The sequence below is a fragment of the Anser anser genome (assembly GCF_964211835.1).
Source record: "Anser anser genome assembly, chromosome: 1".
Classification (NCBI taxonomy): domain Eukaryota; kingdom Metazoa; phylum Chordata; class Aves; order Anseriformes; family Anatidae; genus Anser; species Anser anser.
Window position 1 is genome coordinate 107,862,128 of NC_139720.1, and position 576,716 is coordinate 108,438,843.

General features: G+C 37.6%; 1 protein-coding gene and 1 long non-coding RNA gene across 13 annotated transcripts; both read left to right on the plus strand.

Annotated features, from left to right (window-relative positions):
* The first annotated feature begins 82,161 nt into the window (after positions 1 to 82,161).
* LOC310901226 lies at positions 82,162 to 93,257 on the plus strand. Its single transcript, XR_014585643.1, has 3 exons — positions 82,162 to 82,261; positions 89,839 to 89,911; positions 91,929 to 93,257. It is a non-coding gene; the product is annotated as an uncharacterized lncRNA (long non-coding RNA).
* Positions 93,258 to 187,966: 94,709 nt separating this feature from the next.
* On the plus strand, positions 187,967 to 482,387 carry NCAM2 (neural cell adhesion molecule 2). Of its 12 annotated transcripts, none has more exons than XM_083820852.1 (18): positions 187,967 to 188,174; positions 346,122 to 346,196; positions 346,983 to 347,189; positions 349,526 to 349,669; positions 354,581 to 354,718; positions 358,226 to 358,343; positions 363,304 to 363,464; positions 371,128 to 371,273; positions 390,765 to 390,915; positions 404,759 to 404,946; positions 408,195 to 408,291; positions 419,014 to 419,187; positions 430,990 to 431,109; positions 432,985 to 433,106; positions 440,589 to 440,769; positions 466,495 to 466,699; positions 470,405 to 470,524; positions 475,873 to 482,387. In XM_083820852.1, exons 1-18 carry the CDS (start codon positions 188,123 to 188,125, stop codon positions 475,982 to 475,984), a joined length of 2,511 nt encoding a protein of 836 aa, XP_083676978.1. In that variant the 5' UTR covers positions 187,967 to 188,122; the 3' UTR covers positions 475,985 to 482,387. The 12 variants fall into 12 exon arrangements, with proteins under 12 accessions (XP_083676978.1, XP_083676980.1, XP_083676982.1 ...); XM_083820853.1 differs by lacking the exon at positions 187,967 to 188,174 and adding an exon at positions 289,679 to 289,706; XM_083820847.1 differs by lacking the exon at positions 187,967 to 188,174 and adding an exon at positions 310,580 to 310,910.
* Positions 482,388 to 576,716: the final 94,329 nt, after the last annotated feature.

Below are 576,716 nucleotides of genomic sequence, written 5' to 3' on the forward strand. Positions count from 1 at the left end.
AGTGAGCAGAGCAGAGTGGTGATTGTAAAGGGGTCTATCAACATCCAGCAAGCTTTATGCCTAGGCAAAGTAACAGGAGAAGTCCAAGGTAAATTCAGGAAATCCAGAAAATTCAGGAATAGGGCAAGGGTAGTGCCACCTACAATGTATATGGTGAGTAAGATGAATAAGTGCATAGGGAGGGAGTGATTAGTTCTCAGAGACAGACACTGAAATTGCCTGGCACCATTTTAACACAAAGGACCTTCTTATTCAGTGTGTAATTCAACGATAGAAAATATTATCAACAGATTTAATGGAGGTCAAAGGAATATGTATGTTCAGAGAAGATTTAGGTGATTTTAATTCCACCAGTAGCTATTATATATTTGGATCACCTGGTCATTTACTCCCAGACTTTTGATTGCTGAATTGCAACACTAGAGAAAAGATCACTCTACCTACTCTTTATCAAAACATTTATTAGTTGTCACTGTTAGGACCATGATGACTTGGTTTGATCCCTCATTTTCTTACAGCAGCCTTTGCATTCTTTCAACAGAAAGGATTTATGTCATAATCATCATATCAAGGACATGAAAGACCTCATTGCAAAATCAAGAAATAGAGGAGGAATATAAGCAATAAAGTCAAACAAGCTGAAGGTGTATTCCAAAAGATGTTTTTTTAAAACTATCTAGCTACCAAATATTCAAAAAGTTTTTAAGCAACCAGATAACTAACCTTTGCAGGAGAGGATTAAGCAGGACTTAGGCTAAAAATTGAGGGGGATAAACTAAAAAGATGGAAAGAGCACTGAATAGAAGAAAACCTAACGTTAAACATAAGTACTCACAGAAAAGCCCCCAAATTAGCTATGACTTTCCACCAAATAGTAAAAAATTGAAGCTAGTAAAAAAAGGAAGCTGCATGGCAAAAGTAAAATCTGACTGAAGAATCCGAAAAGAATGACCATGGACCTGCAATAATGCATGCAATACAAAAACATATCAACCTTAAGTGTCACAGTGCCACAGAAGGAAGATGAGCAAAAATGTAATAAGCAGCTCAGCAGAATGTTACTGTCACTTCCAGGAAATGTTCACAGCAGATTGAGGTTAAATCAGAGAAAAACTAAGAGGAAAAGACGATTAAAAAAAAAAAAAAAAAAAAAAAAAGCTACAGGTGTCAGAGAAGGGATATTACATGCTGAATAAAGACAGTATTTGGAAGAGTCCAAGAAGATAAAAAACTGTCCTTACTGCTCCAAACACTGCAATGGTAAACCACTAGTACAAAAATGGAATCAGAGATCAGAGAATGGTTGAGGCTGGAAAAGACATCTGGAGGCCATCTGGTTCAACACTTCTTTAGAGCAGGGCCACCTAAAGAAGGTTGTGCAGGACCATATCTACATGGCTTTTGAATATCTCCAAGGATGGTGACTTCAAAACATCTCTGGGAGACCTGAAAAACAGATAGAAGGAAAGATAGTGTGTCAAGGATCAGACAGAAAGATAGATAGGAACATTTGAAAGATGATTAAAAAATAAGGCTATATTTCCCTTTCATTTTGAATTGTTTCAGAATTTGAGAATAACAAAATTTAGATTAATGATATTGAGGTTATTTTTTTAATTAAGTAGTTAAAATAATGATATCATGATATCATTAAAATGTTTCCATGTTTAAGTATATACAGAGAATAAAAATTCTTGAATTTAGCTACTACCTAACAAGCTACAACTAAGAAACATGATAGAATTTGGCTGACTGTAAGACGCTTTTACGTATTTTAAAAAAAAAATAAAAATTGTTTTATTAAAAATAGAATGATTTATGAAGATCAGATATATTTTTAGGTAAAATATAAGATGAGACACAATTACAGACTTCAAAGTTGGGCTTTTTCATCTTTTATTTTAAAGCATGGTCACTTCCTCAATTGAAAGATTATAATTAGAAGGTAGGTTTATAATTATAGGGGAAAACTCTGCACATATCTTTTGATATAAAAGTGAGCATGATGCCAATAGCAATGTACAAAATGTGTTTTCCTAAAACTGTTGAGCTTCTTCAGTCTCTTTGTCTCCTAGAAACACACATTCTAGTTAACCTAAAGTGTCAGATGTATATTACTCTAGCTTTATGACATGCGGGTGCTACTATGGAAGGCAAATACAGGTGCTCAGAGCAATTTATGGGTGATTTATAGTATCAAGCATGACATATTACATGTTATATATTACACAATAAAGTTCCTGTTACAGAGCTGTGAACCTTTACACAGATATTTATATTTTATACCCCATGCAATGCTTTTTAATCACATTAGAAATTCCTCTCTGCTTAGAATTTTCTGGGAACTTATACCTGTTACATATCCCAGAAAAAATAAACACAAGGATATCTACAGAAGTGAAATACCACTTAAATTACAGACATGCATTTAGATTTTTTCTGGCCCTACATTAAGTGAGCACTAATTTTGCTTAACCAAATAACTGGCTCCTTCATGCTTCATTAACTCTGAGTTTTCTTTACTAAGTCATAGCTTGCCAGTAAAGAATATTGTAGTTTTAGTAGGAAGGTATTGATGTCTTCCAAATTTATTAGAAACACTTTAAAGTCTCAAGGGATTAAACTATACTGTATGTAGAAAAAAGGCAGTAATTCTTTACATTAACTCCAAATCAACACTTCAGATTTGTATTCCAAAAAGAGGATGAGAAACTTGCAAAGATTGCAGAAATGTGAAAAAGCTTAAATCTCTAAGGAGACTGGAGCTCCTTAGAGAGAAAAAATGGAGTTGAATGAAAGTAAATGGATTCCTGCCCATGGAAGAAATTAAATTAAATTAAATTAAATTAAAAAAAAATAAATTAAATGCTTGTCGGCACATATGATTTGTAAAATCCTGTTCTTTAGATGTACTTGCATGCACAAAAAGAAGCCATCAACTAGTTCAGGACCATGAGTGATCAAATGGCCTCCTGGTGCCAAGAGTAGCCCAGAAAGCAGATCCTTCCCACAATGTAACATAAAAGAGTATGTTGCCTGGAGATAAAAGATGGAATAGATGACAGGTATGAAAGATGATACTAAATCTAACCTGCAAATGGCTTCTTTATTTTTATAGAAGGAGCAGTGAACAGTATTTGGAAGTGTAAGTTCCTGTCTGAGTATAAGACCTGGCCTAGACAGAGTTCAGGAGAGGAACGGGAAAGTAAAGTTACAAATATGAATTTGGCTGTGCTATTGGCGAAAGACACACAGGGCAAATGAGAAAATGCTTAAGAACAAATTCAGGATCTTACACCTGAGTCTTGCCTGGTATCCTGTACTATGTAAGGTTGCAGAGGACTTCTAGAGTCATCTGGTCCAAACTCTTTCTCAGAGCAGGCCCAGCTTAAAGCAGCAGCAACTAGATCACCGACCAATGAAAATGATTTCAATGATATTGGCACAGTGCAGCAACAGATGCCGTTTCCTTGTGATTTGGTTTATAATACAGTTATTTCTTTCTGTAAGAGCATTTATCTTTTAATATTTTCTGTAAAATTAAAGGGATAGAGTAAGAATATTTATAGAAAAATACCTGAAAAATATTACAAATAGTCCATCCCTATTACATACCTATCATGTCAGAGTGCTTAGAAAGCAGTGGATGTCAACATAAATTATCTAAACCCACTGAGAACAAAGTGTGAGGTGAGTCTATCTTGGACAAATTAAAAGAATGCCCCCTAAAAAAAAAGGGGGGGGGGGGGGGGGGCTAAAATAAAAAAGAGGGAATAAAACTGAGAAATAGAGGCAAAGAAAAAACGGAAAGTAGTCTTTTTAAAAAGACCAGTGACCACTCTAGACTAAGCAATTTTCTGAGTTTAATAGTGTGGATAAACTTCTTAAATGCATGTATACTCCATTGATATATTTTAAACCTCATGCCTCTCTCAAACTTTTTGTTTGTTCTTCATAGATCTCTGTTTATTGATATCTATCAAACATGTCAAAAACAAGGAGCTTGATTTTAAACATTGAGCCACAGCAACTTTTTTTCTGATTGACAAAGCATGTCAACCTAACAACCCTAACTCAGTAGTCAAGTGAGTTGAGGCAAATAGAAGCCAATGGCACTGAAAATACAGACAAAAATATGCCTGCCACTCTTTGCAAAGGAAGATTTGCTTGAAATTCAGACTGGTGAAACTCTAAGAAAACCATTACAGAGGAAGACTCTCTGTAAAAATTGTTTTCCTGCTCTTTTTGAAAACATCATGAAAAAATAAAACTGTAGAAACCACAACCTGCACTCCTTGCAGTAGATATAATTACAATATTTATATTTTTCCTGATCTCCACAGCATCATAATCTTGGGAAATATAAAAACTCCTGCAGGAACTCGAAGGTTCAGAATGCCACGTATTGCATATTATGCAATACCAGTAGGGTAGTGCATAACTAAGTCTCTTGCACCCCCCCCCAAAATCTACTAATTTCAGTCTGACCACTTTTCTAGAGGAATTCTGTTTTCTTGGCCAAAACAACTGCTTTTTCCCAAGAAGAACAGATCTATCTGCTGTATGCTTTATGAAGATAGATCTTTTTTTTTTTTTCAGCTATATTCACATGCTACATGAAAACCTTTTCAGAAATTAGAATTGCTTGAAGTCCTTCCATCATCAAATCAAAATTTAAGACAAATGTTCCCATCTTGAATTTCCAAACAGAGTAAGAGGTACAAAGTGCTGAAAGCCCTAGGTAATTGAGAATAACAAAAATTAGAGATAAACCTCCGACAAAATGTCTTCTTCTGGTCTTGCATGTGCACATAAATGAGTAAGGAATAAAAGAGGTCTGACTTCTTCATTGTTATTAATAGATACACTTTTAACTTGTATTTCAGACTATAAAAAGTTCTGTTCTCAGTAGAGGGCAAACAGGACACATCTGGACTTCACAGTGAATGATTTGGACATTGTCTATTAGCAAGCTGCCCTACAGACAAAAAAGACACCATATTTTATGCATTTTGTCAGACATGATCTCAAATGAAATCAAGAATAACAGTCATGCACCTGTTATAAGATGCATTTCTATTAGAAGATTGGGATAATGAGTTATCATCATCTATGAAAAGCCCCATTATCTGGTGACTAAACAGCACATTACCAGTGAAATAAAAAATTATCAAAATGAACTCATCTTAATTTAGCCTGAAAAGGTTATCATCAAGTGTATTTCCAGATGGGAAGACCTTTTAAAAAGTTTATAAAAGAAAACACATTCATTTGTGAAACATCATGGGGATCTGATGTAATAAGGTCTAAAAGCTCTAAACAAGGTGTCATAAATATTTCACACCACTGAAAATTACCGTGTACAAACTGGACATTGGAGGGACAATTGAAAGTGGTTCTGTTCCTAAGCAACACAGTAAACCTCATTATGTTAACGGACAGTATGATTTGTTTGATTTTACTGCTCTGTTACTTCATGGTCCCCAGAATATCACTCCTTCTCACAATAGGGATGCAATTGCAAGGGGAAAAAGACTAAAAACAAAGCATTCAATTGAGCACAAAAAATACCCCCTGCTTAAAGCTGGGTCAGCTAGGTCAGGTTTCTCAGGACCACATCCAGTCAGATTTTGGATATGTCCAAGGATCCAGACTCCACAACCCTGTTTAGCAATGTGTACCACTGTGTTCACAATCTTTGCTTTGTTTTGTTTTGTTTTTCTCATGTTTAAATGTTTTTTCCTATGTTTCAGTTTGTGTTCATTGTCATCTTCTCCTGTCATTGGATGGCACTGAGAAAAGTCTGGCTCCTTTTACTTTACTCCCCCCACCAGGTATCTATAAACTTTGATAAGATCCTCTTGAGCATTCCCTGCTTCAGGATGAACAGTTCCAGCTCTGTCTCCTCATATGAGATGCTCCAAGCCCTTAATCGTGTTTGTGGCCTTTCACTGGCTTCACTACAGTACGTTCCTGCTCTTTTGCACTAGGTAACCCAGCTCTGCATCCAGCATTACAGATGTGCCTCATCAAGGGAAGGATCATCTCCCTTGATCTGCTAGTAACATTCTTCCTAATACAGTCCAGGACATTGTTTGCCCTCTGCACTGATGGCTCATTGTCAAGAGCAGGTCCACCAAGACTCCCAGAGCTTCCTCCACAAAGTTGCCTTCCAACCACTCAGTACCCAGCCTGTACTGCTGCATGGGTTTACTTCTTCCCAGGCTCCCTGCTCCCACAGATCTCAGGGGCCTGGGATTCCTACAGGCAAATCTTACCTCTAAAGACTGAGGTAAAGAAGACATTGAGTACCCTGTCTTCCACGTCCTTCATCACCAGGGCTACTGCCCTTTTCAGCCATGGGCCCTGGTCTTCTTTTTGCTGCTGATGTACTTGTGGAGTCCTTTTCTGTTGCCATTCAGATTCAACTCTAGATGGGCTTTGACTTTCCTACCCCCAAATCTGCATGCTCAGACAGTATCTTTCTTTTCCTCCTGAGTCACTTGACTACCTTTCTTGGATACAACTCAGAAACTTATGACAATTATTTTCACATGGCAAGTAAGAAAGTTCAAGTAACATTTTGCTTGAACTGGTAACTGTTTTATTGTGGTTGTGGGTGCTGTTGTTTTTCTGATTGTTTCTTCTTTGCTTTTTTGTTTGTTTGTTTTGTTTTGTTTAAAAAGAAACTGTCCTTACATACATAATGGCACAGAATACAACTCCTGTCTGACCAGATATTTATAAAAATATAAATAATTGTATAAAACTTACTGTAGAGTCTCAAAAAGCAGTAATGCTGCTCACTATCAAAACTGGATGAAAATGAAGCATTCTGTGTAAGACAAAGAAGTAGCAATTCACAACTATTGGTAAGATGCCAAGAGTGCTGACAAAACATAAAACAAGACATTATGTTGGTTCTGAGAATTGCTCTCCACGATAGCAAAATACCCAGAGATTTGAGGTTTGGTAAAAGAATTACTTGTTCATAGCCATTAGTGCCACTGTTTCATCACAGGTAACAGGAATAGACATAGCACAGAGAACAGTTAAAAAAATACTTCAGCTGATAAAGTTCTTTCCCATAGTTCACTTTCATTTTATAAGAATGAACCTGTGTAGACTTTTACACCAGTGTTAGCCTGGGGAGAGCTGGATTCACTAAAGAATTTGACAGCATTCCTGCCCCATGAGCACTTGTTATATTCCAGCAAGGAGCTTTTAGTAGAGATGGACGTCATTTCCTCAGATACCATTTCTTTCTTATTTTGCCAATGGTAATTTTGGTCTGGTGAGGCCTTTTCTAGACATTTTTACCACACACCTTTTTTTGATATTTCTTGTTGTTGACAGTTTCTGTAGCTCTATTAATGACATTCCTATTGACAAAATAGTTGGAAAATCACATATATTGCTCTGAACTTGAGATAAAAAATATTTAAAAGATGGATACAGTTCCAAATTGCCCTGGGAATTCAGTACCTTGCACAAGATAAATACAGAGAATTATCAATTAATAAGCAGTAACTTGGCATTTCACACATGGAAAGATTGGTGATCCTACTCCACTCCTGAATGGATATCATCCTCAGCAACAGCTTGCAGCCCTGCTCCTGTGTAAGACATGACTCCTCCAACCCCCACCAAGTTCACAAGTCATCAGGAGAGCAAAAGCCAACACCTTCAGCACTTCAAAAAGAAGATACTTTATGTGAGGGTCTCATGGCTCTCTGCCATTATATAATGGGAGATACTGATTTGCAAGAAAAAGACATATTAGACTTATCTGGTGAGGCAGCAGTTCCTGCAGAGTTCTGAACTCAGGAGACCCAAAAAAGTCTATCTCACAAAAAGGCAAACCCAAGTCAGACAGCTGTTCCTGGCCTTGCTGCTGCTCTCAGCACCTGTAGAGTTGCTTCAGGCAGTGTAGTTGACCTGGAAGTCACTGTTTCAAAGACGAAGTTGCTCACCACAGTACAAGTCAGCCCAAAATTGGTGGGATCGGGAGCTACTGTCTCACAGGGAGCAGCAGATTTGTGGAAGACAGCCATGTCTGGTTCAGTGTGAGTTTTTGTAGCTGTCCAATCTTTTGCTTAAAAAAAGGGCAGGGTGATGTATCAACTCACACTTGCAATTTAAACAGGCTTTATGTCAAAAATAAGGGATAGAGACTGCAATCTATTTCTTAAACTATCTAAATCTATTTCTCAGGTCTTACCTAAGAATTCCCCATTTCGTCTAATTAAGAGATATAGAATGTGACCACTATGAACTGCATCTAGATGACTGAACCTTAGGATTTAAATGCATCTTAATTTGTACACATATTTAAAATGTATGTTATGTTCGAAACATCTAACATACAAGGTCTAAATATACAGAAAATTAGTACTTTCAGTTTCATATTTAAAGGTATTCAGAGCAGACAGACCAAAATGGTACCTAAGCATTCTCATAAATTGTATGCAAACTCATGGCTTTTTAAAAAGAATTATGTATTTGATATTATTTGAGATTAAACCTAGTAGATCTGGGATTTGTTGTTGTTTTTAACAGAACACATTCTGTGAAAAAAATTATAATACTCCCATCTTGGTTATATGGATGCTTTGTTTTGCAAAGGCTTTTTAGTTTCATAATTTTTATGCCTACAGACCATTTTTCTGTTTCCATAAAAGCTGCTACATGTCAATATTCTGAATTGTTTTTAAGTTCATTGCAATGTAAATTTAGATGGGGAAAAAATAAAATAAAAACCAAAGCACTAGTTTTCCAGTTTACATTTTACCTGTCAGCTTATTCAGAAACTGACATCATTAGAACTATGGTTGAATTTTAAAGGAAAACAGATTGGATGTGAGCTAAATAGTTCTGTATCCAGTTAAATAGTTTTGTGTTCATTTGTTATGTAGACTTGCTTTTCTACTGCAGTAAATCTCAGTAGTGAAGTTGGAAGCAGATTATAAAGTCACATGTGTTGGGATTGAATATATAGTCCAGATGATTTCTGATAAATATAGAAGGATAAGAGGGAAACAAAATGTCATAGTAAGCAAAACAAACAAACAAAACAACGACATCAACAACAAAACATACACATACAAGACAATAGAACAACCACAACAACAACAGCAAAAAGAATCATTTTAATTTAATGTCAGGTGCTATTTTAATGAAGTCGTGTAACTTTCTGCAAGATGGTAATGCCTTTCAGACCCAACATGCAGGAATTTGCTTCCTCAAAAATAAATAAATAAATAAATAAATAAATAAATAAAAGAGAGAGAGAGAGAGAGAGAAAAAAAAAAAAAAAAAGAGCATGTTTTGCTTTCCTTTACATTCTTGTTTACATTATGTCCCATATGCAATAAATGGAAAGGCACACACAGATACACATAGATATTTTTAGGCTGGATTTTTTATTGGAGTTTTTTTTTGTTTGGTTGGTTGGTTTTTTTGGGGGGGGAGCTGGTTTTTTTGTTTGTTATTTTTTTTCCATTTTAACAACAGATAACTGTCCTTCAGAAAATAGTGAACTTACTAATTAACCAATCACTTGAAACATGAAGATGTGCTGTATAGTCCTGCACTCTCATATATCCTTTGAGGCATCCTCATCTGGCCACTGTCAAAGAAAAGACAGTAGTGTTAGCTGCTGCTGAACACTGATTGTTCTTTTGTGCACAGGATCAAACAGTTAATTGGTCTCCTGATTGTTATGAACTGTAATGACAATGGTTAGTCATCATCAACATATCCAAACAACTTTTTAAGCTATAAAGCCACATAAATAATCATTAGATTTCTTGCTATTCTAACTTGTGATAAAGATTAAATAAATCTCTTTGGTGTTAGGGCTGCTCTCAGTCATTAGTCATTTGAGACCCTACATTAAAAATACATAAATATGAAAGCATTTAAAGGGAAGTTATGAGACTACTAAGGAAAAAAAGCAAAGTGGAAATGTTATTTTTTATACCTGAAGGCACAGTGGAAGTGAAGCCTTGCAAATTAGACATGGACAATCACATTCATTGACTAGGGAAGAAATCTATAGTTCCTGAAGATGTGAAGGTTTATTCAACTTACTGGTGACCAAGAGGGTATTATTTATTCTGCTTTGTTTTCAGCACTAACATTAGTGATGAATTAGAATTCACCATTGGAATACAGTGATTACAGGGAAAGAAAGGGTTGCTGAAATTGTTTTTGAGGTTTGATATCTGCATACTAATAAGACCACTGCAGAAACTAGATTTCCTGATTTCATTGTATATTGTGTGACCTGTTTTCATTCCAAACCAAGGCACAGTATGCTCTCCAATCTCCATATCAAATGAGGGAGAAACACCACAGACACAAAATGACTGTGCCTTCTAAGTGGAACTGATTATAGATCTGTGTCTAGGTTTACCAGGACAGCCCAGTTAACCAGCCTCTCTTTTAGCTGGTATAAGACTCTTTTGCGATTTACCAGTTTACCATTTGAATTTTCTTGCTGATTAGATTATTAAGCCTGTTCATTATTATAAATAATTATGAGGGAAAATATAGGCTATTTTAGAACAACACAATTATAAAATTCAACTCATTGAAATGACAGAAAAATGTTAACTGATATACTCACTTTTTCATAATATTTTAATCAATATTTCAGTTTATCCTCTTTTGAAAATTTATACATAAACTAATGTATCCAGGGAGGCCAATTGAAAAGCAGAGTTCATCAAAATTTTTTTAAACGATACAAAAAGCCCTACCTTACCTGGAGAAAAAGAAGAAAGAAAAGGAAAGGAGAAGAAAGGGAGAGGGAAGGGAGAGGGAACAGAAAGGAAGGCAAGGCAAGGCAAGGCAAGGCAAGGCAACGCAAACAAACTACTTTAAAATTACTAGCATCATGAATCCTTCCCAACATAATATCGGCCTCCTCTTTTTGTAACATTATGATAGAACCTTCAATGTAAATATACCACCACATTTTTCCCTATATTGATATGCTTTCTGGGATTAAAAAAAAAAAAAAACAAAAAAAAAATGGAGAGGAAATCGAGCCCTGAAGATCTGTCACTCCATAATCTGCAAACTCCAGAATCATATGGGAGATAATGAGCAAAGACCAAGGCTTTGGATTCTAGTGAATCTTTTCCACCTTGAGCTAACCTTGTAATCTGCAGAAACAATACATTACCATATTTGAGATATACCACAACTCAATGTGAACAAAGTCTATCTTTTGCCAGTAGGTTTCACTGATAACTACGGAGAGAAAGCAATCTGTTCAGCCTCTTGTCATTCTAAGTCCCAGTCCTTTGCCCTAGGCCCAATTCACTACCCCAGTTCTGAGAAGCATTTTCTACCCTCTTGCCTGGCACTGCGATTAATCAGTTCTTCATTCCCAACCATACAGAAGAAAATAGTAAAACGCTACAGTAAAATATTGATTGATAACAAGAATATATACAAAAATCAGCTCCAGATTACACTGAAAAAAAAAAAAAAAGAACAAAATTAAAACAAAACAAATTCTCACCGCTGTTATAAATTACTCTTTTAGCCAGAAAGAATTATTTTATTGAGTAAGCGATCAGCAAGCAAAACAGTGCTGGGCGGCCGGGGAGTCCATGCTCCTCCAAACGGCGCGCGCCCCCCCCCCTTTCGCAGTACCCTTTTATCACCGAGTTCTTCCGGGGTTACGTAGCCCCCTTCCTGGTACTGCGGCTGCGTCAGCGGTTGCTAGGGGGTCGTCTCCGGTCCCTCTGGTGGTTGCACGGATGAAGGCAGTAGTCTTCCTCTGCTTGGTATGTGGTGTTTTCCCTCCTTAATTGGTCATGTTGGTTTGTCTTAAGATAGGACAGTGGGTTATCAGTTTTGCAATTATAATGTTTACACAAAGTTCTCTCAACCTTCTGTCTGAGACAGCAACAGGCAGGGTGCCTCAAGGTTCTTACAGCCACCTGGTGACTCCCTTTGTTCCTTCTTAATATAGCCATGGGAAATAATGAACAAACATGCTTCATACATCACAATCCCTCCTTTTTCTTTTAGTTAGCTATTTTGTTCATTAATTCCTGGTATGCCTGTCTACTGAGCATTACTGTTTCAGCATCCTCATCCACGGTTATGGGTTCATATTTAGCACGGATATGCATCAAATGCACTGCCTCTAAACGGCTTTTTACAATCACGATTACTCGATTAAGAATACATGGTCCAAAAGTTAGCCCCAACACTAATAACAACAAAGGTCCTGCTATTGTTGACAGTAAAGTTGTAAGCCAGGGTGAATAATTAAACCAAGATTCGTACCAATTCTGCCTAGCTTCATTCTCTCGCTTTCTCTTTTCCAATCCTTCTCTGAGCTTCATCATTGTATCCCTCACTACTCCAGTGTGGTCTGCATATACACAGCATTCTTCTTTCAAGGCGGCACATAATCCACCATGTTGTAAAAACATCAGATCTAGTCCTCTACGATTTTGCAAAACAACTTCTGATAGTGACCGTACCGATTTTTCCAGGGCAGTAATCGACTGTTCAACTCGAGTTAACTCTTCATCTACAGCCCCACGTAGGGAGGTGAACTCCTGACTTTGTCTGACCAGAGAGGCAACTCCAGTGCCCACCCCAGTACCTCCCAGAATTATCAACGTAGCCTATGTTACAGCCGTGATTGGTTCTCTTTTTGTTAGATGGTACTCTGCTACTGTGTGCCATGCATATACGTACTGTTCAGAATGGTATAGAATTCTTGGTACAATTACAACCTGTATACAGAAATCTTGAGATACATTAAAGAGTTCAAGTGATAAACAAGGGGTAACACCTGTCGATGAGCAGACCCATCTAGCGTTATTTGCGGGTATTAACCATCTTTCTCTACCTCCTGGTGTAACCTTCTCCGTAATACCGCAGAGATGGAGTTTCTCACTAGGGATCGTACCTACACACCTGCCATTCCCAGTTACTTCCGTCAATGTTATTCCTACATCCCTTCCCCAATTGCATTGTGGAGGGTTGGGGTTACTTGAACGGGTGGCCTCTCCCAGATCCCCAATGGCGTCGTAATATGGAGGCCTTCTATCAAGACATAACCAGCAAGGTCTAGGTATGTTTAGATTTGTTTGATTCAATAAGTAATAACTAGCATTCATGATTTTCCACATATTATTCTCAGTCATCCCTTCATTTTTAATTTCATATTTTTGACCTACTGATTTATTAATGACCTTTGGTGGTTTTGGGCTATTAGAAGTTTGTATTTCAAAAGCTTTCAAATACGTCACAACTGCTAGTTATGCCTTACAAATAGCAGTAATTTTGTAGCATTTTTGGCTTGCTAAATCTTCCTAGACAAAATGTGCATATATACATAGAATCGTCTAGGTTGGAAGAGACCTCCAAGATCACCCAGTCCAACCTCTGACCTAACACTAACAAGTCCTCCACTAAACCATATCACTAAGCTCAACATCTAAACGTCTCTTAAAGACCTCCGGAGATGCTGACTCAACCACTTCCCTGGGCAGCCCATTCCAATGCCTAACAACCCTTTCAGTAAAGAAGTTCTTCCTAATATCCAACCTAAACCTCCCCTGGCACAACTTTAGCCCATTCCCCCTTGTCCTGTCACCAGGCACGTGGGAGGATAGACCAACCCCCACCTCGCTACAGCCTCCTTTAAGGTACCTGTAGAGAGCGATAAGGTCGCCCCTGAGCCTCCTCTTCTCCAGGCTGAACAAGCCCAGCTCCCTCAGCCGCTCCTCGTAAGACTTGTTCTCAAGACCCCTCACCAGCTTCGTTGCCCTTCTCTGGACTCTCTCGAGCACCTCGATGTCTTTCTTGTAGCAAGGGGCCCAAAACTGAACACAGTACTCAAGGTGTGGCCTCACCAGAGCCGAGTACAGGGGGACAATCACTTCCCTAGCCCTGCTGGCCACGCTGCTTCTTATACAAGCCAGGATGTTTTTGGCCTTCTTTGCCACCTGAGCACACTGCTGGCTCATATTCAGCCGACTATCAACCAGTACTCCCAGGTCCTTCTCTGCCAGGCAGCTTTCCAACCACTCATCTCCCAGCCTGTAGTGCTGCTTGGGGTTGTTACGCCCCAAGTGCAGGACCCGGCACTCAGCCTTGTTGAACTTCATACAGTTGACCTCAGCCCATCGGCCCAGCCTATCCAGATCCTCCTGCAAAGCCTTCCTACCCTCAAGCAGATTGACACATGCACCTAACTTGGTGTCATCTGCAAACTTACTGAGGGTGCACTCGATCCCCTCATCCAGATCATCGATAAAGATATTGAAGAGGACTGGCCCCAGTACTGAGCCCTGAGGGACTCCACTAGTGACCGGCCTCCAACTGGATTTGACTCCATTCACCACAACTCTCTGGGCCCGGCCATCCAGCCAGTTTTTAACCCAACAAAGCGTATGCCAATCCAAGCCAAGAGCAGCCAGTTTCTTGAGGAGAATGTTGTGGGAAATGGTGTCAAAAGCCTTACTGAAGTCAAGGTAGACCACATCCACAGCCTTTCCCTCATCCACTAAGCATGTCACTTGGTCATAGAAGGAGATCAGGTTCGTCAAGCAGGACCTGCCCTTCATAAACCCATGCTGACTGGGCCTGATTGCCTGGTTAACATTTATACTTATATATTTTATACGTTTGTATATGCATATACAAGCTGGTTCTACCTCCTTCGCACAATCTTGGACTGCTGTTATTTCATGTGTAGGCAAACAACTTCGATGTGAAAGATGTTATACATTCCAAGCTTGCATGATATGGATCCACAGCTGAGAAAGGAATATTCATAACGTCTTCAGTCAGCCAAATTTCATATTACACAAAAAATTATGAACTAATTGTTTTTATCTACTGTCTTCATTATAACAAATAAAAATCTCTTTTTAAATAAACTATAATATAAAGCCAGACTCTGGCATACAAGTATGGCAAATAAGAGCCAAGATCATTATTTATGCAGTGTGTTTTTGCACCCAATAAAAGACTACAATACCAATACCATGTTTTCAAACACTTCCTTCTCCAACACCATTCTGACTGAGTTTTAGAGTTTAAGCATGTTCTGAACATCAGTATTAAATAATCTATGAACAGTTAATATATATAGTTAGTTTCAAGGTTTATATGAATTATCCTAGAGCTACAGAACAGTTAATAAAAGGAGAGAAAATTAAAATATACTTATCGTTAACTTCGCAATTTAAGTTGATTAACCTAAATGATAAATATTCTTTTTTTTTTCTTTTCTTTTTATTAATATTTTTGGCTCTTAATTTTTCAGAGCATCACTATAGTTATTGGAATATAGTAAAATAGTTACTTTTTAAAGACCATCATAGCAATCATTAATTGTCAAAATGCTACTGTTTGAACAGCAGTTCAATAATATGACTGATTTTAAGGAGTAATTCAGATTTTGCTAACCTCTCTCATACAGCTCCTTCAGAGTTCTACCTTCAACTTTTCCTTCCCTTATGAATAGGAGTAGTTTAGTTAAAAAAAAAAAAAAAGAAAAAAAAAGTTGGAAATGGCTGTAAAACCTTATAGTTTTTGTACTACTTTTCAGTGAACATGTGTATCAAGAATCCCTCTATCAAAATCACACCAGTTTTATACTGTAAAGCATAAGTGTTAAGTGGAATCAGGGTTAAGCTCCACAGGTTTTTTAAGTGATTTTGTTATATTTCATTTTCTGATTGACAGTATTGATCAAAAAGAAATAATAAAGGAAAGATTTTTCAAAGTCATTTCATTTGCATTATATGGAGCAAAATGCTGACTACTTTTCTTGAGGAGGGGCTGAGGAGGAGTTAGAGTGATCAGTGCTGGTTTCTGAGGGAGTTGGGTTTAAGCTCTGAAGAATAGTTTCTTTTCTACAAAACTATCCTCTTACCTGATTGCACCATTCTTCTGCGCTATCAAGTCTGAACTGTACTTTTTAGAAAGCAATGCCTTAATAAATAAATAAAGCATACGCAATATCCTAGGCTGCAGTTATGCTTTGAAGTAATAATACGAACTTCTGGTATCCTTCTGTCCCTGCATAACAAAGTAATTCATGATAGTGCACCTGGAAAATGTGTCATCTTGTTACACTAAAGAAAATTAGTCACCCCTGAATACCATGTACTAATGGGAAAGCTTGTGATATCATTTACTGGGTTACTAATGGGCAACCATCTCCAAGTTACACTGGTCATTTCCACTATCATGGATCATACTTTTAGTTTACATAAAGAATGATCCCCTGCTATGATGAATGAAGGTTGAAAAGAAGGTCTAGAAAAGCAATTGTCTTTTATTTCTACCAAATTGACTTTGACAGACTAGTTCAAACACTGAAATTGCCTTGTTTAATCTGTTTAGTCAATATCCTGAAGGCACTCTATGTTTCATTTCATACTGTTTGCTAATCAACATAAAATAGCTGTATTAGGTTAAACAGGAGGTGTACATTCATCACTAAAAGTGACCAGCAAAGGAGAAACTTCCTTATTGTTTTCTTTTTTGAGAATAGCTGACAAAGTTCTTTGTGAGATGATGTCTTGCTGTATCGGAAGGGCTATGGAGTTTGGCTCCTGAAAAAGAGCTTCCTTATGCTATCAGTACCACAGGAATCACTGAGCGTTCAACCACTTGTGTGAACGTTGTTATCATCAAACACACAAAAGGAGAATGAGTTTAAGGAGAGGTTGGACGTGGTGCTTAGGGACACTGTTTAGTGGGTGATATTGGTGGTAGGGAGATGGTTGGACCAGATGATCTTGGAGGTCTTTTCCAACCTTAATGATTCTATGATTGTATGAATTCATTCTCTGCATTTATCTTCTACCCTTTTTACTTTCCCTGTCCATTTTTTTTACCCAATAGGAAGGTTAAATGTCAGTGTTAGCAACATCAAAGACACAGGTGCAGAATAGACTTGCAGAAAGGTGTTTTGCTGTTTATATTTGTGCTCTATTCTTTCCCTCCTATCCTCTCTCAAAATTCAAATATCTCAAAGGATGGAGTTTTCATAATCTCTCTGAGCAGCCTATGCTATTGTTTGACCTCCCTCATGGTGAGAAAGCTTTTCCTGATACCTGAGTATGAAATGAGTCTAGCTCAAGCAATATTTTATTTTATTTTATTTAGCTAATTTTTATTAGCTAATTTGGAGAATCTCAAAGCAAATATATGGTTAGAGTAGTTTTGCCCACAAGCATTACTTTGTGTTTACTGATACTAGATTTAATCTGTGTCCTATTCCCGATTCACTTAGTATCCTGCTGCATTTCCTCAATGTTGGATTTCAATGTTCTGCCCAGAATAACTAAATCATTCAGAAACTACTTGCTTTTTCTGTGATTGTTTCTAAACAGATGAATAAGCATACAGCCCAGCAGATATCACAGTGTGATTCCAATGGTGAAGTCTGTTCTTTGTAAACACTGACCAAATCTTTTTTTTTCTTTAAAGTTTTTGTTTTGTTATGAATACAAGAGGATAGAGATAGACTCATCTCAGTGTTTAACAGTCTTTTGGAGTGAAAGGACAAGAGGCAATGAATAGGTATTAGGAAAAGCTTTCTCACCACGAGGGAGGTCAAACAGTAACACAGGTTGCCCAGACAGGTTATGAAAACTCCATCTTTGAAGATATTTGAATTTTGACTAAACAAGGCCCTATAACCAAGGCAGAGGCTAGCAACACCTATAAATTATAAATGTATTTATCAGTATATAGCTAATATTAGCTTGCCATAAGTCCAATTATAGACATACTAAACAATGTTATGTAATTATTCACTATGATAGTGTAGCCAGGCAAAATGTGTGAGAATTTTACAAAAGTATGTCAGCAATGGGACCACCAGGGGTATGTGTGGTTGCATGTAGGATCCATGCATGTAACAAGAAGTTGTGAGGTAAAGAAGAACAAACATAAGTGACTACAATGCTGGAGGACAAACAGGACTGTTCAGGAACATATTTTCAATATACAAATCATAACTGTGAAAATGTTTATAACTGAAAAATGTTTTTCAATTATTCTAAGACTGCCTACTAAAATTCCCAAAGGTACTTATGGACATGCATGGACCCAAAGTACTTTGGCAGGGCACTATGAAGCAGGAATGTCAGTCTGATACAGAAGAGACATGGAAAAGGACTTGTCAGGGAAGCCTGAAAAACAGTATAGCCTGAAGCTTTGGTTTTACAGATATCATCAGGTTCAAAACCCCAGAGGGGGTGACTATAATTACAAACTAACAGCCAGCCCTCTGCATCTGGAAACACTCCTCCCCCTCCCATTTCACAATTATCAAGCATTTTTGGTCTATATAAAAACAGTTGCTATTCAGATGTGGAGGCCTTTCAAAAGACTTAATGGCCCATTTACCGGCCACATGAGAAGCATGAAAAAAACATTGTAAGCTCACAAAGATCTATCCAGTCTTGTGGATGGAAAAATAAATAAACAATATATTAATATGCAAAATAACATTATTCCGATTAAATTAATTACTACTGCTTAAAGCACAGGCTTTGAAAAGAATCTGGTTTGATGAGATGTGTGAGGAGAAGTGTGCAAGCTGGGAATGGGACATGCCTTTGTCACTATCAAGTGTTAGTGCAATCTATTCACCTGGTAGTCTGTGAGAACTCCCCCTCTTTCTGCTTCTTTTTACCTTTGCTATTGTAATATTATACTATTGCTTCTTTTGTGCAAGTAAAACAGAACAACTAAATCAGGATAAACAAGGTCAAGAAATCAATTTAAGTTGAATTTAAAGACTTGGATTTTTGTTTTTAAGATAGATAAGATTCAACTCAAATCAGTTCTGCAAGGTAATTCCCGTAGCAGACCCACAAACAAATAAAGTAGCATAAAAGAAAATTTGATTTAATCCTCTGTTGATGTTATTGATACATGACAGAGACAACTTAACTACAGCATCTTAGTGAAATCATAAAACTTGCGTTATGTTCTGCTTAAGCAAAAGTGAAAATCACCAGAGTCTCTGCCCAAGAAACATGGCATGACAGTGCACCAACAAATGCTTTAGATTGTAATATTTCTACTGATTACACTCTAAGGTCACTCACCCAAAATCCACATCAACTGGGAGTAAGCCTTACATATATTTGTTTGTTATTCACATATAGGAACCATTTTCCTTTCCATATCAGGCAAGCTATTGCTGCTTTTCACTGGTTGCAGAGGGTAGACACTAGAAAAGAGGGAAAACCTCTAGTCCAGAAAATAAATTAAATAACTGTAAGTAACATATAACTTTTTACATGATGAGACAAACATACATGAAAGAAACAACACAAAAATAATAATGGAAAATAAAGATATGAAAGAATTTAAGATCAAGAAGCAACAATGTGTAAATGTAAATATCCCCAGCAAATAGAAAGTCACATATCCTGCTAGAGATCTTACTGCACAAGGCATTTTGCAACAAACATCAATACAATTTCTTAAAATAAAGAAGTGGAGGGAAGGTGTATGTATAGAGACAGAGATTAAAAGGAATCTATAAAAAAGCAAGTAAGCAAGCATACATCAAAGAGCAGTGCCAAATTATTTACTGAGTTTATCTCAATTTATAACTCTGAAACAAAACAAAACAACAACAAAATACACCTGCAGTGCATTGGTGAAGTGAAGGAAAATAATAATAATAATAAAAAAAGAAAATTGGTCTTTATCACAAGTTTGAGTTTTAACCAGTTTTCTTTCACTTATGGGCATGAGGTGTTTGAAAATTCATTGAAATTTCAGATAGAGATTGGAAGTTTAACATCTAAATATCACAATAAACTACCTATCTTTATTTTACAATTGTTGACAAAGGTACAACTTAGTCTTTCTGATGCCGATATGTTGATATGGTTGCTGAGTATGTCAATATCCTCCCTATAGACCCATTCAAGACTATGAAAGGATGAAATAAAGGTGTAGCTCTTCCATACTGGCTTCTTATATAGGAATTCCAAGGATTTGCATGGAAAGTTGCATTGGTAAACGGAGGGCCATTGAGTTAGGATACCCTTTCATGTTCAGTGACCATCAAAGCTTCAAGTGAGTGGAAATTCAAACCTCTGCCAAAAGGTTATCAGGTATCAGTTACATGCCTGTGTCCAGCATGAATGGAAATAGAAAAATGTTTCAATAACACAATAGAAAAAAGAATGTCTAAGAAAAGAAAACTCTTATGTTGTAGTTGTCTCTACAGACATCACTAGCATCAGCAAATGCAGCACCCCATCCTAAACCCTTAAGCACTCCATTAGTTCTATTACTGAGTAATTACATAGGCATTTACAGGCATGTCTCTTAACTGGATACCAAAATATCTTTCTCTTGGAGCCAGCAGATACAATGCTTATGCTGTATACCTGGATATTTTAAAATAAAATTTCAGCTGGATACTTCTTTCTAGCAGTCCAAATATGCACAATCAAGTAAGCTGTTACCTCACAGATACAACATAACTATGATCTCAGCAAAAAGTAAGTTGAGTTACACACTGTCAAGGCCATAGTACTCAACTTACTGAATATCACTTAAGTGTGAACACCTCAGAATAAAAAACAGACACCGAGGTGCAACCTATGTAAAAGGGGTTTCTCTAACTCCTTCAGCAGGATTTGGAGTGTACAGAATCTCCAAAAGGAGAGAAAGAGGAGAAAATAAAAAAGGACAGCCATTACCACTGGCTATATGTCTGAGAAAAACTTTGGATAAATATTCAAAGGGCAAAAAAGGGAAATGAAAAAAGTATGCACTCAAAGCAGACAAGTCAAGGAATGAATAAACTGCAAATGTGCTAAAGGAAAACTAAGAAAGCTATGTTCCCCAGTCAGCAACACTAAAACACATCAGAGGTAAAACATATGTAAAGGGTTCTTTTGTCTTTTTAGGGTATGTCTGGGCTTTGGAAATTATAAAATTCTTATTTTTCCTGCTCCAAATACTGTGTGTCCTTAAAGAGATAACAAGACAAAGTGGCAGGAAGCATCACAGAAGACATGCAAGGACAAAATGCAGGACTGAATGGCAGCCAGAGGTCCAACCAAGGCAGACTGTCTACTGAAGAGCAGGCACACACCTTCACTGTGCATCAGCTGGAGCTGAAAAAAACACTGCAGCAAATGAGGTCTTCAGAAATGTAAACAGTTTGAAAGAAAAGGAATAACAATGTATAAAGAGAGCACCTGATGTGGTACATGATGAAAACAATGAAACAGTTTGGATAGTGTACTGCTAAAGAGAACATTAGTCTGATGGACAGGATTAGTACTCAAGGAACATACATATTCTTATCTCCAGGCCAGACATTATTTCACATCCACAGCGCATGCCAACTGCATCATTTGTACCAGAATCCTTGACCTCTTTTTATTCTTCTGAGAAAAAAAAAAAAAAATAGTCAGGCATCAATAACAGTGTTTACTACCACTAATAAAATTACAAATGGCAAAAATGCATTTGCTCTCTGTTTGTGAGTCTGTCTAAGTACAAAATGGTTGTCTAATTTTATTTTCTGCAGCAGCAATAATTGTTCTTTACCAAGAAATAAACACATCCCCATCTTAAATATGACACAATAAAGAAAGTGTTACAGTCCTTTTGTTCCAGTGCTAATGAGTAAAACAAAAATAAAAGTTGTAACCATGAAACAACGATTCAGAGCAAAATTGTGCCTGTAGGTGAGAGATTCACTGCCAGTTCTTACTTCTGACCATTTTACAAACCCTGAGCCCTGTTTTTACCAATGAAGCTGCAACAGCATCCTCTTCCTTATGTTGTTATAAACAACAGTCCTGCTTCAAGGAAAATAATGCTACAATTTTAACTACAAGGTCACACGCAATGTACCTGACCTTTTATGCCTTTGCAGTAAGTCCAGATGCTTTAAAAGCTTTTCGCTATTATTGCATTAATAAGATGCATCTGTAAACTATGTTATCAAACACATTTTACAACAGAAACCTATTCAAATATTAACGTGTAGACAGAAAGCTTGAAGGTTTTTATTTCTGAGAACTAATAAAAACTTTCAGAATTCGAAATATTGTCAAAATGTTAGTAGCATTTAAAGAAAAAAATGCCTTTTGAAGTGGTGAGACGTTTACATGCATTCCCCATCGTGGTTTGTGCTGCATATCTGCACCCTAGTGGCTAGGTTTTGGCAGACAGTTTCAAAGAAATCACTTAGGAACTCTAAAAGCCAAATGAAACCTGCACAGAATGCTGTGCATAGATTCCAGCCTTCTTGTCAGAAATACTCTGAAATTAGAATTTCTGAAATTTATCTCAGCTAATATCCATGCCAAATCATGCACAACAGACTCTGAAGTATATTGATTTGACTGTTCACATATATTAAGAAGAACGGCTATCGACAATATGAAATGTATGCCATTCTGATGATGTCCCACGGAGAATATGAGTAGAATATTGTAGATTTACTATTGGTGTTAGTTTAGTTCAGACTGTAGAGGCTCATTTCTCTCCTCCTAATTTCATGTTAATCATTATAGATATCCCTAAACACAATACAAGTCTGTAAATGATATTCAACTCAGCAGTTAGAATAAGGTCAGGCAGAAATATGAAGAAGCTAATAAATGGTACTATTTAAAAAGCACATTGTTACCAGGTAAGAGAAATAGAACTACATTTTTAATTTGGTTCTTTAAGTTCTCATCATTACTAGTCCCTACCAAATACTCATCCCTATATGAAATGGTTTTCATGAAATACTTTAATGGTCAAATTTGTTTCAGTGTTATCTGAAACAAATATTGCATTGAGAGAATACTCAAGAAGCTTTCAGAATAACAACCATTTTAAATCTCTCTATATATACCATACATATGCAAAAAAAAAAAAAGTTTGTCAAAAACAAATTTTAATGGAATTTTAAGTCTATCCGAATATCAAACTGCCATTCAAAGCAAGAGATCAACCTAGGAGAAGAAAAATTAACAGAAATTTTCAAAATATTATAAAGTGGGTATGTGTACTCATTTAGCTACAAACGCAAATATCCAGCTTATCCTGAAAAGCAAACTCATGGATATCATGTCCTAACTAGAGAGCTGAATGCAGGGAGAGACCTGTCTTCAGAGCAATCAGCAAAACAGCTTTAGAACTCGCTGAGCCTCTGGAAAAAAACACACCATACTTTTAATCAATAACATTAAAAGTAACTAAAAATAAGAGATTTTGTTGTTGTTTTGTTCTACAGTCACATCAATACTGACAGCCAAGTTAGCTCAAGCTATGTTTGTGAGACATTACGTGTCTAAAGATCTTCCAGGAATCAAGCAGATGGACACAAGTTCAAGCACTGAACATTAGCAGTTCTCTATTGAGTTTAGTGGGAGACATAGGCACTCAACAGCCCTATAAAGAGGTCACCTTTTCAGTACTTAGGCAAGAATTAGATTCCTAGCATTAGCTATTTAATGTAACAGCAAGTGCAGACTACCAAATAGAACATAAATCCCTTTAACCGAGATCTTGTTTCTAATACATGAGAAATAATTCAAACACCAAACACAGTATTTCAGGGTTAATACCTAGTTTTCATCAGAAATACTTCATAGATGCATGTACTACAGAAGGTCACAGTTCTTGGCTGCAAACCAGCTAACCTATTTATTCCAAAAAGCAAAAACTCTTAGGTCTGATGTTTCAACTCAGCTAAATGCAGAAGCAGCCCGTATAAATGAGCCTATCCACCTCAATCACTTCTCCGTCTGATTCATGAGGCTGTAAGAGTTCAGATTCCTCAAAATGTCAGCTTCTGAATGGCAGCTGAATGCAGATAACCAGGCAGCACAGCTCACAAGTGGGTGGCTCCCCCCAGCTCCTTTGAGGTATGGCTGTCTGTTAAAGAGGTTTGAGGCAGAGCTTAGAGGTCATAATTATATAAACAATACAGTGATTATATTGAGTCAGAGGGGAAGATAAATAAAAAGCCGTTATTTATACAAAATGGAAAAGCTCCAACAAGACCAACTAAGCAAAAATAATTTCATAATAAAATGCCAATCTAATTATAAGAGTATACGGTGAAACTGAAGATTGCAAGATGAGTGTTGAAATACCCTTAGAAAGAAGTAGGGTTCTGTTGGGTCTGGCTGGGATAGAATTTACTTTCCCTGCAGCGGCCCATAAAGTGCTGTGCTCTGCACTTGTAGCTAGAACAATTTTGGTGTGACACTGCTGTATTGGCCGGGAAGTTGTTGGCTGTTGTGGAGGGGTTTAGCTGCCCAGCAAGGTAAAACATCCACAAGGGTGTTCCCAATTTTCCCACTCTGGCATAAGACTGCTCTAATGCCAAACTAAAGTACAGATGCAGCAGCTTTTCCGAATTTAGACGATTCTTTTTGTTGTTGTTGTTGAAAGTAGGAATTTTGGCTTATATCAGTATTTTTTTTTTCAGAATGAACATATTTTATCATGATTTGGAAAGAAAGCAGCATTTTATTCTAATTAATTTTGTTCCCTACGCCTATGTGCTGTTTGTCAGTAAGTAAACCAAATGTAAAATGTTATTAAAATGTTACACTTATTCAGCAGGCCTTTTATTTAAAGTTCCAGGCATTTTCTTCCTATTAGAAAACTTCTTGCTACATCCATTGCTGCAGTCAGTCAGAATAAGGGAGCTATTATAGTTCCTCTGGGAAAACATTCTGGACAATATCTGTTTTGGAATTACTTTCATTTATTCTTTTTTTTTTAGTTTCTTTTAGTTTTAGGGTTTTTTGCACCAGAATCTTAAGGGATTCTGAAGTGCATGAAAGTTGAAGAAGGGTAGTAGCACACACATATATTGGGTTAAACTCTTGTTTGTCCCCACACTCCATTATGCTATCACTATAAAATAGCTAGTTAACTGAGAAAAGGAAAATCCATTTACTATTCAGGAACATATCCTGAAGCATAAAAATAAAGAAAGCCCTTGGCACTATATAACGGGTCAACAGTTCTGAATGCAGTGCCATCCATTATTATGTTTGTAATCTTCAGCCACTTCCTTCTTCAGACTTTAGACACTATTCTTCGGAGGTCAATTTATAGTCCACTCCCATCTCCACCTACAGCACTGGCAATCAAGTAAATGGGGGATCTTTGTCCCTTTAGCACCTCACCTTAACCTCAGTAAAACAAAAGATAAGCATCCAGTAAAAACCTGGAAGTAACATCTCCTATCTATGTCTCTACTTTTTTCTTCTAACTCCTCAGAAGGTCCATACTGAACTGTTTGAATTGCTTGAGTTTGGTTCCTGCTTCTGCCAACCACCAGTTGATCTTATCTCTTTGAGTATAAGTAAGCTGAAATACTTTTTCTGACCTTCCTGTTACACAGACTTTCATAAGAAATAACATAAATGATTTTCCAGTTCATCATAAGCACTTAGAGGGGAGAAAATAGTAGAAGAGTAAGAGAAGTATACAACTGAAGTGGATGAAAGTAAATTAAATAAGCAGCTATGCAATTATTCATTATCCTAGTGAATTTTAACTGTTGTCAACTAATTCTTGAGAAGAACCTGGAGATGTTCTAGGACTACAGGTTCTGCAATGTCTATATTTCATTTCAGGAGCCATCAGCCTTTCAGGAGTAGTGGATTGACCTTTCTTTATTCTTGCCTAGACTAGAAGCTATCCATGCTGAGAAGAACAAACATAAACTGAGGGAAGTCACTCAACAAAAGGCAAGATGGTGTGCAGGAAGCTATGATGGGTATCTTCTTTCATTGCGGAGCAGTGGTTCCCTGTTCCTGATGACTTCACAACATACACGGAAGCAGAAACTTTTGTTGCTCTTACCTATTTTGTTAACACTTCCCAGCTCCCAGATTTCAACCCTACCCTAGACCTATTGACAGATGGATAAAGGTTGCTGACAGAATGCATTCAAGACTTGCAGCATAAGCTGATGGCAGTAATATCACAACACCGGTAGTTTTTTTGATACCAGTTAGGAACAATATCTAAGTAATATATCATCAAGAATGTGAGCTACTCAATCATTACACCTTTTTCTGCAGTATGACACCATTCATTCAGATTTAATCATTGTAGTTTTCTTAATGACCCTGCTGAGAAACAGGACCTGGTGTTTATTTTGTATGAAGAAAAAAAAAAAAAAAAAAAAGGGTGCAATACTAAAATATTCAAGTAAAATTTTAATTCTGTGCAGCAGAATAAAAACATATGAAACTCTGAAAGATTGTCTCTATGTGTAGCAGCCTTCCAAATTGTGCAGTGGTAACTCCCAAAGGTTTCATCAATTTTATTCTGCTGTCAGACTCTTTCATAGACTTTGCTTGCGCTGTTTTGCTTTTTTATGTCAAGTTTCCTCCTTTATCCTTCTCTTTCTACACCTTCCCTGAAACTTATATTCTAGGGTAGACAAAAAGCATTTATTATGACCACAGGTGCTTCACAAACTGTTGAGCCATTTTCAGCTACCATAGACAATAACTTCATGACTTCCAAATACATACCCACACGTGGTGAACATGCAGATCAAGGTTAAAGCTAAAAAACAATGGGAAACATATTCAGAGTGAATATGACAGCACATTTCACTGCTATAAATGAAATATCTTAATGCTTCTTTAAAAATTAATAACACTATGAATAAAGCAAAAGACTAATGTACAAGTGCCATCAATGCTTTGTGGGTGTTAGCAAAGCCACCCAACCTCCTGTCAATCCCTCCAATTTCTAACTTTCATCACTTCTTTGTTCTCTTCTTTTATTTCCACTCCTGAGCCAGTGATGATTATATGAATTGAATTATTTTCCCTATGGAGCACTTGTTTGTGAGCAGCTGGCCTGCTTGGGAACCAAAGTGCTTTCTGTTACCTTGCCTACGATGAGTCTTTACATTTATCAGTAGCCATAGCTTAGATCAGCCACAGTTGCACACAACTCTGAATTCATTGTCTGCGGTATGTGTGAAGTGTGACATCTATATCTTCAGTTTTTTACATATCCAACACTGAGTAACTTACCCTTGGTCCTTTCAACAGCTGTCTGGATAGAATTTTTTTTTAATTAAAATTATATATATATGTATAAAGCTAGCTCTAGCTGGTCATTTGCAATGACAATTGGTGATAAAAATTGCCACAGAAACATCTGCAATTTGTAAGTTTTATTACAGAAAGAATAAAGAGGATTTCTGCGCACAGCATGTGTAGACACAGCAGAGTTTAAGGTCCAGGTTTAGAAATTTAACTGCATGAATGCAACACAAGCTAGGGTTCAGACATTCACTTATCATGACAAGTAAATGTAATTACAGATTCACAGATTCACAGATTTCTCTAGGTTGGAAGAGACCTCAAGATCATCGAGTCCAACCTCCGACCTAACACTAAGTACTCCACTAAACCATATACCTAAGCTCTACATCTAAACGTCTTTTAAAGACCTCCAGGGATGGTGACTCCACCACCTCCCTGGGCAGCCCGTTCCAATGCTTAATAACCCTTTCGGTAAAGAAGTACTTCCTAACATCCAACCTAAAACTCCCCTGTCGCAACTTTAGCCCATTCCCCCTCGTCCTGTCACCAGGCACGTGGGAGAATAGACCAACCCCCACCTCGCTACAGCCTCCTTTAAGGTAACTGTAGAGAGCGATGAGGTCGCCCCTGAGCCTCCTCTTCTCCAGGCTGAACAAGCCCAGCTCCCTCAGCCGCTCCTCGTAAGACTTGTTCTCCAGACCCCTCACCAGCTTGGTCGCCCTTCTCTGGACTCGCTCGAGCACGTCCATGTCCTTCCTGTAGCGAGGGGCCCAGAACTGAACACAGTACTCGAGGTGCGGCCTCACCAGAGCCGAGTACAGGGGCACAATCACTTCCCTCGACCTGCTGGCCACACTGCTTCTTATACAGGCCAGGATGCCGTTGGCCTTCTTGGCCACCTGAGCACACTGCTGGCTCATATTCAGCCGACTATCCACCAATACTCCCAGGTCCTTCTCGGCCAGGCAGCTTTCCAGCCACTCATCTCCCAGCCTGTAGCTCTGCTTGGGGTTGTTGCAGCCCAGGTGCAGGACCCGGCACTTGGCCTTGTTGAACTTCATGCAGTTGACCTCAGCCCATCGCTCCAGCCTATCCAGATCCTCCTGCAGAGCCTTCCTGCCCTCGAGCAGATCGACACACGCACTTAGCTTGGTGTCGTCTGCAAACTTACTGAGGGTGCACTGGACGCCCTCATCCAGATCATCAATAAAGACATTAAAGAGGACCGGCCCCAGTACCGAGCCCTGGGGGACTCCACTAGTGACCGGCCTCCAACCAGATTTGACTCCATTCACCACAACTCTCTGGGCCCGGCCATCCAGCCAGTTTCTAACCCAGCGAAGCGTACGCCAGTCCAATTAGAATCAGATAGTTGTACAAAATTCCATTCTACTCTACTATGGCTATCCACAACACAAAACTGATCATTTACTATGGTCCTTCCCTCATTTGCCACACAATTTTTTCATGAGACACATCCGATTGTTCAGGAGGAAGAGGTAGCCCACTACTTCATTATGTGTTTTGCCCTACAGCTTTTTTAAATTATACTCAGTTAATCATTATTAATTATATTTATATATTTATATAAATTTTCAGTTTGATAGTGGATTATAGTTGTTTACTACAGTTTTAGGCCATCCAGTAAAATTATTTAACTACTTTTAACTTTGTTTCATGCTACTGGGATGAAGTAAAAAAAAAAAAAAAAAAAAAAAAGCCAAAACACCAAAACATTAACACACTTTTAAAACTTCAAACATTGCTGACACTGCATCACTTTTTTTATATTTCTTCAAAATGAATGAAGGGTTTTAGACTTCAATATTTCTTGGTCTATGACTTTCTATTTAAAATTGTAAGAAGATGGTGTTTGTTCATGTCACATATGCCAACCTACAACAGACAGCCAGTAAAATTCATTTCCTATTAAAAAGGTAATGCTGCCTTCAGTAACATTCCTTATCCCTTCCAAGTATATTGCTAAGCCATTTATCTCCAAAATTAAAATAAATTTGTTTAAGATATATGAAAGCATTTCAAAAAGAAAGAATAAAAAATAAACAACTAAGTTTCAATAAAGTTTGTTAAATGTTGAAAAACTAGTGATCACATCTGTAATTGTTAAAAAATACTAAAAAAAATACAACTTCTGACTTATACTTTCTATTAAACAAGATGGGAAGCTGCTGTGGTTTAACCCAGCCAGCAGCTAAGCACCACACAGCTGTTTGCTCACCCTCCACCCCAAGTGGGATGGGGGAGAGAATTGGAAAAAATGTAAAGGCTTGTGGGTTGAGATAAAGACAGTTTATTAGGACAGAAGAGAAAGAAAAAAAAATAATAATAATAGTACTACTACTAACAATGTGTACAAAACAAGTGATGCACAATGCAATTGCTCACCACCTGCTGACCGATGCCCAGCCTATCCCCGAGCAGCCGGCCCCCCCCACCCCTGCCAGCCCCCCCATATTAATTGCTCAGCATGACGCCATATGGTATGGAATACCCTTTTGGCCAGTTTGGGTCAGCTGTCCTGGGTCTGTCCCCTCCCAGCTCCTGCTGCACCCCCAGCCTGCCCACTGGCAGGGCAGAGTGAGAAGCTGAAAAGTCCTTGGCTTGGTGTAAGCACTGCTCTGCAACAATTAAAACATCAGCATGATATCAACATTATTTTCATCCTAAATCCTAAACTCCAGCTACTAGGAGGAAAATTAACTCTGTCCTAGCCAAAACCAGGACAGAAGCTCATCCAGCATGAGACAAAATACCCCCACACACACACACATTCCATTGTCCACACATACATATGTTAGCTAGTGTCAAGGATCTTTATCATCCACACTGTTCCAATACAGTTGCAAATAAAATATGCTTTGCCTTCTCATGCTCATCTAAATTTATTTATAAAAAATTAAATTAAATTCGGAGTGAAAGCAATAGTTACACTGAGGGTAAGACTGATTAAGACATAAAAGCATTCAACAGAATTTAAATCACATCACTTCAGAAATAGTTTTCTTCTTCCATTATAAAGAGAACTACTGAACTTGCTTCCCTGTTTGGCAGCTCAGTGAATCTGAGTTATCTCTGTTCGGATACTGTGTTGAATGTTTCTTCTGCAAAAAAGATTAGCACATAAGTCTCAAACAAGAGTGACTTCACTAGGGACAAATCAGTTGTTTTTGTAAAGTCTGTTCAAAGAAGGAAAGCAAAATACATCTGTTTTTGTCACATCAATTCCATTTGTTCAGGTTTCAGACTTAACTGAAAAATTTCTGAATGATCAGAAAATTCCAAGCATTCTCCCCATTTTTGAGGGTATGAGGGCACAAACCAAAACACTTCAAACCCAACACTTCAAAAGACCAGAAAAGAACAGTCTACTGACAGTTTTCACAAGTTTACAACAGAGGCCCTCCATATACTGGGTCCATCCAATGTTGAATGTAAATAAAATCACTACTGTCTGACTAATGTCAGTCTGAAAAATAAATAAATAAATAAATAAAATAATAATGTTATTCCCTTGGCTACTAGTAACTTAGCTTCCTTCTTTATGTTTTTGCACTTCTCTTTGAATAATTCCAGGTTGTGTTGGGGTTTTCAGTATAAAAGGTTTCATTATGAAAGCCCTTAATAACAGGGTTGTGGGATTCTTTTTTCTTCCTTTTTTTTTTTTTTAATGGATCATGGTACTCTTACAAACTGTTCTAGACAAAATATTGCATTGAAGTGAATTCAAATTGAAATGTCAGTTCATACTGTTAGTACTTTTGACCTATATTTTAAATCCCAGAAAAAAAATAGTGAGATTATCATTAGATCCCTGAACTGACTGTCCACATATAATCCCATACTGGGAGATAACCTACGAGAGTAGGATTATGAGAACCTACCTTTCAAGAAAAAAAAAAAAAAAGCATTTAAAGGAATACCAGTATGAAACATGATCTTATCAATGTCTATAAATACCTGAAGGAAGGTTGCAAAGAAGACGGACTTTCAAACCTCTCAAAGGTATTTTCAATAATTTAGCAGCAATCCTGGCTAAACAGGGAGGTCCTAGTTGATTGGAGATTGTCAAATGTGATGCCCATTTGTCAAAAAGGGCAGGAAAGAGGATCTGGGGAATTATAAAGTCTGTCAGCTTGGCCTTGGTGCCAGGGAAGGTCATGGAGCAAATCATCTTGAGTGCCATCATGCAGCATGTACAGGACAACCAGGAGATCAGACCCAGTCAACATGGGTCTATGAAAGGCAGGTCCTGCCTGACTAAACTTATTTGTTTCTATGAGAAAATGACCCACTTAGCGGACAAGCAAAAGGCTGTGGGTGTTGTTTAGTTGGACTTCAGCAAGGCATTTGATACTGCTTCCTACAGCATTCGCCTGAGGAAACTGGCTGCTTGTGGCTTGGATGGATGTACTGTTTGCTGGGTAAAAAGCTGGCTGCATGACCAGGCTCAAAGGGTTGTTGAGAATGGAGTTAAATGCAGTTGGTGACCAGTCACAAGTGATGCTCCCCAGAGGCCAATTTTGTTTAATATATTTATCAATTATATTAATGAGAGGATTGAGCAAACCCTCAGTAAGTTTGCATATGACATCAATTTGGGTGGGTGTGTTGATCTGCTTGAGGGTAGGAAAGCTTTGCAAAAGAACTGGATAAGCTACATCTATGGGCTGTGTCCAGTTGGATGCCGTTCAACAAGGCTCAGTTCCAGGTCCTGCACTTGGGTCATAAAAACCTCATACAGAGTATAGGCTTGGGGAAAAATGAATGGCCCAGGTAGCCAAGAGGGCCAATGGCATCTTGGTGTGTATCAGAAATATGTGGCCAGCAGGACTAAGGAAGTGGTTGTCCCTCTGTACTCACCACTGGTGAGACCACACCTCGAGTGCTGTGCTCAGTTTGGGGACCCTCATTACAAGAAGGACGTTGAGTTGCTCGAGCATGTCCAGAGAAGAATGATAAAGTTGATGAAGAGATTAGAAAACAAGACATGAGGACCAGCTGAAGGAACTACGGCTGTTTAGTATGGTGAAAAGAGGCTGAGGGGAGACCTCATCACTCTCTACAACTAGCTGAAATGAGGTTGCAATGAAGAGGGTGTCAGTCTCTTTTCTCAGTTGACAAGTGATAGGCTATGAGGCTACACATCCTCAAGTAGTGGTGCCGGGGAAGGTTTAGATTGGATATCAGGAATAATTTCTTCATGGTGGTTAGGTGTTGGAACAGGCTGCCCAGGGAGGTGATGAAGTACATCCCTGGAGGTATTTAAGAGACACATGGATGCTGCGCTCAGGGTCATGGTTTAGCATTAGACTTGTAGTGTTAGGTAGATGCTTGGACTTGATAATATTAGAGGTTTTTCCACCCCAAATGATCCTATGACTCTTTTCAGCGGTGCCCAGTGACAGGACAAGAGGCAATGGGCACAAATCAGAACACAAAAGGTTCCGTCTAAACATCAGGAAGCACTTTCCTGTGTGGGTGACGGAGCACTGGAACAGGTTGCCCAGAGAGGTTGTGGAGTCTCCTTCTTTGGAGATCTTCAAAAGCCCTCTGGAGACAGACCTGGGCAACCTCCTCTAAGAGTTCCTGCTTGAGCAGGAGTGGTTATATCAGCTGACCTTCAGAGGTCCCTTCCAACCTTAAACATTCTGAGATTCTGTGATTAATATGTCCTTATGAAGAGTGAAAAGCATTTTATTGATAATTCACTGTTCAATAACATAACTCAGCAGCAATTAGAATAAAGTGGTTAACATCAGGAGTTGTTATAAACTGACCCTAATTATTTCAATGAATGCATTATGAATATTCTCTAAAAAGTAAGAACTTAGCTATAATTATTAGCCATTGGAACAACAGCTTCAGTAAGAAGAAATTTAATTGCCAGACACTCTCCTGCTTATATATTACAAATACACAATTAGAAGTATTTTTGTCCATTTGAGCAAGGTTTGTGATGTATATCACGTGCCGACTGAAGTAGTAGTTTTGAAAAGAACAAATGATGGCTACCTGGACATAACCGTTCAACATACCTATGTCTGGCCATGGTCTGGGTCAAGCTGCAGTGTCTTATTGCTATGGAAAATGTTAGGACTGTCCATGTCCTTAAGAAGTCTTACACAGCATCAATTTGTAAGACGCTCAATCCCAGCTAAACACAAATCTACGTGCTCTGAAATAGGAATCTTTCCTCCTTATCATCTTTATTCTAACAAATGACTATATTTCCCTCCCAAGACAAGAAAAAATTTGTTTTCAATTTACAGCATTGTATGTTGCAACACATGGAAATTTGAACACAGTACAAATTTGAGCAATACAGAAATGAAAATGTAATTATGTTTTGGTTTGGAAGCAAATCAGAAAGAAAACATCAGAAAAAATACTACCTTTACTCTTGGTACATCATATGTAAGCAAACTTTACTTTTCAAAACTCATATTTGAAGCTAAAGTAGTTTGATATTAAAATCAGTATTCCACTCGGTAATCTTTATAACAATCATAAAATATTGAAGAGTGTGGAAAAGGTTCTTATTTTCAGATAAAGATATCCATGGCAAAAGTAATTGTATTTTCTAAGCACACTCTCAAATGCTAGGAAACATCACATAACATCATGTAGCTTCCAGTTCACTTAGGGAGTCTTTCCACAGATTGCCAGGCTTTTTGAACCACAGCATGAAAGAGGCAGAGGTTCCATTAAAAAGCAAGAAACTGTGTAATTTAAGACACTATTGTAATGCTTACATACAAATAGATGACATTAAATTTAAGGGATATTAAGTGTTTTCAAAACATTGAACCATATGGTAAATCAAAATGGACATCCGAAACCAAAAGCACCCCTGCAGATTTTTGAATATTTTCACTAACCTGCTTGGGGTGTGTAATTATGAATATGCCACTACTATAAAATGACTAATTAGAGCTAGAGAAAAATGAAATTATGACTAATAGCTCATTGTAATCCTGTGTATGTGGTATATCGGGTCTACTTCAACAGCTCCTATAGAAGTCCAAGTAAAGATCTATGGAGTCATGTGGAATGATTGCAAACTTTAACATTCATCTCAGCAGTATGAGTGTCTTTTAAAACTACATAACCAGTGTTTCTACTTCCAAAGTGTAGAGCAAATATAGGCTTACAGAAGCAACCAACATTTAATATCTAGAAACTAAGCACCTAAAATAAAGGAACAGGTGAATAGTATTTTCTCCAAGAATAGTTCAATTTTTAGGCTAGAGTTTAAATTATGTTTTTCCCAGAAGAAAGCTGGTTGTATGTTGAAACATAGAAAAACACGTCTCTTTCATAACTCCATATTTTTCAGGTCTAGAATTCAGTGAAATGAACATGCAGATATATATTTGTGTCCTATGATTTTTGAGAACATAGATTTTAATATAGTTCCATGAAAAGTAAATAGGATAATACCTTAAGTTAAGATTTGGTTTTGTTTTCAATCAACACTTAGTACTTAAAAGAAAAAAAAATCAGAACCATAACTACGGAGAAGTAGAAAGTCCTAAGCAAGATAAAAAATTGTTTGGGGTCAAAAAGTTCATGTCAGAACTACAGATGAGAACAACTTATTACAGCCTTCAGGCACATTGATCAAGAATGAGCTGAAAGACCTGTACCCAGCTTTGAAAAAAAAAAAAAAAAAAGGAACAAAAGAGGTATTCTTGCTGAAATTCCCTTCTGTTATACTTTAAAAATGAAAGAGCAAAGAAAGAATATCCAGCTAAAGATATTATTCAAGAATATATTTGAACTGTAGTTGTATTTGTTGTGGTTTAACCCGGCTGGCAGCTAAGCACCACACAGCCGTTTGCTCACCCTCCCCCCTCCCTCTCTGGGATGGGGGAGAGAAACGGGAAAGTGAAGCCTGTGAGTTGAGATAAAGACAGTTTATTAAGACAGGAAAATAATAATAACAACAATATTAATAATAATGATAATAGTATTAATAATAATAATGTGTACAAAACAAGTGATGCACAATGCAATTGCTCACCACCTGCTGACCGATGCCCAGCCTATCCCTGAGCAGCCGGCCCCCCACCCCGGCCAGCCACCCCTATATATTGTTTAGCATGACGTCAGATGGTATGGAATACCCCTTTGGCCAGTTTGGGTCAGCTGTCCTGGGTCTGTCCCCTCCCAGCTCCTGCTGCACCCCTAGCCTGCTCGCTGGCAGGACAGAGCGAGAAGCTGAAAAGTCCTTGGCTTGGTGTAAGCACTGCTCTGCAACAATTAAAACATCGGCATGTTATCAGCACTCTTCTCATCCTAATCCAAAACATAGCACCCTACCCGCTACTAGAAGGAAAATTAACTCTGTCCTAACTGGAACCAGGACATATATTTGAATTCTAGTTGTATTCTAGGCTACTAATCCCACATCCAAACCTACTGTCAGCTATTCAGGTCATGTAGCCCCCTTTTGAACCTTGTGGAATAGAATAAGGTCTGTTCCACAGCAATCCAATTCCATGATAGGCCCATAAAGAGACCTGCACTGATTGGGTGACCTATATCCAAACAATCAATGAGTCAATGCACCTTATGACAGACTAGCAAGATAGACAAAAGCTTTAAATTGTACTGTAAAGATTTAGAAGGCACAAGCTGTTTTACTCTCAAGGACAAACCTTCTGCTAACTGACTGTGTAATGAAGAAAGTTTCTCTGCAATAAAGTTATTCCAAACTTGTCCATCAGTCTGCCCTTTCCATATCACTATCTGTCAGACAACTAGTTCAACATTGATGCATGCCTGAGCCAGCATGATGATCACCATGTTCAGCGACTACACAGAGTTACATCTGTAAATGTATTCAGTCAATCTTACCTGATTATATTTTGCAATTATTATTTGAAAGAGATATAAAAAGAAAACTATAAAGGAGGCTAAATTGTTTCATAGTGTGCTTATGCAAGATCTTGACAGTAGTGTCAACTCAGTGTGTATGATTAATTACAACCACCCAGGGCCACATGTCTTACACAGAACATTTGTTTGCTGTTGTATTAATGAGAATAAATAGGGAACAGAACTTGGTCAGGCTGGGAGACTTATGTTGCACATTTTGGTTATTTCAGACTATTTGGGCTGTATTCTTCCCATTTACCTAACTTCTGGAAGTTAGTTCTGTAAAAGAGTCTTCTAAGGAGTGGCAAAACGAATGAGTTAGATAAACCCTGTATCTTCTGATAATAAAATACCAACTCACACTCTCTGCTGTCTAGAACTTCCTGTTAAACATGCTTCCACACTGCCAAGTCTTACTACGTAACCTACTGATCTTTGGATAGACATAAGGAGGAAATTTCGGTCATGAAAAATATGAAAAAAAACAACAACAACAACAAAAAAAAACATGACATTGGAAAAATGGCAATATTTGATAACAATAGCATCATGGGAGACCAAAACCAGTGGTGACTGGTAGTTCTGCATGCTTGCAAATGGGCAAATACATACTTCTCCTAAAGTACTAGAAAATTCTTATTTTCTAATTCTTATTTTCTTTTTTCTTGAAAACTATCACAAAGCACAGAATGAGTGGGGAAAAGAAACATATTTTTGTGTCAGTGTGGTATTGACACACAGACAGGGTGACTTAAAGTGGTTACCTCAGTTCCTAAGCCTCCCCCAGACCATCAGATGGTTACTTACAGATGGGAGAATATTCTCACGTGGGAGCAGAGCGTAGGATTGTATTCCTACAATAACAGTTAGTGGTTAAGGACTAAAAAGGCTTTTCAAACACATCTAAATCAAAATAAAATAGACAATCTTAACAACTGTGTCAATTTACCAGAATAACTAAATTGATGTCCTCACCTACAGCAGCTGAAGGGTTATTCTCCTAGCCCAACATTCTGACTGTCACACCTCTCTCTATTTCTACTACTGCTTCTGCCTTTACTTTTTTAACAGAGTTGCTTATCTTTATTTCAAAGATATTTCTAGTTTACCAGCAAAGGGGAGGTCTAGATAATTTCCTGCCAGAATGGCGATAGCACGAGGCCACTATCTGAAGAATTAGTCATTACGGCTGCCTATCTCTCTTGCAGTTGCTAAGCAAACAGGCGCTATTATCAACTCCTGTGCATCTCTAAGGAAATGTGTATAAGGTAGCATTGGTTAAAGACAACTAAAATGATGGTCCTGAAGCCAGGTCTTAAAATGTATTGAGGAGATGGACAAGAAAGAGTTATGAAAACTGCTAACACGGAACATGAATTCAAAGGACTAGTGTTTGCCCTAGGTACAGTGCAATAAATCTAAATCCATAATTAAGACATGCATATTAATTTTAATCATGCTTAGGAAGAACTGTTTTAAGTCAGGGATAAGTACACAATAAGAAAGTCAGCTGAGTGACCTTAAACCCTACTGTGACTGAGAAATCTTCTGACTCCTGTGGATTCATCTAACATAAAACCAGTTACTCTGACAGTCATGACAGGGTACTATTCTGTCTATAGCTACACACTGCTGAAACAAAACTCTTAAATGAATTCACTTTTCTGATGAAGCATCGTGGAGGGCACCTTGAACTTAATGGCAGTTTGGTTGTGCTTGCAAAGTGTGAAGAAAGTGCAAATCTCTGAGCTAATATAGCTCAAAGATTAATTTCTAGCCCTAATGATTTTGTGAAACAGCCTTTTGAAATCATTACAATCATACCAATTAGCTTTAAAGTCCTTCTCACAATGTGGCCCCTCTTTCACAAAATACTTCTGAAGCTTCAGTGAGGACTTATTTTTATTAATGTATATTCTGGTAAATGAATCAATAAATTTTTTGTTAATAGTATATTTGTGTCAATTTCACCAGACTCCAGCATTTCCAAGAGACTAAATTTAACAGTAATACAAAGTCTAAGGACTTAAGGACTTGAGGCATCATACACAAAAAAAAAAAAAAAAAAGTGCTGAACTATTCAAATACACATCCTCTACACATCTTTCTTTTTTGGTGTAAGGGAGTAAAAAATAGATTCAGCATATATTTAGCTTTAAGGAAAACTACCTAAAATTCTGCAAATGTAGAAACAGATTATTGAAAAAAAAAATAAAAATGAAAAATGAGCAAATACATATGGCAATACTTGAAATGACAGTGAATGTAGAGAACTGCTGTGCGTTGCCTTAAATTATTAACTTAGTTTCAGATTTTAGGACTTGCACGTGTATTCTAGAATAATGATATATTTTATTACACTTTTCACTTTTAGAACCATATTGTCTCATTTAGAGGGTTTTACCTTTGTTTTGCTATCTTAAATATTTCCATTATTCCTACAGTGCATATAGGTTAGTGACACAAACGCTTATTTGTTTGTGTACTCATGCACCCACGATAAATGAAACACAGCATCTGGACTTATTTAATTCAGAAATCACTGAACCAAAAGATTCAGAAATCAAAGCCAAGAGAACAGGCAACAGTAACTGTCATGCACCAACGGGGATAGTATCAACAACATACGTTGCACTTCCCCTAAGGCACAGTTAGACAAGGACAAAATCTTGACAGCATTTGGAAAGAGAGTATGCTTTAGGAACAGAAGGGTTCTCAGATCTTGTTTGGAAAAAATGGCAGTTACCATATAACTCACAACTTCCCATATGCAATGGCTCACACTTCAGAGGGCAATGCTTGGGTGTCTACTATGAAACAATGGGACTGGATAACACTCATAGCAGAAGTATTGTACATAAGAATACTTTCTATCTCAGTAGTGCCTGGATAAGACTGGTAATGGGTATCTAAAACATTAGAACATGACACTCAAGATTTTTAGTTTGTATACACAGACTACTGAATTTAATAAAGTTATCCTTGGATACTTAGCAAAAAGTCTGTGATATCACTTCCTCCTTCCTCTGCACTGGTGACAGTCTTAGCTTGGAGAAAAGGAGAACATAAAGCAAGTTTCCATTGCCATGCATATGTAGAACTGCATGTAGTATGTGTATCTTTCTATTTATAAATGTATACTTGCATTTATGTATATTATACCTTTATAAATACATAAGATTTGCAACAGTTACTTTCGTTAACTATATCCACTTTCAAGAAACTTGTACATGGATCAGTGAAATGTCTGAAAAAGAGCAAGCTGTAATATACTCAAATGTCTCAGTGCCACAATATGCAGATTACAATTTACTGTGAATCAAGGTCTAACTCAAAATAATTTTATTTTGCAACAAGCAAAATTATCAAAATTGTTACGCCCACTGGTTTAACCTAATTACAGAGTCTACATTCCACCTTATTTTCTGCCGTAAATGTAAGGTTTACAAATGATCCTGCTAGCCTCCCCTTCTTCCACCTCCTCACCCTAAGGCTGTCAAAGTGTACAGGAGAGTTAGGCCATCATCATCATTATTATTAATATAGGGGAAAGAAAAACAACAACAACAAAAAAAGGATAAGATCTTATTTGATAGCCTGAATATATAAGGACATGAAAAATAGGGTCAGAGAAGTGAACCAGAAGTGAAACAGCGAGAAGCTCAGTCAATTCACTCAGTTACCTGCAGTGACAAAGCAATCAGGCCAGTGCAGCTCCTGCAGCTCACTTCGGCAGCTGCTTACAGCCAGTTTAGGCTAGACAGCCCATGCACATCCTCAGGCTCTGGGAGGGCAGCCCAGCCTTGTCACTCCTGAACACCATCCTGCACAGCAATGTCTACCCCTGCACAAGCTCCAGTGCTGAACCATGAGCAGCTACACCCATGACCAGCAAGGATGGTGTGAAAGCTGAATTTCACATGCACATTGTGATACTCCTGGTGAAAGTCTTCCCCATTTAGACATAAATTGACCATCTATATAACCACCTTCCAGATATCTACCCTACATTTTAAGATCAAAAAGGCAGCTGTGCAATGGAGAAGATTAAAGCCAAACATTTTTTCAGCTGGAGAAGGTGTTGCTGCCATTGCACTAGCCCTCCTTACCCAACACGAGAGGTTTGAACATGATAGGATGATACTATAAGAGAGAAAACTAGGGAGTTGTAGGTGAGGGCAAAGACCTGCATTTGCACTTATGTTTTATATGTGTATTTTTCAGGAGTTCATGTCGTTCCTTAACTACTAAATACATTTTTATAATACATACCTTATATACCTTAAAAACTGTAAATTGTTATGGAGCAAGCAATTTGGCAATGAATATCTTTGAATTTTTAAAACTCTGGCTGCTGTCTGAAGCACATTTCATTGACATAAAACTTGTCTGAATCATGCATCTTTTCACATTTATATGTCTGGATTACTTTAGCTCACTGAACTTAAGTAATTTTCTAACTTTGTCCCTAGCTTCAGGCGTACAAGCATGTATTAAGTTTCTACCATACACTTGTTTGGACTTTCAGTAAAAGAATATAGATATATTTGTCTCTAAACTTATTAGCAGTAGCAGTCAAATGGTTAGTGTCCACAAACATAAAATTCTCATGTAGATGTCCACTATTTGTATTTACACACACTGTCTTGAATGACAGTTTCAGTGAACAGCATAGAGACCAAAGCTATTTATCTTTGACATTCAATTGAATTTTCACTGATTCTTTTTTTTTTATCCTTCTAATAATATTAATTTTCAAAAGGAACTTCTGCACCAGCTTTTTTTGTTAAGAGGTTTTTTTTTTTAATATTTGAGCGAAAATCTGTTTCACCTACGTAGGACAGTGCAAAGCAAATTAATTAATAAAAGTGAATATTTAACCCCCTCCATTGTGTCTTTTGTCTGGGATGTTTGCATAAACCAGAAGTTAGTATAATCTTTAAATAACTTCGAAGACTTGAATAAGTAGTAGCATAAGAAGTCCATTTCTAGTGAAGTAATAACTAGATTATTTATTTGTATGATGACTCCATTGTGCTTGAAAGAAAACAAGTTGTCTACTTGTCCTACTGTTATTCACACCTTGCATGATGTGCTTTATATGCTTACAGATCTAAGCTTGAAAAGTGAAGCTTACGGCTTCTTCAATGGTCAAATATTGCTAGACAGCATTTTAGAGGTCAAGGGATGTGACTGAACTTTCCACCAAGTTTACTGTTCTTGACCTTTCCTATGAAATTATTATTTTAGGAACACCAAGAAATTTTCTTTTTCTTATGAAAATTACTAATAAATTTCAGGCTATGTGACAGAATACATAGCTCTGGGAAAAAAAAGGTCCAGAATGAGCAAAAAAGGATGAGCAAAGATTTCTTAAAAAAAAAAAAATCTTTCTATAAATCACATGATTTAAGTAAACTTATAAACTTCCTGCCAATCCCAGAGGAAAACCTGAAAGCCTATTCAAAAGAAAATTCTTCATAATTTTTACCCTATACACCTTAAACTGTTTGCAGCTTGTATGTTTTCACTATCATCAACTTTACATATTACAATATCATGACTAGAGTTCATCAAATTCAAATTATATATATAATAAAGTGTTGCTTTTATTATATGAGATTTCTTTTTTGTTTGTTTGTTTTACGGAAACACTGGTTGAAACACTGTAGACTCTCCTTCTGAAAGGTTTTGAATCAAAGTTTTTTCAGGTTTTGGTTTTTCACTTGCACACCAAAGCTTTATTCAGGAAGGGATTTTTCCACTCAGCACTACCTATAGCTAATATTCCAAAATTCATAAGTTTAGCATTTAGCAGACCAAAAGCCTTTCAGCACTTCCATACTTGTCAGTTCAGGTACATACTCCTGCAAATACAATCGTATTTCACATAGCAAACCAAAAAGTTCCCATAGACACTGCTGAACAAGGTAATTCCAGAATGGCAGGTAGTATAGCTACATCAGCACAGAGCTTGGATTCTAAGAGTTTATTTACAGCATTATAACATTCTTCTAGGAAATGAGCTCCATACTGTGCTACATGGTGACATGTATTACACACCTTTAATACTGCATTTACTGTTACATGCAAAGCATGCACTTGAGGAATGGGCATGTTAAGAAGGATCCCATAGATCCCAGAAATTAAGCATTCTGATGAACTTGTTATTATTGACATTGCCTACAGATGCGACCTAGTCCCTTATGTATGCAACCCAGAGAAAGAGTCACAGACTCTTATTTAAGTGTTTTTGCTGGAAGCCTGACATTCACTTTAAATTCTTTATGTAGCTCATGCAATTTAAAACACATTTTTCACTGTGCAGAAATCAATTCAAAATTGAATAGAGATGAGAAGAAAGGATGTATCTGACTCTAATCCAGTTGTGTGATGCTGGCTTGGAAGAAGGAGGCTAAGGGTTCTCATCCCTCATCCAATAATCACTTATGTATTTTCCCCAGTGGCTAGTATTAGACATAAAACAATCAGAATCTGAAAATGAATATTCATAGTTCATCACAGTTTTGTTAAAAAACTGTGACCTTGTCTATTTTTGTAGGTTTTAAACAAAACCCTTAAAAACAACTCACCTAATTAGCATGCAAAAGTCAGCAGGATTGAGTTTTGTTGGTCCCCTTTGTAAGACTAATAGCAAGGGCGAAGATTCTGTGAAAAAAAAAAAAAAAAAAGAAACAATAGACAGACATGAACTTTATGCCATGAGCAGACTTCGACTACATGGTACGTTGCACCTTTTCTAGACAATTGTAACTATTCCCATCTCATACAGCCTTATTGGTTTTTGCTCAGGAAGCCATTTTTGGCTAATATTTGGACATAATATGAGCTACAGAAATAAACAACTTCCCTGCCCATCACCCTGCCCTGAGCAAGATCAGTTGCCAGGATGCTCACATGCACTCTCTAGCCTGTTACTTATTTGAGATATCAGATTACTTAGACATCGACTTTTGCTGTACCTTTGCTAAAGACCAACAGGGGCTTAACAATTTCACATCAAATGATGTTAATTGAACTCAGTATGAAGTATTTATCTTCTCCAGTGATGCATGTGTCCATTCACAGCTATATAATAGCCATGAATACCAAATTCCTTCAACACCTCTAGCACTTTAGCAAGTAAAACTAGTTAAAAGTCAGAGGTGATGGAGTTATTTCTTCCAACGCTACACATAGAATCATAGAATCATAGAATATCCTGAGTTGGAAGGGACCCATAAGGATCATCAAGTCCAACTCCTGGCACCGCACAGGTCTGCCCAAAGTTTAGACCATGTGACTAAGTGCACAGTCCAATCTCTTCTTAAATTCAGACAGGCTCGGTGCAGTGACTACTTCACTGGGGAGCCTGTTCCAGTGTGCGACCACCCTCTCGGCAAAGAACCTCTTCCTGATGTCCAGCCTAAACTTCCCCTGCCTCAGCTTAACACCATTCCTGTGGGTCCTGTCACTGGTGATAACGGAGAATAGGTCACCTGCCTCTCCATTCCCCCTCACGAGGAAGTTGTAGACTGCAATGAGGTCCCCCCTCCGCCTCCTCTTCTCCAGGCTGAACAGGCCAAGTGACCTCAGCCGCTCCTCATATGTCTTCCCCTCTAGGCCCTTCACCATCTTCGTCGCCCTCCTCTGGACACTCTCCAACAGTTTAACGTTCTTTTTGTACTGCGGTGCCCAGAACTGCACACAGTACCTGAGGTGAGGCCAGACCAGCGCAGAGTAGTGCGGGACAATCACCTCCCTCGACCGACCAGCAATGCCGTGCTTGATGCATCCCAGGATACGGTTGGCCCTCCTGGCTGCCAGGGCACACTGCTGGCTCATATTCAACTTGCTGTCAACCAAAACCCCCAGGTCCCTCTGTGTGGGGCTGCTTTCCAGCGTCTTCTCGCCCAGTCTGTATGTATAGCCAGGGTTGCCCTGTCCCAGGTGCAGGACCCGGCACTTGCCTTTGTTAAACTTCATGTGGTTGGTGATTGCCCAGCTCTCCAATCTGTCCAGATCTCTCTGCAAGGCCTTTCCACCCTCATCCGAGTCCACAACTCCTCCAAGTTTGGTGTCGTCGGCAAATTTGCTCAGAACACCTTCTAGTCCTACATCCAAATCATTTATAAAGATATTGAAGAGGACTGGCCCTAAAATGGAGCCTTGAGGGACCCCACTAGTGGCCATCCGCCAGCCAGATGTGGCCCCATTTACCACAACCCTTTGAGCCCTGCCCGTCAGCCAATTGCTCACCCATCGTATGACGGTTTTGTTTAGCTGTAAGCTGGACAATTTGTCCAGTAGGATCCTATGGGAAACCGTGTCAAAAGCCTTGCTGAAGTCCAAAAAGATCACATCAGCTGGTTTCCCTTGATTGACTAGATGGGTGATCTTATCATAAAAAGAAATCAAATTTGTTAGGCAGGACCTACCCCTCATGAACCCATGTTGGCTGGGACCAATGACTGCATTGTCCCCCAGGTGCGCCTCAATAACTTCAAGAATCATCCTCTCCATAATTTTACCAGGCACTGATGTGAGACTGACAGGCCTGTAATTGCTAGGGTCTTCTTTCTTGGCACAACATTTGCCAGCTTCCAGTCCAATGGGACCTCTTCAGATTCCCAAGATCATTGAAAAATAATTGAGAGAGTTCCCATGATGACGTCAGCCAGCTCTTTAAGCATCCTGGGATGAATCCCATCTGGACCCATGGACTTGTATGGATCCAGGTGTTGTGGTTTAACCCGGCTGGCAGCTAAACACCACACAGCCGTTCGCTCACCCTCCCCCCTCCCTCTCTGGGATGGGGGAGAGAAACGGGAAAGTGAAGCCGGTGAGTTGAGATAAAGACAGTTTATTAAGACAGGAAAATAATAATAACAATAATAATAATAATAGTGATAATGGTAATAGTATTAACAATAATAATGTGTAAGAAAACAAGTGATGCACAATGCAATTGCTCACCACCCGCTGACCGATGCCCAGCCTATTCCCGAGCAGCCGGCCCCCCCACCCCGGCCAGCCACCCCTATATATTGTTTAGCATGACGTCAGATGGTATGGAATACCCCTTTGGCCAGTTTGGGTCAGCTGTCCTGGGTCTGTCCCCTCCCAGCTCCTGCTGCACCCCCAGCCTGCTCGCTGGCAGGACAGAGCAAGAAGCCGAAAAGTCCTTGGCCTGGTGTAAACACTGCTCTGCAACAATTAAAACATCAGCATGTTATCAGCGCTCTTCTCATCCTAATCCAAAACATAGCACCCTACCAGCTACTATGAGCTACTTAACTCTGTCCTAACTGGAACCAGGACACCAGGTGGAGCAGCAAATCCCGCACACGTTCAGGGTTGGTTGGGTGTTTGTCATTCCCACTGTCATGGTCTTCCAGCTCAGGGTACCCTAGGTCCTGAAGCCCATCATCAGTGTTGAAGACAGAGGCAAAGAAGGCGTTAAACGTCTCTGCTTTGCCTATGTCATTGTCTGTGAGGAGAACCTCCTCATCTAGTAGCGGACCTATGTTTTCTTTGGTTCTCCTTTTTCTGTTCACATATCTAAAAAAACCTTTTTTATTGTCTCTCACAGACATGGCCAGCTTCAACTCTAGTTGGGCTTTGGCCCCGTGAATTTTCTCCCTACAAACACAAACAGCATCCCTATATTCCTTCCTTGTCACCTGACCCTCCTTCCAGCTGCCGTACACTTTCTTTTTTCGACTAAGCTCCAACAGAATTTCCCTGGTCAGCCAGGCCGGCCTTCTGCCCCGCTTGCCTGACTTCCGATATTTTGGAATCGCCTGATCTTGTGCTTTTAGGAGGCAGTGCTTAAAGATGGACCAGCACTGGTGGACACCAATGCCTTCAAAAGCAGCTTCCCAGGGGACCTTGCTGACTAGTTCCCTGAGCAGCCTGAAGTCTGCTTTCCCCATATCCAGGGCTGAAGTTTTGGTGACAGTTTTCCTTCTGTCACCATAAATTCTAAACTCAACCACTTCATGGTCACTATGACTGAGACGGCCGCCAATTGCCACGTCTCCCACAAGACCCTCTCTGTTCTCCAGCAACAGATCTAGGAGGGCACCTTTCCTAGTTGGCTCCCTTAGCACCTGCACCTAGAAGTTATCATCTAGGTGCTTTATGAACCTCCTGGGCTTGCTCGTGTCAGCCGTGTGGTGATCCCAGTTGATGTCTGGCAAGTTGAAATCCCCCATTAGGACAAGGGGAGTTGATCTTGAGGCATCTCTTAGTTCTGCAAAGAAAAATTCACTGGCATTGTTGTCCTGGCCAAGTGGTCTGTAACAGACTCCCACAACGACATCCCCTTTATTTGTTCGTCCCTTAATCCTTACCCAGGGGCTCTCAACTTTGCCATCACCAACTTGAAGTTCCACGCAGTCCAGCCCGTGCTTCACATACATTGCCACCTCGCCTACCCTGCCTGTCTCTCTTGAAGAGCCTGTAACCATCTATTGCAACACACCAGCCACAGGACTCATCCCACCAGGTTTCGCTTATGCCGATAATGTCGTAGCTGCAGGACTGGGCCAAGACTTCCAGCTCATCCATTTTATTCCTCATACTGCATGCATTTGTGTAGAAGCACTTCAAATGCACCTCTCTACACACAGCACCTTGTGTAGCCGACCGAAGGGCCTCACTAGCACACAGTCCCTCTGATTCTAGCACACCATCCCTTAGCTCATCACCAGCGTGCCTGGTTTTATCCCCTTCCCCCTTCGACTCTAGTTTAAAGCCCTATCTGTCAGCCCTGCCAACTCCTGAGCCAAAATCCTCACCCTTCTCTGAGAGAGGCGCATCCCATCTGGTGCCAGCAGGCCCGGTGTCGCGTAGACCTTCCCGTGGTCGAAAAACCCGAAATTCTGCCGGTTGCACCAGTCCCGAAGCCACGTGTTAATGTGATGAATCTGTTTGTCAGTATTGATCCCCCCTATTGGAAGGACAGAGGCAAACACAACCTGTGCCCCTGATCCTTTAAGTAGTCGCCCCAAAGCCCTAAAGTCCCTTTTGATCACTCTCAGGCTTCTCGTTGCTACCTCATCATTACCAGCCTGAAAGACCAGTACTGGGTAGTAGTCAGTGGGCCGTACCAGGCGCTTGACTTTCTTAGCTAAGTCTCTCACCCAAGCCCCAGGGAGGCAACAGACTTCCCTGTGGGTTGAGTCTGGTCGGCATATCGGGCCCTCTGTCCCTTTCAAAAGGGAGTCCCCGATGACAATAACCCTTCTTTCTTTTTTGACAGTTGATGTAGCAATGCGGGGGGTAGGTTGCCTTGCCTTAGGCACCCTCTCCAACTGGGATGGGCTTTTGTCTACTTCATTGTTTTGACTGTCGTGTTCTAGACCCTCATACCTGTTATATAAGGGTAGATGGGAAGGTGAGGTGGGCAGGGACAGGGCTTGTCTACCACCCCAAACAAGAACCTGCCTCCATTCCCCTCCTTGGCCTAGGTCTCCTCCTACTGCCTGGCGGGATGAGGGAACGTTTGTCTTCTGCGTAGCAGGAGACATTTGTGCTATGGCAGGCTCGTGAGTCTGTCTCAGAGAGGGTAGAGTACACCTCCACCAGTCAATTTACCTCTCTGACTCCCTGGCGCTCCTGAGCCTGCTCACCTCCTCCTGAAGCTCCGCTACCTGGCTGAGCAGCTCTTCAATCTGGGCACACCTCCCACAGGCATACCCCTCGCTGCTGCTGCCGGATACTGACAGAAGACTCGGGCACACCCTGCAGCCCAAGACCTGGATGTCTGCGTGTTTCCCTGAGCCCTCCGTCTGAGTAGCCACATCAGTGACTGCGGCTGGAGAGGCCGCAAGAGATGCGGAGGCCATGGTTTTCTGCCTGGTTGATACCATGACCAGGTTCCTCACAGGCAGGGTACAAGTACCGAAGGGACAGACTGCTGCAAAAGAGCAGCGAGGGGCCCCCCCTGCTCGCCCTGCCTGCATGCACTGCCGCGCAAACTGCCCCGCCCCGCGCTTCTGACACACCACACCCTGTTTGCCCACCCTAGTCGCCGGGCTCCTGGTCGCTCGCGCTCCCTAGGAGCTGCTTTCGAAAGGCCAGGGAGGGGGCGGTGCTGGCTCCGCCTACGCCTCGTCAGCCTCCCTCGTGAGGGCTGCTGGGTCCTGGTGGCTCCCTCGGCTGCTTCAAGAGGCCTCGATGCCGGAAAAAAAAAGCCCTGCCTGTCTCGATCCCCTGCTCTGCTGCAGAACACATCTGCCCCGGAGCCGATCGCCTAGGCAAGAGCCAATCGCCTCAGGAAGTGGCGTATCTGTCTCTCCAAAACAAATCTGTGTAGAAGTCATCTTATCCTTAGACAAGTCTCTTAGGTCAGCAATATTAGACACAAAGCTGACCTACTGTGGTAACAGCTGAAAGGACTTTAAAAGAAATAATGGTCAAGGGCAACTTTAAAAAAGAAGTTGCACAAGGTTTAGACTTTGGCTGTACGTTATCAGTGAAACTGCTTTCAGACTACTCCTGCCCTTAGCTGAATCAGTGAAGCTGATGCTTTGTCTCACCGGAACAAAAGTAAGCCTTTGAGCCCTAGGCTGTAGTTTCTGTCAATCTCATTTCATTCATACTGGTCAAGCTTTAACCTTTAATGATTCTCTGACTAGACATGTGCTTGCTGAGTCACTGCTTTGGATAAACCCTGAAGAAACATCCAGCAGAAGCAATATAATGCTACTTAGATCATACTTGCCCTTTGGTTTCTTGTAACCTTTCCCCAACCTACTATTCTCAATAGCATTTAGTGATTTGTAGCCCAGCAATAGTCAAGTCTTCATTTACTTCATGAATATGCACTAAATTAAGCTATTTCCCTCCCATCCATATGGTGGGTTGATATGCACAGATGCTATTACAGAGTTTTATGCCACATAAAATCCCAGCTGTAAACTACAAAAAATAAAAAAAGTCTTTAACCCATCTTCCAAAAAAAAATAATAATAATTAAAAAAAAGCAATAGAAAATAAGCCCATAAGGAACTGGATAAACATAAACAGACCCAGACAACATCTGAGACAGACACAGATCAGGGATTGAAGATGGAAGACAAAAGAAAAGAAGGATTAGTATTAAATTATTTCAGACAGTGATAGTAATTAATTAAAAAATGCTAATCTCTACAAAATAGCAATCAACAAAATACTTCTGATAGTCCTTTGAAACACCTGGAAGCTCTTAATTACTGAGGCTTCTCTAAACCTGAGTTACAGGACTTTTTTTAACTGAAGTAAAGGAGAGTAACTATCAGAAAACGTGTTCTGTACAGCAAAGGGACTACCTGGCAAAAATATATCCCAGCATTTCTCTAAATCCTTTCCAGTATTTTATAACCAACAGGTCCTCTCCCTTTTTGGGCAAACAGCTATGCTCCTAAAATGTTCAGAATAAGTCTAAAATCGCAGCTGAAACTTCTTCAGTCCTAAACTGGAATTCATCACAGAGTACATTAGTTTTCTCCTGAAAACTGATTTCGATTTTGTTACCTTGATGCTTCCATCTGAGCTTGAAAACTACTGCCTACAATTTCTCATGGTACCAATGGTCACAAAGAGGGCATATTCATAAACTGTACACTATTTTTCAAAAGAATTTGGCACCAAAGTGCCAGTTGTGTCAGTACCTCATGTGATTTTGTTTGTTTCTTTATTTGCTTGTTGTTGGTTGGATTTTTGTTTATTAGTTGGGGGGTGGGGGTAGGGGGGGTTGTTTTGTTGGTTGATTGGTTTGGTTTTTAAATAGATCCCTAAAATTCAAAATGCTCATTGCTTTGTAATTGAAATTTTAATTATTGGGTGATTAGAACTTCCATTGGTAAGTGGCTGCTAGAGATCTAGTCCATAAAAGCAAAGATTATACAACTGTTAAACAATATCTTAATTGACAAGTTAGGATTTCTTGGAAAATTGGCTGTTGCTGGAGCACATATAAAAGTGATTTGCAATAACTTTTCATATTCTGAGAGCACGGGAGACACAAAGTCAAGTTTTAAAAGCAAAGTAACCCTTAATCACTTACAAACCTGTTATTAAAAAGATTAATTTAGACATGCAGGCTGAACGGGGGAGTTTTCTTACAGCACATCCTTGGCAAAATTGCCTGGATAACAGCGGCTGCTAAGACAGGAGGAACATGAGGGTCAACAGCATGGGTGAATCAAATACCCAAAATTGTCTGGAGAGTGTCTGCCCAAAGCTGAGCACTCTGAATAGGGAGAACATCGGCCAGATTAAAGAGTAACACATGCACCCTGGGGACCTCTGCCAGACATCAGTGCCAGGCTGCTGGGAGCTGAATGCAATGCCCATGTACTCCGGTTGTGGGACCAACATCTGAGGTGGCACCTACAGGTAGGACCTATATCTCAGGTGTGCACATGCAGACTCCAGGGATGCTTTTTCAGTGCCCTTGCATTAGCAGGTTGCAGACAGCAACACAGATACAGACAAAGCTGGCTAACCAACACACCCTGTAGTCCACAAAAGGGTGAGTATGCCTGTAATCCACATTGCTCGGGGGGGGGGGGGGGGGGGGTGGAGGGGATGCCTCCAGTTGTGTGTGCATGTCTGTGTATGTGTATCACAGAATATCCCGAGTTGGAAGGGACCCACAAGGATCATTGAGTCCAACTATGTGTGTGTTCTTCTCTTTGTGAGACAGAAAACTCCTTCGGATTAGTTATAGAAAGGTGTTAATTATTAACACTTTGTAAGCAGCCAACATTGCAGTTTATTTGTTATGTTTTTTATATTGATCCTGAAGGTACAGGTCACTGATTGCCAGCTAATTGTATGTCATTAGTAAATCAATAAAACCACATCGATCCTGATTTGGCTTAATTATGTGAACTGAGCAGCTTTTCCCTGTGACAGTTGGGCTAACATACTTTAAAGCCACATATCTGAAAATTAACAAGTCCTAAGCAAAGACAAGGTGGGAATTGAAACTGAGACAGAAAGTCTAGATTAAGTGATTTGAACACCACCATCATTGGTCTCTGTGTGGATATTCTCTGTTTTGCTAGAGACGTTTCACTACCTACTGGAAGTTTAGATGTGGCTGGTTCCATTATTACTATCATGTAGTGTTTACATTCAGAAAAAGTAATTTAATACAGCACATGCACCGAACTGTGTACGAGAGAGGCCCTTTGCCCCAGAAATTCTATAACACAAGACATCTCTAAAAAGTAAACTAAACCAATTTACAAGTTAGAGCAAATATATGTAACTTTACATTTCCTCAGTTTGTTACAGTCTGTTTTTTCACTACCAACAACAAAGAGCACAGGTTCTATACTCTTCACTGGGCTCCTTTAGTTCCATAGCCAGAATGTTTGGAACCGTCAAGACAAACAGAGCACCTGAACCCCAGAAACAGCATTTGTATCTTCAAAGAGCTGAGAAAGTCCCTAAGTTATCAAGGGATTCCCTTGAGGTTACAAAATACCTCATGCATAAGCTGGTGAAGAATAGGGTCTGGAGAATAAAGGATTCTAATCAAGAAATACAATGTCTTCTTTCATCATTCAGATCTCTAGTGAAAGTCATTACCCTATGTCAAAGCACAATGTCCAAGCTAACTATGAAGAGAAAAGCTTGTTTCTCTTGATAATTTTTCATGTAAATAAATTTAGTATGTTTTCCTTGCATTGCTTTACCAGTCTGATTTGAACAAAGGTTTATTGTTCAAAACCCCTACATAATGTTAAGATGTTCTGTACCTAAAGACATAATGCCTCTTACAGCAGGACCCTGGACCACTTTTGCAGAATCCACCCACCAGCACATTTGTCCTGGAAATGCTCTGCAATAATAGAAAGTGTTCCTCCTACAGAAGATGCACAGGCTGGTGCAAGAACTGGAATTTCAAGAGTGTTAAAGTGAGAAACAATAATGAGAAAATTGTTATCTTCTAGCAAGATAAATATTGGAATCCAAAATTAAAGAATCCTGGGGAAGAGTGTGGGGGTTGTGAAATTAGAAGGAAAGAGAATATTTCTTAACCAAAGTGACAGGCAAAATTTATCTACAAGACGATACACACACCCCTTTGGTCTGTCAGCCTCACCATGTGATTTGATTGCTTCTTTTGGACACTGAAGTAACTGGGCTACTCCTTTAACAGTTTTTCTTACCTTGGTGTTGCACACTGATTAAGAATTAGCTCTACACCCTTGAAAGTCATTCCTTCATCTTCCTTTTATTTCCTCAAAGAAACAAGCTTCTCTTTATCACAATTACTGTTCCATGGGTCTACAAAATGTTTGTTCATACTGGTGACTTTCTGAATACACATGTAACTTTGTCTTTCCAAATGAGGTAATGGGGAAAAAAAGAGGGCAGAAACCCACCAGGGTTTCTCTTCCTCCTTCTACCATGTAGGCTAGCTGCCTACCATCCCACCAACTGAATAGCAGGAGGGTTTCATCATTCAAAAGCTGTAATGAATGCAGAGCTTATTCCCGCAACTTGGGACAAGTCAGCTGGGAAGAGAAAGGGAAGAGCAAAGAGCAAATGTTCTCCAATGTTTTCTTCACGTAACTTTGACTGAAACTGAAGTGGCCATGGTGTTCCTGGTGAGTGAACTGTCCTACTCTTATTTTTCCAGATGGATGACACAGTTCAGAAAAAAACTGCTTGTCTTCCCTTACTTGCACCATCGTCCAGAATTGCTGTGCAGCTTTTTTGGCCTCCACTGGGTAACAATTCCTAATTAGGTATCTATTTGTTCTAGGTATTATCAACAAGAGGAAATCTGGGAAGCTCTTCTTCACTACTTCATTAACAGAGAAAATCAAGAAAATAAACAAAAACTTCACAGCACTTGTCGTAGAAAAGGGAAGATCAAAAACAGAATGCAAGAACCTGAGAAGACAAAGAAAGAAACCAAACCATAGTTTAATCCACTTCCTGTACATCATGACTTTGAACTGATTTAAAGGAACCCCAGCTTAAACATACCCAACATGACAGTTTGTCTACTGTATCCAAATATAAATGAGTCATCAAACCAGAATAGCATAAATACTTTCAGAAATCAGTTTTAAACAGGCCAAAGGAAGAAGAGGAGAAGGACGTCCTCACCAAATTGCTTTTCATAAATACTTACTAGAGAGAAAAAAAATCTTCAGTACAAAATGATCACAAAGAGACTGAACTTCATCAGATATATATTCTACTCAGAAAAGCAAATTGATATCTTCCTAAGGGGAATAAAATATGAAAAAATAATACAAAATAGAAAAAAATATATTTAGCTGAATCAGATGCTTGTCGTAATACCTTAAAAATAATAAATCAGAGACAGCAAACAAAGCTATATGGTTATCTATTTCTGATACTTTCTATCTCACTTTTGTTTAAATACAAAACACTAAATGGAAATTATAAGCCCAGCACTCCAATTTTATTATCAGAGCATTGAAAGACATTTAAAATTTACAAAGATATCTTCAATCTCTTCTACAAATAATACTTTCAATCTTTTGAAAGAAATACAGAAATCTGGAGAAAAGTATTTGAAAAATACCAGGGGGAGGATAAGAAAATTAATCAGATGAAAATATGGAAGACAGCAAACACAGCCTGGAACAGTCAATGGGATCAGTGAGGTGTAAGACAATCTCATTATAAATCCCTAGTCTGCTATAAGTATTTATGTCAGATTTGGGCAGTTGCTTAAATAAGTCATGGCTCAGTTCCCCACACCTTAAATGAGAAAATAAATGCCTTCATTTCGGGGGTTAAAATAGTTATGATAATGTAATTAATACTGTATAAAGTACTTGGGAGCCACAAAGTACCACCAAGTATTGCTGTTTTTAAGCATGCAAGCAGCCTATCAAAATGCAATCTGAATGGATTACTGTTAGAATAGATGAACGAGGAATAAAGATGACAAAAATTAGGACAAACAGCTATGGGGAGCAATATGTCTAAATCAGCTAAATAAAAAATATATATATGTATAAATCAGTAAGCAAAGTGAGCAGGGATCATTTAGAAATATACAAAACCACCACCCATGTCCTCCTCCAGCTGCCCTCCCACCCCTCCTAAGGCACAGACACGCTGACACTTCCACTGATGAAGCAGACTCCCTGTATCTCATGACAACCACCTACTTATGCAAATAGAAGTAAGTAGCAGTACTGCACTTATTGGCATAATACGTTAAGACTAAAAGGCACTCCAGCCTTTCAGAGAAAGAGTATATCTTCCATAAAAGGCAGACAAAAAAAGTAGAATCAGACTCATGTGTACCTTAGCTGCTTCGTGCCACCCAGTGGTTTAGACTAATATACCCTTCAGTCCAGCTGCAAAAAAGCTGTTGGTAAATGATAAACATTTTAGGGTCTATGTGAAATAAATAAATGAGTAAGAACTAAGAGACATAGTACCAGGTACCCTCAAGGCTGGAAGAAAGATTTAGGCATATTTTATGCATATCCTATTCTTTATTATTTCAGAAACAAAGGACGGGCCCACATGTCATTTCCCATTTGACTTTTAGGACTGCCCTATTCCATTTTTAAATAATTTGGGGGAACTTATTATCTTAGGAAAGGAAAATATAGTACAAATGCCTTACATAGAGCACTTTCCATCAGCAGGTCAGGACTGCCTCTGAGAAGTATAAATCTGGTGAAGACAGTGAAAACTAATAGTTGGGTCCCCAAAAATAACATAGTCTGTTAGGGTACATTATACTGCAGAGATTAATACAGCTATGGTTTAACAGTGAGTGTCAGATTTCCACATAATGCTTTGGCCTACTTTCTAAATAACTTTATCTGTCCACAGACAGACTGAGATTTTGAGCTGTCTTGAAAATCTGACTCATTGTACTTTCTTTTAGAAAGAAAAATGTAAACAGAATTAGCTTATTTACAGTTCAAAACAAACAGCAATCAAATGCAAAGTAAGATCCATTCATTACACCTGAGCTGTATTCACTTTCATTATATCTGAATTTACCTAATTGCTTGTATAATTCCATTGTTCAAGGATAAGTAGATTTAAAAGGTTGAAATGTAAGTAATAAAAAAGGCTAAGGCTTTTATGTTATAAGTAAGAAAAATCTAAAATAGAGCTATACCAGACTCAATTTTTCATATCACATTTGAAAATTACCTTCAGCTACTACTTGAAAAAATACATAAGCTGATAAATTGGGGGTTAGTTTGCTAAATATTGTTAGAAAGTGGAATAGGAGAAGTTTTGTTTGGTTTTCAGTTATTATTGTTATAGTCAAAACCACATTTTCTAACACAATATTGTGTCTGCATCAGGGAAAAATGAAAAATATAGAACACCTCTCACTGTCTTTGCTATCTGAAGTAACACCACCGAAAGAAACTCCAGGCACAGTCTCAAGATGGTTAAAGTGGGTGCTTCTTCATTTTTGTTCTCTGGGAGACAATCAACTGACAAGAAATATCATGCCTGAAGAAAGAAAAGGGACACGATATAGACTAGCTATTTACACTCCAAAGAGATTTTCATCTTGAATTAGAGGTGAAGACTTTTTTGCACTACGGGTTTTGTTGTTTTGTCAAAATAGTAAGGTAGGACTAGGGAACTGCGACAACAATATCATTGGGAAAGGCTAAAAAGCAGAACAGTAGGCCAGCAAAGGGAAGAATCATGAATATCTCTTTTAACAACATTTAACATATCTCATATATTTACTGAAAATAGGAGCAATTGCAGTGGCAGTAGAAAAGGGGAGTCAGCTGACAGAATGGCAGCATAAGTATATACTTAAACAGAGTTAGATCTTACTAATATTCTGTTGTTTTTAATCAACTAATTTGGATTTTTGACATATACCCTATCAGGATAATAGGCCCTATTTTTCATAAACAGTAATTCTGGCTTCAGCACTGGAGTTTTTCTAACTCTGAATACAACCTGTTCTGAGTGTTAATTAAATACCCTATTATTCTGCTAAAGAAAAGACAAGTAAAGACTCAAGCGAGTAGTCTTTTCACAGTTTAATTAAAATATATTCTTTCTAATTCAGTTTGTCACAGCTGCAATAATTAACCCCAGAAACAAACATGAGGAAAATTGGAAAAACAATTCAGTGGTAGGAGACTAAATAAAAACTTTTTGCCTTCTTTTTCTCTAAACCCTCTTTGCATTTCTCTCCTCTGCTGTCTTCATACCCTGTGCGAACACGTACTGCTGTGTTCGTACACACATCCACTATTGGACTTTGCAGCCCAGCTTTTTGTCTGCAGGACTAGGAACAATCATGTTAACTTGTCAGTACTAGTATTCACAGGTTCCTCCAACAGTCAATTATAAATATAAACAAAACTCCTTCAATTTGTTGTTTAATCAATCAATCAGCAATACTGATTGAAGATACATGTAACCCAGCTTCCTTTCTGATTACTTCTAGAGGACGGTTAAAGGACAAACAGAGCAGCATGACAGAGATTGAGTTTAAAATGTGGGGAAATCTCATAGATTATGCAATTATAGCTCACCGTTGTCACTTTTAAACAAATGTCATGTTAAAGCAGAAAATAAGACACGCTGCATGTGTAACTACTTCTGGATATAGTTACATTTCTGTTAAGCTAATCTTTTCCTCTCCGCCAAAGTATCAAATATCAAATGTATATTAATATTTTTTCTTACAATATCTTACGTATGTACATGCATTACTATAATTTGTGCCATCTTTGTCTTACTCATCTCAGGCATAGTGATTCATTTTGTGTAACTGACTTTATGTAAGCACATTGCTATGATACATGCTGTAACTGGGTATCTGTACTACCAGTCAGTGGCATCAGGTTTGGTGGTGACTGATTTTCATTAAAATTATCTATTCTTTGCAGTTCCTTTATCATAGTATATTGATTTCTGTTTATCACTTGTCAAAAGCCATAACACATACAACTGACTTCAGAATAATTCCCTACTAATTCTATAGTTTATAGCTATAACTATCTTCCAGTCAGGTTAAGCCCTCCAGTCCTCATTTTACTATTAAAGTTAGGATAGAAAAACAATCTCATGAAATACATATGATTGCCTTTATAAATTTAGTTCCTTGTCATCAATAACTGAAGCCTCGGGCAACGCATCCACTTCTCTGTTCTCTTAATCCAAACTACATTTCAAATGCCTTCAATAGTAAGTACCAGCTATAACAAGAGCCAGGAAAGCTTCTCTGTCCCATTGACTGATTTGAAACTGTGTGCTGAAGTCTACTGTGTCCTAAAGGTATCTCTACAGAATGGCAAAATTAACAGAAATTAATAAATCCTAATGATTTCCTCCTAACAGTTTATGAGCTTGTATTAACAAAAGTTCTATAAATAGGATCTCCCTCACATACTCTTTCACAAATTGATTAACTTTTTCTCCTCTCCACAAAGACCTCACATGAATTTCAGTTGTTTTTTTTTTCCCATTCTGATTCTCATAGTACCAGAAATATGCATTTTCTCCCTTACTGAAAGTTAAAATATATTTAAAAAAAAAAAAAAAAAAAGAAGAAAATGTTCTTAACACAAATAAATTGGCTTTCCACTCTGCAAAAAGCCAGACTTCCTGGAATTGAAGTTTTTTGGTTTTGTCTTTTACTTTCCAGGAAGACAAGTCATTACACTTACACAGACATCCAGGACATTCACACAACTCTTACTCTTGTACATTAGTGATCTTTCAAGTGAAGGTACAAAATCCCAATGCTAGCAATTTCTACCTAGGAGACTCTTACAGCCCAGTAAATAGGTATATTTGCCACTGCTGGGGGCAGGGTCAAGGCCATGCCAGGCCCCAGGGGCAGCCGTGCTGCCATTGGCCTTAAGGGGGCTGAGCTGGGTTTCCCCAGCATCCCGTGGCCCAGTGCCCGTTGCACGGCCTGGCTGAGCTTCAGCTCTGTGAGTGCCCCAGGGGGAAGGGGCTGACAGCCCCAGACCACCCCTGCAGGGCACACAGCTCTGGGGGCACTGGGGGGCTGCAGAGGCAGCTTTCAGCCCTGCCCTGGGAGCAGGTAGGGCCTACAGGTGCAGGCAGACCTGCCCTGCCCTCAGTACCAGTCTTACCCCCCTCTAGCCAGGGCCCAGGAGCCCCACACCAGCTCCAGCTTTGTCAGTGGCATACCCAACTGCCCCCTCACTGTGTCTGGGTTTCAATACCTGTCACCATCCTCTCTGCCACCCCACACAGAGCTGGGCCCTGCCCTCTCCTTCCAGAGCCCAGCCTGCCCTGGGTCACCCCAGCTTATATCCCTGGGGAGCAGCCCAACTCTCTCTGCTCCCTGATGATCTCCTTGCCCAGGCGTTTTGTTGCTTTCTCCCTTTTGCATCTTCAGTGTATAGAGAAAACAATGTGCTTCTCAAACGCTGTTACACATTTACAGAGATTAGAAGTATTTTACAAGTCCCAGCTGTAGAGCCAGGCTCTCAGTTCAAGCTGTAGGGCGGCACTTCCCAAGCTGAAGGTCATAGTACTGGCAAGTGGAGTCACCAGCCTGACAGAAATTCAATGGTTTTTGTTAGTATTTCAGACTGCAGAGCTGATGAAAGTAGCAGTCATAATAGGAAAGGATGGAAATGGTTGCTGTGGAGTGTAACGGTGTTCACTCTGGAGAGCCTCTGTTCAAATCTGAGTCACAAGAATGGCTGCTATTTTCACAAATGCATGATACGTTTTTTTTGCCTCCAACTTATCTCCTCTCTACTGCTTGGTTACCAGTCCAGCCCTTAAGGGAAACTGAATTCTCCCATATAGTGAAAGCTTAGCCCACTTGAAATAAAGCTTATGCCTATATAGATGCCTAATAGGTGCTTCTGGTTCAGCTTGCTGGCTTCGTGACTTTCATGTCACGACCAGACAGAATGTCTCCAGTAGTTTATCTCATGGTATCCTCTCAGAGCATGTCTGTCTGCATTCCCTCAAACACAGTGAACTGCCATGCTCTCCCCATGGGGAGCAACATTGCTAGAAAGGTATCTGTCATGTCAAACTTTCTAGCTACAAATCTGCATCACTGTTTCTGTGGGTTTCAAGTCTTTGGTTTAGGAGGCCTCAAGGGCTTGCTACGCCTTGGGGAGTGCTGACGGTTGAAATCATCATGCTGTAAACGCTCCTGGGCAACCTGACTAAGCAACTTTAACAGGTGTTAGGTGTCTTTTAAATCTGTCTGAAGCCATCACTATTCACATGGTAGCACAGGCCTACATCAGTCTCAGGAGTGGACTTACAAAGCCATAAAGATGTGACACAAGTGGCTGAAGCAGAGGCCCAGGCTGAGCATGGAAAAAAACTGTTCATTTGAACAGTTATGTATGTCCAAAGCAACACCTTCAGAGAACGGCAGCACCACCCAGTCCAGACAGTAGCCTGGTATTTTAAGTTACTCCCCTTGGATTTAAGATAACACCAGGACTCGAGCCTTCATTTCTCACACAAAAAGGTAGAGATCCAAACAAGGTACTTCTTATTCTAGGTATTTCCTTTTGTCTTAAAAGTTAAGAAAATTTTGAGTTTGTCCAGTTACAGACAAGGATGGTGTTAGAAAACATGCAATTATTTTTTCCACATAGAATAAATAATTTCTTTAATTCTACTGGATGCGATCTGAACAAACTGTTGAGATTCATACAGGAAGTGACAGAAGAAAGTTTACTTGGAAGACGTTAAACTGCAGAGGACCTAAATAGAATCATTAATGCTGCAACTGGCCCCTCCTACTAGAAAAGGAAAAGGAAAAGGAAAAAACTGTTCATGTCAAACATCATCCCAATAATTCATCAATTTATTTGGCAACCAATTTGTCAAAAACACCTGAATAGACACTGCAGCACATCTAAGATATTTCAGTACATAAGCTACAATACTCAATATTCCTCTAGAACCCAGGTGAAATTTGCCAAGGTTTCAACAAAGGTAGAATTTCACCCAAGTTCTCCTCAGATCTCATCTTTTTCTAGATCAGTATTTACCACTTTTTCAGTGTGTACTGCTCCCTCTCCAAAGGGATTGGATGTTTATTTGACATTGAGCACATGCTTTTCCCTCTTAAATGTTAATGAATAGTTGCCCATGAGAGAGAGATTATTCAAGAAACAGAATTTAGTACTGAAAATGTAATGGGAGAATCTGCACTGTCCCAGGATGTTTGTAGAAGATGTTCTTATACCTAATTCTCTAAGCAAACCTCCCAGCTTATAATTTTAAAACATTCCCATTTCCTCAGATGTGCATACATTAATTTCTTTGGAGAGCACACTATTACTATAACTATTACTATTCCATATGAGTTTTTAATTGAAATTGTAATAGAAGTTTTAATATTCTGAATGCATAAAAATCTCAAAATTAAAATGCGATCAGTGACACTTACAAGCCTCCAGCCAAAGTGCTGTAGTCACATCCCATCCTATCTTTCTTTCCTTTAATTTCTTTTCTTTCTTTTACAATGTAGTGTAAAGATAAGCTAATATTAATTTACAATGGAACATTTCTATATTAGAGATTATTTGCATTCATTTGCTTGACCTGATTTGTGTTCATGCCTTTTTACACTTTAAACCAAAGACCCTCATGGGTCACAGCTACATTAAAAAAATGCATACAGTACAAAAGTAATGGGTAGATCGCACATTAAAGATAAAGCAATTCTTCTTGCTGTCTCTGAAAATCCAAAGAAAGGAGGAAAAAGGGACTATGTACAATGAAATAGGAGTGGGACGGAAGGCAATCAGGGGCTGCTACAAATGTTTTGCCATGGGAGTCGAAGCATATTCCTTACATTTTCAATAAATAATTCTTCTGAAAACAATCCTCCTGAATACTTAACAGCACGAACATAGAAATGAATGTATGCTTAATCATGTCTATTGTCTGTTCTTAGGTCCACTAACCTTTAATAGTACCCTTAACATTTCCAGTAATTCTGCTGCACCCTCCTTTTTCAAGCTTTGTATTTTACATCTTTTCTTTTTGAGAAAGTTTAAAAGTTCAGCATCAATTGCCTACTTAATTACTTTAATTATTACCTTATGTCTCTTAGTTTTATGAAGTATTGACTTTCAATCAGAGGTTCAATTATACTATGATACTATGACATATTATGAAGTGGAAAAAGAAGGTTAAAATAGGATCCTTTTCTAGGAATTCACAAACTCATTTACATTCACAGGTTTGCACTTTCCTATTTTTCATCTTAAGCAGCAGATATTTTGATATTTACTACTGAAAAAATGTCAAGGTTAGAGGCAAAGTTATTGAACTTCTCAATAAGGGCAAAGCACAGCGACAGAGAAAAAAGAAATCTTAGCAGAAGTAAAGGTGAGTGTCAATAGGACATTAAGCACTTGAATGAATGCCTCTGGGAACTGGTTGGTATGGCTCTACCAGATAAGCTCGAGAAAATTTATCTGTGGCGGTCCAAAATGTTCCTGTACCAGCTTGTCTTCTCTGTTCCTGGTCAGAGACTATAGTCCACTGTCCAACTGAGACAGCTGTCTCGTGATTAAACTTAAAATCTCTAGGTACATTTTACCTACTGTGGGGCTTCTGGGGAGAACACATTACATGACTAAGGAGTTCAGAGATGTTAGTAAACTAAAAGAGATGGATAGGCATATCTGTCACGAAGCCCTGAGTCCTCAAGTTATCTTCTGCTGCTCTGCTCCTGCCACAAGAGTTCTGCCTGGCATTCTCATGATATTCTGACTCATGACTTGGCTTTCATGGTTTACTTCTCTGAATGAGACCCCTGAAGATTAATGAGGAAAAAAACCAACAACTGCAGAACTTGTCAATCATCAACACTGTGTTGGGTAAAAAACATGCTTTCATTAATTTTACACATTTTTGTTATAGCCATCATATCCCATGGAGTAAGATATCAATATTTGCCAGATTAACCTAAACTCACTATTGCTACTAGGAAAGATTTAGATGGAGAATAGAATATGTTTTAGTTTGCTAAAATGAAAAAAAAAAAAAAAAAAAAAAACCAAAAAAAACAACTAATTACCAGATTTAAAATAAAAGAAAGAAAGAAAAATTATAAGCTTTCCCTATTTGAACTGATTTCCAGTGTGTCTTTTCTATTTTGTTGAGCTAAGGACTAACAAGTATGATTTATATCCTTATATCCTTATATCCTTTATATCCTTAGAGCTATATGCCATTTCTTCAGAGCAGATTTCTTTTGTAGTATAATTCCCAAACAGGAATCTCAAATTTGGAGAAACTTCCTTATAAATTCCTTCATATAGTTAGATTCCAATATGCATAAAGCACACTGGGGATTTAGTGTAATTTAGAACATTGATAATTGCTTTTAATCAGAATATTAACTTATGTTTGTTGTTTTGTTTTGTTTTGATGAATGTAAAGCTGACCAACACAGCACAGATTCTGCAGAGCAGAGAGGTTTTTGAAATGCCATCTCAGTCTTTGGATGCCAAATACCGTTAGTACTCAACTAATTAGACATCCACTCAGATATAAAAATGATTTTTTTTATAAATGCGTTGGTGAAGAACAGCATTATATCTGACTGTCCAAGCTCAGGTACATGAACTTTCTTTAGTGTTTGACTTTAAAACCAGTTATATACCTTTTCAAAAATAAGTGGAAAGACAGCTTTTTTCTTACTCATGGTGATGGACTAAATATATCAGGTAAAAAGATAAGCTTGTATAGAGCCAGAGCTCTGCGCTGTGATGCTGGAACACCTCTCACAGTAGGCATATCTCATTGTAAACACTGAAAAACTGTTTTTGAAGGATCACTAACACTGAGCTAAATGAAAGCATGAATGAATAAGCCCGAGAGAAATTTTGCAAAGTACCTGATTCAGTAGTGCTAGTGATCCAGCTCTAGACCTCCCCTGAACAGAGGTTGATTACCAAGTAAATGGTGTCAATGTCTGTGGGGTTTTACGATGTAGATTAATTGAATCCAGAGCGTTACAATCAAACCCATTTTCACCTCAGTTGTTATCAGTACCACTGAAAGGCCAAGTCACATTCTCAACTATTACGTACTCTTTGCTCTCTCTCGCGAGATTTTTCACTCTCTATAGCAAGAGGCAAAATGATGAAAATGTAAATCTTTATAGGTAATATCTGCACTTCAGACTACAAACAAACTAGATGTTTTTGCAGACACTTCTCCACATAGATCATTCAAACCACAGTCACAGAGACCAGGTTGCGATGAGCAGCTATTTGAGACACTTTTCAGGCTTTTTAATTCACCATGCAAACCCCACCATTTCCTTGCCAAATAAGCAAGGCCTGTGCAATAAGGTACAAGCTAAACATATATTTCTGAGAACATATTGTAATTTATGAGATCAAACAGCTTTTGTCAGTTCAAAGAGGCATTCAGGTAGCCTTCCTAAAATACTATGTTAACGTGCAATTGTTCCAGAAGTTCCTTAAGTAGATTCATACATACTAATAAAAACATGTGCTACCTGACTGTAACAGAATGAAGTGATGCATTTTCCCTTTGATTTTAACTGAACTTAAAATATTAGTGATATATAATCCACCCAGAGCTTCTCTGTAGTCTTGTAGAAGAAACATCATCATTGATATTTATGATTGTGTAGATCATACTTAAAAATATTAATGTAATGCTCAGTACCTTTGATAGGAAGAAATCCATAATTTTAATGAGGTGTTAAGGTGAGATTTAGACTGCCCATGATACAGGTTAATTTATTCTGGTGGAAGAAATTTTATTTTCATAGTATTTAGTGGCTTCATAAAGTTAAAATGGCAGATTTGAATGAAAAAGGCAAAGAATTATCACAGTTGCATTTTCCTACCCTGGCAAGAAGAGACAGCTAATGGTGGAAAGGCCTAAAAAGTTTAATGAAAAAAATATATATAAATAACCATGGAAATGATGATATAACAGCTTGTAATCACAATGTGAGCCAAAAGTAAACACTCTCTAATTTTTATTTGTTGTTACATATTGTACAAGCTGGAAAGACCTTATTATGCTTTATTTAGCAAAATATTAGCAATATATTTCTTCACAGCATAACATTGAAATCAGCTAGTGGAAAGAAAGTGGCAAACTGTGTTGGGAAGCAAACACACCTGTTCCCTCTCTGCAAGGTAGACTAAGAACTGTCAGATGTCTACCACAGCATTGCAAACAGGGCCAAGTAGTCACAAGCGTACAAGTACTACATCACTTACAATCACTGAAGAAGGAATATAGGAAGGGCGTATTTTGTGTTAAGTATAACTGGCAGCTGCTCTAAAGGAAATATGTGACATACATAGGGAGATAAGTAGGGCAGTAAGACACTGAAAGCAATTCTGCAGCTATTCAGCCGTTGTCCTGAAAGCATACAAAGAAAAAGCCCCAAACTGTGTGCATTCATTAACTTTAAAACTAGGAAGAAACTGTCTGTGATGATAGGGACAAAACAGAGAAAGATCAAAATTAACAGTACACACACATATATATATATGATTGTCATTCAGGGCAAAGAATTTAAATCAATCTTCCAAAACAATAGTCTAACTTTATGATGCCGGTAAAGTTAATAAAATGCAAAAAAAAAAAAAAAAAAAAAAAAGGTTATGAGAATTGAATGCAATTCTTTGCAAACAGCAGTGCACCACAACCACAAATAATGATCACAGAAAATGGAGAAGGGAGAAAACGCAAATATTAGGTTAAAACTTATGCTCTCCGCAAATATGAAATAATAAACAGTGTTGTATATAGAAATGCATTCAGGTTTCTACAGGCAGTCACAACACCCAAAAAAGAATCAGACAAGAACTTACAAAAGTAATGACACATTCATACACATAATTACTTGGTGAGCATGTGACATAAGTGAATTCAGTCTTCTGCACAGCCAGTGAACCAACATCTTTCAGCCTGCCTGTAGAATGAACACAACTATAACTCAATGTAGGGTCCTCCTACAGTACTTAGCTAAGAGCTCATTTTTGTCTTAAAATGGTGAGATGAAGATTTTAAGATACTCTTACATCCTTTATGCCCTTAAATCTCCAGCTCTTTCTTCTGTTAATACTTTACATGAAAGACTCATGGCCTTTGTCAAGTTTATGTTCCCTATTAACAGCCTAGAAAGAATTCTGTACATCTGGCAAAGAAGAAAACAACTGAGTATTTCAGAAATGGTTTGTCAACATTTTCTTCGTACAAAAAAGGGATTTTTCCAACAGAAGTAAAAAAAAAATAGATTTTGATATTATAGACTAGCTGGAAATTAATTCATAGAACAAGGAAAAAACACAAGCGTTTTTTTCTGTGTGTGTGTGTGTGTTTTCTTTTAACACATTACTTGTTTCAAAATGTTCACTCGACGTTAATTAGAACTCAAGCTATTGGTTTGCAATCCAAAGCAGTTTAGGCTCCTGCTCCTTGCTCCCCCTTCACCACCCACTGGGGTGTGTTACTCCCGTTATAAACACCCATAAATCTCACCAACTCTAATGGGCTTATTGCAGTCCTGCATGTGCATCAAGAGGAGAATAAATGTCTCTACTTGTGCCTTCTGATAATCATAATTGTTTAGTAACTTAATGAGATAATGTGTCTAAAACAGAAAAAAAAAAAAAGTAGGTGTTTTTCTGTGCCCTTTTATACGATTTAGTGAGCTTTTCAGCTGAAATCATTCTAGATTTCAAATGTTGTAACTTTCAGAGATAAAGGCCAGGTTCTACCTGAAGACAGGATAGGTATGAAACAAAGAATAGTGTTTAAGAACTTTCTCCCCAGTCTGGAGCCTAAACAATGACTAGGGCCATTAAGATCAGCTCTGTCACCATCGAGATCAGCATACAAATGGATCAATGAATTTAAAGAGAACAGAGTAGCAAAGAATGATCCACAAAAGATTTTTTTTCTCACAGAAGGTGAACAAAACAGCTTATTGCATTAGACCAGAAAAACAAGGGCTGAGAAGAAATAGAACTGCTGTCTCTAGACACAGCAAGGGAACAAACACAAGGGAGATAAAATAATCATTTAACTAAAGGAGAACTTTGGCCCAAGAACAAAAGGACACAAGCTGAACATGAATAAATGTAGGTTTAATTTAGAAAAAGGGCTTTGAGCATTTCAGGCTATCAAATTTTGAGACTGTTGTTTACTGAAAATAAAGGAGACAAAAATAACCTAAATGCCTATAAGAAAACTCAGTAAGTTTTCCAACCAGTTCAATATTATAGTGCCTGCAAGGACTGATTTTATAACCTAGAACCTGCCTTCTCTATGTTCCTATTGCTTCCCCTTTCATTCACCATAATGGAGAGCACACAAACTGAATATATAAACTCAGTAAAGGAAAAAAAATCCTCACTTTACTTTTTTGTATCTTAGTAATCCTTTTGGTATGAATTTGCATTGTCTCATTCACAGGCCCTGACAAACATTGTCCAGCTAGCTGAAAAATTTACTTTAAGATTTTAATTTACTTGATAAGATCTGGCCCAGTACTATTAAAATAGTATAATAGTATATAGATATCTTAATACATTTATAAGCAGACCAAAAAAAGGCAGACTGTTCTGGTGACAGTAGTAGCATTTACTGGATGTCATCAAAATTCTGGTAGTTATTATTTAAAAAAAATAAATTTAACAACAAGTTAGAAGTGGTCCTTTTGTTTCTATAATGTTAGCTGTATACTGTAGCTGCTTGAAAAGACATAAATACCATTAAAAACCACTGATTGATCCTTTATAAATTACAGCTAAATGTAAAACAATGCTCAAGTTAATTGACTTTGCATTTTCAGCAAGCACTTTGCCAAGTAATTACTGTTTATCTAATAATAGTTTCAAATACGAATTGATGGTGCATATTTGCTATTAATCTAAAGTCATTGCAAAAATACAAACAACAATTATCTTCTGAAATTACCACAGAAGATGAAGAGAAAATCATTTTGACACTGGTTTACACATTTAATTTATTATACGAAAAATAAATATTATTGTTTGTCATCACTCATTTTCAGGTTTTTATGTTAAAGAATAACAAAGATGAGCAAAACTAACAACAACAAAATCCCTGTAATGAGCGCACTTGTTAAGCAAAGCAGTCTACATCGAAGATCCATATGTATTACACTGTCTTTGTGATCTCCTTGGCTTCTCAGGAATAATTCTGGGAAATCTGCTGGATCTTAAAGAGCATTATGCTTCCCAGCCAAGACCACCAGACCATGGAACACCAAAATTCATTCAGGGGAGACAACTACATTTAGAATATTAATTGCTTCTCTCCAGAGGAACGCATTTAAAATATCGTTGGGAAAAAAATGGTTCAAATTACTAAAACATTCACTGCAAGAGTATATTCTATAATCAGCATTTCCCAAAAGATATAATCCTTTGACAGTAATAAAACTGAAACATGGAGAAGGATCCCGTCATCCATGCCATTTAAGCTACTTAAGTTTTGTCAGATGAACTGACCACTAGCAAAATTTGGCTATGAGATATTCTAGTGAAGAGTTAACTACCAGGCAGAGTATAGATGTGGAGAGAATAATTATTAGGAATTCAAAATTAACATCAGGGAGACCAATCTTTTTCTTAAAGGAATGTTATGGGTTAATAACCAGCTACTGTCAGCAGCTTAGTATATGAGATATTGGTTCTATAGAGCCATGCCTAAACTGAGGTGGAGGCACCTTCTGTGATATTTTTGTTTTGTTTTCTTTTTAAGCAGATCGACAACCTAAACAGAATGCTTTGCAACTTCCTTTTGGTCCATCCTAAGCTGTGGAAATGGGACAATCAAAGTCATACTGCTGTAAGCATAGCCATAGGGACTTAGAGGAAAGCAATACCAAAAGATTCACTTAAACTCAGTACTACAGGACTTCAGAGTATGATCCTACAGTCATTTTAGGTTGATATATATAACTGCTGATATTGAAAAGGTAGTCCCACACAAACCCATTCATCCTCCCTCTACTCCTTTTCTTCATGTCTTCTCATCAAGCCTAGGATTCTTACAACTATGTCTTGAGCCAGTTCAGGGCCACTACGGTCAACTATGTCTTGAGCCACTCCAGCTGAAAACTTGTTCTTCATTATTTGCTAGTTTTTGGTTAATCATCTGCTGGCTTCCATCTTGGTACACCTGTTCTGACTTTGCTCATCTCATAGATATGCTAGATACCATAAATCATCCTGCGTACCACAAGTTAAAATTCAGTCATGCTTTCGGTAAGAAAAACTTTATTTTGTTAAAGTTTTTCCCAGAACAAAATTAAGTATTTTTTTAATATTGTCATATATGAAAGATTTCTAATTTCCCTCAAGACTTCCAGAAAAAAAATAAAAATAAAAAATGAAAGAACATAACTCAGCTGCATCAACTTCTTTGCAATTCTAGTTGTCTGATCAAATAGCTACTTTTTCAATTGGCCATTGTAACTTGTGTGATACTTTTATGTTACCTAGTCAGCAAAGGCATGGATTCATTTCTCAATGTGGCAACCATCTCCAAGATAACATTTGAACTTGCTGAATTATTGAGTGATAGCTAACTCAAGATGTAGCAAAATCTAATCTATAGATTTCAGTCTACCAGGAAAATTTCTACAAGAAAAAAACAAAACAAAAACAAAAACACATGCTCAAAAGTCTTAAGTAGTCATTTACTTCTGTAGGTATGCCCATAAGGCAATAGCATACATTTGTGGTGCAATTCATCCCTGACATTGTGGAGTTGGAGGTGTTGTGAATTTGACTTCATCCAGTCAATTACAGAGAAAAAAAAAAAAAAAAAAAAAGAAAGAAACACTGAATTTACCGTTCCATTCAAAATAAATAATTAACATTTACAATAGCTATACAAACTGAAACATCTCATCATAGAATATCCTGAGTAGGAAGGGACCCAAAAAGTCATCAACTCCAAATGCTGGCTCCACAGAGGGCTACCTAAAAATTAAACCATATGTCTAAGAACATTATCCAAACATTTCTTGAACTCCAGCAGGCTCGGTGCTCTGACCACTTCCCTGGGGAGCCTGTCCCAGTGCATGACCACCCTCTGGGTGAAGAACCTTTCCCTAACACCTAGCCTGATGCTCCCCTGTCCCAGCTCCATGCCATTCCCTTGGGTCCTGTCTCTGTCCCCAGAGAGAAGAGCTCAGCGCCTGCCCCTCCACTCCCCTGGTGAGGCAGCTGCAGGCTGCCATGAGGCCTCCCCTCAGCCTGCTCTGCTCTGGAATGAACAAGCCAAGGGACCTCAGCCACATCCCAAGGTGGAGTACTGAGCACAGTGCTCAAGATGAGGCATCACCAGCGCAGAGCAGAGCATGACAATCCCTTCCCTCGACCAGCTAGCAATGCCGTGCCTGATGCACCCCAAGGTATGGTTGGCACTTTTGGCTGCCAGGGCATGCTGCTGGCTCACATTCAGTTAACTTGCTGTCAACCAGAACCCCCAGATCCCTTTCCACAGGGCTGCTCTCCTGCTCAGCCTCTCTCAGCCTCTCGTCTCCCAGTCTGTATGCATATCCAGTGCTCCCACTTCTCAGGTGCAGGATCCAGCTCCTGTTGAATTTCATGAGGTTGATGATTGCCCAGCCCTCTAATTTGTTCAGACCTCTCTGCAAGGCCTGTCTATCCTTAGGAGAGTCAACAGCTCATCCTAATTTAGTACTATTTGCAAATTTACTTCTTATACATTTAAGTCCAGCATGCAAGTCATTTATGAAAACATTGAAGAGAAGTGGTCCTAAAATGGAGCTTATGATGAGCTGATTGAACATCAGTTGTTTGTAAAACAGAAATCTCTTGACTGTACCTAAAGTAAAACAAATCATGCGACTAGCTTCTAGCAGCAAATTTTTCATTCAGACGTTCTTTGGCAAATCCAGGGCATTAAATCTTTTATTTGTAAGTAGAGCTGATGTTATGTTAAAATAATCTGAAATTCTGTTAGGTGATTATCATTGATTTGTTTGTTTTTCTGCTTTTCTATAAAATCCAGCCTTTGGTTTAGCATATTTCCATTCCACCTTCATTCTCAGGATGTGGTTAAGTGTGACAGGCCAGCTGGATTGCCCAAAGTGAAAACTTTTCATATAGGTTCAGGAACGAGTCCAAATCTAGCAGTTCCCATAGCAGTTCTACCTTCTGTAGCCATTTCTGGACCTTTCTCACCAGAGTACTTTGCTACATACTCTACCTGATTGCAAAGAAATTACGACAGTCTTTAGAAAAATATTCTTAGCTCCTGGCGTAGCAACTAAAACATCTATTGTATCAGGTTTTCCTGGAGTAAAAATCTGTGCATCTGAAGGGAGCCATGGCAGGTAGCCATAAACTCCTCTAAAGGGACAAGGAGAAATATGGACTCTGGGTTTTATAATGCTCACCGTGACAAGTCTAGACTTAGTAGTGTACTCCAGATAAAATCCATCCTTGCCTAGTGTTTCTCTCCCTTTTAGACCAAAAACATCAAATGCAAAAATATAACCCACGTATTTTTCTCTGACATGAAAATTTTGTGAAAAACCTGTATAGACATAATGTACAAGAGGTGTGCATTTTTTGCATAAAGGATCATGCATTTTTGCATGAGTGCTGTGTTCAGCCCTGGGGGCCTCAGCACAAGAAGGACACGAACATATTAGAACGAGTCCAGAGAAGGGCCACGGAGATGATCAGAGGTCTGGAGCACCTCTCCTATGAGGAAAGACTGAGGGAGTTGGGGTTGTTCAGCCTGGAGAAGAAAAGGCTCTGGGGAGACCTTACAGCAGCCTTCCAGTACATAAAGGAGGCCTACAGGAAAGCTGGGGAGGGACTCTCTGTCAGGGAGTGTAGTGATAGGACAAGGAGTAATGGCTTTAAACTAAAAGAGGGTAGATTTAGATTAGATATTTAGGAGACCTTTTTTACTCAGGGGGTGGTGGGGCACTCAAAAAGGTTGCCTATAAACGCTGTGGATGCCCCATCCCAGGAAGTGTTCAAGGCAAGCTTGGATGGGGTTTTGAGCAACCTGATCTAGTGGGAGGTGTCCCTATCCATGGCAAGAGGGGTGGAACTGGATGATTCTTAACATCCTTTCCACTCCAAACCACTCTATGATTCTATGATTTGTATGTGTTGTTGTTTTTTTTTTTTTTCCCTTTAGTGGTTTTTTTTTTTTGCCTTTATAATTTTTTAATGGTAACTGATAATCAACTTAAAAAAAAAAAAAAAAAAAGGATATGTACAAGATACTCTTCCTATTGTGATGACATCTACTGGTCCCAGAAAGATATTACTGCTCTACATGGAACAGGTGTTTTGTTACACTCTATGACATTGTGTAAATACATCTATATGCAAGCACACAAACATATATGCTGGAATTTCATAAGAAGAAGGCACCCAAAAAAAAGGATTATTTTATTGTCTTCTTTCCCTCGGAAAAATAGCTAAGAGCAGAGAAGCACAGACAGAAGGTCATCAAACTTGGGATCTGTTGGAGCTGAAGTGTGCAGGAGAACTAAAACCTTAAGAACCATCCTGCTTACAGGCGACATCGAGGTTGCAGGCATGAGTGCCCTTGCTGAGCTTAGCTGTCACGGAGCTACATGATAACTTTCAACAAAACAAACGTTTCTGGAAGGCAGTTAGATTGTTTCTCTACAGAAATCAAGCTGGTTTGTGGGTACAGATTTCATGATGCATTCTCATCAAGCCAAATAATGTGAACCAATTCTAAACACCTTTTAACTGCATGAAGGCTGCAGACTAAGGAAGGGTATTTTGCTTATCAGGAAGTCATTCCACAAAGCAGATGCCGTGACAACCGAAACATCTTTAGCTTTTAAGAGTAATTCATGAAGATTTAAATCACAATGATACTATTTGTATCCCTTTCAGTTTTCCTAGACATCTGCATCATGGCAAGTAGTATGTCTGTAATAATTCTGATTCAAGCTGTCACACAACTACTTAACTTAATTTTGGGTATTGTATCCTGCATATTAAAAGACTGATCCCAATCTCTAAAATTCCAAAAAGAAAATGAGATTCACCTGATTTGTGATTCTTTGTAATAGAATGGAAGCTTAGAAAAGAACCAGAGTGGCGTTCAATCTTCAGTCTTGTTTTATTCTGCTTTGTGCACAGTTTTTTCTTTGGGTTTTGAGTGATATATGAAAGCCTATAAAGAAACAAGGCACACAGAAGTGGCATTCAGGTTTCAATTCTAAATGAGGACTTTGCCCTTCTGTGAATCTGACAAATGTACCTTTCTGCCAGCCATTTCCTCTGGTAAAGCTTTTAAAATGGCTTTTACCAATCACTACTGGTGTTTCCAGAAAAGAGTTCTGTGCAGTGTGAAGGAAGGCACCTGAATGTTTCAGTGGCATCTGCCTGAAGGGATATGTCAAAGAAGAAATGTTTGAACAACAAGATTTATTAAAACAGATGTCCAATTTCTACCACAGAAAACTTGACATCCCTTAACCACAAACCATCTGTGTATATTCCTGTATTCTCTTTCTCACTCTCTTTTTCTAAATCTGGATTTATATGTAGAGGGAAGGCATGATGACTTTGGTCTGATATGACATTTATCTTCACAAGTGAGGAGACTAATAAATCACTGATGACATTAGCACAAGTGAGTTCTAAGGTCTCCTCACAAGTGAAGATAAATGACATATAAGACCTAAGCTAGCATATATTACATGAAATACCTAATAAATCTCACTCTCAACATGGCTAGATGTGATGGAGATGACTGAACTTACATTACTTCTCAAATTCACCACCCTGAGAGAAATTAAATTTGCCAGCCAAATAAGATCACTCACCACTGAGACAACCTGAGTACATTTTAGCCTTTTGCTATGCTACTGCTCTGCAGCCACAACACGGTAGTAAAAAACAATTAAAATGTTCTTATGAAACAGAGTATCAGTAACTCATTTTTCAGTACATGAAGCATACCTTGATTTTTGGGTGGTCCCCTATGGAGACAGGAGTTGGACTCAGTGACTCTTATGGGTCCCTTCCACCATGAGATATTCTATGATTCTTTGATTATATACCCGATTTTCATGCCTTGAGCAATATCAAAAGTTTATAAAGCATTACTTACGGATGTCTGTATGTACAGTTCCATACATAAAATATGTACAACTAGCTTTTAGCTCATGCATTATGGAGGGCAGTAAGTATTCACAACAGCTTGTGGTCTTCCTTAAGCTCATTAATGGCAACTTTGTTGAAAAGCTGAGAATTTTTAGAATTTCTAATTAATTTAGGAGTAAAATATCCTTCTTAGGACATGAGATCTGCTAGACTGAGATGCATCAAAAGTCCATTTGATCAGGGCAGTAGCAGATGTTCAGGGAAATAGTATAATATATTGGGCATAGAGACTCTACTTGGGGGTAATTAATGGGTGAGAGACTTTCTAAACTGGACACAACATCTAGACTATCATGTTGAGGAAACAGATGTTTAATCTCTACTACAGCACTTGAAGCCCAAAGTTAGGTCTAGTGCTAATCCCAATTTATTTTGGTGATCCTGCCAACATTCTGTAGTGGAAAGGGAGAAACTCATCTGAAGGTGAATTTAGTCTTGTGTTTAATTTGTAGGGATCAGAGCTAGTTTCAGAAAATTTGAGAGTAACAGAGTTGTAAGTCAGTTAACATTAATGTTGCATAGATGTACATCTCAAATATTGTACACGAAGTGTCATGCTTTTACCCTTTGTTTACACAGTGCTGCCCCACTTACAGATACTACATTTTTAATTTTATTCTGGTTTTAATCTAAAAATTTCCCAGGGTGACGCTCTACTTAGAGACAATTTCTCTGCAATAATATTTTGCATTAATTTAGTGTACTTGTAATCAACTCCCCTCACAGAAGAAGTCAGTTGGAGTGGCATATCAAGTAAAAAAAAAAAAAAAAAAAAAAAGCTTTCACATTTCTCATAATGTATGCATTCTGGCCACGTGCAAAAATTAGTGAGAAGCCAGGTAAGTGCAAAGTATTCATCAGCCTGTGAGGATACAAAGAACAGAAATTGAATAGTCTTACAGAGTGTCAGGGCACAGGAGAGGCCAGGGGTGCCAGGGCAGGAGTGGTCGTGGGGACATCAGGGTGATGCGGTGCCCTCCCTCCCCAGCCAGCCCCATCCTGCAGCTCCCAGATACAAGGCGGTGCAGAGAGCATCTGGCCCACGGGGAATTTGAATGGGACTGTAGCAACAGTGTTTTGGAAACATTGCCTTTTAACATAGCCTGATCTAAGCATCATTTTCATTTTACTGCTGAGAGTGTGAAAGGAGATAGCGCAGTCAAATTGTTTAGTTAATATCAGGAAAAGGGTTCATTGTTCTTAAATCTAATTCTTAGCTCTCAAGCAGATCACTCCTTTAACCACATTGACTTGCTTTCAGCTATACTCATCTTCCTATACATCACGTGTGTTAAAAGAATAGACTTCTGTGGACTTAAGAGTTTAGAATTTAGATTTTACAAAAGTAATCAGAAACTATAATTAATGAAAGCATTTGTCATCTGTTTTCCCAAAATGCTCACAAAGACCTGAGTAAATGGTGTAGAAAGCTGAAACAAACTTTAAACCAATTGAAAACAACATTTAAAAAGATTTATCTGTTTTCATTATCAAAGTTGAGGCATGAAAGTAGCTGGGGAAAAAGAAACCAGATTAGACTTTAAGGGAGTAATTTTTATTGATATTCTTGATTTTTAATATTACTCAGAAAAATTAAACTTTTCCTTCTGATATCACTTGAATAATGGTACAGAAGTTCTGCTTAAGAGGAAGGGGAGAACCAAGTTGTTTGCACACAGTTAAATTTTAGTGAAAGCCTGTGTGTCTAATGCTAAGCATTAAAAGTAAATAAAATCAAATAATAAAATTTGTGAAAAAATGTTCTATTTCTCTTTAATGCTTTATAAGACATTAATTTATGTTCAGGTTCTGGTTTTATTTGTTTGTTTATTTATTATTTTGGTGAGCTTCACAATAAGAACTGCATATGGGAAACATCTTTGAAAGACAAGAAATATTGAGAGAATTCTTGATAAAAACATCAACAGCAAACAATATCAAAATTTAACTGGAAAATTGCTAAATTTCTTTAGCTGAAATTGTCACTGTATGTATAAAGATTTGAATTATCACATATTAGCATATATTACTGCTTCTGCTTTTGAAGATTTTTTTAAAGCTTCTATTTCTGTTATGAAAACAATTCCTAGTTGATAAATAGTGGATTTCTCTGGGTGAACTATAAGGGAGGAGGTTCTGGAAATTTCAGTTATTGTGAATGATGAAAGAAAAAAGGACTATAGTAATTTTCATTATTTAAATAACAATTTACTGCTCATGCTGCTTCTAAAGTTTAACAACACAAATCTTAAAGATGCCACTAAATTCTTTCCTACCCTTCCTTATTTGTTGAAGTGAGACTAGGGCTTGTAGCATCCACTGAATTCACATCACAAATTAAATTAAATATATGTTTGACATTTAATAGATGTATTTTCCTGTGAAGTCTTTAATTTTCATAACTCTTACTTTAGATTTTGACAGTGCCAATAATAATACTTCCCCAGGGGAAAAAAAAAAAATAAAAAATTAAAAAAAAAAAAGGAGAAGAAGGGGAAGGGAAAAGGAAAGGGCAAGGGGAAGGGAAAAGAAGAAAGAGCAAAGAGGACGGAGAAAAGAGAAAAGAGAATTGGAAAAGGTAAAATGAAAGAAAAGATAAAAGTAAAAAGCTTTTGTTTTTAATGATTTGAATGCTTTTCTAGAAGATCTACATGGTGATCACTTCTATTAGATAGCTGTAAAATATATGCATTTTATTCAATAATCAATAATTTTATCTTGAACTTTGCTAGGGACATTTATTGCATATTACACTGTTTCTTACTCTCTCCCAATTCCATTATCCTTTGTCTTATAGTTTTCTTTTGTGGTACATTTTGATAAACATATTGTTGTTTTAGCCGAACTTCAGCTATTTACTCACTTAAACAGTGTTTACTAGATGGAAAGTAGCAAAACATAATACATTTTAAAAATAAACAGTATCATTTGAGGAAATTGAACTTAAAATAATTTCCTGCAGGATTATTTATTTGCCACTTCATTCTTTCATCACATGCTGCATTGGGTCTACAAAGTTTGGGTGGCGGGGGGGGGGGCTGGAGAGGTGACCTCTGTGAGCAGAGCCCAGCAGCTACTCCATGTCAGATCAGAGCCATCTCCAGCCGGCTCCAAAATGGACCCACCGCTGGCCAGAGCTGAGCATGTGAGTGATGCTGGTTGGGCCTCTGGGAGAGCAGATTTAAGAAAGAAGAAAAAAATGCTGCACCACAGCAGCAAAGATAGAGAAAGAGAAGTGAGAAAGAGCCCTGCAGACACCAAGGTCAGTGAAGAATGAGGGGGAAGAGGTGCTCCAGGTGCTGGATCAGAAGTTCGCTTGCAACACATGGGGTACCATGCTGGAACTGATATCCACACCTCTGCAGGTGGATCTGGCCTGAAGGTGGCTGCAGCCCATGGAGAGCCCAAAATGGAGCAGGCTCCTGGCCAAAGCTGCAGCCTGTGGATAGGAGGCCACAGTGGAATAAGTTTTCTGACATGAGCAGCTACCCACAAGAGACCCATACTATCTGTGAGACAGACACATCTTGGAACAGTTCTTGGAGAACTGCAGACCATGGCAATGTCCTATGCTGGAGTGGCTTGAGAAGGACTACATCCCATAGGAAGGACCCCACACTAGAGTAGGGGAAAGCATGAGGAGGAAAGAGTGTCATAGAGGAACTGTTATGGATTGACCACAACACCCATTTCCCACTCCCCTTGCCCTGCTCAAGGGGAAGGTGGCAGGAGTGAAGGGGAGGAAGTTGCTTTTAGCTTTTTTCATAGTTCTCACTACCCTACTCTGTAACTAATTGGCAATAAATTAAACTAATATTTCCCAAGTCAAGTCTGTTTTACCCATGACAATATTTGGTGAGTGATTTTCCTGTCTTTATCTCAATCCATGATGTTTTTTCCTTGTATTTTCTCCCCATTTTGCTGAAGAGGGGGAGGTAGAGAGCCACTGGCTGGACAACTGGTGACCAGCCAAGGCTGACCCACCACACAGGCAGGTATGCTTTGCTACTAGATGACTACAAGTATGGACTAGTGTTTGATTTTTCCTCCTCCTTTTTTTTTTTTTTTTTTTTTTTGAGGTTTGAAGCTTCTCATGCATTACACTGTTTAATCAAGAATAATTTCAGTTGGAAAGCCATTGTACTGAGTCATCTAGACCAGCCCTGCATGGTGGAGGAATTGATTTGGTGGCTTACACACAGCCCTAGTGTGTGGGTGTCTCGTCTAGCACTGAGCAATCTGCTGTTGACATGCCTTGGCAGGCTGTCCAACAGACTAACTATACTTATGATAAAAGTCTCTTTTTTCCCCACTATCAAATTAAATGTTCACGTTCTGAAAGGAAACTGTGTGATGCTTGTATACATTCAATAGGATGGCAAAAGCCAATACTGGGTTAATACCATCAAGTAATTTTTTGAATGGCACTTCATAGATGTGGAGCCTGTTTTTCTTCCAACTAATAATTCATAACAAAGCAATTGAACAATTCAGTAATGTACATGTATTACATGTACTTTTAAGAGGTGCATTTTTTATATTTAGCCAACTTTTTTGACCAGTATGTTCTCATAATTAAATGGCTCAGCACTAACTCTCCCTCTTGGTGTCTCTTTTAATGTTAAGGAAACTCTTCACAGAATCACTGAATGGTTGAGGTTGAAGGTCATCTGCTCAACCAGGCACACCTAGAGAAGGTTACTCAGGAACATGTCCAGGCAGTTTTTGAAAATCTCCAAGAGGGAGACTCTACAACCTTTCCAGGCAACCTGTTTCACTGCTCCATCACCTGTACAGTAAAAAAAGTGCTTCCTGATATTTAGACAAAACCTCTGTTTGTGCCCGTTGCCTCTTGTCCTTTCACTGGTCACCACCGAAAAGAGCCTAACTCTGTCTTTGGAGCACAAAGCAACTATTTTTCCATTAATAGCCCAGGCCATCCACTGCTTCTAGAACAAGCGAAGTATTAATAGACTCACCACCACCGGTAAGATATCTGGTGAGCCTCTACTGCCCATGATGGTTTTAGTCAAGTAGGCAAGGGGTAGGACACCACAGTCCTTTAGATTGGTTTGGTTCTTTATGCTGATGTCTACTGCTTCCCTAGGTCTATTTTATTTAGGGTTTTATGGTTTTTATGTTAGTATTATTCAGTTTGAACTCTTGAGCTGATAACTGGTAACTTCCAAGTGTCTCCTCCACCTAGGTTTTAACTTTCCTTATGTTGTGCGGGTCTAGCATACCTATCTTCTCAACTTTAACAATTTCTCAGTAAAGCTACATGAAGGTTAAAAAGTTATGCTGCAAAAACTAAACCCTATATGACAGCCGACTGAATCCCTGGGTAGAAAGTTATGTAGTAGTCAACCTTTAAAAGCGGATTGTTTCAGCCCAATTCATTTGCTTACATTTACCACGTGTAAAGAATAGTATGCATTACTGTCAGCACTTGTCATATGGTATGCTGTCACTATTATAATAGCCCCCAGCTCCCTCAGCCGCTCCTCGTAAGACTTGTTCTCAAGACCCCCCACCAGCTTCGTCGCCCTTCTCTGGACTCTCTCGAGCACCTCGATGTCTTTCTTGTAGCAAGGGGCCCAAAACTGAACACAGTACTCGAGGTGCGGCCTCACCAGAGCCGAGTACAGGGGGACAATCACTTCCCTAGACCTGCTGGCCACGCTGCTTCTTGTACAAGCCAGGATGTTTTTGGCCTTCTTTGCCACCCGAGCACACTGCTGGCTCATATTCAGCCGACTATCAACCAGTACTCCCAGGTCCTTCTCTGCCAGGCAGCTTTCCAACCACTCATATCCCGGCCTGTAGCGCTGCTTGGGGTTGTTGTGCCCTAGGTGCAGGACCCGGCACTTGGCCTTGTTGAACTTCATACAGTTGACCTCAGCCCATCGGTCCAGCCTATCCAGGTCATCCTGCAGAGCCTTCCTACCCTCAAGCAAATTGACACATGCACCTAACTTGGTGTCATCTGCAAACTTATTGAGGGTGCACTCAATCCCCTCATCCAGATCATCGATAAAGATATTGAAGAGGACTGGCCCCAGTACTGAGCCCTGGGGGACTCCACTAGTGACCGGCCTCCAACTGGATTTGACTCCATTCACCATAACTCTTTGGGCCCGACTATCAAGCCAGTTTTTAACCCAACGAAGCGTACGCCAATCCAAGGCACGAGCAGCCAGTTTCTTGAGGAGAATGTTGTGGGAAATGGTGTCAAAAGCCTTACTGAAGTCAAGGTAGACCACATCCACAGCCTTTCCCTCATCCACTAAGCATGTCACTTGGTCATAGAAGGAGATCAGGTTCGTCAAGCAGGACCTGCCTTTCATAAACCCATGCTGACTGGGCCTGATCGCCTGGTTGCCCTGTAAGTGCCGCGTGATGACACTCAAGATAATCTGCTCCATGAGCTTCCCTGGTACTGAGTTCAAACTAACAGGCCTGTAGTTCCCCGGGTCTACCCTCTGACCCTTCTTGTAAATGGGCGTCACATTTGCTAGCTGCCGGTCGACTGGGACCTCCCCTGATAGCCAGGACTGCCGATAAATGATGGAAAGCGGCTTGGCCAGCTCCTCCGCCAGTTCTCTGCTGGATAACATGTTCCCAAAGAATGTAAGAAAATTTCACTCAAAAGAGCTTATCTAAATCAAGGAGCAGGGCAGGTGAGCATGCCATTTCACCTGTCCATTCCTTTTGTAACAGCTATACCTCCCATATATTTCAGAAATTTGGCATAACTATTCTTAGGCTGTCAAGATTCCTACTTCAGCGTTTGACCTGTGTTTCAATATTGCTGCTTTTCCTCCACTGCTGGAGCACCATGCAGATCCAAGTGCCATACACAGGAGCATTATACATTGTCTCTCTTCCTCTGAATACCATCTGAGGCCATACTTTCCACCAGGGTCAAAAAGGGGCTTCACTGTTACTGCAGGGCAGGAGTCTAGCACCACGTCACCCCCAAACTCTAATTTACAATAATTTGATGTCACATACCTGAGACAGCCATCTTCACTACATCGAGTTGCAAGCTGAGAGACGTGAAACTCAGGCTTTCAAATTGAGAAAAGGATGACTGTATTTCCTCTGCTCTAAGTAATTCTCACATTAATCCTGCAAGTATGAGAAAGGGACCTGACCACTCCAAACACATGGAGAATCAATGTTCAAACTTTGGAAAAAGAAAGGAAAAATGTACTGCGCAAAGGCAGAAGAAAGACTGGAGGTAAATGGGACTAGGATTTTTCCTGGGACTGACTGAACAAGAAAACTAGAATGAAGATTTGGGGAGAGAAACCAGAATACAGGGCAAATCACTCAGAGATGAAACAGTATCAGGAGTTGGTAATATCAGAGGAAGGAAGATAAACTGGAAAGATGTCAGGGACAGAAAACACAGACTCCAACCCTGATCTTTATTTGAAATCCTCTGGCCTGTTTAGTTACACAAATGGCAGCTGTACATAATTCCAATATTTCTAACTTTGATTTAGTACTAGATTGCGATGAATAGTCAGAATCCCACTGTTGTGTGGAGTAAAACATTCAGAAATAATTAGACTCAAAAAATATCCTCAACATAGAAATGTAATGCCTAATAATAGCATATTGTATCCACCTGAGTATATGCAAGTTAAACAGGAGCAAAGTAAAACATTTTAATATTGCTGGAATTTTATTTTAAACTGAAAATTGTTGTTGAACTACTTTAATTTGTCTCTGTATAGAGGATTAAAATCTTTTGACAAACAGTTCTCAGGTCTGCTGCCTTTACCCTATTGGCTTCTTTCACTCAGTTTATGAAGTCCGTCCTCCAGCAGAATTTCCTATTCAAATGCTAGAAGGCTTTTTGCCAGCTGGATGTTAACAGAGTACAGCCAATTCCTTACAATATTTGCTCTAATCTTTATTCTCTCTTTCATATTATTTCCCTTCCTCCCGTTCTCTGTCTTGGCAGAATTCTAAATCTTCATACAGGTCTCACTGTATTGATAATGTGAAGTTATTATAAAGCATAAAATCCCTTTTCCCTAGCCCGATTCCCAAAGGAAAAGATTAATTTAAAATTCACTATACAAATAAATAAATAAATAAATAAATTAAAAAATATATATTAAAAATTGGTATATTTTGCTAGCCTGCATATTTTTCCTGTAAATTTTTTTCCAGAGTTTTTAAATAAATCTCAGGTTATTAGCAGTACCATGAGAATTAAGGGATTATTTTCTCTTTTCTTACTTACACCTCATGATTTGAGCTGTGAAGAACTGCATCTTGGAGGGGGGAAGCAACAGCATGAAACATCATGAAAATGTGAAACAAAATCTCACAAAATTGTTCTCTCTAATGCATTTTATTTTCAACAAATGCCTATTTTTGTTGTTGTCACTATCAAATATTTAGCACTCAAGTAGTGTATTAGAAGCATCAGGAAAATAAGTGATATTAGCATATATTACATATTAAGAGTGGTTCAGGAAAAAAAAAAAGAAAAAGAGCTAGTTATGCATCAGGGCTGCAGGCAGAACTAGAGCAGCAGCTAGTTACTCACTGCCTGCTTAACCTAGCTGTGCTTCTTGGAGGGACACAGCACATCCTCCTGACACTTCTTCCTCCAACTCTGAGTCTGCCCCTGGTGCTGTGGATCCAGCACAGATCTTTGCTGCTCCAGAACAGGTGCCCCAGACATGCACAGGGAAGGGTAGTTTTACCACCCATAGCCCATGGAACCTGGTCCTTCCACGCCCATGACAAAGAAGGTTCCTGAGCATATGCAGCAAATCTGTCTTCTTGTTCACATGAAATGGGGCTTCGGGCTTTCAATGCCTTTGTGAACACTGGTACACAGCAATAATTCTTTGACAGTAGTACTCGCAGCCTGCAATGGTGCAAAACATCTGCAACGAAGGCAACTTTTTCAAATGAACTTAAATGGACCTACCTGAAAGTTTAGCTCTAGCACCTGTTGCTTTCCCAGCAGTATATACTAAGAGTTTGAGTATGATCCAATATGATACATTTCTGATTTATGGCTGAAAAGGGCTGGTGCTTATAAAGGTAAGATACACTTTTATTATGTTAGGAAGGAAGGGGATTTTTTCCTTATGAGGACTGCTAGCTTCTTGGCTGAGTATTATAATCTTTTTATTGAGTAATTTTTTTAAGTAATTAATGTTGCAAAAGACTTAAGGTTTATAGAAGTTTCTTTTCTTCTTTTTCTTAAAGAAAGATATAACTAATAGCAAAATAGTTGCTGTAACTTCTCATATGCTTACTGCTGACCTCTAGATACAGTAGGAAAAAAAAATGTTTTTATTTTTTTATCAGTAATAGACTGATTTGTTTTTAAAATTATGTCAATATTTTATGCTGCAGAAGCCACTCAACATGACTTATTTAAAGTTATGACAGAAGTCTTTGTCACTTTTAGTTTTTCATATTAAGTAGTACTCCTCTTGTGTTATTTTATCTGCCTATTCCTCAGGAGAAGAAAAGAGGATATAAAAATGAAAAATGGTTACTCAAAACTTCCAGAACAATAGTGTTGTTCCCTGTTCATTTATTTTTGAGTTCTTGATTAAGTATAAATCCTATTGAAAGTGTGAAATTAAAACTATTTTTTTTCTTACATAATGTTTTAGATAATAATTCTGCCTCCTTGTACTTGCTTTTTTTTTTTTTTTTTTTTTCCATAGTACCCTTTCAGGCCTTTAGATGTTATTTATTGTAAGATAGGAAATCATTAGGGCAGCCCTATTTTTTTTTTATTATTATTATTATTAAAAAAATAAACTTGAATTTAAAATAATATGGGCAATAAATAAAGAGACAAGCAGATTGAGAGTAAGAAAAGAAGGCAATGAGAAAATGTTTCGATGGGTGCCTCTGCTAAAACCAGTCACAAATGGCTATTAGTCTAAACAGTCCCATCTGGCAGAGATTTGTAGGCATCACAGGGAAGGTAGATTTTAAGGAAGGATTTAAAAGAGGATAAAGTGATATGATCTACAGGATTATCAGTGATAAATGAAATAGGCAAGGATTTAAAGTGTTAAGGAAGTTTTTAAGTACTCTGTACTTTTTAGTTCAAGACTTATAATGTGAGATAACTAACTTGTCTTCTTCAGTAGTTTGGAGGGTTTTGCACGGATAGTCTGGAGGGTTCATTGGTGGTCTAGAGAACTGTGGCTGCTTTATTGGCATAATAGTCTGCTATTCTGGTGAGAAACAAAACATCTGAGATCTAACAGGACAAGTTCAAAGTGCATACCTGTTATGTAGTTTCCCTTTCTGTGTGTAAGGGGTTGGAGAAAGCAGTTGCCACAAACTGTACAAAAGCCTGTATTTTATTGGCTGGTGTACTTATCCACTGAACTGTTGCTTTGTTATAGATATTATGAAGTATGATAGCAAGTACTCTGACAAAAGGAGTGTTTCAACAGTTCTCTTTTCAACTTTGTCCATTCCACTTGATTCCTTTCTCAGGAATCCTAGTGAATCCTTCATCTAGAAGGTAGAGCTGAAGTAAGAAGCTTATCATATAAAATGCATCAGAAAACTTAGTGTAAGGTGGTTTTGCTTAAAACACGTGAATACTGGTCCACTAGAAAACTGTATTTATGATCAATTTAAATATCTGGTAGTCATGCATAAACTTAAGGTGGCGTGTTCTTGTTTTTGTTCTTTTCCTCTCTTTTCTTTGCCCTTCCACCTTGCTGAGAATATTTCTTAGGGCCCTTGTGGAGTTCACCATTTACTGGATTTTGTTGCAGAACACTGTTTTTGGAAGCAGAGCTGCTTCCTATAGAAGTAGAATTTAGATTTATTTTTTTTTCAAAAAAAAAAAAAAAGGCAAACAAACATGCAACAAAAGCATTCTTCAGAACAGTCTACAGAAGTGAAGAGTGTACTTGAGGCAGATAATACCATGGAAAAATCCAACTTGCTAAGGGAGACTTTAGAAAACTGCTAAGGGGGGGGGGGGGGGGGGGAGATCTCTGTAATGAAAACCTGGCTAATCCAAAGATATTCTGCTTTCCCTTTTTTATGTATGAACTGCAATAACTTCTTTGCTTTGGGCAACTTATATGGTGAAAAAGAGGTAACTATTACCAGGCTTGTTGAAAGTTCTGGGGAGAGTGTAGGGAAGGAGTTATTTTTAAAAGAAAACTAATGCTCTTTAATGGTAGAGCTGCCAGTACAGCATTCAATACTGTTCCATTCAGCCTCCATTTGCACGAGTTATACATCTTTAACCACATAACACTTCTCTCTGCAGTTCCTCTACCTCACCCATTAAACGTCACTCTTACAAGGATTTCCTGCAAAGATCATGTAATTGTGACCACAAAATGCAAGTTAAATACTATATGCTACCTGCTATTTCGCTAGCTGAAACATATCTGAAATAGGAAAGATCTCAGGATTATTTTTCCCAGGTGTCCCTGACAAAACACATAATATTTCCATACAGGAGTTACAAGCTGTTCTTTGTTCTATTCTAACCAAAGAAATTGCACTGTCATCTGTTTACAACAGCTTTTGAAATTCTGTCCCTTTCCAGTGAGTTTTATCTGGATTTTGCACATTTTTTTCAGGGCAATATAGTGTACAAGGCTCAACTTTTCCATATAGAACCACAGAATCTTTAAGGCTGGAAAAGATCTCTAAGATCATCTGATCCAACCATCCACCTACCACCAATGTCACCCACTAAACCATGTCCCTAAGTGCCAGGTCCAACCTTTCCTTAAACACCCCCAGGGACAGAGATGCCACCACCTCCCTGGGCAATCAATTCCACTGCCTGAATGCTCTTTCTGAGAAGAAATGTCTCCTAATTTCCAACCTAAACCTCCCTGGTGCAACTTGAGGCTATTCCCTCTAGTCCTATTGCTAGTAACCTTTGAGAAGATGCTGACCCCCAGCTCCCCACCACTTCCTTTCAGGTAGTTGTAGAGAGCAATAAGGTCTTCCCCTGAGTCTCCTCTTCTCCAGCCTAAACAACCCCACTTCCCTCAGCTGCTCCTTATAGGACTTGTGCTCCAGGCCCTTCACCAGCTTCATAGCTGGTCTCTGGACACGTTCTCAGATGCTGAAAGAGAGGGTTTCCAAAGCTCTGTATCTTATCCAGCCACTTCTAGGTAACAATCAGTGAAAAATTTTTACATGAAAGTGAAATTTGCAGAATTATACTGAAACCTGTCTTGTTTTTTTCACTTGACAGGACTGACTACTCCTGTTTTGGTTCATACAGAGAAAAGGAAATGAAAGAAGTGCAATTCTAGAGAAAGTTATTGCAAAGACAGTCCAGAATTCTGTGACTGGCTTTAAAGTTAAAAGTTTTTTTTAAAAAAAAAGCAGTCTCAGAGGAGAAACGTCTTTATAAACCTACTGGCTTCTGAGGCATTATAGTATACTTGGAACACGTTCAAGCTTTTCTCTGCAACAAAGAAAACCAGATTTTATTTATTTATTTATTTTAAAAAGTAAGATAAAAATTCTCATCTTTGCGACCATAGGCTTTAATTAAAAAAAGGTGTTCACAGGCCAACAAAATCATGATAGTTGGCAGTAATTCAGAGTGGCATGAGGTTTTTAAACAAAAGTAAGCCTAACACCTGTACTTATTAGTAGGTTTACTTGACAATCACAGAAGGCAACATTGTTATGTACAGATTCAGAGGTGAAGTGTCATGTGAAGAAATGCTTTAGAGAATGGGACATTAGATTGAAGTTTTTTGTATATTTTGAATTCAAAATTATAAGATAAAATCCAGAACTTTAAAACAGCAAATTTAATGAGAGTTAAGGTTTACCTTTCTGATTGCTTAACCTTTACACTTGATGTCAGCGTTGCTTACACACATGTGGACAGAATTCTTGAAATGTTCTTTTTTAAAATAATTGAGTTTGTGTTACTTGTATGACAGCAGAAACTAATGTTTGGAGCAAGGTAACCAAATGAGTAATGATCTCATGAACTGGGATATATACATTATACAATATATACATTATACAGTATAGAAAATTTGAATTTCAAGCTTGAAGACTAGACTTTGTATTAATAGTACTACTATAACTTCCTAGAATCTCCCTATACTGCCTGCATGGTGTCTAACTTATCATAGAAAGGCTTGGATTGGAAGGGACCTTATAGATCATATATTTCCAACCCCCTATCATGGGCAGGAATGACACCCACTAGATCAGGTTGCACTATCCAACCTGGCCTTGAACACCTCCAGAGATGAGGCATCCACAACTTTTCCGGGCAACCTGTTCCGGTGCTTCACCACATTCATTGTGAAGAATTTCCTCCTAACATCTAAATCTCCCCTCTTTCAGTTTAAAACCATTACCGCTTGTCCTATCACTATCTACCCAAGTACAAAGTCACTCTCCATCTTATATATAAGCCCCCTGTAAGCACTGAAAGGCCACAAAGAGGTCTCCCTGGAGCTGCTTCTTCTCCAGGTTGAACATCCCCAGCTCTCTCAGCCTGTTTTTTATAGAAGTGCTCCAGCCCTCTGATCATCTTCATGGCCTTCCTCTGGACCCACTCTAAGAAGTCCACATCTTTCTTGTGCTGGGGGCCCCACACCAGCAGTACTTTAAGTGGAGCCTCATGTGGACAGAGCAGAAGGGGGACAGTCACCTCCTTGACTTGTTGGACGTGCTTCTGTTGATGCAGCCCAGAAGGTGAACTGCATCCTGGGCTGCAAGTGCTCACTGCTGGCTCATCTTGAGATTTTCATCCACCAGAACTCCCAAGTCCTTCTCTGCAGGGCTGTTCTCAATGAATTCTTCTTATCTGTGCACATGTCTGGGATTGCCCCAACCCAGGTGCAGCACCTTGCAATTGGACTTGTTGATTCTCATTAGGTTCATGTGGGCCTACTTCTTGTCCAGGTCCCTTTGTATGGCATCCCTTCCTTCTGACATGTCAACGGCACTACTCAAGCTGGAGTCACCTGCAAACTTGCTGAGGGTGCACCCAATCCCACTGTCTATGTCACTGAAAACATATTAAACAGCACCAGTCCCAAGATGGACCCCTGAGGGACACCATTCACCACTGGCCTCCACCTAGACAATAGAGCAGTTGACCGCAACTCTTTGGGCACAGCCATCCATCCAATTCCTTACCCACTGAATGGTCTACCCTTAAAATCCATCTCTCCAACTTGGAGATCAGGATATCATGTGGGACCATGTCAAAGGCCTTGCAAAAGTCCAGGTAGATGACATTTGTCGGTCTTCCCTTTTTGACTGACTTTCACTCCATAATAGAAGGCCACCAGATTGGTCAGGCACAAATGGTGAAACCATGCTGGCTGTCTTGGATCACCTCCTTGTCCTACATGTGTCTTAATATTGCTTCAAGGAGGATCTGTTCCATGATGTTCCCAAGCACAGAGGTGAGACTCGCTGGTCTGTAGTGCCCTGGGTCTCCTCTTCTACCCTTTTTAAAAATGGGAGTTATGTTTCCCTTTGTCCAGTCCATGGGGACCTTGCTTGACTGTCATGACACATCAAATATGATGTAGAGTGGCTTGGAAATCACACCAGCCAGTTCCCTCAGGACCCCGGGATGCATGTTATCAGGCCCCGTAGACTCATACCTGCCAAGAGGTTCAGAGACTTGAGAGATGTGGGAAGCCTAACTGGTGGTGAAGACTGAGGCAAAGAAGTTGTTGAGTACCTCACCCTTCTCCATATCTGTTACCAGTTCTCCCTTTTTTATCAGAGGGGGTACGCTCTTATTGGCCTTTCTTTTTTGACCAACGTACCTCTAGAATCCCTTCTTGTTATCACTTGCATCACTTGAAAAGCCTATTTTCATCTGTGCCTTGGATTTTCTGATCCTATCCTTACACGTCCAGATGACATCCCTGTACTTTTCCCAGGCCACATGTTCCTGCTTCCACTGCCTGTGTATTCCCTTCTTACACGTCAGTTTGACCAGCAATTCCTTGCTCGGCCATGTTGGTTTCTTTCCCTACTTTCTTTCTTTCTTTCTGTCCTGGTTTCAGCTAGGATAGACTTAATTTTCCTCCTGCTAACTGGTATGGTACTGTGTTTTGGATTTAGGATGAGAATAATGTTGATAACACACTGATGTTTTAATTGTTGCAGAGCAGTGCTTACACCAAGCCAAGGACTTTTCAGCTCTCACACTGCCCTGCCAGCGGGCAGGCTAGGGGTGCAGCAGGAGCTGGGAGGGGACAGACCCAGGACAGTTGACCCAAACCGGCCAAAGGGGTAGTCCATATCATATGGCATCATGCTAAAAAATATAGAGGGGTGGCTACCTGGGGTGGGGGGTGGGCTGCTTGGGGATAGGCTGGGCATCGGTCAGCGGGTGGTGAGCAATTGCATTGTGCATCACTTGTTTCATACACATTATTATTATTAATACTATTATCATTATTTTTTCTTTTCTGTCCTAATAAACTGTCTTTATCTCAACCTACAAACTTTTACTTTTTTCTGATTCTCTCCCCCAGCCCTCAGGGAGTCGGGGGGAGGGAGCAAACAGCTGTGTGGTGCTTAGTTGCTGGCCAGGTTAAACCACAACACTTTCACATGGGGATGGAGAGCTCTTGTGCTGTAAGAAAACTGTCTTTAAAGAATTGCCAGCTCTGATCAGTTCATCCGTCCCTAAGGATAGTATTTCTGGGGATGTCATCCACTAGCCCTTTTTTACAGCTGGAAATTCTCTCTTCAGAAGTTCAGGGTCCTGACTTTGCTCTTTGCCAGGCTCATATTTCTTTATCACAAACTCAACCAGGGCATGGTAGCTGCAGCCCAGACTACCTCCAATCTTGGCCTATTTAATGATTTAATCAGCACTGGTGAGCACCAGGTCCAGTAACACTTCTCCTCTGGTTGGTTTGTCTTATACCTGGACCAGAAAGTCATCCTCAATGTGATCTGGGAGCCTCTTGAATTGCTTACAGCCTGCTGTGTGGCTTTCACAGCAGACAACTCAGTGGTTGAAGCCCCCTATCAGGATGAGTGCCCGCCAGCACAATGCTTCTTGTAGCAGAAGCACGAAGGCCTCATCAACAGGATCCCCTTGATCAGGAAGCCTGTAGTAGAACCCAACCACAAAGTCTCTTTTATTGGTCTGGTCTGTAGCTGCTACCCACAAGCTCTCAACCTGTCTGTGGCTGTTTCTCAGAAGCAACTACTGGCAATCCATCCATTTCTTAACACAGAGGGCAGTTTGCTTTCTGTTCCACACATAAAATAGAAAACTGGAAATAATACTGAATCTAAGAGTGTTTCTGACTTCAGGGGCTTCTCATGCAAGGCACTAGAGCTGTGCTTCTGAGGTTTTACTGTTCTTTTGAAGTAACCTGTTCTTGGCTCCACATGAGGATTCAGTATGGATGTCAGCTGTTCCTGGCATTTTCACACGGAGCAAAGAACATAAATGAAGAAAGCTACAGAACCTTCAGGTGAAATGCAGGCGATCCCTTGAAAGCAACATATCTCTGCCATACTGCTGATGTGACCTTCTATGCAGTGGAGAAAGGAAAAAAATAGTAGTTAACAAGTATAGGTGTGTAGTCTAAATTTGCAACCTACAATGCTTCATCTTTAATTCTGCATTTGATATTTCTCAGGTCAGCTGTCAGCAGCAGATGCTTTTCACCATTGTGCAGCTGCTTCTTGCGTGGAGAAAGTGACAGCTGACAGGTGAGGAAATCTGGAGAAACAAGTAGAGCTCATTAAAGAAGGGTAGAGGAGAGAAAAGGAAAAATATATTAACTGTAAAAGGCGAGGCTGGGAAGGACAAGGGTGGCATGGGGTGACTGCCACTACTAGCTGAAAGTGGAATAAGGAAGTTAAAAGGCTCCTGGCTCAACAAAGGTCCAGCAGTGAAGAACTATTCTTGCTTAAATTAAAATAAAATAAAAATAAATTAAAAAAAAAAAAGTTAATATCTGTAATAAGGATTATTAATGTTTACAGAGCTTGCGCTATTGGCTATACATCATTATGTGTGTGAAAGTTGTCTATGGTCATCTGCATAAATCCAGTAAGGGTTTTGAAATAAAGCCTTGAACGCAAGCATCTAAATTTGGAGAGAAGTAGAGGATTTGGAGAGACAGTGCACTAGAGGTAGCAGCAATGTCTGCATGTGTTGTTCCTGTTTTAATTACTTTGTTTTTTCTATTAATAATTCTCCCTGTTGCCTACCCTAGCCCCTGGATATCACTGCCTCTTTCTACTTTGTCATAGTCCAAACATAGAACTCTTTCCTTCCAGAATAAGGAGTTAAAGGAATAGGTATAGACTGTACATTTACCTGTGGCCTAATAAATAATTTGGTATAGAATGAAGTGATGAAAATGGTAAAAAGACTTTGGGGAATAAAACTGTGTTTTAAAGAAAAAGAAAAAAAAAAACTCCAAGCATACTTTGCTGGGGTGTAGATTTTCAGAAGAATACAAAATTAGCCTGTAGAGTTGGCTTCTAGAGTAGGCTACTTATCTACAGAGCTCAATTCTAATGCACAGTAGAGAGGAGGGGAAGAGGACAAAGACCTCAAGCAGAGGGCTAGAAGGAGGATAAGCTGATGAGGGAATATTGCTTTGAAGAAGTAGGTTAGTAAAAGGACATTGTCAATCTTTCAGTATGCTACAATCTTTCTGCATTTCACATACTGCATGCAGATTGTGCTAAAGCCATTACAGGAATAGAAGTCCGCAGCTTATGCTGTATCCTGCACCCTTGCTCTTCTGAGAGACAGGAGTGACTGGGGTCATAGTCACCACTGGCATCAGCAGGTACAGCTTGCCTGGAGTCAGCGGAGCTGAACACCCACTCCTGGCAGCAGTAAAATCATCCTTGCGGACTTTTCATAGCCGAAAGACAACATTTCAAAGTGATTCTATTGGGAATATACATTCAATAAAGTGATAATACAGTATGTAACATTCTGGATATGTTATCCACTTACCTTTGTTGTGTAGATTATGTTTATCACCTGAGAAGGAATAATATACTCAAGGCAAAGAAAACTACTTTTTCTTTCAGAAAATCATTTTCTAAATGTGCTGAAAGAGGAGGCTTGCTTTTCTTCTGGGTAGAATAAACTCCTTTTTTTTTTTTTTTGTCTGAATGAAGCATTTTCATCTTCCCATTACTGTGATTTCAGCTCTGCAGAAGCATGACTCCTGTGGATGGCAACAGGGATTATCTAGTGATTATTGCACAGAGGTGCATGCATAGAATATTTCAATGTTATTATGTCAAGTGCAGCTGCTGCAGAAACACAGCTTCTTGCTTTTTTTTTCCTCCTTTTATTCAAGGCAGTTGTCTCAGTGTGGGGCTTGCTAGTGATCATGTCCAGTCTAATTTTTTTTTTTTTTTTTTTTTTTTGGGGGGGAGCGGGGGAGGAAGGCACGAATGAGCACAGAGAATAAAACTCTAAACTAATAGATAATGACCTCAGGTATCCAATGCTGGCTGCACCAGTCCTTCAAAGATTGTTCTCACAGTGGTAAAACATGGCTGATCTCAGAACGTTTGGGGATATAGGAGGTTGGGGTATAGGCTTGTAGGAGGAGGGTATTTTCTTGTGTAGGTTTTCTCGTTGGTTGGTTGGGGGGGGGGGTGGAGGTTGTTTTTTTGTTGTGGCTTGGTTTCATTTACTTTGATTTAAAGGGTGTGCCTTATGTGCCTTTTTTTCCCCTTCTTCCTGAGACAGCAGAGACCTGGAGACCTGTCTAGAGAATGACTTAAAGATCTGGAGCAGGAAGGAGCAAGGTTCTTGCAACAGGTGCAAGAGGAAGATATTGCCTGGAAAACAGCCTCTCTGAGCTTGTTCATACTCTGTCATGCTCTTTTTCTGAATAAATATTGCTCTGTTTGTTTAATGTCTTAACCTTGGTCTTGGAGAAGTTCCTAGCTAAACATTTCTGTTTTGTCTTAAGGATAGGACAAAACTCAGTTTTATAAAAACAAGAAAATTTCTGGGAACAGGGAGAAGAGAGGGAAGGGGTCCAGGGGCAAGAAGGGGCAGAGGGCTAGGAGAACCTATGGGACATGAACAGCTGGTGTTATGGAGGTTGTAAGTTCAGAATAAAGCAAGGAACGTAGTGAAGATACTGGGTTGTGGATGGAAAGAGAAGTGAGTAGGTCTGGCTGCACAGCCCTTAGAGGAGTAGGCTTCTGTTTTTCCTCCTTCATTCTTGTCAACTGCCCACTTGTCCAGGGTCCTGTTCCATGACAGTACAGGCACAGAACTAAACTTCTGGTACTAGATGTACAAATGATCAGGGTGAAATGCAGATTTCTTGGAAACGGTACAAAGAGTTTTGAGCTTAATTTAAAGTGCCTAGAAAATAAAAACCCAGCTCTAAGAGAATTCACTAACTCATTTTTCACAGAGCACACATCTGCAGAGGGAGGAAAAAATATGGACATCGCAATGCAAAGCTCATCTGTACAGTAATTTAATATTCCATGTTGGGCTACAGCTTGATATTTAGTCTTTAGACAAAGAAGAGAGGGGGAAGTATGCAAAATGTTCAGGTCATAGACTCTACCAATCTTTTTTTTTTTTTTAACATAACCACAAATAAATTCTGATGCATTTGACTTCAGATCAGGTAAGCTAGTTGAAACAAATGTCTGTGTCATAGTGAGGTCTCCTAAATAAATAGGCAGGTGAGTTAGAGTTGGAGAATGAGCCTGGAGCTCCCATACAATGCTGCCAAATTTTGGATACATCACTGGTCTTCATCCTGACCTATTTCAGCATTTGCCTGAAATGATGCAAATCATGCCCATGATACCCTGACTCTCTTCCCTAGTTCTATAGACCTGTATGATCATATCATAGGTGTCTGCACCTAAGTTAATGCACACCTAACCTATCATAGTCTAATGGGGCAACAGAAATGATGACTTACCTGAGATTTGGCATCATGTTGAAGATGGAATAACATGTTGCACTCTTAGGCTTAGGTTAGAGTGTTTCTTGTCTGCAAGTTACGGTGGATAAATTCCATTCTGAAGTGAGTTTGGAGAAATTCTTCCCTTCTTGCATGCCGTATTTTCTGATACATGAGTAGTAATTTGTGCTACTGAAAAACATCATGTACTTTTCTGCTCTTGCATAGTAGAGTATAGGATTATAAAAAATGGCATTTATTTTTTAATTACAAAAAAAAAAAAACTTCTTCCTGAAAGATCAACAAAGTACAAAAACTACCACAGCAGATGCAATTAGCTAGATTTTCAGTTATGCTGTTGGAATTGCAAGTGTCCTTAACATACAACACAATTGATTTGCACACATACAGTAGATACTTGCATTTGTAAACTGAACTTCCATAAATACCAGCACATAATGTTTCAATATCTAGACATTTTGAGTTTATTTGAATTTTCTAATGAATCAGTTGATTTGAGAGGGTAGGAGAAGAGAAATATCCTCTCAAACTCTAATCTAAGTCATTCTGTAATGGTGATCAATATTAGATCCATCTGAAAAAGTAAACAGTAGGTTCAAGTACATATATCAAATTGGAAAAGTTTGTAAAGTGTTCTTCAGGGACTTGATCCAAAGCTGTGTAATTCAGAATTAAGACTCTTATTTACTTCAGTAGGATAGGATTAATCATTTTCATGACATCTTCATTATTGTTTTTTTTGGGGGGGGGGAGTGGTTATAGTGTTAATGACGTTTACAGCTTGTCGTAAACTGAGAAGAGCTGGTAATGCTAACTGAGAAGATAATATAGAAACTGACAGAAATGCAAGCCAAGTGACTGAAATGTAAACTAAAATGTACAGTCACTGTGAGGAGGCAGGAGATGAAAAATGTGCCTTGATAGAGATGCAGGCTGGTGAAATGTACAGCCAGCTGAATACTGAAAATACTAATTTTAAAATAATTGTCCTCCAAGGAAATGTCTGCATTTTCAACTGTTGCTTAACTATTTGGCTTGTTCAAAATATCAGAAATATTTGTTCTATATTGTAGCTACAAAAAGAAAAAAAGGACTGAGTTTTAAAGCAGAGACTGTAGGTATATATCACAAAATCAGTCTTTCTTTCATTTCTTTTTCACTTCTTTCATCAGTCTTTCATAGAGCTTTGAGGTACTAGGCAGTGCAATACCGACCTACCAATTAATGAAGAGATTTGGATAAGTGATGAAAAATCCTTATGGAGCTGGAGGAACTTTGCAAAAGGGATTGAGAGTTAAGACTGAATTCAAAGTCCTTTGAGTACAGTAGTTCCCAGCAAACTTACTAAGAAATGATGCAGCAGTTTCTGTGTACCTGGACAAGTTATATGATATATGGCAGGTAGACAGGTCAAGTGTCAGAAGGATTATGCGAGCACAAATAGTAAAAGTAAGAAAGGGAAACTTTCAAGCTACTCTTCTTTATTAATATATATCTTTATTAATGGGGGAAAAAAAAGATAATCACACATTACTTGAAATTAATATATATATATATCTAATTTTCATTTCACTTGTCAGTCATACTCTAGAAAAGCAAACACTTGACCAATAAAAAAATCAAGAACAAAAAACCTCAAAGCTTAAATCCTTTATACTGTTCCATGTTTTTAGTCATGTATTCAAGCATGTCAGATCCTGATTACATATTTAATCATTAGCTAGATAGCACAATTAGTAGAGCTTAATTTTCTGCAATTCCAAAATGGGAAATGTTTTCTTGGTTTATTTTCTGTATTTAGGGAATAAATAAGATTTTTGGTGGTTTGGTGGTTTTTTTTTGCCCCCCCCCCCCCCCCCCCCGAACTCTGTAAGCATAATTTTCATTATTTGAAAGTGATTAACTGAAGCAAATTGTCCAATAGGAGACTGTGGTTTAGAGGTATGGCTTTGAAATTCTGAATATGGCAGGGGAAAATGTATTCTAATGATCTGTGTGAATTGTTAATGGAAAGTGAGAAGCATTGCTACACTATATATCCAGGGGGGAGGGGAGGTTATTAGGAAAACATGACTGCAAGTTTAAGTCTTTAGAAATCTCCTTACATAAGCACTTTAAAATTGTCTAAAGAGCCTGTAAATTTAGAGGAGAAAATGCATCTCTGGAAATACACATGAAGGGTGAAACAGTGTGCAGTGTCTAATCTGCTCTAGCCTTATTTGAGTAAGGGTCAGGTTTTCCTGGTCACTTGAGAGAAGAAGTCTTGATTACCCAGTCTGTGCCTCTTCTGTGAGCTTTAGTAGTTGCAGAGTCTGTATCCAGACTGACCCCAATCCTGGACCTGAGGTGTTATTCCACAGTACAGCTGGGGACAGGGGGGGATCCGTAATTTCTCTAACTTTTATTCTAAATCCACCCACTTTGTACTATACTTCTCACATTGACAAGGATATTCTGTGCATTAATGAAGAAGTGTAAGGAAAACTTTAGCTATAACACACGCTTCCCTCACCTCCCCAGAGCTCTGCTGAAACTTCCCAGGTTATATAAATTCTTTTCTCATGCTCCCTTTATCAGATGATGCATTTAGAAGGCAGATTTGACCCTGATATTGCATATGGATGCAGTCAGGTGTGACAGGCTTTTCCTATAGCAGCATATTGTCTGGGAAGGAAACAATCTAGTATATATTCACTACACATGCATGCATCTTTATGCACTTGCAAGCAAGAACAAGAATTTTCTACAGACAGAAAAATCCTCTTCTATTTTGCTCTTCAAAAGTTCAGAAGTAGTATGCACATCTACAGTGTCAGATATTAAACCTAACTAAGCATGTGGACATGCAAAGTTTGTCTCAAGGATGATAGGATACTGTGAGGTGCTTAATGGAACATTCAGTATCCCTTTAATGTCAGCACAGGTCTAAGAAGTAAGTCTGAGATTCTACATTAATCTGTTAAGGTGAAGAAATAAAGGAACTCACTTAGCCAGACATATGCTGGGTTTTTCATATCCTACACACTACTAGAGTTTTGCAGTCCACAAGCAAAATTTTACAGGCTGTTAATCTATATGTGAATTATTGCCCTGGGTATTTCAGAAATGAAAAAAAGTTTCATTTTAGAAATGCTGTTTTCTATGCAATTAAGATTTCATAATGATATTTAGGCACTTCAGTTTAGGACATGTGCCTAGTAACTGGATCAGCATTAAAAACTTTAATATTGTCTTTGGAACAGTTGGTCTCTGAATTTATAATCCACAACATGAAAGAATTTAGGCAATGGATAGGAGTTGCTATTATCCATAGTAGTAAATGTTTTTATATAATTGGTGTTTTTATCAAAATAGGCATACTCAGTAGCCCTGGAGATTGGTTAAATCATATGTAGCAAAATTAATGTTAACCAGTTCAATTGTAAACATTTAAAAATGCCCAGTATGAATTCAACTACTGTGAATTATCTGTTATCTGTTCATCATCCAGTGAGGCTAGAATAACTGCCATTGAATATTTGTTTCACAAACCTTCTGAGATTGTGTAAAGTACATTTTATATATTAACAGTGGACAAAAGAGAAAAGCTGCTCTTGGAGCACACAAACAAGACAAACCACAAAAGCCAGAGAATTCAGATTTAAATATGTAATTTAAAAGATGCTCTTGCCTTTGAACTTGCAGGGTTTTGTTAGCATATATCTGAGCCACAGTGTGATTTAAATCCAGGTTTTTGTCTACAACAGGTTTCTGATTGAAACAAGATAAAAAACTCTATGAATTCATTGTTCATGTGCATTTGTAGAGCAAAAAGCTATCCCACACAAGTGTCAAGCTAGATTTTTTTTTCCTTCTATTTGATTCATAAGACACAGGGATTGTGGTTCCATTTACGTTTAAGACAGACAAGAATTCTTTCACTTGAAAATGACGTGAAGATCTTTCTTTGGAGCTACTTAATAGCATGTTATTGACTTTACTTTCAGAATATAAAGTTCTTTCTAGAAAGAATACTAAAGACAACTATAGTATAACTAGTTTGTACCATTATCAAAATTATATGACATGGTATTATGTAAGCATATAAACTTTCCACAAAGAAGTCTTCTAAAAAGGTCAATTCTCCCAACCCCTGTTGAGGTTTATCCAGCAGGTATGCTTATATTTCTGCTTGTTAAACTCATTGATGTTGAATTATTAAACGTAGCAAAATCTAACTGGAAATCTCATCTCCAAGTCCAGCTGCTTCCTTGAGTCAGTAATTTCTCACTATCTCTTTTAAATCTCCTCACAAGCTGGACAAGCATGGTATGTTTCCCTTCTTCAAACTCCACTTGGCTGCCACTGCAATTTTTTTTCTCTTTGCTTTTATGTTCTTTGAATTCAGTGCTTAAAGCATTTGCTTGAAGTTTTGTCTTCATGCAGCTAACGTCTTTATAACCATTGCAAAACATTTTCTAACAGCCTTTTCCCAAAGAATGTGCTCTACTATATCTATACCTTCTCTGCTTGTACAATTCTTAATTAGCTTCCTTGAATTTATATTGTTAGCTTTTCAACTGACTTCCCTCCACCCTGTTCAACTTCTCTTTTTTTTTTTTTCTTTGTAGGTTTTTTTCTTGTTCTTACTTGTTCAGATTTCCTCACACTTTGTGTGTGGAGAAGGGTGTTTAGAGGCTGGGTGTTTTGTTTGTTTTCAAGCACTGTTATGGATTGTTCAAGAACTGTGAATAGCATTCCCCAAGTCTGTTCTAAACTGACATATAAATAGATTACTTGAGAGAAATGTACTTTACACAGCTTGATCTTGCCCTTTATTGTATTTGCTAAACTAAAACATTACTATGCAAATGAACACCCTTCTTCCAACACATACGCTTCGCTTCTTCAAAGTTGAAAAACATTTCTTTCTCCTTCTGCCCTAGGAACAGGAGCCTGAACCCTATGAGGTTTAAGTACTGCTCAGCAAAGTTCATTAAACTGGTCTTCTAAGATAAGAGAGTTATGTGGACATGTGATCAAAGGAAGCTCAAGAGCAACCAAGACGGTAGAGAAGGCTTAGGCTATTGTTTGTATTGTAATGCTGTCTTCCTTAAATAAAGGCAACTAGCGTCACTGAAGTGTCACATTTGAAATGTTTAATGAAGCTCTATGTCTTCCACCAAATTTCTTTCTGAAAACCAAGTATGTACCAATAAACATGACCCTTCTTTAGTACACACTGTATCTGCAGATCCTTTCTTACTATCTCTCTAATAGACTCCCACTTACTCACAGGATAGTTATTTTAATGTGGTGTATTGAACACTGCCTTCCAGCCTAAGGGTGGTACAGAATATATAGGGAATGACCAAAGTAGGGTGGAAAAGAACTTTTTTCCTCTTTGTCTTGCTAGTTAGAGAGCAGAACATTGCCTCAACTGCAATTTTTTTCCCCCTTGACTTGAGTTGTTCTGTGGTGGACTTAATTTTTCTTTATTTGATTTGTTTTAATGTGATTACACCGGTAACACAAAAGTCTTGGCTTAACTTTTCTAGGAGAAAGATCCCTGGCGTGGCTACAAAGAAGAAATGGGGGGGAACCTGTCATTCCCACCTCCCAACCCTGGATTTCTTTCTTTAGTGACTCTGTTGATGTTGATCAGAAGGAGAAACTTTTTTTCCCACTGAGTAACAAGAAATTTATTAAGAATTTACAAAGAAATCTTTAACTCCTTAGAACTTCTAGATGAAAATACAATAGGGAGCCTTGATTTGCTACCATGTGTATTTATTGAAGACTACCTAACAGAGGGAAACACATGTGTTTGAAGAGCATTGAATGTGATCTGCTTCTGTAGATTTTAAGCAAACACTGTATCTATCCAATATCTTCTTGCTAAAAACTGACACCAGAACTGAGGGAGAAACGTATTTTCAAAGTACATATTCCACACCGTATCTGTACCAGCAGCAGGTGTCTGGGTGTTGTGGGGCCACTGCATGAGGCGATGCCAGGGCTGCCCCGTGCTGGCCCCACCGCAGGGCAGGGCCGGGCCCTGCAGCCAAGATGGCGGCGCCTCGCCTTGAGGGCAGCCTGGGGAAGGGACGGCAAACACCGCACGGCAGGGGGTGGTATGAGGAGCGGCCCTGCCCAGACAGCAAGGGGAGAGGAGGTGCTCTAGGTACCAGATAAGAGATGTCCCTGCAACCTGCTTTGGAGACCATGGTGGAGCAGGAGAAGAGTGTGAGGAGGAAGAAGTGAAAGAGAGGAGCTGTCTTTCTCATTACCCTACTCCACTATTTATTGGCAATAAATTAATTTCCCCCACTTAATTCTGTTTTGCACTTCACAGTAACTGCTGTGTGATATCCCTGATTTTGCCTCAACACAGGAATTTTTCTATCTTACTTTCTGCCTGTGTCCTGTTTGGGAGAGGGAGTGAGAGAGTGGCTGGGTGGGGTCTGGTAGTCAAATGAAGTCAGCCCACTAGTGTCAAAGCTCTGCTCAGTTTTGAGGGAGATCAGCACAAAGGGTTCATCAGTATCCATGAAAGACATGGACAGCTGTTCTAATAACAGCCTTTTTTCTAGGCACTTTCACATGCTTTTTCTTAAGATGTCAATCATACCTTCTGGATGCAGCTTCTCTTCCAGCTCTCCTCCCCTTGGAATAAAGGACAAACAATACAGTGGCAGTATTATGTTTTTCACCATGTAGCTGCAAATGTCCTCAAAAGATGGGGCGGAAGGGACAACATGACAGACAGGATGGGCTTGTGTAAGGAAAATCTTCCAAAGCTGTAATTATCATTAAAAGACCTGATATTTGAATATCATCAACAACAGTAAACTGCTAGAATGCATATAATGATTGTGCTCTATATGCTTTTTTTATAGCTTTAGGAAATGTTGTTTGTTTGTTTGTTTTTATTTTTTTTTTGGGGGGGGGGTGGTTTAAAGCTGAGGATGTGATAACGAAAACCAGACTTTCTTAATTGTGATTCTTCATCAACTTTGACATCTGTAGGTCTTACTCTGTCATTCTTGTTCATTTGGGCAAAGCATTATGTCTCCAGTACGTGTACAACCATACTTGAGCTTGAAGCAATTCTTTTTAAAGTCTTTCTTTTTTCATAATCTGTTCTCTGATAAGGTTCCAGTTTATATCATGTTGTTCCAGAAATATGTAGTACCTATAGCTGTCATTGCACTTGTCCCTGTTAGCTTCCTTGTCTGCTAGCAAGCTTCTACTATGAAGATGCCGAAATTATACACTTCTGATGATAGAAGAACACTTTATTCCCATTACATGTAGCCTTAAGTATACACATTACTCATACCAACACTGTCATTTATTGACAGTGTTGAACTGTCAGTGTCCTAGTTAGCACAGTTAGGTACTGTAGCTTCAGTTACTAGACAGAATGACATTTTGTTCATGGAGCTTGTTATTATTTTTTGATTTTACACGCTGGATTAAAGCCAAAACGCAGACTGGCTCATACAGGGGGGTAGGGTAAGAGACAGGAGTGGTTAACCATTTGCACAACACAGAATTTAGAGGTAGACCAAACCTGAGGAGCTGAATTCAGAGAGAGGGATTTTTTCATTGTTCTTGGTGCTCTTTTAAAGAGTGTTACATCTTTGCTCTTTAGTTCACACAAATGTGAAACTATTGAATACTAAGGAATTCCAACCAAATGGCAATATTAGCTTCAAATTAGATCATTTGAAGTTCCTGTGTTGGAAGGGAATACAAGAGATCAATAAGAGCATTGTTCATTCTGAATCTGGAATTAGCATTCTGCAGAAATTTGTGACAAATATTGGGATTGGTATGAATGCTATATGAATAGCAAATATGTGTTTAAGAGGGGTTAAGAAGGACTTCTGTTGATAATGAAGAACACTATTCCCAGGACACTACTCCCAGGTTGCTATTCCTAGTGGTAAAATAGAGAAATATTGTCTGTATCTAAGTATGTGATACTGCCAAAGCACAGGCTTTCTCCACAGGCAATAAAGCAGCAGAGGAACTTGCATTTGAATGCTGGCGTGACTGCAACAAAGTTGCAGTTTATTACATAAACCATTTTTTTTTCTGTTCACACCTGGGGGAAAAAGGACACACTCTTGTAAAGCAAGCCAAAAAAAGGCTGAGCAGTACCTTGCCTCAAGTTTAAAGACACTTAAGTGAGCACCAGTCTGAAGCAAAGAGCAGTCTATAACAAGTGCTAAATCCCTGTTGGAGATAAACCACGTCTGTTGTCAGCAGTTAAGAGGAACTCAAGAAACGTGGTGAGGACCTGAAAGCTGCCTTTTTTTTTTTTTTTTTTTTTCCTGTCTTGTATGTGTGAACCTGGCCAAACCATACAGATTCATTTCATGGTGCTTCTGAGTGCAGAAAGTAATTTTGATTAAAGACTTAAAAGAAAGAAAACAAAACAAAAAACACACACGCAACTGTAGGAATCTTGATGTTCCAGAAAGGAATATACTGACTGGTTTTAATATAATTCCTAGATTTTTGAAATTGTAAGACAAAGCACACCTTTAACTACTGTTGCTAGACCACAGCAACAAGCACGTGTTTTCAGTCCATAGGACTTCAGACTACAGACCTACTGTAATTTAACAATGTGGTGTTCTGAATGTATATTTCAAGAAACATGGGAGAGAATACCTTCTAAGATTAATCCTGAGCTAAAAACAAACAAACAAGCAAACAACAACAACAACAATAGTATTAATACCCTGCATTCATTTGACTTTTGTTTAGCCTAGGCAATTCCAATTATACTGAATACTTGTGACACTGGGAAAAAAATAAAAAATAATAAAAAAAAAGTATTTCCTGTGTCAAATAGTATTAATAATAATAAGGCAGGTCTCTAAAAGTACACTTTCTTTCTAAAGCAGGGTGTACTTTGTTAATTGTTTTCTGGTCTCAGGGTCCTTAGGATACACTTAGATCATGATTTTTGCTATACCTATTAAACCCCCTAGTTAGCAAAGTGCAATGTTCTTTTTCTGATCTTAAATACAAGCCTTTAAGGGAAACACCAAATGCTGAAAGATAAATTGTGCCTTCATGTACAAAGGTAAAGCATAGATACTTCTAACTGTTACACTTTGAGCTTCTTGTTGCTTTACTGGGGGTCTGTGACTTAGTATTTGAATGAAACCTGAACACAATGGTAATACACTCTTTAAATTTAGAAAAATCTACACTTAAGTCTCTCTTCCTACTATATCTTTCAGATAACTTTAGGTAAGTTACAATAATGCAGCTGTTGTTTTCGACTGATCCTGTAGTTCTCTTAAGTGGTACATATCTCAGGAGATACCCGATTTTTTGGTGGAAAAGGACCTGAACATACAATCCTCTCACGTGTGGATGTGTCTAAATAAGAAATGCCCACCCTGGTTGTTATATTAATCATAATGGCTACATTTACTTGCCTTTTTTTTTTTTCTCTCCACTCAAGTCACAGGTGCAATGACCGAAAAAACTCTTAAATGAAAGGATCCATGTAAGTGTAGTGAGAAGCCTGTATAGTCTGATCAATATGAGTTCATGTCAGAGTTTCCTCTTTTACACATATGCTATTTATTCAGTGAAGATGTATGAATAATATAGGACTAACCATACAAGTTAGATGTTGCATTAGGGTTGCCTCAGCATGTTTTTAGTACCCTCTCATGCATCTGTCCATCTTCCAGATGCTGCTTTTTCAGCAGAGAAGAAAGCTCTCATCACGGACAACATTGCTTTCGTTATGCAAGGATGGGAATAGATCTCTATTTAGGGGCAACATCTTGTTTCTTGACTACCCTTAGCCATAACGCATGCAGCCCTCCCTGCCTACAGTAGGACAGCTTACACTTACTCTTCTCAAAATTGGGTTTGTCCTCCACTGTCAATATACGTCAATAATAATACTTTAAAGAAGTACTTTCTGAAAACCTGCAAAAGATTTGTGAGAAACATTAGATAGCAAAAATGCAATAAGGGAGGGGAGAGAGAGGAATTAGGCAATTTGACTTAAATTCATAAATTTAAAGATGCATTTCAAGCATTGTTATTTGATATTGCTTTGATATCCTTTTACTCTGTTTCCATGCACGTAATGCTCACCATATACCATCAGGACACTGAGAAACGTTAGTGGGTAATGAGAAGCACAACGGACTATTTTTGGCTGTTGTAATGTCATAACTTCTTTGGACACCACACATTTCTGTTCCTTCCAAGTTTATAATGTGTTAGTGGATTTTTGTAAGGCTTTGAGATATCTGATAGCAAAGATCCTGATTTTCTTCCTGAGTCTATTTTCTGTAGTATAGTTGGCTTTGTGGTTAGGAAACGATGTTCTAATAGTGTAGTATAGAAATATTTTCTTGCATGCATTTCCATCAGCTGTCCCTTTAAATATGCCAGAGTTCAGAAATTGCAGCCATTAATTAGCCATCTGGTAGCTGATGATTCATCTCTGTCACTCAGTGATTTGTTTTGTTTTTCCTTAAAACCTGGGTTTTCATATGATCACGAAAGAATTCAAGGGGTTTCATTGAGTTTAGGACTGCTATCCTCCTTGACATACTCTCTCTTTTGCAAACGAACTGACAGGGACAGGCATTTTAGGGGCCAAATCACTTCCATGTGTGAGTGAAGACAGCCATGGATTTCAAAGCATTCAGTCCTGATCCCCTTGCTACTAGAGGTGTGGACCAAAAGTTCTCCTACCTATCTATGTACACTTTTAAACACTCTGTGTGCAGACAATGATGTCAACTCTTCCATTTTTCTAAACATTGGTTAAAGACTAGATTGAAAACTATGACGTTGCCGGAAAAAAAGTTGACTTGGTGACACCCTCTGCGCTGTCTTGCCTGTTAGTCTTTGAGAAAATTAAACATTAATGAGGAAGGACAGGGAAAAAAATCAATGTTCAATCACTACAAGGCTTTTGCATGAAAATGACCTCTTGTTATTTTAGCACTGTTACCATACTTACAAAAATAAATAAATAAATAAATTGACTATGGATGTTCTAGTTCTGCATTTACATAGGAACCTGATATTTGTATACTAAAAGGTGATAACTGCTGAAGTTATAATTAGGATGTTTGGAAAGAAGGGGGAAATGGTATAGTAATTAAGGTTAAGCTGTCCTTTAAATTCATCTCCATAACATTTAAATGCATTCATTAACTCAATACATAATCGGGAGGCATGTCATTAATGCAACAGTTCTAAATGTTTATCAAATTACTTCCAATCATCGGTGTATCTTGATGACACCTGGTAATCCGGTGTGTGGACATCAATAAAATACTAATTATGAAATACTAATTGTAATCACTCCATAAGGTCTAAAAAGAAGCATCACTGTTTAAATTAAATTAAGTTAATTTTATTGACTTAATTATTGAAGGATGAGCTGTTCCAAGCTGTAAAATTCTGAACTGACATTTCAAATTACTTCCATACTTATAATTAATGCCAATTCTTCCAAAAGCAAAGACCACAAACAAATAGATTCTGGAGATAATAGGTCACACAAATTAACACACGCTTGCTCACCAACTGTTGAAAAAATAGTTTGCTTTCATATCAGTTTTCCTTTTTTTCTTTCAGTAGAGGAAAAAAAAAATAAGTATCTATCATCTCAAGCTTTTTTTTTTTTTAATGTAAACTTATTGTATTTGTCACATAGAAAACCTACAACTGCAATAAGTGTGTGTTAACAGATAGGCAAAATGTATAGGGTAACTCGCAACCTGATGTGATTTTACTCCACCACTCCTTCCTTCTCTGCAATCTCACTGTCCAATATCTGGGCTCACAACTGACCTTAAGGCAATATAGTAAATAACAAATCTCATTCATAAATTCTAGAGCATTAATAATGTAATGAATGCTCTGAGTTGAAGGAAATGTTTCTATCCAAACCTTAGATATTCAGAAATTAAAAGATATTTAAATAATTCTAGTTTTATTTTTCACTGTTTTAGAAGAGGTTTGGTTTCCAGTTGTAATAATCAAGTAATTATTTATAGGCACATTTATGAACATTACTAGGGTTTGTTCACTGTTAACTGATTTCTTTGTAAAAGAATTACACAAGCAAATACAGTTTTATATTCAGAGCTCTGTTTCATTTACACAGCAAAGATTAACAGGGCAGTTTGGTGGGGATAGGGAAGATGATACACAAGGTGCTGATATGTGGATGTGCTGGGGTTGTGACAAGGTCTTGGTGCCTCACAAACAGAATAAGGGCTATTAGCTGCAGGCTACTTAAAAGGCATGTTGCTGGATTCCTTTATGCTGCAAAAGGTATTGCACGTGAGCTTACAAGGATTGTCTGTGTGTTTTTCAGACTAGGTCTTTAGCACAATTGAAATCCACACTTTATTCTTAAAGTAGTACTAAGAATATTCCCTGGAATACTAAGAGGGAGAAATAGGATAGAGCTAAGATTTCCTAGACAAGCTCGGATTTAGGTAGCTCGGATTTAGGTTTTGGGAGAACGTGGGTTGAGAATGACTAGAACTTCATCTGCTGTGGAGTGTTTCAGAGTAAAATTCCTATGAGCATACAGTTTGGGTCAGGTATCTTGCAAAAGCCTCAGACATACTTAAGTCTGTGCTACATGTATTTCAACTTCTCCAGGTTTTCACCTATAAATATTAATAATTAATTGAAAGGTATGTAACTGAGTTTCCATTACTCTGAAATAATGAGGTAAAATTACATTATGAGAATGTTTTCCAGGCAAGGACAATCCATTGTGAATGCAAAAGTAAAGTCTTTCAGAAGAACTCTTGATATACTTTTATTTAGAGAGAGGGTTAAAACTGCAGAAGAGCATAAGTTATTCAGAAACCTCAACAAAATAACAAAAGTTTCAAGATCCTGTATTTATTTATTTTTAAGTGAAGTTAATTGTTCACTGTAAAAGGTATTCCAATAGGAACATACTCATATGCAGAATCAGATGAATACAGGTTCAAGCAATGAACATTATTTTTTTTTACGGACTTGTAATGAAAGTAGAAGCCTCTTTAGGACAGGATCAAAAAGTTAGGTCATTATCTGTTGACCTCAAAAGACTCACAGCAAGGCCTTTACTTAAAGAATTCTAATACCTCAAAGGAAACTGCAAAATCCACAGCCATCAAAAAGCAGAACTGCTATTGCTGCCTTACTGTTGGTGGTAGTTCACCAAAGTCAAAGAAAACTTTGCTTTTCTAGGTTTGCAAGATTTTTTCTTTTTCAGTGCAGTACCCTGTGAGGTGTTGACCTTTAGATTTCCCTGTCATAAGTGTCATTATGTCATAAATGCAAACGTTTGTGTGAAGATGCAGCAGCATTTATCCTATGCATGTATTTGTTCAGTATTGCTATCATACCCTGACCTCATTTTTACAGGTAATTATTGATTTTCAGCATTAGTAAGCTCTTCCCACCCCACCCCTCCATTTTTTGTTTTTTGTTTTTTTTTCTTCTTTGTCTCCTCTAAGAGGTACACCACCTCGCTGTACTTCTGCTGGTTTATTTGCATTCTAAGACTTACTAATGGTTTAAGGTGGGATGTCTCAGATGCTGGGAAGTAGTCTAAGAATTTTAGACTTTTTTTTTCCTGGATCATCTAATTCATTTCCTGAGGTGTAAATATGACTTTTAAGCTGCCGTTGAGCTGTTCCAACATGTAGTGATGATGGAGTAGGGTAGGAATTGCAATGATGATAGACACCTTCTAACACGAATCAGCACAAAAAAAGTTTCTCTGACAACTTGGTTTAGGTTAACTCAATTAGTTTATTAGAATATTCCTGATCAGGTTTACCTGGAAGGCAGTGGACATCTTGTCTAGGCACTGTGCCATGTAGATCTCAATATCAGAATAAAAAGCACAGGTACTCGTTCCTGATTTTATGCTGCTAGGCTGCTGGTGATGTGTTCTTGTACTATCTTCAGTGTTCTTATGCCACTAATGTGCTTAGGATATTTAACATGATTTGAGAACTCATTACTTGATGACTTTAGTGGCCTTTTTCTTCTTAAAACATCTACTACTGCGCTGATTGTTCAGTTGTTTTCTAGGTGTACGGAATAGTTCTTTTCCTCCATCAACACAGGCATCTCTGCACTTGCCTTTCACTACATTCTCAGGCATCTTCTCTGTAGAGATCCTTCTGCTCCCTTGAGAGATTTTGCAACTTTATCACACTCTGGAAAACAGACTTTCATTTTTTAAAAATCCCAATGCATTGTGGCAAAAGGCAGTTCTCCAAGACTGACACTACATAGGCTATGCTCCATTATCCAGGTTATCAGTGAGGAACACTGGGTAGTTTCAAGGTCTCCACTTCTACCAGACTGACTGCAAAAATGTGTACAGATAACTAAAAGTAAGTTTATACAAGCATTTGTGCATCTGCTGAATATAAATCTCATCTTGACAGTGGCTGACTGAATCACCATAGCAGGGTGAAAAAAATGACTTTTTCTAGTAACTTCTATATCAAAGAAGTTACTAGAAGATGTAAAAGTTACAAAGAAGGTATCGCTTCTGTACCCCTAAAACTTTGCAGTCATCACTGGCTATTGCACATCGGTAACTCTTGTTACCATTAACCATTTACTTTGAGCCCCAAAGTGGGGAGAAAAAATAAAAAATAAAGCAATAAAACTGTATTCTAGTAGTTCATCTGCACTAGTTTTTCAGTATAGAGTTCATCCTTCCTCTCCATGCTTTGTTAATCAAAACAAATTAGTGACATCAAAGATGGTTTCCTCTTATGACAAACCTTATAGCAACCAGGCAAGCAGTGTCATCTAACTCTGGACAAAGTGGTTATTTAGGCTGAGTTCAGGCAGTATGCATCTGGCTTTGTTTGTTTGTTTGTTTTTAGTGCCTCCTGGCTGTTCTAGTAGGAAGAATCAAGGTAGTTGGTATGTTGAACTCAATAGCAAGCCCTGGCTCCCTTGTGATGTGAAAAAAAAAATAAACAAAAAAAAAATCATGACATGCAAATCATTGCTAAAATAAAATCAATACTGGGAGTAATAACTACCGGGAGCGGGGAGACAGGAGTAGTTGGCTAGGCAGTAGCACTGCATAAAAGGATATTGGAGCTACCACAGAGTCCAGGCTGCATACAAGTGAATAAATCTTTTCATGTTTTCTTTGCTTGTGTTTGGAAAAACACATTTAACTGTATTGACAGAAATGCCTAGGGAAGTACTTATGTTGCTCTGCTCATGGCATGTAGGAGCACTTGTTTTTGTTACTGTACTTAAGCAAATTTGGGGTAAACCAGAGTCTTAAGGAAAGTACCAAATACAGAAGAAAAAGAATGTCTTCGGGTGTTTATTGACAGCTTTACAAGTTCATAGGTCTTGAATTATAATGAGGATGTCTTTGGAAGCTAATATGACAGTTCTCTAGCTTTGTAACTTTGAGGTCTATTTCTTCAGAATGAATCAAGGCCAGGTTGTTTACTGTGGATTCACTACTGTTACAGATTCTCTAATGCTAATATTATGTGGATTAGAGCAAAATCACAAGTGGAGGGTTTTCAGACACTAACAGATGTTTTTGCTAATGAAAAATTGGAACTTGGTGTTTTAGTGGTTTCTAAATACAAGGGATACTGAGATTACTTCTGTTCTTCTCTGTGACTGAGGTTTTTTGGCTTCCTTGGTTAATGAAATCTTTTACTGCACATTTAGATAGATGAAAGGCCTATTTTGCTATAGCCCAAGCAGCTCTAAAATCACAGTAGTAAATATCTGGAAGACAGAGAGGGAAATGGAAATGTCTAATGGCCATGAAAATGCTGAGCAATGTCTACCTTGTGGTATAAGAACTTACTGTAGTTTGTACAATATGGCATATCATACTGTATATAAGCTGCAGAGTTGTTGTCATATTAAACTTTATTTCATAAAACACTACACAACTTCAAATATTTTTTTTCTTCAATTCTTCATGGTCACATGTATAATTTTTTCTAATGAAATTTCATTCACTTCTTAGGGAAATTACTGTTTTAGAAAACAGTGTATGTATTAATGGTATTAGATATACAAACTGCCATTTAACACATGAAAAGTTAAAGCAAGCCAAACTGTGGATTGATGCATAATAAATAAATCTACTCAAGTCCTGCAACAGTGAGAGGCACACATTCAAGATTAAGTCTTGAACAACAGAAAAATGAAGCCTCAGAACTACAGAAATTAATCCTTGCCTAGCAGTAATGTCATCACTGAGGAACAAAGTAGCAGTTTCAGAATTCATCACTTTCCTTCTCCTGAATTAGCAACCAGGCTTCTGGGTAAAAGCCTGTGGAGAGAGCTGTTGCTTTCAGAAAGCAGAGTTCACTGTCGGGTGAAGGACGTAAATAGGTTTTGACAATACTGGTAGTTGTGATGCTTGTGAATTTGTTTTTTTTTTGTTTTGTTTTGTTTTGTTTTCATAATCTCCAGCCAAATGATTGTTTTAGACCTGTTTTTACATGTGCCCTGTCCTTTTCCCTTGTCATGTGATAATCTCTTGCCTCAGAGCAAGGCTCACCTTTCATTCTTCTTGGGCATAGACTGGGAAGGTGAGCACTGAGATTGACTGAATGCTTTTCCAAATAGCCTAGGAGGCTTCTGGCCTTGGTTGTTAGCAGGGTTCAACATTATGTTCTTAGAAAAGTTGATGAAATGTAATAAGTAGTTATTGCACCTTGTTCAGTTTCTGTGGGAACACTGATAAAATGTTTCACTTCTTCGATTATATCTTCTCATCATCTTCCAGAATATAAGTCATTAGCTACCTGATTTTCTGGTCATCTAAGCATTTATTTCAAATAATGACACTTTTTCTTTATTGGATTAAATTTGGGAGCACCTTGTGTACCACACATATAGTCTCACCATGACTTTGTATGTCTTTGGTTAGAACAAAAGCTGCACGGAAATTATAGTTTGTGGGTAGAAGTCATGAGATAAAGAAAAGTGGAACAGAATTAGGAAATGGATTGGTATTCCTTCTGGGCTGGACCGGGAAGCCCTTCCATCACAGATGTGATATAAGCAACTGAAAGGAGGGGGGTTATTTATGCATTCAAATAACAGAGAAGATGAGTATCTTGTCATGTTCTCTTCAGTCCCAGAACACTATGGGATCCTCAGGATCCTGAGATTGATAAGGGAGTACAAGATGATACAGCTTCACTACATTTGGACAAAGATGGATCATTTCTGTCTGAAGTCTTGCTTTATATGGTCATACAACCTGTACCACAAAAGTTCTGCAGTGACAGTCTGTATCTTAGGAGTTATTAGTGTTAATAAACTGCTCTGAGTCTGGCAAGTACCTGAAAACCTCAATGTATTGGTGTTTCTCTTCTAAGAATAACAGTGAATCAAAGAACAAGAATACACAAGAATGGGAACTTCTGAGAATACACGGTGAACCAAAGCTACTTCTATGTTGCTTTATCTTTTTTGTATTGTAGAACAAGGAATGCTTATATAAGTGTTTCATTTTAGTCCTAATTTATCTCCCCACCAACAAGTTAACCCAGCTTTGATGTGGAAGAAAACTGGCTAGAGAAAGTTAACAACATATGGAGAAACCCCAAATGGGGCAGAAATTGATATTTGGGAATGGACACTGGCCTGCTGAACAGTACAGAACTGCCAGAAACTCAGGGCATTTTAATCTGGATTGGGTCCTAGGTCTCCTAGCATATTTGTCATTTTCTGCATACAGATGAGGGTTTAGATTTTAAGGTCTTAGTCTCCAGAGAACACCCCTGCCAAATAGCTTTTAAATGCCTGCATTTTACTTGTTACTGAATATCAATACAACAAACTAATGTCCAGCTGACTTTTATGTAACAGAGAGCTATAGTCATCTTAGTTGTTGGCTAGCAGTTTCCCAAGTACTACTCCAAGCAAGGTGAATGAAAGATGTGCCTAAGAGACTGACCATGCCAACATCCACTCTTTTGTCCTATCTTACCTACCTATCTTGTCCTTACCCCTTGTCCTATCTCTACAATTCCTGATAAAGAGTCCCTCCCCGGCTTTCTTGTAGGCCCCCTTTAGATACTGGAAGACTGCTATAAGGTCTCCCCAGAGCCTTCTCTTCTCCAGGATGGATAACCCCAACTCCCTCAACCCATCCTTATAGGAGAGGTGCTCCATCCCTTTGATCATTTTCATGGCCCTCCTCTGGACTTGTTTTAATAGGTCCATGTCCCTCTTGTGCTGGGGGCCCCAGAGCTGAATGCGGGACTCCAAGTGGGGTCTCATAAAAGCAAAGTAGAGGGGGACAATAATCTCCCTCACCTTTCTGGTCATTCTTCTTTTGATGCAGCCCAAGATAGAGTTGGCCTTCTGGGCTACAAGTGCACATTGCCAGCTCATGTTGAGCTTCTCATCCACAAACAACCCCAGATCCTTCTCAGGGCTTCTCTCAATTCATTCTCTGCCCAGCCTATGTTTGTGCTTGGGATTGCCCTGACCGAGATGCAGGACCTTGCTCTTGGACTTCTTGAACCTCATGAGGTTTACACAGGCTCACCTTCTAAACCTGTCAGGGTTCCTCTGGATGGCATCCCTTCCCTCCAGTGTGTCAACCACACCACACAGCTTGGTGTCATCAGTAAACTTTGAGGGTGCACTCAATCCCACTCTCTATGTCACCAACAAAGATGTTAAACAGTGCTGGTCCCGTTACTGACCCCTGAGGAAAGCCACGTGTCACTGATCTCCACTTGGACACTGAGCCATTGACTGCAGCTTTTTGAATGGGACCATCCAGCCAATTCCTTACCCACTGACTGGTCCATCCATCAAATTCATGTCTCTCCAGTTCAGAGACAAGGATATCGGGATAGTGTCAAATGCTTTGCACAAATCCAGGCAGATGATGTCGGTTGCTCTTCCCCTGTCCACCAATGCTGTAACACCATTGGAGAAGGCTGCCAGATTTGTCAGATGTGACTTTCCATTAATGAAGCCATGTTGGCTGTCACCAATCACCTCCTTATTTTCCATGTACCTTAGCACAGTTTCCAGGAGGATCTGATCCACGATCTTGCTAGGCACAGAGGTGAGACTGCCTGGCTTGTAGTTCCCCTAATCTTCCTTTTTCCCTTTTTAAAAATGGGGATTATGTTTCTCCTCTTCCAGTCAGTAGGAACTTCACTGGACTGCCACGATGCCTTCTCAAATATGATGGACAGTGGCTTAGCAACTACATCTGCCAGTTTCCTTAGGACCCACAGATGCATCTCATCAGGTCCTGTGGACTTGTATAACTTTAGGTTCCTTAGATGGTCTTGAACCTGATCTTCTTCTACAATGGACAGTTCATCATTCTTCCAGTCCCTGACTTTGCCTGCTGGGGCTTGGGCTATGTGGCTAGAGCTCTTGCTAATGAAGACTGAGGAAAAACAGTCATTGAGTACCTCGGCCTTCTCCATATCCTGAGTAACCTGGTCTCCTGTTTCCTTCTGGAGAGGCCCCACAATTTCCCTAGTCTTTCTTTTATCACTGGTGTATATACAGATGCCTTTCTTGTTGCCTTTGGTGTCTCTGGCAAAATTTAATTCTAATAGGGCTTTAGCTTTCCTAACCTGATCCCTGGCTGCTCAGATAGTTACTCTCTATTCCTCCCAGGCTACACATCTTTGCTTCCACCCTCTATGGGCCTCCTTTTTCTGCTTGCCTTGGCCAAGATCTCCTTTTTCATCCACACAGGCCTCCTGGTGTTTTTGTTTGACATCCTCTTTGTTGGGATGCATTGCTCCGAAGTTTAGAGGGGATCCTTGAATATTAACCAGCTTCCTTGGGCTGCTTCAATAGCAGATCCATGAAGGCGGAAGACTGCTCTCCCAAAGTCCATGGTAGTAAGCTTGCTATGCTCCATCCTCGCTGCCCTCAGGATCCCAAACTGCACCATTTCATGGTCACTGCAGACAAGGCTGCCCTTGAGCTTCACATTCCTCATCAGCTCTTCCTTGTTGGTGAGAACAAGGTCCAGCATAACACTTCTCCTCATTGGCTCCCCTATCACTTGGAGAAGGAATTTATCAGCAGTGCATTCCAGGAACCTCCTGGATAGTCTATGCTCTGCTGTGCTGTCCCTCCAACAGATACTGGGGTGGTTGAAGTTCCCTGTGAGGACCAGGGCTTTATCCAATCAACTCCAGAGCACAAGAGCTATAACAAGAAATGCTGGATTAATATAGACAATTCAGGAAGGTAGCTGGAAGACTGCCAGTCTAACAGAAAAGCTATGTATGAACCTTACTCATACTGAACTAACAGAAAGAACTTAATTAATTTTAAAAGCCCATTTGAGAATTTGTACCAACTGGCCAGTTAACTCAAAGTAGAGATTGTGTTATATGATCACAGGGAATTCTAATTTGAAGGAAAAAAAAATAGAGTTGATGTAAAATTAAATCTGTCTAGATGAGATCTTAAATATTTGTGACCTTCCAAACCTTGCCTTGACTTTGTACGGAAATAATGATAAATTAAATATAGAATAGGACTTGTATTTTTTTATTAATGGTAATATTCAACTCTGAAAGCATCCCTGAATATTTAAAGCACAGTCTCTTTCCCCATTTCTACCCTCATTTATTTTTCTTTCTATTGTCATTCTTCAGCAATTGCTTCCAGTCTCTTAAAAGAGATTATTCATGCAAACTGTGGTACGGTATTGCAGCTATATGTGACAAAGTATGTCATACAACTTGTATTATATTTTGTTTTGTTTACCTTCCTATGCTCAAATCTATTTACCATATTCTGTGCTATTTTACTTTCATCTTTTTCCTCTCTTTCTCTCTGTTTTATTCCATCTACATGTGCACGTGTAGAACTCGACAATGTTTGCAAGTCCAGACAACTTGTCCAGTTCTTCAAAAGCATTAAAACTGACAAATTCTGTGTTCCCTTCCTAGGAGTCTTATCTGACAGGAGTTTTTAGAGCACGTTCAGGCAATATTCACATCATTTAGCTTTGGAAGATCAACCTAGGTGTGTTGGATCTGGTAACATCTACTTCACTCCATTGACTATTTAAAAATAATAATAGAACCAAACACACCTCTCACTCTAAAGTTTATATATACTGTATTTAATTTAATTGTTGTAGAAAGCAAGTATCATAAATACAGCTGTGATTTCTACTGGGGATATGGAGTAAAGGGATAATGATTACATCCTTGTCTCACTCTGTAAAATATTCCAAGTTAAAGCATTCGTATAAGACCTGGAATCAACTTTAAATATTACTATTGTCATAGGGTATGTGATGCTGGAATCATTCTAGAAGATACTGCTATTTAGAAACAAGGTGAAATATGGGGTCAAAGATCTGTAATTTTAACAGAAGGCGTGAAGAAAACTTTACTGTTTATAATGACATTAGTTTATCTGATATATTTATCAATAAAAGTATTAGCACCAATCAATATATTGCTAAATTGATACAGAAAACTGTAAAGGTATTGAAGCTTAACTGTTGAACACTAGGTGCAACTTCATATTCAGAGATTTTCTTATTTATCCTGCACAGCTTAAACTTAAGTCCAAAAGCTGCATACAGATCAGTCCTGCAACTTACAACCGATTTCTTCTTGTCATCCTTCCAAGGGTCCTATAGACACTGGCATTCATTAGGATGCATTGCACCCATGAGTTTTCATGGTTTTTCCTGAGGATTTGACACATAGCTGGATGAGTCCTCCTCAGTCAATTGACAAAGATTTATTTCTATATTGTGACTAGAATGTCAGATCAGAAGAAATAAATATGTCCACTACATGCTTGATTGAGTAGTAGGCAGTGCCTGCACTGAATGGAATTGGGCCTGGCAGCTGCACCAGGGTGAAGGCATAAGGGATTACGGTGGAAGACTCCCTGCTCTGAGGGATGGAGATCACTGTCCACCAATCAAACCTGCAGTCCAGAGAGGTTTGTATCTTGCCAGGGGCAGCATAGAGAGGACAGCATATTGGACAGCATAGAGAGGTTTGCGAGGCTTTTCCTGACCTTAGACTCTTACCTCCATTGCTCTTCCATATGGCAGTAGAGTCAGGGAAAGATAAGTAGTCATTCCTGATGTACTTCATGGCTGTGGAAGAGGGAGTCTAGGGTATGGGGGCCCAGCTGGTGCCTTGATCTTGCCATTGAGGCCAAAGAACGTGAGGAGGAGTGGACAGATCCTGTGGGTCAAAAAATGCTTACCCAAATTGTCAGCCACAGAATTCTGGGTTTGATGACCATAGGACTTTCTGAGAATGGAGGACTGCTTAAAAGAGATGGAGTACACTTGGCCAAGTGTGGCCACATGCCAACAAGGTAGCCAACCTGCTGAGGAGAGATTTAAACCAGGAACAATAGGGGAAGGTAGAGGATGACCAATGATTAGATAAGGAAGTAACAAACCAGACTGACAAACCAACTGTTTGTGGGTGATGTGAACAGGTGGGACACCCAATCAAAAAAAAAAAAAAAATCAGGTCTGAAAGGGACCCACTGTCAACATATGTACATAAATAAGTGTTGAGAAGACAACATGATGGTGGAAGCTCTTAAACACTTTCTGGGAAATCAGCACAACTGTGTGAGTCTCTGAAGTGCCTGTACACTTCTGGATGGAGCATGGGAAGGAAACAGGAGGAATTAGAGGTCTGTGTGCATCTGCAGGGCTATGATCTCAATGGTATGGCAGATGAAGTGGGATAGACTGGAGTGCATGCGATTGGCTCTTTAAGAAGTATAGGTCAGGAAGGTGAGGAGGGAAAGTTGCCTTTTATGTGAGAGAGCAGCAAGGATGAATTGAGCTCTGCCGAGGAATGAGCTAGATGAGAGCTGATGAGTCAGGCTTAGAGGACAGATGAATGCAGGTGATACTATGGTGGGTGTCTTCTACAGACTGCCTAATGGGGAAGAAGCAGCAGCTGACACTTTCTTCAGACAACTGGAAGAAATTTCACGTTTGCAGACTTGTATTATCACAGAATCACAGAATCATCTAGGTTGGAAGAGACCTCCAAGATCACCCAGTCTAACCTCTGACCTAACACTAACAAGTCCTCCAATAAACCATATCACTAAGCTCAACATCTAAACGTCTTTTAAAGATCTCCAGGGATGGTGACTCAACCACTTCCATGGGCAGCCCATTCCAATGCCTAACAACCCTTTCAGTAAAGAAGTTCTTCCTCACATCCAACTTAAACCTCCCCTGAGCAACTTTAGCCCATTCCCCCTCGTCCTATCACCAGGCATGTGGGAGAATAGACCAATCCCCACCTCGCTACAGCCTCCTCTAAGGTATCTATAGAGAGCGATAAGGTTGCCCCTGAGCCTCCTCTTCTCCAGGCTGAACAATTCCAGCATCATGGGGGTCTTGAACCACCTTGATATCTGCTGGAGGAACAGCACAGCAAGGTACAAGCAGTCCAGGAAGTTTCTGGAAAGCACTGATGCGCTGAATGTTTTCTGGAGTACATGGATGCCTTGAACTTCCTGACACAGGCAGTCAAGAAGTGAAGAGCAACAAGAAGGAGAGATCAGCAGCAAAAGGAAGCTGAGGGAAAACGTGAGCCTGCTGCTGGTTAGGGCAGGCCCTTGGTGATATAGGGCACAGAAAAGTCTGAGGTACTCAGTGTCTTCTTCACCTCAGTCTTTACTAGGAAGATTTGCCCTCAGGAATCCCAAGCCTCTAAGACTCATGGGAAGGTCTGGATCAAGGGAGGTTTACCCTCAGTGGAGGAAAATCAGGTAACACGTAACCAACTTACCCAAGTCCCTGGGACCTAACAGGGTGCACCTCTGAATTTTCCCAGAGGTTGCAGAATCTCTGTTCTTAGAGATATTTGAGTCACAATGGGACACAGCTCTGAGAAACCTGCTTTGGTTGTCCCTGCTCTGAACAGTGGGTTGACATAAATGATCTTTTTTTTCGGATCGCTTTCCATCATTTATCGGCAGTCCTGGCTATCGGGGGAGGTCCCGGTTGACTGGCGGCTAGCCAATGTGACGCCTATCTATAAGAAGGGCCGCAGGGCAGACCCGGGGAACTATAGGCCTGTCAGTTTGACCTCAGTGCCGGGGAAGCTCATGGAGCAGATTATCTTGAGGGTCATCACGCGGCACTTGCAGGGCAAGCAGGCGATCAGGCCCAGTCAGCATGGGTTTATGAAAGGCAGGTCCTGCTTGACGAACCTGATCTCCTTCTATGACCAAGTGACGCGCTTGGTGGATGAGGGAAAGGCTGTGGACGTGGTCTACCTTGACCTCAGTAAGGCTTTTGACACCGTTCCCCACAACATTCTCCTCAAGAAACTGGCTGCTCGGGGCTTGGACTGGCGTACGCTTCGCTGGGTTAGAAACTGGCTGGATGGCCGGGCCCAGAGAGTTGTGGTGAATGGAGTCAAATCTGGCTGGAGGCCGGTCACTAGTGGAGTCCCCCAGGGCTCGGTACTGGGGCCGGTCCTCTTTAATATCTTTATTGATGATCTGGATGAGGGCGTCCAGTGCACCCTCAGTAAGTTTGCAGATGACACCAAGCTAAGTGCGTGTGTCGATCTGCTCGAGGGCAGGAAGGCTCTGCAGGAGGATCTGCATAGGCTGGAGCGATGGGCTGAGGTCAACTGCATGAAGTTCAACAAGGCCAAGTGCCGGGTCCTGCACCTGGGCTGCAACAACCCCAAGCAGAGCTACAGGCTGGGAGATGAGTGGCTGGAAAGCTGCCTGGCCGAGAAGGACCTGGGAGTATTGGTGGATAGTCGGCTGAATATGAGCCAGCAGTGTGCCCAGGTGGCCAAGAAGGCCAACGGCATCCTGGCCTGTATAAGAAGCAGTGTGGCCAGCAGGTCGAGGGAAGTGATTGTGCCCCTGTACTCGGCTCTGGTGAGGCCGCACCTCGAGTACTGTGTTCAGTTTTGGGCCCCTCGCTACAGGAAGGACATGGACGTGCTCGAGCGAGTCCAGAGAAGGGCGACCAAGCTGGTGAGGGGTCTGGAGAACAAGTCTTACGAGGAGCGGCTGAGGGAGCTGGGCTTGTTCAGCCTGGAGAAGAGGAGGCTCAGGGGCGACCTCATCGCTCTCTACAGTTACCTGAAAGGAGGCTGTAGAGAGGTGGGGGTTGGTCTATTCTCCCACGTGCCTGGTGACAGGACGAGGGGGAATGGGCTAAAGTTGCGACAGGGGAGTTTTAGGTTGGATGTTAGGAAGTACTTCTTTACCGAAAGGGTTATTAAGCATTGGAACGGGCTGCCCAGGGAGGTGGTGGAGTCACCATCCCTGGAGGTCTTTAAAAGACGTTTAGATGTAGAGCTTGGGGATATGGTTTAGTGGAGTACTTAGTGTTAGGTCGGAGGTTGGACTCGATGATCTTGAGGTCTCTTCCAACCTAGAAAAATCTGTGAATCTGTGAATCTCCAGAGGTGCCTGCCTCTCTCAGCTGTTCTGTGATTGAGTGAGTCTAAGACATGTTTTAATTCATCTAGTCAAGTAGGTTCACTGCATATCAGACACCAATGTTATGGTCATGCAATCGGGTTGATACCTGAATAAAAATACTTTGCTTTTTTTTTTTTTTTGTAATATAAAAATTGCATTTCTTTTATGTCATTTGTCATTTTTTGGAGCTGAAAGAAGATTTTTTTATCTCCTACACTTTTCCCATGCATTGCGAAAAATAAAATAAAATAAAATAAAATAAAATAAAATAAAATAATAAAATAAAATAAAATAAAATAAAATAAAATAAAATAAAAATCTAGTAGAAGTGCTTTCTGTCTGACAAAGGGTAGATTTGGTAAATTATACTTGGTAGGTCATTTATGCAAATGCAGATTTTAAACAATTATGACAAGTATATGCTTTGAATGTTCCCAGACAAATTCCAGAAGATGAATGCTTGTGAAAGCTGGGGTATATACAAAACTTGGCATTCAAGAGCATGCCAGGAATATACCTGTATGGAAATTCACTCCGTTTGTATGGATAGGGGACCTGAAAAGCACTCAGAAAGATACATGGTTTGATCGTAGATTAGTTTTGAAGGAGAAGCCAAAAAATATAGAAGTTAGAGGTAGATAGATACTGGGGTAGCAGTTGCTACAAATTAAAGGTGTATTTCAGGTAAGATTAGGGTAGTCTTCTGAAAATTTAATTAGAAATACTTGAAAGAAGAAAATTTGTGTTGTTTTTCTTTGATACTCTCAAAGTACTCCTACAGCATAACGTGACTTTTTGTTGTTGTTGTTGCCAACAATGCAATCATCCTTCAACACCATACAATCATGAAATATAAGGAATAAATTTCAGCATTCTCAGATTTGAAAAATAACTGATGGAGTCTGCTCTTGGATTAACCTCCTGAACTTTTTTTCCTAGGCTTGAATTATTTGATTTATATTAGAGAGGAAGAGAGATATAAGCATACAAGGCATAAATGTGGTAATAACATTGAGCTGCAAGTATCATGTCACTTTAATAACCTGAAACATACTTGTTCTTATTGAGATGTCCAGTAGCACAAGCAAAGAATAGTGGAAAGGATGGAAAAGAGGAAAAAATTAAATGAAAAAGCACTCTTTGACAGATTTGAAATTACATTTAAAAATACAACCAAGGAAATTGCAAATACGTTTTGGAGGCCAGATTCCACGTGCTTCTAGAAGTATGGTTCCAATGCCTGTTTGTTCAGTCTGTGTCCCACTCTGACAGCAAGCACAGCAAGGACTAATATCAGTACAGGCAGCTGAAAGAGAAGCTTTATATTTATAAATATTATATAATTATTAATAATATATATATTGTATTATTATTATTGAATATTAACTGTCTTTTTCTACATCCCTAGGAGAGATCTTGTGTGATTATTTTTAGAGCCCAAATGGTGCAGCTTAGATTGAAGAGTAGCAAATGCTTCAAGAGGTGCCAGCTGTTGCACTGTTATGAGGTTTATCCTCATGGTGCAGAGGTCTCTTGGGGACAAATAACTAGGGGAATCCAATTCTCAAATCGCAGGCAGTATCTCAGCTAAATTTCCTGAGGAAACTGTCATACAGGTTCTTCTGTGGTGGGGAAAGCCTGTGTTTCATAATAAATCAAGCATGGTAGAATATATCCTATTTTTTATTACAACGGGAAATTGATGTTGATATCAATGAGTTAAGAATGAGTAAGATCAGCATCCTAATTCAACTAGTGATCTGATTTCTAGTTTTACATGTCTGGGAGTAAAAGGGTTAATAATTAGTTTCCCCTCTTGGTATTTTTATTTTTCAGCTTCAATTCTCCCCTGGTCACTTGTTTAGTTGTGTGTTTTCTTTTTGTTTGGGCTTGAGGTTTTTTAGATGTTGTCTTGTTCATTGTATTTCCTGCTGGCTGCTCATGTTCTACAAGAAATGAGGCAACTGGAATACAATTTGGCAATGTAAGAGTGCTATGAGTATGCATCATATATCTAGGCTAAAATACTTACTGGGTTGCTCTTAAAAATTGGTGAGTATATAGCTGGTATTTACTATCTTGTTTATCCTACTGCCATTTGATTAATACTTCTCTTTTGCTACTTATGTATGAAAATATGTATCTTGGAGAACAAAGGGCTAGCACTCAAATCCCTCAAATCAAATGTACTGATTTGGTTAGAAGAAGCATCTAAGAATATACCACTTACAAGACCCAGTTAAAACTTTAAATGTACTCCTATTTATCTATGTACAAAAACATAGGTGTGGAACTGGGATTTGAAAAGTGTTGTTTTTTGGTAGTGAACAGCCGTATATGTCAATATGAAATAGAACATCTAATACAACAAGTGGTAGAAGGTACTGAGAAGGCTCCTCAGTAAAGCTCTCACCACTTCAAAACTCATTTCACTGGGATGTGACTGTGGAAAGAGAGAGAGATTCTTCCTACTACTGATGATAAATCTGTTTCATTCATTTCATAGTTCTACTGGTTTCCTCAGAATGACCTATGTTTTATTGCAGACTTGATTCTGGTCACAATGTGAACCAGTGGTTTTTGACCCTGACTGTACACAGTTGACCTTGGCAGTACTTAATTCTAATCTCTCATATTTCAACACTCTTACAAACTTATACTGAAAACAGTTGTTCCTTGCATTCATTTTTAGTAGAATTAATATTCTTGTATTTGTATATTATTTCTGTGTATAACACAAAAGGCCAAAAATGTCTAAAAATTACATAAGAATATTACTAGGTCTTCTAAAGAACTGTAAACAACTACTGACAGAAATCACAGAGCAATGTATTTAGGTGACTGCACGTATAAGGAAGAGACTAAAGTTAAAGAAAACCACAGCTTGATTATGCTTTAAAGTACAACTTAACTTTCCCTTCCTTTCCTCTGATAAGGCTGTCCAGTACCCACGCCCATGGGTTAACTCATCTCTGTTTTTTTGTTGTTGATGTTTTTGTTAATATGTTGTGGAAAGTCCACTACAGAGCAGTTCTTCGAACTGCTAAAAGACACTGACTCTTCTGTTCTTTCCATGGCTGTGGCTCAGGTAGCAATATAGCCATAGATGTCCTCTCATCCATGTTGTAAAAGCTGTAAACCAAATGTTGATAGTGCCTTTTAAAAAAAGGAAAGAAAAAGAAAAAAAAAAAAAAGGTAAGTAACTTAATATTTAGGCCAAGTGAGAGATGTTTATATTAATGGCCAAGCATAAGATAGCAACAGCAGACAACTATGTACTAGTCTTGCCATAGCAGCACACAGAACAGTGAAACAGTTTAATAAGTTATTACATGCTGTCTCACAGTAAAGATGATTTAAATCCAGACACAATCACAACTTTATTGCTGTCAATACTTAAATTCCTACAGGGCTTTTCTCAGCATATTATAAACTTGGTACAAAACTATGTCCAGAATTTTTGGAAGCAAAAATGCAGTACTTAGAACAAAATATCTATCTGAATAGGGCCAACATAAAAATCAACTGTCTGTCTGTCTAATTGTGTATCTGCCCTGCGTAAGTAGTTTTTGATCCTGTTGGAAAAAGTACCAAGCCTAAATATCTCATTACTATTATAGAGAATACAGTGCTTTTGTATGCTTTCTCTAAAATTACCTTAGCAATTATTTTATCTTAATTTATCCAGAACTTAAATTTGCTAACAGTACACGTAAGTCTGTTAAATTTACACTGACACAAATGTCCATTACCGTTAATGGAGATTACTTCTTGTCCTGGTTTTGGCTTGGATAGAGTTAATTTTCTTCCTATAAGTTAGTATGGTGCTATCTTTTGGATTTAAGATGAGAATAATGTTGGTAGCACTTATGTTTCAGTTGTTGCTCAGCTGTGCTTCCACTAAGCCAAAGGATTTTCAGCCTCTCACATTGCCCTGTAGGGAGGAGGCTGGGGGATGCACAAGGAGCTGGGATGGGACAGAGCCAGTACAACTGACTCAAATTGGTCAAAGGGATGTCCCACACCATGTAGTATCATGCTGAACAATAAATATAGGCTGAGTTGGCTCGGAGGGTTATGGGGTAGGCTGCTGCTGCTGCTGCTCTGAGTTTGGTTGGGCATCAGTTGGCAGGTGGTAAGCACTTGCATTGTCCATCGCTTCCTCTGTATGTTCCTTTATAATTATCATCATTATTTTCCCTTCCTTTTCTTTCCTATTAAACTGTCTCTACCTCAACCCACAAGTTTCACCTTTTTTTTTTCCCTCTCCCTGATCCTACTGAGGGGGCAGTGAGCAAATGGCTGAGTGGTACTTAGCTATCTGGTAGGTTTAAACCACAGCACCTTCCACTCTCAAGAAGGACTAAGTGCTCTCAAAGCTTTGTTTTGGGAGAGGGGAAAAAATATTTTGTGATGTTTTCTTTTGCATTATTTTTAGTTTTCTACAGAGCTCAGTCTGACACTTTGGACTTTTCTGAACCAGTAGTTGTTGGCATTTGGGTTGTACCTGGTATCCAAGCTTGTGTTTTGTGACATAGTGAAATCTGGAGCCTGTGCAGTCTAAATCTTTGGAGGCTTTCAAGACCTGACTGCCCTAATTCCTGAGCAGTCTGCTCTGATTCCAGAGCTGACCCAGTTTTGGGCAGCAGGTTGGACCAGAGACTTTCTGAGGGCCCTACCAGCCTGTATCTTCTTATATAGCACGTCTTAAGAAGATGTAGTTTTCTAATGATCTGTGAACAAGTGTTATTGGGATACACTGAAATTTACGTGTCCAAGTCCAAAATGTGGGCCTGAAATAGCCTCTTCAGCTGCTACCTAGCCCTTGAACGGACTCCATTAGCTTTACTAAGTCATGTAATCTGATGGCTTTGCTTGTTAATCACTTTGCTTTAATGTTTGTGAATCCAGTGGAAGAAAAGAAACATCATAGATGTTGAATATCTATAGACTCCTTTTAAGTAGAAAAAGTAACTTTAGAAGAAAAGCCTTGTAAGTGGATGTTTCCTCTCACCACACAACTTGGAAATGTCTGTTCTCTGTTTGTGACTCTCCTACACAAAGTGCTCTGGGAAATGCTCTCCATTCAGGATAAGCTCTGACTCTACCGCAGATAGTTCTTAAAATCAATTCATTGTAAGATATAAATGAATAGGAATTATAATCCTTTTATTCTAGCACTCACTTAGAATCTTATTTCATTGTTCCATTAAAATTCACAATTTCAGCTGTATCTGAACATTTTAAAATATCACAAAAATAGATTCCAGTATACAAGATCCTATTTTAGCAGGTGGGAAAAAAAAAAAAAAAAAAGGACAATAAAGGAATATTATTATGGAATACTTATCCTCTCTGCAGAATGTATGTGTAGGTATTTGTGTGGTGGTTTTACTCGGGTGGGCGGCCCAGCTCCACCACAAGCACTCTCTCACTCCCCCTCCTGAAGGAGGAACGGGGAGAAAATACGATAAGGACAAGGAGATCGTGCAGTAATTGTGACGGGCAAAACAGACTCAGCATAGGGAGATAGTAAGATTTATTGCTTATTACTAACAAGCTAGAGAAGCGAGAAACAAAGGAAAGAAACCAAAAGCACCTTCCCCCCCATCCACCCTCTTCCACCTCGTCCCCCCGAGCGGCGCAGGGAAACGAGGGAACAGGGGTTATGGTCAGTCTATAGCGCTTCTTCGCCGCCGCTCCTTCTCAGTCACTCTCTTCCCCTGTGCTGTGGGGTCCCTCCCACGGGATGCAGTCCTTGCTGAACTGATCCGGTGTGGGCTGCCCACAGGCAGCAGCTCTTCAAGAACTGCTCCAGATATGGGTCCGTACCACGGGGTCCATCCCTCAGGAGCAAACTGCTCCAACCTGGATCCCCCGCGGGCAGCAGCTCCTGCCAGGTCACCTGCTCCTGCCTGGTCTCCTCTCCATGGGCTACAGGTCCGGCCCGGAGTCTGCTCTGGCAGGGGTCTTCCACAGGCCGCAGTCTCCGTCGGTGCAGGTCCACCTGCTCCACCGTGGTCTCCTCCATGGGCTGCAGCGTGGAACCCTGCTCCACCGTGGTACTCCAGTTTGCTGCAGGGGGACAGCCTGCTTCACCATGGTCCTCACCACAGGCTGCAGGGGACTTCTGCTCCGGCGCCTGGAGCACCTCTCCCCCTCTTTCTTCACTGACCTTGGCGCCTGCAAGGCTGTTCCTCACTCCTCTCACTCTCCCAGCTGCTGTGTGGTGCAGCATTTTTTTTCCCCCGTCTTAAATATGCTCTCACAGAGGCGCAAAACAACATCACTTACTGGCTCAGCTCTGGTCAGCAGTGGGGCCCTTACCAAACATGGGGCAGCTTCTAGATCCTTCTCACAGAAGCCATGCCTATGGCCCTCTGCTATCAAAACCTTGCCCCTACAATCTGTGATAGGGATTTAGTGACTGTAAAATGGATTCCCTGTAGTGCAAACAAACAAACAAACAACAACAAAAAAACACGCTGTACATTTCAAATAGAAAATGAACAGATTAGATCAGCATTTTCATTTTTTTCTTTTCTTCTTGATTTTTATAAATTATGGCTTTACAGAAAATAGAGATGTTGAAAATTCTTACATAATTGGAATAGAAATTTAATTGCATCTAACAGTCCTCAGAATTACCTGATCTACTTTCATTCCATTTCAAAAATCACAAAATGGAGGAATACTTATTTTTCTCTCCTTATATCGTTATGAGTCGGGAATATCTGTCTTGTTGGTGGCTGTTTTTGGTGGTGGTCATTGGTTATTTGAGGGGGCCTTTTATTTTTGGTGGTGGTTGAGTTAGGTTTTGTTTTGTTTTGTTTTTTGGTTGTTGGATTTTGGATTTTGAGGGGGGTGTGGAGGGAGTGAGGAGGCTTTTCGTTTTTTTTGGAAGAACTAAATCTAATCTAAATTCTGGATTACAACAAACTGGTCATCTTCTGTAAAGGTGAGAGGACAAGAGATGTCAGTAATATCAAATTTACTATATGGAATGCTAAAGAGGATGTCAGCATAAATGTCAGTAGACTGTGTTTTCACATCACTTTGACAGTAAGAGGAAATTCTAAAAGCAGTAACCATAGAATTATATGCTATCACTCTAATTCTTATAAACTGGATAGCTGTAACTTCAATAAAAAACAATCATGTTAAAATAATAAAGTGACAAATTGAAATAATGGAGCAATTTCTTCGGACTCTAAAGTAAGCAAGTGTAGGGTTTTTTTCTAATCCCCTTTTTTCTTCTCCAGAATTGCAATTACTTACAACACAGGAAAAAAAAAAAAAAAAAAAAAAGTATTTTCTGCAAAACACCCAAGCAGCAAATTTTTGGAAGTGGAAATTAAATAAAAGAAAGTAATTTATTATTTTGCCTAGTGCTGTGAGATATTTTTCTGTATCTGTTCGTTTTACATAACACTCAAACATTCTTAAGCAAACTTATTTGACATGCTGGTAGTGACAAAAGGAATTTTTTTACTTTTTTCTTCTTCTTCTAAGTTGCAGTAAGAACCTGGACTCTAAATGACCTTTTAAAATAAAGCATCCACAGCAGTGCTCCATAGCTCACATATAATAAACACTATAATTAGTTGGATTTATTTATTTATTTATTTTTTTAATGCTGGAGGAATATGTAAATGGGCACAGTAAGTAAACTATACTACTGCTGCTCATACCCAAGAGTATACAATGTTTAATTCAGTAGTCTAAATTTTCAAAGCCACAGAAAGCAATGAGGAACAGAATGTGATACTCTCTATATGGAGCTCAAACCTGTGTGCATATAAGATTTTAGGCCTCCACATGACTCTGCTAAATAAATTTACTTACAGGAAAAATGTGAGTCTTTTGCCTCATCCATTAAGGGAGATGATAAAGATATGTTCACAGATGTTTTCATTTAGATACAACTTTTGGAATGGTATTAAAAACTCTGCAATATTTGTAATTAGGCAAAGTATAAAAACCTATTTTATATCCCCAAGGAAGAACTGAGCTGAAACGCCTGAGGTGTGTGGTGTAGGCAGACTTTTGTCCATACTAACAGACTGCTTATCTGTAGCCCTGGAGCTATGGATTGTATTTGTATGGCTGTTCTTGCTGCCTTTTTGCCAGCAGAGCTTTCAGGGATGTGCAAAATTTGCACAAGGCTGTAACAAAATGTGTAATGCTAGTCACTCTGAGAAAACAAGTTACAGACATGCATATCAAATCAGTATGTGGTTATCACTGGACTCATTCTAGAAGTGATACTAATTTTGAAAAATTACATTATTATTTGTTCCAATTTACCTATTCTGCTCTTAGAACTTTCTGTGAAGGTTTTCATTCCTGTATCTTTGGTAAACATGGAAGAGGCAGAATAATACCAGATGCTGATATGCAAAGATGCATGTAAATGTTGTATTTGACTACCAGCATGCATTATCAGTATTTAATTTCTAGTAGAATCTGGTTAGACTGTTTGGAGTTTCACGGTTATACGCTTTGGGATTTGCTTGTTTGTTTTGCTGTAAGATAATAAAAGAAAATTTATGCTTTGAAGCATGTTTCCTAAAGAGATCTTCTGTGCAACAGGGTAGTGTAAACTGCAAGTAGTTTGGGTGGTAAAGTACATTTAACTTTAATTATACCTTACAAGGAAAAAGATGCTGAGTGCCAGCCATCTCTGCACTGATAACAGCCAACTCATGACAAGTTGCTGCCACTAGTGGTCCTGGAGGTGTAGGCGCATGGTGGGGACCTAAACGTTCGAGCGTAAAGTGACCCACACAGATACTAGACGGCATTTTTTTTTTTCTCTTTAAATTATGTATCTAGTTCTTTATTTCAAAACTTCTTACTCAAGCCAAAGGTTGTTTTCAAATAAATATGCAAGAAAAGTGGAAGAAATAGCATGGATAAGCACTTTTGATTTGGATATTTCCTAATCTCTCAGAAATTGTCATTACAAAACTGTTTTGGGTTTGTTTGATTGCGTAAAGAGTTTGGAGGGGTTGTTTTGTTTTGAGAAACAGAGTATTTCTTAGCATTCTAGATATAATCCCCATGTGGAGTTACTTTTAACTGTGATTCTGGGGGGAGCATGAATGTGCATTTAGAGGAGAAAACACTCCTCACTGCTTTTACTTTGCTTTTAAAACTAGTCTAATTGATGTAGCTGGAACCTTTTTACCATTAGGTAGGAGACTATTCTTCATAGAAGAAAAGGAGCTGAACTTTTCATTAAGATTAGTCTAAATGTCACTGTAGTGGCAGCTCAAAAAGAAAAGGTGTTGTAAGTAGTGTATTAGTGCTTTAAGTAGTATGTTATGGGAATATGATTTAGTTTTCTTCTAAAGTTAAGAGTTTACTTATCCTATGAAATGTCAGTATTTCAAGCCTTTTCCCACTCACACAGTTAAAAAAAAAAAAAAAAAAAAGTGGGGAGCAGAAATTTTTGAACATGAATATTCAATGTCTAAGCTTGAGGGGTTTTGATCACTGTAGACTCAATCTCTGCTTTTGAAGAACAGCTCCCAAGAGACAGTGAGATCCACAAGAGAGTAGAAAAATAGCAATTAGTCTCTTTCGTGATTTTTTTCTTCTCTTTTTGATCAGAAGTTCCATCATTGTCAAGAGAAGTTTCCCAAGTCAAAAGTTTTGATGAAATTGATATCTTCTCAATGACAATAAAGACAGGCTACCTTGTCAAAATGTTTCTGGATAACTATGCTTTTATCAAAACTCTCATTTTTAAATCCAGGAATGATTAGGTTGTTAAGAGTAGTGAAATTCTCCAAATAATTTCAAATTTTAAAAAAAATATACATAACATTTAATATACATTACAGGAAATATATTGAAATTCTGAGTCTATTGAAGTCAGTAGACATGGTTTCCACACATCTTGCCGAGGATCCAAGATTTGTCCACTTACAATTTTCTTTATAGGCAAAGAGGAAGCACACCTGATATGCAAGTAAAGCCAAGAATTTATTGTTAGCATGACTGAAATCTTAAGTCTGATCATTATTAGTGCAGATGTAGTGTTATGGGGGATGGAGGTGAAGGGAGGAATAATCATGGAATTAAAGTTGTTACACACATCTTAGTTTCTACCCCTCCTCCTCCTGAAGCTATGCAGCTATGCTTACCCTCCCACTTCTCTGTGTCTCAAGGTTGGGGGTTTCTTGCTGGAGAAGGGAGGGTGTTACGGAGTGTCCTCAGCATCAGGAGTCCTTTGCTGGCAGGAGTGCGATGCTGGTGTTGATTGTTTCTTCTTCTGTGTTCTAGGGTGCACTTTGGGTTATTTTTTCAAATGTTTGTTAATACACTCACAACTTTCTGTTTCTTCACGGGTTTGTGGCTTCATGATACATCTGAATTTACCATATATGGTGCATTTTACATAGATTAGAGGCTATTTTGGTGTTTTCTTTTTCATCCTTAACACCAGTTTTGTCCTGGGCTGCATTTCTTTAAGGGATGAGTGCATAAGCTGTGTGCAGCCATGGTGCCTCCAGGGCCACCCAGCATCTCATCTCTGACCACCCCACACCTGTGCACATCTGTATGCTCCACTTCTCAAGGTCTCTGCTGTTGTTCCAGGGCTGTGTCCTGCAGCTACACTGTCCTTCTGTTAGTCATAAATATCTTATTCTGCATGGAATAGCTGCTTGTGAAAATTATCTGTTTAAAACTATGTTTGTATCACACAAAGATAAACAAAAGTAAAACAGATGAGCCCTGGACACCTGGTGGATTAGAGAAACTGCTGTCACAGCTAAACAAAGTAAAACAGTGCTTCAGGCAGGTCAAGAAAAGTTCAGACAGTGCAGGACTGACAAACCTTGGAGCTGAGGCCTTGCAACCTCAGTAGAGTGCTCATGGCCCATTACTAGCAATGGCAATGCTGTGCTACAGGGTTACACCCCTATGTGATAAGAACGCATGCCATAAATGCTGTGAGGTTTTGGGGGTATCCTGACAATCCACTACCAAATATTTTCTGTGGTACTGGGAGAACTGACTGATCAACCAAGGATGAGTTAAGAATACCTAATAGTCAATTTGACGCACAGATTCTAGGGATACTCCATGTTGTGAGGAGTGATTTTCAGGAAATTGCAAAGACAAAGCCTATTACAGCAAAATGGATAAAAGACATGAAACTGAAGCCAATAATGCTTTCCTTTCTTCTGACCTCCTTAGGGAGTTCAACAGTCACCTTCTAATTACTAGCATATTGGACACAATTTTCAAAAAACACAGAGTAACTAAGGACCCTGGTCTTAGCAGTCTTCCAGAAGACTCTTGAATCTTGCGGTATTGGGGAACAAGTGGAAGAAGCAAAAAAAGCAGAAGAAAGTGGAAGAAATATTCGAAAGTTTGATCAATTAACACCTACAGTCTTCAGCCTTTTCCAGGTGAAAGACCACTAAGTAGTTGCTCTCTTATAATTGAAACCAAGTAACAGATGCCATTCCTCATGGGTGAAGGACACCAAAGGCGAAAGCAATTAAATCCCTGTTACATTATACCTGTTGGTGAAACTGATCATTCACTAGTAGCTTTATACATGCAGCTTCATTAACAAAGTGTACAACATTTACAAGTATAGGCAATTAAACTGACATGACAGAGGTTCATTTGGCTATTCTCCCTGAAGATGAGGAGTTTCATTAAATCATTGTTATATATAGTGATACAGCTGTGGGGAAAAACAAAAACAAAAAAAAAAACTTAAATTGCTTAAACTCTTGTATGGAATAATAATACAGAGACATCTGTAAAAACATTCATATTTGATGGTTCTGAGAAAATTTAATTTTGCTTGATTTATGTAATCATTTTTAGTCTGTCAGTTAGAAAATCCCTTTGGTTTTGATATGTAACTCTGCGGCTTCTCTGTCAGTGAGATGAAATTTTCTCTACTCATATCTTTCAGTAGATACTATGGCATTGATAATGGGGAATGCAGCCTATTAATTTTTTACCACCTGTTTTTGTTATTCAGGAGTTTGCCTGCTTTTGTAGATCAGTGTGTTGCTCACTTACCCTAAATGACTGAGAATTTAGAAAATAGACTGCTAGTCAGAAAGTGCCCAAATCTACAGATGTGTGAGCAGAACTAGGAAATGAGAACACATACCACGAGCTGACATTCATTTTGACAGCCACACTGTCTTTGGCTTCATATTGGCTTTGTGAACAGAGGAACACTTGGTGCACAGTGAATCCCTACAGAAGGTAAGTGAACTATTTATCTCTATTTTTTCCATCTTGGTTACTTCTGTTTATATTCTTACAGCTTATGGAAAAACTTGCTGTAATTTCATAACTTGACTTTTAAATCTATGTGAATATTTCCATTTGTTCTCTTTCTGCATTTTCTTCAGATCTCAAAATATTGGAAAAATTGTCTGGAAGCATATAATAGTATTCAAAAGAAAATTCACAGAGTTAGTACACACATTTTGAAATTATTAAGTACTGTACACACAAATGAAATAATATCAGATTATCACGGTAATTGTTATATGTACAGTACTTAGTACTTTCTTATAACTTTTAGGAAGGCTGCTCTCCAGTGTTTCCTTGACTTCTGTATATCTCCTGGACTCGATACTTATTTGTCAGGGAAAACGATGGTCACAGTTTTGTAGGGTTATATTCTCCTGACAATGTCCCTTGTCTGACGTGAACTAAAGTGAAGCTGTATAGTATTAGGGAAAGGAAGGTCTTGAAGAATTAATATTGCTTTCTTAATCATTACTTGGTGTAGTCTATGAAGTACTTTAACATTACTACTTCCACATTTTATAGTTTATCACTTTATTATTTTCCAAACCAAATACAATCCTGAACAATCTATTTACCAAAACCTTTTCAATTATTTATTTACATGAGAAAACATGTTTTTCTGAACTTCCTTTGACGGTGGCTGCTCATCCTGTACGAGATAAGCAGTGTCAATCAAGCCCACCTCTAGAAAAACAAGACACTGGAAGCCTGAAGTACCTTATCACTGGGATTCCTAGAATAAGAGTTTCTAGAAACCTCTCTTAGGCAAAGGTCCCAAATAAAACAAAGCAATAAAAATCTTCCATAAGAGTAGGCTGGACAGTAGAAAGGACTGAATTATCCTCCCACAGTATAGTACAAAGTAGAAGTCCAGTGTGAGGGAGCCTGTAAGCTCTGATTTTATTCCCTTTGATTATTTACAGTGCCATTGATAGTGATCGAGCGTCAAGTCTAGTGATTGAATGCTTATCACTAGGATGTTTTAAATCTACTAAATTATAGGGTTTGGTGGCTGTTGGTTTTTTTTTGTTTTTTTTTTTCCTTCTTCTTCCTATCCTTGAGCAGACAGACAGTGATTTTTGTTTATATTTATTTAATGATATGCAGGAAAACTATGTCAAAGTTTGTTTTCTACATTGTATACTGAGGGTAGCAAGATTACTGGTTGTTCTGGGTTCTGGTGCTAATGAGTTACCTTGGTGTAGACATGACACTGACAAGCTTTTGCTAGGAATGCCTAATCTTAAGAGTCTACTGTCAGAAGTAAAAACTCAGTACTGAACCTGGAAAATATAATGTTGGTTTACTTGACAATAACGAGCTGATAAAATTCTAAAATCAATATTAGGATTGACATAGTGTCTCACACCAAACAAGAATCATAATTGAAAATTTACAGCTGACCTACTTTTCAAGTTGTAAGACTCATGTTAGAATGGCCTGAAGCATTTTATTTCCAGATTCAGATTACCTTCAACCAGATAGTCATCCAGCAGGATGTAGTATGAAGGAAATGATGATTCATTTTCAGAATCCAATGAAATAGTATAAAGGTATCTCCTTGAAACATCCAGTTTTCTTAGCTTACATAATACGTTATTAAATTCTTACTAAGTCGATGGGAATTCAGAGTCTGATGAATGTACAAATGTTATATCAGTTACTTGAAATGGTACTTCTCAAAAGCTAGTGACATTCAGAGTAAGTTCTTGTCCAGCATTTTATTTGTCCTTTTACTAGCTCAGATTCCTAAATAGATGATAAGTAAGTACTTGCCTTCTCTATTTTTTTTCCTTTTTTTTTTTTTGAGAGGGGGGGTGGGGGGAGTGGAATAAGACAGATTTGCAGACACAATAATGGGTTGGGACTTTAAAAAAAAAAAACATGGAAAAAGGAAAAAGTATCTTTGCAACACATGTACAGCAAGATGTAAAGGTTTTTTGGATAAATAAAAGCCAAATGTGTTACACTTAGTCACATTTGTCTCTTTTCTGTCCTTCCAACTGGCAAAATCTGCTCCCACTCCTGCCCTGGCCCCAAAGAAAAAAGAATCACTTGGACTTTTCTGTGGTATTTATAGATGATCTAAACCATAAAGAAAATTTATTGTCTTCAAGATCCCCAAGTCCTTAACCTTTTCAGTGTGGAGAAGATAGCAGTAATGAATGAGTTTTAATTGTAGCCTACAACTTGTTGTAGCCCACTCTATCTGAAAAGTTACAGCGACAGCTATCTGACAGTGTTACACTTAAGATCCTGTCAACACTGGCATTGTAAATCCCATTTGTCTGCTCTTTGGAACTTGGCCATAAAAATGTGCTTCAAAGTGAACCGTGCTGTGCATGGCTTTAGACTAAGAGCTTTTCCCTTTTCTTCATGCATACTTTAAATTAAATGGGCTTTCAGTAAGCAAGAATAAAAGAAAGCTATACTTAAGAAAATAAAAGTTCTCAGAGTACTTCATTAATTTTGTCTTTATTGCCCAGCCACTAAAGAAATAGATGAGATAAAAGCATTAATTTTCTTTCTTTCATATCCTGCTTCTCTCGCGTATGAGTTTATTTATCACTACCATCATTCAGACATGCAGTATCTCTCCTTTTCTAACTCCCATTTCATGTGTATTTTCTCATTTAATTCTTTCCACACTTTGTCAAGACCTTCTGGGGTCTTCCAAATGGCTTCCTGATTATATTATTCAGTTACAGTTATACTGCTGTTTTGGTGGACAACCTGGCAGGTCTTTAACTGCTGCAACTACCTCTTTATTTATTTTTCAGTATTTCTCAATTAATCTGGCTTTTACATTCTCACCTTTCTACTTTCTATTGTCATTGCTAAGCCTGCTCATTGCAAAACAAATAAGAATTGTTGGTATCTTCAAATATCTATCTCGTCTATGTATCTCATCTGGAGCTCAACCTGGCTACTGCCGTTAAAGACAACAAAAAATCCTTTTACAAATATATCAACGCGAAACGGAGGCCTAAGGAGAATCTCCATCCTTTACTGGATGCGAGGGGAAACCTAGTTATTAAGGATGAGGAAAAGGCTGAAGTGCTTAATGCCGCCTTTGCCTCAGTCTTTAGCGGCAATACCGGTTGTTCTCTGGATACCCAGTGCCTTGAGCTGGTGGAAGGGGATGGGGAACAGGACGTGGCCTTCGCTATCCATGAGGAAATGGTTGGCGACCTGCTACGGAGCTTGGATGTGCGCAAGTCGATGGGGCCGGATGGGATGCACCCGAGGGTACTGAAAGAACTGGCGGAGGAGCTGGCCGAGCCGCTTACCATCATTTATCGGCAGTCCTGGCTATCGGGGGAGGTCCCGGTTGACTGGCGGCTAGCCAATGTGACGCCCATCTATAAGAAGGGCCGCAGGGCAGACCCGGGGAACTATAGGCCTGTCAGTTTGACCTCAGTGCCAGGAAAGCTCATGGAGCAGATTATCTTGAGGGTCATCACGCGGCACTTGCAGGGCAAGCAGGCGATCAGGCCCAGTCAGCATGGGTTTATGAAAGGCAGGTCCTGCTTGACGAACCTGATCTCCTTCTATGACCAAGTGACGCGCTTGGTGGATGAGGGAAAGGCTGTGGATGTGGTTTACCTTGACCTCAGTAAGGCTTTTGACACCGTTCCCCACAACATTCTCCTCAAGAAACTGGCTGCTCGGGGCTTGGACTGGCGTACGCTTCGCTGGGTTAGAAACTGGCTGGATAGCCGGGCCCAGAGAGTTGTGGTGAATGGAGTCAAATCCAGTTGGAGGCCGGTCACTAGTGGTGTCCCCCAGGGCTCGGTACTGGGGCCGGTCCTCTTTAATATCTTTATCGATGATCTGGATGAGGGCGTCCAGTGCACCCTCAGTAAGTTTGCAGATGACACCAAGCTAAGTGCGTGTGTCGATCTGCTCGATGGAAGGAAGGCTCTGCAGGAGGATCTGGATAGGCTGGGCCGATGGGCTGAGGTCAACTGTATGAAGTTCAACAAGGCCAAGTGCCGGGTCCTGCACCTGGGGCGCAACAACCCCAAGCAGAGCTACAGGCTGGGAGATGAGTGGCTGGAAAGCTGCCTGGCCGAGAGGGACCTGGGAGTATTGATTGATAGTCGGCTGAATATGAGCCAGCAGTGTGCCCAGGTGGCCAAGAAGGCCAACAGCATCCTGGCCTGCATAAGAAGCAGTGTGGCCAGCAGGTCTAGGGAAGTGATTGTGCCCCTGTACTCGGCTCTGGTGAGGCCGCACCTCGAGTACTGTGTTCAGTTTTGGGCCCCTCGCTACAGGAAGGACATGGACGTGCTCAAGCGAGTCCAGAGAAGGGCAACCAAGCTGGTGAGGGGTCTGGAGTACAAGTCTTACGAGGAGCGGCTGAGGGAGCTGGGCTTGTTCAGCCTGGAGAAGAGGAGGCTCAGGGGCGACCTTATCGCTCTCTACAGTTACCTTAAAGGAGGCTGTAAAGAGGTGGGGGTTGGTCTGTTCTCCTACGTGCCTGGTGACAGGACGAGGGGGAATGGGCGAAAGTTGCGACAGGGGAGTTTTAGGTTGGATGTTAGGAAGTACTTCTTTACCGAAAGGGTTATTAAGCATTGGAACGGGCTGCCCAGGGAGGTGGTGGAGTCACCATCCCTGGAGGTCTTTAAAAGATGTTTAGATGTAGAGCTTAGCGATATGGTTTAGTGGAGTACTTAGTGTTAGGTTGGAGGTTGGACTCGATGATCTTGAGGTCTCTTCCAACCTAGAAATCTGTGATACTGTGATACTGTGATATTCTTGTGAGATGTAGATTATCAGTAGTTGAAACAATACCTGTGCCTTGCTTTTCCCTTTCTTGGGGGGTTTCTTCCTATTTCCAATACACCATCTTCTGTACAGGTATAGTTCTTCAGGGGAAAAACTCAAAACTTCTCAGATTACAAGCATTAATATAACTTCTTTTCCTCATTTCTCCCAGTGAAAGATTCAGGTCTCAAAGAGATTCCAGGATACGTTTAAGATCCTTTCCTAAAGTTGTTATTATAATCTGATACGAATGCATACCACAGTGAGCAACATATAAGAGGAAAATAAAAGGTTTTACAAGAAAATACAAAAATGAAGTATAAATTAATATGAAAATATCAAATTCAAATGTAGGTGAGGAATAAGTTCTGTTTAGGCAATGTCACAGAAAAATACCTCAACACATTTTTTATATAAAACAACAAATTGCTTATGAACCCTTATATTTGACACAGGAACCACAAGAAGTGGGGTTTCAAACCTGTGACTTTCTTTAATCAGGTTAGGACTGATTAGCCACACTATGCATTAGCACTGAAGCCTTTCATATCTTCTGTGCATATCTTGTGTACATATCTGTGAAATAACAGAAGTCTTTGGGAGCTGTCAGTGATTTTTACTTACTATAAACAAATTGCATCTCCATTATTGCACATATGGGGAGGTGAAGGAAGAGCAGAGGAATTAAAAAAAAATAATAATAAAAATAGAAAGAGGGACTTGGAAATATAAACATTCAAGATTCAGGGAAGAAAATCATTTCCTCACGAACCACATGCATTTGAACAACTTCCTAGCGCATAATGCAGCTAAAACAAGAAAGATAATCTTTAGAAATCCTAATGTTTTAAAATAATATTTTCTTTGTTCTTCAAATCTAGTGTGCTTTTGCTCAGTGTATTAATATCCAGGTTTTCATGAGAATCTGGAAATCCACAGAAATACAGTTCTACCAATGATTCTTGCAGTGGCCAGATGTTATCTTACCTCCTGTGCCCATGTTTATAAAACAAAGCTGAATACATCTGATGACTTGCCATTTACATATATCACCCACAGTGTATTATCTTCATTGCTTTACCATATAACTGCATTAGCTGAATAGCTGTTAGAGATTAAGATTTAATCTGTGTCCTATTTTTGGCTAGGATAGAGTTAATTATCTTCCTAGTATGGTGCTGTGTTTTGGATTTAGGATGAAAATAATGCTGATAACACACATGTTTAGCTGTTTCAGAGCAGTGCTTGCGCTTTTTAGCTTGTTATGCTGCCCTTCCAGTGAGGAGGCTGGGGGCACGCAAGGGAGGGGACAGAACCAGGACAGGTGACCGCAAATAGCCAGTGGGATATTCCATACCATATGGCATCATGCTGAACAATTAATATGGGGGGGCTGGCCAGAGTGGAGGGGATGACTGCTCAGGGATGGGATGAGCATTGGTCAGTGGGTGGTGAGCAACTGCACTGTGCATCCCTTGCTTTGCACATATTATTATTTCTCTTTCTTTTCTGTCCTATTAAACTATCTTTATCTCAACCCACAAGCTTTTACTTTTTTTTCCTCACGATTCTCTCTCCCATCCCACTGGGCATGGGGGCAGTAAAGGGTTATGTGGTGCTAAGCTGCCTGTCGAGATAAACCACAAGAATCTGAGAAGTTTTTTATTTCTTATATATGTAAAACACAGTAATTCTGACTATTGGCAGGACTGGTTATTAACCTGAATTTTCAGAAAATAGGCTTTATTTAAAATATTTTCCTAAATAACCTTTCTTTCAGTTATCATAAGATTGGTATCTATGGTACACCTAACGCATTTTGCTAACCAAATGTTCCAGTTCTAGTGTCAATTACTAGTGACAGTACTGCATAATATCACTACAAATTAATACCATCTGTCAACATGATAAGTATCAAGCTGAGTTTTTCAAACAGGTTAGTTTTTCTCTCACTAAGGTATGTGCAGAGAATAGGCTTTCGGAAATTAGAAGGAACAAGTCAATCTCAGTAACCTAGTTAACAGTACATTATGAATAAAAAAGGAAGGGTAGGATTCTGCCCCCAGCAGATATACAGTAGAGTATAATTAAATAATGCATCAAGTCTGCCTCTATAGATTCCTTTTACCCCTTTTAAAAAATAAAAAATGCTTAGAACTATCACAAATGTCTTTTTGTTTAATAAAGGTCAGTTGTATACCAGTCTACTTTCTTATGGCTGTTGGATGGCCTTTCAAAAGTTACATTTGGTGTCATTCCAATTTTGTCTGAAAACAAGAGTAAGCTACCTACCAGCAAATATCTGCATTATCTAATGTTGTGCCCTATCAGAGGAGTGATTTTTCTCAGCTATAATGATGGAAAGAGATACTGCAATGACCAGAGATGCTGTTAAGGTGACCAGATACTTTCCTGTCAACCTCTGCACTTGGTTGTGCTCTGGCAAATGTTTTGTGGAAGGGGCCATGAGAAGGTTTAGGTCTACATGCAGGTGTTTTTTTTTTGGTTGATTTGTTTTTGTTTGTTTGTTTTCCTTTTTACTATTTCTGTTATATTGAGTCTAACATTGAATATTCAGATGATAATTCTAATACCATCATTGTTTTGTGAAGTTTTTTCTATGTCTGCCACTATGGTGGGTGACTGTTTTGCACTACTTTGTGATACTTGGCTTAGACAGGCACAAAAGTGAAGTTATATTTAAGAACCAAGCCAAGAACTCTTAAGTCATTCTTGTTCTCTATATGTGAAGAAACATCAGAGTTATGTTTTTTAAGGTGGTGCTAGTACAGAACCTTGAATTTATGAAGTACTGATTGACGTTTCTGAATAATAAAATATATTAAAAATTCCTGCAATACTTTAGTATTGCAATACTACCTTTAATAAACACAGACAACAAAGAAAAGAAAAATGGATTTTTCCAGGTACCTGGTAATGATCAGAAAAGGTCAAATATGGCTTCATCATGCTGGCTGCTAATGTCCATGAAAATAGCTTTTGTCTCCATGTGGTGATAGAAAGCAAAAATAAATAAATATAAAGAAGTTGGCAAAAGAAGATTTCTTCAGACTTCTGTACTTGTCACACAGGAACCAACCAGAATAGAAAAGGATGTAATATTCTTATCACAATTCTGCATTGTACATGAATTTGAAATGTAAGGGAGCTTTCTCCGCGTGTGAAATGAGATATTTAATTTTACAGTTCCCATTTTGGCAACAAAGTACAATGTTTGCCCATTGTGATGTTAAGACAGACACCCCCAAGTTTTATGTGAAGGAAGAATCATAATGGAAGTGCCAAGGCCTCAAAATGTTTTTCTTTCTGGCCTCATAAGCAATAATTTAACTACAGTTTGCCACTTCATAGAAGAAAAGATTAGTGACATCATACATCATTAACTATGTGGCTGAAGCCCCAAACACAGTGAAACAAATTAGCTTTCAGTGTAGAACTTACTGACTCCAATGTGCTACTTCCTGAGGCAGTAGAGGCTGAAACCACAGAGGATGTTTCGATTCTAGATCCCCAAAGAGTAGTGGGTCGCATGTAATTCAACTGTTATCCCCTGCTGATTCATCAGAAATTGTTTTCAGGAAGTTCAGCCTTTCTTGGGAGAAGATGATTTTTGATTCTGTGGTAATATTATAGTAGGTATTAAAAATATACTCAGCAACATATTATCTTAATGCTCAAATGAATTTGCTGGCTAGAATTTTCTTTCTTTTCTTATTTCATAACCCAAAGCAAATGAAGATATTTGGATGCTCTATCTGTGAAAACAATCAAGCTGAGAAGCATTATGTTAATGCTGGGCAAAATGTTTTTATTGAAAAAAAAAAAGGCACCCATTTTTCTGTTCTGAAATATAAGAATGTTCTGCCAAATGACAGTGAATCTTTAAAATGCTTTGGATTTGGCATTATTCCACTTTTTTTGCCATTATTTGAAATATCAGTTTTAATTTACAAACTTAAATTTTACTTGTTAAATCACTGTTGGAATCATGATACTTATCTTTGGGTAGAGACAGGTGAATAAAATAACCAGAAGAACCCATAATTCCTGATTTTTCAGTGAAATAAGTCTGGGTTGGATCTGGGTTGAATCATTTACATATGTCACCCTCCTTTCATTTTCTTTTTTGGCTAGACCATTATTATTCTCTTCCATAAGTTAGCTTAAGTTACATTTCCCAGCTGACTTCTTTTATTAGAAAAAAATAAGTAAAAAAAAAAAAAAACAACTTTAAACTCCTTGATACTCATTGATGAAATAGCTAACTCTATACTGTAATGTCCTTGAGTCTAATGAGGCATTAATTATACCTTCTTGTTAACAATACTTTTATTCTACCTCTCCACGCTTTTTCCTTACCTTGTTATTTCTTTAAGTCCCAGCTACAATTAAGATCCCATAACTTCAACTGGAAGAATACCTCTAAAGCCAATTTTAGCTGTCCCAGAAAAGCCAGAAGGTTCTCAATAAGTCTAGCATTTTAATAAGATTTTTTTATTAATTACTTTAATAATTAAATATACACATTAAAATATGTGTAAATATGGACTAAAGCTTAAGTGAAAGTTTACTTTGATGAAATGCTTTATTTCCATTTTATTTAAATAATAGTATAGCTTATTCAGTTTGTCTTCCCATAAATGCTAACCTTACTTTCTGATAAGCTAATACTTAGATCATATCTTTGGCAACATATATATTAAATTTATATTCAACTATAAAGTTAATATTGAAGATTTATAGTAAAAACTGAAGCATTTTATTCAAATATTATTAGAAGGAAACAGAATTAAGTGTATTTTAAATCAAATTCTAGCTTTAACTTTTCATTTATACACACACGTATATATTAGTCAAGCTGTTTGAAAAACTATTTCCATACTTTCTTTTTCTTATCACTTTATTGATGTTTTCCTGTACAGGGATTTAAGTATTTTAAATGTTTATACACTCTTTAACTTTCTGAGAACAAAATATTTAACTGTAGGCACCCATGTTGCTGTTAGTAATGTCTAATTTTGTTCTACTGTGATGGTGTGTGTAACTTGAGTTTTCAACTGGACTAAGCACACGTTTTTGATGAATTCTTCCAAAAAGTTATCATTTAAAATTCTGTTCACTTGGAGTTAACACTGGGCTTGTCAACAAATGAACATGGTGAGGACAGGGAAGAAGACAATGGAATGTAGAGAAATGACAACCCAAATTTGAAAATCTCAAAAGCTCTTTCATTTCCCAAGGCGCTCCAATACCATTTGTAAAGCTACATGGGAAATGTCTATAAACAGTCACAGCAAGAATGCTGAAGTTGTCACTTATTTAACCAAATCTATACAAAAGACTTCTGAATACAATCATTTAAAGACAAACTAGATTCAAAACTTTCATAAGTACAGTGGTTTGAAACTCAATCTATTCTTCTTGCAGAGATGCTCATGCCATGTAAATATTCAAGTGCAAGTTATTAATGCTGTATTGTGATTTTTGCATCTGCCTGTTTGCGTGATGCAGTTGTGTTGTTAGATGCTCCCAGTAACTGTAAAAAAATAAATTAAAAAAAAAAATCCAAGACAAAACTGTAAGCTTAAAATATTTATAGAACAGACCCAATACAATATTTCTGAAAGAACATATATCTATTTACATCATTGTAATGTATCTACTTTTCTTAAGGTAGAAATAATTTTAAAAACACATAACACTCAAAATCCAGTTACATTCCTAGATAAATCTGTATAGCCCAGGTATATATTATCATTAGTAGTATTCATCAAAACTTATCTACTTCTTCACTGGACAAAGAGAAAAGATAGAGGATGGAGGAGAAGCAATATTCCCCCTGCTCTATTCCTCCTTCCTGCAGTCACACCTTTAGTAAACCAAGACACAATTAGAAAAATAGGCTGCCACTATCTAATCATTTAAAACTCAATGAGTTTTTGTAATGAAGAAATTGCTTTTTTCTTTCTCTTGCAGGTTTTCTTTCACTCTTGCTGATTTATATATCTCTCATCATGTTAGTAAATGCCATAATAGATTTTCTTTTACTGTGAAGTTGTATTGTTTTGGAGGGGAAGAGGATCTCTCATTTCTAATTGATGCTGTAAAATATAGAATCACAGAATCATCTAGGTTGGAAGAGACCTCCAAGATCACCCAGTCCAGCCTCTGACCTAACACTAACAAGTCCTCCACTAAACCATATCACTAAGCTCTATATCTAAACGTCTTTTAAAGACCTCCAGGGATGGTGACTCAACCACTTCCCTGGGCAATCTATTTCCAATGCCTAACAACCCTTTCGGTAAAGAAGTTCTTCCTCATATCCAACCTAAACCTCCCCTGGTGCAACTTAGCCCATTCCCCCTCGTCCTGTCACCAGGCATGTGGGAGAATAGACCAACCCCTACCTCGCTACAGCCTCCTTTAAGGTAGCTGTAGAGTGCGATAAGGTGGATGCAAGCCAGGATGCTGTTGGCCTTTTTGGCCACCTGAGCACACTGCTGGCTCATATTCAGCCAACTATCAATCAATACTCCCAGGTCCTTCTCTGCCAGGCAGCTTTCTAACCACTCATCTCCCAGCCTGTAGCGCTGCTTGGGGTTGTTGTGCCCCAGGTGCAGAACCCAGTACTTGGCCTTGTTGAACTTCATACAGTTGGCCTCAGCCCATCGGTCCAGCCTATCCAGGTCATCCTGCAGAGCCTTCCTACCTTTGAGCAGATCAACGCATGCACCTAACTTGGTGTTGTCTGCAAACTTACTGAGGGTGCACTCGATCCCCTCATCCAGATCATCGATAAAGATATTAAAGAGGACTGGCCCCAGTACTGAGCCCTGGGGGACTCCACTAGTGACCGGCCTCCAACTGGATTTAACTACATTCCCCACAACTCTTTGGGCCTGGCTACCCAGCCAGTTTTTAACCCAACGAAGCATACGCCAATCCAAGCCAAGAGCAGCCAGTTTCTTGAGGAGAATGCTGTGGGAAACGGTGACAGAAGCCTTACTGAAGTCAAGGTAGACCACATCCACAGCTTTTCCCTCATCCACTAAACGCGCCACTTTGTCATAGAATACTGTATGATGAATTAAACTTTGTGTGAAAGATCTTCTCTATGAATAACGGATTAGTCTTTGCTTAAACCATATAGATTTTATTTGTTTTATATTAACTTATTACATTTGATACTGCTTCTGCATCTTCCTTCCTCCTGTCCCCTGGAGAATGGCTTCTAATAAGCCATTTCATAAAATCTGTTTGTTTTTGTTATTGTTGTTGTTGTTCTGTTTTGTTTGTTTGTTTGTTTTCGTGGTGGTGTTTTTTTTGTTGTTGTTGTTTTGTTTTTTTAACCTTAAGTATCTCCAGATCCTAGGAAAGCACTTTGTTATTGTAGAAATAGCATGTTTATATCCCCTGGGTTGGAACTGTTTAATATGGAACATTTTAAATTCATTTGTATTTATATCAAAGATCACCTTATTTTTAAAACTTTGTGCGTAACTCATAAAACTTATTGCTGCATATCACATTTGATGTTTTATGGACCCTTTCTGATTTTTTTGTAGGCCTGTTTGTGCATTTGTCTGTATGTTATTGCCTGAACAGTTAAGTCATTGCTTGATTTTACTCTCCCTATCTGTTGTGAAGACAGGATATGCTACCACAATTTCAGAGTCATAGAATTGATGCACAGGATCTTTTCTGAAAGTCACAGAGGCTTGTGGTTGAGCCAGGAACTAAAATATGTCTCAAACATTTTCAAATCCAATTTAATGAGTTCACTAGTTCTGATGGCCAAACCACCTCCACTTAGGGATAGGAACAGTATATGGTAGGATACGTGGTAAGAATGTATGGCAGCCATGTGAACCGTAGGAGGTTTTCAGCTGTTCACACAGTACAACTTACTGCTTGGAAGAAGCCTGCCTACTGCTTGTCAAATGGGTACCCCATTTAGGAAGTCTTACTGCTTTCAAAACATTACTGCTTGTTAGACTGTGATTCTCTTTCACTGTGCTAGTCCTTCTGGCTTTCTCCATCAGAGCAATCTTCCTTTAGCAGGTATAGTCCACCTGTCTTCTTCAACTGTCCTTGAATAAAACAAAAAAGCAAAAAGCCCCAGTGATGGTCATGGAACCTACTATAACTGTTCGCTGGTGTTTGTCTTTTTCCTCTTACGTGGTAATACACAGAACAGATACTGAGTCCATCTAATCCATTAAATATTATTTAAATAGGCTAAGCTAGGTAGTTTGAATTCCTCAATATCTGGATATTTTCATGTGTTTTACACCAAATATTTTCATCACAAGGCTTGTAATATAGAATGGTATGAATGTGGAAAATAATAACACAATTTCATGAGAAAACAAGAAAATCAAATTCTTGAGTCATGAAATGGATGTAGTACTAAATGCATAATTGCACCAATTTCAATAACATATTCCAGTGACTGGTACAGTATTGGGGGGACAGTGTTTTTCATAGGAGATTTGTTAGGTCAGACTTTGCAGCTAATGGAATAATTAAAAACGCATAGATCATTGCATGTGTTATGCATGCCATTTGTTTTCAGTTTTGCAGTATTAGTTGCAACACAGACTGAAAAATCCAAGTGCGTAAGAAATTCTTTGTTTTGCAATGGCTTTCCAGATGGGACACATCTCAGTTAACCTAAACAAATTTACATGCCTCTGCCTTTGAAGCTAGTTGCCATTGGTGTTTTTATGTTCATCAAAGAAATGATCACTTCTGGGGCACAACTGATACTATATCACACTGTAAGAGTGCCTCTTTCATTCTGCTAATTATAAAGACAACTTTAAGGTAATTAGTGCAGACATTGATGTCTATTTGGTCCTTTGGTCCTAAAATCTGTGCACTTCAAACAGATAGATGGCTGACTGCCTTTAAGTAGCGTGAATAAGCCAAGGTGGTATCTTGGTCTTTCTTTGCTTCCATGGAAAGGAAATTTGTGAATCATATCTACCAAAGTACTGCTTAATGTGTGGGAAGAATACACCATCTTAAAAATTGAATGCCTTTTTTTTTTTTTTTTAAACTTTGTTTTGTATTCTTCATATTTACTTACGTATATTTTACTTCAAATGATCTGGGATCCCAATTTGAAATTAATAAAGAATATATATATCGTGGATGCCAAGGTGGTGATCAGAAACAGTAAGGTGGTGAGTGAGAAATGGGAACGTGTATATAGAAACACTGATGTATTCAGTTCTGTTATAGCACTGTACGGATAACACAGGGTATCTTCTTGCATTGCATGATACATGAGCACACAAGGAGAGGTGGTCTTTTCAGACTGTTTCAGCCAAAGTTGTTGAAGGTGCAATTGCAGTCAGCCCTTATGCTAGTTACACAGAGGAAGAATATAACTCTTAGCTCTATTACAACCTGCTTCAATTTTGTAAGGATGCAGTAGTACCCAGCAATAATATTGTTGCACCTCCCCTTAAAATTGTCTGTACATATTTCTCACCCCTTCTTTTACTCCTTACTGCCTACTCTCTCTACTGTCTGTTTGAAAATATTCACAGGAGATACAAAACTATCTTCCTGCTGTTGTGTTTCTTATTCTTATTCATGACAATGACTTCTTTCACCTCTCTCTATACTTCCTCTCCCTCTCTTTGGTTTCAAATATCTCTCTTTATGGTCTTTTCTTGCTTTTTGTTCCTTCAGGGAAGATTGGGCGCTTAAGTGTATCAGCCTGATGAGTTAGAGCGTAAGCCTGGAGAAACCATGAGTATTGGATACTAGTCAAAGCTCTGTGGCAGTATGTGATTTCTTGCCTTTCAAGCCAAGAGAATGTGCAAAAACAATAGGTGTTAGACCATAATACACACTGATAATGAGTTTCCAAAATAGAACCGTAAGAATAAAGATAACCTTTAAGTTTTATTTCTAGGGCTTTTTTTTTTTTCCCCATTTCAAAGTTTTATTTTCCTTTCTTATTGGACTGTGTGAGGGAGAGAGAAAAAGGAGAAAAGAGAAAGCAAGCAAGAAAGCAAAAGGGGGCAGGGGAGTTGTTTCCAGACAGAGATTCCATAGAGTTAGTGGGAACTCTTTTCCCAAATTCACATGGCTGTCTGAAGATAATGAGGTAGTTAGCAATGCTTATCCATTATTTCTCAATATCCCAGGTAGGAACCAAACAAGCTGAAATACATTTTCAGTATTCTGTGAGCTGCTGTATGCTTACATCTTTTTATTTCTTCTTTTTTTTTTTTTAATAATAATAATTTAAAAAAAGCTAGTTATGCATTAAATTCCCTAAATGCAGTCTTCAGAGCATACCTGAGGAAATGCATATTTTATCTAATATATTAGCTCAAAAACTGTCATTGGAATAATTAATTTTAATTTTTTTTTCACTTCAGATTATAGTTGTTTTGTACATCTTTGTCCAAAGTACATAGGCAAATCAGTGCCTTATGCACTATTTATATTGAGTATGATAATACCCTGACATACAGTACACAATAAAAAGATAAGTCATTAACCCTACAATGATATTTAGAAAAAGATGATCCATATTGGACTAATACTAGATAATAATAATAACAATGCACTTCTAATTTTTCTCTACATGGTTCTTACTAATGAATAATTTGTTTATCTACAAAATAATTTGCCCCTTAGAGTTGTTCTTCACATTTCAGCATATCTGCTACCACAACAACACTAAAAGGCTTATAATTGTACCTATTTGATAGGATGTGAACTGAGCCATGGAAAGATTGTGACATGCCCAAGATTACGCAAGTCAGTCTGAAGAGCAAGAACAGAACTCAACTGGTAACACAGTCAGCCTTGTCTCTCATTTTCTTCCCTGCTGTGTCCCAGCTGTCTTAATATTTGAGATAAATTGGAGCCTGGAAGAAACACAGAGTTTTAAAGTGAATGTGAATAGTATGTGATGGATATACAGAAAGAAAACTGTTTGAGGAGCAAGCTGAAATTATAACTTTATTTTCATCTGAGGAGAGTCATCTTCTCAATCTTGAGAAAATGTCTTTTTCATTCCATCTTTCAAAAGCAAAGCAAAATATCTAGAGGAGTACTTCATTTAGCTTTTACTTGAGTGACAGGTCTTTGTCTTCTCTTTTTTTTGATAAGACTTTCATAAAGTCCACAGCTGTAGCAGCACCTAAAAGTGTCCTGAATATTAGCAGAAAAGGAAAAATCTCTCTGCCTCATGTTATGTTCCCCATTCTCAGAGGACAGAACTCTTTAATCATGTCTGCCGTAAGCCTCAGGAAAAGGATGCTTCACTGCAACTTCACAGGAAATCTGTTATCTTCTTCAGGAACAGCCAACGTGTGCCTGGACTCAGCTGCTGGGAACCATTCCCCTGTCCTCCAGTTAGGTAGGAGCCATCAGGCTGTGCAGCAGGTCACCATTCTTTCCCTCTATCCATGAGGCTAGCATGTTACAACTTTCTATCAAAGATATAAGGTAATATTTAGTAGCCATTGCTAGTGGAGAGTGAGAGCTGTTCCTGACTTTGAGGACTGGATTCAGACTTCATTTCACGTTACTGACACTTAAATTATTTGCTGAAGTTCTGAATGCAGAAACTGGTCAAAAAGGAGGAATATACTGGTGATAAACTAGCGCTAATTTAGTCTTCCATGAAGGTAATGGGTTTTAATCAAAACAAAGTATTATAAATTGCTACAGTAGGGTTAAAATAGTGTTGCTAAGTACTACTCATAATAAGTAGAGACATAAAAGTGTGACTGCAACAGCCAGAACTGTATTCTAATTAGGGAAAGCCAGTAAGTCAAAACACTGATGATGTATCAGAGCTCCATAAATTGTTCTACTCCATAAATAGATTGATTTGCTAAATAAAATACTATTACTACATCATCCCTGCTTCATCTTTCACTTCTGTTTTTCCCACTTAGAAATTAATCGTTGTCTTGGTTTAAGATTTGTGGTGTCACTGACAAATGTTAAAAGCCATTGCAATGACTGAGGAGAACCAGTTACAATTGCAACTTTCTTATGACCTAGCTTTTAAGAAATGTTTTTCTTCTCTGGTGCAAATAAGCTTGCACAACAGTACTTTTTGCAGGGTCATGTTTTTGTTGTTTTTATTTTGTTGTTGTTCAGCTCTGATACCTGTAAAATGATTGCTTTAAAGCTCTTTTCATGTTACAAAACAGTTATGCAAGAGGAAAGCAACCATCTGTAGGCTGCAGGTAAAAGGTAGTAATATGCAGGTAATAACAATGTTAAGCAGCCACACTAGTCTAACTGCTAAATATGGTCATAAAACTGCAATTATATTTGAAGTAACATTGTGATATGCATTTGTTGCATAGTTATAGAAATCTAACTTCTACATGAGGTCTGTATGGATTCTTCTTTTTTTAATGCCACTGAAACCAATACAGAATGTAATAAGCTTTGGACAGTAAATTAGATATTCAGAGAGGAGGAGATTTGTAGTCATTCCTGTTGATTTATGTAACTTAACAACTAGGAGAAAGAAAACAGATTGAAGGCTATGGAGAAACTATAACTGTATAAAAGAACATAGCTGTAGCTCAAAATTCAGGGGGAAGCTATGTTGTGAAATTTTATAGAGGTCTCTGAGAAAGGAGCAGACAGCCAAAACAGAACTACAATACCAGTTTATTATGATCCCCTAACATTACTTTTTTTGTTGTTGTTGTTGTTTTTAAGAGTATTATGATAGCTAGTATACTATAAAACAAATATAAAAGTATATTGTAAGTTGCTGGTGAATGCAAGAGAGGTGATGTAGGACTTTTTCAGAGCTGGTAGAAAAATGCAAAACTTGTCATCTAGTCTGCTTGGTTTGTAGTTGGTAGAGATATAGAATCATAGAATTATAGAATATCCTGAGTTGGAAGGGACCCATAAGGATCATCAAGTCCAACTCCTGGCACCGCACAGGTCTACCCAAAAGTTTAGACCATGAGACTAAGTGCACAGTCCAATCTCTTCTTAAATTCAGACAGGCTTGGTGCAGTGACTACTTCCCTGGGGAGCCTGTTCCAGTGTGCGACCATCCTCTGGGTGAAGAACCTCTTCCTGATGTCCAGGCTAAACTTCCCCTGCCTCAGCTTAACACCGTTCCCGTGGGTCCTATCACTGGTGATAATGGAGAATAGGTCACCTGCCTCTCCACTCCCCCTCACGAGCAAGCTGTAGACTGCAATGAGGTCCCCCCTCTGCCTCCTCTTCTCCAGGCTGAACAGGCCAAGTGACCTCAGCCGCTCCTCATATGTCTTCTCCTCTAGGCCCATCTTCGTCGCCCTCCTCTGGACACTCTCCAACAGTTTAATGTCCTTTTTGTACTGTGGTGCCCAGAACTGCACACAGTACCTGAGGTGAGGCCAGACCAGCGCAGAGTAGAGCGGGACAGTCACCTCCCTCGACCGACCAGCAATGCCGTGCTTGATGCATCCCAGGATACGGTTGGCCCTCCTGGCTGCCAGGGCACACTGCTGGCTCATATTCAACTTGCTGTCAACCAAAACCCCCAGGTCCCTCTGTGTGGGGCTGCTTTCCAGCGTCTTCTCACCCAGTCTGTACGTATAGCCAGGGTTGCCCTGTCCCAGGTGCAGGACCCAGCACTTGCCTTTGTTAAACTTCATGTGGTTGGTGATTGCCCAGCTCTCCAATCTGTCCAGATCTCTCTGCAAGGCCTTTCCACCCTCATCCGAGTCCACAACTCCTCCAAGTTTGGTGTCGTCGGCAAATTTGCTCAAAACACCTTCTAGTCCTACGTCCAAATCATTTATAAAGACATTGAAGAGGACTGGCCCTAAAATGGAGCCTTGAGGGACCCTGCTAGTGGGCACCCACCAGCCAGATGTGGCCCCATTTACCACAGCCCTTTGAGCCCTGCCCGTCAGCCAATTGCTCACCCATCGTATGACGGTTTTGTTTAGCTGTATGCTGGACATTTCGTCCAGTAGGATCCTATGGGAAACCATGTCAAAAGCCTTGCTGAAGTCCAAAAAGATCACATCCCTTGATCGACTAGATGGGTGATCTTATATATATATATGTATATGTACAGTTAAAATAAACTCCATCATACACACATGTTAAAAGGAAAAGACATTTCTCTATAATGGTTGATAGGGTATTCTTACCACTACAATTATTTTTTTTTTCAAAAATCTGTGTGTTTTTGAGAAATGTATAATTTATTTGGTTCTTATGAAAACTTCAGTTTTAAAACTTCTTCTTTTCACCGAGAAGAATGAAACAAAGGAAACACTTCTAAACAACATTTATACTTTTTTCTATTCTCTAGAGATTTTTTTTTTCTACCATATAGCTGAATTTTCAGAATTGTGACACCAAATGTGTTTGATATGTGAGCTGAACACAATGTAGTTAAAGCCATTAGTAATTAGAATCTTTTGGAAAATCATGCAGTTGGAATTGGCAGCATGGTCATAGGAGAACTTCTCATTTAATTTAATGATTATGCAAACAGTAGTATTAATCTCTTATGAAAATCTCTTTGCTTCTTTCTCATTTTCCCTTCTTTTAGGGTTTGTGAGTAAGGAGGTTGGTGGTAGTTTGTTGTAGTTGTTTTTGTTTTTTTTGCTTTCAGTTTGCCATCAGAAATAAACTACTAGCATTTTTGCTTCCCATTCCAAAGAAGAAAGAATAATAAAAAAATTTTAAAGCAACATGATTGAATTTCTTTTTCAAATTTTACCAAAAAGCCAGCACTGAGGTTATGATCTTCCTCAAAACAAGCTCACTTTGTAATACTCAGAGTGAAACTATAAATCATGGATAAATCCTAAGTCTTCTGTAGTTTTAATTGGTAAATCAAACCAGACTGTAGAGCTTGTCACGTTAAGCTATTTTCTGTATCAGCTTTCCCTGGCATAATTTGACATTTGTCTATTTGTAATTTTTAAGGCTGAGTTTTCATAAAAATCTATGTGTTCTTTGGCATCTGAGTGGGAGGTGAAGTTTCACAAGGGACCTAAAATATACTTATTGATGTAAAGCATTGAAATGACAGGTTTTGTTTGAGAGTTGTCAGGCAATTTTAACAATAGAGTTAACAAAGGAAATATGTGTGGTTTGCTAGCTCAGAACTTTATTCATAATAACAAATGATATATTATTTTACTGCTTTGTGCACCTGTAAAAATGTGTTAGTCTTTCAGAATGGACTTGAGATGTCAAGAAAACCTTAATAGGAAAGAAATATAGGAAATTAACATTAGATGTTAAAGGAATGTAACACTTTAAAATGTATTTGCAGAAAGATTAATTGAGATTTGAAATACATATAGCTCAAGGACAAGGCTACAACTGAGAAACTGTGTTTTATGAACAAGTGTGCAACTAATACCATTCACGTCTGCTTTGGAATAAGGGTATTTTAAGGCAACATTCTAGGGGGAGGTATTATGACATGGTGTGAACAGTAATTTGGAAGAACTGGTCACTCTGGTTGTTCAATATTATTGTAACCAGACCATTCACAAATTATTTATAAACAGTCTAATGATTTCAGCACTGTCAGCCCAAGGGAAATATGGCTGAGAGGGAGGAGGTGATGAACTGTCGTTTAGCTATTCAGTGTTTGCTATTCACAAATCATTATGTGTTGTCAGTCACCTAAATCATATGCTATTGTTCTGCTTAGTAATTAATTGAAAAAAGAATTTTTACAACCAAAGTATGATGAAAACTCCCATTGCCATAGGGACAATGTGTTTTATGTGGTAGTATGGATATGTTTACTTAACAGCAGGCTTTTCTTATTCAAATATTTATGCAAGCAGTAATCCATTCAATCAATGCTTTCAAATAACAAGAAACAAAAGTCATAGATGAATCAAACTGCAGTGTGTTTATCAAAGCTTTATTTTTCAGTCCTGTTCTACTTAAGAATTACTAATCCAAGTTTTGTAATTGATTTGTCCCATGTCACTGATAAATTGTTTATGACTCAGATTTCAAAAGTGCTGTGAAACTTAAACTACAGCTCCTCTTGGGAAGCTGTGTTCACCCAGCTTCTCTGAGCCTCCCCCACACCTTAACTGTACCTGTAAAGGCAGAGTAATAATTCCTAACTTTCCTAAAGGCTGCTGTAGCAAACAGACTAGTACCATTACAAACAGATATGTCTGTATAACAGTATAAGTCTGCCTAGGCACCAAGTCTGTACAAGGGAAAGAAAAAAAAACTCCTATCTAGTATCTCTTTAAATGTACCTTCTTCATCCAGTAGATAAGGCACTATACAAAGTATTTCAGAGATATGGAAGAGTAATTGAGCTACAGAAGTTAAGTACTTTGGTTTTGATTTACTGAAAGTGTTCCAAATAGTGATATTAATGGTTCTGCATTTTTTCCCAATGCATGCTAACAAAAGATGAACAAGATCATTTTTTCCTATGACAGAGAATGGGATAAAGCAGAGCCAAGTACAGCTTCTGTACAAAATATTTCTCAGTCTTTACAGTATCTCTGGCTCCTAGTATATGATGTACTTGCAAAAGGGTTGTTCAGACTATCTGACATGCAGATGAATCATGTATCAATCGTGATAAAAGCTCTGAATACACCACTGAACTTTCACTAGCTTAAATTTGCTTAAATTTTAACTACTGTTTGAATTTTATTTGAAAACCATTTATACTGTAGTATTTTGTCTTCTCAGGTATACTTGATATTTTGCTCTATTTGCCAGATTCATTGCTCAAAGCATTCTTCAAGCACTGGTCAGAACTAGCACTGCCTATAGTAACACCCTTTCTTCCGAAGATGAACAGATTACAATGCAATAGCATGCAGTCAGTGATGTAACATGATGATATTACGCAATTATTGCACTTCCTGCTTTAGGTTTGCTTGTCTGTTCTTTTCCCTTTGTAGTGGATATTAAGTCACTGCAGAAAGTTGAGTTACCCACCCTGAGGGACATTGGAGATCTTTGGGAAGAGCTTGTGTAGTTTTGGTAGAGTTAAATCAAGGGAAACAGAGCACAAATAGCTAAGTTCTTCCTGTCCTAGTTTCATACTGGATGTAGACTGTCATGGAATTTTGTTCATATGAACATGGATATTGAGTTGTTGATAGATCAAAAGAAACTTAAAATTTTGGGCTATTTACAGAGAACCCAACTGCAGTCTACAGGGAAGAATAGGCTTATTATCAAGCTAGGTAGCTATGTAACTTCTGAATTGCAGTCCCCCATTTTGTAAGTCAGAGAAATAACATTTCTTGAAGTTGTCTTGCTAAAAAGTCACTTGATATCTTTGTTTTATTTTTAAGAAGGGAAGAAGTGATAGGATAAGGAGCGTAATGGTTTTACACTAAAAGAGGAGAGATTTAGATTAGATATAAGGAGGAAATTCTTCACTCAGAGGGTGATGAGGCACTGGAACAGGTTGCCCAGAGGAGCTGTGGATGCCCCAACCCAGGTAGCGTTCCAGGCCAGGTTTGATGGGGCTTTGAGCAACCTGGTCTGGTGGGAGGTGTCCCTGCCCATAGCAGGGGGTTGGAACTGGGTGATATTTAAGGTCCCTTCCAATCCAAGCCATTCTAGGATTTTATGATTTACTTAAGTAAAAAATTTTTGTAAGTAAATATAAGCCTATTATGTTTTTTAAACGGATTTTAAGGTGACAGGTCAGTTGACAAGTTCTGGTACAAGCTGGAGATCAAGGATTTCCCAAAGGAGTCCTGTCCCCTTCTCTCTTGGATTCTGCTGATAGTTTCTTCCATCCTGAGAATCACAAGATCTGACTGGAGATATTGCTGCTGCTCTTTTTGGCAGTGATCACTTGAGATCATCTGAGAACAGACCACATGACTGTCTTCCTACCATTTTCCTACTAAAAAATCAATCCACTGTTTCCTAACTTTCAGACTGTGAGCTCTCTTATGTGTGGAGTGATGGATGACTTCTCGTTATACACACAATTGAATATTATACCCTTAGGCAAATCTTTGTTTTGACATTCTTAGTACAATTCAAGGTGGTTTTGTGACCTTTGAAGCACAGAATAGACCACAACCCTGTTACTGCATCTGAGATAAGCTGGAAGAAACTCATGTCTGTGTCTCAGTTTGAACATGCCATTCAGAGGACTGTCTCTGGAATCTGCTTCCTTTGGCATTTTATCAGAACTCAAGTCTAGTGACCTTCAGATAAAAAATAATAATAATGAAATCAAATACTAAACATAAAAAGAAGAAAGCCATAGCTACTACTTTTGATCTTTGTAGTTAACTCAAATGCCATAAAAATATCCAGAGCTGATATTGACATAAATGAAAGGGTCTCCTCCCTTTGGATTATTTCCTTTCCATGTTTTTTAAAAACTGAACTTGTTTCAAAGCATAAGGTATAAGATATTTTAATTTCTCTACACAGGATAACGTTAGTTAATCTTTCTCAGTAGCTTTGCGATTTTTTTCCATGGCTGAATATGTTTACTATCCTGTTTTCCCAGTAGGCGTAGTAGTATATTTTAATACATAGTGTTGTTAGTACCATTCAGAACATGTCTTAAACAGTACTAGAGAATACATTGTTCCTACTTTCTCAGGGAATCGGGCTAGTGGATAGTGCACATCAGTAATTAAAGGACTGAGTGTCTTCTTTGCTTCTGTGAATTTTGACAATTTCATTTGTATTTTTTACTCTAGGTTTATCACAGTATTGCTAGAGTTTCAGTGGTCAGGAAAGTTTAAACATTTGTGCAAGGAAATGTGAGACCACAAAAAAAAAAAACAAAAAAAAAAAAACTTATAGTAAATATTTGTAATATATGCACCTTTGAAGACATATATCAAGAGAAATAAATAAATAAATAAAATGTTTTAAGGCTATTGAAAAAGGTCAGAGTCGTTCTTAGAAAAGTAGAAGGATGATAAAAGAGGTTTTCTTCTGTCCTTGGGGCTTTGGAAAAACTCAGCACATTCATAGCAATAAGATACTGAAGTTCAAATCACCTCTTTGACAATGGTCCCTCAAAAGATACTTCAGCTTCCTCTGAGTCAGTGGAAAACCTTCTAGTGATTTCAAGAGAATTGGATGAGCTTTTAAATGCAGTTATCCAGCTGCACAATTAACAGCCAGAAAAGCACATTCTATAAATTATTTCGCTATTTAGGGATACATTTTGCATGTCCTAGCAATATCAATTAACCAGGAGAAGAGTGATTCATCCAAGCCTTCTCCAAATCCATTAAGTCAATATGTGACTCACTTTTTGTGCTATGAAAAATGCTCTGTTCATGCAAATTCACTCTGGATTTTAATCAGATCATCCAAACTGTATTAAACTGAACTGCAATTGAGGCAAAAATATTGTGGCCAGAAAGCATCATGTTCCAGTAGAAAAATAAGTGGGTCTAATCTACTATTCAGCTAGGCTATGCTTGCTGTTTGGTTGAAGACACCTTGGCCCTAAGTACTATGGGAGCTTTAGGAGGATCACTAAGGGCAAGGCTGTGCAGCACTGTCTGCACAGCACCCTGGTTGTAGTTGTAGGGTGCTTGTCCTTACAGCCAGGTCACTCTTCCCCTCTCTCAAAGCCAGAGCAGATTCTTTGCAGCGATGGGTTCATAAGCTGTTGACAAATTCCTAGCAGCAACATGCTATGTTGCTATATGCTTCTCTTAAGGAGAACTTCTTTGTAGACCTTCAGAGTTGGGAGACATCCAGATGCCTTTTTGCTGATGTTGAGACTGATGAACAATATCTTGTTGTCTTATGCAAAGGGGCTTCTGGGGATCAGTTTAAGAAAGCAAGTAGTCAGGGAAAACGAATTCCCTGCAGCAAGTTTTTCAGAGAGGGGATGGTAGTGTTTGGACACACTGGAGATGAATTCTTAACAGGTGGCTCAGGAAATTATTCCAAACAAACCAGTTGCTTAAAAACAGAAATGCTTTCAGTACAATTCTTATCCACTCAGGTTTGGGAAAGAATGGCTTAAAGATTGTGACCGTGCATTAAGTATAATATACATTTTCAAATTATTGTGTGCTCAAACAATGGCAATAATGCTACCATGCAGAGGCTTTGTTTTGTTGGTCAGATGAAAAATGATCCTTAAAGAGGTAGGTTTACATATCATAATTCACTGAAATGAGTTGTGTGTGTGTGTATCTAAATAAATTAAATGCACAATCAAAGTGAAGTTCAGATTTTACAATTATTTCAATGGACTTTTCTTGGGAAACAATTATGATTTTTTTCTCCAAAAGTATGCTGTGATATTCCTATGCTATCCCCGTTGAGTTAACTTTCTGCCTGAAACTGTGAAAATACTTGTGCCTAATATAACTCTCTTAGGACCGTGATAATTTTCAGCTAGGATTCCTAGCGGTTTTTCACTTTATTAAAAACTCGTTGCAGTTCTAACTTTTTTTTTTTAAAATGACATTTCTTCTTTGGTCCAAGTACAGATTTCATATCACTCAGGAAAATAATATCATGCATGCTGTCATTTTCATTTGTAGTTCTTTATTCCATAAAACTGTCCCACATTGTTATAATCTTCCTTTCACTCTGTAGAAACTTTATCTTTTGTGACCATCTCAGTCCAGTATTCTGTTTCAGCCACTGTCTTTTCACAGGTTTCTTAGAAAACTCTTTATGTGGTAGAAACCATACATTTATTCTCGATGTTTGTGATTGCTTGTGATCTTACTGAAGTATGCTTTTACTTTTTTGATTTGATGGAGCTAGCCCACAGTTTTGGCACATGTTAATTGGGCCAGTTTTCAGAGGCTGCTCTTTCTGGACAAGGCTGTGACTGTTTTCATGGCTCCCTGGACTACTTATAACTCTACTTATATCACTTAAATTTCTCTGTATCAATAACAGAAATGAGATAGTGACTTAGAAGAGTAATTGTGTGAATAGTCAGGAAAGACATGGGATGTGGTTTGCTTTATTCTGTTTTGATTTACTTTTGGAAATAAATATCTTAAGAAAAGGACATACCTGAATCGTAGGAAATAGAGAAGAACACTGATGGGACTCTTCCTGCTGCTTCCTAGGTACTAAGCAGAAGTTTGTCCAGTCTCTTCAAGAAAATTTTTAATTATATAGAGACTTTATAATCTTACAAGGTTATAAAAAAATAAATCTAGTGCTTTATTACCTAATCTTTACAAAGATTTTTCTGATGTCTATCCCAAATCTTCTTTGCTGTAATTTCCTTATTATGGATATGAGGAACCAGCTATTCCCTTTCTTGTAAAAGCAACCTTGCATATCAGCATATCAGGTATAACTTTTTTTTTTTTTGTCCTGTTAAGTAAATAAACTCATTTCAGTCATTGCAAATAGTATCCTTACTGGTTTATTCTGAATTTATTCAAATAGGCGCATATTTTCTTGGCCTTTAGATTCCAAAAGCCTATAACATGTTAATCTACTCCAACTCTGCTTCATGCTCTGAGATCCTACCAAAGCAAAATTAAGTATTAATACTACTTAATGCAAATTTACACCTCTGGTGGCCAACACTCTTATTGTCCCCAGTTTCCTCGAGATAGCTGATGACCAATAGCAACTACAGCTCCTTAGATTCTCTCTTGAGAAAGATAATGGCGGTCATTCTATACTGAATTACCATATTTTTTTCAGCTGAACAATGGAAGGCTTTTTTCATATATTTTTTTTTTTTTATCAACCACTTCTTCAATTTGTAAAGATTATCTTGAATTCCAATCCCAGCCCCCAAAGGTCCATAATTCCTGTGAGGGTGTGTGTTCTGTGTCCTTCAAAAGGACAGCTAACTTGAGATCAAGTTTAACCCACTTTCATAGGGAAAACAGCATTTCCACAAAATGCTACAGACTGCACTGAAATTCAGGCCATAATTTTTATCATATGAAGATAAGAAAATTCATTCTTTGCCTTTAAGCAGTGCAATTTGCAGCCTGTCTGTCTATCAGCAGCATTGTTCCCTCTCTGACCATTAACTGGTCCATGACAACGTATGGTCCTGTATGCAGTTCATTTCCATCAAAAACAGAACGGGTATGTTTGAAGCATTATATATTTGTGTGCGTGTTTCTGTATATTTATATACCTGTACCTATATATATGTTTGTTAATATGTCAATTGGTCTTTTGTTATGTGTCAGATGTTCCCAAGTCTCTCCAGCTCATTAAAACTCCATAGAAGCCAGTAATGTCACATTTTCCTGGAAGCCAGGAATGAAGGTGGCACACATCTCAGTTTGGCTACTGTTTTATTGTCTGGCAAGCAGAGAAATATGAATGTAAGCCATATATTGGTCTGATAACATTTCTATGAAAATAACCTCCAATTGCTTTGAAACATTCTGTTTGTAAGTAGAACTTGCTACCATTTGGATGTAGATTACTTCTAGTACATCCACTCTCCCATTTTTTCACATGTTGTATTTTATTGGTAAAACACTGCAAGCAATGAAAGTCGCAACCTACTTAAGGAACATTTAAATGTCAGCCCTTCTGTATGTGCTATATTTTTCCTTATGTAACACAAACTGAGAACATAGAAACTGAGAATATAGAAATTTCAGTACTGTTCCAGATGCCTTTAGGTTTACGATAGTCAGTGAGTAATGCATCAAAACAAAACTAAATAATATTATTTCACTTCCTTTAAAATGCACAGTCTATATTCACTAGAAAGAACATAATAGTTCCTGAAGTATAAATATTAGTCACATTATAATCATCCTAATGTCTTACTTGCTTTTTCAGGACTAAAATACTGGCACATTCCTATTCTGGATCACTTTCAGAATTAAAAGAAAACTTTCAGTCTGAAGTTAAGAACATTCTCCTCGTTTGTTAGGTTTTTGTGTTTTTTTTTTTTTTAAATCCAAAATCTAAATCTAAAATGCTTCCAATTGAGAAAATATATGGTAAAAATACCAGTCCTTTTTCATTAAAAACCCTTGGTTCCAAAGTACTGTTTTCAGTATTTCCGGAAACAATTATAATTCTTTTTTAAAATATATATATGTCATAATAGTTAAAGATAAGGAGGTAAAAGTTGCCTGTAAAAATGTCTCCAAAAATGACGTTTTAATCCAGCTAAGAGAGAAATCTGGTGCTATGCTCAGACAGTGGAACTTTTACTTGTTGAAGCAAAGTAGGATTGGATTTCAATGATTAGTGTTTGTTCTGCCCCCTTGTGGGTATGGAGTCCAGTAGGGCCTAGGCACACGTCTAAATATTTAAATATTTGTAACTATTTCAAAAATAAGCCTTACAGTACAGTTCAAATGATGCACTTTTCCCAGGACACAAGACCACAGACACAAAGAAAAATGTTCTGATTAAATGCAAGTCTTCACACATGAATAATTGGTAGATGAATGGTTATAATTCAAAGTAGTTTTCTAAAAATGTTTTTTTGTTGTTGTTGTTGTAGGGTTTTTTTTGTTGTTAGTTTATGAAAGGAAGCTTGGAAACTCTAAATATAAGCAATAATTTATTCAGAAACTAATGCTAACGTAAGCAAGATAGAAATGAAGAACAGTTTCAGCTTTAAACAGAGAGAAGGCTCTGGAGAAAAACCTTTTCCCTAGAGAAGGAAAGGCTCCAGGGACACCTCATTGCAACTTTTCAATACTTCAAGAGGTCTTATAAAAAAGATAGAGAAGGGCTCTTTACTTGGGTAGATAATGATAATGACGGGGAATGGTCTTAAACTAAAGGACGATAGATTTAGACTGACATTAGGAGGAAATTCTTCACTGTAAGGTTAGTGAGACACTGGAACAAGTTGCCCAGAGAAGTTGTGGATGCCCCATCCTTGGAGGTGTTCAAGGCCAGGCTAGATGGGGCCTTGGACAACCTGATCTAGTGGGCAGAATCCCTTCCTATGACAAGGAGTTGGAGTTAGATGATATTTGTTGTCCCTTCCAACCCGAGCCATTCTATGATTTTCCACTGTGATTTTACTGATACAACTCAAGAGCAGGGTTGTTTTTCTTTGTCTTCACAGTTGAATTCACCCAAAGCCAAAATTCATTCCATTATGCCTGCAAGAGTGTAAGTATGTATTCATAATTTGTATTTATATAGATAAATTATGGAAATATATCACTTAATTGTGAAGAGGTTCTAGAGTTAGTTTGTCACAGATTAGTTTTTAGGTAGCATTTCAGACTTTTAAATTAAGAGATGATGTAACCATCACTGTCTCTTCTGTGAATGATGATTCAATGCAATTCGAAGACTGACAATTATCTGGTTTTCTTATTTTCTTATCATTTTCCTGTTTCAGTTAAACAGAGGAGACAAGGCAATATTATTTCTTAATATACCTTCAAATATTCATTAGAAAATATATTAAAATACTTTATTTTTATAGGGTAACAAATTTTCATCTCTAGTTTATCGAATAATCTTTAGATGGTATTGTTTCAACTTTTTTGAAGCAACAAAGTAAATATATTTATTAATCTTCAGTATTTCAAAAAAAAAACTCCACCTACCTTGTCCCCAAAATCCACATTTCTTTCAACAGAGTTTAAAAATAACTGGCAGCCTAAGTTGTGAATATTTTATTTGTTTGTTTGTTTGTTTTGTATGGCATTCTAAGATCTCATAAGCTATGTAAAAAGAATTTCAATATACAGAAAATTAAGCCAAGCTTTTCTCATCCATACACACAAATCCCCAGTACATGCAATATTATACTGTGTATAACTGAATTTTTGGTATTTTTAATTTTCTCCCCCTCATGGCATATCTGTAATTTCATATCCATCAAATGTACCTCAGCTACATCATGTCTGTACAAATAGGGTTCCTTGGAATAACTCTACAGATAAATAGCATTGCTGTGTGACTTGCAAAGAATCTGAAGAAGGGAGGTCAGGGACTTTTGAAAATAAATCTGTTCTAGACAAATCTGTGTAAAAAAAATGTATTTATTATAATTGCTGCCAAATATGTGGTTTATTTTGGAGAAATTTATAGGTTATACATGTTAAAATATGGTACTTTCTCATCTTTCCCACAGAAAATGAGTTGAGGTTACCAAAGTTTCATACCACTGCAACTCCCAGGCTGCTGTGAGCTTTATGAAGCAGCTGTACAGCTTTCTTCTCTATCTACTCATCTGCCACCATACAGCATAATGGTGTCAGGCTTTTTGCAAAGCATACAGTTATTTGTGCAGTTTTGTATTCTTCTAATCTAATGCATTTCTAATGAACTCTTCACTGTGAAATTGGTGCATTCTTAAATATGAAAAGAGTAAATCTTTGGAATCCTTGCCTGATTTTCAGACTAAACTGAGACGATGTGCCATTAAGCATTTGTATTCATGAATATTTAAACATATTTGTTCTTGTATTGATTTTGTGCAATGCCTTTGGGCATTCCTAGCAGGACTCCCTATGTAAACATAAGTGAGTGACTTATGGGGGGCAGGGTTTGAGAAATCCATAAATATGTATTTACATAAGTAAAGGATGTAGTCAGTATGTTAACATTTCATTTCCTTGCTCTGACAAAATCTTAAACAAGTACTAGTTTTTCTTTTCTCATGTTCTTGAAGAGTCTGATCTACTTTTAAAGAGATCTTATATTCTACTTTACATAAAATACATACCCTTCTTAGAAAGGGTAAAAGGATAAAAGAAAGAATTAGTGTAACAGACACGTTGCAACACTATGTGACACTTTCTTGATTAGTAGGGGCCATTGGCATGCAGTATCTAGATGATGATATATATTTAAGCACATCATTTTGAAGTCTCTGTTCTCTGTGACATAAGTTCAGATGGGACTCAGACACTAGCTTCACCAGCTCTATTACTTGATAACAGAAGTGATGGAAATTATTTTTAGAAGGTTGAACTGTCAATGGTGTCACCAGCTACCATATATAACCTCTCCCCAGGTAGCATACCAGAAAATCTCTAGATTAACGTTCTCTGCAAAGTCTGCTGTGCTGGCTTTCATACTGGCAGGATAACAGACTTACTTTCCTCTCTTGAGGTGAAAGGTAAGTCTTTGCTATTGAAGGGAAATATGAAATATTTTGGTGAACATGGAATTGTTTATGTTTGTGTCTACACTGATATTACTGAGATATTTGTCTTCTGTCAGTTCAGAAAAGAGACAGAATGAATCAGAATCAGATTTACATTCTAAACACTGAGGAAGCCTGTTCAACTCTTTTCTTCCTAGAATAAGCTGCTGATAAACATCACACGATCTTTTCTACAAGGAGTGGAAAATGATCCAGTGCAAGTTACATGAGTTTGAACAGAAATAAGCAAAGACTCTTCTTTTCCAAATACTTTCAGACCTTCCTTATACTTATTCTTGAAATCTTGCTGTTTTCTAACTCAAGTATTAACAAGCAGTATTTGATATTACAAAGCCTTCTATTGAAGTAGCGTCACTTTTACTGAATTCCCATGGTGTTTTATTTACGTCTAACAGTTGCTGATGCAACTATAGAGAAGCTCACATTTTCTTAGCCAGCCATGAGAACCATTTGCCTTGTTCAAAATCAGTAGCTTCTGAGCTATATTTGGAATACTGCTTCACACTATCCTCGTGATGCTGCCACTAAAATGTTAAGCAAGAGTCACAATTTATGACTTACATTCATCAGCTCTTCAGGCTCCGCTATGACCTCTGAACATCCATTTCAACTCCTATTGAATTGCGATGATATCAAAGTATGAGGCTGTCTAGTGCAAAACATCTAAAGAATCTGATAATTATTTTAGTACTATCTGCAGCAAAGACACAAATGGTCCTTACTTCCTTAGATGCACATCATCTCTATTATTTACTTAATGAAATTTCATTGTAGAATTTTCATAATTCCCCTTCTATTCCTTTTCATTTCTTATTTGTTTCCATCATGATAGTGTGTTGTCTTCATTCAGATCACAAATATATTATCATTTACTATAGTGCAAATGCAGTTTTATTTTGAACTTCCAGTGTTTTAACTGTAAATAAAATGCTCCAGAAAAGCTAGGAAGAGTGTTTATTGGGCACCATAGGCAGCACTAAATCTAATGTCATCATTAGTGAATGCACTTAACTCTGCATACAAACTGACTCAGTACATGAATATTTGCAAAGTTTGGGCCTTACATTTGACAGGTTCTTGCAGATATAGGATTGTGAAACTCTACTCATTACTTTCCTGAGATCTTGAAACACGTTCACCTTTTATAATGTATTTTAAACCCCATTAAAAATAAAGTGTTGTGAGCAGCGGTCTAGGAAGTACTCCTGCTTTGGCAGAGAGACTAACAAAATAATCTAATAGGCTTTCTTCATCAGTAATTTCAGTGATTCAGTTAACTATGATAATGTGGCTAATTATATAAATTTGAACTGATTAAAGCTGTAAACAGTAACTTCTCAATGAGCTTATATGCTTTTTTACTCCCTGACAAATTAAACAAGCTACTGATAATAGAAAATGAACCAACTACTTAAGTAAAATCTATTCTGTTACGTTTTGTTAAACCACTTCATCAGTTTTTCTTGAAATCACTCAGAAATATATATGAAATTTTCAGATTTTGAAAAAAAGTCCACTTTTGGTAGGTTTTTGCTTGCAGGAGAGGTATTGATACCATGAAAAAAAAAAAAAAAGAAAGAAAGAAAAAAAGAAAAAAAGCACTTTATAGGTTAGATATTGGCACAGCATCTTAAAATCTACCACAGTATATCATAATGTACAGAAATACCCTTAGCATAAAACTAATATGTCACTATACAAAGGTTAAAAGGTTTAGCAGTTACAATTAAAAAGCAAAGTTACTTGCTGGAGAATAAATTGTAAATGAACTGCATCTGAGGTAAATTTAGATGTATTTTATCATCCACAAAACTCCTATCTACAGCCTCTTAAGAAGAAATATCTGCAGTCACATCCCATCGGGTGGCTGTCACCAAGCCCATTGTTTTCTCATTATTTAAAAAAACAGACATTGAATGAAGTGTTTAAAAAATCCATACCATCTTCTTTACAACTTCTATTACCTTCAAGATGTTAGGTTAAAATGTGGTGAGAGCTGAAATCCAAATATTTTCATTTGGTTTCTTACTTTTGTTTCTCCCAGCATTGATATTGTTTTAAAGTGTTCTTTTCTTTCTAGTCTTAACCATTGGAAAAGGATACTTTTTGCCTCAACAGTATATGAAATATTTTGAAGTTCTTTAAGTAATCTATACAATTTATGTTCAAAACTATTATTTATTTCACAAGATAATTTTAACCAAATTTATGTATTTGTATAATAACATAATACATAATTTATGTATTTGCATACTGACTTTGCAGTTGTTGTGGTTTAACCCGGCCGGCAGCTAAGCACCACACAGCCGTTCGCTCACCCTCCCCCCTCCATCTCTGGGATGGGAGAGAGAAACAGGAAAGTGAAGCCTGTGGGTTGAGATAAAGACAGTTTATTAAGACAGGAAAATAACAACAACAACAACAACAATAATAATAATAATAATAGTATTAACAATAATAATGTGTAAGAAACAAGTGATGCACAATGCAATTGCTCACCACCCGCTGACCGATGCCCAGCCTATCCCCAAGCAGCCGGCCCCCCACCCCGGCCAGCCACCCCTATATATTGTTTAGCATGACGTCAGATGGTATGGAATACCCCTTTGGCCAGTTTGGGTCAGCTGTCCTGGGTCTGTCCCCTCCCAGCTCCTGCTGCACCCCCAGCCTGCTCGCTGGCAGGACAGAGCGAGAAGCTGAAAAGTCCTTGGCTTGGTGTAAGCACTGCTCTGCAACAATTAAAACATCAGCATGTTATCAGCGCTCTTCTCATCCTAATCCAAAACATAGCACCCTACCTGCTACTAGAAGGAAAATTAACTCTGTCCTAACTGAAACCAGGACAGCAGTATTCTAACTTACGCTTCTTGCTAATGAATATCACACCTCTGATTACATGAAAGCTTCAAAAGCTTTTACAGAATATTTTAGTGAATTTATGATTGTCAGTATCAAACATTTTAAATACAGAATCATAAAATAGTTGAGGCTGGAAAGCATCTCTGAAGTTTGTCTAATACAATCCCATGCTTAAAAGAGGGTCAGCCAGCACAGGGTGCTTTGTGTCATTTTCACTCTATCTGTGTGTACCTGCAAGGATGGAAGCTCAACAACTTCTATGGGTACAGCTACATATCTAAACACCTACACAATAAAAGAGGCTTTTCTTCATTTTAAATAGAATTTCCTGTATTTTAACTTGTGTCCATTGCTTGTCTTACTGGGCACCCATGTGAAGAGTCTGGTGGTACATGCACTACTCAGATCCGCCTGAGCCTTCTCTGCTCCAGAATGAACAGCACCAGCTCTCTCAGCCTTTTTGCATATGGCAGATACTCCAAACCCTTAATCATTTGTGTGGCCCGTCACTGGACTCACACTAATTTGTCCCCTGTCTCTCTTGTACTGGAGAGCCCAACACTAGACCAACCACTCCAGATTCCTGGTCTGTATCAGAAATATTGCAGCCAGTTGGACTAGGGAAGTGGTTGTCCCTTTGTTATGTGGTACTGGAGAGATTACACTTTGAATACTGTTTTCAGTTTTGGGCCCTTCACTACAAGGTTACTGAGTTGCTCAAGAGTGTGCAGAGAAGCATGTGGACATGACGCTAAGGGACATTATTTGGTGATGGGACTCAGTAGGTCATCATGGTCCCCCATCATGCTGTGTTCTCAGCACTTATTTATGCTCATACGATGGCAGTGGGTCCCTTTCAGCCCTAATTTGTTGTTTTCAAAGTCTCTCTTTTACCCTTCACCTTGTTCCTTCCATTTGTCAGCCAGTCCTCCACTTTCTTGCTTGACTCTGGGTACTCACCACCCTCCCTCAGCATTTCTAGCTTAAAGCTCTCCTGAGCAGGCTGGCCACACTGTTGGATAAAAATGATCTTGCCCAATTTGGTCAGGTGGATCCCATCTGTCTCTCAGTCCTCCATCCCCAAAGGTGGTCTTGCAATCATAAAAGACAAACTCCGGTCATCAAAACCATGTGTACAACCAGCCTTTGACCTGCAGGATCTGTCAAATTCTCCTAAAGCCCTTCCCCCTCACTGGTAGGATCAAGAAGACACCACCTGGACCCTGTGCTCAAGACCTTCTTCTCAAAAGCTGTGTAGTCATGCTTGATACACTCCAGGTATCTCCTGGTCTTATAACTGGTGCCTGTGTGAGAGAGCAGCAGGGGTAACAGTCCCAGTGCAGCCTCTCTGTGAAGTCCTGACTCTAAGCTCCCAGTATGCAGCAAACCTTCCTGGGATGCAGGCTGGGTCAGCAGATGGGCACCTTCGTCTCCCACAACAGGGAGTATCCTACCACTTTCCCTTAGCACCTTCTGCAGTGCTGCCATCTCAGACACTTCACTGCACCCAGCTCCCAGCAATTCATTTTTAAACCAGGTGGGACAGGAGCTGTCCTGGTGCCAGTGCTCTCCAGACTTAGCTGCCAGGGGGTCCCCACTTCCCAATGACATCAGCACAAACTGCTGTACCCTCCCTGGGTACACCTAGGGCTTGAGGCTCTTCTTCCACCTGTATGGCTGAGAGAAGATGCATGTCAATCAGAGGTCCATCTCCTCCTTGCCACCCCAGTACTACAGAGGTTGCTGCCCTCCTCTGCAGCCCCTCCACTTGGGGACAGAGACCCCCTGCCAGTACCCACCTTCTGCCAGCAAGAGCATGTCTCCCCCAGGCCCAGTGAGAGGCCTCTGCCATACCCACCGTCCCAAACCTGTAGAGCCACGTCCTCCCTCAGGACCTGGGTTGAGGTGAGGCCTCTGACATGATCAGTGTCTGGGGTGCAGGAGTGCTGGGGACTGCAACCTCTGTGGCCTCGCTATCTCTGCTGCATGTGGGAACATGGGAATGCTCCCCCAGTGGAACAGCTTGCTCCTTTCCGTGCACCCTCCAGTGAACCCTGTTCCACAAACAGCTGCATCTTATGGCTGTCTCAGCTAGCAATGCAACAGATTTTAAAGAACTGTGTGGTTTCCTTACATGAGGTATAAAAAGTGACTTCAGGTGTTGGCTCTTTTGCACAAAAACTAAAAAAGTCCGTAATTTACTTCTTTATATAGTAGTTCAGGCTACCTTGGATTCTAAAAGTCCTAGTGCTAATGCTATAAAGCTTTAGGAAGGTGGCTTCATGACTACTCTTTGCTACATCTTCATTCTACTTCTCTGCTAACCTGTTTTATTAGAAATATTTCAAAAGCAGTAGCAGAGACAGGTCAGGACCTGGTATTTTTTCTATGGCAATATAAATGACAGAAATGGATTCTGAGGGTCTGTTATTACAGTAAAAAAAAAAAAAAAAAAAGCTAAAGTAAAACAAAATCATAACTTCACAACTCACTCTCAGGTGCCTCACAGAATTGGATTTATATCCAATTTACAAATATTTCTGATAGGAAAATTTAAATGTATTAAATGGTTCAAACTTGCCAAAAGTATGTATGATTACAGGAATAGCCAATGGGGAAAACCAAAATCAAAATAGAATGCCTGAAAAGGATGCTTGCTATCACTTCTCATATGACAGTGTGCGAATCTTATGATATATGTCAGTATACTTTTACAATTATGTGCAAAATGCAAATAATGACATTAGGGAAAGCTCTACAAAGTCAATTTATTGCAGATGGGGGGAATATTCTTCCAAATGAATAGATTCTCCACCCCATAATCTCTTCACTCCACCCATACAAATAAATCTAATATTTCCATAATCACTTGTTATCACAGATCAAGGAAATGCTTGTTTTCTGACTTTGCAAGATACCAGAAACCTGCAGTAATTGTCAACTTTGTCTTGACTTAACCAAATATCCTCAATGTTTTAAAACAAAATGCAGTCTTCACTATAGAAGTTACATTACTCACTTACTAATTTCCCATAAAATAACTTCTCCTTGTCCTGAAAGAACTTAGTTTTATGTACCAAATTATTTTAATACCTAGAAACTCAGTCCTGAGTTGATCATTTGATCATGAATGAAATTACTTTGGTCTCACAACTAGAAAAAGTATGATTCCCAAACCATTGTAAACCTCAGAGAAGGTGATGAATTCATTTTTTTGTTTGTTTGTTTTCCCAAAAATTTGGTTTTAAAAATTTATATTAGTAGTTATTTCTTCATTTTTTGTTGGTGAACTGTATTTTAATAATATAGTCTGACAAGCTCTGAGAAAAAAAAAAAAGTACTTAAGCTGTTTTACTACTTAGGTGATTTTAAGTATAATTAATTGTTCTCCTTCTCCCCAAACTCTCCTGTCTTCTACTGTTGTCATTTTGCTTTCTCTTTATATTTTGTTATAATAAGTTATAAGTTGCATATATCTCTTGCAATACTAGCTAACCTTGCTGAAAGTCGTGTTAGGGTGGTCATGTAATAGGGATTTCATAAGGGCTTTTTAAGGCTGTTAATTCTGTCCAAAATGTCTCTGACAAATTCTGTGTATGATTGGCTCATACATATGTGTATGTTTGTTACCATGGTCTTTTGTGAAACCATACAGAAAATCCTTAAACAACTTTTCTGTTAGTTCTCCTCTATCTTTGGTCAGCATTATCTTATTTGCCTTATGTAGCTCAGACTTGAATGGATCTTTTTTCTTTAATTATTACTTTTGATTGGGTATGCTTTTGGGTGGCTCCCAACATCTCATTTATTACCTTTTTCCCTGAGTTGATTAGTTCTTGTTGATTTTAGTGTCTTTCTTAAATATGTTTATTTTTTTCAATTTTTTATTATTTTTCTCATGCAATGCTATGTTCTTTCAGTTTTTGCATATGTTGTGATTTGGTATAAGTATTTCCCTGTTGTTATTTTTCTTCAGCCTTTTTTTCCTCCTTTAAGAATGCTGAGGCAACAAGTTCATGTAAATGGCCTGGAGAGATGGTCACCTCTACAGATAAATATCCCTACTCTCAATTAAAGGGTTACCCACTCCAGGAGACTCCCTTCTCCTTAGTAATTCTGCAGTAATATTATTTCATTCTTGGCTTCACTTTTCCTTCAAATTGTTTTTGCATTCCTTTAGCTTCATTCTATAAGCTTCCCATTCTTTTTTGTGCTTGAAGTGTTTTATGTTTCACACTATATTCTTTTTATATTATAATAATGCCCTTGCACTGCAGTAACACCTTTTATGTGAAGACCTATATGCTTTATAATAACTAATGAGTTAAGCTCTCAGTACATTATGAGAAGTAATGTCTATTATCTCCATATCAGTAAAAGGAAACTGAGTCACTGCAGTAAGCTAAGCCTTGGAGACAAATACTAAGTTTTAATAAAGCTATAGAAATATAATCTTGTCTCCTTGCTTCATTTTTTTATTTTCCTCTTCTGCTTATCACAGTATGCCTCTTAAAAATAAAATATTTCTATAATCATTACTATTTACCATTGCAAACCTGTCAGAAAAGAAAGAACAAAATTTTAAAAGCTCTCTCAAGGTCTTTATATTGTGACTTTTCACGTATTTAACATAACAGTTCTTCTAGTACATGATACTCTTCTGGGTATATATTTATATATTGTTTACATATTTTTGCATACCTTCACAACTCAACATCTAGAAAACTAATTGATATGGTATTTCTTTCTGTGTATGCACATGTTATGTTTGAATTTTTAATTGCACAATGACAATTACATTTCAAGGTAGTAGTGTAGGCATCCATAGCACTGACAGATTGTTACCTACTCCCACTTCCCCTTTAAATTCTATTCTATTCTATTCTATTCTATTTGAAAGTATTTGGTTTGATAATGTCTATAATATAAATGTTTCTGAATAGAGGACATCTTACTTGGACATTAATGCAACGGATGCTCTTATGTTAATATGCATGTTTTAGCCTTGCTGTAATATATATATTTTTTTGGTTTTCAACTCTTTTTAAATTGTTGTGTTCAGTGTTCTGTAATACTATTCTGTGCTTCTTACAGCATGTGTCTTATAGCAAATTTTCATCACTATCCTGTTCTATTTATTGTCAGATATTGATCAGTGGAGATTTTACCCAATACAGAGGCTTTTCCCAAGATTCTCCCAATCTCTGCATGTCTTCACAAATGCCAGTTCTACCCAATTATAAAACCTGATTCTATTTTCTGCCAATTCAGTAATGTCTTTGGAGAGTCATACTTCCACATTCTTAATGTAGTCAATGCCTGTCTCTGCATCAAAAATTGTACAGGGAGCAAACATGAAGTACTGCATTATGCAAATCTGAACTGGCCTTCTCAGTAATTCAGTTTATATTTTTATTTGCCTAAGAAAGCTGTCCTTCACTTTTGGCAAGCAATATTGCTCTCTCAAAATCATTTTAAAGTGTCTCCTTTGGAGAAGTAAGGGTGAGGGAAAGGAAAGGAAAATGAGTTATGTTGGTTTTGTGAGCTCTTCTCACAACCAAGGCCTCACTGTGCCACACCATGACAAACTTGCAGCTCCTAACCCAAGGTGTTTACGATTAGTAAATATTATAAGGCTTGATTTTGCCACCCCTATGGAAGAGATTTTCACCTTCCTGCATGAAGATTCGAATCAAAACCCATATACTCTATTTCAGGATAAAAAATAATAAAAATAAATAAAAAAAATAATAAAAAAATACAACTCAGCTTTTTCCTTTTCAGACAAAGTCCTCTGAAAAGATGAAAGCAGAAGGAGAGAAGGAGAAATGTCATTTTTGAAAGATATCTAATATTAGCAGCTTATCTATCTGAATAATCTTCAACTTTTAATTGAGTAGGTGGATTCAGTCAAAGTAGTATGAACTGAGGTCTTCACTGCATGATTATGGCATCCCCACTGTAGCTCCCCTGCTGTAGATGCATACAGGTGATGCGAATCACACACAGATAATACGTGATATTGTTGTATACTTCTCCAGTGCATCTTAAACAAGTGCAGATACATTAAAACCTAAACATGAAGGCTGCAAGAAAAATAAAAGGGGAGAAACAGAAGCTGCAGCACTTAGTCTTCGTATTCCCATCTACTGTAGCTTGCAATATTCCCCTGTGCTTGGAAGGTAAACTGTAATAAACAGAATCTGTTATACAGCCAGAGGAAAAATACAATATCATATAGAACAGAAAAAGAAATATGAAATATAAAAGATAAAAGAATTTATTAATCTTTAATCACGTCCACTCTTTCAGAGTCAGTTCTTCCAGATTCTGCAGTCTCTCTCATCCACTAAATCTATCAACAGCTTCCTTAAAGGTAACATAGCAGATCAAACCCAGAGAAGGTCTATAATCCACAACTATGTTCTAACGTGAGTATAGAGTGTATACATCGAGGAGACATCTGATTACTACCTTTGCTCAAGAAAATAGTTCAAGTTCACTCATTGTGCCTGAGTTTGTTAATTTGTTTCCTGGGCAAAAATCACATGCCATCAAATTCTCTGACAGACTGGGGGAGATGTTCCCCAAGGCCACACTGATCTCAACTAGGATTTCACACACAGAGCTCTTACTCTTAAATTATAAAAGCTTTTTGTTGTTGTTGTTGTTGTTTTTATTATTATTATTATTATTATTATTATTATTATTATTATTATTATTTTATGCATGCCTATTTAAGGCTGGCTCTTTAATTCTGTCATCTATTTACCCATTTCCAACCCCTGCCATGGGCAGGGACACATCCCACTAGGCCAGTTTTCCGAAAGTCCCATCTAACCTGGCTTTGAACACTTCCTGGGATGGGACATCCACAGCTTCTCTGGGTAACATGTTCCAGTGCCTCACCACCCTCTGAGTGAAGAATTTCTTCCTTTTATCTAAACTAAATCTACCCTCTTTTAGTTTAAAAGTTTAGTTTACCCCTTGTCCTATCACTACACTCTCTGATAGAGTCTCTCCCCACCTTTCCTGTCATCTCCCTTTAAATATTGGAAGTCTGCTATGAGGTCACCCTGGAGCCTTCTCTTCTTTAGGCTAGATAATCCCAATTTTCTCAGCCTTTCTTCAGATGAGAGGTGCTCCAGCTCTTTGATCATCTTTGTGGCCCTCCACTGGACCAGCTTTAACAGGTCCAAGTCCTTCTTGTGCTGGGGGCCCCAGAGCTGAGTGCAGTACCCTGGTTGGGGTCTCAGGAGAGCAGAGTAGAGGGGCAGAGTCACCTCCTTCAAACTGCTGGCCATGCTTCTTTTGATGCAGCCCAGGATACAGTTGGCTTTCTGGGCTTCAAGAGCACATTGCCTGATCATGTTGAGCTTTTCATCCACCACTACCCACTTTTCATCCACCACTACACCACTTCTGCATGGGGTTGCTCTCTATCCATTCATCACCCAGCCTGTGTTCATGGTCGGGATTGCCCTGAACCCATGTGCAGGACCTTGCACTTGTCTTTGTTGATCCTCATGTTGTTCATATGAACCAACCTCTTGAGCCATCCTTCTGGATGATATCCCTTCTCTCCAGCATGTCCACTGCAAAACTCATCTTGGTGTCATCATCAAATTTGCTGAGGGTGCACGCAATCCCACTGTCCAGATCACCAACAAAGATGTTAAATAATACCAGTCCCACTACAGACCCCTGAGGGACACCACTCATCACCGGTCTCCACTTGAACATCAAGGTGTTGACTGCAATTCTTTGAGTGAGATCATTGAGCCAATTCATTAACCAGCAAGTGGTCTATGCATCAAATCCACATCTTTCTAATTTGGAGACGAGGATGTCATGCAGAGCAGTGTCAAATATTTTGCATGAGCCCAGGTAGATGATGTCAGTTGCTCTTCCCTTATCCACCAATGCTGTAACCCTGTCGTAAAAGGCCACCAGATTTGTCAGGCACAATCTGCCCTTAGTGAAGCCATGCCAGCTGTCACCAATCACCTCTTTGTTTTCTATGTGCCTTAGCATAGTTTCTAGGAGGATCTGCTCTGTGTTTTTGCCAGGCACAGAGGTGGGACTGACCAGCCTGTAGTCCTCTGGGCCTTTTTTTCCCCCTTTTTAATAATGGGGCTTATGATTCTACTTTTAGAGCCACTGTTTTTAGATAAAGTTGTTGGTGAAGTAGAGGTGGAGAAGAAAGTGATCCTCAATGTGGTTACTGAGGCAGTATCATTTTTTTAATCTTTTTTATAGTGTTACTTTAGCTTTGATGAGAAACTGTCTAAAACTCTAAAGAAGTAATGTGGGGTTCTTCTTAGAGATGATGTCACCACAGTTCCCCTAACAGCTCTATATATTAGTCCATAATACTACATTTTATATAGCATAAGGCAAATTTCATTTATATCATTTGTTAAAATATAGGATTTATTCACTGTAATTCTGCATCTGATAAAGTGTAAAGGAGGCTACCTGTAAATCCCCTTGGACCTAGAAGTTTAACTTTTGTGGTCATGTGTGATTATGGCAGCCACAAACGGCATAACAGACTCTAGGCTGTTAGTTATCTGTGGCCTGGTTCACAGGGCTATGTGGGGAAGCTGAGGAGCAGTTTCCATGTACCTGATTAGCAGCTGATTAGCTGAAGTATGGGTATCATCCTGCTGCAGGATTTTTTTGGAGTCATAAGTAGCCAAAAGAGGCCTTTCCAAAAAAAAATCACCTGAATCACCTTAATGTTTCCAGAATCCAGTACATATACGAACAGAGAGAGTGTTGATGTAAATATATTCTTCCCTATATGTGTACATATATAAGTATTTATTTATGTACCATTTGTAAATAAAAAGCTGCACACACATAAAAGCACATGAAGGCACAAATACATATATGCACATTTCTGTCTACCTAAATAGATCAATGCTGAATAGATGATATAGGATTGAAATGTGTGTACAGCTGTGTTCTAGACGTGTTTTCTGTAAAGATAATTCTTCAGTAATAGATGAAATAGACTAATACAGCTTGTTTCTGCGAAGTGTTAAAAATGGTGTTTCTGAGTGTCTAATGAAATATTGATATGCTACTTAAAATGAATCATCCTGTCGTGTAACAGATAAACACAAAAGAGTATCTAACCATGCCTTGTCTTTTCTTTCTCTCACTATTCTATCCACTCCTCAAACCAGCTTCAATTCAAATTTTCACTGCCAAGAAGAAATTAAAGAAAATGTAATCTTCTTGGACTGCAGTTTTTCTTTCAAACAGTCAGTAAACACTTTGCTACTTTTAATATTATCATGCCTTTGGCAACCACCTGTTTTGTTTGTGTGCTAAAGCCTAATATAATTCTGAGAAATAAACATTCAGCACACAGTTCAGGGAATTCAACATATCATTCCTATAACTGATAGCTGAAGAGTGCCCTTAAACAGGGTGTGAAAATTCTGTGTGATGGAAAACAATGTCGCACTGCATGCCCAAGAAACCTTCTTGAAAATGACCCCAGCAGTCACAAGCCCACTTTTCTTATTCAAGCATTAACATCTTTCAGCTGATTATTTTTCTCCCTCTTACCACCAGCTATATGGAATTTGTTTAAATTTGTTTCTTTACATTTTATTAATCTCTTGGAATAGAGGAATGTAGAGGAGTAGAGTTATTTGTATAGTGGTAGGAATTGTTAACGTCAGTTGCAGGACACCCAGCTCCCACCGAGCACGCCAGACGCAAGCAGAAGAATTTGTTTTTAATTGACTATTTTATGTTTTCTTCCTGTTTCTTTCATTTCAAACAATAAAACATGTCCTTGCAAATGGGACCTCACAATCTCTGGGCTGGCAGTTGAAGCAAAACATACCTCTTTTGTTCTTTGCTATAGTATTCCTTAGCAGAAAGATAGTGTACTAAAGATTGCAGCCCACCATGCACAGACATAAATCTCCCCCAAACTGTTTTTTGTTCAATTGCATCAGTTTTTTTTGTTTTTTTTTTTGATTCAAAACTTCATCTTTTCATTTAAAATGAATTAATGTTCTGGAACACAAATAAGGGTTCATTTGCACAAATCTCATTAAGATAAAGGCCCATTTGCTGAGTCAGACACAAGCACTGAAATCATGTTGGGTTGCGTGTTGGGTTCATACTCTTATAAATGGTGGGTGATCTGTCCTTTTTATTGCCTACAACATGATGGAGATTTCCAGCTCTTCAGTATGACAGTCTGAAGGTTTTGGCCAATGGGTGAGTTATAATTTTTTGTAGGTGTAAGGCATCTAATTAATACTGTTAAATGAACTAAGCTGTTTTCCTTTTATTTTTTTATGTTTTATTGAAACATCACTCAAGTAAATTTTTTATAAAGTTAATCCAGTATAAAATATTTGCTTATAGGTTAATTTTCCCCTTTAATTTGTTAGCTGTAAAAACCTTTTCTTGTTTTTCATTAATTAAAAAATATCCTGGCTATGATTTAGTTGCATTTTGAAAAAGTCAGACCTTTTGTACGGTTGCAATTTCTTCTTTGACCATAACTCTGGAGTGCTTGGTCCTGTTTTTCAGACTGTCATACCTCCAGATGCCTCTAATAATCAACCTTCCTTGACATGATGCTCTTTGGGGAAGTTTAAGTCCGACTATTTTACCAATAAGCATACTTTTCATTTTTCATAGATCAATATAAAAATACAGGTACTTTCAGACAAGAGAAAGTATAGTCTTTGCTTTAACATATACATTACGGGGGAAGGCAGTGTAAATCAGAGTTAAGGTAGAGTTAGGTTTTAAAGTTAATGTGTGATATTTATATTTGATAGAATTAGATATATACAAATTCAAAATGAAAAAAAAAATGAAATACTTTCTTATACAACCTTGTAAAATTTGTTGACATAATTTTTACAAAAGCTGGAAACTTAAAGAGATTTTTAAAATGACTGTACCTTTCACGTGAACAAGAATATCTGTAACTATCAGCTATTGCTTTTGTAAATTATTATTTATACAAGGCTATCTACTGCTGGTTTGGAGGCTTTTTGAGACATCCACTGAATTGACTACAAATGGATAAATAATGGAGAAATAGTCTTGATAAAGTCCCAAGTAATCTAATTTAATTTTGAAATTATCCCTTTTTAAGTAGAAAAGGGAAGACTACATGACCTCTGGAGGTCCTTTCCGACCTAATTGTTTTTTGCTTAGATGATTTGCAATTTACTCCAAGCAAACCACAAGTCTGCAGTGAAAGCTGGAAAGGTTTTTAAAAATGCACAAACTGGGCTTTTCTGGTGAATCAGATCTAGACTGTGGTACTCTCTATTCCAGGAATAAAACTTATAAGAAACCTGACAACAATTAGGATTAAATTTAAGATCTATTTCCCTGTTCAGCTCTTCAAAGGTACCTCCCTCCAAACAACAGCATCCGTTAATCTTAAGGGAAGGGTATCTTTCTTCCAAATTGAGGGTTTTCAAACACTGTGATGGTATGTACTTATAGTCAGTTATTTAAGAGTCATTTGCCTCTCAACATATTAAAAGAAGTACATGCAGGAAAGTGAAATACTCACTTTCCTTGAATTGTAGACTCTTAAATGAAAATATTATGACAGTCCCAAACATACATAAAATCTTAACTTACTAGAGGCCTTGTCTCTCTATTTACTTTCATAATTTTGTCAAAATAATGTTTTCTCTAGATTAGTATTTTTTCTCTTAAAACTTTGCACTTAAACCAGTTAGATAAAATGTTTTCAACATTAGAAAAAAAAGAAAAAAAAAAGAAAAAAAAAAGAAAAAAAAAAGAAAAAAGAGGGGTATTTGCATGGCTCTTTCCCCCTTTTTTTCCCTGGGGGGGGAAAAAAAAAAAAGAGAGAGAGAGAGAGAGAGAAAATGGGAAAAAAAAAAGTACTCAGAAAACAAGGGTGCATTGTTTTACATATGGGTGTCAGTAATACATTCCTGTAAACCTTCTAGGTAAAGCCAAAACAAAAGCAAATCCTCCAGCATTTTCCTTCTCTTTTCCCTCAAAAAGCTTCTGAGAGCTGAGGATTCCTCAGAGAACGTCTTCTTTGTTGACATTGGTGGGAAGGGTTATGTATGAAAAAGCACCATTCGCTCTGCAAATTTTATTTACTGTGAATAGCACGAAGTCTGAAATCACACTTTGGACCACAGGAGGTTTTGCTTGATCACAGAAAGCAAAATCCAAGTCCCTATTTCCAAATCACATTCAGAACAGAATTAAAACACTGATCCAAAATATTTCCTTCAAGCTGACTCCCAAATAGAAATGCTGAAAGCAAGGGCAATAAAATAACCAGGAAAGGTTCAGTGCCATTGTACAATATATTACTAGCTGTCAGGATTGTGATTATTTTTGATTTAAATAAATGGAGTATGACAAATAGGAAGTTTGGCTTCAAGTCACATGTACTGTTAATGAAATTTCATCAAACATAGTCATGATACTTATTAAAGTATCTTAACATATGTTAATACTGTGGCCAATTAAGATTTCTAGAATTCTTTTTGTGTTTTCATATACTACAGAGCTACCCCAACATATGAACAAGAGCTGTACTAGAATCACCATGCCGTCTTCAACACGATTATAAATGTCAGTTCTATACATGTGTATAAAACATGTTCAGTGAGCTTCCTGTCCTTGTTACTGAGAGCAAGAAGATATTGCTTGCATCCTGAGGCCATCAGAAAGTTTCTTTAAAAGTGTGTGCTCCAGTTCAGTATCCATTTCAGCACTGTGGATGATAATTTGAGGCATAAAAATATTTTGTGTTACTGGTTAATGTTAAAGTCTGGCCAAAACATATAATTCTGCAGAATTATAAAAATAAAGAACAAACATGAAATGCAATCACAAATAGCAGTCAAATTATATTTTTATGGGTATCAAAGGATGTTAAAGCAACAAAATTATAATAAGGACTAGTAAAGGAAAATACCATGAGGACAATTAACAACTCATCCAAAGAGCTTTAAAAAAGGGGCGAGATGAGGCGAGGAGGGGAAATGAAAAAATAATATATAGAAATAACAGAAATGGATTTGGATATGGACATCAGGGTCAAAACCAACTAAATCTATTGGCCTTTATTAAAGAATCACCCTGAAAGAGTTTGATTGTGCAGTGGCAAATATAACACGAGATAAGGCTGATTGCCCAAGCCCATCAGTTAGATGTTAGTTTGGTTAGAGCAATCTCATGAGAGTAAACAAAGAGTACACAATATTGGTTTCGATATCTCATAATTCTCCGTAAGAGTCTCCCCAAATTATTTTACTACTGGAGCTACAGACAGACTGAACTGATAAGTTACCTTTGTAACTTTTTAATGTGACATCCCCAGTACATAATATGACTGGCCTGGATCAGAGTCATTCCCTCTTCTTTACTAGTTCTCTAGTTTTTTTGTTTTGTTTGTTTTTGTTTGTTCGTTTGTTTGTTTGTTTGATTGATTTTTCCCCATTTGTTTGCTTGTTTATAATAAGTGCCAGCTTTCCTGGAGCTTATTAATAATTACTATTATTTTTTTAATTCCTCATGCATATAAGAGGCAACTCAAGAGTTCATACGGATCATTATATACACAATGGCTTGGAGTTTCACAACAAGGATGCTATTAAGCAGAAAAAGAAAAAAAAAAGAAAAAGAAAAAAGAAGGAATAAATACTTTAATGTTTCCTGTGCTTAAATGTTTTCAAGTGGAGATTTAGTTGGCAATTAATTCAAATGAAAAACCATGGACACCTCTTAACCCTCTATGGCTGCTACCTGTGGCCTCAAAGAAGTCAGTCAATAGGAGAAAATGTTCCTGAGGCAACCAAGATGCTAAGGGAAAGAAAACTACTGCAGAAAGACTTAAGGCTTTCTCTCTCTTGTAGCTTGGGATTCATATGATAGAGTCGCAGAATCACAGAATCTTTGAGGCAGAAAGGGAACTCCTGAGATCCTCTGGTCCAACACCCCTGAACAAGCAGGGTCAGCCAGAGCAGATTGCCCAAGACAGTCCAGTCAGCTCTTGAATAGCTCCAAGGATGGAAATTCAACAGCTTCTCTCTGTTATTAGATCTTCTTCACAGTAAAGAGATTTTTCAGAATTTTAAATGGAATTCCCTTTATTTCAGTTCATTCCCCTTGCCCTATCACTGGGCACCACTGAGGAGAGTCTGGCTTCGTTCTCTTTTCTGTCCTTCATTTTCATATACTGATAAAATCCCCTTGAGCCTCTTTCATTCCAGGCCGAATACCCCCATCTCTCTTGGCCTTCCGTCACATACCAGAGGCAACTCTTTGCATAATGCAACCCAGGAAGTTGTTGGCCTTGAGGGCATATTGCTGGCTCCTGGTCAGCTTGGTGTCCATCAGGACTCTCAAAGCCTTCTGAGCCTAGTTGCCTTCTTTGCCTCTGCTGTAAGTTTAAACTTTGATGAAAACTTAGTGTAGGATCCTTTATGATCTTTCCCAACCAACACAGACATTCCCAAGTCAAAAAATGATTTTTACTTCAGGCAGTACCCTTGGTCTAAAGCAGACAATGCCATGGAGGCAAATCTCTTTATTTCCATAACCCTTCCATGGGTCTCGCTCCCCAATATTTCTGGAAGTACACAACAACAGTCCTAGTCCTAGTCCTAAAACAGTTCTTAATTCTTGCTATAGGCTTTGGTTATGTTCTGCTGAGTTGCTAAATTAAAAAACAAACAAGCAAACAAAACAAAACAAAACAAAACAAAAACCCTCAAGAAAAAAATAATATTAAAAAATATGAATGCCTTACATAATATTTCTCCCTTTCTATCTCTCCTTCTTCTTCTGACAAATATTGATCCTTCTCAACCCTCCACCCTTTCTTATTCCTATGAAGTACAAGTCAGCACAGCAATATATACAGTACACCGATTTCTCTTGCTTGTCAGAAACATAACTGATGACTTCATCAGTGTTATTGGCAGAGTAGTTGGGGAAAAAAAAAAAAAAAAGGATTTCTTTGTTTTCCCTCTGACAATCGTGCTTCTCTGCAGTAATGTAAATATTCTGCAGCATCATGCATTATTGGTGGCAACTGTGAGACCTTAAAATGTTATTTTTATTTTCAAATAATGTATGTAGAGCTCAGAAGCTTCTACCCCAGAAGTTGTAAACAATTTTTAAAATAATGTTAAATGCTGTATCTAAATTACTGCAGAAATTGCCAGAAGGATGACCTGAGCTTAATTCTGTGTATAGATCTTATTTACTGAGCTTCCAGCTGCTTAGTGGCATAAATAAACTATCATTGTTGAATAGTCCAAGTTTAAAGAGCCTGAAAATATGCAGACGAATCATGTGTACCTGAAAACAGAAACCGAAACGCCTGGAAACTAGATCTTGTTTGAGGACCTCATTTTACAAGTATTTCAGCAGAAAGAGATCTTTGTGCTTTCACAGAGCCAGTTAAGCTCCGTGAAGGTTGAGGTCTGCTCACATAAAACATTTAGTTAGGAAAATTTAGGCTTTCATACATTTTAAAATTAATTCCCTGGCTGGATTCCCTAGCTCAAATTTTCAGCTTGATAGACCTGTGGAAAAGGTCTCCATGTACAATAAAATTCCCAGATATAATCCTGAAACCACAAACCAACATATTAGAATAATTATTCATGTAATCTCAAAAGTAGTCAAATTTTAGCTCCATTAAAATAGGTGGAAAAAATCTCTTTCAAAATTTATTTTGCACTTTGTTGATGTTTCATATACTTTAGATCAATGCAGAAGAAATAAAACATAAAAAGACACAAGCAAACACACTGTAAAACCAAGTATGTTATTATTTTAGGCATTTTTTTTTTCACTATGATTCTAAAGAATATATCTATAGGACATTGGGGGTTTTCTTGCTTCCCTGTTTCAAGTTCAATATCTTTTCAGCTGAGTGTTTGTGTGCCCAGATAATTTTTTAGTGCCCTACAAGCTGTGCTGCTCCATAATTATTGTTCTTGACGTACCACACTCTGTTAATGTAGGAAAAAGAAATTTTCCTGAACAGCTGAAAAAAGCTCTGGAAAATTATGTATCTCCAAATCAAGGTTCTAGTTCATGTGTTAAAGTACTTTGGATAATATAGATTATATGATTATATAGATTTCCTTAACAATGCAAAATTTGTTTCTTCCCCCCCCCCCCCCCCCCTTTTTAAGACAAACTTTGTAACTCCTTGATTTTTGCCAACTTCAGTGATTATTTATTAGAAAGCATTTATTATTTAAATTGAAAATCTGAACAAGAAAGCAATGAAAAAGGTTGTGTGAATTCTACTCAAGGATCTTGGAAATCAATTTTAATTTTTTTCACAAAGCTTTTTTTTTTAATTTATTTTGTATGGTTTAAATAACATGAAAGATAACAGAAGTGTGCAGTATTGCAATCTATCTGTGTAGTAAGTTGAAAGGTGACTGAAGTACTTGTTGTCAAAAAAAAATTATCTGGGAATGTAAAAATGATTCACTATAGATTCACTATAAATCAGAAGTTCATTCTCATCTGTAGTACTGTCCTTAATTCCTTTCCTCTCTAAGAGTTATAATAGCCATTGAAGGATAATGAAAAACATATTAGAAAGACAGGAAGAAAAGCAGGTGAGATAACAAATAAATTGGGATCAACCTATTTAGAAAAGAGACAGCAGGATGTTTATTGTTATAATGCAGTGTTTAGAGAAACCAAACTGAGAACTCTTATCTTTCAAAACTCATCTTATCAAATTTAAAACTAATTAAAGGAAATGTTGTGTAACCAACACAGCTGACCTTTGAAACTGTTTGCTGTATCAAAATGCTAGACCACATCAGGAACTCAGAATACTTCAGCAAAGAAGCAGATGTCTTCTCAAGAATAAGAACTTCTGACGTTGTAGGTCTGAAACTAAATTAAAAGGTAAGTTTTGGTATTAACTCTGCCTTTTAGAGCACAGGCCTTTATACCAGTCTGGAGTTAAAATCCACATTCTTTTGGGTCTTTTGGCTCATTGTTTATTTGATAATCTCTTCCTGAATTCACAACTGAACTCTTTCAGCATGATATTTCCTCCGTATTGATAACTGAAGTTGTGGACCCAGTTCTTTTACCCCTTGGAGAAATTAATATACTTGATATGATTTGTTCCTTCCCCCAAGTCCTATTTATGTATTTCTAAGACTGCCACAAAAGTTTCACTGGCTGTTGACATCCAGCCACCATACCTACTTTCCTACTTGCATGAGATTAAGTCAGCAAATACCTAGTTCCAGTGATAACAGGGGCAATGAGATGGATCCAGGATAGACACATTGCCGCAAATCTATTTAATCTGGGCAGCATTTTATATGTGTGGCATATTATCAGAATACAGAAGCGTAACCCAAAGGTATTCATAAACTTTCTAATTTCCACTTCATCTTTAATTTCACATTCTGTAGATAGCTTTTATTTCTTTGGTCTGGGTTTTTATATATATTTTGGTCTTTGCTATTCTTTGCTATTTCATATGATGAAATATCTTCTGTACATCTTGGCTAAGGTCAGCAAAACTTGTTGTCTCATCTTCAGTGCTGCAGTAATAAAATATTCCTGAAGATACTTTCATTTAACTTAACTGATATTGCACTACACCAGACATTAGTTCTTGCATGGTCTGGTAATTCTGTTCACCTAAGAGATGGTAACAAGTAGCCAGTGGGACTTCAGAAACCCAGTCTATCAAAAGCAGGTGGTTTCACTTGTCAGTTACAAGGGAGACAGTTCCAATGAGCTAAGGAAATGTAGCAACTCATGAAACATAGTTTAATCACATCCACGACATTCACAGTTATTAGAAACAAAACAAAACAAACAAACAAAAAAAAGCAACCTTTGCTCTGAAAATTGTACAAAATAAACACAGCTACCTAACATAAAAGAAGGGTGTTAGCATGAAAAAAACGGGGGCAGGGTGATTGTACATAGTAAGTAGCCCATAAAAGAGGTAAAGCACACAACTGCCATGTAGCTGAGTATGTCGTTAGTTATAATTGAGCTAGGTGGAGCACCCAAGCACCGGCAGTTTCGTCCTCAGGTGAAATAATCAATGTCTCCATAATCCTGCCCAAGTGTCTGAACCTGACAGTGACTGGATAATAGCTTTTGAGAGTTCCTGGTTGAGTGACTGATCGGAAACAAGGAATACAGTCACACACCTGCATTGGGAAATGCAGTAACCTGGAAGATATGAAATTTTTGTCTTTAGAATTCAGATGAGTTGCTCTGTCTCATCTCCCAAGTGCTACTTTTGCTGCACTAGACGCAAAAGGCTACAATATTTCCTTCAGACATATAAATTCAGTTTATTGATTTCTTTTGTCAGCACAATGTTTTATATTGTAATCAAATTAGCACACTGTACTCAAGCAACCTTGCTGTCTTTAAGAATTAAGCAGTCAGCTTTACCCAGAAAAAATAATTTTGCATGTGGCCTTGTCATTATTCACTTCTAGGAGGGATACAGGAAATTATCCTTCCTACACAAAATCCATGAGTCTGTTCTTAGTATCTGAATAATCTCAAGATCATTTTAAGTTTCTCTAATGGGAAGGAGAATTCCTTATTTAAAGCCACTTGAAAGAGAATGGAAACAATTTTTTGACTCTTTCTCATAAAAATTTAATCCAAAATGGTAGTAATTTTAGATCTTTACAAAAGTCTTTGTAAGATGTTAAGAACCTGAAACGTAATAGTGGTGCAAACATTTATGAAACTGTCTTCTGTTTATTGTGCATCATTTCCTCACCACAATAATGCTGTTATTCACTGTTGTATAATTTATCCTAGTGCCACTTTAATTGTGTTTTCAGTGTTCATAGGAAAGCATTCTATTTGGGATAATTACTCACTTTGGAGACGATCAGCAATTTGGTTCATGAGCACCTCTGAAAATTACCCTAACTGTCTACAGAAGGCGTTTTTTTGAAAGCGGAAGATACTGGGTTTCTGAGTGTTTTTATGTTTGTTTGTTTGTTTGTTCATTTTTTTCTCTTTTCCTTTTCTCTCTCTTTTTCTGTCCCCAAAACATTTGATGACTGCTCTACAGCAGGCTGATTTCCATAGAACTCTTTACCACTTATTTCTAGACATATGATCTCTTCTGTTCTCTTTGTAACTGTGGTGACATTGGTAGTAGGGTGATGGTTGGACCAGATAATCTTGAAGGTCTTTTCCAACCTTAATAATTCTATTATTCTATGATTTACCTAAGATCCCTAAAATGCTCAACTAACTTTAAGATACTTCCTTAACATTTCAGTTTATCTAAGACAAGTAAGCAAATCCAGCTGGATCTCTTGGCAACTTGGGTGTCCACTGGGAAACATGTATTTCAGTATAAATATCCATTATGAAATCATCACTAAGATTTAAGTTTCTCTATTTAATTACATTTGCATTGAACATGCAATCATCAATCAGTTTAAAAATAAAGCAATCCTTGCTATTCCTGTTTAGACTGCAAAAACACTGTGGGGATGGCTCTTTATAAACAAGTTCAGTCACAGCAAGTTTACAGATCCCCAGCTCTTGTAAACTGACTTAAATGCGGTGATGATACTTAGTACGGTTCTGTTGCCAGAGCCTAATTCTGCCACTTTTATTCATACCAGATGACAGGCTACTGTCATAGGCAATCCCACTGAGCTAAACAAAGAACTAACATTGGGGGAAAAGACGTTATTTGTATCTTCCTGTCTTTATGCTAACTTCACAGGTAGTAAAACTTTTTAGTAGAAAAGCTGCACTGTTGTGAAAGCTGGAGGCTGTTGTGTGTCAGATAAAAGGCATGGAATTTACGGATATCCCTTCAATTCTGAGTACGGTATCCCAAAAGATCTGAGGTATTAATCAAGCATGTGTGTAACATTATGTAATATTTTCCCTTCCTTTCCCCTGAGATTCTTCTGGCAAATTTTTTCAGTCACTGGACCTGGATTGTGATTGCTTTGAAAACCTATCAGATTTAATTTCCCTACATTTGAAATAACTACCTGGGTAGAACGGTTACTGTACCCCTTGATTTTGCATCTCTTGGCAGTTCATATGGGATATTGCTCACTGCTGCTCATTTCTGGTCTTGTTTCTTTAACTTACATAGCATGAAAGTGTACTTACTTTCTGCCATTGTGTTTGATCATCAGGGTCTTTTCCATCCTAAATGATTCTATGATTCAATGTTTGTTATGCATGTGATTTTATCCAGAAATTCCCTTGTCTAAGCACATCCATGAAACTCCTTGTCCACCCAGTAAACAGCATTCTTTTTAAACAAAAGTGTCATTAGTCAGAGAATGGCAGGCATTACAGGCATATCATCATTGACATAGATTAGTGTTTTACAACACTTCAAAATGCTCATCTTTTGGTTAATTTAATCTATTGTCACAAATGCATTATAGAGCCATATAGATATTGGTGGCAGAAAAGTCGAGCACTTCTGCATCTTTCTAATCTCTTTTTGTGTGACCTCTGTGATATGCTGCTCTGGTTCAGCAAGATACACTTTTTTTCAGACCTTTCTTCTGTAACAAAGGAGTTGTTCCATAAACAGCAGAAACAATGAAGCACTGCATACTTCAGCGTCGCCTAATCTCCTTTCCTTCCCTCCATAGTCTGTCTAGGGACCCCTCCAATGTGTCCACCAGGGAAAAGTTTGTATGTGTCAGAGCACTTGGAGCTACGTGTCTACCATTGGACGAACTAGCTGCTGCCTCTTCCTTCAGTGCAATCTCCTCTCTTGCAGTTGTACTAGAGGAATGTGACCATCGTTGAGATTTATATCCATCGTTCACGTTCTGTTGTGGTTAACCCAGGTGCTTCAGAGGGACAGAGAGGATGTTCCCCACTTCCTCGAGAAACTGTGCTAAAGTCAGATTTATCTGAATCCTATAGTAGTATTGGCTGGACAGTCCCCATGGAGGACTTTGCTCACTGCTGCGGACGAGCAGGTAAGCAGACTCCTCAGAATAAGGAATCTTGTTTAGAGGCAAGTATCCTCATCCCATGTCAAAGCAGCAAGAACTGGCCACTCACATAGGACATTGGTGAAATTTGATGAGAATCTGATGAAGATTTATGATTTAAAGTAAGCAAACTTGGTATAATACTATTCCTTCCATTATGTGTAGTTCTCATGGGGCAATGGACTTCCTGCTTCCTTCTGTATTGTCTGTGGAGTGTCTACTGTCCATTGATTTCAGTCTTCACATCTGTGTATGTGTGGAGATCAAGGTGCTTCTGCATCGCCTCTGGCCCTTAATAAAACAGAGTATACCAGCTGATAAAATATGAGTACAAGTTATTTGGTTTTATTTATTAATACTGTATTTCTTGCACATCGGCCTGGATGGTAGTGCTCCAAACACATTAAAAACAAGGATAAATCTGACCATGGCTTCTTATTCACGTCTTAGAGAGGGTCTCTTGCTTTCTGCTCAGTAAGATTTATATTTATTTCAGGGGTTTTACCTAATATTTATTTTAATCCTTCTGTATTACTTCACTAATGATGTTTATTTCTGCAGTTGGACGCTGTGGCTGACAGAACCTTCTCACCTAAAGGGAAAACTCTTTCACCAAAATACCTTCTTTTGTTGTGCTTTTCTGGACCAGAATAAAGCCATTAGCCAGAAGTTTCTGCAAGTAGGTATCTCTCCTGACATTCAGCAGAATTGCTCCTAAATATAAATCCTTTTGTCACTTAAAAGTGTTTGCTGAAGCTGCCACAGTTTGGATTTCCAGAATGATATGAAGAATTACAGTTCCATGCACACGTAATGATACATGAAAACAAATCTGTTTGTTTTATAATACCTTAAAAAAATCTTCACTTTCAAGAGAGGAGTCACTTGGTACATCACTGAGCAATAACGTTCTGATCTACGTAGTGTAGGTTCACCAAAAAATGGTACAAAACTCTCACTGTCCCCTCAACCAGCACTTGCTGTACTTCTCCTTAAGTATACGGAAACAACCTCTTCTGAGGAAAGACTTTGGGTTTCAATTATGTATCTTGTTGATCCCAGCAAGATCTGCTAACTATACAATTTCTTCCTCCCGTATTTCATAATTTTGTAAGAGTTCTGTGCAGCAGGAGTCAAGCTGAAGATACCTATAATGACATTTGTAAAAGTTTTATGCAGAGGGATGTCTTGTCTCCGTCCCCCTCCCTAAAACCGAAATCCTGCTGAAAAGAGGGGAAAAAAAATTATTAGGGGTATGTTAATATGAATTAATCTTTTATTGACTACTTCCACTGTTCCACGGTAATATAAATCCACTTCTATCTCCCTGCATGTATCATACAGGTGGTAAGGTGGCAAATTTGTAGAAGCTGCTCTGGAGACCATAACTTAATTAATGCAAGAAAAAAAAATTACCTCTTTAAAGTCAAGCTGGATGACAATTCACCTCTTTACTTACGAGTAGGGTTTTCTTTTTGTTTTTACAAAGTAAGATTATAGGTAAGACAGCACTGAAGCACCGAGAAGGCAGGCAATTTATTTTTTATTGGTTTTATTTCGCACACAGTCGTAAATACCAGAGGTGTTGTTTTTTTTTTTTTTTTCCCCTCCGTGCTACTAACAGAAGTCAACTCAGGTGAATTCCCGGACAGTTCGACGCAGAGGTGCGAGGCCGCGAGCCGTCAGATGCACCCGCCGCAGGGGCAGGGGCAGGGGCAGGGGCAGGGGCAGGGGCAGGGGCAGGGGCAGGGGCAGGGGCAGGATCCGCGTCCACGTCGCGCCTCCGCGCCCCGCGCCCGGCCGCTCCCTCACGCGGCCGCCTCGCGCCCGTCGCCCCCTAACTAAAGGTGGGCGGCAGCCGCTGGCGGGCGGCCGCTGGGGGACAGCCGTTGGGGGGACGCAGCAGGGATCCGGCGGGGGGTACCGGAGCCGCGCCAGCCCCTCGGTGCGCCACACTCGCGCTCGGCTCTCCCTTCCCGGGGGATTCGGGGCTTCCCGCCGGGCTCCGCAGGCGAGCCGCCGCCTCTCCCTTCAGGCTGCCTCCCCTCGGGCGCGGGAGCAGCCTCCGCGGGGATGCTGCGCGGGACTCGCCTCGTCCCGCGGGGCGGGAGAGGAGGAGGCGAGAGATGCGGGCTCCGAGCCCGCGGCGGAAGAATCGAGCCGAAGCACGGCAACGTTCCACCCGTGCGTGTGAGGCGGAGGGATCCGCGCGGACCGCCGTGTGCCCGCCCCCTGCGCGGCGGCCGCCGGCTCCCCGATATAGTGCGGCGCGGCGCGGCGACCCCAGTCACTTGGCGGGCGGCGCGGAGCGGAGCGGGGCGGTGCGGGGCTGCGAGGCACGGCCGGCCGGGAGGGCTGGGCGGGAGGGAGGGAGAGAGCAGCGGCGGGGCTGGCCTGGGCTGAGCACCTCTAACTTGGAACTGTCCGCCGGCGTGAGCTCCTGAACATGAGCCTCCTGCCTCTCTACCTGCTCGGATTGCTCTTCAGTAGCGGGCAAGGTAGGAGTGGGGTTGCTGCTTTTTATTTTATTTTATTTTTTTCTTTTTGAATTATTCATACCTATGCCGTGTCCTCGCTCCGTCACTCAGGTTAGCGTAACTGAGAAAGAAACGGAGAAAAATTGAAGCGTTGCGTCCTGCTGGAACCGGATTGGAAGGGACATCAAACTTGCCTAATTCGCCCCCTTCCCCTTTTATAACGGCCCTCGGGGAGAGGAGGCGTACGTGAGGAAAGGGAGAAAAAGAGCTGGAAGGTGCTCGGTACACTTAGCTCTTCGCACGGGGTTTTGCCTTTTTTTGTGGCGACAAATGTGGGAGGGCATCAAAAAAAAAAAAAATTAAGAAAGACTCTGTCGAGGATCGCGCTGTCTGTCGGAGGGGAAGGCAGCGTGGGCGCCGCGCAGGGGACCGCCGAGAAGTGTCGCCGCGGAGCCCGCGAGGCACCTGCCGCGGGCTCTCCCTGCCAGGGCTTCCCCGTACGGCTGCGGGCAGGCGAACCCCGACCGCACCGCGCCGCACCGGCTGGGCTCGCCCCGGGGGTGGCGGCGAGGCGCTGCCGGCTGCGGGTGCGGGTGCGGCTGCGTTACGGGGGCGCGCACACAGGCAGCGGCTTGGGCCCGGCGGGGGGCGGGGGCGCGGGGCGGGGGCGCCCGGCACCGGGGCTTGGGGGGGGAGCGGGGTGGCCACGGCGAGTTTTGCCCGTGGGGGCCGTGCCCACCGCCCGAGGGCACCGCCTCGCCCGCCACCTGTTTTTAAGGAGGTTTCAGGGGGAAATAGCGGTGGCACCGATGGAAAACGCGCCCCGCGCGAACGGGGAGCATCCGTCCCTCGGGCCGGCCTTGCAGCAGGGGGCGGCAGAGCTCCACGGCCGCGCCGGCCGCTGCCCCGCGCTGGGGACGGGGCCTCGCCCCGCGGCGGGCCGGGGGCGCCCGGCCGGGCTGGACCGAGCCGGGCTGGGCAGGGGGCGGCGGGGCGGGGGCCGGGGTCCCGCCCCGGTACCTGCCGGCGCCTTGCGGGGGGCGGCTGCGGGCTCCGCCGCGCCGGGTGAGGGGCGGGGGGCGCCCAGCCGTAAGGTGTGGGGACTGCGGCTCCCGGCGCCCCCGCCTTCCAGGAGCTCGTCTCCAAACCTCCTGCCGCGCAGACATTTTGTCTGGGCGAGAAGTAGCGAGGAACCACCAGATGCTCGCAGTTCGCGGAGAGAGACTTCTCTGCTTTCGCCACCTCGGGACGAGCTCTGGAGGTCTCCCGATTAGCGATTCAGAAGCGGTGCGGAGGCTTTCCAGCATCGCTGGGGTGGCGGAGGAGGAGGAGAAGGGAAAAGCATCCTTCGGTCTTACCGTTGATCCACCTGGGTGTAATGGTTGTGGAGACACGGTCCGTCGTTCCTCTCACGGAGGAGCGGCAGAAAGCTACTTTGTGGAGTGTGGTTACTGCAGCGTAGAAAGATTACATAGCTTCGGTATCTTACCATCGCAAACGTCAGGGGGTGAATAATGGAATGAAATCCTGCGTGCCATTAGGCTGAGTTTTAAAAACGATAGCAGGGTAGATAGGGGAGGGAGATGGAAAGAGCAGGATGAAAGCTCAATAAATCTAATATTGACAGTAAGTTATTAGTGTTAACTAAATGGAGGAAAAGTCTTTTTATAAAAAAGCGAATTGTTTTAAGGTGGGAAGAGTAAGATTTTTGGAGTGGTTATGGAAAATAGCCTCAGTCCACGATAGGGGATAGCAAATGAGAGTGGGAGACACATCTGCATATGAAAAATATTGCCATTTAGGTTGCTAGGGGAGAGGAAGATTCTACAGTTTTTTTTTTTGAAAATAAGCATTGACTTGGTGAGGGGCTTATTATTTTTGCATTTTTTTTAACACCTCCTCTTAGTAATCTTGAGATATCTTGAAATGATGCAAGTAATCTGGGAGGCTATTCCAGAAACTCTGGGGACTTACCCTGTTGATATATGATAATTATGATTTTATTTAATGTTAAAGTAGAGATAGTGTGGACAGTTGAGAAAAACCCAGTAACGGGATTTGGATCATTTGCTTCAGAAATACTGAAAGTTTTAGGATGAAGATTTGCGTTTCTGAGCATATAGCTGCAGCAGATTTCATGAAGAATAACTGAAGCTTTTTCATTGCAAAATGCTGTTGTCTAAGACTGGGGCAAGGAAACTGTGATGCTTTGTGCCGTTTCAGAAAATCAGAGCAGTTTGAAAGCAAGTAGCTGACAGCAACCCCCCTGCCCCCCAGCTCACTTAAGAGCTTACGAATGCCATAATTATCTAACAAGACCAAATATTTCCTCTCCTTGTTTCATCACAAGGGAGGGATTTAACTGGCCATGTTGTTGTGCTAAAACAAAAGGATGTTTCCTTAACCTTTCAAAACTACCCAAACTGAAAGACCCAAAATTTAATTAGGTTTGGTTTAACAAATAAGTAGGCGATAAAGAAAAAGCTCCTCTCTGTAACTCTGCCTTTTAGCATGTATAGTGATACAACACTCAGAAGAGTAGACTTCATTGGTTTTTAACAGTGTCTGGGGACACTGACTTAGAGTGAATGAAATGGACACCTTCCCAGATCGCTAAATCCTATTTCTTCTATCACTCTGCATAATATACAGTTCTTTGGGTTAGCAAATTTCTGTTAAGCTGCAATAGAAAATGTTTCGCTTGCAGGATTTAATCCATTTTGTATTCATGCAGAAGATTTGTATGAGTGAGTACTTATTCAATCATTGTGCTTGAAGTTTCTTCTCTTTGCTGCTTTGATAGCAAGTTCACTTTTGGTTTTGATGCACAGTTTCTCTGTACGAGTGCTTTTAAGGTACTGTTTGTTAATAAGGAATGTTCCCTAAAACAGTTGCTAGGAGGTGCATCTTATTTGCCGCAGTGTAGTTATTTCCTAGAGTCTTGCTTCTTTCTGCTTTTTGTGTAGAGAATACATGAAATCTGGAATTTTTGAAGTCAATCAGTTTGTCCAATGGATTGAGTGCAACTAATATTTTACTCTAATTGTAAACCGAAATCTGAAATGTTTATGACTTCAGGTAGCTATTTTCTGCTACCAGTTGATTTATACAACTGCAATAAGATGAAAATAAATCAGTCTGCCTTTACTCCTTTTCACTCATTAAAAAAAAAGTGTTAAAGGAATGTTTGGTTTGCTGTGTAACTCCTTTTCAAGTGACGACAAAAATGAAAATATCTGCCTGAAAATAAACTGGGATGTTCAGCAGATTGTGTCAAGAATGGATTGGTAAGAAATATATGGAGTTTTGTTCCATGTAATTCTATACAAAATGCTTTATTTAGAGATATTTTTGTTTGCAGTGCCTTTAAATCATGAAATGTATGAACTATAAAGCTGTAGAGCTAAAGCTTTGAAATTTTTTGTAAGAGGTTGAATAGTATCATTTTGACTGTCTTTCTCCTGCAAAGTGGTTCATATATTTATTTAGGTAATTATTCTCATCTGTGGGAATGTTACTGTGGTGGTATGACCAACTTATGTATTATTAGCCTTTCACAGCATTTTAAAAATAAAATAAATTTGAGAACAAATACTGTATTTATTTGCCCTTTCATTGACCTTTTTATTTGAGGAACTTTTCCCAGATGATTCATGTTTGTCTACTGATTTTCTTCCAATTTATTCCAGTAATCCCCCAGTTACATTCAGCATGTGTCATCTGATTCCAGCATAATCAAGTTAATATGACATTTTGGGAAACATGTTCTCTGTAGTCATTTGTGGCTATGAGTTGAAAATCCGTTACTGAAAGACTAGGACTGACTTCTCCAGATAAACTATTTAAAATATAAATAAAAGTATAAATCCATATTGTCTATGTGAAGTAACATGCCAGATGTTTTGCTCTTTCTCCCTTTAAGAGCACACCTTAGCTTCATGAAGTAAGGGTGGTATGCTTGAAGCATATCACAAGGTTTTACATGTCACAGACCATTTGAAATTGATTTTTGATGGCTTTGAAGTTTGGAAATAGAAGAGAATTGGGGGAGAGCTTATGGATAACCTACCTGATAGCTTCAAATTTGAAGGCCCATTTAGGTGCAGTATGCTAGTTCTAGGCATATTAGTAAGTAGCAAATCGTATTATCACTCCTTGTTTTAAAACAGTCAATTAATCACGACCATATTCTGACCTAATAATGTCCTGTTTCCTGTCTTTTTTTTTCCCTTCTTAGTGTATTTAGTGCCTTCTAGGGTAGATAATTGACTGAAATCACTCTGTTTTTGGTATCTCTCTTTTAAAGCTCAAAATAATTTTCCTTGGTAAGTAGAGCATTCAAAGTACTTCTTGCTGTTATCTCAATCTGAGGATGTCCAGCTTCAGCAACATAATTCTGCAGTCTTTCACAAAATCTTTTCACGGTTCTAGCTCAGTTTTACTTAATACTGTGGTTGTATGTATTTAGATATTTTTAGAGGATGTCAAGACAATGAAGAGTTAAGTTAGCAAGGTTCTTCAGCCTTCCCATGCCATGCTATAACAGCTTGAATGAGGTCTTCAAAAACAAAGGTACCAAGCTTCTTTTATTTATTATAGGGTTAGATTTTTATAGTATTTGATATCATTTGACTGGGTTCATTAATCGGAGAAGGCATTTGCCGTACTGTAGCTGAGATCAGAATCAAACTTTTAATTTCTTGAACGAATAAGTTAAAGGAATGAAAAAAAAATGAACAGAGTCAGTTTTCCTGGCTATAGCTATTTGTGGTGACAGCTTATGATACTAAAATCTTCTTGTACTGGAACAGGAACACGTTTTAAAACCTACTTAAAGATTATGTAGAAAGGAAACAAAGAATGCATGTATGCATACACAAGCCTACTTTTTAGAAAACCTTGTCTAACAAGAACCCCATGTCTGGTTTAAATGACCTGCACTTGAGTAACTTCATGGAAGGGCTGCTGGTTGCACTAACGCAGAAGCTGCTGTGCTGAGCAGGAGTCAGTTGGCTGCAGTGGGTTTTTGATTAGGTTGTGCAGTATGTGAAAGCATCTCTTGAAGTGGCAGGAGGTGACTAGCTTTCACTTTCGAAAAAGCATGATGTGGAATGACACTCTCCATTTATCTTGCTGTTATTATTTAGGAAATGTCCATTTTCCTAACAGAATTAATCTCTATGCATCAAAACTTGGATCATTAATGACATTCCACAGTAGTAGTGGCTACAACTCAGGTCATTCAACAAGTAAGATCTACTATGGAATGAGATGTTTATAAGGCAGTTCTTAAATATAAAGATGACTATGGACATTGTGGCCAAACTCTACTGATCCTAGTTAGAGGATAACTTTCACTGCCTGAAGTTTTTGTTTGCATGAGAACCAAACTGGGCCAGTTCTTTAAAAGTAATTATTTTACTGTCTCATGTAAGTTAATTGGGGAAGGAGTTATATAGCAAAGTATATCAATTAAAAATTCATTACATGGTTTCTACCTATATAAAAGCTCTACTATCATTTAAAACAGAAACTTGTAAAATGTTTTATATGTTCTACGTTCTTTTTTGGAACAGAAATAAGCAGCTGTTTGATTTCACCTGTTTTTTAATGTAGTAGCATTGCAAGCAGGATGATTGAGTCTTTTAAAAACATGTTTGAACAAATAATTTCAGTAAGCCTGGACAGCTGTTAACCACGGCTGTTTACCACGATGTAAGTATGATGTGATCTGAAATGGCCAATTCATGGATGGAAAATGTCCAGATAAACTTGAAAAGCTCCATTAAATATTATGGGGATTTAGTCAGCTTCTCTCTTCCTCCCTATTATGACTGTAATAAATTTCCTCTCATCCAAGTCCTGTGTGTGTTCCTTCAAGAACAAGTTTTCCATAAAAAGCATAAAACATCAACACTTTTACTTAAGATGTAGTGACTTTTCCAGAAAGAACGTGGGGGAGAGGGGAGAAGTGGTTCTTCTATTTGCACAGTCTATATTTTTCTTCTTATCTAAATCTGTTTTGTGCCTTTTGAAGGGTACACTGTTTTTTATTTAGTATTCTAATTATTTGAGTAGAATAGCTACACAGCAGACAGAGGTGGTTGAGTAACTTCACATATCAGAAATATTCAAAGTAAACTGTAATATACCTGTAGCATATGAATAATATGTATTATGTCATGAAGGAAAATTGTATTCTCAAAATGACTTCTCCAGTTAGCTAACATTAAGCAGAATATTGATGTTGCAATTGTGGCTTAAGAAAGAATACAAATCGTTTGACTGGCTATAAGCTGAAATTCATACCTGGAATTTGTGTATGTAACTCATACAAGGAGTTGCTATCCTCATCGCTTTGCCCAAGCGGTGCCATTTGGAACATAATCTCAATTCAGCTTGAAAACAAAACCATTGCCATCAATTTTCTTGCTACTACCACGTGGTGCATAATATCCAGTAGAGCTGCAAGCAATTGCAAACCCATTAACTTCACAGACCATTGTACCACAGCTGAACTTGGCTTGTTCGAAGTCAGGTCTATAATTAAAATAATAGAGATTTAAAAAGAGGCTTAATGCAGTGTATGGAGATCTTTGTAGCATATGTTGCAGGTGGATGTGGGCAGGTAGGGAGAGGTAATTCTGTATCTTATTATGAACAGTTTTCTGTACTGATCACGTACAATGAATTTTCTTCATCTTTCCAACAGGAAAGATGTAATTAGAACTGCAATGTTATTATGTCAATACTGTGTCATTATGTTAATTGGTCAAAGCAAAATAAGCTAAATACCCAGGGACTCGGGGAGAGGGCAGAAAAGAAGGTGTGTGTATTAAACATAGTGAAGACCAGTTAACAGGAGTAATGCAATACAGCATTTTTTTTAAAGTTACTAAATGACTCATAAACTAATGTGCCTGCTGGATCAGAACGAAGGTTCATGTACTCCAGTGACCTCCTGGTCTGACAGGGACTAAAGACCATAAGACAATGCATGAAGAAACAGTAAGTGCGGAGCAAGAATGATGTTGTACTTCTGTCAGCGCACCCTACAGCATGCAGGGATATGTCGGGTAACATCTATGTGATCTTCCTTAATAATCTTGACAGATCTCTGCTGCGTGAATTTGTTCTTAAACCTGGTGATACTTTGATCTATTTGGTGCACTGTGTCAATGACTGAAGAGAATGCAGAAAGCAGCCTGAAAAGTCATGTTGCAGTGCTTCAAGTAACGTAAGGAATATGGTAATGTAAGGAATACAAATAATTCTTTACCTACCTTTTCTGTGATGTCATGTGTACCACAGAGAACTCCGCATCTCTTCTGTGAGAGGATCAGAGCTACATGTTATATTCATGGACTTTCCAAAGGTTTGAATACACTTTGTTTTGTTTGCTGTTTCTTTCCTACTTTTTTTTTCAGTATTTTATGTATTTTGGTAGCCTTTTGGTAATGGTTATCTTACTGGACGTTAATGTCTATTAAATAAGTACTTGAATTTTAAGCTGATCTCCATCAGGCTGATGGTAAGCAGCCTCTTTGTTTATAAGTGGAGTTTTTAGTATTTTGTGTTTATTTTTTTGTTTCTGTTTTCTCTTTCCTGTGATCGATGTTGCAAGATCTGCCTCCCACATGGGGTGGGGGCTGAAGCTTTTGAGTAGTTAACATAACGAAATGAATGAGAGATTTGATTACTAAGAAGGTGGCTTCAGGGATGAATACACAGAGTGCTGAGGTAGTTTAAAGGCAATCATGATATCTGAGTAAATGGACATAAACAGGTCACAAAAATCTTCAGTACAAAATAAAATTTCTGGTCAGAAAAAGCGGTGACTCTGGAGCATTCCAAGAGTGAGAAGGAAGAAGCATGATTAGTCTTAAGATGGTTCTTTATTTATTTATGAAAGTATTACATTCAGTGGGTCTCCAGAATGTCCCAGGAGATCCCTTCAAATGATTTGCTTCAAAGGCGTTCTTCATGTAAATGTTCTGAAGACGTAGGGGAAAATAATTCTCCAATTGCTGAATGGTACTTTCTGGAAAATATTATTTCAGTGTTTCTCATCTGTTAGTAGGTGTTCATAGCAGATACTATTTCTGAATGCAGTAAGAATTACCGGAGTTTTGTCCTTGGTACCTCTTGCAAATTCTGCTGGTGTCAATAGATGTTGTCTGTAAGTTTTAAAAATAAATGAATAATAATAAATTAGCTGTTCCTGGTAAAACTTCAAAAATTCAGATGCTTGGTTGTCAAAAACATTTCCTGTTTTCATCACTTAGGTCTCTTTGAAAGTGAAAGAAAATTGTCCTTTAAAAATGTGGCCTTAAATTAGTTATTTGTGTATATGAGAAAAATAGAGAACCACAGAGATGAAAATGTGAAACACTGGAACACTGTGGTTTATGCTAATCGCCTAAACGATTTTGTCAGACATCCATATTTCACAATAGGTTTGCTTTTATTGGTTTGTGTTTTGCTTTTTGTTCCTGAATTCTGATTCTGTAAATCTAATCTGGGATCTGAAATTCAGGATGAATTATACCTAACTGGGCATTGCTGTCAGTAATAATTTGTGAATTTTATAAATAATGCAATAATACATGTGCTCCATTGCTTTTTGTGTTTGTAGAATAATATTCTAACTTTAGATTTATGTGAACTAAATGCAGACTTCTTCCAATAAACAGTGTCTGTAGTGTAATACAAATGTTACGTTTATCTTTAGCCTTTACAGCTTATTTTAAGGAAATTCTGTTATGTGAGATGAGTTCTGCTGACAAAACTATGCAACCCCTGCAGTCATGGAACTCCCACTGGAGTCAATGGGAGACTTGTGCACCCAGAGTGCTGTTACGGGGCTTGTACTGATTGCAGCTTTCAGGGCCTGATTGGAGCTTTCAGGAGTTGTATAACTCCTGTGCAAGTATGTGGGATTTCTGATTTAGTGAAGAATAGAAAATCAAGCTCTAACTTTATGTATGTCTACGTAGTGGGCATGTTTATAAAGTAGCACTGACAAAGCATAGCAGTAATCCAGCAACACAGAAGTCAGAACCGAGGTGATGTTCTGACATGACAGGTTTCATTCAAGATAGATGAAAATATCTTTTTTTGCCTTGTGCACTGTGTTTTCTTAATAATAAAGCCAAAGACTTACTGTAAGCTGCTGATTTCATGTTCTCCCTCTGGGAGTGTATGAGAACGTTGAGCTTTGTGCAGTTAATCATTGTGTGTCACTAGGTTCTTGCTGCCCTGGTTATAGCTGTGTTGGGGAGTTCAATATTAAAAAAAAAATCATTTGTTTTTGTTTGAGACATTTACTTGTTTGTTTTGGTCTGTGGCTTTGTGACACCAGTCAGACCTGCTCCTTGGATGTTCAGTATTCAGATCATGGCTGTAGGTCTGTAAGCATTCTGTCTGAATGATCAGATGTTAAATGGATTTGTGCCAGTTTATGGCAGTTACAGACATTGGGTTCAACAGCTTTTAGCATTTAGTCGAAATAATCCTCCCCAGTACCTTCACGTTACGTTGCTGTGAATGGCCGTGGATTATAAGGCCTGCATAAATGGAATTGATGTTGCTGGTTTTGAGAATACTTGTAGATGATGTTTTGCTGTACAGTTCTCCTAAAGCCATTGTAGACTTATTCTAACATTCTTAGAAGTAAAATTACAGATACTCATTTAATGTGATGGTTGTGGTAGGTTTTATTTCTGAGTCCATGATAGTGCCGAAAGAACATTAAATTGTGATTTGCTTACTTACTGATAACGTCAAAATTCTTTTCTAACATATTCGCTATTTCTGTCACATGCAAACAAGCCGAAAGATTCGTGTTTGTGTTCTGAGACCTTGAATCACCAGTTTCATTTCGTGCATGTAACCTTTTAGGTGCTGTGTTCTGATAGCATATATATATATATATGCTTTTTTTAAACTCGCTAGGTACATGATCAAACACTTGATTTTATGTATGGAAAAGCAGATCTGGCTGGGGAAGATATTGCTTCCCATAAAAATCTTGATGAAAAGAAATACTTTCCTATGAGTAGTAAACCTTTTATTTTTATCTACTCTGAACTAATTTTTAAATAAATAAAACCAAGAAATACTCCTTTACAAGAGAAAAGTCCTTGTGCTCTTGGATAGGTGAGTTCTGATAACAGTTTTTCTGTGACTGTTTTAAACCAGAAAAAACACCTGTAGCCATTGAATTAAATGAGAATATAGAAGTATAATTCATTTTCATACAAATATTGTTGTAAGAGCTATTCTAAGGAAATCTTTGTGTACTTGTGGTTAGTAAATATTAATGCTGCTTTAATGCACCTTAAATATGTTTGTGACTGTTTTCTAGACTATTGAGATCACCAAATTCAGTCCTGAAAGGTTTCTAGGTACTCTCCATTTATAACCATGTCAATGAATGTTAGCCCTGCAGAAAACCTTTTGTGTTGTTCATTACCACACTAAACCTATTACATGTGAACTGCAGGTATTAAAGTAGTAACATCTGTATTTGTGAACCTATAAAGCAATCCATTTGTGTGGTGATGTTCTATTTTTACTTAGGAAAACGGTGTAATGAATCTTGTAAATAAGTTCATGGACATTTTATTAAAACACTGATTTTCTAATCAGGGAAAAAGAGGGAAACTCTGGTAGCAGGAAGGAGGTAACACCAAATACTTAATATTTATTGAAGGTTCATGTTTTCCTCAAAGGAAAGATGTTCTCATTTTTTTAATTGTTTTTTTTCCCTTGGGGGGGGGGGGGGGGCAAAAATATTAATAAAAACGAAAGTTCTGTTTTCATAGTGTAGGTGTATTTTAATATATCTTATCAAGTTTCACATAATGGCTCTGAAAGATTTTATTCTTAAGACTGGAAGAAAATTGTGGAGGCAATGCAGGCATTTTCATAACTGTTCATTAGATTCATAAAAATATAGAATAGCTATATTTTCATTTGAACTGTAGCCACTTGCAGGTAGACATGAATGTTCTGAGTTTATTTTGCTTGAATTATCACATAATTTTAAAAAGCAATATGTTAGAATTTAGATACCTTGTTTTCTAAAATTCAGTTCTAAAAATAGATGCAGATCTGTGACAAAGAATTACTAAAACAGCAAAAATGAGAGTAGTAGCCTTTCTGAGCATTTTTTAGGAAGAATGCATAGTGAAGCAAAAGCTATTTTTCATGATAAACATTTTTGTACAAACCAAACATTTTTGTTAGTCTAAGTTTTAATTGTGCAGTATTTTTATGCAAGGCTTAATTCATGGCTACATAAAGAATATTTTTAATTTTTAGTCTTTCCATTATAAAAGTACCTTTGGAGTCCTCTTGTCCTACAAGAAGTAAAAAGGGGCATGGAAACAGTTAACTTTCTCAGATTCGTTGAGTTCACTCAGCTCTGCCCTACTTCCATTTGGCAGGATTTCTCTCTTCTAGCAGCGCTTTCTTTCAGTTGCATTGCATGGTGTAACTGCATAATCTAAGCTGCGTATTTGAGGTATGATGTAATGGAGATAAATATTTTTGTGGTAAAACTTTTGGTTCCAGCCTTTTTGCATTTGTTAAGGCATGTGGTCTATGGAACAATGTGGCAAAAAAAAAATAGGGGGAAGGTACTGATCCAACTGAAAAATGAAGTATGTGACCTGCTGGTAATCACAAACAACAAGTAAAACACATTTTTTGTTATAAGAGTATAGATTTCAAAGTATCTGTCTTTCTAAAAGTATGTGTGCTGTCCATTCAATGTCATATGCATAGACTTCCACACAGTGAAGTCTGTTATTGTAAATGACACAAATAGCATCTTTGTTTCTCTGGAGAGAGTAGCTAAAGGCTAAATAAGAATGGAAACTTTCTGGATTTTATTTCTGAATAGTTTCTGCAGATCAGAGAACTTGAACCATTTTCTTTTTTTGTCTTTATAGGGTTTTCTACACAATAATGTGTTTTGTATAACTATATATACAGTATTATTCATGAATGCTGAAATTGCTTCTTGTACACTTGTTTTTGGAATGTGTACGCCACCAGATATCAATAATGTTGAGGAACCCTCAGCATGAAATGTGCGAAGCCTCATGACACCTCAAGTCCCACTGCTAGAAAAAGTAGGGAGTTATCAGGCATATGTCTTCATGGCCTTCCCTAGGCAGGTGCAAACTCACCCTGCCCATGCTCCCAGTCAACTGAACACAAACTAGCTCCAAATAAACTAAAACTGCTGTTCTTGTGACATGGCTTGAACAAATTGTTGTCATGGCTGATTAACATTAGCACAGTGTTGTGGTAATTACAGATGCACAAATAACCATTAGGTTGCATCTGGCCAGCTCAGGGCTTGCATCTGCCTGCCAAAGTTTGTGTCAGCATGCCCACAGCAAGATTAAGGCAGAAGCTCAAGCTAAGGAAGACCTAAACCAGTAAATCTAAATGGCGCAGCATAGTCCTTATGGCACACAGTGCCCACTCTCCTCAGGAGCAGGAGAACTGGAGGAAAATGTCTGACTCAAGTAAATAGATGACATGCTTACAACAAATGAAACTATTGTTTCCAGGCTTGAGTTAAGGCCCCTCTGCATCACATTTACTCTGCTGACAGTGTTATAGGCACAACTAGCTTGGGCCACAGCAGTGCATGCATGACCTAAGTAGAGGCAACAAATTTGATTCAGGTCTCTTCAGGCTTTAGTGTGGTGCCCTAATAGGACAATCTTTTCTAATAAGTGATGTTATTCCATAAATTCTAGAAAGCCAAGTTAACTTTATTCTACCGATTTTTATTAGGGGCACTTAACTGTGGCACATTGGTGTGAGAGTACCCATGAAGGTTATATTTGTGAAGTAAAAGTCCAGTACTAGATTCAGACAGGTGGAACTGAACTATCTAGTGAGAAAGGAAGACCCAGCTTTATTACATTGGTAATTCTTGAAAGGTATGTTAAGTTTAAAAGTCATTATTTTAATATTTTTATTATCTTAAAGCTATTTTTGTTCTTCAAATAATTTCATAGATCAAATTTGGTACATTGAAGACCAATTTTTATTCAGTAGTTATCCATTTAAATAGAGAATAATTAATGAAATCTGAGTATTTTTGTTAGAATACTACTAGCAGGCAGGAAACCCAAGCTCTCCTATTGTGAAGCTTTGTGGCTTAATATGAAGTACTTCATTTGTGTCTCAGGAATTTCACCAGTTAATGTGGTGCAGTATGTACTCCGGATTGACTTATTTGGACACCAGAAAGAAGTGCTAATGTTGCACCTTAGCCAATAATCCTTATTTAGTATGGTGGATCTTGCTGGAGTTCTGTCATAGCCTGGGAAATGGAAATATTTCAATTTTACCCCCTGTGGATACTCTTTTTTCCCTTAATTTTGTTGAGATTACCTATTTTATTGACATGAACTGAAGGAAACATGATCAAGGTCAGACCAAGTCCATTGTAAATCCAGAACTGAACCAGCTGTCCTGATTTTAGTCCAGTGCTTTAACAATCACCCTGCTTTTCTTTAATGTTAAGATACAGAGCCAACAGTGGCATAAAAATCTGCAGTGACAGTAAACTGACTTCACTGTTGTTCTATAGGGGTGTGCACACTGATTCCAGCACCTCTGTCTTTAATAAGCTTTATCTGAGGCCAGTGTGTTTGGTGCGTGTGATGACTTGACATTCCTTGAGGATCCTAAGGAGTATCCCCAGAGATACTTATTTAAATCTGCAGATAGCAACTGGAATGTTTATTTTTAAAGGATAATAGTGGGAAAGTACATTAAAAAAAATCTAGAGATTATGTAAGATCTGTACTTAAATGTTTTTCTGTATTTTCTAGTCTCTATTCTGACTCTGCATCAGAAAGTACCTATTTTTGGCAGTTTTGAAATAATAGCACTAATGATTTCTCTCATTGACGAATGAAAACGAGCAACCAAATTGTCATCTTTCTGTGGCCAAACTGTCTGTTTTGGCCTTCATGGCTGGCTGTGACTGGTGGACTGTTAACGCTGCAAGTGTTTGAAATTGGGCAAGAAAGATGCTGCCAGGATTGATAGGCTCAGAACCTGATCAAGCTCCCCCACCCCGCCCCTCTTTCTTACAAACTCCATTTACTAAAATTGGCAGACTAGATATCTGTAGTCCTGAGTTCTGTATCTATTTTTGGAATCAAGATGGGCCTAGGTTTGTCCTCTGGAGTCTTTTTTTCCCCTCATATTTTAAAGTGGGATAGTGTTTGTGTAGCTGTCTTTGCAATGTGTTTGAGGGTCATATAGTATTAAATCAATTTGATCATCTGTTGACATAAAAACAGGCAATAATGTTACTTATGCAGGCATTTTGAATGAGTGTTTTACAGGGCACTGAGTGCTGTTACAGTCTAAGTGCTTTAATCTACACAGTAGAAATTGGGAGGGCTCTGAAATGCTGTTTGGAACACACTCCCTGATCTCCTAGCACAAAAGAGTGAACAGAGTAATTACAGGGCCAGAACTTGTGTGTTCCCTGTATTGTTTGCACAAGTAAGAAGTCATCAATTGCTGCAAATTGGGTTAGCTATATAAACAGCAGCCTAATTTATTTAAAGTCAAGTCTCAGAGACCTGGAAAAGAATAATGGGGGAACAAGAGAGGGATTGCAAGAAGAACAGAGGTACAGAGTGTGCAGCTGTACTTGGGGTACTTGTTAACTTCAACAGGTAGCTCATGTAATTCGTAGTTAACTGAATGTATTTGGATATAGCAGAATTTCTTTGTTTTAACCACTGACAAAGTGGAGAGGTTGAGATTGAAAATTTCAGCAGTAGCTTGCAACCTACATCCAAGGGCTGTTGAAATGACATATTTGAAACCAATCATATTTCATAAATTCATAAAATCAATCACCACCTCCTGCTGAGTGCACATGAATATTCACACTTCCCCAGATGACTTGCAGAAATCATGATGTGCCTTCCAAATGGATTTATATAGTTCTCTCTCTGAAGTCAGTAACAACTTCTATTTAACTTTCCCTGTGCTTGGGTTTTCTTCAGTGTATGCTCACTTAAATACTGAAAGGAACGTTTTGGGAAGCTTCCTTACCTGCAGCATGAGAGACATGGACACATGGCCCTGCAGAGGTCTGTTAGAGGCCAAAGATGGATTACGCTTCTCCTGGGTCCCACACGCTGAAAAGAAGAATGTGTTTCTTCCCACAGGGACTACTCACATGAAGAAAAGTATAGCCTACGCTAACACAAACACGTTAAATTAGGATACTGATAGCATATGCCAGTAGAGTAACTCAGCACTGAACAGTAATGCAACTTGGTCAGAGTTGCAAGGTCATTGGCTGACAGAACCATGAGTAACACTTAAATTGGGTTCATCTTCCAAATGAAATGGCATTTTGAATCCTGAGCATGCTTTCTTGAATATTTTCTGAAAATATTCTCTATTCATTTGGATCTTTAGTACTTTTGAAAAAATTCTGATCCCTAATTAGCATCTCCTCCAGTGAGGGAGGTGTATGGTATTTTTGGGAGACTTAAACTGAATGCTTGTAAGCCTGTGCATCTTTTAAACACTTTTCACAAACGGTGTGGGTGTCTTAGTAAAAAGTGTCCTTCGTGTTACTTAGATGAAAATGTCTTTTCTCATGTTTAAGCTGCTTGACAAGAACAGCTATCATTTTATTAGAAGTTGTAATTTGTCTCATGTAGCATGTAGTTTTTTCTAACCTTGATTGTTGATTTTGCACACTGAAATCTGTCATTTTGGTAAACTAGATCTCTTATTTAATCTGTAGCCTTTTATGCAGCCTTCTAAAACAGGGATCTTTTTGAGTGCAAAGTTCGTTGTCATGTTGCAAGTGTGTGTTTCTGACCAGAATGCAAAGTAGTTCTAATCCATACATTCTTTTTTCCTGTACTGGGATAGCTGCCAAACCTATGTCAGCGATTAACTTCTGAATGTGTCAGCTGTAACAAATACAGTTCATTGTTTCTTGGCTAGTTAGCAGCTAGTTAAAAGGCAGGAACAGTTCAAATGAAAGGGAAGTACTGTACACTTTGTATCTAAAATATTCAGGGTACTAAAACTACTGAAGGGGGGGGGGGGGGAAATAAGTTCTAGGAGGGATTTTTAGGTAGATAAAAATACTTAAATGATTGTTCAAATCAAAACACACCAAATCACTGGATGATGAAGTTAGAAAATTATTACTAGTTACAGGTCACCTTCAATAAAGTTTTCAAATATTGAGTAATATTTAAAATTATTGTTCAAGTGAAAAGCAAAACAAAAAAATTGTCTGGGACAGTTAGAATAATATTGGTTAGAAAAAGAATATCACAAGAAAGGAAATGCCTTACCTTATTCAGGGAGCCAGAGAATATGAAAGTTATCCACATAAAGTGCAGAATCACCATTTAGAGGGGTGAATTAAAGATAAATAGAAAATGTCTGAGGAGAAGTATTAACGTCTGGTTCTGCTTGCAGATATCTCTGCACCAAGGCACAATTTCATGTTCATGCTTTGCCTGTATTATTTTTGGTAAATTTTACTCTGCAAGTAGAAAATGAACTGTTAGCTGTAAATATTTTAAAATAAATATTAAAAGTGTGTGCTTAATTAGTTCTTTAAGGTTTGTGTAGACCTTTTTCCTAAATTTATCAACTATTCCAGCAGAAATTGTAAGTCTTGCAATGCAGACTGGAATTTTAGTGTATGTAAAACTTCTTTTTCCATCATCTGATCTGAAAATTTGTATTTTTCTATATTCTGTCTCACAGAACTTAACGTGGAAATATTGGTAGTAAGTTAAAATAAAAAAGGCTGTCTAACAGATGTCACTGATCTCTCATAAGAAAGCAGATTCTGCTGTTTTATCGCAGTGATGACAGATGCTAGAACTCTACAGAGATGCAGAATTATTTTTGTTAACTGGCTGATTTGACCCCTGTCATTTTGAAGTTACAGTAAGTGAAAGGTTTGAATGTGCTATTAGGCATAGCACAGATAGAGGATGTGGTGCAATGAAATGTCAATAAACCAACAGGAGGTGAAAATTTGTACTGTTATATAAAACAAAAACCACTGGAAAATACACATCTGTTATTTATCAAATATGTGCATTGAGTTAGAAGAGGAACTTTAGCTACTGAAAGCCAACTGTACTGTTGGGTGAATTTTTACATGCAAGGAATTGGGAGGGTAGTGGGGGGAATTACCACTTGCTTCAGTTCTTTTTACATAAGATAAATGTTTTGCATGCTTTCTGTTTTAAGAAAGCAAAGAGAAAATAGGTGGTCTGTCTGCATAGCTAGAGAACATAGACTTTCTGTATCAATTTGTGAAATAGGATCTTAGTACTTAATTCATTGATAGTGGGGCACCCTGTGCACTAGTTGTGTTTCTACCAAATGTGTAGATTATGGATCTGCAGACCCGTTCCTTTAGGGCTTATTCCTTCTGTGCTCCCCAGCACCTTCCTCACCCCACCTTCCCATTCTCCTTGCTCCCTTCTTACACTGAAGTACAGTTTAATAAGGGTCTCTAGACAGTGACTTTCCCTATACATGAGTCAGAACTTTTATGTTTATAGTACATAATTCTTCAGAACAGTAGTATCTGTAGCACAGCAGTTGTGAGTCATGAGCAGGATTTGTTTGTCCTCAACTTACTCAGTGTGTGTTGTGGAAGACGGGCATGGCACTCTTCTCCTGTGACACATTTTTTCTTCCTTCTCCCCACACCCTTTCATCTCATGGTGGAAAATCTGTGAGTCTTATGATACAGAATAATTTGAGATGCATGCATCAAGAAATACAGTAATTCTGGACTGGCATCCAACCTATCTTCTAGTAAAGTTAATCGCTTACAGCTCAGTTCTACAGCTCAGTTCTGTCTGAAATCTCAACCACCTTCAGTATTATTTTCTACCACTATTTATTGTAACTATTCCTGAGCATGCTGGTTACAGTGAAGCAATTTCTAGGGTATCCTATGCATTTTTGAATCCAGGGCTTTAGAAATTTGTTACTGCAATGATTTTGGAAGAAGAAAAAAAGAGCAGGGAGGAACGGAAAAGTGGGGGGATAACGGTAGGAAAGTTTTTCTGATAGAAGTGGAAGCCAAAATGAATGGGCAGGTAATCTGCATCCCTTGGTCTTGAAATCATAAGCCCGCAGAATGGTTTGTGTTGGAAGAGAATTTAGAGACAATCTAGGTTCAACCCTGTGCCTTCCACTAGATGAGGTTGCTCAAGGTCCTAGAGCTCACATGAAGCTGGGGATTCATTGGCAAATGTTCTACCTTTGTTTAAAAGACAGAAGAAAGATGTCTGGCCAGTACAGCAGACTTGCTGCTCTGAAACAAATGACTTGCAAGGCTGTATATGTGTATATATAATATAACTGATTTTATTTACATGGTTACATCATTGATGTCTGAGATTCCAATTAAATCAGGTTTTAATGCTGTACACAATTCTACTGGTCCATTCATCTAGGTTGGAAGAGACCTCCCAGATCACCCAGTCCAACCTCTGACCTAATACTAACAAATCCTCCACTAAACCATATCACTGAGCTCAACATCTAAATGTCTCTTAAAGACCTCCAGGGATGCTGACTCAACCACTTCCCTGGGCAGCCCATTCCAATGCCTGACAACCCTTTCAGTAAACAAGGTCTTCCTAATATCCAACCTAAACCTCCCCTGGTGCAACTTTAGCCCATTCCCCCTTGTCCTATCACCAGGCACACGGGAACGTAGACCAACCCCTACCTCGCTACAGCCTCCTTTAAGGTACCTATAGGGAGTGATAAGGTCGCCCCTGAGCCTCCTCTTCTTGAGGCTGAACAATCCCAGCTCCCTCAGCTGCTCCTCGTAAGACTTGTTCTCCAGATAGCTCACCAGCCTCGTCGCCCTTCTCTGGACTCTCTCGAGCACCTCCATTTCCTTCCTGTAGCGAGGGGCCCAAAACTGAACACAGTACTCAAGGTGCAGCCTCACCAGAGCTGAGTACGGGGGGACAATCACCTCCTTAGACCTGCTGGCCACACTGTTTCTTATGCAAGCCAGGATGCTGTTGGCTTTCTTGGCCACCTGAGCACACTGCTGGCTCATATTCAGCCGACTATCAACCAATACTCCTAGGTCCTTCTCTGCCAGGCAGCTTTCCAGCCACTCATCTCCCAGCCTGTAGCACTGCTTGGGGTTGTTGCGCCCCAAGTGCAGGACCCGGCACTTGGCCTTGCTGAACTTCATGCAGTTGGCCTCAGCCCATCGCTCCAGCCTATCCAGATCCTCCTGCAGAGCCTTCCTGCCCTCGAGCAGATTGACACACGCACCTAACTTGGTGTCATCTGCAAATTTACTGAGGGTGCACTGGATGCCCTCATCCAGATCATCGATAAAGATATTAGAGAGGACTGGCCCCAGTACTGAGCCTTGGGGGACTCCACTAGTGACTGGCCTCCAACTGGATTTGACTCCATTCACCATGACTCTTTGGGCCCAGCTACCCAGCCAGTTTCTAACCCAACAAAGCGTACGCCAGTCCAAGCCAAGAGCAGCCATTTTCTTGAGAAGAATGTTGTGGGAAACAGTGACAGAAGCCTTACTGAAGTCAAGGTAGACCACATCCACAGCCTTTCCCTCATCCACTAAGCGTGTCACTTGGTCATAGAAGGAGATCAGGTTCGTCAAGCAGGACCTGCCTTTCATAAATCCATTCTGACCAGGCCTGATCACCTGATTGCCCTGCAAGTGCCGCGTGATGACCCTCAAGATAATCTGCTCCATGATTTCAACAGTATATGTTCCTGCAAGATGAGAAGAAAGGCATGAGGACATGAGAGATAATTGGCTTGTTTCCTTTAAAGTAGAGGGGGATATGGTTGGTGTCTCTAAAAATTTCAGAGTTTTAACTGGAAGGGAGAAGAATTGCTTTTTATTGAAGCTGAAATATGTGCTCAGTGCAGGAACAAATGGGCATGGTCTGACTGAACAATTTTGGTCTGAAAATGTAAAGATGACATTCATCTAATAAAAACAATGAAAGTGTGAAACAGCCTTAAACGTAATGGTTGTATAAACTAAATGACTTTAAGAAGGAAGGAAAAATGAGGGCCATGTTGTAATACAGAAGCTACAGTATCAGGACAAGATCGTTTTTAGCTGCATTCTTGATTGAGTACTTTTTGGAATTGAACCCTGAAATTGCTTCTTTTTTTTATATATTAAAGAAAAAGTATATTTAAATTTACAATTTAATTATGTAACAACAAATAACCATTTAAGTAACCCATACTAAATAATAACATGTTTGTTCCAGAAATTATTTCTGGAACTTTCAGATACGTAAAAGCTGTTCGATGATTAACCGTGCAATGAGAGTTAATTCTGTTCTCACCAAATCACAGATGTTGGAAAAGACCTCCAAGATCATCTGGTCCAGCCACTCCCTAACCACCAATGTCACCCACTAAACCTTGTCCCTAAGCACCACGGCCAACCTTTCCTTAAACACCCCCAGGGATGGTGACTCAACCACCTCTCTGGGCAACTGGTCTAATGCCTAACCTTTTCATTCATGTCATATTCTCATTATGAATTATCAATGAGTAATTCCTGACTCTTTGTCAGGGATTGTAGTGATAGGACAAGGAGTAATAATTTTAAACTAAAAGAGGATAGATTTAGATTAGACATTAGGAAGAAATACTTCGCTGTGAGGGTGGTGTGGCACTGGCACGGGTTGTCTAGAGAAGCTGTGGATGTCTCATCCCTGGATGTGTTCAAGGCCAGGCTGGATGGGGCTTTGGGCAACTTTGGGCAACCTGGTCTAGTAGGAGGTGTCCCTGCCCATGGCAGGGGTTTGGAACAGGATGGTCTTTAAGGTATCTTCCAACCTGAAATTTTCTGTGGTTCTTTGAATTTAGTCCAGAATTTGAGATTAAAAATAGGTAGTGTTTTAGTAGTACTTTAAAAGTATGGCTATAGGGTTTACTCTTACACTCTAAAAGATGCTTTGTAGATGCCTTGACTTAACAAAATAAGTAGCAGTTGATAACCAACAGAAATAAATGGGGACAACCATTAGAAATATGGAAGTGCGAATTGTATATGCAGAATTTTCTATAGATGTCAAAACCATTCAGGGACGCTTAAAAACCCACCTGATGTAGCCTTGCAAGTTTCATCAAACTGAAAAAATAAAATCAAATGATCAGTTATTTGTGTACTGTGCAGAGATGATCTGAAAGATGACTCATCTCAAAGAGCAATAATTTTACTTGTGATTGTTGTGTACATCTTTAAACAATTAATGATGAGGTGCTGGAGAATCATACTGTCCGCAACGAGAAGTACTCAGAACTGTCAATTCCATTCATTAATCATAAGACAGTTATGAAATATAGAATAACTTGAATTTGGCATATGATTTTAGGCAAAAGAGTAGACAACAGGAAAAAATGTCTGATTCTTTAATATATATTCACGATGTTTTCATGAAGAACATTAAAATAGATGCCCTCCAATTTACAGGAGTTATACGAATAAAGACTATAAAAGAACATACGAGAAAAATGCACTGATTAGTAATGACATCATAGATAGCCATTTATGGCAGAGGACTCAAGGTCTAGGTACCGGTACTTTTCAATGTAAGATGATGGTCTTCTGAACTGTAAAAGATTATTTGCAGCAATTAGCTGTACGTGTTTGTTCATTTTGCTGATCATACACAGTTTCATGTTAGTGATTCTATGATTCTATGGTATGTGTAAGTAACCAGATTAAAATAATGTGTATAGGAAAGGTAGAGCACAATTGCCAGAAGTCAAAGGTTTAACACATCACAAGTGCCAGTCAAAATTCTGCTTTGTCAATAGGCAATGTCATTATTTTATTCAATTTAGCTGCTTTTTTTTTTTTTTTTCTGGACTTTCCAACTAGCACAGAAAATGGGAACTGCAGAAGGCAGGCAGGTATTCTCCTGCACGTGCTCTATTTATGGTTTCGATTAATGCTGTAGAAGCAACTTTACCTTTTTTTAAAAAGAGGAGTCGTAGTGGCTCGCAAATAGATTACATCAAACATGTTGAAGTCTAGTACCATAATCTCCTTAAAAAGGAAGAACAAATGGAATGTGATGGTAGTCTGGATTGTTTAATGCCCGCTCTTATGAAACAGCAGAAACCTTACCAAAACAAGCTGTCCAAATTTTGTAACTTAATAAACATTTCCTTCTTCCACTTTGATTTGCATGAGTATAGCACCTAGAAGTTGTTTGGGCTTTAAATTAAACTTGCATTGCTCTGTCCTTTATGTTTTAATAATAACTAATTAACATTAAGATCATATATCTGCCATGTTTTTCTAATCGGAAACATCTCATTTGTATCACTAAAATCAGTAGAGGAAATAAATTACATGGAAGTATATCAAACTATCCATATGTATCAAAGTACGTTATTTATAGTTACAGATTGTGGTGAGCATTTAATATTTTTTAAATTATATTTTAAAAATTATGTTGAATGCTGTTCAACATCTAGTAATTGCTTGAATGCCTAGCCTTTGTGTTTGAGCATTAATCTTGGACCCCAGCATGCAGAAAGAAAACAGATGACAGTTTGCAAGGTAGATGAGCTTTTGTAAGTTTAGAAGATGCTAATTTAGTACGGCTTCCCTGTAATCACTTTTCAGTTGACAGCCTCATGTTTCTGAGGTTTTAGCATTTAATAGAGACTTGGGGTTCTCAAGTTGCTGGAAACGCCTGGTTTCCAGTTCTGGTTCATGTTCAAATTATTTAGTATCAGCCTGGAAAACCATTAACTGGTATGATAACTCCAATTTAATATCTCCTTACTCAATACCATCCCATCAATGATCCCTTAGTAGACCTGAATCTTCAACTTCTTTTTCAAAATGCTAACCACAGGGTTTCAACCTAAGTTCTCTAAATGTTTAACCCAATGAGAGACTTCTAATTTAGAAAAGATTTGTGGCTTTTACAAACTGTCTAAAACACACAATCTTCATTTTCATAGCTGCTGCTTCATTTTATGACCTATTAAAACTTGTCTTTAAAGACTACAGTGTAAATATTTTAATTTAACTCATTTTTTGTTTAGTCTCCACTTTCAATGTCACCATTCTGTTTTAAAGAAATGTAGCCATGTATAATTAAAGATTTCTTATCTATCCTGATATCAATATATGTTATATTGTGCTCTCTGCCAAGAAAGGAAATTGTGTATTACAAATTAAAGCAAAAAGAACGCTCTGAAGTATGTACTCAGAAAAGATGAATATGAAAGAAGAATCTAAAGCAGGTGCTTTGAAAAGCAATTAAGTATGAGGGTGAATATTTATTTATTTATTTAAAGGCCTGAAGGTCTAAACCAAAATGAAACTGTTATGAAGAATAGGGAATGACATGCTAAATAAGAAGAAAAGATTGATAACCAGTTTTAGTCGTGGGTGTTTTTTTTTGTTTGTTTGTTTCCTTTTCCTAGAAACACTAAATATCTGAAAATCTATGTAAATCCACAGTTGGGCACATAAAATGAAAAAGCGTTCTTCCTTCTTTCCATCTTTGCCTTGCTTTCCATTTGCAGTAGAGCTAAATTGAAGTTTTGTTGCTTGTAATTTTGCTTTGGAATGGAGCTGACAATGAACTCTCCCACCAACCTGACTTCTTACAACCCTCCTGACAGCAGATCTCTTCGACTGGTGTCTGTGCACCGTATTGTGAAGTTACGCAGTGCTGCTGGCGCAGCACGCCTTGGGGGGGGGGGGGGAAGCGGTCCTGTTCACAAAAGGAGAGCAGCCCTGTATTGTTTCTGACATGCTGTTCTTGCTGTTTTACTACTGTCACCTAAAATACAGAACAATGGTGGTCTGGTTTCTGCTGCGTGTTGGAGAAGCAGCCATTCACCTTGCCCGTCCCATGGGCTGGCTCAGTTGCATCAAGCGGATGAAGCGGGTGCTCGCTCCCCCTCCCCAGGGAAACGGCACGGCGCTGCGGGGTTGCATTGGTAGTGGTTCTCTGGCTTGGTGACTGCTGAGCCTTTACAATGAGCTCCCATGTGTTCTGAACTTCTTAGATCAAGTCTGCAAGGACTTTCAGATTATTTTTGACAAGATTTGGGCTCTATTAAACTAATATTTGAGGTAGGGACAAAGTATATGCCAGAGTTGAGTGGTTTTAATTAAGGCTCTCTTTTCACTTCTTGTTTCATTCAATTTCAGATTATGAAATTTCCCCCACTGTCTCTACACGTTAATAGGCAGCTTCTTATTAAATTATCTCCACCTGGTGGCAGTATGTCATAGCAACAGAGTAACAAGCAGAATTGGACCACTTTTTTATTATTTTTATTATTATTTTGTAGAAACATAACATCAAAGCTAGTTAAATCAGATGAGTCATTGATTTTAAAAAAACGCAACTATAGATATGCATTAAGTATTTCAAAACTGAACTGTGGTGTGTTTCGTATGTAAATTGATATAAGCACTTGGATGGCTGTTTAACTGATAAGTACCCATGCATAGGTGCCTTCAAAGTGCAAGGGGGTTGTCAAAAGCTCTGTTAGCATAACTGTATTAGTGTTTGCTTTACTTCCATGTTAAAAACAGACAAAGAAACAACAACAAAAAACAGTGGAGGCATTTTGATAGGTAAAGTCAACACTCAAGTATTTTGCATTTTTATTTGCATGTACACACTTATGTATGTATGGCTTATTCCTTTGGTTGTAAGATATGGATAAGCTTGTGTAAAGCTTGCATGATGTGTTTTCTTCAAGCACAATTTTGTAGTTTGTTGCAAAGAAGTATTCTTTGCTGACTTGCTAATTTGCTGCTTTTCCTCACTGAAGAAAGGAAATGTTCTTCAGAACAAAATAAGTACAGTATCAACTTTCCGAAATATATTTTTAAGAAGCTAGCTACAAGACTTCATATCACGACAGTCAGGAGAACAAGATATACATCAGTTATAAAATCAATTCCATATTATTTAAGAAAATAACATGTATGATTAAGATTCTTACAGAAGAACAATAATTTGGTTATCTACAGAAGAGTAGATATTTTGTCTTACAAATAGCCACCTTTCAAATGGTTCATCTCTACATCTTTCTAAAATTTCAGGAGCACTCCAGAGTGATTCTAAGGATTCATTTGAAGAGGAAGTTAGATTATGCTGTGTTTTCAGTACTTCCTGTGACAAAGGAAGCTCCAGCATCCCTGGATGCTGTAAAGTGCTTTGGTCAGCTTAATCATTGTAGGGAAGCTTTCTTCAATGTCGAGGGGGATTTTAAGGAAATGGTTACGTTCTTCCTGTGGAGAATACATAGGGTTTTCTTCCTGTCTGGAAAATATATACGTAGTTACCATAGGCTAAAAATACAGTGGTCATGAGGAAGGCGTGTGTGCACATACATATAGATATATGAAAATAGGTAATTGTGACAATAGTTTTGGTCAGAGCTAGTTAGTAGCTGAGAACTTGTGGCAAATCATGTTTTACTCATTTACTCATGCTCTTAAAAGCATTTCTTTATATGCAGTGTTTATATGTCATCTGTTACATTTATAAACACTGAATCAAACACAACCTTTTTTTATATATATACTTTTTTTTTTTTAATAGACCTCTACTTCCTTTTGAAAAGGAAAATTAAGCTTTTTTATTTTTGAGTTTTGGTGGTATTGTATATTAATTTAGTGAACAGTTTATTTAATGTAATTTTGGTATAGCTATTTAGAAAATATACTGGCTTATGCTGAGTTCTTTATTATTTTAAACCCAGCTGTAAAGAACTTGCAACTCGAGAACCTAATCTGGCAAAGTGAAAGTTATAGTCATCACTATTCAAAGAGGGGAAAAAGACAAATTAAGAATAGGCTGGTAGCAATCTGAAAAGAAGCTGACATCTTGTGTGTCAAAGTCTGTGCCTTGTTCTCGGATTCTTCCTTGGTGTATGCATAGGGTTATTGTTTTATTTATAGGTAAGCTCTGCTTAAATTATTGTTATGCATGAGAGCTCAAGAATTCACCTTTGCTGAAGTCATCTTAGGCTTAATAGGCCACAGAAGTGATATGTGGTCTATAAGTACTAAGCAGAAAGAGAAACGGACACAGGCTGGTAACCACTTGTTGCTTATGTGCAGTGGCATGGAAAATGCTTTATTGTGCTCATCTTAATTTTCTGTAGTGTGAGGTGCATGAAATAGGAATTCAGGGAAGAAGGGAAAAGAATCGCAACCAAGCAAATAATACCTGCATAGCAGAAGAGACAGTCTCTCTTACAAGCCATTAATAGGTTGTTGATTTGACACTGCGTTTGTCTAATAAAATTGGCTGAGGCCAAGTCCCTATCAGGTAGTCCTCTCTTCTCCATGTATTCAGCTTCTGCGTGGAAAAAGTAGTTTTTAAGTTGTTCGTGTATTTCTAAATTTACCAATAAATGGTTATTTTTTTAAAAGAGCTCTAAAAATGAAAATCATATGAAAAAAGAATTAGGTGCCAATTATCTGCTCACTTTCTTATTTTACATACCAGTATATTTCGGTCTGCAGCTGGTGAACTGAACAGCTGTAACCAAAGAGATTAGCTAGTATCAGCTACAGGTCAAGTGATATAACAATTATCTTAATCAAAGTGAAATTTAAGAATATGAATTTTCTGCATTAGCAATTGAAAATATTTTTATTTAAAAAGCTATCACTACTCTTTGCTTTTTAATCTTACCAAAGTGATAACAGATTTTTTTCATATAAGCATTTTAATTAAATATTGAAGAAAGTCAGCAAATCTAAGCAGTTTGAGTGTTTATAAGGTGATATTCCTTAATGTCTGCAGAGATGAGCAAGTTTTCTATTTTTATTACAGTGTGTCTAGGTTGGTATTTTGATTTTGTTTTGTTTTAAGCTTCACTTGCTTTGCAAGCATGAGCATAATTTGGTTCCTGATAGTTAATGTCTTTCTGAAGGTTTTAAACAGTGACAACCATTGATAGTGGTAAAATTTGTGAGCTATTACACCACTGTTCTTTCCAAATTAGAATGTAAGAGAGAAAAATAATTTTATAATTTAACATTAGCTTGTTGTGATAGAATAAATCGGATTTGCAGAACTGTATTGCTTTGCAATTCCTTCACCTGTGCACTTACAATTCTTTTTGGAGGTAGCACTATAATAAAATTTTGTGGAAAAGGTCTTAGGATGAAGTACCGTATGGTTTTGGAGCAACAGTATGTTACCACATCCCCGTGGAGGCTGAAGGAGTTATAGCCTTAGTAGTTGAGACTGGTTTGTAGAATGATAAAGAAAACTGCAAAATAGAAGCACAGTAACATATTCCTCTTCCCCCCCTTCAGAATTTTTTGAGTATTTTGTGCTTTAGCATTCTTCCCGTAAGGGAATAAATTGAAATTACCATTGCTTATCCAGTTGGGCAGTACTTTGTAATTTTGGAGAGAAAAACCTTTTTGAATAAGAGTAAATTTTTTTTTTTTAGAACCCTCATGGTCAGACAACAACATTATATATCTTGCATTTATTTTATAGATTTTGGCCTGTAAATCAAGACAGGACAGTTTTACATTATCATTTTCCTGTTAGAGAAGTAAAACCAGGACTACTGGTTTATTGCGGATGTTGCCATGGTGTTTTCATTTTGGGGAGACAGAATTCGTCCCATGTCAGGATGAACTATTACACACTTGGCCCCTTTTCTGTTGGTTCACTATCTTGGATCTCATCCAAGCGTATTTTGTGGTGTGTCTCAATATATTGCCTGGTGCTTTGGGTTGAAACAAACTTTTCTCTAATTGCAGTATCATTTCATGCAGTAATGAGAAATGGTTCTAGCTTTCTTAAGAAGTTAAATAATTTTTGTTTTGGTAGGGAATTCATCAAGAATACATGTAGTGTTTAAATTAAGTAGCTACTCTGTCATTCAGAAGCATGCATTTGCTTTTAATAAATCTATAATCTTCATTTTTTTTCTGCCTCTGTTTTTTAGTAAAACTCCTGACAGCTCATCAGTTCCCAGAAGAATAATTGCATAACAAACCTCCAGACCATCGTTTATGCAACTTCTTAATTATCTGACCTTGATTATTTGTTTGCACTTCACTTGAGTTGCTGAGAATAAGTGTGGAGTGTAACGTGGGGGCATAGCGGAAATTTCAATTGCCTAACCCACCAGGTGTTTCTGTAAAAGTTAGAAGCTGTTAATAGACTTTATTTTACGAAAAGTCAGTGTCAGGTGTGGCATCTCAATTTAAATGGATGTCTTGTGGATTATCCTGAATAATTGGGATTCGTAGTAGTGTTCCATAATCATTCTGAAATCATGTCTATTTCTTGCATATGTAACATTGCTATTGCCCCTTTTCCTTCTGTGTACCAGTTGGAGCCATATATGTGGTGTAGTGTAATTAACACTAGTTTAAGATTAAAGCTGCAGGTCAGTTTATATTGGTTTATTACAGAGTAGTCCGTGCAGAAATACTGTGTATCTTGGTGTTTTTCTCAAGTGCTCAATGTTTTTTTTAATACCTTGTCAGTAGCCAGCGAAGTCGGAATTCATATTGTACCCATGTGGGTGGGTGACAAAATGCATAAGGCAATCAGGACGTCTGCGTCTATACCTTCATGTGAAGTTTTTCAACTTCCATGGTGTCTAAAAAAGCTGAAATCCTGGCTTTTGGCACAGGAAAATGGGAAGAAGGAATTGGCTACATCCTGATGATAGTAACATGCAAAGAGCTGTGCTTCTGGAGCTTGTACATGCAAGGGAATGTAATGTCTCCTAGGGAAGTACAGTTTTACATGACAGGTTATTCAAAGTAGCAACTTGAAGGTTTTGGAAACTCAGTAATTTGTCTTTGGTTCCTTTAATCTATTTCAACAAGAATACGTTGATGTAAAAGTGTGATGTTGAGATCATCTGAATATTCTGGTGTATACGTATTACAATGCTGAAAGGGACCTCTGTTATAACACCTGATGTTAACTGTCATTTAATCACATCTGCATCCAGTATGTAAAGTATATTCTACTTCAATACATCTGTGATTATATTAAGATATTTATACTTTTGTTCCAGTTGGGGGAAAAAACTAAATTGCTGAGTTTCATCTGTCTAAGTTTTTTTCACTGCATGGGAAGGAAGAGAAAGAATGAATCTTATTCTTCCAAGTGGCAGGAAGTCATTAAACTTGCAGTCTGCATACGTGATCAGTTGGGTATTAAAAATACCGGTATACCCATCTCTGGCTTAGAACTGAGCAGCCGTCAGTTCAATATTCTAAAAAGGTCTCTCTTTAATGTACTCAAAAGGCTTTAACCTTCTGTCAGTCACAGCAGCCAAAAAAAAAAATGGGTCTAGGAGGATGAAGTATGGTAGTTTTTTATAGCTCTGGATAGATTTGAGGGAATATAGCTGAAAGATGTTTTGAGATTTGGAGGAAGCCTTTTCAGTGCAGATAATGTTAGCCATGTGTGGGAAGTACAGAAGAAAGAGAAATTTGAGCAGGTCTGAAAACTCCCATGTCTCTTCCCTGTCGTGATGCTGAAGTCTTAAGCCTTCATCTTTAGTTCTTACTAGCTCTTGAGCCCTGTGCAATACATGCTGGGAACTGCAGAGCATTTACAACGTTGAACAATTACATGGGAAATCTACAGCTTTTTTCTCATGTTTGTTGTTAATTTTCTCTTAATGTGGGACAACGGAAAACCTTTGAAAAAGAATATATTTCTGAACCCTTTGATACCCTCCTGTAGCGTTTTTTTATTCCAAGTACTCTCACCATCATATGGCATGCTGTTGCTTTTATCAAAAACAGCAATAAACATATAGTATTAAAATGTTCAATTCCAAGATGGTCTTGAACACAGATCTGTGGTTTAGCACATACATCCCAAAAGCAGAAGATACGTCTGTCCTTCACTCCTGAGTTCTGTCCTTTGCTTCTTTAAATGTCACCTGATAGAAATATTAGAGAAAGACTAGCATTCAATGGTATCCTTAAACAGAATTTTAAGGACAAAAAGGACACACGTGATATGTCAATTCAGTGTATTCTTACTTCAATAAAATATAATGGTTTAATCAAAAAAAAACAAAACACTAACCTTAACTAAGGTTGACAGCCTACATCTTCCTTAACACTGGTGGGAGGAAAGGGTTATGACAAAGAACCAGTCAGCATCCCAAGGTCTCTGCCAGCAGAAGTATATTGTCCACAGTGTTGTTCTGTTTATTTGATCTTAAAATAGGTACTTATTCTAACGCGTAGGTCTGCTATTGCAATACGTCTCCATTTCTTTAAGCTTAGTGGTACCTCTGATCATTAAAGAACAAAAGATCTAGGGTTTTCTATACAACTTCATTTTTTCTTTCTGCTGAAATACATGTATTGAAATCCTTTAACTATTATCACTACAAAAAGTGTTAGCTAATAGGTGCCACTGATGATTTACTTGCCAGGAAATGGGAGGTCATTCAGAATACGGAAAAAGCTTTGCTGCTGTTAAACTCAAATATTTGAAAATGTAGGACTTGAATCATTATTCAAATACTTCAGTTTTATTCCTCTGACATTCACCCACAGTCAGAAGAGAGTGTATTACATTCCAATAATAAAAAAAAAATCCCTGAAACCTCATAATACCTCTATAAGGTATTGTGAGCAGTCTTTAATTGTATATATATATATTTCTACTTATTTATACTTATGTAACCTTAGCAATATGGACAAATGTCAAAGACAAGGTCTGTTCTTGAAGAAGATTTTCACCTCTTAATTTTGTAAATTGAAAAACATCTGAAGTGCAACTTCAGAAGTCAGTTTCACATTGAGGCTTGAATGAGAAAATGATCTAATACAAGCATACTTTAATGATCCATAGAGACTTTGTTGTTGCTTTGACAATCAATTTTAGCTTTCTGGTTCACAGGAAACCAAAATATTGGAAATATTTTCTTGTTTCTGCCAGGCAGTAATTCATTTCGCCTTTTCATTTAAAACTTCAGTAAAAGCTTTACACCTTAAATTCAGTGATAGGTTTACACCTAAGGGCACAGCTTTCAAAAACATCTAAAGACACAGAAAGGGAGAAAAAAAACAAAAAGGAAATTTTGAAAGGCCCAGAGTAATTTATTTGCTTAGCTTTCTAACTGGGCCTCTTATATAGAACAATTCTATAAATGATTAGCGCTTGGCTGCTTTTAGGTAACTAGATCCCTCACAAACCTAATTCAGTCAGAAAAGTAACTATTGAAATTTAATGGCCAAGAGTAAGAAGTGCTATAATTTCATTAGTGAGAAGCAAAATGGGAAGCTTTTCACACTCTTGAGTTGTATTTTGCACATCCTTCAGAAACTCTGCTAGTTCTTTCAAACCACCTTCACCCTTTCTGAAGTAGGTTGAGTTAGTTAGCCTTTAATCGTATCCCTTAAAACATTGCCGAGTATTCCATATACTCCAATTCTTCCTGTATTTTGTGTTTTGTTTTGTTTAACCTGGATCTGCAACTCCCCAGTCCTTTCGTCTTGCAGTGATAAAGGTAACTTACTGTAGCTCTTGGATTGGCAGTATTCAATTTTAACTCTACAACTTAAAGCACACTAGATGCAGACTCCTTTTTTTTTTTTTTTTTTTTTAACCCTCACTTCTAGCTGTCACTTCTGGAAAATATGGTTGCAAACCCTACAGGTAGTGGCTGTTTTTTGAAAACTGCTGAATACTGTGCCTCTAAGTGATCAGTAAGCTTTTCAGGAGTCAAGGTGGAACAGATATGCCACACAACACGTTTTATTTCCTCGTTCTCATAGTAAGGAAAAAAAATACAGACATCTTCAAAAGAAATTTTGCAGCTTCTGTGATGTTTAAAGATGCATTCATGCTATCATTTGTCTTTTTATGAGCAGTCTTGATACTGCCTCAATCTCTCACCCACCCAGACTGCTAGAATTCTCCTCTTCCACAGTCTTACCCTTCTAACTATTCCAAAAAACCACTCTGGAAGGTAAGATGTAGAGAAGAGGCAGCCGTCATAAATTAGAATTCCATGTGTGCTGTCTGAAAAGAATGGAAGGCACAGAGGCACTATACCTGAGAGGTGCTGGGTTTCTTAAGTGGGCTGTGTGAGCTTTCAGGCCCCCCCCCCCCCCCCCCCCCCCCCCCCCCTCCAGATACAAAGTTGGACTGAATTAACTACCTTCAACACTGGTGGGACTCTAAAACCATGTTTCTCTATCAGGTTGTTTCTAGTTGCAGTTGTCAAAGTGCTGGGACATGGGACAGTCCTCCAACCCATATTGCTGAGTCTCAACTTTGCAGTGCTGATTTCTATATGCTAATACGTATTTTAACTATCAGATATACATATAAATCAGATGTACATATGCCTGAGGGAAAACAGGAAAGGGGCTAAGGTATATAGATATGCATTGCTGCAGTGTGTTCATGCAGTTCCTGTTGCTTCATAATGTGGTAGGAGGCTCCATACCATGCAGTCTGAAATTCTAGTGTTAGTGTATATTAGCATAGTAATTCAAAATTTAAATAAACTGTGTTAATGCTATTTCTACTATTAAGCCTTGCTACAGTGATTGACAGACGTCTCCAATTCTTCTGTCACCTAGCATCACTTCCTTCTCTCCCACAGTTGCTCTTCTGCTTTTTAATGGTAAATGTCCAGGATAGGAAAACGTTGAACAGTTTTTGTGCACGGGTATATGTGTATACAGACTTACACGATTGGTACTCTTTTTCTTTAACACAGAGAACTCCCTAATGGCACCCAAGATAGATGCAATTTTGTAGAGTTTTTACATTTCTAAGACGGAATTGAAGAAATCAAACAAGCTGAATAAATACTTAAATATCATCCCATTTGATATAAAAGTTTCTCTTGGAAGGGAAACAGAATTTTTGTTTCTTATTCTCATGTGGGCAGGAGGAAATTCTTCTTAGTCATTTGAGTTGCCATGTATTAACTCTCAGGTATCAGCTACTTTCTGGAAGATTCCTGATAGAAAAGGAAAACAAGGACTTTTTAAGTTACAGAGCATCTGCGTTGACAGGAGAACGGCTCCCTGCATGTCAGTACTCTGCTGTCTTTCACCCTAGTCTGACCACAGCTTCACAGTTGCCTGGATTTGGTGATATTTTTCATGATGTCTGGGAAAAGGGAGGGTTTTTATTTTTAGTTCCCAACCTCAGAGATACTGCCATATATTACCTTCGGTTATGTGTGATTTTTCAATGGAGAGAATTCAGCTACGAAATCTGAGATTCTGTTTAGTTGGTGAAGGCATTTGAGATGAAGTAATCACAAACAGGGGACGGGGTTATAAGGGAACAAACATTTTAAAGTTACAGTATGAAAAGAACTGTTGAAGCAAGATGCTATTTGGAAATGAAGTTAATTGGCCATAATCTTAGTGGAAATGCAGTGTCACCGAAATGGATGAGGCTTAAATGGGGAGAGATTTTTTTTTTTTTTTGATTCAATGACTGTAGAAGGATCCAGAAAGAAGGGAGCCTATACAGTAGATAATATGATAATGAACACTAGACAGAGCTGCAGTCTAATGAGAAAATGCATTTGCAACTCTTAAGTCCTAAGATTGAAGGGAGCAACTTATGTAACAATGTTTCTTACTGCTTTACTTTAAATCAGGGACTCTCCATTAATCTGTTATCTGTACAGTTTAAGAAAAAAAAAAGTTTAAAGAGCATGAAGGAGATGCTCAGTTTCTTACACTGAAATTCAAGACATCATGTCTTGTAAGTTATAAGAACCTCTGATTTCTCCAGTTTCTCACTGATAGGATGATCCAGAAAAGTCTTGCTGCTTTCTCATCTGTTTTTCTATGCACTGGTGGGATGTTGTAGCACCTACCAGGAGTTCCCTCCCTTTTCCATTTGTTAAACGTTGCTCTAGAGACATCCTTACTTTCTATCTCCCCGTGGAATAGGAGGTCCAAATATGGAAGTACTAGTTTACTTTTATTCTAAAAAGCACTTAAAAAAATGAAACCTTTAAATTTCACTGTCTGTTTAGTGTAATTACTTAATATAACATCACGATAATTTAAATCAGAATGCGTGTTCTAGCTGAGAAAAAACAGGAGCAGAAATAAGTTTAACCAGTCAAATATACTTAGGAAGTTTTTAATATCCGAGATAATTTGTATACCATAAGGTTCTGACCATATGTTTAGAAGAAGTGTTTTATGCAATCTTCTTGCGGAACTTATTATGACCTGGATGTTAGGTTTTTTTTGTGGACCCTTACAGCTTAAAATGTAAATAAATGAATAAATAAAGTCCCTTGATGGTTCTGCTCTGTTTTTACTTTTCTTAAGGGAACTATGTATTTACAGATATGCTGAACTTTCTGCTTTGTTTTGTTTTTTTCCAAATTGAAAGATTTGTGATGGAATCAGCAAAAGGCCTACATGACTTTCACAGAACCATGATAAATCATTCTTTCAGATAATTCCTCAGCAAAAAGCAAAGTCCCATTGGAAGACATGATTTCAATGACAGAAATATGCTCTTTGAATTTAATATCCTGAATTGCAATTTTGTGTATCAAACAAATGTCAAAGGAAATAAAAGTTGCATTCAGTCTAGACTCAATTTTGACAGTAGGTTAGGAATAAATTGTGGAGATGAGTTGCAGCTTTTCACTCCAGCTAACACTAAAGTGTGAAATTCAGAAAGTTCATTACTTTTTAATTTTGTGTTGCTATTCAACGTCAACTGTAATATTGTTCTTAAAATATACCAAACATATTTTGCATGCCCTTTGATGCTTCTTTGGGGAGCTGACTCATATTTAAAAATGCAGATGTAGGATTTATATAGTTAGATGACACTTCTTACCTGTGAAAGTGATCTCAGGTTCAGGTGAGCTGAAATACTGAAGAGTATATTCTTTAAAATTAAAATTGTGACAGATCTTTAGATGTCTTCTGAACCAATTTGCTATTGTGTGAGCACTATTATGAAATATGTTCCATTATATTTTTATTAAAAAAAAAAAAAGAAGACTCAATTCATGTCTCTGTTATTTGGGATGAACACTTCTGTTTTGTCTATTCACTAGTCTGAATGTTGATATTAATAACTGCCATGTTAGATTATGGGAATGAACAGCTTTTGTTTATTTCTGAACATGTTAGACTGAGCAAAGAACTTGCACAGCTGTTTCTATAAAAGAAGCAGGCCTTATGAGACCATATAAGAACATGCAAGGCAAGTTGAAAATGGATGTCCTAATTCTTGTGGTAGTCTAATTCGTATCTACTGACATTTATTTATTTTTTCCCTGAATCAGCTGCTTGAATCTGTCACGCTTTGAATGTGATGTGATCCCTCTTAAATATTTAGCCTCATCCGTCTGGAATGTTGATGAGAATTTTTCAGCTAATATTAAATGGAGTTTGTTTGTTTGTTTTCTAGAGAATTTAACTATCAGTAATAGACCGCAGGTATCACTGGTTGACAGTACGAGGAAAACTGTATGTAAAGGTGGTGGTAACCCCTTTCTTTAGATGGATCTTGTAGTGTTGCTGATATGAGGAATCTTGCAGCCCTTTCTGAGCCTTTCCCCTTGGCTGCAGAAGTAGTGGGGCTGCCGTCTGGGCCCCCAAGTTCTTCAGCCACATGCTCAGAGCTTGTAGTCACCCTCAGGACTTCACGCAGCAATGCCAGCCGTACCCGCATGAATAAGCATCAAAGGGCAGTGAGTGGTCTTAGAAATGGGTGAGCTTGAGCAGTCCTTGATGTGTCTAAGATCCTAGTCATGTGCAAGGAAGCCCACAGATCAGGACAGAAGATGCGTGACAGGCACTCACAGGACTAGTCTCTCTTGCCTGTCAGCTATCACTTCTCTGTAGCACTCCAGCTTCTTTCCTCAGGTATGGCCAGCCCCTGTGCCCCCCATGCAGAATTATTCCATCTTTCCTGCTGCTGGGGCTGGCCCTGTATGCTCCAACAACCACAGCTGGACAAATGTTATCTCTGGAGAAGTGTTTTAGGTCACCTACGTCCACATTCTGATGCATCCCAGTTTTTCTTCACAAAGAAATTGCATTGTTGATTAAACATGTATTACGGAGAATAGAAACCTAATGTAAATGTTTTTAAAGTCCTTTCATTTTATGTCAGAAATGAGGTTTGTTGAGAGAAATGTGAATCCATCTTTGCCATTGTTAATGTGAACGATATTTAATCTGATGAGTGAAACTGCTCTTGAGATGTAATTTTTTGTTACTTTAAAAAAATAATGTTTCAAGCATTTTACAAAAAAATAATAATTCTAGATTAATATTTTATATGGGTGGATAGAATTGCCATGCTGCACAGAAATGTTGGATTAACTTGCTGTAGCTAGTATTTGGAGCTATTATGATGTCCTAGATTAACTGTTATTTTTACATAAAATACTATGCAGTTAGTTAATACTACAAACATTCATTGACTACAAACACTTAATCATTATCATTAAGAGAAAAGAATTGGACTTGCAGTACCTTAAAGGGTTATCTGTTGTAAAAATCTTTTCTCTGAGAAGCATGTTGCTGATAAGAGGTAACATTTCTTCCTTATCACTAAAACTCTCCCCAGTATTTTTTAAACAGTTATTATACGTGAACTGTTTGGGATGGGTTGTTGTTGTTAGAAATGACCATTTCTTTAGTGTAAGTTAAGTGTTCCTTTGTGGTAGAAATGGTATCACTCTTCTTATATTAAAAAAGTAATGTGGAAACGCGTATTTTTATTGGAAAATAATCATAATTTCCTAGTTTGAATTACCAGGTTTATCTTGGGCCAGTCATTGTGTATTGAAGAATAATGATCACACTATGCCACAAATCGTGCTTCCAATGATGTTTCAGGGTACGATGATGAATTTTGATGTTATATTAGCAACCTTCACAAAAATTAGAATAATGTTGCAGGGGTTATGGAACTTCAGTTATGGGAAGTAGCCTGAAGCTGTCAGCCGCACACACACAACTCACAAACACAACTAAAAATGAAAAAAGCTAACCAAGCTTAAGTAAACAAAAGCTAACTGATCTCAATAGGAAGGGAAGAATGTATTTAAAATATGAGGGGGAAAGAAGGCAGGCAACTATTCTGAAATCAGCACAAAATGTTCATAAGTATGAATGTTTCCTTGAAAACCAAGCTGTCATGCTGTTGAGACGATTTTTCTATATGTACAGTAGCAAGCGTGGATTTTAGATTTATTGTTCAGATGGATTTTCAGCAGGATGTTATTTCAATTTGAGGTGTCTCACGACTAGAGAGAGATACATGAAGGACAGAAGATTCTTGGAAGACCTTACTGGTAATGGAGATGATAACGTGTATGAACACATTTTCAGTTATGTGTATTCCTTTATTGCAAATCATATGATTGAGCTCAAGTCTATCAAAATGTCTGTTCATTTTGATTCAGTATACCGAGCAATGTCATCTAAACAAAGAGCTTCCCCCCCCACCCCCGGTGATTTTTATTTTTTTTTGTGCTAAGAATTATTTGTCAGTATTGTAATCCTTTCTCTTTTCTGTTCCTTTAAAAGAATCAAAATTTAATCTTTGCATGCCAGATAAGATTATTAGAGTAATTGAAGAGATTATTTTCTGATTGGAGACACAAAAGACAAATACAATTCTTTTGGGGAGTTTACCACTTCAGTGCATAATGGCAGGGCTAAGCATTAACCTGGTTTTAGGTTTTAATTACAAACAGAGAATTTCATGACTTGGATAACTACTTAGGCAGTGATTTTACTGGCTGTGCCAACTGCACAAGTCAGATGTGTTGGCTGCTGTGTGACAAATCTGATGAAAGAATTTGACCATTTGTTTTGGAAACACGGAGGCTATTGATTTGACTGAGAAAAATCTTCCAATTTTGCTGTTCTGATGGTTGTTCACTTTGCTGGGACAGACAAATTGGTCAGGGTTTGTGGTCTGGCAGTTTCCCTGGCTCCAGTGAAAGCCTGGGAGACTGCATAATGCATTTCTTAAGGCCAGGCAGCTGATCACCTCTTCACAGGTACACAATCTTACTCTGTGACACTAAAGGGGAAAAATATAAATGTGATGTTAAAAAATGAATAAGTACAAAGCTATCAGTATTAAAGAAAAAGTAACAAATACCTGGGCAACCTGCTGTGGGTGGTACTGCATGAGGAAGGAGGTTGGACCAGATGACCTCCAGAGGCCCCTTCCAGCCTGAACCACTGTAATTCTAAAGAAAAATTTCTTGACTGGCAGGTATTTCTGGTCTCTTGAGGAATTAGTCTTGTACATAATAGCACATTATTAGTGATAGTCAAGATGGTCATTGTCTGTTAAAGTTTTAATTTGTTCTGCCTTATTTGTTTGTCATTTAAGTCATGTTCTGAAAGTGTATAACCACTACATAAGCCATCTGCATAGGAAGACATGAAAGTTATTTTGCATTTTCCTTTCAACTCGCTAGCCTTTATCAAGAATATTTTTAATAAAATAATAAATAATAATAATGTAATAGTAAAAGAAAATGAAGGTTTTCCAGAAGAAAAGATATCTGTCAAATTACCTGAGCAAATAAGAGAAAATAAGGAAATTGCATGTATTATCTGCTTGTGGGCTGAATGAGGGTGTTCTCAGACTGTGGGGGGGAATTAAAACCACAGGAGATGGTTGTGGAGGCTGCTTATGGGCTTTATTATGGTTGCGTTGCAGCTCCATGAATGAAAGGTGCTTTATAATGCAAGTACAAGACTGCAGTACAGGCTAAAGGCTTTAATACTTTTAAGTCTTACACGTTGCACGATCTTGGAGACTACTGAAGGTGTAAAGCCTGGACATAATGCCAAAAAGTAAAGTCCAGAAGCTGCTTATTGATGGATTGATTGTATTAAGATGCTTATTGATGGATTGATTGTATTAAGAAAAACATCCCTCGCTTTTGTTCTGTTCTGCAGATGAAATTGAGAAAGGTGGAAAGGCTGAAGGAAAAGATGAAGGGCAGATTTTTATGCATCTGATAAAAACACGATGCTGTTAATGGCTCTTTCTGTTCAGAGAAACTGCAGACTTCGTAGGTCATAAATGGAAGAGAAAGAACAGGGGAGGAGGAGGAGGGGAAGCTGATTCCTAGTGGTTGATATTCTGCTGTTCAGTTGATTCTTGTTACTGTTTACTTAAAATTCAGGTAGAGATATACCATACTGTTTCTGTCCACATAGCAAGACATTCTGTAACTAGAAAACTTTAAAGAAAAGGTATTTAGTTCCTGAAGTTTGCGCTCTGTCCATTTTTTAATTTTTCATGATGTCCAGTAGGTTTCTGAAATTAACCTTAGTCTCTTAAACCATGAATTCTGAGTATGAATAGATTGACCTGCTTCAAGATATCTTGATAAAAAAAGAATTTAAAATCTAATGACTTATACTCAGTAGATAATAAAATAGTTAATTCATCAAGTAGAAAGTGAATTTTAAACACGAACCCTTTCCATTGTATCTCTTATATTTTTACCCTCTTAGTTAATGTAACATCAATATACAGATAGAAGCATATATATAATACAAGCACATGCATGATATGCCTGCCCATCCAATACTTCTCAAATTATGTAGTTCTTGCCAGTTAAGACATACCTAACGACAATTCTTGTATGATTGTAGTCTCACACTAAACTTTTTTTCCCTAGGTGTTTTATCCGCAGAAATGTGATCAGTGTTATAATTCAGTGACATAAGAGCCTCAGTATAAATATCAATAATATCAATATTGTGTCTAGGTTGGTGTGCCCTAATAGCATCTAATAAAAAAATCAAGGGTAATTCTTACGGGGGGGGGGGGGGGGGGGAAGGATTGTGAAACGAGAATGATGGGGGAGATTATCATCTTCTTTGTTATTCCCCCGACCCATTTCAAATTGTTTATAGACAGTAAGTCCAAACTAAGTAAACCTCAGGAGTACTGAGGATTTCTGAATACCAGTTCAATTTAAAAGAGAACACAAGCTAAATTACAAACCACTGTGCTTCAAATTGCAAAGAAAGAATACACTTGTAAATAACAGCATGTTTGAGGAATACGGGCTAAAAGAATGGTTGTTTTTCATAGATCTTCATGGGTTTTGTACAGAGTGTAAAACAGAAATTAAGTAAAAGGTATGAATTGATTCATGATTAATAATTGCATTATTCTCGTTCACAGTATAGTGTTTTAGTTTGTAGGGGAAAAAAAGTGTTTAAATGAATAGAGTAGTAAATTGTTCTAGAAATACAGTAGGTAGCTGTGAACTTAAAATTATTTGTAAGATCTGGTAATATGAATTAAAAAAAAAAAAAAGGAAAATAAGTCATTACTTTGAAAATAGCTGTTGGGTTTTGATACCTTTATGAAAGAGGCTACCAAAATGAATAACAAAATATAAGCCTTAGAAATCAAAAGCAAATTCTAGCATTTTCAGAGTTACATTAAAAATCTGATACATTAAAAATCTAAGTTTTGTTTATGAGGATTACATCCTGATGAAATTTTGCATTGTTCTTGCATAATAGCTTCTTAACCATAATATTAAAATAAGATGAAAGACTGAGGAGAAATCATTGAAGAGCTCAGCACTCTCTTAAATCTTAGTGATTAGTGGTAGTCTTACTAATTTTAAATAGTTGTAAGGATTACAATTAATCTGTTTGTGACTGATCCAGAAACTTGCCCACTCACCGACTGTATCCTATGAGAATTCCCACTCGAGTCGAATAAGTTACAAAATAGAACTGAAAAAAGCTATCATAATTTTTGTTAAGGAACTGACTATGAATTATTTTAGTTTCTCACTTAATCTATTATATTATCATGCAGACATCCTACAAAAGGCTAAATTACTTTAATTAATCCTCCAAATGAAAAATTAGATGAGATCTGATTAATCTGCTGATTAATGTCAGTTTAGTGTAATTTTTATCAGAGTTCTGTGTTCATTGTTTTGCTTTGGAAATATCTGGTTGATGGCTCTGTAATTATTTCTGGTCTGTAATTATTTTTTCAAATGTTAGTGTTCTGCCATCCTATGTGACTTTCCACTATCACAATTCATGTTGAAAACCAATATTAACTGTCAGGAGAACTCCTTCACAATTTCCTATAAATGTTCTCACTGTAAGTTGTCCAGATATGGTGATGTTTTGTATCTGCTGTCTCAACGATATACTGAATAGGAATAGACTAGAAGGTATTTTACCATTACCATTATTATGGTTTGACTACATGACCTATTCTGGCTTTTTCCCCATGGTATTTTTTTTAACATTTCTGTATAGTCACTGTTAACTATGTTACAGTGAGTAAGCTCCATTTTTTTTTTTTTAGGTTTCATTAAATTATTTCTAATGAAATTAAATTGCACTGGTATGGAACAGAATCATGTAAAAAAGTAATGAAACTTGGAGTATATTTTCTGTGAATGAAGTTTTATGGTTTAACCCCAGTCGGCAGCTGAGCCCCACAGAGCCTCTTGTTCACTCCTCTTCAGTATGATGGGGGAGAGAATTGGAAAGGTAAAAGTGTGAGAGCTGGTGGGTTGAGACAAAGGCAGTTCACTAGGTAAAGCAAAAGACGTGTGCAAGCAAGGCAGAAGAAGGAATTAATCTGGTATGTCCCACAGGCAGGCAGGTGTCAGCCACTTCCCAGAAAACAGGGCTCAGCACGCGGGACAGTTCCTTGGGAAGACAAAGGCCATCACTCCAAATGTCCACCCCTTCCTCCTTCTTTACTCCAGCTTTTATTGCTGAGCATGATGCCACATGGTGTGGGACATCCCTGTGGCTAGCTGGGCCAGCTGTCCTGGCTGTGTCCCCTCCCAGCTCCTGGTGCACCCCCAGCCTCCTCACTGGCAGGGCAGTGTGAGAAACAGAGAAGTCTTTGGCTCTGTGTAAGCACTGGTCAACACCAACTGAAAACATCAGTGTGTTGTCAACACTGTTCTGGTTACAAATTCAAAACACAGCACCATATGGTCTGTAATAAGAAAATTAAGCCTATTCCAGACAAAACCAGTACATACAGTCACAACCGAAAAAAAAAAAAGAAATAACAAATCGTGAGTAATATTTAAAAATCTACCTTGTATGTTAGGAAGAGGTTAAAAACAAAACACATTTGACTAGTAGTTTGATTTATGGAAATATTATCACTAGGAGTTGTGTTCCCTAGAGGGCTGCTGTCAGTGTTCTTGATTGGACTACAGGTATGAATCAGAGCTGCCACAGTTGCCCACTTGTTAGTTCCCAGTCTACGCATTCAAGATGGAAGGCTTATCCTCTTCATTATTTCCAACCAGCTGTGTCTAATCATAAAAGTAGCAGCATTGTGATTTCTACCTGCAATAAATAAAAACTGATAGCATGAAACTAACTGTAGTAATCTAATTTGAGAACTTAGTTATGTAAGGCAGAAGAAAATTGCATTTTCTTAGTTCTTTAACGTTTTTGAATAGTCTGTGACACTAATAAATAGTTCTGACACTACTCCATATTGCATGAAATTGCACTTAGTTGCTGTACGTGCCATGTGGTATTTGATGCTAAATTCTTCATTGATAAATAGCTGTTTTGAAAAACACATCTGAGAATGGAAATGACCACATATATCTTTTGAAGGGGCAAAGATGGTGCATTTCTTGGTTTTCTGATGAGAGATATGGCTGGATGAGCATCCAGAGCTTTGATCCAGATTTGTCCTTTATTGCTGCTGCAGATAACTTGCATAAGTTGATAGAGAATAGTAGGAAATAGAAGACAGAGCATGAACTACTGAGGAAACGTGGAAATTTTAGAGGAGAAAAAGATCTGTATGTTATTACAGCTGAGATCAGTTAATTTGAGTAGCATATATAGAATTAACAGTGGTATAATATCAGCTCTAAATCTGATGCCATCAGCAAGTACACTGAAAAATACTGAGATGACTTGGACAGTAGAAGCTTTTACCTAACAAAATGTTAATATTTCAAGTGAGATGCTGATGATGAATATTTATTTTTTCTGTTAAATTTAAATAATCTGTCCACAGAATCAAATTCTAGCATAAAGACTGTGAATCTCAAATATCTTTCTACTATATGCATTGTTAGTTGCCAGTAAAGCACAGTAGCGTCTTCTCTCTGAATGGTGGTATCCTAACTGAAAACCAACAGGAGATAAAATGTTTATTAAAAAAGAAACAAACATTCATACACTGATCATCACATTTGTTCAGAGGACTTTTAGTCTAAAGATGGAAGCAGGAGTGGGGCACGTCTATGAGAAGAGGAAAGCATGTTTTGTATATAATATACATTCAATAAAACGCACTCCCTGTGGTACAACCATATCTTCTGGTTATTTTGGAGGAAAAAAATGTGGAAGGGAACACTTAGAAAACAGAACCCTCTAGAGAATAAAAAGAAATAAAGAATAATCAGGTCTTCTGTAATGTGTTTTTTACTGTCTTTTTCTGGGGATGAATCAGGAAGCTTCTACATTACTTTGGGGCAATGTAGGGAAGTCTGCGTACCTCACTTGTTTTTTTCGGAGCCCATAGAATGGACCTTCCAGACAAATAGCTAAAATGCTAAAACACATGGTATTGATAGTCCTTAATGCATAAGCAGTTGTCAAAGATAAATCACCAGCATAAGGTTAATACTTGATATTTCTATAAACAAAAAAATTTTGTTGATAGAGGGTAGAAATCTGCCTGAGAGTTCCTGTCTTTCATTGCAGAGCTCAAGGAAACACTTCAGTAATTCTGTAGAAACTCTGAGGCACATGCCTAATTTACTTTCAGATTCTTTGTTCCTTTTTCATAATTCCTATGCCACTTAATGGCATAGAGTTTTACATGAAAGTGAGATTTTCTTGCTTTATAGAACACCTGCTTTTTAATTTTCTTTTTGTTATTCTGATGATAATTTATGAAATGATTTTAAATGCTGTTTCTGTTCCAAGGAAATTGTGCTGAATAGAAAGAAAGAGGCAAGTCTAAGTCACATACAATAAAAATCATTTTCTATAATTGGAGAGTCTTTGGGTGGATACCACAGAATTTAACTGTTTCTAAAGAACTTAGTGGTATAAATCCACCAAATTTTTAATGAATGTGGATTTCACTGCATTCATTTTCCAGAAACGGTTTTGAAACTGTTTTTTTTTTTTTTGGTTGGTTGGTTTGTTTTGTTTTTTCCATCCAGTTTCCCCTTCTTCTGAGGACAAGTAAATGCAATTTTCCGTCTTTCCTTCTGCATCATATGCTTCAGCCCTATAACAGCAGGGTCCTGCAGTTACTGCTTGTATATTCATCTTTCTTACTTTAAAATCTCTGTGCTTAACTTAAAAATATTTTTATACTGAGATAAGAAACACTGAGATAGGTACAGGTTTATCCAGATTTACAACTACATTTAGTATATATTATCTCTTGATTTTTATTTTATTATTACTGAAGTACACTATCTCTTCTCTTTTAAACTAAAATACTTGACTTTTTTTTCTTTTTTTTCTTTTTTTTCTTTTTTAACTGCCCTTTTTCTTTCTTTTTCTCAGTGTTTAAGGACAATGGAAGCTGAAGTTTGTTTTTACTTCTGTAAACTTCAGGTCTATTCTGAATATGGACACTATTTCTTGTTGAAACTTTGCATAGTCCATCGCTACTTATTTTGATTAAAACTTATAAGTAACATTAGTTAAAAAAAAAAAAGTATTACTGTTGGTTTGAGAATTTTGTTCAGTTTTGATTTTACCAGTTAAAAGTTACTTCAGAAAAGTGAAAGGGGAGAGCAGCATCTCCCACAAAAAACCTGTCCTTTAAATGAAGGGATTGAGATCTATATTTCCCATTTTGGGGAAAAAATTCTACACACCAGGATACATTGCAATATATAGCATGTGCATTTGTTTACATACAATGTGATGGTGGGAAGGACTCTTCTACTTTTCTGATAGTTCATACAAGCTTATGCTTTACTGAGAGAGCCTATGACTAAGGTCTGGTAATTAGGATGCTTGACTGCATAAGACTGTCTTAAACCCTGGTTTAAGTCCTACTTCCAGACTGTGTGCATTAAATACAGGACAGTTGATGGTGAAAAGTAGTGGCTCTAACATTGAGGTAGCTGTTCTCAAACTGAGTTCATTTGGCTGTTTTTACCGAAAATGAGTTCTTTGTTCTTGTTGGATACTATTGTCATTCAGATGCGGTGATAATTTAGATGTACTTAGTACAGGCTAGAATAATTCAAAGCTAAATTTATTGGGTGAGGGCCAGGTCTGATGTGTTTTCAGCAACACTTTTTATTCATAGCCACCTCAGGACAGAAATGACAGTTGGATTTAGTTGTCCATTTTAAAAACAATGATTGTAAGCTCTAATACGGTTCACAGAGGTGATACTTTAAAAAGGTGAAAAAGCAAGTCACTGTCCTTGTCGCATGTTCTTCCTGTGTGAAGCATGGACTCCGGTGCCCCTGAAGGCATCAATTTATGTATGAATATCTGGTCACATCCTACCAGACTTGGAGTTGTCTCTAGGTTGTGCATCAGTTCCTTTCAGAGTTGTATTTTGGAAAGAGGATGACTGTTAGAGGCCTAATGACTCGTCTGACTGCTGGCACTTCTTGGCTTTTATTTTTGTGTTGCAGTTCTGCAAGTTTTTCATGCTTACAGACTGTCACCAGTAGGAAGATACACTTACTGTGGGGTGTCTCTAAATAATAATAGTTTCTGCTTCCCTTTTGGAGATCCTTTCAGTATTAGGGCTTTTGTTGTTGTTTTGTTTTGCTTTTGCCCTGCTTCCTTGTTCTTACGCTGGAATAGTTGTTAAAAGCTCATTATTTTTTCTTTCTTTTTTTTTTTTTCTTCCTGTTTCCAAAGTGTTTTTTCATTGCTGTAATGAAGTTGTAATACTCCAGAACTATTAGTTATTTGCATTTGTGAAAGAGACATTTGGACAATGCCATCATTCACATGCTTTAACTTTTGGCTAGCTCTTGAAGAGGTCAGGCAATTGGACTAGCTGATATTTGACTGTCCCTTCCAACTGAACTGTTCTATTTTAAACATTTATCACAACTGAGTGACTGTGAAATAAGCAATTTCAATTGGTTATTGTGTCAGTTTAAGATGAAACATCAATTTTGGCTCATGCAACTTGGAGACAACTGAAAGATACTGTAGTAAAGTCAATGCATTTTCTTTATTCCAGTGTTATCCTCTGTATGCAGTGGGTTTCTAGGGTATAATAACAGCAACCTGAATGAAGTAGGAAATTGATTTGAATAGTGTAATATAGATTATGTGGTTGAAGGCCATATGTATAAACATCTTAAATAGCTCATAAATGTTGTAAGAGCTAACAGAGAACTTGCAATATATATCTTTGGGGCAAACATGTAAACACATGTTTTTATAACATTTTGCTAGTGTTTTTATTAATACTTTCCATGTAAAGTGAAGATTAAATATATGTAGCTCAGCTAGGATGTTTTATAAACCACCCACGTAACATTTCGTAAGCCAGCTGGATGTGTAGAATTATACTGCTTTTTCTCTTAAATTCCATTTCTGATGGAAATGCATGTTTTGTACCCCTTCCTAACCATATTTTTTTAAATACATAAATTCTATAATACGTTATATCTGTATTTACTAGTCATATACATTATATATGTACAAATTGCATTCCTCCATCTTTGAAATAAAAACTTTTGATGCAAAAGACAATATAAAATACAAGATTCTACATTCTTTTTCATTTTTCCTATGGAAATCTTTAAAAATGTGAATGTGTAGCTCAGACATTATATGGTCTGATAAAACAGGCTTTTAATATTTTCAAATTGCATCAGAAGGCACTTCACTGCTACACAAGACTGTTGGTAACTGATTATGCTTTTTTAACTGAGTGGGAGGCCATTTCAAGTTATGTTTATGTAGTTTTTCTGTACTTTTTTTGGTATAAGATGTATCATGATGAAACTGAAAAAATAGCTTTAATCTCTGTACTCTGATGTATGTCTGTTTTCATGTAGCATATCCTCAGCACGAAAGGACTGACGTAGCTCAGTCATGAATTGATGCCTACTACCCATCCTTTCTCTCTTGTTCTAGAAATACAGTCATCTAATACTATACAAGCCAGGTTGTTCAATTCCATTACAAGGTGTGAACATCATGTGGTTACAGAGTAGAAATAATAAATAGAATGCTAATAGCATACATCCCACCCCATATATGTCCTGTTGAATCAAAGTTGCTAATATCTAGTGGTTTTCTAGAACTATGTATATTTTTGTAATATACATGTTATATATGTTATATGCATAATTATGTTTTTACAATTTTGATTATTAAATTTTTTCTAGTGGTTATTTGTTTTGGTTGGCAGTAGCCCAGATCTGCAAGTCTGAGTAATCATCATTAGACATACTGTAGATCCTTTTCAGGATTTAAACTGATCATCTTAGGTCTATATGATTTTCTTCTGATGGCAAAATGGGCTACTTGTGCTATATGCAAGTGGTTTAAAATACTTAAAGCAATGCATTTCACCTGATCTTCTATGACCGGTATAGTATGCATGAAAATAACCCTAATGTGAAAAGCGTTTTCCAAGTTTCTGAAATCGTAAGTTCAGAACAGTTACTTCTTCTGTCTTCAGCAAACCTAAAACTGAAAAATTGAGTTGAGCTCTTGAAGCCACAGAATTCTTTGTATAATTCCCTATTAACTTGGTTTTATTAGATGTTTTCCTACTCTGCAACTGTATTTGAAGTTTCTTAACTATCAGTGTATCAGGTTTGTCTGTCAAGCCAATTCAAGTTCAACCCTAAATCAATAAGCTCCTGAAATGAAAGTAAACCCTCTAGAGAAGAAAAATAAGTGAAGAATAATCAGGTCTTCTGTAATGCATTTTTTTACTTTTTTTTTCTTTTTTTTTTTTTTTCTGGGTATGGATCAGGAAGCTTCTACATTACTTTGGGGGAGTGTAGGGAATGCTGCATACCTCACTTGGTTTTTTGGAACCCACAGAATGGACCTTCCAGATGAATAACTAAAATGCTAAAACACATGGTATTGATAACCTTTTAATATATAAACAATTTTTAAAGAAGATTAATCACCAGCATAAGGTTAATACTCGATATTTCTACAAACGAAACATTTTTGGTGGTAGAGGGTAGAAATGAGCACAAAAGTTCCTGCAGTAAAGCTTTGGTTACCTTGATGAACTTTCTTTTTTTCTATAACTGGCCATTTATATGCCGGATGTAGACATGTATTTGTGTGCAGAGTTGTGCCTTACCTGTGTTTGGTCAATGAAAAAATCAGTCATATTCTGAAAGCGTTGCCAAGTGCATCACATGAATCAAGGATGCTAGCACAGATGACTTCTGTGAGCGGAGGTTGATAGCTAAGTTATACTACTTTGTTCTCATTATATGGTCTTAGTGTTCTTTTTGAACTGTATTTAATAGGGAAGACTTCATTTCTTTTGGAAAGATTTTTTTCACTATCTGGTAGTAATGTCCAGTAGCAGTTGTTTGGTATCTACATCCAATTGTATTTAGAGCTTTCTGAGACTTCTCTCTTGTACAGTGCTTGTACTAAATCCCTTTCCTTCTGTAGTGAAACTAACTTCTAGATCTATTGGTACTTGAACATTAAATAGAAAGTTTGCTAGATGTACTTTGGAATTAAGAGAAGCTCTAATTCTCTGATATGAGTCTTGAACTTCTAAGTGTTAAAACGGCATCTGCAACATTGCTACTTACTAGGTTTGCAGTACTTCTTTTGAGAGAAGGATCACTCTTCTATTATTATTTGGAAGCTGTTGAGTTTTCTGTGTATGTTTGTGGCCTTTTTATTTGAATAAACATCCTTAAATTTCTTCAGTCTTTACAGGATTGTCCATATGTAGAGCTTCTACTGTTAACCTTAGATAAAGACAAAGGATGCTAAAAAGGCTGGTAAATAGAGTAAGCGTTACCTCAAAGAACACAACCTTCTCTTTTTCTAATGACAGTAATTTTCATATAATCAAAAGTACTCATAGCTGTGATAGCTGTGTTGGGTAGCTTAAATAAGTTTTAGTAGTACTTGAAAGTAGTGGTGTCCTTGCTAGCTGAACAAATGTGAAAATAATGTTTATGTAACTTAATTTACAGTGGATAAGTTGGAAAAAAAAAAATACGAGAGATTGTATTGCTTGCTGTGCATGTAGTGGATTGCAGTTTGAAGATCTGACCTTTTTCAATGACTTTTGCAGTAAGGCAGCAGTATATTTTACACACATAAAATCATTTTGATCTCCACTCAAGGACATATTTAAATCATAATTTTCCTCATGGATTTACAATAATACAGTATCAGAATATATTTATAGACCCAATCTTATTAGATATTGACACTGCACAAGAACAGGAGGTGGACATAAAGAATACGTATGCAGTGGAAGCGACAGTGTTGTGCCTTATAATGATGAAATAAGGAGGAATAAAGTTCCTTCATGAAGTAATGAGGTGTAGGCACTTTCTTCTTTTTTATTTTTTTTATTTAAAGGACTTAATTCAGACCCTGTCAACTCATTTATCTGTGACTTATTATAGTATATGCTGAGTGAAGGGGTGTGAAGAAACCCATTGCCTTTTCTGTTTTTAATGAACTTCTAATGAACGTTATTATTAATCCTTTCTTTACACTTTTAAGAAATCCTAATGATCTTGTGAAAGTTTTCTATTAAAATAAAAGGAACAGCAGATTCTCTCTCACACACCCCTCCCCCCCCCTTTTTTTTGTTATCCACATTTATTTAGATAAAAGTTTTTCACAGAACCAAACAACGTTATTCTCTTCATAACTAAGGAGTGTTCACAGATGCTAATTGGAAAATAAATGCACTTTATCAATAAAAGGCAGAATATTTTTCACTTTGGATAAATAATATGTAATGTCAAGAAAGCTTAAACATGTAGAAGAGTTTCAATCAAAGTCTGAACAAGGATAAAATTCTTAGGAAAATGGTAAATCTCATTCCTAGTGATAGATAAAAACTTTATAGAAGTATGAAAGAGAAGATTGATTTTCTGTTAAGATTAGATATGCTGTTAAAAAAATTACAATTATTAATGAAGGACTAAAACTAGAAAGCATTTTATTTATATAATTTGTAGGTTAAAATATCTATCAATTTTGTTGACTGGTCATGAGGAAAAAATGAGTATAGTTCTCAAGATTGATGCTTCACTGATATTTGACTTATAGTTTGTTTTATACCAGTTAAATTGTTCATAGGTGTAAACCTCTCTGCAAGAGCATTGCTACATATATCTTTTCTGAATGTTGGATGATATTAAAAGAAAAATAAAAATTTGTATTAATATTGAACACTGAATTAGTTTTAAGTACCTAATATTACCATGAAAGGTGATTGGTAGGTTAATATAAAATGTAATATGCTTAATCTAGAATTACTTCTCCATATTTATGTCTCTATATAATTAAATATATAAATATATTTATAGAAAGGCATGTTCTTTAATCTCCAGAGATCTTGGGAAGAACTTGCAAACATTCAATTAAAGTACAATGTGAGTGTTTATGCTATGAAAGGCTATCATGAGTTGGCTTTTACTTTTTCCAGTCTTATAAGAAATAGCTTATCTCTGTGCTAAATCTGCAGCTGTACATGAAGAGACTTATATATCAAGTTTTATTCAAAAAGCCCGTATTTCAAATGTGTATATACACTGTACTCTGAGCACATTTGGGAGTCTGAATGGCTAAAGTAATATTAGTTTTCTGCTTTCTGCAGGGAAACCAAGCAAACAAATAACTTTAAGAAAATTTTTTATTGTGAAGGTGGCTTAACAGCAGACAAGGTTGCCCAGAGAAGCTTTCTATCCTCCATCCCAGTCAATACTCAAACCCCAACCTGCTCTGGCTGACCCTGCTTTTTTTAAAAATCTGCTTTTTTCAAAACCTGCTTTTTTTTCAAAATCAAAAAATTGATGTTTTGTTTCAGTAGGAGTTTTAACTCACCATAACTGCAGAGTAAGGTGAGGAGCGACATGTCTGCTGACGAACTCCTTGTGATACTACAATTGTTGTTGCTTTTATTTTTTCCACTATGTAGTACTGTAGCACACGAGGTTCGTTGTAGCAAGGTTGGGGATTGGTCATTTTTTTAAAGCAACAGGACAAGAGGAAACGGCTTCAAGCTGTGCCAGGGGAGGTTTAGATTGTATATTAGGAAAAATTTATTCACTGAAAGGGTTTTAGGCATTGGAACTGGCCCAGGGAAGTGGTTGAGTCACCATACCTGGACGTTTTCAGAAGAGGTACGGGTGTGCTGCTTGGGGACATAGTTTAGTGATAGATTTGGCCATCAAATTGGCTGTAGGTTAATCGTTGGATTTGATGATCTTAGTGTTTTTTTCCAACCTAAATGATTCTATGATTCTGCTGACCCCTTTTTCTATAGGAATATTTCCATGTATACCAGTCTAGGTAACACTGTTTTTCAACTTGGAGACATAAGGAGCAGAGATTTTCTTGACCTGAGTAGCATCATTCTTCTTACTAAGTTTTCGTGCCTGTAAAGTTCAGTCTTGATCACAAATGGAGAGTAAAGGGTATATTAATGCTACTAAAGAATCTGTGTTTATCAGTTTGGTTAGCAATGATTCAGAACTTAAGGAAAAAATGATTTAAGAAACTGGAAAACATTGGTTTGGCAAATCAAACTTACTCTTAACTTCATGAACCTCTGCTGTACTTGTATTATGAATCTTTCCCTTTATTTACCTCTATGAGACTTTTAAACTCACTTTTTGTCTCCTAACTCAATGTTTTATTCTTCCTATGTTTTATTCTTATCCATGATAAATGGTTTTTCCTGTCATGAATTCTTATATGAAGAGCCAAGTATTTCTTAATTGATTTCTTTCACACTGTCTCTGACCTTTACAGAACTCATGATATAATAGCAATATTAAGAAAAAAAATATTAAAACCTTTAGTTTTCTGTGATGTGGACTGTGTTTTAAGGAGAAACTGTATGTTCTAGCTTGTTGATCTCATCAATCTACTTGACTTATCCTTTGCATCTGGCAGAGGAGGAAAATGGATGTGAAGTTTGCACTGTCAGAGCTGTCAGTGATGTTCATAAAATAAACTAACCATATCACATGTCCGGCTTCCTTGTAGAAATTTCTCAAATGTGTCTTTTTGAATAGGAATGTTACAGCATCCCTCACTCAGAGGGCTGTAGCTGGTGTCACGTTTTCTTCAGTGTACATCTAAATATATTTTCCAACTGCTAGGTTCAATATTAAAAATACATTGCTCTGAATTTTGTGTCACTGTTTTTTCCTATTCTCACTTGAATTCTACTTTAATTTTTGCAGTCTATCTGCAGGGGTATTAGACTCATTAATATTACAGGATATACTAGTAATACTTATTAATACCGAATATTAAAAATATGAGATTTATAAAGTCACTTTTTTGTGGGATCAGGACTAAATTATTTACACATTTGTGAGCAAGTGCTTTTTGAAAACTCTTAACGTTGCTGGGATTTGTCGCTGTGCACCTTTCTCTGACTTGTTAAAACAACTTCATGGTTAGTAACCTATTTCAGTTTCTGTTTCATGGCTCATAGCTTGGCCATGAATGCATTATGAGAAACCTTGTCAAGTGCTCCTTGAAAATCCAACCAATCCAAAATATGTTCACCGAATTTTCTTAGTTTTTCACAAAAGTTACATTTTCAGAGAGCTTCAGAAAGTTATTTAAGCATGACCTCCCCTGTCTGAATCTGTTTGCTGTTGTTAATCAAAATGTTTCACTGTGTGTCCATGTGTCCTCCCCACCCCACCCCATTACTAAAGATCATTTTGAAATTTATTCCTACATTACATTAGTTTCCTGGTGTACATCGTGTCTAACAGTTTTTCTTTCTTTTTCGAATATATTCAAGGTAGTGATTCCTCTCTTTGTCACGTAGTATGCAGTAATATTCCTACATGTCTTTAGAAAAATCAGGAAACCTTCCATAGCTACGTCAGTGCTTGCTGTCAGTTACTGGTTGTGTCACGGGAATATACTTTCTCAAGAAAAAAAGTGTTAGACATTTTTACCCAATATACATCTGTAACGGGTTCTGAACTAACATTTCAGAGGCAGCTGGACAGAAGGCACCTTCCCATGATATAATTCCTTCTTTTTATACTGTTACAATATTTCTTATGCATTATAGTGCAAACACCTGTTTACCAAACAGTGCTTTTTCCCTCTGGTGACACTGTACTCTTGATGATTAAGCCTATAGATGCTACTTCACGCAGCCCCTGTGCTACGGGTTGCTCGCTGAGGTGACATCATATGTTTGCATGTCCTTTTCCTCTTCCATTGACATTTTCTTCTTGTAGATTCTGAAGACAGAGTACTGCTGTAGGTACTCTCAGTGAGAAGAGACACTCTTACACAGCTGATGTGACAACTTGCAACATACATCAGCCTGAAGAGGTCTACTTTACACCAAAGGATGAAAATACATTCCAGTTCATTCAGCATTCAACTGTAGTGTACAGTAAAGGAAAAAGAAGAAAAACAAGAAACAACCTTTCAGCTTTTAGACCCTCTTGACTGATTCACAACCAACGTATGTAGTAGCAGTGGGGTCCTCACATACCTACCCTAGCCTGCTTAGCTTGATAGCTGTTTAGGGTTTTTTTATCTCAAGAAGATTAATATTGTTTAAATACGATTTCTCCCTATAACAGAAGGGAAGACATTTTAATAAAAAGCTTCTCTGTTCCCAAGAATTAATTTGGCTGGTAAATAAAGCGGGGAGTGCTAATTGCCAACCAAGTCAGATTCTGAAATAGGCTTTTGGTGAAAATAGTGCTGGGAGGGTGGGGGATGAAACAGAGCTTAGCTAGTTTATGATAACAGTTACATCAATCAGGAAATTTCCTGCGATAATGCAGGGTGGCTCTCCCATTTCCTCTTTTATGGTTGTAACCCAGTAACTTACGAAAATATTCATCTTGGCTTTTTATGTATACATAAAACTGTTGACGGTTTCAGAACAAATAAACCTAAATGGGAGGCATTTAGCTAGGGTCATTACCATCACATCATGAAGTTTTAAGAAGATACTGCTGTAGGAGATAAAAGAATATAAAAAAAAAATGTTACTTGTTTGCTTACAAACAAGGGATATGCATCAACATGTAAAATGAATAAAGAATTCAAATGTATTGCCTACTCTTCCATCTGTAAGTCTTGCTTACTTGCTGCTGATTGCTTTTATTCTCATAGCAGCGTGGAATAATAGAATTAGAAATGTATTTAACTCTTTTGTTGCTTTCAATTCCACTATGACCGGATTTAATTCCTTCTATCTCTTTCATAGTTGCTTCTATCCTGTGTGTTCAGAGCTTATTCCTAACTCTGAAGTTTTATACCTTCCAGAAAGTAAATTATTCTGGACTTCATCACATAATCTGATTTTGTCATTTTAAAACATTAACTCTTCAAACCAGTCTCTACATACATTTGTGTAAGCAACTAATGAAAACTCTCGCTCATTTATATTCACTGAGAAGTGTACACTGAGAATTTAAACTCTTTGATTGCTATATTGTACCCCCACAATTTTTTGTTAAATCTTTTTGGCCCTTTTTAATAGAAGTATTCACTTGATGTTATATATTACATCTTAGTTTCACAGTAATATACCTGTACTGTATTCCTAGGTGAGAATCTGCTTATTTCTGAGTATGTAATGTTTTCACTCTAGCTTGAGTCCAAGTCTTATTTCTGTGTATTGACCTTGGGAGTGAGAACAGAAGTACTTGTCTTCCTCTTGAATAACTTAAAAATGTAAAAAGGCTTCTTTATCCTGAACCTTCCAACACAGCCCTGTGAGAAGGAGGATGGGAAGGGCAGACATAAGTTTGATTTTTTGCTTGCTTCAGTAACTAGTGGCTGTAGAGATACAATGCCTTTCTTCCATGAAGGTAAAAACATCTTCTGTGTAACTGTGGCACCTGAATATGGCAATATTTTCATTCTAGATCATTACATTACCCTATAAATTAAGTGTCTTTAAAATATATATTGTATATACATAATATCTTTCAATTTTAATATATGTTACCATATATAAAATGTCCTCCATCTTTGTACTAAGTCTGAATTTCTAAGGCTTTTCTACTTCTTTTGTGTATTTAGGCATGTCTCTGTATTTGCATCCACTGGGATTCTTACATTGAACTTCTGTTACTACTAATGGTAACTTGATGTATAAATTGTCATTCATGAGAATGAGGATAGATTCCTTTTCATTATTTCAGCATTATTTCATTCGTGGAGCTTCTTAAGGAAATATTTTGGAAAAAATTGAGTGCTAGTAATTTAGGGAATGAACATAAGCTATTAAAAATTGTTCAAGAAGTTAACGTCAAAAGTTAACATTCTTGCTGCAAGTGTTTTGCCTGTAAATTTTTTTTTCACCTAGGAAATTGCTGTTCAACTCTAATTTATAATAAAAGAACAGTTTTAACATTCTAGCCTTTAGACATCTGCAGAGAGAATGAATTTACCTGTCTTTTGTTTGGGATTATCCGCACTATTTCATTAGCCCTCCAGCTTGGGTCTGATTGGAAGAAGGCATCTGAAGACAGCTGCTTTTACAGCGGCTGACCCTAATCTCAAAAGGTTAAATTTTAAGATGTTAAAAGGCACATCTTCAGTTAAAACAGATAGGAGCATGTGTTGGCCTCATGTTTTTCATTCCCTTTTAGGGGGGATCCTTCTTGTGTTGCCTGTACAGGCAGCCTAAGAGGATTAGCCTTCTTATTTTAACCATTTGTCTTCAAGCTGTGCTAATCGCCAGAGCTTCACGAAAAATATAGGTGACATAGGTGATTGGTATACATCTTTCCCTGGCATATGAGTGAGGGAAGTGAGAATGTGAGGGTGTTGTGACAATAAGAATTTGAAATAAAATCCAAAAAGGGCTGAAGGTAGTTTCCCAGGAATACGTGTTTTCAAAAGGAAATGCTTTTTTTTTTCTTTTCTTTTCTGTTTGTTGTAGAGGCACCTAGTAAAGGAGGACTTCAGAGTTTAACCTACTGATTCTCGGGTTCTTTGTATAAATGCTTAAGTATTGATCTACTATTTACAGCTCTAGGTAGCATTTATTATATGATTGGTTTAGGTTTGTTTTATAAAACAAATTAAAGAAGCAATATAGGGCATGTACAAAGGATAAAATATGTTTTGTACACATTTCCTACTTTGCTATCAGTTCTTCTGTTTACGTGAACAATGATAAAATGTATTCCCATTAAGCTTATTTTCTACTTCCCTTGTTTACTTCCTATGCAATTTTCATTTTAAAAGATTTTTAAAAGTACTTAAGTGCTTGCAATGAAGACTTTTGAATAAGTAGTCATAGTTGTTCCCTCAAATAATTTATAATATAAAAAAATCTACTTAAAACATTTTAATTATTAAAACCAGAATCTGCAGACTTTTTTTCCCGGATGGCATGATGATGTAAAACTCTGCTGCCATTAAGAGTTTTTTGCCATCAGGCAAAAGCAATATTTTGTGAGACCTAAATTGCAAATTGGACTTACTTTATCTACTAAACACTACCTTATTGACAGACTTTGTTTATAGGCTGTCCTATGTAGTTTTGCAGGAAGAATATTTTCCGGATCTTTGTAGATCAGTTGTGATTATACATCTCTGTCTTTATTCAGCTCTAGCGCAAGCATCAAGGAGATGTCCTAATAAGCATTAATATCATTAACTTACTCAATTGTAGGATTTATTTCTTCTAATGTTATTTTCCTGGAGAAGCAAGTCACAATTTAGTTTCTTTACATTTAAAAAGAGTGCTTAAGTAGGCTAATTTTTGTGAACATTCTGAATGTTCTGAAACATTTTGAAAAATAATCTGCAGATTTTGCAACTGATCTGAAAAGGTGTTTGTTCATCATTATAAATGAACTAATATTATTGTGGCTCATTCAGAAGTCATAAAAAATATTTGTAGCAGGAATGGGAAAATAATTAAATTTTATCTACTGAAACTTGGTAATGCTTCAATTCATATCAGTAGAGAGCAAAACAGAACCTAATTACAAGCTTGTGAAGATTAACGTGTAGAGCTTAATCATTTATGGACATCTAAGGTGGGCAATCCTAAAGGACTGGATTTTCCACAGTTCTGTGCTTACAGTTTTCTGAGCAACCTTTTTAAGTGTTATCAAATTGATCACTATCTTCTAGTCACCATTTTAAAATTTTGACTATTTTCTTAAGATTTAAAACATTGATTTTGTCACTAAACTTTAAAATGTGAGTGCTATGCAGTTGTTTTTTCTTCTCTCAAATACAAAACTTACCTAAAAATCATCAAAATTGGATTATGTAAGATCAGAATATAGCTTGATTCCTGAAGTTTTAAGAGGTGCACATTTAGATTATACTGATTCATTAACACTTTGTTAGCCTAGGAGGTATAATTATTTTTAGATTAGCTTCTGCAGGTTTGCATTCTAGTAAGAGATCCACACAAAGAAGGCTTTTGCAACTTGGAAATTGTTTCATGACAAAATGGGATCTTGACAATTTGAAGATATGTAAAGACTTCCAGAAATTGCTTTGGAATGGGTATCAGCAATCCAGGGAAGCCACTCAAGGTATTGCGTTGTATTTGAAGTCCATAAGATAACACTAGAATGATTTTATCTCCAACCCTCTCCAGAATAGGGGCAGGGGATGAGAGGGGAAGGATGCTCTCCATGCTCTGGTTAGCAGAACTGAAATTGGATTTCATGAGCTTGAACAAAGCACTGTTCAGGGAGAACAATGGACAAACAGATCTACACAGGCTTGAAGAGAGTTAGTTGTTAGAGGGGGTGACAGGAATGTCAGTTAAGAAAGGAAATAGAAGAATCTGGAGAATTCTTATATACTTGAATTTGTACTTAGACCAGTAATGATAATTACATCATGTTGATTAAATCTCAGTTGTATCTATGGAGAAAGGCTTTACTGAACAGTTTATCTTCAATTGCTAATGGTGCGGGGGAGGGAGGTAGAAGGAGATGATCATTGAGATTTAGGACTTGTTTTTATCTTGGTCTACTTTTATTTTTTTTTCCCCTAAAGATGTACCTTGCCTGATTGTTAGGATAATGCTAAACTTAATGAGTTAAAACAACAACAACAACAAAACAAAACAAAAAAACACACTCTTTTAAATGAATTCAAATAGAAAAGAGTAGAAGGAAAATTAGATCATTTTTCCCTTTTTATCTCCTTAGTTTCATCTTACTATTTTCAGATTACCATATTGAACTCATGTCTAGGTTCATATAAGAACAAACTTCCTGCATGCAGTTTGAGATCTTGACTGGAGTGCAGGCGGTGTTGAACAAAATAACCAATAACATCTGATTCACTCTTGATAACACATGGATTCAAATGCTGCAGCCTAACTAATTTTGGTGTTTTTACCCTGCAGAGCAGCTAAACTCTAGTACGGCTGCTCTCTCGCTCCCCTTCCTCAAAGAAAGGGGGAGAAGAGAGTATGATGGAAAGGAGGGAAAAAGAAAGGAGAGGGGGAATTTTTAATTAAAGGGAAAAGAAAGAGGAAGAAAATAAGCAAAGGCTGCATGGAAGCAGGATAAAGCAATTATTCTCTAATTCCCATCAGTGAGTGATGCTCAGGCCCATCCTGGGAAGCAGGGCCTCAATACATACAGTGGTGGTTTGAGAGAACAGATGCCTTCATGCAAAGACACCTCCCACCCAGCCCTTCCCCTTCCCCACCTTTTATTGCTGAGTGTGACACCACATGCTGTGGAATATCCCTTGGGTCGGTTTAGGTCAGCTGCCCTGGTGATGTCCCCTCCCCACCTCTTGCCTACCCCCAGTCTACTGGCTTTGGGGGGTTTGGAGGGAGTCTGGATGCTGTGCCAGAATTGCTCAGCAACAGACAAGCTGAACCCTAGTTCAATCCACTTACAGTCTAAACGTGGCGAGGGGTGGGGGGGAGAAGGGAAGACTGGTTTAAAGCAGCAAAGGCAGGAACAAGGTACAGCAGCCACATTTCTGTAAGAAACTCTTTAGGCATGCAAAGAATATCAGCTCATATTCTGACACCCCAGTTTTGAGCACTGCAATGATAAATATGTTAGTGGAAAAAAATCAAAGAAACCAGCAAAATGTATGCATTGAGGAGAAGTGGGTAAATGCGTGTCTGCTGCTTCATGAAAAACTTTTCCCTAATATCCAACCTAAACCTCCCCTGACATGGCCTTATGCTGTTCCCTAAGGTCCTATCACTAGTCACCAGAGAGAAGAGATGAGCACTTGCCCCTCTGCTCCCCTGTGCCAGTGTTCCCCTTCAAAGTCCTGCGCAGACTCTGGACCCTATATTTGTAGGATAAAGCGATTGACTTTTAGTCAAACTCAGATTCTTTAACTCCAATGTGCAAAGAACAGTCCTATCGAGACCTACTGTGGCTTCTAAGCCTAAGCAAGACTTACGTCAAGCGTAGGAGTAGAGTGTGCTGCCCAACAAGAGCAGAGCAGGACATGCACTTCCCTTGACTATCTAGCAGTGCTGTGCCTGACGCACCCCAGCATATGGTCGGCACACTGTTGACTTGTATTCAACTTGCTGCTGACCAGAACCCCCAGATCCCTTTCTGCGGGGCTGCTCTCCAGCCTCCTGTCGCCTGGTCTGTACAAATAGCCAGGGTTGCCCCGTACCACATGCAGAGTCCGGCACTTCCTTCTTGTTGAACTTCATGTGCTTGGTGAAGGTGCAGTCCTCTAATTTGTCCCCATCCCTCAGCAAGGCCTCTCTACTCTCCAGGGAGTCAGCAGCTCCTCCTGTTTTAGTGTTGTCTGCAGATTTACTTAGTGTGCATTTTAGTCCTGCATCCAGATCATTTATAAAAACATGCAGAGAGGTGGCCCTAAAACAGAGCCCTGTGGAACCCCACTAGTGACAGGTCACCAGACTGACATAACCCCCTTTGCTACAACCCTCTGAGTCCAGCCTGTCAGCCAGTTGTTCACCCATCATGTTATGCACTTGTCTAGCTGTGTGGTGGGCATTTTGTCCAGAAAGATACTGTGAGAAAGAGTATTGAAAGCTCTGCTGGAATGCAAAAAAAACTACATGATCTGGCTTCCCTTGGTGAACTAGGTGGGTGACCTTGTCGTAAAAGGAAATTCAGTTAGTTAAACAGGACTTTCCTCTAGTGAACCTGTGTTGGCTAAGACCAATGTCTGCATTGTTTATCAAGTGTTTTTTCAGTAACTCCCAGAATAATCTTCTCCGTTGTTTTACCAGGCACTGAAGTGAGACCAACAGGATGTGTGTTTACCAGGTCTTGGGCATGGGCTTGGGCAGCCTGCTCTAGGTGGCCTTGCCTGAGCAGGGAGGTTGGACCAGGTGACCTCCAGAGGTCCTTTCCAACCTGTCCTGGTTTCAATTAGGACAGAGTTATTTTTCCTCCTAGTAGCTGGTAGGGTGCTATGTTTTGGATTAGGAGGAGAAGAGCGCTGATAACATGCTGATGTTTTAATTGTTTCAGAGCAGTGCTTACACCAAGCCAAGGACTTTTCAGCTTCTCACTCTGGCCTGCCAGTGGGCTGGGGCTGGGAGGGGACAGACCCAGGACAGCTGACCCAAACTGGCCAAAGGGGTATTCCATACCATCTGATGTCATGCTGGACAATATATAGGGGTGGCTGGCCGGGGTGGGGGGCCGGCTGCTCAGGGATAGGCTGGGCATCGGTCAGCGGGTGGTGAGCAATTGCATTGTGCATCACTTGTTTCGTACACATTATTATTAGTAGTACTATTATCATTATTATTATTGTTGTTATTATTATTCTCCTGTCTTAATAAACTGTCTTTATCTCAACTCACAGGCTTCACTTTCCCGTTTCTCTCCCCCATCCCAGAGAGGGAGGGGGAAGGGTGAGCGAACGGCTGTGTGGTGTTTAGCTGCCGGCCGGGTTAAACCACAACAGTCCTTTTTGGCACCCAACGTGGGGCACAAAGGGTTGAGATAACTACAGATCTGACCAGAGTGTGTTAAACTAAAATTGGTATAAGTATTAGACCTGCTTAATAGTTGCTAGTCACAATGTTGATTGCTTTAATCTCAAGTCTGCTGTGCCTGTTTTCCAAATTGAGTTTTATAGCATGTTACTTTCTGTATGTGCTCCCTGTTGCGCTGTTTATCCTTTCCGGGCCCTGGTTTAAGATCGTTATGGTACTGTGCGGTGTAACAATGGCTTATGATATGATGAAATTTCTGGTCATGACCCTAACCTGGTATTTGTATTCAGCACTGACGTCCACTCTATACTTTGGAAACCATATCTCGGAAACTATTAACGATTACACCTATTGCCTTTTTTCATCAGGGAGCCAATCTGTGGAGGGGACAGGGGAGGATATTTTTTCCTACTTGTTCACTCTCCCTTTCTCCTTCACCCCCCTCTTATCCTCCGAGCTAGTTACAATAGTTCTCCAAGGTGTTGAATATCCTTGGGATGTTCAGACTAGCATGGTGTTACTGTTATGTCTCTTGAATGCGCTTCTGGTTTTGTTTAAGGTTAAACAACTACTTAGGAATCTCATCCGGAGATCTGTCTTGAGGCGGGATAGTTGCGAGTGGCAGGGAGTGTGGGAGGATATGGGCAGGTTTCTAGAGCAGTGGTTGCCTCCAGTGTTTTGGACATTCACCCCTGAACAACTGCAAAATCCTAAAAAGCTGGCAGAATGCTTGAAAAAAAGGTGTCATGACTCTGGCAGTTCCAAAGTGACACAAATCACTGTAGCGTGCTGGGGTCTGGCTTGTGCCTATCCAGCTGCAGTTGATGCTACTAGCAACCTAGCGACAGACCCTGCGGCCACTCCAAGTCCTGTGACAGGCCCAATGGCCACTCCAACCCCTATGATGGACCCTGCAGCCGCTCCGGCCCCTGCAGCCGCTCCAGCTCCCGCAGCCGCTCCAGCTCCAGCTCCCGCATCTGCTCCAGCCCCTGCAGCTGTTCCAGCTCCTGCAGCTGCTCCAGCTCCTGCAGCCGATTCCAAGAGTTTGGGTGGTCACTACCTGGGTGCTAACAGCTGTTATATCTGCAGACATTTGAGGTGGAAGCTGTGGTGCCAGGCACGCCTGGCTGTGTACCCAACAAACTGCATCTGCTATAGTGCAGCTCTTTGGCTGCGCCATGCTGCTGGTGAAGCTGTCTGCAGCCTACTCAATGCTTAGGAAGGTTTCTGAGTCATCTAGCTGCACCCCAAGTATCATTTCAATGGAGAGAATGCTCTTGGAGGCACTTGCCAGCCTGAGCCTGCAGGAGCGGCGGGAGGGCAGCACCGTCAAGCGGCAGTGGTGTGACTGTGGCAGAAGCTCCCAGGCTGCTTTCACTGAGGCCTGGAACCAGTGGGTGGTTTCCTCCACATTCAGGTAGGAGCCAGTGCAGAGAGTGTGTAGGAGGCTGGGCTCCTGCTTTCCCCTCAGCTCATCCTTGGGGTGGTGGAGGAAGCACAACATGTCCCCCACCAGCCGCTCCCTCATGCAGGCGCACTCCAGCTCCATGCGCAGGCAGGAGTTCCTCGCTGCTGTCTCCCCTGTGGCGCCCAGCTCCGGGTGGAAGGTGTGCCCGGGGGAGGCCTCAGGGGCACAAGCAGGCGGTAGAGGACGTTGTCCTCCCGGGCACTCCAGCCTTCCTAGAGGCAGCCCACGCTGATGGCTGACTGCAGCCATGGCTTGAAGGTGTTTCTGGAGAGCCCTCGGCAGGCACCAAGTTCATCCACCAGGTCCTCCACCACCTTACACGTGTCAGCCATGTACAGTGCCGACCACTGGGTGTGATCGGACCAAACTGCCCAGATCCCAGGTGTCATTGCTGCTGGTGTGGTCTTCTACACCATCCTTCTTCTGTGTGGAGCTGCCCTGCTTTCTGCTGCCCAGCTCATGGCTCCTTTTCCTGAGCCACCGGCAGAGCCCAAAGAGCAGGACAAGGAGCCTAGCAAAGGCAGAGAGCTGCCACTGCTGCAAGGCAGTAAAGAGCAGAGCTCCTGGGGCCACCCCACTCTGCTCCTGGCTCCTCTCCTCCACCTCGTGCAGCAGCCGAGCCATGTCCTTAATCAGCTGCTCCGCATGCTGCTGCATGCACTCATGCGCATCCACATCCATGTGAGCACCCACCAGCTGTGGCTTCTGGGCAATGCCCAGCACAGACAGGGCGAGGAAGATCAGCCGAGCCATAGCCTGCAGGAGCTGCGAGCTGCATTCACCAGCAGCCCAGGCCACAGTGTGGTGGCCCTGCCTGCTGATGGCCCTGATGACAGTCCCCCCATTGTGACTTGTCCTCTGTGCTGTCATGGGCCCCACAGCTACATCACAGTAATCCCCCTAGCCTCACCTCACACCTGCTCACATCACTTAAATCCAAACTGAACCTCCTCTGATGCACTTTTTGCTGATATCTCGGGTCCTGTTGCTGTCCCCAGACAGCAGAGCATAGCGCCTGCCCCTCCGCTCCCCTCGTGAGGGAGCTGCAGGCCGCCATGAGGCCTCCCCTCAGCCTCCTTTGCTTTGGGCTGAACAAACTAAGGGACCTCAGCCACTTCTCATATGTCTTGCCCTCTAGACCCTTTGCCATCTTCATAGACCTCCTTTGGGAACTCTGATAGTTTTATGTCCTTCTTATATTGTGGTGTCCACAACTGCACGCACTACTTGAGGGGAAGCCATGCCAGCGCAGAGTTGTCACAGAATTGATTTTACACAATTTAGCAGCAATTCAGGATTTATTTTATACTTTTATGGTAAATAACAAGCTTAGATTGCATGAGTTTTAACAGTGCTTAATCAGCATTAAATCATCAACTTAACAAATGATTTCAATAGAATTTGCTACAGCATGAACAGCGACTTAGTTAAAGGTTTGAGAATGGCAAGGTTCACTGGAGACTTTCTGCAGAGTCCTGGGCTGTTTCTAAATCAAGTCACGCATGCTTCCAAAATGCTCCCTAGAGTGAATTACTAACCCTGCTCCCTCATCAGTGTTTGTATGTGGACAAGCTTGTTTCTCGAGGAGTCAGCCCTGAAGTTCACTTCCCCTTAGGGTACCCTGAGAGGCATCCCAACTCAGGGAGATCGAGGGTGCAGCCCACTGCGGTCTCTGGAGAGCTCAAGGGGCTCTTTGCTTAGGACTACTGTTTGTAGGACTGCAAGACGATTTACTGTCAGACAGTAGTTTTCCATCCTGGCCATGGTTCAGATAAGGCCATTTTGGTATCCTCCACCAACCCTGCCATTCCAGTAGCTTCCAGAACTTCCAGTCATGGTACTCCCCAGGCTGGGCTGCGGTCCAGGCTGCAGTGTTGGAGATGCAATCAGGGAGTGCCTGTTCGTACTCACCCATTATGCACATTGACCGTTGCCAACAGAAGACTGACGTAACATTATTTAAGCCTGAACCATAGCTGGGATTAGGAAAAAGCTACTCCACCACAGAGATATCAAGGGTTACAGCCTTCTGCGAACCCAAGAGAGCTCAAATAGGCTTTTCTCTGGATCATTAATATCTATTAACACCATTCTAATATTTTTACTTACTCTTACAGTTATTTCTTGTATCTCTTAGCATAGCTAGTGCACAGTACTGCTCTTATAGAACATACAGTTTGGGCAAATTGCTTTATAATAGGTTAGAAAGCTCAAATATTAAGTAGTCTTAAATATTAAATACTAAATATTTCTTTTTTAATCTGATTTGTTTCCAGGTACTTCGGACTTAACATCAAAGTATGTTGTGTATGAATATACTGAATGCATGATATGTACTATGTATAACATGTTTACATTTGTACTGTTTGTTGTGTAAGAACAGGGTATAGTGTACATGTATATTCTTGCATTTAATTTGGGTGAAAGGAAAACATTTTAAAATTTTCTAAGTCTCTCTACATCCATAGCCAACTCCCACGCAGCCATTCTATATAAGCAATATAAAGAGTTTGTGTGTAGTAAAGAATGAGTATTTTAGGTTTGATTGCAGAAGTAATGCACAGCTTGCCTTTTCTTTGAAAACTTGTCCTTGACTTAGATTGGCATGAGAAGCAAATAAGCTGTGGGAGAACACAGAACAGGAAAATGAAAAGAGAGTTCAGAGCTCTATCCTGTCTTTCTTAACCTCCTCAACTTTCAGACAAAAAGACAGAAAATCAAAATAATCACTAACTTTCATCTCAAGGCTACATGCATTTGAAAAGTTGCCTAGGTAGAAATTCTGTTACCAAATAGGCTTTCCTTTCCCGTCAATTGGCTTTGACAAAGGTTTTTTCCTGGAAGCATCTATTATTGTGTACACTTATAGTCAAAACAAAAAACTGTGTTCAAAAAACAACCTTTAGGAGCCTAAGAATATTCCTACATGGTTCCAGATTCTCCTTGATTGCACACAGATTAGTCATAACTGTTCTAAGATCATTAATAACTTGTGTCCCAGTTCAACAGCAGCTGTCGTCTTGTACGTTGAGGAAAGTGTATTTTTCCTTTAAAACAATAATGGCATTTATGCTGGCAGTCATTCTTTCTAAATTCTTCCTGAAGAACACTGAAAAAGAAACCAGTAAATAGAAAAAGTTTCTAAGCAGAGTTGTTTAGTATAATAGCTACTGCTACTAAACCTATTACAGTAAGTTTGAAAAAAAACAGCAAGTGGCACACACATATCATACACAGGAAAAGAGAGGTAAAGGAAATCCTCCTTTTTATTTTTTTTTGTTTTATTTTGAAAATTTTAGTAAGTATTATAGGGAGGAATTAAAATAGGAAATTCATTTCTATATAGAGAATTTTCCACTGAATGAAAGAAAAGTTTATATTTTCAGCAAGTACTTTCACTTGCTTAAGCAACCTGTAAACCTTTTCTCCAGTTCAGGTTTCTAAGACTCCTTTTCTAAATTAGAGATGTTGGTTTGTTTTTTCAATATATAAAATTCTATTTAACTTTGTTTTCGAGATAATAAGAACAGGATTATTTTTTTTCCTAGAATTTGCTGATCATTTATATTCCTATATAATATTTTAATAGATAGAACTTACAGTCTTTTTAAAAATATATTTGGAAAAACAACACCCTTTCTTTACCAGTTGGCAGAGTTCAAGTTCCTCTGTGAGAAAAGTTTATGGACTTTCCCTTGTGATTTTCATTCACTTTTAAATGCTTTTGGTTTCTGAGCAGTTACTGTATTTATTTGTCTAATATCATTATGGTCTTTTCCATGAGTGAAAGTGTGTGTGTTTTTTTTCTTCCTCTACTTGCTATTCCTACCCTCTTCCATGTACATTCCTCATAATTAAAAGTTTTGTTCATTCTTTCAGAAGTTTTCTTCTCACCTGATACGTTTTCCAAGTGGTTCTCAAACAACTGTCTTACAAAGCAGTGATTAAATGTGTTTCAATCAAAAGCTTAAGCAAATGAGACTAGGCTGAAAAATAGGTAGGCTTCTGATAACAGGGTGTAGAGTTTGTTGTGGCTTGTAAAATCTGTGGTTTGCTCTGTTGATTTCTCATTGCCTCTTCCTCCAATAGGGCTTTGTTATCTGCTCAGATCAGACATACAATGCAATTGAGTTTCTCAGCAGCGTTGAGTTGATCTGTTCTAAGACTAAAAACATTTATGTGGATTAGTGGAAAGTTTTCATATCTATTTCTGAATCAGAAGAAAAGGTTCTGTTTCACCTTTACACTTTAATAGTAAAAGAGTACTGTAAAGTTTTTTTTATGGACACAGTTTACCTTTTTGGAATATTTTTGATGCAAAGGATCATTGTTTCAACTTTGAGAAATGTGCTGGTGCTCTACCTTGTGTAAAAAATATCTGACATTAAAATGACAATATAAAATATTACGATAATAACATAAACTGACTTATAATAACATGCATTAGGTAATGATGCTGTGAGGCTTACCTGATACACTGGCCCACTTTAATTGTTGACTTACCTTTAATGAGGAAACGTGCTATAGATGGATGCAGTGCCAAAGCCTGAAAACTCGTGGGTGTAAATGAACTAAGCATGACTATCTAATGCTGCTTGTTTGCTTTCACCTAAGATATTTCTAACCTTTCTTATACATAGATTCTGTGCGATAGTACAATGACACGAAGCTGCGCCAGGGGAGGTTCAGGCTGGATGCCAAGAAAAAGCTCTTCACCCAGAGGGTGGCTAGGGCCTGGAACAGGCTCCCCAGGGCAGTGGTTGTGGTACCGAGTCTGGTGGAGGTCAAGAACCACTTGGACAATGCTCTCAGGCACATGGTCTGATGATTGTGTGGTCCTGCGTGGAGCCAGGAGTTGGACTCAATGATCCTTGTGGGTCCCTTCCACCTCAGGATATTCTATGATTCCAGTACTCTCCTGTTTTCTGAAGATAAAATATATATGTCGCTATAGTCCTTGCTTTTTCATTTTCAATACTATAGCAAAGCCTTTGTGTTGCTGCTGGGAAAATAAAATGTTATTTTTTTTCCCTCAGAGAGATGAGCTTGAACCTAGTTTAAACTTGCCAAGCTCATCTTATTCACCTTGAAGCCTGATTAATGCATGAGCTCTAGCTATTGGGAAAAAAATGTGGTCCAAATAGAATAAATTTGGCTTGCATTAGTCATGAAATCCACTGAACATGCTGTAACTTCCATTACATTTTCTGCAAGATACATTATTCAGAGATGAATTTAATCTATTCATTAATGTTCACATTCAGCAACTGAGACTATGCTTATCTTGGGCTCTATAGCAATACTCCTGTTACCTGAATCTCACATGTTTTTGTGCTCTGCTCTACTTTCTTAATTTGAACTGATTTAAAGTCACATGTGTATTAGTTATTTCATGACCATCCAGTAATTTTTCCTTAAAAGCTCTCTGATGATGAGTAGTGCAACCTTTTCAAACTTTCCTAGACATCATCAAAAAAGATTCAGCATTTTCTTGTTGTACTACAGTACCATTTTTTCAAGACCATTAGCTAACAGAAATTTGTGGAAAAGTCCAGTTCCATTGCACATCATTTGGCCAGCTTTTTGTTGCTGGTTTTTGCAGCATCGATTTAAAACTAATTTCTCTGTTGGACACTGGTAAAAGTGTAGGGAATTTTGGTAGTATGCTTCAAGGATGAGGAAGTTAAGTTAAATGTGGTCAGTTTTTCTAAAGTTCCCTCCACCCCCTCCTCCTGTCTGGCTGCCAGCAGAGCAGTCAGTGATTCATTTGTGTTTGTCCCTGTTTTCTGCTGTGATACAGTCATTTAACAGAATGGAGGCCAACCCAACCACCATCAGTATTTGAAAGAAAAGCTTCTAACACAATCACTATTAACATAAACAAGCAATCAAAGTCAACTGACAAGTCCTGCAACAGTACCATGAAGGGGAAGGATCTGTAGCTGTCTGTAGTGTCTCAGTAATTATACTGATTTTAATTCTTTCCATGCTGTTTTTTCATTTTTTTAATATATTTTTTTTTATGTTCATTATCTACCTGTGTCTGCTGATCTGGTTTCAGACCTCAACTACAAAGAAATGAAAACTGTCAGTGTGCCCAAACTATGCATAAATATTATGTCAATAGGTGTAATATTGAAGTTTTGATGTTTGTGTGAAGTAGATACTAGCAAAAAATGGTTTCCTTTTCTAGTTTACTAACTATTTAATCACTATTTGTGTGAAACATTTGAATTTATTAACAGCTAATAACATGTGCTGTTGGGTGTTTTGTAATCTGTTAAACTCCACCCAGTGTTTCATGTAATATCCCTTAGCTATGTTAACTAGCAGACCCTGTAGTAGTCAGAAGCCTGACATTGCCAGGTAATATTCAGCACCTCTAAGAATTTGCAGTAGTTAAATGGTGAGGTTTAGCACGAAAGATGAGTTTGCGTGCACTACAGGTAGGGATGGCAGATTCTACAATTAACCTTTTAACCTAGTGTCCAAAAGTGCACAAAAGTTTCTTCAACAATTTTTGATAAAGCCAATGCAGAAGTGCCTGCAGTGCTGTCATTAATCTGAGAGTGATGTGCTGAATCCTTTAACTGCAGTCTTGTACTTGTAAGTGTACAAATGTTCCTGACCTGCCAGAAGTCAACTATCAATGAACTGTTAAAAGATCCTATGGCCGGTTCCTGAAAGTACACTCACATCTGAGTCTTTGGCTTCTGTCTGTTGTATTCTTCATGGAACTTAATGCTCTGCTGTTACAAACTGTAATCCCTGCAGCAGGATTCTTGAGTATTGTCTTTCTGTAAGGAATGCTAAAGCACGTAATTAATTACGTTAATTCTGGTAAAATGTCTCTGGCATAAAATGCTTCCTTCTGAGATGACTTTAAGGTTGTAGTTTGGTTCAGTAATTAAAGAACAAAAGAATTACAAATATATCAAATTATCCCACAAGGAGTAGGAGATAAAATTTAAGATGTTATGAAAATGGGAATGGGCGAAAGTTGCGACAGGGGAGTTTTAGGTTGGATGTTAGGAAGTACTTCTTTACCGAAAGGGTTATTAAGCATTGGAATGGGCTGCCCAGGGAGGTGGTGGAGTCACCATCCCTGGAGGTCTTTAAAAGACGTTTAGATGTAGAGCTTAGCGATATGGTTTAGTGGAGTACTTAGTGTTAGGTCGGAGGTTGGACTCGATGATCTTGAGGTCTCTTCCAACCTAGAAATCTGTGATACTGTGATACTGTGAAAAATATATATCAGAGCATACATATGCATCTTATCTCTTCTGTGTGTTAAGTAAAAGAATTGTGATCAATACCTAGGCAATCAAATTGTCTGGTTTTAAAACACTGGTAGTTTTTGTTTGTCTTCATCTGTCGTTCTTATGGTAATTGCTACAAAGCCAAGACAGGCTAAATTCTGGCCACTTAAAGTGTTTCCTTCCAAGCCATTATCTTATCTGAAAACAATTTGAATTCTCTTTGTTCAGTAAAAGCAACACAAGAAATCTTGCTGAAAGGGCATTATGAAAGATTTCAATAAGGAGTTTGTGCTTAAAAAGAGGGTTTCAACTCTATAAAATATCTGGAAAAAAAGGCCACCCAGAAGAAAATATTTGAAATATGTCCTACATTTTGACTATATGATGTTTACTATAGAAACTGTACTCTTTTTTTTTTTTTTTTTTTTTTTTTTTTTATATAGCACTAATGCAAGTGTGTGCTCTGTGTCTCATTTGGAGACTGCTGACTTGGTTAACAAGCAGTTGAGGCATTTACGGTTAATGTCTAAAGTAATGAATGCTACTTACCTTCATGGGCTTGAGTGTTTAAAAGGCACATTTTCAATTCAGTCAGAAGTCTGAAATAATTAAATGCTGCTAAATTTCTACTTACTTGAGCTTTTAAAAGTACGTGATGATTTGAAGTGAACTTGTATAAACAATAGTTCTTTACTGTAATTTACATAATGTGAGGTAAAATGTAGATAGGTTCTTTGTAATGCTTTCTTGGAAGTGAGTGCTGTTGTATTTAGTAATGTAATTCCGTTTCTCTAGCATGTAACATAAGTAAGCATCAGTGGACTTGGAATTCTACAAAGCACAGTAGTGAAAGACAGCACCAGCTAACCAACTGAAAAGACACCAAGAAAATAATGAGACAAAGGATTTTGTTCGTTTTTTTGTTTGTTCTTATAAGACAAATGGAAGGAAGAGTCTGGTTTGGTTTCTTGTTGGCACACAAGCTTTTAAAGAGTGAAATATATTAATGGGAAAAATGTGTACTAATAAAAATATACAAATAAGCTACTACTAAATTTTAGTATTAGATGATGACATGGAAAGAAAGCAAAGATATACAGCTGATATAATGGAAAATTAATATCATGACTTTTATCCCTTGGGTTTTCTGCAAGAGTTTCTGAAAGATGAGACTTAGAGCTCTAATTTTAGATTTAATAACCTGGTAATTTTTGATGAGAAGCTATAATATTATAGCTCTGCTAATGTACTTGATCATTTTGTTTATTTTTAAATTATTTACTTCCTATTTCATCCTTCTTGATAACTTGAGGCTTGATTTTCAAAATCACTCATACTTGGTTTTTCGTGTAATTTGAGGTTACTGTTATTAATAGAGGGCATAGAAGTAGCCAGTTAATTATGGAAAACATAATGGTGGTTAAGTAATATTTTCATTATGTTATTAACTGTCACATGCTGCATTTTTCACATACTATTATATTATTGAATAGTGATTGTACTATATTACTATATAAGAAGTGTCATATGTTTCCTTTTTCTTTCTTTCTGATAACTTTTTTTTCTTAATATACTCACTTAAATGTATTTAATAGCAGGGTAAAGTTCATACGCTTGCAATTTTGTAAATACTTTTTTTTTTTTTCTGGAGCATTGAAAATAGATTAAATTAAAACAACAGAAATAATACAGTAATAATACAGAAATAATATATAAAAGTAATACATAAGTAGAAATAATAAAGAAATAACAGTAATGAAAATATAATATTAAACATAGGAACATGGACATAAATGTAGTGATCTCTGATGCATCAGACTGTCTAAAAAATTATAGCTAAAGTTTAGAGGTCAAATTCTGCCCAGAAGTAGCTAATCCCCTTCTCCACAAGAATAGAATGTATGTGTCAAATTTTAATAATGTTGTTTGAATGCAGGAACACTGCTAATAAACCCTACTTATAGTGTACCAAAGGAACCATGTGCAACAACAAAAATAGCCTTTAAAATTCATATTACAGGTTCCTAATCGGACTTTAGGTATATTTGAAATGGAAATTGACATGCTTTTCTTCTCAATTGTCAAAGTCCTCATTAAAACTATGATCGCAAGTTACACGTGAAAGATGGATTTTGGCCTTTTGAGAACGAAAATGTGATGTTGGAGTCTGCATGCAAATTATATTATTTGCATTTGCCTTTATTACAAGGACGTTGAAATAATATATATATAAAATATACATTTATTGTTCAGAATTTTCGATTTTTGTTATAATCAATAACAAGTATCCGAATGTTCTCCCCTTTTACCTCACTCTTCCCAACTAATCTTCTGCCACCCCCATGCACATTTGTATCTTTCACGGTCCATTATAGAAGCCATTTCCTTTAGCAGGGAAGAGAAAAGGCATTTGACAGGCACCCAGTTCAATAACAATTTAACTTAAGAGATATTAAAGACCATCTAGTTCCAACCCTCCTGCTGTGGGCAGGGATGCCACCCACTAGATCAGGTTGCCCAGGGCCTCATCCCGCTTGGCCTTGAGCACCTCCGGGGATGGGGCATCCACAGCTTCTCTGGGCAATCTGTGACAGTGCCTCACCACCCTCTGAGTGAAGAATTTCCTCCTAACATCTAATCTAAATCTCCCCTCTTCTGGTTTAAAAGCCTTCCCCCTTGTCCTGTTGCTGTCTGTCCATGTAAAAAGTCATTCTTCATCTTTTTTATAAGCTTTAAGTACTGAAAGGCCACAAAGAGGTCTCCCTGGAGCCTCCTCCAGGTTGAACAGCTCTCTCAGTCTGTCTTCATAGGAGAGGTGCTCCAGCCCTTCGATTACCTTCATGGCCTTCCTCTGGACCCACTCCAACAGGTCCACATCTTTCTTGTGCAGGGGGCCCCAGACCTGGGTGCAGTACTCTAGGTGGGGCCTCATGAGGGCCAAGGAGAGGGGCACAATCCCCTCCTTCTCCCTGCTGGCCACTCTGTCGATGCAGCCCAGGATGCAGTTGGCCTTCTGGGCTGCAAATGCACATTGCTTGCTCATGTCGAGCTTTTTGTATACCAGAACCCCCAAGTCCTTCTCTGCAGGGCTGCTCTCAATGAGTTCTTCTCCCAGTCTGTACTCATGTCTGGGATTGCCCTGGCCCAGGTGCAGCACCTTGCACTTAGACTTGTTGAACCTCATTTGGTTCACACAGGCCTACTTTTCTAGCTTGTCCAGGTCCCTTTGAGTGGCATTCCTTCATTCTTCTGTATCAACGGTACCGCTCAACTTAGTGTCATCTGCAAACTTGCTGAGGGTGCACTCAATTCCACCATCTATGTCATTGATAAAGATATTAAGCAGTATGGGTCACAGGACAGATCCACGAGGGACACCACTCATCACCAGCCTCCACCTGAATATAGGGCTGTTGACTGTAACTCTCTGGGTGTGTTCATCCATGCAGTTCCTTATCCACCAAATAGTCTACCCATCAAATCCGTGTTTCTCCGATTTAGAGATAAGGATGTCATGCAGGACCATGTTATAGGCCTTACAGAAGTCCAGGTAGATGACGTTGGTCAGTCTTCCCTTTTTGACTGATGCAGTCACTCCATCATAGAAGGCCACCGGATTGGTCAGGCACGATTTGCCCTTGGTGAAGCTGTGCTGGCTGTCTCAGATCACCTCCTTGTCTGGCATGTGCCTTGACATTACTTCCAGGAGGATCTGTTCCATGATCTTGCCAGGCACAGAGGTGAGGCTCACCGGTCTGTAATTCCCTGGGTCCTCCTTTCTACCCTATTTAAAAATGGGAGTGATGTTTCCCTTTGTCCAGTCAACGGGGACTTCACCTGACTGCAAGGACTTTTCAACTATGATGGAGAGAGGCTTGGCAACTGAAGCAGCCAATTCCTTCATGTCCTGGTTCCAGTTAGGACAGAGTTAAGTAGCTCATAGTAGCTGGTAGGGTGCTATGTTTTGGATTAGGATGAGAAGAGCGCTGATAACATGCTGATGTTTTAATTGTTGCAGAGCAGTGTTTACACCAGGCCAAGGACTTTTCGGCTTCTTGCTCTGTCCTGCCAGCGAGCAGGCTGGGGGTGCAGCAGGAGCTGGGAGGGGACAGACCCAGGACAGCTGACCCAAACTGGCCAAAGGGGTATTCCATACCATCTGACGTCATGCTAAACAATATATAGGGGTGGCTGGCCGGGGTGGGGGGCCGGCTGCTCGGGGATAGGCTGGGCATCGGTCAGCGGGTGGTGAGCAATTGCATTGTGCATCACTTGTTTTCTTACACATTATTATTGTTAATACTATTACCATTATCACTATTATTATTATTATTGTTATTATTATTTTCCTGTCTTAATAAACTGTCTTTATCTCAACTCACCGGCTTCACCTTCCCGTTTCTCTCCCCCATCCCAGAGAGGGAGGGGGGAGGGTGAGCGAACGGCTGTGTGGTGTTTAGCTGCCAGCCGGGTTAAACCACAACAGTCCTTTTGGCGCCCAACGTGGGGCACGAAGGGTTGAGATATCGACAAATCTGACCAGAGTGGGTTAAACTAAAATTGGTATAAGTATTGGACCTGCTTAATAGTTGCTAGTCACGATGTTGATTGCCTTAATCTCCAGTCTGCTGTACCTGTATTCCAAATTGAGTTTTATGGTGCGTTACTTTCTGTATGTGCTCCCTGTTGCACTGTTTATCCTTTCCGGGCCCTGGTTTAAGATTGTTATGGTACTGTGCGGTGTAGCAATGGCTTATGAAATGATGAGATATCTGGTCATGACTTTAACCTGGTATTTGTACTCAGCACTGACGTCGACTCTATACTTTGGAACCCATATCTCGGAAACTATTAGCAATTACACCTATTGCCTGTTTTCGTTAGGGAGCCAATCTGTGAAGGGGACAGGGGAAGACATGTTTCCCTACCTGTTCACTCTCCCTTTCTCCTTCACCACCACCCTCTTATCCCCCGAGCTAGTTACGGTGGCTCTCCGAGATGTTGAATATCCTTGGGATACTCAGACCAGCCTGCTCTTGTTGTTATGTCTCCTGAATGCGCTTCAGATTTTGTGGAGGGTTAAACAATTACTTAGGAATCTCATCCGGAGATCTGTCTTGAGGCGGGATAGTTGCGAGTGGCAGGGAGTGTGGGAGGATATGGGCAGGTTTCTAGAGCAGTGGTCACCTCCAGTGTTTTGGACATTCACCCCTGAACAACTGCAAAATCCTAAAAAGCTGGCAGAATGCTTGAAAAAAAGGTGTCATGACTCTGGCAGTTCCAAAGTGACACAAATCACTGTAGCATGCTGGGGTCTGGCTTGTGCCTATCGAGCTGCAATTGATGCTACTAGCAACCTAGCTCCTGCAGCCGCTCCAGCTCCAGCTCCTGCAGCCGCTCCAGCTCCAGCTCCTGCAGCCGCTCCAGTTCCAGCTCCTGCGGCCGCTCCAGCTCCTGCAGCCGTTCCGGCTCCAGCTCCTGCAGCCGCTCCAGCTCCAGCCCCTGCAGCCGCTCCAGCTCCTGCAGCCGCTCCAGCTCCAGCCCCTGCAGCCGCTCCAGCTCCTGCAGCTGCCCCAGCTCGTGCAGCTGCTCCCACTCCTGTGGCTGGGTCAGAGAAACGAGCTGTAGCAGTGCAAGTTGACCCCGCAGAGGGTATTCCAAGCCCTGTGGCAGACCTTGTGTCTGGGTCAGAGAAACGAGCTGTAGCAGTGCAAGTTGACCCCGCAGAGGGTATTCCAACCCCTGTGGCAGACCCTGTGTCTGGGTCAGAGAAACGAGCTGTAGCAGTGCAAGTTGCCCCTGTAGACAAGGTGAAAAAATGGTATAGAGGCTCAGGTCGTTCAAAACGCAGACAGTCTTCTGCTAAGTCTGGGCGTAGTGAAGACGAGGCTGGGCCATCAAAGGTGCAGGAGACTGAAGATGAGGATGAGGATGGCGAAAAATCAACAGTAACTACCCGGACTCCATACCAGCCATCAAAGGTGCAGGAGACTGAAGATGAGGATGAGGATGTCGGAAAATCAACAGTAACTACCCGGACTCTACACCGGCCATCAAAGGTGCAGAAGACTGAAGATGAGGATGAGGATGTCGAAAAATCAACAGTAATTACCCGGACTCTATACCAGCGTGAGCTACGAGATGTGCGAAAAGATTTTGGTCGCTGTATAGGCGAGCAGCTTGTCACCTGGCTGCTCCGGTGCTGGGACACGGGAGCCAATTATGTGGAATTGGAGGGCAAGGAAGCCAGGCGGCTGGGATCCCTTGCTAGGGACGCATGCATTGACAAAGCAATTGGAGATGGAGCACAATCTCGCAGCCTCTGGAGGCGTCTCCTGTCAGCTGTGAAGGAAAGGTATCTCTTCAAGGAAGAACTTGTATGTTTACCAAGCAAATGGACCACCATGGAGAAGGGAATTCAGTACCTGAGGGAATTGGCCGTACGGGAAGTAATTTATAAGGACCTAGACGACGCACAAACATCCGCAGATCCAGATGCAGTCCGGTGTACACTACCCATGTGGCGGAAGTTTGTACAGAGTGCCCCATCATCATATGCCAGCTCATTGGCAATACTAGCCTGGAAAACGGAGGAGAATCCCACAGTGAATGAAGTGACTAAAATACTCCGGCAGTACGAAGGAAATCTCTCCTCTTCCCTAAAGGCCTGTGTCTCAGCTGTGGAGAAACTCTCTGAAGAGGTCCACCAACTTAAAGAGAATTTATCTTCCCCTCCACCTGAACGAACCAGTGTCCACCAGCTAAAAGAGAATGCTTTGGAGAAACTTTCTGAAAAGATCCACCAACTTGAAGAAAGATTATCTTCCCCTTCACCTGAACGAACCAGTGTCCACCAGCTAAAAGAGAATGCTTTGGAGAAACTTTCTGAAAAGATCCACCAACTTGAAGAAAGATTATCTTCCCCTTCACCTGAACGAACTAGTGTCCACCAGCTAAAAGAGAATACCTTGGAGAAACTTTCTGAAAAGATCCACCAACTTGAAGAGAGATTATTTTCCTCCCCACCTGTACAAACCAGTGTCTCAGCTATTAGGGGTAAACGTTCATCTATGCAAGGAAGACAATATGGTGGGCACACACACCGCGCCACCCTGTGGTTTTACCTACGTGACCATGGAGAGGACATGAGAAAATGGGATGGAAAATCTACTGCGACCCTAGAGGCACGGGTACGTGAATTGCAAAGGAAAACAATTGGGAAAAAGGAGTTCTCTGAAAGGTTTGCTGCTCCAACTTCCAGCAGGCAGTCCTTTAAACACAGAAATGAAGATTCTGACCAGGACTAGAGGGGCCCTGCCTCCAGCCAGGGGGAGGAAAGGGACAATCGAGTTTATTGGACTGTGTGGATTCGATGGCCTGGCACGTCAGACGCACAGAAGTATAAGGCTTTGGTAGACACCGGTGCACAACGTACTCTAATGCCATCAAGCTATAAAGGGCCAGAGCCCATCTGTATTTATGGTGTGACGGGGGGATCCCAGCAGTTAACTGTATTGGAGGCTGAAGTGAGTCTAACCGGTAATGAGTGGCAGAAGCACCGTATTGTGACTGGCCCAGATGCTCCGTGCATCCTTGGCATAGACTATCTTAGAAGAGGATATTTCAAGGACCCAAAAGGGTTCCGCTGGGCTTTTGGCATAGCTGCTTTGGAGACAGAGGACATTAAACAGTTGTCTACCTTGCCTGGTCTCTCAGAGGACCCTTCTGTTGTGGGGTTGCTGAGGGTTGAAGAACAGCAAGTGCCGATCGCTACCACAACTGTGCACCGGCGGCAATATCGCACCAACCGAGACTCCCTGAGTCCCATCCATAAGCTAATTCGTCAACTGGAGAGCCAAGGAGTGATCAGCAAGACTCATTCACCTTTTAATAGTCCCATATGGCCAGTGCGAAAGTCTAATGGTGAGTGGAGACTAACAGTGGACTATCGTGGCCTGAACGAAGTCACGCCACCACTGAGTGCTGCAGTGCCGGACATGCTAGAACTCCAGTATGAACTGGAATCAAAGGCAGCCAAGTGGTATGCCACAATTGATATCGCTAATGCATTTTTCTCCATCCCTCTAGCAGCACAGTGCAGGCCACAGTTTGCTTTCACTTGGAGGGGAGTCCAATATACTTGGAATCGGCTGCCCCAGGGGTGGAAACACAGCCCTACCATTTGCCATGGACTGATCCAGTCTGCGCTGGAGCAGGGGGAAGCTCCTGAACACCTGCAGTACATCGATGACATCATTGTGTGGGGTGACACTGCAGAAGAAGTTTTCGAGAAAGGGAAGAAAATAGTCCAAATCCTTCTGAAGGCCGGTTTTGCCATAAAACAGAATAAAGTTAAAGGACCTGCACGAGAGATCCAGTTTTTAGGAATTAAATGGCAAGATGGACGTCGTCAAATCCCAATGGATGTGATCAACAAGATAACAGCTATGTCTCCACCAACTAGCAAAAAAGAAACACAAACTTTCCTAGGTGTCGTGGGGTTTTGGAGAATGCATATTCCAAATTACAGTCTGATTGTAAACCCGCTCTACCAAGTAACCCGTAAGAAGAATGCTTTTGAATGGGGCCCTGAGCAACGACAAGCCTTTGAACAAATTAAGCAGGAAATAGTTCATGCAGTAGCCCTCGGGCCAGTCCGAACAGGACCAGATGTAAAGAATGTGCTCTACACTGCAGCCGGGGAGAATGGTCCCACCTGGAGCCTCTGGCAGAAAGAACCTGGGGAAACTCGAGGTCGACCCCTGGGGTTTTGGAGTCGGGGATACAGAGGATCTGAAGCCCGCTATACTCCAACTGAAAAGGAGATATTGGCAGCATATGAAGGAGTTCGATCTGCTTCGGAAGTGGTCGGTACTGAAGCGCAGCTCCTCCTGGCACCCCGACTGCCGGTACTAGGCTGGATGTTCAAAGGAAGGGTCCCCTCTACACATCATGCAACTGATGCTACATGGAGCAAGTGGGTTGCACTGATTACTCAGCGGGCTCGAATAGGAAACCCCAGTCGCCCAGGAATCTTGGAGGTGATTATGGACTGGCCAGAAGGCAAATACTTTGGGATATCACCAGAGGAGGAGGTGGTCCGTGCTGAAGAAGCCCCCCTGTACAACAAGCTACCGGAAAATGAGAAGAAATATGCCTTGTTCACTGACGGGTCCTGTCGTATTGTGGGAAAGCATCGGAGATGGAAAGCTGCTGTATGGAGTCCTACACGACGAGTTGCAGAAGCTGCTGAGGGAGAAGGTGAATCGAGTCAGTTTGCAGAAGTAAAAGCCATTCAGCTGGCTTTAGATATTGCTGAACGAGAAAAGTGGCCAGTTCTCTATCTCTATACTGATTCATGGATGGTAGCAAATGCCCTGTGGGGGTGGTTACAGCAATGGAAGCAGAACAACTGGCAGCGCAGGGGCAAGCCCATCTGGGCTGCGGCATTGTGGCAAGATATTGCTGCCCGGGTAGAGAACCTGGTTGTAAAGGTACGCCATGTAGATGCTCATGTGCCCAAGAATCGGGCTACTGAAGAACACCAAAACAACCAGCAGGTGGATCAGGCTGCTAAGATTGAAGTGGCTCAGGTGGACCTGGACTGGCAACATAAAGGTGAATTATTTATAGCCCGATGGGCCCATGACACCTCAGGCCATCAAGGTAGAGATGCAACCTACAGATGGGCTCGTGATCGAGGGGTGGACCTGACCATGGACACTATAGCACAGGTTATTCATGACTGTGAAACATGTGCTGCAATCAAGCAAGCCAAACGGTCAAAACCTCTTTGGTATGGAGGACGATGGCTGAAATATAAATATGGAGAGGCCTGGCAGATTGATTACATCACACTCCCTCAAACCCGCAACGGCAAGCGCCACGTACTTACAATGGTGGAAGCAACCACCGGATGGCTGGAAACATATCCTGTGCCCCATGCCACCGCCCGGAACACTATCCTGGGCCTTGAAAAGCAAGTCTTATGGCGACATGGCACCCCAGAGAGAATTGAGTCAGACAACGGGACTCATTTCCGAAACAACCTTATAGACACTTGGGCCAAAGAACATGGTATTGAGTGGGTGTATCACATCCCCTATCATGCACCAGCCTCTGGAAAAGTTGAACGATACAATGGACTGTTGAAGACTACACTGAAAGCAATGGGTGCTGGGACATTCAAAAATTGGGATACACATTTGGCAAAGGCCACCTGGTTAGTCAATACCAGGGGATCTGCCAACCGAGCTGGACCTGCCCAATCAAACCAGTTACGCACTGTAGAAGGGGATAAAGTTCCTGTAGTGCACGTAAGAAACATGCTGGGTAAAACAGTCTGGGCTACTCCTGCCTCAGGAAAAGGCAAACCCATTCGTGGAATTGCTTTTGCTCAGGGACCTGGATGCACTTGGTGGGTAATGCAAAAGAATGGGGAGGTCCGGTGTGTACCTCAAGGGGATTTGATACTGGGTGAGAATAGCCCATGAGTTGAATTGTAGTATGTTAATTATTATATAATAATGTATGTCATCACTACCATGATTGCTATATATCATAGATGAAAATGGTGATTAATTAGAATGTATTGGACAGAGTGTAACCTGAGCATGACATAAATGGTATGGAATAAGGGGTGGATATCTGTCCTGGTTCCAGTTAGGACAGAGTTAAGTAGCTCATAGTAGCTGGTAGGGTGCTATGTTTTGGATTAGGATGAGAAGAGCGCTGATAACATGCTGATGTTTTAATTGTTGCAGAGCAGTGTTTACACCAGGCCAAGGACTTTTCGGCTTCTCGCTCTGTCCTGCCAGCGAGCAGGCTGGGGGTGCAGCAGGAGCTGGGAGGGGACAGACCCAGGACAGCTGACCCAAACTGGCCAAAGGGGTATTCCATACCATCTGACGTCATGCTAAACAATATATAGGGGTGGCTGGCCGGGGTGGGGGGGGCCGGCTGCTCGGGGATAGGCTGGGCATCGGTCAGCGGGTGGTGAGCAATTGCATTGTGCATCACTTGTTTTCTTACACATTATTATTGTTAATACTATTACCATTATCACTATTATTATTATTATTGTTATTATTATTTTCCTGTCTTAATAAACTGTCTTTATCTCAACTCACCGGCTTCACTTTCCCGTTTCTCTCCCCCCATCCCAGAGAGGGAGGGGGGAGGGTGAGCGAACGGCTGTGTGGTGTTTAGCTGCCAGCCGGGTTAAACCACAACACTTCAGGACCTTGGGATTCATGTCATCAGGCCCCATAGACTTGTACTGGTTCAGTGTCATCGTATGGTCTCAAACTTGCTCTTTCATTGTATACACAAACAAATTTAAAAGTTTAAGCATGTTCAAAACCATTAAAATACATGTAAAAGAGGCTTGGGGTGGTTGAAAGACATTTTGCTTTGGTATCAAATGGAGTATAAAGTAGGCAAATTTGTTCGCTAACAATCACAGAATCATAGAATGGCTTGGGACCTCAAAGATCACTTAGTTCCAACCCTCCTGACATAGGCAAGGATGCCACCCACTAGATCAGATTGCTCAGGGCCTCATCTAGCCTGGTCTTGAACACCTCCAGGGATGGGGCCTCTACAGCTTCTCTGGGCAACCTGTTGCAGTGCCTCACCACCAGAATGTATTTATAAAATAGCTGATATTATTTATATGGTTTTCATCTTTTGAATAAAAAGGAAAGCAAAAATGAAATGACTGCTCAGACATGCAGTTATCTGTGCACATTCCGGATTGATTTAGTTTTGAATATCTAGAAGAATGGAGCCTCTCTGGGCAACCAGTTCCAGTGTTAAACTACTTGCACAGTTAAAGAGTGGTTTCTTATGTTTAAGAGGAATGTCCTGTATTTGTGCCCTGTGCCTCTATTTTTGTCATCCTTCTCAATGAGAAAAGTTTGTCTCCGTCTTGTTCAAGCCTTCGCATTGGGTATTTATGTAGATTGACAATATCCCCTTGAGCTGCTCAGGACCCTTCTATGCTGAAGGGTCCTGGTTCTGTCAGCTTCTCCTGTTACGACAGATGCTCAAGGCCCGTAATCATCTTTATGGTTCTTTGCTGGACTCACTCCAATGTTTCTGATTGTTTATTTTTTAAACATGGAGCACAGCACTAGACCCAGATATATTTCACTTGGGCTGAGTAGAGGGGAAGAATCATGTCCCTTTACCTGCTGGCAACTCTCCACCCAGCCCAGGAGGCTGTTGGTCTTCTTTCTTGCAAAGGTGCTATGGTGATTCGTGGTCAATGGAGTGTCCAGCACAATGCTTTCTCTGCAGAGCTGTTGTGCAAGGCCTGAAAAGCTGCTTTCCAGCCACCTGACACGCAGACTCTACTGGTAGATAGAGTTACACCTCCTCAAGGGCAAGACATGGCATTTCCCTGTGCTGAACATGCTGAGATTCCTGTTGGACCATTTCTCCAGTCTGTCAAGGTCCCTTTGATTAGCAGTGCAGCCTTGTGGCATGTCAACAACTCCTCTCAGTTTTTTTTTTTTTCACGGGGACTTGCTGACGGCGCACTCTGTCCCATCATCCAGGTCATTTATGAAGATGCCAAGCAATATTGGCCTTGCTATTGATCTTGTGGGTACCTTCTAGGGAGTGGATAGACTTTGTGCCAGATGATAGCCTGAGCCCAGCAGCTCAGCCAGTTTTCCATCGACCTCACTGTCCAGTTATTTATCCCATCAGTCTATCTGAGGATATTAAGTGTTCAGAATGTTCAGAATGTTTAAGTGCAATTAATTTATTTTCATTAATCTGTGATGACTTCTCATCCTTCATTTTTGGAAATGGGTTCCTGGATTACTTGCCCAATCACCTTCTCAGGGATTGAGATGAGGCTGACTGGCCTGTATTTTCCAGTATGCTCATCTTGGCTCTTCTTGAAGATAAAGGTGACTTCCAGTCCTCACGCTCACCTCTCCCGATTACCAAAGACCTTCCAAGGTAATCAAGTGTGTTCTCTCAGTGACATTGGCCAGCTCCCTCAGCACTTGTCGGAGCATCCTGCCACACCATAAGGTCCTGTATATGTCTATGGACCTCGTTTATGTCCAGTCGGCTCAAATATTCCCTAACCTTATCATCCTCCACCTGTGGTAGGTCTTCCTTGCACTCATGTGTCAGGGACCTTGGATTCCTGGGCACAAATCTTACAAGGCAAAGAAGTCTTGGCCTTGTAGCAAGGCCTCGGACTTTTCATGTCCTTCATCACCAGGTCCCCTGCCCAATTCAGCAGTCGGCCCACATTTCCCATGGTCTTTTGCTTCTTTTTTCTTTTCTTTTTGGCTGCTCATGTATCTGTAAATGCCCTTTCTGTTTGTTGTTGTTGTTGTTGTTTTTGTTGTTGTTGATCTTCACATCCCTTGCCAGATGCAATTCCAGGTGGACTTCGACTTTCTGAACTTCATCCCTACGCTCTAAAGCCATATCACTATTTTTCTCTCAGTTTTCTCATCTGAGGAATCTCTTGGACCTCTCTTCTTACTAGGGCTGTATCCCATTGAATTCTTCCCCAGCTTTATTTTTCCAGATATGAGATTATTTCTTATCCATCCATTTTTCAGCCAGAGATTTTTGTGCATCTTCCAAAGCTGTTTTGTATAAAAAAGGATTATTTCAAAATTTACTAAGCCACAATCACATCCTTCCCTTCAATCTTTGCTTCCTTTTAAAACCTGCCAATATTCTGATACAGCCTGATACATACAGTTGACTCCTGTTCTATGTTGGTTAGTGTTAGTGTTTTCTTGTGCTGTCATTTTCTGCCAATGAAGAATTTTCTTGCTACTCTTTGGCAATAAATTGGAGATACAAAAGAACCTTTTGAGTTTAACGTGTACCGGCAGGATAAATGGAAAAAGATACTTACAAGGACCAGTTTAATGGAATACATTCTAAAATAGTAGATAATCAAAGTACCTGTGTTTCAGGCAATTCATTATAGCATGCCTACATAAACATGCATTCTTTAAAGAGGTAAGGAAAACCTGCATAATTTTAGTACATATTGCTTTTCCAGTAAGGATTTGTCTTAATATGAATTACAAAAACACTGAAGGAATGATAATGGCAGATAATGGAAAGAAATTAAAAAGTTGGACTTGAATCTACTGAGTTACCGTAACTGGCCCAGCACATTAACTTCTTTATTTAAGTTGATAGTCTTTCTATGTGTCACTTATTTTTTCACAAACAACTGTTAAGCTTTTACATAAAGTCATTACGCAATTTTAATTTTTTATGTTTTTTTGAAGGATTAACTGAAGGTATAATTACTCTGGCCAATAGCAAATTATTTCTTATCTGCTTGGGTACTGCAGGCTCTTTAGGCATGCTTTCAGTGATGTCTGCATGCTGTTTTCTCTTCTGAGTATAGAAATCCCTAATTAGGTTACCTGCTGTTTATACTTATTAAAATTTGGGACTTGACCACGATTCTATGCACTGATGTATTGGTGATTCCTGAGCTAGCTCCAGAGAGCTGGTGTATCTACGGGGTTCAGTATGGTGCCCTGCAGAGATGCCAACTTTGGTTCCAAAATAGTATAATCAAGTCTTTAGGAGGTCTTCAAGTCTTAAGTCCCTCTGAGGAATGCTTTCCTGAATCCAGTTCTACAGCTAGCTTGGAGAATGCTAGTTTGAAGTCAAAAAAAAGATGAGTGATTGGCCAGGTTTGCAGATGGTGGTCAGTGGTGGTTTCCTTTCCAGTTTAGTTTATCTATTTTATATCTCTAACAAATGTCCAAAATCAGTAGAATTGTAAATTTTGATGGGTAACTTGACGTATGAGTAATTGGAATGCAAACTTACTGTGGACTTGCAAGTACTGGCCCCAGCTTGGTCAGTGGCAAAAAGAAAGTATAAACCCATTCAGTAAATGGGTCGTTAGTGTCTGAAGGAAAAAGATACAATCTAAATTCTAGTGAGTATACCACTGTAGTCAAGGAAAAAGCCAATTTTATTAATACCCAACCAGAATTGGATTTGTTTATTTTTTTTTTTCCATCTAGAAAAGCAATGGATGACAAACTGTTTCAATACCCTGTTGCATGTATTAGGGAAGTAGAATGGCATACTGTTCTGCAGCAGTGTAAAATAGAAGATGTTGCATTGTAGATGGAAGAAATCCAGCTTTTACCAAAGAAAGCAGAAACTACTTTTGGTTCAGTAGTATTAGTACTAGTATATCTATTCAAGCTAAGAGGCCTTTTGTAGTTGAGTATATGAGCTGTTTCAGATATGAAGAAATGTGAAGAAAAAACAACAGTAACACTGCTTTTGATTTGTTTCCTGTCTGTATTTCTGGACTGAAAACCAGGAGCTGACAATTTAGATTAGACAAGGAAGCAAGGAGAGAGGGGAAGGATAAGCAGGTAAAGATAGACAAGACCAGACTGAAACAATAATAAGTACAGTATGTTTGTTGCTATTTCTGAACAGAGTTACTGAATTCTTACATGGTTTGTTATACATTCAGAAAAATACTGTCCAGAACATGAAAAATTAACCTAACATGGATATTTTTTTTATGACAGAAAACCTAAAGATAAATGAAATTCTGAGACGAAATGCTTTCGAAACAAAAAGTCCCATCCCCGTCCCCAAAAAGTCTTTTTTTTTTTTTTGAGGTTCTCCTTCAACATCTCATTTGCAGATGTAGCTGTGTAACTGAACTATGACATTCAGTATACAAAAAATAAATTTATTTACATGCTTTCTAGATGTACATTTACAGAACTCACTTTTATTCCACACTCAGCTGCATGCATTTCAATACTGAATGCTCAGGCCTGCACTTTGTTTGTCAAAGGTCAAAAGTTGGTGAAAAATATAAGAAATTAAAATGCAGGATTCATTAAATGCAGTTACTGTTATTAAATGAGAATATATTCGCAAAGTAAACCTTGCATCTTTAAAATTACTCCAAAACTCCCTCCACCGTAGCTTCCCCGTTTATATTTCCCATATTACTTATCTTCTGGGAACTACCAATTTTATATCTTTTAAGAGTCTGCACCATTGCATCATAACAAAGGAAACAAAGAACCTTACATGTTTAAGTCATTTTTTTAATATTTCTGCATGAAATCCAACCTTAAAGTAATATTGCCCTTAGTTATCTGAAATTTATTTGCATTTTCCCTGGTCTTTTCATTCCTTGCTCTTTCCATTGTTGCTTAGAGCTTTAGAAGGTCTAACAACTTATTAAAACCAGAATATTGAGATTCAGCTGGTGATTGAAGTGATATAATGATAAAATTCCTGTATCACTGTGTTACGTATAAAAGTAAGATGGAAATTATTTTGTAAACTTGCTTGTGTTACTTGACATAGAAAACGAAGGATTAGTTCTACAGGAAAGATGAAAGTAGTTAATGCCATTATTGTCTTTGTCTACTAAGATTTTTTGTTTCCCCAAAATTTTTATACGACACTTAAAATATATGAGACAGGTTCTTCTTTAATATGCTAAGCTGTTTGCTAACATTGAATAAATGTGTTACTCTTGGAAACGGACGTATTTGTAAATGTTTAACTTTTTTTTTCGTTGTATTTTTTTCTCATCACCTCTAATCTTCATCTTCCTCTTCCTCTTTTAATTCTCAGTAGCCGCAACCCCCCAAAATTCTGGCTGACCACTAGACAACAATCTGGTAAAGCAGTTTGCGTCTCTGGGGTAGTAATAGAAACAACAAGAAAAATACTGCCAGTATTTATCTTGACCATTACCTTGTCATTGCCCTGTGAATGAACTGTGCGAGGAACTGAACAGTGATTTAAACGTACAGTTGTTCTCAGGAGCAATCTTGTAACAGCTGGGTGGTTAGGTAAAAATCTGTACCTCAGAATGGATTCATAGCTTACTTTAAGGTGGGTAGAATTTGGACATTTTTTCACCAGTGTAGAATTTTTATGTTGATTGTGGTGCTTCTGGCTAACTCCTCCTTCCTAATTCTGTGTATATATCCAGTCCAGTATCAACTTGTGTGTAAAGACTTCTTACAAATATTTTACGGTATTCAATTTGAAGAAGATAGTTCTTCCTAAATGTATTTTGAATATAAAATCTGTTTGATTATGGGACTGTTATCCCTATTTTTCTGCGACTATAATATAACTTGCATATCTTAAAATACAGCGTTTTATCAGAAAATGTCATACAGAAAATTTTATATGACTTACATATCTTACTATGCTATCACAAGTGCTGTTTTATTAGAAAAAACTTGTTGTGGGTTAACCCTGGTAGACAGCTATGCACTAGTCCTGTTTCTTTCCCCCATCAGGATTGGAGAAGGTTAGAAAAGTTGTGGGTTGTGATAAAGACGGTTTAGGCAAGGCAAGGCAAAGAAGCTGGGGGTCAGTTATCCTGGCTGCGTCCTCTCCCAACTTCTTATGTATCCTTCAGCCTACTTGCTAGCAGGAAAGTTTGATGAACAGCAAAGGCCTTGACTCTTTATAATCAATGCTCAGCAACAGCTGAAACGTTGGTGTGTTATCAGCACTATTTTCATCAGAAGTCAAAAACATATCACCACATGAGCTACAATAAAATTAACTGTATCCCGACCAAAACCCAGCAGAAATTGTCACAAAAGTAAAAGACTTACTGAAAATAAGAATGTCTTGATGGGATGGTGTTACCCGGAAACTTGTAAAAAAAAAAAAAAAAATCAAATTACAGAATTCTCACATAAGAAGAACAGCCTTAAATAATTGACTGTTCCTGAAATATTGAAGGACAATGATAAAGATATTTCCCTCAGATTTTTATTTTTTTTTTCTGGACATGAATTCGATTTTGAGTCATAGTTTTTCGTGTTAGTGTGGTGAAATAATTTTGACTACCAGAAGTCACTGGACATGGGAGAATAAATTTATTTTTTCCTAGAAAAACAAAAGAAAATGAAACATTGTTTTCAGTAGGAGTTCTGCTGGGTGTTTAGTGATCAAATCCTGTAGAATTTTTTTTATTTTTTTTTTTTCATGTGCTGCTAGCGATCTGTTAGGTAATGCCATCACTACTTATTCTCTGGGAAATTGTGGAAGTTCACCCATTTCTGGAATATACTTTCTTATTTCCTCTCCTATCTTTTTTTTCCTTACTGGCCCTGACACCGTAAGTCTTAGAACAAGGTACCTATAGTGGTTTCAGTAACTGTATATATGTACCTTTTAAAAAGGTTCTTTCTATAAAAACTAAGTTAATGTCAGCTCCATAGCATGCCAGTTTGCCTGCTCTCATGCAGGTTATTACAAGTACTCGTCAAAAAAAAAAAAGTAGTAATTTTCTTCTGACACTGTAAGAAAGGTGTCAGCTAGTTTGAATGGTAATAATTTTGTTTTTGTTTTACTTTTAAAGAAGCAAAAACCTTTTCTAAATTACTAACTTTAAAGTACAGCTTTAGTTGCACAATGGTTTTACCTGTAGCGTGAAAGACTACTGTTTCATCTAAAAGATTAGTTTTCTTCCACAGAATTGTGGTTTAAGCAGGCTTCCAGCCAAACAGTTATTTTAGGCTTACCCAATTTATATGTCCATGGTCTCCAAAGAGATGTCATTGAAGTCTGGTAATTGTTAATCTTTTGAAAAGGACATGTAAAGTTATAAATAAATACTTTAACATTAATTTTTGAGGAACAACCTCAGGGATTTGTTTGCGTGAATTTCATTAATGGGATTTGCACAATGAAAAATCCCTGTGTACTACATTGTAAATGTCTTTTTGTATGTGTTTGCCATTTAATTTGTATCATTCCTTACTATAAGCTAGAAAATGAAAAAAAAAAAAGAAAGAAGATGGCTTTATTTGCAATTGAATGTGGTGCATAGGTTGCAAATTCAGTCATATTGTAGAGTCACAGGTCATTCAGACATTCAGGTGGGGGGAGCAAACAGCAAATAAACAAACAGAAGTCATGTCAGAACAGATGGTGCTTCCACAAGTGTTGGCTGTCATAGCGAAGGTCCTACAGAAACAGCATGCCCTTGGCCTGTAGCCATCGAGTTTTCCCTAGTGGTTATACCAGGCATCCAAGGTTACTTTCAAGAGCAGCTGTTTTGCACAGATTGTGGCAGATTTGATGTCTGTGACAGTTCCAGGAGAAATCCTGTAAGAGCTGTTGAGAAGTCAGGCTGCTCCAGGAGAGTCACAAGCAAAACATACTGTGTGGTCCAGAACCCATCACCACGAGTTAAAAGTTGTTACTGGCTGATTCCTTAACCACCTCTTCCCACTTCAGTCATTTTAGGTAGAGGTGCTTTTGTATTGAAACAACACCTATCAGGAGTGCAGATGTAGGTCATGCATGATTTTGTGTTTGTTCCTAATGTTAATCTCTATAGATTAACTGCTAGTAGAAGGGAAAAAATAATTATATATATATATATGAAATGCTTCCCTCAGATAATTGTGCCAGTGTACAGCATTCACACTCACTAGTTTTCCTCTTCTTTCTGCTCAATTCTCATTTCATTTTGATGAACAAAAGATACATACATAAAACGTAACACCAGATCCAAAACCGTGCCTAAGGAAATTTAGTATGAGACCACTTGAGTCATTTTTTCTTAAGGTGGATTTACGTCAGAATCTTCACTTAACCCAGGATATAGACTGGATAGGTTTTACCTTACCATCCTCTTCAGTTGAGACTGTGGTGTTGTACGTGCATAGAAAGTGTTCTGAGTGGTACAGGTGTAGGTGCGTGTTTTAGAACAGCCATTAAATTGAATCTGTTCTGGAACACAACAGCAGTTTGGGGAAGAATAGGGTAACGTGTCCATTTGTATATGCCAATACAATACAAAATCATTTGTAGTTTATATTAATTTCAAACTGCATTTTACAGTTAGGTATCAACCATCCTCATTGACTTCTCAGGATTATTAGTAGATAGCTTGTGTCTAAGGTGTGAACCGCAGTGCTACATAAATAAAACTTCATTCCAATTAATTCTGAAGTACTTTCATTCTGAAAACATCTGTTCTTCTGCAACTATGACTTCTGTTTTGCTTTTATTTCATCATTCTAGGGGGTGCAATTTTTAGATTTTAAAGGCATCTGTCTGCAATACTTATTGTTGTACAGGAAGCTTACAGTTTGGATGCACGTTGTTTGTCTTACCAGATCCACATTATGTTAGTTTGGGGAGATTTTGCAATTCAATTACTATATGCTGTTTACTAGTTCTGCCACTAATATTTGAAAGTAGCATCTGATTTGTAGCTGTTTCAGGTTATGTGCATCTAGGCAGTTCGTGGTTTAGTTCCAATATTCCTTGCTTTTATAAAACAAAGTGAATCAATAACCACTAAAAGTAAATCAGTGTTTCTAAAATAAGTTTCTTCAGGTTAGAACATATTAGTGGACATTTGAAAATACAGCATACTCTAAATAGGACTATTGTCCTTTTTTCAGCTTCTGAATTACTAAGCAGTTTCTGTATTGGATGCTTTAGAATGGAGATGAAGCTTTTAAGGATGAAAAGTAGAGAAGTAATTTCAATGTTTATTGAAAAGGGACAATCAAGATAATTGTTACAACTGAAAAGTTGCACCTGCTTCCTTTTTTATTTCTCCTATTCCTCTACTGTATCTCTGTTGCTTTAATTCTCTGAAAGAGCTCTTGAAACTTTTTAAGGTTCATCATTTCTTTCATTTCTCAGATCTTCTATGTTTTACTAAAGCAACATCAACACACTTTTTTTTGTTGTTTGTTTGTTTGTTTTTCTTCAATGATCATTAATCAACTGAATATGCCTAAGGCCAAACTGTAATTTTAAAATAATTGGTTCAGTATACTTACTAAGTCATATTTATGATTGTCAGAACAGCGAGTCTTTTATTGAATGAAACTTGCTCGAATAGGTATGGCATTTTTCCCACTTTAAAAGAATTTACGATTCACACAGCAAAAGTACTGCTTTGCAATCTAGTCTCCTGTTTCATGCAGTAATTAGTGCAATAACTGAGCTTCAGAAAACATGGCAAAGAAACATAAAATATGGCGAAAAAAAAGATTTTTGGATGACCACAGCAGAACCTAGACCCTCCTAAACCTGAGTCTTACACTGGGTAATCATTACCTGGCTAGACTGTGGTGGGTGGAGAAATTCATATGAAGAAGAACCTTATTGCCTTGTAACTTAAACACGTTTTAAAATACTTGGTTGAATATTTCAATTAAAAATACATTTTTATATATAGCATTTAGGATCTTTCATATTCGGAAAAAAAATGCTAAAGAAAAAGGAAGAGCTGAACTTTCCAGCTGCAAAACTGTTTTCGTTTGTGCATATTAGTCATGTACATAGAACGTTAGTCATAGAACATTTGTATATATTAGTCAGTGAAGGAATGCTCTCTCTTCTCAATTTATCAAATCAATTGCTTTCTGATACAGAAAAAATAATTATGTAGAGCACCTCTCAAAGTATCTTTAAAAATACATATATATGACCTAATAAATGATAGTTAGTTATGGATGAACAGCTGAGATCATTCTGAAATAGGCCAAATAGTGCATGCCTACCCCTGCAACAGCAAGTCAATGCCCAGGAGTCATTTGGTAAAAACTGACCTTTTTGTCTGAGCCTGAGGTCTGGTAGTGACAGCCCTGGTGATGGCTGGTGTCCTGGGCTCCCTTAAGAGCACACCCCAGGGACCTCAGGTTCAGCCTGGGCTGCATGAGGCGACGCTCCGGGGACCAGTGACCTCCTAGACTGGCTTCAGGCTGCCTTTAAGCACTCAGGGCTGGAAGCACACTGGGACAGGTGGTTTGCGCTGACAGCCTCACCATACATTTACAGTTCTAGGTAGAGATTCCACTTAGGAAAAAAAAATAAATTACAAATACTTTTCCCTCAAATGTTGTGTTAAAACGTGTAATAAATATCTGTACTTTTTGCTCTGTTATGAACCACAATCCTAATATGGTAGGTTTTTTACACACAGTTTTCTCTTCTTTTCTGTTCAAGACTGTCAGTGAAGAAGGAATTTGTATTTTAGAAAGATACTAATTCCCTTTTTAAGAAACGTGGTATTGCAAACAAAGTAATTGAGTATTCCTTAGAGGGTGGTGTTGCTAGAGAAATGCAGTACAGTAATTTTTGATTAATTACTTAAGTTCATATGCCAAAAGTAAATAGCTCCTTTTAGTAGGTAATACTGCTGTACAATCCCTGAAGAATTACTAGATTGTTTATTAATGTTCAGCAACCAACTTAATCTGTTCATAGAAATATTATCTACATAAGGAACTGTTCACTTTGTGGAAAAACCAACAATTTAATGTTACTATATTTTATATCTTACTCTAAAATATAATGTATAAAGGTTATTTTATTTTTATTTATTAAAATCAGGTGTTATAAGACAGAAACAGCTCTCACTTGTTTGTCTGTAAATAGCAACAGTTCCGTTACAGAGATCTTAAATTGCAATGCTTCTCTTAAGACTGTTTTTATAACACTAAAACCACACAAAAAGTGACAAGACAGATTCAAAAATGTATATGTTGATTAGAAAGATATTTGAAAGTACTTTGGCTAGTAAGAGTGAGCAGACTGAAAAGGAAGCTATATGTAAGTAAAGTGGAAAAGGCAAGGAAAAGGAAATAGAGAATGGAATACGGAGGAATCAAGTCTTATTTTCTAGCTGGAAAAAGAAAGATCCTTACCTTCTCTTGATTTTGCCAGAGATGATAATTATGTAAGTACAGAATAACTAGCTGGCACTGTTTTTCTACTAGTCAACACTACTGGAATCAGAAGTGCTGTTGGCTGATTATAATTACAAGCATTTTATTAAGCCAAATACAGAGATGCAAAGGCATTTGTTGAGAGACATCCTGGGAGCAATCCCAGTTGTGTCTAGGTTTTATTTGTTTCTGTTTTATTCTTCATCGAGTTGCTTTGTGAATAAAAGTAAATAAATCTAGGAGCAATATTTAATCTGTTTATGGCTCTGATGGATTATTAGCAAGAGAAATAAAATTTATCTTCATTCAGATCATCACCAGGCTACAAATGACTTATGAGATAACATAGTGCCCTAATCTGTCTGCTGAAGTTAATTCATAACTGTATGTATGATTTCTGATAGAGGAAGAGAGTAAATCCCCTTCACTTCTGAAAGGATGTTCATTGCTGGCAGGAAGGAAGGGAAAAAGGGATAGGCAGAACAAAACCTAAACTGAGACACTGAACATCCTTTAATAATAAAAGGATTGGTGGCTCATATATCAAATAACAAATTTAAACAATGTTTTTTGTCCTTAAAAGGCATTGCAGTATTGGTTTGGGGGGATAAAAGAGAAAATAAAGAAGGAATTGATTGGTTATTCTATCCTTAGTTGTTATGATTATGTGAGTAATTACCAAATGCCCATTCCCTCTCTTTCATCTGTGGTACTGAAATAATGTTATCCATAATAGTTGTGTGATATAATGCTGATTAAAAAAATAATAATATCAAAACACACTAAAAAAAAATCACATCATTTTTGAATCACCAGAGTATGTTAAATTCACAGATATAAAATTAGTATAGATCGAAATGGAGCTGATAGTTTCACTGAATGTACTTTTTTCTTGCTATTGAGTTGATTCTTGTAGTCATTCATGGGTTTTATTTCTCCCTGGGGTGATGTTTTTCAAACCTTGCCATTTACCTAACTAATCATTCTGTTCGTGTTTGCTAGGAAATGCAACTATATGAAAACAGGCATATGAGACTACTGACCCATAACCATCTCTGCTGCCCTTTTTAAACCTTTCATTTTCCAATGAAGCTATCCTAATCATCCTTGCATTTCTTATTAAGTTGCTATGCACAGCTGAAGTCAAGGACGGAATGGTCCGATGGCTGATTGTAGGTTTGATTATCCACTGGATTTTCTTATGCCCAAGAAATTCATGAGCTCAAATCTGTCAGGCATCCCTGATTACATTTACAGACGTAGCCTGGGTACTTCTTAGTGTTCACTGATATCTATACATAATGCAGGAAAGAATCAGATGGAAGAGATTTTTATTAACTTCTAATAAGTTGACATACTCCTGCATTCCATAGAGATCATTTATTTGTATCATTGTTTTGCACAAATCCAAATAAAAAGCCTTTGGTAAAATGAAATAAATTAACAAATGTGTTGAATTACAAGCTATATATCATACTGTCCTCTCTAAACTTCCTCCAAGAGTTGTATTTTCATCTAATGCAAATAAAACCATGTGTATATCATCACAATTTTTTGTAGTAGATTTCTTTATGTGAAACAATATAGCTGAGAAAAAGTAATCACTATAATAATTGAGATAACCAAAACAAATGTGCAGGTTTAAAATATTTGCAGTCCTGAATGTTGTTTATGTATACATAATTACATAAGAGTTCTTTATATATTATTTTTATTTTAAGATTAAAAAGGCCTGGTTCTGAGAAGGTAAAATGTAATTGCTAATCAGCTCAATGTTATTTTTATTGTGTACCAAGTGCTGTTCTTCATTTATGTTCTTTCACTGCCTTTTGGTCTGTTTTGGTCTGCATCCATACAGAGATGTGTACCTTTAGACTGGCTTTCCACCTTTTGCTAATACAATTAATGGTTTTAAAATCTAGGTTAAGTTTATGCTTAGAATAGAAGTTTATAGAGCATGTTTAGAATAGCAGTGTCTAAACACAGACTTGTAGTTCACAAAAAACTGTACAAATACCATACTTTTAGACTGGCCCAATTGTACATTATCATCATTTTTTTTCTGTACTTCAACCTTTGTGTGCTTGTTAAAAGAGAGATACTGAAGTCGGAAGAAGGATCTTTTTTTCATATAATTTCACAGTTACTCTGGAAATGAAACTTTTGCACACACACACACACAAACACATGGGGGGGGGGGGGGGTTTGTTTTCCAACGTTTACTAGGCTTATTTCTTCAGTCCTTTTATACGAAGAATCAAACTGAAGACAACCGGCTTTTTCGTAAGAAAAAAAAAAAGCTAAGGTTTTTTTTTTTTTTTTGTACAGCTTTAGGATGAGCAGATATCAACTTCAGTTTTATGCTTTTCTGGGAACACCATTGAAGAAAGAAAATGCAGTCACTATCAGGAAATACAGATTGCTAACATCGAGATGGTTTTGTATTTGTGCAAATGAAGAGTATTAGAGCTGGCACTATTTTATCAGAATTCATAAAATAGGATTGTCATCTTAACCAGTATGAGTGGACATGAGCTGATTACCTGGAATGCATTTAACAGCATGTAAATTCTATTTTATCAAGAGCTGTGAGACCTTGTGTTGGATTATAGGGACAGCTGTATACTGACTTGGTGGGGTTCTTGAAAATATTCCATTAATACTGCAACCAGAATTAGAGTTATACAGAGAAAACTAAGATCTAGGAGCTTGTGGCACCTTTTTTATGCACTTAAAGTGGAACCCTTGCAAAGTAGAACACCAAGGTTTCTACCTCACTGAAGTTCTAGTTTGCTTAGTAAGTTGTCATAATATCTGATACGCCAGGTGTCTTTAATATAAGAAGAATCAGTAACAAAAATAAAACATTTTTTTTTTCTTAGCCTGTGTGACTTCTCACAGGGAAGTGCTCTTTCTGCCTGAGAAATGAGAAGCATTCTGAAATGCTAGTGTAACAAAGACTTGCACATTTGCTAACAACCTGTCCTCTATCTGCTTAAGCCAGGACCAACCCTGCTCACAGTTGTTTCTCCCAAACTTCAGTCTTAAAACCAAGTTGTGTTGGGGCTGCAGGCAGAGATGATGAGGCTGCTGATTAGTCAGCAGCTTAACTGAGGTAAAGCTAATTGAACAGACACAAGAAGCTGCTGGCATGAAACATCTCTATATGTGACAGATACCTGTGAGAAGCTGACAAAAGTTATGAATAGTGCCATGAGAAACTAATGGATTTCTCAGGTGGCTGAAGAGGAATTGTGACACACTTTGCAGAAAACTGAAGGGGAGTCTTGGGACCCTTTGCAGTTATACAGCCTTGCAGGGACAACAGCGCTCAGAAAACCTGATCAGTGATACTATATTAGGCTGAGAGTGCCTGCGTAACAGTGTCAGAAATAAACGAAGTTGGACATGAATGTAGCAAAACCTGGTACCATGCAGAAAAAGTAATTGGGGTTGGGTTGTTTATCTGGAAAGATAAGGATGGTGAAAGGAAAGAGCTTCAAGGACAATAGGGGGCAAATAAAAGGAGTAGCAAATCCTGTGATTCATGCTCTTCAGGGGTCCCCATTGATCAGTCCTACATCTAATCACTCCATTTTAGAGCAGGACAATTAACCTGCTATTTCTGTCATTCTCATGTCTGCGTTTCCTCTGTGCTCAGGACAGGTCAGGCAAGTCTTTGCTTGTATCAGTGTTGTGAGGGAGTCCTGTGAGAGCTCTTTCTAACAAGGACAGGAGAGGTGGCACCTGACAGTTTCCATTCCCAACCTCTTTTAAGATGATATCTTCTAAAGACTAAATCTATCTATTTAAGGTGAAATCTTCTAAATCTACCTGCTTGAATCTAGCTTGTATTTTATCTGTAGATCTATGTATTCTGTGTATTCTATCCAATATTCTATGTATTGGAATTGTTTAGATTCATTTATTTAGATTAATTATTTATTTAGCAATTCATTTTTCTTTTGCAGTGTCTCTGGAACTGTTTACTAAGAATTTATTCTCCAAAAACAACAGTAAGATAACATTTCACTTGCAGCTGAAATAGCTGCATTTGAAACTGATCTTCACTGAACAGATTTCCAAACTGGTTTGAAATGACAAACATTACACAACATGTGCTGTTTGGTGGAAAGAATGATCTTGCCTTCTCTTTCACTATACTTTCTAACTGAAAAAATTAAGGACTTCACAACATTTTTACATGTTGTATTTGTTGTATTAGTAGTAGGCTGAGAACACAAAGTCAAATAGGCTCTCTGCAGGTAAATTGTCTACTTATTTCTTCTTGCTGATGGGAAATTTTTGAAATAATTGCATTGAATAAAAATTTAAAAGGTAGATGTACTGCTATAGAATCAGAGAATGGTTGAGGTGGGAAGGGACCTCTGGGGGTCATCTGGTCCAACCCCTTGCTTAAGCACAGCCACTTAGAGCAGGTTTCTCAGGACCGTGTTCAGGCAGCTTTTAAATATATCTACGGTGGGAGGCTCCACTCTCTGAGCAACCTGCTTTGGTGCTCTGGCACCTTCATAGTGGAAAAGTGTATCTCGATGTTCAGACAACACCTGTGTTTCAGTTTGTGTCAGTTGCCTCCTGCCCTGCCACATCACTGGACACCACTGAGAAGAGCCTGACTCCATCTTCTTTACAACCTCCCTTCAGGAATTTGTATGCATTGGTGAGATCCCCCTGAGTCTTCTATTCTCTAAGCTAAACAGTCCCAGCTCTCTCAGCCTTTTCTCTTAGGAAAGATATTCCAATCCCTTAATCATTTTCATGGCCCTCTGCTGGACTCTCCCATTTGTCCATGTTGTTCTTGAATTGGACACAATATTCCAGGTGTGGCCTCACCAGTGCTGAGTTGAGGTGAAGGGTCACCTCCCTTGACCTGCTGGCAACATTCCTTTTAATGCAGCCCAGAACATCATTAGCCTTCTTTGCTGCAAGGGTACATTGCTGGTGCGTGTTCAACTTGATGGCCACCAGGACGCCCAGGTCCTTTTCTGCAAAGCTGCTTTCCAGCTGGGTGGCCTACAACATATATTGGTGCATGGGATTTTTCTTCTCCATGTGCAGGACTGTGTACTTCCTTCTGTTGAACTTCATGAGGTTCTCGTCAGACCATTTCTCCAGCCTGTTGATGTTCCTTTGAATGCCAGCACAGCCCTCTATCATATCAGCCCCTCCTCCCTGTTTTGTGTCATCTGCAAACTTGCTGAGGGAATGATCTACCTCATCATCCAGATCATTAATGAAGATGTTGAACAGCACTGGACCCAGTGTTCACCCCTGGGGTACACAGCTAGTTACTGGCCTTCATCAAGACTTGGTGCTACCTTTTGGGCCTCTGAGCCTGGCTGCTCAGCTAGTTTTCAGTCTACTTCACTATCTGTTCATCCAGCTCACATCAACAGCTTCTCTGTGAGGATCTTACAGGAGACAGTGTTGAAAGCCTTACCTGTTGTCCAAGTAGACAATATCCAGTGTTCTCCTGTCATCTACCAGGCCAGTCACTTCACTGTCGAAGGTTATCAAGTTGGTCAAGCATAACTTCCACTTGGTGAATCCATACTGACTATTCCTGATGACTTTTTTGTCCTTCATATGACCAGAAATAGTTCCCAGGATTAGCTGCTCAGTCACTTTCCCAGTCATCAAGGTGAGGCTGAACAGCAGGTAGTTCCCTGGGTGCTCCTTCTTGCCCTTCCTGAAGATAGGAGTGGCATTTGCTTTCCTTCAGTCTCAGGGACTTTTCCCAGTTGCCATGATCATTCAAAGACTATTGAGAACATCTTTGCAGTGACATCTTCCAGCTACCTCAGTATTTGTGCATGCATCCCATCAGGCCCCACAGGCTTACATGTGTGCAGTTTACTTAAATATTGCCTGACACAATTTCACCAAAGGTACATCTTCCTTGCTCCAGTCTGCTTGGGATTCCTGAAGGCTGGTCTTGCTTGTAAAGACTGAGATGAAGGCGGCATTCAGTACCTCACCCTTTTACATCTCCATTGTCACCAGAGGCACCCCCCCCCCCCCCCCCCCCCAATTCCGTTGCAGGCCCGCATGTTTTCTAGTCCTCCTTTTTTTCACTTACGTACTTATACCTTTCTTTTGTCTTTGTCTTTTTCTTTGTCTTTGTCTTTCATAACCCCGTGTCTGCATGCTGGGATAGTGTCTCTGTATTCCTTCTGGGTCCTTGCTTCCACCCTCTGTATGTTTCCTTTTTTTGTTTGAGTTTGGCCAGGAGCTCCTTGTTCAACTACTCAGGCCTCCTGGCCTTTTTTCTGATACCCTACTCATTGGGATGGACCACTCTTAATCTTGGAGGAGGTGATCCTTGAATATTAACCAGCTTTCCTGGGCCCTGCTTCCCTCCAGGGCCTTACCCCATGGGGACTCTTGCAAGCAAATCCTTGAAGAGGCCAAAGTCTACTTTTCTGAAGTTCAGTTTGATGATCCTGTTTTTTCCCTTGCTCCCTTTCAAGGTCCTGAACTCCAGCATCTTGTGGTCACTGCAGCCAAGGCTGCCTTTGACCTTCATATCCCCAGTGATCCCCTCCTTGATGCTGAGTATGAAGTCCAGCAGAGCACTTCTCTCTGGCCTCTCTGTCACAAGGGTCAGGAAGCTGTCAGTGCTCTGCAGAAACCTCCTGCATTGCTCGTGCCCTGCTGTGTTGTATTTTTTTTTTTTGAACTTGAATCAAAGAGATGAGTAAATATTGATTCTATTAAATAACATGTCAGGAAATGATGATATATGGTGATATACTGATAGAAGTCTGTTACTGAAAAGACTTGTTACTTCTTTTGACAAATCAGTCACACAGGTTAATATATGCTGTTTTAAAAGGTGGTGCTAATCCAGCATACAAGGAATGAAGCTACAGTAATTTCTACAGTACATAAACATTTTGTAAGCTGTTGAAGGCTTATTTGAAATTTAGGGGGTTGGGATGGGAGTTATACTGATTTTCTATATATATGTCAAGTCATAGGATCTAAAGGAAATAACAGATTGTGTTTTATTTATTTCTAAGCTTTTTACATGTAAGCGCAAATAATAATGATTTTGCTGAATGCCTTTTTGCTTTAATTTCTGAAGTAGAAGTAGAATCACGGGATAAAGTCTAGAAAACCTTTAATATCTTAGAAGTGATGCGAACCCTTTCATCTCAGTTATTTTTTTTCTGACAAGGTTGTCAGAAAAAATGCTGTTTCCAGGACCATGTCTAGAACATTTGGAGGGACCTTTTTGTATGTTTTTTAATTTGAAGCCTTTGAAGTAGACATACATACCTTTTCTTTCAAACTCTTTATTTTAGAAGGCTATAGTTCCTTGTAAATTTAATCACTGGATTTTAGTGCAAGAAAGATTGGCAACTGCAGGTTAGACTCTAGTCTTTATTTCAGCTGGACCTGGGAAATGAAGATTGATTTTCTTGGTGTGCATGAGGCAATGGTTAGTGCTGGGAGCTACTTATTCAATTAGAGATGGAGTTAGTCATGAAAATCAGGACTATTTATGTTGGTTTCTAGGGGCACTCCTCTCTACAGCAGGAAGAGTGTTAGAGGCTTTCTGCGTATCCTTCCTTTCCCCTTTTCCATTACCTAGGAATATGTACTAGGTAAGCAGAAGTCTCTGCACCTGTGTGAAGAGAGAGAAAGCCTGTGATTTTAAGAATAGTCTAGAGATTGTTGGTCCTACACATAAAAGACAAAAGACGCCATATAGTGGGAATTGAGGATATAAGGCACACAACCTCATTCTTCCTAAAATCTCTGGCTTCTGCTAACCTCTGCAAGTGCTAAAGCATTCCTGCAGAAAATGAAATCTGCTTAATTTCTAAGCAGTTGTCTTTAATTGGCTCTGGACTAGGATCAAAGCTAAGAGCCTGTTAGAATAGGAGGAAACAGAGGTGAAAGGAGAACTGAGGATTACTTAGAAAGTGCTTTTGGTCATTGCATGTAAAGGATAGTTGAGAGACATGCCTTGCTCTGTCAAAATGTTCTTTTGAGCTCATAGATGAGATACTTTTCTACTTTGTGTCTCAGCTAACCAAGAAAATGGGAGATTCTTTTACTCAATTTAATCTTTTTTATCTTATTCTATTTATAGCATTCTTCACATGCATTTACTGTACAGCTGCCTTTATGCCATCTCTATATAAAAAGTTGTGAGGAGTGGTTTGCTTACTGTTAAAGGGATGCAAATAATAATAAAATGCCATTTGAAAATGTTAATGGATTGATGTTATAAAACTATGACTCTTTTGTAAAATTTTGTGAGAATAAAATAATGAGAACAGAAAAAGTCAGTGAGGCAGAGAATAACGTAACAGTATGTATGTTTCAGAAAGTATACCTATTGAAACATTGCTATATTAGCTTTTAGATTTATGACAAGTTTGATAGGAATAAGAAAGCTAATTCTTTTTTGTTGTTGTTATTATCTTTGTTAAATTGGAGGGAGTTGTATAGTACTATGTAGGCAGTATCCCTGGTTGTTAGAGTCTACCCAAATCCCAGTTCTCTAACACTAAGTCTAAACTCAACCTCACCCTTGAGGTCTAAAAGCAGCTCATGTTTTGGAGCAAAGAATGCTTATCTCTTTTAACTAGTCTTCCTTGTTTATACTGAGAAGCAGACTGATTGCCTGTCCTGTTTCAGTTGCGATTTGGAGACTGAAAAGAAATGCCTAATCTCTACCTAGCCTCTGTTGAGGCTTGTTTAATGCAGAAATGATGGTAAATCATTCAAAGTACATTGGATTCAGTGCAAAGTTAACCACTTTCATTTCAGAACTCCAAGTGATTGGTGGGAAGGGGAAGCAGAGCAGATAAATTTCAGAATGTCCTGGCAATGTGAGTACTATTTCAACCTGAAGAAATTTCATCTTATGTCTCCTGTTTCCCAGTCACAGCTTTAAGCCCAGACAGCTAGATGAATACTGGCAACAGGATATTTTCACACGCAGTTCAGGCAGGACTATATTACAGCCAAAAGTGAAATAGGTGGCTAAACGGGTATAAAAGAGGAGTCTGCCTCTTTTTCCAGTGGTGTTTGTGCATTCCATGTAATTTTTATTAAGTGGGAAAAAAAAAAAAAAAAAAAGCTTAAGTGGTCCTTTGAACAGGAACAGGGGCAGTTCTCTTATTTTGGTGTCTCCTTCCCTGTCTGAAGTAATAGAAATATCTTCATTACATATTACATTAGAAAGAATAGACATTCATTTAGACTAAAAGTTTGGGAACACAGACAAGACCTTAAAAGAGTGCATATGGAAGTAGGGCGTGTTCCGTTTGTGTAGGGCAGTTGAGTTGCTTCATTTGTTGAATTAGAATCCAATTTTATAATAAGTTGCACATCTGTGTAGCATCTCATATATGAATCAGATACATAAATTATTAAGGAACAGGACTACAATGTTTTAACAGGAGTCCTAAGAGAATTATCTGTGTATTGTATATTATGGTAATGGAATAAAAACTGTATTTTTGAGACTGTATTCTATTAGATGCCATTAGTAGAACTATTGTTGTCTACCAAAGAAATAAAGACTAAGTCTCATTTGAAGTACCTTATTTATTCAGTACAGCAATTTAAAATGACAAATTGAAGCATAAATGATAGTTTGGAAAATAAAGCCTGCAAAGAAGCCTACAAGTGCAGAACTGTATACAGCCATCATAAAAGAAAATGAAAGTGAGAAAGAAAATTGATGGTATAGAGAAAGGGGAATATTTCTAAACTGTACAAGATCCAGCAATTGTTAGATAGTAGGAGCAGAAAAGGTGTAGGCAGTTATGGAAAGAAAGAGAGGAGATGCTAACAGAAGTGTATGAAAAAGTCTGTAGAAAGAACCAAGCATATTCTACCGCTGTACTTCATGAGGATGGAGCTTGATGAGGATGTACTTGATGGAAGGCTAGAGGATGCTGTGGTGAGACAACCACCACCACCGACTGATAAATAAACAGGGCAATATTATTTTATTCAGTTTCATTAATGGTTTTATTATCAGTATAATTGTACCATTCAAGTAATGCTGCAACGTAAGTCTAGATGCTTACTTTATGGTGTCCTATCAAATATGTATTATCCCTTTCTAAATGGTTTATTGAAATAATAATAATAAAAAAAGAATTTATATGGTTCTTATGATACAGTTCTTCCACTGACTATACCAATTGTCAGTGTCACTTTGAGGATGGTTAAAAGGTTCAGGATAACTACTACAGTGTCATGACTGTAGGTGCCAAAGAGGCTCTCTTTGTCAGGGGGCAACTGAAGATTTCTCAAAATTTGGCAGTCACTCATTTATGCCTTACTGATTTTTGAAACAATGTTAAGTAAACCAGAATGTTGACATCATCTAGTGTCAGAGAAAATGTATTATTTAGTTAATACTATGCGTTTCAAGTTTTCTGACAATTTGTGGGGGTTCTGTTTTCTGTGATAACTGCCTTCAGCTGTCAACCTGTTAATTTACGTAAACACATATAAAAAAGCATATGAATTGGTGCATTTCATTTCAAAGTGTTTTTGAATGTTCTGTTTTTGTTCATGTTATCATGTAGATTAACTTGATTAGAAGACTTTTTTTTTTTTTTTTTTTCCCTCTAAGGCATAATGGATAGGGTGATGAACATCATTTACCCTAAGAAATACTTAGTCCTTCACTCTTGGTTGTGATTTTGCAAGCTAAAGAGGAGTGATCTATGGTAAAAGACTACAGATTAAGCAAACAGGGCACCAAGAGACATTTCTGGGAATCCTGTGTGCTCTATCAGAGTCAAGATTTGGCTACCAGAATTAGCCATCCCCAAAATGAGGTATTATCTTCAGTGACCTTATTGCACTTCGGGGTATAAAAAGATCTGGGAAAGGGTATATAGAAGCAAGTGCTTTAATGATGGCAAATCCTGAGAGAAAACACACACACACACACAGATAAAACAGATAAATCCAGAAATTGCAAATCTTTCGTGTATTTCAATGTAGATACTAAATGAATTTCTGTGTCTGAAGAGCATTTTTATGGATTTGCCTGGCCAGAACATTAACCAAATGTAATTTACGTGTAAGTATCTCTGTACTTGTACAGCAGTACTCTCTCCAATAATGTTTTTTTACATTAAGTTCTTCAACAGAGAGAAGATAATTTAGTGAAAGAAATGGCTATGATATAAAGTTTAAGTGAAATCATACGAAGAGTAGAAAAAAATGTCCCTAGCTGTATCTAAAAAACAGTAGGGTGGATTCATTTATCAGATAGTAAAACAGAAAAGAAATTTTCCTAGCCTGGAGGAGGGTCAAAAGACTTGAATTGTTGATCGCGGGAAAGTCCAGAGTATGTTTTCCAAACAGTAAGGATGGTGATGAAATTATGTATGATGTTTATATAGATGAGCTTTTGCATTTTTGTTTCTGCTCCAGATAGTAAGCTGCAAGTGGATGAAAAGTAGCTTAAAAAGTAAGCAGAAGTGTACTCTTCCTGATTTTTCTACTCAGCTGTTCTTGAATTTCCCTGTTGTTTTTTTTTTTTCTATGGTAAGGATGGAGATGGAAGAGGAGTAGACAAAAATCAGATTTCTGTGAGAAATTCTGCTGGGTCTATGCAATAGTGCACATCTATGGTTAAGTATCTTAAGAACAACTTTATTGTTGCAGTAATAGCCATGACATCTTTCAGAATTTCCAACCTAGAGAAGAGAGTGGAGAGTTCGGGTTTCAATGAACTACCGATGTGTTAAACTACTTATAACTGTAAAATTGCTTTTAGAAAGGTAATTCTATGGTTTTTTTTTTGTTGTTGTTTTTTTGTTTGTTTTTTAAGATTACATGGTTCTGTTTTAAAAATAAAACTAGACGTCTTGAAATCTTCTACAAGATAAAATATATTTATGAATGTGAGACCATTTATTTGGGATCCCAGGATATCAAGTCATCTTGAACTTGGGATACATATCTCCTTTGAATTCCTAGCACTTATGTTTTTGTTAGCTTACATTAAGTTTATTAAAGAGTTGGATGATGAACTGGAAAAACGATTTTGGAAGTGAATTGAATTTGACCTATTTTAGGAAATATTGACAATTTCCAACAAACTGCTTTGGAATGGTTTTGAAGCCTCAGCTCTGGACTGTACCCTGTAATGTTGTATATACCAAGAGCTAAAGACCCCATAATTGAAAATGTGAGGCATGGAATTACACGAATTGAAAATACAAAAAATTCCAGTGGAAATATTTTTGTGCCCTGTGTTGTCTGTTGGATTCACTGTCAGACTTTGTGTTTTAAAGCTTTTAAAATACTTAATGGTTATCTTTTTCATTTATTAAAATTTAAGATATTGTAAAAATGTTGCAGGCTATTAGAAATGTCTTAATTGCTTGGTAAGTTAAGCTAGATTTTGTTTTATGAAATTCTTGGTACAAAAAAGTTGCTAGTCTTGTCTAAAATGCAAGTATATGAATCACTGTGATGTGTATGTCACTGCTTGTCATAATTTTGACTCCTGAATTGCAAATTGTAACAAACCAAGATTTTAAGGATCAAGAGGCATTAAAGTAGAACATGTTTCCTTAAGAAAAAAAAATGATTTCGTTATTAATATACACCAGGAACAGAGATGACTATGAATAATAATTTTCCATTTCTGTTTTGTCTCTCTTTTTTTTTTCTTTCAATGAACTGGCTTCATTCATCTTTCATTGAATTGCAATATGGTTGATAATGTCCTGATTGTTACTGCAAATAGGTAAGTTAAAGTTATTTTTTTCATTTATAATATAGATAATTATAATATGTTTATTGTAGTTTATGTGCAAAATTAGTATTTTCTAATTCAATATGCTCTTTTTTATTGTATTACAAAGAAAGTAATATGTGATAGCAAAACACAGTGCTGATTGGAGTTTACAGACCATCTTAGAATTAGCATACAAATCTCCCAGAGACATTTTTTTAAGATTTTATTTCATAGTTTCCGCTACTTTACTGCCCAAATTTATTTTCAGACAAGCTTTTCTACTCTTCATATTTTTAGAAAAGATGAGCATGGATGTTGAAAGCTTTTGGGTGTTGACACCAAATGTGTTTGCCATATATTTAACAGATACAAATTCTCTAGAAATCAATTGCTACCTTTTAAAAAGAAATGCAAATGAGCTTAAAAATGACTGTGGTTGTTCACTGCTACTGCCTGTATGGCTTTTTGAGCCATAGTGCTGGCTGTGTACAAGACCGTAAAGTAAGACGGTAAGGTGGCAAGGCTGTCACCAAGTTTTGAAAATGCAGCGTTTATAGAAGGGGTTTCTGATGAAAGGAAGTCTTGCCAGTGCATACAAGTAGAAGCTTTACTTCTAAAATAAAGTGAACATTGGGATTTAAAGGGTGTTGATAGCAGGGCGAGTACAGGTTAGTTATTTTCATAATTGATCTAAGGTTAGTTATTTTCATAATTGATCTACTAATAGCTTTATTTGTTATGATTTGTTTTGGATTTTTGTTTTGTGTTTGGAGTTGTTACCAGGAAAAACTGAATTGGATTTAAACCAGTTTCTATACCTCAGAAAAATAGTTCAACATTTTTCTTTTCTTATTCTTATAGTTTATCTCTTGTTTAGCATGCTTATTGTTGATGGATTGGGGGAAAAAAAGGTTCAGTAAATAAGATGAACTCTAATAGTAAACAGTGCATCAGAATTCCTGTAATACTAAATAATGCATCACCTTCAAGTAATTTAATTCTTGATGGGACATTTTTTTCCTTTTACAGCAAGATAAATGATGCCAAATAATTACTTAACAGTACATTATGACTTCCTCTTTTCTTTTTTCTTAATTAATGAATTACTTCCTGGCAAATAGATTATGTTGCAGGTTATTATATAGTACCTGTCAGTCAGATTGTCTCTTTTACTTCTGAAGGGCCATGTTTGTGGAGTTCTAGTGACAAAAAGAAACATTTGCATGCTTATCAAATCAATGACTCAGTATTCAAGGTCTAAGCTTTTCAAAGCTTGAAACAGTGTCTTCTGTTATCAATTTATTAGGGCTCACCACAGATGGTCAAAAAATGTTCATAAAACCAGGTATGAAAGGCAAAAGTATTCAGACTGTTAGGTCAGAGAATTTATCACCTACCTTTGCAAGTCTAAACCAGAGGAAAGTGTACTAAAATGTCTAGACTGCTTTGTCTTGTGATGGGTATTTCTAGCCAAAGTACTTTTTATATTTTTAAAGCAGTATACAAGAAATTTAAAGAAATGTAAGCACATATGGCGGGGTTCACTTGCTTGGTTTTAGACATCTGTATTTCAACTCCTGTGATCAGAAGTGTAGAGAAGCACTGTGAGAAACTCGGTTAATTTATTTTTCTAAAGTACGTGCCTTTCCTAGAATGGAAGGGATTTGTACTGATGAATCTATTCATTATAAGGACAAGGCATTACATACTCACTATTAGTGCCAAATAAAGTTGCTCTTTTAGAAGCCACAGGTAATCTACACTATGTACCTTGAATTTTGTACCATTTATTCATACCATCAGCCTCTTCTCTGATCTAACTGTAATTGGGAGTTTCTCTGTCTCAGATTGTAGGCACCTGAGATCCTGTAGCCTTTGCCTGTATTTGTTGCTTTGGCAGAAGTACACTATAAAATGCCAATTTCTAGGCATCTGGTTTGAAGTTAATTCTGCAAGTTATTACTCAGAATATAGCAATTCAAATACATCTGCACTAATTCATCATAAGAATCTGATTTTTTTTTTATTGATGTCTTAGTTCTTTCCAAAAAGATGCAAAATGATGAGTTATTTTTGAAACTAAATAGTGGCAGTCTGTACTTCGTGTGACATTACAGTACCTGTTAACAAAGTGATTGCCCTTTTAGCAAGAACACTGTACCTGTGGCCATTATGTTTTAATGATGGCAAATACAATGAAGGCAGTCTTGCTAAGATCCTACTATATGTAAGTCTCAGTCAAGCTATTGGGGATAAACAGTTGTTTTAATTAAAAATATTTATTGAAAAAATACAATCTATCCAAATTATTGATTCCCATCTGTAATTTCCATTTGGAAAAAAAAATACATGGACTGAAGCTTTTTCTAAAAGATATACTTAGATACATTTTAGTTTGAGATTTTAGAAGACTTAGTGAAATCAAAACTTTTCTACTTCAACCCCCCTCTTTGTCTGTTCTTTCTTACTAGCAAATCAACTTCTACAATCCTGCAATCTAAAGTATTCTTAAGATCTACTTCACCAGGTTTTGAGGTATTCCATTTTCAGAGTTTCTCATAGCACTGATAGAATGTAGTGAAGCTAACAGAAGTGACTTTTCGCCTGGTTTTGGACAATAATTTGCCAGTGTTTGAGAAATCACTCACTCATACCTGTCAATGCCCATTGTAAGCACCATCTCTGTATGACTCTACTACCTCTACCAGGTCTGAATATGACAGTACAAAAATTCAAAGCCCAGTCTTCTTTCTTTTGTGTGTGATGTGAGCTTTTACATGTACATATTTGGGATATTTTAAAGATGCAGGGGATAGATAGAAAGTAAGAGGTAATTTCAGCCGTTTCTTCATTTCATTTCTGCCTGTTTCATTAGTCTAAAACATAGGGATTTACATTTACTTAGTTTCTCTGCGTATACCAAGCCAGCTTTTAGGAACTTCATGTTACGTATTTGAACTTGAAATGTTGGGTTTACTCTTAAATGCCAAGGGTTCCTCTAACCTGCTCTCCAGGACTATGAAATAACTTAGCAAAATGAGGAGGGTTTAACAATTATGCAGTTCTGCTTTAAGACCAAAGTAATAAAAATGTCTTGTATGTTTTTTGTTGTTTTTGTTTGTTTGTTTGTTTGTTAAATTAAAAAAATGACCATTGTTCATTTTACACAGGGGTAGGGATTTAAGTGCTGCATGAACTCACCATGGCATTTTCAGTGATAAGTAAGAAAATTAAATGCTTCACATTTCAGATCTGAAAGCCATGTAGGCAGTGAGATGGCAGTTTTGCAAAATATGAATTTATTTGTATGCACAAAACTAAAACAGGCTAGTAGAGTTCATTCTGGATTATCTATTTTTAATATGTAATAATCCCATTAGCAACATAGTGTTTCCTGCGTCATACACAATATAATGTAAGAGTAGCAGAAATGCCTGAGGCTTTTTGGTTCCAGAAATTTAATTTCATATGTAGCTCAAAAAGATTCATCCATCATAGTGACATTAAATCCAGATTACTTTTTCCTAAAGTTGAAGCCTCACTCCTTGTGATCTTTTAGATTGCCTGTTACTTGCATCCTAGTTACAAAACGTAGATAAAGGTGAAAGGAGAAAGGGAGGGAACACGTAGCAACAGACTATATGTGAATGAGCAGTTTAGCAGCTGACACTTTATGAAAGAATAGTTCATCTTTATTTCCTGTCTCTTCTGCTTCTGGAGATGCTGAATCAACAATAGCAGTATCAGAGTTTATTGTGGCATATTTATTTACACTTACATACATAAGTACACAGAAATGTATATGCATTTATGTACAGTGTCTATATTCCCTATTTCCAGAATTACCTCTTTCTAATATGTGGCTTTCAAAGAGAAAAAACAAACAAGCAAACAAACAAAAAAACAGCAGCTATGCTGGAAAGAGAGTATTTTGGGCCTCCTGTCACCAGGGTAAAAACAACACAGCAAGTCAAAGAGGTTAGCTTCTCTTTACATACTGACATTTCTAACCAGAGAAAAATAATAAGAGTAATTTATTCTTGTGAGCCAGCTACAAACTGAATAAAGAATCAGAGAAAAGCAAAAGAAAAATAAATTTCACCCTCTAGTCTGTTTGCCACATAATCCTGCTATAAGTTTCTAAAAATTTAATCTAAGTCTGGCTAAGCACACTTCCTTTATATTTCTGTTCCTTCTCCTCCTCTTCCCCTCTCCCCCTTTTCTCTTCCCTCCCCCTCATCCCCCCTCATATGTTAAGCTCCTTCAAAAGCTCATTCATGACCACGTCTGCTATTCTTTCTTGGTCATGCTTTTCAGGGCCTATTTGTCAGGGCACAGGGATGGTGGAAGAGGGTGGCCTCTGGAGGCTGGGCCTCCAGGGCAGTGCAGGTGCCTCCATCTCTGACCAGCCCCATACCACAGCCCCTGTGAGATGAACTAGGCTGAGGGTCAGCCACAGCCAGTCAACCGCAGACAGGTTTGTAATAGACAATCTCTTCTTGTCATGTAGAATGAGGATTTTTCCTCATTATGAAATATGTAGTAATGGAATGAGTCCATGAGACTCTTGAGGAGGAGAAAAATCTTTGAGAACCATTATCGGTGGGCGCTTTCTACTTAAATACCTGAGGGAACAGGTCTCTTGTTGACTAAAGGGAATCGCATGAGGCTGTGCCTGCAGCTCCCTCACAAGCGGAGCGGAGGGGCAGGCGCTGAGCTCTGCTCTCTGGGGACAGCAACAGGACCCGAGGGAACAGCATGGGGCTGGGACAGGGGAGGGTCAGGCTGGGGGTTAGGGAAAGGTTCTGCACCCAGAGGGTGGTCGGGCACTGAAAAAGGGTCCCCAGGGCAGTGGTTGTGGCACTGAGCTTGGTGGAGGTCAAGAACCACTTGGACAATGCTCTCTGACACATGGTCTGATTTTTGGGTGGTTCTGTGTGGAGCCAGGAGTTGGACTTGATGATCCTTGTGGGTCCCTTCCAACTCAAGATATTCTATCATTCTATGAAGTACAGCTTCACCAGGTGTGGTGGCTTAGGTTTAGACTCCTCTCTAGCTGCTCTCAAATTATTGGGTAACTAGTTAATATAATGGCAATTATTCAAAATGTAATTCTTGAGGAGTATTTTTTTTTCCCTTTGGAATCCTGTGGTTTTTATCCTCCTGGATAAAGCATATAACTGTTGTTTTGCAGGCACTGCAGCTTGTCTTTCTGTGTGTGAGAGAGTAAACAAGTGCAAGTCTGGACCAATCTATACAAGTTCAGACGAAATAAACTAAACAATGTAGGATTTGACTTTGTGGCAGGATGTACAGTTTTGATGCTCATTTCACATTGTTATAAAATCATGCAAGTCTGCTGAAGGAGATTAAACTGCAGGAAATTGCATTTAACTGAAGAATTGAAGTAATGTAAATTAAATTTTCAGATACATAAAAGCGATCCAATGGAATATGGTATGTTTTATTTATATTATGCATATGTTTAAATTCAGAAGAATTGAGCAGACATCTTGAAATATCCTTTGAACAGCACTAAAGAGCAAATATTTGCAAATATGAGCGAATTATGCAGCTATCAAACACAATTTTCTGTAATTAGTGGGTAAGCAGAAGTTGTTGACTTTGTAATTACATGACAATTCTAAAGGAAGTTCCCTTTTAATTTGTCTTAGTAAATACCTCCAATGCACTCAGAATTAAAATGCAACACTGTTTTATACTTCTACTCATCAGCTGTAAGGCTAGCTACAGGAAGAAAAACATGTAGAAGCTGAGCAGGAGTAAAAAGCAGAATTTTCTGCCTTTGAGACATTCATATATTACAAAAAGTTTTACTTAATTATCTGGAACTTTGTCCTGCCAGAACTGAAGCAGTGACTCATTGACCATCTCTGAGATACTTAGCACTAAGGGGAATAGATATTAAAGAAAGAAGAAAGGTAGTAATTGCAATTTGGAACTGGGGAGAAATGTAGATGCTTGCTAATGTCTGGAGGGAAATGAGTGATGTGCAAAGTAGAAAAATACATTGACCAGAAAAAAAAAAAAAAAAAGAGAGAGAAAAACAGGAAATAAAAAGTACTTGTTTTCCAAGCTGTGGTGTTTTGAAAAAAATAAGTAAGAGGAAAGATAATTAAAAAAAGGGTATAAACAAAATTAGTGTTGCTCTGAGGGAAAAATCTTGGTAAACTCTAAAACATGGAACATGCCTACAAGAAATAGATACAGTGATACGGTGACTGATTTGTGGGGAGTTTTTTCTACATGAAATAGATGAAATCAAAACTGTCAGCTGGATGTAAAAACGTCTAGATTTTAGATATTTCAGAAAAGAGAGCTAGAGGTAACTGGGTTGATTAGAATGAAGTAGCTTAGCAGCAGAACCTGTGGGAGAATCTTTTGGATCACTGCAAAACAAACTGTGCAGAATACTAGGAAATATAGTGAGACACATACACTTCTGGATATCTGAATATCCTTTCATATTTTTTCCTACCTGGTGAGAAACTTTCTTGTCAAGAAACAAATGCAGAATGTGGCCACTTCTCTGATTTTGCCAGCTGTGCAACTGGCAAATGAATTGTCCATCCTTGAACAAGCTAAGTTAGAAGAACTATAAATGACCAGTGAATAATATTTTCTACACTAAGAAACTGAGGGAATTAAAGAGGGAATGAGGAAAAAGTAGAGTTGCTTGGTTAAGAAAGTGCCAGCCAGTATCAGGAAAAAAAGTGGAGACCTGTAGTTACAAAAGGAAGCATCATGCAGCATTTCTTTTCATAGTAAAGTGAGTGGGGGAAATGAACTGAGGAGTGAGCCAGTCATGGTATGCTTTACTCAGAGGGGACATAGAAGTAGGAGTAAAAGATATCTTTGAGAAGACCTTAACTAAGCCATTGTGCGCTATTTCTTCCATGTAGGATCAAATATTTCTCTTAAGAACAAAGATATTTTGGCATTCAGAAGTTCAATTATGAGGTCAAGATAAGCAATAGGTACAACTTTAGTTCTGTTCAGTAGTCATCTTACCACTGTCCACAACACCCATGTTGTTATGCCATGTGTGACTGTCCTTTTATAACAGTAAATTTAAAATCAGTCAGTAGATCATGCTGGCGTTTTCAGCGTGATTCTTGAGCTATTCTCGATATGTTTACAGTTTATTTTTTCTGTGATCGTTATGGTTTTGATAGTATCTTCACGTGATGCACAGTGTTATAATGTTAATTTTTCTCTTAATGTTATGAGGGGAAATGTATTACTTATTTGTAACAGGAAGGTGTGCTTAGCTTCAATTGCAAAAGGTAAATAAAACTAAAGATTTTAAAGGCTTCCAGAAGTAACACACATTATATATGCTCAACCCTGGAAATCTAATTTTAACTGTACTTTTATTTTACAGAAACTGTAATTGAACTGTATTTTCTTTTAATAAAAAGATGTGTGGAGTAGCAACTGACCGAAAGATTTCCTAAATAGTATTAAAATAGAGAAAACAATCAATTCTCTCACCTTCTTACGTCACTAGTCTTTCTCCCTGCTACTCTGTACTTTGCTTTTGGCAACAGAAGAAGCAGGCAGATTTCTTCATGTTCTCAAGTCAGCCGTGCTGAGTTCCCATTCCCATTCCAATGGGAATTCTTGCACTCAGGAATATACTAAAGATGTTGAATATTGCCCCCAAATCCAGAGTTGTTACTGTTGTTCTGCATCACTGGCTATGGGGTGACAGTTTGAAGCTGAGAGCTTTTTATAGCTTACCTGTATGAAAACTTATTAGATATGAATAAATGCTTTCTTTTCATTATGCTGAGTTGTATCTCCTTGCCCTTCATAGTGTCTCCTGTTGCTGTCAGCGGTAACTGTTCTCAGAAGTAAAAGTAGCCTAAAAACAGGCCTCATTTATTAACATGTACATATAACAAATGCCAACTTCCATTTATTTACTGGCCTTGCCAAAAGTAGGTGGATAATGATCACCGGCTGCAAGTGTCTGCAGAGCAAAATACTGCACTGGGTATGCCTAGAGCCAGCCCCAGCGGTTCTACGCTATGTCAGAGTATCCAGTAGCCTCACTAGCCTCACTATCCATTGCACTACTGCTGTTCTGTCCGTGTTATGCATTGCACAAGTTTTACATGGCAAAATATTTCCACACAATTTTCCCCTATGTGTGGTTGTTGTTTTTTTTTTAATAATAAATTCATTCTCACTATGAAAATTGGTTTAAGTTCTTAAACAGAAATCTGCTATATCTGAATGCCTTTGTTTCTGTAAGTCAGTGTGCATTGAAACATATATTTTGGGGACATGACTTCTTCCCTGTTTTTCCCTTTTTAACAGAAAGAAGTAGTGATGCAAAGGTTAAAATTGGAATTATTTAATCAAATCCTGGAACTTCAGCCATTTTTATGATTGTACATGAGTAATATAGCCTGTTCCATCATTTAGGTTTCTTAAAAACAACAACAACAACAACAAAAACAATAATTATATGTGACTTTTGGGACAGTTGTCTATTCATTTGGGGATGCACTATATATGTGCATTATTTGCATACAAAACATAGATGTATATTGGTGCACTTTGAAGTAAGTGTAATTTTTTAGTGATTTTTTTTAAAGAATATGTGGTATCAGTTCAGTCAATGTGTGAAAGTGTTCTCCCTTCACTTGAGATTTTAGCATTAAAAAAGCTCTATTTCCTCACTGCAAGCTGATATTTGCAGTTATTTACAGGTATTGACTAATTTAAGTGACAAGACCAGACAAAAGCAATGGCATATACTTCTGTTATTTTTCAGGGATAGTAAGTTAATGAATTATTGTTTCCTTGCACAGACCATTAGTGTTTGATATTTAATAATGGCTGAAGCGTAACTAAACTGAAACAACATGGAAAAAAGTTTCATGTTTAGAATGAAGAAGAAGAAGGAAGAAGGAAGAAGATTCTACCACCTACTTTTTAAGCTATGTACATTGAAGCTTTGCTACAAGTGTCAGTTTTCCAAGGGTGTACAATGGTTGATTGGCAGTCATTGCAATGATGATTGATAAGCAACTCCTTTCTTCTTCTATTTTGAGGAGACTGGTTGAGAAACTGAATTTTGAAATAAAGACTGTCCTTGAAAGAAGAACTTTCCTAACTGCTATAAGCAAATTAGGATTTATGACATTCTGCCCTGTATATCTCTCTAGTATTTGTTCTTTCTTTAAAAAAAGGTATCTAATCTTAGTATCTAGGATTTTTTAATACATTTTTTGATTAATGAATTTGCTTAAAACATCTATGTAAATGCCATGTGTTTTCCTCATTTTGTCACTACACAGATATCATCCACAGCAACCAATAGAAACTTTCTTCGAGAGGAGATGGTTGGGCTAGACGAATCTATAATTATAGAAACATACATATTTTAATCATAGGTCTGTTTGTCTGCAAGTGGGGGTTGTTTCATTGTGATTCAGAAAATGCAGCTGAGTATAGAAATAGCTGAAATAGAACTGCTGACCGGGATGCTGCATGGCAGTAACAGCATATATTAGCAGTATGTTGCAGCCACAGTAGCTTAAAGTTATGAGAGAGATAAGGCTTACAAGTCAATGCAATCTTTCCTATTACACTAGGATACAACTGAGGGGAAATACTGTACTTTGGAGTGTATACATGCATTTTTGGACATGAAAGCTTGTCAGTTTTTCCAGTCATAATAATTACTCTCATGGAAAGGAAAGAAAAAAAGATTTCTCCCTTAAACCCGACTTCATATTAAGATAATAGTATAATATAGTAAGTCCTATGTAATTATTTTACATTTATGTTAGCAGTACATATAACCACTTGAAAACATTGGTTTGTTTGTTTTTTAATCATAAGGTTAATCCTGCCCATCTTCCCACATTTAATAAAGTCCATACTTGCAATTTGCCAGGAAATACAAAAGAACTGTGTTTCGCTGGGTTGTAATCTTAGATGGTAGTAAAAACTTTAACATTTTGTGAGCCTGAATGTACATACATATGTAAATGAACTAACAATCTAAGTTGAATTTTCTGAGCTGAATATGTTCCATTCAAAGACACACAGGCAGAATGCTATGGAAAAAAAAAAAAAAAAGAAAAAAAGAAGAAGAAAAAAAAAAAAGATATTTTCTAATTTTATAGTGGAAGCTGTATTGATCAGTGACCAGATACTGTGTTTCAGAATCAGATGAATGACAGAATCACAGAATGGGTGGGATTGGAAGGGACCTTTGAAGATCATCTAATCCAACTTCCCTGCCGAGCAGGATCACCTAGACCACATTGGGCAGGATGGTATCCAGGCGGGTTTTGAGTATCTCTGAAGAAGGAGACTCTACAACCTCTCTGGGCAACCTGTCCCAGTGCTCTGTCACCCTCACAGTAAAGAAGTGCCCTCTCATATGCAGCTGAACTTCCTGTGCTTCAGTTTCAGTAAAGTTCTAGTTCATTCTCATAGTTAGAAAATGGATAATATAATACGTACTTATCTAAGTAAATCTTTTAAAGAATGCTTCTGCTGAGGAGCATAGCAGTAGTGAAGTGTAGCAATTGGTCAAGATGTTTCCAAGGCAAATGCACTTGAAAATTTAGCAGAATTGCGTTTCAAAGTACTAGAACATAGTCCTTCTTCCTCTCTTTCACTTCATCCTTACCTAAATTTCTCACCCAATTCTAGAATATAATATGAACATTTGTTAAATTGATGCAATATCTTACTTTATTAATAATAGCATACAATAAAATGGATTATTGAAACTTCAATAACTTTTAGATTATCCAGGCTGAAATGTGGGAAATTTATTTTTATTTATAATTATTTTGGGTTGTTTTGACTTACCATGAACTGGCTAGTATAAAAGAACTGCAGAAGAGTTTAAAGACTGTTTACTTTGGTACAGCTATTAATAATGAAAAAATATGACCTGTATTTAGCTCTCCTTTCTTTAACAGCTGCAAGAGTAAATGTGCAGTATGGGAAAAATGGGTAGAAGAAATCAGACTGTCTTTCTATTTAAACTGTTGATTTCAGTACTGCTTAACATTCAGTGTATCATGATCAAAGTCTAGAAGTCTTTTGTGATTTTGTTTGGAAAGGATGAATTATTTCTCAGGATGTGAGTGTGTATGGGGAGGGAACAATCTATAGATCCTAATAGTGGTTAGATTGTTTTTTGAGCTCAGACAGTTTAATTGGTCAAATGGATCTGTTTTTTGGATAAAATGAAAGCATCAGAACTAGAAATGTGTTTCTTTAGATCATGAACTGATTACAGCCCATCATGAACGTGGAGAGATGTGGAATGTCTTCTGGCCAGTAGGTGTCCCTCTAGTGTATTAATCTAAATATAGTCCCAGGTAAACTAAAGATGAGATGGTTGTGCCAAAACCCTGGCACAATCTCTCTACTCTGTATATTTATTTGGTTGTTGAGGTTTGGCATGATTTGGTTTGGTTGGTTGATTGATTGGTTGGTTTTTAAATAGATGCCTACTGAATAAAATGCACAGTGAGCTCATGTGCCATGACAAGTTCCAAAAGAAATTGTTTCCAAATGATTGCAATTGTGGGAACTTCTGTGGTTTACCTGGGGCCATAAACTGTCATAAGAGGGAGTATTTTTAGTGTTTAATTTGGTTTATAAAATGTCAGCAGTCAGGAACAAAAATGCCTGTTACAATAGCATTATTTTAATCTTGGTAAAAATAATTTATTTCCCAAACTGGTATATTGCACAGGTAAGGGGAGTTCTTTATTGATATTGATTATGTAAAACTGACTATAAATTGCATGGGGATAATCGTTGTCATATTAGATCTGAGCAGGTCAGGTGAAACTTCTTGGCTGTATTATTCTCAAAAAAGGACAGTGAACTCTGAGCGTTGAATGTTCTAAAACAGCAAAATTGAGATCAATAATAATTCTGACTTACTAGCTAAGCAGTGTTTCTCTTGCCTTTAAAAGACTTTAGGAGAAACTGAGAACGTACTCAGAAGAATGGTTACACTAAGGTAATGCGAGTTCCATTTTCTCTTTGGCAATAAGCCGGACTGAGTCTTTTATAGAAAATCATAAAACTTCATAAATAGGTAGTGATATTTTCTGAGTTTCTGATAAAACACCTCTTAAGTCTCTGAATTTCTTGGGACTAAATGACTTTCTGACATACATGTATGATTAATCATCATTTTACATTTCATTTCATTATATTATATTTTGTTAGTTTTGATTATGCACTCATAGTATGGAATCCGATGACCTTGCCAGTTGCACATTAAGTGGTATCATTATCATCTATCATGTTTTGTTGTCTTCTTTTCTCCCTAGAGATCTATGGTGAGACTTCTGTTTCAATTATTTCAAGTTCATGTGCACATAAACACACACACACATGTGCTCTCATATATGTATTTTTAGAAGAATCAAGGTCAAAGACATATACCCAGAGATGAAAACTAAGGAGATGGCATTTCTGGAGGCTCTTGTTTTCCGCAGGAATAAATTCCCTGGTCTTGGTCCAAGCTCATGAAGTCTGTTTAGCCTACAGTCTCATGATAATCTTACTATCAAAGCTTTCATTGCCCAGAGGAACAAAGCTACTATCCGTAGTCTTCACCCTGGAACTTTAAATCTACCTTTTATTTTGTAAACTCATTGAGGACTGTTCTAAAATGAGAGAAGTTCTACATGCCAGCAATCACTGAAAAACAATTTTTTGATTGACAAACGGGAGTACAAAAATGACAGCTTCACATATGTTCAAGGCTTTATTTATTTATTTATTTGTTTATTTATTTATTTTTACTGAAGATGTTATGTTGGATTAATTATCTATCCTGATAACTGGGCCAATCACGATCCAAAACTGGAAAACAAAGTGAAACCATGTTTGTGTCCAGCAGCTGTGGGAGTGGGGACTTCTGAGGATTTGTCTCAGGGGTTTAGAACTATGGACTGTCATATCTACTCATCTATTACTAGTGCAAAGGCAAAATGTTGGCATGATGTTTTGCCGGCCATAGCTAACACTAAAGATGTTAGAATTATAGTGTGATAAATATTTTGTAGAAAGAATTTTAAGCAGTAATGATCTATAAGGTTATAATCCAGGGATAAAACTCCGCAGAGTATAATCCAGGGGTACATGAGAAATTATTTTATTCCAGATTGACTGTCCATTTTTAAACTGACTTTCTAATTTCATCTATTCTAAGGGTCAGATGACCAAATAGTTGAACAAATCATGTGGATATGTGGATATAATCTCACAGTTCAAAAGGACGCTGTTCCTGCTGCCTGGCAGAGAAGGACCTGGGAGTACTGGTTGATAGTCGGCTGAATATGAGCCAGCAGTGTGCTCAGGTGGCAAAGAAGACCAACAGCATCCTGGCTTGTATAAGAAGCAGCGTGGCCAGCAGGGCTAGGGAAGTGATTGTCCCCCTGTACTCGGCTCTGGTGAGGCCGCACCTCGAGTACTGTGTTCAGTTTTGGGCCCCTTGCTACAAGAAGGACGTCGAGGTGCTCGAGAGAGTCCAGAGAAGGGCGACGAGGCTGGTGAGGGGTCTGGAGAACAAGTCTTACGAGGAGCGGCTGAGGGAGCTGGGGTTGTTCAGCCTGGAGAAGAGGAGGCTCAGGGGCGACCTTATCGCTCTCTACAGGTACCTTAAAGGAGGCTGTAGAGAGGTGGGGGTTGGTCTATTCTCCCACGTGCCTGGTGACAGGACAAGGGGGAATTGGCTAAAGTTGTGCCAGGGGAGGTTTAGGTCAGATATTAGGAGGAACTTCTTTACTGAAAGGGTTGTTAGGGATTGGAATGGGCTGCCCAGGGAAGTGGTTGAGTCACCATCCCTGGAGGTCTTTAAGAGACGTTTAGATGTTGAGCTTAGTGATGGTTTAGTGGAGGACTTGTTAGTGTTAGGTCAGAGGTTGGACTGGGTGATCTTGGAGGTCTCTTCCAACCTAGATGATTCTGTGATTCTGTGATTTTGTCTGAAACAGACCATATTTGTTGGTTTGTTGGAGCATAGGAGTAGTCATCACAAAAATAAGTGATTCCTCATATATTATGTCTCTGTCCTTATAATACTAGGGTAGGATGTGGATTGCTCAGTTCCAACCACAGTCAGTGGCCTCCTTTTAGGGAAGGTTTTCTGACTGGACCAGAAGATGTTCTACCTTGTATTAGTATGTAATACTAAAAATAAGATACAGAAAGCTTTCAGTAAATTGTTTTTTCTCCTCTTGCTCCTCTTCATTTTTACACATTTTACTGCCACTTGTTATTATTTACTTTGGCAATGAAAATTAAAAATCAATTAATGCATAACTGATAATTGTACATGACGCAGTTTCAACAATGATGTAGTCTCAACAATTCCAATTCCTCTACACTCAGACTGGGAAGAATAAATGGGCAGCATATCACTTTTGTGGCTTTAAAATCATGCAGATTTTTTAGTTTGAACAGGGTGTTTATGGTTGTAAACATCACTATCATAGGTTTTGCAAGCCAGTAAAACAAACAAACAAACAAACAAAAACTAATCTAGGACTCGAGGATACTATCAGTATAAAAATTTAAAAAAAGATGAGTTTGAGATTTGTTGCCATTTAAAATGAAAAATTAAGAACATGGAAGCTGGCACTAGGATGAAAATCAGTATGGGAGCAGATGTGATAGCTAAATAGAGAAGGATGTAGAAAGTTGGAATGTAAGTAATTCTGATGTATCTACAAATGTGGTTTACAGTAAGAAACTAAGAAAATCCTTTTTAGAAAATGCTGCCATAAAGAATCTGCTATATAACTCAAATGATCTGATTTCATACATTCCCTAGGAAAAAAAAAAGTTTAAACCCTGTAATGTTTAGAAAGTGTTAGCAAATGCATACAAAATTTAAAATCCTTCATAATTACAGCATCTGCAGCTTTAAATAATTCATGAATGCCTTATGAGAGAAAATGTAAGAGAAATTGTGATCTGATATGTCTAGTTATGCATGTAGAAGATCAGAGGCAATCTTCTAATACTCAGAGTTCAGGTAGAAAGGACTTGTAATTTTAGCGCCAGGGATTGGTTTGTGTGACTTGTATATGAATTTGAGACAAAATCCCACAAGGATTCCAGTGGCTTATGCAACTGAGATTCAAAAGCTCCTGACTTTGAAACATGAATAATTTCTGGACTTGTGTATTGTTTTATGCATACCTGTTAAAAGTTGTGAAGCAGGGTTGAACCAATGGAAATAAATGGCTTTAACAGGTATATGTTTTGTGCCAGACAGAGTTGGAATGAGGAATGGATTCATATATATGATAACTACTGTGGAGTCACCCTATTCTTTCCGGATTTTCATATAATGATGAAAATCTAAGAATGTTCATAGTCAAAGAAAAAGACTTTAAAAATATAAATTGTTTCTTTTGATCCCTTGTTAAGTCACATCTCTTTGACTGAAATCATCTGATGTGTCTTTTTAGAACAACAAGGTAATGTTTACCATCTTATTAGTCCATAGTATTATATCATGAAGAACTTCAATCATTAGAATGTATTTGTGTCATTCTGTTGTTAGAATAATACCTGATCTTTAACTACTACCTAATGATTAGGTATGGCCTAATCACTGTGGACTTAATTTAAAGTACACTGGAGCCTATTCCAAGCGAATCAAATCTAAGTATAGTCTCTGTCTTGCCTAAATACTTCCTTACCTAATATTTTTTCTTCCCTTATTATAAATCACTTTCTGGCTCAAACTGGCCTGTTGTCTGTTGGCATTTGTCAGGAAAAAGAAATGTTAAGGATTACTACTCTTGGATACTACAGCTGAAATTCATTAGAACATTAAATAATTAAGGAATTGAATGAAGCTGTTTTCCTAAAGTCCTTTTAACCTCCCTTTTGCTGATTGCAGGGATTTTTGTTAGCTTTCACTTAATGGTAATAAAGCTTTGATTGATTGTAATGACACAAGGATACCTAACTTGGGAAACAGTAGATGTAACTATAAACCTGTATTGCTTTCAAATGCTTTTTGTTCCTGCTCCAACCTGCTTCTAAAATCTTTTGGAATATTAGTATTTTTATCTTCTGTTTATGTAAATGAAAAAATGTCACATCACTTTGAGCAAATTTAGTGGTGCTGTGGCTTAACTGTGGTAGGCAACTGAGCCCCACCCAGCCGCTCACTTGGTCCCCAGCAGCACGAAGGAGGAGAGAATTGAAAAGGCAAAAGTGAGAAAACTCATAGATTGAGATGAAGACAATTTAAGAAGTGAACCAAAAGCTGCTTGCACAAACGAAGCAAAATAAGGCATTCATTCCGTACTGCCCATCGACAGGCAGACTTCCTGGAAGGCAGGACCTCAGCAAGTTTGCTTGGCAAGATAAATGCCATAATCACAACCATTCCTCTATCAGCTTCCTTTCCCGGAGCTCGTTTTGCTGAGCATAAGGTCGTATGGTCATATGACCACATCTGGGAGGTGTTCCCTCCCAACCACCCTTGCCTACCCCCAGTCTACTGGTGACAGAGGGAAATCCTCTGTGCTCTGCAAACACTGCTCAGCAATATCCAAAACACCAGTACCTTATCAACATTGCTTCAGCCACAAATGCAAAGCATAGCACCATGCAGGCTACTATGAAGTAACTCCATCCCACCCAGACACATTACAGGACACTTATTTAGAATACAAGAAGGATATGGAGGCTCTGGAGCATGTCCAGAGAAGGGCTACGAGAAGGGCCTGGAGCACAAGTCCTATGAGGAGCAGCTGAGGGTTGTTCAGTCTGGAGAAGAGGAGGCTCAGTGGAGAGAGACCTTATTGCTCTCTGCAGCTACCTGAAAGGAAGGTGTGGGGAGCTGGGGTTCAGCCTCTTCTCACAGGTAACTTGTGATAGGACTAGAGGGAATGGCCTCAAGTTACACCAGGGGAGGTTTAGGTTGGAACTTAGGAGACATTTCTTTTCTGAAAGTGTAGTCAGGCACTGGAACGGGTTGTCCAGGGAAGTGGTGGAGTCACTGTTCCTGGGGGTGTTCAAGGAAAGGTTGGATGTGGTGCTTAGGGACATGGTTTAATGGGTGACATTGGTAGTAGGGTGATGGTTGGACCAGATGATCTTGGAGGTCTTTTCCAACCTTAATGATTCTATGATTCTATGAATTCTGTTAATTCTGTATTTCATTCCCAATATCCTTGGAACCTGTTTTTGAAAGATAGATGTCACATTTGTCACCTTTCAGTGGGATACAACTTTGGGTATCACGGCAGTTCTGAGAAAGAAGGTATGTATAGCAGTTAATAGCTCAGCTGTTTCATCCCTGGGTTGCTTCTGAACTTGTCTGAGTACTCTCCCCTTCCGTGATCCCTTCCTGCTCACTCTTGGTTTGCTCCATAACTACTTCCATCAGTGCTTTGATTTGAGACAAACTCTTTGGTGTGTCCTCCATAGAGAAGGCTTCTGATGTAAACCTCTTCCATGGTACACACAGAAGTAAAAAATCTTTTTTTCTCTGTCACCTTAGCTTCTCAGAATGCTTTCTTTATCCTTTATCTTGTGATCACATATTGGTTCTATATACTCTTTGGTAAGCTTTCTGCTTCCAATATGTTTTAAAAGGATTTATTAATAGTTTTTATGTCTTTTCCAAGCTGTTCCTTGGGCTTTTTTCTTTCCTTTTTTTTTTTTTTTTGACTGCTTCAGTCTATTGTTACATTCGACCTTGCACAGTTTATGATCCTTTCTATTTCTGAGGCAGCTTCAGCTTTTAAAAATAATCTTTATCCTCCCACTAGCTATGCTGCTTCATTTGGTCTTTGTCAAGTCTGTCTTCCAAAAGGAAGAGAGGAGTACAAATTTGCTCTTTGGTAGAGTTTCACTTAATAGTCTCCATTGCTAGTGCAAGCATATAAATTCATTTCCCATCTTTTTAGCTTCTTTTTAACAAGCTTTCTTGTCTTTCCATACTCACATTGTGTTTCAGTGCAATTATGTATTGCAGTATTTCATGCAATTTCTGTACTTTGAGGACACCAGATACAAAAAGGTGGGACCTTCTTTTTGTTTAAATGGGAGGGAAAAAGCATCCATTTGGGAAAGGAGAGGAAAATAGGTGTAGACAATGCATATCTGGAACCAAATTAAACCACAAAGAAGACACTTACTTCATTTTTGTTCAAAAAAGATGACAACGTTTATGTTTTGCCTTTTTTTTTTTTTTCCTATAATGATGTTTTTGGATAACTCATGTAGACCGAATTATTCATGTGAATTGGTTGTTCTTTCTTTGTTTTTAAAGGCAATATGCGAACTTATTTTAAAAATACAGCCCAAGGGAAAGCTGTCAAAAAAACCTACTGAAATCTTTGTGCGCTTACTGACACTTACTGTGAAAATGCCTTACTAAGAAAATACTGCTACTTAACAATCCATGTGTTCAGAACAAAGATGCATCTAAATCTTTTCCACTATTCCACATTTGGCTAAAGTTTTGCATTTAAATTCAAAGTAATATAACATTTCTAGAAATTTACACAAAACTTTAATATAGAAAACAGCTTTCAAGATTATACTCCACTGTAGGGAAAAATAAATACAAAAAACTGTTCCCATCACAATATGTAAGTCCTATAGATGCTTACAAACATTTTAAATAGTTGTGGTTTGAATCTGCAAGTGTAGGAAGTTATCATGTTTGAAGACATGTTCACGTTGGTTAAGACCCAGTGTCCTTACTTAATCAAAATTCATGTTGACTGCAGCATTTCTTTTGCTGAAATATTATAGAATCTAGAAAGAAAAACAACCTTCAGTTGAAAACAATGGAAAAAGGAAAAATAAAACCTCCTATGTATGTTTAAAAATTAAATACGATTTTAATGAGACAATACAACACCTTCTTATCCCACATTCGGTTGAAAAAGAGGCTTGCATTAACAGATTATTTTTAATATTAAGAAAGTTGATCCCAAAGAGAAAAATATTAATAAATGTTATATACTTATCATGGAAACCTTCAAATTTCTAATGCCATTTTACTGTACTGTGTACTGTAGTCTAGAAAAGTTTATTTTTGGTGATAAGGAGAGGGAGAATTCCAATAAATTAAGTAGCTTAAAGTAATAACATGTGTGACCCACTATGATTTTCATGGTAAGTCTCCCTAAATGCCATTTGCTAATTGTTAGCTTTAGTAGACCCTTTGAAATACCTATTTCTCATATGTGTTGTTTAAAAATATTATTGTAATAATATTACAGTTCTTGAACATCAAAATTAAGGAAAATGTCTTTAAAATGCAATAATGGAAATTATTTCAGCATGTTGTAAAACTGATTCTAAATTTTGGCAAGATCTTGTATTTTAACCACATTTCATTTTTGTATAAATATACTGACTTATTATCCCTTTATTTACTGTAGGTTCCAACAGTATGTAGATAAGGACATATTTGAGTAAATTTACTGTTTAGATTTCAAGTATGTTTTATGTGTGTAACCCTGCCCTCTGCTGTTTACTGGTATATGCTTATACATAACAAAATAGAAAGGTGTTTTCTGTGTATACATTGCTTAATTAGGAATCACTTATGAATGTCTACAGAATAGCATAGATTCTTGGTGTGCATAGAAATGCACCAAAAAGATAGTACAATGTAAATAATCTAGTTTTTGCCCTGAAAGTATGTTTGCCTTCCCTTCACAATGACTCTGAAAAGTTGTTAAGCTTAATAGCATTTCAGAATATTTTGCTCAAAGTGATGTCAGATGCTTGCTGGTCTTTCCCTTTTTTAATATTGGTTGATGCATGGCACATTTTTCTGTCTTCTATTTGCTGTGAACTCAGGGGATGTAAAACTGAATGGATATGTCAAGCTAGTTCTGTCTGAACTGTGGCAGACAAAGCAGAGTAAGGCATAGCAACATGATCTTTTGCCTCTACTTCAGTCTTTCATGTGTTTAATCTGTAAATTAATTGAGCAGTACTGGATTGAGCTTCTGAATTTTTCTCTTATCCATTTGCAAGAAATGAGTAATAATAAATGGATTAAATAATGAGCCAGGCAGCCGGGAAACTGAAGGATGTGATGTTAGTTCTGGTAATGAAACTGGTTTGGCACTTCAGTTGCTGTGGTTTGTAGCCAGTTTTATCCTGGAGAACTTCCATTTAAAAAGAAGACTGAGAAAATGTAATTATTCTTGTTTATTTGCTATCATCATTCATCAGAATTTCAGTAAAAAAAAAAAAAAAGGGAAAAGTGGTCTATGAAATAGCATTTGCTCTCTGACACATGCTGAGTTTATTTCAAAAAGAATTTGTAAACAGAGCATGTTCTATTACAAATATTCTGTTAGTGAAGATTTACCAATGGACATAGATACATTCTATGGAGTGAAAGCTATTAAAAATAAGTATAACTTACCCTGTTATGGATATTTACACAGAACACTGAAAAGGCTACCTTTTGAGACTGTTCATCTTGTGCTTAATCTAATTCAATTTATCTTTCATCAAAATGGTGCTTCTTTAATTAACAAATACTAAATCTGTACAGAAGATTAAAAAAAATGATAAGAGGAATTAAATATGTTTACTATATAGCAAGAAATAGATAATGTAATCAACTGAATATACCATGACCATACACAATAAATACAAAAATCTAAGATATACTGAAGGTTAACATCTGGTAAGTCTTAAATATATATGTGCGTCTTACATCATTGATTCCTTGCTCCTTCTACTAAATAGCTTTTCCATGTAGGGGAGAAGTCTTGAACGTTGCCTGTTCTTTGTGATGGATTTGCTTTCTCTCACTTCTCTAGAACAATGATTTTCAAAACTTGAAGCATCCCTTTGAATTCCTAAATGTCACAGGATGTATACACACAACTTTAACTCCTGTTTTCTCATTTTTTTTTCTCAGTCCAAGCCTACAAAATGAGTTTGTTTTATGACTTTTTCTTTCCTGTATGAGGAATTAGATGAGGACATTCTTGTGGGCAGATCTGGTGCCACAGCTCTTGACCTAATTGGGGAATCTGAGCAGTAGTGATCAGAGCACCTGAAGTTCGCAAAAACTCAGGTGGATGTAGCTGAAGTTTCTGGTGATTGTCATGCATAAGACTTCCTGCTTATGTGACAGACACCTGCCTGTTTCAGTGTAGTTCAGTCTGGGAACATACAGGTTAACTGCAATAGTTGCCCACTGCTGTTTTGTAACTGGTATTGTAGACATCTCTGAAATGATTCTTCTCCATTTTGTGAGGGACACTTTCTCAAATCTTATGTTTGATCTCTTATGAGAACTCACTTATCAGTTTATGTGAATCACAGTTATATATGTTGTGCAAACATACCTGAAATAAACCTGAAAGAAATCACATTAGTCACAGAAGCAGTGTTGTATCAATAGAATATAGCCAACAGCTTGGACTACTGCAGTCACAAAGGTCTTTTATTCTGATCACCATTTTTCCACTTTTGTGTGTTAAAAGGCATGCAGGTGAGAGGAAAAGGTTGTTTCAAGGTAAAAAGGTGAAAATTGAAGCATTGGAATGCAGTGTTCCAAGCAGGAGGGAGAACGATAGAGTGCATTAATGGTAAGCAAAATACCTGCAGAGGGAAATGCACTTGAAAAGATAACAGCCAGGCAGGAGAGACTGGTAGAACACTTAGAATAATACTATTTCAAATATAATCAGGAAAACAAAACCAAATTTTCAAGCAATCATTCCAGAACAATGGAGAGTTTAAGTGCTAAAGAATAATGGGCACTTATGCAACTAATTATTCTTAATTTTAAAACCAAATTACACATACAGTCTTCAGGCTGAAATGCATAAATGAACCTAACTTGAGAAAATATTCATATTTTACCAGGGGCTCTGAAAACCCAAACTCTGAATTTTTGACTTATTTTCTGCATTATTCAAGACATAGCTTCTTTAATGTAACAGGCACGTGTTGCTGACACAGGAAGGTTAGGCATTTGCACCGTTTGTATCTATATTTCCCACAGAATATCTGTCTTTGAAATGCAGGTCAAATAATTTCAGTAGGCACTGATTGCTTTGTGGTTGTTTTTTTATTTTTGTTCTGTTTTGTTTTATTCGTTTGTTTTTTTAACAATCCTTTAGCAGAAAAATATGAGTAAATGTGTTTTACAGTGGTCCCTGTATGTTCCCTGAGTCAGTACACAAGTGGAAAAAAAAACACAAATAATTATTCCCAAAAGAGTACAACAATTAAGAAAAAAAAACAAAAAACAAAACACTATGGTTTGGCTAACTAAACTGTTAAAGGAACCAAAAAGGCTCCTCAGTTTAGTTACCAGTTTTATTTTTTCATTCTTTCAAAAGAATAACATATTCTCTTCTTGGGAAGTCAACAATAACAATCAGTTACTCAGGAATAAGATATCAAAATCTGAAGTTATATAGTATTATAACTTATTCCTTTAATGTAAACTATTTTTCATCAACACAGTCATTCCTCTGAAGCTGTTCTTAAAGAGCATATCTAACCACAATTCCAGAATGATGGCTCTGGCCACTTTCAAAATAGAAGTAATGAATAGGACTGTAGTCAATCCAGAATTTACCTACAAATGAAGTGGCTAAGTTTTCTTCATTGCTGTTAATTTAAATATATATATTTATATATTCATAAGTGTACCTAAAGTCATTATTCCAAAAGCAAGATTTTTTTTTTTTTCCACAAAGCAAAATGCTTTTACCAACATATAATTCTGGATATTGCTACATACTAACTGAAATAATGCAGTTTTCAAATAAAAGAAAAATTGTGTATATGTATGTGTGCACATTACAATGTTCATACACACACGTAGATGTCTGTGCACAGACATGTATTTTAGTGAATAGACTAAAACAGCTTTCTTGGAGCTCCTGCTGTCAAGAAGGATATCAGGTTTTAAAACTTTGATTCATTTACGCAGATTCAGTAGAGGCCCTGTGCTGGTTCTGTGCTGTATAATATTTGCTGAGTATGAGACTGAGTGAGCACCAAGTCTGACCTTTTGATAAAATTGGTTCTTTGGAAATACTGTGACTTGTTCCTTGTGCTGGTATGTATCACTTTCTATTGATTGAAAGGTTTATGGACCTGTAGCCTCTGTAATGCTGAATTGTTATGTATGCACATGTAGTGTCTGGCTATATGAGAAAATATTGACCATGAAGTACTTACATGTTTTACTTGATTTTTTCAACCTAAATTTATCTTTTATGTATTTGTAATTTATTCCAGGGTAATTTCCTGTATAGGTGTGCTGAATTTCTTTTGTTGTAACAAGAAAAGTGGAAAAAGCTAACTGCTTTTTCTAACGTATTACTTTCATGGCAAAAAAATGAAGGAGTGGGATCGTAGGAGTCAACCATTACCCCTGGAGTTGTTGCTCTTTATATTCCTCACATATACGGATACTGCTATCCTGAAAATCACGTGAAAACCGCAGTAGTCCTGTAAAGTAAAGTTTGGTAAGTTCATGGAGTGAGCAGCAAACAAGATTTTCAAATTTCTCCACTTTTGTTGCCTAGTTGTGTCTCTTGGGATTTTACAATAAGCTTAAATATCTTGGAAGTACTGCAGCAAAAAGTAGAGAAGTACTGGTCCATAAAGCTGATTAGTTTCTCAGCGGGCGGCATAGAAGTCATGTACACAGTGTCAGACAGATAAAATCATCTTCTTAGACTTCAACTTAGCTAATCTAAAATCCTGAATACTCCTTCAGCTCCTGACATACTTGGTAGTCTGTCAGGAGGGCAACTGTTAAAGAATTCTAGTTATGATACCAGCTCTTAGAACTGTGAAATTAGACAAAGATATTTTGGTTTAGGAAGGGGGGGGGGGGGGGATGGGGCTGTGCTGCAGTTGTGTACTTGTGGTACAGATGTTCGTAAAAAAGATTCCTAAATGGAAAATGAGGAGAGCAATTGTGGAAGTCTTCTTAGCAGACTTCAATGAATAATTTACAACTTAATTTCATCTAAATTGTGTTGGCTAGTTATCACAATTACAAATAGTAAACATCATCCTAACAGTAAGTGCTAGTTCAGTCACTTGTCTTAGGGACAGATGTCTAGTCTGTTTTAGTGAATTTGAGTTTAATGTCACTAAAATGTAAATACTGCTTTATTTACAGTTGTTTCCTATCAACTATGCCACTTAATAGGTGGTTTTATAGCTATTACTAAATTCACTAAGACAAGTGAAATGGATGTGGAAAGGTCTTCAAAATGTCCTTTTTAATGCTCAGTACTACTATATGAGTATTAAAAGAAAGCATTGAACAGGTGACTGAGAGGAACAGGGGTTATGAAGTAGCAGAATATGCCACAGAGCAAATTATTAGCACAGTCTAGGCAAATAGAAATTGATATATTCAGTGAAACATTGTATTTGGGTGGCACACCAAGACGGTAAAATTCCAGTACTCCAAAGATTAATACCAAAATAGTACTATACAGAACTAACAAATGATTTTCCTATTCAGGCTATTTTAATAAAAAAAAGTCTCTGGATGCAAGTCACAGCTGCTTCCAAGGGCAGTAAAACTCCTAGTTTTTTTGTGTACCATCTAAGAAAATCTGAAATGTGCTGTGAATTTCCCTTTTTTTTATGAGCACAAGATAACGTAAGGTAGAGGGGAATAGATATTGCTTACCATGTCCCAGGAATATACTGATTATCTGCTGCAACAAAGAAAACATTTTCTTTGTGATTTGTGATTGTGCCAAAAATATTTAGGGATAGATAAGAATTTTTTGAAACATATTTCATACAGGGTTCAATAAAATATATATATATGTGTATATGTTTTTTGTGAGTTTTCATTTCTTACTTGGAAACTCACAGCACTGCTGCATGCTATTTGGAGGGAAGTTTTTGACAGGACTATCTTTTGTAGGCAAAACATACCCTGTCATAGTATTTTGTGAGCCACTGCAATTCTGTTATGTAAGGAAAAACAGGGAGACTGACAGGATAAACTGTTCTTATAATAATTTGTTACTTGTATTGTTCCAGCAGTATTGGTCACAAAAAAGGAAGTGTGTATGCGGTGAAAATGGAACATATAACAAAGGAGGAATCTAGAGGTGTTGCCTGAGTGTTCAGTGTTGGTGTTAGAAAAGCCAAACCTTAACTTAGATTGAGAATGACGAGTGACATCAATGGCAGCAAGAGTTTCTGACATTTTATTAGCAGTAGTAGATTGAGCAAGAACATGTGGGGTCTGCTGTTGAATGTTGCAGCGTCTAGTAACAAGCACAACCAGCTAATGCTGAGGTAATCTATGCCTTCTTTGCCTTGGTTTTCATTGACAAGGTCTCTTAGCTTTTGACCTAGTGACAGGCTACAAGGAGAGGATCTACAACTAATGGAGGATGAGTAAGTAAGGAATCTTTTGAGAAATCTTGTCTGATACATGTCCATAGGACCAGACAGGATGCATTTGAGGGTGATGAGAGATTTGAGGAATTATAGGCCACTCAGCTTCGCTTTAGTCCCTGGAAAAAATTTGAGTGAGTTCTCTTGGATACCATTTCTGGTCACATTAAGGAGAATACAACGATTAGGAATAGTCAGTGTGTATTTATTAAAAATGGTTTGTACTTGACCAGCTCAGTTGTTTTTTATGATAAAACGATGAGATCTGTGGATATGGGGACACCAGTGGATATTCTCCACTTGGACTTTAGCAAGGTTTTTGACATGGTCTCCCATAGAATTTTTATATCCATATTGGGATGTTCTGATCTGCATGGTTGGACAGCTAGATGGATGGAAAAATGTCAGAATCACTGGATTCGAAAGAAAGCAGTTAATGATTTAGATTCTACCTGTAGGTGTATTACAATGTCTTGTTTGACATCTTTATCAGTTATGTGGTGGAGGAGACCAACAGATGTCCTTTTCTGCCACCCAGCTGGAAAGCAGCTTTGCAGAAAATTAGCTAGGAGTCCTGATGGAAAAGTTGAACATAAGCTGGCAATGTGCCCTTGCAACTAAGAAGGCTAACAGAATTCTTTGCTGCATTAGATAAAGTATTGCCAGCAGGTCAAGAGAGATGATCCTTCAACTCTACTCTTTGCTGGTGTGGCTGCACATGTCTCTGTTCAGTTCTGGTTCCCCCAGTATGAGAAAGACATGGACATACTGGAAAGGGTCCCACATAGGGCCACAAAGATAAGTAAGGGACTTATCTTTGGAAGGGCTTATCTGAGGAATGGCTGAGAGAGCTGGGACATTTCAACCTAGAAAACAGGTTCAGGTTCAGGGGGGATCTTATTAATGTATATAAATACCTGAGAGGAGGATGCAAAGAAGATGGAGCCATGCTCTTTTCACTGGTGCCCAGTGCCAGGACAAGAGGTCGTGGGCACAAACTGGAACACAAGAGGTTCCATCTAAACATCAGGAAGCACTTCTTTCCTGTGCGGGTGACGGAGCACTGGAACAGGTTGCCCAAAGAGGTTGTGGAGTCTCCTACCATGGAGATATACAAAAGCTGCCTGAACAACTAAAGGGAATCTAAGTGACAGTACTGGTTATCGATCAGAAAGTTAGATAATCTGAAAAGCTACCTTGTGTTTTTTTTTTTGTTAAGACACTGTGGCATGAGACCCCCTAAGCAACATAATGATGCAGCTTTATAGATGTTCATAAGGAGTACATCCTGAGTGTGAAGGGTAAAATGTGAGAGAGAATAAACAGTACTAAAGTACAAGTGTATAATAGAAGTTACTGTTGTGGCCTAGATAGAAAGATGAGTCAATCTCAGTGGTGACTGTAGTCCAGGGAGAAATTGTAGGGAGAAAGAGGTAGATGCTAACAGCAGGAGAATAAATAAATGAAGAGGAAATATGATTGGGATTAGGCCAGATCAGGAGGAATAAAGGTCAAATAAACCTGAAGAGAATAAAGCACTCTACACATACCTATATAGAATTTTTGACAAATAAGTGTCTCATGCAAACTTCGTTCTTTCTCTCACTTCTCCCATTTCTAAGGAACTGAGGATTCTAATCTTTTCAAGTATTAGAAACTGGTATAATTAGATTAAAAAAATTGTGCAGCACAACATGATATTAAAACAAGGATAATTATTAGTTCACGGTAGTCTTGAAGGATCTAACTGCGGTGGTTTTACTCTGCTGGGCAGCTAAATTCCACAACAGCCGCTCTTTCACTTCCCCTCCTCAAAGGAAAAAGGGTGAGAAAATATGATGGAAAGGACTCGAGGGTTGAGATAAGGACAGGGAGATCACACACCAATTATCGTCATGGGCAAAACAGAGTCAGCATAGGGAGATTAACATAATTTATTGCCTTTCACTAGCAGACTAGAACAGTGAGGAACTAAAAACCAAACTAAAAACACCTTACCCCCATCTATCTTCTGCTGTGCCTTCCTCCCCACCCCCAGCAGCACAGGGGAACAGGGAATGGGGGCTGTGGTCAGTCCATAACGCTTCATCTCCGTCGCTCCTTCAAGGTCACTCTGCCCCTGCTCCTCATGGGGTCCCTCCCACGTGATGCCCCATGAGGAGAGGAAGGGAAGAAGAAAAGGAAAGAAACAGCTCATGGGTTGTTAAAGGAAAAATAATTATTAAGGGAAATATATTATTAATTAAATAATTTAACTAAAGGGAAAAGGGAAAGGGAAAAAAAAAAAAAAGCAAGGGCTGTGTAGAAGCGCAGAGGAAAGAAATTGCTCTTTACTTCCCACCAATGAGCAATGCTTGACCACATCCTTGAAGCAGGGCCTCAACACATGTAGCTGTTGTTCGGGAGGACAGACGTTTTCATGAGAACCCACTCCTCCTCTCTCCTTCCTTTCCCCACCTTTTATTGCAGAGTGTGACACCACATGCCGTGGAATATCCCTTTGGTCAGTTTAGGTCAGCTGTCCTGGTGATGTCCCCTCCCCACCTCTTGCCCACCCCCAGCCTGCTGGCTCTGAAGGGATTTGGAGAGTCCTGATGCGATGCCAGAAGTGCTCAGCAGTAGACACAACATTGGTGTGATACCAGTGCTGCTTTAGCTACAAGTGCAGAGCACAGCTCTGTATGGGCTGCTGCAGGGAAGATTAGCTCCATCCCAGCTAGACCCAGTACAACAGGCCACAGGGGAACTTATGCTCTGGTGCCTGGAGCACCTGCTGTCCTCCTTCTGCACTGACCTTGAGGCCTGAAGGGATCGTTATCACTCCTTGCTCTCCCAGCTGCTGTCACATAGCCGTCTGGAGCTGGCTCTGATCTGACATGGGGCAGCTGCTGGGCTCTGCTCTCACAGGCCACCCCTGCAGGCCCCTCCCCACCCCCCCCACCCCCCGCTATCGAAATCTTGCCATGTAAGCCCAATACATTAACTAACAGGGTTTGGGAAGTTTCTTTTCTTCGTTAGTGAAATTTTTCATGTAATGATGATTTTTGGATGTTATATGCAAGTATCTATATTGAGAATTCAAAAGTTTTTAATATTACTGCTTTATTAACTGAAATATTAAGGACAAAGGAAGGATTAATGGTATGTGTTTTGCAATGATTTGGCAAATGAATCATTGTTAATAATACAGTGTCTGTTTATTGATTTTCATTTAAGGAAAAAAAAAAAAAGGGAGTAAATGCCAAAAGCAGCCTTTGTCTCATTTCTTTAGGGAGATAGAGTTGATTTACTAGCTCAAAGTGTTGTAAATTTAACAAGGCTGCTTGTATATAGTGAACATATTGCAAAGCAGTCAATGTAACTTGCCTATTAAATCAGATGAACTTAATAAACAGTACTTAGATGTATTTCTCAATATAGTTTTTGCTTCTCTAGGCACAATTTATAGGGACATTCATCGATCATTTTTAACCCTTATTGCATAATGCAAGTAGCAAGTTTTTATTCTAAGAAACTCAAAGAAAAATATTTAATTAACAAGCAAAATCTAATATTTTAGATTTTGTTTTCATCATTGATGCAAGAATATGTTCTAAATTAAATCTACAACAATTATAAATGGTGTTGCACTGAGCAGCTATAGTAATATGAAATTGGAAACATGTTTAATGTAACATGTTTAATTATTTTTGCTGTTTAAATTTAGCTGTTGTTTCAGAGTTGTTTATTTGCACTTTCAGATTTTGTAAGTAAATGCCACATATGGCTGTATTTTGCTGAAGATAAGCCATAATATGCATAGGTATGGCTAATCTGTTTGATATACAGCCTTTTCTTTTCCTAATTCTTCTGGAGGCTTTTCATTGTTGGGACTATGAAGTAGGTATTGCAGAACACTGTTTAGGATTTAAAGCATGTTAGGACTCCATTTCTGCTTCCAAAATTGAATCAAGGTCATACAGGAAGATTACCGTTAGGGGTTTTGTGTTTGCACTGTAAGGTAGTAACAATGAAAGAGTCAGTTGGAAAGAAATGAAGGCATCACACATAGTAATCCTCTGATTCACTCTGTTTTCTGAGAGCATCTTTGCTTCATCAGGCAGGTCAGTGAAAATTTTAGCATGGTTATTCCCAAGGCAGTAGAGCGTGTCACCATCAAATCACAGCCTTCTGGTAGCCCAGTCTCCCACTCCCTCTCTCCTGTACAGAAGCCAACCTTCTTCTAATGAAGAACTCTCAAAAAGCTGACTACAAAAACTTTGTCACCTCAAACAATGTTCCATTCTTTGTCTGTATACTGAAGTATACAGAATCATTCAAACATACTTCAGAGATTTAGAATTAAAAAAAAAATAAAGTTATGAAGTTATAGTCATATATCCACTCATAATGCATACTCATACCTACTGTCACTTGAAACATCTGGCAGGGGAGGTTGTTTTTTTTCTCCCTCAGATTTGGAGCATGAGCTGATTAGAGCTGTGTATCTGTCATTATTTATTTTTTTCTCAGCTACTTTTGTGACAGAAATTAATTATTTCTATTATTATTAATATCTGGCAATAGAACCTGTCATGAAAACAAATTGCCTCTTCAGAGTTATTAGCAGCCAATATTCTGGAAGTGGACTTTTGAAGGTGCAGTGAAGATTAACTTCTTTGCAACTTTTGCCCAGGGAGTTCAGCATTGAAGTAGGCTTTTCCTAAAGGTTTTATGATGATAGGCTCTGTGAGAGGTTTCAAACAAGAGTATCTATGTCAAAACAGATGAGAGAACAGGGACCCTGTTGGGTGTCTCAGTCTGTCCTCTTCCACTAACAAGAAAGACTTTCTGAGATGGATTTCTAAAGCGGATTTCCTCATGGCTTGAATGCTGGATTGCTTTCATCACTTCATCTCTTCTCCTGGGAGACAGTCCCCAAATAAAAATTTTATGAAACACTTATCCAACAAAATGGAATTTATGTAATTTTCTCCTAATATTTCTCCTGACTAAGTCTGCCTCACATGAAACTACATTTTCTACCATTTTTCTACCAAGAAAAAAAAGTCTAAATTCTCACTTTGTTCAGTTAAAGAGCCATCACTTACCTTTGGTGGGTGGGATATCTCAGTTTTTATAACAAAAGATTGCCTTCAAATTCTTGAAGGATTGGTCATGTTGTCTCTACCTGTGAAAGAGCTGTATTCCTGTGGAAGACAGAATCCAAACCTGATATCCTTCACCATCTGACCTCTACTGACAGTTTACTTTGCTTACTTACCTTTATTTACCGTTACAGACTGGTTATGTTTACTCGTGTCAGTGAAATTGTCCTTTTTGAGGACAGTTACTTCTATCAGAAAGAATCAAACTCTCAGGTTAATTTTCCATACATGTTCTTCCTGGATTAAGTATTCTGTAAAAGCTATTTACAGCTCTTCTAAGGTGTTTTGAGAATTGTAACTGAGCCAGGAAATAAATTTACTTGTCATCTTTTTCTAAACTTCATATACACAAAGTTTATCCTTCCTACTCGCAGTGTCATTTAGGGGATTGGATTTGGCTTCTTGCTTTCTCTTTGCTTTCTTGAAACTTTTATAAATACTTTCAGTGCGGTTCCTTCAAAAGCTAAGATGTTGGTGCAATCTTTATGTCAAGTCTCTAATCAGATAACAACTGTTGTGAGATTTTCAAATCTATAGTGGAAGTGAGTATAGTTCTCTAGAGTTTAAACTAAATGGGAGACACCACTAAGAAATGCACGTGACAACTGCCAAGGTGCCACCAGCTGTTCAGTGAACAACTTAACAAATTTCTTGCCATCATCAGTGAATTCAGGAATGAAAGGACAACATAGTCTTTCTCTTCATTTTCTCTCTGTGAAAGTTTCTGAGATACGCCTCCTTTGCAGTTATCCAAAAAGCAGTTTTTATGTAAAAAAATGGCTTATTTAGCATTTTATTTCTCTGTTTTGTTGTGTGTTTTTTTTTTTCAGAAAAACAAACAACAAAGCAATACAAAAATAAAATCAGAGTGGATTACATTGCATGTACTGTTCAGAAGTCCAAAATGTTAATCAGTTTTCAGAATATGATTAGACTCATATTATTAGTGCTGGCTTGCAAATCTAAACAGCATTAGCGGCTTTAGTTCTTTGAACCTCCAGTATCCAAGCCTAATTCAGACTGCATAAATACAGATTAAATATCTTGTTTTATGTTGTAAAAAATGAATTGGTTTAATGTGATGAGTCTTCTGGCTTATGCTACTTTTTTTTGTAAAGTACTAGTTCTCTAGTAAATTGTCACAATCAGTGAAGTACAGGTATATATTATATTTTATTCAGGAGTGTAGTTTATGGGGAAAAGAAAGGTTTCTCTTTTTATATAATAAATATGTAATAGAAATGGAATGGAAAAATGAATTATTCATAGAATCATAGAATGGTTTGGGTTGGAAGGACCATAAAGATCACCCAGTTCTAGCCCCCCTTGCCATGGACAGGGACACCTTCCACTACATCACGTTGCCGAAAGCCCCATCCATCCAACCTGGCCTTGAACACTCCCAGGGATGGGGCATCCAAAACCACTGTGGGCAACCTGTGCCAGGGACTCACCACCCTCTGAGTAAGGAATTTCTTCCTTATATCTAACCTAAATCTACCCTCTTTACTTTAAAACCATTACTCCTTGTCCTAACTCTGCACTCCCTGACAAAGAGTCCCTCTCCAGCTTTCCTGCAGGCCCCCTTTAGGTAGTGGAAGGCTGCTATAAGGTCTCCCCGGAGCCTTCTCTTCTCCAGGCTGAACAACCCCAACTCCCTCAGCCTGCCTGCAGAGGATAGGTGCTCCAGCCCCTTGATCATCATCATGGCCCTCCTCTGGACTCATTCTAGTGGGTCCATGTCCTTCTTCTGCTGGGGGCCCCAGAGCTGAGCAGAGGGCTCCAGGTGGTGTCTCACGAGAGCAGAGCAAAGTAGCAGAATCATCTCCCTCGCCCTGCTGGCCATGCTGCTTTTAATGCAGCACATGTTGGCTTTCTGGGCAGCTAGTGCACATTGCTCGCTCATGTCAGGCTTCTCGTCCACCAACACCCCCAGGTCCTTATCCTCAGGGCTGCTCTCCATCCATTCTCTGCCCAGCCTGTATTCGTGCTTGGGATTGCCCTGGCCCAGACACAGGCAGTGGCCTTGTTGAACCTCATGAGGTTTGCACAGACCCACCTCTCAAGGCTGTCCAGGTCTCTCTGGATGGCATCCCTTCCCTCCAGTGTGTCGACTGCACCACACAGCTTGGCGTCATTGGCAGACTTGCTGAGGGTGTACTTGATCCCACTGTCCATGTCGCCAGCAAAGATGTCAAACAGCACTGGGCCCAGTAATGACCCCCAAGGAACACCACTCATTACTGGTCTCTACCTGGACATTGAACCATTGACTACAACTCTTTGAGTGTGACCATCCAGCCAATTCCTTGATTCTTCAATTCCTCAATATTCTTCAATTCTGTTTCATAGCTTCTTTATACAAATAACAGAGGTTGATCAAGCATCTGCTTTCCAGTGGACTCACAGTTAAGATACTTCTCCTGCTACCTGTGAAAAATAAAGTATCCTCTGCAAAGATAAAGAAACAAGGCTTACATTTATTCAAACCCCAGAATTCAGAGGCTGCAAAAGTATTGCTGCTCTTAGCCCTTATTTAGGTTTTTAATAGTTGATGCTTCCCATGTGCCTAAGGTAAGTCTGCATAATTAAGGTTTACAAATACCATTAGTTCAAGTAGTGATATTCTGTGAAGAAAGATAATCAATTTTTTTCCAGAAGATATTAGATATTAAATATGAAAAATTACAGTCTTTTAATTGATTTATATATATATATATGTGTCTGTATCTATATATGTTTAGGCTTCAAGGAAATTCGTTCACTGTTTGCTATATCTTCTCACAATAATCTGGACAGTATTATCTTACTTGTTTCACATTGAAGACCACAGTTTTTCCTCATGTGACACCTCTAACTAAACTAGCTTAGACCATCTTCTATTTATAGGTCTTTGTTTTCATTATGCTTTGTACAAATAAATATTTTCTAGATGCATGTGTAATTAAATACTTGGGGATGAAAGTTAGTTTATTTCTATCCTGGAATAATTGTATTGGATTTTTCATAGTGATGTCGGGAAAAGAAGGGGTTCTTTGTGTGGGCTAGGTCTTCAAGTTGATCTGAAATACTGCAGTAATTTTCCAGTTGCATAGTATCTGTAGGATGAGGAAGACTAGAGAAGAAAGTTTGAGTTCAGAGGAGCAACACTTCACATATGTTAAGGCCTCTACAGGCTGTGTTAATACTGAGCAGTCAGTACAGTACTGTTACTCATTGGAAGGGCTGGCAGACAATCTCTGAGGAGGTGCAGCTTCCATTCAGGTTATTAAAATGGTAACTGTATTCTGAGCTCGAACCCGAGACAAGAATATCCTGTTTCTGCATGTATTTCATAAGCTTTATTTCTTTTCAATAAACTTTTTCAAGGGACACTTTCACATATAACCCCCGTTTCTATCTTGACACAAACATCTTCAGGGTTCCCTGTAGCTTTTTCTCTGGAAGCTTTTAAAATCAGATTCTTTGTGTTTTGGGGTTGGCAACCAAGAGCAAGCTATTTCTGAAACTGTATCAGTCAGCAGTGGAACTGATGCACAAGTCCCAGCCATTGCTACTAGTCACATTATTCCTGGAAAACAACATTTTTAAAAAGAGTATAGTTTATTATATATGTGGGCATGTACTTAATTAATTAATGTCAGCAATTATTACACAGTGTATCCAAACTGTGGGAAAGAACAGTTAGTCATTTAGCTCTCCCAGGATTTCCTCAGGCAGTGAGCTGCAAAAAAATGCCGTAGTTAATCATAATGGATTATGTCAGTTAAGTAAAACCAGAGATTATTTATTAATCTGTTAGTTCAGCAGGCAACATAAATATTCATAAAAATTAAATGTATGTTTAAAGATATGTGGAAATTTCTGGGGAATTATTTATAATTAAAGAAACATTGTATTTTATGGTATCTCTAGTTTTAATTTTCATGTATTGTAGGAGAAAAGAACTCCAGTGTTTCTGGTTTTATTTGTAACATATATATAACAAGAACCTGCATTTTTGCTTAAAGTGGCTTGAATGAGAATTCTTAATTTTACAAGCATTGACCTTTGTTGCTTAATCTGCTGGACCTAACCCTTTTCTGTTGTATCAGGATTATGTGGAGAGGTTTGGGTAGTGGGGCACTGCAGGGGTGGTCTCTGTGAGCAGAGCCCAGCAGCTTCCCCAGGCCAGGCCAGAGCCAGCTCCAGCCGGCTCCAAAGGGACCTGCTGCTGGCCAGAAGTTTAGGCACAAGCAATATTTAGTGAAGACAATTACTGATTAAATGGTGAGGATTCTCGCTGGGCAGTATGTAATGTGTGGGGGAGTAAAAATAAAAGATTGGGCAAATATGACTATAGATCTGTGTGTGAATGTAAGAACTACTTTTCATTCCTAGTATGTTCAGGCATGGATAGAGCTTCATTTTCTAATGATACCAGGGATTATGAAAATACATAGAATCATAGTTTCATTTTCAAATGTTGGATGTTCAGCACGTCTATAAACTAGAACCTTCTAAGTTATCTCACAAATAGATATCAAATATATATTGAGTTTCTATACATATCAAGTGTCAAATATATATGAAATTTATATTAAGATAGGTATCACGAATATATATCGAGTGTCTTGATATATTGGTTCTTAGGAGGCAATAGTCTATCCATGCTAGATTGCTTTTGCAGCTAAGAAAAAAGAGGAATTTAGAGGTTGTGAGTCAACTGACATACTTTAGATACCTATTTTTGGATACAATGACTTGGCTCTAAAAGTGTTTATTTCCTTCAGTTGACTATATATGCCATTTGGGATGTTATCTAAAATAGTTTATTTAAATTTGGCCAGGTGAATATCACCCACAGTACTTGTAGTGCACTGAAATAATGTGAATAGTGGGTCACTGTGGTCTTCAGATTGTGTTTGGGATAGCTAATAGTGATCTGAATAGATCATAAAATTCAAACTAAGGTTTAATAATTTGTATATTTTTTTGTCTAAACTGACACATAGAAATTACCTAGAAAGGAGTGAAAAATCAGATTTTTTATGCAAATATTTCTGGTGTATCATGTCAGGCCATGTCTCTAATTCTCTTGCATTTTGGGAAACTCTGCTGAGTCATACACTACTGGACTACTAGAGCTGGATTCACTCATTTTGCTAGTGGTAGGCAACAGTGATCTGTTCCTCTCCTCCCACCTGACAGAATTGCTCAGAAAGAGCTGTCATTCAGAAGTATAGAGTGTGGGTCTGAGAGCTAATCAGAGAGCAATAAAATGTCTGGCCACTGACCTTATAAAATAGAAGCTCATAAAACAAGTAAATCAAATTATTAATTATATCAGTGAAAGAAGGACTTTCAAATTTCTGCAGCATGGAAAGGTTGAACACTTACAGAAGCATATGACAAATTTATTACTATTTGCATTCCACAAGGGAATAATTATGGAGCTTTCTGATGCACCAGTATTTTCCTCTCAAAAAGAGAGTTACTGGTGTGCTAGGACTGACTGATGTTAATGTGGAATCGTTAAAAATCCCTTTGTTGTATTTTCCCGCTTTTATGAACTAAAACATTAGGAGTGAAAAAACAAAATGGTACATTTTTCTGATGCTGTAAAGGGCTGTCACATCTGACCAAAATAATCATATATCTGGAGATAATGGCTACAAATGCTGCTTGCAGATTTCAGCCTGAAGGTGAGAATGGCTCTGCAGCGTGTCAAGATACTCATGCAGAAGAGACTACAGCCAGGTAGCCAGGTTCCCATTCTGTTCAGTGTCCGTTTAATAATTTATGCAAAGCGACATCTTCAGGAGAGACATTGAGAGCTCTCCACAACAAGTTGTCCCATAGCTTTGAGGTAGAGGTGCCATCTTTAAAAGTAAACAGTCCAAGCTCAACTGCCCTTGCAGGTTAACACTCAAAACCTTGTTATAGGCAAAAGGGAGCACTTCATATATATGGCACTAAGGGTTAATTATTAGTCCTGGTAAAGTTTAACTGTTTGGTAGTCATAACTAATAAAAAATCAGAACTGTTGTGTGAAAAAACTTTCAGGTGTTATTGCTTTTTATTACTTTGCTCAGTCTTCTGTTATCTGTCTGGGTCCTAAGACTAACAAATTCAGTACTCAAGGAGGGGAGATGTGGGTCCTATGAGGAGAGGCTGAGAGCACTTGGGCTGTCTGGTCTGGAGAAGAGACATCTGAGAGGCAACTTCATGACTCTCTGGGACTCCCTGAGTGGGGAAGTGGAGAGGGAGGTGCTGGTCTCTGCTTCCCAGTAACCAATGACGAGATGCAAGGGAGCAGCACAAAGGTGTGCCAGGGGAGGTTCAGACTGAACATTACAGAAAATTTCTTTACCATGAGGCTGGCCTAACACTGGAACAGGCTTCCTAGCAAGGTGGTTCACAGCCCCCCATGCCTCCAGGGCTGTGTGCCCCGCAGGGACAGCCTGGGGCTGTCGGCCCCTTCCCACCGGACCCTCACAGAGCTGAAGCTCAGCCAGGCCGGGCAATGGGCACTGGGCCACAGGGCACCAGGGAAACCCAGCTCAGCCCTGCACAGGCCCACGGCAGCCCAGCCACCCCCCAGGGCCTGGCACAGCCTCGACCCTGCCCCAGCAGTAGCAAATACAACCACATCGACTGGGCCAGGGGCTGTAAGGATGGGAGTGCGTTCACTGAGCTCAAATAAGCCTTGGAAAAGGGAAGCTTGCAAAACAAGGCTCAGAATGGTATCCCACTTAGCACATACCAAGAGACAATTCAGTTATTTCACAGGGAGTTTGGCAATTTGGTAATCCAAGGTCAAATATTGGTTATTGAATGGATCATCACATTAGTTATATTTTGGGTTTCTTTGCCACCATTATGTATTTACATTGTAAGTGGCTGGGCAAACTGATACAATACAATTTAACCGTAAGAAATTGTGCACCTAGAAAATGAAGCTTACACAATTATTCTTTCCATCATCTCCCTTTCAATAGCCAGTCTCAGCCAAAACTGACAGAAGCATAGAGGCCTTGAAGATGCAGTTATGCTCCTGGGCTTCTTGGAAATCAGGATATTTGGCTTTCTAAGGAATGGCTTTTGGCTAATGTTCATGAGGAAGTGTTGGGTTAGAGGTTTAGGTGCTGGAGGTGAAAATTATTTTCATGTGGGAGGTCATACAGAACGAAGTGGAAGAAGATGGAAGGGATGTCTGGGAAACATGTCTTCAGGAAGCTACTTTCATAGGTGTGCTATTAACGGAGCGACTTAGCTTAATGAATTACAGCGCTTCTCATCATGTAATTCACACACTCTCTAAAAACATGGTTGTTTTTATATATTAATTCCTGCTTGGTATTTAAGCCTCATTTTTCTTCTTCCAGAGGTAAATGTATGTTGACAGGCAAGTATATTGTTCAGTATTGGGATGTGACGGGTGGACTGATTTGCTTTCTGTAAAAGAATGAACCAAAGCCTATGATTTGTCACAAACGTGACCTTTTAGCTCTTTTGTGTTTTCCATCAATGAGTCTTTACCACCATAATTTTGGATGTTATAGAGAGTCCTATGAAGTTCTCTTATATTGTCTCTTTCCAGTTTTAATTAAGGAAAAGAAAAATAGAATAAGAATCATCTGATGAGGAAGTGGGACTGACTGAAAGAATATGTCATTTAGATAAGTTCTGTTATGGCTTGAATCAAAGTCATCAGTTTCTCTTCCTGTGGAAACAGTTGAAACACGTAACCCGAAACTAGTTTCATAATTGCTTTAGTCCTGCATAGACTATCAGAGACACTGAAATCGATGGTCTTGCTTTGTGGTGTCACTTTTCTTTTACTGTGAGAAAGTTGGGTAGGCTGGAGGGGCAGGGGAGAGGTATATTTGGAAATACTTACATGAGTGACTGCGTATAGAGGAAGCAGTTTAGAAATCAGTGCTGGAATAAAAAGATCTATGTAGAGAGTCCACAGTATGTTATACATGTGTCATGCAAATATGTATCTATATCATCATCATGTGATTCATTGAACTAATTTATTTGTTTTCTAAGGTGTTTCTTTTATGGAAACAAACAAACAACAACAACAAAACACCAGACAAGTCAATTTTGTGCATTTCATAGAATGGTATTTCATAGGTAATATTTCCATCTAGATACTTTACATAGAATATTATAATTGATTGGTTTTGGTATTAACATTAAAAAAAAAATCTGAGAAACTAACATTATTGGGAATGGGAGTAGGAAGATAGAGGAGATTTCTTCCATAAGCCTGGCTGAGCATTGTATTTTAGTTAGAGAAAAGATTGATAGTAAAATTCTGTAAAAGCAGGAGAAAATGAGAAAGTGAACAGTATAATACTCACAATAGCAGAAGAAAGAAAGGCTCAGTGAAGGAACCTGGCATCAACTGACCAACTGGAAATCTTTTTTGGAAAAGTATAATTAAATAATGTAATTAATTTTCAGTAGTTTTTGAGGAAGCCAGACATTTTAAGGGCTTAGATGGTAGTGAAGGTGCTGTTACAGAGGATGGATCTTGCAGGGGACGTTAAAAATGAAAGTTACAAATACACCTTTAGACAACTAATTACCAGCACATGGAATGAAAAAAATCAGTTAAAATTTACTACCCTAAAAACTGCAGTACTAGGTAGTTAGATCTCTGACCTGTTTAGTGTTTTTTAGTCTGAAATTCAGAGTTTTGTGCTTACTTACAGAAAATATTAGTAATCTTTAAACTAGTTATAACTTGACTAGTAAAGATTTAATCGGAGTTACAGCAGCCTCAATGAATATGTTTTTAATTTCATGAAAAGATAGATTTTTTAAAAAATCTTATGATTGTCTGGTGCAATAGGTTGTTTGCTTATTAATTTGTCTGGCTAATTCCTTATTAATTGCAGCCCTGTTGGTTTTCAATTAGAAAGACTTCAAAGCAATCCTTTGAGGGAAAATTAGTTTCCTAAATCAAGATAATTAAAGATGGGAACTTGCTAGTACCCATATAATAGCACTCAAAGATCAAAAAGCTTAAGGGCTAAAAGAAAGAGCTTGAAAAGCCAGTCTGATTTCTTATGATCTCTGGCAGTGTCATTTATTTATAAGCATTTCCTTGAACTTCTAATTTTTCGAAACAGAAAGAATATTTATGCCTGAGACTGTTTTTATAATCCAGATGGGGCTCATCAGGCTGTTCTAATATTTTTCCATAAGTCAAAGAGAATACTTTAACTGTATTAACAGCAATAATTTAAGTTTTTTATTAATACCTTAATAGGCAGTCATTCTTTTCAGGTAGAATAACTAAATTTTATGTGGATTTTCTTTGTCAATAATGCTTCCAATGCCTGGTGATAAAAATGTCAGCTCTTTGCCTGTTCTTAATATTTAAATTTTATAGTTTCAGGTCATTTTCACCAAAGTATCAAAACTTCGGAAATATTTCCCTCTTTTCTGGTAAACTGCTTTAGTGAATATATTTGAAACAAAACCCATTTATGATGATGAAAAATAGTTTGAAAAATCCTGATTTATAACTTTACAGTGCATTGACATTAGCATTTTAGTTTGACTCCTCAGTATGCTTTAGAAGCATGTTTCCCAGATATCCATTCACCCCACGATGTTTTGACACGTTGTGGAATGATCTCGAAGCAAGTAGACTGGGTTCTTTCCTGTGAAACTGAGCTCATACACATATTTTTGAAATAAAATCTGACAATTCTTGTTTGACCAAGGTCCAACTAATCTGAGGACCTATTTACAAACAGGGACCAACTCCAAGCTAATACAAGTTCAGAGTTAAGACTTGCTTTGAGCAAGAGATTGGATAAGACAACCTAGAGAGGTCCCTTCAAATCTAAATTAATCTATGATTTTATCTCATTATTTTGGACATAGATTAAGAAAACATCATATTTCACAGTTCAGTTAAACCATCCCACATTTTATTTAGATGACCCGTTTTATGAAGAACAAAAGTTCATTTGTAAGGTAATTCTTTTACATAGGTTATCCTTTCTTTGATATACTTTAATATACATGCCCTTTTAATATAGTATTTGAGATACTGGGGCAGCAAGAAAAGTTCTCAAATAAATTAAATACACAACTATAATATATATACACATATATATATATATACACAACTATTTAATAAATTAAATACACAACAGTTTTGTAACTATAAGCTGTTTGTTAAAGTAGGATTGGGAGCAATCACTACTGTGGAGCTTCCATGTGTAAAATTATATTGTCTTTGCAAAGGACTGTGATGCTAACAGCCAGAGACAAATATGTTCTACTTCTGCACAGAACAGGTGCAATATCTACAACAGTCACATTTCTGTAGCAATAACTTCTAAGTCCTTTTTGGATAGACATTTATTAGATCTAATTTTATGTTTAGGCAGGATTTAACCAATCAAGATAAGACTTTGTGATGAAAGAATATTTTTCATAGAGTCATAGAATGGCTTGGGTTGGAAGGGACCCTAAAGACCAGTTCCAATCCCCCGGCCATGGGCAGGGACACCTCCCATTAGACCAGGTTGCTCAAAGCCCCATCCAACCTGGTCTTGAGCACCTCCAGGAATGGGGAAGCCACAGCTTCTCGATTATGATTATTATTGAATATTGAATATTTTAATTTGATTAGTAAGTAGAAAAATCATCAACTTAAAAGCTGTCATCTGACATCTTTTAACATTGTTCAAGTAATTTAAGACGTGTTTTTTCTTTCTGTGGGTTTTCAATAGTGAGTATAATAATCTCAAACTTGGAACTGACTTATTCATTGTTTACAAATAGGATTATTATAGGAAAAAAATACAAGTAACAGTAATTCTAGGTTTGTGTACCATTGAGAGACTATTATTTTAAAAAGGTTTCAATGAAAGATAAAATGTATAAAAATTTATACAAATAATTATGTATCAATATGTTTCTGAATAAGATTATGTAAATACTCTGTAAATCAAGTTGTATATGCCTGGCTGCAGACAGTCCCTGTGGCCATTTCCCCATGCCCTGATTACATCTCTTCTGAACAGGGCAGCAGATTGCAAAAATCAGCTGAATGGGGCAATTCATATATTTCTGAGCGACTAATTCATTTTCTTGAGATGTCAGACAGACATCCTTGGGTCACATTTTCATCATCTCTTCTTAAACTCTTACAATTAAAAATGTGTTTTTGCTGTAGTTGGAAGTTGATTCTCTGATTTCATTCTGCAGTTCCACAAAATGGGAACGGACTGTATATACTCAAGGAAAGCTTGTGACAGAGACCATAACTGCTTTTTGAGACATGAAACATTTTTACTAAATAAGTAATTTTCTTGGAAACAGGGATTTTTGGATTGCGTTGCCTTTCACAAGAAAAGAAGACAAATCCATAAGAAAAGCCAATGCAGTAGGTTGTTTTGAGGTTCTTGGAGTTAGAATTAATATACTCCTGTTCAGCTACAGACACATTGATTACACACAGTCTGTTTTATTAAAGATGTAGTTAACTAAATACTGCTCATACCATTGTTGATTTTAGTTTACATATTGTTCTGGTTTAATGTATTTATCCTCTTCTTATATGCTTCATAGAGACTGCTGTGTTTCTAGAAAGCATTGCCAAAAAGCATGGTGTATGCAATTGCAGTGGTCGCTCTATCTGGTCACCTACTTATTTGTTAATCTCACCTAATATCTTTGAACTCTAAGGCCAACTTCAGCATTTTTCTGTTGAAAGATGAGGAGAAGGGATTGATTGTGCCTTTCGTTGCAAAGACAGTTGTTTTTAAATCTGTCAGTATTGATTCCATAATTAGGTGATCTGATTTCTTCTCATCTTTAATTACAGCACTGTCTTTTAGTAACTATATTTTACTTTTTAGAGAAATCTCATAATATAGACTTCACAAAATACAAGAGAAGGAAAGGAAAGGAGGCTATTAGAAACAAACCTTGTATGACTCCTTTGCAAAATGTGCTTGAAGTAGACATTGGGGGAGGGGGGGGGATGGGTTATGTGGTGTTTAAGAATGGGCAAACTCCTACTACAAGACATGGTAAGAAGAATCCATTCTTCACAACTATGATAACAAAACTTTTCTACCACCTATTTAGAATGATAATGAGCATTGACTGATTAACTGGTATCTTAAAATGTCTAAACTTTCAGATATAATTTTGAAATGATCTTGCAGGTACAGCCAGACTCAGAAGAACCTTTCTGATGCTGTGCCAGTTGACACAGAAAGATGCTTCCAGTATTTTTTTCTTTTCTTTTCACCTTTTTGCTAGATTGATAATGTTGAATTGACTGAAAAATCATTGGAAGGGGTAATGTGTTTGGCATTCAACAGGATTATTGCATGCATCTTTTAGCCTGAAGTTTGAGAAACGTTTTGTTTGGATTTAGATTATAAAGGCCAAGTACTTAGAAAGAATTCTGATTCAACCCAGTGCCCCTCTGCAATTTGAAGGACTGCTTTGGGCTATGAGCTGATTTTGTAGAAAGAATTTTGTCAGTGATTCAGCTTGACGTTTTCTCTAACCCTTGGTCCCCGGTATCATGTTTTCTGCTGTTGTTTTGAAGACAATATGAATACAGTCTTCAACTGGAGTGTCCATGTTCAGCCACTGTCTTGGCATGTTACCAAATTCATGCTGACTACCAAGCAGCCCCACAGAAATGCAGTTTTTGAAAGTTCATAACTCAGTAAAACTGAAGGTAAATTTAATGAGAAAATATGAGGCACTTCTCTACTCTGAGGGCTTCTTTTCAGCCACATTTCCAGATTTTGGGCTGTTAAATAAAGTTCGTGGTTTGAGATGAAGGTTACCCTAGGGTTTCATTTTGTTTTAATCTGTACTGTTCTATAATAAAAGACTGTCCACTGGAGCAGGAAGGAAGCAAAGTAGATTTTTGTGTTACAAAGATCACATAGACTCACACAGACCAGCTGAGACAGGAGGGCACCTCTGGAGATTGCCTGGTCAGAGCGCCTGCCCAGAGCAGGGTCAGCCAGAGCAGGTTGCCCAGGGCTGTGTCCAGTCCAGTCTATGGAGACCCCACAAACTCTCTGGGAAACCTGTGCCGGTGTTCAACCACCCTCACTTTAGAGAAGTGTTTTCTTAAGTTTGAACAAAATTTCCTATATTTCAGTTTGTGCCCAGTATCCATGGTCCTGTCACTGGGTATCACTGAGAAAAGCCTGGCTCCCTCTTCTTTAGCCCTTCATCAGGCGTTTATACACATGGATAAGATGTCCCCAAGACTTTTCTGCTCCCACATGAATCCAGCTCTCCCAGCCTCTCCCCATAGATGAGAGATGTCTTCAAATTGCTGCATATCTGTGATACAGATACTGTATCTATATGATCCCTACTGATCCCATAAACAGTTTATGAACTGCTTCTTGTGAAAGCCCATGCCTACATTACGTAACAGGAGGAGAGAGGAGGTTATTTATTAAAATGCAACAAAATACTCCTAGCTGTATCATCAGGGTTTTCTCTTCCTTGAGGACAGCATTTTTTTAATGTTTTGTAGGATGCTTGTCATCACTCTGTTTTTCCATAATTTAAGTTTTGAAAATGTTATGGTTTTTAATTGCATTTTAGATTCCTGTTACTGACAAATTGTCACTTTGAACATAAAGGCCCTAATTCTTCATTTTTAACTTTACTGAAGTACATCTGGGTTTTAGAAGATCCCGTCTTGACTGACTACAGCATTTTGAGTTTGAGAAGCATGTTTCTTTAAAACTCATAAGCTTTTAAACTAGTTTTTCTTTGCGTTTATTCTTACCAAATAGAAACATTTTCTGATTGACAAGATTTCGTTAAGGTGGGTTTTAGTTTTGATGAGTGTAATCATCCTTTGATGTGTTCCTTCCATGTATCTGTATTACTTATTTATGTATAAGATCTACATACGATAAAGACTCCTCATTATGTTTCTCTACAGTTAAAATATCCTTAATACTCTGTCAAACAGTGTATTTTAAACTTCCCTGTTCTTTCTATTGAAGATAAGAAGATTTTCTACTGAACAGATGAGATCTACCAAATTTAGCTTGAATAACTTAAATAGAAATAAATGTCTGTATCATCATGCCTGGAGAAAATGCCTCCAAAGTTCATGCCTTTTATTTACAGAAAATCTTTCTTGCCTGAAATGTACTGTAAGTGACTAAAGTTAGTTTTTTTTGTTTGTTTGTTTGTTTGTTTTTTCCCATTTGGATGCCTTTTAATCTTGATTTTCTGTGATAAGCTTCTGAGCCATGATTATAAAATACTAATTATAAAATATTTAAAAATATTAAAAAATATTGATTAAAATATTGATTAAATATTTATTAAAGTGTCTTTAAAATATCTGAATAAGGTTGGTCTTCTAAGTCCATATTTAAATCAGTATCTCTTCTCTTAAATTTTGAGGGAGCCAAGCTCCCAATATCTGCCTACCTGGAAAGTTGTTACAGAATCTAACTTCCAGCATTCCTAAATACCTACAGAGATCTTGATGTGTGATTCCAGACAGCATATATCCCAGTAAAACTCACAGCGTTCATATTTATGTCTTTACTTTAAACTACACTTTGCCAGAGTTCGGGGTAGCAGTAGTGAGTGATTTCTGGTTGAGATAAATTCTGTGAATAAAGTTGTAACAAGCAAACTTTGTTTAAGGAATGTCCTATTTTACAGTTGTATACTCTTTCTGCTCAGGTATTAATAGCTCATCTGTTTTACTGATTCTGCTGCAAGTGTCTTGGAAAAGAATATTCAACAGAGGGTTCTCATAATTCCTTTTCTGAATATCCTTCAGTAGTTGTGACTTTGTTGCACAGAACTGGATCGTGTTGATTCTCTTGCATCATGCATTTCACCCCTATAACATCTGTTATGCCCCAGAAGGCAGTTTGAACTTCATGTGACTTCTAGCTCTTCTCATCTGGGAGAATGACACTTTAGCAGATGTAGAAAATGAATTCAGGATGACACAAAGACTGTTTTGTGTACCTAAAAATAAAACACTCTGTGTTCTACAAGACAGAAATTCAACTAGGAATCCCTAATAATTCAAATAAAATGTTAGGACTTTATATCAGGATTTCATTTCCTACTGACAAATCCAAATTAATGTTAATGTGATGAAATGCAAAGTTCAGTTATTCTGAACTACCTAATTAATCGTGACACTTGATGTCAAGCAATTAAAAACGTAACTAATATCTCTTAGTACTGTCATACTCTAGAGAAGTGATGCTTAATCATTTAGTGGTATTCCGACCATCGTAAAGCTGAAAACTAGCCAGCCTCCATGGAGATCACATTTTTGTTTACTGGAGTTGTAGATGCAGCTTGACTTTCAGGCATTTCTACAAAAGAAATTCCAGGAAGCATTCAAGACCACTGAAGACAGAATGAAAGACAGGTTATCATTAGGCCAATTAGTATATCTGTAATCATAAATTTAAAAAATATATATATAAAGAATATGATGTTTTAGCGCTTATAAGATGTTAAAATTGTGTCTGAATAGAAAACTTTATGTAGTTAATTTACCTGCTAAAAGAGGGGGGGAGAAATCCAGTAATATCTTTAAATAATAATATGTTGAGTAAATTAAGTTTGAGTAGGCTATTTGGATTAGATTTTCACTGTGGCCCTGCCCCACCCAATCTCCTGAGCATTAGTTACTCCCAAAGGATTACAAATACGTTGGATGCTTAAAGCACCACAAGCCTTACAGACTTTACAAGCAAGTTGTGACAGTGTGATGAAACCCCATTTTTTCTATCATTTTAATGTAGGTTTGTTGTTTAATTATGATAATTTTAATGACTATTAACTTTAATGGTCATCTTTTGCATGACATCTGACTGCATGTCCTTCCTTCTTCAGAGATGTAGAGAGCTGGAGTCATCTTTATTGTTTATAGAAAAATATAGCATCTTAGATGACTTAAGATATCTCTGAAGATTATTTCTCTTTGGGCTATTTGGTCTTTGAAGTGCAGTTTAACAGCTCTATTTTGAGCTCTTGTTTTAGTGGAATTCTTTAGGGCAGAGGTGTGTGGTTCCTAATTGTTTGATTACTCATAGAAACAGCTTGAATTGGACTTTCTCTTACCAAACTGTTACTCTGTAAATCGTATAACATTTTTATAGTTCTGACTTTGCTAAATTATTACTTGAAATAAGTTAACTGATTCACTTAAAAAAAAAAAGAGAGAGAGAGAGAGAGGGAGAAGAAGAAGAAGAACTTAAAAGTGCATTTGTCCTAAATGCAAAATGCCCTTGAACTGTTAATACTTAACAAGTTTAGTTTACATTTAAAAATTTCTATTTCCTCAATTAGGCTCAGGGTCCCCACAGGGGTAAAGTATTTAAAATGAAACAAAACAAAGCAAATGAAAAAAAAAAAAAAGCACCCTTTTTGTTGATCCAGAACATTTAACATGTTTTCAGAAGCCTGTATAAGAAAGGGAAATAAGATTAACGGGGTGAATGGTTATTCTGGGGAAGAATTGGACGCCAATTAAAACTTCATAATTTCTTCATGCTCCAGAATAAGGAAGACGTCTTACAAGTGTATTCGATATTAAATAATACTGTAATCATTTACTGAAAGCAAAAACATATCACGTGAGTTTGCTTACTTCTTGAAGTTAAAGCATACCAGCGTAGTAAGTTATAATTATCGTCAGAGAACTCATGCTAAACAGAATTAAACTTTACAGTCATTCTCTCAGCTGCACCTTGCAGTCATCTGTATTCTCTAAGAAGCCACTGCCAAAGCCATCTGAATTAGCTGCTGTAGCCATCACTCCTCTCCTTGGTTTCACCTGGACCCCAAGCAATGCCGTGTTTTGTTTTCATGGATGTGTCCTTTCCTTTTTACTGCTTCTACCTTTCAGTGGGTCTGCAGCCCAACAGATTTAGAAAGACCCCTCCACAGGAAAGTTGCCATCTCATTCTTCTAAAGTAAATTCTAAAAAGTGTTCATATCATAAAACTGTTCAACTATGTTGTAGTAAATGTACTTAGCGGAAACTGGGGCAGAATATGTGATGGTTCTTTCATTTGTTTTTGTTTGATTTTTTCTTTGTTAGATTTTATATATTTGTTTGTTTTTCTTTTTGTTCCTGTTTGTCTCCTGTCATACTTTAACAAAGTGACTGACAAGGAAGCTTTTCAGGTTTTGTAGAAGTTTTGGGTTTTAAGAACTGGAATTATCAGGAAGTCCAAGGATGGATTTACTAATTGGAGCACAGCTCTACCCATCATTTTTTAGGTTTTATTCAAATACCACTTCATTTTCCTTTCTAGTATGTTATATATTATATACATGTGCTTTAAATATACATGTCTATAATGTAAATTTTATGTTTTAATGTATTAGTAAGTGGCAATAGCAGTACATATGGGATCGACACTTTTTCTGCGTTCTCTGATGACAGCTCACTTCTGTTGTATTAGGTATTCATCAGTGTAGACAGAGCTATGACAGGTTTGTGATGGTGGTTCTGCAATGTGAAATATACTAGTGCAAATGGGTCTGAAATTAAAGAGTCTGCTAAATATTATGTCTTATGAATAGTCATCTATCTCCGTATTTAACAGAACAAATGGACCTGTTGTTACTATTCTTACTTATCTTCCTAAGTGATTTTTAAACCCATTAAGAAATAATTTGACAGGCTCCTCTTAGCATAGATAATAATTCTTTTATAGTGAATATGAACAAAAGGGAAGAGATTGCTTGTATCACCTAATGTAACAGTGCTTTATTTTGCTATAAAATTGCACGTGTACTGAAGACTAAGTGAAGCCCTGAGTGACTTCACTTTTTCCCAGAACAGCAGATACTATAGTAGTAGTATAGTAGTATGCTTCACCACCTGAAGGGATCTTCTAGTAATACATTGCCTTTCATTGCCTTTTTTTTTTTTTTCCTGCGAGTTCAGTAATATCCTAGGAAACATGGAAAGAGGCAGTGTTTTGTCAGATTTAGCCAGAAGCTACTATTCATTTCTGAGCTTGTTTTAATATAGCTAGACACAGCCTCTTCTGACTTGAATTCTTGGAACAGCTTCACTGACCTGATAAAAAAAGGCTTCGCTTGTGTATTCAAAGACCTTCAAACCAGTCTGGTACAAAATACCCCTTTTTATATTAATTCATTAGCTGCTAGTGTACACAGTAACTTGAATAGTACGTACATTACATACCATCTTCATCAGAGCTTATAATAACCTAATGCATCTATGTAGTTTTTGAAGTACATTTGGAAGTAATGTAAAACTTTCTGGATATGTTGTCTCTGTGCAATATTTTACTTTTAACTGCATGTCTTACTCAAATTAACTGATGAGTGAGCCTTCTCCTAGCCAAGGACTGGACTATTTGCCTGCCTACCTAATAAGCAGATTGCTAGTTTAATCACTTGGGCAATGTTTTTCATTCCAGTTTGCATAAAGCAATATTTTTATATTTACACGAAGCAGAGCTAGTAAAAGGATGAGTCTGAAAAAATTGGACAGATGGTCTTACATTTTTCTATTTTGTAAATATTAAAGTACCATATGTAGAAACCATGGTTTTCTTTGGGTTTCAGAGAGGTAGCTAGCATGTCTTCACAGAGTTTGTAATTGCACTTATGCGAAGAATTTTAAACCGAGTTCAGCCCTTTGCCAAAACTTTCTTGCAGTCTCAGATATATATCTGATTAATGAAGGAAAAATATTTTCTAACTTTTCTTTTTACCTCTTATCCCAGTTTCTTATATTCTACCTGACACTTTTTACTTCATCTATGTGTTTACATAGTTTAACATCTGATATTACAGTTTTCTTTGCCTTTTTTGTTTCTGTTTTTGACATGTTCAAATCTGGCCTAGTTCTTGCTTATCTAAGCTGATTATATGCAAGTACATCACTTAACAGCAAATCAGTTTCATGATACTTTTCTCTTAATTGTAGTAATTGCCACATTAATATGTATGCAACACTACTTAGACAATGTTTCTTCTGTGCTCATCTTTTCTTTAATTTTTAGTATCAACAGAACAGAATCATTGTTTTTCTAGCAGGTTTTAAGTTGTATCATATTCACAGGGAAAATTTGGCATACTGAATCAATGATTTGGATTGTAATACTCCATACCTCCAGAGAAGTTTGTTCTAATGGACTTTTGTGCCAATTACAGAAAAGGAATCTAGTGAGCTCAGGATATTCAATATACACTGAAGTCATTAATGTTCACAGTAGTTTATGTTGTGGTTTTCAGAAAAGGAAAATATTTCCACCATAATTCAGCCACCACAGAATAGACCATAATTACTTATTTCAATACTCTAAATCCCAGATTCTTGAAACAGTACTTTTTTTAACCTCAGATGCATCATAGTTTTTTACTATTTATAATACTGACCAAAGATTTAGACAGTAAGTTTTCTTCTCTAAACTTTTTTTTTTTCTGGTTACCTTTTTCTGTCTTGATTAGAGCTTGAAATTAACATGACCCTTTTCATTCATGTCTTTGGTTCATGAACGTGTACTTTCCAATTTTGTAAGATTTTGAATGTTGAAGAGTTACAGATACTTAGGATAATAACAAGGTTTGAATTATTATTACTGAAGACTGTGTAGTTATTTTTCATCTAAAAAAAAAAAAAATCACCCATAATACTGTCTGTGTTGGGTAAGTTATTTGTAGGACCATAGGATAATTCAGGTTGGAAGGCACTTCAGTAGGTCTCTAGTCCAATCTCCCGCTCAAACCAGGGTCAAAGACCAGATTGTTCAAGGCTTTATCTGTTGAGCTCTTGAAAGCTGCAAGAATAGATATTGCATAATCTTTCTGGGCAACCTACTCCACTGCATCATGAAAAAGTTTTTCCTCATACCCAGCCTGAGCCTGTTTTGTTTCAACTTGTCAGCTGTCTTTCATCCGTCTGCCATACAACACTGTGAAGACCCTGGCTCCATCTTCATTTTCCCATGGATAAGAGTAGATGGCTCTTTAGTCCTCCTGTAGCAGTCTCTTCTTCAGCTTGAAAAAGCCCAGATCCACCAGCCTCTCCTCATTCACCTAGTTCCCAGCTATGCCTGCCCACTTTGTTGGCCTTCCCCTAACTTCACTCCAGTGAAGTCTGTCAATATATTTCTTATTCTGAGCTTGGGATGGGGGTTGTCTGGATGTAGTATTCTGCATATGTCCTAGGGAGTGCCAAGCAGAGGTGGGAATTGATCTCCTTGATCTACTACTGGTCATGATCCTTTTAATTAGCCTAGGAGGCTGTTGACTTCTTGCTGCTGCTTGGGCACTCTTGTCTACCACACCTGTCCTCAGTTTGCATGATTCCCAACTGGTTATTCCTTCCCAGATGCAGAATTTAGCAATTATCCTTGCCGAATATCATGATGTTCCTGTTGATGCATTCTTCCAGTCTCTAGGTCAATGACCTCATCCAGATTATCGATAAAGGTATTAATTAGGACAGATTCCAGGACAGAATCCCATGGGACCCCACTTGTTACTGGCCTCCAGGTAGAGTATGACCTCCACTGTCCTCTAAGCCCAGCTATCCAACTAGATTTTTACCAACCTAGTTGTCTGTACGTCCAGACTGTAATGCCCTAACTTGTGTGTGGTTGGCCTCGGCTGGCAGCCGCGCACCCATACAGCCACTTGCTCCCTCACCCCCATCCCCAGACAAAGGTGAAAAATGGGAGTGAGAAAACTCATGGGTCAAGGTAAAGACAGGGAAATCACTCACTGGTTACTGTTGTGGGCAAAACAATCTCCAGATGGGAAATTTAACTTAATTTACATAATTAACATAATATTTAATTACTTATTCAGGTACTGGGGAACAAAGAAGGCAAGTATTTAAACACTTAGGGAAAAAAAATGGCCTCCTTGCTTTCCCAAGCTCCAGACACCTCTCTTTCTCTGTTCCTAGTCTCTACTCCCCTTCTTACCACCATAGACACAGGTTAAACTCAGCCCCTTCAGTGAGGTGATAGGTGGCGCAGGAGGTTTCTTTCTGGTGTTCCTTCTTCCTCATACTTTTCTTCCACTTCTCTTTCTGCCTAACTCATTTCTTCTGCTCTGTTGTGGGTTATCCACAGGCCACAGTCCCTTTGGGGGTGTACCTGCTCTAGTATGGGCTTATGCTTGGGCCACTTCAAGAGACACTTCAAGAGTGTTTCCAGCTCTCCTGTGGATTACCTCCTACTGCTTTGGCCTTCCTTTTCTTCTTCTGTCTTGTCTCTGCCCTTTCTTAAATGCATTTTCAAAGAGATGCCAAAAACTCTTGACTGGCTTAGCTGTGTCCTGTGATGTGTCTACTGTGAAGCTATCTGGAACTGACTGTGTCCTGCACAGTGCAGCCCCTGACCTACTCCCACAGATATCACCTTTGCAGCCATCCTTTGCTATCCAGACCTTGCTGCTTATTTCCAATACACGTAAATGCAAGAATATTGTGGGAGGCAATGTCAAAAGCCTTGGTAAAGTCAGGGTAATCACCATCCACTGTTCCTCTCTCATCCACAAAACTAATCATTTTATCCTATACTCAGGCATGATTTACTCTTGGTCAGTCCGTGCTGAGTGTTCCCAGTCACGTTCTTCTCATTGAGTTTTAGTTCTATGTTTGTTTGAATTTATTTCCTGTTTTATTATTATTTTTCTTTTTCCTCAGTTTTATGATGTGAAGCTGTTATCCTTCATGTAACATTTTTTCTTTATTTTGATTGTTTTCACCACATCTATATATACTGTAGTTTAGAAGATAAAATGCTGAGATTTGACATACAGTTTATGTAGTATATGTTGTAGAATGAGGAAATACAAAATATAAAAATATATACTTTAAACTTATAAATGGCAATGTGTTACAATGGGTTTACAACATGCTTTATATTTTTCAGCTCTACTTCAAGTTACAATTTCACTTAGCAAAGTAGAGCTCAGTGTGGGTGAATCCAAATTCTTCACGTGCACAGGTATGTATTCACATTATTTTTTTTTGTTGTTAGATTATCTATGTTCTGCATGATTTGAAAGTGAATTTATTGATTCACAATATTAACTTAAATGTGCATTGTTTTGTGTATTCATATTGACTTGTGAGAATTGTGATAAATAGAAGATCTTGTAGAGACTATTGATTTCAGATTGCAAACAAACCATCTCACTCACTCAGTTTGAAATTTGTCTATATTGGTATAGATAATTTATATCTACTAGGATGCTTATTTAGTTAAAATATTTTTACTTGTCTAAACTAAGGATTTAATAATCTACTAGGCTAAGCTCTAGCACCCTCTCTGCCCTAATGAGATACCTGAAGAGTCTTTTCTGGAGGGGCAAAATTAAGTCAGGATGGGAAGAGTTTGTTTTTGCAGCTGCCTGAAATTAATCTTTGATGTTCCTGATTTGCCATCTTAGATTGACAGTGACACACAGCCTGATTACAATGACAAGCCAAAGAGACTGCTGGACAGCCTGTGTCTTTCCTTTAAGATTTTATAGATTTCTATGTTCATTTTCTTCCTCTTGAATTCTTGAGCTACTAATTATCCTGTCCCTACAGTCACACATTTGCCTGCAGTTTTACCTTGCTTAGCTTTCTGCAGAGTTTCTCACAACTCCTTTTCACAATTCAGCAATTCTCTGACATTGCATAGTTGTCAGAGACATGTCATAGATGGTTGTACATTGGGTAGGCATATGCATTGCATAATGTCTATTTGAACTTCTAATGTTGTTATTTTTATTTTTGTTTGTAGCCATTGGTGAGCCTGACACCATAGATTGGTACAATCCACAAGGAGAGAAGATTGTTTCTAGTCAAAGAGTGGTTGTTCAGAAAGAAGGTGTTCGATCACGTCTAACCATTTATAATGCAGATATAGAAGATGCTGGTATATATCGGTGCCAAGCAACAGACGCTAAAGGACAAACTCAAGAAGCTACTGTTGTTTTGGAAATTTATCGTAAGTAAAATAATATCAAATAACAAAGGAAAGAACATGTTTTGAAAGCCACTGCTATTGAGAAAGTAAAGCCTATCAGAGTATCATCCCAGACTTTGAACTGTATATTCCAAACAATTACATCTCCTGTATTTTAGTTCACAGATTCTATGAACTAAACTTTGTAATATTGTAGATTACTTCTCCTTTGTATCTTAAAATATCATCTCAGAGGGGTGCACTGTATGCCCCTAATGGAAAAGAGGAAAGATTTATTTTATCAACCTAATTTTAAGTACAAATACATATAAAACATATCAAATATGTAAATAAAAGTGTAAGAAATGCAATGCATGCCATTAAAAAGCAAAGTTTAGATTGAATTAGTTACTTTTATGTCAGTCTTCTCATATTTTTGGTCTTGTGGTGGAATCTTGCCATAAAGCATTGAAGCTTAATATGGTAAGCAACTAAAAAAGCATTTCAATTGCTAACAACTAATTGAAGAGTATATTTGAAAAGTAAATACATTCTTCTGTGGCTAGAGATTCTCTGAGAGTTTGTTTGTTTGCTTTTTTTCAATATAGTTAAGTACCTTTGCAGTATACTATATTCTATAGATCAATTAAAAATGCCTAAAAGCAATGTATTAAATAAATACACTGTGAAAATTTGGTAAGGTTTTTGTGGGTGAAAGCACAAGACGTATGCCAGCATTCTTTCAGCTATTCTTCTCTAATTTCATTGGAGAGTAGTGCTTTAATATTTATAAAAAAATATGTTCGTGGTTGTACTTAGTGTTAAGGAATTGCTATGAGACAGAAAATACAGAGTGGAATCATAAAGCACTGCTTCTGAAAGGTACAGATAACTCAGATAACAAAAGGAATACAATTTTAAAAAAAAAAAGCTATTGATAAAACAACCATTAGAATGATGATAGCAGTTACAAGCAATTACATGATGGCTTGAAAGCTGACAGTTCAAAGGATTGCAAGTTTTGTGGAATTCATCTTTATGCTTAAAGCTGCCAGTCACTCCATTAGCAGACTGCTGAGCATAGTTGAAATCTTTTGAAGTGTTTGCATGTGGTAATTTTAGTAATTCCGAGGTTAGACAAAGCCCAAAGACCCACACAAGAAATGCAAAGGCCTATGGGAACCGACACGTGAAAATTTCATTATTTGTATTTGTGATGTATTGTATGGAAAAAGCAGGATATGCTGTATTACTAGCGTCCAGTACAGTAATCATTTATGTTTGTCAGAATTTTTCTTCTGATGTAATTATGATCAAATACTTCAAACATTTTACATAAATACTTTATGAAAGTATGCAAGATGCGAATATAACAAAAGCGTGCTCCCTCTGCTGTGGGAACCATATGGATTATTTGAGCCTGCACTCATATAAATACAAAAAGGCAGAGGTGGAGGTGCATTCTCTGACTCCAAAGCATCCTCTTGAATAGATGAATGGAATTGGCAATGTTTGATCATAGAGAACATGTCAGTTTGTTTCTTCTATGTGCAATAAATTCTTGCAGAAATTTTTGGCAATTGGTTTCTGCTTTAGATCTTGTATGAGGACATGGTTTAACGCCATCTTGAAGTTCTTTCCCTGAATTCGAACAACAGAATTATTAGAACTTATTGTTGAACTGATTATTGAACTTATTCAACCCAATAATAAAATTAAATATCAACTTTGATTATTTGAAGCAGAAATAATAAAAAATTCTGTCAGGCCTAAAAAAATCTTGCTACTTCCTCAAAAAACCTACAAATTCTTATGATAATTTTAGAAAGTTTTTCCATATAGTTTCCCATGGGCTTTTAAGTTTTTATGTTTTGCTCAGCTGATAGCTTTCCCAATCAGTGAGGCTTAATTTCCACCTTTAAATAAGACTTTTCCAAATGATTTCAATGGATATTTTGATGGAATGAAAACCTGAAGTTCTCATTCAATAATAAGATCATGAAGAATAAAACACAGAAGAGAGTAAAAAGTATTATCAACCTGAATGTATAGACTTCTACAAAACTAGAGTTTCAAAACTGGGCTCTGAAAAATCAACAATAATAAAAAATATATTTATGAAACATGCTTCATTTATATAAATAAAACAAAGGTTTTTATAATGCCAAATGGCTGTAAAATCATTCCTAGAGACAGAGTGAAAGTTCTGTGTCGAGGACAATTGAGTCTTATCTGAGAAAACTATATTATGGAAATAATTCTGTATTACGCATAAAGAGAAGCTTAATAGACAGCTTTATCTCATTTGATATCACATTTAATTTCAATGCTAAGTGAACTGGAAGATGATAACTGTATTTGGTTTTCTTCCTTTTCAGAAAAGCTCACTTTTCGAGACATAATCTCTCCACAAGAGTTTAGGCAGGGAGAAGATGCAGAAGTTGTTTGCCGTGTTACTAGTTCACCTGCTCCCATTGTCAGCTGGATGTATCGGAATGAGGAAGTCACAACTCTTGCTGACAGTTAGTATTTTGGTAACTCTTTAAGTTATACATTCTAATTAATATAAATTGTTGTTGTAAAAGAAGATTAATCACGTCATGATGGAGGGTGGATTTTAATTAGTCCATTGGTATCAGTAGGATTTAACCAGTTGCTGTGGTCTGTAGAGAATCCATATGCAATAGTTTCCTTCATATATCATTTTTTTCCAATCAGCAATTTTGTCTAGATATAACATGAAGGCCCAGATGTCCAAAAGATTGTTTGGAACTCTTCCTGGGCTGTCATGCGTGTACACAGATGAACTTCTTTGTGCTAGCAAAGCTATGATACTTCCTCAGAGTGTACAATTTACCGAGCAAACACTGCATAAACTTTGGTATACTTGTACATTAGCTGCGTCTTCTAGGTGGGTAGGCTTGTTGCACTATTGTAAGCATTCACTTGTAGAAGCGTAAGCTACATTTAAGTTACAAGCAACAAGGGGTATAGGTTAGGGGTATATATATTTTGGCTAGATTCCTAACAGCTAGACTGATAAAATTAGGTGAAAATGGATCTACATACAAGTTCATAAATTTGCAGAGGCAGTTAATTAGGCACATAAATTCACGTGCTTTGCCACCTCAAAAGCAATGACAGCATTTCTCTACGCTGTGTCATTAAAGTTGTTTTTGTCTTTATGGAAAAGAAGACAATCTGCATTTTCTGGAAATGAAATTAATGTTGATGAACCATTTTATCCACCTTCTCATCTGTCTTGATCTCTGTATGTACTAAAACTCAAGGTTGTAGTGTATGCACTTAAAAGTCTTATTCTTTAAAAATTAAATACTATTTTTTTCAAAATGAAAACGAATGTAATATACCTAAATTATGAATGACAACCCAGTATGGCATCCAATAAAAGTTATATTTGTTTTATGAAAACATATAAACAACTGTGAGACAATTGCTGGAGAAAAGAAAGAAAACAAAAAAGCTTGTTAGCTTGTTTTATGTTTCTGGACTCAGTCTTGCACTCCTGTCTACTATGAAAGAAAGTTTTGATCAAAATTCTTCTCATTTAACATGTCTGTCTTATCCCTTCTGTCTTCTAGGTACAAAGACTAAGACTAATAAACTTATACCCTTAGAAAAAGAGTTGACATTTTGATCTAAATAAACAGTGAATGTAGGTGAGACTTAGAAGATTTCGAAAAATAAGAAAACAAAGCAAGATTTGGCAATTTAACAGAAACTAGTTCTCAAGGACACAGCTCAGAGCTCAAAAAAGTAAAATTGTCCCAAAGATCTCTCTTAAAGTTTTGTTATTATTACCATTTTATTTGCTTTTCTAATCAATCTGTCTGCTGTAGGAATAAGAAAGGAAATAAAACATTTCCTTTCTTTTTCAAAATCATACATTTTGAAAACTTAGAGTTTTTAAATTCAATGTGTGAAATTGTCTCTTCAACCTTTTTTTTTGTGCAGTGCTTCAATGTGAAGAAGTAGAATGACAGAAACCAATTTTAATTTAAATAGCAGAGTATTTTCCTTATGTTTCGATCTAGACCAGTATCCAAATGAGTTCCCTGTCATTCCTGGAAGAGAGGTTGAAATCATAAATAGGACATCATGTACTTTGAGCTTTGGCAATGTCTATATTATTTTATAACAAAGGTGGAAAAAGAGTATTCCTGAAGTCTTGCAGTTAAGAAAATTTCTCCATGCCTAGTGAATTGAAAAGACAGTTCCATATTACATTTCCAGCTTCACAATTTCCGATGAAGGATCAGTACCTGTAACCTCTTTACATAATTTAAGTAACATCAACTTTTTTTTTTTACCATATTACAAATGGTGCCTACTGAAAAAAAAAATATATATATATTTTTATTTCATAGTAAGCTAAAGTACTGAAAAATTTCATATTCAAACTGGATTGTATATTCCACAGTTTATTTTAGGGACATTAGAAAGCAGCCTCTATTTTAAACATTCTAGCACTAGACATGAAAGGAAGACATGAAATAATATAATTCCTACGATTTTGAAACGAAATTTCTCCTACATCTTGATCATACTTCTATTGCGTGCTACAATTAGTATGATTTTTGCAGTACAGACTTTTGATTACTTTGGTTTTGCAAATCTTGACAGTTACTACTGTCTGTATTTTTATGTTCCATTTGAACAGAAGACTGACTGCTCCCAGAAGGCTAGTTCACAGAATCAGAAGTGAAAATTTAAAGATTTTTCCTGTGTAGGAGGCCTATAGATGACTGAAAATAGTCTCACCATTCTGAATTGGTTTCTGCACGTTCCCACCTTATCTGCTCCATTGCTAACTCATCCTAAGATCTATAGTCTATTTGAATTCTGCAAAGAAAAATGTGAGTTAGAAACTGGGAATAGCTGCCCATCATTCTTTGGTTTAAAAACAAAAAAGAAAAAAATAAAAGACTATGAGAACAATGACTTCCAAAAGTTGTTCTGATCTTACTATGTATGTTTAAGGTTTAATGGAGCAAAATGTAAGGTATAATTTTCTGGAAATATTCTAAGGATATCTTTATTTTTCTTTCTAAGAGTTGAATTGTCATGACTCATAATTCCATCATGTGGGGCTCAGCTATGTAAGAGAATGGGATTGTTTTCATTGATCAGATCTTACCTGGAGTTGTAAGTGACTAGGTCTGGTTTTGCACAATGCTAGTGCTTCAAAGGACATCAAATGCCATTTTGTAATGCTTAAAGAAAATATAGAAATTGTATATACAGGAATGTGGAATGTGTATTAGTTTACTGTTAGTGTTAACATTAGAAGGAGGTTAGCTGCCCTTGTTAATATAAATATGCTAGATGCTAATCTTTCTAAATGTACATATAAATTATTTGCTATCTATGTAAACGTGTCCTTTATCCTGTCACTGCTCAAATCATAAATGTCAGAATTCCACTATCAGATTATTAAAAACAGTTTTCTATAACCATAGTATAGGTGTGGTATGTAAATATAATGTCTATAGAAAATTTTATATTGCATATCATTGGATAGAAAATATTGGGGTGGATGCATCCTTCATGTTTTCTGTATGCTTTGATGTATCTTACTGTTTTACGTTCGCAGTTCTGAAGCGCTTTTAGTTTTTTTTCCCTCCGTAGGTATTTTTAGTATGTAGAATGATTCTCTTCAAGACCACAACAGTTTAAAATGATAAAATGTTCTGGAAAACTATTAGAATTTACATTTTTTTAAAAATAAATCCTTCTAGTTACAGTATAGGGTACTGCAAATTTTTCCTGGCCTAAAAAAGCCATGTAGGATCACTGCGCTAGAAAACATTAAACTGGTACCACCTTCTATTCCAGTGCCACAGTGGAATTTTCTCTTTTAGAATAAGACCACAAGAGACAGAATTCAAATGAGCTATATTGACCCACAGAATCATATGGGGTAGGCTTTGGCAATTTGGTTTTGCTACTGCAGTGTAGTGCAGTCTCTAAGAAGAACGAAAGAGGTGCTTTAAGGTTCCCGCTCAAAGTCAATAGTTTGCACAGAGTTCTACTTATAGTAGTATAAGTGGTTCCATTGCTCTACATAGCCAGTGTAGAAATGCTAAATGTACTTGTGTAAACTGATGTGCAAATTTCACCAGAAGTTTTGATTTTTTTCTTCAAGAGATCTTTAGTAGTTGTGTCCCAGTCTTAGAATGAACAGTTGTGCGTAACCTTTTTGTTAGATATTGTGAGTCATAGCCTGGCACATACCCTAGAAACACAGTAAAATTTGCAAACCATAGCCCAGGTTCATCATACCTGACAGGAGACAATTCTTCCATTTCTTGTTATGAGGTATGAAAAAGGACATATGAAATCCCACTTGCCATGCATATACCCCTTAATATTTGATCCAGCAACTGGAGAAGCTCCACTGCATGCTTCTCTCACCTTGGTGTCTGCAGGGCTAATTTTCAAATATCTTTTTGTTTATCCCCTCGCTCTTCGCTGCCATGCAGTATTTTCCCCTTCCTTACCCAGACTTCTGAGGCGCCGCCATCTTGGTGCCCTGCAGTGGGGCCATTGGAGCCATTTGTGTCTGGCATGGGGCAACCCCTGCATTGTCTCAGAGGAGCCCTGAAACCCCCAGCTGCCAACACCTTGCCACATAAACTCAATACATTAGTTCAGACTGAAAGGAAAGAAAAGTTAGATTTAGAACAGTTTACTCTTGCAGATTATAATTTTGCTGCTATGTATGCAGGAAAATGTATAAATGCTTGTTCAGAATCTGGTTTTACAATGGAGTTAAGCTACTCAAGAAATGTGTTGCAATTAAATTGCAAATAAATTGCAATTTATACTGGACTTTGTAGAAGGTTAAATGGTTTCTTGCATTGAAGAATGAAGTGTTAGACTTTATTCTATGAAGTGTTAGACTATAGCAAGATGGACCGTGGACTGAGTTATAGGAGATGAGCCAAGGAACAGGGTGGGAAGGAGAGCAAGTAAGTTGAGAAATTATAGTGCCATAAAATGGACATGAGAACATTGGCTAATCAAGATACAGAGGAAAGATACATTTTCTTACGTATTGAATTTATCTTTTTTCTATTTTTTTAATTTTGTTGTTTTATATAAGTGTTCATGAATATTCCACTAATTTTTTAATAATTTATAAACTTTACTTTCTTTGAAGAGTCATCAAATGTAAGTAAGAAGTTATGGATTGAAAATCCTGATTGAATTTTAAGAAATGGCAATGTATTTTGGGGTGGATGAAAAGCTAATTTCTCAGCCGACATTTTACTTTTAAATTGAGAAATGCTTTGTCATGAGCATTCTGTATGTTTAGAGAAATTTAAATTTCTCATTTTCCCATTTAAATTAGTGTTCCTGTAGTTGTCTAGATTTGCTAATACCACTTAATCTTTTACATGCCTTTCTAGATCGATTTGCAGTATTAGCAAACAATAATCTCCAAATTCTTAACATCAACAAAAGTGATGAAGGAGTATACCGATGTGAAGGAAGAGTGGAAGCCAGAGGAGAAATTGACTTCCGGGACATAATTGTTATTGTGAATGGTAAGAAGTAGAATCATAGAATTACACAATGGCTCGGGTTGGAAGGAACATTAAAGATCATCTCACTTTCCTTGATTATCATAGCCTCAATTTTAGAACACATCAGCTTCTAAAAAAACTAATTAATATTAATTCGTTAATATAGTTGTCATGTCTGTTTAGTATTGTTTTCCTATAAAAGTAATTGCTTACTATTTAAAAAAAATCCATTATACTGCATAAATAGAATTCATTGCATTTCGTAATGTCAGAGTATATAAATATACAGAAGCTTTATTATTTTTTTTAATAATTCAAAAACACTGACAATCACTACAAGACTCGAGTTTCAGATTATATTGTGTAGTAATTCAGTTCACTATATTTTTCAGTGTTTTGTTATTTCCTGTTAAAAAACACTGATTTTTCATAGTTATTCAGCTTTACTGCATTGAACATATTTTATTAATTTCTTTTATTTGAACCATCCCAAAAGTCATGGATACGTTTTTATTTAGATAAGCAGTATTACTTCTAGATTTTTAACATTTTATTTTTTATGAAGACTAAAATACGATTTATAAGTGGCATTAAACTTTTTATTAGTTTATCATAAACATCTCCTAAGGCGTATGAAAGGATGAAGACAAAACAAAGTATTTAGTTCAACCTCTCTCTTAAATTCACAGTTGGCCTGTTGAAGAGTAAATATGAACACAGGACACAGTTCATAAAGGGCATTTTTTTAATCTACATGTTCTGTTCAATAACAGTGTTTTAGTGAAACTAATTCCGTTGTGCTATTAGCTTCTGAGTTCTAAATGCTTTGTCCTTGACAACCTCAAGCCTCTGCAAACCTCAGTTTACAGAAGTCATTATGTAAATTAAATTATCAGTTAATTTCATGAGAAGAAGCAGCTTCTGGCACACATATCATTTAATCCATGTAGTCAAGCAGCGGTATTTGAATCAGAACTCTTTAGGTTGTTATAGGCAGTGTGCAAAAAGTGACAAGCAAATGGGTATTATCCTGTGTATTGTGATAGAATATCACAGTACGTACCCCATGCATTGTGAAGTCCCCTCAGTAACTTGCTTTCATCTCTGTGCATTGGGTTCTGCGTTGCCTTGACCTCTGAGTATATTCCAACAGTTCTAACAGTAAAATAAGTAAAACAGTAAAATAGTATTTTAAATTCTGCATGAGATTTTCTTCTGTTGATATTTATGTATGTGTATATGAAGCTACATTTTGAACACTTTTCATTTCTATGTGATATATACCATTGAGCAGAAAGAGAACCTGTGTTAAACCTAAAACATTGGTTTTCAAACTCCAGTCCCACTTCACATCTTTTATTGCTGGATTATATCCACAAATCTGTTTTTGCTTGTATTTGTAACTGCTCGAGACAAGAATGCCAACATTCACTTACATCTAGACTTCAGTCCATAGTGTTGTGAGGTTTCCAGCTGAGAGGTTCTAACATTGTTGCTCAGTTAGAGTGGTACCAATTAAGAGCTATTTTTCTGCTTAATTTATACAAATAAATAGCTTTTCCTAGGTAAAACTGAATGTAATAAACCTGGCCCCAGATGGCTTTTAGATTAATAGAAATAATTGCTTTTAGATTAAAAAGAAAGAAACAAAAATCATAGTACTCTTTGATCAAAAAAAAAAAAAAAAAGGAAAAAAAACTATCAATGAATTGAACTTAAATGTGACTGGACTTTAACATTTTGCTTTAAGTTAGATATGTGAGACACTTGCCAGTATGTTACTTATTATATCGAGACCCATTTGTCTTTTCCTCTTTTAGGTTCATTTTTTTAGTTCGATCCTATGTACATAAAAATACAGAAACGAGATAAACATATCTCACTTCCCAGAAGGAGCTATAAGAAAAATAATATTTCATTTAATTGTCATCATAGTGTCTCTGAGAAGGTTGAAACACTTAAATAATGGGCTGAATTGAGTCATGGTCCTGTAGTTCTCAGTTGTGAGTAGTGAAGAACCTGCTACTGGTGGCAAAGAATTGATTCATGTCACTAACTCTATTTTCAGGTCTAGATATTAGAATGCACTGCAAACCAGCTAAAACGTATGAAATGTTGTCGAAGTGATACTTAAAAATGTAAGATGACTAAGTCACTATAGCACAACAGAAGGGTTTTTATTTGCTGAGTAGTGGCCCATGCAATTTCAGATAGGAGATAATTGATCTGTGAAATGCTTAAATTTCATCACACCATGAAAAAGAGTCAAAAGTACAGAACATTTACTTATTAATTGTTGATGAATCTGGTACACTCTTTTTAATAATTTTGTATATTAGATGTTCAGAAGCTGGAAGGGCTTCTGAGAATATTAAAGCTAAATATTTTGTACTGTTTAACACAACAGAAGTTAATTCTCAACAGTTTGTGAGAAAAACGTATGAAAGTGAAATGGTAAGCCATAAGCAATTCATTGGGGTTGCCTTCTGTTCTTTACTGAAAGTTAAATCTAAAAGGATAGCTCTGAGCCACTCTGATGATAAGGTGTTCTTGTTAGCTTTATTTTATATTATATAGTTATATATTTTATATTACATGTTATATAATTCTTGAGAGCTATATTTTGTGAATCTTCTTCCTCTTACTTCCCCTGACATTCTTTCTTTTCCATATATTTTCCTTCAATCTGCTGTTTTTTTTTTTTGCTTGACAGTTAATGGAAACAGATTTAGGATAAGTGTCTTAAAATTACCATATAAACAGATATATTAAGTAGAGATATTTAATAATAGAGATATTTAACAGAGATATGTGAGTCGATCTGCTTTAAATATTATTGCTATTTTTCTCTTGGGCAGAGGTTCTCTCCAAACAGTTTTAATTTTATTAATGACTGTCCTATCAAGAACAGACAAAATACGTGGTTCTTGGAACACAATTACCAAAACAGGTTGTGATTTCTGAAAACAGATACTATCTATTGGGTTTTATCGTGTCACTTTTTTAAGCTGGTGATACTCCTGCTCAAGAATTTTGCAGGTGTTCAATACAAAGAATTAAATATGTTTAATTGATACTGCTATATATTGACATCAGTTTTAAAAGCACTGTCTGACATCAGTAAATCAGCTGTATGTCCACTACAGAGTTGAATGAAAGAAAGAGACTAGGGAGATTTTATTTGAGATACTTAAATTAGCACCAGTCATAACTCTACTGTATTTTATGCGTCCTAAGTATGACTTCAGTCACTTTAAAATTGTCTGTAAGAAAATTAAACAACCACTGAACAAGACTTTTGAGTTTATTATTGTACAAAAAAAGTTATAAATGTCCTGATAAAATAAAAAAAAATCTTTTTGTGTTTAAGAAAAACAGAAATACTGAGAACTGATTCATATTGTAACTTGATCCATAAGAGTAACTATAAATTCCAAAATTAGCAAAGGAGCCTATGCTTTAAATTTCTCCAGAATCATACAGAATCTTCTATTTTCCATTACTAGGACATAATGTTTTATTTTTCAGTTCCCCCTGCAATTACTCTGCCACAGAAATCCTTTAATGCCACTGCGGATCGAGGAGAGGCAGTAACTTTGTTCTGCAGAGCCACTGGATCGCCTCCACCAGAAATAAGTTGGTATAGGTAAGTTCAGTAGAGATCTGCACACAAGAGCACATTGTTTTATGGTGTTATGATTTTCTGTCACACTCCATTAAGTAAGCTGGGCAACCTTAATTACTTTACTGAATTTTAAAAGCACTTACTCTCTATTTCTACTCTTAACTTCTAAAGCTAGATTCAACATTAATAAGTGAATGAACTCATAGAAATTCTATTGCAATTTTTAAAATCTAATATGTTTTGAAATATGGAACTGCTTTTAAAAATAAGTTTAAAGTTCATGTGTTTTTGATGATGTCAATGAAATGAACATTGGGAACATTTACCATATAACAGTTGTAAAAACATAAATATCCATGCACTTTTTATTCTTTTAATTTAAAATATAGATATATAAAAATAAATATTTATATAAAATATCTGACTCCTCACATCAGTGCACATTTCTATTTTAGATCCAAATAATTTGCATTCGCATATATTATTTCAGGTGAAATTAAAATGTCACTGCATTTTCAAAATGGACATCACTTATTAATTTCCTTTGGAATCTTTGAACAGTGTTATTAATTTTAAATATTCCTTTGACTGACACCTTCATCCTAACACGTCATAAGACAAACGTGGAACTAAGTTGTTCTCTTTTTTACAATTTACAATGCTTTACTTTTTTTTTTTTTTTTTTTTTTTTTTTTTTTTTTACAACTTCAATAATAGATGTAAAAAAATAGAGCACAGGTAATTCCTTAATGTGGCCTTGTAAGACAAGCCAACATTGACATTTCATGTCGTTATAAAAGAAAATATAAATTTCAACAGTTCATGGATATCTCTGTTTACAGATGTGCTTTTTCAATACTTTATAAATATTACACTATGTATACAGGCTAACTAGGTGTCTTGGAGAGACACTTGTCTCTGCTGATCAGAGACTACCTTTTTAATTTTCCTTTGGCTTGCCTGTCACTGAGGAAATCAACTGTTTTACACCATTCATTAATTATCTTTCATACAGATTTTACAAAAACTTCACCGACTAGTGTACTCTGTACTGGATCTTAAATGAGAAACTTTTGTTCTGTACCTATTTCAGAAGCCAATACAAGCAGCAATGGCTTATGTGCTTCTTTTCCCTGTTGTTATTGTTATTATTATTATTATTATTACTATTATTATTACTATTATTTATATTTTCTCTGATTAGGTTATAAATTCTTGGCAGGTAGAAAATATTCTTGCTTTTTTATTTGCTGACTGTGAGAGATCATAAAATGATAGGAAGAAAAGCCCCCTGATGTTTGTAACAGAAAATTGTTATAGATATGCAAAGAGGGGTAAAAAGATGGAAAGAGCTCAGATATTTTATTTTGGAGGAGGCAAACTTGAGCCAGTATTGTAGTAGTAAATTTGTATGTAAAATTTCTGAAATCTCTGTCCCGAACTGTTCAGGTCCTGTTTCACTGATATTTTGTTAGCCAGTTAGTAGCATTCAGAATCTGTTGGAATATTCTCCTTGCCCTTGGACCTACCTTGCAGATCTTTCAAGATAAAGACCTTAGTTTTCTAGATTATTTCAGATTCTTTTTCTTCGGAAATTAGACTGAGCAAATGGAAACTAGATCAACATAATCTTTTTTTTTTTTTTTAAATAAAAAACTAGAAAACATTGCTATTTTAACTGTTTAAACTGATTTATCAAATAGTAACTAGTATACATTTCATCCATTGAGAACCCACTTGAATCCGTTTCTTAGAATTAACAGCTAAGGTATTGTATTCCCAATTTCATGCTGTTTAGTGTAATTTTTGATGTTGGATGTAAGTTGATATTAATATCAGCTTTATGAAAGTGCATTGTTGGTTTTTTTAATAAGCAAATGGAATTAAATCTTGATTTTGATTAAATGTTGGGAAGACTTACAACTTTTGGTTACAGCAAGTTGTGGGAATAATGTTCTGCTTTATTCCCAACTGTACTTTTTTTTTTTTGCAAGTTCAGACATTTTATTTAACACGTCTCAGGTTATCCATTTGTAAAATGGGCATGAGGTTGCATGATGTGACTTAATGCAAAGATGTTGTATGAATACATAGCTATGCTAAGGGCAAAAGTACAGAGAGATGCGAACATATTATATTATGTATTATATATATTAATAGAGAACAAGATGAAATAAACACGTGGATGTTCCTGTTGTTAGGTAGGCCTAACCACAAAATGGACTAAATACAGTGAATAACAAATATTTATATCTTTCCCTTTTAAAACCCTTCAGAGAATATACTGGAGAGCTGAGGAAAAGTTCTGATTGATAAAAAAGGGTGGGATAAGTTCTACTCCATTCTATTGGCGGATTTTCATTATAATATGTAGTAAATACCTCCATATCTGTTCAGATGGTTCATCAAAATTAAGGACCAACAACATTACATATGAACATTCAACATTATACACAATTGAATGTTCTTGTATCTTCATTGCTTTTTAAAATATGCCCTGACATCTAGAAATCTCTCACTAGCTCTAGTGAAGTTTCTTTAACAAGGCATGCGTAATTTGGATGTCATTGTGTAGTCCTACCTTCCTTACAATCCACTGGTATTTTAGTCAATTAAAAAAGAAAATCTTATTATTCTCTTTCCTCTTGCTTTCTGTCTGGTTTCCAATGAACTGACTTAACAGAAGGTCAAATTCAGCTCAAACATGAAAAGTGGCTTGAAAATCAAATGCCAGTACAATTGACATGGCTTATATATCCCTCTGCATTGACTGTAAGCAGGATGCTGGTCAGAACTGTAGTTTCAAATTTTTAAATCTCTTAAAACAGTATCTAATGTGGTAGAGCTTAACCATTTGTGTTGTCCCTTTTTGTTTCCAGGTATTGACAAAGTTTAAGATTCCATAAGCTTAGAATGGAGGTATCTGAGCTAATGTGTCAATGCTCCTCAAAAATGCTTTAGTTCACATACTAGGTAGTGAATTTGAGATACCTAGTAAGAAGAAAGGTCATCAAAATTTAATTTTCACTCTATTTAATAAGGAAATGTACTTTGTTAATATTTCATGAACTAAGAGAATCTAAATCTTTCACCACTTAACTGATCTTACATTACTGTATAGCATAACCTTCAGAGAAACAATACACTGAAGCAATTAAATTAGCCAGAACTGAAATATAAAGATCCAAATTTACAAATCCTGAACTGATGATCTTTACTCACGTGAATAGTCTTACTAATAATTACACAGTAATTATTTACATTTGTGGAGGTAATTTACAGTAGTAAATTTTAGCTGGATCTGTTCCCCTTATCTTTACTGACAGGGCTTAGAACTATCTGACAAAATAAATAATCCTCATTCAATGTGCTATTCATGTTTTCTTGTTTGCCCATATCGGCATCAATCTGAATCTTTCCTGTTCAGATAGTCCCGGGTAATCCTCATAATCTCATTTCTGTTCAGAGATGGTCACAGATACAGGTGGTTTTTAAGAGAAAAGGCACTAGGAAACTATGTTTGACCTTGAATATCGACTTTTGTCTCCTACAGAAGTCACTGGAATTTTTTTGAAAACACCTATGTGGAAAATTAGACCTTTTCTGTTCTGCTAAGCATTTTCTGTGATTTACTTTGAAAAGGAGATGAATAAGAATCACCATAATGTATTGAAATGGACTGCTAAGTGGAACAGAGTTACTTACAAAAACGTTACTAAAATGCAAGCTAAATAAATGTCAGGGAATCCTATTAACAGAGATTAATATTTCCAAAGGAGGGGTGAGGGGAAGGCAGTAGTGTTTTGACTTTAGGGAAGGTATTATTTTAGAAAATATGAAATACATATAGCTATTGGCATTCTGTGAGTAGAAAGAAAGCAAACATCATTATTACTCAAATCTTGAAATAAAATTGTTCCAAAACTAGACATATACATTGGTTTCATTTCACAAACAATTTTTCAAGAACTTGGCATTGCCAGCAGGTTTGTCAATGATTATGAAAATCAGGCAGACTTTATGTAGGTGCTTTTGAGAACAGGCTGTTAATGATTCTACAGAAAAAAAGGTCAAAAGAAGACTAAAGCAAACAAGGCAGAATGAGAAGAAATCCAAAAAAAAAAAAAAAAAGGTAGGATTGCTTCCTTTAAGAAGCAGCTGTTGTGATAACTATGTGTATGCCAAGGTATTCATCAGATGGACTGGTCAGGCCTTGATCAGCCCTCAGAATTATTCACAGGTTTTATTATTTCTCTACCATCTGGTCAGAATTCATTACAATGTCTGGAGATACATCTGCTTACTAAATTGTGGGTGGCTAACAACATCTGAGAGGAAATAACTTGGAAGAGTTCTTTATATGCCAATAGGCTCTATGTGTAAGCAATATAAAATATTTTTTATAGATTGGTACATTGTTACGAGTATGAACTGCAATAGTATATTCCAAAATGTTTCTCACAAACAAGTATGTATTTGTCTAACTGATTTTTTTCTATCCTTCCTTGAGTGCAAGCCATATATTATGATTCTATTCACAAGCATTTTTTCTACCATTAAGTTGATCATGAAAATTTAAGTATAAAGATATAGTATATTTAATACACATATATTTTAGAACCTGACAATAGAATTGTGAACCTGGGATCTTGAACATCAAAATGTAGTCCAGAATGCATCGCTTATGTCTAGAATGTGCACATTCTTATAAAAACAAACAACAAAAAAAAAACAACCACCAACTTTGTAATCCAGCAGAACAATTTTCATAGTGCTGAAATTAGCTCCCTTCTGTACATACTGCCAATTTATGCCACATGAGTTAATGCATTTTTGAAGATAGCATAATAGCACTTTCTTGCAACAAAGATTATTTTAACCTGATTGATGCTTCCATAGCACCATAGCACATTGCTTCAAACTTTGGAACCTACTAGTTGTTTTATACATCTTTTTGTTTGTTTGTTTGATTGATTTTTAGGAACGGCAAAGTTATTGAAGAAAATGAAAAATATATGTTGAGAGGAAGCAATACAGAACTAACAATAAGAGATATAAAAAATATTGATGCAGGTCCTTACATATGTAATGCTAAAAACAAAGCAGGAAATGATAAAAGACAGACATTCCTTCAAGTTTTTGGTAAGTACTGCATAGAATATACCCCCCTTCTTTTTTAAATGCAAACAGTAGGGAAGTGAAATTAGAATTCCCAGTTTTCAGTGCAGTATTCCTGCAAGTTGTCTACTGATGCAGCAAACAACTTTCTGTATTATTTTACAGCTTTTTCCTTGCTGTTGGCTACTTTAACCTTTATACCTGAATCTAATTTTGAAAAGGCTATCTTCAGCCTTTGCTATTGCACTATTTAGATAGAATACAATGGAGTGTTAAATTGTTAATTCAATCCGCTTTTGCCTTTAAAAGTTGGCTGCTTGCAAGAAAACCAAGGGTAGAAAAAGGGAAAACTATTGAAAGGGAGGAAAAAAAAAAAAAAAATTATTTGGACTTCCAGGCAGTGCTTTTTTTTTTTAGAAGAATGCCATGCAGATATGTTCATATCTCATATTTCATATTTGTTTTTATATTTTTGATTTTTTAAGTGCATGATTCAGCCAGAAAAATAAATCTGATCTCAAGAAATGACAGTTTTAGAGGCAAAAAAAGTAATAATATGAAAATGTACTTTTCTTTCTATGCCCTACCACCCAATCTGTTCATGATTCTGTCCTTTACAGAGAATGCTGATGGTTTCTTTGAACTTTTGTGTAGCTATAGCTTATGTGAGCATGCTATGATTCTTATAGCATTTGTGAGAATATAGAAACTCTCCCTCAGAACCATTCTGCAGGATCAAGGCCATAGCTCATTTAGGAGAAGCCTACAAATGAAGTAATATGCCCTGTTTTTGTTTTTTCTTTTAAATATAGTATCACTATTAGAGTGCATTGTTAGAGTGCTTCTATATTGTATAAATAATTAACTGTAGCTTTTAGTAGATAGAAGGACCACTTATATTTGAACAGCTAAAGCATGTACTTAGGACCATAGAAAATTAAATTTTACATCCCAGCTAAAACAAATAGTAATTTATACAGAGTGAAACAGTTCCAACAGGAGACGCTAATCTGATGTCTTTTACTAGAAGCTGATGGATTGGGTAACGTTGTTATTTTGATGTGGAGCCTGAGGTTGAAGCCATGGTGTTAAAGTGAACAGATTAGCTGTGCCTGCATGCTTTACAGTGTCCTATTTGGGAAACTCTTCATAGCTCTTCTAGACTGTACTGTCTCCAGCCCTCCATAAAATCTAGATGGGCTGCCTAGCCACTGGGGTACTTGATGTTTTGTGGTGATTAAGTGTTAAGTTGCTTTTCAAAGGAATGAAAATAAACAAATTTTAAGTTTCACTTTAGACTAAAGATATATAGCAAAGTGAAGATTTTTGTGGAAAACCATTTTATTCAATTGTATTTCAAAAAAAAAAAAGGAATAGACTTGCTAGTTTTGATATGAGTTTGGGGAAGTTTCAGACAAGAATAATTTTGCATGTAATTCAAATAATTTGAAGTATGGCTGAAATTTACTTAGTTTTGCTTATAGCAAGATTATTTTTTTTAATGCAAGGAACAGTGAAAGGGAGTAATACCAGACTAAGAGCTTTTCCTGTATGTATTCTTCCATCTTCCAACAGCCACTGGTTTGGGGACTCCCCAGAAGGTTGAAGTTAATTAATAAATACCATGAGTTTGTTTAATCCTTTTTGAATCTATATATCCTTTTTGCTTCCACAACATCCTAAACTCCTAAATTCCTTAAATAATTTCTTCCTTGCATGAAAAAGTATTTCTGATGTTCAGGTCTGATGCAGGTTCATTTCTTTGGCTCATAATTCTCATTTTTAAGTGAAGAATAGTTCAAAATGTGCTTTACATCAAGCATGGTTTTATACGTCACTAGTTCATATCTTTTCTAAGCTGAAAATTTCCAGTTTAATTAATTTTTCCTACTATGGAAACCATTATGAATCTCTGATCCATGCATTTCTGTACCTTTCTATTCATAATCCATTATCTGTGAAATGGCAAGACAGGACTGACATGCAGTATTCACATTGTGGGGGAAGCAGGCTGCTTAGCAGCACAGTCCTGCTTCTGCTTTGATCTCCATGCCTTGTCTTATATTCTCTTTACCTCTCTGGCTCTCCCAAGTATTGAACTGACATTTCCATAGAAGTGGTGTCTCCCAAGTCTCTTTCCTGAGTGGTTATAGCTAATTTAGAGTACATCAATGAGTGCGTATATTTAGAATTCTTTTTTCCCATGTGCTTTACTATTGGATATATTCCAAGTAGATTATAATAATCTGTGTACTGTTAGTTTGACTTCAAGGCATTGTATGAGAAAATAAGCCTCTTACCTCATTTGTAATCTCTGAAGCTCAGTGTGATTTTAGTGTAAGATTTCCTTTACAAAGTTCACCGCACTCTGAAATTGTGGAGAAGAGTTGCTCTATTTTCTCCTACAAAGAGCTTTGTTTTTAACTTTGTCTCTTTCACACAGGTTAAACTCCCAGACAATATATATAGCCAACAAGTTGTTATACTTTTCTTCCCCTTAAATGTATTCAAAAAACTGCAGAATGAAAATGGCAAGGCAGATGGCTAATTATTATAGCTAAATAGTACACAAACAGCCAGTTTGTGTTAAAATGACCTATTAAATTACATAATTCTTCTCCACTTCATTAGCTTGTTTGTCTCACCTACCTGTTATCTCTAATGATAATTTACAATTCAAGCTTCTTGAGTCAATGACTATTGTTTGTACTACAACAGGTCTCTGGTAGGGTTGAAACTCATAATATCAGTAATGTAACCATAAAGCAATAATGATAACAGTAATATTACAGAATTCAGCATTTAAATTTCTTAGTACTCTGCACTTCTTGAATGGACATGCCCATCACTGTGCCATCTAACACCTGCATATGTTTATTTCTGTGACTTAGATATTTTTGTTAAAAAATTTTGTTAGTTTGTTTCCAATATTAGCGTTTAAAAAGCTATTTCGTCCTCATATCAAATTCTTATTTTGACAGTTTTTCTGGAGCATTAACATACATATCGAAATCTATATGCTCCCACCCTACTCTCCCTAGTTTTTCATCTTCTTTACTGCTTTTATCTGTTCTGTGTAACACATCTTAGAGGAGTAAAGAAAGCCCTGTTCACAGAAGATTTCTTACTGATCATGATTTGGTAATCTCATTCTGTTATGAGAATAGAGGACCTCCTATGGTTCTTTTTCTCTGTATTGTTACCCATTATTACCAAAGAGATCTCATCTGTATTAATGCCTAGAAATTACCCTAAGATTTTTGGTACTAATTTATTTGGCTTTAGTCCTCTGAACAAGACTGAGAAACCTACATTTGCACAGTAGTAATCACTGTGGCTGTACGAAAATACTGTGTGAGACATTTGTAGAGAGATGTTTTGCTTTTACTACTGTAGTCAGGGTTTCTACCTTACATTAGCTGATCTATGATACCTTTCACCTGGTGTTTGGAATACAGCTACCCTGCTCCCCACCTGCAGTGCTGCATTCAGCTCTGGGGCCCTCAGCTTAAGAAGGACATGGACCTGTTGGAGTGAGCCCAGAGGAGGACCACAAATTTGATCAAAGGTCTGGAGTACCTCTCCTGTGAAGACAGGCTAAGAGAGCTGGGGATGTTCAGCCTGGAGAAGAGAAGGCCCCAGGGAGACTTTGTAGCAGACTTCCAGTACCTAAAGGGGGGCAGGAAAGCTGGAGAGGGACTCTCTGTCAGGGAATATAGGGATAGGAGAAGTTTAGATACTTCTAAAGTAAAAGAAGGCAGATTAGATTATATACAAGGAAGAAATTCTTTACTCAGAAGGTGTGTAGGCACTGGAACAGGTTGCCCAGAGAAGCTGTGGATGCCCCATCCCTGGAAGTGTTCAAGGCCAGGCTGGATGGGGCTTTGGGCAACCTGATGTAGTGGAAGGTGTCCCTTCCCATAGCAGGGGGCTTGGAATTAGATTATCTTTAAGGTTCAACCCAAACCATTCTGTGGTTCTATGATTCTGTGATTCTATGAAATCTTTAAAAATATTTTTAGTCATTTTCCCTACTATTAATTTACATCGTTTTGCATTGTTTGCTTTGTTTTGTTATGCAATTAGCCATGTGTATTGATGTGTATATGTTGTAAACATTTTGAAATATGAAATACCACATTGTTACTGCTATGGGCACCCTGACAAAAATTTCCAAAATAACATAATAATTAGCAGTGGATTTAATAGCAGTCAAGAAAATTCAATCCTTTACAACCTTTTTCACATTTTCTTACTTTCTCAGACAGACCTAAACCTGTATTTCTTCATCATTATTTCTCCAGGGTGATGGCAGTAGTGTTCATTTACCTTATCAGAAAAAAATGTTCAGGCTAAATGAAGCAAAGTTAGCTTTAATTAAAGATAAATCCATGCTTTATAAGAATAGTGCTTATGTTCTGAGGACAGTTTTTGTCTTCATTTTGCTTATTCTTTGGTTGCTCACTTCCACTCCTTAATTGATTAAATTCTTAAGTAATTAACTTAAATGGTTCTGCCATTCTGTGATGTATAATCAGGTGACATTTCTTCAACAAATTTTCTCTCTTCTGCATGTATGCCATAGAAAGAGACATTTTAATGTCTAGAATTTTCTATTCCTAGAAAGAAAAAAAATTCTTCACTCAGAATTGGTTAAAAAAATCGAGAGGAATTCTGTTATGTATTAATTTGAGGCTTTCTAGTGTATAGCTGTTATACCTATATGATCAATGAGGGTAGAATGAGATTATGAAAAATATTTCATTGGCATTTCAGTAGTTTCTGATGATTTTGTAGAAGTCAAGGGAAAAATACTTTAAGAAACACTACATAGTACCCTTTTATAATTATAGTGTATTTTGACCACATACTATTTCTGTTTTCTAGATGTCTTTTTAAATATAATCTTATATAAAAGGAAGGTTTACGCAGCTATGTTCAATATAACTTTTGTTGATAAATGAGAAAAGTGTGTAGTATTATTCCTTTTCTTATCTGTTATCAGGCAGAGGAGAGGATGGAAAATGTAACTGACCTCTCCTGTTTTATCCCTCTTAGCTATATTCCAAATGCCAAAATTAAAAACACTGAGGTTAATTTAGGCCCTCAAAAGGCTTGCATCTTCAAACCAAGCAGGCTAGAGTGAGTCTATAATGAGACTGTGGCGTGGAGATTGCCTAAATGTTTCCATTATTTTCACATTTACAGTGCCTGAAGCACACCTAGCTAATTTTTCTTTCAGTTTAGTAAGTAGTTTAATATATGTTTTGTTTTGTTTTGTGATGGTTTTACACAGCTGGGCAGCTGAGCTCCACCACAACCTTTCCCTCAAAGGAAAAGGAAAGGGAGAGAAAATATAATGAAAAGGGTTCAAGGGCTGAGATAAGGACAGGGAGATCGCTCCACCATTATTGTCATGGGTAAAACAAACTCAGCATAGGGAGATTAATAAAATCTATTACCTATTACTAACAAGCTAGAGCAGTGAGAAACTCAAACCATCTCCACCCTGCATTCACCCTGTTTCTCCAGGGCTGTTTCCCACTTCTCACTCTCCCAGCTGCTGTTGTGTAGCGGTTTTTATCCCCTTTCTTAAATCTGCTCTCACAGAGGTGCAAACAACATCACTTATTGGCTTAGCTCTGGTTAGTGGCAGGTCCCTTTGGAGCTGGCTGAAACTGGCCCTTATCTAACATGGGGCAGCTGCTGGACTCTTCTCACAGAGGCCACCCCTTCAGACCCCCACTACCAAAACCCTGCCACATAAACCTAATACAGTTTTCTAAGATACAGTTTCATACATATATGGGAGCTCTTTGTTTAAACCTATTGATACACATAGGAAGGGAATACTGTGTGTCTATGTATGCCGCTATCCGTGCCTGCTCATCAGAGGCATTATGAAGTATACCAACCACAGCTTCATAAAGTGGAAGTCATCAATAAAAGATGTAGTCTCAAACATTTATACATTTTCTGTATCCCTTCATTCCTCCCTCCTAGCTTCTTGCCTGTATAGAACACCTCTACTTCTTAAAATAAAAATTATATTGTCTATAAAGGCAGTGATGCCAGTTCTCTCAGAAGACGAATCTTAAATCCTTTTTTTGAGTGTGAAGTAGCAATACTGTTTTAACATGTATAAAGACTCAGGTTTATCATGCACTAAATCAAGTCAACACTTTATACTAGTGTGTGTGCATTTGTTTTTATGATAGGAATGAAGTTTCAGGAATCAATTTCCTAGATATTTCCTTGCTGGGCTCTCTAGCTTGTTTATAAAATTCAAATTGTATCAGCAGTCTCCAGGGTTGCAGTTTTGCTACCTGATTCAAATGTGGCTGTGCAGGAAGATAACATGGGAGTGAGATTCCTCATATGTAATATTAATCAAGAGATCCAACCAGGCAGTGGTGCGGGCATGTATTAAGCCTCTTGCTAGTAAATCGATGGACGTATTAATATTAACTAGCTATTTAGAGCAGTTATTTTCCAGAGATATAATCAAAACTTTCTCAAGCTTTTTCTTTGTTCAGCTTCCCAAGTCTGATGAACCTCTTTTGTCAATGCTATGGGTAGAACTCTGTGAATGCACTAAATCGTGTATCTTTTTCAAGAGATCTATTGCAAGCAGCAAATAATAAATCTAGAGTCTCTAATTACTATCATGTTCTTAACCTTTGCAGAGGAGACTGTAAGGTATGCAACAGTAACCATGAACATTCAGTTTATGAGGTATTCCCGTTGTCTGAAGCAAATACAGAAGAAATCAAGCAAAAAAAAAAAAAATAATAATTGGAAAGAAACCTGTTTATTGAGAAAGTTGTAGGGAATTGAAGACCAAACTTCTCTGCTTCATGAACAAACTTCCCAAACAGTAAATGTTATTTCTTTATTTGGCAGCATCTCTTTTAATATTTTAAAATTTATCTATAGTGATGAACACAAAATCACAGAATGGCTGAGGTTAGAAGGGATCTCTGGAGGTCATCTGGTCCAACACCCCTGCTCAAACAAAGCCACCTAGAACAGGTTACCCAGGACCATGTCCAAAGGCAGTTCCATTGCCTTACAAGTAAATCACTTTAATGAGCTCAAGCATGATTCTTTTCTATGTTCAAGCCTTCTTTCATTTCAGACAGGCCATTCAGTTAACAATTTTTAAAGTACATTATTATCAGGTTGGATATTAAGAAAAGATTCTTCACTGAGAGGGTGGCAGGCAACAGGTTCCCCAGGGAAGTGGTCATGGCACCAAGCCTGATGGAGCTCAAGAAGCATTTAGACAATGCTCTCAGACATAGAGTTTAGTTTTTAGGTAGTCCTATGTGGAACTAGGAGTTGGACTCAGTGATCCTTGTGGATCCCTTCCAACTCAGGATATTTTGATTCTATGATTATAATACAAATACTTCAGTGTTTTTGACTGAAGAAAATAGCAAAGAGGTGGAAACATCCTGGACTGAAATCCCAGTATCCTATATTTTCATTGGTTGTTGTGCAACTTGAAGTCAGGAAAGTTGATTGCTCATATAGATAGTAGTGTTAAGCCTTTAGCTAAGCCTAAGTAAATAAACATAAATGTGCTTGTTTGATTTTTTTTTTTTTTCAGAAAGAAAGTCATTAAAAATATTTTGACATGACATTTTTTATGCAGGGTGAATAATGTAATTTGTGTTTTTAACAGTACAGCCTCAAATAATACAACTTAAAAATGAAACCACATTTGAGAATGGGAAAGCCACCCTCATCTGTGAAGCAGAAGGAGAACCTATCCCAGAGATTACTTGGAAAAGGGCCACTGATGGAATAACTTTCTCTGAAGGTGACAAGGTAAATCAGCCTTTAAAGTATCTAAATACATGTTGTCTGGGCAATCTTCTTTTCATAAGTGGAAAATTAATTGAAAGAAACTGGAATTAACTTTAGATGAAATTAGAAGGAACCAATACTTCCCGAGGTAATATAAGAGATGTGGAAATTCAAAATCTTAGATTATAAAAAAAAGAAAGAAGGAAAGAAAAAAGCAATTAAAGTGCTGAAAGGCAGTTTACTTCATGAAATAGTCCCTACTAAGGGTTTCAATTTCTTTTTGATTACAGTGGCTGCCCTTAGCCCTTCTTGACTACATTTGGAATCTGTCCAGTATTTCTGAAAATGCTATGGATCCTATAGATATCTGAAATAAATAAATAAATAAATAAATATAATTTCCAAACACTTTGGAGAGCTTTCTTTTCCACTTACATTTTTTTTCTTGCTTTACTCCTTTCTTATATTTTCCCTCACAAAGAGCAAAGTAGTTTATAACTACAAATTGAGCCCATTTTTACATTTGATTTACCATTTTCAAATTTTATTACAAAAGTAAGTTGAGTAGAAAAAGATTACAGTATGATAATGGAGAAAGTCAGTTACTGTGGGAACAAGAGCTGTAATTAGATGGAATGGTAAGCAAAAGGGAAGGGTGTAATGTTATTCTTAACCATGTAGATTAGTTTCTACAAAGCTTTTTAAAGCATAATTTTCTTTTAATGTTTAAACAAGTATTCTTAATTTCTTTACAAAAAATATAGAATTTATCTGCACTAGTTAAAGTCTAAGCCTCTCTGGTTTGCTAATTCAGAAATTAGACTCTACATAATCTATACAGACAGTCCACTTGCAGATGTTTGCATATTAATAGCTGTTGCTTAAAAATAATTGTCAAACCTACACAGTGATCAAGCAAATCAGGGAATTAGATACAGAGTAAGTCACTCAGTTTATAGGGTATTATTGTATATTATGGGAATATACATTTCCATTATTTGTGTTCTAAAGGACAATGTCTTGTCTCGTCTAGTCTCGTACTCAACCCTTCCTGGCACTGAGGCAGTTTTTGTGAGGTTTTGCCTATCATTTTTCCTGCTCTATGATTTCCATTTCAGAGAAACATAACACTATTTATTTATATCATATTTTTAATTAGTTTTGCACTAAAATAAAACAGTCACTCTCCTCCTTAAATATTTAAAGTCAAAGGTGATCTTTCTAATACACAAAGACTACACCTGGTTCAAAGGTTACAAACATAGCTTTTTGATTACGTTTGGAATGTTCCTAAAAATAATTAGTTATATCAGAAAACAAAAATGAAAGCAAATTGCAGAAATAAGCCAAACACATTGATTCAGTTGAAATTTGAAATTTATCCAGTGCTCATATAGTATGGTATTACATTCTTAATTCAAACTGCAAGTGTTTAAACTCTCTAGACCTGTCAGTGTTACCTATGTACCATTTTTTTTGAACCATGGTTCAACTGTATAGTACTGAAAACCAAACTAAAACCTATATTGAGTTGCTACTAGTGTGTTGACATGCAGTATGCAAAAGAACAAGAATGAATACAGTTACGTGGTTTCATTTTGTTCTTGCCAATGAAGGAACTTTTGGTATATTGCTCATGGGCAAGTTTTTGCTGAATGCTGAATAACTGTTCTGAAATACTGTATGTCTTGAGCTATAAAATATGCTGCTACATTGACCATGTGGTCCTCCAACACTCTAAAGGGGCAAAGCCTGGACTTGAGCTTTCCTACCAAGTTTTTTGAATAGGTTAACAGGGAAACAAACTGACAGTGAATAAATTATTGAATAATTGTTGAATAATACAGCAGTGTTCTGCACTAGCAAAAAAAGGAAAAAGTGAGTTGAAGAAAATGGGAGTGTTCATAACATAGCCTTAAACTGAATTTATTTATAATGTATGTGATAACTTGAAATAATCAAAGAATAATAGACTATCCTGAGTTGGAAGGGACCCACAAGGATCATTGAGTCCAACTCCTGGCTCCACACGGGACTACCCAAAAATCAGAAACCATGTGTCTGAGAGCGTTGTCCAAACGCGTCTTGAACTCTTTCCCTAACACCCAGCCTGACCCTCCCCTGTCCCAGCTCCATGCCATTCCCTCGGGTCCTGTTGCTGTCCCCAGAGAGCAGAGCTCAGCGCCTGCCCCTCCGCTCCCCTCGTGAGGGAGGTGCAGGCCACCATGAGGCCTCCTCTTAGTCTGCCCTGCTCTGGGCTGAACGAACCGAGGTACCTCAGCCACTCCTCAGACGTCTCTAGACCCTTCACCTTCTTCATAGCCTTCCTTTGGATGCTCTCTAATAGTTTTATGTCCTTCTTATATTGTGGTGCCGAAAACTGCACATAGTGCTCAAAGGGAAGACACAGCAGAGCAAGGAAGAATGGGACAATGTCCAATCACCAGAGATACTTGCCCAAGTATAAAAATTATTCTCTACATTCAGTGAATTAATCTTTTGAACTTCTTTTAGTATTTTTTTTTAAGTGATATAGACTGTACCTTACAAACATTTTTCTTGAATTAATAATTTCTTTAGGGAATGATACTGTTTTTTTCTGTAGAAGATGAAAGAACTGCTCTAACCATAATTGTAACATAGTGATGATTTAAAGAAAAAAAACCAGTGTTTTTATTATTTTTAATTATAGTTTTATTAGATTTACTATTTAGCTTTTCAGTCTTGTTCTTGTTTCGCTAAAATGCAAGTATACCTTGTATGGATAGTTGCAGGATGTGCTGTTTGAAATGTTTGACAGCTCCATAAACTTGAAATGTTGCATAAAGAATTTCTAGTGGAGGAAAAAAAAAGGTATTTTTTTTCTTAATAAAACAACAAAACCAGAATTAATTTGATCAAAGAAGATATGGGCAGCTTATTATGGAACACCCAAATTATATAATGACTCCTCCTTTCCTTTCTCTCTGTCCAAAACAAGATGGAATGAATATAATACTGCAAAATTTGAGTGATCAATTGGTTAATGGGATTTTCTGTGCTACTTTAACTGAGATTAAATATCAGTGTGTGTTATCTATGTCTTTGTGATTGATGAGCAATTACTTTTTCTTGTATGAAAGAGTTTTATTATAGTGCTGGCTAATATGACTGTCTTCTCTTGTAGTTATATTAAGTCAACATTTATTACCAAAATTCCAAGTTTTTCCCAATTAGAAAAAATGTTATAGTTTCCTTTGAGGTTATCAGAGTCTGTGGGATTGCACAGATGCAGACCGCTGTATCTCTTGCTAAAGATATTTTTTGTAATCTGCGAATCATAATTCAGAGTTTTGCTTTGTAATAGTTCGGACATGAAATTTAATAAGATTGTAGGAGGCTGTTCTGGAGTTTGCCGTCCTAAATCTATACTGTAATCACTCAGACTGGTCACTGCAATCTTTCTGATAATAGCTGAATGTCATGATCTGTAGTGAGTAAGGATGCTTGCAGGCCTGTTTGATTTTTTTCTTCCCTTACTGCTAATGGTGGACCATTTACAGGTTTACAGTCACTTGTCACAACTATGCAAAAGACATTTAAGTCCTTTATATAGATTCTTGTCACTCACTTTGCAGTCCTTGACAATCCTGTGTTGTCTAGTTACATCCTTATATGCGTTTATGTAGGTGTCAGATATAATATATGAAAGAATGTGGGATGGCCAATAAATGTTGTGGACTCATATTGTTGTTTCACAGTAAATCCCAGAACACTGTAGAGTTTCAAAGAGCTTGGAGAGACCAATGAGTGTGGCAGTAGCTAAAAGGATAACTAAAGTCTGTATGACTTGTTCTAAAGCAAAATAGTAGGAAAGCTGAAGTAGATTCAATAAATATTTTTTTCAGTAATGCAATTAGTGATAGTTGCCATGAGTTCGCTGCAAATAGATCTTGTCGAACTGACTCAGTATACATTTAAAATCCCAGTTATTTTACACCAAAGTTAACTGAGTCAACAAGCTAATCATTTTTGAGGCATTAGAGTTGGTGACAAATGGATAACCAGCAGGCTTGGAAGTCCAGCTATAAATAGGGGTGCTCATACCTCTCTGAACTGTTATAATGCATGAAGGATGACTTGTTCTTACCTGATGCTTGCCACCTTAAGCCCCTTTAGACCACATCCTTCTCGACAAATGGAAAAAAAAAATCAGCAAGCAAGCAAATTTGATAGATACACTATTAAATAGTATATCTGTATGAAAGAAAGAAATAGATCATTGGAATGCCAGTTTATACGAGTGTGGGATTTTGAGTACAGGTCATGTTCACTAACAGATTTAGGCATTTACAGCTTGGGCGTTCCTGTGCCTAGTCATTACACAGTCTGAAAGAGGAATTTAAAAATCCAGAATTCTACCTCTTGTTTACATGGTGAGGGGAGAATCATTTGTCTTACAGAGGTCCTGCAGAAGACAAGTACACTGTACAGAGACAACTGCTAAGGACAGTAAATGAAGTGTGTATGACCCCATTCCTGCTACAGCTTAGATGGCAGCATCAGGCTGCAGAGAGACATCTGGTGTATCAAGTATCCACATTTTCCTTTTGAGGATAGCTGCCCAAGAAATACCCTTTCAAGAAAATGAGTTAGGTGGGGAGCACATTTTAAATAATAGCCTTGTTTAAAAAGCAACCACTGATGAAGGAAGAGATCTGAATGTGAGATTATTTCTAGCCTTCACGAATTCAAAATAATGTTTTATTTTAAATGATAGATCTTATAACCAGAACATCAAAATGTAGGCTTTTTTGAGTTTTGAAATGGTAATGTCCAAAAGAATAGAAAATATGCACTAAAGTCATAGATGGAAGAAATAACCCTACTGCGCTTAAGGAAGATAATGAGTAGGAGGTTTATAATGATCTCTTTGTAAAATACAAATTTGATAAAGGATTTTCAGTATACCAGATCCATGTATTTGAAAGCTGAAGCCAAATGATTTCAAACCAGACTCAAAGAACCCTTTTCCTCTCTTTTTTCAGTTAGCCTATGGAACAATCTACCACACGGTGTAGTCTCTCTTTCTCTGAGAATTTGAAATAAAGGTGTCTTTCTCCTTTCTCTGACCACTGTTGAAAGTTTAAATGGCAAAGTTTTCCAGGCAGTCACATTAGACGACTTCTATAATCCCCTTAAAGCTTTATAACTCATAACTACATGAGAGTGGGTAAGCCTGAGTAAATGAATGATTATGTGTGACAGAAAGCATTTGGCTCACCCTTAAAGAATTGAAAATTGAAATGGAGATTTACTCCAAGACTAGAGCTTCATCTGCTGTTGGAGTGGCAAGCCAAAACTCTGCTTGGTGTATGTACTTGGTCTTCTGCACTTCTAGTGCCCAGCTCCCCAGCATTGCATGTTCCGTCACTGACATGCCTGCCTGGCCATTGCCCTTTTCAGCTGTGATTTAAAATGGTGTGATCCTACAGACTTCTGTGCATCCAGCAGGCCTGGACCTTTTCCCAGTAAAAAGAGGAGACAGGAGAAGATTTGCAGTTTGTAGAACAGAAGGAAGGATAGTGAATGGATTTGATTTGCTGTAATCACTTATAAAATGGGTTTTAGACATATACACACTCTTCTGCACGCGTCCCTGCAGGAGAGCACATCCTGATTTTCTAATACAAAAATGTCATTGATTCCTGTGCATCCAGCAGAAGCATGAGGGCAAAGTTTCATGGTGTAATTTCCTAGTGTAGTTCTAGCAGAATTATGAAAGCTGACCAATGTTTTTAATTACCATTTCAAGCTCTGTTTTGGAATACAAATAGCAATAGCAGATGGGGCTTGATATGAGACAGTAGCTCCACTGTATGCAGCATGTGTCCAAAGAAACAATCTTTACCCTGAAGAATTTACAATCTAAACATGTAAAATGAATGAAAGAAGAAAAAAATCAGTGCACATAGATCACAGTCGAGTATCTGATACTCAGTTTTGATAATGTTTCATATATGGGGCAACTAGTTTAGAAAAAATAAAAAGGAAATAAATGCTACTTTATTTTACATATATTGATACAGATTCACCAAATGTCTTTAAAATACCTTGCACTATTCTACTTGTATCCACAAGTAAAAAGATCTCAGATTTTAAATTTCATAATGAAAACTATAGAGATAGTTTGAGTTCTGCTTCCTTCCAAATACCCTCCTGAGTGTCCCTGTGTAATCTCCTATGACATTGTTTCTAAATATTGCAGAGTCCAGACCAGCATTTAAATTCTTTTCCAAGTTTGAATTCACTTTATATTGCCATAAACAACAACTAGTTTGAGTTTGTAGTTTTTCATAGTTGTCACGATCAGACAATAGAAAAAGGATTTGGGGTTTGTTTTGTCTTTCCTCTTTGAAAGGTCAGCTCTGATTTTTTTCCCAAGCCCGTTAACTTTGCTTCAACTGTCACAAATATTAACAAAAAGAATTGGATTTTTTTGACTCCCTGTATATGCTATTGTCACCTCATAAAAGAATCAATGTTATAGAAGCAATATTATAGTAAATGTCAGTGAATTATCCTGTCTTTATTTTGAGATAGTAATGAGAGCTGTTATATTCTTACATCAAGGATGACCTCTGTATTTGAGTGATAACTCACCTAGAAAGAGGAAACATAAATGTATTGAGGGTATTTTAATTGATTGCAGGAGATTTCTTTCTTTTTACAAGCTATACAAATCCTAGTCTTTGTATGTTCATCTCTGGAACATCTCTTTTGAATAGTTGGAAAAATGTAAGGGGCAAATTCTCTTGCCTTACTGAAGAAAATTGTTATAACCTGTTTTATGTATGTGTTGTGCGAACAGCTTCTACTTACAATGCCGTAGACTATTTTTGCTATTGTAAGATCTGTTCAGGCCTGCAGGCCAGAACAATTTATGTAGGCTGCTGCAATTGGCTCATACAATGCAGTTGACTGTGCAGTCAAGACACAGCAAGCAGTTCAGCCAGGCATCATTGTCTGGGTAGACAGCTGGGCACTGGTTGGGTAGCTGAGATGCAGCAACAGCTGATGGCCACCACTCCAGTCATTCTGCTTACAGGGGAATAAGCAGAGCAACTTGAATCTATTTTTTTGTTGTTGTTCTTGTTCTTGTTTTTCAAATGAAGCCTAATGGATATCACATGCTAAGTATATGAAACGGAAGAATAGAATATTGTGACTGGAAGGAGAAAGTAAATAAATGGAGTTATGAGTGAGTAGAAAGCATGGGGTTGGCCTTAAATGTTAGGTAATTAGTACTGTTGGAGCTATAAAGATTTATATCCTCTGGCATATACAAACCATGGGGCACATCTGAGCACTGAATACTGTATTCTCACCAGTCATCAAGTACACAGAAATCTTCATATGTGTTGGGTTTTCTTCGCCTTTTCTATGGCGTTTTTTATGGCATAGTTCAGATACAGTATCATAGTGTTGGGATAAATTCTTCAGGAGCTAAAAACAGAGTTTACAATTTTGGGAGATGACAGTATTTTAGTAGGACGATTGATTTTGGAGGAGTAAGATAGTGTGCAGTTAGAGGGCTGAGGAAATAAAAAGCAGTTTTCCTGGGTGAGTTGATGAAGCATTATATAAGGAAAGTTGCAAACCAGTGTGGGTATTTCAAAATCATTAAGTAGTCCAACCAATCATCTGAGTTCTGCTCCCTCTTTCTGGTAACAATATCTGCAGTGATATTTAAATGAAGCCAAAACTGAAGTCAGATACAATTTTAATGTACCATAGCATCTTCCCTAATGCAGGTTTGAACAGTGGTTACATTGACAACTCCACAGTAAATCTCAGCCACATGACCTGAGGGCCCTTAAATTCATTTCTCTTTTAGGAGACAAATTAAATGTTCTTTTACCCAGAGTAGACCCAATTTGCTTTAAATACACACATCCATATATGTATTCAAGCTGTATGGATGGCTGTATTGGTATTACACTGTCCCAGAATTATCTCATTTCTGCAAATTTTTCTTTTCAGTGAAGCTTTGAAGTCATTTTGCATAGGGGAGAGAAATAAGGAGGCAAAGTTGTTGCTCTTTGCTTTTTTTAAAGATGGCAAAAAGCCAAGAAAATGTAAATTTTAATAGCTTTCCTACTGTAAAAGCTTACACAAACTAGGGGAAAAGGAACATCACTAATTTAATCAATTGTCTTAAATTACATCTAAACTTATATAAGTACAGAGTTTTTTAATCCATAAATGGATAATCATTTTTCTAACTAATTTATATTTCAAACTTAAAAACTGTCTCCCATTTTCAATCCATATTCTTATATACTAACTATGCAGCAAGTAGATATTTTTGGGTACTTTCTGTGGGTTGTGATGTTGCATTTACAGGCTGAAATAAAGCCATATAGCCATATAAGCTTCAAAATAGCTTTTCTTTGCCTGCCAATATTAGTTTTCTCCATTTAGCCATCAGTGATGATATTCTCTGTTACACTAATGAAGACTAAAGTTATTGGGGAACTTTTTATGGACCAGCATTTCCTATAGCAAATGCTAAAATATTAAATATTTTTTTTTGCTCATGAGGTATCCTCAACAAACGTATTTTTTGACATTTTTATTGGAAACTGTGTTTCTTGGATAGTAGAGTAGTAGAGAAAGAAAAAACTCTTGCCTATACTAACAGACCTCCAAGAGGCCATTTGCTGCCAACAGCCTCCTCTGAAGCTGGCTGTGGTGGCTTGACTTTGGCCAGCTCCAAGCCACCTACCTGGCTGCTCCTCTCACTACTCACAGACAAAACAGACAACGTGGGAAGAATTCATTTAATTTATTGTCAATTAAGAATAGACTGAGATGGTGAAAAACAAAGACAAAACTAAAACAGCTTCCCTCCACTCTCCTTTCCAGGCACATCTTTCTTGACCGACTCCTCTGCCTCCTCCACACATCCCCCTGACCCTTGCAGGGGAATGAGAAATGGGGTCTATAGTCTGTCTTTGTCTTGGTCTTTGATGCACCGTCCTCACATTTTTCCCCTGCTCCTGGGTGTGGGTTCTCCCCACTGGCAACAGACCTTCATAAAATGCTCCAGTAGGGGTTCTATACAGGTTGTGGTCCTTCAGGAACAGACTGTCCCAGCATGGATCCCAGATGGGCTGCAGGTCCGGCCAGGGGCATGCCCCATTGTGGGCTCTCCTTAAGGGGCAGCTTCCTTCAGTCCTCTATGGACTCCTGTGTGGAGATCTGCTCCAGCATGGTCCCTCCACAGGCTGCAGGGGCATCTCTGCTTGGGCACCTGGGGCACCTCCTGCCCTCCTCCTCCTTTCCCCTTGTCTGTGCAGGGCCGCTCCTCGCAGTGCTCCCCTCACCACCCCCTGCCGTGCAGTGTTTGCCCTCCCTTCCCCAGGCTGCCCCTGAGGTTCTGCCATCTTGGCTGCGGGTCCTGGCCAGGCCCGGCATGGGGCTGGGACTGGGACCATCTGGGGCTGGCACGGGGCAGCCCTGGCATCACCTCATGCAGAAGCCTGGTTGCCAAAACCTTGCTGCATAAACCCAATACACCAGTGCACCACCCTCCAAGGTCCCTTGCTTTGGTGAAGGACTTCTTCAACAATTTCACATACTCTTTCTCACCTTCCTCACCCAGAAACTCATTACCATCATCAACACGGTCTCTTCAGGTTGTGTGTTGTTACCGATCTGTTTGTTTAAACAATGTACTATGCATGGCTCCTGATAATTTAATTCAGTAATATATACTTCTTGAATTTCCTGACTTGTTCAGTTCAGTAGGAAATGCTATAAGCCAAGTTAAAATAAGCTGTAGATTGGTGCTAGGGTTTGGTTTCTCAGGGTGATACTTCCCTAGCAGAATGACATATAGATTTTTTGTACTGCCATGTTGCAATGTCTGCTGTCCAACTTGTTTGAAACTCTAGTAGCAGCAAGTTTTTCTCTAATAGGTTCCACCCAATTTGACTGATTTTTACAGAATAATATTTTATTTGTATCTGTATATATAAATAGACATGGAAATATAGATAGAGAAACTCTGTTGAATGATAATAGATAACTTGACAACAAATGTTCCCATGCCCTTCCAGATCTGTCTGGGTTAGCTAGTTTTCTCAATTTTTCTTTCAACTTCAATAATTTCCTGTTGTTTCTTGAGTTGCAAAAAGCCCTACAGACTTCTCTGGGTTTGTGAGCAAAGATTTTTTGATCTTTGAGGTCTGACATTTGGATCTGTGTCCTGCTGCAGATAATTCCCCATCCCCTCATCCACTTGAGTTATGCATTTCTTGCTTTCTGTGCCTTTCCTTCCCCTAAGGAAGCCTTGTTGCTTGTATCTCCCTGCAGGGGTCCACCTCATCCCAATTTCCAGACAGACTTCCTATCTGCTGTCTAGCCATAGTCATTTTAATAAAATATACATCACCTTTACAGAAAAACAGAAAAGGATCCCTAGCTGCATACAGCTTCTGAACAAACCTGTAAGAGTAGCTCAAATTTTGATGCTTTTGTTTCGAAGAAAGCAGATGCAGTGCTACTCTGTATGGGCTGTTCCATGCCTTACATAACTGCTTATCTTCACCATACCAGTTATTCCTACAACCAAAGCTAAACTGAGTAATGGTTTGAATCTAAGTCATATGAAAATGAAATACATGTTTTTACAGGAGTAGCTGTAATCTTAAAGATGAATTCATATTCTTACAGAAGAGCTTTGTGAGCCAAAAGGGGTATACAGCCTTCCAAGAATCCGTTAGTAGTCCAAGTATGTATTATCAATTTAAGTAAAATAAAGCAAAACATTATTCTTAGTCCAGTTACACTACCAGTACTTTTCTCCAAGATACAGAAGTACTACAGAAAAAGATAATTACCCTTACAGTTGAAGTTGTTATTCAAAGGCTTCCTAGTTTTCTTCTCATCGTTATAATCACCCTTCCTGTGCTCCCCTGAGACCTGTGGTTGAGTGCTAATTTTCCTCAATAAAAAATGGAGAGAAGGGTTTACAATTCATCAGCTTCCTAAATTGTTCTCCAGTGAAAAGTACAAATGGCTTAACCTGACACCTTTAAATGAAACCTAACACTGTGGTTCTTTTCCTGCCTTGGGTCAAGTTGAATTTATTTTTGCCTATTCTATACTGCAGGCAGCTTAAAAGTGGTGGTGTTGTTGGTTTTGTTTGTTTGGTTGGTTGGTTATTTTTTTTTTTTTTTTCTCATTGGTTTCTGGCTACAGTTTGATTATTTTCATTGGTTAGTTATTTAAAGTTACAAAGACACCTCCTCCACTCCCAATTAGGATAAAGAGGTAATGTGTATTAGTTAGACATTTGCCATACAAGGTGCACAGAGCTAAGCAGAAATGAATTCAGGTAGTCACCTGATGACAAGGTAACTTGCTGTTTTAAGACTTGTAATCTTAAAGCAAACTGAACTCACCTCATACCACGTCAACCCCTGGCAAGTCCTGAGACCATGCACTGCTGGATCCATACAGAGCCTTTACTAGTAATAGTGAAATCATATTTACTGGGCTACAATTCCCACCTGGAGGTAAGCTGGGATCCTAGTACTTGATGTTTCCATGTTCTTTTCACAGTTTTTTTTACCTGACCAGGGGAGCTCTGTATGGGCAATTCAGCATAGTATGGTCGTATAGTTTAATCATACTAATTATTTCTACAGCTGAAGTAATATTCACTTAAGATTTGAATAGATCTAAACAGAAACAGGACGAGGTTGAAGTTCCTAGTCTGAATAACCATACTTGTTGCTACATAAATCGTATATATTTAATAGGGATATCTTTTGTTCAAGTGTACAGAGGTTAAGTAATCACTGGAGAATAAATTCTGGCAAATCACAGTTAGTATTTTGAGTCTGTGCAGTGCTAGCTAGATACCAATAGTAGACCAGTTTGTTTTGAAGCTGCAAACATTTCTCAATCATTTTAAAGGTTTACAAAGCTGGGATATAATCACCTATGTGTCATTCTTGTTTATCCAAGGAGTCAAATTGCAGTAAGGTTTCATTGTCTAAAATAAGAGAAAGTTGTATAGTAAAAAGCGGGAGGGGGAGGGTTGCTTGTTTTTGTTTTCCTTTTTTTTTTGGTATTGAATAAGACTATTGTGCTTGCTGGTCTTATTCCTGAGAATCTTGTTGGTCTGAATCCGAGTCATCTGTTAATGGCATCAGAGTTGAGATAGATTCAGATTAGTGAAATTCTCAGGAATAACACCACTAAGTCTTTTTAATCGGTAAATCAGAATTTGTAATTACAAAGTATGTATGTAATTATGACAGATGTAATGTTTCTGTTATCCTTCTAAACACTTGTTTGTGGTTGCTATTGTTATTTTTATGGCCAACACTAATGCATGTTTCCCTCTACAAGGTTTTATCATATGATGCTAAATTTTTTGACATTAATAATCATCAACAGTTTCTTTATTGTGATTTGCATTTTCAGTGGAAGTAATCTTGAATGGCTGATAATCATATTTCCTCTGTTATTTTTCTTTCATACACTTCTGTGAGTAAAAGCCAACCAAGAAAAGAACTTCAGTTTTCTGTCTCATGTCTTAGTATGTGGTTTTGGTATATCAGATATCCTGTGTCATCTCGTTACTTAACAACGTAAGTTTGAAAGAAATGCCATCATGAGTCAAATATCAATTCATAATTTCTAGAAGTTATATGAAGCTTGCAAGAATATTTTTTTTCTGAGATAATACATGCTGTTAACAACCTGCAAAGAACCTGCTACAATTTTCAGTATGATTTCTGTGAGTAGCTGCTATGTCTGCAGATGAACAGAAAATCCAAACAACAGTATTTTTTCTTCAAGATTATTTTTTGTGACTTTCCTGGTGTTACACTATAGATCTACAAACAATGGGTTCTTCATTAATTTCATCCTTGTGGAAAGACAAATTTCTAACCAATTCAGGAATATGCAGCATGCTGAAATATATATTAAATGAGCTGCAGCTCTAAAAGAATCACATGGTCTCCTATAAAAATCAATGAAGTCCAAGACAACACTGTAACATTATTCTGATTCATGAGACCTTAAGGCACGTAGCAATACTCTGGAATTTTCTGCTGTCTCCAACAGGTGCATGGATAGAATACATTTACCTGAAGAGAATGGGAAATATTGTGAATATACCATCCATAATCCAGAAGGGAGCTTCCATCAGCTTCTACACGATGATGGCTGTTGTGACCAACAGCCCTTTCTCATCATCAAAGGTAGATTTTCAGACTAGGAATTGCTGGTCACATATTTAATAGACTTCTGGAATTTTATCATCATTTAGTATCAGCATGTTAGGTTGTGAAAGGTCTTATCTTTCATGCTGCTTCAAGGAACAGTTTCACATGCAATTATGATCTGCTTAAATCTCACATAAAAGAAACATCAGACTGAAGTACTTGTTTTGAAGTTTTCTTGTGTGGATATCAACACAACCTGAAATCAGAAAGCTTCCTAAAAAAATTGTGATTCTTGAAATTCCAAAGATGATTCTGATAATCAGTATTTGTTTACATTCCATGATGCATACTCAGAGCATGACTAAGACAACGAGTTATTGCTTTGGCAATTTTTGACTATTTGCTCTGAAGAAGGAAGAACTAGGCATGAAGTTAAAACTGATTCCTTTTTCTTTTTCCACTTCTTTTTCCCCTGTGTGTGGATCTTCTACCATGTACATCTGCAGCAGCTCCTTTGAATTTGAACTGGAAAAAATCCTGCGTTTTTTACTGAAGTTATTTACTCTCGGAATGACTGTTCTTGAGTACGTTGCACCATGTTTTACAAAATAAGCAACGCTCTGAATTCTAAGCCACTATTTCTTCATCTTTTCTGTTGATAACACATGCAGTCTGTGTCCAAAATAGCACTAAAGTACACAAGGTGTCAGAAGATATATTTGGTAACTATAGTGACAGGCAAAACTGATGTGCAGTGGCATAGCCATGGAGAGTAATGGCACTTTGATCACAAATAAATCTTTAAAAGTTTAAAAAAAACAAAAACAACAGGTGTTTCAACTTGTCTAGATTTTAAATGCAGGAATTTTTTGCTATCAGTCTTCACTTGGACTTCAAGGGATGGCATACTTTGTCAGACAAACCATAAACTTTGTAGGAGGGAAGATAATCAACACAAAGTCACAGCTGCTTTAACCATCCAAGTAATATTATCTAAATCCAGCAACAAACAAGGCACCACTTTCTGCATCTGTTCTCACCTTCTACTCTTGCTTTCAGCCAGCTCAAAATGCACATATTGGCAGCCATACAACTTCATCTCATTTGATGCTACAGTTCCTCAGTGGGAGTTGGAGAAATGGTTGATAAATCAAACTCAACCACTAATCACACCATTCACTTCTTCCCAAGTACAGCTTTCTACAATTGAAAAAGAATGACAATTTCTAAGCATCATAATCAGCTAATTCTCCCCTCCTGAGAAATTATACCTTTTAAACTACGATGCCAATAGAATTGTGCAGATTGAACACTCTATGGTATCAGAATATGTTATCCTGTCCCAGAAGCTACTCATATCTCTTTGTGGATATTGTACTCTCATCACATTGCTATTCGCTCTAGCAATCATACCCTGAAAGCTGCATACTGCCTCTGCATGTGGAACCCTTGAAATACATGGTTATCATCATTCTGATATTACCTTGGGAGCTCTGGAACGTGGTTTTGAAGCTATGCAGTGACCAGTCAGGTCCACATTAGCCAGTCAGGAGGTAGGGAATATTCATGGTATGGAACTGTGGGTCATATCAGAAGTTCAGGAAGCACAAGCATCACAGGAAAAGTCAGGTAATAGAATACCATGTGAAGCATGAAAATAATTTAATATCAAATAAATATATATTTTTTATATATTTATTTTTACATAATCTGTAAAGTTAATCTCAGGTGATGAGATAGCTCCCATTTTATAATTACTGTATGATTTGTTTTGGGTTAAGCTGCATTTTCTTAGTATTATTATCTTAGTATCTTATTGCCAGTACAGAGAGATTTCATCCCTTTTTTAATTTTCTGAAGGCACTTTATTATAGTTCAATATTGTCATTATTAATAATTTTCCTTGAAGACCTGTAAAGACAGAGAACTAGACTCTGTAGGTATTCAAAATATCAAAGATTTTTAGGCTTTTTTTTTTTTTTATTCTTATTCAGGGGATGGGTTTTGTATGGATAAAGTCACAGATCCAGCTGTATTGTAAGCAAAATTCTGTAAAAGCCTCTGCTGAAGATTTTTCCTGTGTCTTGTAGCTCTGTGGTGGTCATGAACTTGTAGAAAACAAACAAGCATTGTTTTATGAATATTAAAACATTCTCTGATTAACAGTCATGGTGGAAAATATTTTGATTTCTAAGCTTTTATTACGATTTCCAAAAAGCTGTAAAAAAAGTAGAGAAAAATAAAAGTCTTATTTCTGGGACATTTTTTTCCTATAGCAGTTGCAGTACACAGAATGTTCTATTAGTTGAAATTACACTTCCAATGTCTTTGAGTTTAAGCACCCGTTAATAATACTTGCTTATTGATATTTGTAGAAAAATATGTGTATCTGTATGGAACTGTGTTGATCATGTATGTTTTTGAGAGTTTACTGATTATTCATATTCTGCTATTGTACAGAATAATTCAGTGAATCAGCAGAAATCATGAGTATTGAACCACAGAGGCTGTTATGGTTGTCTATGTTTTTGTTTTGTCTATTTTTTATATTCTTTAATACTACTAGGAAATAAAAGCATGTGCACTTATTCCATCTAGCAGAAAACACCTTAGTATATATTTTGCATCTCTCCCACTACAGTATTTGAAAGGAAAAAAAGATTTTATCCCAATTCAGTAAGAGTGCATTATTACGTCAGGCAGACTTGAGAGTTACTAACGTTATTCATTTATAGAGATTATATTTGTATTTTGACTTCTTATCAGTGGCAACTCCAATGCTGTTTTCCCGGTGGGGATCTCTACTTAGGACTACTGTGAACATGCAGTGTACTTCATGTTCCCATGTTACTTTCTCTCCCTCTTTCAGTTCTGATCTGCTATGGTGCCAGAATTGGTGCTAATGTGTGTCGTCCATACTCAGTGCAGGAGCAAATTAGGCCTCAGAAAGATTTTACCAAGGGTTATCAAGTTCTGGTGGACACAGGCCCCAAGGTTAGGGCTGCTCCTCCAACATTGTGTATTTGCTGTTAAAAGTTGGATAAAAAGACTGACATTATGGGTCAATATGAATGCAGACTTCTCCTTTGCCTATATATTCCAATTTTGCTAATGCCATTTACAAATGCAGGAAAATATAACCAGCATGGTTTCAGCTTAAGGCTAAAACTGTGTATTAAATTTTTGCCTCAGCTTCTTCATTGCTCTTTGCAGTAGTCAACTTCCGTGTCTTTTCTCTGGTCTTTCTGAGCTGTGCTTCAGCATGATTGCACTGTTATTGTACCTTTTCTATAATCCTAATATGTATTTAGCTTATTTGCCTAGATTCCAGTTAACCAATTTATACGGTTGGAATGATATAGTACAGACCTACTGGTATTTTTGAAATCCTAGTGAAAATTCATCATAGCCTCTTTTCTCTGGTATTTTTTATATGCATGCGTTAGTCTCTGTGATATTCTGGGAATCCTTTCTAGGCATAGGCAACTACTTCAAAATATGTGTATATTTTTTAAATTTTAATGAAATTTTCTTGGACTGTATTTGCACTCACTTTAGTTTTCTTTCATATATTTTTTGTTTTCAGCAATGTTAGCCTCACAGTATATTTTATCAAGTATTTCAACATATTTACAGAAAAATGAATGGAATTGTAACCACTTAGTCTTGAATGATTTGAAGTGTTATTGCACTCCATTTGCAGAATAGGACCAGGGAACAGGACTTCCTTAACTGTTCATGAAGCCACAGGAGAATACACATTCAGAGGAATGCAGCAGAAAATATCATTACATATTTTACATTATTTTATAAACAATTTTGAAGAGATCATTTTCAGACACCTTTGAAATAGCTAGAAATTAACTTCGGTAAATATTGATGGTTTATGAGTCATTTAGGCCAAATCATTTTATTGTGTACAATTTTTATGCATTTTCTTTTTGTTTTTTGACTTTCCATAACCTGAATAAACAAAAATATGTCACTTTTTTGAAATGAACCAAATGCTTCTTAACATGTATTTGATGATGATGTGAGTAGATGATGTAGTTATCAAAAACCTCCTATCTTTCTGAGTATTCATTAGGTTGTTTTTTCCCTAGTAAAAGAAAAAATCCTTTTCCCTAAGATTTAATACTTTTTAGTATTTAATATTTTTCAGTATTCAAATATTCGTATTTGAATAAAATATGTTTTCTTATACATGAAAACTTAAGAAAGTTTTTCTGGGTACAGACCAAATGTCTACATAGCAAAGTTATTTTTCACAGCAATACTAGAAAACAATTACATAAACTAAAACAAGAAAGTGAATCTACTGGAATAGTTAGTTAATTTTAAGGGTCTTTGTGAGTCTCTCTCTCTTTTTTTTTGTTAACATCAGGTAACACTTATATCTCTTCTTTGGAAAGTATGGAGTTAATTATAGTGAATATATAGTGAATTAGAGTATTTGTGATTAGTGTTGAACCGATAGAATCTTCCTTTGCTGTTATCAAAGTAGTATTGTTATGACTCAGTCACAGGTTGTTTCAGCATATCTATTTTCACAATTCAAAATGTGACTTCTAAAAGAAATGTTTCTAACAAAGGTAAAATCAGAAATAAAATGGCTGAAGTATATGTACACTTTAAGTATGAATAATGTAGATTTACAGTTGTAAATGTAGATAACACTCAAAGATTTTTTTTAAAAAGCAAATAATCAGTAATTAAATAATACTGATATGAACTATGTCGTACAAAGTGCTTGTAAAATATATAGAGATTAGAAAACTGTTTTGTTTTGTTTTAAAGAAATTACATTTTAATTATCCCAAGAAATCCCCCCCAAATTGCTACATTCAGTACTGCAGTAGTATAACGTTTACTCATAATGTCATATTTTTGTTCTTTCATCTTTTAAAGGTAGAATGAAAGCAGAATTTTCATCATTAGGAATGATAAAAGAGATGGGTGATCTTACTAATTTTTATCAATCCGGAGAAATTTAGATTTTCTCCTGCATTAGGTTTCATAACTTAGATTACGTATCTATGCTGTGTCATTTTCACAGGAAACAAAATTCAGTGTCCTTGGACTCTAATGTGGGGTACTTCTCCTTCATTGAAATCTGATATACTTTATATGACAGCTTTATTTTGAATATGTGAAATCTAAATTGTATGCATTTTTTTCTTGCATTCAGTGAGGAAACAATATGTATAGAGTTATGAATGTATGTATTTATAGGATTGAACATTAAAGTATGCTTCAAGTTTAAATGCAATACAAATAAATAGTTACTATTTTTCCCTCTTTTCTTCACCTTCCTCAGTAATGAAGGTAGGTAAACATCACTATTTAGTATCAACTTTTTCTTTCTTAAATGAAAAAAAATGAAAAAGAAGCTAATTTTCCCAAAGCTACAAAAAAAGTAAATGCAGAGCCAGATTAAAAATAACTGTTTATTTTCTTCCCTCAGGTATACTACTCCATGGAGTTGAAGTGTCAAACAGTGGAGTTTTTTAAAATGTTTTATTTAGTTTTCCCTGCTCTTTTATGCTCTTGAAAGTCAAATAGGTTTGGGTCAGGGGGTGGGGAGATGTTATGGATAAGGATTTTTATCAAGTTGATAAATACAAAATTTATCTTCTATAAAATGAGAAGCTGGTATTCATTTTTCAGCCCTACCTTCTTCCATGCAATCATAGGTAAATGAAATCCAGAAATTTGAGTTGCATTTATGAATCATGTTTTTTGTTGTTGTTGTTTGTTTGTTTGTTTTAACAATGTTGAGCTTCTGTCAAGAAAATATGAATAATGAAAATAAGAAATCTATGACTGGATTTGTATTTTGATCATTGTATCGGGGGATATTTCTATTCAGTTTCACAGTTGCATTTTAATGTCGAGAGATAATGCCAGCTGTGATACTATGAATTTACACATGTATTTTCATTAACTGAAACATCATAGCAAAATAAATGAGGTAATAAACAGGTTTTTAGTATGTCATTCACTGTGCCAGTCATAAATTGATAAATGTGGTGGTTTACCTTGACAGCGTTCCTTTAAGCATGTACTTATTCCCATGATTATAGTGCCTCAAAATAGAACATATTTTTCTATATATTTTTAATTCATTTGACAAATTTAGAAATTGCTTAGCTGTCAGTAATAACTTCACCACGGGTGAAGAGATGCTTTCAGTCATACTTATCAATGGTGTTTAATATATGAGACATACATAAATATACATATTTGTATAAAACCTTTCTTTTTCCTGAATCAATGTAAACAGAGCCCAGATGGCCGTATAGAAGTCAAAGGGCAGCATGGAAAATCGTCACTGCATATTAAAGATGTGAAGTTGTCAGATTCAGGGAGATATGACTGTGAAGCTGCAAGTAGAATTGGTGGGCACCAAAAGAGCATGTACCTTGATATTGAATGTAAGTTCTAATATTTTGTTTCTCTTTAAAATTTGTTTTAAAAGAAAAAAAGTACATTCTTAATGGAAGGTCAGTTGTTCCTGGTAATTCATGTTTAAACTTCCATAATTTAAGAAAGTGTGTTCTTCTGTAGTTAGTAGTACTGAATTCTGTGGAGGGATCCTGACTTTTTTTAAGCTGATGTGACCCTTGTCAGTGATTTAAGCATAACAGGATTTCATCTCAGATCATATTCCTGTGATATTACTCACTTATTTAAGGCTAAACTTAATAACTACAAATTGGCTAAACTTCAAATTTTTGGGCTGGTGGAGCCTGCTCTGGGTGAAAAGTATTCACTGGGATAAGGTAAAGACTGATTTGAGCAACAAGTCAGACTTGAGCTGAAACTTCCAAGATGCAACAAAGTCTTTGTTTTTTGGGGTTGCTTTTTATTTTTCCCCTAGTTCTCTTACTTTCTAATCCTCCTCCAGATATCAAGCCCTTGTTATATGTCCTCATGGAGCTGGAGTTCACAAGTTTGTGACAATTTCATGTGGGCAGGCTGCTTTGTGGACAGGTTGCTTTATTCAAAACTCTTGATTTTTATCCAGGAGAAAATGAGATTATTTTTGTTTACAGAAGAGTCTGATGCTTTAGAAGCCATCAGAGGATATAAATTTCAAATACAGGAAAATTCAGTGTTAAATTCAAATACCCTTTTGTTCAAACTCCTAAAGGAAAGGTCTACAGAAATGAAAACCAAAAGTCATTATTCTATTTTGCTAGAAATTTGCAGGATTTATTTATATTGCTTAGAATAGCTTGAGTGAGCCTGTTTGAGCTTCAGAGTGAACAAAAAAAAAAAAAGACCAACAGAAAGGTTGCATGAAAAGTATTTGATTGAATAGTTACATGAATGGAGGGGGATAAAATATTGGTCGGTTTCCAGAAGGCTTACCAAAGCTTTGAATAAACAATTAGACCAATAATGTAACATAGTGAGGTTTACTTACAGGCTATTTGTAGTAAAAATAAAAGTAAAACCCACTGAACTGACGGAGTGTCTTTCCACTGAACTACAATAAACATTGGAATAAGATCTATATACGGAGATAAGTAATGATTTCAGACTGTCAACTGAGTGATGTCTTGAGGAGTTTTGAAAGTGACTTCAGTATACAGTTGCATGTTCCATCATTTTCACAAGCCAGCAGTGGATATTTATATAGGAAATAAATCTGAAAGGAAAACAAGAAAATTTCAAAGTTCTAACTGGATGTTAAAAATGCGATGATTTGCCAACCCAGAAGGCCTAAGAAATAAATACAGTGTTCATTAATAGCTTTAACATATCTGTTTTTCAATAAATAGACATTTGAAGGAATTTGAAACTTTGCAAAGTAATTTGCAAAAATTCTTTTGGGAGCATATTTAAAATATTTTTTCTTTAATGACTCAGTCTTTAATGACACCTGGTGCGCTGATAATTATTTATTTTATATGAATTAAAGGAAAAAATATTTTACTAGATAAAAATTAAAGTTCAGTGAAGCTCCTTCAAAATATCTGTAAAATTCCAAATCATATCCTACTGTACGCGTAAAATAATATGAAAAATATGTTAATTAGCATTATGTAGCTATTATGCTTTAAAATTCAATATATATATATATATATTTTTGGTACTAACAAGGGAAATATAGGATTTGTCACATTTTATGAAATGTTAGCAAAAGAAATGGAAGAAGTCATTAACAGAACAGAATTCATATTAAAGTCCATAACAAAAATTCTGGATTGATAGAATGTCATCTAAGACACGTTTCAGGTATCATTGATGTCATCTAAGACATCTTTCAGAGTGAAATTTTTGGACATAATGCTGTGAATTTAAAAGTAATATATTACAATTGAATTAATGTGAATTGTGTGGCAGGCTTAACTGTAATATGTATGGGAACAATCAAATACATATATGTGAAAATGGATTAGCATATTGTTTTAATTCTGTATTTATGCTGATGTAGATACACTTTTTAATACAACGTAAAACTTTTTACAGTTCAGAAGTCTTCTGATAAAGAAGTTTTTAAAACATAGAAATATTATTTTATCATAATATAGATGACACATTGTAGTGATGATTTTTAATTTATAACACAGCATTTTTATTTAACATAAAATTATGAAATGTCTAAAACTAGAATTTTCATTTTTTGAAACTTTAACTGTTATTGAAGTTTAAACCAAGTATTCAGAGAACATCTGTGCTGGAAAAAAAGTGAACAGAAGTAGAAATATTTTCATATCCATTACGTGTCAGGTAATTTTGTAATGCAGTGCATGTATTTTGGGGGTGATACAACAGAAGTCTGTCTCTGTTGGTATTCAGGTTTACCAGTCAGAGCAGTTTTTAATTTGCATTGGAAATAACTTTGCACTGTTACATGAACTCCAACTGTATCCTGTTTGTCCTGCCCAGGCAACAAAGCACTTGTCTAATGACAACAATTTCTGTCCATAAAATAGTGTCCTCAGAGGAAATTGTCTTCATTCTGGCCTCATCCCCCATCAATCTAGTTTCTGTCATAAATTTCTGTGATGAAACAGTCTCTATAAAAGAATCTATTAGTACCTTCTTACCACTGGTTCCGTACAATGCGGTGTAGTCTTAAGTACTAGACGTGCTTTTCTGAACTACAAATATATATATATTTTTTTGTAGCAAGTGTCATAGTTATCTTTCATTCTGGCTATTTCACTTCATAAGTTGCAGGTTAGAGACTTTCAGCAGAAGTTAAATTTTCAAAAACTAAAAAATTTATTGGTAGTCATAGCAAAATGGGAAAAGAGAGGGGAGTTGTATGAGATTCTGTGAAGTTGGTATCAAATAAATGTTTTGACTCCCTTTGTATTATTCTCCAAGTGATCTTTTTTCAGCATATTGACTGTAATTACAAATGTTGCTATCAGGGTTGTTTATATATTTTTTTCCAATTATTAATTTACCAAATTGCAGATTTGAAAAATCTTCAAAATAATTTCAATGATTCTGGTTTTATTCTCTTCAAACCCATTTTTGAGAAGGATTTTTTTTCAAGTATGGATAGCTCTTTGCATAATCACTAGTGGGCCATTTTAGCAGAATTTGTATTATTTAATGGTATTCTAGCATAAACCTCAATAACTACTTTAAAATTAAAATATAAATAAATAAGCAAGGTCTAATTGTACATATTGTTCCATAGCTCCTAGATATAGCTAACCAGTGCACCTAATACCATTCTATAAACTAACAACACAAGTACAGTAATCTTCTTTAATAATCTTAATTAATTGATTAAGTCTTAATCTTCTTTTTTAATATGTTTGCTAATTTATGTAGTCAGGAGAGGAGCATGTTGCTGTCACATTTTCAAATGGCAGTGCAGTCTAACAGGACTAATCGAGTCACAGGATGCCCTGGTGTCACTGTCTCATGCTTTTACTTACTGACCCTTATCAGAGACTTATACTGACAGCAAGATTGCACAGAGTTTCTATACTTTATCCTTGTTCTCTGTTGGGGTTACTTTTGATGATAAGAGCAGTTTGCCAGGACAGGAAGAGATTATCAGTTTGATACTGTTCAGGCACAGTTAACCCAGCCTTTAATCTGAAATACATGTTAGATAGACATGAATTGTAGAGAAGCCAGAGTCACTTAAAAGGATTTCTTCCTACAAAATCTTTTTTGTGTTTAGTTATGTTTAGTTTTCCTTGTATTTACTATGAAAAAAATAAAAGAAAAAAAAAAGAATACTTAAGAAGTACATGAAAAAGAAGATAAAATTGTTATTTACTAATAGATATCATTAACTGCAAGTTTTGGTTATACATATGAAGCCTAGTGTATGTTGGATTTATTATTATTAATAATAAACATCATTGTTACTACTGCGAACTGAATCAACTGATTGAAAAGTTGGCATATATGATGTATACTAGGTATTGGGTATTAAGATGTGTTTGTAGCAATTAGCAACATATTTCTCATGGATAGACAGCTATTTCTTTTTTCTTTTTTCTTTTTTTTTTAATAAAAACATGATAGAAATAGATACAAAAATAGATATAGCAGTAGGTATTCTGATGATGAGGAGGTTTTCAGAAGGGCCTGAGGAGGTACAATGTACAAATCCTAGTGAGTTACAAAGTGATCATACATACAATACGATCACGTGCCTTTCAAAGTTACAGTTTTCCTATGCAAATGTTTACATTTCTATATGGTACCATTGTGTTTTTAGCTGAGATATATTTGTTCTGAAACTAAATGCTAAATGTGAAGGAGATAAGGGAATATAAAACAAACAAACAAAGAACACAATACAGACCTAATTAAAACAAGAAAAATTCTGATGAGAGAACACATTATTTCTTGGGTGTATTTCTACAAATAATTCACTGCAGTGATTAGAATTGAAGAATTTAAAAATAATAATAATAATTTTGACTTACTGGATATAACAGGTCATCTTTTTTCAAGGTATTATTCTCAGTAAAGATGTCCTGATACCTGCTTCATCACTATACATGAAGATTAGTGTTGTGGGCTGTAATAGGCTATCACGCGCATATTACATTTGGTAATATGGTACATTTTTGTATGAGACCAGCCACATGAGTGGCTGACAAATATGACTTCTTAGAAAGCAATTTCTGGAATTTAAGTAATTTAGGGTTTCTTCTAAAAATTAGAAGATTTGCTTACTACAAATTTTTGTCCAAACATGAATTTTGTAGTTATATTCCTTATTAATTACCAACATTATTTCAGTGATACCAAACAAAATCATGTAGCATGTGCAGCATACTATTTATCTTTAAATAAACTTGTACAGTATTTATTATACTACTCAGCTTGACACTACCCAACTACCACAACTTGAAATCAGTCACATTACTGTTATAGTATTCAGCTTTTCTTTACGAATAGATTAGTCCTCTAGGTCTTTCCACTTTGTTATGTTAGTCATCTGCTTAGCACTGCAGTTAATGCAGGTGCTTTGGATTCATGCTGTTCATTTTATACTTTTGAAAAGACACAGAATTACTTAAAAGCAGACTGAATAATTTGAACCACAAAGTCTACCTAATGTCAAGGAAAGAAAGCTTTGAATTAGTGAAGATAATGCTACTATGGGCAGTTATGTTACAGATGTTATAACCTATTTGATATGAAGTAGAATTCCAGCTACCTATTCCTATCATGAATTCTGAAAAATGTGACAGTTCGTACTTTGGATTCAGTTTCTTTTAAAATAAGTCAGTGTAGGAACATCCCACTATTCACATAATCACTGAATGTTTGAGGTTGGAAGGGATTGCCTCTTGTCCTGTCACTGGGCACCACTGAAAAGAGCCTGGCTCCGTATTCTTTATGTCTTCCTTTCAGATATTTGTGCACATTGATGAGATCTCCCCCTAGCCTTCTTTTAGCCAGGCTAAACAGTCCCATCTCTTGGGGACTCAATTACCACACAATTAAATCATGATGGTCCAGCCCTATCTTGTTATCAGAGCCAGAAAACAAAACAAATAAACACAATCATATGGTCTAAGAAAAAAAAAAAACTATCAAAAACCACCAATAGAAACAAAATGTTGAAGTATTCTAGAAGATTTTACATCTTTTCTTGTAAAATACTATTGGTCTTGGTTACCTTTCTTCCTGTCAAATTTATAGCTTAAAATGAGAAAACAGAGATTGAGTAGGTTAATGTTCAGCATCATGAAATACATGTAGTTATTCTGATATGAGTTTGGAGCTCAAGAATGTTACTAATTAAGACGTAAAATTTTCCTTTTTTGTCCGCTTTTTGCTCTTACATAGAAGAAAATTTGGTATGCCATTGCAGTGGCTTAAAGGGGATTAAAATGTTGAATTCTGAGCAAAATATGAGGATTATTGCATAAAGTCACTTGGCAAAAAACATTTTACCAAGTCTCCCTGTACTGAAGCAGTGATGAATGCAGCTTTGTTGTCTTTTTCTGATTCTGCCACAATAAATGTAAAATTATAATTTCTACATCTGTATAGTAAATCTACCTATTCGTTAGCCCAATAGGGTGTAATAATACCATAGAGCAGAATTTCCATCTTAAAAACTTTTGGCCTATGTATGTCTATGACTTGTTAAAATATTACATTCATATCAAGAACATCTCTAATTTTTTCCTAATACAACATGGTTTTGTTTACCTTACAATGAGCTTGGTATCATTTTAAGTAGATTTTTAATGGCTTGTTGGTTTGAATATATTTTTTCTAGGTTTTATTTTGTTTCTCTTCAGATAATTTAGTCTTTTTTTTTTAGTACATATATTTTCTTCAACATCTTTGTTTAGTGCCGTAATTTTTCACATATTCAACTATATAAGTAAAGGTTAAAAAAACACATGCACACAATAAGTAATTTTCTGATGTTTTCTTCAGGATGGTTCTACTTTATGAGTTCGTCTCAGAGGGCTAAATGTTAAATGTTTTCATTGATAATTAACACACAAATTTTAAACTGAGATTTTCATACTTTGAAAATACAATAGAATATATAGGATAATATACAGGATAATATATAGGATATACAAGGTAATTTCAGCAATGCTGTTGGGATTTTTATTCCATTCCTAAAAATAACTTAGAGATTTTTTTGTTTTCTGGACAGCACTGTGTGTAAAAATAAAGTGAACAGATGCTAAGGCTGAGAGTCCCTGCTCCATATAGGAACAACTGTCATGATTTGGGAATATAGTAGGTAGGTAGGTAGAGAGATAGATAGAAAGATAGATAGATAGATAGATAGATAGATATTAGGGAATAGAGGGAAGAGATCAATAGGAGACATGGAGATAAGGATGACAGGCAGGAAAATACAGAAGGTAAATATATGAAGCTGGATTTTGTTCTTAAAATCTGAAAAGTGGGATAGGAGAAGAGGTGGGAGTTAGTGTCGTGATTTGAGAAAGACATTGTGGCTTACTTCTGGCTATGTCAGAATTATGTAATCTAATATATGATGTCAGAAGTCTGATCATCCTAAATTACTCCAGTAATTCTGTCCTGAAATACAGGTAGCAATTGAAATTTTGATACATACTGATGCCATCCAACAATGACATGTCACTAATTGATAATGCATGAATATTTTATTACTAAAATAAAAATTATTAGTGTGAGAGATCTGGAGGGGAAGAGATCTTGTTCTAGTTCATATGGCCAGTGTTCCTAGATATTTACTGGCAGAAAATGGCCAACAGATATACGCAGACTGTTTCTTTTAAAAATCAATATTGACATAATAGGTTATTTTATGTAGCTATAATTTTATTACCATTTTTCTCCATCTGGCAAACATTTTCTACACTTCTTACCCCAAAATAAATCTTTGAAAAAATAGTTACACTAACATTAACTCAGAGTGGCCTTACAGAAAACAAATAGTAGAATTCACAGCAGTTGTTTGCAGGGAATATCTTGCCTCTATTTCTGGTTGTTAAATTAGAAGTATCTAATGTAAATATCAGAGATCTGTACAACTCACAAGACCACAGATTTTTAGAAATCATGCATCAGTAAATCAGGATACTATGAATTCAGATTAAACTTAGTGAAACCGAAATAACTGAAGAGATTAAACTGCCACCCTGAAAACCATATCCCAGCCAGCAGTAACATAAAAATTTTAGACAAGTTAATCCATTCACAGAAGATATTTCTATGAAGCTGGCATTTTATTTTTTTTTAAAGTGATCAACCAAATACTTTCTTCCTTAACATCAAGTGTAATTCAGAGAAAAATACATTGAATTTCTGTGTATCTGCCAGCACCAAGCACCAGAACGATGCAGGCATTCATTGCCCATTGTTAAGGCTGAAGTTGCTATCATCAATGACATGCATTGCATTTAGCAGAAAGGTACCTTATCTTCATGACAACTAATTTTGTACCTATTCTTATGGAGATGGAGAAATTAGAGTGATGTTTGTGTATCAAAAATAACATCATAGTCAAGGTGACCAAGGACTAGCCTGTTCAGTAAGAGGGGACTACTACTTTTGCATAAACTATATAATGAATATCATGTGTTTTATTATACGCATGTGGAGAAGAACCAAAACAAACGGGAAGGGGAAAGAAAACATTACTGTACCTGCTGTGAAAGTAATATGTCCATCTGTAAAAAAGTCAGATTCTAAAAAAGCCCTCTCATTTTAGCTAGTAATCATGAAACTTAAATTCTACTATGTGGTAAGTTTCATTTGCTTTTCTGTCTCAAAATTTCACATTCAGATTTACAAGGTCTTCCTTGCAGCCACATGATCATGATAGTGGAAGGAAAATTGTGAAAGTTAGTAACCATGAACACTGTACATTCTATCTTCCTCCTAAGGATGATTATATATCAAAATCTAATCACCTGGCTTCGTTTGTTGAGGTCTTTCTAAAATTATTCTTGTTATAAAGAATACGTGACAATTATTGTACCTGTCGTGGGAGGTTCTACTTTATCTCCAAGGAAGAGCTAGTGATTTCAGAATATTTGCTATTGCCAAACAGGCAAGAGGGAGAAAATACAAGAGAAAGATAGAAGGCTGTTAATCAATTTGGGCGGAGTTACAAAAATTTAAGGTGCTTTAACAGGATGGATGGTAATGAAAGTACTAGATTTGTTAGAGGATGCAGTTTATTGAGCTCTTGATGATGAGAAATACATGACAGTATTAACCATCTAAGAGAGAGTCTTCCAAAAATATAGTACAGGAAACATCCAGCATCTTAGACCTGACAATCTGCCATATATTTTCACTGTATGATCCAGGAAGATGAATTATTTGAGGAACAAATAGTCAAAAGTTTGAAAATCTACATTCTTAAATGAAGAAGTACAAATCTGATTCTGCACACCAGTTTGCTATTACAGCTCTCTGGACATGTGCTGAATCAGGTAATTTGCCATATCCAATTTTGTGTATAACTATTAACATACACCAGAGCTGGATCTTTGAAGTTGTTAATTGAATTACATTCTGAATGAGACATGATATATGGGTCTGTTCTTGAATCACTGTTCTGAGACATTACGCCTAATAAGGATATTTAAATGCTAGAGACACTTTTCAGGTCAGAGTTTGCTTCTCCTACACAATCTTCTTGTACAGTATATGGGTAACTACATCTCATAATTGTAGTGCTGACCTGTCAGTTTCTGTTACAGTGGTCACTCAGCACAGGAGAGGCAGTGCATTGCGTGGAGTTACTGGACACCAAAGCCAGCTCAGTTCGGGTCACTGCTGCACTTGCACTGTGTCTTGTGAGGCTCATTGCCCATTGGCTTGAGAGGTCCCTGCTATAGGACTTCTTGTAACATGCAACTCAAATCATGGGTTACAACAGTTTAAAGGCACATCCATTACAATCTCCACCCCTTGTTCTTTTGGACCAGGCCATAGGGTTTAGCATTGCAATGAACTCCTCCCCTCACCCCTGATCCAGCCTGGGTTTGTCCATTGGCCACAGCCCTCTCAGAAGTCTACCTACTGTGTGGTGGACTTTTATCCACAGCCACAGATGCTTGGAGGTCTGCCTGTTCTGGTGTGGACTTAGTATCAGGCCACAGCCTCCTCAGAAAAATACCTGCTGCAGCAGGACTTAAATGTAGCCGCAGTCGCTTCAAGGTACATTTGCTCTGGTGCAGCCTTTTCTATTGGCCATAGTCACTTCAGAGGCCCCTTCAGACACCTGCTGTGTCGTGGTCTTATCCATGGCCACAGATGCTTTGAGGGGTACTTTGCTTCAGAGTGGACTTAATCCATGGCCAGAGAGATTTCAGTGTGTTTGTGTTCCTGCGTGGTCACAGTCCCTCTGATTCAAGTTCAGTTTGGATTTCCAGCCTGTCCAGTACAACAGCACAGGAACAGCACTGATGACCTGTTATGGCCACGTGGATGGCCATAACTGTTATCAAAATGTTCCCAGGCACAGCAAAGCAAGATGATAAGGTGTAGAGCAAATGGCAGAAGCAAAAGCATCCACTAACAAGCACTGGATTCTACCATACAGTATGGCAAGCAAGCCCCTATCAAGCAGAGGAGCCTGAAAATTAGCATCTAAACAGCTATAGCATCTGTAAATTTGGTCTAGCACACTCCACATTGCAATCAAATCTCTCATCATCTTGAATCCTTCAAGCCCAACACTGGGTGCCAAAAGGACTGATGTAGTTCAACCTGGCAGGCAACTAAGTGCCACATGGCCACTTGCTCACTCTCCCCAGGTGGGATGGGAGCAAGAAATGGAAAGGTAAAAGTGTGAGAACTCATGGGTTGAGATAAAGTTTACTATGGAAAGCAAAAGCTGCATGTACAAGCAAAGCAAAACTAGGAATTCATTCACTACTTCCCACTGGCAGGCAGGTGCTCAGCCACTTGTGGTTTAGCAAGGCTCATCGAGTGTAATGGTTCCTTGGGAAGACAAACACCATCACTCCAAATGTCCCCCCTTTCCTCCTTCTTTAACCCAGCTTTTATTGCTGAGCATGATGCCACATGGCATGGGACATCCCTTTGGTAAGTTGAGGCCAGCTGTCCTGGCTGTGTCCCCTTCCAGCTCCTGGTGCACACCCAGCATCCTTGCTGGCAGGGCAGCATGACAAACAGAAAAGGCCTTGGCTCTGTGCAAGCACTGCTTTGCAACAACTAGAAACATTGGTGTGTTATAAACACTCTTTTCATCAAAAATCCTAAACACAACATTGTGTGAGCCACTATAGAGAAAATTAACTGTTGCACCCAAAATCATGACAATACTAAACATGTTTCTGTTTGATAAATACCAATTTTGTAACCATTTAAGCACACTATACTACAGCTAGCAATGAAAGTATACAAGAAAAAAGAAAATGTCCTTATATATTTCATTCTCTTTTTTTTTGTTATTTTATAAGAAATATCTAACAATGTATAAGAATATCTTTTATTTGTACTTTAAAAAAATATTTCCAGAGCTATTTTCTTTGTATGAAACATCACTCCAGTTATTTACTCCTGACTAGCAAATCAAAGATCATGTTATTTAAGATGATTTGCCTGCAAGTATCTTCTACTTTTGGCTATATCGGATCTTTCAACTGCTGGGGAAATTGCTGCAAAGCCTTTTTTTCCAATCTTTTGAGAGAGAAAACATAAAGCTAATTTTATTTAGCAATGCTTTGCATTTTGGAGTTGTTGATTTTGATATAGCTTTATCTGAAGGGCTTTTTGTGATTTAAGATGCTAAACCTGTTAGTATCTGTAGTCATGTGTAGATGACAGTCCATAACTGGCCTACTCTTTTAAAATATAAGTAGACAGATAGTACAGTGATCCAAAATCTGCCTTTAGAAGACAGAGCAGTTTGAACCAAAAGTCACTACTCTCTTAAATGCTTGTACCTACAGGAACTGGACACTCCTTTTTCACATGTAAGTCTTGTAAGTAGGATATGAATTGGCCCAATGTTTACTTAAATTAACAGAAAGCATCAGAAAGCATCAAACCATGTGATCCATCATGTTAACCATGAGTTAGTTGGGTTCTGACGGAACATCTTTCTATCTGCCACATTCATGCCAGTGTTCATTGATAAAGTGAAGTTACTTTGAGAAATTGTCCATTATGGAGGACAGAGCTTATTTAAAATCTGTTGTTAAATAACTTCATTTTGTGTCTCATGCACACTGTGATGAGATTTCTGACCCATATGTTGAACACACATTCAGTGCAAAAGCTGTCCTCCAGGAATAAGTCAGTTCATGCAGTTTTCCTTCAGGTGGATCCCACTGCTAACTTCATTTCCAGAAGCCAAGTGTCTGACTGGGCGTTCTGACGTTCCTGATCATACCTAAGCATAAAACAGGCATATGCAAAGTTTGCTTTTATCTTCACAGAGCTCCATTTTTGTGATGTCATATCCTGAATACTCTTTATTAGTCCATTCTTTGCAAGAAGATATTTAGATGTTTAAATATGTTTTTAAAGGTCTATGAGAATCAAAGAGCAGTAGAATTACTTACCGTAACATCTGAAAAGGAAAGAAGAGCTCCTGTGTCTTGTAAATAAAATTATATGAAGCCATACTTCACTTACTTGGATGAAATCATCTCCTTTCTTACAAAAATAAGGGCTGAATATTTATTAAAAAAATATGTTGAGCTATGTAGTAGACTATCTGTGCTTAGAACAGATGACAGTTTTCTCTGATCTCAGCCTGTATGTATGCATGCACCAGAAGCACAATAAAACCAAAAAGTTACATTTTTGCACAAAGGTAAACACAAAAAGAAGTTGAAAACGTACTTCAGAAACAAGAAAGTAGTTTAAAACTATTCTTGAAGCTAAATTTTACTGTTAAGTCAAATGTGTTCTAGTCTCTGATAGACCTACTAGAAATTTTCTAGTCTAAAGTTAAACTAATTGTGAGAAGACTAGAACAGAATTTCCAGAGACACAACTAGAAGCATTTAACAACTATTTATCGAAATATATATGGTTCAAGTATTAAAAAGAGATACCATGGCACCAGCTATAACTGATAATTCTCTTTAAGAACTGTGTTTCCTTCACTTTCAGTAATATAAATGATATTTACTTAATACTCTTAAACTATAATAAGAGTGCGATTATAATGGAAAATTGATTTCAAAATAAATATTTAATAGACAAAAATATGATATACCTAAGACAGAAGCAGAGGAGCAGGAGAGAACCACTCCTGCTCATTTCTGGAGACCATTAAACTGCTTCTGTTTTCCAGGGAAACAGTGAGTAGAATGGAAGAGCCTTGTCACTGCTGGCATTGTGATCTGAAAAATATAATTAGTTTGCAAGCCAGCAGTTTTCTCTGGATCCGATTCAGTGTTTGGCTGCATGCTTAGTATAGCCATTTACAGGCAAGGTTGGTGAGGAAGATGCACCATCTCTTTGTCTGTAGCTTGATGATTTCTTAAGGAACTGATATGACGATTATCCTAAATAGAAAGCATACTGATATGCACAATGTTTTATCTGAAGTAGGTAAAATGCATAGCAATATTTTAGGTGTTCTTTTTTCTTTCATTATTTTATTCTAGGTTTATTCACACAGCCAAGTGTCTTTCTTTAGAAAGGTTTCATAAAGTATATGATCTGATAGGAAATTGGTGAAGCATTTACACATCTATGAACATTCAGTGAGTGAGTGTAATTTCTCCATGGCAAAAGGAGACTATAAAATCAGCAACTGAACAGTGTACATATATGTTTCATACTGCAACTCCCTTTGTCACCAGCCATTGGGAAGTAATAAACAGCTTGGGAAGTCAGTGTGCTGACTGAACATTGAACCCAGGGCCACATCCACACAACCACCTGCAGATGTCACAAGAGAAGGAACCTGCCTATTACTTTCGTGCACTGAACCCTAAACATCATGTAATAATGCACCCTAACAAAATGTACTGTGCCTTTCCCAGAGTCTGGCTGGAGAGTTTCTCATCATTGGGATGAAACAGTTTTTGTCATTTCTGAGGCAGATCTTTCAAGGGCCTGATATTGCGTAATGTTAAATATAATTAGCAAGTTTTCTTTTCCTGAGAATTTCAGCTGAAACAATTTCAGCAGAGGAGAAACCTATGAAAATAAGAGCTTAAAAAACTCAGGGTTGAACACTGATGTTGCCATGGTTAGTAATAAATTGAAACAGCATTCAGTTAAAACTTTAGAAGATTAGTACTTCAATAGAGTTATGTGGTATGTTTTATACTAAAACAGTTAACATATTTGTGTATTACTTTCTTTTTTCAGATGCTCCAACATTTGTGTCAAATCAAACCATGCATTACTCTTGGGAAGGCAATCCCATCAATATAACATGTGAAGTGCTGGCAAATCCATCTGCCACAATTCAGTGGAAGAGAGGAAAATTAGTTCTACCTGTAAAAAATACAACACATCTGAAGACCTACAGTGCAGGAAGAAAGCTGATTCTAGAGGTAAGGCTTAAAAAGGAAATCAACATTGTGACATTAGTAAATTCATTTCTTCAGTTTGGCACCATTGTAAGTCTTATGCAGTGTGCTTAAGGTTAAGATTTATAATTTAACAAAACAAAACAAAACATAAAAACTATGTATGAACTGATTTATCTCCACATTTCTTGTGAACATTTGGAAAATAAACCTTATTTACATGGCTTGTGTTCAGTTTTGCATCTGCACTGAACGCTAATGTGACTTTCATTTATTGCAAGTAAATAAATGCATAAATATAATATTAATCCATCGGGTTGATAGTAATAATTAAAGTGACTATCTGGTAGGTACTTGGTATATAAAAAATGTATGTGTGGCTTCAGTCAAGACCAAACCAGAAGGGGAAAGTGAAACTAAACTGCAGTTGGTTTAGATGGCAATTATTATTATTATTATTATTTTTATTATTGTCTCTAAACGTATCATCTTGACTAAATAGTGAACTACTGAATAGTAATGTACAACAAGTCATGTTCCTTGATTAATGATTTCACAACAAAGTGTATTCAACTGCTATCTCCAGTCCTGGTCTCACCTGTTACAGCAACTAGATACTCTCTCCTGACTGAATGTGAGAAATGTGGAGGAAATTAGCTTTCTTCATTTAAATCTAGTATTAGCAGCTTCAGCATATTTTTCTCAGTTGCCATAGGAAAAACGGTTCAGAAGCTGTAGGGCTAATACGAGTGGGGGTCCTACATCAGATCCCAAGCAAGAGGTATATGATATTCTGAAATAAGCTGTGTCTTTTTCCTAAAGTCCAAACAATGAACCTCATTTCTTGAAATTTACGGTATGTGTGTTATTTTGTTGCTTCTTTCAGAAGAAGCGTTACTTGTAATAGAAAAGTCTAGTTTTCTGTGAGATGTTAAGTGATTGTCCCATGGGAAATTGGATAAGAGGGGAGCAAGAGAATGTGCATCATTATGTAATACAATGTCAGAATAGAGCATAATGACATAAAGAATTTTGAAATAAATGACAAGCTGATTTATACATGTATGATTACAAATGAATTCATTTATCTGATGAGAAATGGTCTATGATAGCAAATCATTATCTGCTCTCTGTAGCCTTTACAGGAATTAACTATAAATTTACAGATCTGTGTTATGTTGTGGGAAGAAGACAGAAAGGAAATATTCAGTCATTCTAATAACTGATCGTTTATTTTGCTTGAGAACTCATATGTAGCTTCTGGTTTTAGTGAGTTTGCTCAGGTTAGCTAAATCTTGGTAAGCATGAATGGTTTTTACTTACCTCATCACATATTAATCAATTGGCTGGGTGATCACACTCAGAGAGTCGACATCAATGGCTCAATGTCCAAGTAGAGATCAGTAACAAGGGGTGTTCCAATATTGACCCCTGGGTCAGTATTGGGATTGGTGCTGTTTGACATCTTTGTTGGTGACATGGACAGTGGGACCGAGTGCACCCCCAGAAAGTTTGACGATGACACCAGGCTGTGTGGCACGGTTTACCAGAGGGACTTCTGCCATCCAGGGGGACTTTGACAGGCCTGAGAAGAGGGCCTGTGCAAACCTCTTGAAGTTCAACAAGGCCAAGTGCAAGGTCCTGCAACTGGGCTGGGACAATCCCAAGCATGAATACAGGCTGGGCAGAGAATGGATTGAAAGCATCCCTGAGGAGAAGGGCCTGAGGGTGTTGGTGGATGAGAAGCTCAACAAGAGTTGGCAATGTGCACTTGCAGCTCAGAAAGCCAACCATATCCTGGGCTGCATCAAAAGCAGCATGGCCAGCAGGGCGAGGGAGGTGATTCTTCCCCTCTGCTCTGCTCTCATGAGACTCCACCTGGAGCACTGGGTTCAGCTCTGGGGCCCCCAGCACAAGAAGGACATGGACCTGTTGGAGTGAGTCCACAGGAGGACCGCAAAGATGATCTAGGTGCTGGAGCATTTTTCCTATTAACACAGGTTGAGGGAGTTGGGGTTGATCAGCCTGGAGAAGAGAAGGCTCCAGGGAGACCTTATACAAGTCTTCCAGTACCTAAAGGGGGCCTACAAGAAAGCAGGAAAGGGACTCTTTGTCAGGGCAGGTAGTGATAGAACAAGGAGTAATGGTTTTAAACTAAAAAAATGGTATATTTAGATTAAATATTAGGAAGAAATTGTTTATTGGAGGATGGTGAGGCACTGAAACAAGTTGCCCAGAGAAGCTGTGAATGCCCCATCCATGGAAGTGTTAAAGGCCAGGCTGGATGGGGCTTTGAGCAACGTGGTCTAGTGAGAGGTGTCCATGCCTATGGCAAGGGGGTTGGAATTAGATGATCTGTAAGGCCCTTTCCAATCCAAACCATTCTTGATTGTTTGATTCCGTATTAGCTTTAACCTCTCCCAATGAGTTTTACAGTCCTCTCGAAGTGGATTTCAGTTATTTTGATTGAACTGGGTGGAGTCATCAGGACTACCTTAATAATTCTGCAGGAAAAAAAATGACATTAACTGACATTAATTGAAACATCATTTTTTTACATGGTTCAAATGTTAAATTACATGGAGGAAAGAGGCTTTTGATAACTTGACACTTGCAAAACCACAGCTTTCCAAGAAACAGTCTCCACAGTTCCCTTAAAGAAAAGTTTGGACTATCACTGAAATGTGTTCTGCTCATTTATATAGGTTGGCAGTTAATCCACCCTTCGGTGCTATTTTGACAAGTCAATACAGACCCATGCCACCTAGAATAAATGTTATAGAGCCACTAGATTAACTACAAAGAAAGCTTATGCTGCTCCCTGGCAACTTTTCTTTTTTACCCCTGAATTTCCAGTGTATTGTGAATCCCATAAACTAAAAAAAGCAAAATATTATCCTTGCATTATCTATAGGAACAGCAATTTTCGGACCTATCATTGCTTAGTTTAATCAAAATATGTGCAAATATTGTCTTTGTGAACAAATGTGCAGTTTATTAATTTTTTCCTTCCTTGTTCAAAAGTGAAATTATAGAGATAAACAATGTCACCATTTCCCATTATTTGATTTCCTAATTTGAATTTGAAAAGGGGGAGTTTAACATGAAAAAGGGTGAATCTAGATCTGTATTTTGGGGAATATACTAGACAGGCTGAAGTAAGAACTCATCTGCATATTGGTTAAATAGAACATATTTGCATTTCTGATTTTTTAAAAGAACTTTATTATTTGAATAGAAAGTAATATTTTCAAATTGTATTCATTTTAAAGATTGCTCCCACATCTGACAGTGATTTTGGACGGTATAACTGTACAGCCACAAACAGAATAGGAACAAGATATCAGGAGTATACACTTGGTCAAGCTGGTAAGTTAAAAAACCGTTCACAAGTTTATTTAAATCTTTCTTCTCTTTTCATCAAAACAAAGTTCAGACACAATTTTCTCTGTTTATTTGATTCTGATGGAATGTTTGCAGTTAATTTTAATCCTCTAAAAGTAGAGTAGCAGTTTGAAGGAAAATAAGCCAATTCCCTCAAAATATGAATGTTCTTTGAATTTAATTTTAAGCCCTTCTGAAAATTGAAGAAATGTAATTATGTTAACTTTTTTCCTTTGCCCTTATTACATCCTACATTTTAACAGTGTGTCTTCATTACCTCAGTGGATAGACATATGGCTTGCAGGCAGTAAAAATAAGGAAGATGTAGGAAATTCCTTTTCCTTTTTCTTTCCTGTATTTTCTTGAGAAACCAAAGAGAAAAGACTGAAATACTTGAGCAAAGAATTTTTATCATTTGCAGTTCTAGTTATTTAAAAGCAGAATTTGACCTGGTGTGCTAGACAGAGTTAATTTAAGCTCGGAAATGTTTTACAATCAGTTGTTAAAGAACTTATGAATATTTTTAGGTCCATCTATCATTGCTTAGGCAAATATAAAAATATGACTGTGTGTTTCAACTTCAGCAGGATTAACTATTAACTAATATTAAATGAGAGTTTCTTAGCATTTCTTTCAATGTTATTTTGTTGAGGAATGGACCAACACTTATTCAGCAAGCTTTGACATCTCCCGACATGTGGATTTACATTCTTAGGTGATGCAAATTGTTCCACCTTTAATGACATCTATGGATTTATAATTTAGTTTACAGTAATAAAGTTACAGCCAAACTGAAAGCTATACACCCCTTACAATGCGTTGTTATAGATCATTTTCTTCATGGAACTTTGAGGTCATACCATACTGCCAGACTGGCTGATAAATTTGCAAGGTAGAGGTAGAAATAAAGATTAGAGCACTTCCAGTCTTGTATATATTTTTTTTTAACTTAGGGCTTGTATATTTTTTATGATCTTGAATGTTTCGGCTGTAATTTTTTGTTATATTTTTTGAATAAAAAAAAATAAACTCTTTGGAGCCCTATTACTCGGAGGACCTTTGTGGGTACATTGCTGAAATGTGAGTGTCCAATCACAGCCTCTTTTAAGCTACCAATTGTTTTAATTTTTATAGTACTGCTCAATAGGGCAATTATTTTCTTTTAGTGTCTCAGGAGTTACAAAAAATGGTTGTTTTGTTTATTAAGAAGTTTCTTAGGTCTAAGCTGTTCACAGCTTTGAAATTTTTTCCCATTTCTTCTAAGGAAATTATTTCTAACACAACATTTACCATTAACTCTCTCTATATATATTTAAATATATTTTATATGCTATGCTATACTATAATATATTTATATTTATATTCATTTACCATGAATACTGTACTCTCTTTCTTTTGTCTTTGTTCTGTGGCCAAAGCAGTTAACTTCCTAAAATAGGCAAATATAGTTTTTCTTTTAAAAAACAACAGATTTTGATGTGGCAAGATTTTATATCATACAGAAGATCCATTCTTCTTCATTTGACAACTTTTTCATTTGCTGTGTTGCAAATCTGATTGTCCTTTGGTAGCTACATGCTACACTCTACTATTAACTCTTCCTTTTGCATGTTGCTTAGTCCCAATCCAGTCCTAATTTCCTGCAATAAATTTATATTCTGCCTTACAAAACTCTCCCCAATTTAAGGAAAATCACAAGCTAATTCATACCCCAAACCATTTTTTTGTTTGTTTATTTTATTTATTTTGTGTGTGTGTGAAAAGAAGTTGTAGAAAAGAACAGTTTGTAGGGTCTTCATTCATGTTCATGATCATTTACCTCATTTGTCCCATTTATTTCAATGGAACCACTTGAACACTTGAGTTTCCATAAAAAAGGCTAAAATTATGATTATAACAGTTCATCAATACTACTTGTGGCTTTAAATATACAAAAAAGAATACTTCTTGTGACGTTCAAAATTAAGGTAGTAATAGAAAAGCTCTAAATTTTAATGAAAAACACTATTAACTAATTTCTCTACCAACTATTCTGTCTCTGGTTAAGAAATCTCAAGATTTATAGAAAGTTAGTGTTGATTTGAATTGGTAAACTATATCTATTATCTGTATGTTATTTTTGTCCTCCTTTAATTTAGGAAATAGACAACCCTCTAGAAACTAAGGATCCAATTTTGTAAATATTGTGACTGGCATAGGATTTGTAGACTTCTATTAAATCCATCAAACGAGGACTGCACCTAATCCCCTGATTTTAGACAGGTTACGTTTATTTCTCTTCAGCCCGGCTTTCTCTTTGGGGCAACACATGTATCTATTGATTCAGCTGCAGCATTTGCTCTGCTTGTTCTTCTGCAGTGCTAGGTGCTACGTTGGCCTCTGGAGTATTACCTCTAAGACTCGATGCATGTGAGGCTCCACTGGAAAAGAAAAGCAGTAGAAGGGTAGTATGAAATCTGCTAAGAATGATTTCTCAGTTCCTCTCAAAAACAAAAAACTTGCCACTAGAAGCCCTTTTTAAAGCCGTGAACATAGATGTTAGAAAATGGAAGGAAAAATCCTTCAGGTGTCTTACCTCTCAGGACAAAAGAAGATGAAAAAGTGGAGCAATTGTGCCAATGGAAACAGAGGCAGTCAGATTCTGGTTACTGCTGTGCACTGTTTTTTTGTAAAGATGTGTATACATATGGTAGCATCTCAGTAGATATTTTGTATCTGCTGAATATTTCCTAATTTTGCAAAACAGACAATAACGTCACAGCTCAGTGATGCTACAGGATTATTATTTTAGTGATATATTTATTTCTTGCTTTTATACATAATTAATTTTAATACAAAATGTTTCTCATTATTAATTGAAAAACAACATGGTATTTTAATAATGCGTTTTATTTCAGCTAATTCTCACATGAGAGCCCCTGGAAATGCGAACGAGAGAAAATAACTCCATACAAGCTGTTTTGGCTTTTTAACACAGCTATGTCAGAGATGTTACTGATTCCAGTATTTCAAACAGCTTACTATTCTCTATTTTTGCAAGAGTTTGTTTAACATTTTTCAGTCAATTCCACAGAAAACGTTATCAGCAATTTTGAAAGTTATGTATTGGGGTTGTAAACAAATAAAGGTAAATCGGTATATATTTAGTGAAATTAACAAAGCATTATGGGAAGTTATTATGTTAAGTATGAGCTATGTATGGACATTCTATAACATGAAATGAAATAGAAAATAGAATAAATTTAAATTTTGTAGTAATTATGATGAACATATATCCTTAATATGTCATTGTGGTATAGTATTTATGTGGGGTTTGAGGGCGTCAGGACTCCATTGCGCTGGATAATCCTTACAGCAGTGTAATGCATAATATACACTATCTTGAAAGACTGACATTGTTAGCATTTGTACCTAAATAGCCTTTTTTTGGTGGGGAAAAAAAAAAACAGCAAATAAAACATGTATTTCTCTGTTATAATTTCTGCATTTAAGCTAACGTTGACTGGAAATGAAAAATAGTCAGGGAGAGAGAGGATAGAAACATCATCATAATTACAGGAACAAAATGCTGTATGCAGCTTTCTTCCTAGTTTTACTACCCCTATTGTTTTACTTCAGTAAATCAGGAAGTCCTAATGACTGATATTTCCCAAATAAACATTATTTTCATGCATTTAAATAGAGCCTGGATTTCCTTGTCACTTTGACTGTAAGTACTAATGCTGGGGTGTAACAGACTATTCCAATGGATCTGTCAGAGAAAAATAAATACTTCTTCCAGCTAGGAGACTGTAATAAGCAAAGTATCCTGCTAGGGTAAATTTTACAAATAACAATCATTTTACTGAATTGTTTTCTCTTAAAATTCTGCAGGAATGACTTATTGCTTCATGTTTTGTTCCATTTTTCTGCTTTGTTTTTTTTTTTTTTTCAGAAGATTCAAACTGGTTTTTTTTGTTGTTGTTGTTTGTGTTTTTTTTTATTACTACTAGTTAAAACGTGATCATATGGCACGATATCATTATATTTTTTCTTTTGCCCCTCCTTAAGAAATACGGCTTATTGGTGACAGAAAAAGATTTCTTTCAAAATTTAGATTTGCAACCATAGCAGTGTGTATGACAGAAGTACTATACTTGCTCACTGTAATTATACAGAGCTACTAAATCAGCCTGAACTCTGGATAATGTCATTTAAATCTTTCACAGCAACTGAAGAACTGCAACCTATTCAAGCTTTCACACTGAAAGGTGCCATTACTTGCAAAATGCTGAGAATCTTCAGTGCTTATTGAAGGCTTACTTAGGCGTGCTCAGCACCTGACTGGTAGTGATCAACCCTTGAAAACACCATGAGTGACATCCTCTTTTCTCATTGCTTAAGCATTTAAATTGGTGTGTGAGTAACATGTAAAATACAAGAAGATCCACAGTCTTTTTCATTTCTTGCCACTGCAAATGAATTGCCTCACATCACATCCACAGCTTTTGTTTTAGAAGTCTACTTATACTCTGTTTTTTCTCTATGACAGGCTTAGGCTTTGACAAGCAGGTGAGCTTGGCAGATTGTCCCAATGGCTTTCAGAGCCTGAGGTGAGCACAGATATTCCTAGATTTGCCCAGATCAAGTTTAGTCGTAGATAATGTGAAATGTCAGTATGTAGGTAGATTTTATTAACTAGTAAAGCATTTTTCCTTTTTGTTGAGATCTCATTATTGTTATTTCAAATGCTTTTGGGTAGACAAATAGAAAACTGTATGGCTATCAATGATCTAGTACAATGTTGTTGGAATAGATAATTTACTATCTTAAAATGGTAAATGTTGAAGTTATGACAGCTAAACTGGATTTTTTTTTCAATTCTTTCCTTTCGATATTGATGTGTATTTTGCACATGACAGTATAAAGTTAGACTGAATCCAGAGACCCTAAATGTAAACCATGATTCACCTCCAAGGCTCTCCTGGCCTTACTTTCTCTAGACTTCCCTTTCCCCTTCTTTCCTCTCTTCTGGGACAGGAAAGGGGTTGAAAGTTCAGATGAATAGTTGATTTGCCTTTTTGCCTTAGTTTTTCTTTCAGTCTTTGCACATAGGAGGATACTTTTATTTTTGATGAAATTTGAACATCTCACCACATCATGCCTGGAATTGCAGCTAAGCACGGAGACCTACAGTGACATACTGTTAACAGGAGCAACTGTTGGCAGAAACCACACCAATAAGAAGTGCATACAGTTTGAAAATTAGTTGCATCATACAGCTCTGATGATGAATTACAAACTTGTCTTGCCAAATCATCCATTTCATGTTTTGCACAGTTTACCATAGAATACCAAGGATCTTACAGCATTTAGGAAATGGTAACATATAATAAATTTTAATGTTAATGGTAATGTATAATAAAACTTTAAGAAATGAGAGATGCTATATCTGTTTCCATTCTAAAGCAATGTTACAGAGAATCAAAAAGGAAAATTAAAATGCATTCTATGATGTCATTAGACATCAAGAATTCCCAATTAATCAAATTATCAAATATATCTTAAGTCTCCTGTATACACAGAAAGTCAGTGAAGATGGGGAATAATGACATCAAGAGCAAATGAAGAAATGGGAAAGACAATAAATGAGCTTCACAGAAATTATATCCTGTAAACAGTCTTATGGAATCAGTTGATGTTCAAGATTTAAAAAGGTTGATCCATAAGTGACAAGAACTATAGTATCAAATTTAACAGTTTACTAATCTGGATTTTTGGTGCTGGCACTTTGGGACTGGTTAATGGATGTTGTTCCTTGTTTCTCCATATATTCCTGTTTTCATACAGGTAAAATAAAATTAAAGAAATAGGACTTTATTTTCCCTGGAAAATAATACAACAAAAGAAGGTAGTCATGTTCTGTGCCAAAACAGTGCTTTGGGGTCTTACTGACTGTTTTAGGATTGCTGGGCTGCTTTTTTTTTTTTTTTTTTTTGTATAACTTTTGCCTTGCTGCTGCCTAATGCCCATTTACCTTCATAAAACATGGGCAGATCTAAAATCTAGATCTCAGCCCTAAAACTTGCCATGTACATCTTCTGTATCAGCATCAGCTAAAGGATATGTAATAGTAAAAATATATTCAATATATATTCAAAAATATATTCAATATATATTCAATATATTCAATATCATAATCTATTCAATAAGCATGTGTGTAAAACTGTCAGCACTGCAATTGTTTTTGCTTTATGTGCATGTATCTTATTTTTCTTTATTATTTATGTATTTATGTGTGAGCTGTGGTCCTGGTTCCTTATCCATTCCTTATTTTTCCAGAACCCCCAGTGATATGATAAAATAAATTTATTGTAGTTTTCCCCAATCAAAGACATCAAGGCAAGACTGGACCTTATCTGTACATTTAATATTGATTTTTTTTTTTCCATTCCAAGGATGCACAAGGAAGAACTGTTTCACCAAGATCTTTAACTCCAAAGATGTACTCCCTGCTGCATCTCTTTCCCTGCTATGCTCCTGATAGTACTTATATTCAGCATTTAGACATAGTCAGTATATATGCCAGATGTATGGAGTCAGGAAAAGCTGCAGAACTGTAGTAGGAATGTGTTGACAGGAGATAATGAGACAAGAACTAACTGGAAGATAAATCTCTGACCCCACAACGTACTCCCACACCATTACTTCTTTCTTCCATTTATACCAGGACTGCTAAACTCCCAGAAATAAAATTATATTCCTCCATAAAACTATCCAAAAAGTAGCTTGAAAAGAAAATCTCTGGTGATAAAGACTGGTCATTTATTGAATGGGTTGAGTAAAATGTAATAGGCTTGAAAGAGTATTTACATAGCTGTGGAGATAAATATGTACTCATAATTCCGTGTGTATTTCTCTATCAGCTGCAGTACTGTTCTTGGAACTAAACCAATTTCTACTTAATTAAGGCCAATGCATCACAAAGTTCATGTGTGCTAACCAGCTTTATGCACTGAGTACCTAATATATTAAGTGCAATTTTCCACTTAATATTTTGGGGTCCTTTTTTCTTTTATTTTTAAGTAATTCTTTGACATCATACATTAGCAGAGAAATAGTGTGGAAAGAAGATGAAGTTGACTGATACTTTTTTTTTTTTTAATGACATAATTTATAAGCTGAACTGTTGTTCAATTATCCCATGTTTTGACAGCAGTTTAATGACACCAAAGATATCAGTGGAACTTCTAAAGAGACTATACCTACATCTGTCCACACTTTTTTTCTACAGTATAGTACTTCAGCTTATATCCATAACAGTATATGAAAAAAGTAATCACTGCCCATAGCTAACCTCTTAGAAGATTCACTGGTTGGTTTGGTTTGGTTTTAGAAAGTAAAAGAACAAGAAGCATCCACAGTTCTGTCCTTCCAGGGGCAGACTTCAGTGTACATAACCTTGCAAATTATTCTTTACTCCTGCTAAACACTGAGCCAAAGCCTTACAATTCTAACACAAAAATCTGCTCTAAATAATTTCAGCTGACAGGGAACAGAGAGCTCAAATGCTGAAGTGTTTAGGTAGATCGGGACCAGAGAGCTGTTTACTTTGCATGATCAAATTCATGCTCAATAGAGAACTACTAAATTAGATTCAGTTCATTATGCTGCTAATGATCTTCTTTGGGAAAAATGTTATAGATTTACCTAATCTGAAGGAGTTGGTAGGTATTTCGCTCTTTTTCAATGGAGTCTCTATTATTTCTTTCTTATTTTGACTAGGAATGTGTCTCCTGTTATATTTTATTCAGGTGATTCATTCTTTCTTAAAATAAAACACTGATGTAGTTCAACTCTGAAAATTGTATAAAAGTTACCTACACATATATGGGTAGCTTATATTATGGGATGCATATATAAAATAATATTGTGGATACATTTTACAATGAGTTTTAAACACATAGCATTATGCTAGTTATGCAAAAGATTTTACTGGGTTTTCACTGGAGCTTCATTTTTTGTTTACTACCAAATGGAACCATATCTTCATTTGGCAGAAATTATTCTTGAATCTTCAGTAGAGAATGTAAGGTTCCTTAAGGATGTCTGCTTCCTATGCCATGTTTATTATAGTTAATCATATGCAGACATAAACACACAAGGAAAAGAGAGCTCCTTAACATTTTGAAATTCAGGAATAGAATGGATATGTAAATAAAGTGTATTTGATTCACACCATTGACCAAAAAATTGTTTTGATCCAAACAGAAATAACAGTGAATTGACTCATAAAAAGAGCATACAAAAAGGAACATGAAACTAATCTCAGTGAAATTAAATATTCATTCAACCTTATACAAAATAATTTGTTTCTATTTTGAGCTCTTTTAACAACAGAAAAGGAAGTAAAAGTGTTTAGGAACTATTCATAATACTGTAGGTATCCATAGCATCTTTTAGCTCAAAATTAGCGAAGGCCATTCATCTTCAGTACTGGAGAGCCATATTCATCTCTGCATGCAGTTGGTTTCTGCATCTCTCATACAGTGCTATGCTACTTTACTTTGGCTATCCTGGCCTGCTTTGCTGGCATACTTATGCTGGATTTTTCCCTCTCCTGTCAGAACAGAATGAGAGAGAGAAAAGAAGCTGTCCACAGGACAGTGCTTAAGTTACTAATGCTAACAGGAAAAAGCTTAGTGCTCTCAACTGTAACGAGAATCTGGAGGAGAAAGGTCAAAATTTGGTTCTAATCCTTATCCTCTTCTGAATTTGGGATTAATGGTTACTTAGCAAGCAACTCATAGAACTAGTTTTTCTTCTGAGTGATCATTAAAAAAAAAAAAGTTTTTTTTTCAACACACTTTCCTTTTCTTAGAAAACAAACCAACTTTTGATCAATTTTAGTTTAAAGTATGGATATTTTGATTACCTAAGCAAAGTATTAAGCAACCCTTTCAAAAAAGATTCAAAACCCAGTTCTCTTTTCTCCTTGATGTATAGCTTAATTGGTTACATTCTGCCATATTCTGTTTGCCTATGAATCTTGAATTCCTTTCTGTAGAAAAATACAACTTCAGTAAGAAGGGTGAAAATTTCCTGCAACATCCCATATCCTGGTGATAGAAAAGCTTCCTTGAATAAGAAAGTATTTGAAGGTTTGAATCCCTCAAGATGAGATTTGCGTTCTGCCTAAATCTTAAACTTCATGGATTCATTTAGTTGTGTCTTTAAGTAAAAGATATGAAAAATATTCATCCTTGTAAATATATCTATGCTGTTTTTAACCCAGTGAGCACCAACCATTGGAGGTTTCAGGAGACCTATAGTAACTGTAAGAATTCACAGAGGTATGATATTAGCATTCAGGCACTCAACTCTGCTAAGAGATTTTTTCTCTGGAAAAATATAGGTACCTGATTATTGAAAGGTTAGATAAATCATCCCCTTTAGAGCATCTTTGGCAGGTGTCCTTTTCATGAGAATTCATGGCCGAGTGTGTCCTAAAACCCATTCTTAATATTTTATAACAATTTTTGGCTCATTTTCATTCAAGTACCAGTACTGGCTGAAGTTCAGATTGATTCTCTTTTTATTCCCAACTGCCTGACAGCCCTTGAATACAGACTACATTTTATGCAAATGGCTCAGTACCCACTGACTGAATGATCAGCTTTGGCTCAAGCTCTTGCTTTTCTTTATAAACATACTTTCCATACCAGAGAGACAAAAACAATGTCAAATCTGCAAGCAGATATGCAAATAAATGTCAAATGTATTAGAATAGAATATATAAGTGTTTCAAATCCTTGATTCTCAGTCCACAGAACAAAAAATTCTTCCTAGTATTTTCAGTACATATTTTTGTAATTCTAACACTTTATAACCTAGGACAATTAGAAAAGTTAGTTTTTTGTCTTCTGTTTGATAGCTTGGTCATACGCTGTAAGAGTAAGATAATGTTTCCATTTTGGAGGATGTACTGACCCTAAGGTTAATTTTTCACCTTTATTTCATGTCTAGCATTTCAACAGTACAAACACCTGCTTTATTTTCCTAGTTCTATTCTACTTTGAAAACAATGTATTTGCTTTTGATTTCAGAGAAAATCTTTCTTTTAACCTATTTTGTAAACATTTCTTAAACTGAAAAGAGAAAAGAAACCTTATTTTAATATTTCTTGCTAGTAGGTTGGGACCCAGTCTATTTAAAAAAAAAAAAAAAAGAAAAAAAAAAAAAAGGATTTATATTTTCAGCAGTGTTTCAGAGTTTCATGAAAATGGCCAAATGATTTCTACAGTTTCTCGTCATAGTCTCATTTAGAAGAATTCAGACTCTGAATGATCTATTTAGCCAGAACTGTTCCTGTTGTTAAATATGATTTAAGTTTGTTATTCTCCTTTACATAATTATACAGTAAACTAATCAATCAGCATTTACATTTGCCTGTGACAAAGTTAGCTATTAAAAAAGATCATATTATAAAAGACAGAAATGGAAAATGTTTGTCATGACTTTACCATACAAGAAAATAAATGTAGCTTTCTTACAGCTTCATATTAGAAAGCTTAAGTTGTTTATCTAAAGCAAACATTATTTCATCATGTTCAATGTTTTCTTTCCCCTTCAAGATGCTAAGGAGACTTCTTGGGGTAAATTATCAACTGTTAGTTTAGGTCTGCCTTGTTGCTGTTGATTATTGAATCGATGTTTGTACTTTTCTAGATGTGCCATCAAATCCTTATGGAGTACGGGTTTTAGAGTTGTCACAAACCACTGCCAAAGTTTCATTCAATAAGCCAGATTCACATGGAGGTGTGCCCATTCATCATTACCAAGTGGATGTAAAAGAGGTAGCCTCAGAAACCTGGAAGATAGTTCGCTCCCATGGAGTTCAAAGTAAGTCTACAAAAAATAAATTGAAGTATTTTAATTGAAAGAATATCAAAGAAAAAGAATTCAAGTGTGTGTTAATTGATCCTCTGTTTCTCCATTATTCGTAGTCCAGCAGTTGTATCTTCAGTTAATGTTAATAAAATCAGACCTCCTAGCACCGATCAGAATCTTGCTCTGATCTAATGTCAACAGTTAATTTTTAGTTTTACATAATTTTGGTGAACAAATTCATGGTTATTTCACATTTTTTTCATTTTCCTGTCAAGTAGAGACAAAGAGTATGTTTGAAGCTATAAATTTCAAAGATAGTAGAAATCACAGAGGAGTTAGTTTGAGAATATGCATTACATACGCAATTAACTTAAAATGTTGAGTAAGCTATTGCATGATATTTTATCCTGGGGATTAACTACTGATTTTTAACTACTTAGGAACTTTTCTACATGCCTGTTTATCTTCATTATATCTGTTTCAAAAGCATATCTATAAAGTATTGTTCAACAAGTGATGCATTATATACATTTGTTGGATATTATATTGTTTTGTATCTATTATATTGGTGGGGATGCTACAAATGGGTACAGTTCATTACCAGGTCTATGCCGTCTTTTCACTTCTCTAAAGGCCTTCTTATCACTTCTGTAAGCCTCCCAGAATAGACAAGAGTTCTTTGTACATGCCCAGGGAGGGTATTTAGACAGATTAACATTAACAAAGTACTTTTAACAGATGAGTAATCCCCTGCATCTATATTTACTCTCCAGTGTTTTTAACAGGTAGTGCAAGTTAAAGCAACCCCAACAGTGTTATGATATATACGGCTGGAGATTAATTGTTTTGCAGCTATCACCACTGTGAGGGGAGAATAAGTGTAGGATATGATCTAAAGTTTTTTATCTCTTTCACATCCCATCATCATTAATTAATATAATATAATATATATAATATATAATATATATATAATATATAATATAATATATAATTAATATAATTAATTAATATAATATTAATGGATATTTGTGTACCTCTTCCCTTTTAGTGATATGTTTTGGACCACATTTGAGGCTTTTTTTTCCCTTAGCTGCTTTCTTCAATGAATTGGCAATAAATTTATCTGATAATATATATATATGTATACCCTATATTTCTCTGAATTTATCTATGAACTACTGTGTTAGAGATGAAAAGCTACTTCAGAATTTATTTGCTAAGCAGGAGGCATCTTGTTTTGTAAACCTTGTTGATTCTACACTACATAATTTGATAGGGAAATCAAAAGGGATCAAAAAGGCATTTATCAGAAGCTCTTGCAGATACTCCATGAGTTAAAATTTTGTTCTATTTGTAACATACTATATGGCCCCCCCCCCCCAAAAAAAAAGATATGTTGCCAAAACAAGGACTGAACAGCCGAGAGCAGAAAAGGTCCTCCAAGATGGAGATTGAAAAAAACAGTACTAGTGTATTTTTTATGACAATACTGTTAACTGTAACTGGAGTCTTTTTGAAAAAATCATCCTTTTCCTATTTCCTGTGAGGGTTTTAGCAAGTCTTCTAAAACATCCACTTAAACCTCTCTTCATTCTTTCTGGGCTTATTTACATTTTCATGGTAGGTAACACTGAGATACCCTCTTCTGAATCCCTATTTTCAGTTCACGAAAACATTTTTAATGAAGCTTTTATTAGAGTGAAGGCTTTTATTTTTTTTTCTTTATCCTTCCTTAAGACATTAAAGATACTTGTAAGTCTTTTGAATGATAAAAAATATTACATGCTTTAGAGGCAGTTTCTCATTGTGCTAAGGACCACTTTCCTGCGATACCTCAATACCTGCTTGGCTGAGAGAGGTTTGAGGGGGGATGGTGTTTAGACTACATGTAGTTAGTATTCTGTGTTACAGTTTGTAGTTCAGTCATCATAATTTCCATACTTGGTCAATATTCTTTAATGGAAACAAAATCACTGTTTTTGTCTGTTCAAATTTTTGAGACAGGTTTATGGTTGAGATGCAGATATAAACCCTTTTACACAGGTATGGTTAACTGCTTGCACAACTCGAGTAATGATGCATACATAATGCATGACTCATGATTTTTTTCCCAGCAGCCAGTGCTAAACCGTGCTGCAATTTTACAGGATTGCTTTTGGTCAGATTGATTTAACTCAGGAGCAATAAAACAGTACTGCAGCCCTTTCTTGCCACAGTGTAGGTAATGTGTAAATTCCAAGACTGTCTTTAATGGGGAAAGGCAGAAGAACATACATGCTGGTGAAAGTAGTGCCTGAAAGACTGTTAGTCTTCCAATACAGGGACTGTCAAGGCTGAAGTGGGTCTTCTGGTCCCCCTGTGCTGTGACCAGGAGGAATGGTGTGGTTGTCTTCATGCAGTCAATAAAGAACAGCTATAAACCGATAAAATGAACAATATATATATATTTTTAAATGGAACAAACATCATGGCAAGGTAGTTATAGAAGTTAGTTTATAAATAAAGTGTTAGCAAATGATTGATGTTTCAAAAAGCTTTCAAATGAATTGCTACTAACACTAACAAGTCATTAATTTTCTCATAATTATGACCTAATAGCCATGTATAAAGCCTTCTAGAAGTAGGATTATAGTTGTTTTTATTTATATGAAAAATCCTAACTGAAGCTGTTAGGCCTTCTTGCAAGTTTAATTAGGAAAATTAAGCAATATGAAATGAATTCTGTGCAAATCTGTTCAAATAGCTTGCAATTCATTTCATCTGGGATGCTCCTTGCCCGTTTCTTCAAAGTCTCCCTTAGATGTTGGCTTTTTTCTTAAACGGTACTAGTTTGAAATGTTTTCTGATCAAATTAAGGAAAAAATTCCGGAGTCCTGGAGCTGTATCCAAGAATATCTGCTTCCCTATTCCCTCTCCTTTGTCTTTTATAATGAAGAAGATTTCATTTGAAAGGCCGCACTGATTGCAGCTATTGAAGGAGAGCACAAAAAGTGAAGTAATCATTCTGATACGCAAACTTCAGGCTATTTAGGGATTTAAAAGTCTTAATCAACACTAGCATAGTTCGACAAGAGATCAGCAAGCAAATGGTAGATAGATTTTCCTGCACTTACTAGATGCTCTGCTGAATATGAAAATTGTCTTGTTACAAGTACATTTCAGCCCTATAGTCCCAGGGCGTGGTGGGGCTCTCCGTGGGCCAGGGCTCTGGAGGCTCCCAGGGGGGCCATGCAGGGTCTGCAGGCAGGCCCTGCCCCACCACCCCACCAGCTGCAGAGCCACCCAGCACCCCACGGGTCAGCCCCAGCACCTGCCACTGGGCACTGGGCAGCTCCCTGCTACCAGGGCTGGGCCTTGGCCAGGCCAGGCCAGGCCATGGGCCCATGTGTGGGCCCAGATGGGTCAGCCCATGGCTGGGCAGGGCAGGGCTCCGGGGAGATGGAGCCTGGCCCGCCAGTGGCCTGAGCCTGTGCAGGGTAGGGAGCCCCAGAGTATATGACTGATGAAAATGTGGTGTTTTTTGTTTTTTTTTTTTTTTGTATGTACTGCTCAGGTTTTTGGGTAACGCTACTGAACTTCATTTTTTGTCTTTAAGGAAGACTTCTTGATAGTCATCAGATGAGCAGACATTCTTTCAGAAGACTTTAGAAACTCACACTGTATGATTTTCTGCTGAGATTTCAGAAACAAAAATAAGAAATTATGTTAAAATATAGCAATTACTTGTTATTGTCATGGAGAGGAAATCTAATATATGGCTTAATAACCATTCTCATGTACTACATCTTACATTGTAGGTTTTATACTGTACACTTCCTTTGTACTAATGCATGAAATCGGACCCAGTTTCTTATTAAAGACTTTCTGGCAGTGTAACAATGCTTCACCATTAAACTAGGAAGAATGACAAATGGACTTCTGAGAGATAAGAAGGCCATATAAATTAATAATTTTATTAATGGGCTTAATGACTAAGTAGAGTATGGCAGCCTAGTTTGTAGATCAAACAAATAAATTGCAAATATTTTGGTAGGGTTAGTCAGCATTCAAAATTATTTTAATAGTTAAAAATCTTCAAGACATTAGCGTTTACTGCAAGCAGTGAAAGCAGAAGGAAAAAATGCTCATTAGCCTGCTCGAGTGGGAACATATATTTTTAGTAAGTATTTGAGACACTCAATTCCTTGGCATTGCTGTCAGATTTGGCTCTCTATGACAAGAATTTTCATCACATTCAATTCTAAAATGACACTTTCTATTCCTAAGGAGTGTTTCTGCACTTCTGGAATATCACGTGTGTACTCCAGAAATTTAGAACTACATGAAGTCTCAGAGATTTTTGTACATTTTAAATAATAGCATAAGTCATATGGAAAACATTTATGGGTTGTGAATTCAGCTTTAGAATCTGGTTCTCCATTTAGCTGACCTGCAGGCAAGCACTCTAAGACCACTAAATAATTGGATGAAAAAAAAAATATATATAAAAGCAAACCACCAGAATGTGTTGTAATTTTATACCAAACTTGTACCACAGCAAATGATACGCAATTTGGAGAATCCTAAAATTTTACATTGATTATAATACTGTTAAATTGACTTGAATGAGTGGTTTAATTTAAGAAATTGTCTGTAGTCAATAGGCAATAATTTATTGCCGTAAAAATAAATTGCATAAACCATAAAAAAGGATCATTCCCTGTATCAGATATGATACTATTGGTGGGCCTCATGGGATCTCTTTTTCAATAGAAACTATGTTTATCTTGATTCAAAATTATTTTTCGCAACTTAAAACAGCTCTGAAAATTATCAGAATGTAGGACTGCATGTATATATTAATAAGCTAAAATGATATAGTTTGCAACAATAATAAATTGTGTGAATAAAAGAGCCCTTAATTTTAATAAATCTTAATTCTTGGGATAATATGGCATGATACAATTTGTAATATGTCATAAAATTGCAAAAAAAAGTTAAAGAATGGGTGCAGCTTATAAGCAATATAGATTACTTTTAAATGGTAAGAAAAAAAAAACTTAAATTAGTTTGTGTGTATGCCTGCATGTATGTTAGTTATTCATCCCTCTAATTCTGTCTCTATGCTACTTTTGGCCTCCATCCAGCTTAATCTTGGGTTTAAAAGTCTCGTGTGGATGGAAAAGTTGGATTAGAAATAAATATCTCAAAGTCAATTACATTGATGGATTAGAGAGTCTGCAAAGTGAGAAGTGTAAAGGGAAAGCTAGGTTTAAGTATTTCAGGTTTTTATACAGACCTGAATCATCAGGAGAATTAAATGTACTTCTCACATTCAAAGGTGAATAAAATGTCATGAAACGTGAAGAAAACCCAGAAAATTTACTTCACAACATGAGTTCATAACTAAAAGCAACTGTCATGCAGATATAACCACTGCCAATATCTGAGGTTACTCGTCTTCTCAATAGTTCGTAATTCTGTTTACAGTTTTCCAAATATTCCAAATATTTTTCACGTGGTGTTCCTTTATTGTGATTTCATGTTTTTTCCTGCTTTACTGACAACTCTTGGCTAGTCCCTATTTAGACCTTTTCAAGCTTTCTATGATGGTACACTCTCAAATAGATTTGCAGTGAACATGCTCATCCGATGTAAAGGTCTTGCTGATCTGGCTCCTAAGTGTAAATCTTGTTAAGAAAAGAGTTGTGCAATGCAATATTAGATGTGAATAGCTGATAAGTGAGATGCATGGTGCAGCTGCAAATTTTGCCTTTCAAATCAGTATTGTATTCATTTGCATCCATTTTACATTGCCAATCTGCTTACAAAAAGATAAAGCACATTTATGGAATATTCATGCATATACAAACTTCATCTACATTTTGTAATACAAAACAGAAGTGTTCTTAGAGGACAGAATATTCTGAAAGTATTGTCAAGGTCATTGAATGATGGAGTAACTATGAATGGAGTTTTCCTTCTGTCACACAAAATGGTTAGCAACAAAGAGATAGCACAGCCCTCTCTCTGTTACATTTCATAATATCATTAAATAAAACTGCTTTTTGTCACTTCTCCTCTCCCTACTCTTTTCGTTCTCCTTTGGTGAAATAAAGTGTAGCATGTAGGAATAGGATAGGGAAGAAAAAGTTATGAATGAAAATAATATTTGCATATAAGATTGCTTACTTTGTTTTCATTAATGTATAGCACTGTACATTTTATAACTATAATTCTCCCACCAGATTCATTATAAAAGAATATTCTATATATAATATAGATTTCATTTATTAGTTTTATTTCAATAAAAATAGGTATCAAAGGTAATCTCCTGGATGGCTAGAGGGTGTTTATGCTCTTCCTGGTTTAATTTGTATACCCAGCATCTCAGAATCCTAGCCAATAAAAATTCAGAGTTTAACAGAGTAATTGCGTTTTGAGGGCTGTTCACAAAATATTTTTACCAAGTGCATTTTTAATATCAACCTCTGAGAAGTATTTTATAATGAAATTATTCATGTTACTGAATTAATTATATCTGATCTACAATACTATATATCTTTATTCACAGGTAATTAACGTATATTTACAATTAATTAAGCCACTACAACTTTTATTGCAAAGGAATGCAATAATTATATGTAATAGTGCAAAGATGGAAAATGGTGACAGAGTCATTCTTTCTGATTTTTAAAATGGTTGTGTGCTTTTCTGAGTATACATATCAGGGTATGACTTAAGCCTTGATCCTGTCTCCATATATATTGATGGAATTTATGCCAATAATTTTGGTATCAGTGGGATTGGCTACCATTATTTTTTTTTTAATATATAATGTACCACTTGAAATGTTTTCATTATTAAAGTTCTTTTCTTTGTGTTAGTTGAATTCTGACATTTATAGCCAGATGTTGAATCAGTATTTATGAAATTAATTGTTACTTAGGCAAGGCAGACAGATGGAACTGAGGCAGTGCGACTGTTTCTGCATATGAATAAACATGTTGCTTATTGTGTTGCAAAAACTGTTTTTATGTTGTTTTTCCTGTATTTCTCTGCCTGTGGCATGTTCTAACTTCATTTTGCCAACAAGTCTGTGATCTAACTCTGTAAGCCTCAGGTAGAAAAATAGCTTTTATGCCCTTCCTCCTATTGTGCAAACATGTAAATTAGACAAAAACATGTTGCTCATCCCAAGCAGACAGAGGTTCAGAGAGACATTCCTCACAATGTGTGGTATCTACAGATATAGGATGCATTTGTACAGAACCTTAATACTATGCTACCATAGGTTACTCACTGCTCTCCTCCCATGTCTTACTACCTTGGGTTCCTCACTGCTCTCCCCTGTGTCCTTTATCTTCTTTTCTTAAAGAAAATGAGTTATCTCCACAAAGAGAAAACTGTTTAAGCTCCGCGAAAAATGCTATTCATTTTTTCCTCTGAAAGAAATTTAGGTATTTCCAGGGGACTCAGGTTTTCCTTGAGAGTAGTCAAAAATGAGTAAAAGGTGCAGCAACATTTTGCTAAATCAAAACACTCCACTTATTAACCTGCACTGAATTCAGTCTGCATAGGTAATGGAGATTCAGACGAGAGGGAAAGAAATATGAAAAACCCTTCCTAGAATCTGTAATGCTTCTTTGACAGAAAATTTGCACTGCTGCCATTATCTGAAATATTTATGACTGAAGATGATATTTCAGCAATGATGTGTCTCAGCTGCTGTGTTTCAAAATAAATTTATGTCCTACTTTAGTTAGAGCTGTCATCCTCAAAGGATTGAAATCAAAACTAGGAGAAGAGCGTTTTTCTATGCAACAGGTAGCTCTCCAATGAGTATTGAAGTAATATTTCTGTTAATTAACCTCATGTAAGATCTACTTTGGGATTAATGTAGTGTAACTACTCTATTAGTTCCCCAACCTTCCTTACTCTGGTGGTGGCTTATGTAATATATTGCAGTCCTTAAAGATTTCTGAGCCAGATTTCCTTTGGTGAAAACACAATTTAATATACCAGGCATTTCCCATCTCATTGTTCTGTAATAAGGTAATGTAAACAACCTACCACTGGACTAGAAAAGAAGCTGTTGATTTTTTTTTTGTTTTTACTGAGTCGGATTTATGGTACGATTTATTTCACAGCAAATCATCAGATATCATTTTCGTGTGTTTCATCTTGGTAGCAGTTAATATTCTGCAATAAAACTTACCTATCTGAAAAGCTTATACTCGGCATTTGAAATAGTTTGACTATTAAGTATGGAGTTCTGAATTTTGGTCTATCCTTTCTATCTAATATTCCATTTTTTGTGGCTTTTTTTTTTTCTGTAGTGCATTCATCCTTTAATGGTTTAGATCTGCTTGCAAGTTAGAAAACTCTATATAATAAAAAGTAAGGGCTTTATTTTTAATACTACTTAATCTTTACGTTTCTTGTCACAGACCAAGTCAGAATGAATTTTTCTGTTTGGTGAGTTTTAATTCTCTGTGGTTGTTTTGGCTTTTTAAAAACTCTTTGCTACAGAATTGAAACACTATTTCTTGCATAACTTGTAAAAAAAAAAAGAAAAGTTTTAAACTCTCTATACAGTATAAGGAAACAAAACCATAATACTGGTAACTTGCTGTGGCATGATCTTCTGCAAGAGTACCATGTGATTTTCAGCCTCCCTATCTATCTTCTTAAAAGTCAAAAATACAAATGCCGTTGAGCAGCATAGTACTTGAGCCCTGAAACACCTACAGAGTTCACAAGAGAATCTTCTGTTTTTCCTTCTAATAGGAGTAGTTCTTCCGAGTCTACTCTTCAACGTAACTGTGTGAATAATCCCAGAAAAATTAAAATGGAATGCTTCAGCGAAAGCATGCAGATGCTGTGATTAGGAAGACAATATAAAAACAGAAGCAGATAGATAGAGGAAATATAAAAAGACTCAATATGATTAAGGAACCTCAGTTCTTTGGGACTTGATGTATGCCAGTGAACATGCCAATGGCATAATTCACACATATGGTATGCAGTGGACTACTTTTTTCACATTCATATACTGAAAGTGAAATTACTATATTTCTTTCAGAATATGATTTGAAATTTTACTTGCAATTACTTCGATGATCACTGAAAACTGAAACATCCATTGTGGCCAGGACTGTGAGCTATGGGCTCCTCTAAGAGTTTCATTGACATATAGACAGATGAATACATTGATTTTGTAACAGATACTACAAGGACAGGTACATATCTCTAAAAAAAAAAGTGAATTGTTTTATTAAGCATTTGCTTTCATTCTAAACATATTTCAAAAATATAAAACAAGAAGCAGTGAAAGCTTTCACTACTCTTAGATTACTTTTAAACCCCGCATTTTTGTAACATAAAATGGGATGGTTCCTTAATCTTTCTCAATTATTCTAGGTTTTCAACTGGAGTATTTAAAATATCCTGATCAGTTATGGTTCTTTGCTTTGCTTTCCTGGAGGACATGCTTATAAGTTTTCTCCTGTTTATAAAACATGTCCACGTCATGTCATTGCTGATACCAAGTGGTTCTACTTTTTGAGGGCATATTATGCCATCAGATTTAGTTGGGTTAATTTCATAAATGTATTTGTAAGAATCATTGTATCCAGACACATAGTGCTGTTCAGGGGATTATAAAGTAGAGGCTTATTTTTAAATACTGCATATATAAGTAATTTTATTCATTTAGATAGGCCCCAGGAGTCACTCAAGTGTTTATAGAATTGGATCTTTAGGTTTTATGTAGTTAACACGTTCGTGTTTTATAAAGCGTAGACTCATATCCATGCTTTGATGTTGTTTAAGTTTTAAAAGCATTTACAGTAACACTAATTTTTAGTATGCCCTAAGGTTTCTTTTCAATGAAATTATCCAGCCTTGGAAAATAATCATGGCTGAAAGGCAAGCCAAACACAGCTACTGCTTGGTTGAGGTTTTAAATTCCATCTTACCATAGCTGAAAGTTATATGTCATAATCCTTCTCTTCTCCAAATTTGATTCTTATTCTCATGGTGGTATTTTATTTTTTCACAAAATGGTTATACTTTATGGTTTGATATTTTTAAATCTCTTTAAAATGATTGCATGCTGGAAGGCATACAATTCTACTGTTTTGTTTACAAGAAAATGGTTATTATTTTTTTCAGTGGAAAATTCATGCAAAGTGCTCATAATAAAGTGCGAAATGTGGAAGTTACTGTTTTTCAAAATTTAATTAAATCCCTTTAGCTCCACATGTAATGGGACCTCTGCAGCAGAAACAAAATAAATAGAAATTCTAGTAAATCTGAAGTCAAAAGAATATAAGAGTGCTGACAAATAATTCTCCTTTCATCAAATATGGAAAAGCAAACCTAAAGCAACTGTTGAAATACTCCTTTATATTGAAAAAAGGAAGTAGGTTCCTTAGAAACTGAGAAAGAGACTACTGGCTCTTTCTCAAGACACCGGAGTTCTGTTTCCTCTTGTAAGATAACACTGCATCTGCTTTTCTGGGTAAGACGAATATTGTTGTGCTTCAACTAATGTCCATCCAGTTTATGTCCATTCCCTGATATGAACCTGACATCTGGGGAGCTCAAAGCTGGCAAACAGCAAGCCGTCTGTGGAGACAGCAAAAGGAAGCTTTCTTGCAAAGACAGGGTAATGGTCCAAGACCTCTTTATGGATCTAAGTTTCCATGTGCATATTCAATGTCGGTATTAGTAATTTACAGTACTATGGTAATGTACAGTACTGCATTCCTGTAGAGGATCCTGGAATCCAGTATCCTTTTTCTGCATTTTGTTTCTGGATTTGTTGCTATGCGTTGTCAGCAACAATTTTCTTAGAGCTGTACAATATTATTTTGGGCAACATTCTCTGCCTCGTTTTCTGCTTCTGATGGCATTTACAGGCGGTATTCTAGTGACATGTTCAGGTTCTGTGAAATATTGCTGCCAAGGCTTGAGTCTGGATTTTTGAAGGCATGGTACTTACTGAAGAACATGTTAGGAAACTTGGATGGTTGGACTTGACAATCTTAAAGGTCTTTTCCTACCTAAATGGTTCTGTGATTCTGTGAAATCATCTAAGGAGTAGGGGAAGAGATTGTATTCTCTCTCAAGTTACAGGAAAACTGTAAGTCCAAAATTTGAACAGATTTGCTTCCCAAAACACTTTTTGGTTATAACGTAACATGCATTTGCATACACCTCTTCCTGAGTATCTACAAACACACTTAATTCACTTTCAGGTCCTTAGTAGGTAACTTGGAACTTTTCCTTTGTTCATCATAAGCACCTGTCATTTTAGGTTGAACTGTCCGAGAATAGCACCAGTAATTCACTATACCTGCATCCAGGAGTATAGACAAAGGATGGTTGGTACTGCTCCCCGGTAAGGGAGAAATGGCAAGTCATGAACTGTTTGCATATGGCTTGAACATGCAGCAGATGCCCATTGCCAAGTTGGAGCCAGATTTGTGTCTCCTGTGCTCACAGTCTGAACACAAAACAGCAATCCCTCATCAAGCTCCTTAATTATTGCCTATGACTTCTATAACACTGACATCAAATTCCTCCAGAAGCCTGAATTTCTCATTCACAACAATGTTTGCATGCAGATGAAAAAAAAATGGTACTATTAGCACTCAGAAAAACAGCTAAGTTTGAAACCACTGGAATTGAAATTAAACTACTTGAAAATTGGACTCTGAGTAAAGCAGGTAAAGCAAAAAATAAAAATAAAAATAAAATGAAATTGGCTTTTTTAAAATGCATTGCTTCATCAAATTTTGTTTCTGTATTTTTTTCCCTTTCCTTTAGCAATGGTTGTTCTCAGTAATTTGGAACCAAACACGACATATGAAATCAAAGTAGCTGCTGTAAATGGAAAAGGGCAAGGAGAATATAGCAAAATCGAGATATTTCAGACCTTACCTGTCCGTGAGTAATACTTGTGCTATTAAATAAAAATGTAAATTCTTACTTGAGTATGTTGCTTCCGGATCAGCTAATAATTTCAAGTATGATTCACTGTGGTTAATATGGTTTATGTTTATACACTGTGAAGCAGCATATAACATCAGTCTTCTCTACATTGTTTCTCTGAAATTTTGTTTCTCTTATCCTCTCCAACGAATAATATGAATGAACTTAAAATTGGATGGACTTAAATTATTTGTACTTTTGAGACAGACAAATCTTCATATTATATTCAAGAGCACAGAACATGAAATATACCAGATGAAGGGCTTTTTCTCATTTACACACAGAGTATTACACACATCTGGGAGAAATTAATTAGCCCTTTCTGGAGACATTCTCCCAGCAGATCATGCTACCACAAGTTTTGTAACTATCAAGTCTAAAACAAAAACCTTAAGCTATAGAAAAATAATAAGAATACATTGTTTTAACTATGATATGAAAGTGGCAAATGATGCAAAGCCAAATCTATATTTATAGTAACCTTTATAGACAAGAAATTCAGATTTAATGATGAAAGATTTTAATGAAAATTATTTCCCCAAATTAATTTTAAACAGAAAAAAATAATGAATAAATGAAACACAAATGAAGAATTAAAAATAAAGGAACTACAGATAGCACTGTATAGTGCTCAGGTTACACGGAAATACATCAGCAATAGATCGGTAGATCTGTCTCTCATAAAATGTTGTGACTGAACTGGTTTCAGAGTAGGATGTTACTCAGTATAGCTAAGAATACTGCCCCTAATGGAATGAACAATAATAGTCATGCAACTAGAAATAACACAAAATATTTCTATGTTTTTCTGTGTCAATATTCATATTGACAAGTTTCTTCTGTCCAAAACCTGTAACTTGTCAGCTTTCAAATTTATTTTTGTTTAAAGCATATGTATTTTCTAAATATACTATATGACAGAATAATTTGCTATTATTCATATAGCACATTATACCTGATAGAAAAGCAATAGAAATTGATAGAACTGATACATATGTTACCTGACAGAAAGCTAGGAAAATCTGTGATGAGATTTAAATATTTTTTTCCCTTGACAAGAGATAAACACAAATATAACAAATGTTATAAATATTTCTAAAGTAACAAGATATCTCTGGGTGAATGGAAATCTACAGATATTTTGAATAGAAGACAATTATGATGTGTTAACTTAGGACGTGATTTGAAATTTTACAATAGGAATTATATATAGAAATTAAAATTGGTCTGTGCAATGCCATTAGCAAAGTGATAAAAGCTGGCAATTAACCAATCAATTGTATGTTTAAGATTATTTTTCTCCTTCCATTACAGAGAAATTTTTTCTTCTTTTCAAAATGTTATTCTTTACATTCATTCTTTATATAGACTACTTTAAAAACATCTAATTTTGGCTTGACACAGTTACTGAAAAGTCAACTTATCTAATACTTATTACAGTTCAGGTCTGGAATATAGGACTAAAGCTCGTGCTTAACACTAAGAATGCTTTTCTGTGTTACTCATAAATTTCAGTGTGAGTAGCAGCTTACCAGCCTTGCTGAATTGATGGCTAAATCATTTCTGAAGTAAATTACATTTGAAAGTGTAAAAAGTCAGAAAGTCTTAAACAATCTGATACCTCTTTCATACTTGATATCAGTTTGTTTCCTTGTGTGAGATTATTAATCTAGTTTAGAACACACTTTAAGCAAAACATTTAACACACGTTCAAGATACTCTGCAGTGCTAAAGATTTTGATTATGGACAAGCTCCCAATAGTAATTTGAGGTTTCTGTCATTGCTAAATTATTTTTATCCACTTTTTTTTTTCTTTTTTTGTTATTTAGGGGAGCCAAGCCCCCCATCAATTCACGGACAACCAGGAAGTGGCAAGAGTTTTAAACTTAGCATAACTAAACAAGATGATGGAGGTGCCCCCATTTTGGAATATATTGTGAAATACAGAAGTGTAAGTATTTCAGTGAATCACACTAGGCAGGTTTTGCTTAGTAATGCCTGTTTTTAATGTAGAGACAGTTGCTGATATTATTTGAAACTTAACAAAACAGTTTGCATACTACAAAAAGAAAAGAAGAAAAATAATCTAGGATATAGTATAGTATGTTTTCTCTTGGGACTAGGTTACTAAAGCCAGATTATAAAAAAGAAAAAAAAAAAAAAAGAATGAAAGAATGAAAGAAAAACACCCTGCTCCTCCTAAAGGTGTAACTGAAGGTTCATTCTAATAAGAAAACGTACGTATTCTCTGTTTTGTTACATGGCAAATGAGGAACTTTCATGTTCAGCTCTCAAAAGTGCAGTCAATTAGCAGACATTAAAGTTACATAATTAAAGGCTGTTTGAAAAGCAAGTTAATCATCTGTAATAACTATAAATTTACAGATATGTTTTCAGTGTTCCATATTCATTTTAAAGGAGATTAATTAATCTTTCTAGATTCCAAAGTTCACTTTAAAATATCAAAAGCCCAGTAATTTATTACTTGCTAGGACATTCAAAAGTTTCAATTTATATACCAGTTCTTTAACACTCCCCTTGCATAGTTTATTGGTCTCTCAGCTGGCATCTGATTTGTCATTCTCTTGTCAAATCTGGCAAGTTTAGAATACAGTATTTCTTGCAATGTCTATTTTATTTTTCAGCAAATTATGTCTTCTACATATTTTTCTATTTAAATGTATTTATTTTTAATAAAAGCACCTAAAATATCTTTCCGGATATACTACATTTAGAAATATTTGCATTGAAGAAGCAACTCTACAGCTGGCAAAATCAATAAAATGAATTCAAAAGTATGCATTTTCTAATAACTTCCTTGCATTTTTTTAGAAAGATTACACCACTTTTATCTGACCAGACCCAGGAAGAAAATATTTTACCAGAGTATAAAGTAGCAGATTTATACATCCACTTCAAGAGTCTGAAAGAGATTGGATATATAACACCAAATATTTAAACGCATTAAACAGAAGGTAGTGAAGACTATACTTCATAGAAATTAGCACATTTTGATAAACTAAATGCAGAACTTTAGTGTTTCCAAACAGGAAAAGCAAGCTCCTTATTTTGTAATAATTTTTGTCACATTTCCTGATGTTTCCTATAATGCAACTTTTTGATGTTAGCTCTGGGATTATCCAAGTGCTTAGCCTGGCATGTAAAATGATTTTCCTAAATTATTTGCTAAATAAATTTAGCATCAAGGTATGGATATCATGTATATATGCAAGCTGATGAATTTAATCTGTTTCTGTGATTTAAGTAAGTTAAATGATTTTGGATCTATCTTGAATAACTTTGGAAACATGATTTTGATCCAGTGTTTTGACTAAGGTACAATATTACAGAATAGAATGTCATTTTTCTTGTTTATTGTTGAAAGATAAATGTACAATTTAAGCAGTAACTAGAAACATAATAGGTTACAGGAGATAGCTTTTACTTGGAGCTGAAATCCATATCTCCCTAAGCTTCCAACTGAAAAAGCAATTTGACTAAATTGAAGGTCTTCTTACAACAAAAAAGCACAGTAATTTTTTGGCGTTTTAATCAGAATGAATGGATGCTATTTAAAGTTCTTAATTATCTGTTGACTGCTTCCATTCTATCTTCCTCATTGGTCATATTTAATTGACTTTTCTATAGCTCTTGCCAGCCTCATTACTAGCACCTGGACCAGTGTATTTGCTTCCATGTTTAAACAGCATATTAGATAACAAGCTACATATCAATGGCTTTTCTTCTTTGTGTTTCATAACAGCTCATGTCTTACTGAGTTAGTTCTTTCATGCTTAAGGTTCATAAAGATCTCTTAAAACTATGAGTAGGGCAGCATTTAAGATATTGTAGAAATATTATAGCATAGTCTAGGGACACCGGTAAGTTTTCTTTTTTTGCTAACTTTTGCTTTCCTAACATAAATTAATTCATGTTATGGGCAGGGCTTATTTACTGTAATCAAATAACAAGAAGTCTCCCATTTTGTGTTGTGTTTTGGAGAAGGATTATGCAGTTTTTATGAATACCAGTCTCAATTTGATTCATGCTGCTCTACAAAGTAAGTTGAGAGAGTTTTAGAACGCTTTACTAATGGAGTCCAAAGCTGATGGTGTACCTTGTCTTCAAAGTTATCTTAGGAGAGAATAGGAAGAGAGGGAGAAAGAACTGGGAACTGCTCCCCAGCAGCCAGCTGGGAAGAGGAGTGTCCCCAGACAGGCATCCTGTCCAGTGCAGAAGGAGGTACCCCCCAGCTACATTTCTCATAGTAACTGTGTAGTTCTAATAGGGACCTACTTGGGCTCTCCTTTGATCATTCCTTGTTTTGGCACTGCTAATGTTGGTTGGGGCACACGTGATCAGGTGCTGGTGTTGCACAATGGAAATTAAGCTTTATACATGTAAATTGCTGGGGAACTGTGTACTGGATTTGTAAACAGTTATTATCTGCTGTGCGATCTGCCAAGTATGAGAGCAGTAAACTAAAAGCTAGTGGGGATGGCTGAAGAGATTATAGCGTGGAGTTACATAAGGCAAAGAGTGAGGAATTAAAGAACAGAAGGAAAAAGCATTTGGGATACAGGGGAGAAACTGCTACAGCAGCTCAGGAGAAGTAGGTGACAAGCACAGGCCTGCTTGGGAAAGGGAGGCTACAAAGCAGCAAATGGAAGGTGTCACACAGCTTAAGGCACCACAAACAGCATGCAGGTAATGTTTGATCATCATACGGGAATAATTACTTACACGACTCACACGTTACAAGCAAAAGTACCTGCTTATTGCTCAAATGTCTTTTGACAGTGGATATTCTGTAACTGCAAATGTTGCATTTGTGAATTTGTGCTTGGTGCTTTATGTTGTCTGCATATGGTATTATGTTGAAGAGATTGGTTCCAAGCCTTCAATTATGATTTTGGTACCATATCCTGAATAGAATTTCATAATGCTTAAAAGACAAGTTTTGAAATAGGCTTCTTAGTGATTGTAAAAGGGAATTCTCTTTCCATATTTTTGGGCCACAGAATGCCAAAAGTAAGATGGGGGAAAAAAAAAAAACAAAAAAAGGACATTGTGGTTCCTTTTAATGCCAAGTTTTGGTAAAAAAATTAGAATGAAGTAACAACAAAAAAAATCCATCTTTTATGGTTATATACTTTTAAGTAGAGGCAAGAAAAATTACATAAAAGCTTATTTTGAAAAACAGTAACAGCAAACATTTCTTTTTGTCTCATTTTGCATCCATAATGATATCTGGAGGAAATAAAACCAGAGAGATTAGCTTTTGCAGGCCTAAAACCCGTTACCTGTGTTGACCTGTGAGAGTGTTACTACTGATGTACTGATGCTCTGAATTTTGGTACTGACAGTTGTTGGATTTCTGATCATGTGCTTCAGTTGTGTTTGATTATGTTGATGGATGACTGTGTTCATTTTGGTGCCTGATGATATGCTCTAGAAAAAAACTTGTAGAACATGAATAATTTAAATGGAGAAAATTTCTCATTCACTCCCACTCTGAGATACTTGCCATAAACTACTTTTTTTTTTTTCATCTCAGAGTTCCACTTTACATGCCAGACCCTTGAACTTTCTGTGCATTTTAACACTATATAAATTAGCAGCCATTTTGTGCTTTGTTCGGCATTCGTCTTGTATTGCTTTTTCTAAAAACATCACCCAGACCTATAAAACACCATCCTAATGTGAGGAATTCTTGTGAAGTCACTGCTTTAAACAATCAGCTTTTCCTGAGTATTTCTTTTTTTTTTTTTTTTTTTTCTGTTGGCTTTCAAGATAGTGTGGCACCTCCTGCCCTTTTTTTTTATTATCACACTGACCAATGTAATAGCAAACTTGTTTGAGCTGAATTTTCAGTGCAACAGTTTAGAGAATTTGGAGAGGAAAGGTTGGAAGGAGTTAATTGCTTTTTACAAGTTCCCAAAGAATGTAATCTTAGGTATAATATAAAATGGCCATTAAATAGAGAGATGTTATTTTCTAGACTAGTAAATAGTTAAATGGCCAAACAGGGGATTGGCTTCACTTCCACTGTTGTTGGATGTGACCTTGATTTTGAGAAGCAGTCAAGTAGACTGGAGTGTTACATTTGTTTACTCCTTTTTTGTCAAGGTATTTAGGTGCATAGGTTACTTATAGCTGTCTTACAAATCTAGCTCCTAGGCGCTTCTGAGAAAAAAATTCATTGATGCTTATATTTGAAGACAGTATTTAAGATTTTGTAGATATTTAAGAAATAAACAAAATTTTAGTTTTGCCACTTTAGTCTGTGGCATTGTGGCAGGTTTGTTTCAACTAAAGACTGATCCTGGGAAGAGGACAGTGTGAATTTAAGGCTTAAGAGTGATGTAAATTTAAGGCTTAAGAGTAGTGGAAGTGGGCAGTGAGATCCCCAGAAACTGACACTCATTTGTCAGTGTCACAGCATCAATGACCTTCTGTAAAGGAGTATTTGGGCTTTATAGAAAACAAAGCAAAATGCAAGTGAAGGAACAGTTGAATCTCTGAGGTTGCAGATCTGACTGCAGTTTCTGAAAATGTGGATTTGTTGATGTGTATTAATGATACAACTGCTAATAGTAAATGATGATTGAAGGCATTTACATTAACTCACCCCTTAAATTAGACTGCAGTTCATGATTTCAGAGTTCCTTTCATTTGTTGTAAAACACTGTGCATTTATAGAGCTTCCTATAAATTTTAAGCAATATTAATAATAGAACAGCCTAATAAAGTTGAAGTGTTCTTTTATAGTTCTGTTTTGTGCTCTTTAATCTACCAATTAAAGGATAAACAAGGAGATTTGTAGGAAGATTTAACTGAGAGTCTTCTGTTTTCTCATTCTTCTTTTTGCATTTCTACTCTAATAGTAAAATAAATCTCAACATATTACTGAGCTCTACTTAGTACTTGAAAATGCATGTGAAATAACAGCTAGAATTGAAGACATTGCAGTTGTTCTTTGTCTTTAAGATGCCAAAAGTAGACTATTCCGGAAGACTTCCTCTGTTCATCATTGGAAGACAACTTGCTTTCCAGATACTTTCTTTATTCTTCTTTCTCCCATCTTGTGCTTGTCACTCTTCATAAAACACTTTGATGTCTTTGAGCTCGGTGCTTGGACTCTGTCTGTTTCTATTATCTCAGTCCACCCAGTAGGCTTCACTTTCAACTAATCTTAAGGTGTCACTTCCCTGGCATAGCATGCAGGTATCCTGTTACATTTCAGCTCTTTCATTATTCTTCACCTGACCAAACTGTAGAACAACTGCTTTGTCACTTAATTTTATGTCTGTAGAAGAGCATCCTCATACAGAAACCTGTACAGTTTTCTTTACAAACCTCATTCTGTTCACTACATGTAATTCTACCATTTGTTTTCAAAATATGTATCTGTTTGCAATGCAGTCTTTTCCACCTGCGGAAACTGTGTTAGCCTGAATATTTATTTTCCAATTTTGGTGTATTTTTTTCTCCTTCCGTGATTTGTATTTTCTCCAGAATTCCTTAGTACATTCACGCATATGTGAATGTCACTATATGTGCATGCACCAACATAATGAACTCCCCTTCTAACTTTCTTATATTGATATTCTTTGGAATATCAATAGGTGTATTTTTTTTCTAACTCCTCCAAAATGTCACCAATTCAAACAGCCACTGAAATAGAGCACTACATAACAGTGCTGCTCCTGTCATTACTAAGGAGTATTTACATGTGCATACTGTGATCTGTATTAATTCTTTTTATTTCATTGGTGTTACACAAAAATACAGTTTGAAAAATTAGTTTGGTGTGAAAGTATAAATGGATTCACTCAGTGGAATGTAAATATAAGCGGTTCACTTAGTGGCATGTCAGATAATTGCAAGAGAAGTTATCTGTGAGGTCTAACACTAACTTTATTTACAAAACAGATTTTTTTTTTTTGATAGAAAATAAGTTTCACTATATGATGGGTAAACTTTTTTTACCGTAGGGTATTTAGGTTTTTTACATGACTTGTAATGTTAACTACCATTCTGATTTTTTCTGTGGGTCCACTGCTGCAGCCACTTCCATCTTGCTACATATGTTCTGAAAAGATGTTTTAGTATAATCATTCTCAGGACTACCAAGTGTCAATGAAGGTGTAGAAGGAGCAGGAAGGGTTTAACAAAAGGCAAAGTCAATATGGAGGAATCAACACACTCAGTGCTGGTAGCACATAAGTTATTGCAGCAGTGCACCTAAGGGATCTCAGTATGTCAGTCTATTTTCTGGAGACTGGGGACGAAAAGAACAGGCGTAAGCAGCATGACTGAGCCCTGAACTGTCTAATTTAGATGCTATTTTCTTTGACGCTTGTATCAGTCAAGAGCAAGATGCTTCAGCAAAGATCCTAAATATAAGCTACCAAGATGGATAGTGGTCTGTAGCAAAAAAAATACGCTTCTCTCTACTTGAAAGGTGTTTTTCTTCAGACAGCTATTGACTGTGTTGCTGTATGGGCTGGATGGCCAATATTTGGCTCTCATAGTTTTTGGCACTGTGCATTTTGTAAAAACAGAACTGCATGGATTCTTACAATTACTGAACTCCTTTGAGCATGATGGCTTGAGTGCTTCCCAGTATATATTGTTTTATTATTTTTCTTATTATTTTCTAATTCTTGTTTGTATAAGGAATAATTAAAATATATTATGCTCTAAAAATACTAAAAGAAGAGATTGCAAAGGTAAGCAGTCCAAATTTGTGAAATGCCAGAGGTCAGGTTGCTGCCTAAGTCCTCATTTGTTTCCTTTGTATAGATGCATTATAAGTGTCTGAATTATCAGAACTCTTTTTTTCTCTATGATTCTATCTCACTGATTTAAATGTATCCTTTCACCGGCATAAACATAGGACTGCATACTCTCTTAATGGTGTTTATATTATTGCATACAGCCTGGTTTGCAATATGTTACTGTAGTACAACATACTGCTACAGTTTATGTACTCGGTATATAACTAGTTGTATAATATAAGCACAGCTTGCATTCATGAACTATTCAGGCTTGGTTTCAATGGGAAATTTATTTTAAAGAACATTGAGAAAAATGTAATTGCAACATCTGTATAAAATAAACTTTTACAAAATTTATTCTTAGCAGAAATTGTAAATAACTATCCTGCTGTTCCCCACACTGAACAGTGTATTTGTGCAAAGTGCAAATTCAGCCCAAAAGGTTGAAATTTGTCAACAAAATCCCTAAATTCACATTATGGAATGATTAAGAGTAGACAAAATTACAAAAAGCATGAATACTCAGAACTCCAAAAATAGATGACTTGAATGTTCATAGTCTTCAGAAATAAAACTTTTTTTTTTGTAGACATATTTTAGACAAATAATGCAAGAATTTTTGAGAATTTAAACTATTTGCATCTTTACAGAAAGATAAGGAAGATCAGTGGCTAGAGAAAAAAGTACAGGGTAGTAAAGACCACATCATCTTGGAGCATCTTCAGTGGACCATGGGTTATGAAGTACAAATTACAGCTGCCAACAGACTGGGTTTTTCTGAACCAACATTGTACGAATTCAGCATGCCACCGAAGCCCAACATTATTACAGGTAAGTTGATTTTAGAGTGTTTTCTCTCTGAATTGCTTGCTTGCTACTGATAGTACTTTAATGTGGGTAGTTGAACAGTCTCTTAAGGTAACTGAAGTCTTCCTTAACTGACAAAGTTTGAGACAACATGCTCTGTTATCAGCAAAGATTCAACTAAAAACCCTTCAATGGGACTCTCCTTTCCTACTTTGATCTTACTAATGTCACTTGTAAGCACAGAACAAATGCTGAATCTTCAACACAATGACAGTTAATAAGAAATAAAATATTTAAGATGCATTTTAATACATTGCCTTTTACTGCATATTTGTTGGTTGTAAGGCAATTTGTTAGAATTCTAGATTTCAGTACAAGTCAAATATCGCTACATATGCTTCAAGGTACACATAAAATAAGGGTATTTATTTTAATGTCTGACAAGGTTAAGACTTCAAATAGGCTTATTTAGATACTGTCTTACTGATTCACTATAACACAGTGAGGATGCAGCCATCTCATAGGCCTATTCACAAGCTTTGAAATGTGTAGAAACGTTGTTTATGTTTTTAAGTGTGTAAATAGGAAGGTTTGGAATTTTTTAAAGGAAAACTTCATAGGAATTAAGAGTGGAGTGTGTTTCAGTAACTAATTTATCAAGTTTTAGTGCTTCCTAAAGCAAAGTTATATTTTGGTGCAACAATGTAAAATTATTTAATTCAGAATAAACATAAATTGTGATGGTAATTTCTGATATTTTATGAATAATTTAATTTTTTTATAAAGCAAGTTATATGGTGAAGAGATCTCCTTATCTGACTGATGAATTGATTGCTGTAGAGAGAGTTGATTTGCATCTTGATTGAGATTTGGAGCCTCTATAAGCCCTGTGCACTTGCTTTTAAACAGATAGTGCTTTGTGATTGCCATCAATCAGAATTAAAGTTTCACTGCATGGTCAAAAGGAAAAAGGAACAGAAATGCAGGGAAAATGATTACCTCAATGAACTGATAATATTTATCAAGTAGAAAAATAAATTAAAACTTACTTAGGTAAAGAGTTACTTACAGAAAGTATAAACCATTTTTTTAGTTTTTTTGAATGTGCAAAGCTTACTTGTTTTACAACACAGATTAACTTTGACCTGCTAAAATTACTCAAATTATTCCATATTATTACCACAGACGATATAACAGAGAAACATGATATGCCTGCATAAATGAAAACATAAATGGTCTCTACACATTGAAGTAAAAAGCAGCTTAGTTAATTTAGCCGCAGAAGAGAGAATGTTTTTCTCTGAACATAGTTTTATGGGTATTATGGGGCTTTTTCCTTTTGGTACTCTTCTATAACCTCTAACTAGTTGTAAGGAGAAGTCTGTTACACTATTTAACATCAAGTCTTCTCTATATGAATCATTATTGTAATTATGATTGTGGAACTAATTAGTTTCCTTGACAACTGTTTTTGCAAAGCCTATAAAGGGTGTGAAATTCCCATCATAAGGACATTCTGTAGGCAATTTTTAAAAGTATGTCAAAAAAGACTTAAAATCAGTGGAACATTAATGTTCACATTCATGAGTCAGTATGGTTATCTTGTTATGAAATTGCATATTATTAATATTATTAATATGACATTATTACAAAAGTATAAATATACTTTTTAAAAACATGACGATGTGTATAAAAGCTCAACTTTAAGCAGGTCAGTTCTTACTGGTATCAGTCAGCTCAGCTGATGCCCTATTTATATGCTTTGAGGCTTGGGTATTTGCAGCTAGGTATCTACAGCTAAGTCAAAGAAGGAAGAGAGCAATTAGGTACAATTCTGAATGAAATCTGCATCACCTATCCTGTGCCCTCTTAGCTGTTTGTGATCACTGAGATTCCTTTCCTAATTATTCATGTGATGATTAGAAAAGTTTCTAAGGCTCATAAAGTGCTTCGTTTGTTCATGCCCAGATCTATGTCACTTCAGCTGAATTGAGTGTTTCTGTCTTGTTCTTAATGTCATTCAAAAACAAGATATATGTAGGTCCTATATACTCAATCTCATGGGTATTACCTACCTCCGGAGAATTTGGGGATCTCCCAAGTATCATGATGGTTAGCTATACTTAACGTAATACTACATTGCAAATGTGTGCAAGCATAATCAGAGCTGGAGAGAGACAAAGGCAAGGATGCATTTGTTGTCCTTTGAGGGGTGCTTTAACAGGGAAATGGGAGTAATCACAAGAAATGAGACTTTGGTTCTGATTCCTGCAGAAGGAGTCTATTCTTCCAAGAGCTATTGGATATGTCAGAAGAGTAATCCCTGAGGGCAGGGACTGAAAGCCAAAACTGTGCTTCTGTGAACACACAACTCCTGTGGGCACAGAACCAACATCTTCTATTTATTAGGAAGTGCAAGTGAGTACCAGCTCCTGGCTGGCAGTCAAATTTTATAATAAAACAACATGATAATCTTCCATTACCAGTCTTAGGTCTAGCAAGATGCCTCAGCCTGCAAATCAGCATCAGTTAAGTGTATAAACAAGAGACATTCCTTTTAATTTTCGCATGGTTGGCCTCAACAGCCTCCAACTACATGTACTCGGTTTTGTAATTTCTGTTCCTAAGCCTTTAACACAGTCTCCGTTCACTGAATCACTCACATCTGTGATTAGTTCCTCAGAATTTGTAATCATTTTAATAAGAGTTTCCCAGTTTTCTGAAGGGTTTACCAATGGAATATTGCACTATCTTTGAGAAATACTCAGCAGATTGACTTGTTAAAACATTTTGCCTTGACTGTATTTACAAATACATTTATGTATTATTGTATATTTTATCTATGTATGTATAATTTTACTTCCTACTTTTTTGAGTTATTGCTTGCAGTCAGCAATTCTGTCTTTCCATTTGACTATTTACTTAGGTGTATGAGCATGTATTTAAGAATCATGCTTTGAAGAAAGAGCACCATAGTCTTAAATGTAGTATTTTACATGTTCCAGTATCTCACTGGATATGTTAGTTACCAGTACTTGTGGGTAGGCATAAATCTAATATCAGTGTGCTTGCCTGTAAGTCTTTATCAGATTTTAAGTACTGATTTGTGATGTTTTAGAAAATTTCATTTTAGCTTGTCTTTAGTATTGAGCTTCTTCTAATTTTGTGGGTAATAAAGGTATTCTCAAAGGAGCTATGTGCCTTAGCTCTTACCTGTTTATCAGTCTTAGGACAGCATAGACTAACCTCTGCAGCCATAACAAACCCTCTGACTAAGTGTCACAGGGAACAAATGAACTCTATCAGCTCACAGGGGTGACACTACAGCCTGTTTGTATGGGTCTATTTAATCTCTCAGCAGTGCAGAGATATATATCCTCTCTTTTGGTACTGTGCAGCTGGTACAAAAATGTCCAAATCATAGCTATCATTCAGAAATATTACTATTGCAACCTAAAACCACATCTATAGTCCTATCTTAAACAAAGATGCAATGAAAGATGTTAAAAGAGGATATTTTGTGCAAGTGTTAGACAAGTTTTCAGAAATTAGTGGCAGAGATTTATGCAGGTGTAGTCTTTCAAAAGCCTTTTATCCAGTCATTGCTGTTTCTCTGGAAGTCCAGTATACAGTATATATTGAAAATGGCTGCAAGTTGTTTTTTGTCATAATATTTTTTTTATTCTTCATTATAAACTAATAACTCACTATGATAGTAGGAAAATGAGAAAAGCATTTGGGGACAGTAAGAAGTCCTTACAACTGTTTCTTTCACTTTGCTGTATTTTTATTTTTTTGTGTGTGTGTGTTTATATTGTTTTTGCTGGGTTTTTTTTTGGTGTTTTCTTTTGTGTGTATGTGTTTTTTTTTTTTTATGTGTGTTTTCATTTTGGTTTGGGGATTTTTTGTTATTTTGTTTTATTTTTAATACTGCTTGAATTATTGGAATATTTCTTATTAAGTAACCTAGAAAAGTTTGAATCCCTTTTTAACCCCATGACCTTTTCTGTTACAGTGCTGAGCATATTGTTTGCTTTTTTTCAGTGCATATCTGTCACTGATGCTTAAAATCATACAGTCATAGGCGAAGAGCAACAGTCTAATACGTAGTATTTTCTCTCACCATGACTTGTAGCAAAGATGACACTCCATGCCAAACATGGTTTTTATCAGTAGTTTTTACAAAAACACAGCTTTAGGATTTTAAAGTGGTGTCATATTGAATGAAAAACGAAAATAGTTTATACCAGTACTACACATGTTTTTTATATATACATATTAGAATGTGTATGCGTATGTCTTATAAGGTATTACATAGGTAAAATTGGGCTTTTGTACTCTACAGCCAGTTTTTTATTAGAATATAAGCTAGGATAATGAACTTTTTACTCCAGAGACTGAGAATTACTAGGTACAGGAAAATAGACACAACTTTCCCTAATGCCTACAGTTTTCTCTCAAAGCAAGTCTTTTATTTTATTCCCAGTCAAGCAATTCAGTGACTTTTTTGAGCTGAAATAAATTCCATGTGATCCCATCTGGGTCACCGGGGAAGATTCTTTTTTCTAGTAACATCCTGCTGCGAAACAGCAGCCTCTGTTGCTATGGGTGCTCTCCATGCCCCTCACATCCCTACAGCCTTGCCCCATGGGCTGCAAGAGACTCCCTAGGGTACAGTCTCCCTTCCTTTGAAGGGAGGCATAACCTTACTTTTCTCCAGAAGATTTGACATGTCTTCTTTGGTAAGTCATCACAGAATCACAGAGTGATTGGAGGGGATTGGAGGGGATCTCTGGAGGTCATCTCATCCAAACCCTCTGCTCAGGCAGGGTCAATAAGCAAGTTGTGTCCAGACTTTTGGACATCTCCAAGGATGGAGACTACACGACCGCTGTGGGCAACCCGGTCCGGTGCTCAGTCATCCTCACAGTGGAAAGTCTTCTCCTTATGTTCAGATGGTGCCTCCTGTGTTTCAGTTTGTGCTCATTTCACATTGTCCCTCACTGAGCAGAGCCTGGAACCTTCTTCTTTACACCCTCCCTTCAGGTGTCTGTACACATTGAGATTCTGAGCCTTCTGTTCTCCAGGCTGAACAGTCCCAACTCCCTCAGCCTTTACTCACAGGAGAGATGCTTCAGTCCCTTAATCCTCTTGAAGGCTCTTTTTATGGACTCTCTACAGTAACTCCGTACCTCTCTTGTGGAGAGCTGAGAACTGGACCCAGCATTCCAGGTATAGCTTTAGCACCAGTGCTGAGTAGAAGGAAAGGATCACCTCTCTAAACCTGCTGGCAACACTCCTAACGCAACCCAGGACACCATTAGCCTGCTTTGTCGAAAGAGCACATTGCTGGTGCATGCTCAACTTGATGTCCAGCAGGACCCTCAAGTCCTTTTCTGCAAAGCTGCTTTCCAGCTGGGTGGCCCCCAGCATATAATGGTGCATGGGGTTTTTCTTCCCCAGTTGCAGGACTATGCATTTCCCTTTGTTGTTCATAAGGTTCCTGTCAGCCCATTTCTCCAGCCTGTTGAGATCCCTCTGAATGACAGCACAACCCACTAATGCATGAGCCCCTCCTCCCTGTTCTGTGTCATTTGCAAACTTGCTGAGGGAATTCTCTGCCTCATCATCCAGATCATTAATGAAGACGATGAATGGGATTGGGCCCAATATTGGCCCCTAGTGTCCACCACTAGTTACTGGCCTCCAACAAGACTTTGTGCCACCACTCGGGCCTCTGGGCCTGGCTGGTTTTGATCCACCTCACTTTCTCCTCATCCGTCCTTTATCAGCTTTTCTATGAGGATCTTATAGGAAACAGTTATAATCCCTACTGAAGCGTAGGTAGGCAGTATATACTGCTCACCCCTCATCTACCATGCCAGTCATTTCATCATAGGAAGTTATTAAGTTGGTGAGGGATGATTTCCTCTTGGTGAATCCATGCTGAGTACTCCTGAAGACTTTCCTGTCCTTCATGTGCCTGGAAATGGTTCCAAGGATTAACTGCCCAATCATCTCAGTGATCAAAGTGATGCTGAACAGCCTGTAGAACCCCGGGCCCTCCCTTTTGTTCTTTTTGGGGATAGAAGTGACGTTTGCTTTCCTCCAGTCCTCAGACACCTCTCCCAGTCTCCATGATCATTTAATGATTATCAAGAATGTCTTCACGGTGACATCTGTGAGCTCCTGCAGCACTTGTGGGTGTATCCCATGAAGGTCCATGGCTTTGTGTGTTTCCAGTTTGCTCAAATATTCTTCGGCTTGATCCTTTCTCCTTAGATTCTTAATATGGGTCATGATTTCTGAAGGTGATGATATCCCTGCTATGATTATTTTCTAGTTTTCTATTCATAGCCCTGCTTGTCATATCATCAAGCCAGATTTTTTTCCTTCCTCGCTTTCACTTCAGTAGCAACAACAGCATTCTTCAGGCCAGGTTGGATTTTCAGTTATTTGTGGCTTTTTTTGCCTCAGTACACAGTCAGTAATCCATGTGCTTTTGAAAATGTAAATTGACTGTCTGGGTTTTGAACTCTAATCAGCAATTCTGTAGTTAATGAACAAGGAAAAGGCTGCAGATACACCTTTTTGAGTAATTTACAAAGTTAGTCAGTAGTGATCATACTTGAAGGGAAGCCCTGATGATGTGTTATTTAAGAACATACCCACATTCAGAGGCAGTTAGCTAAGGGTTAGTGTCTGGTACTTTTTCTTAATTCTAGGAAAAGATAAGTTGCATCAGTACAAGTTAAAGTAGGAGGACTGGGGGCATTTAGAGTTATTTTTCTTCTGTAGTCTCTTTCCATTTAACTAAGCTAGAAAGGCTGCCAGTAGCTCCTTGAGCCAGGACTAGAAGCCATTGCTTGAGGCTTTTAAGGTACCTGTTTGAATCTCCAGGAAAAGGCTGTAGAATTACATTATGTATTGATGCTTTAAGAGAAACATCTTGGCTTGATTTTCAGCTAATGACTTGTGACCACGGTGCCTGTGTATTTAGATGTGTGTGCAGTATCTACACAAACATCCATCAGTTTTTGTGTGTGTCTTCTGATAACTTTTGAATGCAGTTGACAACTTCAGTAAACTTCACCAGAGGATAGAGGCTTCAAAAATAATATATTTCTGTAAGCCTTTTTTTTTTTTTTTTTTAATTTGGAAGCTGAGGATAGAAGCCAAATTGTTTGTACCTCAGTAGGATAAATGCTGTATTGGAAAATTACATACTTTTAACAATCAGTCAGAGTAATTTGGGAAAGAACAATTGTAATTTTCTGACTGTTGATCCTCACAGTAGCTGGGATAGCAGGAATTAATTTAAACCAAAGAGAAATACCAAAACACATGAGTTTGAAGATCTTTGCAAAGAAAAAATTTCTATTCCAAGGATCAGTAATTTTAAGACCACAGTGGGTATCTCTTTATACAGTTTTCATTTTATAAATGCAGTTAAGGTTTATATATCTATGTTTAGCTTGGTTCCATTCTTCTGTGACAAGCTTTTCCTCCAAGACAGGCAATCACTTGTACATTTGTTGAAGGGTTGTAGACCTAGTAGTTCCTCTAGATCAGCTGCCAAGTGTTCACTTATTTTTACAACTCTACGCTTCAGTCTCTTGGTAGTGATTTCCAGATCCAAATCTCTAAATCAAGAAACTGTAATTGCTTGATGGAGATGCACAGCTATAGTCTAGATGAGTTTTTCTCTTAAAATAGTAATATTTTATTTTTTTTGTGAACGATATAACTTTTTTCATAATATAACTGATGTTACTAATATTGGTTAATTGATTGATTTATAGATTAATTCTGTAAACGGGCTGGGAGAACTTTAACTTTAGAATGAACTCTTTGAGAAATAGGTCTTTAATTATCTTTGGATTTTCCATCTTGTTAAAATACACTGAAATTCTTTATTTGTGCATATTTAAATTTATATGTATTTTTAACAAATGTAGAAATCCAAAACCTTGTTCTTTCAAACATATACATCAAGTACATAGTTTTTGTATCTGGTTCCATTGGGTTTGTGTAATAGCCAAAATTGAAAGATCCCTTACTTTGCCTGTGAAGACTCCACAGCTTTGACTAGTTAGCTTTTTAGTCAAATCTAAAAGGAAGAACAAAATACAGTAGTCAAAAAAGAAAGCTTTGAGGATGTTAGTCTCTCTTCACAGCTCTGATCATACTCCCAAGGCAAGGAAGAGCTGCAGCATTACCCTTGTGAGGTTACCTGTATGATTTTCTCCTAGCTTGAAGGACACTGTCATTCCAAAATCAAAAATGAACACTTTTGTCAGACTGTTGTTCAGATCATAATTCTGCATTAAAAACGTAACACAGAATTGTCAGCATGTATTGCTGTGTTGAAAGAAGAAAGTTTATTTACTACCTAAAGTTCTGTAGAGAGCAGAGAGGAGAGATTAAATGTCTTTGAGATCTTATGTTTTGAGAACAGTAGTTGTTGGTAAGAATCACAATCAATCAGAGAAAATGATATCCAAAACCACAAAAAGATGGTAGCCCCCACAAAACACATTTGCTCTTGGTTTGCAAACCAGTACTAAAATTTGCTGAGTAAGAGCCATTTTTCATCAATTCCAGATTAACATCGTTGTAAGTGACATTAAATGTTCTTGCTGTAGGCTAAAAACAGTTGTTTGCTCCATTTCCTGCAAAGATTGTAACATTTTTTTTATATGAAAAGGGTTAGAAACCACTATTAAATTTACAGAGCTTACTTGATATGACTCAGAGAGACAATTACACTATAAGTGCAATCATAGATGATCATAGGCAAAAAAAAAAAATCAATAAAAATATTACTTTTGACAAAATGGATCTTACAGTACAGCTATCACAGGAATTAACTCCCACTGAATACTAGAAAAGCAGTAGAATACTATGAAAATAAATAAATAATAGTCAAAGAATTACTCTGTATTCACAGAATTTCTGATTCAAAAGAAAGTTTTTTTTGTTGTTGTTGTTTTTTTCTTTGTGAGTTAAGGTTTACTTAATCTTTTTGAATACTATAAAAAAAGAAAATAATCATAAGTGTTGATTATTGAAGTGTTAGGTCACACTTAACAAGTATGGCACTCTTATTCGTCATAAGGTATTTGTTATAGGTAACTGCTAGCATTATTTATAATAATAAATTATATAATAATAAATTATATATAATAACAAAAAGAATGTTCATTAAAAGATTAGATCATTAGATATGTTAATATGATAAAAGCTGAGTTATGAACACAGCTGTTGGAAGTTTACTGTATCAAAGATTTTCTTGCTATACATATTCTTAATAAAAATATCTGTTTTTGAATTTTGAACAGCTTGAACATAATAATTTCTTCAAAAAACATGCATCATTAAAAATACCAAAGTAAACATACATGTGAGGATTGGGTGAAGTCCAAACTCTTAGCTTCCTTATATTGTTTTTTTTCTACTTCATAGTTAGTTACACTCAGATGTGTATTTGTGAAATAGGAACGTTTACATTATACATGCATAATGCAATGGTTAAATATTAAGCATTCAAGTCCTGATAGCAATTTTTCCACCAGAACATGTTCACAAAATAACAGTTCCGTGGTTTAAGCCAAATTTGAAATATGTTGCCAGAACTCTGTAAGATTCAAATTCCAAAACTTAAAACATCCTTTGATTTTAGATAGCATTTACGTTCTGCGTGTCAGAGCATGTGTTTTTGGAAAGAGACAATGATTCATCCACCAGTCAACTTTGTGTTTAGATGGTGAGCTCGATAGAGAGGAGAAATACCCTAACATATTTGTGTTGAGATTTAACAAATTGTCCTCTGCACTGATGTTAACCTAAAATAAATTGTTTTAAAGCTTGACTAATTACATTAAGGAACTAAAATAATACAGTTCATATAAAAATGGGAGACTTAAGACTTTTCATCTACTTCCACTACAGTTTCTTAAAATACACTTTTTTAAAGTAAATTCAAATGTAACCAAAATTATTGTTCAAACTACACAAGATTTTCTACATTTCAATTTCTTTTGAAATCTATTTTGAAACAGTAGCCTGACAGTGATATTAATCACTATCCATATTATTACTGTCACTGTAGCTAAAAAAAAAAAATTAATATCCAGTCAAGGAGATTAAGATGCTTAAAATATATTGCATAAACTTGACTGCATTATCTGACAAGAAGTGAACTTTCAATATAAATGTTAGTAGAAAATATATATGCAGACTTCATGTATTGCACTGGATTACATCCAGACATACTGTGAGGACTCGAATGTCTAAGAAGTTGTGTATTTTGAAGAGCTTTTTTGTTCTGTTCGCACCCTAGTATTAAAGTCAACATCTAAATAATTACCAGCTGTCTGTGCTAATTGCATTGGTCATTGCATTGGTATTTCAGTCAGGCTTATGTCCATATTATTAAGGCCAGCTTTTGACAATGGTCCATTCTTGACTCCTACAATAATTCAGAAATGAGATAAACTTACTGGCAAGAAGAAGCAGCTTATCAAGTTCCTGTTTCTTTATGTTCATGCATGCTCGAAACCCTTTTTTTGTATGTAATTATTTACTTTTATTTTTTTTACAGTTTCTTCTTTTAGCCTGCATTCTGCTGTTCATTGTTGCTTCAAATATCCATTATTTCTGATTGTAGTTGTGTGCATTGTAGTTTCTTGAATTCCAAGTACCTCCAGTGTGAAAGACATGAAAGCTTGTATTTAGGTTGGGCTTGGCTGAATATTTTCGGATCTTTTGAAGGGAAACTCAAGAGGGTTGGTCACATGCTTCAGGTTAAGTGCTTAAATAAATTGTTTTAAAGTTAGACCAAAGCGTTTGACACTTCAACTACTGTGAAGAACCATGTTGCTGCTATTAAGGTACATACTTTTTGTGGTTTGAATATTTTAGTATCCAGATTTGACCATTCTACAACTCCAAAGTACTTCAATTATTACAATTTCATACACATTTTAATTATAATTTAATGTTTTTATTAGAATGATGTCTTTCAAGTGATTGTCTTTGGCACTTTGTAAGTAGTGAAATGATTATTTTTTCTTTTTTTCTTTTCCACTACCCCTTTTTTTTCCTTTTCATACTTTGTTTTTAAAGCTTTATCTACTTTTTCTTTTTCATAGTCTTAATTTTCTATAACAATTCTTGTCCACACAGAAAGATGCTGTGAAGCTACTAGACGTGAAAATGGAGGCCAGTCTCTGCAGCTGAATGCTGCTTGTTTCTCTCTCATTGTAGTCATAAGTTCCTGGTGCATGTTTTGATGCTGTTTTATGAGGCAAACAATGTTATCTTCCTTTCCTTCTTAATTTAATATTTAGAGGAAAATAAACACAGACCTGTAAAAATAAATAAATAAAACACACTTTTCTATAACTCTTCTAAACTTTCCGTTCCAAGTTAAGACCCTAAATGGTGTAATTACTTCAGTCTGCGCATGAAAAAATCTTCAACTTTGTTTTTTTTGGAAACTTCTAAGTTCTGTGACAAATTCAATAGATTATGCTTGGCTTTTCTGTCTGACAGAAGCTGGAGAATGTGATCCATTCGGTTTGTTTTGATCAGTGTGTTTTCTGAACTTTGCTTTCGTCATAAGAAATCTATGCATAGACTTTAACATTCTGAGTCAATATGGCTTCCCAGGTACACCATCAACTGGTCTTCCATGAGAGCATTTTGATTCTGTATTAATCTCTTTCACAGAGTTGTGTTTATACAAGCTCCTTCCAAAATGTACTTAAAACTGTGCTTAATATAAAACATGTTTTGTACTTTCCACAAGATTTTTTAAAAAAAAGAATCTTCTCTGTCTTCTCTGATTTCTAATGTATGAATTGCTTCAGTTCATAGAATTAAATTTCATAGACTTTGTGTGCCTCTCTGAAGCCATGTCTCAGCGCATAAAATAAGTCCCTGCCCTCCAAACTTACTTCTTGAAACTGGAACAGTGCCACACATTCCATTTCATGGCATTTGTTAGTCTTGAGACTCCAGGAAGCTTAATTTTGACCTTCAGTAAAGAATGGGTAAAGGCCTTTTTCCTATTTCACATACTAAAATGTAAAACGTTTTATGTAGAATGTAAAAGCATAGAATGATATATACAAAGTCTCAGATAAAGTTCATTTAGTAAGAATCCATATAGAAGCTTACCTGTATATATTTGATATTGGAATTTACGTAGCTGACTAATTTTGTAGCTCACTGCTCTGCTGCATGCAAATTAAGCCAAGAAGGCAATGCACTATAGAGCTAAGACGGAATTTAATATTTACTTTAGGATACTCGCCTTCATGTTGGTGCTAAACATAGCAGAAATAATAAATTTGCAGTACATGTTTTTTTTTCCTTATAGTTCATTTCTTTTGGGGTTTATTACCATTAGCTTGTAAATTTGGAATTATTTGGTCGAATTTAAATTCTGATATATCTTCACCAGTGGAAATGATATTCTTATTTCATAGAAGCAGTGATCATGGTCAGTTTTGCCAGGTTCTGTTTACTCTTGGAAGTCTTTACTTTAAAACATCATTAATAACACCTCTTCCCATCTATAACAAACAAAAACCATTTTAGAAAACTGGCTTATGTCACAAGTAAGCTGTCCTCAGAATGCATATGTGTAAATCTGAAGACTATTTTAATTTATTTAAAAAAATACTTTTTTTTTTTGTGTGTGTACATACTTAGTATAATGAAGTAGCTGGAATTCAAGCAAATGCCATTCTTGGTTTTGTCGTAATCTGTAGAAAAACATTCACTGTGTTAAGTAGGGCTACTGTTTCATCCGCATCTCTTGCCACTGTGCTTTATGACTTTAACCCAATGCCATCGCACTTATTTGAACTGAATTACATTGACATGTGCCTTGCATAGCATGGAGGAGAACGAAACTTCTATTCTGATTTTGTAAGAGCTGAAACTTTTGGCTGCCAGTCAGTCAGTTGTGTGAAAGCCTGTTTTTCCATGCATAATGTGAATATACACATTGACTTTGTTATTTAGTTTTATAGCTGTTATTTCTATAACAAATGCGTTGTTAAATATTGAAGTGCTTATTGGACCTATAGGAAATAATGAATGAACGTTAGCAATCTTAATGTTAAGTGTTGTTTGTTTTTTTTTTTTAATGAAAACATTTCTGTTTAACTGTGATATAGATGATTTGGAACTGCTAGCTGCAGTTAACGGTTATCAAAAACTTACAGATGTGAGAATACATTTTCACTTGAGCAGAACTCTAACGAGTGCTATTGCTTATGGTAAATTTCTTCAGAGGAAGAAATGTCTCAGGCAGGAACTTTTGCAAAAAGCTTTTATTTTTTCTATCTCTAAAATCCCGACAGTGAACATTTTTATCATTATTGTCATTTGTTTCCTGTGTTAACAAAACAAAACAAAAAAATCTGCAAGTACATCTGTACTTACACTCCAAGAACTGACATTTGGCGAATATTCAGAAAGTAGATGATCGTTGTATTCCCATGGGGAAAGAAAAAAAAACAAAAAACTGCCAAAGTCTGGCCTTATTATAATCTCTGAAAATCTCAGTCTAAACTGGTCAACAGAGAACTGTTCTCCGCTGTGCATGCTTCAGCCCAAGCACACCATGATCTGCTCCAAAGATCACTGTGCTTCTGTTTGCAGAAGCGCAGTGGTGCACAGACACTGTGATGCCTTGTTAGACCAGGGGAGCAGCAAATTCTTTCAAGAGGCTGTTGCCTGCAGTCACGGCCCTTCTACATTGTGATCCCATTGTAAGGTAGGGACCAGATGTATTTAAGGATAAGAACTTTCTCGTGTGGGCACAGTATAGAGAGAGTGCTGTGCTGAATAATAAAGAAAACCGAATTATGGACACTGTCAGACTAGTGAGCACCTGTCACTGGGGAAATAAAATGTCCAGAGTAATTCCGAGATGATCTCATAAAATGGAAAATAAAATACTGTCTCAGTAAGGTTGCACAGTCAACACAATCATGGTATTTCCTTATTTTGCAACATTATCCTACTTTCCTAAAATTTGCGACCTTTATGCTCTTCTACTAAACTCTTTATCATATATTTAACATGTCATGTATGTCTCTGTTCTTACTGATTTTTAATAAAGTGAGAGAAGGGACTGACTACTGCAGGCATATATATATTTAAGTTGAAAAATGCAAATTACTAAGTCATTTACCTACTCTTGTTAAATATTTGAAATACTCTTACCCATAAAAAAATAATTATTTTAGCAAATCATTCTGCCATTGCAGATAGATATATAAGATTGTAACGTAGATGATAGATAGATGATTAGAGAGTGACCAACTCTGAACTCTCCAAGCATATTACAAAAGGGCTAACGAAAAGCTGTGAGAAATTTCAGAAGCTTTATGTCACATTATGAATGACAAGTTGGCTTTTATATTCAGTGCCACAATGCCAGTGGGATAAAGAGAAAAAAATTGGATTAGTTCTCATTTTTCTAACTGATAGTAGGTTCAGCTGGAGACTACATAAGTTTCCCCTGTTAAGTGAGAGATATTTTAGGTCTGCTCCAATTTAGGTTCTTCTGCTTTATGTATTTTGAGGTTATCAGATATTTTGAATATATTGTTGTTCTTTTGGCTCTACTCTTCACATCAAAGTCCAAAGAGGAAGAATTAAGACAATATTGTAGGGATTTTGTTACAGGAGAGCCAGGCAGTTCTAGACAATGCCCCTTCTACTGTAATGAGAAAGACAAAAGGAAGAGGATAATGTATCTCCTGAGATGAATAACTAATACAATTTTGTTTGTATTTCTCTTAAAATAATAATAATTAAAAAATCTTTGTTCTGCCTTTTAAAAACAATAAGGACAAGGTTATTTTACAACATTTTGTACAGTCTACAGGAAGACAGATCTTAAAATCTTGTCTTCCTACAGACAAGAAGGGGAAAGAAGCTAAAATAGATATTAGCAAATTAAATTATACTCAACAGCTTTTGAATTGTAGCTTAAACTGTATTAAAATGAAAAATATATATTCTCAAACTTAATTTGATATTCTGCTGTCATTAATATGTAAATGTTAGATAACTAAATTTGTTCCTTTAAATATAGTAATTGTAAAAGGAATTTCAGATCTTATGATTGATACAGTCAATGGTAAATGACAGTCTTACCATTTTTTCAACATTATCACATATTTTGAAATGTTAATATTCAACTGTCTGTAAGACTGAAGGCCTGAAATGTTCTGCACTGAACGTATGCTTTAAATTCAAATTGATGGCACAGAAACTTAAAAGAGGATAATGATTATTATTTGATATTGCAGTATTATCTCTAAAGAACAGTATTTTGATTTACAACTTTTTGAGTCTAAGGCTGCCTTCATTCCTAATCAGATATTAGTTGCTGTCTTTCTTGTTTCCTGAGTTTTGACAAGTTCCTAAATTTATGAGTCACATGATTTGCGTAATACAACTTCAGAAGTGATCCTTTATTTATTACAGTCAAGTTCATAGAAGATAAATTGCTGTCTATATAAATAGGAAAATATTGTTCAGAAAAAGACACACATACTGCATGTATTAGAAAGAAAATATGTGTTTGTATGGTTTTATGGGATATATAAAATATACTATCACTAAAGAACAAATTAACATTCCATGTAATGTTTTGATGGAAGTATAGGGCCAAACACTAACGTAAGAAATATCATGTGCATGTGAAAAATAGATAGAAAATAAATAGATACAATGGTTTAATTAAAAAAAAAAAAGTGACTATGACCAATATTCAATTAGATTCCTTGGCCTTACTATATTTTGTTTCTAGCATGCAAAGCTCATTGCACTAAATTTTATAGCTCTACTCATGTGTGTATGTAAATGCAAAACAAATTGATAGCTAATCAAAAGAATTATATATTTTTTAAGAGTTAATAGAGATGCATATACTGTTTGTTATTGGGCTAATAGTCTCCAATCTGTTGTTGATTATTTTAATTGCTCATTTCATCAGGGTTTTTAGGGGAAAGAGGGAAAAAATCTCTGACTTTCAGGAAGTAATTTGAACAATATCTAGACAAACATAGCTTCTGAGGTCTGTAATGGCATCACTGAAATCTGTGCTACAGTCACAGCTCATTTGATTTTCTCACATTGTACTTCATCCATTTCATTTCTCAAAATATACAAGGAATCTCCAGTTTTCCTTTAATACACACGTAGTGGACTTAAAGTGTAAGTGATGGAATCTTAGAGGGAAAATCCTATTTCTTCTAATGTCATTGGTAACATCCTAATAAAGTCAATAGTTTCAAATAGCAAGTGTAGAAAATTTACCAAATTTGCCAGTTTAGAAACAGAATCTGTATGGAAGCCACATGCTTGGGAGCTATGTTAAGAAAAATGTTTTACAAGCACTAAGTAGCTGAGGTATGAATATCCATTTTTGTTCATTTTTATATATTCTGAAGTCCTGAGAAAACACAGTAGTCACTCATGTCATCATAGTCCCATTACACAGTGTGATATTCTTATTAATTTTTCTGAATATTTATTTTAAACCTAACACATTTGTAGAGGCAATTCCTAATGAAAATGTAATTTTCATGTAATTTTAATAATAATGCATTTTAAATGAGCTATAATACAAGCAAAAGAAATCTTGCCAAGTGTATATTTCTCACAAAATTATATTTAAAAATATATAAAATTTACCAAAAACTACTTATGTGGAAAATGTTGCAAGCACTACAGTTTCTGTAAGCTTGTTTCTAAAAACAGTATGAAATGTGATTTAAAAAAAAAAAATTTAAATTAAAATGGTTTAATTTGTAAAGCGATGACATACGGTTTCATTTCATCTCATTCACGTTTCACTGCTATTTTGCTCCATTGGTTTCTTTTTATGCATGCAATACTTACTGTCATCTCTCTGCTTTGTTCTTGAATAATGTGTGCATAGTGTAAATGTAAAGTTCTTCAGCATCTTTCCAAACACGATGTCAAGAAGTGTATGTAATTTTGTGCGTCTTTCATCTGTTGTTCAAAGTTCATTTTTATGCAACTTTTGTCTTCATTTTTGTAATAAACAAAACTGACTTAAAGCATTTCTATCTGTATTTTCTTTATTACTGATAAACACTTTTTCTTGTATTGTCTACATTGTCTATTTTGTAACTGAAGAGATTTTTTAATCTTGTACCAATATTTAGTTTCCTACAGTAAACCTCAGTGTTTTATCCAATAGTGAATAGATCTTTTTTCAAAAAAGGAAAATAATGAGATTAGAATTCCCCACTTTTTAGTTTGGCTCATATTAGGTGGCTGCCATACTACTCAACTAATAGAGCAAATAATGTGAAATATATGTATAAATACACTGAACATTTGATCCATGCTGATTTAATCTGCCTTCTTGAAACAGATGTATCCCAAAATGCACGTGTTTTATACTAGGAGAAACTGTAGTGGTACCTGACTTTCTTGCTATGTGCAATTCTGCTGACACTTACAGGTGTATCAGTGTAAATATTTCAAGTGAAAACATGTACCAAGTACTGGCAACACTTAAAATATTAAGCTTCTCTTTTTATAGCCAATGCTATGCAATAATTATACATTTAAAATATTATTCCAAGTAAAACTTGTGTGCTTGGAACTGCTGTGCTTGCATTTACCTCTGTAAAGAGCTAAAAGAAAGTGTTGTCAAGCCTGAAATAGTTTATCAATTCAAACACAACCCAAGCATAGTTCTACTTCTCCAGGCCTCCTGACTATATTACTCTGGTTACAGCTGTCATCCAGCATAAAGATGCAAAAATCTCTCAGGTCTGTGGTATATGCACAGTATGTTTAGAATCCTCCCAATTAGCACAGTAAAAATAACTTTGATCTTTTATGCAATAACAGTGCTCAAAACACTCATAATTGTATTTTCTTTTTTCAATACCCATGTCAATCGTAATTACTTTTTTACAGGTTCTTAGAAATTCCTTCAAGTGACATGTTCAGTAAATCTGTTGTCGGTTTGGACTGAGGAAAGGGGGTTGCAGAAACGTGGTTATTCCCCAAAGCCTTCTAACCACCTGGGCCTAGAGCTGATGCCACAGACTGCACAAAGCTGCTCTCCTCGCAGAGCCTTTTCCTCCTCAACGTGCAGGAAGGCCAGACTGCCTCTGCCCTCACCATTAGCTGTGCTACGTTAAAGCAAAAAGCACTCGTTTCTCACACCTGTAAAGTGCAAGGGTTTTTCCCTACTTGGCTTTTCTGCCTCAAACACACTGAGGAAAATGTGTTGATTATCTGGCTGACGTGTGAAGCACTTGGAACTGAATTTCTCCTCTTGGCCTTGTATGGCTGCCACCTCCACAGAAAGAGGGGGGGGACTTCCTCCCTGTTTTTGCTGGGGTTTCCCAAAGAAGTAAGCAATGGCTAGATAAATAAACATTATTCACTACAGTTACAGAGTAAATACATGAAAGAAAGAGCTGTAGCTATCTGACAACTCTTTAGAGATTCTTCTGAAGCTCCTTGAAGATAGTTTGACAATGCCAGGAATAATTCCTAAAACTTTGCTTAAAAAATAACTAAGCATAACTCCAAAGAATATCTTCAGTTCAAAACCAAGCAAAATTTTTCTAATTACCATGGCCTTCTTTCCTTTCCCTTCTTATCCCTCAGCAGACACAGAAAAGACATCCTTGACAAGCATACTTGAGTTGTGATTTATATTACAAAAATTGTTTTATTTAGCTTTTTCAGTTACATCTTGTTTAAGACACCTTCGTATGAAAAAATGCTGTCAGGGGCCATTAGAGTCAGTCAGAATTCAAGTACTATTTTGTACCCAGAAAGAGTCATAAAAGAGATTTTCCTCTAAAATTAGAGGAAAAAGTCCATTTCAGAAAACTTCTTGACTAGAGCATCTCTGCCATAGTAAAGAAAAATTCCTCCACTCAAAGAAGTGTCAGAAAAGTGTAACATTTCTGATGGGTACAATTTTAGACATGCTGCTTTCAGTAGCTCACGTCTCTAAAGTCAATAATCTTACAGACTCTAAACTGAGAATGCCCGTCCCTCCTGTGCATCTTTGCCTAAGGTGCACAGCCTCTTCTTCATGGCTCCTGGTGCTGCTGCTGAGCCCACCGTAGCTCCACCATGGGCAGGCTCACATCCGCAGCTGCCGGTGGTGAGCCAACTGGTCAGCAGTTCCTTCAGGGTGAAGATGCGTCATTTGTGGCCTGAAGAAAGTTAGAGGGAACCTTCACTCGTCTTAGTTACATCAGGATCGATAATACTGCCCCCTTATTTTTCAAAGCTGCATGTCAAGTGTGTGTCAGACCACGTTACTCATGCAGTGCAGAGCACACACATCCTCATGTGCTTGTACACTGCCTTGCAGCAGTATCTGTCCTAGTAGGAAGTTGTAGGAAAAATCAATAAGGAAAAAAAAAAAACACAAATTAATGCTAGATGGAAACTTACCATCTTTTTGTATTAAGGAACAGGATAGAGAAGAACCTTAATTATTGCCATGGTCTCTTTCCCATCATACATTCCTCCAGTAAATGTTTGCACAGAATCATAATGATGGTTTAAAAGTTGAAACTGCAATTGTATTGAATTTTTTGTTTCATCTGAAGATGGACGTGTAGCTGCTGGGCACTTAGCTAGCTCAGTAGCCAGGTTTTATTGCTTTAAATCACTGAAGGCAGCTCACACAGCTCTGGCTACGTCAGACAAATTATTGGGGGGTGGGGGGAGAAGAGGGGAGAATGCAGATGGGGACAGGGGGTGTCACTGTGTCACTGGTTGTTTGCTCCTTTTTGCCTCCCATGATTTTTTCTTCAATAAGGCATAGGAGCCTTCAGTAAGGCAAGAGCCAAGGAGGCTCTTGTATGAAGCTAAGCATTGCTTTCTAGCATCATCCCATTTTCTGTAGGGCTTCACTGGTAAATCTGAGTACATGCTTCCCTCACATAGTACGCAAGACACAGTTCACTCTGGGTATGTGTAACTTCAGAGATTTGCTGGGTGTCGCACAGTCCTTGCGTCTTGATCACACACACCAAAGGAGTCAGAGCACACAACAGCTCCCTTTAAACATCTCTGGGACATTTCCTATTGGAAAATGGAGTAGGAGGATGCTTTGACATGCAGTAAACAAAGTCATGCAAGTCCTACACTTGAGATATATCCAATTTCAATGCAAGAAAATGCAAAGAAGCATTAAAAGACAGTGATATATATATATCAGACATAATTATTTGACATAATGAGTCTTCTGTAGCTGCTAAAAACTGAGAAGTTATTTTCTCTTAATATGTATAAATTTGAATGTTCTTATATCCCCAAAGAGAATAAGGAAGCATTTCAAAGTATCTCACAACAAATGAATAATTTCAATGATTAAAATGAAAAACTAGCCATTGAGTATTTGCAATACTCTGCCTCTAACACACCTCTCAGAGTATCTGTATACATTTTTTATATCTGGAATGGCCCTGTATCACAGATCCACATCCCTGCCTGGAATTTTTACAATTCTGGTAAATTCCTTTGTTGTTGCTGTTATTGTTTTTCTCATGATGTACATGTTATTTAGATCTTTAGCATCTTCTGGCAATGTCTTGGCCTTCCACCTTTGTAGTTTTAACTGGTAAAAAAGACCTTCTACAGCTGTTTAACTTTTTGGTACTATATTATGTTTGTTCAGATGCTCATCAGTTGATACTGACTTTTAAAAATCTATGTTATCTTTTTAGAGGTTTTGAATAAGTATATGAATCTTGGAAACCTTTGATTCTAAGAAAATTTCCAGATCAGATAAAAATTGAAGAAAACTTTCATAGGTAGTCCAGAAATAACCATCATGGTTGGACAGCCTATGTAACAGTGAATGTGACAGAGCAGTTCAAGATGATGATAAACAAGATCATTCTTTTTTCCTGCCACTACCCAGTGCAGCATTTTCAAACTCCTCCTCTAACTCATAATTTTCAACCAATGTAGCTCAAAAGTAGTCCTAACTTTAGCTTCAGACCTATCTGAAAGAAAGGATAATTCTTCAAGCATAGTATCCCGTAATGCACACTCACTCATACCCATTCAAATGTAGCTGTCAGATGAGCTTACATGAGCCCTATGAGCTTAGGAAAGTACTTTACATCATTGCTTTTTTTTCCCCCTTAAAAATGTAAATGATTGTGAAAATTTAAGGGCTACATAGAATCATCTCTTTCATTTAATCCATTTCTACTAAGGAGGAGGGGAAGGAAAGAAAAGCACAAAAAGGTGCTTAGTTGAATATTTTTCAGTAAAACCTAGAATCACTGAATGACTAAGGGTATAAGGGACCTCTGGAGGTGTTCTTGTCCAACTTCCCCGTTCAAGCTGGATACTTTATATACTGTATGCAATTATTATTTTATCGCACAAGCAGTTGAATATATATGTTGTGATTCTGTAAGAGTACAGAGAACTTGTCACGTGAAAGGATAAACATTCATGTAACATCAGTCTCAATACATGAATGTCGCATATAAAATGCCTGTCTCTTTGTGCAGAAGCAATAGCTTTAGTGTTCTGTGGACGAAATTTACCAGTACATTGTACACATTTAGATGGTGGTTCTCACTCTAATGCTTCCCATGAGAATGTCTGACCTAGACTCCTAAAAATAATTTACTCTGAATTTAAATTTGAGCATCCACAAAGCTTATCTTTCTATTTATTTCTCTTCACTGGGAAATTCTGCTTTACTTGCCAAAGTTTTTCATTGCTCTTTCCTATTATTTAAATAACATATATATTTAAAATGTTCAATTATGTTACTAAAAATTAAAAGTACAATTTATTGAATAAATGAAAATTTTAAAATTGCCAATACTTTTCATGAGATTTATAGAATCTTGCTTCATTTCTTCATCGCATTGCTGAAAGTTTTATAATCTTATTACTATAAGATTATTCATTGATAACGTCTTATTTGAAGGAGTGAACGAGTGAAGTGACAGTTTAAAGTTGGCAGTATCCTTCATTTTCATGACATGGTGTATTATATATGTCATATTTAATATAATAAAAAGCACATTATTTTAAATCTAGCATATTTTTGACAAATTATAATGAAAATTCCCAGAACTATGGAATTTACACTTTTTTTTTTATCAGTATTTTAAAAGCCTTCACTCTAATTAGATTACTAAGACAAGTAGACAATAAACCTCTCCAAAATAATGTTAAGATCTATTTCACCCATGTTGATATTGAATTGGTGTGGTTTAAAATGTGTCCTTTCAACATGGAAAAGAAATGCTAGATGTATAAATGTGTTATTGTGGTACAGCAGAAAGTGGAACTAGTATTTTGACTACATTTGTTACATAATGGAACATTGTAAAAAATCCATTTAAAATCATTGCTACTTATAATTTTTTTGTTGTTGTTTTTTTTTTTTTTTTTTTTTTTTTTAAGAATTGTCACAGTAAAGCTAATCCCAATTTAATTAAGGGCAAAACTTTTTGATAACAAAAGTGTTTTTCAAATTTGGTTGAAGGCTACATATAGTATGATATTAGCATTTAATCTAGTCAAAAAGTTGGTACTTCTGTTGATATCATATGATACTAATCCAAAATCTTACATTATTGTGATACCAAAGGTATATTAGGATATGATTTTTGAAAGCAGTCGTGAAAAGTCTAAGCCTTCTTTAATAGTAATTGGCATTAGTTTTACAGCTGACTTCTGTGGGCAGACCAATACAAAGTCCCAGTAATTTAAGAAAGAACAAAATTGAAATGAATATAAAGTCGTTGGGTTTTTTTGTTTATTTTTTAATATAATTTATATAGCTTGATTAGTATCAAAAATAAAACATAACAGATATTCATTTCCAATTTCTGCCTATCTTCACAAGAAAAAAGGACATAAAGAGCCTAAGAAGGCTGATGCCAGCAATGTTCCACACTCTGCTGTAGGATGTGGCCGTGTTCTTGTCACTCGTTTTGGTATGGGAGAAAAAGGAAAGAAATACAGATGTTTGGAATAATATTGCCAATCATAAGAAATCAAACTTTGAAATGTGAAACAGAAATCGACATGAATTGCAAGTAGGAAAACTAGGACAATAGGACAGTAGGAAGGATGGGGAATGCTAAATGAAAAGTCAATGTATCAACCATAAAGAAATAGAAAAACATGCAACAGTCAAATACTTAAGTCACCAATACCGAGCTGAGAAATTAAAAACAAAGTCTTCTCCACAACTATGACAATGCATATGATTGTCTTTTTACAAAGGAGCAATACTATTACTACAAACGTCCTTCACTTGGTGGTGAAACTATTGTGCGGGCTTTTGTGTCATTAAATCAGTTCTTAACCCAACACCGTGTTCCATTGACACTGGAAATGCTGTTTACATCAATTAAAAAATTATCTGCACAATTTATCTCCACAGGGAAAAGACCTGTTAATGCTGCATTAAAAAAAAAAAAAAAAGCCCTCAGTAAAAATAAAATACAGCAGTAAAATCAACACCAAATCCCTCTGAATATACGTAATAAAAGACCACTTTAGTTTTTCTCCTCCACATTTCTATTTAGTGGCTAAGGAGGTACAAAGAACAGAAGCTTCTGTGTGTAAGGTCCCTAGAACTGAACTCTATTGGAGCTACTGGCATTATATTTGTTGAAACACACGAGCATTTCAATAAACTGGGATTAAGTATCTATTTGTAGGTACCTGAAAATTCAGGTGGATAAACACAAATGACTGAATTTTTATAAAAGTGGTCATCAATTAGATGGGTGGCTGTATTGATATGGTAAGTTTGGAAGGTGTATTAGAAGGTAATATCTGACTAGGAATGTTCATATTAAAAAAAAGAAAGAAAATGGATTTCTGTGAAATGTCAACTTCCAACATTGCTGATGGAGTAATGCATGAATGATACATCATTTCATTGCAGTGCCATTATTTTAGTTATTTAAATAATGTTCCTTAAGCCTTTTTGAAGAAAGGAGAATAACTTGAAATAATCTAGTAATTCTAGATGTAATTGAAGTAATTCTGTAGAAACCTGTCTATTCAATCACCCATCTAAATATACATATTGATTGCTGGCTTCTTGCATAATGCCATTCTGAAGAACAGTTTGGTAATAAAACAACCCATACAATAGGCAATGAAATTGATTGCATAAAAAGTAAAATGTTCCCCTCCTTTTGAAAAAGTGGTTTTTACCTTTCCATTTCAGACTTCTATCAAATAGACTAAGAAAGCATATATTTCTATTAGTATTCATTGATTTAGAAGTCATTAAGAAAATCATTTTCAATTATATTTGAAAGGGCAAATACGTATTTTCTTAAAAATTAGCTAAGCAAAAAGTATAAAAACTGAAATTATGTTCTTATTCTGAACAGTCAGCAATGTATCATGGAGTTAGAAGAGAGAGAAAGAGGAAGATAGCAGTTACCCTGTTAAAACATTTATATTACATTATACTGTGTTTTTCCATCTGTCTGTTAAGACAGTACTCAAGTGATCTACTGTAGAAAAATTCTTGCTCTTATTTTGGAACAGGCATAAATAGAGCTGCAAACGGAAATATACCACTGCACTGCTGACTCATACATCACTCCCAAGACATGGTGACACCAAGCAAGCAATGCTGATGTGCAACACCAATGTGCAAAAAAAACCACAACAGTTCCCCTCCCCTGTGCTGTTGGCTCAGGACATAGCATCACACCAGGCAATTGTCATTAGCCAGTTTCTGGGCTAGACTGACACCTTGAACTAGCCATGCCCATGAACCATTATGGAGTTGTCTTTTTTTCCCCCTGAATTACTGGTCAGATATAAGTTGTCGCCTTCATAAGGGTCATCTGAGTTCACAAACACAATAGCTGTTGTTCTTCTAAGAGTCACAGTATTCAAAACACATTATTGTCTATTAGAGAAATACCAATTGAGATGAAATGTTAAAATATCTTTTCTGAGATTTGTAATGAAGTAAAATTACATAAGCAGCTTTAATAATACAAGTACAGAAAGCAAAATCAAGCGTGGAATATGTTTATTTTGAAGTATATGAAAGTATTTCAACGTTCTAAACTAAAGAAGATGAGGTCCTGGCCCTATAACCATTTAATAATATGCCTAGTTTTCGTCACACTAATTTAAGACACTATGCAACTGTTTGCAGACTATTAGCTTGAAAAAAACTCTTCTTTGACTTTTTCATTCTACTGTAATTTAAAAAATGACCTTTACAAGAATAAATACTGTTTTAGCACTCTCTCAAACCTTTCAGTAATTCTGCTTAGCAGTATGGCTAATTAATTACATTTGAAATGTGGAAGATGACAACTTACATCAACTCTTATTCTGCTGCTATCATTTAAATGTTTTTCTTCAGCTGCATACTGACCTACTACTCAGTCTTGGAATGTTAAATTATGATATTATTTGTTATTAAATAATGTGATTTATGGTTTGTGACCATATTGGAATTTTGGTAATGGAAAAATACTAAGTAGAAAAGGTGGGTCGTGATTTTTTAATCAGATTATATACATGCTTAATTTTCAGGACTGTTTCCATTGGCTTCTGAATGGTGTATTCATAAACATCTTTTAGCCTCCTGATCTGTGACTTGAAAACTTTAGAAAATGTTATTCTTTGGAATTAATTTTATTAATAACTTCTCACTTTCTTTCTTTCAAGATACTCTTTTTAACGGTCTTGGACTTCGTGCTGTCATTGGCCTGGGAGTGGCAGCCCTTTTGTTAATCCTTGTGGTGACTGATGTCAGCTGCTTCTTTTTACGACAATGTGGATTGCTAATGTGCATTACCAGGAGGATTTGTGGGAAAAAGAGTGGTTCAAGTGGAAAAAGCAAAGAACTGGAAGAAGGAAAGGCTGCTTACTTGTGAGTATTAATTACTTATTTTAGAAACATTATTAAAAGAGAAACCTGGCTGTTCTACTCATATTTGCTTAATGGACATCTTGAAGTTTGTCATTAAAATAGTTTCTATTACTTGGAAAAGCGTTCCCTGAAATGTATTGAATTGCTTGTGAACAAATGTTGCCTTAAAGGAAAAAAAACAAAAAAAAAAAAAAGGACAAAGAAAAGAAAAGATCATACATAGATCATACTTCATTTTAAGATGGCCTATTTGTGCAGCTTGTGGTACTCTGACACAAAATAAAATTAATCACAGTTCTTTAATAGATACAGGCATATCTTGGGCTCATGAGAAACAGATAAAAGAGCATTATAACTCTGTTTCTACATTTCTACCAATCCATCTTTGAGCTGCTAACACCCAAAAACTCAGCATATGGTTGTGGCATTGCCAGTAAATCTGGGAGTAAAGCACATGGTTTTGTGGAAAATATGTGAAATAGTTTCTCTTCTCTAAGGTAGCTATTGCTGGAAAATCTTGGGTTTTGCCCGTAGAGTTTTGGAATTACAAGTATTGTTTGTTTTTAAAAATAGAAGTGCCAAGATGTATGTGGCTGAAATGCGGGTAAGTGTAATTATTCTTCTTAGCAACAGTTAATGATTGCTAAAAGTAAGTGGGGAAGAACAACCCTGATTCTCACAAATGCCCTCATATAGTGGCTACTTCATCAGACAAATGGGAATTGAACGGTCATTTATGGGCAAGTATGTTTCCTTAAATGATAGCAAGATCCTGACTAAACAGTTCAAGTACTGATTGTGTAAAATAATAGTGCTTTTAAGACCCAATGTTTACTGGGTTTTCAAAAGGTAAAATGGAGAGAAGATCACTTATGGCTTCTCGTTTTAGGCAGTTCCATTTATTTACTAAATATGTCAGCTTCATGTCCTCATTATGCTCATCTAAAGGATTTTTTATGCGTACACTGTAATATCTGAGAGTGCTGTGTTTTGTGGCTTAAGCTCCACAAGGTTCAATTCCTTTGTGCTGTAGTTCTCCCAGCAGTCAGGCCTTCATTACCCTGCACATTCACAGATCTGTCCTTCCCCCCAGCTGTTTGTAGAGCAGATCAAATTGGTGGCACTTAGTATTCACAGCTTGACTAGGCTTCTCTGTTGCTGATAGTGGAAGTGTAAAAGTCTCTTTTGTGGTTTTAGTTCTGGTTATTGTGATTCAGAGACTGCATTTTTCTGAGGTAACTTGATTGCATTTCTTGGTTGGGATCTTAACCCTTTTTGAAACAGCTTCAAAGAACCAAAACAATTCAAAGCAGGCACACAGTATTTACGTCAAATAATGCTTCTGAATAAGAGAAGTTGTGCTATAAAACAATTATTTCCTAACTGACCACAGGTTATAGTAAAGTAAAGAATAACGCAGTTTTCTATCGTGTGAAGCTTGTGTCTCCTGTTTAATAGAGGCAGCATTTGAAGCTTCTGGCTCAGGTTCAGCTTCCTACTGAGCATGACATTGGTGCCATGGTACCAGGAATTGGTGTAGAGACCCCTTCGGAATGGGAAGACCTTAGGGAGCTATGGTTGTAAATGTCACTTGACAGCAATCTATACATTGCTATCAACATCTGATACACAAATGCCACTTAGTGCTGTTTCAGCAAAGCATAAAACAGTTGCTTAACATCGATTCCTCCATGACACTTCTTTTACAAGAACAGCTATCCTGTTTAACTATATTTCTTTCCTTATTGGGGTGGTTTTCAGTGAGCCAGATCTTTAAATACTTGGTACTATTCTTATTTTAGCCTGCTCTCTGCTTAATCTGTCAGTATAAAATTTCAAGACAGTCCTGAAGAGTCAAAATTTTAATTTATTTCATGCCAACTTCCATTCTCTAAAAGACATTTCCCTCTTTTGAATACATCAGTTCACATTCTGAATTTTTGAGCGGTTTTATGATACTTTTTTGTTGCATTTTGATTGGTGGGTAATCTATTGTCATTAATTATCTTGCATATGCAACGGATGCAGATGATACAACACATATAGCATACACACAGCCACCTGGAACTGAAATGGCAAGATATGTTTCCTACAAATAGCTTTCCCCTCGGTGGAATTTTTAGTTGTTATACAGTTTGTACTTTCTCTACAGATCAGTTGCTCAATTTTGCAATCATGTACATTTGTCCATAGGACTGTACATGTACAGACAAACCAAGTAGAACTTACTGTTCCCTCCATTGGCTGGACTATTATGATCCAGTATCTTTTCATAGATATGAAGCGGCCATGAATCCAATTGTAACTGTATAGAAATGTTATCAAACAGCTATGTAGAAGTCTACATAGCACCTAAATTAAATGCCTCAGTTATGTGCATCATCTGCAGAAATGAGCGTGCTATCATACACACATGTGCATGGTATCACACACAAATCATGATACCATGAAAAATATATATATATGTGTGTGTGTGTGTGTGTGTACATATTTTAGGCTTGTACCTTTGAATCCTTCCCCAGTCCAGTTCTTGGTTACACGTTTATCTGTGCAACACTCCTATTAGCCTATAAAGATTTTCCTTGAGTATAATTACCAGAGGATGGTCAGGTTTTCCAGGTACTTCCTGAATAGATTGGTGTCGTTGTAACAGCCTCTTTAAAGATTATCATCTCAGAAATGATGCAAAACTGTAAGATACAAATTAGACAAGTTTTTAACTAGAACTTTGCTATGGCAGTCTGACTGCTTTATAGAATGTGACAGTTCCAGAAAATAGTCTGTTAAATATAAAAGCAGATGTTCATCTGTAATTCAGTTACCCTGTGTTTCTAGATAGCAGCTGATAAAGTTACAGGATAAAATTCCTGATTTGATGTCAGGAATTTTTAAATATTTAAATGGAAAGAGGTTTTATTTTGAAAATATCAGATATATCTTGGATATCCTTTGATCTGCCTTTTTAGATTAAAAGTATATGCTAGTTGTTATTAATCAATAATAATATTGCCAATGCTTCTGTAGAAGCAAACAGAGCTTTCCATATCAAGTCCATATTATCAACAAAACTGTAATGACAATACTCACAATTATGTTTTCCTTACAGTTCATTGTCCAATAGACACAAAGGTTTTTCTTTGCTTTACGTGGGGAAAACTAGCATTTGTTCCTAAAACAGGGGAATTTTCATACAGAAACAATTTCTTCCACCTGCCTGAATAGAGCAAGCTAGGTTCTTATCACACAGGGGCTCTTTGCCCTGCTCTGACAGCTGGGATTGTCAGAATCTCAGAAGATAAAAACACACTTGTGCTATGTTTATGCTACTAGAAAGGCTCTTTATACTGCCAAAAAATTCAAGCATAACTGGGCATCAAGTCTTATATTTACTATACTAAGTTAGCCAAGTTTATGTCTATTCTCATGAAGAGGTCATCGTCTTCCTACTTAGTCATAAACAAAATGCTCTTTTGAGATGTTAATCCGTGATGTTTTTGGAGTAAGTAGCCATGGATACAGGGTACTTTGAAGACTTCAAGGAATTGGGAACACACTGTTAAATGTGTCTCAGTGGTGTTAATCATCAATAATTAATTCTACCTTTTATTTGCTTACTTTTGAAAGAAAAGATCTTGATAATTAGTTAAGTGCAATGTATGTGGTTAATATGATGATAAAGACTAAGGCTCTTCTAATAATTTTTAGGAAAGATGGATCAAAAGAGCCAATTGTGGAAATGAGAACGGAGGATGAAAGAATTACCAATCATGAAGATGGAAGCCCAGTAAATGAGCCAAACGAGACAACTCCCCTCACAGAACCAGAGTAAGTAGCCTGATTTTTCCCCAGAGTCTGACCCGGACTCCTCCTAGTTACAAGGCTGCCTTCAAGATGGGAGGGAGAGAGGTACACAACAACCTTGTATGGCAGCAGTGCAGTTCACCAGTGTGATTTTTTTACAGTAGTCACACAAAACCATGGTACCCCAAATGCAACAGCCAAGGTTATCACCAGATATTTCTCTCTTCTTTCTGTGACCCAGACTGCAACCACATCCTAGCGTTATCCAGCCCCAGGATGGCAACACCACTATAGTGGGAGTTCTCCAGCATACCTGGAGGTTAGCAAGTACCCAGGGAAATTTTCTGGCCCTCCCTGCTGCCCTGACCCCCGTGGTGCTCATTCTCTGCTCTGGATGAAGGCAGACCTGATGCCAGCACCCAGGAGGCACAGGCAGCCCTGCCCTGCCCTCACTGCCCCACAGCCCCCCTGCCCATGGCCCATCATCTCCAGGCTCCTCAGCAGCCCATGCCCGGCCCTGATGGGATGTGGGCCCACACATCACTGCTACCCCAGCTCTGCCCACAATGCTGAGGGGCTGGAGGGTGGGCATTGAAGGGCCTGTTCATCAAACGGTACAGAGCCCCAATCTTTGATGGAGTTACAGTGCACTTTTTAACAAGAGAGAATGTTCTTGTAGGACAGTCCCTTTCTCTTTAATCTTCTGAAAAATACTTAGAATTTGTATTGAGGGGTACTGCAGAGAACCCAGTTATCTAAGGAGTCATAGTAATGTAGCTATAAACATTGTACAAGCTCCAGTGGGTTTTGGATATGTTAGCAGCTTAGGCACTGGTGCCAAATTGTTTAATGTCTTCAAGACTAACTGTTGAACCAGATCTTGCAAATATATAACATGCATTTCCCAAGGGACACAATACCAGGAAAAATTAAGTTCGCTTCTTTCCATGTATCCCAGTCATTAGAATAGCTGTCAGGAGTGAAATACAGGAAAGTTAAGATCAAAAATGTTTTATTATCTTAATGGGGGGAAAATAATCAGTTACTGGTGGCAGAAAAAATAGCTAAATCATTGGGACAACTGATTAGGAGTTTGATGGGTATCATGTCCCTGGAAGAATAGGACTGCTGAAAGATATTAATAATGATGACTCTTTCTTTCTTGGCAATTTCTTCTCTGACAACTAATGGCAAAAGGCAGCAGTGCAAGGCACAGCTGGACAGAGGTCAGATGGGTTAGCTAAAGATTCAGGACAGTATCACTTACGAAACCAAAGACAAAACAAGAAAAGCATCATGCAGGCAGGACATCTGAAGGGACACTGGCTCTGGGGGGGCACTGCAAGACCTGTTTACACTAGTCATAACAGATGAGGCAGAGAAGAAATACAAGTTACAGGGGAGATGCCACTGAAGGAAAGGAGGATGCAATAGGGTAGAACTAAGTCTCTAGGTGAGAGTAACACACAAGCACATTGTGAACAACAGGTGCTATATCAGCCAGGTCATATCCCAGGGAGGGGCAAAGATGACCAGCAGGGATCTTGGAGCAAAGAGCTTAGCTTGTAGGAGGGAAGAGTTTGAAGGATTAATCAGGCAGTGTTTATACAACACAGGATTTATTTTGGCCAATTTGGTCAAAGGCATACAAGGTAAGGGTTCAATTTAAAAATTTAAATTACGTCAAGTTTGTACTCAGCAGAGAGAGACAGGCATGTCCTACGTATCTGAGAAAAAAATATTTCAGGATAAGAGATCTGTCTATGCTATACCTGTCTCTTGACCGCAGAGCCAGCCTAACTTTGTGCCTAACTTTCAGGAAGACTTTTTTTTTTTTTTTGGTACAATCAAGAAACATAAATCCAGGCACTATATTACTTTACAGAATGGTAGAATATCCCGAGTTAGAAGGAACCTACAAGGATCATTTGAAGTCCAACTCCTGGCTCCACACAGGTCTACCCAAAAATCAGACCTTGTGTCTGAAAGCGCTGTCCAAACACTCCTTAACTCCAGCAGGCTCACTGCTGTGACCACTGCCCTGCGGAGCCTGTCCCAGTGCCCGACGACCCTCTGGGTGCAGAACCTTTCCCTAACACCCAGCCTGACCCTCCCTTGTCCCAGCTCCATGCCGTTCCCTCGGGTCCTGTCGCTGTCCCCAGAGTGCTGTCCCACACAGTACTCAAGGTGAGGCCGCGCCAATGCAGAGCAGAGCAGGACAGTCACTTCCTGTGACCAACTAGCAATGCCGTGCTTGATGCACCCAAGGACACTTTGAATAATAACAAAATGATATTCAGATATTTAAATGCAATTTAAGCATTTTTGTGAAATAATTAACAAAAAGATTATTTTGTTTTACAATAGTGGAATATTTTTGTTACATTACTCAGCATATTACTCAGTAATCTTCATTTATTCTAACTCAGGTGATTCTGTTAAAGCCATGTTTGGAATTCATTTGTGACAGATTAGCAAAAAGCACTTTTACCTGACAGTAACAAGTTTTAACAATACTATCAGGAAATCAATTTAAGCCATGCATTTCTTATTATATTTCTGTAATATGATGAAAATGCCACATGCAACACAGTACTATAATTACATTCCTAGTCTGATATTATATTTCTAGTATTGATGGAGTTTTGCTTAGTATTAATGAATCTGGATGAATTTTAGTATCAAAATAGGTTGGAGTCATTTTCCTATAAAATAGTCATCTAACAGAGAAGTAAATATTCTAGTTAAAGTCTTGTGTGGGTATTGTCAGCAGAGTATTGTAGTTTTAGGCCACTTGCAGTTCTAGAAGAAGTAAATATTATTATTGATTGATAACAGACAGTGACTGATAAAAACGAAAGAACCTTTTAAGGTTTGCCAGTCTTTTTTTTTTTTTTTCCTCCAAAAAGCTTTTACTATAAAATGCTTTAAGATTTGAAAGAATTACTGTTTTCACAGCTGAAAAATAAAAAAAAATATATTTCAAATAGGCATAGATAAACAATAATTAGGTGTAATAAAACTGATGTAATTTAAACATTTAAACTTGATTTAGTTAATTAAAGCAGGAAATTATTGAATCAGATAATAGAGATTAAATATGAATTAGTATTTTAAACAAAGGGATAGGAAAATTTCAAAACAGCAAAAATATTGTCATAGTCAAAAGTGTTTAAAAAAAATAAGGTCAAATAATTCTGTATTGACTTTTTAATGAGGAAAGCCTAAAAACATTTTGTTTACCTCTAAGTCATTTTACTGCTCTTCTTGCTGGCATGTAAAGCAAGACTAACTTTATCATACTGTTTGCATAAACAGGGATTTCAGTAATATCTGGTATCCTTAGTAGGATTTTAGCAATATCTTCCTATTTCAAATACTTGTAAATTATTTGTGACATGCTCTTAATCTGCTTCTCCAAAAGTAATTTATTTAAATTTACATATGATATATTCTGTCAATTTCCAGTTATTACTTTGAGTAAATACTCCCTCCTTTCATAGAATCATAGAACGATTTGGTTGGAAGGGACCTTAAAGAAAGACCATCCAGTTCCACCCCCCAGCCATGGGCAGGAACACCTCCCATTAGATAAGATTGCCCAAAGCCCCATCCAACCTACCTGGCCTTGAACACTTCCAGGAATGGGGCAACCACAGCTTCTCTGATTAAATCTGTTCCAGTGCCTCGCCAACCTTATAGTAAATAATTTATTCCTTATATCTCTTGGTTTAAAGGCATTATTCCTTGTCCTAGCAGAAATTACTCTGCTTTTATATGGAACTTAATTAAATATGGTGATTTTTTTTAAACAGGTTGTTTTGCATTATAGGCCTTTAACACAGGTGTGTTTCATGAGCCATGCTTCCTCTGCCACAGTGTTTTATCCTTTTTTAAAAATAGATTTGTGTTGATTCTGCTGTTTCCATTCTTCCAGGTGTCGTGTTGTGGGCTGAAATCTGTTTCCTTTGGGTGTGCCATGTGCAACAAACAATTACTAAACAACTCCCTCTGTGTTCAAAGCCAGACAGCTGATATACATCCCACATATTTTACTATAATAGAACAAGTTAGTCTTCTCTTTGATTTTTCTTAGATACAGGTTATGCTTATTGTTTAACCTCTTCATAAATAGCAACTTACTAGTTCATTTCAGCCAGCCTAAATATAAGACTGGGAGTTTGGGTATTGCTTTGTTTTATTTATTGTTACCAAACACTGGTATTACAAGACATTCCTAAGGGATTCCTCAGACAGGTTTGGAATAGTATAGCACTCTTTGGGACATCAAAGCAATCACAGTGGAAGATTACCGAAACATTTTTCATAACAGTTGTTTTGAATGAAAAAAGGCATATGCATGCTATTCCCTAGTTAAAAAACAGAAAGCAAACCCAAACTGGAATCAGGATTAACAGCTACTATGCCTAGGAGATGTTATTACAGGAACATCTGCCTAAACCATGCATATTTTTCACAGATACATTTTTGACAGCTAACTACTGGTAGCAGGGAATCTATGATTTTCAAGAAGTTTTTGAATGAAATCAGTGTTTTGTCTTTCCTATAAAGTAAGGGTTGGGGGACTCTTTTGGCATTGGAATTTAGGATTTTAAAATAAAAAAGGAATCTTTAGACCATTTCTGAAATTAAAATACTAGCTGAAGGTCTTCATGCATTCAAACATGAACAGCTTTTATCGCAGGGATGAATGTAAGTAGACAGCTTCTTATTGTGCCATTTCATCGTGCCATTTCGCACAAACTGAGTCTTAAAAAAGTTATAACTTAGTAAAGCACGTAGCTTGTGTGATCTAGCGAAAATAAATTGTAGAAGTTTGTAAAGAATAACCTCCATTACCTCCTTGAGCTAGAAAACATTATTTCCTTTACCTGTGTCTTGGCATAGCCTCCAATGGTAGATGTCTTCTTTCATATGCAACTGCATTTACAGTTGGAAACAGACAAAAAATAATCTAGATTCAGCGAAAGATTTGACTTCGTGTGTTTAGCAGTATCTTAAGGAACACATACCTCAGTAATGTCTTGGGTCACATTCATAGAATTATAGAAGCTGGCTATTTCGCATTCTATTATTATCTATTTCTTTTGTCTTATTGAAGCAACTATTTTGGGCAGCAACAATGTGCTTATCATGTGCCATTTAGCTTTTTCTGTCTTTACAGAACTGGGAAGAATTAATATGAATTTCTTTGAGAGTAAGATCACTAATACTCAAAACAATTGTAAATTATTTTAATTATGTTTTTATAAACACTATGGGCTGTATTAACAATGTACATACTGTAGACTTAAATTCCAGATGATGTGTTGTGTTTTGTAACTACCACGATTTCTCCTTTCTTCTGATAGGAAGCTGCCACTAAAGGAAGAAAATGGAAAAGAAGCTTTAAATCCAGAAACCATAGAAATCAAAGTTGCTAATGACATCATCCAGTCAAAAGAAGATGATAGCAAAGCATAAAAAGATATACTGCAGCTGTCTGGATAATGCATTTGGATTGAAGCAACCCCATGACCAAAACTTTACAGCTGACCTTAATTTCTTGAGAAACTTAAGCTTTGAATAGTTAGTACATGTGTACATATGATGAAACAGTTTCTGTCTACAGTTCCTTTCTATTTTTTTTTGTTAATGGTTTTAGTATGTAGGTTTGCTGACACCAAGTCCCATGGTATAAATTTGAAAAATCTTCAGAATAAGAACTGTAATTTATTATATGAAAAAAGTATGTCTATTTAGAAGAATACTTTGCAAAGCACCCCTAACCACACATCAGGTCTCCGGATCTTACAGTGCAAGCTACATACATAAAGCGCCATATATTATTGTATTTGTTTCCATTTATAATAAAGCAAAAGTTTAGGTTGCCTTTAAAAAAAAAGAAGTCTCAGTACGACATTTAAGACCATGGCACTGGCAGACACTCAGTAGTCATTCAAGCTGTGCATATCACTTGAAACAAACAAACAACAACAAAAAAAAAAACCACAGACCATCTTCAACAGCACAGAGCCAGCTACACCTGAAGTTTCACCTGGGTTTTCTAGTATAATAAAAAAATGATAACCATGATGTACAGATTTAAACCAAAATGGCTGAATATTTTGTGGAAGTATATTGGTCTCACCCTAACTATGTGAGCGTGATTCTGAAAGGCCCCAGGATTTTCAGAATGTCCGGTTTTCTATATTAATGTTTGGAAGGTTGTGTGTAAACTGGAATGCAGGAAATATGCTAAAAGTAAACTCGTTTTTGGTAAGTTTTGGCTTCAAATGAAACCTTATAACACAAGTTCACATTAGTTTCCCCAATGTATTTATTATACAGTATTCAGTCTTTTTTTAGTTATAACCATTTAATCAAGGGATAAACTGTATTATACAGTAGTAGATATATTTTCACCACAAATCAGTATGTGAAATATTTAAAGTTGGGCTTATTAAAGAAGCACTTCTTACGTTATGATTTCATATCTTTTGTCATATCAAGAAACAAAAGAACAGATGGTAAGAAGGACTTTGGCTAAATGGTTAGTAACAGTTTTAAATTTTTAATGAATAGCATCTTGTATGAGGCCAAATATATTTTTTTTTCCTGTCAAGCAGTCTTTAAGATAATCTTTTTTTATTATTCGGGCTAATATGCACTACTTGAAAATTTGGCTAATTTATTTGATGAAAAATTCATTATTATTTATTATTATTGATTTAATGGTGTCACTAATTTGAGTAATACATTTTGTTTTCATTTCAGCACAGTGTATCCACACCTACCAAACTGTTCAAATTCTTGCTTTGGAAAGAGTAGATAAACCACACTAGAACTAGATTAGAAAATTCTACTTGTCGGGATCAAATTGTACAGTACTTTGTGGATTCTCCACATCTAAGTCATGAGGTTTAAGTGTAGCTTTACTCGGCAAATTATGTCTTCTCTATGCTATATCTAAATTTATGCTATATCTAAATTTATCTCGTATTTGCAGTACTTAAACTGCCTAATTTCACACAGAATGTTATCAACTCTTCGCTGATATTTTGTAGTTATGGCAAAGTGGTTGACTTCTGTGCAGCAAAGCCGAAAGTGAAAAGTAAAAGAATGTCCTTAAATTTGGGGAAAATGGCAGGTTAACCTTCTTGTTAACCCAATCATTAGTGCTTTTGAAAGAGTTAATGAGGACATAATTAATTTACATATCTTTCTTATTTTTCAATCCCAACTAATTTTATGTTTGTTTGTGTGGGTTTTTTTTCCAACTTTTCCTTGCTTTTGAAAAAAGATACAATGAACCAAGTAGTTGAGGACAGAGGCATAATGCTGGTGTGGCTAGGATAAGAGGCCAAGTTCCCACAAAAAAATAAAGTGGAAAGAATGGGTAAGAGCAATGTAGGACAAAAGTCATGAAAGAGAACAATTTTAAACTGCTGCAGAGAGGTCTCTTTCAATGCTAAGGCACTGCTTCTGGATGAAAGAAAGATGAAGATACTCCCTTATTGCTCTCAATGGTCTCTCATTGTTGCTCCCATGAACTGTGCAGGCAGTATTACCAAGTAGCTGCTTGCCTGTTAAATTTCTGTCCTGTTTATTTCTGAGTAAGTACGCAATGAGCAGGACTGTCCCCTAATCAATAATTAAGAAAAATGGTTGTCTCGTTTATGTATGTGAATATATATTCTTTCTACAAAGTATGTATATGCAACTGGGCTTTATCCCTCTATTGACATGCAAGGAAGAGACCTGGAATATTCAAGCAGGTGAATGCAGATGGTGTGGCTTGAACATCTGCAACCCACATCATCTCATGCAGTATTTTTACCAGGGTGAGGATGAATGTAGGAGACCTCCTTTCCTCTTCTACCTGTCAGAACAAAGTTAGGTGGTGCTGTGCATACTCACATAAGTCAAGGTTCACTAGACAAACAGTGCTTTTTCTGAAGCCAGCACGTTCGTTTGCACAAATTTCCTATACAATGTGGGCAGGGCTAATCCTTTCTAGGCTCAACTGTAGTTGCATTTACAATTTTAGTACTTTTTCTTCAGACTTATACAAAAGACTTTCAGGGCCTAACAACTGTAGGTTGGTCGTTGGTGGTGGTGTTTTTTTGCTGTTGTTTTTTTTTGTTGTTGTTGTTGTTGGGGGGGAGGTTTGTTTTTTTTTTATTCTTATTATTTTTAAATATATGGCTTCTAATTATAATGTTAAGGGGTTAGAAGATTTTAAAAGTCTCTTCAGCGCATTTAGTATTAATATTCCTGTCCTACTCTTCACAAGTTAAATATACAGCAAAATTATTCCAATAAGGGAAGCAGAACCCATTATATTGGATTACAATATATTTATTTTCTTCTTGCTGTAAAGTCTCTTGCCAATTAGGCTGAGAATTAAACAGTTCAAAATTATTGGCATACTGCTCCAAGAATGCCTTTACATCTGTGGACTAATATGTTATCTCTTGTGCTTTGACTATGATGAAAAGAAAGATGGCTTTTTATGAAGAAAGCCAAACTATAACTACGACAGGATGCTCAAATACACTGATATTTGCAAGTATTTCCAAATGAGGGACAGTGCATAGTAATTTGTAAGATATGTGTAGAACTGGAGTAACATCATTTCTTTATTTTTTTCCTATTCTAGACTAAAAAGAAAATAATAAAAAACAGGTATCTGTATAAATGTCACTTTTACTGTCTAAAAGTAATTTTAAGTGTTAGTATGAAACGTCAGAAGAGTTGACAGAATATAATTACTTTTAAAAGTAATCTGAATGGTTATACTAACATACTCCAGCAAGGAGCATGGGAGGGAGCTATTGAAACTATGGACAAAATGGAATGTGGCAGTGACAATCTCTTCAACAAAAAATAAGGAGTAAAATTAAGCAAAATGACTTAAAGCTGATTAGTAGTAGTAGTAGTAGTAAAAATACATTCTGATTTACCACAATAGTAACAAAACAATCAAATAATTAATGTTTTACAATTTAGTATACAGATGTACTATGGAGAGTTCTTCTTGTTTTTTGTTTTGGTTTTCTTTTGGTTTGTTTTTTTTTATTTATTTTTATTTTTTTACTTATATGTTTTTTGTTTCCTTTTTTTGGTTGCTTTTGTTGTTTTGTTTTTTTTTTTTGGTTGTTTTGTGGTTGCAGAAATATTTACAATTCTGGTGATGCTAATGCCTAATGTGACAAAGTTTAATTTATTTAGGACTCAATCTTGCAAGAAATTTTGTGTGGCTGAACCCACTAATCATATGCAACCCTACTGGCACCAGTGGGGTCAATGTGAGCAGGAGGATGTGTGTCCTTTCATAGAAAAGCTTGCAGGATTGGGTTGACTTTCTCTCTCTTCATAGATATATACAACGTATTTACACAGTGACAGTCATATACAAAGGCTGTTTGACAGCAGTCCGTGTTATAGTAAATTCCACCTGCTGTCTTCAGCCTCTGCATTGATGTTCATTCAAAAAAGTGGCTTTCTTTTTATGATGGTAATTATTTATTTAAGTGCCAAACATTAAACTGTAGTATAATAATCATGCAATTTTTTCTGTTTCCTAGACCAGATAATGGAAATGTATTTGTGCCTTTTGATAGCATGCCACTCTGCTTTATTAAAGAAAAAAATCTTCAATAATTTGCCTACAAAGCCTGTTTAAAGTATTTGAAAGCTTTACCATGACATATTTTTCTGCTCAGATATGCTCAAATACTCATCTAAAGTAAACTGGAGATAATATTCGCAGTTCACGTAAATATTTTAAACACAAAATTTACAAAATACTATTGAGATCACAATTCTAGTGAGGGTTATAGTGGGTGTGTTACTGCTGAAAAGATTCAAGTAGATGGAGCACATGGAGAGTATGTAGGGGTGTTTTGACCAATTTATCAAGTTGAAGAGTCAGATAGAAAGTCTCCTTAGTTCTATTTAGGCACTTAGACCTAAAACATAAACATTTTTGCTCAAATCTGAAAGATGATGAGGAATATCTTCCCACCATTTTACCTCTGGAGTAAAACTGCAGTGAATATTTGTTTTGCAGCCATTTATGGCCTCACCATCTCTGTGTAAGCTGTCATAGGAAGTAATAATACCTTCACAGAGTAATGTTGTGTCTGCTGGGTGATATTCACTCCTGATTAAAGAGCCTCCAACAAAACTTTTACTGAAAATGTCAAGACCCTAGTTAGTCCAGTTAGTCTATGGAGGGGTGCAGAGAATGTTACAAGGGCCCCAGAGGAGCCTAGGTCTCACTGGGGTTTAGGACAAAAACTGACTTCAGCGGGGCCTGAATTTCATCCCCTCATCTCAGTGGGGCTCCACATGTCCTCATCCCATCGCATCACCTTTGTGAGCAGACACCTTGGTGTGAGTGGAACTTAAATGTCCTGTCAGACTCCTGCTAACATTTAGTGCAGGGAAGGCGTGTCTATTTTCGAGTTTTTGAGGAGTTTGCAGTGATCAGAAAGCATGGATAAAGATACCTGATCACGGTTTTATCCCATACATTAGTGTGTGCCCAGAATTAAGTAAAACATCTCTCTAAATAATTCACTGTGGTTGCAATACTTTAGGTAAAGATGGAAACATTCTAGGAAGTATTGTCTCTTCTTAAATCACTTTGTTTAACTTCAGATACTTGTGCTGATCAATGCAAAGCTACCATAGTTAAATGAATCTTTTTTTTTTTTTAAAAAAAAGGTTCTATCCCCTTTTTCAGATTTTTTCATATCATTTCCTGGAGTACCCAATCCACTTGACAGCAGCGCTGTAGTGGTGGGGGAAACCACTCACTAAACTTTAAGTGATCTTCAGTATTTCCACTGCACATATAAATGTGTTCTTAAACCATTTCATTTGAACCTGAGCCAGAAAGAAACCTTTCTACTACAGATTTGACTTTGGACCAGGTTCTGAGAAATCACAGTTTACTTGTCTCTCTCTCCTCTTAACAGGCATTGTGAACCTCATGATGTTTGACTTTCAAACTTGAATATTGGCCATTTTTAGCCCAGAGAAATTAAATAGATATTTATTGCCAAATTTGTATTGGCAGCTTTATGTCACAGGTGAGATTGGAAGCGGGCAAGATGACCAGCTGCAGTGCTGACAGAATTAAGGAAAGCCACCAAAGAGAGAACAGGTACAAAAGAGTGAGATGTGAGAGAGCTCAAAAACTGGGAGATCCTATAGTTAGTAGTGGGGAAAGGAAAGTGGGGAGTTACTAAGAGAGGCTGCTGCAGACTGTGAGAATGGGTGATGTCAGTCCTACTGTATCCTTCAGGTCTGCTGTGTAAGTAGGCTGCATTTTTAAATCTAAAATGTAGGGTTGGGGAAAGAGGAAAGAAGCCCTTGGGGTCTCTACAGGTTGGTGACAGACATATAAAGTAATCAGATTCCCCACAAAGATAAATTTCATTGCTCATGGTGTAGAGTTCACACTAAGAATTTTGAGCTCCTTGACAAGATTTAAAAAATTAATAAAAAATAGCTTTCCTGCTACAATGAGCACTCAGTATGTATTTGTATGCTGTGTACAGTATAAGCTAAAGCATACCATATATTGTTTTTGTTTTTCCACATGTTGTTAACAGCCCACTTGTGATATATACCACCTGAATTATATATTGATAAGTTAGCTACCACTGGAGCTAGTTTGTTTATTGTTTCAAAATCTTATGTCCCTATGAAATGCTGTGTATATATATATATCTCTATACTGTAAAAAGAAGTAATATTGCAGATGATGGTTTTGTATTTATGAAAGACATTGAAAGTATGGCTTAAAATATATCAATTATTTGTCACTCTTCACCATTTGTATATTAATAGTAAAGATACTTTTACTTTAATGAAGTGTTGTAGTTTACATTTATTTTTGTTAAGTGTCTTTCTGTCAAGGATGTCTGATTCATTAGGAGAATTATTGCCAAAAAGCATTTATTTCCCCCCATTATAGAAGTGCTGAATAATACTCAAGCAGGTCTGCAATTTATTATTCTCTTTTCTGTCATAATACATCATTTTATTAAAAACTATTATTGTAACATCCTGAGTCTCCAGCAGTGCTTGAGGCTCAGATAATCCTTTTTCCAAAGAATAAGAGTGCAACATTTTAAAGGTATTTAGCATATCCTAGAAAAAGATGTTGTCAGCAGAAGCTAACTTGTTTTGCCAAACTTTGAGCCTTCCAAAAGGTTTGTAACTGTGTTAGCAGTGCCAGGTCATAACAGGCTGGGCATAGTCTGCTATGAAGTGGGCTTTTACTTCATTGTTGGTTTGTATCCCACAGAGATGGAGGATGAGTGAAGCACGCTCCAGACAGTATAGTTTAGCCGCTTTTCTGAACTGGCAGAGCAGCAGCCATGCCCTCTCTTTTGTTAGCACTGAAATTCTAAATTCCCAAAGAAACTTGCTAGATTGTGTATTAGTGCCTAAGTTTCAGCTTTCTGAATGCGACCTAAGTTCTAACTAACTATATGAGCCAAAGGACTGAGGGGGCTGTATATAGGATGAAAAGTTTCTCACAACAGTGTCTTTACAGCTGTACCTTCTTTCCACAGATCCTTAAGCTCTGGTATCACCATATGTCTTAGCCATGTGCTTCCCTAAGTGTGAGTGACAACATCAACAACTGGCAAAATGGTCTCCATGTTGTTTTGAAAAACTCAGCTTGAGAGAATTGATTTTAGTTAACATCAGTGTGCCACTGAAAGGTTTTTTTTGTTTAGGTATGTGCCTTGCTCAGAAAAAGTCAAATTTCATCGAATGATGCATCAGTTAAATTCAGGCATCTCAATAGTTATCTGCTCAGTGCACTGATGGCAAGATAGGTCCCCCTTTAATTTACAGTTGAATGGTAAATACAACTATTGTGAATGACTAATTATACAAAGATAATGTCTGACAACTTCAGAAACAGAATCAACTTTTTTAAAATTCAGCCTTGATGCTATACATCCTGCACTGGTGTATTTCAGACTTGTTACTCAGAATACAAGAAAAAATATTTAAAAGTGTATTCAGATACCTTGATAAAGACAACTTACTTACCTGTGTCATTGCTAATAATCTAGACACAGATAACACTGCACCAAAGAAACTAACAAAATGGAAAAAATGTCATGCTTTGTATTCTTGGCTAAGCAAAAGATAGCTAATTTTCTAATTTGGGCCCTGGCAGAGCATGATAAACTATATTTGTAAGCTTATTGCTATGTGGAAAATGCCTATGCTTGAGGATGTGGTTTAAACTTCCTTAGTCATTTATTAAACATTACTTAAAAAAAAAAAAAAAAGTGTAAAATTTAAATTTCAGCAATTAATTTCTTTCACAATCAGTACCAATATAAAATATTGTCAACAGTGTTGCTGGAAAAGCAGAATGAAATACATACAGCAGCAGATTGATCAGATCAGGCAGTGAATTTCTAAAATCCATTCATGTACTCTAATGAGAAGATGAACAGAAAATTTTGAATTAAAAACAAAAGTTGTTTTTTTTTTTTCTATTAAGCAAAGTCCATCTCTTAGTCCAACTAGTGATGGACAAATTATATCTCATTATTTTCAAATGGAAAAAAAGCAGTTTCATTGTCCTAGTTCAGGACATAATAAACAAATTTTACTTTGGCACAATTTTATCATGGGGGGATGAAATTAATCATTTACTTATATCTGAAGGGCTAAATCATCTTTAACCACTCAAAACAGGAAGATGCTATGGACTTCTGAGACAGTTTCCAAAACAAGTTTAAAAAACAAAACAAAACAACCTTTTGAAACAATTGCTTTCAAATAGATTTGAGAACTACTGATATCTTTAAAAATAATACATATATATATATGTGAAATGTAATGACTTTTTGCACATAGTGTACTGCAAGTTTAATTAAAATGTTACTTGCAATGCAATTTAAGCTATTAAGTAGGGCAGAATGAAACTGATGATGTATATTATGTGGTTTCCTATGCAAAGCTTTTCATTTTAGAGGAGCTTTGTAATGAAGCCATTCCCTAGTGGGATGCAAGTGTTAATTGTTACACTGGAGCAACGCTTATGACTTCTTGGTATTCATGACGTGCCCTGCTGCAGTGTTTTGTTCTGTCCTTGTGTGTATAAAGTATATATTTAGTGGAAAGTAGTCTCTTGAAAATTAAAGATATTCAGTCTGTAAAATATGATTTTGTGTCTGTGAGTGAAGAAAAACAAATAAACGCCACTTGCATAACCTGGTGGCATAATATACAGTTGTAATATCACTGCCATGTATACTGTCAACTATATTCTTCAATAAGGTAACATAAACCCCTTAAGCTGAAACACACTATGACCATCTGAAGGATCTCTGTTGTTGGCTTGTGCTGAAGGATGGGGACCTAAAAATGCTGCAACTGTAACGAAGTGTTTGATTATTTCCTGTGAGCTTGATTGCCATGTCAGTCTGGAACTGATGTGGATCCCACTCGGTATCGCCTGGATAAGGGCACGTCAGGGAAGCAGTAATGAAGAGACATAAGAGTCATTGAAAGCAATCCATCATTTACTGATGAATTTACTGCTAACACCACTAATGGAAAAAGAATTTAAAAGTTAGTATTGGATTTTTCTGATACTGAAAGATAACCACTGTGAAGGTGCTATAAGGGCTGGCAGATCCCTGGGACTGGGCCACCAGGGTCTGCAGGCAGGTCCTGTCCCACAGCCCAGCCTGCAGCGGGGCACCCAGGGGCACCTCCCTGGGGCAGTGACCAGCTTGAAATTGGGCAGGCCCAGGGCAGGGCTGTGGGGAGCTGGAGCATGGCCCTGCTGTGGCCCCAGCAGGGTAAGGGCTGGTGGCCCCAGGGCTGCTGTAGGGGCTGGGCCTGGGCCTGGGCCAGGGCAGGTGGAGGAGCCCTGGAGGTGGTCAGGGATGGCTGCATCATCAGGGCTTGGGAAGTCAAGAGGAAATTCACAGGCAACTAGGAAGTTAATGTACCCTCGGGGTTAAAGGCTTAGAAGGAAAACAAAATATTTTGGAGATGAGAATTGTGTAACTGTCAATTGCCAACATTTTAAAGTAGTATGATGTTGCTCATTCATAATTAGGTTAATCTTTATTTCTTGGTTGAAAAAAGTATAGTACTCCAAGTAGATTAATCTGTTTTACCAGATGAATGTTGTTATATTTTGTATTAGGTCCTTGAGAGATAAGCCCCGTGTAGCTCAGAATTGTCTTAAGTGGAAGAGCAGAAAGCTGCCAGGAAGGCAGGCAAAGCCCGGGACTGGTGTCCAGAAGGTGCCATTTGCACTCCGGGTACTGGCTGCTTGGGCTGAGCAAATCAGTTGCCAAGAGAGAGTAATGTTTTTTTTCCTCTCCTTGTCTGTTTGGTGCTGAAGATTTATGGACCCATTTATCTTACTGATTTCAGTGAGACCACGTGCAATAAATATAAGAACAAACACAAACTGTTTAGAAGATTTAAACCTTAGATTAAATGTGGGTTTTATTTGCTCTCATGGCAGAGAAGCCTTCTTGCTGCCACTTCACGCAGTGTTTGTATGCCTGCATTTGAACACATTAAAGCATTTACTTCTTGCAATACAAATTTTACTGATCTCTTGGTGAGTACTGAAGCTGTTGCTGCTACTTGAGGATGAGGGCATTAACCCAGTCTTGGGCACAGCACGTTTTCTTTGTACGGTGCTCCAGTGCCAGGTCAGACAGCACAGACCCATTACCAATGGTCCTGATGTTGTTATCTCTGACCCAATTAATTCTGAATTCTATATCCAGTTGTGAAAACCTGAATGTTTATGTCCAGCTCCAAGAACACACATTATCTTGACTGATTATGCTTAATGTATAACACGAACATGACAGTTCTGCAGTGCAGTCAGTTATTTGTGTGAAAATGCAATTACAATTTGGCTTATTGTTCAGAAAATATAGACAATTTCTTCCCTGTAGCAGAACACCTAACTTTCCCTAGAAAAAATGAAGTTACATAACAGACAACAAATGAAACACTAACGTAGTAGCAGTATTTCCAAACACATCTGTACTGATGTAGTGGGTTTACGTGGCAAGGTTTTGGTAGCAGGGGGCCATAGGGGTGGCTTCTGTGAGAAGGATCTAGAAGCTGCCCCACTGCTGACCAGAGCTGAGCCAGTAAGTGATGTTGTTTTGCACCTCTGTGACAGCATATTTAAGACAGGGAAAAAAAACACTGCACCACACACAGCAGCTGGGAGAGTGAGAGGAGTGAGGAACAGCCTTGCAGGTGCCAAAGTCAGTGAAGAAGGAGGGGGAGAGGTGCTCCAGGCGCCGGAGCAGAAGTCCCCTGTGTCCTGTGGTGAGGACCATGGTGAAGCAGGCTGTCCCCCTGCAGCCCATGGAGTACCACGGTGGAGCAGGGTTCCACGCTGCAGTCTGCGGAGGAGACCACGGTGGAGCAGGTGGACCTGCAGCGACGGAGACTGCGGCCTGTGGAAGACCCCTGCCAGAGCAGACTCCAGGCCGGACCTGCAGCCCATGGAGAGGAGACCACGCAGGAGCAGGTGACCTGGCAGGAGCTGCTGCCCGTGGGGAATCCAGGTTGGAGCAGTTCGCTCCTGAGGGATAGACCCCGTGGTATGGACCCATATCTGGAGCAGTGTTTGAAGAGCTGCTGCCTGTGGGCAGCCCACGCCGGATCAGTTCAGCAAGGACAGTATCCCGTGGGAGGGACCCCACAGCACAGGGGTTGAGAGTAACCAAGAAGGAGCGGCGGCGAAGAAGCGCTATAGACTGACCATAACCCCTGTTCCCCTGCGCCTCTCGCAGGGAGGAGGTGGAAGAGGGCGGATGGGGGGGAAGGCGCTTTTGGTTTCTTTCCTCTTTCTCACTTCTCTAGCTTGTTAGTAATAGGCAATAAATCTTACTGTCTCCCTATGCTGAGTCTTTTTTGCCCGTCACAATAATTACTGTGTGATCTCCCTGTCCTTATCTCAACCCTTGAGCCCTTTTCATCATTGTATTTTCTCCCTGTTCCTCTTTGAGGAGAGGGAGTGAGACAGCGGTTGTGGTGGAGCTCGGCCGCCCACCCAGGCAAAACCACCACAACTGAAAACATCCTTAACTACCTGTAATTGCAGAATTAACCTCTTCTAGGATTTTTTTTTTTTTTTTTTCTTGGTAGGTAGGCCCTTTAGAGGATCCCACTCAAGCTTCAAAGGGGTTAAACGAAAGCAGTCCATATGTGGTCATTTTGCAAATAGCTGGTGTTTGCAAGTTCTCTCTTTTCTGGAGGTAGGTATGTCTTGCTGTTGTTAAAGCTTTCTCTTTTGTTTTTAAGAAAATGTGTTATTGTTGGAGTGACTGTAATGGACAAACTTAGCGTTTATTGGCATTGCTGTAGTATCTTAAGAGTACCAAGCAAGCTGAGGTGGTGAGCATCCATAATTCTAACCTCAAAAAGTCCATAGTCAACACAGAGAAAATGGGAGAGGGAAGGAGGGAAAGCTAACGGGATAAATCACAAAAAAAAAATAAATAAATAAATAAATAAAAAGTACTGGGACAAGATATATAGGTTTAATACTTTTTAATCATATTTTATTCTGAAGAGGAGTAGGTTGAGTTAGGAGATGAGCAGAAAGACTTCAGTAGAATGATGTAGAGTTAGGCAAGGAATGTATTATTAGAAGGTTAGTAAGAGAAATGAGAATAAAAGAATAGGAGACAATCATTGAAACCAACATAACTCATTTGGTGGCAGATTTTTTTATTATTATTTTTAAGCAATGAAAAGAAGTGATAAAAAGAGATCTCTCATGATCACTGGCAGAAGAGTGAAATATTAGATAGATACCATAACAATCCCTAATTTGTGCTGCTGTGTTGAGGGGCGGACAGATGCCTATACAAAAGTTTTTTTGGGGATGTGTGTAGACTTCCCGATCTGATAACTAGATTGTGATTAGAGTAGGGTTTTCATAATTCTTCATAACTTTCTGGATATATCTTGTCACTCCATTGCTAGTTTTGACTGGGAACGGGAGCCCAGTATAGCAACATAGTTGTTGCTATATAGTTGTTGCTTTGCAGGAAATGGTTATGGTCTTCCTCAGTGGTCTTCCTCAGTGTTATGGTTATGGTCTTCCTCAGTGTGCACAGTGGTGGTGGCCATCTCAAGTTCTCAGTGAAGTCCTGGTCCTGCATTACCTTGTTATGCTGGTGAAAACTGACAGGCCTGTAAGGTGACTTATTAGAAATAGGTTTCAGAAGAGAAACAGAGGAGAGTAAATCCTGAATTCACACCTCTTCCAGTTTTTAGCCTTGGTTAATAACGATGTAATTGACTATTTCTACTAAACTAAGCTTCTCTTTGTGGAGTTGTTTGTTCTGTTTTGTTGTTGTTGTTTGTTTGTTTGCCTGTTTGTTTTTTTTTCCAGATAGTCCTTTGGGCTTCTGACCTGCTTAGTGTTGGCCTATCATATATTACTGAACACATAACTGGGACTGAAGCATTTTCCTTGTTCTGTAAGCAATTCATTTCCTTCCTCTCAGGCTTTATTTCTCTAATTCTACTGACAACCATGGAGCATCTAGGTGTGCTGTAAAGCCCTGCTTGAGGTGGAATTTTTGCAGACCAGATTAATTATATTCCCTCTGTCTTTTCTTTTTATGGATGTTTTTAGAGTAGCCTTGCAGATGGATTAAGCTCAATTTGTGTAACTGGATAATTATTCCTCTATGTAAGCTTTTCTCTGGCAAACTTGAATCTTAAAAAAGACAAACAGGAGAAGTGTGCTGCCGCTTCTTTCTCCCTCTCTCACTGCACAGACCATTTCTTGGACTGATGGACCATTCACGGCTGTATTCATTCATGGCTCCATCACATCACTTCCAGGCCTTACCATATCCTCGTAACAGCTCCATGGCTTAGACTTCAGAAGACTGTCAGTCAAGCAAAAGGTTATGTCTGAGTCTTAATTTGTATGTTTTACTTCAGTAATTTAGCTGAGAGAGTAGGCAGTGACAGCAGTGTGCTGGGCCACAGAGTATATGCGTCATTAGAAGTTTTTGGTGGTACTTGGGTTTTTCTGAGAGACTGCTGCCTCTGACAGCTGTGCCCAATTTGTCAGGAGTACTGAGGGAGAACTTGATGGTGGGCTGCCAGGTTTTGCAAATGTTTACATTCTTTGAATTTTTGTGGGTGTGGTCTAAGACTGCAGTAAGTATACACAGAGGTTGTCAAATGGCATAGGAGCAGTGCCTCGATGTGATAAGGCAGGTGATGAGTCTTTCATGCCCCTTCACCAGCAATTCCTGTGGCTGGGGAGCACGGCCGTGTCACAGCTGGTCAGCAGTGACGGTGCCAGCGAAGCACTACCCACAGCTTCTCTGGTAATGAGGATTAGGCCTCTACTACACAGTCGGCTGCTACCGGGCTTGCAGGAAGCCCTGTTAAAGAGGTTAAATGATTTAACTTGACCTGCCAATTTTACTGGAACAAACATATCTATCGGAGTACTTCTGTTTTGTTGTCTTTTTTAATCGACTTCTGTTTACTTGGCTCTTGCCAGACAGGCTTACAGAACAACCATGTAATATGGGTCATTTAAACATCTCTTTAGTACAGTAAAATAACAGGTCCCAGTTTCAAAAATTGCTAATATGTGGACCTTTGATTCTTCATACACTTTCTTTTGTTAACCTTCGTTCGTATCAGTTCAAGCGAGTTCAAAGCAAGCTGTGATTTTCTAGAAGCAAAATAGGCTGAAAATATCTCCCAATACCCTGAATGCATTGCAGTAATATTGTTAAGATAGTAGTGGAAATTGCTGCCTTCTTATAGCCAAATTTTTTTTTGTTTGTTTGTTTGTTTTAAATCGGTGTATTTAGGAATACAAAATACTCTCTGAGAATTAGTTCAAATTCACAACAATTTTTGTGTTGTGTCTTCGTTATAGCTAGATTGATCACTACTTATTTGCCTTGTACTGGGAGTCTGTTAACAAGAGATTCTCAGTCTCATTGGTGTGTGCTAGCATGTATTAATCAGGAATACATTAGAATATAGCTTCCAATGGTGCAAACTTACAATGAAGAATCTTGCAGTGATGGTTACAATCTCTTCTCCTTGCTACTTCTCTGCCACTGTCCTTACACTTAAGCTGCCATCGCATCATCGTGCATTTAAAACTTCAAGGAATGGTTTGGGTTGGAAGGGACCTTGAAGACCATCCAGTTCCACCACCCCCCTGCCATGGGCAGGGGCACCTCCCACCAGACCAGGTTGCTCAAAGCCCCATCCAGCCTGGCCTTGAACACTTTGAGAGGTGGAGCATCCACAGCTTCTCTGGGCAACCTGTTCCTGTGCCTCACCAACCTTATAGTAAACAATTTATTCCTTATATCTAATTGAAATCTACTCTCTTTTAGCTTAAAATTGCTCCTTGTCCCATCACTACACAACCTGGTAAAGAGCCCCCCTTTGTGTATTGAAAAGCCTCTATAAGGCTTCCCCAGAGCCTCCTCTTCTCCAGGCTGATCAACCCCAATTCCCTCTTCCTGTCTTTGTAAGACAGGTGCTCCAGCCCTTTGATGATCATCACGGCCCTCCTCTGGACTCACTCCAACAGGTCCATGTCCTTCTTGTAATGGGGCCCCAGAGCTGAACGCAGCACTCCAGGTAAGGTCTTGTTAGAGCAGAGCAGAGAGCAGAATCACCTCCCTCAACCTGCTGCCCACCCTGCTTTTTACTCTGTTTGACCTTAAAATAGAAGTGCAATTAAAGTTTTTATTAGATCCGAGTTGGATGGATGCAGACTGCTTACACATAACCTCTAGGCCCAGCTTCTCTTCAGAATTGTTATGTTCCATTACATGTTACTCTGTTGTAGTAAGAAGAGACAGCATTTTCCCAAAGGAAAGATTTTCAGCTTGTTAGATACAGACACATAGATATGGCTTGCTTTTTTTGTTGTTGTTGTTGATCTTATTGTTGCTGTTGTTTTGGTTTGTTTTATTTTTCTTAACAGTGTATTCTTTTTTCAGTGAGAAAAATCTGTGCTTGCACATGATTTAAGATAGATTCGTCACTTGCTGCAAAATATTTCAGAAATAAATATCATAATTGCTTCCTTTTCATCACAATATTGTACCAGCCTGACTGTTTTTCCCAGCCAACCTCCTCAGACCATCCAGAACTGCCAAAACATCTGAGATAATACACATTCAATTACAGTATTGTGAAGATGAACCATCTGTGCTAGAGTATCCAGTGTTGCATGAGAATGAAAATATATGCAAAATCCCAACAAGGTTGTTATAAGTCCCAACGTGACATAAGTGAATTGAGCTAAGTCAGTCCCTAGCATTGTTAAATAACCATCATAGATTTTACCACTCATAATTAAAGCCAGAATTAGAAAGAGGGTGTTGGATGTGCCGAGATCAAAGGGAAGTAAATTCCTTCAGCATGCTCAACAGCTGGTAGTAACTTTATCAAAGCTTCACTTTCCTGATGGAACCAAATTCAGTCTGTATTTAAGGTGTCTGGAAGTAAGCTTTCTTTCTGTTAACCTTAGTCCACAGGGATGGAGAGGGTAATGGACACTGTTCACTCTCAGTGCTTGTGCACCATCCATGTTTTCTTAAGTCTCGCCCTTAACTTCAGTAGATCTGTCTTTATACAGGTATAACCCCTGCCCCTTATCCTGCAGTATCTTTTAGATTCATATCGCATGGATAGGAACAAAGCTGTGTGCGGAAGATGAAGTGCAGTTAGTGCTTTATATTCATTGATGGTTTATAAATAGGTCTACCTCTCAGTGCAGCTCTTTCCTAGGATTTTTAAGTACAGCTATTTGGGGTTAAGTGTGCTACATTTGCTAAGTTAAAATGAATTTACTAGTATGCAAGAATTAATATGTAGAAAATATGCTAATTTAAGCCCTTTTTTTTAATGTTCCCTAGATTTTTACCTTTTGTTAAAGATAATTAACATCCTCTACTTCTGCAGCAGCACAGAGGTCTGAATAGAGGGAGAAGAAAAATTTTCACTGCCTAGTTAGTTATTATCCTAATGACGTTCTCAATGACTTAAATAGAAAGGCATTGGATACCAAATGTTAGGTAGAGATACGGAACAATTTCTGTTATTTGCATACTGTGTTATGTGAAAAATGGAGCAGGAAAAAAATGGAGCTGGGAGGCAGAAGGAAAACCTGGATAGTGGGCTACTGAAAAGAGAGTTGTTCCATAAGAATGAAGTCTTTTAGTATTATTATTTTCTATGTTTCCTTTCCCAGTCAGAAAATAACATCTTCCTCTGTGATGCAGTATTAGCCCATGCCAGGGTCTGCTCGTTTTGTGACTGATTTCCTGTTGCGATGGAGAAAGGATAATGAGATACTACAGCCATTAGATCCTTCTGTCTTTGTATGGGTAGGAGGCCTCTAGATGCAGAGCTGGGGTGCCCCAGCCGCTCTCACTGACTCTTGGGGTTTAGTTGGGAACACAAGTGCCCACCCCCAGCTTTGTCTGAACTCACTAGTGACAAGGCAATCTGCAGGCATTCCTGCTCTTCTCACCTGTTTCTTCAGCACAGCTGCTGCAGGAACTCTGCAGAGTAGCAAGATAAGCTCTTTGCACTCATTCACGTTGCAGGGACAGTGGTTGTTAATAGTTTCACGTCATCCTGTGATACCATCTCTGAACAGGAAAGACCCAGCTTTAGAAGAGGCTGCTCTGCTGAGAATAGTAAGGCCTGAAATGGAACCAGTGGCTTCCCAAAGTGCTGGTGGGCATTTTAAAACACGTGTTCCTCTTCCTGCTGGGTCCATTTAAAGCTGGAGTGCTGTGAGCCTTGTGTCCCAGGTGGTTGTTCTGAGCCTGTCTCAGGGCAAGGCTTCCCTCCATCTACAATCATGATTTCCATCCCTGAAAGGACACCTAAATGTGCAGGCTTGAGCATCTGTTTTTTGCATGAACCAGATGATCAAGCTGGTGGTGTGTGCTGATAAGGCTGATGTACATCCAGCTGACTGCCTTGAAAAGGTCGGGCCTTTGCAAGTCTTAATGCAGGCCTTCTGCTCCTCTACCATGAAATTTCATATCTAATGTAGTCAATTCTCTTTCCCTACTGCAGAAAACATAATTTGATTTCTTCATAACTCACAGGCTGTCATGTATAAAAAGCTAGTTACAGAGGTGATGAAGCACAAACTTCTTAAACTGACCTTACAGTTGATAAGGCCAGTTCATAATATATTTAATAAGGATTTAAAAATACAGGAGAGAAAGCATCAAACTTGTTTCTTAGATTGTTTACCAGCAAGTCATATGTCGACTCCACCATGTTAAAGCTGAAGGATTCTGAATCATTTTATAATTCATCATTGCTGTGAGACAGGAAGTGACAGTGCAGACACAGAATGAAAGGTCCTAAGTCTGCATTCGGAGCTGTTTTATTGTGTACAGGTTTTTGTTTCTTTGTTCTTGTTTCTTGTTGTAAGGCAATATATTTAATCTTTTTGTTCCCCAGTTCAGTAAATACAGCACAGTTGTTTTCTTAATGTCTTATCCCATCTCTTGTCAATGGTACCTTACAAGATTGCAGCTTTGGACTTCCAGCTCTTCTGATGTCTACATACAGAACCGAACGCAGTGCGATGTGCAGTTCGTTGGCACTATTGCACTGTAGTTCAATATAATAAACCAAGATGTATATAGTTACACTCAAGTTATTGTTATAAACAAAAGAGAACACATAGCATGCAAGAGAAAGAGAGCCAAGAATTTATTGCTAACCTAACTAAAATCATAAAACCTCATCACAATATGACAGTTGTTGCTAAAGCAGAAATACAAGCACAGTCCCAATTAGTACAGAAAAGCCTAATTAATGGTAAAGCTATTATAACTGTTAAATAAGATAGCTTTTCCTGGTGTTATGCTTGCCTTTCCAGTATCTCTCTGGGTCCAACAGTCTGAGCCTTCTCCTGGCAGAGATGTGGGGGCTGTCACTGCCACTCCTCAGTGTCCACAGGTCTTCACCAGGCCAAACATGATCTTCAGGTAGGGGGCCCTTCCTCCCTCAGTGCTGGGGTCCCCTTGGTTTTCTTTTCACGCACTTTCCCATCCCAGCCTGCTGCTCTCCCCCTGCTCCCCAGGTGGGGCTGAAAGCTGCCCCACAGCCCCCCCATGCCCTCAGGGCTGTGTGCCCTGCAGGGATGGCCTGGGGCTGTCAGCCCCTTCCCCCTGGGTCACTCACAGAGGGAATTGGTTGACCCTTCTCTCCTCACATTTAATAACATATTTTTATAACAGAGATCTCCCCCCACCAACCCCCCCCCCCCCCCCAATATCCTGCTGCTGTCTTAGGAAGCTTTCAAAATGAAACAGTGAGCCTGAATGTAAAGATATATTGAAAGGTGATTGAATCAGCGATATGACCCTGCGATTTTTCAGAGGCATGCGTCAACATGCAGTGCTTAATATTAGTTTCTGAATCTGCATGCAAATCACTTACTGGTAGTTAGAATAATCATCTACATTATTACATTTAGATGTATGTTCTTTGCTGAAGTGAGGTGGACTGCTGAATTGAAGTTTCAGCATTGTAAAATGCATATATTATAATGTGATAGTAAATTCTGAGTTGATTACAAAGTTACTGTTTATTTAATGGAGGGTTTAGGGAGGTGGAACACGATACCCCACTGAATCATCCCAGTTCTTTTTAGTTATAATCAAATAGTGATAATATAATGAGTGATCATTTAAAGTTATAATTAGTCCTCATTTTTTTTCCCAGGAAGTGTTTTGTTCCACTTGGGTACTCCTATTTGTGTTTGAGAAAAAATATTGCTAATTATTTTTCTTTTCTGTTAACACACAAAAATAGTTTTAAATTCTCTTTATGATTGTGCTGTTCAGTAATTAGTGGTCTTCCTAAGATACTAGGACTTTATTGTCATGTACGTAGGAAACGCACAATATCGTACTAATATAATCTGAAACAGATATTGAAAGGTTTGTGGCTTTGGTGTTTTTTTTGTTTGTTTCTTTGTTTGTTTTTTAGGTTTTGCATGGTTATGAATATTTTCCCTTTTGCCTGTTGAATTCATCAGGAGTACAGTGTAAATGAATATCTATCCATTGTTCAAAACTGTTAGGGTGATAGTTTGTGCAAATATATCTTGCTCTGAAATTAAGTATTTGCCAACAACCTACAGGTATTTGATGAGGTAGGCTGGTTGGGATAAACAGAACATATGTTTAAAGGTGCCTGTGAAATACTAAAACAGGTTTTTTTTTTGTTTGTTTTTAAACACTAGACTTTGCAAAACACCATCTAAAATAAAAAGCAGACAAGAATGGGTTTCTTAACTGTTTTTTTTTTCTCCTTTCAAGATAAGAGCAGTGGTTTTTTTTTTTTTTTCCTCTCTGTAATTAGAAATAACAGCTTTCAGGGAGAAAAATACAACAACACAGGAGATTATTTTAAGTATCTCTTTGCAGATGATTTTTGTATTTCAAAACCAGCTTTGTTTCATCTGCTGTGTTTCTTACTAGGTTGCTAAATTACTACAAATAGTTACTGTATGAGGGATTTTTCTTAATTTCCAAAATGCTTGTTTTGGTGAAACAGCTGCTGCTAACTACACCAAATTTCCCAGGGGGAATTAACATTTAACACTTTTTCTATATGCCCAATTCCTGAATCCAGTTACATATTTTTATGTATTTTTCACAGGGATGCAGTATTTATTTCTTCCAAATGGGGATGATGGTGGTGTTCTTTCTTAGACTAATGATAATTTGTTCTTATTTTCCAACCTTTAACATGTACAATTCAAAGCTCACTTTTTTATTCTCAGATATTTGCAAGGTGGGTTTTTTCTTTTTTTTTTCTTTTTTTTTTTTTTCTCAGTGTTCCACCCTGCAAATACATACAGTAGAATGTTTTTTATCAAAGCATGTTGATTTTTTCCCCCAGTGTCATTCACCTAAGCTTTTTTAGTAGCAGTGCGTTTGACCATAGTTTTTGACTATTTGGATTAAATATAAAATGTAATCACATATATATACAGATGCTTATACAAGAGAAGCATAGACAAGAAAATGATTGCAATGATAAAATACTCTGATGAAACCATCAAGCTCTCAACTCTCCATATTGCCATAGTGACCAGAGTAGCTTTGAGAAATTACGGTTGTTTTACTGAGTCAGTACCCTTATAAATAATTTCGAGTCTCACATAATATTTAATTCACATACAGAGACAGAGCTGCTCTACTCAGTTTATACATGATGCCTGTGTTACAGTTTCTGTGTTCAGTTCATGCCTTCTCTTGGTCTTTCCTCTACCTGTAGCTTATTTAAACTAACAAGTTTCATTTTTTTCTTAAATCCTACTCCAAATCTTTCATGTGAGCTACTGGAACCAAATTCTAGCTGGAGCTTCTGTTACTGTGTAATTAGAAGTACCACATAACTGAAACTTCTACTGATGTATTTTTCTCATGTCTTTGAATTAAAATGTGGGAACATGGTTATTTTGCCCCTGGGATTCAATATCCTTTTTCCTGTATTTCTAATCTGCATTGTTTATTTTTTGTAGCAGTGTAGTAGACATGTATTTTGAGGTCATGCCTATGTGGCACAACATAGGTACTCATGTTAGCTATGAATGAGGCGTGATTTCTCTGAATCCTTAGATTTACATGGCCAATGAGTAGAAATAATATATGTGAAGGGAAATGTGATACTTTGTTGTTTAGATTTCAAAGCATCAAGTTTTGAAAGCAGACAAGGTTCTGAAGAAATATTTGTCTCCTCCATGTCAATTTGCAATTCTACCCTAGCTGAAGGATGTTACTTGACACAATAACCTTGAGTCAGTTAGAAGATTTTATTGACAGCCACAGCCCTTTGCCAAATCTCTCTTTATTTTTACACAACTTCTGGCTGTCCTTGTTAGGACACGTTAGCATCAAACTAAGGAATGCTGATGGGGGAAGACAAGCCATGTACTGTACACAGGCTTGTTATTGCAGTCCAATTTAAATGAAGGTATAACATCTTTTGGCTCTGTGAAGCAGATGTACTTTTAGACGTGTTCTCTCTTTGTCCCCTCTCCCCTTCTTTAATGAGCGATATTTTGTTTTACCAAAGGCAACACTGAAAATGAAATCTCTGCCAAGGTTAAAAGTAAGTCTGAGCAGCTAGACTTGGACTCAAAGCAGGGCAGCAGAGAGGAGCAGACTTCTGCTGGACGTGTGCGGTGATTGAGGCAGGGTCAGCTCAGAAGTCTGTGAATCATTCTTAAAAGGAGAGAAATGAAAGCTGATTTCTAAGCCAGGGACCAAGCCTGAAGGTCTGGGAAGTTACATCTGACATGCTCTCTCCATGGAGCAGCCTGCTGTTTTTCTAACTTCAGGTTTTACTCAGGATGTGGTGATTGCTCTCTGTTTTAGGACATTACCGAGACTGCTTTAGAAAGCACATCTATTGGAGCGTGTCTGAATGTACATATATACTCATATATACATTTGGTTGCACAGTGACCTTAATCCTAGAACAGCAATGTGTTAGGGATGGAAAAAAAGACAAAAAAAAATCTGTGAGTTGTACCAACTTCGGTTAATAAGAAACTAAATAACAATATCTAATTGAATAATGAGACCTAGAATAATTGAGAACAACTCAGATCTTATGTTTTCTGTCACACCATTTTATCACATTTTGCTGCCAAATAATGCAAGTTATTACTGTTGTTAAAGATGAATGTGCATAATCTTGTCTCCATAATGTACACCATTTCAAGGTGAATGACCAATAGTGAAAACCTTCAGAAATTTCTATAGCGGAAGCTTTCTTTATAAGTATTTTGTACTCTGAAAATTCAAGGAAAGCATAGGTTGTCATACAAGGTGTCTTAAACATGAAACCTGGCTCTTCAGGATAACGACTGCTGTGTTTTCCAGTGTCACAGCTCAATATTCATGAACAGATCATTAGCTACTACATTGCAGTAGCATTGTCTTCAGAAAAATTGTATAAAGACAATTTATTCAGTGAATGGGGAACTAAAGCAATCAAAAACACCTCAACATTTCCCACTATATTTATTAAAGAGGAGGCGTGAAGATAGTGATGCTAAGCTAAATAGGTAGAACAGGCAGAAAAAGATGAGAAGCATCACATAATTATAATTTTGTCATAATCCTATCCTGGGCTATAAATAGGAATTGTGGGAATGCTGATCCTTCCCATTTGTTGCTCCATAGATTCATAATTGAGGACTGTATGAATGCTGGCAGAAGTGAGAATCATAATCACAGTGGAGCAGCTATTTCAGTGCAGTCAAAATGTCAGTAAGGGATTCTCCAAAACCCGATGTTAGTTTGAGGATAGGCTGTAACAGGAAGCTGCCAGAAGAGTACTTGGGAAGGGGTGGGGGGGGTGGGTTGGGGGTGGAAAGAAAGAATATTAATGTAAAAACTGTGAGTATGAGGTTATAGTGGGAAAAATCTAGAATTTTACAATAAAACTACACTAATGTTCATAAAGTTTGGTAGAATAACAGAGCAATTCATATTTGTGGATGTCCTCAAACTAATGCTAGTACATGCAGCTTCTTCCTCCTGTCCTCCTGTAAAAACCTATGACGGTAAATTTTCTTAGGCTGTAAACCTCAAAAAGTGAATTTTGTGGTTCATTGTGTTTTGTGAAGGGATTCTACCTAATTCCTTTCACAGTCATGTTCTCTCTTCTTTTATAAATACACCTTGCAGAGTGATTTATTGGCTTGTGTGTTTGGCTGATACTAATAGTAAGTTGCATGCTACACATCCAGGCATTGGCTCCCTGCAATTGCTGATGGAATTCTGAAGTCCGGAGTCCTTCCAGCTGTTTATGGGCTTGTACCATTTGGCAGCATAAAATAGCTTAGCAGAGAAGCAGTGCTTCTGAACAACCCATCCACAGGTTTTGATGCAGCTTTTAGCTTTTTCTTTGAAAATATTATTCTAAGAGGATACAGGTTGTCATTGAAAAATACTGCATCTGTATGTGATTGTTATCCACAAAATAGTAAAGAGCCTTCTAAGCAGCTGCATCTTCCACTCATTTATTATTCCTGCATACACAATTGGAAAAAAATGCTGATTTCCTAACTTCTGGAGAGTCAAAAATATCTGAGAAATGATGAAGCCTAAGGTCTTAAATCAAACAGAAGAGAAATCAAAGATAAAATATTGGAAACTTTTGTTTCACTTTCTTTTTCATTAATAAAAGGTATATTATTACAAATACGATAAAAAGAAGCCAATGCAAAATGTTCAAATTACAGGAAAATTTCATGTTGACTCTAAAAAATTAGAGATGATGTAGACAGATCTCAAAAATATTCTGAGAAATTGATTCAGAAAAGCATCTATGTTTTTGTAGATCTGTTCTGGAAAATTCAGAAAAGTTAATGTTAATGGAGCTACTTTAACATTTGCTAGAAAATTAAATGGGGAATGGGAAAATAAGAGAAAATTTCACTAACCTAATGGCACAGTGAATGGCAATCACTTTCCGAACAAATCTGTGCTGAAGACATCTCAGGGCTGAACTTTCCAGAATAACTCAAATATAGATTTTCAGGAAAACTTCAATTGTAGATGCTTTACTTTAAGAATGCTTTCACAGATAATATGGATAATTGCACAAAACAGTACCTCAGCGGTCATCGCTTTGGTAAAGCTAATGTCTACTTTGGTTTTGGCAGAGTTTAGGTGAGCTGTGAATGTGTTTGCTACTCAAACAATTTATTAGTTAGGTGTCAAATATAAAAGCATTGGCACATGCTTGAAAATGTGCAGAAGACTCTTATTTGCTGACTTGATGTTTATAACTCTAAATTGGCAACTGTCTACAGATTGAGACATAAACTGTGAACTGACAAATAATATTATCTGACAGTATTCGTTGGCATGAATAAGCAAAAGTAAACTTGGGGTTTTCCTGACAGGGTTCAGCTTTCCTTTTCAACAAAAAATTAGATGTCTTAGTTTTGAAGAGTTCTTGTCTTCCTTCCTTTGCTTATGGTGGTTGTTTCAATCTCACTGTGACTTTTTGTATTCAGTATTTAGAGCTTAAGTCTTAGAAGGAGAAACATTTTGATCCCACAGTTAAAAATTAATAACTTCTACTATTGTCATATGTTTGTGCTCTTGTAGGGCATGGAGGCCCCATTGTATTAGATACTGTTTACCTGTGTCTCAAGAAAATAGTCCATTGATAAGAGCCAGGTCCACGTTTTACAAGGTATAACTGTGCATTTTATTATTAGGTATTCATTAATACATTGATGTTCACTGAAATTTAAGTTCAGAAATCTGTGCACTGGCTACTTTAAAATTTTATACTGTATGCAGTTTTACATGAAAAAGAATGAATGTCCTTTCTCTCCTTATGAAAGCTGTTGATACAAATCCTGATAATAGTGAGGTGTGGCATGGAAATCATAGAATCATAGAAAAAATAAGGTTGGAAAAGACCTTCATGATCAGCTGGTCCAAACATCACCCTACTACCAATGTCACCCACTAAACCATATTCCTAAGCACCAGGTCCAACCTTTGCTTGAACAACCCCAGGGACGGTGTCTACCGTGATCCCCAATACCTTTTCTGCAAACGTCACTTCCAGCCATCTGGCTTTCAGCATCTACTAGTACATGAGATTTCTCCTCTCCAGGTACAGGTCTCAGCATTTGCTTTTGTTGAACTGCACGATGTTCCTTTCAGCTCTTTTCTCCAGCCTGCCATACTGAGATTATTTAATTTCCATAATGACTAAAATTTATTATTGCTGAAGAGTCACTGCAAAACACATGAATTGCTTAACATGCTTTAAAGCTCTCTCTTAAGTACAAGAAGATATCTTAAATGGGCTTCTAACATTTTACTGTTATTATATAAGATACATGAACATGAAGGCAGGTATCATCAGTCTTAAAGACTTATTTTGAAGAATTAATTTAAGAAGTCTTTAAGAATTTGATCTCCAGAAGTACAAAATATTCTTACCTCCAAAAATGATAATAAGGATAGCTAATTCCTTGCTAGATAAGGCTAGGGCTAGCTTTGTGACTCAAGGTCACACAGGCTATGTAAATTCGGAAGCCCTGTGGCATAATAGGAATGTATCTACAGAGTAAAAAAGTTCACACAGATGATCCATTGTTCACACTACTTGCATTTTGGAGGCATCCCAGTAGGAATTTAATTGTAAAGTATGGTAATTCCATAGTGCAGTGTAACAAGTTCTATTGCTGTCATGTTGTCTCCTGATAAATATATATAGATAACTTGCATCACTGCAAAATATCACCATAAGTAAACTCCATCAAACCTGGCATGAAGAAGAGAAATCATCTTTTGTTGTTGTTGCTCTTCTGATCATTTTCATGTTATAAATTTCAGTTGTGTGAATTTATGCTGAAGTAACTTCAAAAAAAATAATTCTCATTTTCAAAATGCATCATCAGACTTTTTTTTTTTGTAAGGTACAAATGAAAGTGGAAATAAAACCTTCACTCCTGCAGATAGTATGCTGCTCAGCAGTCTTAACAAAGTATGTATAAAAGGAGATTTTGCTGAACAAAGAGCCACTCCCCCAATAAAGTGCCCCAGAGACCTTTATAGCCTTTTATCTTATTTACTTTGAAACTAGCTAGTATGTATTCCTTGATCTCACAAGTGGCCCTGTCTCTGAAAAACGGAAAGAATCTCTCAGGTTACTGGAGTCCAAGTCATTACATTATTACTGCCAGTGACTGGTAGTTTACGTTTACTGAAGCAAGTCCTTATGGCCTTGCTTCCAATTTGGGAGATAATGACTATGTCGGAAATTGCCCAAGCCACTATTCAGACAGGCACCTTAAATATGACTAAAAATACTCTTGTGCCCTTTTCTGTGTGGCAATGTTTCTATGTTACCTACTAAACAGATAATTACTTGAATTCCATATATAAACCTATTGGAAACTAAAGCTTGCATGTAGCAACGTGAGGGATATGTTTTGATCTGATGTCTAGAAGGAGTTGAGCGTTCATACTAGTAAATGAAGCAGGAGGAAGCATGGATGCACAGGAACCTGTTGATCAGTCCTTGCCCCCATATAGCGACTCTACAATGAAGGCATTTCAAATGAGCAAGAGTTTTGAAGCTTTGATCATCAGGTCTGTGATAAAGACTGAGGGAAGTGTATTTTCCTCCTCCCCACACACCACTTTAATTAAAAGTAGATTTTATTTTTGTGTAGTGATGCAGTTCTTCAAAATTTTTATAACTTTGAGCTGACTTTCATCACTGTTCAGGTAAGTTCGGCATGATAATAACATTTTATAGTCTTTCCAAGTTTTTATTTTCACCTATTTTATGAACACCTTCATAACAATGTAAAGGGCTCTTCTTCGATGCCAAAATGCTAATCAAATGTCTCTTCTATTACTAATAAAAAATTTAGGATTTTTTCCCCTTTAACTGAAACTTCTGTATATATATATAACACATTTCCTGATGAGTCTATCAGGAAAAAAAATAATAAAAGAATTCACAAATCCTTCTACTAGCTTGTTAAGTTAATATTCCAAAGAATATGAAATCCATCCAGCAAAGCACATAGCATGTAAGTTTAAGCATGTGCTTATGTTCCCTTCTATTCAGCACAGTACTAAAATCATGAATTTAAAATTAAATATATAGTTAAGAGTTTAAATAAGTGCTTAATCACTGTTCCCATTAGGGATACTATTTTGACAGGCGGCCTCTAATGGTTAAACTCCTTGCTGAATTAGAGTCTTAAGCATCTGCCTAATTTAAGCAGTAAATCCTATTGAAGCCAGTGGGACTTATCCTGATTAAGTCTCTTACTGAACTAGGGTGAAAGTGAGAGACGGATAATCCTGAGCAACCTTCAAGTCTGGCAAGCAGGCACCGAGACTGGTTCAGCCAGTGAAATATGAATAACAGCTCCCCAGCTAGTTATGTCTATAAGCACAAATCTCAAATGGTGCCAATATCTTTATTTAGCAGATGAATCATACTGGAGAAATGCACTCTGCTAAAGCAGGTAGCTATGTGTAATCTAAAATAGCAAAAACACAAGTTTATTCCATTCAATACCTCTGCTTTATGCTTTCTTCTCTTAAGCTCTGAAGTTTGTGAGTACTCTGTTTTATGTTGGTTTTACATCGCAAAGGGACCTGCTACTGGCCAGAGCCGAGCCTGTGAGTGATGCTGGTTGCGCCTCTGTCAGATCATAGTTAAGAAAGGCCTGTGTCACAGCAGCTGGGAGAGCAAGGAGTGAGAACCAGCCCTGCAGCCCTCAAGGTCAGTGCAGGAGGGCAGGAGGTGCTCCAGGCACACAGCAGCAGTTCCCCTGCGGCCTGTGGCGAGGCCCCTGGTGGAGCAGGCTGTCCCCCTGCAGCCCGTGGGTCCCACACGGAGCAGATCTCCACGCTGCAGCCCGTGGAGGAGCCCCCGGTGGAGCAGGTGGATGTGGCCTGGAGGAGGCTGCGGCCCATGGAGAGCCCCCGCAGGAGCAGGCCCCGGGCCAGAGCTGCAGCCCGTGGAGAGGAGCCCACGCAGGAGCAGGGGGTCTGGGGGGAGCTGCCGCCTGTGGGGGACCCGTGCTGGAGCAGTTTGCTCCTGGGGGATGGACCCCGTGGCACAGAGCCGTGTGGGAGCAGTTCTTGAAGAGCTGCTGCCTGTGGGCAGCCCCCGCAGGATCAGTTTGGGAAGTGGTTGTTGGTTGTTTTTGTTTGTTTGTTCTTTCCTTGGCGGGGTGCATCTCCTAGCAGCCGGTGGTTACGGATCCATGCAATGTTTGGGCATGCTATGTTCTGGCGGGGGAAGCCCTGCCTGTGAAGTGGCACGGAAAGTCAGCTGCAGGGTTTTGGCCTTGCCAGGAGCTTTCACTGACTGCAGGTAGCTCGCTGCTGATCTTCTACCTTGGTTTTGCAAACTGGGGTAGATGGAATGTGAGTCTGAACTACATACAGTACTGAGTATTGCTTTTCAGTAAACAGATTTTGTATATCTTCTTTTATCAGTAACGTCTGTCTGAGACTAAGAATCTTATTCTAGGTTATTGTTCTTAAGAGCATAATAGACATTCCTTGAGTCAGTGTGCCTCTAATGGAATCGTGTATGCCACACTTATGTAAAGGATAAATTTTAAAACTTTCTGGTTTCTTCTTATTTGAATAATGTATGCTTTTTTTCTGATGACCAGGTTTTTGAAGTATCAGATTTCCCAGTTAGTATTTATTAGCTGCTGTGAAGGGTTTTGGTGAGACATAGTTTCTGATATGGTCCTAAACTTCTGTCCTTCCTTGGAGGATTTGTATTGAGCCAAAATAATCTAAGTGTTACTACTTCATGCGGCAGCAGTCATAAAAGCATTCATTTTTTTCTTTATAAATGCTTTCATTGGTTTTCTCCTCTTCAACTTTGTGCTCCTTGTTGACTTCTTAGTATTACTATAGATAACTTTCAAACAGATATGGGGGGAGGGTGGAGCTGCAAGAGACAAAGGGAAACTTGCTATAAAAAGAGAAATAACTTTCAGTTTCTTTAAAGGGAATATTCATTCTAAGACTTAAAAGTAGGATGGTATGTATACCACTAGGTAGCACAATGAAATATCCCTGTGTCTCTTACCTGAACTCTCTTCTTCCTCCTTTTTTCTTCTTCCTGTTTCTCCTGCTTTAGGATTCTTATTTTCCAAGTAAATCATACATGCTTAATGAATTTCCTAATGGAATCCTGGAACCTCGTATCTTTTCCTGTGTTTTGTGTTGGGTCTATTCCTATGTGCTTACTGAGAAACAGCGGTGGTTGTACTGTGTGCCTGAATTCACTGGTCATTCTAAGGTTTATTCCCAGTAGAATACACATTCAAAAGAAAACTTTTGCTTTCTTAGCCTGTTGTATTTCTTATGCAACATACACTTATATCTCAGACAGTGTACATCTTTAAGGATGTATTGGAGTGGTGACGACTGGTGATAGTGAGTAAGTTCCTCAGCTGGAGAGAGCCTTGTATTGAATACGTACTTTGAAGTTATGTGGCCTCTATAGTAAAACTATATATTTTTTCTCTCCTCAAACCAGCTGGTTAATTTGGAGGTACATTGCCTGCTTTGTATGGAGCCCCTTTTTCAAGTAAAAAAGGAGGTGTTCCTAATGCACTGAGGTTTGAAGTGGCAATATTTCTTCCACTAATGCTAAAGGGGTGTTGCGGATGAATGCTGAGCTGATAGTTCTCCGAGCGTGCCCAAGTGTGTCCTTTCAGAAAGATGCGGGCCATGCCAACCTGGTAGGCATTCAGTGGTGGAATGTGGCCTGTCCTCTCAGTGCCTTCCTCTTTCCTTGTGAATCTGTTTGAGGCTGTCCAGAGATGGTGCAGGCTGATCTTTGCTCATGCAGGAGTTACTACACTTTGGAAGATCATGAGGAACATGGTTGGAAAGCATCGTGGCACTGGTAGTGAAGAATGTGTTGTCTCATTACTTCCCTCATTGGTCTGGGGGATGTTGAAAGTATAAGGTAAATAGGGTGTGTTTGAGGGACTCCTCTGGAGAGAAGGAACAGGTTATAAATGGCAATTTGCAGGGATGCTTAGGTGAACAAAGACTTCATTTGCTTTCCTTCCTTTGCCATGCTCATCAGATGAGCATATGTACAAATACTGTCTGTCTCAGATGACTGGTGTTTGGAAATTGTGGACATGGATGCAGTTTCCAGGAACAAAAATTTCTTGTCTCTAGTGTAGTCTCAGATGTCTCCTGCAAGGTTTTTGAGATATGGTGCAGCTGTCATCAACTTGTAAAGTTGTTTCACAAATAAAATTGTGAATAATTTAAAGTATCCAGGGAACCGAAAGATTTTTTATATATATATATATATATATATATATATTTGGTGAATGGATACTTACTGTGTTCTCGAATACTGTGCTTATATGAGGTATTGCATGTGAGCTTGGAAAATTTGACATCTGAGTGGATGTGTAGTTTTGAGGGTGGCAATTAAGGAAAACATTATGTAGAGAGATTGACAGGTTCATTTGTCTAAACCATATTTTTACAAATTCTCTTTAGTCAGCTATTTTTCACCCTGTTTCCACATGCTGAGGGAGGAGCATCCCATATAACTGTTCTTTAACCATCAGCTGTTCATGAAACTGCAGTTCAGTTTAACTTCTGTTAGAGCTGCTTCAGTTTTGGGGTTCCAAAGTTAAGAAACTTGATTTTTTTTTTTTTAAAGAATTTGTAAGTAGACACTGGAGTGAAACCAAAACTGTGGATGTAGCTGGTCAAGGGACAATTACCAGTTGGTTCCTGCCTCAGAGCAGAAGCCAGCTGGCTGACGGGGCGCATGTCTTGGGGCAGGCAGGCAGGCAGGCAGTGCGCATGGAGCGGTGCCCGCGATCGCCCGAGCATGCAGGGACTGGTGGCTGAGCTGCCAGCACTGTGAGGGGCTGAGGGAAGTGCTGGTTGATGGGAATCCAAACCAGCAGTCTTGATCAGTTTAACATCATACAGATGTCTTGCTTTGTTGGCATTCGATAGTGAAGAGATAGCCAGGTCTATTTTGTAGGTAAAGACTTGAATATTTCTTGCCACTTGGGTGATTGTTTTGCCTAAAGAGGGGGTGAGTGAAAGTCTAGAAACACTTTCATGAAATATTGATCACTTCTGCTGGACCTCTTACAAAAAGCTTGTTTGCTATTCCAACATCGTTATTTCCATTAGTTAAGGGATGAATGATGAATAAGTTTGAAAGTGAATCAATTTTGTAAGTCTGTGGCATGTGATGAAAGAAGACTCTTGTGCTGTTTTGCAAGTGTAACAAAAAATTGATGTTGGGGATATAACTCTATGGAAATAAATCATTTGGTGTATGTTGTAAAGGATGATTTTCAATTTTCTGATTTTCAAATGTAGTGTTGGAGCCCAGGAAAATTTGTACAATGGTGAAGTGTAGTAATTGTAAAAGGAGAGAATAAATTAGGCCTTATCTAACTGGCATTTTTGAAAAGGGCAAAATAGAAATGGCAGATAAAATACTAATGATGGACATAAAAACAGCTGATCATCTTTGATATTAAAACTTCTCTTTTTCCTGAAATGATGGGCTAACACCACTTGTAATAAAATGCATGTTTGCTCAGATTTTTTTTTTCTTTGAAAGCTGAAATAGAAGAGTTTAGGATATTTTTTTCCCTTTGTAATTGTGAGGAAAAATTTAATTCCTTGAGGTGTCTTCACAGTTGTGTTCTGGAGCATGAGATGTTAGTCTACCATATGCTCAGGATTACAATGAAAGCTTAATATAATTGTGATGCTTCTTGTTTTTCCTCATACCTTTGGTTGAAAAACAGAACTGCATTATGGAGAAGAAAAAACTGTTAACAAGGAGCTATGTGGGGAGAGAGGAAAGGGATGATTAAAAAAAAAAATCAAAGAATAGAGTGGCTTATAATACTTGAAGGGGAAGTCGTGTGTTTGTGTATGTGTTCATAGCTCTGAAAGAAGAAGAAGTACAGTGAGAAAAGCAGGGGAGGGTTGACATGGGCAGAAAGCATTAAGTTTCACGACTCCCTTGCATATTGTCTGTTAGAAATACTTCAGGCAAAGAAGGAATATCTTCAAAGGGAATTTTAGCTCTCCTTGGCAGTGAATTTTTGTAAAGAGGCTTCATATTTTCCCTGTGGAAACATAACCGATTTTAATCATTCTGGTAAGCAATTGGTTTCTTTTATGGCCCTTAATTCAGTATGCTTTATGAGTCCAAACCTTTCTTCCTCATGTGAGTTTTGGCTGAGTGAGATGAGTGGAATTAGGCCCTAAAATACCATGATACTTGGTTTAAGGAGGTTCTAAATCATACAATAAAGCATTTAGAGGTTCATGCTGTCCATGGCATGCATATGTAATTCCTGTAGGCATTAGTGGAAATTCTTGCTCTTACTTTCAAGGTCAGAGTTGTATTAAATGGTAAATTGGAGCCCTTAGAGGCTGTAGTGCTCCAGTGGTGTCTCAGACTCTTTAGTCAAAGGCAGTCACTGGAAGCTTTTCACCCGTGAAGGGCAAGAGGTGTAAATTGCGAGGGTCAGCTTAAGTGCTGCTGAATCAGGTTGCGTGTAGGCTTTGCACTTAGGCAGGGACCATTCTGTCACTGCTGCCTACAGAACAGTGAGAAGAGCTGTAGCCGTTCTGGGGATATTCCTTCATTTATGGAGTTGTTGGAGCTTCTCAGCAGCCTGTGTTCGTGTAAGATAGGCTCTTATTGTAGACCTTTCTGATCCCAGGTGAATCTGCCTCTCGAGTTCTGAGAATCACTTCAGCGTTTAGCTAGATTGAGGGTAAAACTTTGATACTTGTAAGCATTGTGTTTGTGAAGAGAAAGATAATCCAAGAGCTGATGTGATGAAAGCATTTGGTACTTACCTTATCTGGGTTTTTAGGAGAGAGATGTGCAGTGCTGCTGTCAAGACCAATGGTTTCAATCAGAAACAAAAAAATCCAAGTTTTTGAGATAGCAGAGTGGGGTGGGATATATCTGCAGCTGTTGAAGTTCAGGCTACCTAAATATGTTTTCAAAATGTATTGCTTACTGTTGGCTGGCATTCCCAGTTATAACCATATGGCTGAAGATGGCTTTTGGTATGTCACAAAGCTGCTGTAAATTATGTTGCTTTCCTTGGGCTTGTGAGGCTAATACCACAGTTCATCATGTAATACCTGTGCAGTCAAAGCACTTTGGCTAGAGGCACAGAATGAAAATCAGTGCTCTTTTGGTGACTGTGCTGCAATTTAACACTGATGTTCCTGGAGAACTCCCTTCTCCAGCAAAAATATGTCCTAACAAAATCTTAATTGTATTTTATAGTTATTTCCATTTTTCTTATTGCCTTTTAGCAGTTGGAGTAAAGGAGAGAGAAACTCATCGGGGCAGTAAGTTGAGCATCTCACAGTAGCCATGTGTGAAGCCTAGGCACAGCACTGTGGTTAGTTGTATGTGCAATTGGTTGTACCATAATACTGAAGCTGGAAGGAAAAGCCTGCAGAACTAAAGAATTTTTCAGTACTTATTATTTTTAGAGGGAATTAAAACACTTTGTATGCCATTGACAAAAGTGAGGAACCCTATGTAATTATGAAAGACGGCTTTTAAAAAATGCATAACCCTCTTCTCCCTGCCCCCTTTCATTATAGGATCTTCACAGTAATGGTCAAAAGGGTTCTAAGGAACACTTCAGACATGAGGTGGGCTGAAGGACTGAATCTTTCAGACTTAGCAAATGTGTCTATTTATACATGCTGCTGGTAAAAATGTTGGTTTTGAAGGCTGTACGGAGGGTATCACCACTGAAGTTACTGGGAGGTTTTTCTATGTAAGAATAGGAGAAATCTATATCTTCATTTTTAAAACCTGTCTGCTGGAGTTGAGCACAATGCCATTGTTATCAGTGGAAAGTTCTTCTGTGCCTTCAGGAAGATACAGTGCTCTTAATCCAATCTAGTTATTGGAATTTGATAAAATTTCAGATCTTTAATCTTTCATCTGAAATGTAGGAAACATGTTTGGCCTTCATTTGTGCTACACACAGAGGATCTTAAACATACGCAACTTCTTCAGATTTTGAGCAGAAGGATTATTTCTCGTAAGTTTTAAATAGCAGTAAGCAAATTTAACCTTTGTATTTAACTTCCAAAACATGCTTAACTGTTTTTTAATTTCACATCTTCGTGCTTCACATTCAGTGTAGGTGAGATTGCATACATTCACACAGAATGTCATGTTTCAGTACTAACCGATAAGTTTTTACATTTTTAGGCACTTACTTACTTATTCTGTATGCCGGATTCAGCTGCCTGCATTGCTTCAGAGCTGGGGAAAATATTCTGCAGACTTTATTGTATACAGGAAATGCAGCGAATAGTGCTCCCTGGTTCAGTTGCCATAGCAGTAACAGTGCAGTGCCTCTTTAAGGTGTGCTGACTCCTGACAACATTCTTAAGTGCTGAGCCACCAAAATGTCCTTCTGAGCAGGATAAACGTGGATTGGGAGAATGAATTAAGTGATACAGTGCTTTAAATGCCAGCTGAAGAACACACTGCATATACCGTTTGGCTTGTAGTGTTACTATGACAATCTGGGTGAAGTATTTATGTATAGTATATGGATTTTGTGTATTAGCATCAGACTACAAACTCCATTTTGAATGTGAGGTTTTTCTTCTGCTTTTGTTTTCATACTGAGCTAAATTCAGGGGAGGTGACAGAAGAAGATCTTGTACTTGGCATGGAACTAACAATAGGGGACAGTCTAATTTTTATCTCTTCAGATTAAGTATGCTTTGGAGAGGAAAAAAGGCTATTGCCCTTCACCAGTCCAGGCAGACAGCTTATCACCTGGCACGAAGCTGTTATCTCTAGTCAGGAGAATTTCTGATTAGCCATGATAGGTCAACTGGAAAGTTTTCCCAGCCGTATTTTTGCCAATAGCAAAATGAAGATGTGATGAGTGTATATACGTTCTGCCTTTGGCTTAATTTGATGCTTGTGGGTAACAGTTGGACCCTGCTGATGGACTTCAGTTTGTGTGAGTGCTTGGAGTTCATTGCACAAGCACTGGAGAGCTGCTGCTGTGCGTACCGGTGCGTGTGAAGACATGCTCTGACACTTCCCCTGTGGTGCTGATGGTACTGTTCTGTGCTAACCTATCATACAGGTCTCTCTTTACTAATTTTCATTGCCGTGGCAACAGATTACAAAGCACTGGATCTTTCCTGTATAAGGAAGTTTAGGTAGAGTGTCCTCTGCACCGAGTCAAGGGCTCTGACTTAAAGAACTAGAACTCAGAGCATGATCAAAAGTAGGTTGGGAACTGAAGCAAGGAAATGCATTTGTATTTTTGCCTGTTTTCAGACCAAAAGTTGTTCTGGGATTTGTTCTGTGATTCTCTGCTTTCATGATGGTATCTCACTCCAAAATATTTGAGGTCACTGCTCAGGCAATTTACCACTCAAAGTTGAGGCAGTTGGGTCTCAGTGTTCTGGTGGACCCCATGAATCCATTGGAGGTCCCATGGTGGGATCTCTTACAGATCCCACATCTGGGAAAGGACCTTAGAGTCAAAGCAAGCAGGGAGGTTGCAGCTTGTTAAGACTGATGATGCAAGTCTCTGGATTTGTAGTAACATTGTTAATGATCTCCACAAATACATTTGCAAGCATCCTGGTACAGTTTGGGGAGAGAAAAATCACTCTGCTTGGACAGATTCTTGTTTTTAAATGCCAAACAGTCTGAAAATACTTATTTCCTTAGTGTTTGCAGAGATGTGACAGCAAGTTAGAGTGGAAGAAATTTCTACAGGAAGAAAATATTTAAAATCACGGAATGCACTAAGTTTTCTGGTTATAGAAATCCTGAAAAGGGGCAGGGCAGAAAGAACTGGATGAGGAAGAAGGCATCAAATGGACAAAATTATCTGTTTCTTGGTATACATGGAAGAAAACTAAAATATTCTGTTTGTTTTAGATTGCCGTCATTATTTGCTTCTAAGGTATTGGTTAGATGAAAATATCTGGTTGTTGTGTGAGAGCTGGGCAAGCTGTCTCAGGGGACATGCTGATGAACAACAGAAGTGGTCTGGCTGATGAATAATTGAAATACCTACTCCTGACTTGTGTAGAATGATCTTTGGTTGGATGTCTGTCAAAAACTCTAAATGACAAAATTGGATAGATATAAAAGGCTGCGATTCCTATGTCATCTGGCTTGCTGGGGACCGTTGTTGCCAAGTATTCATACTGAGATGATTGGGGGCTCTCGGTTTTCCTTTTCAATTTTACCCCCTTCAGCTTTTATGCTGATAGCTGGTCCAAAAGCAGGCTCTATTGGAGATTTCTGGCTCTTCTGATGAGGAAAACCAGCTGATGGGTTGGCATCACCTGGACCACTAATGACACTCAGAAGGATCCAGGCAATCTTCGGTTCTTCAGTGCAACTCAGTTCTCAGTGCTGGTCCAATGCTCCGAACAGTCACTGTGAGAATCATATGTAACTTTTGTATTTGGGAAGATTTTCATAGAATCATAGAATGGCCTGGGTTGAAAAGGACCTTAAAGATCATCTAGTTTCAACCCCCCTGCTCTAGGCAGGGTTGCCAACCACTAGAGCAGGCTGCCCAGAGCTGCATCCAGCCTGGCCTTGAAACATCCAGCCTGGCCTTGAAGGCTGGATGTTTTTTCTTGTCCAGCTGGATGATTTTTCCTTGTCCAGCTTTAGAATTGACCTGAAAGTTAAAAATTCCTAAAGTTGTGGTTATAGAAGCGTGTTTATACTCTTCATGGGTCTGCATGTTACATATGTAGATCTTGACTTCAGTGGGATTCTGTGAGATCCTTTTCAGGTTAGTGCATCAAAGAGTTGCCCCTGGCCATACCAAAAGCATAAGGAGTAATACGATAATTTGAAACACAGAGGGCTGGGGAGCAAAAGTTTCCTTTCCCCAGCTACAGACTTGTGCCAGTTGCTTCCTTCCCCTTGTGTGCATTAAGTGTATGTGGGCAGTTACCCACACTATTAAAACAAATTTGATAAAACTGAATTAGTAGTATGGTCTAAACTAACAGCTTTGGTCCTGTGTCTTAGATAAGGTAGAAAGCTGTGGAACTGCTGTTAGATGAATTAATCCATTTTTTTTAAAACCGACTGTGGTCTTAGTTCACGTTTTTGAAATGGAGCCTGAATATATTATGTTCTGTGGCTGTACTCCTTTTTTGTCATAATCAATGAATGCTTTTCAGTAGTAATTTACCTTTATTATGAATAGCCACTCTTCAGCTCTGGATTTACTACTTTGTTTGTAGGAGTGCTTAGTCTTGGTTTTCCCAGTGTTTTTCTCAAATACTTAACCTTGCTCCTAAATTGGTTAGTTTTTCCCTTCTCTGCCAGGCCAACCAGTTCAATTAATTTGCAATGTGAGATTAACACAATTCTAATGTAGTGTATCTGTCTGTAAAATATGAGTTTTATTAATTATTTTTTGTTTACTAACCTGGATGAGAAGAATGGTCTTAATATGACATCTTCTAAACTAGTAGGGCTGGCTATGATTCAACTCATCTTAAGGGGAGAAAAAAATAGAGTTGTGCTGATATAGAAAAAAAGTGGGAAGATTTAAAGAAAATTTTTAATCTGAATTATTTATGGAACACCAATCGTAATGCCTGGGCATGAGCTGCTCTATGCTTATGTAGAGGTTTTTCTGTTACTTTTCACTGGCTGCAAAATAAATCTGTACCTGATGAGTGCAGACAGATTTTGCTTGGTATGTGAAGTCCAAAAAAACCCGTGTCATGAGTGAGAAAACTGTTGCTCTGTTTCCACGAATAGTAAGGGTGATATAGGGATACTACAGAGCATGGAAGTGTTACGCAATAATCATGTCTTGCTTTAATGAAGTTCAATCAGGGAATTGGTAGCGAAGCCCTATTGCTTGCTTCCCAGCTTAGCTGGCGTTCTGAGATGCTGATTCTGTGTTACATCCATACTGATCTGTGTGTCTATACGTACATGCGTGTCTGCCTTCCTGAGAAGACTGCACAGGAAATGTTAGGCTGAGACTCGTGTGGTGTAGTGTCCATTTCCTGACATCTCTGAAACATGCTCTCAGGTTTAGGTGGCCTCATGCTTACTTTCAAAATGTTATTCTCCTGTGCGCTACTTATATTTCTGAAGGAAGACAAAGCTATATACCAATAAAGCTGCTGATGGTGTGCAGAATGTCTCTTGCACGTGACAAGACTTGTGTGATATACTGTCAGGCAAGCAGAAGCAAGCTTAAGGAAATCATGCTAAACTGGATGGCTCAGGAAGTTCTGTGGAACTTATCAAGAGAAATTATAAAGATTGTATTACATCAAATATTTCCAGCTAAAACCAGTAAAAAAATTCTAAACATAAACCTTCTGGTAGTTAGAAATTGGATAATCATCTTTATTGATGGAATTCCAGCTGAAATATGAAATTTGTCTTTTTATAATCTTCTATCTCTCATTTGTTAATTGTCATTCTTACACTTGTTTCCTGAAATATTGCTGTGTAAATATCTGGAGTAAGCACCTAGAGCTGGGGAGTATCTAGGAAATCTGACATGCTCAAGAACCTATAGAAAATCTGAGGACAATTAAAGAGTTGAGTATGAGTTTTCAAGCTATATTTCTGTTCTTAAGCTAACCTTGTCTTGTGTGCTTTTTCACCACAGATGATGAGACGGAGCTGATTGTGCATCTGTTTTTCTTTTTTTGTGTGGTGATGGTTAATGTACAGCAGGATATTGATTCATTCTTAAATGGTGTTGGACTCAATAAGCTGCTGCTGAAGAGAAGTTCCTGAGTAAAGCCACTTGTTCTAGGAGAACTTTACTCACTTGAATTGGAGTGCCTTATTCTGCATTATATGGCCAGTTTTCAAATTTTGGGATCCTGTAGGAAATTCAGTTTACCTGTACTGAATGAGTATCTGTAACATTTTTCCTGCTTCATTGTCTTTGCTCTAAATTGAGAGTCAAAAACAATATGAAAATACTGATTGCTGCAGCACAAGGATTTGTGGTACATGCTTATTGAAATAGAATTTGTGGCCATATGTATGAGCGCACACCCTGTTCTCCTTTGGCAAATTATCCTGCCTAAGGATTATTTGCCAAGTTTAGAGTCCTAAATCTGGAGTGGCTCAAGCTTAATTACTCAGACAGCCTTCAAATGCTGTTAATTGTGTGTTGTGGTGTTGCTAGTCTTTACATTAAAATTGCATGTCTTTGACAGAGGTAAATGAATGACTATGTATAGATGGCTGGAATCATCAATGTCAGGAGCACAGGCTGGTTTTGTTTTTTTGCCTGCCAGTGTATCGTATCTTCTGGTTCTTCTGGAATGTCTCTTCATGTTTCCTCATTTTTCAGGGCAAAATACCCAACATACATTAGAAAGCCAACAATTATCAAAGCTTGCAATACTACTACAAGTTAATATATGAAGTAGATCTTTTATAAGATAAAACACATTTCCTGCTTTACTGTTGGAGAATAACTATTCCCAGCATGGTTTTACAAGCACTTATAAAGGAGGGGAAGTGATTTTTCCTACTTCTGTGGTTACTTTGTTTCCTGGTATACTTTAATGCAGGCATGGAGTTTGTGCCTAATCTCCCCAGTTGGATGCAAAAAGATGATGTATGATGTACGTACATCATGGAATGATGGAAGATGTTGGAAGAAACTTGCCATGTTTACATGCTAGAAGTAAAAGGGTAATTTTTCAAAAGAGTTTCTGAAACACTTTCAGAAAATATTTTGGGTACTGAAGAGATCAAGAACTGCGCTTCAAAGTGCAGCATCTGTACTTCAGTACAGTTCTGTTATTTATATTTTTTTATTTCCCAATAGTGGGCTACTGTGACAATATTTGTTCCAGCCAGTCAGCACATATGTAGCATCTTGATGGAAGTATTACACTTACTGAACTATCCCCTTACTGTTGAAAACGTAATGGAGTGTTTGAGACTCCTTTGCGTGTACCCTTACTCATAAGTGATCAGAACACTGCCTGCAGGGCCATAATAAAACATACAGCTGGGGGTGACAGCAGAAATGAAACCTGCCTTGTTTGTGTTTGCTCTGCTCTGATTAGATTGACTGTCCTGGTTGCTCCACTCATTGGCTTCAATAATGTGAAAGTGCATCATGTTCAGTCTCTGCCTCACAAATCTTGAGAACTGGAGATGAGAATAAGTCTTACAAACGTTATGTTACAAAACCTGATGTTGTAACTCTTTCTGTAGCTTAAAATCTATTGACTTTGACCCCTGAAATCAAAATGGAGTAGTACATGTACCTTGTATCAGTATTCACTGCAGACCTCTACTGTAAGCAGTTAGTGTGCGTGGGTATGTGGGAAATTTAAGAGGAAATTAAAATTTGTTCATATGGTTGTACTTAGAGGAACTGACTTGAAAAGTCAGTCCTTAGAGGAAGACTTGTCCTTAGAGGAAGACTTGAAAAAGTGCTTCTGTTGACATTGATCGTAATATGATTTCTGTAGTTTAGAGTGTTTCAGAGACTATAGTTCCAGTGAAGGTGATGAAATTTTCTCCAGATGTAGCTGCTGGTTGCTGTTAAAGCTTTAGTTTATATGCATGTATTTTCGATTCTGTGCAGTGTTTGATTTATAATTCCAGAGTGACTTATCACATTGTCATTTGTATTTTTTTCAATAGTCAAAACATATTTCCCTGTTTGAGTTATTCTGCCCTAGGGCTTGCATTCAAGAACTCTCCTGGAAAGGATTTATCTCAACCATCAGGGTGCAAGAGTTTCCATTCTCTGTCAAAACGCAGACCTGAAGTCTGAGTTCTTGTTAATCCTGAACTGACATGCAGTGCTGTTCTATAAGGGCAGGGAGCAGGTGGTGTTCTGAAACAAAATGATGATTATTCTGTTTTGTGGATTAACACTTCTGTCACCTGTGTTGCCATGCCATGACAATACAGCCTGTTGAGGCCGATCATAATAAATTAAGTTCTTTGCTGTTTTCTGCTGTTCTATAGACTTAAGGCTAGACTCCCAAGTAGCAGAGCCACCTGGAGCTCTGACTTGCAGCAGCTGAGGATTTCTTGAATGAAGAGAATTTCATCAGTCTGAGTGTGGAAGTTAAATGTCTGGATTTGTTTCATGTTTGTTTTGTTGCCGTATTTTTTTTTCCTGTGAAATTGAGGTTAATGATTCCAAGAAATATTCAGAAAGGTTTCTAAGAGCCCCTAGGATACATCTGTTGGAGATTGATACTTGAAACAGAATTGTCTATGAAATATATCTTTGACAATAGCTTGGATATTATCATTGCTTAGAAGGAATGAGCGTTCTTAAAGCTCAAATAACCTGACTTTCTTTTACAGAAACTTCATGCCAGAACTTCATCTCAAGGATTTTTTTCAGCTCTGCTCAGCTATCTGCTTAACAGTAGTTAGTATACATGTAAAAACCTGCCTGTCTTTATCTACAGGGTCTTTCTCATCTCTGAACTAATTAGGATATAAATTACAATAGATCAATTTTTCCCCTTTTCTCCACATTAAAATGAAATAAAGCTTTTAAATGTGGAAGTGAAACTGCATTAAGGTTTTGACATATATTAGTAAACTGCTGACAGGAAACAGAAATTCAGGGCAGTGAGCTGCCATAATGCAGAGTTATTCCTGTATGTGGCGAGTTCTTTCTTGAAGTATTTACTGGGTTCTGCAGCTCAGCTTTTCTCTGAACCGTCCACCAACTGCTTCTGTGGCAGAAAATTTTGGGGTCACTTGCTACATAACACTGCCATGTGTCTCAGCATCAGAAGTGTTTCTGACCATATGGATAACAGAAGAGAATGACATCTAAAATGTGATAAATCCCCTTGGTCTCACTAGTACTGATTGTTGTTGCACTCTTGTGCTGGTAATTTTGGGTGCTTTTCCGCAAAGGCGTACTGTTTCCTTGGCGTGAGACTTTTTAGAGGAGTGTTCCCCAAGAACCCAGTAATGGAAAAGAAGCACTGGCCGTAGGTTTGTTTTTCAGCAGTTTCAACATGTCACATCCTAACACCTATTAAACACAGTATGAGCGGTCAGTTCAGACAGTGCAGCTGTTTTCTCAATCTTGACCCGACGGCATTCTATTTTAGAGCCTGTGGAGTTTGAGATACTGTTGCTTTATTCCCACAAGACAAATGAGGCAAATGGCTCAGCATGTATTTGGTAGATCAATTTAAAATACGTGCCAGGCTTCAAACTTTGTCATGTTCTGTGGCACTTGACAAACAATCTGTGTGAGAAGGTCATTGCTTTCAAACAGAAAGCAAACTTGTCTAGACTACAGTCATTTTTAGTGTGGTTCAGTTCTCATACCTTTTTTTTTTTTTTTTTTTATAATAGGCATCCTGTTACAAATAGGATTTATCTTTCTCCATATAACATTTTGAAAACAAACATCTATTTTATTCTGTCTGGGCTTGGTGTGGCATCTGTATTACATTCTGTCAGAACCTCTGTAGGATTCAAGTCAGTTCTCAATTGTGATCAGAGATTCTAGTTCCTATTTAGTTGAGGTACGCTGTGTTGCATGCACATGCTTGTATGTGAAGGAGCCTTATGCACTTAATAGTTTATGTGTAGCTGCATACATGTAATCTTGTTAAATTTTTGTAATAGGGTTTACATTGAAATTCTTGTTTTGTACTTCGTGCACTAAGTAGACTTGCAGAGATCACTGATGTGAAATGAGTAATGAAGAACTGAGTGTTATCTTAAATAATGAGCTGTTTTGCAATTAAGAATATTGGAGGGGGTATGCTTGAAGCATAAGGCAATAGAGATTAGTTTGTCTCTTTTATAATGGAAGGCCTTAGAATTGTTGAAATTCCAAATTGTCTTCTCATTTGACTGTTGAGACTAAGCTTTAATGGTTAAACTGGGTGTAATGAATGTGGAGCGATATGTATAGAGACTATAAATGTATATATTTAATGTGAATTATGTGCATTGAATATATTTTCATAAATAGCATTACTTTTACTTGCTCTGAATCTGTGTTTCCAAAAGATACAAGTAACAACACTAAGCTGGTAGTGTAGACATGTTTCGACATGAACTGTAGAAAATGCAGCTTTGTGGGCTTTGAGAATGTGTTTTAATGTCTATTTAAGCTAAGAGGAGTTTGGCGAATTCATTAAACACTGACATTTGCAAACTTACCTGTACCATTTTTCTGATTGAAATGCAAATATTTTGAAGGCTGTTGTTGGGGTGTTTTTTCTTAGAAATGACACTGAGATGTAGTCTTACTTCTTAAATACATGAAATAAAGATAGAAATGTTTTGACTGTCAGCAGTAAGGCTGCCATAGTCATCAATGACCTGTCAAAGACCTGAAGGTGGGCTACAGGAGTGACTTTGTGTTCTCAGAGAGCATTCATCCTCATTCCATAGCTAAAGCCGAGCGTTTTTATACAAAGATTGGAGGAGGTAGGGGGGATTTGTGATAGATGCAGATCACTTACAGCACTTTTGTTTTAAAAGTTATGTTTATGGTGGACTTTTTATTGGTGAGTAGTTTCTAGATTGCTTACTTTTTTTTTTTTTTAACCATCTGACTACATATTAAACCTTTAGATATTTTTTCTATACTGCTTTTTTAGTTGCTCAATGTTTTTAATGGGTTGTAACTTTTTTTTTTACCACTAGTTTCTGAAAAAGGGGAGGTCTAAGTTTTGAGAATCTAAAGTAAGTGCCATTTCTATAGTATTAATTAGGAGAGGGCTTCCTGAATACCCTTAGAAAAGATGAATTTCATTGACCTAACTCCCTCTAAATACTATTTCAAAATGCAGCCTCCTATGAATAAGAGGCTCCATGTTCCTTTCTGGTTTCACTGCCATTTGGGAGAGCTAGACATCAGGGCCATCTGTTTTGTGACGTTTACATTACTGATGTAGTGACCTTCATTTCATTGCTAAACTATTAATTGGTAAACTATTTTGGAGCCCATATGTCTTGAAGTTTTCTGTAAGTAGCACAGATAGGCATTGTGTTTCCACATACGCGTTGTTACAAACAGTGTTTTTACCTCCCCCCAGACCTGAATGCATCCCCATTTGCAAGGGAAAGTATGGAAAATAGAGTATAAACTTTTGCTCTGGAGAGTTTGAGACAAATTATTAAAGTAGGTGTACAGTAAAATGCACCAGGTTACAAATCAGGCAAGGTTAAGGATGATAGGGAACAAATGGACTGTGTATGTCAAATTTGCTGTGTCCTGAAAATGAAGAGCAACTTCAAACCAGTTTGATAAGCTAGCATCCTCTAAGTACATCAGAACTGTGTAAGCAGCTGAAGCGTTGATACAGCCGTAAAGAAAAACTTAAGTGAATAAAGCAAAGTATATTTCACTGTCTTTGAATGCATCACTGGCTATAGTAGTTGCCTGCTGCAGCTCCTCAAGAGTTCATACAAGTGGTACTCCATTTCACTTCCTGCAGCACAGCAGCACGAGTTTGCTGTCTGTAAGAGTGAGCAAGCAAATGTGGTCCCAGGTACCCACAGTTCTGCAGATGTTCCCCCTGTGGAAGACAGCGTGCAATTGTGGGCCACATATGCTGCCACAGCACCCAATCGGCTTGCTTGCCTCACCTGTGGATGAGGGAGCATACCGCGTTTGTAGCTGGTGAAGAAGGAATGTTCTCTTTAAGATTTTCCCCCTCCATTTTCTGTTGCGTTCATGGTAGACAATTCATATGACAAGCTAACGTACATATTTTGCTTAGCATCTTCAGACAAATTACGTGTTGGTACTTATTTCTACCTTCTTCCTTATGAAATTTATTAGAAAGTACATATTAGAAGCAAGAACCAAGCCACCAGTGAATACTGCTGCTTAAAAACATGTGGCTCAAAGCTGAGGTGAAACTTAATGATCCTCTGTTGCCTCATTATGCTTGCATTCAGTTTTGCATATCCCCTGCAATATATAAGACCATTTCTAACAGTTCAAAGGCTAACAATCTGAATTTTCTAAATTATTTGATTTTAAACATTATTTCAACTACCTCCAAAGAAACAAGTACTGAAAGTACTTTAGCAAGCTGGTTTTCTATCAGTGCTTCTACGATTAGGCTTTGTTAGTGAAAAAAAAAAATGAAAAAAAAAAAATCATTCCTGTTAGCTACAAATAATTAATGGTGTGAAATTTTGGTTTCTGAGATGCATCTCAAGTGACAGAGGAACCTCTGAGTAATTTCTGTTAGGTGACTAGGTATCTTCAAATATTTTAACTGTAAAAGTCAATAAAACCTAGCAGCATTGGGATGCTTTTATCACAGTAGTCAATATATGATATGAGCCTTTGATTAATAAAAGAATAGACCTACCTGTTTCTGGGAAATGGGGAGAAGAGAGCAAGAAATTAAGGACAAAAGCAGAAAACTGTGGAAAACAGATGCTTTAAGAAAATGTTGATTTGAAACCCAAAAGCACAACTGATCACCTATCTAGCAGATAAAATATATTTCTGTATTTAACTACTTAAGAAAGTCAGGCTTGCATGCAAAAGGTCTTATTTTGGCTCTTTTAACATCATGGGGGGATCAATATAAGTGCAGACAAAAGCATTCAGTGTTGTGTAATTGGGCATACTGTAGCTCTTCATAAAGATTTGCAGTCCAGTGAAACACACTGTGGTAACCCAAATAGCATTTGGATGGGATTGTAACAACTGTAAAGATTTTATCATAATAATTAGAGCAAGGTATAGGTAAAGTAGAACTCTGTTCAAGCGTGTACAGAAACTGTTGTTGCTGTTGCTGAGATAAAATGTGCAATTTGACTTGGGTAATTGTTTACATGACCCAGAATAAAGAAAGGAGAATGCTGCAGTAATACCTGCATTGGTTATTGTTTTGGCAGTCCTTATCTAGGTAAGCTCATACTTCCTTTATGCCCCATGTGTGTGACTTTTCATTGTAAGATTGAGTGGCTACAAAAATAAATTTTTCTGTGCTCTGTACCATCAGTTGTATTTTTTAAAAAAGTAGGAGAACCTGTTTGATCTGGATAATGAATAAAATTAATCATTGGTTGCTACTGTGCAGAAGCTGTTCTGTACTTCACTGCAGTACTCATATCAGGTTTTATAGAGTTTGCTTTTCACATGCTATTTTTGCCTCTACTCCATGCAGTATCTTAACTTCCCTATTGCTAGGGGTTGTAGGAAGCTGTGTTGAGCTTGCAAGATGAGTTTCTTGGAAATTGGAAAGGAATTTGACATAATAAAGCAATGAATTTATAGCACAAATTGAAAGGTCTGTTGTGAACTGAGCTCTTTCTTCTTGCCTTGGTGTTTTCCTAGTTGCTGATGTTTTTAGCATCATGGGGAATATTGTTCAATAAAACACTATCGTCAGCCAGAGCAAGAGGTAAGTCTCTAAAGGTACGACTGAAAGTTAAGTAAGCTGCATAAAAGAACTTGAAACTCAGACAAAATCTTGCATACACTTGAAAGCAGCATTTACATTTTCAACAATGGGTGTTTTAGGGAGAAGGACAAGTTGTAGTGGTTAGACAGATCTTAGATGGTTTTCCTAGTAGCTCTTAGGTTCTTGGAAAGAAGTCTTCTAGACTTGTGAAGAGCATTTCTCACATGGGTATGTTGCTTGATGGTACTGAATACTTTCATTAAATTTCTGGGGCACTTGTAGAGTATCCTTTCAAACTGTCTATAGATACTAATGATGTCAGGCTTTCTTTACATCTATATCTTCTTTGAGGTTCTGTGAAAAATGTTTCTTCTGTGCCTGGACATTGTTTTCATAGAATCAGTAAGGTTGGAAAAGACAGGTGGGCCTTCCAAGTCCACTCGATATCCCTCTCTACCCTGAAATAGATAGAGGATAGAAGAAAACACCACCTGCGTACCCACTCCATCCAGTAACCGCTCCAATCCCCTGGAGTCCCTTTTGATAGCCTTCAGGCTTCTCTCTGATATTTCATCACTGCCAGCCTGAATTATCACTAATGGGTAATAATCGGAGGGGTGAACCAGATCAGGAAGTTTCCTGGTAAAGTCCCTGACCCAGGCACAAGTAGGCAGCAGACTTCCCTCTGGCTAGGGTCCAGCCAACACCTTGGGCCCTCTGTTCCCTTTAGAAGGGAGTCGCCTATGACCATTACCCATCTTTCTTTCTTGTTGGAGGATGTCTTGAGGCCTGGAGTCGACCTCCTTGCCCTAGACAGCCTCCTGGGTGGACTTTGCCCCACATCGTCACCACCCTGTTCCTCGAGCTCCAGGGTCTCAAACCTATTGTGTAAGGGCACCAGGGGAGGTGTGGTGGGTAGGAAGGGGGCTTGCCTGCAGTGCTGAGCAGGAACCTGTTTCCATTCCTCTTCATCTCCCAGGTGCCCTCCCTCTGCCTGACAGTGACAGGGTAGGGAGTCCACCACTTTTGGAGTGTGTCACCCCAGTGCCTTTCTCTCAGGCATGTCGGGGAGCGACTCCACCAGTCTAACTCCTCCTCACACTCCCTGATGGTCCTTAATCTCACCACCTCTGCCTTGAGCTCTGCTACCAGGCTGATCAGCTCCTCCACTTGCTCGCACCTCACACAGGCAGTATCTATCAACCTCCATTGGCAACGACAGGCTCAGGCACTCCCTGCAGCCAGAGACCTGAACAGCTGTTTCTTTGGGCAGGCACTCGGTCTGGGTCGCCATAGTCTTTTTGGCGAGTGCTTGCTGCCTGTTGGAGACTATGGCTGAGTCTGCTATCTGGGAGGTGTAAAGAAGAGTTTTCAGGACCAAGCTGGCTGTCAGACGCTAGCTGAGTTCCCTGTTTTGTAGGAAATCCCTAGCTCTTTCTCAGGCTACCTTGTCAGTTCTTCATTTGTTCTGTTCTATTCACACATTAGAATTGCCTGTGAAAAGTAGTGCTTTCTTCTGATGCATTTTCTACCATGCCGACTCTGTCAGAAATTGAAGGTATTCTATCAGAATTGTCACCAGCGCCCTCCATGTTCCTCTGTTAGTGCACGGGAACAAAAATACATGAATCTGAATTGGAATCTGATACGTTATGCTTTAATTGTTACAGTACATTGTCAGTTGATGAGTAAGCTTTCTGTGAATGCTATCTCAATGAGCTTGTGTTCACTGAGTGCACTGTATTTGAAGAATACAGCATGGTACTTTTTGCAAAAAGACTTTGTATTTTACACATCTTCTTTTGTGGTTGTTGTGGTTTAACCCGGCTGGCAGCTAAACACCACACAGCCGTTCGCTCACCCTCCCCCCTCCCTCTCTGGGATGGGGGAGAGAAACGGGAAAGTGAAGCCTGTGAGTTGAGATAAAGACAGTTTATTAAGACAGGAAAATAATAATAACAATAATAATAATAATAGTGATAATGGTAATAGTATTAACAATAATAATGTGTAAGAAAACAAGTGATGCACAATGCAATTGCTCACCACCCGCTGACCGATGCCCAGCCTATTCCCGAGCAGCCGGCCCCCCCACCCCGGCCAGCCACCCCTATATATTGTTTAGCATGACATCAGATGGTATGGAATACCCCTTTGGCCAGTTTGGGTCAGCTGTCCTGGGTCTGTCCCCTCCCAGCTCCTGCTGCACCCCCAGCCTGCTCGCTGGCAGGACAGAGCGAGAAGCCGAAAAGTCCTTGGCCTGGTGTAAGCACTGCTCTGCAACAATTAAAACATCAGCATGTTATCAGCGCTCTTCTCATCCTAATCCAAAACATAGCACCCTACCAGCTACTATGAGCTACTTAACTCTGTCCTAACTGGAACCAGGACAGATATCCACCCCTTATTCCATACCATTTATGTCATGCTCAGGTTACACTCTGTCCAATACATTCTAATTAATCACCATTTTCATCTATGATATATAGTAATCATGGTAGTGATGACATACATTATTATATAATAATTAACATACTACAATTCAACTCATGGGCTATTCTCACCCAGTATCAAATCCCCTTGAGGTACACACTGGACCTCCCCATTCTTTTGCATTACCCACCAAGTGCATCCAGGTCCCTGAGCAAAAGCAATTCCACGAATGGGTTTGCCTTTTCCTGAGGCAGGAGTAGCCCAGACTGTTTTACCCAGCATGTTTCTTATGTGCACTACAGGAACTTTAACCCCTTCTACAGTGCGTAACAGGTTTGATTGGGCAGGTCCAGCTCGGTTGGCAGATCCCCTGGTATTGACTAACCAGGTGGCCTTTGCCAAATGTGTATCCCAATTTTTGAATGTCCCAGCACCCATTGCTTTCAGTGTAGTCTTCAACAGTCCATTGTATCGTTCAACTTTTCCAGAGGCTGGTGCATGATAGGGGATGTGATACACCCACTCAATACCATGTTCTTTGGCCCAAGTGTCTATAAGGTTGTTTCGGAAATGAGTCCCGTTGTCTGACTCAATTCTCTCTGGGGTGCCATGTCGCCATAAGACTTGCTTTTCAAGGCCCAGGATAGTGTTCCGGGCGGTGGCATGGGGCACAGGATATGTTTCCAGCCATCCGGTGGTTGCTTCCACCATTGTAAGTACGTGGCGCTTGCCGTTGCAGGTTTGAGGGAGTGTGATGTAATCAATCTGCCAGGCCTCTCCATATTTATATTTCAGCCATCGTCCTCCATACCAAAGAGGTTTTGACCGTTTGGCTTGCTTGATTGCAGCACATGTTTCACAGTCATGAATAAGCTGTGCTATAGTGTCCATGGTCAGGTCCACCCCTCGATCACGAGCCCATCTGTAGGTTGCATCTCTACCTTGATGGCCTGAGGTGTCATGGGCCCATCGGGCTATAAATAATTCACCTTTATGTTGCCAGTCCAGGTCCACCTGAGCCACTTCAATCTTAGCAGCCTGATCCACCTGCTGGTTGTTTTGGTGTTCTTCAGTAGCCCGATTCTTGGGCACATGAGCATCTACATGGCGTACCTTTACAACCAGGTTCTCTACCCGGGCAGCAATATCTTGCCACAATGCCGCAGCCCAGATGGGCTTGCCCCTGCGCTGCCAGTTGTTCTGCTTCCATTGCTGTAACCACCCCCACAGGGCATTTGCTACCATCCATGAATCAGTATAGAGATAGAGAACTGGCCACTTTTCTCGTTCAGCAATATCTAAAGCCAGCTGAATGGCTTTTACTTCTGCAAACTGACTCGATTCACCTTCTCCCTCAGCAGCTTCTGCAACTCGTCGTGTAGGACTCCATACAGCAGCTTTCCATCTCCGATGCTTTCCCACAATACGACAGGACCCGTCAGTGAACAAGGCATATTTCTTCTCATTTTCCGGTAGCTTGTTGTACAGGGGGGCTTCTTCAGCACGAACCACCTCCTCCTCTGATGATATCCCAAAGTATTTGCCTTCTGGCCAGTCCATAATCACCTCCAAGATTCCTGGGCGACTGGGGTTTCCTATTCGAGCCCGCTGAGTAATCAGTGCAACCCACTTGCTCCATGTAGCATCAGTTGCATGATGCGTAGAGGGGACCCTTCCTTTGAACATCCAGCCTAGTACCGGCAGTCGGGGTGCCAGGAGGAGCTGCGCTTCAGTACCGACCACTTCCGAAGCAGATCGAACTCCTTCATATGCTGCCAATATCTCCTTTTCAGTTGGAGTATAGCGGGCTTCAGATCCTCTGTATCCCCGACTCCAAAACCCCAGGGGTCAACCTCGAGTTTCCCCAGGTTCTTTCTGCCAGAGGCTCCAGGTGGGACCATTCTCTCCGGCTGCGGTGTAGAGCACATTCTTTACATCTGGTCCTGTTCGGACTGGCCCGAGGGCTACTGCATGAACTATTTCCTGCTTAATTTGTTCAAAGGCTTGTCGTTGCTCAGGGCCCCATTCAAAAGCATTCTTCTTACGGGTTACTTGGTAGAGCGGGTTTACAATCAGACTGTAATTTGGAATATGCATTCTCCAAAACCCCACGACACCTAGGAAAGTTTGTGTTTCTTTTTTGCTAGTTGGTGGAGACATAGCTGTTATCTTGTTGATCACATCCATTGGGATTTGACGACGTCCATCTTGCCATTTAATTCCTAAAAACTGGATCTCTCGTGCAGGTCCTTTAACTTTATTCTGTTTTATGGCAAAACCGGCCTTCAGAAGGATTTGGACTATTTTCTTCCCTTTCTCGAAAACTTCTTCTGCGGTGTCACCCCACACAATGATGTCATCGATGTACTGCAGGTGTTCAGGAGCTTCCCCCTGCTCCAGCGCAGACTGGATCAGTCCATGGCAAATGGTAGGGCTGTGTTTCCACCCCTGGGGCAGCCGATTCCAAGTATATTGGACTCCCCTCCAAGTGAAAGCAAACTGTGGCCTGCACTGTGCTGCTAGAGGGATGGAGAAAAATGCATTAGCGATATCAATTGTGGCATACCACTTGGCTGCCTTTGATTCCAGTTCATACTGGAGTTCTAGCATGTCCGGCACTGCAGCACTCAGTGGTGGCGTGACTTCGTTCAGGCCACGATAGTCCACTGTTAGTCTCCACTCACCATTAGACTTTCGCACTGGCCATATGGGACTATTAAAAGGTGAATGAGTCTTGCTGATCACTCCTTGGCTCTCCAGTTGACGAATTAGCTTATGGATGGGACTCAGGGAGTCTCGGTTGGTGCGATATTGCCGCCGGTGCACAGTTGTGGTAGCGATCGGCACTTGCTGTTCTTCAACCCTCAGCAACCCCACAACAGAAGGGTCCTCTGAGAGACCAGGCAAGGTAGACAACTGTTTAATGTCCTCTGTCTCCAAAGCAGCTATGCCAAAAGCCCAGCGGAACCCTTTTGGGTCCTTGAAATATCCTCTTCTAAGATAGTCTATGCCAAGGATGCACGGAGCATCTGGGCCAGTCACAATACGGTGCTTTTGCCACTCATTACCGGTTAGACTCACTTCAGCCTCCAATACAGTTAACTGCTGGGATCCCCCCGTCACACCATAAATACAGATGGGCTCTGGCCCTTTATAGCTTGATGGCATTAGAGTACATTGTGCACCGGTGTCTACCAAAGCCTTATACTTCTGTGCGTCTGGCGTGCCAGGCCATCGAATCCACACAGTCCAATAAACTCGATTGTCCCTTTCCTCCCCCTGGCTGGAGGCAGGGCCCCTCTAGTCCTGGTCAGAATCTTCGTTTCTGTGTTTAAAGGACTGCCTGCTGGAAGTTGGAGCAGCAAACCTTTCAGAGAACTCCTTTTTCCCAATTGTTTTCCTTTGCAATTCACGTACCCGTGCCTCTAGGGTCGCAGTAGATTTTCCATCCCATTTTCTCATGTCCTCTCCATGGTCACGTAGGTAAAACCACAGGGTGGCGCGGTGTGTGTGCCCACCATATTGTCTTCCTTGCATAGATGAACGTTTACCCCTAATAGCTGAGACACTGGTTTGTACAGGTGGGGAGGAAAATAATCTCTCTTCAAGTTGGTGGATCTTTTCAGAAAGTTTCTCCAAGGTATTCTCTTTTAGCTGGTGGACACTGGTTCGTTCAGGTGAAGGGGAAGATAATCTTTCTTCAAGTTGGTGGATCTTTTCAGAAAGTTTCTCCAAAGCATTCTCTTTTAGCTGGTGGACACTGGTTCGTTCAGGTGAAGGGGAAGATAATCTTTCTTCAAGTTGGTGGATCTTTTCAGAAAGTTTCTCTAAAGCATTCTCTTTTAGCTGGTGGACACTGGTTCGTTCAGGTGGAGGGGAAGATAAATTCTCTTTAAGTTGGTGGACCTCTTCAGACAGTTTCTCCACAGCTGAGACACAGGCCTTTAGGGAAGAGGAGAGATTTCCTTCGTACTGCCGGAGTATTTTAGTCACTTCATTCACTGTGGGATTCTCCTCCGTTTTCCAGGCTAGTATTGCCAATGAGTTGGCATATGATGATGGGGCACTCTGTACAAACTTCCGCCACATGGGTAGTGTACACCGGACTGCATCTGGATCTGCGGATGTTTGTGCGTCGTCTAGGTCCTTATAAATTACTTCCCGTACGGCCAATTCCCTCAGGTACTGAATTCCCTTCTCCATGGTGGTCCATTTGCTTGGTAAACATACAAGTTCTTCCTTGAAGGGATACCTTTCCTTCACAGCTGACAGGAGACGCCTCCAGAGGCTGCGAGATTGTGCTCCATCTCCAATTGCTTTGTCAATGCATGCGTCCCTAGCAAGGGATCCCAGCCGCCTGGCTTCCTTGCCCTCCAATTCCACATAATTGGCTCCCGTGTCCCAGCACCGGAGCAGCCAGGTGACAAGCTGCTCGCCTATACAGCGACCAAAATCTTTTCGCACATCTCGTAGCTCACGCTGGTATAGAGTCCGGGTAATTACTGTTGATTTTTCGACATCCTCATCCTCATCTTCAGTCTTCTTCACCTTTGATGGCCGGTGTAGAGTCCGGGTAGTTACTGTTGATTTTCCGACATCCTCATCCTCATCTTCAGTCTCCTGCACCTTTGATGGCCCAGCCTCGTCTTCACTACGCCCAGACTTAGCAGAAGACTGTCTGCGTTTTAAACGACCTGAGCCTCTATACCATTTTTTCACCTTGTCTACAGGGGCAACTTGCACTGCTACAGCTCGTTTCTCTGACCCAGACACAGGGTCTGCCACAGGGGTTGGAATACCCTCTGCGGGGTCAACTTGCACTGCTACAGCTCGTTTCTCTGACCCAGACACAGGGTCTGCCACAGGGCTTGGAATACCCTCTGCGGGGTCAACTTGCACTGCTACAGCTCGTTTCTCTGACCCAGCCACAGGAGTGGGAGCAGCTGCAGGAGCTGGGGCAGCTGCAGGAGCTGGAGCGGCTGCAGGAGCTGGAACTGGAGTGGCTGCAGGAGCTGGAGCTGGAGCGGCTGCAGGAGCTGGAGCTGGAGCGGCTGCAGGAGCTGGAGCTAGGTTGATAGTAGCATCAATTGCAGCTCGATAGGCACAAGCCAGACCCCAGCACGCTACAGTGATTTGTGTCACTTTGGAACTGCCAGAGTCATGACACCTTTTTTTCAAGCATTCTGCCAGCTTTTTAGGATTTTGCAGTTGTTCAGGGGTGAATGTCCAAAACACTGGAGGTGACCACTGCTCTAGAAACCTGCCCATATCCTCCCACACTCCCTGCCACTCGCAACTATCCCGCCTCAAGACAGATCTCCGGATGAGATTCCTAAGTAGTTGTTTAACCCTCCACAAAATCTGAAGCGCATTCAGGAGACATAACAACAAGAGCAGGCTGGTCTGAGTATCCCAAGGATATTCAACATCTCGGAGAACCACCGTAACTAGCTCGGGGGATAAGAGGGTGGTGGTGAAGGAGAAAGGGAGAGTGAACAGGTAGGGAAACGTCTTCCCCTGTCCCCTTCACAGATTGGCTCCCTAACGAAAACAGGCAATAGGTGTAATTGCTAATAGTTTCCGAGATATGGGTTCCAAAGTATAGAGTCGACGTCAGTGCTGAGTACAAATACCAGGTTAAAGTCGTGACCAGATATTTCATCATTTCATAAGCCATTGCTACACCGCACAGTACCATAACAATCTTAAACCAGGGCCCGGAAAGGATAAACAGCGCGACAGGGAGCACATACAGAAAGTAACGCGCTATAAAACTCAATTTGGAATACAGGTACAGCAGACTGGAGATTAAGGCAATCAACATCGTGACTAGCAACTATTAAGCAGGTCCAATACTTATACCAATTTTAGTTTAACCCACTCTGGTCAGATTTGTCGATATCTCAACCCTTCGTGCCCCACGTTGGGCGCCAAAAGGACTGTTGTGGTTTAACCCAGCTGGCAGCTAAACACCACACAGCCGTTCGCTCACCCTCCCCCCTCCCTCTCTGGGATGGGGGAGAGAAACGGGAAAGTGAAGCCTGTGAGTTGAGATAAAGACAGTTTATTAAGACAGGAAAATAATAATAACAATAATAATAATAATAGTGATAATGGTAATAGTATTAACAATAATAATGTGTAAGAAAACAAGTGATGCACAATGCAATTGCTCACCACCTGCTGACCGATGCCCAGCCTATCCCTGAGCAGCCGGCCCCCCACCCCGGCCAGCCACCCCTATATATTGTTTAGCATGACGTCAGATGGTATGGAATACCCCTTTGGCCAGTTTGGGTCAGCTGTCCTGGGTCTGTCCCCTCCCAGCTCCTGCTGCACCCCCAGCCTGCTCGCTGGCAGGACAGAGCGAGAAGCCGAAAAGTCCTTGGCTTGGTGTAAGCACTGCTCTGCAACAATTAAAACATCAGCATGTTATCAGCGCTCTTCTCATCCTAATCCAAAACATAGCACCCTACCAGCTACTATGAGCTACTTAACTCTGTCCTAACTGGAACCAGGACAGTGGTCAACTCCAGGATTTCACTTTTGTAACTTTCTGTTTACCTAATCAACAAGACTTGTTTGAAAAGTTGTTCTTCTGTTTCAGTAAATTATCTTGGTATGTTTTTTGACCAGGCAAAGCTGTATGAGCAATGAGCAACATTTTAAGCAGGTGAAGCTACTGACTGAAATTGTTTGTAACTGATGCTTTCATGACTGAAAGGGTTTGGCTGCTGTATTAGGGGCTTCTGATTCCCTGCAGAAAGAGAGGGGAGTAAGTTAACTTTCTGATGCTCTTCATGAAAACTTTAAAATTGAAGATGTCCCTTCCTTTCATATCTTAAATGGCAGCACTCATTCTTTTAATTTTATCAGAAATGTTTGCTGTTAGAATGGATAGAGATAGGTGATTGATATTCGGATAGTTGCTTTTGATCTGTTATACAAAGGCATGACAGTGTATTTTCAAGAGCAACTAGACGGTGTTGGAGGCTACTTGAATGTTAGTAGGACAAATGATTTTTGAAAGTTATTATAAATGCAGGTTCTCTAAAGTACTTGGATAGGTTAGGTGTCCCTTGCTGTATTCTGACAGAAGATACTATACATAGAGATACTAACTACATTCAAAACTTGCATAAGAAGTTGACATTTGAGATTGGAGTACTGCTTGTTCCTGAAATAATGATGAAAACATCCCAGAGTGATAAAAAGCATACAAGACTTTATGCATATATATTAATTTTAGTTAGAGCTTTATAACAATAAGAAGAAACTTCTTTTGTAATGCAGATCATATATACAAGATTAATAGCTGGGCTCTGCACTGTACTCTGAAAATAAAACTAAGTGTCATGGCATAAAGTGGCTAACCACAACTGGAATGCCTCTGGAGAAAGTAAATACTTGACTTGAAACAATGTTATTCAGATTTTACTTTGAGGCAATTTGAGTAAAATAACAATTTTATAAACTATATGAAATCTTGTGTCCTATTTTTTCCTCCCTGACACAGGACAAGAGGAGAAAATAAAAGCAAGATTTCAGCAAAAAAAAACCTGAGTGCTTTGTACATCACCTCCTGTGCTAGTCTTTCTAGTTGAGTAACAATCACTTTCATTTGTTTTTCCTAAATAAACTGTTTTTAAAATCTTAACATCTCTATTCAGAGATACCTACTGAAAGCAAGGCTTAGGGTCCTGCTGATCATTTCAAATTTTCTAGGTCAAAGCTAATAGTTGGGCATACTACTTATGCATGATTTGTAACTTTTTGCCACATTTTATGGAATGTATGTTTTGTGATTCAAATTATTTGTCATTTTGCCATTTTAAGAATAAGATAAGTAGACTTCAGTTTTGTTTCTTTAAATGATTGCTTTCAGATTCTCTTTGCAGTTAAGAGTAAGAAATAGCTGGCTTTTGTTCTGAGAACTAGCTATCAAGATAATTAAAAACATAAAGGAGAAAACTCTGTTTTAAGCCAAAGTGAATGAGTCTTTTGTAGGAATGCATGCAGCATAAACAACTTGTAAATGTTGCTTATTTTCATCTTGGTATTAACAAAGAATGAGGAGTATTTAAGGGATGCAAGTTAACATAAAAATGAAACACAGGCAGTCTCTTAGTGGAATTGCTTTCAATTCTTTTTACTAAGTAACACCTTATTACTGAAGTTACCAAAAACATAAGGCAATCCTTTTGTCTTTCATTGAGATTAATGTCTCAAATTATATTTTTGTTATATTTGTTTTGCTAGGACCATTCTCATCCCAGATTTCTAGATATGATCATGGCAGAACTTCTCTACCATTATGGTGTTGCCACGAGAGTCCAGTAATAATGTCTTAAGTAGTTCCTGGTACCTGTCATTTAGAATTGCCTTGAAAAAGGGGCCAAAGGTAGGTGATGAAAATGCACTTCTCCTGGAAAAGAACTGTAGGACTACAGAAAGGAGAAGGACAACAAAAATGGAATGTAGAAATTAAAAGCTAAAACAATAAGATAAAGATAAGACTAATTTTGAATGTTTTCCATAAGCTAGTATTGGTCTTTAAAGGAACATTGGAGTACCACTGTGGATAAAGATTGGAATATATAAAAATTAATACAGGAAGCATAATTATGCTATGATTGATATGGTTTAATTTTGCTACAAGCGAGTTGTAGGTGAAAAGTATTGTCTCTTTTTGAAAAAAAATTTTTTTTCACTCACTGCTTTCTTGCGCTTTTATCGCTTGTTTACCTGTCATATTCTGAAATGCAGTTGAATGAAGGGAAGGGATGTTTTTGACTTGATTAGTACCCTCAGAGCAAGAGTTAATCAATTCTTATGATTGCAATTGACAGCTTGGAAACAGTTTAAGGACTTGAATACATGTGTGTGTGCTCCTTGCATTCTTTACCACCTCCAGTTAATGAAAGGCAGTTAAAATTAGTCTGTTTATGATTAGATACCTGAAGCTTTTGCATAATTCTCTCAGGTTTTTTCACTTTCCCTTTAAAAATGAAAAACTCTTTTCAAAGACCCTGCAAAAGGAACAAGCATATCTCTGTGGACCATGGGATGTTTGTGTTTTTCCCCTTGTAGTATTGCCTTCAATGAGTTTACCAACTTCTGAATTAAATACTACACCAGTGATAGGCTATTGAAAACCATGGTTCTGTGAGAAGGGTATGAACTTGATTTTTGTTACTAGTTATGTTGTTAAAGTAACTGATGAGTAAGATTTCAAGTGTAGATGGAATGTGTTGGGGAAGACTTGAGATGAATGTTAAAACTTGTAACTTGACACAAAGTTGATTTCTTGTCAAAAAGGCTGAGGTTTTCTTTTCTTTGGCTAATTAACCTGGCTGCAACTACTACACACAAAAACAAAACAAAACAAAAAGCGCTTGTGAAAGAGGGTTGATCTGGCAGTTTTCAACACAAGTTGGTGTGACTTGGATAACTTTTGAGTAAACTGAAAGTTTTTATGTGGATACGTGGGTCTGGAGTTTCATAGGTCATAAAATAGAGATTGGAAGAGATCTGAGGAAGTTTCCTAGTCCAGCTTCTTACTCAAACCAATGTTAGCTCTGGGATCAACCCAGGTTGCTTGGGGCTTTGTCCTGTGGGCTCTTTGAAACTCACAAGGGATGGAGCCTTTACACGCTCCCCAGGCATTGTGTTCCACTGGCTGCTTGTTCTTACAGGAAAAAAAACCAATATCCTTATATCCATCCTGAACCCTCTTTGTTTGACTTGTCTGCTGTTTCTTGTCCTCCCAGTGTGTACCACTGGTTTCACCATCTCGAAAACTTCTATGTAGGTACAAGAAGATAGCCATTAGATCCCCCTCAAAGATCTCTGCAGGCTGAGCAAGCCCTCTTGCCAGTGTTCCAGTGCCCTCCCCCAAACCAAAAATCCTCCTCCCCTGCCCCAAAAATAAATCTGGGTTGCTCTCTATTGAACTTATACCAGTTGTCCAGTGTCTCTTGTGCATTGGAAGGCCTGAAGCTGCTTGTTATATATTCAGTGTGACTAGTGCATGTCAAGTAATGGGGGAGAATCACTTCTCTTGGTGTAGTCCTGTAAGTTCAGCATGGGTTGCTGCTAACTATTTTAGATTCTTGGACACACTAGTGGCTCACGTTTCACTTGCTGTCTGTCCAGACCACCAAGTATTCTTCATCAAAGCTGCCCCAGCCTGGCCTGCTGCAAAGGCAGGGGCAGGATTGTGCATTTGTCCTTGTTAAATTTCATAAGGTTCCTCTCGGCCCATTGAGGACTGTCTTGGTCTCAGACACCTCAGATGGCCCCCGCAGTTCAGTGTCATCTGCGAACTCTATTTACTCAGTTTCCTTGAAGCAACTGTTGAAGATATTCAACAGGATAGGTACTGGAAGAGGCGTATGCAGTACTGCATTTGTTACTGGTCTGTGGTGGAGCGCTGTCCATTAACTACTCTCTGGGGCTGACTGTCCAACTGATTGTTTGACTCACCTAGCAGGTGAATCATCCAGACAACAACATCCAAGCTTAGACAGAAAAATACTGTGGGGAAACTGCCAAAAGCATTTCTAAACTTGAAGTAAATAACATCCAATCCTCTCCCTTCTTTCAGAAACGCAGTGATTTTATCCTGGAAGGCAAGGAGGTTGGGCAGGCCTGATTTTTTCCTTGGTCAATCCATGCTGTTTCCATTCACTTTCTACTTTATGTCCAGAAATGCTTTTCAGAAGAAGGCTTTTTCCCAGCCTTTTGTGGCCAGGAGAGTAAGTTTCTTAGAAAGATTGTGCAGATTACTTGAACATAAAAATACATCTTTGGTGATAAACTGCTGAAACAGAGCAGAACAAGTGGTAACCTTTCATTTACCTTTCCAGATTGAAGTTTGGGCTCAGTGGTCACAGGTGACACATACTCAAAATGGGAGTTGAGGAGACTTAAACAATTTTAGGGCATGAAGGAAAAATAAGAAATGTTTTGCCCAGAAATTTGTTAACTGTCATAGCAGCTTGTTAGAGTGCATGGAGTGGACTTGGCTTACAAAGAAACAGCTTCAGTCTTTCAGATGTAGGTAACCAAATCCTTGGCTCCCAAATGTGTTGCTTGTTTTGAGAAATGCAACACCAATGATTTTTGCGACTTACTGGTTTAAAACTATGAAACCAAGTCCCTTGGTATTTGGAAACAAATTTAGTTCTGTCAGGAAGTTAGATAATTGAAGTCCTATCCACAAAGTGGAAGTAATAAATTATGTCTGCTCTTATTCAGTGTCATATTTCTGTGTGTGCAGTTATTGAAGATTGCAAACAGTTTTTGCTCTGTTCTTTTTTGGATCATGGTCATAATTATTTACATAGCATTGTAACATTTGACTTTAAAATCATTAGATTATGAGACAGGAAAAGAAAAAAAAAAAAAAGGAAAATGCTTCAGGAAACTTTCAAGAAACTTACCCCTAAAGCTCAAAAGAGGAGTGAGTACAATAAAGAACAGATGCAAAATAACAGTTAAATCTGGGTTGTTGGTTACAACAGATGGATTTTGAAGAGAGAAGGAATGGGGGGCTGCTGGCATGTTTTATTTTGCAGGCAGTCTAGAATTAAGGCCTAGATGGTGTCTGGCCAGTTTAAGATTGTCCCAGGGACATTTACGTGAATAAAACCTTTTCTTTCCTGGTTTACGCTGGTTGGTCAAGGGAGAAAATGATCATGATCTGAGGGGTGGGAATGTAAATTACCTACAGAAGAGACAAGGAAAGAAAGCAAAATAGCCAGGATATGAATTTTTATCTTCAAGAACATGATCACTGAATGTCAGTAGTGAGCCTTTTGCTGACTCTTAAGAAACACTCGATGCAGTCAAGTCACTGATGTGGTGCACTGTACACGTGGATGTAAAACGTTCCAGCAGCAGTTGTGCTCCTTGCCTGTTCAGATGCAAAGTTCAAAGTAGAAAGGATTGATGGAAACGTCTGTATACTGAAATATAAAACTAAAGTTCTTTGAACTCCATGTAAATTTAGTTGTGTTAGTTTTGCTTCTAACAGCAAAGAATAAGAAATCCAATTCACTTAAATCTACAAATATGCAAGAGCAGAGAAGATCAATTTTTTGTTGCAGATGGATTAGTCTGTTGGAAATTTAACTGACAAGACACCCCTGAGAGCAAGGTTTGATATACTTTGGAAAAAAATATTGACAGTGAAGTTTTATAAAATCAGATGTTAATTCTATTATTGAAGATATTAATGTCTGTCTAAAGCTTTTATAAATTAATGGAGACCAATATAAGTATTTAATTTGGGGACAATGACCCAACCATTACAAAGGTACATGAAGCTATTTAGTTCTCGTAAATAAAGAAAGTAAGATTCTAAAGCCTCACCACCTTTGAGGAAAGGGAGATTGAATAGAATATAAGGGTTAGAATGAAGTAAATAAAATTAAAATTACTAGAATTGTTACTATAAATGCAGTGAATGCCAGATCTGTTCATGGATAACATGTTAGCATAATTTTGTGTCACTGTGGACAGTGTTATTGTTATTTCTGTACTTAAAGCTACTGTGTCATGCACACTTTATTTTGTAGCTTGGCTACTCTAATCACACTAGTGCTGTCTGCTACTAAGGGTGCTTCTTACCATTTGAAAAAATGGGCTTTCTATCCACAGCAGAGGCTCAAGCTGATTCTTCCAGTTTTGTTGTTGTTTTTAATCAGTGAATATGTGGTTCGAAATGGGAAGATGATACCTCCATCAATTCTTCACTTTGAAATCTGCCTCTCTCAAGAAAAATACCTTCTTCCTCAGGCCCTTGTTAGAGGCATTTTTAGTCACTGAAGTTCTTCCCTGGTCAGTATTGGTCAGTATAGAGGGGAAAGACTTTGTTCCATGTTGTTCTTACTACTGATTCTTTATGCCTGTAGGGATTTATTTTTTCTTTCTCTCAGCCATGCTGCTGTTTGCTCTGTAGCAGTTGTCAATCCCAGACTGCAGGTGGGAATACAGTGGCAGGCTTTTCCATTAGCTCTTTGTGGCTACAGAATATTATCACAAAGAGCTGTAGCTAGCAAGGCACATGTTATGTACTGTCCTTTGTGCACAGAGGGTGTGTTGAGTCCTTGCTGCTGGGCTTCACCTTTTCTTCCTCCTTCCTAATGTGAGGAAGAGTGATTAGTTCCTTTTTCAGTCAGTTGAACTGTACCCCAGAAATCCTTCTATTCTGATGCTTCAATGTAATATTGATAGAAATTGTGTACGGCAATAGATTTTTCTGAATAGATCTAGTGGGGGGGGGGAGCCTTATAGATGACATTATTACATGGGTAACAGCATTACCAGACAAATATAAATTACTGTATTTACTAAAGAAATTCAATTAAAAACCATTTTGCAATAACAGCCAGATCTATTAGATCAAATTATCTACTGCCTGGAGGAAAAACTTGTGGTTTTGATAAAATATTATACATAAGTTTTACTGTGTATTGATAGAGATACTGCATAATCTGAAGGGTAGATGTCTGATTAACTGGTTTTTTTTGTTTTTTTTTTTTTATAGGAGATCAGTTTCTCAAGGTACCTACAACTTGTTTTAGGAAAAGAAAAAATTATTTTCTAACTGAAGCTTTGTTTGTGACCTAGCCTAGGAGCATGTGTAATCAATTATGCTTCCACAAAAAAGGTAGAATGTTTCTACTTCATGTTAATCTCTATTCAAGTAAATCCCATACAACATCAATTACAAATATCTTTGTCTAACAGCTATTGGCAGTTCTGTTGCATTGGGATGTTTTCTTTGAGGGGTGGGGAGGGAAGCAGCGGATTATGTTTAACTGAGGAAATTCATAGTGGCTCTTTTAATATTTCTTTGCAAATTTTAAATGCATGATTTCCTGATAGTGTGTAAACATTCTAACTGGAAATGAAGTAGTTCTTGTTAATGATGTATACACACAAATATATACTTTATATATATGCTGTGGAACCGTTGACTAACTTGAAGATTCCTGCATGCGTATATAAAAGCACATATCTGTAACATGTAAAATATGTGCTTATTTAAGCCAAATTAAGGAAAACTATTAGTGAAATGATTTGTATGATTGAAATGATTTTAAATAAGATTTCGGTAGAAGTTGTCTTGAAACAGTTGCATAGACATTAAAGATTCAGGCATGCATAGTGCTCATCTGAGGCTGTCAATGTACAAGCATTCATTTTGCAGATGCTTTAGCTTTGGTGTTTCCATATAATTATTCTCATGGGAAGGGTATTCTGAGTTGCTATTCATAAACTATTTAGTGTTAACTCAAGGTTTTTTGCTAGGCAGTAGGTCGAATATAGCTTGTTTAATCCTCATTCAGCTCTCTTTGGCTACTGTACTGAAAATGTTTTTTCATCATTTTTCACCATGTACTGCTTCATCCTTTTATATAATGTTGTAGCTTAAATACAAAAGGCCTTCCAATGCTTGTGCACATTTGACTTAAATGCATGAAACTGTGACTGCAGTTTTACGGAATTTTCTTCCTTTTTGTAATATCTAGTGACCACTTCAGGTTTTCATTAGGATATAATGGGGAGAGACAGTTCAGTTTGGAAATAACTACAAACTCTGAAACGGCTGGTGATGTCTCTTTTTTTTTTTTTTTTTTTCTTTTTTCCTGTTGGCAAAGGTGTATTTTGACGGTCTTTACTGGGATCATGACTTTTTTATGCTTTGCTCATGCTGTTTTTTCTCAGCCACTTTCAATATTGATTATGATTATCCTGATGTTTTATTTTTATTTAGATCTCCAGGCTAAGACAATTCCTATTTGTGCTACTGTGCATGAAACATGTTTATATAAAACTGTGTGCAATGAGAAGGGTCAGCCATGGCATGCATGTGGGACAGATGGACCACAGACAGACAAACAAGACCATGGAATTTTGCCTGCAAAACCACCACTTACCAGTTTTACCTCTTATCCCTTGAAGTCTGTCTTCCTTTTCCAGTCTCATTTTCCCAATTTCCCTTACTCTTTTTGAATGTATGTGCATATAAGTATGTATATATTTTCATAAGTAAAATCTGGTTTAACAAAGACTGCCTGGTTAGGAGGAAGTATTGGATGAGGCCTTGTTCAGACAACTAGGAGCCTTATGTTTGTGGGCTCTGGTTGTAGAGAGGGACCTGAACCACCCTGATACCTCTTGGATGGGACAACACAGCAAAACATAAGTGATGAAGGAGGCTTCTGAGTATATGTTAACTTCCTGACACTGGTGAGGGGGAGGGATTGATGGTGGGAGATGCTCTGCTGGAGTTGGTACTTAAAAACAGAATGGACTGGTTGGGGATGTGGAGACTGGGGGCAGTCTTGGCTGCAGAGACTATGGTGGAGTTCAGGATCCTGAAGGATGGCAGCTAGGAAAATAATACTGATGAACCTGCAATAGGTTTCTGTAATTAGATGGCTGGCTTGGTGAATGAGGGTAGAGCAGTGGATGTTGCTTATCATGACTTCAGCAAGGGTTTCAGCACTGTCTCCCATGACATCATGACTGACAAACTGATGGAGTATGGATGGCAAATGGGCAGCGAGGTCTGACTGAAAGGGTTGTGATCAGTGGCGTGGAGTCCAGCTGTAGACCAGTCTCTGCAGAATACTTCAGGGGTTGATAATAGGCCTAATATTTGGCTTAATATCCTGCTTACTGACCTGTTTGATGGCACAGAGTGCATGCTCAATGACCTTGCAGGTTATCCCCAGACTAGGAGGAATGGTTTATAGACCAACCATATGGTTGTGCAGCCTCCAGAGGAGCTTTGGCAGACTGGAGTAATGGGCAGAGGGAAGTGTCTGAAGTTTAACAAAAGGAAACATGGAGACCTGTGCTTCCTTTTGCTTGGGAAGGCATAAGCTGAGGCCCAAGTACACACTGGAGGTGGACGGGATGGAAAGCAGTTTTGGACAGAGGGTATGGGATTGTGTATGGGGGTCCTGGTGAACCTCAAGTTGACCATGGACCAGTAACACATGCACCCTTGTAGCAGAAGGGTGTTTTCGTCCTTGGAGGAGGTTCTTACACTTCATCTAGTGTCCTGGGCACCCTGCCTTGCTTGCCTGTCTCTGAGACAGGCATTGGACTAGGCAATCTCCAGAAGTGCCTTCTAACCTCAGCCATTTTGTGAGGATCCTGAAAAGCCTGCAGGCTACCGCTTCTATTTTTGTTAAGCAGATTCATAAATCCTTCCTGATAACTAGAGCCTTATTTCTGTTTCTGTGCTTTTTCTGTCAAAGTTTGGAATAATCATTTTTCTTTTTTGGAGGTTTCTTATGCAGACAGATACGTTCATGTCTTTTAAGTATTCAGATGTAGTAATGGTCTCCATAGAAATACTTTAAATACAATGGTGCTTTGTGCTGTAGTTAATTACAAGTTCTGTTTTATTATATAAAATATCAACATTGATTTCAAGTACTTGAAAGAATCTGCTATGGGTTATTAGCATATGTAAAATTTGAATGTCGGTATAATTGCTGTAATATTTTTGTCTTTCAGTATTTCAAAATAATGCAACTGATAATGTTAATTAAAAGGGCTGGTTTTGCTGTTACTTGCGTTGAAGGGGTGCTTACAATCTTAGTGTCATGCATTGCACTACTTTATTTCTGTGAATATTGGTTACAGGGTAAAGCGTTGTGTTGTTTCTTTGTAACAACTAACTTTTTATGTGGAATTTACTGGGAAGAGGAGAGCGATTTTTTTGTGCTGTAATAGAGAATGAGATTAGTGATTGTTTGCTATTTTCTCTTGACATAGCAAAACTCCGTGCTTTGGATCATTGAGAAGAAAAGTGCAAACTCATTGGGAGATACAGGTATTGAACATGTGAATTTAGAGTAAATGGCTGATTTATCTGTTTAAGTACAGAGTAGTGACACTTTGAACTGCTGAAATGACTCAGCTTTTCAGTATATTGGCCAAATGTTTTTGAAGGGATAAGTCATCCTGTACACAGAACTGAGCTCTTACGTAGCAAGATAGTGTTCTGTATTTCTACCCATACTTTGTCACAAAGAAATAGGGGATAATAGTCACAGACCACAGGGGTTCATCTCTGAAAGGGGTTTGTTTTTAAGGCTTTGAAAGGAAAGCTTTGAAAAGGAAATTCTCACCTGTTATTTTCAGCTTGGCATTGTTTTTGATATTCAAGTGTAGGCATCAGATGGAAGAGGAACAAGAATTATTCTCTGTGCCAAAACAGACAGCTGAAAAGTGCCTATTCTCTGAAAAGCCGTTGTGTATAATTAGTACTCTTCATTGTAAGGAACAGTAATTAGTTTGTGTCTAGAAGCACAAAGGAAACGTTTGTGATTTCCTTTTGATATTTTTGTAGAGAAAAGACAAACTGCTTCCAGTGCAATCTAAAACTATTCCTTGTTTGATGATAACAACAGTAGCTAGAAGATATTAATACTCTTACTTTAGAGATCAGTGAGACAAAAGAGCTGATAGAAAGTATTTTCTAGGTGTTTCACTAATATTGCAACTTTGTTTGTTCAGCTTGTTTTCAGAAAATTCCACAAAGCATCAGCAAAAAATGTCGGTTAACTCTAGTAAATTTTCAGACAGGGTTTTATTTTTTGAGAATAATAGGCAGAGAGATCTCTACATTCTGTTAGCATGGAGATCTTATCCTTGCATGTAATTATTGCATGCATTTTTGATAGCTGTTGAGTAATAAGTGTTTTTGACTGAATTGAAATAACCTAATTCCTTCTGAAATAATTATAAATGACCTTTTAAAAAATAAACTGAATGAGTCTTACTAATTAAAATTTTTACAATAAAAACAAGTGAACAGCTACCTGACTTTCAGTATTCCTCACAGTAAATGAAATATTGCATCTGAACCGAATATGAATTCCTAAACACTGTAAACTACCTTTTGAGAAGGATATTCTCATAATCTCCTGTTAGTAAGTGCTGAGCCATGTTTTTTAGGGACAGATGGATGGTTTATGGCCACACGAGCAGTTCAGAACCTTAGTTGCAGTATCATATATGTAAAACTTTGTCACTGTATTCAAGGAAAGTTTAAGATGGAGCAGCTATACTGAATGAAATCAAAGGTCCAGAAAACCTTTGGAATCATTGGAAGTGGCTGTGTTGAGAAGAACAACTGAAGCATTACCACAAGGGAATCCAGAAGTGGGGTTTCGCCAGGATACAGCCACACTACTTGCTGACATAAAATTCAAGATGCTTTTAGTGGGATGAACAAAGCAAATAATGATTTTTCTTCTAGTAAACCTCTCCTGCTAATAAAGGCTTCTGGTTCAGTAATAACCAGCACCATGGACTCAAAGGAAGAGTACACTTACTTGGGCTTGATAAGGTGTTAGGGTCCTGTCTGGTAGGCTGAATTGATGCCGTTCCCTTAGTAGAAGTTTACTGCTTTCATGCTTTTTTGGCTTTCTAATCCAGATGGGTGACAGAAGCTGCCAATGGTTTCTAGACTTTGCTCTCACCTGATGTTGATGTGGTTTACCATCACCTTCTGGTTTCTGCCCCTTGTCTGTCACAAGGATGTAAAGATGTAAAGAGTTCATCTTTGCTTCTTTGTCTCTTTTCCTTGCATATCTAAAGTCTTAGAACAGGGCGGAGGGAGGCAAAAGCTTTTGGTTGAACCTCCCTCATAGTAATTACTTGTGCTTTGTCTTTTCCCAGAGCATGCCAGGATCATAAAGTGGAAGAGAGCTGGGATGGTATAATAAAGGTCTTACTTGAGCCATACATACAGGTAGCTATATAGTGACTTCCCTTAGCATACTCCTCCCAACTTCCACAAAGTTGTTAAAGGACTTTACTTCACGGAAGTGAGGATGTTTAAGTGTGACTGAAATCTCGTGAGTTGTTCCTTTGGTTGTGCATTTGATGTGGGACGCCAATGTAGGGATATGCTTGGCTTCAGAGATGTGAAACAAGTGACAACAACCAAGTTTACTATTGGAAGGAAGCAAAGAGTTTCTGACTGCAGTGCTGTGCATGATGTATATGCTGTACAGTATTACCAAAATCAAATGCAGTTATCTGGGCTATGTTAGCCTGGGTATCTGTGTAGGACCTCATCGGGTTTTCATGGCAGAACTTTTAATTTAAGTTTAATTTAATTTTATTATTATTTAATTTAATTTAATTTTAATTTAATACACAATAGGCAAGGATTTAAAAAGTTGAAGGCTGCTTTTAAAACAAGAATTCAGTCTCATAGCAATAAACAAGCAACACCCCCCTCCCCAATCAGAATACTAAGGCTTTGAAATCTGTTTGAATTCCACTTGAGAACAAAGCCAAGCCTTCTGAATGATTTCAGAAAACAAGGATGTAATGGTAGCCTGAGACTTTTTCATCAAAGCCACTATCTGGAAGATTAGAGTACTTGAATGCATTTATCAATTTCTTGCAAGTCTTTGCTTTAAAGAGGGGTTGGGTTTTCTGTGTTTCTGGTTTGCTATTTTATCAGACCTACTGGGCATTTTGAGTATGAAAGGGAAAATAGATTCTTTGGGTGGGTGAGGATTTTTGTAATCAGCTCCATCCTAGACCTTAACTGTATTTTGTACTCCTGTTTTGAGGCTGTTCAGTTATAATACGTTAAAGTACACTGAAGTCTAAAACACTGATGTGGAAGAAAGCATCTTCTTAATGTAGCATGTTTCTCCATTTTTTTGGCATTAAATGTGCTTAATTATCTCTTACCAGTGAGATGATCTTACTGTTATGCTTTTTAGGAGGAAGCTTGTATTTCTACAAGCTTGTATTTCTTGTATTTTCTACAATACCAGCATCACAACTCTGTCTATCGAATAAAAGTAATGTACGGATGTGTTTTTTTTTCTCTGTATGCAAGAGACCTTCCAGCATCAGATCTAGCATTGTATACGTTTCTGTGCCCTTTCACATTAACTTTGTAGTTGAAGGCTCCTGTTCACACAGTCTTTTAGTTGAGTATGAAAGTGAGTTTCAGGTTGAAAAAATTTCAGGGTTTCTCATGAAACACATGAATGTATACTTCTGTGTAGAAGTTGGCAGAGAGACTTCTCTTAAGAACAGCAAAATTGAAGGAATTTATAATGGGTCACATTTAAAAATAGGATTTCTAACACTTTCTTGATGTTCTTCTTAAGTGAAAGACTATCCTTTAAAAACTATTGGCATGTGAACTCAGTTCCCTTAAAGAAATTGCTCTATGAACACCTGTAAATTCCAAATATTGTACACAAGCTGAAGACTGATATGATGAGAAGCATAACAACATGGTAAGAAAAAAAGAAAAGAATCTGGAAAGTAATCTGGAGAAAGCTGTAAGCTGAAGAAAACATCAGAAGACATACTGTAGTGTTCACTGGAGAGGCTGGAGGCAGAATGCCCAAACTGTTCTTTCTAAACATACCGCTTTGTTGTACATAAGTTTGTCTTCAGTCTTAACTGAGTTTACCTTTAGTCAATTCTTTTATTTTCATCCAGGCTACTAAAACAAATATGTTATTGAAGGTTCCTGAATGAGTGTAAACATTCATGAGACCAACCACTTGCATGGGCTGCAGGTAGCATCAGCCAGCAAGGCTGCCACAAAGATGATGGCAGAACTTCCAAGTGAGATTGGGGCACTAATTAACCTTCTTGAACTCTATCAGCAGGCCTCTTAACATGTGCTCTTTATCTGCTCATGAGTGAAGAGTAATCTTTCATTCACAGCTTGTGGGTGGAGTAGGAGTGTGTGCATGTGCAGATCTCTGATGTTGTGATCTGTACAGCACAAAGTTATTGTCACCCAGTATGCTTGCCTGAAATTTTTACGTATTTTTGAAGTTTGCCATGCTGGTGCTAAATACAGGATACGGGAACTGAAATTTGTCTCTTACTTCAGCTTTTTAATCAAAACAAGGTAACAGATCTCCACGATGTGGCTGTTTCAAAACTGTGATTTTAAAGCATTATATGTGCAGCCAGCAATGACCCATTTTAATTCTTAGTCCATGAAAATTATCATTATCTTACTCAAGAAGTTAGACTATCCTAGCCTTGTACTACTTGTGAAAGTCAGACCTTTTTCCAAGAGCATCTTTTTCCGACCTTTTCTTTTCAAAAGGATTTTTGGAAGAGTTCATAAATTACTAAATGGACATTTAGCTTAAATGGACATTTTGTGTTAATATCTTCCTTTTCTATTTGTAAGTGACTATCAGGGGGTGAAAAATTGCACTTGATTCATATTGACATCAGACACAGCACTCTAAAGTAGGAAGCCATCATGGACTTCATTTAGAAAGTAGGAATTGGAGGCAAGGTGTCCCAAAGTCACCTAGCAGGCTAGTAGACTCAGACTGTGATGACCCCAGGAAAAGGGGGAAGAGTGTGACAGAGCTGCCATGTAAGCCATATTCCATGTCTGTCTTTCCTCATCAGCCCACGGACTCATAATATTGCAAATTTATGAAATGGCCTTGTTTAATGAAGAAGAAAATGAGGAGAAACAAAAAACAATACTTCTGAGGTTTTGTTGTTGCATCTGAGAAAATCTCTTAACGCTTTTATTTTTCTTGGTGGTAGTGAAGGACTGTTCTCCATTTTCATTTGATTACTCGTGCATTTTAGAAAAGAGGAATTGAAGCATCATTCTAATTTTGTACCAGTTAGATAGCTGTTGTCTTTATTAGAGATTCCTAAAATTAGTTACCTCTGTAATTCAGATTCCACAGTCTTAAGATCTATAATGGGTTTAAAAAAATAAAAACAAACAAAAAAAGGAAATTATTCATGATCTATGATATAGTTGACAATTTCTTTTTATGAACTATTATCTTGGGAGATCATGAATTCTATAAATCTATCTGTTGCTCAAAACGTATTTGAGTGTTGTTGTTGTTGTTTTTTTCCTTTGTGGTCTAACTGATACATTTGTACCAGTTTGGTTCTGCATTGGCTTGTGCACTTGTTCACTATGGTCATTGTGTCCAGGGTTGAATTTCAGTCACTATAAGCATGAGGAAAAAAAAAAGAAAAAAAAACACACATAATACACTAATGTAGTTGTGTTGCTCCTGGGATCTTTGTTGGCTTGCTCAGAACTACCTTGGTTTCTCCTTATTGTGCCATTTTGACATATGCTCAAAATTACAGCCATTCTTGGAGTAAGTGTTGAAAATTTAGCTTTGTGCTGAGAGATGAAATTTACAACTAGTGAAATTTACAGCTGTTAAAATGTTCTGGTTTATCTGTTTGTCCTTTTGTCAGGAGTTACTAGACCCACTGTTCAACCAATATAGCCCCTTTTATGTGCTCTCTGATTTCCTTCAGGCAAAATCAGTCAGGTTAACCTAAATTGCTTAAACCAGTGATTTAAGCTAAACCAAAGTATTTATCAGAAGCTGAATGGAGAACTCACGTGACTTCCTCTATTGTTAATAGCAGTATGTGGCGGGTAAGTGGTGATGTGTGGTGGGGGAAGAAAGTATTTAAAATCACTGCTGTAGGAAGAGTTGTGTTGGAGTTTTGTGCCTCTTACCTAGCTTTCTGAGAAGCTGTGTATTGCTCACCGTCCTTGCAGTCTTTGAACGCCTTCCATGGTGTGACAAAGGTTGAGAATAACTTAATTCTGTAGTCACACGGTGTTCCCCCCCAGCTCGTGGTGCACCCCCAGCCTCCTGGCTGGCAGGAGGAGCTGGAAAGGCCTTGCCTCTGTGTGAGCACTGCTCTGCAGCAACTGCAACATCAGTGTGCTAACAGCATTTTTGTTCTCCTAAATCCAAAACACGGCAACCTAATAGCCCCCATGGAGAAGATTAACTCTATTTCAGCTGAAACCAGGACAGATCCAGATGGTTACTTTTAAACAAGACTTCTTATCTTGGGGAAAGTAAAATTGCTAGAACAAACATAGTTGTTTTATATTGAATGACTGTACCTAACCCGGACTTTTCTCCACCTTCTTTTGTGATTAAACCTGGCTCTCCTGCAAATCATAAACATACATGTCTGTTTACATATGGGTGAGTGCTGATGACTAAGTTGGTGTGAAATTATCCACACTTTTATCTTTCTATTAAGATACACCTGGTTTATCAAGAGCCTTTGCCTATACTATTAAATGTGGTTGTTGTAGGAGGTGGTTAATTTCAGCTTATAATTGCAACAGGTAACTGAATGGAGGAAAAAAAATGAAACATCTTAAATTGTGACTATATATGTAAACTAGCAACTTTCTCCAGACATTTTCTCTTGCCCTGCCTACCCAATCTGATCCCAAATGATTCCTGTACTGTCTTTTCTCCACTGTGCTATTCTGGGAGTCTGGGGAGGAGAGAGGGAATGAATAAGCATGTGGAAGAAAGAGAACACAGTGATGCAGATGTAGCTGCTTTTCTGGACATCACTCTGCTTGTACCTTCGGGATGTGTTTCAAGTACAGTAATGGAAAACGCAATACTTCAAGAAGCTGTTAGTAATTTGTTTTATTCACTTTACTTATTCCTCATTAAACTTACTGCAAGTCATCTGTTATGGTCTTTTGAGAGAACAGTCAAAAGTTAAGGCATCCAGATTCAAGAAAATTGTGGTCTTTCTAATCAGCAAGGGGATAGCTATTTAAGGGGCTATCAGTTTGCCTCTATTGTTTCTCTCTCTCTCAGTGCATCCCATAACTATGAATGTTGCCCATCATATTTAAGTTCTTGGGTTATCTGATGAAGATTCTCATCTAGTTATAGCTGGAATTGGCATAATTGCATTTTGCTGCTTAAGTTAATCTCTTCTCCAGAGGTTCCTGCATATAAACACTTCAAAATTCATTGGAGCAGGTGTCGCAGTGAGTCCCCCCTAACAGTAATCATGGTTCTGATAATGACATTTTTATGGGGAAGGTTCTTTGAATATACAGAAGGTGTCTTTCTACCTGGTTTGTGATTTTAGAGCTGCTGTGAAGACGCCTTCTGTAACCTCATTTACGAGCTATTATGGACTCTCGAGGCTGAGTTACTATACATTTCACTTGCCAGACAATGTTTGTTTACTAAATAAGTTATTGAAAAATCATAGTGAGAAACATTTTGAACACTTAAATCTCTTACCTCTCAAGGCATACATTGCTAGGGAGGCTGGAAGAGAGGAAAATGCCTGTGGTTTTGAGCAATTTTACTGTAGTAGTCCTGTCTCAAAAAAATCTCAACTTACCTCCATTTTTCTCAGCCATACTTACGGCTTTCCGAGAACAAGTGATATTGCATTCCCCTTTTATGAGGAGAAAGCAGTCTTATTTTCTGAGCAGTATGGTAAAGGACATCTCCCAGTTTTCTGATGCTGATTGCAGGGCCTGATATTCTTCCTCCTTCTGGTATGACTTGACCTTTCCATAGACACTTGAGTCTTCTGATTTGTTTACTGTTCTATCAGTTACATTTCTCTTGAATTTGGTGCCATGAAACTACTTTAGAGTGTTTTGTGTAATATGGGTTAAGTTTTCGGAGATGCGTGTGTGTAGAAGTTGAAATTTTTGTTTCTGCAAGACATTTGGAAATTCTTAATTGTATTGAAGCTTCAAGTGCCTCAAAAAGAAGTCAAGTAATTCAGAAATTGATGAAAAGAGGATGGAAAAAGAGAAAAATATTGGAAACTAATTTTAATCATATACGATAGTTTATGCTCTGAGATATAATTGTCACATATCACCTTAATTTGGAATAACAAAGAAAAGTAATGTAGAAAACGTGCTGCCTTGTTTATAACCATACTAGACCTTGAGAAATACATTTCCTGCAGAAAGCAGATAATTTTAAAATGTTGACAGCTAGAGGTAATATTGTGTAAAGTAGAAATGCAGGGGAATGGGGAATGGTGTTGCTACACAAAAGCTATATTTACTGTTTAAACTATTAGTTCTTTAACATGCCACTGAAAGGTCAGCCTTCAAGAGTAATGGAGAAATTATTGGTATGAGTGCTAGGAAATAAATTGCAAAGGATATACTGGAAGTGCGTTCCAACTTTATCTTGTTCATACTGTGACAAAAATTAGTTGCTAGATGTATTTCTTTAGAATAAGAATAAAGAATTCTTTAAATGCATAATTTTCTCCGAAACCATGGTTGAGTTTTGGGGTTCTTACCTGTTGTACATGCTTTTAATCAAATTCTTCCTATATGCTCTTGATTCCATTAAAACATTGTAAGAATGGTTCTTGTCTAATTTGGCCAATGGGACAGCATGGGCAACACCTGCTGAGCAGATGTTCCCAATGTATCCCAGCACTTGAACTGAGAAATTCAGTCTTGCATGGGAGTTTAGCATAAAGCTGTGCTCTTCTGCTTAGAATTTCTGTTGCCAGCATATGTTATAGAAAGACCACCCTATTTGAGTAGTTCTGTTTTGGTCACACTCAAGAGTTGCTGTCAATGACTCAGTGTCCAGGAGGAGACCAGTGATGAATGGTGTTCCTCACGGGTCTATACTGGGACCAGTACTAAACGTCTTTGTTGGTGACATGGACAGTGGGATTGAGTGCACCCTCAGCAAGTTTACAGATAACACCAAGCTGAGTGGTGCAGTTGATACAACAGAAGGAAGGGATGCCATCCAGAGGGACCTTGATGTGCTCAAGAGGTGGGTCCATGCGAACCTCATGAAGTTTCAACAAGGCCAAATGCAAGGTCCTGCACCTGGGTTGTGGCAATCCCAAGAACAAATGTGTGCTTGCAGCCCAGAAAGCCAGCTGTGACCTGGGCTGCATCAAGAGAAGTATGGCCAGCAGGGTGAGGTAGGTGATTGTGTCCCTCTGCTCTGCTGTTGTGGGACCTAACCTGTAGTGCTACAGTCAGCTCTGGGGCCCCCGGCACAAGAAGGACGTGGACCTATTAAAACGAGATCAGAGGAAGTCTGTGAAGATGATCAGAGGGCTGAAGCACCTCTCTTAGGAAGACAGGCTGAGAGAACTGGGGTTGATCAGCCTGGAGAAGAGAAGGCTCTAGGGAGACCTTATAGCAGTCTTCCAGTATTTAAAGGGAGCCTATAGGAAAGCTGGAGAGAGCCTCTTTGTCAGGGAGTGTAGTGATAGGGCAAGGGGTAATGGCTTTAAACTAAAAGAGGGTAATTTTAGATTAGATATTAGGAAGAAATTCTTTATTCAGAGTGTGGTGAGGCACAGGAACAGGTTGCCCAGAGAAGTTGTGGATGCCCCATCCCTGGAGGTGTTCAAGGCCAGGCTGGATAGGACTTTTGGCAATCTGGTCTGGTGGGAGGTGTCCCTGCCCATGGCAGGGGGTTTGGAATAGTCTGGTCTTTAAGGTTCCTTCCAACCCAAATTGTTCTTTGATCTATTCATATGAAAAGCTACTGAATTTTCTTCCACCTTTTAAGGTCAGTAATCTTAGACATAAGCTTTCAACTTCTCCACCAGATTTGTGCGTACTCTTGATTGACCAAACACTACGCATTCCTTCCTGGCTGTTACTGATAGAGAGCTTCCAGCTTGTCAGCTTTTTAATTTGTATTAATGCCTCTAAAGATGTACGAGGGACACTTCTGCATGAAACTTTGGAAATGCATTCCCTTTAATTATCCCCTTAGCTGCAAGAGCACCAATGGGCTCTGTAGTGTTTTCTAATGTTAGAAGGCTGAACATGGTACTGAAGTTAAACGAGGAGAAAAAAAAAAAAACAAAAACCTAAAGGTGAGCTGGCTGAAGCACAGGTACAGTGAAAACTTGGCATAATAAAGATGCTCAGCCTAAGCATGTGGCAAATGCCAAGTGCTTTTCCTGTTGGTTTCCATTTGAACAAGTAAGAAGGTGACAGTGGGAAAATAGATATACAAAAAATACATGCTTACTTTAAACTTGCTCATTTTGTATTAGTAGTGGGGGCCACTTCTAGGTGAGTTAAAGACATAAAACACAGAAGACATTATGACAGAATTTTCTATTCATGTCCACAGGATGTTTTCATAATAACATTGTCGCTGTAATTTTTTGGTTGTTGCATTTGCTTTCAGTAGGTTGTGTTTTGTACTAAATTACTTAGAGGAATAAGAACTGCTTTGAGCAAATTTCACCAATTCTGGGTTTATAGTACAAAGAATTTAGCTATTAAGCAGTGCTTTGTCAGCAAGGCTTTAAATCAGTGAACACCAAGTTTTTTTTAAGTCTGGAAAATAGCATATAACCTATTCTCTTCAGTTGCTGAGACATATTTAGAGATTAGTCTTATCCACTAAACTTTTTTTTTTTTTCCTCTTGGAATCTGTTTTTTTTTTGTTTGTTTATTTGTTTGTTTTTCTCCTTTGGTATTATTACTTGGCATATTTCTTGGTTTCCCCTCCCCCCATTTTTTGGTCTTGTTTTTGCTTGGAGAATTGCAGTGTAGATGTAGGACTATGACTGAGCTACTTTTGTAGTGTATGACTGACTGTAGTATCCTTCCCTTGGAAGGATGTAAGACCGTAGGTCTGAAATGTCTATTGGAATGTTTAAAAAAAAAAAAAAAAAGTTCTCCTCAGTATAAAGTCTTCAGAAATTGCAAAAACAGAGAACTCTACACTGAAGTGTTCACTCTGAATATGGAACCAAAGTGCAGGCTCTAACTTCTTGGTCCTTTTACTGATTGTTTGCTAAATTACCTGGAGGATAGTGTTTTAACTGCAAGGCAAATATTTTAATTATGCTAAATAACTTCAGCATTATATTCATGTAAAAGATATGAGCTTGATTGAGATTTGAGACTTGGTTTTAAGTTCTTAAAAACAAAGTATGTTATCTGTGTTTAAATGATTCTAGAATACAGAAAAGCAAAATAATCTAAAGAACAGATTTTCATCCTTTTTCACCTAAAGACAGAATTTTTGCGGTCATTTGCCAATGTTAAGAACTTTCAAGGACCTTGGGAATACCTTCTGTAATGTATTCTTTTGTAAATTGATGCGTTTCTAATGCTTTTGGCTTTTGAAATAGCTCTCTAGAGTGATTTAGGTTTTTTTTTTTTTTTTTTTTTACTTAAAAGGATAAGGGTTAATTGAGACCATATTTTAAACCTATACTTCTGTATATAAATATATATATATATTTTTTTGTCCTTCTTGAGTATTTACAATTTGTTGGATTTCTTTACGTTTCAAAGGATGCAGTTTTAGAATCTGTTCAAGAATTTTAGAGAGTTTTAGAATCTGCTCAAGGTTGAAAGGGTTTCTTACTACATAAATGATACCATTTGATAAGCTTTTGATTATTAATGCTTTAGGTCATCATCTCTTTCATTGCGTTCTTGAAAGCATTGGTTTGATTATCTCTGTGCTAGTTTTCTTCGCAGCAGGACAGAATTGTGTAGGTGTAAAATAGAAATATTTATTTGTAAAAGGTGTTGTAGGATATCAATGCTATTTCTCTGCCAAAACTTACAGTATGGTACTCAACTCCCTTAATTTTTTATTTTTATTTTTAGATATGGATGAAAACCGTAAGGAAATGAAAATTTTAAGAACTTACATCCTGATATTTTTCAGTTTTGTCGTTTGGAACTACAGTTCAAAGTGTGACAAGTTTTCTTTACCAGTTGGATCCATGCGTGGGTTTCCATTTCTTGTTTCCATTAGTGTTTTTTTCAGTAACAAGAGCTGTTAGGATGCATCACTAGAGGTGAGGACAAGCACACAAGACAAAAGGCTAAGTTCTCGCATTCCTTGTATTCTAACTGCACTGTGGCTTGGTTGTCTTTTCAACAGCAACAACAAAATACTCTTCTGCAGACATTTTGCATAATGTAACATGATCAAGTCTTTCATCCCATTGAGAATTGCTTTTTATAAGCTAACTGTGCTTACAATAAATACTTAATTTCAAAATCAAGTCCCCTACTTCGAATGAACTTTTGAAATTTTCCAGTATATTAAAGTATATTTTTCCCTAATAAATTTGCAATATCTAAATCTGTTAACTGGCACCAGTTTTTGACACAGTATGTCAGGTACAAGGTAAATGTGAAATTAGTGGGCAGAATGTGTAGAGAAGAATTATCTATAAGAGTTGATAAACTTGATTTTCTCATAATCCTGAATTCTTCAGTCTGTGGCTCTGATTAAAACTGGCCAGCCTCAACACTTAATCTCTTGATTTTTACACTAGAGCATGAACATTATGATAAGCATATTTATTTAAATGCCTTAATGGGATGTCTTGGCTTAATGTAAGCTGAAGTCTTTTCAGTCGCTTAAGGAGCTTAACTGTAGAATGAAGTAGACTTCACATATTAGTGCTTAAAATAGTTTTGAAAAAACACCCCAGAATGAAACCACAACTACAACAGTTTCTCATCTGTGAATCTTATAGGACTACACTTAAGGTTGCTAAATTTATCTCAGTGCTTCTCCACCTCTAAATCGTATGTTTTAGGCTGTGGTGGGAATGGACTGAATGCATTTGCGTTTGAATTTCTGCAGCACACTTAGCTTTTAATAGCTCTTAATATAATGTAGCCCTAATACTAGCTAAGCCTATTAACCTTTTCTACAAAGTGAGTAGCGTTTGGATGGAAACAGTTTTTCTATATGCTTTAAATTGACATATCTAGGAAAACCATTCTTAATCATGGTGTTTCAAAAAAAAAATGTTTGCAGCTGATAGTAATGTCTTTTGTAGAAATAGTTATAATTGTATTTCCATATTAGTTGTCATTTACAAGCAGTTACAGGTGACTGTGATTTAGTATTTCTTTCTTGTGCCAAACTACGTGTTATCTGAATGCAAAAGGGAGAAACCAATTAAGTAAAGCACTGGGAAACAATGTGTTTTGAAAGGTGTGTGAAAGGCCTTACCTAGCATTTTGAATCCTACACCCAGTGGTGGGAGGCCTGGAACTTGCTCTTGGGATCCCACGGTGCTATTTGAAGCAAACTTCCTCACTGCAAAGATCCTAGATAGATATTAGCATTTTTGGCTACACACCTCTGTTCTCAGTCTTCCTCTCGCTAATCCTGAATTAGAAGATCTCACAGAGGCGTTGCACTGTTTCACTGCAAGCTGACATGCCACTCTAGTTTTATTGCTAAGGGCTATAGTGGCAGATGTTTCTCTGCAACATGCAGTGGTTCTCCTGGGGACTGGGAGAGTCTAAGGTGTTGAACTGACTTCCTGATGACATCTTGATGCTCAACTGCATGTGAAGGAGTATTCAAAAGCACCTGGATGATCAGATCAGCTGTGTTCTTCCATTGTGCTTTACACATCCTTTCTGAAGAGCTCGTGTCTATAAAGAAAAACAAGAGATGAGACGAAATGAAAGGAGTTGGATGGAGGAAGTAGATCCATTTTTTTTTTTAATTGCTTTTTGTTGATTTATTGCATGCTGCATTCTGAAAAGCTCTGTGCTCTGTTTCTGCCTTTTCCTTACTTTCCTTTGGGAGTTTGTTATTCCCAAGCCATGAGTGAGTTTTGGCCTTGGTCACTGATGCAAGTGTTTGTTTAATGGTTTCCAGTCTTAGAGTTTTGTACTGTTTATTTATTTATTTATTTATTTATTTCCTTCTAATGAAAGCAAACTTAAAGGATTCCTGTATTAGGGCTGACACATTTTTCAATCAGTGAGACAAGGAAAGTCTTCTGAGGGCATACTGGTATTGGAGGAAAGCTGATTAGCCTTCCTGGTTCAGAAGAAGAAAGATCTCACTCTGCAACAGGAGAGAATAATTGAATCACTTGAAGGAAGAATATTAAACTTTGTATGTGTCAGTGTTGAGAATACAGTTAAATAATTTCATTCTAAAAAACCTTTACTGGTGTCATTTTCACCTATCATAGGCTGTCTGTGGTCCTTTAACGTGTAAAGAGTATTTGGAAACTTACTTTTTTGAAAGCTGTTTAAAAATAGTGCAAATGGTCAGGAATGGTAAAAGTTACTCCTGATATTATTTTTAAACACTTGATTTTTAGACTCTTTGGCCTACAGACTGCCTGTAAATCTACAGTTAACTTTTGCTCTTCCACTCATAATAAAAATGTTAAATCTTGTTTTGAGGAGGAACCACTTGAAATTGGTTGAAGTCTTTTAGAGCAGCTTAGGTTCTGGAGGAGAGTACAAGGTTTTAAACAAGCAAGCAGGAAGTCTGAGAACATTAAGCAGTTATGTGTTCAATCAGTTTCTAACAAGGGACAGAATAATATAAATGATTATGTTTATAAGTGTCTTGCAGCTATCCAAAAGAAAAATTGTTAGCCTTCCATAGATGAATCAGACATGGATACCAAGATTTTTGCTGAAAGGAGCATAGGTTAAAACTTTGTTGTCGATTTGATGTATGCTCATGAACTGTTTGAACAAACTGCTTTTTATTCAATTCTGTGGATCAACCTGCTTTTGTTATAAAGTTCATTTTTTCATGTACTGTCTATAGAGAAGACTCTTGTACATCTGTGTTTCTTTCTTGTTTCTTCTGAGTAAGCATTTTCAGCAGTCAGCTACTTGGTATTATATCTAGGAATTCAAATAATTCAAATGATATTTTTTTTAGTAAGTTGTTTGTTGCAGGGTTTGATTACCCACACCAGTGTACCCTATTCAACAATAGCAGAGTCAGCATTTGTAGAAGAAATCTTTTGAGGGAGGAAAGGTGTGTTTTAAAAACACAAAAGCTATGTATTTCAAAATGCATTTGATAATCCTTAAGTTTATTTCTAAATTTTGGGAATAATATAAACAGGCATTAAAAATTGAGCTTTGTTTTCTTACCAAATAAACTAACTGCATGATCAGATAAGGATCATCAGACGACAGAAAGGCTGGAACTGAAGCCTGCTGTTTTCTTTGTACGCTGAATAGATAGGGTTCTGTATAATTAAAACTAAAAGGGACAGGAGTCTGTTTTGATTGCAGTGATTTGATTTTTCCTCCAAACAAATGGAACATAAGCTTTAGCCTCCTGAGTCAGGTTTGGGGTCTGTCCCTGTGTCTAGGGACAGTCAGTATTTAGGGACAGCTTAAGGCCTTGTTCACTTTGGGCATTCCATTCCCTCAAGTTGTTCATCACCCATGATGATGTTAGGGACGTCAGAGTAGACTACCTCCCTGCCTAGCCCTATTTAATACACATTTATGAATCTGTGATTCTCGAATTTGTCCAACCACCTTCTGGACCTGCCATTAGAGACTGACTTCAAAACCTGACAGAAGCAAGTCTCCAGACATTCACTGCTTGCTGTGTAGTACTTCTTAAACCTGCTGTTAAGAACCCCTTGGTTCCAGTATTGCAGGATTTTGGTTGTAAAAGTTTTGCCTTTATGTTGTAGACCACCTCCATGTCGTTATAAACATGGACCATATCCCCTTCAGCTTTTTCCTTTTCAAAAAGTGAAGTCCAAGACCTTTCTATTTTCTCTTCATAAAGTTTCTGGTCTTTGATGCAAAGACCAGAAATGTGTGCAGTGGGTTTTTGTTCTCCTGTGTCCTTTCCAGTGGTGCCCAGTCCTGTGTTGACTCTTTTGGCTGCCACTGCACATGGCTTGAAAGATTTCAGAGAACGGCCGGTGATGACTCCAGGATGCAGAGCTGTTGTCTGCTGGTCCAGAGTTCATCACAGAGGCACGCATCTGTCTGTCCTGAATCTCATCTCCCATCGTGTGCTCACACACTTGGCTTAGCGAGGTCCTTGCCATGGTTACAGCATTAGTCTCCCTGGAAGAGTCTAATACCCTCAGTGGACCTGGAGATCTGGCAGAGCACTTTCTTCTTCAGTCATGGGTTTATTTTACTTAAAACTGTCTTCCACATTTTATATTCCCTTTCTTTGTATTTAAAAATCCAATAGGCCAATCTCATGCAAGTTACTTCAATGGTACTTCACTTTAGCAGTGTGGAGGAAAATCCAGAGCAGTTTTTGAAATTGTAGCTGTTTAATCACAGTTAATGGAGGCTGTGGAGTCTGAGAAACCTACATTTCTACAGTAGTAATCACTGTGGTGGTACAAAAATACTATGAGAGACACTTGCAGAGAGATATTTTGCTTTTACTAGTGTAATCAGCGTTTCTAGCTTATATTAGCTGATCTGATACCTTTCATCTGTTGCTCAGAATACAGATACTCGGCTTTCATGGAGAAGTTGTGGATGCCCCATCCCTGGAGGTGTCCAAGGCCAGGCTGGATGGGGCCTTGAACAACCTGATCTAGTGGGAGGTGTCCCAGCCCACGGCAGGGGGTTGGAACCAGATGATCTTTAAGGTCCCTTCCAACCCGAGCCATTCTATGGTTCTGTGATATCTATCTACCTGGCTGTCTCACCTTGCAGAAAAATTCAGGTAAATGCTATCTAGGAGCAGCTGAGAACGAGCTCGTTTAACCTGTCTTATGTTTATTTTACTTAGAACTGTCTTCCATATTTTATCTTCCCTTTCTTTGTATTTAAAAATCCAGCAAGGGAACCTTTTTCTTTCTTCACCTTTGCAGAATTTGTTAAAAGGAAACCACGCTAAATTGGAATAGCAGGTCTTCTGTGGCAGTTGTGAATTCAGGTGAGAGTTGCATACTAATGAGCACAAGGAAAAAACAATTTACCTGTGTAAGTTCTGATATCTTGATCTCATTTCTGTACTTGCTAAGCTGGCAGCTGTCACAGGCAAACACTGAACGATTAATGTAGTTTATCAAATCAGGATCGAAGAGGTTTCATTAATTTAGTGATTTATTAATGATGCTTAATTAGCCAGCAATCAGTGAAATACACATTTGTGATCAATTTGACTAATAGAACAGATGAAGCAGAATGCTAGAGACTTAAACAGTAATAAGCTTTACACATTTCTAAACATCCTTTTGCAACTAGCCCTTGCAGTTGCAGGCCCCTTGTCCCTGGGCAGAGTGGGTTACAAACACGCACGCCCTTGCTGGGGCTTCCCCTAGTTGCACACACCTGTAGGTGTGGGTGCTCCAGCCTTCTGTGTACTGTGGTGCTCCCTACCATCCGCTTAAAAAAAAAACAAAAAAACAAAAAAAACAAAAACAAACAAAAAAAAAAGTGGGTGATTTTGACTCTGTAAGAGGGTGAACTGGAGAAACACCAGAAACAGATTTCTAGTTCTGCTCAGGATTTGGAATTATGGCTTCACAGAGACTGGACAGTCTCCTTTAGAGTAATAAAGGCTCCAAGCTTAGCTAAATCCTGCTAAGTTATAATGGAAAAAAGGTGTTAGCTGTGATGGTGAAATTACTGTTCCTAAGCCATTCATTTCACAAAGCAGTTTCGACTAATTGTAGAGTAAATTTCTGGAAAGCAGGGTCCAGCATAATCTCATTCTATGAAATGTATCCAATTAAAATATTTACCTTTTGACTGCTGTTACAGTTTTTGGCAATTCTTTCCCCCATCTGTAGCAATTTTGTGATCTTGTCAGAAACCAATAACATCTATAGATAGTTTCTGTAACTTAAATAGCTGAACTGTTGACATAAGTAACTTTTATAGGCCAAAATGACTTTTTTAATCATTGTAAGTAGACGTAGTTATCTTTGTACACATAAGTAGACAAAATTACCTCAGTTCTTGTAGTACAGTTTTATGTCTCAAGAAAACATTGGTTTGCTGTATGTCTAGGGGTCCTGTACCTACAAAAAGTATATTGTTTTGGTGTGCTGTGTTTAGTTACAGCTAGCTGAGCTATTTTAATTTTATTTCTACCCTTTCATCTCTAGTCTCCTGTTGCTATTATAATAGCATATTAACACACATTTTCCTGCAATTACTACATTTAATTTTAAATATGCCTTCTGACATTTTTCTGCCGTCAATACAAAACCACCTCACTTCATCTATTTGATTTGCTGATGCAAAGTACACAATATATTGAATTTTCCTATCTGAACTTTTTCATTTATTTGCACATCAAAGAAAACACCTTAATGTGACTAGAATAATCCTGTTTGCTGAAGTGGGCAACAAAAGCTTGAAGACATTTGACGGGAAGTGAAGAATTGCATATCAAATGTCTAATTTAAATATTTCTAATGGTGGTATTTCTGATATCCTGCTGCTTGAAAGTTATTAAATCTGCCATCCTCATGGTGAAGATAACAGGAGACAGTGTGAAGCGAAATGGAATTTTCAGGATGCAATAGCACAGTTCTGAATGCATTTTAAAAACCAGAGCTGCAAAGTTTCTTGGTGCCTGTCAAGCAGAAAGGATGTAAACCCACAGATGACAGTTTAATGGGTACGGGTAGGAGGCTGAGGTCGTGGAAAATCAGGGTGGATGGTACAGAATCCACCGACGGATTCCATTTCTGACTGTCATGGCAAACATGACGGTGACTTACTGCTAGGGATACAGGCTTCGGTACTACCCAGGGCTGGTGTAACAATGAGTATTCAGAGGATGGATTTAATGTCCAGGCATGTTAACCTCTCAGGTGAAGTCTTGCTCTACGTATGTGAATAAAGCTGTCTTCCCTCTCCTGGAAAACGTTCAGAGCATACAAGTTGTGCGAATGCCTGGGTCCTGCAGAAGCAGGAGGAAGCCAGCCTCAGCTGTGCACAGCTTGCCCTCTCCGACTCTCGGCGAGCTCCATTGTGCCCGCTCCCCTGCTGTGGAGCAGAGTAGACGGGGGCTACCCAAGGCTGACTTGGTAAAGACAGGCTTTCACTTTGGCAGCTTGGAAACACGTTTATTTCCATGATACGGCTCTGAGTCACTGCTTCCTGTGACACAAGGCAGGGATTTTTATAGGGCCATAGTCAAAGTGGTAATAAGGATTGCAAGCAGTCATTTTTTTAATCCTTGATTGTGAGGCTCCACAGTCATGTTAATGGTGCTGCTTATCTTGATTAGGTACAAGTTTATTACAGGTTAATTAACCCTCTGAAGTGCCCTCCCTGATTTGCTGTATTTGAAGTGAAATCCTGTCCTCCTTGGGGCCAGAGTTCTTCTAACTTTTATGAGGTTGAAAATCTAGTCCTATTAATTGAAAACAGGCTAGGGTATTTTGGATTCTCAGTACAAATCTAATCTTACAAGACTTGAAAATCTAATCTCTCAATAAAGTTTTGGATGACAGATTTAAAGTTGGGAAAAAAATGCATGTTACAGCTGAATTTTGGAATTACTTTTTTTTTTTTTAAATAGGTAGATAAATTATTTCTTATGTTGTCTCAAAATGTTATTAATTTGTTTGTTTCCAAGAAGATGGTTGTAAGGGTAAAGGAAAGAAAAAAGTGTAGTTATTACTGATGATATTTCTGGCTTTGTTTCATCTTTTGTGGACAGTTCTGCATTTATGTTTTGGATACTTTTGTGCAATTCTTGAAAATTAGCTTAATCTAGGATTATTATGGAAATGTAAGCAGTCAGTTGCATATTGTGATTGAGTCTTATAAGTACCTTAAGTTGAATTTCACAAACTTGAAAATGGGCTATTTTGTATTAGGTACAAAAATCAACAGTGTGCTGGCAAGAGACTGAGCTAAAGCTGTGCTGTCAGTCTTTCCTGCTGGATTTTCCTTTAGACAGCTGAACTCAGCAACCCCATGTTCTTACTGTGGAACCAAAGTGATAAACTTGCTGTATGTGGAATCTAGGTAACTTGTGATGATGAGCTTGCAGTACTCTTCATTACATTAAAAAAGATATTGGATGTATATCCCCTAAGCTTACTGCTAATGTAAAAAGGTCTTTTCACTGCAAGTGCTTTGTGTTTTAATCTGTTGGAAAAAAAGTAACTGAACAACCATCTTTGATTTCGTTGGGTAGGAATAAAGGATATATTAAAAAGAGGATTAAATGCACAGTCTTGAGTGTTACTTCTTAATGAAATAGATGTTAAAAATTAGTCCTTTTAAGGAAATTATGCAAGAGAATAAAGGTAAATTATTTATATTGGGTTACAAGTCTCTCAACGAAGTCAGTTTTGGGAGAAAGTGATGGACAGGTTCATCTGCTTTTGAGTTTCTCTTGAGACAGAAATTGATTTATAACAAGTCAGGAAATAAGAGCTAAACTTAGCTCTTTTTCAGAAATATGTGATCCTGGAAAATCTGCCAGATTTAGAAATACTTCTCTGGGGAGATGGGAGACCCAAAAACTGTAGCTGAGTTAAAATCTGAAGCCACAGGTTATGTAACCTGTTTTTTGGGAGTTAGGCTGTACATGTATGCCATATCAAGAGTGTCACTGTGTTAACAGAATGGTTGAAATTGGATATGACTTAACAGACATTTTAACAAGTGGCCTGTATGATAAGATTTTTTTTTTTCTGAACTCCTAAAATATTCTGTATTCTATAAAGACAGAGTAATTTCTTTAAAATGAATGTTATATTTGATTGCTGATATAGTGACTTCAATGACAGGTAGTGAGATTTTTCTAGTATTATGTAAAGGTAAAAAGACATTTCATACGCTTTTGAAAGGTGCTTAGGTTCCAGTCCTCCACTGAAATCTACAGGAATTAGGTACCCATATGCAAATATATAACATTGTTTACTGACCTATGCCCATATATACAAACAAAAAGCATCCATTGTCACTCTCAGATGAACCATCTGATTATAAATAGTTGCAGGAAAAAGTATGCTCATCTTTCTCAGACACCATCATCCTTTCTTTGATGTTTGCATTTCCACTCTGGCATGTACTGAGAAAATAAGTTGCTTTATTTGAAATGTTCACAATCAGTTTTTCTAGACCCAGATACTCCAATAGATCCCTTCAGATAGGTATATGGCCAGGCTAGACATACAATGAAGAAAAACTGTTTAAAAAAAAAAAAAAAGTAAAAAGGATGCAAATCTTGCTGAGGCTTTAGTTTGTCTCAGTTCTGGGAAACTACCCTTCACTGTCAGGTGTAGAGCTGGAGGGGTGACTACTGGTTCACTTCGGGGCAGAGGGAGAGAAGCACCTCTCACAACACCTGGGCTCCTGTGGCTCTCCCAGTGTTGCTCATGTTCAACCAGATCCAGGGACTCCTGTTTGCCTGCTGGTCCTCTTGCCTTCACCCCACGCAGCCTGTTCCTAGCTATGGCAGTAGCCATTTAAAAATGAGTAAGACTTCATGCTATTAAAAGATGAGAAAGTGTTAATTTCAATAATTGGAGAGGGGTTTTGGTCAGCTTTAGTGGTAGTCCTATTTAAAAAAAAAAAAGTGAACTTGTATTTCTGTAATGGTGATATCAAGACCCATATAATTTTTCAGATAAATGGAAGAAGAGAGAACATTGGTACATCAGCTTACTGCTTCTGCTTAAAAACAACAACAAAAAACCCTGAAAATAATATTTTTCCTGAGTTTGCTAATATATATTCATGGCTTCTCCGAGCCTCATAAGAATGTACCAGAATTAATCCCCTTGTAATGGTTGTTTGATAAAGACAACTAAACTAGCATGGTAAATGTGAGAGTGTAAATGTATACAATCAAACCAGCTCTTAAGTAGTTGTATTGTAAAGGGATGAAATTCAGCTTCAAACTCTATTTGTGCAAGTACAAACCAGCTATTGTGCATAAAATCTGAGAATCAAGACTTATTTTGGGTTGTAAAAGACGAATAAATTCCTTTAATTGCAAATCTTGTAAGGGCAAGGAAATAGAATAAATAGATGTATTTCAGTGTATTACTATATTAGTATTCAGAGATATATGGGCAAACTTCTATAGAGCCCTCACGAATTTTTGAAGCTAAAAATTTTCTACTGACTCACATGGTTGTATTGCATTAATTTACTTTCATTGATATTCACATTTCAGTACTGTTTTTTGATGAGTTACCTAGAAACCAGATTGAAGAGCCTTGGAGGGCTTTTAACTGAACCTACTCTTTGGTTATGAAATGTACAAAAGTGGAAGTGTGCTGATACATTTGGGAGATAGAACAGGTATTTCAAAAAAAAAACCACACGAACACCAACTAATGAGACACACACACACACACACACAAATGCAAATTCAGCTCATCAGTCTATTCTTTGTGGATGAAGAGGGAAAGATAAAAATAACAAATACTTTCAAATTAGGTGTAATAGCAGTATTTGGATTATGTAAGAAGTTTTTTTCCTGAGCATCCAGAAGGGTATAATGATGATCAGTTTTACTTTGCATTTGATTGGTTTTACTTTTTTTTTTTGACAATTATCAGTGTTCCTAAGCCATTTTGGAATTGTGGTTAACAGTGGCTTGCTTGATATTTCATTGCTGTTTTCACTTAGCAAGATTTCAAAAATGCTAGTTTTACTTACTAAAACATTTTATTACGCGCATCTTAGCAAGCTAAGTTTTGGTGATTCATGACCATATTTATCAGTAACTGTTAAATATGTAATCTAAAGATTAAATGAACACTCTATGGTGTAAGGGAATATGCAGTTTGGAAAGCAAGTAGACAACAGAAGGACTGTAAACATAGCACTCTCATCAGCCAGAATTAAGAATGAACTGCAACAAAACTCATGCAAATATTTATGCTAAAGTAATACAATTTCAGTGTGGTATCCTAATGAGGACTGAAACCAAACTGGCCAAATAATTCATGCATTCTCGCAATCAGTAACTTCAAACTTTCCTTCTTCCCTAAAAGTGCCACTGTCTTAATACAGTATTAGCATAGTATCTGTTTTGGGAAGCAGGGAATTACCAAGATTTTCTACCCTTCACTCCAAGCCAGGTTCATACGGGTTTACTGACACGCACGCTTTCCCAAGTCCACCAATGTCACTGGTATCCAAATGGAATAACATTCCGTGTATGAATATCTTTTAGTAGCAGGATTTGTAAAAACTCTTCTATAGATGCCTAGATGAGGTTTCAGGGATGTGAAGCCTCATCTTGTCCATGATGAGGATAGTAATGAGGACTTGCCACGTAGGTGGCTAGGTCTATGCAGTGCTGGTTTCCTTCTGAGAGAGGGGAGCAGTTGCAAAGGTGAAGCTGCACCTGTAGTGAGGTGTGACTCTGCTACAGTCTGAAAATAAATTGAAGGCTTTAGCAGCATTTCAATTACAGGTATTGGGAAATGGAAGAGTAATAGTATTACCTTGGGTTCTTGAATAATCTGGATTTTTTAGGCTGTGGCTATGCGTATTTTTTGAGTACAGCAATTTTGATGATTGTCTCTGTTTTTTACTAAAATCTTCCGTAGTAAAATACTCCAAGGGAAATTACTGGTCTGTGGCTATGTGGGGGACTTTAACGATGCCATTAACAAGTTATGTATGTTTTACAATGATCATGTCTCTAAAGCTGCACACACTTGTTCAAACTAAGCTTAACCAGTTCTTCAATAGTACCTTAAAAGCTTCTTGATGCCTAGCGTAAGTGAATCCATTTAAGGGTCAAGATTTTACTTCAAGATCATTCGGATATAATTAAGTTACATTAAGTTACATTTCCATTAGTTACTTGCTAGAATTACTTTATCTCTATGTGGAGGACAGGAGGGAAGTATAGGAAATGCATTGTTCAGATGCACTTGTCATTGAAGCACGACTTCTGGTTTTGTATGCTGCTTTTTGATACAATACTAAATAGAACCAAGCACTTTAAAATCATACAAATATTCAAATATTCTTTATCCTAATTTCCGAAAACCTGACATTTTCACTTTGAAAGAGGTTATATAACTGAGGACCATATAGTTTATTTTAGTTCTTTTCGGATTAGTTCTGTTTTGTAGTGGTATTTTTTCTTAAGGTTTTAAAATGCCCAGGAGGCTAGTCTGTCACCCAGCTTTGAGAGGGTCTGTAATATGGCTGTGGGGTGTTGGGGGTGGTCTTTTTGAGCATCCTCAAATTAAATAACATGAGTCAAAGCTTTGACCTGTAAATGGAAACTTGAACTGCTTTCTCTGGCTACAGTACCAAGATGTAGTGCTCATAGCTATGGCTATGCAGTGTGGCATCCTGTCTTGCCACATGAATGCAGAAGACCATTTGATAATTTGCGGTCAGTGATTCATCAAAACTAGAATTACTCAGCCTGCCTATTAAAATTATCACTATTAATAACAAAGATTTAGAGAATTATACAGTTTTGGTTTTACGCAGGAACACTGAGAAAGGAGGGGAAAAAGCCCCAAACCCTAATTTCTACAGAGCTCCAGTATCATGGCAAGAATATTTGAGGTTGGTTTCCAGTCTGTACTTTTCCAGAGTATTAGGATTCCATGATCACACAGTCTGATGAAGATCACTTCATTTAAAAAAAAAAAAAGACATGAGAACTACTGCCCCCAAGAGTAATACAGACAAATAGAACACTTAAATAAACTAATAAATTCAGATTTTGCATCAATTCTCAGAATTTCTCATTTTACAGCAATTCTACAATATTGGTGACGAATTTGTGCTCTAATTTCTGTCTGATCTTTAGAGTTAATGGAAGAAAACATTTCCCCTACGGATGTATCTGGTTAAAAATTACCTTTCCCTTTTACTGCTCTCCTCCCCCAGTTAATTATCTGAGGCCAGGAAAACATCTCTGACAGTGTATTGTGTAATCATGAACTGCCATTATCATATTTTAGAAACATCACAACAGTAAAAACCTTTGCAAATGTCATACGTATATATAATTGTAACACTCACTCTACTTTTTCTGTTTTCTGGCTACTCTTATTGATGGGGAAAGTAACTCAGATATAAATATCATCTAGGGCTTTTTAATTGCTGTTGTGTTTGCTGTTCCATGAGATATGCAGTAATGTTTTTATGGAGGCTTAAAATTTGTTCTGCCATAATAGTACATCGTCAGCTTTACCAGAACATTCAGACATCTAGAAAAGTGAGTAAGGGGTTACTCTGGCAGGATCTCTTCAATCCATTACATTTCTTCCAGAGGAAGAAACCTGTGCAGCTATGAAAATGTTTGCCACCTTCTGCTTCTGAAGCTGTGGAGACTGTTTTTGTGAGTGAGATGCATGTAGCAAGTGCAAGGCTAGCAGAGTTATTCAAGTTCCAGTTGCCAGAACAGTTTTTGTTCAATGTTATGCATCAGTGGGGAAAACAAATGTGTAATTGACGCAGGCTCTGGCAGGAGTCCTTGGTTTTCTCTGGCAAGACATGGACACCTTATGCTACTTAAGCCAACTTCCTGAAACTATAACCTCTTCTGTAACTGGCATGACAACGGGGAAAAAAAACACATTGGTGATTTTATTTTTTTTTTATGGTCCTGAGAAAAGCCGTATGTCTTTCTAAGCAGTTTACCAAACAGAAATAAACCATAATAATCTTGGTGAAATTCAGGATTGTAAAGGCAGCCCCAATGATGACTAATCAATTAAATCCTTGTGGATCAGCCACTTCATCCAATTGGACTTTAGAGGCTCCTCTGCAATGAGTGCATTTAAGTGAGACTGATTGGACTTACATTGTCAGTCTTTGAACTACTTTGCTGTGTTCTCATTCTCTGCAAATGGATCTCAAATGATACAATCTTCATAGTGAATTTACGACTGTTTTCTTCCTTCTTGAAGCAACTCGACTTCATGATTAACTTATTAAATTCTAAAAAGGAGGATTTATTACGATCACACGATAATTACTGTGTGATCTCCCTGTCCTTATCTCAACCCTTGAGCCCTTTTCATCATATTTTTCTCCCCATTCCTCTTTGAGGAGGGGGAGTGAGAGAGCGGTGGTGGTGGAGCTGCAGAAATATTTAAAGAAATCTTTAAATCTCTAAGGACGTCTGGCTTTTTTTGGTTCATTTGTTTATTGGCAGAATGAGTGCTTTTGCCTACCTATCAATGAATCAGCTGTTATAGTCTCAGGTTTGGCCTTTAATTGTAAGGGCTACCATGGTTTTGAAATGAAATAGAAGCCTGTTGACTTGTGATGTAGAGCCAGTCGGGTATGCTTTCTACTTTGGGAGCTTCTAGGGCTGAAGCTGCAGATTGCATTAGTGGTGGGGATCTAAATCTAAATCTTTAGGTAGAACTTGATGAGCTTTAATGGCATTGACAATTAAGACATGTAACCCTGGCCCTTGGAGTGCTGTGGGAAGTGCCTTGGAGCCAGATCAGAGCAGAAGTAGGCCCTGTACAGGGTGGGGACTGTCATAACCTGAAGCTCATATATGTAGATTTGAGAAGAAAAGAAAATGCTCCTGTGTCCATAGCGTTGCGGTTTCATTGATGGTTAGTAGTGATTAGTAGCCATTTATTTGCTCATCTAAGCTTACCCCCTTCCACAAATCTTCTGAAGATCTTCCCAGCATTTTTAAAACTCATCTAATAGTTGTTTGTCTGCTCTTAAGCTCTTTGCCATCCCATGCTGCAAATAGGAATAGAGATTTGTGAAACTGGACACAGGAATATGTCTGTAAATAATTAAAAAAACTCAGTTTCACCGTGTTTCACTTCACTGTTTAGTGAAGACCAAAAATACTGGTGTGTGCAAGAAGAATGCAATGAGACTATAAAATCATTGAAGAGTGTCTGCCAACTGCTTTGCTCCGTATTAGAAGGTATCTACTAAGGAAGTTACCTTTAGAAAAAGGCTCACATTTGTGCTCTGCCTCTAGAAGCAGTATTTTAGTGCAAGTTAACGTTGAATTGATGTATTTATCATTGGATGTAGATGAAAACTTGCAGATTGCACCGGGAACTCTCATTCCTTCTTGATTTCAGAGGGAACCCTTTCTCTTTTCCACTTCCGTCAGTCAGAATTCCAGGATTCTCTTCGTGTCTGTGGGCAAGGTTGGAGATAATAATCCCCCTTCATCATGTTACAACATTTCAGAGATTCATTGTGTGTAGTGCATATGAGAAAAGGTGATTAATGACTACAGATAAGAGGTGAATGTAATGGCATCTGCTTGATGATAATAAGAAACTGGATAATTGTATTTAAAATGGAGCTAAGAGAAACTCAGCTTAGTTAAATGAAGGCTAGATAAAGCTTTTGTAGCACACTAAATTCATTAGAAAACTGAAATTGGTTTATTTAAATTAGTGGTGGGAGTTCTTTTTTAGTGCTCCATTTTCAGTTTGTCATCAGTTCAATCTCTTTATCACTACATTAATCTCATGCTAATGAGGTTAACATAATGAGTAACCCAGCATTTCATAATATTACGTTTATTTAAATGCCCAACTTGAGTACATCATATTTAATTGAAACAGTAATTGAGGAAAGGTCATAGGTTAGAAATGAAACTGGAAAGGGAGCTTCCCTAGCACTTTCAATCACAGGAGAAAAAAAGTTTGACTAGCTTAAATTTTAGTCTTAAAATTAAAAACAAAAGAAAAGTGGTATTGGTGTATGTCTACTGAAGCAGACGGTGTCTGCTTTGGTGCCTAGGTAAATGACTGGTTTCCTGTCTTTGCAAGGACAAAGTGGGGCTGTGGTTCTGGGATGAAGAGGACTGATGCTGGGAGTTGCCCTTGGACCTCAGGATCCCGCCTGGAACTGGCATGCCGTAAGACCTTGCTTTCCTGACCTGATGGTGTTGCAGCCCAAGCAGAAACCACACCTGATCCTGAAGCAGCCCTTTGTGGTGTCTGCTGTGCGAACCAGACACACTGTTTTCATGTATTGGATGGAGTCTTCTGACTTGAGTACAGTGATGGGATCCTTTTGGACAAAGAGGAAACTGAAAATGGAGATACGGTGGTATGCCTGAGGTTGCCCTTTTGGGAGGCTTCGGCATGGCGAAATGGAACAAAAGCTTCTAGTCTGCAGTAATTTTGAAAGCTAAACTTGTGACCAAACTGGCAATGCATTTAGTGCCACTATATGGAGTTGTGTGAACAGGGAGAGGAACAAAACCAAACAACTCAAACCTGACTTCGCAGCATCTTCGACCTGTATAAAATGCTGTTAGCACATAAAACACCTGTGGTCACTTTGGAAACTTCATTACTCTGTGGGCCCAGTGTACGAAAATTGAATATCTCCTGGACTGTGGAATTGGGGAAGAAACGGCTGAGAAGTGCCATATGAGGCTTTCACAGCTTTAGGTGGGCCTCTGCATTGTGCTAAGACACAGTGATGGGTTGCAATAGAATGATAAACTGGAAGAACGAAGATGTGTAGATTTGTAGTCAGAAACATAAGCATTTGTTGCATGAAATTCAGAATAAGGAATTTGAACTTTATTTAAGGGTACATGCCTGCATCAGTCTTGCAGTAAATCCTATGCAACCACAAGGATTTCTCAGCATAAAGCTTATTGCAGAGTTTGGATTTGAGTGACCAAAGCCTCTAATATTTCAGAGTATTATTTCAGAGTTTTCAGTGTCATTTAATGAGTTCATATGAAGATATGCTGTCACATGATAGCTGTAATGACTGCTACTAAAATTTTCATATCACCAGTACCTCAGTGACATCTGTGCTTGCCAGTACTTCAGTTTTTCTTTGGTAAATAGTTTGTAGTGACCAGCAAATGTTTTTTGATAGATTCTTCTGCATACCAGGCTGTTAGGCACAGCAATAATAAATAACTGTGCTTGTCAAACACTAATTTTCATAACACCTGTGAAGAAGCTAAATTCAATCAGAAATTTTACGTATCTGAGGCAACAAGAGGGAAAAGTAAGGCATTAAGAGTTTAAACAGTGTGTGAGAAACTGTCAAAGTATGTTGATAGCAGTGCCAGCGATAATTATAATGGTCTCTATTTTCAGAAATAGACACTTATTAAAAATTGGTAGTGGATTTGTTTTTTAAAAAGTGGGTGCTCAGCACTTTCTGTAGATTGAGAAGTATTATGCCACCTAGGAAAATGGAAACACCCGAATTCCCAAATTCACATTGTTTAAAAAAAAGCCTCCCTTCCAAGAATGGAGATATTTATTTAGATATTTATTTTTTACTTTGTAGTTACAAAAGCATTTTGTCTTTTCTAAATATATATTAAAATGCTATCCACATCTGAGATTACACTTAACTAGATTTCTAAACAGCAAAACTTAAACATATAGTGTAAAGAGTCAGCGTTAAAAATTTGACACATTTGTCAGTGTTCTTGGTTTCTGTAAGTTAGAATCTATGTTGACAATAATAGATGTCTTTTAACAAAGCTTTCAAAAGTAGGGAGAAGGTGCACATCACAAAGTGGCAGCAGCAAATGTAGATGTATAAAGAATTGACACAAAATTGGAAAGGATGCAGACAAAGCTGCAGCATTAATTTAATTTAGCTTATCTGTTTAGGAAGAGGTAAGGAGAGAGATGCTTTGAATTGGTAGTCCTCCTCCAGTTTTCTGAAAAGGGAACATGTGAAAGGGGGAAATCCAATGTGTATAAGCACTTCTGTTTAATGAGTAGCTGAGCTTTGAACTTAAGTCCCTGTTCTCTGATTTAAATTAAGGCCATAATGAAAATTAAAGCAATTTGAGGTAGACTGTGGATTGTATATATAGGCAGTAGAAGAGCAAAAAATAAACCAATAATTTCAGAACTTGCTGGCATTGCTTTTTGCTTAGCATTTTCCTTTGATAAAATAATGCCAAATTTAATACAGAAGTAAAAGATTTTTATGTCGGGTTTTTCACGTGGGTCGAATAGATTACCGTGCTTGGCTATAACCACTTCCACACACAGCTGTCACCGGTGTCAGGCCCAGCCATGTCCTACCAGAGTGTGGTGGGATCCTCGGGTAACCAGTCCTCTGTTTGTGAATCAGTTCAAAGATATGGGTGTCCCTCATTCCTCTGAAATACACAGCACGTGTCCTTTTGGTAATAGGAAGGTGCTGGGTCACTTTCAGATGATGGGTCTGGACCACTCTTGCTTCAGAGAATCATTTTGACTAAGTATGGAATTTGGGCAAGTTTTAGAAGGAGTGATTATTGTTACTTTTATTATAGTACCTAGTTATATATGAATATAAACTGTAAATGTTTTGATTTGCCACACTGCTGTGTAAGACTGTTTTGTGTAAACTGTAAGGCTGATAGATACCTCATGTAGTGATTTGGTACTTTTGCTATCCCTTAGACTTCATTTAGTGTTATTAAATTGCATAAAATACATGAAGTATGAATAAAACGCTGGCTTCTGCATTTTTGGTTCCTTCAATTTCTCATCTCCCTTGTTTTGCAGAGGAGAACTAAATGAGGATCATAAGCTGGAAGCAAACATAGTGAAATCTCTCGTGTCTCTTCTGCAGTTATATAATCAACTACTGCGGGCTGTAATTTGTGATAAAATGTGATGCTTTTATTTGAAATCTGTGGGGACTCATTTACTTACAAATTTCGGGAGAGAAGTAGAAGAAGGTAAGTTAGTAGAAGAAACTTCTTAAAAGAGAATATGAACCTAAGGCGATAAGGGCCTTGAGACCTTAAGGTCATTGGTATGGTGCAAAATGCACACACAGTGTAACAAACATTACAAGCTCCATCTCAAAAACCTTATTGTTATCAGAAGAAACTAATTTATCAGCAGCTTCTCTTAACACTCAGTGTCTTTGTTAGGATTTGTAGCACATGGTGCCACACATGCTTCTTGTCAGCTTTCCTCTGAAACAGGTTTAAAAACAAATTTCACCACGGTTATGGAACAGCAGAGTCTTGAAGGGTCTGTGTCCTTAAAGGATGTCTGCTGATGTTTGTTCTTTCCATCATAACTTGTCACCTTCATATTTTATATATAAGGATGAGGGCATGCCATTGGATGCTATTAACCTTTCTAAAAGTCATCCTTCTACATTTAGCTTTGGGAGATAGAGACGCTTTCTTGCTTGAAATGTTTAAATACACTACAGTTTTGCAGTCGACTTCTGCTGCTTTGCAGTTCTAAAAAATGCATCCTAAACCTTTCACTTGCAAGATAGTACTTAAAGTATCTCTAACAATAATTTTGCCTTAAAATTATTAAATCACGATCTGAAACATGAATACTATAAAGATAAATGCATACTTGTATGTAGCTTGTTGTCTTATTCTAAGGAATAATATCTTCTTTATAGAAACTATATAGGGTTCTTCAGATGTGATTTTGGTGGTATGCATTCTATAAAAGACTGGCTTAATTTGTCGTTATTGTTTTAGGCCTGTGCATCATATTAATAGCATTTTGTCACTTCCATTTTTCTATTATTGATATGCAAGCTGCTTGTGTTAAATTGAAATTGGAAGTTAATAGTAAATTAGATGTGGAAGAATAGTTCAAGACTCAGCTGATTTGGATTGTAAAAGAAACTTCATTAAACGCTTTAGGGATTTGAAAATGCTGTCTTAACATTTGTTTTATTGGCCTTATTTATTTTTTCAGTTGTCGGCATGGTAAGCACAAGTGCCAATTCCTAGAGTTAGCGGTTATTTCAGTAGTTTAGTCGGTCTTGCATGTTCTTGTACTGCCAGAGTCTGGAAAATGCCAAGCTTCCTCAAGTAATAATAGTATGTAGATTTATGATGCTCTTACTGGATCAAATACTGCAATTTTAAAGTTTAATTATTTGTATCACTGGATCACTGGGTTTTATATCACTAGATTAAGACCTCCCTGATCTCCACGGCCTTCAAAAGATGATAGTCCCCTTGTGAGGACATCGGTGATTTCTCTAGCACCCTTGGATGCAGCTTGTCTGATCCCACTTATGGGTCAAATTTTCTCATTATCCATGATTCAATTCCTGTCCGTTTGCTGGTAGTTCTCCTCCCTGAACTTTTACTTAGACAGAGGCCTAGGAGACCTTGTCGATAAGGACCGAGGCAAAGAAGATATTAAGTACCTAACCCTTCCAGAGTTCTCTGCTGTCCTTTTTTGCCTCCATTTTACAAAGTGATTGCCCTCTGGACTGCTAATCCTTAATCCAGAGATGATGCAAGCAGTATAATGCACTGCTCTTGTAGTGAATAGGTATTAACTGATTATTTTAATGCTTTATAAATACTATGTATTAGATTTGAAAGCATAGTTCTGTAGTTGTTTTGGTTTACTGAAGACGTATTAAATGTCTACTAGTGGTCTTCTGTTATGTATAAATATTATTTTTCGTATAATAAGCCCATAAAATAAATATTTTCTCCTGAATAGACCCACTAGTCATTAATACAGATACATGAGTAGAACAGTCCATAATATCTGGAAAACATATTTTCCATAACTGAGTCCATTTTTAATGACTCTGGTACTGTTTGCACCTCTGAAACTCCTAAAGCCCTCAGTGGTCCACTGCTTTCTTTTTCTGCTGCAGGTTTTGATGCCATCACAGCTGCTGAGTTAGTGGTAGCTGTGTCGTGGGTTGCTAGTGTCTGCTCCAGGCAATGTGACCGTCCAGTGGTTAGCATCTCCACAACTCCCCATGTGGAGAAGTTACAGTGCTGAGGTGTTCTTAGTGGGTGGGCTGAATCTTCAGAGAAATAACTGTCCTGTCTTTCTCCAAAAGGACTTAAAAGTCACTTTGCAGCTGTGAAGCAGGCTGCAAAACCATAAAGGCTTTTTGTTTTGCAACAGCCTTTGAGGTGCAGCTAAATTGGCCCCAGAGGGTAATTCCTCTAAAAATTTTCAGCAGGTGGAAAGCCCTGAGCTTTGTTAGAAATTGTGCCTTATGCTGTTCTGTGATGGAGGAAAGAAGGAGATTGTGGAGAAATATGCAGAGCTGCTCAGGACTTCAGTGGCTGGAGTTAGGGTGGGAAAACTATTCCTTGGGGAAACCAAAAGTTATTTTAAATGACTAAATAAAACCAAAGTAAAATAACTAAAAACAGAAACAGATACTTTTTTTTCTTTTTTTGCTAGAATTCAAGTAAGTCCTGGTTTAGTTATTTTTATATGTATATAAAATACAAAATTAAGGTCTGATCTAAGCCTGTGAGTAGTTGTGTTGATGATGTTGGAAGTACCTGGTTTTAAATTGGATGCATTAATATATATCTGTTGATAGTAGAGAGTTATTTCTTCAAAAGAATTGAAATCTTTTGTTAATATCTTGCCCCAGGAAAGATGGTTTTAACAAACTGTTTTAATTTTTTCATTTTTTATTATAGTCAATAAAGAGAACATTACTGTAAATACATTTTTGTTTAGTGAAGCATGGCAGTTTCATCGTGAATTGTTAGATTGAAATGTCCTGTGATTCTTTCTGTGTTATTGCCTATAAAATCATAAGTTGAAAACAATGCAGTTTTTATAACTGAAAAAGGCTGAGGAAGACTGATAAGAATTCAAAATTCCAGAAAACAATTGTGAATTACCTACATTTAAAGCTTTCTGATCTGGCAAAAATAAACGTGACATTGAAAATAAGGGACTAACTTGTTTATAAACAGCTTTCTGAGTAACCTTAACTACATGAATAAGGAATACTGAAGACTCTTCAAGATGGTCTACATCTCTGCCTACACTACTGTTCCCGGTCTCTGCACAGGAAATGATAACTCAGGTTTATTAGCCAGTCTCTGACAGTTACTTAATTCTGTATCTACAGAATTCTGATCATTTAAGGCACTTCCTAAAGGGGGGTTTATTAACATTCCTATGAAATGTGTCTATGAACAAGAGTAGTTTCAGGTGCTTTAAATGGCACTCTAGTGTAATTTTGTTTAAACTCCATGGTATAACAAGGAAAACAAATCAAGTGATTCTGTCGCAGTGAATGATTATCCATTCCTGTCACTAGTGTTTTTTTTAAATGTAAATCATATGCATTACTGACTGTGCTCTTAAAGGCTAATATAAAATTTGGGTATATTCATTTGTTCAAGGCTTTATTTTTGTCATTATTTGGTGACAAACTAAAAATTTGTATTTTGAGATAATACTGGATATTTAGTATCTGTGCCAATGTCTGCACATTACCACATCTACTCTGAGAACTAACTTCTGATTTGAAGTCTGAGTGGTCTGGGTTTATGTGGTAGAAAGGGGCTGTTCAGGTCATCAAATTCTTTATTTGATGACCTTCCTCTTGCAGCTACCACATCATACAATCCTATCTTAGACCTATGAAGCTCCAAATCCTGGACTGAAAGCAAAATGCCGTTTTGTGTGCAGTACCTTTCTCTTCTGACTTTTCTTAAGGGGTATCTTCTCAGAATTGAAAGTACTAATGTGCTGGAACTTTTCTCTGAGGCAGACTTTTGTTGTGTGTATATAGACAGCACTGGGCTGTGTGGAAAGGCGTTCTGCTGGGTAAGCATTGTTGGACTTCTCAGGCCTATGACTTATTTTTAGTCACAACCCATAACCTTAATGGGTAGAATTACTTCTCCACCTGTCTCTGCCCAAGCCCTTGTTTGTCTCTATGTTGTGACAGACATGTGCTTTGAGGTATGTCCTGGCCAGGACAACTGTGACCTGGATCTGTGATGTGGGTAACTGTGGCTTAGGGTGTGACTCCCCAGTACCGCTTTCTCCTTGGTGTTAAAATAGGCTATCAGCATGCTGTTAAAGACTAGCAGAGTAAGTATGCAGGACATTACCATGGGAGGGCAGGAAAGGGTCATCTGTTCTTACTTGTCCCAATCTCTTTTAAGATTCTCTTGGCATTAGTTCGTTGTGGTTTTTACGATATTCTCTTGAATTCTATTCATCGGTTACTTTCATACCGCCTGATCTGTCACTGAAACTCAGTATATTCCTTGAAAAGTCTTACCATATGCGATCTTGCTACTACTGCTGCATCTCCAGGCTAATGGGTCAGTCTGCTTTAATTTTGCTAAAGTTTAGTCTGTGCATGTCTGTGCGGTCTATTCAAGTCAGAATCAATTATGCTGTAAAAGTCCTCAGAATGCCTGAGGGAATGA

Coding starts and splice junctions, on each gene's coding strand:
- NCAM2 (XM_083820847.1), top strand. CDS start 310,784: ATGAATTCTGTTAATTCTGTATTTCATTCCCAATATCCTTGGAACCTG. Junction 371,274..390,764: donor CTTTCTCTGAAGGTGACAAG/GTAAATCAGCCT, acceptor CAATGTAAACAG/AGCCCAGATGGCCGTATAGA. Junction 431,110..432,984: donor ATTTCAGACCTTACCTGTCC/GTGAGTAATACT, acceptor TTTGTTATTTAG/GGGAGCCAAGCCCCCCATCA.